Raw genomic sequence first — 557,387 nt, 5'->3', positions numbered from 1 at the left:
ACGCCCCTTCCGCCTTCCAAGCAATGATCAATGATGTGCTAAAGGAACTACTGGATGAAGGAGTGGTTGTCTATATCGACGACATCCTCATCTACTCAGAGACTGAGGAAGAGCATGAAAGGCTGGTTGAGAAGGTTCTACAGAAGCTCAGAGAAGCAAAACTGTGTGCCTCCATCAGCAAGACATCCTTCCATGTCCGAGAAGTAGAATATCTTGGCTACCATATCTCGGAAAGGGAGTATCTATGTCAGAGGACAAGGTAGAGGCGGTTCAGGAATGGCCAGTACCCCGAAATATTAAGGGAGTGCAAGGTTTCCTGGGATTTGCAAACTTCTATCGCCGCTTTATTGAAGGCTTCAGTAAAGTTTGCAAACCATTGACCGACCTCTTGCAAAATGACAAGAAATGGTATTGGACCGCAGCCTGTGAACAAGCATTTGAGGAACTCAAGAGGCTATTCACAAGCGCTCCAATCCTTCTCCATTTTGACCCTAGCAGAAGAACTGTGGTCGAAACTGATGCCAGTGACTTTGCCAAAGGAGCGGTGCTCTCTCAGTATGGGGAAGATGGGAAACTACACCCGGTAGCTTTCTATTCTAAGAAGTTCTCCCCGGCTGAGATCAACTATGACATTCATGATAAGGAAATGGGAGCTATTGTAGCATCTTTCCGGGAATGGGAGCATATGCTCAAGAGTTGCGAGCTGGAGATCACGGTTTTCACAGACCACAAGAATTTAGAGTACTTCAACTCTACCAAGGTTCTCACTAGGCGGCAAGCTAGATGGTCTGAGGACCTAGCAGGCTACAATTTCAAAGTTGTCTACAGACCGGGAGAAAGGAATGGCAAACCTGATGTGCTATCAAGGCGTTGGGATCACCGCCCTGAAGAGGGGAGTGAAACCTTGCGGCCGGAGCCACAGATGTTTTTTAGGCCAGGTCAATTGGTTTTGGATCCTGTTAAGCTAGCGGCTGTCAGGGTGAATCAATTGCAGAACACATTCTTAGAGCGCCTATGTATGGCAGCTAAAGAGGATGGAATCTGGCAGGAACTGCACCGCTCCCTGGTTGAAAGGAAACCAAACTTGGACCAGAACTTGTCTGTCAAGGACGGCCTCATCTTCTACAAGGATCGATGGTATATTCCCAAAGACAAGAAGCTCCAGATGGATATCCTGACCGATACCCATGACTCTAAAGTGGCGGGCCATTTCGGTCAGTTCAAGACATTAGAGCGGGTAAAAAACAACTTCTTTTGGCCCAACATGGATAAAGATGTTGAGGAATATGTCCGGAGCTGCGACAGCTGCCAGAGGAATAAGACCTCAAGACATAAGAAGTTCGGTATGCTCCAACCACTGGAGATACCTTATCGGCCATGGACTTCCATCTCTATGGACTTTATTGTGGGATTACCGGAATCCAATGGGTTTACAAAGATCTGGGTAATAGTGGACCGCTTCTCAAAGATGGCACATTACATCCCACTTCCTACACTCAACAAAACGGAAGATTTGGCTAAGTTGTTCTTGAAGGAAGTCTGGAGACTCCATGGGTTACCTGATGACATAGTCTCGGACAGAGATAGCAGGTTCATTTCTCATTTTTGGCAATCTCTCATGAGCCTCCTCAATGTGAAGCTGAAGATGTCCACTTCTTTCCATCCCCAAACGGACGGCCAAACAGAAAGAGTTAACCAGACCCTGGAGCATTACTTGCGGAGTTATTGTTCATATCAACAGGATGACTGGGCAGACCTCTTGCCTTTGGCAGAGTATGCATATAACTCGGCGGTTTCTGAGTCTACCAAAGTATCGGCTTTCTATGCCAACTATGGATATGAACCCAGAACCAACTGGCCGGCCCCAAAAGAAGGTGTTGAATGGAATAATCCAGCAAGCGAGGTCATGGTATCTCAATGGGAATCTATCTGGCAGGCTATGAACGCAAGCTTGGGAAAGGCTAGACTAAGGATGGCCCGGTGGTATGATGCACATGCCCTGGCACCCCCTGAAATCAAGCCTGGAGATGAAGTTATGTTAGACCGGCGCAATGTGCAAACAAAGCGGCCATTGGGAAAATTGGATCAGAAGAAGATGGGACCCTTCAAGGTCTTAGAAGCTATTGGTACCCGTGCCTACAAGCTCTCTCTTCCCCCGCAAATGGGAATCCACCCTGTCTTCCATGTCTCTCTCCTAGAACCCTATAGAGCACCAATAGATCCTGAGAGAAGAGTTCCCCCACCGGAACCTGAGGAGATTACAGGAGAACAAAACTGGATCGTCCGGGAAGTAGCTGATAGCCGAGTCAATAAGAAGAGGAGAAGGGTGGAATACCTGGTGCTGTGGGAAGGATATGAGAATGAGGACGCTACATGGGAACCCTGGGAACATCTCAGGAAGAGTGCTGAAGAAGCCCTCCGGGATTTCCATATGAGGTACCCTAAGAAGCCCAGAGATAAGAGGGCTCTAGGCCAGTAGCATTTCCTTTAACATTCTCGACCCCTTCCACACCAAAGGAGTTTCCTTGTCATATAGTATTGCATAGATAAATAGATACAGATTATAGATCTCGGAGACCAAAATCCTGGAAGAGGGGAGTAGTGTAACGGAGCCATTTCACCTGTCTGGTGTATGAGTACACACAGGGCCCGGTTACATGCTGAGAGTTATTGTTAGAAGCCAGTTGCACAGTGACATGCAAGTACCGGCAGTGTGGTTAGCTACCAACTGTCAGAGTAACTACATTCTGAGCGCTAGGAAGAGGATCTACTCATGGGAGCAATGACTGACGAGTCTGTGCCTCGCCAATGGTTAGAAGGCTAGCCAGAGTGAAGCTCTGAGTGCTCAGCGATCCTCCACATCCTCGGAGCATTGGAAGTCCGCCAGCAGTGGAAGAGACTATGCCTGGGAAGTCTACAATAAGCGGAAGCTCTACAGCAATGATTAAGCTTACACCTGAGCGGCAGCTCATTCATGCAGGCCCCTAGTTGTGCGGCAACAAAGGCTGCAGGTGTTACAAAGGCTTTGACTAAGGGTGGTTGCCTTCGGAATCGGAAGCACTCGCTGACGCTTAGAGAGAAGCGGGGTAGCGATGGTATTGCTTCCCTTCCACTAGGAGGCAGCACCGGAACTTAGTAAGGAGGTAGGAGCAGAGAATAGAATCCTTTGGAGTATAAGTACTCAGGATCATTCCCGCCCAACTGACCTGATCCTCATCTTCGAGTAGACCATTATCGGTAGCAGAGCCCTTAAAGATTATTGAGTTCTAGCGATAGTATCTTTGAATAAATCTGCACCTGATTTCTATCTTGCACGGCCGCGTCTATTCTATTGGATTCTAGCGATACATAGATAGGCTGCCCCCGTTACACTCCGATCCTTCGGTGAAACCATGTTCATACACATACCCGTCGAAGCACGTCCAGCTGGAACAAAACTGGATGCAAGGGCCATAACGGGACAATTCTGCGGATACGGAGATTCTGAAAAAATCTGTCGCGTTTACATACCATCACAAAGGAAAGTAGTTCTCTCTCGTCATTTTAGGTTTAAAGGTACATCCGTAGGGGAAGAAATCGAAGTCAAGACAAAAACCGACACACCCCCTAAACCAAAACAAATCGAGATCAAACAAGAACCATCCTCACGTCCGTCAACACCAAAACAACATAGAACATACGACGACGACCCAAGTGACGACGACATGATCAACCAACAAATAATGCGCGAAACCATGGAACATTTCTCCGACACTGATTCGGAAGACCACGCAAGTATAGTGGGGGCCGGCTATACGAGGCCCGCCACTGAACGTACCCCGCATGATGATAATGAAACAGATACTAATCAACCGAGACGTAACCCAGTACGGGAACGGAAAGCTCCGGTCAGATACGGACACAACATTCAGCATGACACTACCCTAACAGAACCAACAAACTATCACCAAGCGATCAACAGTCCTGACTCCGAAAAATGGCAGAATGCTATGAAAGTTGAACTCGACTCACTCGCAAGGAATAATACATGGAATCTGGTCAACACACCGGATCACCGCAAACTGGTCGACTGCAAATGGGTATACAAAATCAAACTCGGGCCCGATGGCAACCCCATACGGTACAAAGCCCGACTAGTCGCAAAAGGCTTCTCACAGGTCCCTGGTCAAGATTTCGATCAAACCTATGCCCCCGTCACCCGATATGAATCCATCAGACTACTCTTCGCTCGCTGCCTTCAAACCGGCGGCCAATGCGATCAGATGGACGTCACAAGCGCATTTCTATATGGCGAACTTAAGGAAGAAATCTACATGAAATCTCCTCCAGGCTACCCCACTCCCGGCAAAGCATGCAAACTGATCAAATGCATCTACGGACTCAAACAATCCTCAAGGAAATGGTATGCCCGCCTCTCAAAAGCGCTAATCAAAATAGGATTCAGAAAAGCAGACTTCGACCCTTGTGTCTTCATACACAAAACAGGGGAAGTTGTCATCGCAATATACGTGGACGACATCCTCATCTTCTACTGGTCCGCTGAACGCAAAAACCGCGTCAGCCTCCTCCTCCACTCTGAATTCGAAATGACGGAAACTGGCACAGCCAACTGGGCACTCGGAATCCACTTGATCCACACTAAGACTGGCATCATCCTATCACAGGAAGCCTATCTCAAGCGTGTACTCATCAAGTACGGTTTTAACGAATCCAGACCTGTGGCAACACCTATCGACAATAACGTCCACCTCCAAAAAGGAACGGAAGCTGAGAAAATCGACGATCCAACAATTTATCAGTCAATAATCGGTTCACTCATGTACGCAGTAATCGGCACTAGACCCGACCTCGCCTACACCGTCACCATGCTCTCGCAATTTTCCTCCTGTCCTACCAAGGCCCATCTGGCAGCAGTCCACCGCGTCCTCCGTTATCTCAAGGGTACCCTCGATTGGTCACTCTCCTACGCCAAAATGCCACCAACTGCTCTCATAGGCTATAGTGATGCAAGCTATGCCTCTGACATCGATGATCGCCGCTCATTCACCGGCCACTGCTTTATGCTAGGGGAAGCCCTCATCTCCTGGCGCTCTTATAAGCAACGATCTGTCGCCACTTCTACAACTGAAGCGGAATACATGGCCCTCTCAGACACCAGTCGACAACTGATCTGGTTAAGGAATGCAATCCACGAGCTGGAACGAAAACCGAATCTCTCTTTCATCCTTCGAGGCGACAACAACGGCTCTCTCTCTTTGGTCAAGAATCCTGTCTTTCATAAAAGATCTAAACATATCGATGTACATTTTCATTTTGTTCGGGAACGGTTTGAGGATGAGTTATTTGAACTGGAGTATATTCCTACGAACGAGAACGTGGCGGATTTACTTATAAAGGGATTGGACAAAGGCAAACATGTTTTATTTTCTTCTACTATTCACTGTGGCTCACGAGGGGAAGTCTTGAAATAGGGCGCTCGGCACGTTTCATAGTTCTGGAAGATTCTCATTATTTCATTATAGTATTCGTCATTGGCGTATGACTCACTTTCCTATTAGTCATTCTATTACTCACACGTCCATGACTCATTGTATTTCTTTTGTACTACCTTTCATTAGTATAAATACGGGGCATTCCCCCTTAGCTAGAACAATCAACACGATCAATTACTTCACTTCTCCTACATACTTTCTCTAAAGATAAGGTCAGGTAAGCCAAATTAGTATTGACCATAACAACGTAGACGTATCCGTCGCTTAGTTACGACATGTACGCATTAGGGCACCGACCAAAATTGACATATGATGGCAATATCGATCACTACCAGCGTCACTACAGTACGGCGCCCTATATTCAACGACGCCCACCATCTTTTTCGCAACTTCTGTAGTTAACACGAGTAGCTCTTGCGAAGCAGATCGTTGATATTAGAAGATCGTGTATACAGATAAAAGCTTGGGAAAAGAGGCCAAAAACTGTTAGGATGGACACCCATCACCGAGTGTCTGGACAGCTAATGCGCCTATTCAACCAGAGAGGCTATTAGCGTATCTAGAGTTATTTCTCGTCACCAATCCAGGTATACTTCATGCGATATCGATATAAGTAAGACCACTCAACCACACATCCTCATCACCAGCCATCACTCGACCTCGCCAACAACGCCAACCCACTTAGCACCACCACACCCACAGACGTGGCTCTATATTCCCACCCCTCACCTCCTCCTCGGGCCAGCTTATCCGCCTGACAGCGACTGTCCCGGGGAAATTCGAACGTTTCCTGTTTTCTGTGCATGCTGCAATGCAAGCCTAAAATAAATCCCGCTGCGCTGGCTCACGCTTAACGCCGCTCCCGGAATGCTTTTCATACTCGCATGTAGCATAAAGAACTAGAAAATGTAAATGCCTATTTGTATGGCAGATCGGCGCTACTCCATACAAATAATCCCTTGCATTTTCTGGTTCTTTATGCTACACGCGAGTACGTGTCAAGCACATTCATGCACGAAAATTGGGCACATAAACTATGGCTGCATCCCATTCCTGGATTTTCTATCCTATCCTCCTCCTCCTCCTAGCTAGGTAACCGGAACCGAACACCAAATAAGACATGGAAAGCTCTAATACTACAACTACTACTCTATGAAGAAGAAAGAGAGCAAGCGAGCGAGCGGGTAGCTAAATACAATGAAAAACGAGGGTGTAAGAAGGTATAATAAAGAAGAGAAGAAAAGAAAAAAACCCAAGACCAAGCAGAACCAAACACCTAAAAATAGCGAGTGAATATATAATAACACAGCAAAAGTATTAAAATAGTGAGTAAGAAGCTGTAGCAACCAGGGACATAAGCAAAAAAAAAAAGAGACCAAAAAATAACTCCATCGGCAACACATAAACTCCATGTTCTCAGGGGATATAATCAAAAGGGGAAAGAAAGGATATAGAAAAAAGGAAAAAAAGAAAAGGAAAAGGGCGCTAACTATCCACAAATAAGATATCCAAGAGGTGGAGGGGCATATACAGATCAATGATAAGTCTTCAACGAGGGGAGAAATGGTGGGAAAGATGAGAGGGGAAAAGGCCCACAAGACGAAAGAAAAAGAAAGAAAAACATAGTGAAATAATCAAAATAACAGCCAGGCCGACCAGCCCAGCCCAGTCCACTCGTCCATCAACCATAATCATGATCGGTGCGTGGCTTACTCCCTAACACGACTAACCCACAGGTGCGTGGGTCCCTCAATGCCCATCTTCTTGTCCCTCCTTCGCCAGGCCCTGTGCAACTTCATACCATTCTCATGCACCTCCTTCTCCGCATCTGCCAGTTGCTGGGTCAACTCTGCCAATCGTTTATTCATATCCTCCCTTGCACTCCTATTATGCGTGCTTGGGTTCGGCGGTAGCAGCTGCTTGATATCCCAAATCTCGCGCTTGATATCTGACCGTTTTGCCGCAAGCTTATCTTGCTCCCACTCCAGCTGCTCAATATGATCCCTTGGTTTCTTCTCCTCCTGCTGCTGCTGCGGCGGCGGCGGCGTCTTGGGGCGCTTGACCTCCTGTAGTGGGAGTGGCACACTCGGGATGCTGATCTTGCTGACGGCAGATTTGTACTGACTCGGGATCTGCGGCATCGATGGGATGTTCTCTGACAGCGCTAGCTCCTGCGGTGTTGGTAGTGGCTCAAAGGTGGACTGGCGGATATGCAGCCGGATGGGGTCGTTATATCTGGTCGCCACAGTGTTGACAGTTGTGACGGTGTTGCTCCTTCTATGGAGGCCCTCCCGCTCACGTGTGTCTAGCCAGTCATCGATCGAGACAAAGTTTGGCGGCTTTGCAAGAGCAATGGGGGAGGGCGCTTCTAGCGGGTCCAAGATGTCGCTGTTGTTGTGGTCCGACGAGTATGATGGGGTCTCCACCGGCCTGCGGCGCCCAGAAACTTTCTCCTTTACATTTCCAAGCCCAAAGCCTCTGCGTGAGCTTCCCTCTGGAGTAGTGGACTTGCCACGGATCGTCTCGGCGGAGGATTTGGCGCTGAGGGAGAAGTTGGGGTTTGTAGGCGGGGCGGGCTTGCGGTGGATTTTTTTGCGCTGCTGCTGTGGTGGGGGCAAGCGCGGGAATGAGTTTGAGGATGACATGCTTTCCGTCTTTTTGTGGGTGAGTGTTGATGATGCTGAGGAAGATGCAGTGGAAGTGCTGAGGTTTTTAATTTTCAAGGGAGTGGGCGGGCGCAGGCTTTCTTCTTCAGAGTCTTCTGAAGAACCATATGAGTCGTCGCGCAGGCTGGATCCTCTATATAATGAGCGCAAATCCAAGGGTTAGCATGTGTTTCAAGTAGACAAGTTACAGATATTCAATGCAACTCCAGCACCAGATTGACAGCAACGACCGTTGGTTCCTAATCTACACGAAACCTACAGGACCGCGCCCATCTATACAAATACAATGCCCATGGTACGCATACTATCCATCCCCAGTAGGGACCACCAGGCACCCTCCAAACGCCAAACCCAACGAAACATCTTCCACAAAATAGAAGGTGACAAACAAACAAGAAAAACGGCGCCAACTTACACACTCGGAATGTCCGGCAAGCCCTTGAAGCTCGCAATCTTATACCCAATGGTATACGGGTTCCCACCGATGCTCGGCAGCGGTATCGGTCTTCCATCCAGCCCCAAGATCTGCCCCGTGAGATGTGTGTTTGTGCTCTCGGTGAGCGTCGGGTAGCCAATTGCCGGCTCCTTGGGTCGCGTGTAGATGGGTAGTCTGTTGAACATTGTCGTGATTGTGCTGGTGAGCGTCGTCATGGCGAAGGTGTTAGTCTAGAGATTCCCCCTTTATAATATTTTTTCTTCCTTCACTAAAGAAAAATGTAGTTCACCGATGATGGTGATTACGGGTGGTGATGTGGTATGGGTGGGGTGTGATATATGTATATGTATGGGATGGGTTTAATCTAAATGCAGGCGGGATGATGATGATGCTGATGATGGGTGGTTTTGTTCAAATAAAGGGTTGTACAAGCTTAAGGGAATAGGCGAAATCAAGAAATATTTCTGATAATGGGGCAAAAATAGAACTCCGGGAATTAAAAAGAAGACTTGTATATGCAGCAGTACTACAGTAGGTATGTAGTACCAAGTAAGAAAGGGAAAGAAAAAAAAAGATTTAAGATTAATATCAAGAATGATTTGAAAAGTGGTCGCAGTAGTAGCTAGGTGGGAATGGGAGAGTATATGCAATGATGAGATTGTGCAGGAAAGAAAGGAGTGAATCAAGGAAAGAAAACAAGCAATAGGGAGTGAATCAAAGCAGAGGGTATGTAGGGTATGTAGAGTATGTAGGTGTAGGGAAAACAACAATGCGCAAGAGAAGGGTCCAGGGACCAAAGAACTCGAGGAAGTGCACAGAAGGGGGGGTGGGGGGGGGGAGAGAAAGAGAGGGCTTAGACGTTCGAACGTACCCAAGATATGTTAATCCTAACGGCGGTCTAACTATTCCCTTACCTTACTAGCAGCAAGCACTCGTGAGAGACGCAAGGGATAGTACAGCGAGAGACACACGGCACAGAGGCCAAGCAAAATATCTTTTTCGAGAATCGATAACCGCTCTGATCCAGTAGAGCTAGTAGAGATGCAGGTATGAATGTAGCCAACAGAAACAACAACGTCCGGTGTTGAACAGTTGAACTGGTGTTTGTCCCTTTCCTCTGTATTTGTCTCTAAAGGAGACGACCGGAACTTTCCCTGCCCTATGGACGTGGTGGTTTTCCCTTTCCCCACAGTGGACCGGGGTTAGATCACCTGTCGGATGGATGTGCACTGCACTGCTGTATGTACTGGTCAAGGGTTCAGTTGACGAGGTAAGGTACCGGTATTCGATCTTTTTTTATAACTGTCAGTGCGTTCTTCTTGATCAGTACAGTGGCCGAGAAATGGTCTAGTTGGTGATGTTGTACATACATTGATTGGCTGGTTTGGTTTGGTTGGCTACCTATTAGCCAGAAAAAAAAATACTTATTTACCTTTTTCGTAGTAAGGAAGTTGCTGCGGTCTCTCCGAGGGTGTGGTGCGAACGAGTATTGTGCTGTGAGTGGGGGTGTGCGAGAGAGTGTGGGAGAGAAGGGGAAAAAAGTGCAAAAAAGATGGGATAAGGAGAAATTTAGATCGTCACGGGGAATAAGTAGACTGGACAGAAGTAACAGACAGGCCTTGGAAAATAACTGCTTAGAATTTTTTTAGCTAGGATTTGCTATGTATTATCTTCACGGTTTATTATTCAAGAGAGATCGCCCCAGCTTTACCCTCGGCGGTTTTTGGCAATGGTAGATGTGGAGTTCTAAAATAGAAACACGGCGCATGTAATTTTCTAGCAGGGGGAAACAAAGCAATGCACCCTGGTGGAGGAGAGAGGAGGAGGACGGAGGAGGAGCAGGTACTGGAATATCACTGCTGGGGTTGAGTAGTTACCTATGGAGGGGAAGCGCGCGGGATGGGCGGGGGGATGAAAGGGAAATGGGACGAGGATAGCAAGAACAAGTTCATGTCCGTCGGCCGCAGCACAGTCATGTGAGTCCGGTTTCTCGAATACGATGTGATATATGGTACGGACTTGTCTGACTGCAATTCGGACTCTAGAACACGTACGGCCACGAGAAGACCGGCCAATACAATCCACAGAGCACAGCTTCGACGTTGAGACAGGCCTATCAAAACTAATGGCTCATCCAAGCATCTCAGGTTCCAATCTCCACCAGATTTGTGCGTAATTCCGCGTGGCATGCCTACTATCCAGTACACAGCAAGTTGCACTTCAACACCAGACCAGTACACGCCTTCAATTCAGAATAGTAATGAGCTGACCAGGGGTGAGGTTGTGCCATTGTGGTGATCCCGGGGCGTCGGGTGTTTGGGGTGTTTAGCGACAGGCGAGGAAGGGGGGGCGTTACAGCCCTTCTAGGTACTCTAAAAAGGAATGAAACATCGCCCCCCTTGCGTGGTCCATCGAAGAATGTCGACAACCCTGCTCGGAATCTTGAGAGAGATCTCGAGGTGACAAGTTTAGCCCAGATGATAAGGGTTCCTGCCTGTACCTACATTCTGCAGGTGTTTGAGCTTTAGAGTTATTCTCGCGTGGCCTAGCTAGTTCTAGTTGGCGCTCTACCTAGCCGTTCTACATGGGCTTTAAGCTTTTTGTACGATATATTGACATGTTGATAAACACTGCCATGATGATGCTGATGGTGATGATGCACGAGAGCAGCAGCTGTATGTACCTGAATATGCTGCCCCTCTCTATTTATTCCCCAAAGCACATAATTATATAACTGGTGCCAAGCGAAGCCGTTTCGGGGCAATAATAAATATCATTGACATGCCATACTAAGCTGAAGAACACTTGCCGGTTGTTGTCTGGATAGATCCACTCTGGCAGTACTGGCGATGTTCGAATCAACTTGGGTGATAGAGTGCTGCTGCTGCGCAGGCAGGGGCTTAACCGATACTGAAACATCCTACCGTTCTCTAATAATTATAATTCTCGTTAATTAATATAATGTAATTATACTTAATTATAATTTACAGCAAAGCGCCTCTCTACAGCAAAGCACTAGCTGTGGCGTTGGATGTATGTCTGTAGAGTGCGCATGCTGTATCAAAGCTCTTCTCTTTACTCTTTACTCTGGTAGCATGCACCGTTAAGTTCCAGTGATCTCGGGTACGCTAGCAATTAGTATTGCACCGTCCCTGGCGTTCTAGGATGACAAACTCTAGACATTTTTGACTCCGTTCCGTAGCAACCAGAACAGGAACCAGAACACCTACGGTCTAGGTAATCCAATAAACGTCACCGGAATCAACCTCAACTCATCTTCCATCATCATCACCAGTGCCTCCTCAACCACCACCACCACCACCACCACCACCACCACAACAGCTACTTTCTCGCCTCCTCGGATCCACTCTATTAACATCCCGTCCACCTACCGAGAAAAGAATTGAGCCAATAAAATAAATAACTATCCACTACCATGCCGCACGAATCCACCGCCGTAGAGGCACAAGCGTCCGTCTCCATCCCAGGTTTTCTCCCGTCTCCAAGAAGCTCTATATTACTAACACCTCGGCGACGACCGAACCAGGCTGTCAATCTTCACTCCCGTGAACCTGATCCTCCTCTCCCTGGCCGTCTACATAATCTACAGCCGCCTCCGCCCCGCGCCGCCCTCAAACATCAAACACGACGCCCCGCGGGTCTTCCGCACCTTCACGCCGAAGACGCTAAGCCCCTACAACGGGACGGAGTCGCCGAGCGTCTACCTAGCGGTCGAGGGCCGCGTCTTTGACGTCACTGCCGGCAAGTCGTTCTATGGCCCCGGCGGGCCGTACTCGAACTTTGCGGGGCGCGATGCGTCACGGGGGTTGGCGAAGAATAGCTTCGATGAGGAAATGCTGACGCCGCTGGATAAGCCAATTGATAAGCTTGAAGACTTGACGGATGAGGAGAAGGAGAGCTTGGCCGGGTGGGCGAGCCATTTCGAGGGCAAGTACCTGCTTGTGGGGAGGCTGGTAGAGAAGGGGAGTAAGGAGGCCGAGGAGGCCAAGGATGAGTAGATGGGGAATTGATATTGCTGCGTCTAGCTAGCTGTAGGCTTTAGTTGATACTGTCCTTTTTTTGCTCGTCCCGCAACCCATTATGGTTTATTTACCAGCAACTGGGGATTTTTGCGACTGGGTTTTTGAGTGTTGAATTGAATTGAGCAACGATCTCAATCTAAAAACCAATTTCTCCATGCGAGTAACAAAAGCAGTCAACGCAATTTCGGGTGAGAGTGAATGTCAAATCTCGTTCTGGTACCCGGTTCCCTGCCCTGTCCGTTGCGCTCTCCATAGTACACACGGGGATCTCCGTCCATCGATTATTAGCCTCTGCATGCAATGATCAATTTTACATAAACAGCCTATGCACCGTAGAGTATCTTCACTTTACTTGTTTAACTTAACGACTGAAGCAGTTGCCGTGAGTACTACAAGTAGCCCCGTCTGCAGATTCACAGAGCTGGCTCCTACTCCATACTACTCTATCTAGAGTACATGTACTTATCTCCACCCTGCCAGGTACCACGGTACAGAGAAAATAAGCTCAACCTATCGGCAAACGCCGCCCCGCCCCGCCCTGCCTTGCTGCAAGCCCGTTGATGAAACATGCCCGCAATTACATGCCGGCATCGTCCTGGCAGAAATGGGGACACATTAGGCGTGGCGATTGTCGGTGAGTCTATCAAACTGCCTGCAAGAGCGTTTACTGCGGAGCAAAAATGGTCTTCCGAAATATGGCACCCAGTCCTGGAAACACGGGAGGGCGATATCTTTGTTTTTGCTTTTTGTTGATGTTTACTGCCGGAGACGTTAGGCTAAGCTTACGCTGCATTTCATGAAACTTCAACCATTTCTCCGATTTCGGAGCTAGCTTACGTAGTAGTACGCCTTCTACGGGATGACTTTACCTTCATCTTCATTTTCTACTGAATCGCTATGTAATAGTAGATAGCTCCGTTAACCTTTCCTGACCGCCTCTCTAAACACCACGTACTTCCAGGTATCTACCCCAATCAACATCCCAGAATCAAAATCCCCGAAGCACTGCACCACAGCACACCTAACCCCCAATCCTAGCGGCACTCGTCCATCGATCTCAGACAAACCCATGCAAACCCCAAGCCTGCCCCGCACGCGCACCACCCGGGTCTTTAATGAAGATCTGCGCCCTGCCCGCGCGGCCTTCTCTTCGTGACGTTTTCCCAGAGATGCGATCATTGTATATTGGCCTTGTGGGTATAAGAGTGTTCTTGAGCTGATGTGCGACTACTTGGCTGGTTCCAGATGTGCACTTTACCTTACGTGCGAGCTGAGGGTGGCTTTCTGTGTGACGGATGGGCTGTGGTCTTGGTTACGTACGTACGTAGCTGCTCCCACCAAGTGCAGAAGCCGAGTGGTTCGATCTACTTTCGTGGTTCTCGTCCAGTTGAAACGGGGCGTAGAAGTTTGTTCAAGCAGCACACTTAGATATCTATCAAACCAAATACTGAGCACCAAATAATAATATTAGTCAGTATAAGGTATAAGATAAGCATCGTTTTCCCCGCCTATAGGCTTCAACTTGGCTGCGCACATTCTCATTCTAGAACCCTGCGGAAGGAGCGGAACGTAAATGTGAAGTTTCGAATGTTCGGCCCCTTGCATACTACTGCACCGCGCGATATCTTTCCTCTTGAGAATCGAGATGCGCATTTGTGTGCGCCATATTACTTACCCGCGAGTTATGAGAACGCACATATCGCCATCCAATCGCCTATCAAGAAAAACTATATGGCCCAAAAAGGAAACCTAAGAGTAAATCACGAGTGATATCTCATGTCCAACGCAGTGCTTCTGGAAAACCCTCAAAAAATCGATCGGGGGCAGATATCTTACTTCTGTCTCGATTATGCAAAAGACAAGCAACCACTTGTCTCTTCTTACCACTACTGCGTACCCGTTCGGCTTAGTAGTAGTCATCCTACTCCTCGCCAACGACATGACCTGCCTGACCCGCGATATACCCAGCCTAGAAAGCACAAAAGAACAGCACCGCTCTGTTTCCTTTAGTCATACCACATCTGCGCTTACGAGCATTACCCCCTCAGGAGGGCAGAATTAGACCTTGGTTTTACCCTACATGTACACTCTACCCATAACACGTAGTCAGCACTTAAGAACGTACATAAGGCTTTAAGTTAAAGCCCGCACGCTTGTTTTACGCTGCTTACGGCAACGTAAAACAGACCATCCCGGGTTGCTGTCATACGGCTAAGTTCGCAACTACAAGGCAAGACGGGGCAAGACAGGGCAGGCAGGGTACCAGGGTTGTGGGATAAGGCTGGTTGTTTCATTCCAAACACGTTATTTGGGCTTTGGGCTTTGGGCGGGTAAGCTGGCTGTTATTACGGTTGTTTGGTTGCCGCCGTTTAATTTGTAGGATGTAGTATGTAAAGTATAGTGTTATATAGTAGGCGGTGGGGTTTTGAGAACGGGCGCGCGCGGGGCGTGGATTGCGAGTGATGGGTTGTGATGCGTTCCTCCCTGCGATCTGCTGCCCGATGGGACAACAAACACAGAGCAAGAAAATGTGCAACACGGAATGGCCTATCGGCATTCTTAGACCCAAACTACGACACTTAACTCTCAGCTTTTGATCCTGTCACCCCACAACCTCCCTTCAAGAGCAAGGGTAATTGAGAATTGTGCCCAGTGACACAAGACTTTAGCTACGAGTAAGGAGCTACTCGACACTGGTCTGCAGACATTCTACTGTGCGATTATGTCAAGTGCTAGACATGATTGGGGTATGTGCACCAAACGTGCACATACCTTGGAGTGAGTAGCAGGTGCCATCCGGGGTATGCGATCTATAGACGGTTGTTGAAACAGGCACCGGGACTGGGCTACAACTGTGGTCCAGGTAAATGCCTTGACGAAATCCCGGGCAGAGCTGTGGGTCTGGGATTGGGTTATGGTTTGGGCCAGAGGTTGAGGGCATTAACGTGTTTACGAATATAGCCTTCCGCGTTGTGACCAGAAGTGTTGGTTGGCTTTCGTCACTAAACGGACAAACGGGACGGACGGCATTGCAATTGGGTCATAACGATTAAGGTGGAAATCCTATCTGCTCAGGGAACCTGAAATCATAGCTGTATGGTGTGGTGTTACCGTACTTGTTGCTTACTGACCTAGACATTCTCTCAAAAAGCTTATAGATATAGAATTCTCACTAAAGTGGTGACTAGAAACCGCGCACGATCATACTTCGACCCGCCCACGATATGAAATTTATCGATACCATTTTTTTGCCGCAAACATCAATAGCACTAGAGATCTTCACACATGATACAATTCATACCATTACACCTGAGTTCCATAAATGTTAATACCTTATGTATGATTAGCCCCTTCCATCGACCCCCACCGACCCCCACCACCCATTTTCCCCCCAAAGAAATAAACAAAACCGATATATACAAAAAATACAATCAAGAAGACACAGCCATAGTTGCTTTACCACGAAGAAAACTATCTCCGCATGTCTACCCATACCGAGACGCAATAGTTATCCGTACAACCAGTCCTGTCTCACTACCATCGAACAAATTTTCGGTAGGAATTAGCTAGAACACACCCTCGGGCAAGTCCTCGGACATCTATGTTTCAACAATAGTAAGATAGCCAAGAAAGAGGTAGGTAAAATAGAAAAATGCCAAACAAACTCCTGAAAGAGATAATAAAAAAGCAAACAATGGGGAGGTGGAGGGGGTAAGAAAAGGGTATATAGATGGCATACATAGCCAGCCCCACCCATGCGATATAAAAGGTAAAGAAAAGTTCCTCAAGATCGTACCCTACACTAGAGCCACGAGAGGTAAATAAAATAAAATAAAATAAAATGCGCTAATGTCCTGGTCTAGTCCCTCAGTTAAGAAGTTTCCAGCTAGCCCGATTAATTCGTTTTGCTATTGTTTCGACCTGCTCTTGTGCCAGCTTCCAATGTCCCTTATCCACAGCATCTCTGATACCAGGGAAGTAACCAGGTTCCGCCCCACCCCATGCCTATCAATACAAGTTAGTACCTCTTTCGTGTGGCATCACTACATTCAAACGTACCTGTGGCGAAAAGACTACATGTTTGAACCACGGTCTGCCGGGTAGTCCACCGCCGTCGTCCAGATCCAGGAGATGCTCCTCAAAATTGCTCATCCTTGCATTTCGACTATTCCGATGAATAGTCCCATAATTATCCAGACCCCCCATGACTGTTCCCATTTGATCCATCCACGGTTCGTGCTTAGTATCAAATTCATAAAGTCTCGAATGAGCTGTTGCAATCGCTTCTCTCAGTTTACTTAAATCAACGTGAGAGTCTTGAGATGGCGAGGCTTTCGCCTTCTTATCGATGAATCCTTCAAGGTCCTGAGTATAGCGGTCGAGGGCAACGGCATAGTTTGTCATGTTGAATGGTAATTGCGGAGTGTCTGCAAGCTCAAGAATGAGCATTGCAAGGACTTGAGCCATGGCTTTATGATAGTTGAAATCTGGGTCTCCACGAGTTTTCATCCAGTCATAACTATCGTAACAACTATGGTGCGGAAACCCTCCGCCAGTAAAACCTAGGTCAATTGAAGAAACTCCCGCGTAATTTTGCCATGCAACCCAGTCACCCCCGGAACCTAGCCCAGGGAGAAATTTATCGCCCCAAAGCTTCCTCAGCGGTTCGCTGGTCTGGGGATCATCCACCATTTCCAAAGAATTCATGAGAGCGGTTTGTAAGAGTGGTGAACCAGATGCCGAGAATTTCGTTCCAGCTATGGCTGTATCAAGGTTGACGTAAGCCATTCCATGAAGACGTAAAGACTCGATATTATCCTCAACGTACTCGCTGTAGATTGTGACATTAATATCTTCAAGTAATGAGAATTGGGAGGGGTATATGTTTAAACTTACGTTGAGCCAATGAGATTATACTCCTTGGCATCCCAGCTTGCAAAGATAATACTTCTACTAGGTTTCCACCCGACTTCCACCATCTGTCCAAATATCCTAGCAACCTCCAGCATGATAGCAGTTCCGGAATTTGGATCACTGGCGCCAAAACACCAAGCGTCTCTGTGATTTCCAATAGTGATCCTTTTCTTGTAGTCATCATAGCCTTTGATCAGCCCTAGAACATTGAACACGGGTTGCTTCTCCTCCTCGTTTTGAAGATTATCGAGTTGAACTTTCGGCGAGGAATCCATAGCACCTGTCCAGATTTCCTCGTTGAAATTATTACCTGCCTCCCAAGATCCCTCAACCTTCTTTCCGTGGCCTTTGAGTGACTTGAGCAAATGCTGCGCATCATTCCATGACAATGGTAACGAAGGAATCTGTAGAAGCCCAGGACTATCTTCCTTCTTGATCCTCACAGAATCCTCTTCGGCAGCATATCCCGGCGTTAATACATCTCCTACAAGCCAGTTCGACAGACCAACACCACCCCTCTGCACCGCATCCCCGGGTAGATCCCATCCTTCCGTTTTAGGATCGGAAAACAGAATACACCCAGCTGCACCCTTGTCCTGGGCAGCCTTGACTTTGAGGGATCTATCTGGCTGTGTTCCGCCGTTTCTAACCAGGACAATAGCGCCTTTCAAGTCGATGCCCTTCTTTTCCAATTCGAAGAAGTCTTCTCGTGACCCATAATTGGCGTATATTAGCGGACCTGTCGCACTTGCTGATTTCGAGTGACTGTGAAAAACAAGTGTGTTTTCTTTTCCTTCAGTTTTTGGTTCCTCCAGAACTGCTTCCCATGGAGGGTCTATTATCGCAACTTTTCGCCCTCCGGGTTTTGGATAATTAACGTAGGCAAAATATCTGAACTAGTCATTAGATTAATGCGCAATATACCCTGGAAAATAAGGTTAGGGTTCTATACTCTATTAATTCAACACTTTCTAGTCCAAAGCTCCTAAACTCCTTTTCCACCCATTTTGCTAGCACCAAGTCTCCCCGTGTGCCGGCAACATGGTCAAAACTGGTCAAATACTCCAGATAATGCGAGATTTTGTCCTTGTCCAATGTATCCTTCACATACTGCTTTACTACCTCCGGGTCGAAGCTAATCAACCCATTGGCGGGATTTCCCGGGCCGTTCATGCTGATGGCATCTGTTGCAAGTAGTGTATATACCACGATCAAGACTACCACCACACCCAAGAATCGATACACCGGTATCAGCCCAGCGCTGAAGCAAGGGACCTCAGGTATTGAAAACCGCGGGAAGCATTTTTTAAACGGATTCACCTTCCAAGAATCCGGCAAGCTTATCGATGACAACGACATTGTTATCGATGATATGCGCTTGCTTATATTCTGTCGTAACCTCCCAGGCCTCCTCCTACTCCGATCATTACCGTGCTCCTCTTCGCCCGGATCTAAAATCCCCATTTGCTCTATCTCCGGTTCCAGACCATCCCCGGACCCCCGGCTAGACGCAAAATCCTCCAAGAAAGAGCTTTCCAAGGAGCTCCGTTCACTCTCAACAGTGGGCTGTCGATAGCCTCGAGTGCCACTCCTCCGGTCTCCAAGCAATTGCGAGGTCTCTGCGTGTTCGCCGACATCGCTTGGTGCACGGGAAGCAATAGTCTCTTCGTAGGTCGGGATCGGAGGATCGAGAGCTAGCATAGAACGCTTCTCGTCGCTCATCGGGCAGGTGGTCCCCGCGGGGGGTGTTAGGGGTAACTTAAAGCTGTTGTGTGCTGGGCGGTATGTGCAGTGGCCGAAAAAGCAGCTATGTGAACGCAGTAACGAAAGGATTACGGGCAACGAAAGTGTGAGAAACCTATAAACGAGAGAAAGGAAAGGGGAGGGTGGGTGGGGCTTTGTAGAGAATGAAAACCGCTGGGGGCGTGTCACAGACAACCCATCCAGTGTGTAAATTGATCCGGCAGGAAGTTGATAAGGATCCGAGAGAGAGATGCGAGCTGGGTGAATGGGAAACTGGACGAGAGAACAGGAGGGTGTTTATTGTGATTGTGGCACGATTACAAGCCAGATCAACAGTAGACTGATACAGGAGATAGCGATGGTGGTGGAGGGGATGGATGATGAAGATGTTCGTGCTGATTGCTTAATGCCTGGGGGGCGAAGCACATCTGCCAAATATGGACAACGCGTACTGTCCTTAGGTTACCGAAGTCTTGGGACGAAATATCCCCTGCAACGGCCCGAACAGCTTTGAAAAGCAACCTATCAATGACCTCCTGGTCCTGGAACGCAACATGCAAGAAGCACGAAACCAAGATTAACTTCAAGTTAAGTTTAATAAATATTTAAAGAAAACCACAGACCGGCCTAACTAAGGGGATATGAAGAGGAAGGGAGGTGAAGTTTGGGCGACCTTCAATCCGGAGATCTACTCTAACCATATGTAGAGTACCTGTCAGATGTCCATGTGGTACAGTTTTTCATGTGCCTGGCCGATTTCGCGTAGGAGGATCGTGCAATATCCTCGAGCGCTCTCCTACACCCTCGAAACAATACAATTCTCGCCATGGTGAGTCTTGGCTGGGTAAAAAGTCACCACGGCAGGAGAACAACTATTGGATCTTGGAGCGGAGCATTGAGGTTCAGTCAAGGAGGTGTAAATCTAGACTATGGTCAAATTGATGCCTATTAGACGGAGTTGTTTTGATAGTTTCAGGCTAGGACTTTAATTTTGGCGCTATTCTACAGCTTAAGGCCTAGTTGTCGATGTAACTTCAGTTTACAAAATGATAGGTGGTCTAGCCAATAGGTATCACAAAGGCATCTGAACCATACAAGCATTCACGCCTTAAACCTTATCACCCCGCATTCCCTTAAGGACGCTCCACGCCTTCAAAAAAAATATCACTTCCGAGTGATATACCGTATCAAAAACCCCAAAGCTCCAAAGCCCAAAATGTACAAACAATCATTGTCACATCACAACACATAACTATTGTCATCGCATCCCAAGCCTTTATCCCAATGTTCTTTCTTGAATGATATTCCCCGCAAAACAACCTACATAACATAAAACAGCTGCTACTCACTTAGGAAGGTCAAATCACATGCTTCTGAACCCTCCGGATTCCTGAAAGACCATTCCGACCATTCACTTCCCTACAGAACCCAGGCAGATTGGCTGCCGATAATAATAAAAAGAAAAAACCATGGCATTCTTTTAAGCCGGGGGAAAAAAAGAGACACTAAAAAAATATGCTTCATGAAAACGGAAAAGAAGAGGTAAGGAAACAAAAGTTGAGAAGTAATAAAGTTGATCGTACAAAACCGCCAGTATATAAGAGAGAGGAATAAGGAAAGCCAGAAAGAAAAGGAGAATGATGGGGCAAGCCTTTGCCGCTTTGTAGTAAGAAAAGAACAATCTGAAAACTGTCGAATGATATTTCGACCTTTAACAAAAAAGAAAAAAAAAAGAAGTACACTCGGAGAGACAGAAAGATGCTGGTGTTACTACATGTAATGACCGCTGATGTCTCAAGGACCAATGATCAGCAGAGTCAAAAGCAATACAATCTATTGTATCTGTCCCCGTCAAAACCCCTTAGGCAATGGGACCCTTTGATTTCTTGATTGTCCTAGGAGGACTCAAGGCTCCAGCAAAAGCATCATTCCTGCTACGCTTCTCTCCAACCGCTGCCCCCTCCGAAAGATCCTCAAACAATCCCTTGCCGGGTCTTTTTATTGGCTTATCAAAGAGAGATGACTTCTTGCGGGTGCTCTTTGGGATATCTCCATAAGAGCCAAAAACGTTGTCATCGAGTTTGGCACCGCTCTTCTTATTGTCTGATGAAAAATCGTCATCGGAGTCTGGTGTTAGACGAGAAATGGCGCTCCTGGAGAAGATATCATCTTTGCTCTTCTTCTCGATGATCTCGGCTGTAATGGCCGCAAAAACGTCCTCGATATCGGTCTCGGCCTCTTCCTCCTCCTCTTCTTCGTCCTCCTCCTCGTCGTCTTCGGATTCTTCGACGTCCTTGGAGGGGAAAAGGAGGCGGGGACGGATTGAGGAACGCTTGCGCAAAATGGCGTTGATTTCCTCATCTTCCTCCTCCTCGAATTCTTCCTCTTCCTCCTCCTCCAGCTCGAACTCTTCGAGGTCCCCTTCTTCCTCCTCCTCCCCCCCCTCCTCCTCCTCCTCCTCCTCCTCCAATTCGTCTCCTTCCGCTTTATCTCTACCAGGTTGTCCCACGAGCTCCAGGTTAAGCTTGACTTTAGCCTTTACCTCCTCCCCCTCCTTCTCTCCCTCCTTCTCCTCCTCAACCGCCTCCTCTACCACCTCTTCTTTATCCTCCTCTTCATATTCTTCTTCTTCCTCCTCTCCGACTGAATTCTCAAGAGTCGGGGAAGCAGCCTTAGGAAGTGGTTCATCAGGATCATCCATTTCGGTGAATTTGCGGAACATCTTCTTTCCACGGCTATATAAAATCACAGATATTAGAAATTTGAAGAAAGAAAAGATGAGCAATATCCAAAAATTGGAGAAAAAAGTAAGAAAAAGTAAAACTCACAAAATATAGACCATTCCGTCCTCCCTTCTGCCATCCTCACCTAGTGTGTCAACATCCTTGACAGTCTTCTTTTCCTTCTTCTTCTTCTTGCTATCCTTCGGGGAGACAAACGGATTCTCTGGGCATGGATCGTATTTAGGGATTCTGGCACTGCTATCGGTAAAGATACTGATAGAGCTACCATTATCTTCGCCCTCTCCCGTCAAATCCAACCTTCCGGCACGCTTCTTACTGCCTGTTTTCATGGTGGTGCCAAAGATATCTTCCTTTAGGGCAGTGGGAGCCGGTGTAAAACTCTTTGACCCAAAGAGCCTTCTTGAAGAGCTAGCAACTGAATCGATTGAGAAGTGCTTTCTTTTCCTTGCGGGAGTCTTTGACGGCGTAGGGAGTCCAACGCCACTAGGGACAGCTGTAGGGCCTCTCCCAAAGTCCTTCCCGAACATCTTTTCTAATTCCTTCCATCCCTCGCTCTCAACTTCTACCGGCTTGTCAACGGCATCGTCGAACACGGATGCCCGCCTCTTACGGGATTTACGTGTTGGCTCGAACGGCAATGCGGAGTCATCTGGGCCCAGAGGAGATGAAGGTGGTGGTGAAAGTGTAGCTGTAGAGTATGTGGATGACGATGCTGAAGATCCAGCTTTGCCCTTGCCCTTCTGCTTTCGTGAAGTCGGAGGCGGGGAATCGAACCGAGCGCCGTGGAGCGGGGTTGGGGGAACACGGTCAGCTCGCGAGGTACGTGTGCGGGGTGGAGTGTTCATTGCGGAGATTGTGTGGTCTGTCTGGGTTTGTTGAGATGGGTTTGTTGTGGTGTTTAGTTGAGGGGGAACGACGAGACGCGAATCCCCTGGGTGATTGCTGGGCTGTAAACACAAGCACTAGGTTGCGCGGAGAAAGCCAATTGGACTACACGCGTAAATTGAAACAAAAAAAAATGATGGTAAAAAAAAAGGAGCGACGATGTGCAATCGATCGAGCAAGTAGATAGATTTTTAGGAGGAGGTACAGGGAGAAGCAAATGAGCAAACAGTGACTCTGGGAGGATTTCTTCGAGAGAGAGGGTGAGGAGAAGGGAGGGGGTGTGGTGTGGTGTGGTTGGCTGGATGAAGCGAGTGTAAAGTAGTGGGAGTGGGCATGACAGGGTTCTCTGTTGTTGGCAACTTGTTGCTACGCTCTCCAACAGCCAAACAGAGTGCAGGGGGGATATTGGCTTTTCTTATGCAGAACCGGGAATTAAAATAATGGAAATGACGTTCCTAGTAAATTAATTGTATATTCCTGATTGCAGTACCTATGTCAAGATAAATTCCTACATACTTTCGTGCCAATCCCCTATGTTTATTGCGGTGTGGAAATATTGTAGTCGCACCAAGCTGGAGGATACAGTAACCACGACCAAAAAAAAACCCCCGCTGGCAACGAGACAGATTCCCAAGTAAACAAATACATGTACCCCCACTCGACTGTACCCAAAGCATTAGCTGCTCTGGGATTCATCTGCTTAGGAATTAATCAAAGATGTCCCAAATTCAATTGAATTGTTTCTATGAGCAAACCCATAAGAATTGAAATGCCAAGCGCTCAGCTCTATTACAAGCTCTCGATAGCTGATTCCCTTCCACCCATCAATAGCATTGTGTTTTGGTATCGTCTAACCCAAACACAAGGAGCCTGCAGCTGAAGCTAGGAGAGTCTAGCCAGGAGAGCTCAAGCAAATCCACCTGCAGAAGATTTCCACATGCCAAACACCCGCTTTTGATTTGAGATGCATTCCGACCTAGTACGGTGTGTTGTGGGATTCTAAATGACTGGATTCCTCAACAGAATTCCTTTTCTTCGGAAGGGGATGCGTCATCATGTATCACTCGGTTGTTGAGAAGCCTTTGACCGAAACATGTAGAATGCTTGAGGGCGTTTCATAGCTCCATCGCTAATCAAAACAGCATAGTTCGTAGTAGCCCCCGATAGGAGATTACTGGCACACCCAACTCAAGCTTTATCACCCAATTCCTCAATCCTAGCTCAAGCTCGTTCGCATACGCATAGCTCGAGATACATAGAGCCAAGCCTCGCCAAGCCCGTCCCTCCACCCAAAGCAACCTCCCCTCCACCCCCACCACACCTCCCATCCAATAACCCCCCAATCCCACCATGCCCACCGAAGAAGACAACTCCCGCCCCACCGATGCGCCCCGCGTCGACACAATCTCTCGCGACGACGCCCTCCGCGCCGAACTCGCGGGCGTCCGCAAGATCAATAGTGTAATCGAGGGCGTCGTCGCATCCCTTGACAAGGCCAAAGACAACATGGAGGTCCGTCCAGCTCAGAGGCCAATTGCGAAGCTAAGCTAACCAAGCCGTACGTGCTACAGACCGTCTCGCAAACAGTCGCAAACGCAAACACACTCCTCGACCTGTGGATCCGCATCCTCTCGCAAACAGAGCACACGCAGCGACTCCTCCTATCCGGCCACTGGCAGGGCGCAACGCAGGACCTCGACGACATCGAGGCGGAGGCGGTGAATAAGGCGCAGGAAGCAGAGCGCCGCAGGGAGGCCGAGCGCGAGAGGATAGCGGAGCGCGAGAGGGCCGCGGCGGAGGCGGAGGCAAGGAGAAATGCGGCGGAGAAGAAGCCGCCACCGACGAGAGGCACGAGAGGGTTGAGGAGGACGGCGAGGACTACACCATCGGTCGCGGGGTCTTCGAGAGGTGGCTCGAGGATTGCGGCGCCGCCGCCGATGGCGAGGGGGGCGCCGGCGTCGAGGACGACGAGGGGGGCGGGGGGCGGGAGGGGGATTGGTGGCATTGGGAGGGGGAGGGTTGCGTAGGTGGTTGGGTGGAGGAGAGACGTTGGTTTTTTTTCTTCTTTTTTTTTAATACTCTTAACAAGACTAATACCCACTCCCTGGGGGAGGTAGGCAACGGAATAGATAAAAATCTAACTTTGCTTTGAACGTTTACTGTCTTATACTCGTAACAGGTTGTGGTTTTAGTGATAAAAAAAAGAGGTCCTAGTATCCTACCTGGCAGGCCTTGGAGCTTCATTGGGACCTGAATCCAGTCCGCAGGTTTAGGTTAGAAGTACTCGTCTTATGATTCACAGCGTGTCCAAAGATTATAACAAGCGGAGGTGCGAATCTATATTTCGTAGGCTGGGTATAATGCAATTGCTATGACTTGATTATCATTACCCAAGGCCTGACACACACAAATAAATCGGCTCGAAAGATTCTGGAATTATATTAGTTCTTTGATACGCTGATTTCTGGGTTAATTGCGAGTAGGCGAGTAGCGTATAGAGAAAGGGACCCAGGTCAGGACTAGACCAGCAGACCCAATGAACGAGTGAGATCCTATGAAGGAGACACATTCCCATGCAAATTAAAGTCCCCCATAAAGACGAGACCTGACATACAAAGAAAAGCGAGAGTTTACCCAAAGTTGAGGGATAGATTTGTCTCCAGAGCCAATAAATCTGCTGTATTGGTAGACTTTTCTAGAGTACATGCATGTATGCACTTAAACGCACCTAGTGACATAATACATCAAAAGTGAGATCCAGAGTAGGCAGTACATGTAGTTATAGAATAAGTGTATATAGAATGTGGGTGTGTAGCGGTACATACCCTTTTATTTGCGCGGGATAGCTACTCGTAGTTGTCATGTCCAAAGGGGTATTTCAGAGAAATCGTCGCCACTCCACATATTTCCATTAGAACACCCCTAGCCTTCTCACATCTCTATTAGCCCTAACTCAACCCCATATCGTGACCCCAACTCCTATATCTGGTCATGGTGCGGTAATATCAAAAAATAGATCCGTACAGACGACCGAGTGATCACCCATGACGCACCTCGCCCACAACCGGGGGGTGCAAGCCACAGCACCTGTATTACGCAGCGCCGACGCTATGCAGACCTGATAGGAAACAAGGACTATTTTGAGGTGATCGTCTCAAGTCCCGAAATGGATTGAAGCCATCTGCAGCTGGTCCGCTCCACCGGACCGTGCCAAGGCCCGGCAGTTATGCCCGAGCTCAGCCTTCGCCCGGTGTGATAACTTCGTAAGGCGTGCAGGATCTGTGGATGGGCGATGGCGTGATTGGTAGCTCGTATTGTAGAAGTACCTACACATATACACGTAGTCTAGAGTACTGATGGATGCGGGCTGTACACGCAGAGAGCTCTAACTCGTGATAGGCGGTTTTGGGGCTGCGGTGTAAAATGGAAAAAAATACTCAAGCCAAAAGGGATAATACTAGGTTCAAAATGATGTTTTCACTTCCTTAAACTACACACCTGGATCAAACGTATGAGGGCAGGTCCTTCTAGTACTCAATCCTAGGGCATCCATCAGCCACAAGGGCGTTCTGTGCTAAAGGAATTAAGGAGAGGTTGCTGATATCAACCGGTCTACTCGTGCCTGGCGCCATGGCCTCTGTAGTTACGGTGCAAGGAGGGCTCTACGCGGGGATCAACCCTAACCCTAGTTAGTCCTTGTCACGATAATAAGAAATTAGACTAGTGACATTGGGACTACCGCATGTTCTGCTTATCATTGATGGCTTAGATTGTGCTTATTCGTGGGAGACGCGAGAGTTCTCCTCTTCTTCTCAGCTCATCATCAAGACAATCAGTTATGCGCTAAGCTTTATCTTCTTGCATTGTATCCGTGGATATCCCAGTCTATGTTCGTCAATAGGCCGCTATACTGGGTCTACCCCCCAAGCTTAAACCCTAACTTGCAGGACGTTTGACCCTCCATCCGCGGTACGCGGCGCGTACCATAGAGCTGCACGAAATCATCGAGGAGGGTGGGCGAGCCTGACAACTATCGGCGGGTAAGGCTACTTACGTCGGGCGGGAGAGAGACCTGCGACATTTCACCATTAAAAAACAATTGTCGAGTGATGGGAGGAGATCACACGCAAGGAGCGAAGCTACAAGTTGATAGGTCCTCCCATCTCCTAGATATCGCCTCATTGCCACACGACTAATGATACACCGACATACCCGAATTTCTGGTACGGGAATCCGGCAAGGAGTCGGACCGGGCGGTATTCTGCTTCGACTCGGCCGGGTGAAACCCAATCTCAACCCGGGGCGACCCAGAGTATATGTGAAGCGCACTTTACATCGTCGAATTCCCCGGTCAATAACAGTCGTAGTGTAGAACCTCTCGCCCGACGTTTTTTTCCGCATGTTCCAGGAATTAATGTAATGTGCACCTTCCTGCTCCCCACCTATTCGGCCGGCGGTAACCAAACACAAGATATCACTCGGCACCCGAGACACTGGCTCAAGCTCCGAGTAAACAGGGCTCGGCCGACTCAGCAGGCCGGTTGCGGTCAAAGCCGGCCAGCGCATGCACCAAACAGCTATTTCTACGTGTAGATGCACACGGGGTTCTGCTTCCGCAATAAGAGCGCGAAAGTGCAAGATCGTTGTGTCAGCGCTAGAGCCGAAACCGAGGAGCAGCGCCAAGCCCACTAACCCCGATCGCTCTAGAGCCAATGCTGGCGGGAAATGATTTCCTGCGCATGTGGGTGTCGAGTGATAGCTCGTGATACACCCATCCACCCCCAGACAGACGCCAGGTATGTAAGAACCTATTCTATTAACAGATATGTGGCTCAATATTCTAGACGGGTCTGGGGCTGACTTGGCTGAGGCCAGGCCCAAAACAAGCTTTGTGCGGACCAAGCCACAGTCAGCTCAAGGAGTTGCCGAGACTACGTGGCTGGCTGGATAGACAGATATAGTACTTACATCTTCACGGCTCCTAGCGCCTGCTTGGCGGCAAGTCGCCGCCTCAGTCAGTGTAACGTCAGGTTTGATTTCCAACCGCGCCTGCTGTGCGCCACAGTACTACATATACATATATACAGTTCAGGGACGCCAACAGCTGAGCCGGGCAGCCGGGCAACTGTCTACATACATGTACTTACATACCCTACGTTTTAGCTGCACGATTCAAGAAGCGATGGCCTGTATCATCATGTATCGAACTGAAACGGTGGCAGGGCTAGGGGTTCTGGATTTCCGGAAACTAGAGTTATGGTTATGATGATCCCTGACACAGTGGGGTTTCAACATATAATGGGAATAATCTGTGTGCAGGAATTTTCTGTTCGTCTTCGTTGATGATGGTGTCGATGGTATCACGTTTTTCAGGGCTGAAGAATGTAGGCACAAGCTGAGCAGGTAGCCTGCTTGGCCTTGGCAAATACGCCGATTCCTCTTCCGCCCTCCATAGCGGGAGAAAACTGTTTGTCTACCCGTAGCTTCATAGCGTTTCCGAACACGACCAATATTGTATGACATACAAAAAGGTGAATTTGGCGCTTTTTTGTATGGCATGCAATAGCAGTCGTGTTCGGAAACGTCATGAAATCGGTAGAACGTAAATATATTTTTAAATTTGATAATAGATCTTGATCGACGTATCGCGTGGTATGTGCATTCGCTTTGTCAATTACCTGCATTGGTTATCATTGTAGGTACCTTATCTATCACGGATAGCGTTGCACATTAGAGAAATCGTTACAACTGAGCCCCGGTAACTGGCGACATGCCCGATATTGCCAAGGACATGGGCCTGGATGTCGGTGACATGGGCTTTCCGCGGACGGGAAACATTTGCTTTACATGTGAAAGTATATATGTAGTTAACTCATGATTGTACCTAAAAAAAAATGGTTCATATTCTCTATAATATACATTAAAGCGGGTTATAAGAATCCTATTAAGAATGAATAACCGAATTGCCAAATACCCCACTGCCTGAAAACATACATGTATGTAGCTGAAATTCTACAGAGGCCATTTCTCGGCTTGTTGTGCAACCTTTGAGGGAGATGCCGGCGATATTGGGCGGACCTGAAACAGCAAATCAGCTTCAACTTTCTTCAATCCAATGAATCAATTAGTTTTCACTCACCCGCCAAATGGATTGTCCATTCACTTCTGCCCTCACTATCCTCAATCGCTGGTACTCCCGCATGTTAATGTTGCGAGGGCTCTCCACCGGTATAGACCTACCAATGTTCAGCCGGCCTATCATCGGTATCTTTCCTGTGAACCTGGAGAACAACGACACCACCTTCCCGTCGTTGGACAGACGCTTCCCGGACATGATAAACGGCGCAAGTCGGGACATATCCTGCTGCTGGTGAGGCCGCATATTCGATGACCTGCGTAATTGGTTTTCGTAATACACGTGCTGCGATTTCTCTGAAATCATGCGCCCAGTGAGGGACGTGGGCGTTTCGACAAACTGCGTGGTGTCTGTGGCCTTTTCGAACTCGCGAGCATCGATTAATGGGGTGATGAGCAGCTTGACGCACATGGGCGCGCAGGCTAGAATTATGGCGAGGGAGACTTCGATTTGGGACCAGCCGATGGCTTGGGGAACTGAGACGTCGAGGAGCTGGGTGGTGAAGCGGAGAGCGGAGGCGACGATTACGAAAGCTATAAATTGATAGTGAGTTAAAGTTACTAGCTAGGTTGTGTATGGCTGTTTTGAGTTACCTCCGAAAAAGTAGAGGACAGATACCCCGATTCGTTGTCGTAGAGTGAGATTTGCGCGGACGAGCAGCGGGACTGGAACTGCTAATACTAATGTGTTTGTAACAATGTTTGAGATCCCGGAGGTAAATGTAAGTAAAGTTCTTTTCGTACACTGCTCTAAAAGATGACTGAGTGTTAGTTAAGACTTGTAATAGCTTTACAGCTAATATATATAAGTAGTTATAGGTAGCTGTACATGTAGCTATAAGAATAGCTTCTTGGTCTTACCATTATTGTTGCTTAGGCTCCAGAACATATTAATTGGGATACAACTGAGGAAAAGAGACAGGATGCAGATTGCAAAAGTGAGGAGACATATCCCTTGGGTGACCCGTAGATATAAAGTGATATGTGTTGTATGCCGACTAAAGAAATAAAGCCAAATAATCAAAATCTGTTGGGCGCCTAAAAGCTATTTCTGGGGAGGCGCAAACTCACGCAAACCGGTTATAAAGAAACAGCATGCTGAACTTGACAAGAAATATACTGATCAGGTACATAACTTCGTATGCCAGGCTCAGCTTTAGTCCTATCACAATCTTCGAAAGTCTTTTCATCTCCTCCACCTTATCTGCCCTTCCAACAAAGGCGAAGCTGGATTTCCCTAGAAAACACATATTAGGACTTAATCTATCAGAGCAACCGCAATGCCCCACAGAAGATGAAGATTAAAAAGAAATACCAAGAAACTCTATCATGGAGAATATCATCTGATTAGTGACTAAAAAGAACACGGCAGCCATCGCGCAAATATCGTCCCAACCGATCCTTGTCTTCAGCCTTCGCCGTGAAAATATCCTCAAGATCACTGCTACCACCGCCCATACTACGATAAACTGCGCTGCAGATTTAAGCTCGGTGGTATTGCCGAACATGGATCTGGAGAAGAAGTTGGGGATCCCCTTGACTTGTGCCTGTGTGGTGTTGAAGGACGTCCATTGTGATACGGCCGTCGTCCGGTTGAACGCTGGAATAGGCATTTTAGATCTTTTCTCGTCCCAGTTCGCGAATATCAAAACAGAGGTGTTCACTAGAGGGAGGTTCAACAAGGCCTTTTCTCCGTGAGTACGTCTTGAAATTGATCCCGTTGACCAAGTAAACTCGTAGGTTCTATGGAGTGGTTGGCGGTGGTAATATATAACTAAAGGAAAAATTTCAAGCACAGCCGAATAGAAACAGTACCAGCTGTTGAGGAAAGTAGAGGAAAGAAGCAGAAGAGAAAGAAATAATAATTATAATATGTAGTGAAGGGAAGTGAGGAGAACAAAAGGGATTACAGTCAGTTAGCTAGATACATGTATGTATGTATACATGATGATGTATCTACACGTGGTTCACCTGTTACTCCAGTCTACGAACATGGAGTCGGGAAAAAAGTTTATGACAATATGTAGCACACGAACACAATGATGCATGGGCTCTAACAGGAGAGCACCATGGCAGGCAGGTAAGAAGGGACTACTGAAACTTTAACGAATCTGCCAAGAGCGGGATTGGCACTTAGTTGCGTCTCGCTAAGGTTCCAGGAGGAATGATTACCATGCGCTTGATGCAATGCGGATAGTCTGTGAAACACTCTAGAATGCCGTCAACGTCTCATCTTCTCACAACTCCATTGCTACCGAAATATACTCCGGTTTAATTGTTTTGCTGGTCTCAAGCTTGAGATTTCTCGCTTTGAAAGCCTGTGGCTTATCTACATGTATGTACTCAAGTAGAGCACCGCCTAACATCCATCCCACTTAGAATAAGAATATCCCAGCGCCCCGTCCCCCCTCAACCCTTGGTTCTCAAGGCTTTTTTTTCTCTCTCTTTCTGTTTTCAAGTGCCGTACAAAACACATACCTAGCAAGGCCTAGAAGAGTATGAAAGCCAATCGTACAGAGCTTCCTTCGAATTTCTGTAACCAGACCTCAATCCGATCGCCCAGCGCACCTTACGATCACGTTCGAACCCAGCAAGCAGAGCTCTACTGTACCTACTCTCTCTTTATGAACTCCAGATAGTTCTGCAAGAGTTCCCTTCAACTTTTGATGCTGCATTCTCGCAGAACCCAATGTGTGTTAGTACATATACCCAGATGGAAGACCTAAGAGAGAGCGTAACCAGCTATAATCCTCTACGTGACGATCAACGATCGGTTCTCGGCTGGTGTTTGTGTGCCTTGAGTCCTATTGGTTATGAGCTCTCTCGCCGAAAATATCATTTTAACCAGTCCGTAAAAGAGACAGAGACCATTACTACCGGTACATTATCTATAAACGTTTACACATGAGTAAATGAAACGATAAAGTTTCAAATAGCTCAACTTGTCCATCAACACTCCGCGTACTTTGTATTATTTGCGAAAGTTGTCTGATGGATATATTTGTGAAGGTCCGCAGCATTATGAAAGATACTCTACCATTTGGTATCATCACAATGGCCGGATGTATTCGTGAAGATTTTCAGCTTACGAGGATGCAATGTGTAAATGGTTGTGTTTACACTATCAATTGCATCAAAGCTGAAAGTGCAAAAGTAGGGCAACTGTAGGTACTGTCTGATTCGGTCGATAAATATGGTATTGTAGCGTGTTGAGAGACAACACAGACAACAGCGCACCTACAAAATCTAAATCAGAAGCTGTTCTCCTTGGGATACACATTTCAAGTCTCAAAAAAGCGGCAGATGCGCAGGAGAGACGAGGAAAAACACTCTACTAGTATTTCGCTGACGTTTTTGAACTGGGCCATTATTGTATACACCCAAAATCATGAGCTTGGCGTATTTTTTGTATGGCATGTAATATCAGTCGCGTCCACAAACGTCAGAGAAATACGAGTACAGAGGTAGGTACCTACATGTAGAGTAGTGGCATGCAAACCTGTTTCCCCGGCCTTTGTATTAGAGGGATTCTGCAACGCCCGGTATCGACTGTCCGGGATCTTTTTCAGGTTGTTGCCATGGATACCTGTGACTGGATCACAACCAGATGCCGGAAATCAATAGCGGAAGCTAAAAGTTCTGTTATGATAGCGGAAAGATGCCGGAAAGCATCAAGCTATCAATAACATATCCTACGGCCTTATTACTCAAAAATAGCTAAGAAATATCTTAATCAAGGCTCATAATATATATCCATCTCGATTTCGATTATATTGAAAGTATTATGACTGTTTTTAGTGACAGTAATTGTAATTTGTAGCGATTGGAATGGGAACTGGGGATTTCATGACAACAGCTGACTTGGGGAAATAGCGATCCCTCAACAGCAGAAACTCATTTGGCAACTGTCCGCTTGTTGCACTTCAGGTTCAGCCCGAAATACATGCATACTTACGCCGTAATAGACCCATTTGACTCCAACTGTTAATATTTTGGGAAGGCCCATGGATACTATGTATGCTAGTACCAGATTCATCCTTAGGCAAATAGGTACTGTAATAGTGGGGTTACCATTTTTCTGGACAACGCAACCCCTTGTCTTTTGACATCAGAGAGGCCCTCTGGAAGGGGTGTATGCGGGTCGCCTAGCCTTGCAAGTCAGCACATTTCAGCCTCATCCAGGATCATTTATGATTGGCGGTGTCTTCAAGACACGCGATTCTGGGGGGCTATGATGCGGAAAAAATTTTTATTTTATTTTGACGAAGAGAAAAAAGCTTGTATAGGCAGGTACTCGCAAAGTCTCCGGAATATGCTAAAGGCAGTTGAGAATTTTTTCTCAATTAGAATAGCTAGGTATGTAGGAACAAAAGTTCAGACGAAAAGGCTCGAATCTGCAACCCACCGGCAATTCGGAATATGTTTGTTAGGGAGCCAGCATGTTCCGGAATGATTGGTTTTCAAGTATGTGCGTGGGGACTCTGTACTACTATGTAGGTACATGTAGGTACTTACATAGGTAGAGTAGGTGGCTGACCATCGTTGCTCTACATTGAGGACGGACTTTTCGCCTTACTTGTGCAACCTACCAGCGCATGTTAGTGTTAAAGAATACATGTATTCTACATACAGGACGTACGCATGTGTAGAGCGGAGTAAATACATGTACATGTATTTAATTCCCTGACAGGACAGATCAGGGGAGACATGTACTGCTCTGTGTTTGGGTGGAGTACTCCCACTACATACAGGACGTAGGTGCCTAGACTTATCGTAGTACCAGAGTAGGTGTGAGATAGAAAAATACATGTAATTGTTATCTGTAGTTGCGCATGCGCAGCTGGCAGTCATAGAAAGAGAAGAGAGGAGGGTGAGTAATGACTGACACTTGAGCGCTTGCATCCACTAACCCTGGACAAGGATCGGATGTTGGGGGACCCGAAGGTTAGACGAGAACGACAACGAACGAAATTTAAGAGAAATGGCCCGGAGAGACAGATTTAAGTTCTTTAGTCGCGCGGTCTCTCGCTATCTCTCAAGGAGGTAAAACCCAACTACATACAGTTGGGAAGGGGATCGGGCCGGTTAGCTGTGGAATATTCTTGGGCCGTGTTTTGTGTGCCTGGGCACCACAATTACCAAACGGGGAAAGACAAGTCTGGCTAAGACAACAACCAACAGGATGGTCTGGGGTGTGGAAAATAGAAAGTGATGTACAGAGACAAAGATCTGTACGTTTAGGTGGGTTGTGTGGATGTTCACAGCCTTTCCTGGGGCCCCTCCCACCACCACCACCACCTGAATGGTGTTCCACGATAGATCTGGAAGAACTGACAGGGATACGAGGCTGGGTCAGTGTCATTGAGGGAAGGGAAGGAAGGGTTTAGTAAAATCACCTTCAAAGACATGTCCCGCTTGGTGCTTTTGTGCTTTTGTGGCTTTTATTATTGCCAACCCCAGGCTCCTTTTTCTCACCCTTTCCTTACTTCCTTTGAAGGGAGGACGGACTTACTCAAGTACTAACTATCTCCGACTTCTTCTATTCCGGCACGTTAACTGTCGTTGTTCGCCTTCTTTTCTACCGCTCGTTTTTTATTTTCTTATTTCTGTCTGAAGCCCAGCTACCAGTTACTGGCCTACAGTCGTTTACTGCGTTCCAGTTCACGCCTCAGTCAGCTTGGTCAAGAAGCATTCTCGGTTGATTCGACCCTACCGACACCCATTCAATCCAGCTATCCATCTCGTTCAACTTTGATAAGTTCTCCAAGCTCTCCGGAGGTCCCCCACCCCAGTACTTCGAAGTAAGAAAAAGCAAACTACAACCATTTCTGGATATCGTGATCTTCAGACAACACTCGAGAGAGAAAACGACATACAATCCAGTGTCGTTAAACCGTGTAAGAAAGCTGGTCTATAACTGTTTGTCCGTTTCTTCGACCGGCAAGTGCGGCTCTCGTAGAACTACTTGTCTGAACAGGGAGCACCATACCGGGGGAGGGGATATTTTGATAACCCCACATTTATATATATACCTTACCTCCTGCCCGCCTGCGTACCAAACTGCCTGGTCGGACAGTCTAGTAGTAGGAGCTCTCTCGTCAAATTTATATGACGATGGCCGCCAGCTCGGCCGCCGTAGCAGAGACAGCAGCAGTACCACAACGCGGCTTTTCGTTCCGACGGGCATCACGGCGCTTGTCATTGTCTAAAACGAAAGCACCCGCTCCTCCGCCTGAAGTACTTCCCCCAATCCCAGTGCTGCCAATTACTGCCTCTACCTCTGCACCCCCTGCTATACATACAGGACCCCCACCCCGTCTGTCTCTGTCCTTTAGGTCTCCATCGAAAACAAGGAGGGACACGGGCGATTTCAGCTCCTCCACTCAAGTTGCTCTTTCATCTATTGACGGACTCAAGTCCCGTGACTTTGTGAAAGAAATCCCCACAGCTATCATAACCACAAATGAAAATCCCTTCGAACAGTCCGAGAAGCCATCTTCCACGCCCCTGACCACCCTCGACGAAGTGGTGGCAGATACCCCATCTCTGCAACCTTCTGCCACGTTTGAAGTCGATACCTCCACAGAAAAGGGACAACCGCGAATTACGATATCAACATTTCTTAAGTCTCCCGATGTCATAAAAGACACATCATATCAACATCCCGCTTTATCATCTTCCAGTTCAGCGCCGGATCTCCTGGATCTGAGCACCCATCCAGCTTCTGAGACGTTCCGCCGTTCTTGGAGCTCTCCTAGTGTTTCCAGGTCAACATCTCCAGGTAGCCGGGATGGGAGGAATAGCAGGGATGAGGAGGAATATGTGACAGGAAGCTCCGTATCTTCCTCAAGCCCCACCAACTCGGGCGAGCAGGATGAATTCAATTCCGACAAAAACGATCTTCCCGTTAGGCCGGGGTTGTCCCGGACGCCAAGTACAATGAGTAAAATGACAAGGAGACCATTGAGTGTGTTTATGAAATCTTCCGCATCTGAGCCTTCTATACCGTAAGTGGAGTCGCTTAATAAGTTCCAAAACAATCTCAACTAACAATCTTAGTATTATGGCGGAGAAGGCTGGAATCAACAAAAAGGTTAAAGATGAAATTTTCGAAGCTTTCAGGTTACTTGAGAATGACTTTCAGAGGTATCTATGCGGTTCAGGTATAGGGAACATTCTTTTGTCTAATTTGTATGGGTAGATTCCAAAGTAAATCTAGCGTCCAGAAGGCAAACGTTCTCCGACAATCTCTTTTGCCCTTTCTGCGTAAGTATCATCAACAATCTTCAGTAAATATCTCTCCCGATGAGCTTGATAAAAGAGTGCGCTCTTTACACCGCTGGTGGACTGGACTTCTTGCTCAACTCCGAAACCGCAACTCTCAAGCCATTGCCGGGGCCGACAGGCCAGCGTATCTCGAGGGAATCTCCGGCTTGATGTCTCGCCCTGAGTGGCGAGCTGCCCCTTCATCATTTGCACCTTTGTCGCAGAAATGTCCCTCAAGTTCGAAATCACAGTCCACATCATCGTTGGCTTCTACATCTTCTGCTTATTCGGTCCAAAAATCAGTTCAACATAACATCAAAGTCCTTTTCACACGCACCTTATTTGATACCCTAGCCTACACCGTTGAGAAGATGGGTCTGAGAACTGTCCCTCCGAGTTTGGTAGCATTTGGCGGGAAAGTTTTGGCTTATGCCTTTTATTTCTGCTCCGGTGTTGCGGAAATGTTAATACGTCTTCTGGGAATTCAAGCTGCTACTGTGAGAAGGGTTTTACCAGAGTTTGGAGTCGGGAGAGGTATCAATCTCAGCGGAGTTGCCGAGGGTATAATCGCAGATTTTCCAGAGACTCTGCAATCATTGGGTTTTACCACATTAGCATCCACCTTACGTCAAATGAAGCAACCAACAAAGCTGCCAATTGGAGGAAGTCAGGTTGACTGGTACGGACCCTGGACAAATCGTTGGTGTGGGCGCGACTCGGATTTGCTCTTCGTCTTTTTGAAATACTATCACATCCTCCTGTGCGATTATTTGCCGCCAAACATCTCAGCGACTGCCCGAATTGCCGCTCCAGGCTATGTTCTGGTGCATGCTCATGTTTTGTCAATTCTCGATACGACCATTCATCGGAAACCGACATCCGGACCAGAACCATCAGCCTCGACAACTTTCGAGGATATGCTTGCGAATGCCACAGCTGCGATTCCAATGACTGCTCGAAATATTCTGCGCACAATGGCCGAGAACAAGATGGTTGTGCTTTTACGTGACATGGTGACGGATAAGACGAATTGTTCAGACAAATGTCGCGAGCTATATGCAGAATCATTCATGGGTATGCTTAAGGCAGCGGTGAAAAAAACAAGGGTGTTCGATGCAGATGCATGCTTTACTTTGTGTGACCTCATGGAGGAAGTTTTGCCAATATTCTCGCAAGCCGAAATGATCTCTGGTGCGCAAATGGTCGATTGGTCGTTCTGGATGGACGTAGTGAAACAGATGTCAGAAAGTCATAATAACATGACTGAGCTACGTTTAGTGGCATTTGTTTACACATCATGGGATGTTATTGTGGAGGATGAAGAGCGAAAGCGGGCTCTCTGCCTTGAGTGGTTGCTATCTAAGCCAACGTGGGAGAGATTTTTCTGCCATTGGTGTCCAATGGTGAGAGCATATTTCATGAGGCTAGTCTGCTGGAGGCTGGCAAGATGCGAAGGGAGTGAAAGTGCGCTAGATCAGTGGGTTCCCGTCCATAATACTAGCTTAGTTGCGGTGCTTTGAACTGATCAAATGCTCAGGGAGATTTTGGAAACTTTGCTGCTCAGACTAAGAATAAGCTACGCTCATTACCAGCGTTTGAGAGACACGGCAGAAATAAAAAACGGAGCATTGCCATCTACTGCACCTTGTCTTCCAGCACCTTGTCGTCGACTTGTTATCCTTCGCAATGATATTATGACCACTCCTCAGGGTGTACTACTAGATGGGATCATCCCGACTGCTATCCCGATTTTAAACCCGGAGCCGGCGAAGCGGTCTAATCCCTCGACTTCTTCGGTGTCATCTGCTATAAGTGACGCGCAATCAGTCCTTTCAGATACATCGACCGAAACAACGCAATCAACGGAAACAGTCATATCCACGTTCAGTAGGAGATGGAGCCAGATACGAAATGTCATTGGCTTTCGCTCGGCAGCTACTCAATCAGAATCTACACCTGAACCAACCTCACCCGAGACACCACCATTTAGGAAAAGAACCTCTAGTCTCACATCCACAAATGTTAGTCCTAAGCGTGAAACCACACCACCGAAACCACCAGTCCCACAAAAGAAAACGACTTTCAAATTCTCAATAGAATGGATGGAGAGGCCTCCATATGGAAACCGAGATCGGAAGTTGGGACTTCCCAGGTTACCAGTACCAGCCCAAACATTCCTTGATTCAAATTCGAAAAAGTCTTTTGAAATCGATATGTCCGGATGCCACTCTTATGGAAGCCAGTGGACGTATGCTGGGCGCGCTTTAGCGGAATGGGTACTGGTGGTAGTCGAGTATGAAAATTTCTTTGAGAGACGAAAAATGGAAGGTAAAGAGTGCGACAAAGATGTAGAGACGCCAAGTCTCGGAGTTGATTCGGCGCGAAAGTTCTAGGGGTATCTATAAAACTAATTGCCGAGCTTAAAATCCCCGTCGTTTCTGTTTATATCTAAACAATGGGGGAAACCGCTATTCGGCGGCTTTCTTGGGATTTTAAGGTGGTTATCACGGTGGATTATTCCTTTGTCAGTTGTATTTTGGTTAGTGGATCATATTTAGGCCACTTTATACGGCGTTCACTCTTTATCTGGAGGTCTCTCATTTGTGGTTCATATCCCATTCCATGAATCCTTTTCTTCTACCTTTCTAGCCTTCTCTTATCTTGTGGGTAGATTTTCTTCATTTTAGCACCTGCGGCATTTTGGGAGGCTCTTTCTTGTATATCAAGTCGATTTTCTTTCTTAACTTTCTTTCCTTATTTTTCTGAGAGGACTGGGCCGGACAGCGCGTCCTCGTTTCATAGTATGTGGGAAAAATCACTGGGACTAACAAAAATTAGGGTAGGGGTGGTGCATTGTATTTTCATCCTACGTTGTAATATTTTCATTTATACGGGGTGGGTTGTAACTTAAGTAGCTTTTAGGGATATCAAGCCGAAAAGATTCGACAGCAAATTTGCGTCTAAACAAAGCATAAGTATCATATATTTGGGACCTTTGTACAGTCAATTTAATTACCACATACATACTAATCCCGCGATAAGATGTTGCGTATAATAAATGAAATAACAACATTCCGTTCAGCGGGCCTCGAGTGATAAACCATGCCTTAATCTACATGCGGCAAGACGCCCCTACCGGGTCCCTGGAGTAGACGAATGCTTCCTGGGGTATAAATCTACCCCGAATGTAAAGGGACACGCCCTATAATGGTACGACCATGTGATGGCGAAGAAGTGGGCATGGGAGGTATGTAGTTGTGTCCCTGTCGCATTTCCACATTTCGAGAGGTAATTCAGGGGATATCGATTGAATATATATATAGGGTACAGAGTTCCACGCTATCCATTTCACTGTCAATAAATGCTGCCTCTCACCGTATGCAAGCAAAGATTCTGGCTAGTACTATTGGGAGATCTCTGGCTACATGTAATCTTACACTCGGATTTGTGCCTGCGTGAGATGGGTGTAGTATCGACAGAGTAAGGATATAAAAGGGAGAACACCCTCTTTAAAAATAAGTGAGAAGCCGTGAATAAAAGTAATACATACATGTTTTCACTAGATAATCCTCACAGCATGAATGCCTTTTCCAAACCCTTCATCACATGGTCTTGCCAAAACGAATCTCTCATCTAACCAGTCCAAGAGTTCTACAGTGTTTGAGGAGCTGTCAACCATGCTCGACCTCTCTTTTTTATTTAGCATCTTGAGCATCATTTCTCCAACATGGTGTACTGTAAGTTGATGAGGTAGCGGTCCAAGGGTCATATTAAGGTGAAGAAACTTCTCGACGGCGCCCCAGGGTGTCGTCGAGTAACCAGCAAAGAGAGCAGGGTTTTCCATTAACCCACGAGCGGCCATAACGCCTAGTAATTGTAAGTTAGTTATCCATGGATTATTATATAGTGACCTGGAATTTGTCATACATACCATCCGCCCGAGTTACTTTGATAATCCTATCTACATCATCCAAGCAGAAAACATCGCCATTCGCAACGATTGGAACCTTCGCGACGGACTTGATGAGTCTGATTGCTTCCAAATTTACAGGTTCACTCGATCTTTGAGATCTCCGTCGTCCATGAACAGTAATATAATCTGGGCCAGCAGATTCAACTATGGCGACGAACCTTACAGTCTCCCTAGTGATTATGAGTATGACGGCATTCACTGAAGGTGAAAAATGGGGGCAGGTTATTAGGGCGGGGGTCAAGAGGGGGCACTTGCTGTAAATCAGAGTGAATTCGTATTTTTACTGAAACACAAAATTGCGGCCCGCATCTCTCTTTCACAGCCAAGATCATATCCCTCACAAGCTCTGGCTTTCGCATGAGCCCACATCCAATACCCTCCTGAATAGCCCATGTTTGTGGACATCCACAATTGAGATCCACGCCATCACAGTAGGGCTGTACCAGTTCTGCGGCTTTGGCAAAATCCAAAACTGTATGGGCTCCAAACTGGACAACAAGTGGCCTATCTTCCGAGCTGGTGCTGAAATCTAATCATTCGGGTTAGGTCAAAATGTGTCCTTTTCTTTGAAAAGATAACATGTACCACTAAGACGAGCAGATTGATTTCTCACAAATTCCTTTGCAAGTATCTACGTTCTTATCAGTCTCAATTTACTTTGTCAACCCGTAGAGGTAGAAAGATGGCTAACCATGGGTGTATAGCAAAGATCGACTCCATATTCTCTAATCAATGCACGAAAGGGTAATTTGCTATATCTACATAGGAATTAACGAAAGTTATATTGGAATGGTTGATTAAGCGTTTATATATGAGTTACCTAACCATGGGCGCTTGTATAAATAATGGTCGATTGGCCGCTTTTGCTGCCTCGAATAGTCGTAGGGGACTACAATCTCAATTATTACATCATCCCGTATAAGGCAGGGGGAGAGAGGTCGAGGGATGTACTGGTGACTGTCTCGCCGTATTGGCAGCTCGTTTCTAGTTGACATGACGGCTGGGGAGGTTTGCGTCCTTGAGAGATGTGAGGAACGGATGTTGATTACACATACATTCGTTGAACTTGTAGGTAGGTATCAATAGAACGTGCTTTAAATATAAAGAAGCAAAAAAGAAAAATCGAATAATAGGGTTTCTCCGAAGAATATTATCTTCAATCGCCATAGCTAGTACACATTACGGCTTGATGAGTTGAACGGGTACCTAAATATACGCGTATCATGATAGGGTGTGCATGATAATTTCAACATGTACTCTATTGGCGCAACGCAACGACAAGCGAAGTGAAAAAGCCGAGTACATTAGTGAATCGAATCACAAGATACAACATTGAAAAGGTACAGAATTGATCAGAGAAAGCGGAGTAATACAATTAGTAGTAAAGATTAAATTAGGAATTTTTTAATTTTCCTGCAGTTCGGGTATGTAGGCTTTTTGTTGAGCGGCAATGTGAAAAGAAAGATTCTGTTACGGGCATGCCAAGCATTTACGGGAACAAGAGAAAGGCGAGTAGACACTCCCCAATACCCTCACACACTAACTGGAACACCACTATCAACTCTGGTTCGCACCCACAAGGTGCGATGCGATCAGTACTTGACCAAAGGTGGAGTTGTGGTTTTCCTAGTTAAAAAACACGTTTTCAACCCCAATAATAACCCCCGAAGTGTCAAACGGCTGAAATGGGCCACTTTTAGTCCAGTCGATATATGCGGGACAACTGGAAGCGATTGGATCGAAGATCGGTCCACTCGGAGAGGATCGGCACAAACTACCAGCCGGCTGAGTACTTATTGGTGGTACCAGTAGATATGAGAGGACTTTGCTATACAGGAAAGCGATACAGAAAGAGTCCTGAGTTGGTAGTCTTGCTGCCCAGTAACTACGAGTAGTCGATACTGACGATTGCCCACCAGATGGCCTGATGGCCGGGAAATATCGATGGAAACGTGCATAAGAATGGGTAAATGGTTGAGGGGTTTTAGCGGAGTTAGGAGTTTGGGTTATGGACTTAGGAGTTAAAAGTTCTTGTTTGTTTTCAAGGTCTTGGGCAGGCCCCAAGCGTATTCTGTACCATTAGTAGACTAAGTCCATGAGTCACTGGCATAAGCGAGAGATATAAATTTTAATGGAGACAGTTGGTAATGGAGCCAGTTCTACTGTCTGGTGTATGAGTACACACAGGGCCCGATTACATGCTGAGAGTTATTGTGAGAAGCCAATTGCACAGTGACATGCAAGTACCGGCAGTGTGGTTAGCTAACAGCTGTCAGAGCAATTACATTCTGAGCGCTAGGAAGTGGATCTATTCATGGGAGTAAGGACTAACTAGCCTATGCCTCGCCAATGACTAGAAGGCCAGCCAGAGCGAAGCTCTGAGTGCTCGCGATCCTCTATATCCTCTGAGCATGATAAGTCCACCGGTAATGGCAGGGACTATGTCTGGGAAAGTCTACAATAAGCGAAGAGCTCTACAACAACTATTAAGCTTACAGCTGAGCGGCAGCTCATCCATGCAGGCCCCAGTTGTGTGGCAACAAAGGCTGCAGGTGTTACAAAGGCTTTGACTAAGGGTAATTGCCTTCGGAACTGTAAGCACCCGCTAGCGCTTAGAGAGAAGCTGGGTAGCAGTGGTATTGTTTCCTTTTCTGGCAGAAGGTATTGCCGGAACTTAGTAAGGGAGTAGGAGCAGGGAATGGAATCCTTTGGAGTATAAGTACTCAGGATCCTTCCTGCCCAACTATCCGAACGTCTCCAGTCTTTAGAGTTTTATCAAGTATTCTACTCAGTAGCAGAGCCTTTAAAGATTATTGAGTTCTAGCATCAGCAAAAAATGGGTTTCCCCAAGACGAATTCGGACGCGCAGATGTCCAAATTCGTCTTTTGCCCACAGAACCTTGTCTTTTGGTCAAACGACCCCGTCGTATAACCCGCTCTTTTTGGCCGCTTCTCATTCGACCACAAAACGTTGTCCATGTGGAGCTCCAATTACGAAACTGGTCATGCGACCTCATTAGCTCATCTTTTGAATCAATCTATCCTACGATCGTCTTATGCCAAATGTCCGTGTCTTCACGACCCGTCAAAAGACGAAGATGGCTCAATTGGGAAATCCTCGTCATTTGACTCGGACATAATTCTCTTTCTAATAACTTACCATACTACTAGTACTACAAATCCTCTGTCCAAAATCGAAGTCCAATAATCACTTCGTCTAAAATACAAACTCTAATGACCCCCGGGCCCGTCTAATACCTTCCAACCAATATGTACAATACAATCTAATGCGTCGAATATCCACTGTTTAACATGTCTAAGGACTTCTGTCTAATTTCTATTCGTCTTCCCCGTTCGCCATAATCCCCCCTGCCCGAAGCCTATTGTCAGAAGTCCACCTGTCTAAAGTTTCTTGTCTGGTGTTCATGTCGTCAGTATCATTATAAAAAACTCAGTCCAACGTCCAGTCTTACTTCAGTAAATTGGTCCGTATGTCGATGGATCAATCGTACTATTGATAAACCATCTATTGTTCGTAGATGTAACAGGGGTCTATGGACGTAGGGACTATAGTGCCAAGGAATACGACCGAGGCGAGAACGTGGCAATAGGTATTCGAGACTATGGACTATGGAGTGGCTCTTCCTAGTATGACTAACTAGTTGAAACCTAGGACGAGGCGTAGAACAAAGTAGTATTCGTGGAGTACATACAAGATAGATAGATAGATATTTTATATTGCTTTGAAGTACAAGACTTATCGCACGCCATCAAACACCGCCGAGGACAAAAAGACAAAGGAAAGGAAAATCGAGTAAGGAGATACGGAAAAACGAGTACAGGAAAGTAAGAAAACCTTTAATCCTCCGGGTCCTCCTCCTCTTCGTCCATCTCGTACCAATCCAGTAGGTTTGTTTTTGCTGCGAATTGTAATATGAGGTCTATGTTCAGGTTCGTGAAGAGCCAGTTCTCCCAAGTGGGTGGTCCCGGGATCTTATCCATCAGTGGCCTCCGGATTTGTGTCCATCGGGGGCATTCGATTATGGTGTGTTTGGAGGATTGTTCTGAGCCGCATTGGCAGGGCTCAGGTTCTGTGTATGCTGCATGTCTGTCTAGTCTGGTGACCTGACATCGTATGCGGTGTATCAATTTAGCCTTGGAGATTGGGAGTTTTGCTCGTCTGGGGTTGACTTTGAGGGCTCCTGGTTCGTGGTAGTTGGTGATTGGGGTGGAATTCCATTCCTCCAACATGCGCTTGGTGATGAGGTCGTTTTGTATCCATCTTTCCCTGCGGTTTCCTGGCTCCTGGAGGGAAGCATAAGTGTTGCGACTCGGTGGAGTCCCGTGCCTTTGGTGTTCTTTATTTTGCTGGGGAGTAGTTGGATGAGTTCTTCATTGAGGGGGTGGTCAGCCGGATAGCAAAGGATCCGTGTACCATATTTTCGTGTCTTATGCGTGAGGAGTTGTTCCAGTGGTGGGAGTGCTGCTTCTTTAAGTAGTTTTGCAGTTTTTGTCCATCGGGGGAGGCCTGCTATGATCCTGGCTGCTTGGTTGTATAGTGGGTGGAGTGATCTTAGGGCGTGGTCTGCTCCTGTCCACCATGCTTCTGATCCCCATAGGATTGTAGGGAGGAGGCCTTGGACGACAAGGTGGTGTATGGTTTTAACTGTTGATCCAGGGAGGTATGCTATGTTCCTGATTTCTCCTAGTACTCGGAGGCCTTTGGCAATGGTTTCTTCGATGTGTGGTCGGAAGGAGAGGTTCGAGTCTAGCCATATTCCAACGTATTTGAGCCTGTCCTTGGGGTAGATTTCCTCGTTTGCGATTGTGACTGGGAGTTTTGGTGTGGGGATTTTCGATGTTGTGGGTTTGAAGAAGATGAGGTCGGACTTCTGTGGTTCATATTTGATGTTGAGGGGTGTTGCCTTTTTTACCCTTTCAGCCATCCTTTCGTTTAGCCTTTTGGTAGCGTAGAGGGGTGTCTTTGCGATCTGGACGAGCGCATCGTCATCAATGTATGTGGTGTTGAGTTCTTTGTTGGAGTTGCTGGGGTCTGTTATGACTCCTGCGTATATCATAAATAGTACCGGGGATAAGGGGGATCCTTGGGGCAGTCCTGAGTTGTATGGTTGGGGGGTTTCTAGTTCATGATTGAACTGGAATTGGAGAGTTCGGTTGGTGTTGAATTCCTTGCACCAGTTGGTTAGGTAGGTCGGGAATTTTTGTTGGGTCATGATTTCTGCGAGTAGGAGGTGGTCCACGCAGTTGAAGGCTCCTTGTATATCATTTGTGAGGAGGGCTGGTCTGTCTGGAGTGGTAGTTCCTGTGGTTCGTTTGATTAGGAGGTTTTGTTGAATGGGTGTGAGGGTGCGGAGTAGGGCATCGATCGCTGAGATTGTTGGCCTGCCTCCGAATTGGTCTTTGGTAAGTGTTTCCAATATAGATCCGGCTGTGCATAGTCTTGTTGCCACTATTTTTTCCAATACCTTGCTGAAGCATTGAGTAGGGAAATCGGTCGGTAGGCTTTGGCCGATGAGTAGTCTGGTTTGCCTGGTTTTGGGATTGGTACACATTTTGCCACTTTCCATTGGTCTGGTTGGACTCCGTGGCGGAGCATGGCTGAGAACATGTCTTGAAATAGTTGGATATTTGCTTTGATCGTGGCTTGGATGAATGGGTATGGGATGCCGTCGGGGCCGGTGGCTGAGTGTGTTGGACATGATTTGATTGCGGATGTGATTTCCTCTGGTGTAACTTCCTGGAAGGTGTCACTAAGATCAAAGGATGGGGGTCTGATTTGGAGTGGGGGGTTGTTGGGGGACGTCCAATTTGTGGGGAAGAGTTGAGCTCTCAGAGCTTGGCACTTCCCCGCAAACGTCTCTTCACCTTATATGGTTGGGATTGTAACATCCCTTCTTCTTCCTGCGTTGACTAGTTTCCAGATGGTGCTTCCTTTAGCCTCCGCAAGTTCCTTCTCCCTTTGTTCTGGTTTGGCTTTGCGGATCAGTGATGTCCATTTCCTGCTCGTTTTCCTGAATGTTTCTCTATCCTCGTCTTTTTGAGTTTTCCTGGCTTTCCTTTCCGCTGTGTTGAGGGTTGTTTTGAGCTTCTTCAACTCCGGGGTCCACCATTTTTTTGATTTGATGTGTCCTTGGCTCCATGGGGTGACTTGATCTGTTAGGTTATGTATGTGTTCAAGTATGAAGTCGACTGATTGCTTTGTATGATCCTGGGATTCCCACGCCTCGGGGGGGAATTGGAGGCCTGAGATGTTTTCTTCCAGTTTTTCCCAGTTCGTTCGGTGCCATAGTCTTCTGGGTATGTGGGGGGGTTTTTCTATCCGTAATTGTACTATGGTTTTCCCGTGATCGGAGCCTGCGCCATTGCGGTCGATGTTCCAGCGGACGTCATGGTCCAGGATAGGTCCTTTGATCAGGGTCAGGTCAATGATGGTTGGTCTGTTGTTGTTTCTGGGAAAGTATGTGAATTCGCCCGGTTCGTTGAGTAGGGATAGCTTTTGTCGATCGATCCATTTTTTGAGCTTCTTGGATCCGGATTTGCCTGCTCTGATTGTGTTGGTGTAGTCGTGGGATCTGTGTCCATACCAGAGTTGGTGGTGGCTATTGAAGTCTCCCATGACGAGGCAGTTTTGGATGGTGATTATCCGGCGAGAGATTTCTGTGAAGGGTCCGCTTCGCCCTGGTGAGTATATGTTGAGGATTTGTATCTTTTGGTTCTGGATTTCCACCGTAACGGAGACGATGAAGTTGTTGTGCGTGTAATGGTGTTTTGGTTTTAGATTGGCGTGTTTTCTGATGTATGTGGCGGCTTTGGTGCCTTTATTGCTGGCTGTGAATATATAGAAAAGAGGGGATTCCGGTGGGTGGCCGTCTTTATTGTTCCATGGTTCTTGTAACAAAAGAAAAAGTATATTGTGGTCCTGTTCTGCTTCCTCCACTACTGACTTTGTTGTGAGCTCGTTTTTCGCGCAGTTCAGTTGCTGTGCGATAGCCGTGGTTCTTTTGATGTAACTCATTGGGTGTTATCCATGGCCGCATCTTCTTGTGGGCGGTCTTGGGCCAGGATGACTACGGGAATTGGTAGCGGGCTTGGGTTTGTGTCTGGTCCGAGTTTGTTTGTAATGCGGACTTTGTTACGTTCTGGGCAATTGGCGTCTGTTGCCTTATGGGGAGCTTTACAGTGATAGCACCGGATGGGTGTGTGGACGCATCTGACGCCTCCTGGGCAATCGGAGCATGGGTGTTCTTTTGTTTGGTGGTCCTCTGCACAGTGTCCACATCTCCCAGTTTGGTGAGAGCATCGTTCATGTCGGTGGCCATATTCTAAGCATTTGGAGCATTGGGTTTCTGGGCTGGCTGGGAGGTAGTTGTCGATTTTGCATTGTCGGTCGAATAGGGTGAGGTATCTTAGTCCGAGGTTATCCTTTGTATATTGTCCTGGGAGTGCGATTATCATTGACGAGTGTGCTTTCCCCACTCTGGCTTCGGGTTTGCTGAGCCATCTGGGGATTTGTGCCATTTCGAATGTGGGGCCATAGTTGCTTCTGACTTCTGAGGCCATGACTTGTCCTGCTTCATAGCCGTCTCCGATTGTTGTTGGGATTCTATGTACGATGAATTTAGACCATCTTGAGTTAACTCTGATGTCGACAAAGGGTACGTTGAGTTCGTTCAGGGCTGCTTCAATTTCCCGTTTATATTTGAAGACTTCCGAAGCTGGTGTGGCGAATTTGGTTTCCAGTACGATGTTGTTTTTTGAGGTTTTCCTAGCGGCGATGAGCTGGCAGTCTGGGTTTTCGATTTTGGAGTTGATTCTGGTTCTGATATCGGAGGGGGTGACCGGTGCTTCCTTGTTTGTTTCGATAACGATCTCTCTGTTGATTTTGGTGACTTCTGGTTTGAATAGGGGGTCCGCTTTGGGTTTGGGTTTCCTCTTGTTCGTTACCATGGTATATTCAGAGTTGGCGTTTCCTGCTGCGATGGAGGCATAGGATTTTGGTGCTGGTGGGGTTGGTGTTTCTTTGCCTTTTCCTTTTGCTTGTTGGGCATGGTTTAGGTTATTTGCGGGTGCGGTGGTAGGGGTACTGGTGGCGGCGGCGACGGCGGCAATTGCGGAGGTTCTTCCTTCGGTGAGAGCTTGATTGCTGGGCCATTTGGTGGAGAGATTGGTGAGCTGTTGTTGGAGGCGGTGGAGCTTTTCTGATGTTTTGTCCTGGTTCTTTGTCATTTCAAACATTTGTTTGGCCAGGATGTCGACGGTGTTTTTAAGGGATTCGTTTTGGGCGGATAGGACTTCAATCGTAGCCTTTAGGTCCTTGTTGATTCGTTCAGTTGTTTGGTTGAGGGGTTCCAGTGCTACAGTGAGGGCATTTCTAACTACCCAGGAGATGTAGTTTAAGTCCATTCTGGCATGGGTTTCTTGGGGAACAATGCTGGGGTGGATGTAGTCGTATTTTGGTGCGTAGGGTTCATTGTATTGGGTGTGTTCGGCAAAGATAGAAAAAGGTTCGCCGCTGAGTTGGGTCTGTTCAATCGTGGTGGACTGTGTTTGTTGGGTTGGTTGGGTGTCGGGAAAGCGAGGGGGGGCCGGGGTTCCTGGTGGAGGGGCTCCTGCAAACCAGGAGCTCAGGGAGGCTTGTTGGGACATCACTGATGTTCCGGATCGAATTGGGTTAGGAAAGACTTCTGATAGAGTTCTCTTCCTGCCCGCAATGTTTGGGGGATTGGATGGGTCTGGTGAGGCCAGGTTGGTTGTTGTTTTTCGCTGTGGTCGCGAGGCTTAAGCGAGGGCTGAGAGGTAGAGAGTTCACAACTCGGGAACTAGAGCGTGAATGACTTCGCGTACGAACAGATGTGCGATAAGATACCAATAGATTACGCGGTCTATTGACATACAGGATCGTGTTCGGGTAAAAGTTTTATCGAAAGTGCAGGCCAAAAGTTATTGTTTTTTGATCGAAAGTTTTGGTGTTGCGAGGGTAGATACAAGATAGATAGATAGTTTTATATTGCTTTGAAGTACAGAACTTATCGCACGCCGGATCCACCGCCATAAACATAGGAAAAACAAAGGAAACAGAGAGAAGAAGACGGAAAGCAACGAAAATCATAGAAAGGTACAGAAAAGAAAAGAGAAAACAAAGAAATCCTTCGTCATTCCTCCGGGTCCTCCTTGTCCATTTCGTACCAGTCGAGTAGGTTGGTTTTTGATGCGAATTGTAGAATCAGGTCTACGTTGAGGTTGGTGAATAACCAATTTTCCCAGGTGTGCGGTCCTGGGATTTTGTCCATGAGTGGCCTTCGTATTTGTGCCCATCGCGGGCAGTCGATCATGGTATATTTGGAGGATTGTTCCGAGCCACATTGGCAGGGTTCGGGTTCCGTGAATGCTGCGTGTCTGTCTATTCTGGTGACTTGGCATCGTATGCGGTGTATGAGTTTCGCTTTGGATCGGGGGAGTTTTGCTCGTTTGGGGTGAATCTTAAGGGTTCCTGGCTCATGGTAATTGGTGCATGGGATGGAGTTCCATTCTTCCAGCATGCGTGTGGTGAGGGTGTCGTTTTGGATCCATCGCTCTCTGCGGTTGCCTGGTTCTTGGAAGGGTAGCATGAGTGATGCGATCCGGTGTAGGCCTGTGCCTTTTATGTTTTTTATTCTGATGGGGAGGAGCTGTATAAGTCCTTCATTGAGTGGGTGGTCGGCAGGGTGGCAAATGATGCGAGTCCCATATTTTCGTGATTTGTGGTTGAGGAGGTGTTCGAGTGGGGGGAGTGCTGCTTCTTTCAGCAGTTTTTCGGTTTTTGTCCAGCAGGGTAGGCCTGTTACTATCCTGGCAGCTTCGTTACAGAGTGGGGATAGTGATCGGAGGATGTGGTCGGCTCCCGTCCACCATGCCTCTGATCCCCATAGGATAGTGGGGAGGAAGCCTTGGAAGATGGGGTGGTGGATGGATTTTACTGTTGTCCCGGGGAGGTATGCGATGTTTCTGATTCTGCTCAGGGCTTTAAGGCCTTTGGCGATGGTTTCTTCGATGTGGGGTCGGAAGGAGAGGTTTGAGTCCAACCAGACTCCAACGTATTTGAGTCTATCTTTAGGTTGGATTTCTTCTTTTGCGATTATTACCGAGTTTCTGGGAGTTGGAGTGCTCGACTTTGTGGGTTTGAAGAAAACCAGGTCGAATTTCTGAGGTTCGTATTTGATATTGAGGGGTGCTGCTTTCTTGACCCTTTCCGCCATTCTTTCGTTGAGTCTTTTGGTGATGTAGAGGGGGGACTTTGCGAGTTGTACGAGTGCATCATCGTCGATATAGGTGGTGTTGGTTTCTTTGGGGGAGTTGGTGGGATCTGTTATCACCCCGGCGTATATCATAAATAATCCCGGGGATAGGGGGGAGCCTTGGGGTAGTCCTGAGGCGTATGGTTGTGGTGGTTCCAGTTCGTGGTTAAATTGGAATTGGAGTGTTCGGTTGGTGTTGAATTCCTTGCACCAGTTGGTTAGGTATGTTGGGAATTTTTGTTGGGTCATGATTTCTGCGAGTAGGAGGTGGTTGACGCAGTTGAAGGCTCCCTGTATATCATTTGTAAGGAGGGCTGGTCTGTCTGTGTAACGGGGGTCTATGGGCGTGAGGACTATGGTGCCAAGGAATACAACCGAGGCAAGGACGTAGCAAGAGGTATTCAGGACTATGGACTTCGGGACGGCTCTACCTGGTATGACCAACCGGGGGAACCCTATGACGAGGCGTGGGACAAGAGTAGTATTCGTGGAGTAGATACAAGAAGTTCCGTGAAGAGAAAAGGAAAGGAAGGAAAACATGAGAAGGCACGAGACAACACCCCTTTATATACCCAGCCTCTAGTCCGTCGATGACTCATACCTCACGTAACGGAAACCAAAAGAACATAACGGAAAACCTATTACAAATCATAGTTCAACTGCGCTATTCCTTCTCTTCACAGCCCAAACTATCACCTTAGCCGAAATATAATATTGCCGTTACAGACTACGCCCCCTTCTAAGGCCTACCTCCTGGTAGGCTTAGGTTTCCATGGATAGCGTTCATGGAACCGTCGAACAATATCAGGTGAATGCTCAAGGTCCGATAGCGGTTGCCAAGAGGCATCTTCGTATCCAGTATATCGTACCAGGTACTCAAAGCCACCCCTTCGTTTCCTAGAGTCCACAATATCCTCGACTTCCCATTCTTCTTCCCCTTCGATCTCAACTGGAGGTGGTGGTGACTGTTGTTGTCCAGGTAATGGATTACCCGCTTCAGGTGATAACAATGAAACGTGGAATACTGGATGGGTCTTCATGGAGCGGGGAAGTTCTAGCTCATAAGCATAGGGGTTGACGATTCGTTTGATGCTGTAAGGACCAATCCGTTTCCAATCAAACTTCTTGGAGGGTCGCTTTGTTAGAATATGGCGGGTTGACAAGAAAACTTTATCTCCTATACGATAACGAGGGGCAGGAGAACGATTTAGGTTAGCCGACTCCTCTTGTATCCTTTGCGCCCGAAACATTTCGCTCTTCAGAAACTCCACCATGTCCTTCATCTCCTTTGCGATACTATTGGCCTGATCTTCCGCTGTCGTTTTACCGTGTTCCAAGGGGCCAAAAGTCATCCTGGGATTCCTTCCCGAGTTGGCATAGAAAGGAGAGACTTTTGTTGTTTCCGAAGTATGATTATTGGTGGCAAACTCGGCCATTGCCAATAGCCAGACCCAATCATCTTGTTGGTAAGAGACATAACTTCGGAGATACTGTTCCATGATGGCATTGATTCTTTCAGTTTGTCCATCGGTTTGGGGGTGAAATGCGGTGGAGAATCGTGGAGATATTTCCAGGCGTTTGCAAAGTGACTTCCAAAATTCCGCGACAAATTGCGTTCCTCTATCGGACACAACCGTATCAGGTAGTCCATGTAATTTCCAAACGTTATCGATATATAGCCTTGCTACTTCCTTTGAATCCACCTCTTTAGTTGTTGGTATTAGGTGTCGCATTTTGGTTAGTCTATCAACAACAACTAGAATCGCATTGTAACCCTCACTCTCCGGAAGGTCGGTAACAAAATCCATTGAGATATCTGTCCATGGTCCATCGGGTATTGGCATGGGACGAAGTACCCCATAAGCGCATTACGTGGTGCCTTGCTACGGACACACATATTGCAATTCCTAACATATCGATCGACATCCTTTCGCATTTGTGGCCAATAATACTCCCGACTTAAGAGTTCCAAGGTCTTTGCTCTACCCGGATGGCCTGCCGATGGTTTGTCATGATGTTCTTTCAGGAGTCTCAGCCGGAGGTCATTGTCCTTTGGTACGTAGAGTGCGCCTCGATAAAGTAGCCGACCATTGTTATCCTCCATACATTCGGCAAGTGAAATTTTATTCGAATGGCGAACGTCGTTCCGAAGCATAGCAAGGATTTCGTTTGGGAAACTATCGACTAGGTAAGCTTTTGAAAACAACTCCTCCACAGTAGACATTCCTTCAGCGGATTCATTTGATAAAGAACCCGCGAACAAACTTAGCTTTGTATCCAAATTTTTTCGTTTCAGAACCACTTGGCTCTGATGTGTCAACCGTTCATCCCCCTCTTTAGGTAGGTCACCTGACCTTCTAGTTAATGCATCCGGTTTCGCTCCTTGTTTTCCTGGTCGGAATTGTATAACAAAATCAAAACGTGAAAGGAATTCAGACCAACGAGCTTGTCGACGGTTTAGCAATTTTGTTGTCATAAAATATTCTAGATTCCGGTGATCGCTAAGAACTTCAATAGGGAATTGTGCTCCTTCCAGATGATGCCGCCATTCTCGAAACATCGTACGATTGCTAGAAGTTCCTTATCATAGATTTCATAGTTACATTCCGCAGGGGAATGTTTCTTAGAAAAGAAAGCGACTGGATGTAGAATTCCTTCATCATCACGTTGTGAGAGAATTCCTGCTGAAACATAATCGGATGCATCGGTTTCCACTACTATCTTTCGTTCTGGATCAAAATGAACTAGTATAGGTGCCGTTGTAAACATGTTTTTCAAGGTTTGAAATGCTTTTCCCTTTCATCCGTCCATTCGAATTTAACGTTTTTCTTCGTTAGAGCTGTAAGCGGGGCGACAATCTTTGAATATCCTAAAATAAACCGTCGATAAAAATTTGCAAACCCCAAAAATACTTGAACATCATGAAGATTCGTCGGTGTAGACCATTCTAGAACATCAATAACTTTCTTGGGATCCATTCTGTTGCCATTTGGGGTGAGGATTAGGCCGAGGTATTTCGTTTCTTGAACCATAAATTCGCATTTTTGGGTTTGAGATGAACATGATTCTCATCAAGTACCTTTAAAACCTTTTGAATATGGTCTTTGTGCTCTGCAAGGGATTCGGAATAGATGAGAATATCATCTAGATAGGCCGTTACAAATTGATCGAGGTAGGGGCGCAGGATATCATTGATCCAGTGTTGAAATGTAGCGGGAGCATTCGCTAATCCAAAAGGCATTACCGTGTATTCAAAATGTCCATATCGAGTCCGGAACGCCGTTTTCCACTCATCTCCTTCCGCTATCCTGATCTGGTTGTAACCCCAACGTAAATCCAATTTAGTATAATATTTCGCTCTCGACAATTTGGCTAAGGTTTCCTTCAATAATGGCAATGGATAACGATTCTTAATCGTAATTGCATTAAGACCTCGATAGTCGAGACATAAACGAAGAGTCCCATCGGCTTTCTTGACGAATAATATAGGTGCTCCTGCTGGTGATTCACTATGTCGGATAATTCCCTTAGGTAGGTTCTCTTGAAGGTACTCCCAGAGTGCCTTCAATTCAACTTGAGATAGGGCATATATTGGTCCCCATGGCGGTTGCTTGCCTTCCTCTAATACTATCTTCATATCATGGAATGGTCGATGTGGCGGAAGTGCAGAAGCATCATATTCTTCAAACATATGGATATAGTGATGGAACTCCCTTGGTATTAGTTGATTGATATCGATGGTAGGTTCCCCGGTCGCCGAAACGGTAACGGTGTGGGTTTCCGGTAGAGGAATTGATATGCCATGAACCGTAACTGTGGTTCCACTAAGCGAGCAATGTTGACAGCAGTTTTAAGAGTCGAAGATAAGTAAATTTTCCTTTGGCCGAATGGTAACGTCATGACGTCGCATCCAAGGTATCCCCATCACAATCGGATAGTGTCCCAACTTTGTCACAAAACATGATGCAGTCTCTCGATGGCCATGAATGTCTAGCGAGACATCGATAATATGGGTAATCTTTCCTGACTTGATCGGTCTGCCGTCTATAACGTCTACGTGGCGCGGTATTTTGAGGGGGGTCATGGTAAGATTGTTGTGGCGTGCAAAAGATTCATCGATGAAAGCATATCCTGATGCTCTGGTATCAATAAGGGCGTAGGTGGGTACGAAAGTATTTTTATTCTGTGAGATTGAACAAGTTACTACAAATTGGTTCCCATCCATTTCCTCCTCTGATACCGAAAAACCAGGAATATGCATTTCAGAAAAATCCTTAAATGGTCCCTGGGCTAAGCCACTTAGTGCAGGGACAAATCTTTTGCCGACTCGTTATCGCTTCCATCATTTTCCTCTACTCTCAACGCCGCTCCCCTCATCACCGGTCTCCTTGGTTGATTTCCAGTTGCCCTTGCTTGGGGGCAGTCTCTAACCATGTGGCCGACCCTCCGCAATAGAAACATCGGCCCTCAGCTAAGCGGGCATTTCTTTCGGTAGGGGTGGGGCGACGACGTCCCCCGGACAGATCCATCGGTACATCACCTCCCGGGCGGAACGAGGGATGGTTCTCAGGGGCAGGTGCGTTGACAGCTGGGGCGGCAGCACAAGGAATAGGGGCAGGATTCCCGGTGGGGGGCGAGGGGTCGGAGCAGCAGTAGCATTCCAAGGCTTTTTATTTCCTCGCTTAGCTTCTGCGCTCGTCGTCGATTATCTAACCGTTGCAAGAGTGTCGCACATGCATCTACCGTCGTAGGAGTTTCATGGTGTATCATTGATTCATCGAGTTCCGCGTTAATGCCTTCCATCAAAGCCTCAATCCTAGAGACTTCATCCATCCCTGATTCGGCAGCATACCATTGAAATTCGGCGAAGTAATCAGCAAAGGTTCGGTTTCGTTGACGGATGTTTCTAAGATTCCTCCTAGCCGTAGCATTCGATCGGGTCCCGAAAGCAGTATCCAAGATTCATAAAACCGTAACATGGAAGGCAAAGCATACTTCTTCTCCGACATATTGTAAAACTGATTGCGCAACACCTCCAATCGGCTGAATGCATAGGATAACTTAGACTGTAGTGGGAAAGCGGTCGGCATTTCCAATAGCTTGATCCTTGTAACAGGGCCACAGTAGGGCTGTTACAAAAATACCTGTTCTACCAGTCAAGCCATACGGCCCTAGGTTAACCGCAGCTGTTCTTCATCGATGGGTGAAGAGAGGGCAGATGAGCCCCTACCTCTATGGTATAGAGGGTAGAGATCCTGGCGAGCAAGAAGTCTTACAAGTCAAGCTAGACGACTGGACCAAAACTAGAGCAGCAGGACGAGCAGGCCAAATAAGGAAGGGTAACCCCAAACATAAGTTACCCTACCTTGGCATTCAACCTTTGAGGCGCAATAACCTTGCAACCGATGCCCGAAAATATGCTTTACCACGACAGAAAGGATCCTGGCGATGCTCCGGTCCATTTGGGGTGGTTGAATGAACGCATTGCGGAGTTGAGGAAACACTGCAAAATAAACACGTTTTAGACCCCCAAAAATAACCCCCGGAGCGTCGAACCGCCGGAACCCTCCTGTTTCAGCCCGGTGCATCTTTGGGGGGGTAAGAGTGCGACCCAAACTACCAAAGCAAACCTTTGCTTTAAAAACACCCAAATCTATTCTAAATACTCTGAATAAGCAATTGCTGTCTGGTCGGCTGTTTCCTCTAGTTCCTAGGATCCCGACCCTTTCTTGGCAAGGATTGCGAGATTTGACTCGGACGAAAATTCGTCCGCGGTGTGGTAGCAACTCTTCTCCTCCCCCCTGATAGAAAATAGGTGGTGCCCCCAGATTATTTGAAAGGCGGACGGCCAGTGAAAAAAGGAAAGAGGTAATGAAGGAAGGGGCGCCGAACTTCCATAAAGGAACTCGGTTGCCCCAGCTTGGTTTCGGGGGGATCAGCGAGTCTTTACCAGCGAGGAGCCCCCTTAAAGTTATTAAGTTTCTAGACTACAAATAACGATCAAACAAATGAAACTCTATCTTTCCATCGAACGAGTCGAAAGGATAGCTTGTCGATTCCTTTCTGCCTATCTACCTGATCGAAGTCACGGTCGCGCCCTTTCAAGGCACCCCCGTTACAGTATAACTTTAAGCTCCTCGCTTAAAGAACCCCAGGAGAAAGAAAAAAACCTACCTGAACACCTAGGACCACTTTCAAGGCTGAAATAACCGAGCAGTTAGCTTTTTTTTTTTCAGCTCAGGCTGGCATGGGAGAGGCTAACACTTTACTATGGTCTCCACTGTATCCGTCAGAGGGTTATAGCGCCCACATTCGCTCAAAGGGTTATAGCGCCCACATTCGCTCAAAGGGTTATAGCGCCCAGCTTCGCTCGGAAAGGAGACCACATTCAGGATCGCTCCTAGAAAATCCTGATAGTCCCATTGACCAACGGCCCCCATTCCCCATCTGGGCCCCAGTCCCAACCAAAGTCAACGTTACTTCGTCCACGATGACGGCAGGAAGAGTCCGGAAGAGGGGGATAACTGGCTTTCTTCTGGCGCCACCATGCCTCGTAATATGCTTGGAGAGCCAGTCTTTGTCTCTCCCTTGCCTCTTCTTGGACCACTCGCTGCCGCATCCACTCAGCTCCCCTTCCATCTCGCGCAATCTCATCCCGCATCCACCGCACCTGTTCCCGTTTCTCCATCAGTGCCGCACGGACACGAGCCTGACCAACACTTCTGTCCCCTGGTTGGGAGAAGGGATAAGGACGACGGTAATCCTCCCGAGTCAGAAATGGGACCTGGTTGAAATGGCCATCGAAGGTCGAGGTCTCCAAACCCCGAGGAACAGCATGCCTGTGGAAGCATTAGCGGTAGTAAGAAGAGGTTACACAACTCGCTGGATCATGCCTACCTCATAGCACTCCGTGATCGGATGGCTTTACGAGCAACTCTCCGAGCGTAGATGGTGTTACCACCATCCAGCTCCAGGAGATCAGTAACAACCGCACCAGTTGAGGATCTAAGCCTTGTCCCCCGCCGAGATCGACTAGCGTTAGATAAAAACGCTTGTACAATAGACGAATTGATCGCAATGAACAAAGAGAGGAATAGAATAAAGAAAAACATTATTGCTGAAAGGAGGTGATAAATTTGGTGTTGGGTGTGGAAAGATCGAACTCCCTGGAGTGTAGAATGAATAGAAGGAAAAGAATTCTTACCCTCCTTAGTTCGACGGATACCCCGCTTTTATAAGCGAACTCCTATTCCAGTTCCGAGAATCAGCGTGGTTAGCCGAAGCAGGAGTTCGGTCCGGCTTTAACCGAACCCGGCACTAACCGTGGAAGGAGACAAGGACACCGAGTTTACCTGGTCTGAGGGATACGAGCATGTGTTTGAAGTCCTGAAAGAGGCCTTCCATCCGCCCCCGTACTAGCCCACTTTGATGCCGAGCTAGCTACCAAGATTGAGACCGATGCCTCCAACTTCGCTAAATCTAGCATACTGTCCCAATTCCACCGAGATGACAACAAGTGGTATCCAGGAGTCTTTTACTCCAAAATGATGTCACAAGCCGAACGGAATTATGACGTTCACGACAAGGAGTTAGGTGCCATTGTGTCATGCTTCAACGAGCGAAGTCTCCCAGGAGGAACCTCCAGCCGGGGGAAACCTCCAGCCGGGGGGAAACCTCCAGCCGGAGGGAAACCCCGGTGGAGAAAACCAGAACCCAGAACCAACGGGTAATGGTGGACGAAATGGAATAGTCCCCCCGGTTGGTGGCGATCCCAACCCGGGAGGGGACTCAGATAGTTCAGATTCGGAGCCTGAGTATGGAGATAGGAGAGGATGGCGGAGATACCTCAGGAAGATGCTGGAGAAGCAGCAGAGAGAGCTCCTGGCCTCCATGACACAGTTCATGAGACCTCCGGCCCCCTCACACCCCTCCGCTGCCTCCAGGGCCCGAGAATCAAAGGCACACCCTCAGGCCAAGTTCAATGGCAAAGCAAACAATGTGGAGACCTTCATCAGGCAATCTTCTGCCAACCGGATAGCTGGGATGTCTGTGGTGTTAGATGAGAAATGGAAGTGCTGGGATTCCTTTGTGGATGCTCTCAGAGCAGCCTTTGGCGAAGCTATCTCTAGGGATGATGCGGTAGCCCAATGGAAGGCCCTTACCCTCACAGCCAAGGCGGGAATAGACTCCTTCCTGAATAGCATTATTCAGCTGATGTGAAGGACTGGCTATAAGGGTCAGTTAGTGGATGATAAGATCCTCAGTTCCCATATTTTCCGAACCTAGGCATGAGTTGGGCTCGCTTTACCCCGTTACACCTCTGGGCTTCCTCCAGCCTGGGTTCGCCAAGGGGTTGTGCCCGGAATCCCATAGAGGTACACCACCCCCGGAGTCACCTTCTGCGTTCCTACAAAGATACGGTAACGGTCGTCACCAACCAGCAAAAAAAAAGGGGCGCTGAAACCGAGATAAGCTCGATGGGCGGCCAACCTCGTGGAGTTTGACTTCAAAGTTGTATACCGCCCTGGAAAACTAAACGCCAAACCAGACATCTTGTCGCGGCGTTGGGACCACGCCCTTACAGAGGGGGGTAAAGCTCATCAAGACCTTGAAATTCTTGTTTAAGCCAGGACAACTTATAATGGGTTCTGTCCAACACCCGATCGTTATGATCAACTCAGCATGTGCAAGATCAGCCCAAGTCTGCAAACTCACACCGGTGCTCCTGGATGAAATCTGGGCTCAAGCAGCCTTAGATCCAGAGTACCTTTCCTTGAAAAAAGCCATTGAGAACACCTCTGGGAATCTGGTGAACCGATACCTGACTTTAAAGGACGGACACGTCTTCTATAAGGAAAGGTGGTACATTCAAATCATCGGGAACTGAAGCTCAAGATCCTGAGCGCCCTACATGATTCGAACACTCCTGCTCACTTTGGACAATTCAAACAGCAGAACGCCTTCGGGCACTGTCCTTTGCCCAAAGATGGACAACGATGTGGAAGAATACGTTCGGAGTTACGATACATGTCAACGCGCTAAAGCCTCAAACACACAAGAAGAATGGGATGTTGCAACCTTTAGAGGTCCTCTCTATGCCTTGGAGTTCCATCTCAATGGACTTTTTCACCAAAGCAACCATCGAAGAACTTGCTCAAATCTTCCTCCGGGAGATATGGCGACTGCATGGACTTCCTGAGGAGATTATCTCCGATCAGGACTCTAGATTCGAAACATATCGTCCTCAAACTGACAGGCAAAGTGAGAGAGTCAACCAAGCGCTAGAACAGTATCTCAAAAAACTATTGCTTCTGTCAGCGGGACGATTGGGCAGAGTTACTCCCGCTTGCCAAGTACGCCTACAACACGGCCACCCAAGAGTCAACTGAAGCATCGCCATTCTACGCGAACTATGGGTTTCAACCAGATTCCACTTGGCCCTCACTTAAACGGAAACTAGACAACTTCGACGAGTCCAGCGCGGCACAAGCACAGCAGAAAAAATGGTATGATCAGAAACAGATGAGTGCTCCAGAACTGAAGGTTAGGGACGAGGTGATGCTGGACCGATGCAACATCTTAACCAAGTGACCTTCAAATAAGCTAGACCACCAAAAAAAAAATTGGGTCCCTTTGACGTTGTCGGGAAACTTGGCGTCGCGTCCTACAGGCTGAATCTACCCGCTCAGTGGAACATTCATGATATCTTCCATATATCTCTGCTGGACCCTCAACGAGCTATACTGCTTCCACCTCCGGATGAGGTTCAAGGGGAAGACAGTTACGTTCTCAAGAAAATAGCCGATAGCCAATGGCAGCAGGCTGGTCGTGGGAAGAAGTTCGTGCAATATCGGATTACCTGGGAGGGTTATCTCTCAGAAGACTCTTGGGAACCGTACAAATTGTTGTAAGGAATGGCAGACGAGCCACTCCGAGAGTTCCATGCGAAGTATCCCCGAAAATCACGGGACGCATGGCAATACAGGAAAGTGCAGGAAACCGAGACGACGGAGTGTCCTGGGATAAGCGTGGAGAAAACGGGTCTCCCCTTGTTAGGTTACACGTTTCACTTGAGGTTTCCTTTGTCAATAGAAATGGATGCAGAAAATAAAGTGTAACGGAGCCATTTCAACTGTCTGGTGTATGAGTACACACAGGGCCCGGTTACATGCTGAGAGTTATTGATAGAAGCCAGTTGCACAGTGACATGCAAGTACCGGCAGTGTGGTTAGCTACCAGCTGTCAGAGTAACTACATTCTGAGCGCTAGGAAGAGGATCTATTCATGGGAGCAATGATTGACGAGTCTATGCCTCGCCAATGATTAGAAGGCCAGCCAGAGTGAAGCTCTGAGTGCTCGGCGATCCTCTACATCCTCTGAGCATGATAAGTCCACCGGTAGTGGCAGGGACTATGCCTGGGAAAGTCTACAATAAGTGAAGAGCTCTACAGCAATGATTAAGCTTACGCCTGAGCGGTAGCTCATTCATGCAGGTCCCGGTTGTGCGACAATCAAGACTGCAGGTGTTACAAACGCTTTGACTAAGGGTGGTTGCCTTCGGAACCGGAAGCACCCGCTAACGCTTAGAGAGAAGCGGGGTAGCGGTGGTATTGCTTCCCTTCCACTAGAAGGGATCACCAGAACTTAGTAAGGGAGTAGGAGCAGGGAATGGAATCCTTTGGAGTATAAGTACTCAGGATCCTTCCCGCCCAACTATCCGATTTCCTGATTTCCATCTTGCACGGCCAAATCCTTTCTCTCGCATTCTAGCGATACGAGGAAAGGCTGTCCCCGTTACATTGAGTTTGTATGGAATGATTATTAGAGCTACATTTTTCTTGTATGCTCATAACGTACCATACCAAAAAAAAAAAAAAAACCCTAGGTTAGACTCGGGACGAGTCTACCGGAGGGAGGAGTAGTGTAACAGGGCCACAGTAGGGCTGTTACAAAAATACCTGTTCTACCAGTCAAGCCATACGGCCCTAGGTTAACCGCAGCTTGTTCTTCATCGATGGGTGAAGACGAGGGCAGATGAGCCCCTACCTCTATCGGTATAGAGGGTAGAGATCCTGGCGAGCAAGAAGTCTTACAAGTCAAGCTAGACGACTGGACCAAAACTAGAGCAGCAGGACGAGCAGGCCAAATAAGGAAGGGTAACCCCAAACATAAGTTACCCTACCTTGGCATTCAACCTTTGAGGCGCAATAACCTTGCAACCATCAGCAAACCTGTAGCCTTCGCCAGACGCCCGGGGCGCTCAGGGCGCTCAGGGCGCTCGGTAGGTAAACTACCTCTCCAGAGATACCGCCAGTGCTCCTGGCGAGGTCTGGCGCACATTATTCCGCCCCAGCGCACACTAGTCCGCACAACGGGCCCCGACACTAAATAATAGCGCCCGGTGTAACTAGGACGTCACTCTACCCGCTAGAGAACGCCAGTTGCACGGTTGGATATCCTGACTGCTCCTGGAGCACTCTTCACTGCTCCAGCGGGCTCTGGGGATAGAATGATTGCCCTGACTCCCCCTGACGTTGCCGGATGGGGTGCTTTGAAATCTGGCTCATGCCCGACGTACCGATTCCTACATGTCGGCGCCCCGTTCTCTCTAGGCATACACCTCTCCGCCGTTCCGGCCTCTGGTATTCACAATTCCCCCATGAGATTACAAAAACATCACTCGCACGACGATCTCTACTGTCTCCAGAGCACTCGCGACTGCACTTTGAGAATTGGTGTATTCAACACCGTGATCCTCCGCCTAATACTAAATACAATACGCCATTTAACACCCTAACTAACCCTAATACAATATACGAATCAGAAGAAATCCCCCACTATCTCCCTTAGCACTCGTGATTGTTCTACACATCCTCCTCCCCCCCCCTTCGTAATCCCCCGCTACAGGTAATTCCGGCTCTTCTTCTTCCTCCTCCCCCTCCTCTTCGGTGTCAATGCCGCGAAGTCGGGCATTAATCACTTCGTCCTGGGCGCTGTCGGAATCAACCCGACCTCCTGGAGCACTCGTGGGTGTTCTCCGAGCATCTCGGAATGCGGCAAGATCCGCAGCCAGAGCTTCATCGTCCTCGCTAAAACCCTCCTCCGGTATAATCTCAATCGTTACCCCTTTTTTATCTCGTATCTATTAGGGTTAGCATTTAGAATACCACTCGCATTACCGGCATCTAGAAGTATCATACCTTTTCTCGAAGGTTATCTTTGATTACCTCCAAGGTTGCCTCCTGGTTCTGTTTACTTCTCCCCTTCCAAGTGTTGCTCATCCTGTTGAACGTTTCTACTCGTGTTTGGATGTCAGCTTGGCAATCCCGTATAGCCCTAGGAGCATCCGTCATTGCTCCCAAGGCACTCGCCATATCAATGAGGGCATCGGGCCATACTTACTCACAACACTCTCATTCTGCGACTGAAAATTATCAGGCTTCACGTAACTCCCTGTTGACCACGCCCGAATGCCGTGCCAGATCGCCGTCGATATCAGGCAAATAAGGGTAGGGGTTATCCGCTCTAGAAATTCGGGATCCCTAACCCCTCGCATTCTTACCCCATCGAAGTATTTAAAATACAATATATCGATAATTTCCGGAGCCAGGAAGCGCAGTCGGTAGGTCTAGAATCTGTTACCGGCTATCCCGAGTGCTCTCTGGGCATCCACTGGCATCATACCTCGTAATGCTGTTGGGGGCTCAAGAAACGATCATTCTTCAAAAGGTATTCCACTTGAGCCGCCCTCGCCTCAGGCCCCACAAAATTTCCAAGCCCGTATATCGTAGAGTCCGCCAGGCGCCCTTTCACCTCGTGCATCAAGTGGGAACGGACACGGGAGTGCAGACTTCTGACCTATCATTCTCAATTATGCTTCCAGAGCACTCGTAATCCTTTTGGGGGCACTCACCTGTTTAATAACGACCTCATCAAGGTCTACTCTACACCCCACTCGGCGACTAGCAGTTGCCCACATGCTCACTACCAGTACCGAAAGTCTTGCTGCAGGTGGAAAGGGCTCATGTAGAAGAGTATGCTCCCCGATTAACACGCTACACTCCTTCTCAATCCTCTGAGCCTGCACTGACAGCACATTTGCACTCCTAGAGTTAGGGACCACAGACCTCTGAGTCAATTGGCTCGAAGGAATGTCGCCAGTGTTCTCAAAGACGTCGTGAGTGTCCTCCGGAATACTAACCTCGCTTCCCGGAATCAAAATACCCTCGCTTTCCGGCATCGGAGTACTCTCGTCCTCCTCCCTAGATGAGGGAAGGTACTCGATTTCGTAGACTCTTCGCGATCTACCTTGACCGTGAAGTTGGCTTGAAGGAATCTGACGACTGCTCACAGAGTTCTCGCCAATTACCTCGCTAGGCGGTGAAGAACGATATGTCCGGTAAGTGGGGGACGACTCCCCGTATCGAGAGCGCATCGAGGAAAAATCGATATGGCGCGTAGAAGAGGTATACTCATGAGCATAAACAGGTGCAGAGGGCCTAGACTGTGAGGGTGTTGGGGGTGCTCTCTGGGATGCCGGGAGTGCTCTCTGGGATGCATTCTGGCTGGGTGCTGAAGTGGGTGCTGCTCTCCCTTGACCTTGTTTACGTATTACTTTCGCGCCCGGTCGAGTTCCCCTCTGAATCGTTAGCCACTAATACTTACATGTTAAAAAGCATCAATGAGCGAGATAGAGTCGAACCTGTACCACGTCCACCGACACGTTGGAAGAAGCAATGACCTCCGCTACCGCGCCAGTTGGTTTCCTCCGAGCATTGCCCAGTGCTCTGGCAGTAGTCGGCTGAACTGTATGAGGTCTCTTTCCGACAGTCTGAGACTTCTGGGATGTAAGATGGGGGGGGGGCTTGAGGTTCATCCTCCGGTTCATCCTCATCCTCCTCAGAGCTCTCGTGGTCATTCTCCGGAGCATCATCATAGTCTGAGTGGCTAGTATCAACAGTTTCTTCCACCTCTGGCGCCTCAATTGCCTCAGGCTCCTCCTGCGCTTCAAAATTATCAGTATGGTCCTCGGGGAGATGAAATTCTACCCTCCTAGGACTGCTCCTCCCAGTGGGGGTTTCGGAGGAACGGAGAAGACCTTTCCGAGTTATTTGAGCGGCGGTGGTCGATTGACTACTCCGAGTGCGGGCTGGCAGTGGAGTCAATGTTCGGTAAGATATTTCAGACTCGTCAGTCAGTAAATCTTCATGTTCTTCAGGTCGTTTTGGGAGTCGTGGGCGCTTTGGGGCAAGAGGTGCTGAACCGGAGGAGCGCTTGGTGGGAGCCATTCTGATGACTGGCAGGAATATCCGCAGTGCTCTAGGAGCACTCGCGATATCTTCGATTAGAAATCAATTCTTGGCGAGAAAATTTGCGCCGCTAATCAAGAAAAATTTGCACCGCTAATCCTCTTACGGCAGGGATCATCCTATGTTACCACAATTTCTGCACTCAACCGCATCATTTATCATCACTCGTTTTACTGCACTTTCTGAAGCGGTACCGAGTGCTCTGAGAGCAATCTAGGAGTTTGATTCGACTTTGAAATAAAAGCAATGCAATTACTACCTGGAATAATCTAATCTAATCTAATCTAATCCTATCCGATATAACCCATCCATTGATATACTCTCGCAAGACAAAGGGAAATCCAAAACACCAAATCGTACCGCACCTCAATAGCTATCGCGAGTGCTCAGGGAGTAATCCTAACAACTATTAAAAGGTTAGTGACAATTCCGCAGGAAGGGAAGTTAGAGATTATACCAAAGGGAACTAATGATGCCCACCACCATCACCACCATCACCACCACCACCATCACCACCGCCTCCAGCTGGCCCACCACCACCATCACCACCGCCTCCAGCTGGCCCACCACCACCACCACCACCGCCTCCAGCTGGTCCTCCACCACCACCGCCGCCCGGAGGAGGAGGAGGTCCGCCCGGAGGCGGTGGAGGTCCTAGACCACCACCACCACCACCACCACCACCACCACCCCACCACCACCACCTCCACCACCACCACCACCACCACCTCCACCACCACCACCTCCACCACCTCCACCACCACCTCCACCACCACCACCACCACCTCCAGCACCAGCAGCCGCGAGTGCGTCAGCAGCTCTCTTGGCTGCTATCCCGGCAGGTGTCCAGATCGTCCCCTGTAAGAAGTTTGGGTCAGCAACCCCGACACCCAAAGGATACTTCCTAAGGTATTTGGGGTCTAAATCGTCGATAGCATCCTGCTGTCTATCGCGACGCCTAACAAGAGTCTGAATTAGCCTTTGATTACTGGCATCAGCTCTAGGCATATATACCCTCAGTCCTTTGGCATTTATCCGGTGCTTTCCCTCCTCGTAATCCGAATCCTCTGCAGGAATATCGATCATGCTATAATCATCTTCCTCAACGTGAGGGAAAGCCGGGTTCAACGGGGGGGATTCCGCACCACCCAGGTTAGCACCCGCGCCTGCTCTGTGGAGGACCGCCAATATCCTCCGAGGCCTGGCATTGCTGTTCTTCAACCAACCTTCGAGCTCCTCTGAATCGGTAATTTGTACCTCCACCGGCCGAACGGGAGGAACAGCTGCCGGGGGGACATTCTCAATTGCCCCCCAGATAGTCCTGACTGCTCTGCCGGGTGCGGTGTGCTTCAGGATCAAGTTGCAAAGCTCGGGGAAAGTTATCTTTGTCAAAATTCCGATGAACGAAGGTTCGTTCAGGGGATCATTCCAGTCATAAGTAGGTGGTGGGACGAGCATAAAGAATGCCCCTAGAGCATCGGGGTCCACCACGGTAACCATTGTGGAAGGTCGCACGAGTTCCGGAGGTACTGCATGCTCTTTCCCTTTGCGAGAGCGTCTTCTGGCTGCCTGACCACCGCCGTCATCATCATCATCACTATCACCGGCAGCCTCTTTGAACTGACGGTCTCCCTGTCCCCTTGATAACCTATCCTTCATACCAACATCTGCGATGAGCCACTGTAGAGCACTCGCCAGTGCTCTACGGGCATCGGAGTCACCCCCAGTCCAAATTGGCAGAAAACCGTTGAGGGAGGGCAAGTTCATCAAGTAAAGGCATAGGGCATTGAACGCAGCCATACCGGACGTGCTTTTATTGACCCAACCCACATTTTGCATTTCCGCCTTTAGGCTGTTGCGGATGCTGGTGTACACTTTAGGTAGGTTGAGTAGACCTAAAGTCATCTTTGCTTTGCTTGCTTGAGTCATCTTGAATGCGGTCGAGCTCGGGGATGTCTCTTGAATACTCGGGTATATCTCTTGAACACTCGGGGATGTCTCTTGGACAATCGGCGATGGCTCGGGTCTAATTCGTCTCTGTCGTACTGGTGAGGGGTGGTCTATTAGTTCGGACGGGCTTGCACTAGAAAATAACTGAGAGGGGCGTCGGGGCTTGAATGGAGGGGTCTCCGGTGCAAGAACCTTCGGTGGAGCACTGACGGGTGCTGGTGAGGGAGTAGTAGAGCCTGCTGGGCCTGTTGAGCGGCCTGTTGCTGGGCCTGTTGAGCGGACTGCACTAGACTTGGACCGAGTGAGAACTTGACTTGGGACTATGGTCTCCCGGGCAACGTTCTTTTGTGGAGCACTAGCGGGTGCTGGTGGGGTAGCACTAACCCTAAGTACGGTCGTCCGTACAAGGGCCTCTGGTGAAGCACTGCTGCGTGCTGAGGAAGCAGTGGAGACTGCTGCTAGTGGGCCTGTTGCTGGACCTGTTGCTGGGTCTTGATCGTCACTTATGTATGGTTCAGAGGGTTCGGAACTAAAGTCGGGAAAGGAGTCGGAATCAGTTAGGGTTGCTCCCCAGTTACTCAGGAAGATCCCTTCAGTGTCCGATGGAGCTAGGTTAGTATTTGGCGGAGTCCAGGTTTCAGTCCGGATTGGTGGAGGTACAGGGTTTTGTTTTCGGCTCTTGTTGATCGGGGTGAACCCGGAAAGCACTGGCGACTGCTTAGGGGGTGTTTCTGGTATCTCCTCCGGGATAGGCTTGACAGTTTTGCGGGACGATTTGCGACCTGAGGAAGTTCGGTGTTTCTTATGTTTTCGGGACGATTTGTGTTTCTTGGTTTTTCGGTGGGTCTTTTCGTTATCGTCTTCGTCTATGTCACGCAAGCGCTTCTTATTGGGAAGTTGATTTGTGTTCTGTGAGCTACCGGGAGTGCTCTGAGCGGTGTTTGGAGTCTGATAATGTTAATGTATCACTGTGGTGAGTATGGTTCTAAAATTAATTGGATTAGGAGAGAGAAATACCATCTTATTTATAAAGATTGCAAAGGTTAAATCGCCTGAAAACGGAGGAACTTGAAGGATGAGATTTCAACAGGTAATGTTGAAAGCAATGGAAAACTTGAAGTGATAGGTAGAGGAGAACTTGAAGGTGGTTAGGAACTTCTCACGAACTTGAAGGAAGGGAGGGGTGCTCTTATACCGAGTACGATCAGCTTTTTTCTTGAGCTTATCACGCTTCCGAGAGCACCCACGAATGCTCTAGAAGCACTCGAGGGTGCTCGTACTCAATGTTTGCTTCAATATATGACGTTGATCTAAATGCTCCAGGCGCACTCGGGGATGCTCTGACGGTACCAATGGTGACGTCGATAACATTCTGGTGTTGGGGTTGGTGCTTGTGTTCTTGTTGGTGTTGGTACTCTGTCCTCTAGGAAGCTGATTCGGAGAGAATGTATTCTTTGAGCTCGTAGTCGATATTAGTGTTGAATTTGGCGCTGAGAACACTGTCTCGATCTGAAGAGACTCCGCGAGTGCTCAGGGAGAGAGTGCAGATGCTCAGGGCGATAGAATCTAGCATAACTGTGTAACAGGGCCACAGTAGGGCTGTTACAAAAATACCTGTTCTACCAGTCAAGCCATACGGCCCTAGGTTAACCGCAGCTGGTTCTTCATCGATGGGTGAAGACAAGGGCAGATGAGCCCCTACCTCTATTGGTATAGAGGGTAGAGATCCTGGCGAGCAAGAAGTCTTACAAGTCAAGCTAGACGACTGGACCAAAACTAGAGCAGCAGGACGAGCAGGCCAAATAAGGAAGGGTAACCCCAAACATAAGTTACCCTACCTTGGCATTCAACCTTTGAGGCACAATAACTTTGCAACCGATGCCCGGAAAATATGCTTTACCACGTCAGAAAGGATCCTGGCGATGCTCCGGTCCATTTGGGGTGGTTGAATGAACGCATTGCGGAGTTGAGGAAACACTGCAAAATAAACACGTTTTAGACCCCCAAAAATAACCCCCGGAGCGTCGAACCACCGGAACCCTCCTGTTTCAGCCCGGTGCATCTTTGGGGGGGAGTAAGAGTGCGACCCAAACTACCAAAGCAAACCTTTGCTTTAAAAACACCCAAATCTATCCTAAATACTCTGAATAAGCAATTGCTGTCTGGTCGGCTGTTTCCTCTAGTTCCTAGGATCCCGACCCTTTCTTGGCAAGGATTGCGAGATTTGACTCGGACGAAAATTCGTCCGCGGTGTGGTAGCAACTCTTCTCCTCCCCCCTGATAGAAAATAGGCGGTGCCCCCAGATTATTTGAAAGGCGGGACGGCCAGTGAAAAAAGGAAAGAGGGAATGAAGGAAGGGGCGCCGAACTTCCATAAAGGAACTCGGTTGCCCCAGCTTGGTCTCGGGGGATCAGCGAGTCTTTACCAGCGAGGAGCCCCCTTAAAGTTATTAAGTTTCTAGACTACAAATAACGATCAAACAAATGAAACTCTATCTTTCCATCGAACGAGCCGAAAGGATAGCTTGTCGAATTCCTTTCTGCCTATCTACCTGATCGAAGTCACGGTCGCGCCCCTTCAAGGCACCCCCGTTACAAACTGGCCGCCTGATTGGGGTGGTGGGTGTTTCTTCGTGTTGGTGTTGATGTTTGTATTAGGTTGGTGATGTATGACATCAGACTCGTATTGAAAATCAGCCTTGCCGACCGGGGTGCAGGTGAGAGGAGCCTCATTGGCTCACAAATCAAATCATTCGAGCACTCTGCAGCAGCACCTGCAGGAAAGAGCCTCCTCGGCCTTGGCAGAAACCAAATTTTTAGAGCACTCAGGAGTGCTTTGCTAGCATCATGAGACTTCAATGAAATCGTCTTGCCCCTTTTGCAGCAAGCGGTACAGCTCCTCCGCGAACTTCGATAAACATCTTCGAACTACACATCCATTTGAAGCAGATGAATGGCTGGGAAACCAATTTTTACTCCTGGAGCGCGATCAAGAGGCACCCGATGACACTCACGACAGCCCGGAAGGCATTCACGATTCCTATTCAGATGCCTATGACGACTCGGATAGTTCGGAGAGCAACAGTATCAATTATCATGACCAAGATCCCGATAATAATTCAGATCTGGAATCCGAATCATATTTTATGATGGAAGAGACAGATGGAGATGCAAATAGGCATGAGGCAGCGAAAACGATTTACGAGGGTGCTGGGGAGCGTCTCTACCGCTCGGAGGACTACGACGAATGCTCACAAAACCTTCTCCGATACCCGTGGCACCCATTCAACTCAGCATACGAGTTTAGAATGGCACGTTATTTCATACTGTCGAAGGCCTCACAAGGAAATATCGACAGTTTCTTTCTACACGCTCCGTCAAGCAGTGGCGAATGCTCCTACAGGACTGGGCGAGGTTTTATAAAGAGGTTGGACGAAATGAATGACATATTGGGAAAGGCGAGCTGGCATCATTCGGAGGTGGATATTGGGGGAGAGAAAATCCCTTACTATTACCGGGATCCAATGGTAATTGTGCGATATCTTCTAGGCCAACGGGCCTTTCGGGAGTCATTGGTGTACGCGCCAGTGGTAGAGCATAATGAATCTGGCGAGAGAATGTACGGGGAAATGCATACGGGAGATTGGTGGTGGGAGACGCAGGTCTGGTAAGCCTCACAAGTGCTCTAGAGGCAGTCGCTAATGCTTTCTGGACAGAATACCTTACCGGAGGGGTCGACTGTGGTACCAATTATATGCGCGTCAGATGGCACACATTTGACAAATTTTAGTGGGGACAAGAAAGCCTGGCCAATCTATCTTACCATCGGGAACATCAAGTCATCGGTCCGGAGCAAGCCCACCGGGCATTCGTTAATTCTCCTAGGGCTACTGCCAGTCCCACCTAAGCTCGGGAAGAACTCACTCGCTAATTCCGCTTTACGACGTCAGAGTCAAATGGCGCTGCATCGCGCCCTTGGGGAGATCTTTCAGAGCATTCGGGAGTGCTCTCAGGAAGGCGAGCTAATCGCATGCGCCGACGGGTACGAACGTCTATGCTTTCCGGTGTTGTCGGGTTGGATCGCTGATCAACCTGAGCATTCAAACTTACAAAATATTAGTACTAGCTCTTGTCCAAGATGCGAGGTGGAATTCCACAGTCTTGGGAGCACTCGCCGGAGCCCTACGCGCGATCACGAGGATTACCGGGAGAGGGTAAAGCTATTCAGGGAGAACCCGGGAAACCTGGGACCGGTGGAATACCTTGTCGCGAGATCAGTAAAGACACTCTTCAATGCTTTCTGGGGTATGCTGAGGGTTAATCCATACGATCTCAACAAACCGGACATTCTGCACAATATCTACCTAGGGATGTTGAAGCACATGATGGAGTGGGTTCAGGCTTTCTTGAAGAAGCACAATCGATTGGAGGAATTTGACAAGGCTTGGGCCTCGATTGCGCCTTACCCTGGACTGGCAGTACCGAACAAGGCATATCGTGCCACAACCCAATGGCAAGGGAAGGAGATGAGAAATCTGGGGCAGGTCGTTCTTGGAGCACTCGCGGCTGCTTTGAGAAACCCGGGGGTGGCTGTCAGGGGCGACTTCGCAAAGGCATTGAAATGTGTACGAGGCTTAATCGACTTCCACTTAATGGCGCAGTATGGGAGTCATACGACGAGCACACTGAATTACATGGAGAGCTATCTCGAGGATTTCCATAAGCACAAGGATATCTTTTTAGAATTCCGGGCGTACAAGAGGACGGTTAAGGATGCGAGAGATCGGACAAAAGCTGTGAAGACCTCAGGCTCCCAGAGCGCTCAGCGAGGTTTGGAGGAGATTCGCGAGATACGGGAAAGGTCTCACTTCAACTTCATCAAATTGCACGTGTTAACGCACTATCGGGAACATGTCGAGCGCTTTGGGAGCATTCCCCAGTACTCCACCGACATCAGCGAACTCGCCCATGTACGTCAGATAAAAGAGGCATACAGAGCATCCAACAAGGTCGATGCTGCAACGCAGATACTGGACTATGGGGGGCGGCGGTTGGCGTTAGAGATTCGAATGCTGAATCTGAAAGACATTGTTGGAGGTCCTGAGAGCACTGACGACATCCTTTGGAGCCATCGAGATAACCTGAAGGAGTTACTTGAGATTTTTAAAATCGAAGACCGGAAAAAAACACCAAATGAACGATCCATAGTAGAAGGCCGACTGCCTCTAAGGCGTCTTTGCAACCCCTCCACGAAATCGGAAAGACTTTTCAATATTGCGGATGGACTGCAAATAAGCCATACCACGTTATATCGCCTGATAAAGGAGTATGCAGAGGATGCGGGATGCTCTCAAAGCTTTGCCGGAAGCTCTGAGAGCATTTTAGAGCGCCGGGTGGAGATGTTCACATGTTTGCAGGTTCCGATACCAATCTTCCAAAGACCTGAGGTGTACGAGGTTCACAATATCAGGTGTACGGGAAACGCGGCTTTTAGGAAAGGGAAAATAAGAAAGGATTGGGTATGAGTGTCGGTAGCATCCTCAGAGGAGTGGGGAGTGTTTCGGGGACGCTTACCAGGACGTGTCGAGGCTTTGTTCAAGCTGCGGGACAGTGGGGGGCGAGCACATAGACTATGTATAGTGGAGCTACTCGAGGCAAAGGATCCTGGTATCGCTGATAGCTCACATGGGCTCCTGAAGGTTTGTAGGAGGAGGAGGAAGAGAATGTGGGTCGTTAATATTCGGAGTATATTGGGAAAGGCCCATTTGTTTGAGGTGGAGACTGGTAATTGGTTGGTAAATACTAGGATAGACTTGCGTACGTGGAATGAATTTAGTTGAATACTTGTAAAGCCGTGAGGGCATTCTTGAGTGCTCTAGGAACGTTAGACCCAATTGGACTCTCTAATTCAAAATTCGTGTCGTTCTGCTATGCATGCGGATTGGAAGAAGGAGGTAAAGTTTCGGCCGCTCAGTATCTGAGTCTGGCTATCCAGCAAGCTCGCTCCAGGAGGTCAATGCCAGTCCATGTTTGCTGCTTATGCATGGACATTGAGCTTTTCAGACGAGCCGTACCATGGCCTCAACCTCAAGGCTAATTATGCCTTTCACGAATCGACAGAAACATACACGTCCATCAAAGGTTGGGTAGTCGTCACCAGTATACAGGACAGTGCTCGTATCAGTATCCCGCGACTGACCGTACAGCGGCGTTGAGGATACCCACGTTAGATATCTTTTGAGGGACTGGTGCGGCCTTCCTATCCTTTGAGGACGGTGTATCAATCCAAAGGAGCCCAAGTGAGGGTTGACTCACCTTGAGTGGGTATGACGAATGCCTCAGCTCTGTGAGCACTGGTGAGTGCTCTGGGAGCACTCGCGGAAGCCCTCGCGGGAGCGTTCGCGGGAGCGTTCGCGGGAGCATTCGCGGGAGCATTCGCGGTGCCGTGAGAGCATTCGCGGTGCCGTGAGAGCATTCGCCGTGCCGTGAGAGCATTCGTCGTGCCGTGAGAGCATTCAAGAAAACTGTGAGAGCATTGGGAAGTGCTCGCGTGTACTACTGACGTAATCAAAAGAAGCAAAAGTTCCTAGGTGCTGTGGGCGGAGTCACTCCATCCTAGCGTCTCCGGAGGGGGAGGGAATCTCATGGCGGCCCAGGCGACCAGAGCATTGGCGAGTGCCCTCCGGACGTGAGCCATATCTCCTGGCGGTCCCAGAGAGTGGGACGGTCCTGCGGCGGAGCCTGGCGCGAAGGTTGTACTCTGGCGGTGCCGGACGCGCTGGGCACTCGTGGCGCAGAATGCCCGCCAGGACGTAGGGGCTGCGCCCTGGGTAATAGGCGAGCTTGCTGATGTAGGATCAGCCGAAAACTTAACAACATTTTTTCATTTTCAATTTTAGGAGTTACAGGTGGATTTCGGCAGTTACCGACACCTTCAAATGTTGCTATAACAGGACGAGTATATCATCAGTTATTGGATGCAAACCAAGGGCAACATTCAATTCGATGGTTCCTTCACGATGAGGATTCAAGAGACTCACTAGCTCTTGAGCTTGGTGTACCCTCCTCCCTAGTTAACAGCTTTCGAAAACTATTAGAAGATAACAATCCTTTTGTTTACCATCTCCGAGCAGCATTTACCACTGCAATAGATACTCCACTTGCACTAGAGTTATATACACCAACAAGTGGTGGAGAATTTGCTGCGATTATACATGCCAACAATATACAAAAAGTCTACCCTCGGAGTGTATTAGTTTATAACAATATCCTCGATCGTCCAAAAGCTATCAGTATATTAAGTCCCCTTTACGAGCCATTACAATATCCTGTTTTCTTTCCTCATGGTACACCTGGTTGGGACTGCAAATCCGATATCAGTCAAATTCGATGGTATAGAGCCAGACTCACAACAGAGAACCGATTTCTGAAGTTTGGTAGATTGTGTGGAGAATACTTGGTGGATATGTACTCGAGAGTAGAAGATGAAAGATTGGACTATATACGAAAAGGGCGAGAGAGACAATACATTCAGCAATCTGCAAATGCAGAGGCAGAAGAAGATTTACCTATCGAGAAAGGCACGACACTACCCAACTCTTTCCTAGGTTCCCGAGCATGGGCATCGAATGAGGTTGCCGACTCTCTTGCTATCTGTCGGTCAAGAGGCAAACCCTCCTTTTTTATCACGATTACAACAAATCCTAACTGGCCAGAAATTAAAGAACGATTGAATCCAGGACAGAATGCTTCAGATATACCAATTATTGTTTGTCGTGTATTTAAAGCAAAGCTAGAGAATGCTATTGCCAAAATTCGGAGCCATTTAGGGACAATAGTTTACATTGTTCGGGTAATAGAATTTCAAAAGAGGGGGTTACCACATGCACATGTTGTTATTAAAGTGAGATAATCGAAACCCCAATTGAGGTTGATGCTAAATATTTTTAGGTGAATCCCGAGTTACCTTTCTCAGCTATTGATTCCATTGTCTCCGCCGAAGTACCGACAGAAGAGGAAGATGCTGTCCTACGAGAATTGGTTCTACGATTCAATCAACACCCCCAAACACATTTAAATTCTCCCAACAGTCGGTGTAACAAAAATGGATACTGTATTTGGGGATACCCACAAGCGATTCGGGAAACTACAGAGCTTAATCAATATGGTCGAGTACAGTATAGAAGAAGAAAGGAAGAGGATCGATGGATAGCATCGTATATGCCATTTCTTACTAAGCTACTAGAATGTCATGTTAATGTCGATATATGTTTTACGGTTAATATTTTCATGTATCTGTATAAATATTTATTTAAAGGACCCGATCGAACATTATTTTCTTTCAATTTTGAAGGACAGCAGGAGGTTGACGAGATTAATGACTATATCAATGCGAGATATCTGTCTGCCTCGGAGGCAGCATGGAGGATCCTGCAATACCATATAACAGATCGATCGCCTGCAGTCAAATCGCTCACAGTTCATCTACCTGGAAGAAACATGCATCAAATGTATCGAAAGGATGGTGGAGAATCTACAGCATCGACTTTGCTTAGATATTTCTCTAGGCCCCGAGATACAGTTTTTCAAGATTTGACTTATATGCAATACTACGAGAAGTGGATTCTGTACTGGAAGTCGTCAACCACTTTCAAAGATACCGATTTCCTTGAAGAAATATGCAATAGTTATCCACAGTTTATTGTAAGAGCTAGGAGAAGGAATGAAGCAATTGCCCGAATCGATACAGTCTCCCCGAGAACTGGAGAATTATTCTACCTGCGAGCTCTCCTACTTCATGGATCAGCTTATTGTTTCGAGGACCTAAAAATTGTCAATCAAATTACATACTCAACATTCCAAGAGGCAGCAGCAGCATTAGGTCTCTTCGAAAATCAGTCGGAGGGGAAAGAAATTATGGCAGAAGCTGTCCAAAGCTTTTGCAGTCCTAAACAGCTACGATTCCTGTTTGCACATCTCCTGATGAATATTCCAGTGGCAGCTATTGAATTGTTCGAGGAATATCAGGAGGCTCTCTCGGCAGATTATTTTGACCAATATGATTCCCCGATAATGGTTATGAATAAATGTTTGGAGGGGATTGCAAGACATTTGGCTGCTCAAGGTAGTAGGTTGACTGATTTTGGGTTACCCCAATCTCAAAACCTCACAGATGAAATATCCATTGAGACTCTTGCATTTGATCATCGTAGTATCGAACTTACTGAGATGGCAATATTATCACGGGAACAGTTATTACCCCAACAGATGGATGCTTTTGATACTATCATGAATAATATCGATAAAATAGCAATCGGGGAGATTCCTGAACATACATGTTTTTTTCTGGATGGAAAAGCTGGTCGGGGCAAAACATATGTTGTAAATACGATCGTAAATTATCTAAGAGGGCAAGGAGATATTGTTGTTATTACTGGTTCGACAGCTTTGAGTGTTACACTATATGAGAGAGGTCGTACTGCACATTCTGCATTTGGTATTCCTGTCGTTGAGGTAAAGCTATCCTATGAGAAGGTTTTAGTAAAAACAGTCATTGACATTACGATATTAGAATAATATGGAGCTACAATCGACTTTGAGTATCAGATCAGATCGGGCGAAATTACTATCGAAGTCAAGCTTGATTATATGGGAGGAGATGCCTATGGCCAACAAAGCAGCAATTGAATGTGCAGATGAGTTCTTGCAACTCGTGCTTGCCAACGACAAACCATTTGGTGGCAAAGTATTTCTTGGCTTAGGTGACTTTCGACAGGTAGCACCAGTGGTTAAATCTGCAGGACCAACAGCTACACTCGAAGCATCTATACGATCATCCTATCTTTGGAAACAATTCAAAATTTTACGATTGGATACACCTATAAGAAATGGCTCTGATTTAGAATATGCCGAGTGGGTAGACAAAATTGGAGATGGTTGTCAAGAATCAAATGAATCATTTGTCAATCTGGATTTAATTGCGTCTTTGAACTCAATCGAGGAGGCAATTGACTTTCTATTTCCAACAGAAGTATTGCAAAATCCAGCGATTGTTTCCCATCGTGCTTTTCTTAGTCCTTTGAATATCAATGTAGATCAATTTAACCTTGCGATTCTCGAAAGATTCCCGACAATGTAGGGTATGTATATTTATTTTCCTTAATATTAAAAATTACAATATACTGATACATTATTTATTACAGAAAGAACATACTACAGCCAAGATTGCATCAAAGAAGATCCTAATTTCACATCCCCGACTACCAACATTCTACCATCGGGGGAGATTCTAGATTTTCTATCTATGTTGAAGGAGCCTGGTGTACCTACACACAAATTGGTTTTGAAGGTCGGGTGTGTTTGTTCGATTATGCGAAATCTATCACTGGAGAATGGCTTGGTTAAGAATTCCCGAGTAGTTATTAAAGAGCTATATGAAAGCTTTGTCAAAGTTGAATTGATATCTACTGCAGATAATATTCGACGAGATACAACTGTTTTCTGCCTCCCCCGAATCGTATTTGAGTTTCAACCAAAATATTGCTCTTGGACAGTACAGAGAAGACAATTTCCTTTACGACTAGCATACTCAACAACCTTCAATAGTTGTCAAGGCTTAACACTCGATAGAGCTGTCATCGATCTCAGAACTCCTGTATTTGCACATGGTCAACTGTATACGAGTGTTTCCCGAGTCAGAAATAGAGACCATATTAGGTGTTTATTGGATCATGATATTTCAGTTATTGATATCGGGGATAAAAACAAAGTTAAAAATATTGTATATAGAAGTCTTTTGTTATAAAATTTTATTTCCTTATTTTTTTTATTTTTAAAACAATTTTTTAAAACTATCGGTACTTAATACAGGAGTGGAGATTTTCAGTAACAACAATAATAACAATATATAATATAGGAAATAACAATTTATTCCTCCTCAGAATCATCGGACTCAACCAAAATAGCCTCAACATTATCGGCAGTAATTTGTTCCTGTTGATATTTTTCCCACAACTTTACCAATCGGACAGGAGTGACAATACTCATACCAATTTGATGGGAATCAGACTCATCGGTAGGGCCTTTTACTGATAAAGTAGTACCATGAAAGTCAGTCGGCTTCCAAACTACCACTGAATTGGCTGACTGTTTGATTCTGATTCCATAATCGGCAATGAAGAAGTGACCCCCCTCCTCGGATCCATATGTCCTAGCTGTAGTCCAGAACAATGCATACTTATGAGGGCACTTTTCATTATGAGTACCCCTATAATTAATTAGTAACAATGAAATATAAGTACTCGGAGTGACTATTAGCTTGCATAATTATATGCCATAAATCCAGAAGGAGGTGCCATCGGAACACAGTCAAACTCAATGTCATCGGCTCCCACCCTCACAGTATAGTTCCCCAAGATTTGAGAAGTAGCCCTGTCTTTAGCAGCATAATTCATTCTCGGAATTAGGGTAGAATTGCAAAACCCAGTTATATCCTCAATAATCGGCTTCGGCAATCTACCCTTACTCATGTTCCAAAGAAGAGCAAAAATATAGCTGCCCAAGTGCTCAAAGTCTTCCAATCGGTTTTTCTTGGAAGTGATATTTCTAACCCAATCGAAACTGGCTTTGCTTCTGGAACCAGCTGAATATCCCATTTGACAAAGTTTGCCAGTATCTTCAAGCTAAAAAATAATTAGCAATCGCAATAGTAAAATTTGGAAAGAAATAATACTTACTCGGACTGATTTCCTGACCTAACATTCCTTGATAATAATCTCATTGACCCAATCTAGAGTTTCTTTCTTGCCCTCGGCCATCCAATTCCTAGCAACCAATCCAACAATTTCTTTGGTGTTGGAATCAACAAAAATGTAGTTTTGGTCTTCGGCAACATCTAGTTGTAGATATTGTGGTTCCAAAAGTAGCATCGGTGGTACTTTTAGCCTTTTGTCCTTCAGCTTATCAAGCTGGAGGTGATCATGCCAAATGTCATGGATTTGCTCGGACTCATACACCCAATTACTGAGTGGAGGGTAAGGTGTTTGATATCGGGTTACTTCCACAATCGTAAACTTTTCCAAATATTTGTCTCTACTTGCATCGTCCTCCTTGAGGTTATACACCTGCACAAACAAAGCTTTGATTCTTTTAATTCTTTCCTTCTCCTGCTGTAACGGGGGCAGCCTATCTATGTATCGCTAGAATCCAATAGAATAGATGCGGCCGTGCAAGATAGAAATCAGGTGCAGATTTATTCAAAGATACTATCGCTAGAACTCAATAATCTTTAAGGGCTCTGCTACCGATAATGGTCTACTCGAAGATGAGGATCAGGTCAGTTGGGCGGGAATGATCCTGAGTACTTATACTCCAAAGGATTCTATTCTCTGCTCCTACTTCCTTACTAAGTTCCGGTGCTGCCTCCTAGTGGAAGGGAAGCAATACCATCGCTACCCCACTTCTCTCTAAGCGTCAGCGAGTGCTTCCGATTCCGAAGGCAACCACCCTTAGTCAAAGCCTTTGTAACACCTGCAGCCTTTGTTGCCACACAACTAGGGGCCTGCATGAATGAGCTGCCGCTCAGGTGTAAGCTTAATCATTGCTGTAGAGCTTCCGCTTATTGTAGACTTCCCAGGCATAGTCTCTTCCACTACTGGCGGACTTCCAATGCTCAGAGGATGTGGAGGATCGCTGAGCACTCAGAGCTTCACTCTGGCTAGCCTTCTAATCATTGGCGAGGCACAGACTCGTCAGTCATTGCTCCCATGAGTAGATCCTCTTCCTAGCGCTCAGAATGTAGTTACTCTGACAGTTGGTAGCTAACCACACTGCCGGTACTTGCATGTCACTGTGCAACTGGCTTCTAACAATAACTCTCAGCATGTAACCGGGCCCTGTGTGTACTCATACACCAGACAGTTGAAATGGCTCCGTTACACCTGCTTCCTCTGCTTCATCGCTTCTCTTAGCTCTGCATGGCAATTCGGCTCCTTCATTTGTTTGGGGTGGTTGAGGAAAGCTGCAATATCATTGAAAATGCCATCGTTAACTCCATCGGCAATATTACAGAACTCTCTCTTAATAGAAGAAACAAGAGAATCAATATTATTATCTCTGATTTTCTGCAGAAGAGAGGGCTTGCTAGCTATATAGATAGCAATTTCATTGATGGCTTTTTTGTATGCTTTGGGAGGTGGTATTCTTTTGCATCGGATAGGAGGCATTTTTGTGGATCGGATAGGAGAAATTTTTGTGGATCGGATAGGAGGAATTTTTGTGGATCGGGTTTGTAGAAGCTGTAGTGAGTCAGGTAGTAATCAGAATTTTAGGGGAATAGACAACAACAACAACAACAAGTGATTGTAAACTTAAGTATAGAAGGATATCAAGGGCAAAGCACCAAAATATCCGGTTTTCTATCTTATTTGAACTCTCTCTTATGTGTTGTGTGTTTGAACTCGCAAGCGAAGGGTGTTGTGAAAGGAAAAAGGGAAAGAGGGGAAACCCAACGACAGCGACGCGCCCAAATATTAGCAGCCTTACCCTACCTGAACCAGCACTCAGCACCCGCTTGCAGCACCCACTAGCAGCACCCACTCGCAGCACCGGTGTCGCCCAGCACCCGCTCGCAGCACCCGCTATCAGTACCCGCTCGCAGTACCCGTGTCACCCAAGACCCGCTCGCAGCACCCGCTCTCAACACCCGCTCGCAGCACCCGTGTCACCCAGCACCCGCTCGCAGCACCGGTGTCACCCAGCACCCGCTCGCAGCACCCGCGTCACCCCAGAACCCGCTTCCAGCACCTCGCGCCTACCACCTCCCATCGCCTGATTCATGTCTGCGCCTGATTCCTGTCTGCGCCTGCACCCCTACTTACGCCCGCGCCAGTGCTCGAAACGGTGCTCGAAACGGTGCTAGGTGCGGTGCTAGGTGCGGTGCTAGCTGCGGTGCTAGGTGCGGTGCTAGCTGCGGTGCTAGGTGCGGTGCTAGGTGCGGTGCTAGGTGCGGTGCTCGTCCAGGTGTCGATTTGGAGTCTAAATAGGTGTCGAATTGGGAGTCTATATAGACGTTAGCATATGTGTCAATATGGAGGCAGGTAGGAGGGGCGTCGGTCGAGGTAGAGGTAGAGGTAGAGGCAGATATGGAGGTGAAGGTAGAGGTAGAGGTAGAGGTAGAGGTAGAGGTAGAGGCAGAGGTGGAGGCGAGCTGATTTCATTGTCCTAACCGGCCGAAGGCCGGAAACCACTTGTATAAAGGTAAGATTGCACAAGATACATATAAAGGCCTGTCCACTACATGTAAATGTATTTTTTTAGCTAGCAAGTTCAAGATCTGGGGAACGCAGATGATTCAGTCCACTAACTATGAAGAGTGGGACCCTTAAAAATAATAGTCTAAGGATTTCATTTGTGTCTCCCAGATCCCGAACGTACCTACACCCAATCTGATTTTCCCTCAAAAAAAAAAAAAAAATTGTAAAACTGAATTTTTGTGCCTGTCAGTCGAAATCCTGCCATACTTTCGGTATGGTTACACCAGCCCCAATCCTAAATGAGTCAGGCAATATTGCTGGTAAGTGGAGCCACACCCCACCCCGCCAAAATTGGCGACTTATAAAAACCACTCCCACAGAATTCTCACAGCCCCAAACAAAATGGACCTTCAAAAAACACAAAAGCCGATACATAACTTTGACTTTGCCGGCGACTCCTCAGATGATGAAGATGGGGTTGAAGGCGGTCCCTTGAACCCCGAAGCCGAGGACCTAGTGGATCGATGCAGCGAGCTTTTAGATGAAGTAGAAGCATTTCAGAAGAGCTTACGGAGGAATAAGCTCGAGAAGGGGGTGGAGCTACGGCATTTTCAAACTGCGGTTAAGAGCGAGTTAAGAGGATTGCAGTCGGTAAGCTATTTGCTGTCCTCGCAAAAAGTGAGCAAATTCGACTAACATGCGACTAGCTTACCTTTGAGGCGCCAACTTCGTCAAAAATTAGGCATTCGCTAAGAAGCTCTAACCTATCATATTTGGAGACTGTGTGGTTAGCTGCAAAGTCAACGACAGGTATCAAGGGCCTTACTAAGAGCTTTACCATCACGGAGCCTGGGGAACTGTTAGGAGATAGTGAAAAGAGGGGAAGGCGAAAAAAGTCATCGGTTTCAGTGGACGTTGTTGCGCAGAATGGGTTACAGTGGTAAATACATGTATTGGACCTGGATTAAGTGCAAGAATAATCATTGACACCGTTTTTTAGGATAAAGGTTTCTACAATAACGAATTCTCGAGTCCTTCATGAGATCGCAAAAGCTGGATGGGAGGAATCGACATCTCCCTACGATTCTGAATCCGAAACCGAAGATACCCCCGGTCACGATCAGGAGGAAAATACGCAGCTAGCCACCTCTTCACTATCTCTCATAAAGATGTCGAAGCTTATGCACAAAGCAGCGGAACAAACACGGATTCAGTACCTTCATCCTACAGTTCTTTTCTTCCTCCCGAACATACACCCTTCCCCTTCTACACCAGAGATAGATACCTTCCTCTCCGCCCTCCTTGCAACCGGCGCGCGCATCCAGTGCGGACCCGACCTAGATCTGATATCTCCAAAGCCAAGTCTTGAAACAATGCTTCAAAGTCTCGAATTAACTGAATCACGCCGCTACGAGAACTTTTCGGATGTTCTTAATATCGACTGTACCATTCTTTTAGCTCTCATATCCGACATTTCTAACGCGACTGTTGCTGTCGAACCTCGGTTTCATCCGGCGATTCTCCGACAACTGGAATTTGAGAAGGAGTTAGCACTACTACCAAATCTATTGTGGCCCGCATTGCGTGGGAGGAGAATGGTGTGCACAAATACGGCAAGGGAGAGATTTGAAGAGATTGTGGAGATTATTGGGAGTGAAAATGAGAAGTTGAGGGCAGAACTGATATTAGATACTAGAAGGAAAAACAAGAGAGGGCAAAGTGCAGGGAAAGATCAGTACTACTATGACGAAGACCATATGGAGCCGGCAAAGCCACAGGAAAGTCCCGCATCACGGCTAAAAAGGTTTCAGGAGGTATCGATACATACAGTTCCGGAAGATATACTATTTCCCATTGTAACACTTCCGGAATGGGAATCAGAGGAATTGCTAGAACACAGTGAAGAGAAGGAGTGCATGACGAGAGTCTCAAAGAAGCTCTCACAGGTTAATAGAAGTGTGTTTATGATGGGGTGGGAGAAGGGTTATACCACTGTCACAAGTAATAGGACGGTTGCGAAGTTGATTGAGGGGCAGGTAGGGGATGGGGAGAAGGGTCCGGATTTGTTCGTGCTGGACACGGCGAGGAGTCTAGTAGGGAAAGCAAAGAGGATTGAGAAGAAGGACCTGGAGTAAGGTGTGATGAATCGCAGCATGACAACATCTCAGTCTAGCAAAATTATGAGATATTAAAGGGACGGACTAGCATATCTGATCGCTTCCATACTTAAGAACAATACTCTTGCGATGATAACAGTCTCCTGATCTATTCTTCCAATTCAACTCAGGAATAGTCATGCGATCGAGTGATATCGCATGATTGGACATACACACAACCCGAGAATGCCAAGAGCTCGCACCCATTGAAACAGATTACAAGGAATAGTGTACATGTATCTATTTATAAATACCTGGATTGTGCCTCCTTAAGCGTCAGAAATCTAGCATCTATGCCGCGGCGAGGAGTTTTTGTGGCGCGAATGTGCGAATGAATATGTAAGCACGAATAGCGTCTTAAAGAACTTCTGGATGCAGCTGTTCTCCTTTGCGGGTCTCACGGAGTGCATTTGATTGTTTTATCAACCCAAATTTAAATATGCTTAGGCTGCTTTGGGGCGGGAAACGCCAAGAATGGTTCCGTATCTAGACAGCACAGCCACTCTTACAAAGGCGTTGTTGTCTTCAATCCCAAGGTGCATGACAAAGACCCCCCCCCCCCCCCCCCCCATGGCGCAGCAGTTCCATACATACGCAACAGCCGCAAGACATTCTTCGTAGAAGTCGTAGTGTGCAGCCCATCCCGTCGTTCCACCCAGCTGTCAGTTAACAAGTTCTATGTACAGCAATCTTCCAGAAAACTCACCAACAGAAACCCCTAAGCACAGATAGCTCTACCTACGCACATTCCACGTGTCGACTTTAACCTACTCCTCCCAACGTTAAATCCTCATTAACAAAGTCTCTCACCCCAACCCGTGGTTGTTCTGTTCTCAATACCTACAGGATGCGTGGCTGGCTGCAAGCTGCGCTGCTTGCGGTTTCGACAACCGCTGGTATTGCGTTGGCGAACGAATATCCTATGGTACCTTCCCCTTGCACCACTCGTTTATTACCGTCCTCCAGAGAATAGGTAAATTCAGATTGCTAACCGAAGCTTCCCTCGCTCCTGTAGACATCTGATGGCGATCAGCAACAATGTTCCGGAATGTACAACAAAAAGGCTTGGGGCGGGAACCTCGATCCCGCAATAACAGTCAAATTCAGCCCACATCACGACGACGACCATGTGGTATCCTTGATTATCTTTGAATTTAGAGACGAAGGCTTTCTAGGGAGATATCCAAGTGAGGATTCTTTTGATGTTTGTAGCTCCTGCGCTTGCGCACTCCTGATTTTGTTTCCCTGGTCCTTCTTCTTTAGGCAGCATTGGCATTGGCATTGCTGGGAGCTTACGTGTTATATCTTCACTTAGAAAAAATACATTTGCAACGACGAAAATGTAAAGGCAGACCTTTGTAATTCCACTGATATCGGTAAATTTATCCTCGAAGCGGGCACAAACAAGAGCTCTACTGGCAGCATCTACAATACTGCGATCAACTTGAAAAAGGTTGAGCCGATTTATTACCCTATTAAGAGGACCGGTTATTACTGTGTTTGGGCAAACCCGTATTATCCCGTGGATGTTCAGTATGATGCGGTTGTTACGTTCCAGAATTCGTATGGTGAATTGCCAGCAGCTCAGATCGCCAAACTCCCGTTCTACGGTGGATTAACGATTGTCTATGCGGTCATTGGGGCTCTATGGGGGTTTTTGTATTTTCAACATAGACAGGATATCCGTGAGTACACGAGGTTTTTTTTTACGGATTTGGGTTATTTCGTTGACTAATATGCAATAGTTCCGGTGCAAAATTACATTACGGCAATTGTCATTTTCCTAATAGTGGAAATGCTCATCACATGGGCTTTTTACGATTATATGAATGTTCACGGCTCCAATACTGCCTCAAAGGTCTTGATGATCATTGTCGCCGTTCTTAATGCTGCCCGTAATTCGTTCTCATTCTTCCTGTTGCTCATTGTTTGTATGGGTTATGGCGTTGTTAAGTAAGCTCCCGTGCACTAGGCCGTAATTTGAGACCCTACTAATTTACCCCGCCAGGCCTTCTCTCGGACCCCTCATGAAATATGTCCGCATCCTCGCTCTCTTGCATTTCCTTTTTGGAGTTGTCTATGCCGTTGCTTCCCTTACAATCACCCCCGATTCCGCCGGTCCTCTCGTGATGCTCGTCATCTTGCCTCTTGCGGCATCATTAACCGCATTTTATATCTGGACTCTCAATTCTTTGAAGCTTACAATGAAAGAACTTCTCGAGCGAAAACAAAACGTAAAGCTCCTCATGTACAAGCGCCTCTGGTGGGTTCTACTAAGCAGTATCGTTGTAATCTTCGGGTTTTTCTTTTTGAACAGTCTTACGTTTGCTGGGCACGGAAGCCCTGATTTCATCCCAAGTCATTGGAAGACCCGCTGGTTTGTATTGGATGGGTGGTTGAATTTGGTATATCTTGTCGATATCAGTGTCATTGCCTATTTGTGGCGTCCTACTGCCAACAATCGCCGTTTCGCCATGTCCGAAGAGCTCGCGCAGGATGATGACGGTTTCGAGATTGCCTCATTAGCTGATTCCGAAGATGAGAGGGATGAGGAGCAAGGTCGAGTAAGGAACAACACAACCGGGAATGGGGCCACAGCTCCAGATGCTGGGAGGACCCAAGGTCTTGCACCCACAGCGCAGCCGCAGCACGGGAGAAGGAGTATGGATAGGGGGCGTGATAGTGTGGAAGAGACAATGTTCAGCGTAGGGGGTGAAATGGACGATGAGTGGAGTGATGACGACGACGACGGCAAAAGGCTCACTGGCCGAAAGGCGGATTAGTTTGGAGCCGTAAAACGGGGGAAATATTCTGTTTTTATTTCTACGTGCCAGGGTCACATTAATAATACTGTGTTTTGGTGGATCCAGATCTTTCGTGATTTGGTGAAATGGCAATGGTAGGGGCGTGTGGGTGGGGTTAGCGTCTCGATTTCAGGGTTTACGAGTATCTTTATTTTCATTGTTATTTTTGTTTCCTAAAGGGTCTAAAGAGGATGGGGCTTCTTTTCTTTTTTGTCATAAGATATTCATGAATTTTCTTCTCTTATTCCTCCTTTTCCCAGCTCTCTCGTTCCTTCGGGATACATGATGTCTATAGGTCCTCCAAAATTAAGAGAATGGAAAACAACAATCGAGTGATATTTGGTGATTGTAAGAACGTAGGGGTTATAAAATGACCGGCACCAACCCTCAGAGGAATTGTCTACTGGGAAGTATACTACATTTATTTTGTAAACTTGTTTAAATACTCGCCCGTCTACTGTCAATCTCCATCTCGGCCATCTATAATAGAAATTATGGATCAGCCACAAGTACCGAGAGAAATCATCACCAAACTAAATGACCAGCTGTAGCTAGGAGATGCGGTTATAGCATCTCCTACCTTCAGAAGTACAACCCAAGGAACAGGTTCTTTTTGTGTAATAGATAAGTAAAAACCTCCCATTGTATTTATCTCCCGACAAGTACCAGAAGATGTTAGACCTTTTGATACGGTTCGTCCCGTTAGACGAGGTAGACGAGATCAGAAAGCTTAACAGCTCCTTCCCTCGACGTCGTCCAGGTAACAGGTAACTTTTATTAACTTACTTAGAGGCCCCAAAAAAGAAGAAGCACCTATTGTACTTGTCTTACAATAAGTACCCGGAGATGTCATCTAGTAACTCTGAATAGCAAATGCCGCATCAAGATCCCTAATGGCATCTCTAGCCCTCGGCATCGCTCAGGGAACAGGTAACTCCCCCGACTCGCTCTCCCACGACTCGCTCTCCCACTTTATAAATCGCTCTCTCAGAACCTATCATACTTGTCTTGAAACAAGTGCCCGGAGATGTCAACAAGTGATTCCGAATCGGAAATGATCAGATTCCTTGGAACGTCCCTAAACCTCTCGGCATCGCCTAGGAAATAGGTAGATATATATGCATGTAGAAAAGAACCCCCTCCCATAGTACTTGTCACTCAACAAGCACCGGGAGATGTTAAGCCATTTGGTCTTCATGCGCTATGAAGATCAAAAGGCTTAACACCTCCCGCCCTCGGCAGCGCCCAGGGGACAGGGAGTTCAATCCTTCTTGCGCCCCAAAAGAGAAAAAAACACATATCATACTTGTCTCGCAACAAGTACCAGGAGATGTCCTATATGATAACGCTGTCCGGTTCGGTCACGAGTATCTTTAGACAACTCCTGCCCTCGGCATCGCCCAGAGAATAAGTGAGTTCTAAGAAGGGGCGGGCAACAAAGAAAGAAGAGGGAAAAAAACAATTTGGTCCCTGGGCGGCGCCTAGAGACCAACAGGTCGCCAGCAGATACGTACCCTGGGGGGACTGTATGTTCCGGGCAACCTGATCTGTTTTTTCTTCTTTCTTTTTTTTTGTGGCCTGCTGCTCTGTGTTATTATTATTGTGTTTTTTGAAGGCGGGGGATTGATTCTTGGGAGGGGGCTGGGACTTACCTGAATTTTTGGGCCACGGACGAGAGGAAGGTTGTTGACTATTATTGGAGGTTGACGAAAAAATGACTCAAGGTTGTTGAGCGCACAGTGTTGGGGTTTTGTCGACAGAAAGGCATGTTGCTGGAGCCCATGGTCGCGGATTGTCGCATTGTTGTCGTATGGTCAGGAGAAAAAAGGGAAGAAAAAAGTCTGCAATTTTTTTTTTTAATTTCTACCCCCCACCATGCCCCAACGAGTGGGTGATTCCTATTAGGGCTGTGAGGTTTATGCCCCAAAGGTCTCTTGGGTTTGAGTTGCCCAGGCCCATGTTACTTGGCTAAGGTCCATAGAAGCACATGAACCGTTTGGGGCAGGAGTTGGCCATGTGGGTGGATTTGCGCACTGCGCGCTCACCGCCCTGCAGCGCGAAGAATGATAGAGTTCCGAGTGAGAAGCGGTGAAGAGGACAGTAGGACGATGTCAGCCTGCTTCATTCCCATAAGAATAGGCTCTATCACTAACCCTAGGTGAGGATGTAACGCTAGAGGAGAAAGATAAACCGTCGCCCTACTCACGGCGGCTTTCCCCGACTGCAACGGGAAGCTCTGCAGAGACGTCTATGTAGAGGGAGCTACGTCGAACACGCACAATGTCAGCGCGTCCCATTACCATAATAGCTAGGGACTATACTCCTTCTCGGTACTGACAATGGATACGGTACCATAACACAGAATGGAGCAATACAGAGCAGATACTTACTGGTCACTGCGAAACAACTTTGTTTTAGGGACAGATTGTTGGTTGTGGTCGATGGTAGGTGTTGTTAATAGTTGCATTGCTTAACGTGTCATTATGATGTTCTAAACAGTCTGTACCTTTCGTAGTAGAGGTAGTCTAGCCTCGACTAAACTGTATTTGTTTTTACTCATTACTAAGTTCATACATTCTCGGCTCTTCACTTTTCTGCACAAAGATCATCTTTGAAAACATAGATCGCTTGATTAATCTATCTCTATCGCATCAAACAATCAATCAACCATTTTATGGATCTATCGCATTTAGGTTGCGGTGAGAACAGGTAGGTGAAGCTAAGTACATGTACTCCAGTACCTAATTTTCTGCGGTGCGTATAACACCGGATTAGCAACACGTTATAAACCCCGCTACCGGGACACTATTCATTGATGAAGTTCTTATAGACAGCTATGGACTTGCCATAACTGTAAAGTTGCATGCAATTAATGAATTAAACAAAACAAAAAAAAGAAAGAAAAGACAGCTAGGGACAACCGCCATGCGAGTGAGTTTTCATGACTCGACCAACGAAAAAAACGGCTGGTCATAGGGTATCACTCGACTATCTTTCTTGTCCAGAGAGGCGCTGCTTGCGGTTATGGGCCTACTAGGATATCCGGATGGTATTTTGGTACACGATGCGGGAAGTCTATCATTTCTACAGTTCTCTTTTTTGTGTCACCTACCTCATGACTTTCGTCGCACTAAAAGCCTACTCCGCACCACCTACCCCGCGAAACTCAAAGTCCCCAGATAAGAGCCTACTCCTTCTTCCCCGCCACGCTCAACAACCTCGAGCTCGGCGTCGGCGGCGCCCACCCGCGCCTCTCCATGAACCCCGCCAGCCCCCACTCCACACGCCCATACTGCGCAATCAGCCCCCGTTCCACCAGCTCACGGGGCAGGGGGAAAACTCACGAATCGCTTCTCGGGGCTGATCACGCCCTCCTTGACCCATACCGCGTAGGACCCCATTAGGTTGGCCATCAGCACGTCCGTGAACAGGCGGTCGCCGACGACGGCGACTTGGTCTGGCCGTGTTACACCGATGTCCGCCGCGACGAGATGCGTGAAGATTTCGGCGTGGCAACCGGGTTTCTACGGGATGTTAGAGGTAGGGGCAGGGGAGGGGGTGCGATGGGGGAGATGGGGGTAGGGGAGGGGGTGCGATGGGGGAGATGGGGGTAGGATGGGGGGGGTACCTTGGTGGAGTGCCGGAGGACTGTGACGCCTGTGTTTTGCTCGAGGATTGCGGCCTGTGCAAGTCAGCGGCAGGCGGGGAGTGGGGGGAGCGCGGGGATGTATAACGGACCTCCTTACCGCCGGGATCATCCCACGTTGTCCCTGACGAGTTACTGACGATCAGTAGTCTCCCGCCTGGGTACGCTTCCTTCAGCTGTTTGAACTTTTCCTGTGCGCCATAGTACGCCCGTCAGCGGCTTTACTCCCCGGGTGTCCGAAAGGAAAGGGTGACTACGTTACGTTATATCCCGGGTGGACCTCGAGCGCGTGCGGGACGGCGAAGCAGTTGTCCTTGTCGAGGATGACGGCGCGGATGTGCGGTGACAGGGGCACGGGGAGATCGGCGAAGGTGGGGATGGTGAGGTGCGGCTGGAGAAGGGTGGGCTTGTGGAGGAAGCGGAGGGCGTTGAGCGTGGCGGAGAGGTTGAAGGCCACCATTTTGTGTTATCGGGAGTGGGGGTTGGGTGAGAGGTGAGATGAGATGAGATGAGATGAGGTGAGGTGAGGTGAGAGGTGACGTTGGGATATGTAGTGCATGAGAGGTTGGGGTTTACCCGGTCTGTCAATGCATGCAGGGTCCGCCCTACGAGGATCGTGATAAGATAACCCTGACAGCCACCGGGGGGGGGGGTTACATTGAATTTCGACACGGTCCAGCAAGTGTTTGAAGCTACATGTAGGGTACATAGTGCAAAGTAATCTCGTAGTTACTGTTACTATGTCGAGCGGCTAAGTTTTGAATCCTGGGGTGGGTAATCGGAAGTTAAAGTTGCGCCCTCTAATTTTGCTACAGTCTTTACTACCGCCTTCGTTTTCACTAGCTAAAAGTGATACAATAGGGCCATCTGCGTATTTCTATTTTATTAAGAGTGATGTAGACAGAACCTCATGTACGTAGATGTAGAGATTTCCCCCCAGATAGAGTTATGCCAAGCGAAACGGCGACTGGCGGCGCGAGTTGCTAGTGCGGTTAGGGCCCTAGTGATGTGCGCTAATATACATGTATGTCATGTAGCCTTCCCGGGATGTTTATTTGGACCTCAACGCAACACGGCGGGAGAGCGAGGGAGGGACGGACGGGCGAGGCTTTGGGGCGGCGGGGCACGTCAACTGCAGCTACTGACTGAGAACGCAATCTCGGGTGGGGCTGTTCAGTTACTGCTACACGTTCAGCTGTTTACAGATCTGCCAGCCCTATGCGAGAAGTGTCCTTCCTTGCAGGAGCACATGAACCTTAATGTTTCTGTACTTAAATCCTCTCTCTTCCCTGCACTCACCGCACGTAAGCACTTCATCCCCTGAACATAACTTCCATCTCAATCGAGCAACTGCATCACACATAATCGATTTTCATCTACATCGTCATAACGGCTAAATACAAAGAACCTCCCCAAAGCAAACCACAAAAGAAAGAAAGAAACTAAAAGAAGATGACAAAAAGACTATCTAGGCAGAAGGGGCCTCTGAGTCACCCTTGTACTCCATAAACTTCCTCGCCGGAACACCCTTCTTGAAGCGCTCGTCAATCTCGGAGAAGGTCAGCCCCTTGAACTCGGGAACACAGAAGTACACCCAGATTGTACACATCAAACTCGTGGCGCCAAAGATGAACCCGACCTTGCCCTTCAGGTTTGCCTCATCGGGGTTGACCTATATGTTCACCGGCATCATGTTAGAAAGCTGACCAATAACACTGATCGACCGGACAAAAGTATACGGGAACATACCAAGTACGGAATTGCAAAGTTCATAATGAGACCCCAGAGACTCTGCACCACCGTTGTGAGACCGATGGTCCTGCTCCTCAACCGCGGGCTGCTCGCTTCTCCAAGGATGACATATCCCATTGCGCCAATGGTCAGGAACCACACGTACGCATAGATGACCGTCAGACTGCTCTGTACCCACTGCGCCGCCGCCGTCGGCACCACATCCATCACGCCAATGAGCGCCAACATGACCGTCAGCACCGCCATGCCCGCTAGCGTCACAATCCTTCTACCGGCGCTGTTTACTAGCCACCAGGAGCTAATGTTCCCCGCCACACCGCACGCTGTGACTCCGACACCCAAAGAGAAGGTCTGCGACGTTGGCAGCCCGGCAAGCTGGAAGAAGTAGGTCGAGTACCCAAGCACAAAGATGATGCCCGACAGATGCTGGCAGCAGAAGGCGCCCAGCGTGATCATGGTTCTCCGGGCATCAACGCCGCGGAAGCAGTCTGCCCAAGTCGCCTGCGCATACAGCTCACTCTCCAGCTTGAGCGTACGCTGGATCTGTGCAAGGCGCGGGCCAATATCGCGGCCCTTTCCATGCAGCCTCTGCAGCGACGCCGCCGCACCCTCCAGGTTCCCGCGGCGCACCAGATACCACGGCGACTCTGGCGCAAACGGGAGCACCACAATGAGCACCGCGGGCAGCAGAAACTGGATGCAGAATGGCGCGCGGTACGCCCAGCGGTCGGGCCGCTCGCCGAAGGCCTTGATGACGGCGTTGGACAGCAGCTGGCCGATCACGATGGCCAGCGAGACGCCGCAGGTTGTGATGCCGCGGAGAACGACGGGCGAGATCTCGGAGCAGTAGGCGGGCGCCATGCTGAGGTAGAAGCCGAGCGCGAAGCCGAGGATGAGTTTGGCGATGAGGAAGACGGGGCGTGTGGAGGCGGCGACTTCCATGGCGATGCCGGCCATGAGGAGCCAGGAGCCGTACCACATGCACCACTTGCGACCGATGCGGTCGGCGACGTAGCCTGAGGAGAGGCCGCCGAAGAATTGGCCGACTAGGGAGGGCAATTGAGGTTAGCTACATGTACTCGTGTGGATGTTGTATTGTTAAGCAAGTGGGTGGGGGAGGGACGAACCAGAAGACATGACATTGAACGCCGTCTGCCAGTTTGCGGGGAGAACGGCCTGGCCCTCGTACATGTAGCCAAAGTCGCGGCGGAACGAGTTTACGCTGATTGCTGCGCCGTTCTACTTACCAATTAACATCCTCTCACAAACAAAATAAAGAAAAAAAGGAAAAGGAAAAGGAAAAGAAAAAGTTAGGGATACTCACAACCTGGGCATCAAACCCCCAACTCAGCGCAGCAGCCGCAAACACCGTCGCCCACAGAATGACACCCCGCTCATCGCGCAGCGCGGCGCGGAACGTCTGCTCGTGCTCGCGCTTCGTCTCTTCATCGAACAGCGCCTGGTCCTTTGTGCTGTCCTCGACATGGTCGAGCTGCGTTGCTGTTTCTTTGGTCATGGACATGGTGGGTGGGACTGGCTGGATGGTGATGGGGTCCATGGGTGCGGTGGGGGAGGGGGTTATATACCACCTTGACTAGACTCCTGGTTGTGAGGCTATAGCTGGGTGTGAGGGATGGGATGAATGGGATGAATGGGATGGGATGGGATGGGATGGGGGAGGGGAGGTGGACAGGACAAGGCTACACAGGGACAGTACTTACTAGTAGAGGGTGATGAGTATTTCGCACCGGATGGGGTCTGTGCCTGTCTCTGCCTCTCTCTGTCTCTGTTTCTGTCTCTCTATCCTGTCGTGCTCACATGGCGTGAGGCGCCGTTGAGACGAGTAGAGTTCTACCTGCCAGTCGCGGCTTCTTCCCGTGAAAAAAAAAAAAAAAAAGAGTAAAAACCGCTCGCCTTGATTGTTCTCCCCTTGCCCCTGCCTGCCCTTCCTCCTCAATGCGAAAACATTGACTCGCTACCTACCTAGACCCAGTAAATGGCGATAATGGATTGAATTAAGGTGTCTAACTACGCACATGTACTGCAGAAAGAGAGCTACTAAACCGTCTAGGGCCGGGGCGTGCGCAACAAAACAAATTATTACAAAAACCCCAATTACCCGGTGGCATGACATCGTTATTCCATCTGAATACTCTATAGTTGCTCTACTCTAGCTATCAAGTACTAGCTAGCTAGCTAGCTCCATGAGCCAGGCAAAGGAAAAAAAAAATAAAACCCACTAGCTAGGTACCCGACTCCCGGGGTAAAAAAACGTGGGGAAGGAAAAAAAAAACAGTGGGGAAGCGAGAAGCAGCAGGAGGAAAAAAAGCAAAGAAAGAAAACCACGGGGTTCTACCCGAATAAGTGGTGAGTGGTGGGGAGCTGAGACACGTGCCAAGCTGAAGGTTGCAGTTGGGGGGAATTAGGGTTGGGGTAATGACCGAGTGATAGCTTATGAATCTGGTTGCGGGGAGTGTCGGTGGTGGTGCCGACGAGACGATGCTGCTGTGCCTGGAGGCGCAAAAGTGAGGTGAGGAAGTGTAGTCATCGATGATGTGTGACATCTAGGGTCGGTTATCCAGGGTATGTAATGAGAAATGATATATTCTAGATTGATAGGCTTACATAGTACCAGTGTACCGACCGGACCATGCATAACCCGCATTACCGAGTACCGGTACCAGCTCTCTATGCCGGCGTTCAAAGACAAACCTTAATAGCTGTAGAATAATCTCTCACGTGGGATGGGATAGATTATGGAGAAGGTGCAGCAGAGATCCTGATGGCCGACACTCCCCGACGAGTTTAGGCAAAAGATGTAATCACGGAGGACCCAGCTCCGGAGGTGCTGTGCACCGTTTTACGTGTGTAAAAGCTTGATAAGGCAGTGGCTTTTGGAGGTGGTTGAGTGTTGTTGGGGGCGCGGAAGATATCTTTAGGGTGAACTGGGCGCATCGTGAATAAAGCCTATACCCGGTCCGATTAACCGAAAGTGTGGGGTGCAGCTGTGGGAAAGATGGGGAAGGGATGCATGGGGACGGGAGGTGCATAGGATGGAGATGGGGGTGGGGTGAAACGAGATGGGATGAACCGGGGATTTCAGCCTGATATCAGGTGATGATAATCCGGTTCCTTGGCTCACGTATGGCGGGGCATAATTCTGATCATTGGCTGCTGGGGAAGCTTATATCAGGGTGCTAAAATCGCCTCCTTCTTTCCAATCAACAGCTACATAACTCACTACCACAGTTCTTATTAGCATCCTTCTTCTTCTTCTTTTTTTTTTGCGCACAGAAAAAATCTCTTACGATACCTTCTTTCTTTCTTGCTTCACTTCCACCTACCCACTACCTTCTCCTCCAGCTCTCTGCGCACAATGAGCACAGCTACCCTCCCCAAAGACTTCCTCTGGGGCTATGCTACCGGTACCTTTCTTTCCCCCACTAGCTATAGCTCTCTAGCCTAACCCATCCCCCTCTAGCCTCCGCCCAAGTCGAGGGCTCCCCCACCGCCGACGGTCGTGGCCTCTCCATCTGGGACACCTTCTCCTCGCTCCCAAACGTGACCGAGGACGGCCTCTCCAACGCCATAGGCACAAACTCCTACTCTAATTGGGCCGCCGATATCGCCCTAATGAAATCATACGGCGTCAACGCCCACCGCTTCTCTCTCTCCTGGTCGCGCATCATCCCCGCCGGCAGTGCTACCTCACCCCTTAATCCCGCGGGAATCGCACACTACCAGCGCTTCATGGAAGCCTTACTTGAGGCTGGGATTGAGCCCATCCCGACGCTGTTCCATTGGGACCTGCCGCAGGCGCTGCAGGACGAGTATAATGGTTTCTTGTCGGCAAGGGTCCTGCCGGACTTTGAACGGTATGCGAGGGTGTGTTTTGACAGCTTTGGCCATCTGGTCAAGTCATGGTTGACGATTAATGAGCCAAACATCTTTGCGGTGCTGGGGCACTGTATCGGTGCTCATGCTCCGGGCAGGAGTAGCAGTGGTGAGGGCGCGCGGAAGGGAGATTCGCTGAAGGAGCCGTATATCGTGGGGCATCATCTGATGCTTGCGCATGCACGGGCCGTGGCGGTGTATCGGAAAGAGTTTGCTCAGAAACAGGGCGGAAAGGTTGGGATTGTGATTAATGGCAATTGGGCGGAGCCGTGGGATGCGAGTGAGGAGAGTATGTTGTCCAAAAACCCGTATAAATGTGATCATTGCCCCTCTTGCTAATATGGTTTTTTTTGGGTTGATATAGGTAAACAGGCGGCAGAGAACCACTTGACGCTGTCGACGCTCTGGTTGAGTGACCCTGTGTTTACGGGTGATTATCCGCCGCTACTAAGGAAACTGGTGGGTGACCGGTTGCCCACGTTTACCGCTGAGGAGTCGGCGCTGCTGAAAGGCAGCAGTGACTTTCTCGGATTGAACCACTACACGACGTTTTATGTGCGGAAGCGAGTTACCCCCATCGAGGATGGCGACTGGCAGAACCACTTTTTTGGCGAGAATGAGTCGACCACTACTGCCCCAGACGGGACAGAGATTGGTCCGAAGGCAGGGCTGAGCTGGGTAAGGCCTGTGCCGTGGGGCTTCGGGAAGCTGCTGAGGTTCCTGTGGAGGAGGTATGATAGAGATGTCTGGGTCACTGAGGTTAGTTTTTCTTCTCTACGATGCGCAAACATGATGAGATATACTAATGTATAACGGTGGTAGAACGGCGTTATCTGTCCTGGGGAGAAGGACATGAACAAGGAGGAAGCGCTGCAGGATGACTTCCGGATTGACTATTTCCGCGGCTATATTGATGAGCTGGCAGAGTGTGTCAAAGAGGGTGTGCCTGTTAAGAGCTATCTGGCGTGGGCTTTTGCGGACAACTTTGAGTGTAAGTCTATACCTCTCTTCTTTCTGTTGGAGACGTAAAATGTGCATGTGCTAATGACGGAATGGATGGTGGGTGCTGCAGGGCAAGAAGGATATACGGCAAAGTTCGGTGTCACTTATGTAGACCATAAGAACAATTGCGAAATGACACCGAAGAAGAGTGCTTGGTGGATGAAGGAATATATGGCTGCAAAAATGGGGTTAAAGGACAACTGAGTAATACAGGGTGCTTTTTTATGTAATAGATTTCAAGATATTATTTTTACTCAAAGAAATTTTTGAACAAAAGAAGCCTTTTGCGTCTAATGAGTACTGAAGAGACGGCGAGAAGGAGCTTTCACTTAAAAATAAGATACTTATATTAAGGACGTGATATATCTCGGTCTCATAACACCCACACTCCTAGGGAGTCTCCCATAACGATAGAAGCTGTTGTATCCCTACTTTTATGCTATTCGATAACCGGTTTCTTGTGTGACTCGGTTCTATTCAGTTAGTCTAATTGTGAAAGGCGCACGGATTAAAATGAACAGAACCATATCCTCAAGTGAGGGGAGTCCCAAGATAAAAGATAGAGGTTCCATCCGTTACAACGACCAGATAAAACGAAAAAATATGATAGAACGTTCTCAGGCTAATGGCGGTCGAGGTCTCACTAAAGAAGGCACAGACTCTATTGCGCTTATTGCGTGAATGAAGGAAGATGAGAGTGAGATTGATTGATCAGGGGGGTGCCGATCATCAAGTATCACCCGTATCTTGGATTTTTAACAGGAGAGTTTTATGTTGCGATTTCCGCCAGCGGACACTATTCCTACAAGATGCCAAATCCTTTCCCACTGGGGGTTCGAGTAGCCAAGAGATATTTGTATGTGAATTGGGTGATGTGTGTTTTTGGTGCCTGACAGTGGTGCTTATAATACTGAATTTTATTAATAACGGCTGTACTCGGGCGTTCATTAACTTGTATAATATGGAAATGCGTTAAGTTTCTGGACCCGATCGCTATCCTCAGAGTGCCGATGCCAATGGCATGTAGGGACAGGTTCTCGGGTTCCCAGTTCAGAAGAGAGATCTGACTACAAGGGTAGGTTTGCTTGCTAAAGTGATGCTAGTTTCCTTAAAGCATTCAGTACCAAATTTCTCCCAGGAATGAATAACTAAGGCTATGGAAACTAAGAATACCGTGTCTCCTTTGGGAAATTGTTGCTTTACAAGACTGTTTTTCAAATGAGATACACGTATCCCAGGATAGAAAGTACCATAACAGAGAATTCGAAGAGAAATCTCGGGAGACCTAGTAGAAATAAGTACACCCACTTGGCCCAGGGTTCGTTGAGATTATACTTTGAAAGCTCGGGTATCCGAGGGTAGCGGCCTGTACATATTCGTAAGCCAATGCCACCAGTACGTGCTCATATATCAGATGTGCTCGGCTCCAGGACTCAGAAAAGGATTTAGAACATAGTATCAAATGAATACTATAGTAGATAATTCTCATACCACCTGCCATTCACTGCTGGGTGTCGAATACTCTTTCCCTTCCTCCTCTTCCTCCTCCTTCTCCTCATTCCATCATTCTCCCTCATCACTCTTATCGTTCGTTATCCCTCATCATCGATTTCTTTATCTCTGCACTGATTTTCATAACCTCGAAAGTGCCTGAAATGGAGGTGCATACTTATGAAGTCCTGGCATACTTTATGCCAGCTTCTCCGCCCAATGTAATCCCTACGCTTACAAGTGTCATTATCACACTTACTTCATCTAATTGGTTCGTTACCATGGATCCCGCTATTCCAGATGGTGTCCCCACCGATATCTACCAGCTCCCCTCTGCCCCTCCCACTATCAGACCCTGCTACTGTGGTAATCGGATGCAATCATCCGATGAATCAGAAGGCGAATGGGATTCATATTGGGAGTGTACGGCGGTCTGTAAATTGTGGAAACGCTTCAAGATCCAGCAGGAGATTGCCAATGGTCCACGTGTCGAGTTCTATCTGTTCGTTGAGACTGAACGTAAGTACTCCATTTGAATTATCAATTAATTAATTATCAATCAATCCATCAATCAATCCATTTGAATCATAGCCCATCACTCGTGACTAACTAGATGTGTGTTATAGTCGATTTGGATGAAACCCCACTCCTCGAAAGAGTCGACATCCCTGATGTGCCTCCCATTTGGGAGAGAAGAATGCTCATGATCAGAGTCGAGAGGACCACTCCAGTGGATGTTCGTCCAGACCAAAGTATGTAAATATGTGCGATGACGTTGTTTAACGAGATATGGTTTGAGCTAATAACATTGAGCAGATGACCTTGGATACATCAAAAGGTTCTTGAAAACCCGCTGCCATGACGAAACCCAGTGGATAGGCCGCTTTAGCAATGACGATGACCTCGATGGTTATGAGGCCTGGGAAGCCGGCGACCACACCGACTACGACTTCATCGAGCCCGATGAAGGTGAACTTGGAGACGACGAGTATGATGAATCGGACTCTGACAACGACGAGTATGATGATGCCTCCGAGGGATATGATAGTGATGGCGATGATGATTACGACGAGAAGGACGAAAGGTACGGTGCCGATGAGACCGAAACCGAGAATACCGACGATGAAGAGGAGTACTTCAACGAGAAGGAAACTAGCGAGCAAGAAGACGCTGAGGACGAGAAGAAAGATGAGGATACTGATGATGATGAATACGAGGGCAAGTATTGGGGGCTTCATATCGAGAGGGAGAGCAAGATTGCGAAGCCGTGGATGAACGAGCCTTTGAAGATGTGAATGTGGTCTAGACAGTGTCTATATGTGTCAGTACTGATCTTCTAGACACATTATTTACCCGAGCTTAAATATTTCTTTTCTTCCTATGACTTGTGGCACAGATAAGTACATAAGTACATAAGTAAAATGCTTATGTCGAATACATGTAGTTAGCTAGATGATCATGTCTTTAAAGAAGCACGAATATCGTGCGGGATGATAAAACTTAGCAAGGGTACGGGAAAGTGCTTAAATATATGTATCTACATCATCTTCTTGTTGCAATTACAAACTTTATTGCATCTATCCGCTAAAAGTACTAAAGAGCTGCGGGTACTTATGTAACTATCTTGCATTAGTTGTATCGCCCAGCAACAAAAGAGTTCACAGCCTAGTGCTGCTACATCTCCTACTCTACGTCCGGAGGGGGGGGGGGTCGAACGATCGTAGCTTTTTGTATAAGGCAAGACCCCTATACCGCTAGACCATTCAACCACCCCTATGCTGAGTATGTATTCGTTGGCGCTTTTGGCTGTGTGTGGGGGAGTCGGCTCTTGTTTTCTAGCTAGTAGTGAAATGACGTATAAGGAGCGAGTCGTTATTAAGGCAAGACGACATCAAGCCACGTACATACATGTAGTCCTAGGCTCAAACCGATAAGATACATACATATTTATTATATCGCATTGTGTTTTTAGTTGAGTATATCAATTCCCCGACTATATACTAATTTATCTTCAAGCAATTAATGAATTAAACAAAAAAAAAAAAAAATTTATCTTCAACCACGATCATGGGTAATCACTCGGCTGTACTCCTGCACATTATAAGCTGCCAAGCCCGTAACTCACCCGCGCCCAACCTACGCCAAGGCCATCTGCGCCATTGCAAAAGATCTGGCTAGCTATACACGTATGTAGCCCTCCAACTAGAAAGTAATAGTTCCCATAATGAAGGCAAACCTTGGGGGGGGGGGGGGATGGGTACACACAATCACAGAAATCGGGGTCTTAGGGTTTACACCCACAATGCAATTGCAAATTTACGCCCAACACCACTGATAGCTTGTCTTCTTTGTGGTGGGTGTCGATAACGGGCAATTAACAGCGACAGTTGGTAAGTTGGAGGAGCGGGTACTTGGCCTGTTGAAGGGGCAGGTATTTTGGCCCATTGAAGTAGTGAGACAATACCTCCTGTCTTTAGTGTCGATTAGCTCAGTAGTCAACTCGACTCCTTTGCCATAAATAACGTCTTACCAGTTTAACAGTGAATCCATGGAAGAACTAGGATCAAGAAATTCGTACTTCTGGACCATAGATAGATAGCCAGCCCCACTCAGAAATACAATATTCTCAAAACATCTCACACCAAAGAGCCAAAAGTTACAAGACCGGAGTAGGATTATCATTTCTGCAACTAGCTACTTAACAAAAAAAATACATATGTAATATACAGTGCTACCATTTCATTTTATTTTTATTTTTACTTACGGCCTCGCCCACCACCACCCCCAGACTTCTTTTGCAGTCCCTTAAACCTAACCGTCCCCTCCTTCTTCTCCTGCGTCGGCCTCTTCTTCTCCTCCTCCAGCTCCCCCCTCCCTCTCCCCCTCCCCCTCCCCTTCCCCTGCTCCTCCCCCTCCTCCCTCACCTCCTCCCCGGGCCCCACCCAACTCTTCTCCCTCCCCCTCCCCGGAAACATCTTATACTCCTCCTCCCGCCACTCCCTCTCCCAGTCCTTCTTAACCTTCGCCCTCATATCCGGAGTCATATACTTAAACCCCTTTTTCTCCATCGGCGGCGCGCCGACCACATTCCTCAGCATCGCCTGGGACCTGCTGTCGAGCTTCGCCCTCGCCGTTGGCTTCACGCCCTGACTTTCCATCCTCTCGCGCCTCTGCTGCTCCTGGAACTGCTTCAGCATCTTCTCATGGCTCTTCAGATACCTCTTCTCCTCCTCCTCCAGCTCACCTTTAAACTCCACAAACGCGCGATCCGTATCCCGCATGCGCTGCACCACACGCTCCTTGCCCAGTATGAGCATCGTATCCGCCATCGACGGCCCACTCCTGCCCCCGCACACGGCGATTCGCAGCAGCCGCATGCGGTTCGTCCACGCCTCCTCGTCGAGGTCCTGCCCGTAGAGCTGCAGCGCCTTGAGCGCGTCGAGGGTCCACTCGGGCGTGCGCTCGACCTCCTCGATGAAGCCGTAGTAGATCTCGGCCGTGGACATGCCCGTGACCTTGCGGAACTTGACGATCGCCCGGAGGGAGTCCTTGCTGTCGAAGGTGGGGTGCGTGAAGAAGTAGTTTGACTTTTCGGCGAACTCGGTGGGGTTGAGGTAGTTTTTGACGTCGGCTTTGAGGACGGCGCGGACGTAGTCGGTGGTGATTGGTTCGCCGGTTTCGAGCCTGAAGGCGGGGGTTAGTGATAGTGGTCTATTTCAGTGTCCCGTGTTGGGAGGGGAGGGGGCTAAAGGAGGAGGGGAAGAGGGAAGGGGCAGATTATACTTATCGCCGTAGAGAGCGCGGACCGCCTTCTCGACCTTCTCAACCTCCACCTCCTCAGTGTCCCTATTCTCCTCAAACTGCTTCCTCAAATGCGCCTTCTGCAAGAACGGCAGCTTCTCCGAATTAACCACCGTATTCCCCGCCGTGAGGCCCTCAATATTAAACCTCTGCACCAGCTGCGTCAACGTCAAGACATCGCTCTTCCCCCACCGCCATGGCTCCACCCCAGCAGCGCCACAAAGTTGACCAGCGCCTCCGGCGAGTACCCCTTCTCGCGGAACTCACTAACCATCACGCTCCCATTGCGCTTCGACAGCTTCTGCTTATCCTTGCCCATCAGCAGGCCCACATGCACAAACTTTGGCGGCAGCCACCCAAACGACCTGTACAGATGCGCATGCTTGGGCGTACTCGGCATCCACTCCGTCCCGCGAATGACATGCGTAATCTCCATGAAATGGTCATCCACCACATTCGCCAGATGATACGTCGGGGTGCCGTCGCTCTTGAGGAGCACGGGGTCTTCGAAGGAGCCCTCGGCGTGGGCGCGCGTGTTGGCGCCGTACGAGATGCGCCCGTAGACCTCGTCGTTGAAGGCCGGCCATTTCTCGGGGGCGAGCAGGCGGATGACGTGCGGCTCGCCGGAGGCTGCGCGCTGGTCCGACTCGGAGGAGGTGAGGTTGTGGCAGCGGCGGTCGTACTCGACGGGGAGGCCGGCGGCTTGGCGGGTGGCGGCGAGGGCTTCGAGGCGGTGAGGGCCGCAGAAGCAGCGGTAGGCGGCGCCGTCGAGGAGGAGCTGCTCGGCGTGGGAGCGGTAGAGGGCGGTGCGTTTGGACTGGAGGGGAGGTTAGTGCGTCATGGGAGGTCACTCGGGGGTGAGTGAGGGTGAGTGAGGGGGCGGGCGAGGTACCTGTTTGTATGGGCCGTGGCCTCCGCCGACTTCGGGGCCTGTAGATATCGAGACGGTGAGTATTTGTATTCAGTTCCACCATGTAGCTATAGATATAGCTATCTGGCTGGCTGGCTACATACCTTCATCCCAATGCAGACCCGCCCATCTCAGCGTCTCCATGATACTCTCCTCCGCGCCCTCCACAGTCCTTTTCTTTCCCCGCCTCTCCCCTCAGCACTCCCAATTCAATTCAATCCAATTCAATTCCCCGCCACACAACCCCGTCCCACAATTCCAACAAAGCAGAAAACAGAGAGAGCCACAAACCTGGTCCGTATCCTCAATCCTCAAGATAAACTGCCCCTGCGTGTGCCTGGCAAACAGGTAGTTGTACAGCGCCGTGCGCAGGCTGCCCAGATGCATGAAGCCCGTGGGACTGGGTGCGAAGCGCGTCCGCGCGGGCTTGATCGCGGGGACTTCAGGCCGGATTGGCTCGTGGCCGCCGCGGAGGGACGGGAGGGACTGGAAGTGACGGACACTGCTGGCGGCGGTGCTGCGGCGGTAGGGCAATTGGGATTGGGGGGGGCGCCGGGCGGCGGCGGCGGCGGCGGGGCGGGTGAGGCGCAGAAGGGAGGTCATTGTGTGGTCGCCGGGGGGTGGCGTTGGGGGGTTGTCTTCTGTTTTTGATGGATGTTGAATTGTAGACTGATGCTGGGTGTGCTGTGCTGTGCTGTGCGTGTGGTGGGGCTAAAGCGGCGGTTGGTGGGGTGGAGGGGTGTGGCTGTGGCTGTGGCTGTGGCTGTGCTGAAGCTTTTCTCTTTGTGTGGTTGGTTGCGTTCAACGTTGAACCCTTGTCCTGTTGGTGGTGAAAGTCTACGCCTGATGTTGTGCTGAAAAAAACTATTCTGCAAACCTCTTCACTTTTCTCTGCTCTACCTCTACAACACCCCCCCCCCCCCCAACCCCAACTTCCTCTCCATCTCTCTGCATCTCCCACACCCTCAGTCTCTCCCTCCAAAGCACTCTCTTTTCACTGCTGAAAAGTCTCTCGCTTTCACTCACAAACATTAAACCACTTCACTCTCTATTACCCTCACAGTGATCAGAGCATAACTAACCACCGCCACAAGTAACCCCACCACCCCTCCCTCCCCCTCCCCCTCCACATACACCCCACTAACACCCCCACCCAGTGAACGGCACCCCCGACACCACCCTCTACGACATCCTGCACCTCCCCCCACCGCCACAAAAACCGAAATCAAAAAAGCCTACCACAAAGCCGCGCTCACCTCGCACCCGGACAAGGTCCCCGAGCACGAGCGCGAGGACGCCGAACACACCTTCAAAGCCGTCTCGCAGGCCTACGAGATCCTCTACGACGAGGACAAGCGCGCGCACTATGACCGCTTCGGCATGGCCGCGTTCACGCCCGGCAGCAGCGGGGGCATGGACGGCGAGGTGGATCTGGAGGACCTACTGAACCAGATGTTTATGGGCGGCGGGATGCCGGGGATGGGGGGCATGGGGGGCATGGGCGGGATGGGCGGGATGCCGGGGATGGGAGGGATGGGAGGGGGAGGGAGGAGGAAGGGGAGGGGGAAGGATACGGTGCAGGAGTATGAGGTGAGCTTGGAGGATCTGTACAAAGGCAAGACCGTCAAGATGAAGAGTACCCGCAATGTCCTCTGCACACAATGCAAAGGGTAAGTCACCCCCCCCCCCCCATCCCCCAACCCAACCCACTACCACCACCACCACCAACAACCCCACTAACACCCCCCCCCCCCACAGCACCGGCGGCAAGCCCAACACCAAACCCAAAAAATGCACCACCTGCGCCGGCAAAGGCTACACCGAATCCCTACGCCAAATCGGCCGCGGCCTCGTCACGCAAGAAAACAGCCCCTGCGCCGCCTGCTCCTCAACCGGCCAGACCTACCGCGACCGCGACCGCTGCCGCCGCTGCAAAGGCACCTGCGTGCACGAAGAAAAGAAGGTCCTCGAACTCTACATCCCACGCGGGAGCAAGCACGGCGACAAGATCGTCCTTGAGGGCGAAGCCGACGAGGCGCCGGATCAAGAGACGGGCAACATCGTGTTCGTGCTCGACGAGAAGGAGCACGACGTTTTCGACCGCAGCGGCGCGGACCTGAGTGCGCGGCTGCGCGTGACGCTCGCGGAGGCGCTGACGGGGTTTGAGAAGGTTGTTGTGAAGCACCTAGACGGGCGGGGGGTGTTGGTGAAGCATCCGAGGGGGAAGGTACTGAGGCCCGGACAGGTGCTGAGGGTGAAGGGGGAGGGGATGCCGAGGAAGCGGAGTGAGGCGAGGGGGGATCTGTATTTGGTGGTTGATATAGAGTTTCCGAAGGATGGGTGGAGCCCGGAGGTGGAGAGGATTAGGGAGTTGTTGCCGAAGGCGGAGAAGGAGGAGATTAAGGCGGAGCAGGTCGATGAGGTTGAGTATGAGGAGGCGGATTTGGATGAGGTATGGCTTCCCCGTGGTATAGGGTAGGGACAAAGGCTAATGTTTCCGGCTACAGTTCGGCGCAGAAGAAGGAGGCCAGGGCGGCGTCTGGGAGGACGACGACGAAGACGACGAGGAGGACGGGCAGCCGCAGTGTGCGCAGGCGTAGATGCCGCCCCTCTTTCTCTTTCTGTGTGCTTTTTTGTGGTCCTTGCTCTACTCCCTTCCCCCACACACGGCATTTTTCTTTTTTCTTCTTTCTTGTATGTTATTAACTTCTTGTTCTTTTTTCCTTTCCTTTCCTTTCCATCCCTATCTTTTTTTCTTTCTCTTTTTTTTCGCTCGCGATAGAGACCCTGCGCGCGGCCGGGAATTAAAAAATGAAAAAGTCTTTTTCTAGATCTGTGTGTGGTGTTTTTTTCTAGATCTGTGAGGTGATTTGGTTTTTTATGGGGTAGAGGGAGGATGTTGCAGCGCGCGGTAGCTAGTAGCTGGTAGAGGTTGTGCTGTAACATGTACAGAGCTGCATGTAGCTAGCTAGGTGGTGTCCTGCGGTCTGGATATAATAGCTATAGATGGATGGATGGGATGTGGGTGGGTGGGTGGGCTTGGGCAATGTGTTACTCAGGTTCACAGGCGTGTTAGATCTGTTTTCAGAGATGATCTTTTGTGGGCAACGTGAAGAACCGAGAACCGAGAACGTATATAGAGAACGCATTATATGCGACTAGTACTTTGCAAAAAACAAAGAGAGAGAAGGCAGCCCAAGAGAGCGAGTTACAGTAAAACACAGCCACCAGCTCTATGCCTAGGCTTAACCAGTATCTGTACGTAGATCTAGAGCAGATGCTCAAGTATCTATAATTATAAGCTCCACATCGCCACACAGATACAGACCCATAAACCACGCAACATCACACTGCGTGCCGGAGACCGACCAAGCCAGTCACAAAGTATCACTCGCACACTCTGATTGGTGGGATGGGATGAATGTGTGTGGTGTAACCATCACAAGATCACAGCTCGCTGGAGCTTTTGCCATAAACGAATTGTGGAGAAAAGGGGGTTTGGGGGGGAAGGGGCGGGTTTATGTGCGGGGGCGGGTTGCTGGTTGTGGGGTGGGGATGGGCGAGTGATCGCTTATGATTGCGGCCGGGCGGGCCTGGCTGGTTCGATCACTCATTGACTGACCGGCCATCACTACTACGAACTCGAAGCTGAGGCTTTCTTTTGGCAGGCCGACATGGCCTACGTGTATGTAAAAAGCAGCACAAAAATACCAGTGCAGCTATCTCGGAGTGCTGGTATGGGAGGGTTGTATGCAATTCACCAGTTATGCGGAAATCGGGTCTCTAAAACCCATAACTGGTTTCGGCCCCATATAAAAGAGTGATATGGCGGGTGGTACCTCTGTGGCGCATAGTCTGGAATACGTAGGGGAAACTGGGGTTGGGGGGGGGGGGGGTGAGGGGTGAGGGAGGTTAGGGTCAAAAAGAGCGTGGAGGAGCTGGGGGGAGGGGGGAGGGAATGGTGAGGGGGATGGAAGGTAGAAGGGTGAAACACTGTGGTGCTTCGTATCGATTCCCCGGCGGGCGTCTAGAAGTCGGGAGGATGCAATACAGTGGGGAGGAGGAACGGGGAAATACGAGGAGGAAGAGAAAAGGGAGGGTAGAATGGTACTCTAGGTTTCTCGGTACACTAGGCGCCAGAAAGCCTAGAGGAATATAGAAGTAAACCGTGGTCTCTTTTGGTCGGTTGGGTTGGCTGGTTGATTGCTTGGTAGACTGGAAACAACTAAGATAAATGTACTGGGGACCGAAAGAGTAATGGATTAAGTACACACAAACTATCACTCGGTTTTAACTATATTAGTCACAATCCCCCATAAGTTAGAGTGGGGGCGTATAATGTTTCAAGGAAAATCTACCTGGTAGACATCCATGGGTTCTTCTATCTGCATCTCAACCTTTGTTAAATCCATTTGGCTGCTGCAGCTGCCGACACTCTTCTACTCCTTAACGTAGGTACAACATGAGGCCTGCATTCATCCAGATCAGTACATCACCAACTGGGCCGAATCCCCACACGCCATATTAACAATTCCGGGGTCTTGGCATCTACTAAGCTCGACCTAAACGGGGCGGATTATTACATGTATGTGCTTTACACCAACCAAGGTAGTATTCATCCCATATGTCCATAGCGCACTCGTACAATTGCGAGCCAAACGTTTCCCTAACACGAGTGCTTCAGCATCAATTCGCGGTTCTGAGGGTTTTATGCATGTCCACCAACAGAACGCCTCGAAGCTTCTCCCAATTATTCCGTGCATAAGGGTCTTGGCATGCGTAAAAGTAGATGTGTCCTCCCAGTCCCGGCACACAGAAAATCCGCCTCCCTTATCCGAGACAACAACCCGCAACCATCTCCCACGTATATATCTCCAGTGTACTTCACTCTTCCTCATCCCATTCCCACAACCACAACCCCCCCCCCCCCCAAATACCCACACATCTCATCACCATGAAGTTCCTCTCAGCCCTCCTTCCGCTCCTTACCCTTGGGCTAGCTTCGGCTGCCGATGTCGCCAGTGAGCAGCCTGCCGCCGCCGCCACCCCGGAGAAGGTTGTCAAGGCTCTGAACGTGTCGCTCGGTGTGCAGTTCGTTGATGCTGTCCCCGAGTTCGGCATCAAGGCGATCAATGGCATCCCAACAAAGTTGAACCTCCACATTGTGAACAACGAGCCGGAGGACATCCGTGTCCAGCTCATCCAGGGCTCGCTAAAGACCCCCAAGGGTGTCGAATTGAGGAATTTGACGGCTTCGAAGGTCGGGGTAAAGCTCGGGAAGGATCAGGCGGTAATTTTTTTTTTTTTTTTTTTTTTTTTTGATTCCATACACTCACATGTGGCCGAGCAAAGTACTAATGACTGGGATAGATTGATTTACCATATCAGTTTACGACTGAGATGCATCCCAGGATGTCATCTTCAACCTCAAAATGTTTCTTAGGACCTCCGAGGGTTTGGCCGTTTCCCAGTCTGCGTTCAATCAGACCATCTCGATCGTTGAGGCACCCACCTCGCTCTTTGACCCCCAGGTGTAAGTACACTCATCGAATCTTGGAAGTTCCGCCTATTAACATGGTGGCTTGTAGTCTTTTCTTGTACCTCCTTCTCGCAGCCGGTTTCGGTGCCTCAGGCTACTTTGTCTACAACACCTGGCTCGCTAGCGTCATCCCCAAGACCAAGCGCTCCGGTACCGACCAGGTCCGCCTTGTCCGCCCCGCCCCCACTCTTGCCGCCACCAGCGCGGGCTCATACGATGAGAGCTGGATCCCGGAGGGCCACATCAAGAAGCCTGCTACTACCCGTGCCAGAAGTGGAACCCCCAAGGGTGCCAAGAACAGGAAGGGTGGTGAGTAATTGGGCAGATGTGGGGAGCATTTTGTTTTTATTTTTTGTGTTGTTGTTGGCAGCAGGCTGGATGGGTTGGCCGCGTTTTTGTTGCGTTCTTTGTAATTTACCGTAGGGACCAAAAAATGGACTGCAAATGAGATACGAGTTTGGAATAATGAATGGTTGGTGTTATGATATTGCGCTTGTATTTGCTGATGTGTGCTTTGAGACGTGGTCTGCTTGTAGAGATCCATGCTATGTGATTGTGTAGGGAAATGATCCAGTAAAGACTCATCAACTTCGCACAGCGATATGCCTTTGTTGAGCGCCACAAAGAACAGTTACAAATGAAAACTAAATAACGGGCGTAAAACTTACATAATACCAACTAACGTGCAAGAGACAGAATATCAAACACAAATACATCTAACCCCTGAAAGACACTTCTAATACCTTAACACAGCCTACACTTGCCAATATCTCATGTCACCGAGTGACATCCCATGAGCGAGAAACCCCAACCTCTAGCTTTAACCAGCTTTGGCTTAGCTTTCTGGACTGAGCTGCAGCTTCCCGATCTGGCAACGCTCTCGCTATTAATTGTCTAGTTACAGTCATGCTAGTACTAGTACGGCAAAGAATTAGTTGTCGTCAAGATTGATCATTGACATCCCTATTTAGAGCGGACATAACTGCACAACTAAGCATGCGTGTGCCATGCACACAAAAGCTGTCGAAACTTGCATATAATAGACGAGGCGGATAGATCGGGAGACGATTAAGTAATAAGTAATTCAGTTCTTTCCCGCTGATTCAGGTTCGTACGATTGTGCGGTCTCGGCTCCCATTACTTTACTCTCACTCAAAACCAGTGACACTGGCTGACACAGTAGTACTGGAGTTATGTATGCACTTATTCAGCCTGAAACCCCACACGAAGTGCTCACTCACTTATTGGGTGTGCGACGGCCAGATTAACATTAACGCGTTGTCATGCCAACAACAAAAAAAAAAGTAGATGTAGGTTATATGTATGCCTTGCGCAATAGTTGAGCGAGAGGTTGCAATTAGTTGTCAAGTACCAATAGCGAGGCCCCTGCTAATTACAAATAGGTAAGTTGCTGCAGCTTCTTTACGTGACTCTATTGATTCAAACCCCCATGGACCAGCTTCAAGAGTCATTAATGGCAGGCATGGGATTAAAAGAAGACAATTGAAAAAGAGTCATAGTGAAAGAAATTTTTCTTTTCCCCTTCCTTTCAAGGGAGGATTAATGATGGGTTGATATACTGAAGGGGGGGGCTTATAAAAGGGTACGCACATCCACGCGCCACTATTACAGCAACAACAGTAAAGCACTACTACACAGACATTAGAAAAAAAGACCACCCATCCCCTCGCTCAAACTACACCACAAGTCTTCAATATCAATATCAATATAAAAAAAAATTGAATACTCACCCACACATTCCACACCTACTAAAATGACGATCCCCACCACCCTCCCCGCCGACGAGAGCAGCACCCCCGTATTCGTCTACGGCTCCCTCATGTCCCCCAAGATCCTCTACGGCATCATCGGCAGCCCACCCAATCTCACTCCCACGCTGCTCAAAGCCCAGATGGCGCCCGCAACCCTGCACGCCCACAAGCGGCACAGCGTGCAGGGCGCCGACTTCCCCGCCGTCGTCCAGACGGGCGTCGACACGGACAGTGTCCACGGCTTCCTGGTGACGGGGTTGACCGAGGCCCAGAAGGGCCGGATCAACAGCTTCGAGGGATACCTATACACGAGTGAGAGGGTCAATATTGTGCTGGAGGGCGGCAAGAGCTGCTGGGCGAGTGTGTATGTGTGGGCGGGGAAGGTGGAGGACTTGGGGGCCAAGGAGTGGACGTTTGAGGCGTTCAAGATGACGCGAATGTACTCCCGTTGGGGGCAGGGGGAGTAGGAGTGGTTTTTTTAGGGGGGAGGGGGTGGTCTGGATTTGGGGCGGCGGGGTCGATGGCTATAACTGGAATGCGTGCGTTTCGTGTACTTATAGACCATTAATTTAATTGAAAACAGCTACTTGACTTTGGGTTGCAAGTTAATGACCACGAGTTTTTGTTTGAATGGGCTAGATTTATATGACGCATGCGATGGTCTTTAAAATTAGTTGCTCCGTTTTATGTGATGTTTGAATGCATTATATGTATATTGTCCAGTGCACTATATAGCTACATACGTACAGAATTTTCAACAAAAGTTGATAATTTGAATATTCTTATTCCGTGCTTGAAAGCCAAAAGTGATAGAGAATACCTCAAGCTTGAACTCGATTTATCTGAGCATTCAATAAAAGAGTGGCGTTTCACAGTCCGTCTTCACCTCTGTATTTAGTAATAACATTCCTTTCCGTGTTGCAAGTTCAAACACTCACCCCCAACCAAGCAAATCAAATAATAATGATTTAAGCAATATAAACTTCAAAAAATTAAGCGCAAGGAGATATAAAAAATCCCGCTCTCTCAATTAACCCACGCAATTTCCACCGAAATACATTATCCACAATATTAAAATGTCCAAAATACGCCTAGCTATCGATCGTGCCTAAAGAGTTTTTATTTTTAGAAAAAGAAAAGGGGGTGGGGAGAAGGAGACATGAAAGATATCGAGATGATTAACCACTGTTTGAAAATCTTCGGGGGCTGCATATATGAGCGCCTGCTTATGTCAAAATCTCATAATTATATAACGCCTGTTATTTTATCTCTAGGAAGTACTTACTTTTACAGCTTCTTCTTCTTACCCCCCCGACAGTACACGAGTGTGGACCCATACTGTCGAATGTGTCTATAGGACTTTTGGGTGTTTCCTCCTTTCCATCTAAATCTGTCGATTGCACTTTTGCTTTCACTGACGCGCACGCATCCTCCCGCTCCTCTGTGAATATTATGTCTAAACGCTGGATGGCCGCTATGGTATCTAGGTGTTCATGCCCCAGTACCTTCCCTCTACCCGCTACCACCCGCTTGCCAATTTCTATCGCCTCTTCGTACCTCTCCAGCCCCAAGAGGGAAATATGCAAATTGTAAAGAGCGTCTAGGGTATCTGGGTGCTCATGCCCCAGTACCTTCTCGGTGGTGGCTGCAAACAACCTCTCTACCTCCACCATCTCTCCGACTCCCCTCAGCCTATAGAGGCAAGTATCAATGGCACTAGCCACCCCAAAGTCATTTGATGTTCCTTTCCCGCAACCCTCTCACTAACGGGTAGCAAGAGTTCCAATGATTCTAGCGATTCCTCATATCTTCCAAGTTTGTAGAGTATTGCACATAAGTCGGCCCTGATTTCCGCCACATGAAAATGATCATTACCCAACGATATCTCGTAAAACTCTAAAACAATTTTACCCAACTCCAGAGATTTCTCCCTCTGGCCAGAAATTCTATATAGATATGCTAGCAGACCAATAACATTTGTAGTTCCAAAGCTAGGTGCTCGCTCAACAAGGTTTGATAAAAGAGCCTCTAGAATTCCTGCCGCTGCCCCAATCAAGCCATGAGATTCACAGTGACGTCCTATCTGAGCTATAGCGTCCATTGTATCTTCATTCCAGGTATTATTCGATTTGAATAGATATTGGATATTTTCGATGGTAGTGTTAATATGATGTAGAATCTGCATCCCAAAGATCCATTCATCCATTTCCCGATTTTTCGGATTATGCTGATATGTTCTGCCAACAAGACAAATAGCTTCATTCATGAATCTACAACGTTCGTCGGCATCAAGACTTTCGCGGGCCCATTCCAAAACTAATGGATGAAACGAAAGCTTAAGCTTTGTAGATTGTATATCAACCTTTCGTCTTGCTAGTGAGAATGACAATAGGGGGTCGAGAGCGTCCTCGGCCAAAAAATCGTCTGTATGTACATGCATAATGTAAGTATTCGAATAAAGCTGAACGTTCATTCTGGTAAAAAGCACCTTCAAATAGTCGGGGAACTGCTTCCTTTCCCCGCAAAAGTAGTTCCTCAGAAATATCCACACCCCCAAGAAATAAACACAGCAGGAGCAGCTCAAATGCGAGCTCAGGAAGGGAAACAAATGAAATCTTCCAAATAGTGTAAACTGTGTCATTTCTGTATCGCTCTGCTAACCCCCGGTGGCTCTTTGACGTAACACGTTTGTAATTTGCAGTATATAGTGGTAGATAATTAGAAATCGGCATCTGCTTCGATGATATATATCCGCCGGCTTGATCGAGTGCCAGTGGGAAATATCCCAGCCTCTCTGAGATATTTCTGGCCTCCGCATAATCTTCATAGTTTGAGTATTTACCCCAAGCTTTAGGATGGAATATTAATAAATCATACCTTCGTCGTTTTCCGTGGTATCCGGTTTTCCTGCAGATGTCAAGAGAATGCTGATTGCAGCATTTCCCTCTATCTTATCTATCTCGACCCCAGTCCCCAGATACCGAAGTTCGAACCTTCGAGTAGTTACTATAGTACTTCCATGATCAAACTCTAGCTTTGGAAGAAAGTCATGCACATTCACGGAATCTATATCGTCATTGTTGTCGAAAATAATTAGCCAATCTTTGTTTCCCGGCTCTGAAAGCCACCTTTTTGCCGCCTTTATCACCGAAGCAGGGGGAGTATCTTTCAGTATCTTTCCAGTTGGCTCAATACATCCAGAGAGACCTAATAGGGCGCCTATGTGTTCGATTGTGCTATCAGACCTTCGGGGATTCGTTTGATAATAATCAATGACCTGTTCAATCATTGTTACTGCACCTTGAGCAAGGGACGTCTGACTTGTAGCGTCAATCCAAAAGATTGAGGTGTACGAGGAGCTTGAATAGTGCCGATATGCGTATTCTGTAGCAATCTGACTTTTCCCCATCCCACCAAGCCTGTGAAGAACCGCAATCCGATGTTTTTTAGTAGGTTCATAATTAGTCTGCCCGGCTTGATGCCTGGTAGCTTCAACTTTTGGGTTCAATATCATGATCATCTCGGAAAGCAGATCCTCCCTTCCCCGGAAATATTGGTTTCTTTGTAAAGGTAGTTGAGTCGGAACATAGAACTTTAAGAACGGCTGGCAGTCCAGCAGTGTGTTTTGTGGGGATTGGGGGGTCGGAAGAATAGCAATGAGACCATCGTTATATTCCTTTAATTTTCTAATGAGATGACTAGATCTTATTTTATCCACAACAGCCCATTGCAGTTTCCTGTAAAGCGGCAACACTTGCTGCATTCTACCTGTCGACTCTTTGATTCGCTTTATCTCTTCTGTCAGGCCATGAACAAGATCCATGCTCTCTAAGATGGAGGGATTTTCGAGTGCTCTAATATCAGAGGTGTCTAGGCCTGGGAGAACTTCTGATGCTCCTGGTTGTTTCTTTCTTCCACTAGGAGAGGGTGACCGTTGCAGGCGACGCGGGAGGCGCACAGATAGCCATGAACTAGAAGGAGTGGGTCTACTCTGCTGGGACGAATTGCTGGCTTGGATGCCGTATTTTTTTTTCAGATCATCGGCACTCGTGAAGAGGGAGACGATTCTAGCCAAAGTTCCCACAACATAGCGATATCGGTAATCGTCTGGATCCAGTTTTCGATGCAAACCGCTCGTTAAATCCCACGCCTTTTCCCATCCTATCAAACGATGTTTCTCGGTATTAAGCTGCCAAACAAAGTGGTCGTGATTGACAGCGAGGTCTTTCGTTTCGGATAAAACGTTGTAGCATTGTAAGCTGGTCTTAAAGAGTACATCGGCCAGGCCTACAGCGGCTGAAGTAGCCCCAATATCTCCATGGTCGCAGTATTCTGGCCTGTGCTGTAATAGCCTATTCAATACATATTAGTTGACAATCATGTGGTTTAAAAGATTCGATAAGGGGACGATACTTTACTAAAAAAAGTTATTTTGTTAAGACTACATATAGGTTTGTTTCTCGACCTTACAACATCACAAGCGGGATCGATCAGCTAAAGGCTGCTGGCGCTTATGCGTGACAGAGTCTGGTTCAATGGCGAATGATTTGCTAATCATGATTTCAATTGAGCTGGTAGGTGATTTAATTGAGTTCAAGAATTAACACCGAGGTAATGTGGTCTGCACACGATTATATAACCTACGTAATCGCAAAGAAACACACTCAGCACCGTACCATGGTCTCAGCTAGACTTAAACCTGGTTTCATTGCGGGCCATATTCATGATTATCGAGTAAGCTTGAGGTATACTTACGTATGATATGACAATATATCATGATCATGACTGTGTATACAAGTTGCACACATCATCATCAATATTAATTGATGCTCATGCTCTTGATATTATTGACAATTCATATGGTCTTGAGAATATCCCATACAAGTAGGTACTTCCTCTATTACCTACACGCGCCCAGCGAGTGCGCTGCGTGTATGTACCTGCGGGACGGAGCCAGACTCGTATCGGAGGTTGGTTTTGGTCGGCGGCTGGCCCCTGCGTTTGAACAGCCATTCCAGGTCAACCTTACTTCCCTATACCCCTCAGAAACCCTAGTTTTAGCCCGAACCCCAAAGGCACCACGTCGGCGATATGTTTCGCCCGATTTACGCCAGTGCAGAACAAACAATGTTTCCTTCTCGATCTCCACCGACCCCAAACTTCCTCAGCTTCAAATGAAGCCTTTGTGGGGTCCAAAGATAGACTTAAGCTACTGAGCGTCTATTAATAAACGGTATTTGGATCATTGACTATCCCACGTGATTCGATCGGTTCTATTTATGTGGGGAAGAGGGAGAGGCGAGGGGGAGGGGGGACACGTGAAGTGCGATTTTGCGGGGTATAGCTAGCGAGCTTCTGATCGATTTTTTCTTGGGAGAACCCGAGTGGTGGGATCGAATCGAATGTTTACTCCAGTCTGGCTCTGCATGATGACGATGATGCTCGTATTATTTGATTTGTATTTTGTTTGTTTCGATCTGACGCCGGCAAGTTCCACCAAAGCTCAACGCAGCCCAAGCCTAGCTTAGTAGAGTAAGAGTTGTATGTAGCACCTAGCAATGGGGGTGGAAATGAAGAAATTCGACGCTGCCACGATCCGTTAGAAGAGGGCTGAACCTTAGATAAGAGAGACACGAATCTGTTATCGATCACCGTGACCATCGGTATCGATACTGGAGCTGCCAACTTATCGTGAGGGGAGATCCGCGCGTGTAGAAGAGTAGAGTGGGTAGCACACTGGCCCTGTTGCCAAGCAGAAGCTCAAAGCTTCTCCTTACCACTGTTTCAGGGCAATATTAATAGATTTACCGCTCGCCTTTCTGTCTGCCCTCGCTCCCCTGTCATCAAAGTGCAACTCAGCATCCCAGGCGAGACGATACGATACGAAGGGAACCTGGCTAGCTACATAGGCAGGGCGACAAACTGAGGGGTGTGAGCAGTCATTCAGTCAGAGAACGTGTGAGAGAAGGATTCAGAGAAAGAAAGAAGAAAAGGACGAAGGAGAGTGGCTTTTTTTTTTTTTTTTACTCATCTGTGTTAGCTAGCTGCACCACCACCAAGATACCTCCCACCACCCCTTTTAATTGCGCGGTGTGAGAGAGAAGCGGGAAGAGCACGCGAGCAGAGTTTAGAGAGGGGTGATATACATAAGATACTCGACTCCCATACCTACATGTACCTAGCATACCTACTACTACTCTACCCAGCCTGCCATCTCCGTCCAGTATTTCTCACCGTACCATACCATACCATACCTCATTACCTATCTACATACCTCCAATCTATCCACGCCTCCACCTCGCATACTTACTAGATACATACCTCACTCCACCTGAACATACAATCGCTCTCTCTCTCTCTCTCTCCTCGTATCTTATCCAAGAATCCACTGTAGTACAGTGAACCACAAATGTCTCCAGCAGTCACCCTGCCCCGACTACAAACAAAGCCAACAACATGCTGCCCAAACTGCGGCGCGGACGCTCAAGAGTTTGCCGACGCGAGACGACGCATAGCAGAGCTCGAGGCCCAGGTCAGGTTACTGAGCGATAAAGCCACTTCAGCCGGTAAGCCCACTGTTTCCCCCCATTGTCAACCCTACCAACTAGCTAGCTAGCTACCTTCCCCTAGCACAAGTCCCCCCGTACGCCCAGCCCAAACCAGATCAGCCAGCCCAGCTCTCGAGAGGGGATGGGGGAGAACACAAGCTTTTACATCCCTCTGCCCTAAAGACCCCAAGCTAAACAAACCCCGAAAACCCAGTGGACAAGCTCGCCGACTACGAAGACGAAGTCCGCAAACGATCCATCTCGTCCGCATCCTCCGGCCGCGACACCATGGGCTCCAACGCCTCCCCACCCCTGACACGCCCAACATCATCCCCCTCACAGATGCCCGTGCCCCCGCCAGCGCTCAACCGTATCTCCGCGTTCCTCTCCGCAGCCACCACCCGCCGCGGTGCCCCGCCGCCCAGCCCGCCACCCGAGGAGGCCGTCAACGAGCCGCTGGAGAAGGAGCGGAGGCTGCGGCTGAAGGCGGAGGAGCGGCTGGAGCAGGTGACGGAGGAGCTGGAGGACCTGTCGGCGACATTGTTCCAGCAGGCGAATGAGATGGTTGCGACGGAGAGGAGGGAGAGGGCAAAGCTAGAGGAGAGGATTGCGGTCTTGGAGGGCCGCGAGGTGAAGACGAAGGAAAGGTTGGGATTGTTGGAGAGGGCGGTTGATAGGGCGGGGAGGGTGAGGGAGGTGTTGGCGGAGGGGCAGAGAACGACGAGTATGCCGCCGAGTATGCCCGGGAGGGGGCTGGGGATAAGTCTCTAGAAAATTAGGGGCCAATATCAATGGGGGAAGGAAAAAAAAAAATGGCATCTGAGTGGGACAATCTTGGTGGAATATGACATGTCTTCTTATAGATTTTGGGGGCTCTTCTCTTGTCTTGTCTTTTCTGACTGTTTTTCAAAATAGGAAAGGCGTTTTGTGAATATCTCTTTTGTTCTGGAGTTTCTTTTTTTACCTTTCTTCCTGTTTTGGGTTCTTCAAGCATTTTTGTGCCTCTTCTTCTCTTCCCTCCTCATCCTCCTCTTTCTACGATCGGATACACGGTATGCGGGTTTTTTTTATTTCATTTCACGGTGCGGCGGCTTGCATTCACGGCGTACCCTTTTTTCTTCTTTTTTGCCTTTTTTTTTTGATCATGATACCTGATGACCTTTTCCTTTTTCTTTTTCCTTTGTTGTTCTTCTGCGCGCTGTGGCAAACTTGTATCTATTGATTGGAGAAAGGGGGGAGGTCTGTCGTTGGTTTATATATATTTAATTTTTGTTCTTTGACACATCTAGACGTTCGATCCCTGCTAGTTATGTAGTTATATAGGTTTGCAATATGTGATATTTAGGTGTGTACCAAATTGCGCCGAGTAAATCGAGTATTGTTCTGCGGTGTGTAGATTTGGTGTGAAGGACCCGGAATGTATATCCAACTAAACAAGCCTGAATCCTCCAGCCTGTCTCTGCCATCCGCGGTTGGTGCTGCGTCTGGGAGCTAATCGGCGCGGGTGGATTGAAACGAACGGTCCATGGTGTAATCGTGAATGACGTATGCTTCATTTCAGAAAGGTGCCCTATTAATCCGATGTTTGAAACCACAGGTAGATACTGCAAGCCGGACTAGAAAGCTAGCTAGACACCACAACGCCCAATATATTATTTACAGACGGGGGGATACTCCTTGTAACCAAACGACGACTGATGTTTCCTCCTAGCCCTCCTCGCAATGATAGGAGCATGAATTGAACGGGGGGGCCGCAATCCTTTCCACGACGGAAACAGGACTGGTAAGCCCATGACAACACAATAGGCTCAAAATAACAACCTCAAAGACACGAGCCCTACGATGTAACCCTGAGCTCAAGCAGAATAAGTGAAATCCAGGTGATCTAGTGTTTCCTCAGCCGTGTAGTCACAGTCTATCACTCGCCGCCCCCACGCCCCACGCCCCACTCGCACCAATCAGGCCAACAACGCACGCACATCCACAACCGAAACGCTCAACTCCATGCAACCATACCAGCAAAGCCTCTTTGTGCCAAACGGCCCTATGCCGGCAGCGACACACGAGTGTGACCCTGCGCACAGCCTCTCACTCGGTCTCGGGGAGAGAGCGGGGGTGTATTAGAATCCACTACATAGCCCCTCACTACAAACGGTCCGCCGGAGGCCGGGGAATCAGTGTCATTGTATCATGTAGCTTGATGTTATGTTGATGGCGTTAATTTGGGTTGGGGTAAAGAAAACTCGTGCTCGTGCTGATCAAAGCAGTAACCGTGTGGTGAGTGGATGTTCATGTGCGTCTGCTACGTGTATAAGGGGATATGGTCTGGGGGGGACTCGCTAAACCGGCCTAATCCTACATCCGGCCCTGACATGTGGGAGACATATTGGCCAAATAATGAGCGACAAGCTAAGATAGTGTTCAATCTGCAATTGTAGGCCGGCCAGAGAGAGCTACAATCGATATCACACACACCCTCATGCTCAGGCCCCTCCAAAGAAAAAAGAAAAAAAGAAAAAACGGGAAATAAATACACAAAAAGTGATTCCTGCGCCATATACCCCTCCACGGCGATCTGGGCCCAACTAGCGGCTCCGTCTCCCATGGGCGAGGTATATAACCACAGCACCACTCCCACCCCCGGAGTTGAACCCACAACCTTTCGGTCGTGGTGGTTCGTCAACCCACACGGTGTAGCTGAACAAGGCATCTACCCACTAGACTACCCGCCGCACAACTGTTAAGGGCCAGGAAGTAATACTTAAGGGAGCGAGAGCAGAGCGGGCTAGGGGACACCTAACCCTGTAATCACGAACGTACTAACCCACTGGTCATCCTCTTGTGCAGTATCCCTTACACGGTTTACAGTCCGAACCAGAGTTACAAAATTACCTTAATTAGTAACTATACGCTGCTGAACTCTGGCGCTGCTCGCTCAGTCGTCGAGTTGGTGAAGCTCCTTAAGTAACGTGCAATGAGAGAATAAATGTTCACGGCATTCAGCACAGCACAACTACATACTATGTACCCTTTGCGGTTCATTTTGTGATTATTGTTCGAGCTGGCCGTATAGGGGATAGACGACTACATGTGATTACATGTACATAATGGCGGGGTAGATGGTGGGATAGATTGTTGAATGGGTTGGCATGGGGTGCGGTGTGGTGCGGTGCGGTTGTGGAAGCTGTGGGGACTACTCTACATAAATGACCCGCCCGTACCCGCTTCTGACTCTACCTACATATGTATATATACCTATATGTACCACTAGCAGTCCTTCCGTCTCCGTCTCCACATCGCATCGCTTTTAGAGCCACACCCCCCCCCCCCCCCCGTGTCACTTCAGGCTAATCTTTCCGTATCTTCAGCAGACAGAAAAGGCTTTCTACACTGCCAGAGACCCAAACTGGGAACCACATCTTCTACCGCACGGAACCAACCCAGCACCACAACACTCATCACCAGCTACAAGAACGTCCTCTATCATGTGTGCCAACAGGCGGGGGCGGGGCGTGTTATCTACGCAAATGAGCCAGCCTCGAATCATCATTTCCTCCTTGAAACGGTGGTTCTGCCCTTAACGTAACGGGGTCACTTTGGCCCTTACTTTGGTGGTTTCTGTCAGCTCGATTGAGGTATCACTTTAAAAACACATGCTCTGCGGAGATTCATAGGACTGAAAACGTACAGCCTTTCTGGTTGACTCCCTGTCTCTATCAGATCGTTATCCGCGGCCGCTCACGGACAACGGCGTTGGTCAAAACCACAGTTGTTGCAAGACTACATTTATGTTCCTGACCGTCCATACAATGGCTGGGCGAAGGAAGTCTTGGCAGCGAGTGATAGCTTATGAAGGCGATTCTGTCTATATAAATATAGCCTAGCTAGGAACATGTGGTTTCATGTTTCCAGTAGAACTCTCGCCATTAAAAAAACGGCCGATGGAGTATATATTAACCAATTAATTGGGACACCGAGAGACAGCTTGAGCTCTATGAACGAATGCAACCCACGCCGGCCGGACTTGGAGGTTTAATCTGGGATCCCTTACTTCTTACGAGTACTTTGCCGCAGATTACGGTATTAATTGGGGGCGATGAGTCAGATGGTACCTGCGTGTATGTACCTACTAGAGATGGATACGCTCAGTGGGGCTCGAGTGTAAATTCCATTCATCGCACGCATTGTGGTCGGTTTGATTACAGTATCCGTCAAACAAGAACGTTTCGGTGCCTGACCATCAATTTCATAGCCCTACAGCCCTATTCGTCACTGGGGGGAATTACAGTCTTGATTGGGGCTCCACTAAATTAGCGAATCTAAAGCGTAGCGCCGCACTTGTCTAATCTGGAGCCCTATCCTATCCTATCGGGCGGTTATCAAGATGAGGGGTTGAAGTGGTGGTGGTGGTTGCCCTTCACGACGGCTGTAAACAAACTAGCTGCCCCCGGTTGCCCTCTGCAACAGACAGACAGCTCCGGGAGTGAGTTTTTTTCTTCACAACTTAACCGCTGGAGGTTGAGGGTCTGGCTACATAGAAATTGGAAATCACCATGTGCATGTGGGTGTGTGATGGGCAATCAGTGTTCGTGGGATGAACGTATGAATGGGGAACAGTTGTCAAAGGGACTGTCTGTCTCTGACTGTCGCAGTCTCAAGCCAGAATCAAATCACAGACTCCAGTCTGATCAGCTGCAAACCTGTTCCGGGCCAGTCCAGCCATGCAGGAGGGACATTTTCTCCTTAGATCTGTGGTTTCTGTGGTTGCTCTTGGTTGCCCTGGGAGCTGGCTGACCGACTGCGGTGTTTTGCACCTGGTTGGGGGCTAGCCGTTGCCCATGGCGACAGGCGTGTTTACGTCTTGGCCAAACTTCACAGCCAAACCACCAAAGGGCAAGCTGTACATAAGGCACACGAAGGCTCTGTCACCGCACGCACACACAGCTGTTCTGCTCAATCTCACAACCTCATTCCTCACAACCACACTTTCTGCACTCACGAACAAACACATCACATTCCCCGCCTCAATCAATTCCATCACGAGTTTTTTTATCAACTACTTCAATCAACCCATAGCTTCTACTTCAGAAGAGTCACTGTCACAACTACATAACTCAGCCTGTTGTTTTATCCCCTACCCAGGAAGGAAGGGAAAGAAAAAAAATAAAAAATAAATATTAAAAAAATATTAAAAAAAAGCCCACCACTCCCGAAGACAAGCCAGAATGACGGACCCAACACCCCCCACCGTCCAGACCCCCCGCAAGTCGCACTCCACTCTCTTCAGCTCTCGCACCGCCGGTGGCCGCATGCCCCTCACGCCCTCCCCCCGTGCTAGGGCAGTCCAGAACCAGTCCCCGTTCACGCCTCCCCGCCAGCGCCAGCCAGAGCCCGAATGGAACGTCGACCGCAAGCCCACAAAGTCTGGCTCTCTGCAGGCTGCCTTCGAGTCACTGAAGGTGTCGGGCTCCTCCAAGACCCGCCCCGCACCCCCTGCCGCTGCATCCAAGTCGGCCCCGCTCGCCACATCCCCAAAGTCCACCCGCTCGCCCCTCGAGCTGAATCTCGGCGTAAGTGAATGGTCCCTGACAGGCAGCGGCCAGAGCCCCGTCAAGAAGAAGAAGTCAAAGTCTTCAAAGACCACAATACGTATGAACGGTGACCGCTTCATCCCGACCCGCTCCGCCTCCTCGCCCACCGCCGCCTCAAAGATCGAGCGTCCCCGGCCCTCGTCCCAGACCTCGAACCGCCCCGGATCAGCTACGGGCCGCCCCATCCCCTCTGCCGACAACGTTCTCCGTGGCGGTGTCTTCGGCTCCGACGACGACAACACCAACCCCAACATCTCGAGCGGCGACGACACCGAGCCCATCTCCTACGAGCGGCCCAACCCCGAGTCCCTCGCCTACGAGTCCTCCGTCGCCGCCGCCTGCGGCGTCGACCTCACCACCCGCATCCTCGCCTTCAAGCCCGCCGCCCCCGAGTCATCCAAGCCCATCGACCTCCGCACGCAATACAACCGCCCCACCAAGTCCTCCGCCCCCTCCGCACAGTTCCGCCGCCGCATCCTTACCGCCCCCGAGCGCGTCCTCGACGCCCCCGGCCTCGTCGACGACTACTACCTCAACCTCCTCGACTGGTCCTCCGCCAACCAGGTCGCAATCGGCCTCGAGCGCAATGTCTACGTCTGGAACGCCGACAGCGGGTCCGTCTCGCAGCTGCTCGAGACCGCCGCCGACACATATGTCTCCTCCGTCAAGTGGTCTGCCGATGGCGCCTACGTCGCCGTCGGCGTCTCAAACGGCGACGTCCAGATCTGGGACGTTGACGACCAGACAAAGCTGCGCACCATGTCCTCTCACGACTCCCGCGTCGGCTCAATGGCGTGGAATAAGGCAATCCTTACCACCGGAGCCCGATCAGGCAACATCTATAACCACGACGTCCGCATCGCCGAACACAAGACCGCCGAGCTCCTCTCCCACACCTCCGAAGTGTGCGGACTCGAGTGGCGCTCCGACGGCGCGATGCTGGCGTCCGGCGGAAACGACAACCTCGTCAACATCTGGGACGCGCGCGCCCTCGCCGCACCCAAATGGTCCAAGACGAACCACAAGGCCGCCGTTAAGGCACTCGCATGGTGCCCCTGGCAGCTCAACCTGCTCGCCTCGGGCGGCGGTAACTACGACGGCTGCATCCACTTCTGGAACAGCACGACGGGCGCGCGTGTCAACAGTATTGACGCCGGATCGCAGGTCACGTCTATCAAGTGGTCGACGTCGTACCGCGAGCTTGTGTCGTGCCATGGGTTGCCGGATAATCAGTTGAGTGTGTGGTCGTATCCGACGCTGGTCAGGAATGTAGAGATCCCCGCGCATGAGACGAGGATATTGCATTCGGCGCTGTCGCCGGATGGGACCACGCTTGCCACTGCGGCGAGTGATGAGAATTTGAAGTTTTGGAAGCTGTTTGAGAAGAGGCCTGCTGGTGCGGCTGGGGCGGGAGCGGGACGGGGAAGGGGCGGAAAAGCGGCGGGGATGAAGCAGATGACGATTAGGTAGAGGGTGGTGGGTCAATTGGGTGGTGGTGGTGGTGGTGGTTTTTTGGTTGGGGATTAATTGACACGGATGGGCGCTTTGATTATTGCCGGTTTTGTGATCACTCTTTTTATCTCTTTTTTTTTGGTTCGATGCTCGTTTTTGGGAGGTGTGTAGTGGTAGTGGTAGTGGTAGTGGGTTTGGGGGGGGGGGTGGTTGACCGTTGAGACGGTGGTCATTGCTTCCTCCGATTCTCTTTCGTTGTTTATTTCTACTTTTACTTTTTGTGTGGCATTGCGTGGCGATTATATATATTCTACTTTTTTTGGGGGGGAAGGGGCGAGGGAAGATACATGTATTAAATGAATGACTGTGTGTTTTTTATCATGGCTGCTTCTATGAGATGAGATGAGCTGAGCTGAGAACGTATTGAGAAGTGTAGTTACATATGGAGTGTGCGAGCTCGAGGGGGTGGGGTTGTATTTTTAGAGGGTGTATGTAGATGTAGTGAGTACGTGTATGTAGTTACATAGTTAGTTGGGAATGAATGAACGAATAAATGGCCTTTATTGAGAAGTTTTTAATTGTAGTGTAATGTATATGTGCGGTTCGTCGTTTTATAATTAGAACACAGATACAGCTATATGCGTTTAACTGGAGACCTAATATGTACTTAAAACACCCGTTAGCTATGCTCCTGCGTTTAGTAGAGTACGTACTCTATTCCTACGCCATGAGCAAATCCCCGCATGTAACAGACAGAGATATCAAGACCTAAGTATGTAGGTAGGCAGACCATGGCGCCCATTTTCTACTGCACACATTGCAAATCCATGCTGCCCGTACAGAGGTGGGCTGGGGCCGGGCAGTTGCTTTATCTCATTTGCTATTTTACAAGTCGTACATTTCGCAACATACGAGTGATCGCGTGTGACCGAAATTAAATGACAATGATCAGCCAGATCAACATTGGCTGCCTGGAGTCGGTGCGCCGGGGGTGGTCGGAGCACATGGAGACGGAATTTGGGAATCCTCTGAAAGAAGGGTGCTCAGAGTTAACTGCGTGTAGCGGAGGGCTGTGGTAATGCATATGTGTGCTGCTGCCGTGATCGTGGGTTACGTATAGATAATGTAACTGTAGGCTTGTGGGAAGAAACAGGTGGTGTCACAATCTATCCTAAACATGGTGTATAAGATAGAAGCCCTCGTAGTCTTTCTAACTCATCAATTTCTCTCTCTCTCTCTCTCTCTCGTCATCTAATACTTTGGTCTCGTATCAGCCTTTGGAATAAATATCACACCGGCCCCGACGATGTGGTCTTGGTCTGATATCAAAGCTGGGTTTGTAGGCACTATACATAGTGCAAATACCTAACTTAATAATGGCCTTATTACAGCTCACCTAAAAATCCACGCCATCTCGACCCCCAAATCTTTACCAAATGACAAAGCAAATCCAACATTTAAATTCCCTGAAGAAAAAAAGTACCTAGTTACATTCCGGGCCTCTACTACAATATACAACCCCGATTTTTATTTTAAACTCCAAATTACCCCCCATCCCCCATCCCCATCCCCCCCCTCTCGCCATCCTCGCGATGCATCTATTTGGGCGCAATCATCAACTCCGGCCTCACAAGCTCCACAAACTCCTCCTCCGTGAGCACGCCCAACTCCAGCGTACTCTCCTTCAGCGTGATACCCTTCTTGTGCGCGTTCTTAGCCACCTTGCTGGCTGAGTCATACCCAATCTTGCTGTTGAGGCATGTGACGAGCATGAGACTCTCGTGGAGGAGCTTGTTGATCTGTTTCTCGTTGGCCTGGATGCCGACGACACAGTTGTCCTTGAAGGAGCGCATGCCGTCCGACAGCAGCGCGATGCTGTGGAGCAGGTTGCGGATCAAGACGGGCTTGAACACGTTGAGCTCGAACTGGCCCTGGGAGCCGGCCACGGTGATGGCGGTGTTGTTTCCTGGGTTAGGGTTAGCTTGCGTCATGAGGGGTCACTCGGAGGGAAGGGGGGAGCATACCCATGACTTGGGCGCAGATCATGGTGAGGGCCTCGCACTGGGTTGGGTTGACCTTTCCGGGCATGATTGAGCTGCCAGGCTCGTTCTCGGGGAGGCTGAGTTCTCCGAGACCGCAGCGGGGGCCGGACCCGAGGTAGCGGATGTCGTTGGCGATCTTCATGAGCGAGCAGGCGAGGGTGTTGAGTGCGCCGCTGGCCTCAACGATGGCATCGTGTGCGGCGAGGGCCTCGAACTTGTTGGGCGCGGTGACGAACTTGATGCCGGTGAGCTTGGAGACCTCGGCGGCCACGGCAACGTCGAAGCCCTTCTTTGTGTTGAGACCTGTGCCGACGGCGGTTCCGCCCTGGGCGAGCATCTTGAGGCGGGGGAGCGTCGCCTCGATGCGCTCGATTCCGTAGGCGAGCTGGGTGGTGTAGCCGCTGAACTCCTGGCCGAGGGTGAGCGGGGTGGCGTCCTGCAGGTGAGTGCGCCCGATCTTGATGATGTGGTCGAAGGCCTTGACCTTCTCATCGAAGGCGGCGTGGAGCTCACGCAGGCTGGGGAGCAGGCGCTCGGTGATCTCGAGGACGGCCGCGATGTGCATGACCGTAGGGAAGGTGTCGTTGGAGGAAGCGGACATGTTGACATGGTCGTTGGGGTGGACTGGCTTCTTTGAGCCGAGCTCGCCGCCGAGAAGCTCGATGGCACGGTTGGAGATGACCTCGTTGGCATTCATGTTGCTCTGGGTGCCGGAGCCGGTCTGCCAGACGACAAGGGGGAAGTGGTCAAGCAGCTTGAGGGAGATGACCTCCTTGGCCGCGGTTTGGATGGCTTCACCGATCTTGGGGTCGAGCCCGTGGGTCATGTTGACGGTTGCAGCGGCATGCTTGAGGATTCCGAAGGCCTTGATGACGGGCGGAGGCATGCGGTCGAAGGGCTGGTTGATGTTGAAGTTCATCAGGGACCTGCGATTTCCGCCATTCCTGTGAGTTCGAGGTTCGAGATGAGCTGGGGAGATGTCGGGGGAGGCTTACCGCTCGGTCTGGGCGCCCCAGTACTTGTCGGTCTGGACCTTGATCTCGCCGAAGGCATCACGTTCGATTCTGTGGTCTGCCTGTATTCCCGTTGTCAGTATGACGGTAAAAGATAAAATCCAAAAAATATCTATAGCTCGCCAGAGTTATAAGTTCAAGAAAAAAAAAACTTACCATCCTGAAAGTGGTTGTGGAGAATGACTTCCTTACGGTGGCAGAGAGCGCTTTTGAGGCAGACGCCCGCGGGGCCAAAGTGCGGGGCAGCGCAAATTGCACATGCTGCACCGATGAGCAGCGGCGAGCAGCTGCAACTCGGAGCGAGGTTAACGACACAACCATTCTGGGCACTTTGTGTGTATGGTCAATTCAATGGATATGGAAGGTGACAGTATTTAAATAGTGTGTGTGAGGGTGTGAGATGGGCGTGTGTGTATGTGTGTGTGAACAGATGAGAGTGTATGTATGTAGATACTCTCCTCTTCTGTTCTGTAGATAGATGAGCCTGCTGGGGCTTGCTTGGGGGGGGGGGGGGGGGGTGAGGTGAAGATATTCCAGCGAGCGAGAGGGGGCAAGGTGCTGCTTTGAAGATTTTCTCTCCCCCCCTTCACCACCCCCCCGGCCCTCCTCCGCCGGTGCGTGCGGGATTCGATGAATGACGGGCCGCTCTCGGGAAATCCCGGCTACGTGCGTACAATAGACTTCACTATTCTCACCGCCAGCTAAGCTTCACTCACGATCCCCAAACATTCAACACATTTCTCGTGTAATCTATGGCGGTGTTTTAAACCTGCCCATGACGTCGGTGGTAGAGTAGCTGTTGACCTACATACAGATGCACTCACCACGACGACGACGATATATTGCTCTACATATTACAAGTGCACACACACCCCATCCTCTTGGACCATCGTGATCAGTCTCGCAGTATGTAATGCAGTTAATGGCATTGTGCTATGTGTTGTGCTCTGCTGTGCTCTGCTGTGCTCTGCTGTGCTTCGTGATACACAACCCAACGTTAAGTCTCTCCCGTAGTGTTTTGTTGGGGATCCGGTTGCGCGGGGCTGCGGCTATTTGTTTTTCCGCCCGACCGTGGCTTTCCGACCGGCCCGATGCCGATAACACGCATTGCCGGGATCTGCCAGGCCGAGGCATGTTTCTGGCTTCCGGCGCAGGATTTAAGTGGGATTCCGAATTCAAACATGGATGAAGGCGGGCAGAAATATCATTGACATGTTTGTGTGTTTCATGTGTTTGGTTTGGGTTTTTGTTGGGTGTGTGCTGTGGGTCTGTGGATTATCACTCGGTACAAGGTGGTCTCTATGTAGCCAAGTATGTATAAGTAGATCATAGGCTCTCATATTTTCCTTCGTAATGGAACCATCCATCCATCTTATTATACTCTTCCTACGTATATACACTCGGCTTGGTTGGCTGCAAACAATCAACTATTTATCGATCAATCGGTTGGCTGGGCTGCAGGAGGTGATTCGCTGCCAACCATTGCGCTTGGTGGATTGGGACAATACTACATAGGTGATTCGCTGCTAACTATTGCGTTTTATGGATTGGGACAATACTGCACGACAGAAGGGAAGTTTGAGGACAAATTAAACGTTTAAGAAATCCATGGTGGAAAAGACGCCGCGGAATTATGGGATTTCTGCAGTGTAAAACTCACTATGCATGTCTCATCACCAAAGATATATTCATTTATCAGAATTCTAAAATAATGGCACTCATGCTGCATAACTAATAAATGCCCGAAAGCTCAATACATAATTGGCCTATTAACTCTACAACTAGGAAAACTCTCCACTAATCTTCAACGTCGCACCGTCCTGCTCACCAGATCTCAACATGGTTTCAATCTATGCAAACAATTAGCAAAACATCCTCAAAACAGAACAGAACCGATAGGGAAACACTCACAATATCCAAATCCCTATACGCCAATTCCGGCGCCTGCCTCTCATCCGCAGCCCCCTTCGCAATCGCCTCTGCGAACGCCGCCACCTCCTGCTTCACCCCGCTCCCGTCCTCTGGGAACTCCTTGACCTCGACCTCCGCCCCCCTCTGCACCGTCACCTTACCCCACGTAGCCGTCACCACCCCCTTCTCACACACAACCACATAGTCGAACTTCTTCACCGACGTCCCAAAGCTACACGAAAACGTCCCCTGCACCCCCGCCTTCGTCCGCCATACTGCATCGACCGTATCTAACGGCGGCAGATGTTCCTGCAGTCTAGTCGTGAACGCCGCAACCCTATCGACCCGATCATCACCCAGCATGATCTGAATAATGGCCGTGTAGTGCACCCCGCCGTCAAGTAAGTAGCCACCTTGGTACGCCGGTGTCTTGCGCCACGTGGTCTCGAAGGTGGCCCCGCCGGGGGCAATCATGTTGCCCGTCTCGACGCGGAAGTTGAGCACGCGGCCGAGCGTGCGGATTGTATCGGCGGCGTATCGCCATCCGTTCTGGAACCGCATGTTCTCGGCGACGCCCCAGTGTGTGCTGGCGGGGATGTTGGCGTGACGCCAGGCGATGAGTTCGAGGGCGATAGCGCGGGTGGGAGCGACGGGCTTCTCGGAGAGAACGTGTTTGGACGCTAGGAGACACTTTTTGATGATTTCTGGCTGGAGGGGAATTGGGAGTCTGGTCACCAGGTTCAATTGATATCAGCTATGAACAATGCTTGCAAATGGTAGGTATAGATATATGGCATACGCAATGATAACAGCGTGGATATCCTCCCGCGCCAATAGAGCGTCCAAATCATGACCGGCGCCTGAGTCGTCGCTGTAGATGTCGACATTGCTGCTCTCCGCGAAGAGGGCGCTGGCGGAGGCTTTACTGCGCGAGTAGACGGCTTTGAGGGAGAGGTTTGAGCAGGCTTCGACTGCGGGCTTGTGCTGGTTGCGGACGAAGTTGCCGGAGCCGAGGATTGCAATTCCAATTGGTGCCATTGTGAATATATATATAGTCGTGGAGTAGGGGCAGTTAATTGGTAACTGTGGAGGATGAGCGGGGTAGATAGGTAGGCCCTTGGAGAGAGCTTTTAGTAGTTATATATACGCTACCTAACTATCTTCTCTACCAAGTAATTGAACCTAGGCTACTAGATACTACTAATCCAATCATTTCCCCTCACTATTCCCGCCCCACTACCGAATACCAGTACCCACGATCATTGATACCGATACCCGAAGCGAAGCGCGCATAACCGCTCATCTCTGCTCTACAATATTTAGGCATCTCTACGGGTGAAATCTTTACGCGATTGTTTGTAATTCTCGATAATAGCCTCAACTTTTACGAGGCAGAATTCGAAGAGTAGAGGTAGAGAGGTAGAGGAGGTACAAAATCCCCAGTATGGGTGGAAAACCCCACTATTGCACTGTCGTCATACATACCCTAGATACCCCTACCCTATCCTACTCTAGTACCCCGGCTGGGAATGGTAATGATCGGTGGATGTAACCCACCACTATCACTCACCACTTACCACTCACCACCAGCCATGATACCAGTCGCTCAAAGAATAATACCAGGGAAGTTTGGGCCAATAGAAACCAAAAGAACTTGAAGATCTTGGCCCATTCTTGTCATAACCCTAATCTCCGTTCGTCAACTATTAACCGCTTCATAAGAGCACTCCTCTTCGTTACTCATCCATACCTACTCCTCACTCCTCCTCTACCTAGCTAGTAGTTACACAACCAAACCAACACAACTGCCTCCGAACCCATGCAAACAAGCACGTAGGCAGGCAGACAGGTAGGCAACGGGTCTCGGATCGTTGTTATTGCGGTTGTGGTTGTGGTTGTGGGCACGACAGCGCAGCACAGCACAGCACAGCAGAACGGCTGGATCTACAGCGCCGGTGCGGTGTTTGGTGTAACTTTATGCTAAGTGGTATTTATGTAGCAGTAGTTTTTTTTTCACTGAGTGTAGCAGGGCTGAGCAGCGTTTTGGCCCGAATATGTACTCTATGCAGTTGGGCTCGGCAGGGTCTGTTTAGTTTCCGCATAACTACATGTACGTGTTTACATACATACATACACACCTAGCTGGGCTAGCTGTGGAGTAGCTACCTGGCTACATAGAGTTGGGGTATTTGTGGATGGTGGATGGTGGGTCTTGTGTTGGGGATGTTTATGTTACCAGGAAGGGAAACATTCTCTCAAAGTACTCTAGTTTTTGGTAGATATTTTGCCTTAGACATTTTTAGGTGGAAAAAGAGGGAAGGAAGAGAATCGATGTGTGCAAGGAAGAAGGAGAGGGAAAAGAAAAAAAAAGAGGGTGGGCGACTGAACACATCTAAACAGCCAGACATACATATCCACAAAAGAAATATTTTTGACGGCATGGATACTCTGACCAGAATGATCCACCACAACCACCACCACTACCACCACCACTACCCACCATCGCCGCCGCCGCCGTCGGTACCGTGCGGTACAGTGCGGTGCGGTACGGTACGGAGACATTACATCGCATAGCATGGCATGAATCCAGGATACCCAGCCCAGCCATACTTAGTAAATCTGTCCATGTAGGTAGCACAAACAACGAAATACCTAACGAAACAGTTTTCTTTTCATTCCGAGTTTTCGATTCGCCTCAAACAGAGGTTTTTTCCGCCACTAATGTCTGTGATCTTGTGCACGAGGGCAGTCACGAAGGGGAGGAAGCCTCCCAACATTTATACTACGGCCCCCACTGGGTAGGCGTGGTGGTGGTGGTGGTGGTGGTTGCGGTTGCGGTGGTTGCGGTAGTGGGGCTATGGGAACACACAGATACATAGCTATGAGTTATGCGGTGGAAGTTACTCAAAGTTGTGGCCGGTGGCTGCGGGGCGGGTATCTATCAAGCCCCAACATCGAATATCCAACATCCCACCTGTTCAGTGCATTCACGTTTACGCATATTCAATACCCAGTTAATTCACAGAGCAGGTACCAGCAGTAGTAGTAGTAAGGCATGGTAGCTGTATATATACACATATACACACACACATCCAACCCTGATCAGTCAGACTCACCCATCCATGGGCAGCTAGGCACAAATGGATAAAAAAAATAAGAGAGATAGGAAAGAGAGATGAGGAAAAGAAAAAAAGAAAAAAAGAATTTAAAACTCCAGAAACTTAAAGGGAAAATTTCGTCAATCAATCAATCGATCCGCCCTCCCGCACCCGTTACACCTGGTATGAAAATGAGAATAGAGAGTTTAAGGAAAAGGGGGGGATGGTGGTTTGTTGGAAAAATAGGAAAAGGGGTAGTAGTAGTGAGTAGTAGTGGTGGTGGTGGTGGTGAAAGTGGTATGGAAGAAGAGGATGAGTGGTGAAAGAAAAGAAAAGAATAGGGGGGTGAATCGAAGTAAGACAAAAGAAAGAGGCCGTTAAAAAAGGGAAAGGGAAAAAAAAAAAAAAGGGAAACTGCATGATACACACAGTAAACACAATAAACCAAACCCAACAATTTGAACTACCAATATATGGCAACCAACCAACCAGCCTTCTTTCCGATCCGTGATAAATGAGAATAACAAAGGGACTAAACTAAGGAATTGTAAAAAATCGCACTGTAAAAGATATCAAAAAAAGTAGACCGTTGCCCCCCACCTTTCCAACCCCAACAACCAAAAAAAAGATGTAAAAATGTCCTTGGCTTTAAGCCGTAGTGACGCAGAAAAAATCAAAAGCAAATAGTTTAGGAAACCATGTAACCACCAGTACCAAAAACTAGGCTCTCCCCCACCACATACACATACAATATGCCTCAAATATAAAATATAAAAAAAGAAGAAATATCCCAGTAAATAAAGAAATAGCGATAGAAACAATACACTTTTGTAAAAAAGATGCCCACCGACTTACAAGAAACCGGATTCTTGTAGTAATCTGGTTTCAAGTCAGAACAAACGATTCATCTTCATCGATATGATCTGGATTTTCCCTCCTCCACCGATTCGCTCTGTTCTGCGCTTGAGACGCGCGATAACTATATTTTTCCGGATCTCAACGACAAAGCGAGTCGGTGGGGAAGGAAACGATTTGGACCGAATCACATTTGGGGGAAGATATAAGAAATGTATTTACCTCGCAATTTTCTCGTCCTCTCTCTCTCTTGGCTCCAAAGATAATGACAAGTTGTACATGTCATTGACATCTCGGGCACTTTGCATGTTTGTGATGATGTATTCCTGAAGTTCCGGTACCGGCTGCAATGGATATGGTACTGATTGATACTGCTGAATTTCACGCACGATGTTGGCGGTCTTGACGCGCTTGTCGAAGTTGATGAAGCCTTTATCTCCCTTGATGAAATCCTCGTTTCCGTCGGCAACGAAGGTGAGATCCTTCAAGTAAACACCTGATGAAAGCCACAAGTATAAGTAGGTTTCTTCAGAAAGCGCGCTCCGGAAATAAACTCACCCAAGAACGGAACACAAGGAGGATTGACAATGTGAAGCATCTCTCGATACTCAGCAAAGTTCATGGTCGCTCCCATCAAAGTATTCATTCCTTCCAAAATAGCATTAGTCCTGGTTGGTACATGTTCCCATGTCCTCTTCAAACGATGAATAGAAGATGTCTGTAGAGCTGCAAGAATGGCAGTGAGAGTCGAGAAGTTATTCAATTGCCGACATTTCTAAGAAGGGTTAGCATCTAAATAAATGACCTGTTAGATTTTAGATTTACCTCAGCCACGGCGATAAAATGCTTAATCACAATCACCCGCTTTCGGACTTCGTTCTGGGTTAAAATCATTTCCGCAACCCAGTTCGTAAGTCTGTTGGACTGCATGATGATAGCTCTGATATTCTCGGCGGGATCCGGTCCACCATTCGGCGGCTTACTCCACCCCTTGCTCAGGCATTCAGCTGCCTTTAACTTTCCATATGATTTGGATTCAATGATGGTCAATTGACGAGCAAATTCCAAAGCATCAATGTCCAAAAACTTGAGCTTTTTCATGTGCTTTGGTAGAATTGGTGGGGGTGGCTGAGAAACCATATTCAGAACCATGCGCTTCATCTCGGGCTCCTGACCACGTAATCGTGTATCAATGAGTGATAGAACTTGGTTGGCCCCTGATAACTGCGGCAGCATGACATCCTTGGCAAACGTGTGCATCTTCCTCAAAAGTTCTTTTGCTGCATCATCTAGCCCCTCCATCCAATTCTGCTCCAGCCACATTTTCATAATACTCAAAACTCGTACACGAATAAGCTTTTGTTTCTTCTCAGTCCATATCTCGAAATCGGTTGCTGACAGCCCAGAAGGAGGTTGAACCGTAAATCTTCGGACAAGTTGGTTGAAGAGCTCGGACGCAGTCGTAAATGAGGGATAGGTGAGTAAGAAGGTACTGATCAGGTTGGAATCTAGCATATCATGACGAGAGGCGCGCTCAACCAGAGCTACCAATGAGCCACCCTTCACCTTACCCTTTGCGCCGTATACGATCTCACTATCATGATCGCATCCAAGGTACCACGGTGTTTCTGGAGGAGGCTCTTCACCGAATATTTTCGTGATTTTTGATTTTCCGCCTTGAGGAAGCGGTCTATCCATCACCGACGGGGCTCTCGAAGTATTCTGGTGACGTGATGACGAGCGTTGGTGCGTTGGACGGCCTTGCATACCGGGATATACAGAGTCCTTACGCGTGAGATCCTCCGTCGTGATCTCCCTAGGTTCCCGGCTATCTCTCTCCTCAACAAGCAGCTGTATTGAAAAGTTCAGGGCACTCATTCCACTATCCACCTCCTTTATATATAGCCGGACTGCATTTAATCTGTCTTCTAAAGGATCCCCACGACATGCCGTCCATTCATCAGCCAATGGGGCAGAGACTGCCTGGCAAGCCATAAACAGATCCGCAAAGGAGTCGTGCAATCGCTGTCTCTGACTTGAAAAATCCAATAGAGTGGGGTGGTTCGGGGATGCCGTCAAAGCTGACAAGTTGATGGTATCAATAACATAAAAGTACCTCCGCATGATGTCAAATGCAGTTGAGGCTATGTTGATAAGGTTTGAGCTGGTGAGACCCTGTCCATATTCTGTAATCACGGATTCTGATGGGGGTTCCAACGAATTCTCAAGTCGTCTTAAGGCGGGTTTCACAAGAGAAGTCAACTCTTCCATCTTGTTTACCAGCTCAATTTCCAGCGGAGAGGTTGTTGCCCCTTGACTAGCCGCTGATAAAGTTCCAGATCGCCAGTTGATTCCATACTGACTTCCGTGAATAAAACCTGGTTTCAGCCGGGGAAGTTTTCCTTCTCTCTGTGCTTTAGCAATATCTGCAAAACCAAAGACACCAACCATCACCTCATCGGCCTCCGCCAAACATTTAGATTCAGCATCTGGTGGAGGACAATCTGTTGCTGCTACATGTGAAGATAGGACGAGTTTTGAGAATGCGGCCATGAAATGTCTGAAATGGGGATTTAGAGTAGTGTTTCGCATAATTATTGACGGCTGCCCAGAATGGTTATCGGTGGTTCCCGAGCCCGCCGTGATCAACAATCGAAGCATATCGGATATGTCTTCTGCCCGAGTAACATAATTTGAGCGGTCAAAGGTATTGATCGCTTTCCGATATCTCTCAACTGTAAGCCGAGTAGACTCTATCAGTTCATCCCACGATGTTGGTATACTTATGCCATCCTCGTAATATATGGTAACGGTATTGTCGAATCTTGTGTCAACGACCGGAGATGTGATGGAATGGCCGTTAGTGACACCATTGCTAACATTGACGGCGGTAGCTGTAGTGGATGTTGAGAATGAGGGGGAATGTCCAAGCCTAAAGCCATTTTGGAGGTTCCCGGAGTCGACTAATGCGGTGCTGTCTACCAGTGTGGCCTGCGATTCACGTTCTAGAAGATTAAATGAGTTTACACATTCTATACTTGTGGTTGTTACGGGAATAAAATACTGACCACCGTTGTCCTATTGTTTTCACACATTAGTATGGTGGTTGTGACGCATAAAGTTTTTTTTTTAGGGGAGCATACTCGCGAGGGTCCAGGGCTGTGCATTGACAAAACCAACATTTCACCTTCTCCAACATCGGAAGCCGAATCGCCTTCTTCCTCTTCTCCGAAATTCTGATTACCTGATTCGTCTCTTCCGTAGGCCCTTTCCAGAAGCTCAGGCGGTGGCCGAGTCTGATCGGGGGCAGAGAAAGTTGATCTATCTCGAGGACCTGACTCTGTTGTCGAAGTTGGTGCCTCCAGCGGCAGATCGGTCCTCATTACTCCTGTGTTTGTATTGAAATAATATAACCTTCCATCCGGCGTCGCTTGAGGTATCCAAAACGCAGCCTCGTCGTTCTCTCTATCATCCGTACCTTCAAGCGGCAGAATCGGCGACGGCATCCCACGCTCTGAGTCGTCGTCGTCCTCCTCCTCGTATTCATCGTCATCGTAAGAGTCGTCTTCATATTCATCGCTGTCTTCCAGCGGTGATTGAGTGCTACCGTTTTGCGTCACCTCGTGAGGAGAGATGAGTTCGCAATAGTTGCTGGGGAACCATCCTCGCTGGTTGTGAACTATGCCATCCCACCACCCACTTTCCAGTTGTGTGATCACCGTGATCACATCGCCCTGGCTAAAGCTCAAGCTGGTGGGATCTTCCGAAGTATAATTGTATAAAGCGCGCACGTACATCCTTGCTGGAATAACTTCTTCTCTCCTTATTGCTCTCTGAGGCATTCCCGACTGATGAGATGTAGATGCAGAGCGATCGCGACTGTAACTTGAGGCAGTTGACGGCCGACTGGTCCTTCCTCCTTCTCTAAATCCACTGTCTGTAGATCCTTGTCTTCCCGCCCCGTTAGAGATTCCGTTTCTTTCAACACGCGATGAGGTAGCTGACGGCGAAAAGAGAGGTGAGTGCCGGGCAGTAGCAGTAGCAATCATCACAAGTAGAGACGTCGCTGAGGGGAGATGAGGAGGGGAATAATCGCTAAGGCCCTGGTTGCTGTTATTGGCTGAAGCAACGAATCAAGATAGCCAGGATGCCCTAGTGGGTGAGACTTGAACAATGTTGGATTGGGGAGTAGGGGAGACCGGAGGGACTAAGAATGGCCGAGTAAGGGATGCGTAAGTAACAGTGGGGCAGCCGCAAACCCCAAACAAGCCCAAATGACGGCTATCGATGGACAGTCGATGAGAACGTCACGATGTCTATTGGATGGTTGACTTTGGGGGGTGGGAGGGGAGGGAGGGGGGGTGATGGTCGATAACGGAGGAGAGTTAAAATGAGGTGAGTTGAACAAGCGCAGCAGCAGCGTCGAGGGGTAAAGGGGGTGGTGGTGGTGAGTGGTTGTGCTTGTGCTTGTGCTTGTGCTGAGCGGTAGGTATGGGTTTATTCGCAGCCCTGAACAGCAACACCTACAGAGACGTTGACCAGATTTGGTTTCCGCAACGCCGAGCGGAGAAGAGCAGCCGCTTGGAGTAAAGGACTGAAGAAGGGAAGGCTTGGTGAATAGAGCCAGGCCAATAGCCCGTAGCAGTAATAGCAACAAGCTGTTGATGACTGCTTGACTTGACTGAGATTCACACAGACAGCAACCAACAACCAGGCAACACTCGATGATCCCGTGGAGGCAAAAAAATAATAATATCTTTTACTTGCGCCGCCTCTCTGTTGTTCTTTCTTCCCTGTGTGCTCCCTCTTTTCTTTCTTTCTTCCTTTATTTTCACTTCTTTGCTTCTTTTTAGCCCTGTTGTTCTTTTAGACCCCCCTCGTGCACCTGAACGAGATGGATCAATGAGATGACGAACAACATCAAGGGAAGAGGAGAAATTTCACCTGGTCACTCAATCACCAAATTCCATCAGTCATTCGGCCTATCCATATGCGGTTCAGAAGCACGGTCTGCGTCCCTTGTGAGGTCGAGTGCCAAAGTCTTTGCCAAAGTGCCCCTGCGTCTCAGATGTAGAGTACCTCCAAGGTATTCTTCCAATGCTCATGTATGTATCCTTCCAGTTGCCTACATGCTCTGCTCTACCTTCTTCGCCCACGCGCGCGCTGCTACCTTAGGTACTGAGTGCCCTAGCTAGGCAACTGAGCACCTACATTCGTTTCAATTGCTCCCAAAAAGTAAAATAAAAAAGAAAGGAACCATCCAATTGCCTTTCTCAGGTACATGCGTCATTCTGCTGAATCCTCTGCTGTTGCCGTATACTTTGTTTTCCCTGCGATGCCATCATCAACGACACAAAAACGAAAGCAGAAAAAAAAAAACCCTAGAGAAAAACTCCCGTTTCTTCCCCTTCTCATCCTCTCACCTTCCGCTTGTGCCCCTCTAGTTTAAACACATCACTCTATCATGATATGATGCCTCCGCGCCATATGTGTGATATGTCCTCTTTGGCGGCGAGGCCTGCAAGCCACTCCTCGTGTATCACTGGTCTCCTTACACTGCATCAATCAGCACACGCACCTCGTTTTCCCTCCTTGGGATGAAGGGTATGGTGACTTTTACAGTCCCGGCCACATTGATTGAAGCAGGGGGGGGGTGTCGCGGCGCAGATAATCTAAAGCACGTTTTTTTAACTATTCCAAAGTACCCAAGAAGATTTGCGGGAAAAAAAGGCTTCTATGCAAATCGACATCGACATCAAGAGTTTTGCTGTGACAAAAAAAACCTAACCTCAACTAATATCCCAAACCCTCTAGCCTCTAGAGAAAAAAAGCTACGAGGGGTTCCTAAATCGCTCAATCGCTGTTTCCAAGTCTCGGGCTTTTGGGCCCTCGGACTGGTGCCAGTACTGGGGATAGCCCGCAAGAATTAGCTGTTTTCCAGTGGTTTAGTGCCCTAGGCAAAGAGGCTCGTTCCTCCCCTTAGAACAGGGCTTTCAACGGTCGATAGTTGACCGGGATTCTTCAGATCGTTTCCATCAAACGGCTGCCTCTTGTCAATCCTACTAACGGAGACAGGATGGCTAGTCTTCTTGACACTTTCCCAGAAGCCGGGGTGGCAGGCTGTCGTAATGCGGACATATTTTCCTTACTTTTTCTCTGGTTTTTCTTGAAGCGCTTTGACGCGTTGAAGAAGGTCGAAGGAAGCCGAACAGAACAAGATGGCACAACCCACGTTATTTTTTCCTTTTTTTTTTTTTTCAACAATCGATGCCCCTCCACTCTACATACCCATCAACCCCGGCGGGGCAGTCGAGTTCGATATCGAGCCGGAGCAAACATGGCAGGCCGGAAGTCACCATGGCAGCTTCTGCCTCTACCCTCTGCTTCTGCTTCCTGCTTCTGTTCTGCTTCACCTGAGAACTCAACAAAATTACGACCGTATCGTATCGACAACCGGTACTCCGTCATGCACCTAGCTCGATGTCGAACTCTTCTGTTTCATCGCGATTCTCATCGTTTCGTGCCCTGCCCTCGTTGCTGCCCGACACCCAAGATATGCATAATGACATCCATTAACATCTCGCGGAGGTCCATCCATCAATTGGGTTGCCTCCCCTCGTCGTCCTCGGCTTCTTCCCGAGAGCCACGATGCGCCAGCCAGCCATCCAGCCAGCCATTCAAAAGAAACACCTACATATATTTACTTACCTACTTGCTCGGTACACAACGTACCTCTGCTGCACAGCTGACAGCATGAAGCAAAAAAAAATACTGGTTCGCACCAAAAAGGATGTACTCTCAATCCAAAACGGCCAACCTCACTTCCCAGAGTTGTCCCGAATTGGGGGGAGCGCAATTCGGATTGGGGCCCCGATCATCCGAACTCACCCGTTGCGGATGTCCGCAACTTTTTTATTATTATTACTGTTTTCTTCTCCTTGCCGTTATTGTATTATTGTATTTTTCATTATTAGGTGTTACGGAGAGGTCTCACGATCCCGATCTACAGAGTGCTCTGTAGCTTCTTCTTGCCTAGCTCTATTTCTGCTCCCCCAGGGTTTTGAGCTGAGGCGTTCATTCTCGAAGGTCCTCCCATGTGTTGTGGAAGATTCTCACATGCAGCCAGAGGTCCACTACTCTAAGCTCTCATCCACTCCACATATTAGGGTGGAGATGGAGTACACGGGTTGAGAGACAGGACGGCGCCTAACCCATATCAGAACTCTCTGCTTATACTCAAAACCAGATCGGCACTTTGCTACTACCATTCCAAACGGGAATTGTATGAAGCAGAATATCTGCTCAAATCAGGTCGGCAGATTGTCATAACCACATACATCACATATCTAAAGTGCAGCAAAAAAAAAAGTTTACGTGCCTCACCCTTACCTACCCACTGCTTTTTTTCCTCTCCATCCAATGTTGTAATATGCTGTAGGGCACGACTTTACCGTTTAGGCTCTCCCCCAGATATTCGCAACAACCTGGAACCAGCCAGCCGTTAGCGGGGCCAGGCCAGACCAGGCCGTTGACGAGAGACTGGGATCGGATAAACTGCGAGTGTGTTTCCCTCTGCGTTACATGTGGCATCGGATTTCTAGGGAGCTAGTGATATGATAGGATACCTACACCATAGGCATTCTAGATGCCTTGTTCGAGACGGAAGAAAGGAGGGACCCTTATCATATTTCTCAATTGGGGAGCGCGCGGAATAACCTTTTGCTTTTGCGAATCCCTTTCGCGCTCTGTATATCTAACTATCTGCTTGTTTGGCCCGTCCTTCAATGCATATGGGCCATATCGGAATGTCCTATGCTATGCCACCGGGAACAGGATATCAGGTCCCCATCTCCACACCGGCGCACAAAGGGTCCACAAAACAAAACAAAATAAATGAAGAAGGGTGAAAGAAGGAAAGAAAAAAAAAAGGGAAAAAACAAGGGTCCAGCATCTACATAACACATCCATCAGTAAACAACCCTTCCCCATCACAGATCTCAGATCCATCGCCCTTCACCCCGGCCCCTCAATCTTTCGTAATCACACGCATCCATTCATGCCTTTCTTCATAATCAAGCCGAACGCCCCGGACGGTATGGTGAACGACTGACCGCGCGCCCGCGCCGACAACTGCGATTATGACGACCTAGTACCTGCGAAATTCCAATCCCGCCCGGGCCAGATACAAATATCTATCGGCACCATGACGCAGTGGCCGAGGTCCATTTTCAAAGGGAAGATAAGGTGGGGGATTGGAAGGGATTGAGGGAGGATGCGGTGCACACTCTAGGTAATATAAAGGAAAAAAATTTAAATCCCGCTCCTGGGTCGGTTGGGTGGTAGATGCGGGGCAGGTAGTAGTACTGTACATACATAGAGTAGGATAATACCCTCGGAGTAAGCGGGGGAGGTGGGAGGGAGGGAGGGAGGGAGGGAAAGAGCGGGGAGGTTGGGGGGGAATCCGTAGACCTGGTGCATCTAGAGTAGACAAGACCGCAGGGGCAATTGATCCGCCTTTTCTGCCTGGCTTGCACTGCGAACCGCATGTAATGTATGTATGTGGGTAGAGCAGATATACTACATACATGTACTCGTTTACCACGAAAAGAACCAGAAAATGCAAGTGACGGAAACAGGGATAGTTTGTATGAGAGATCACCGCCACTCCATACAAATAATCCTTGCCCTGAGCAACTGCATTTTCTGGTTCTTTTCGTGGTAAACAAGTATGTATGAAGCAGAAGCAGCAGCAGCATGTACGTACGTACGTCGTCGCGAGATTCCTGCACTGCATCCCTCTTCCCGGTTGCAAGAGAGAAGAAATCCCCTCACCTCCCTCCTCACTCACCCACCTGGCCTACGATATATGGAATACAATACAATACAATAACTGCGGACCTAGGTAGACCGGGTCGTCGGTCAGTGAAACCGAGAAGGTGGAATTGGCGGGTTAAAAATGCCGCAGCTGGGCTGGGGATGTTTAGCGTAATGGTGGTGGTGGTAGCGGTAGTATCATGTATGCAGTGGTGGGTTGTGGGTGGTGGGGGAGGGAGGGATAGATGGAGGGGGACGATTATCTACTTTCTACTATATGCCTACAGAAACGGCTAGTACAGCTATTCGTTTCAACTGAAGGTCGCTAGCTGGTTTGCTAGCCAGCAGAGGACTAGCTGGCTGCTGGTACTCTAGCACCTACCCGGGTGAGAGGGAATAGTAGACGCTGTGCCCGGTGTACAGAGGTGGTGAGAGTACAACAGCCGTAACTGCTCTCACTTCCTCCCATCTCGTACCCTACGAGCGGTCGTCGGGCGGACCTGCTTACTGCGTGTGCGCCGGGCCGCCCGCCTAGCTAGCTAGCTACATAGCTGTCGACTCTACATGTAGATAGAACTCGAGAGCAGACAAGAGCTGATCATCATCCTGTACCTGCTCGACTCTGATATGATATCGCAATCGATCACCCATCCTGTTCGCTCGCCCACCTAGGTTTCTTCTGATCTGGGAAACACACACTACCCGTTATTTTATCCAAGCGAAGGGGGCTGCATACAATGTTCTTGTCTATCGGCCCCCTCGGAGCTATCATTCTGCTCCCAATTCCCTGCGGGCGGGTAGGTTGGTAGGTTACATACTAGACGGGGGGGGCACACGGCTTGATCTTCGTCTCCGGCCACAAGGGATATCTCTCTCTCTTTCTCGAGAGAGAGGTTACTCTACCCCCCTTCCCTCCCCCTCCAAACGCCCGGGAAAGCACTGTTCATTTATGACTTCAGGCTCTAAACCCGCACAGACGTACGGCGGAGGTGGAGAGACTTCCTAGGCGGGTATGTAGGTACTCTAGAGGGCAAGAACCTGGGAAAACGAGGGAGATTGTGTGTATCTACATGTATCAGCTACATATATCTAAATACAATCTCTGCGTGACTGTACTTAGCCCCTCCATTACCCCTCGCTCGCGAGAGAGACTATTCCTCTTCTACATACTTGACCCTTCTTCAGCTGGTTTTTGTGGTTGTTTCGCGATGGATGGATGGCTTGATATCGTGCTACTACTAGCTCTAGCTAGCTATCATGATCAGCTCATTTGATCTGGTTAGTGGGCTATCTATCTTGCTATCAATCAAATCAATCACTCACTCACTTACTCACTCCCAACCCATCTAGCTATCTACTCTATCAGCCCCAACCCAACCCATCCCTCATCCACCCATCCATCTCGTACGCCCTCAACCCTCCCTCCCAGATTCAAACTAGACCGCACGCACACAAGCACGTTTCAATCCACCCACCACTCCCACCACTCCGCGCAAGCAGAAACAAAAAACAAAAAAACAAGAACCAGCTGCTGTCTCTGTCACATATCGCCCGGGCCGCCCGCACGTCTCGCTTTCTTTTCCTGCTCTGCTCCCATCTCGCATCCAGCAGGCAGGTAGGCAGCCAACCTTATCGCGCAGCGCCGCCGGAGATGGCAGGCGAGCAGAGCAGAGCAGAACAGAGGTAGGTGCACAACCAGATATGGTAGATGGGTAGAGGTATGATCTATATCGACATCTATATCTACATCTACATCTATACCCCACCAACACCCCCCCCCCTCCATCCCCCCCTCCATCCCATCCTCATCCGCACGCATCCCATCCCGCTGCTGTGCAGGAAGGAAAAAATAATCAAGCGCGGGAAAAAAACACGGACAGCTGGACGGCACTTGTCACGATTTAAAATCAATCACTAAAGCAAAAAAAAAAAAAAAAAACATTAAATAATCCGGAGGGGAAGGCCAGCTGGTTAGTTGGCTAGTAAGCTAGGAGTTGGACTATCATAAGTCCGGTCAGCATCTCCCTCCATCCATCCATCCCTCCATCGAGAAGCTCCGAACGGCGCGTTCCCCTCCGGTCAGGCAGATGGACGGGTAGCCAGCCAGACAGACAGCTAGACAGCCCGTATCGATCAGTCAATCAATCAATCGGCATGTGTTTCTCTTACCGCCCAGGGGTGGGGGAGGTGGTATGAGAGTGGGAGGCTCAGGGTAAGGTAGGTAGGGCAGGTAGGAAGGTTAGGTCTCGCGGCGGCTGGGGTTGGGGTTGCGGTGCGGACGGAAACAAGACGAGCGCGAATACAGAAGGAGTATCCTTTATCGTATCTTTAAGCGCAGCACTCACACACACACGCACGGAAAAGAAAAAAAGTAAAGGTACGTGGTCGTCGATGGGGGAGGATCAATGTTTGTAACTACAAGTACAGTAGGTGCCGTTGCGTGCAGTGCATGTATTATCATGTAGGTACGGTCACTACTCTACTCTACTCTACCCTACCCTACCCTACTTCGACATAATCTTCAAGCTATGCTGCATGTATGTCCCGGGGTAAGTGTTGTGTTGTACATAACTTACAGGAATTAGGCGTGAGTAACGGGGATGAGATATATACCTCTACCGACCTGTGTAATAAAGTTCGTGACCCACTACACTACTGTATGTATGCTTCTCCTGGTGGATTTCCCGGAGGACGGGAGAAGGAAAGCCAGGTGCACCGGAGAGCTGGAATACTCCAGAGGTAGATACGGCGCGCCGGTATCGATCAGTTCGAGTTCGGACGAAGCATTAACAGTTAGTTCTATTACTGACTGACTACAAACTAACCCTCCAAGAAGCTGTTCTTATTTCTTACTCACTCTACCTACTCTACCTAGCTAGCTACCTCCTCGTACTCGTAAATACCCACTCAGCTAGATTCTAGCTAGATATAGACTGATAGATACCCAGAATCCTAAACCTCCCACGGCCCTTCCCTCGATCCCTCTGTAACATAAAGGCACAGACACGACCTCTTGCGAAAATTTTCGAGCGGAGAGAGGGGTGGGTGAAGCACGCAACTATATTGGCTCACGGGCCGGACCACATCCTCGGATCCTGGCGGGATGTCTCGAAAAGCAGAAAAATGTGATGTGAAAAAAAGGTAGATACCTACGTGGGGGAAAGGGAAAAGGAAAAAAGGACATTTCGCAGCAGCGGCTTTCCAGAACGCGTGGGGTTTGATCTAGCGAAAAGAAAAAAAACATAACCAGGGGGGCCGGTGTGTGAAGTAGGAAATCCCAGCCCGTCAACTAGATGTTGTAGTAGTCTAGCTGTAGTTAGGTGGGTAGATTAGATTTGGGGAGGTAGGTATTCATGTAGGTAATCTAGATGGTTACTTTTGCATGGTTAAGCATCATGGAGATGTAAAGTAGAGTAATGATATAGCCATATATATTTTATTTTTATTTATGAAATTTTTTAGTCGTGTTCCTATGAGATTCGTTGCTTTTTTTTTTCCAGGTAATTTTTTTTCTGCCTCCTACTCTATGTAACCCCCTTCACCCCTTACAGTGCTGTTGGAGTAATATGGAGTAGAGTAGAGTAGCAGGTACTCTCAAGACCTGGGGAAGTTGGAAAAGCCCATGGAAGGGCATGTAGTAGTGAAATACATGGAAAATAGCCTAATGGATATCCCAATAACGGAAGCAGTTGCGGAATTTTTGTTGTCGATTGATCATCGCTCTATAAAATAACATGATGATGCATCAATGATCAATCAACATACACCACTAAATAAGTGTGTACTACATGATGCATAATCTTCATAAAGTTAATAGGTTATGCCTTGTAACCCATAAGTGGCCGAGAGAGAGAAAGAACGGTGGCTAGAAATGTTCTCTATGCAAAACCGATGCGTCTCTGGAACTACCGCTTTCGGGATCTTAAAGCACGGGCACTAACAAGAAAAATGAATTCCTTGTAGAACCCCTGTCCCCTGTTGAGAAGCGACCCTTGTGCAGAAAGGAAGACTCCCCTTCGCCAATTTCGTCTCGGAATTTCCACATTCTGTTTCGAAACGATGAGATCAGAAAAGGAATATGAACATCTGAGAGATTTGATTGACTCCTGATTCCCTCAAACAGAACCTGGCGGATCCCGAAGGCCTGGTTTTCGGTGGGTGGTGGGGTGGGGGAGGGGGAGGGGGGGAGGGGGAGGGGGGGAGATGTTGTTTATTACCAACTTGGCTGGTCAAAGGTAAACAAACTCCCCATCTCCCTCCTCCGACCACCCGGACTTGAAGGAACTAAGCTGGGTTCATGTCTCGTATGGAATTGAGACTCCAGATAGGGTACAGTATTTTGTTCTTGCGCTAAACCCTAGATGACAGGTTTACTATTCCTTGGCGGATATAGACAACACAATAGGCTCGATAGGAAAGTCACAAGACAAGGCCGCCTGCGAAAACTAACCGGAAGGGCTGGCCGCAGCTCAGTTGTACAGTGCGGGCAGGCCGAGGAGGAGGAGGGAACATGTTCTGTTCGTGCAGAAGGGCGGACAGGCAGTAGCAGCGAAGCAAGAGCAGAAGCAGGCAAGTCAGCAGTTGCCAGCAACAGGCGAGGCTGGTTTTAAACAGCGACTTGCCAGCACACATGCAAAGGGTGCTTGGCCGCGTAAGCTATTCCTACTTTGCCATGACTGAAATACTTCTGCAACCCCGGTGTGGCAGGAAGTTAGCGTACGTAGGAAGGAGGGTAACTAGGGGGGGGGGGGTGGCCGTGATCAATGTGATTGTGGTGTAGAGAGAGAGGTTGTTTCTTTAGCTGTTGTATGGGACGGAGGGGTGGAAGGGAATACATGTACATATTGTAAACATGCGCGTTTTGAGTATGTATGTTGTATGTACCGTACCGTTACCTAGCCGTCATTCCTAGGTTTTCGCTTCGTTTGGGTGCGTTTGCGGAGACGGTAATTAGCACGTTTTCGGTAGCATAGCAGATTCTTGCTAGATCCACTCATACCCTTGGGTCTGGTGGTGGTGGAGGGAGCGTAGTAGTCTCGGCCGGGGTTTTTGGTTTATCCTCGCTTCCACCAACCAAGTCGCCTTACAACAGCCGAACCCCACTGGCGGCCTCAAGCGCAGCAACGGATCACTTTTGGGGGGGGGTGAAGTCGGAAACGAAAGTCTGAGTTACTCTGACATAGGGACCTGACTTTCCCCATAAGCATCTTGTCTGGAGCCGCTCACTGTTTATGACGGACCTGACATAGAGCATTGCACGAATTAGAGGCTCATGTACGGACAGAAAATGGGAGGGTGGAGGGGGAGGGGGAGGGGGGGGGGGGGGAGGGGGAAAAGGTTGTTATTTTCAGGAACTGGTGTGGCACTGGATCATATACGGCGAATAAGTTATGGGTATGGGTTGGGGTTCTGGCCGTTAATTACTAGTCTCGAATAATATGGAAGGGGATCCGTGAGAGCTGGGGGCAGGGATGCAGATATGGTAAGGACACCTCTCATCAAGCAAATGCCTGCTGTTAAAACAAAAGCGGCCACGGCAACAGCCACACACTCTCGCACTCACACTCACACCAGCCAGCATGAGTTACCCATCCACATCTGCCAGACAAGTGTGAGCAGGGGAAGGTTGGGTGGTGGATGTGGGAGTTGAAAGGTTGTTGTTTTTGTCCATTTTCTGGGGTGGAGGGTGTAGGAGTAGAGTATCGTAATGCCGCCTCCAGGGCCAAGTAAGTCAGTCAGCAGAGGTGTTACTCTAGCTACAGCTAGCCTGAGTTCCACCCTTTCCACACACCATGGAGGGGTTGATGGGAGGGGCTGTTCTGTTCCATGGTGGAGGTGCATCAAAGCTTTAGCTTACCTAGCTTACTCTGGGTGTGTACTGTTGGTCATTATTTTCGGGACGGAACCATTTATGTGACGATGTAGAGCGGTCACCACATGTTACCCGTAGTGACTGTGGAGTAATTCAAGCATCCACCCATCCAGATCCCTCGGGTTTCCCTCCTTAACACCTCCCAACCATCCATTACTCCCCCTTCGCCCTCTGGCGCTCTTCCGCTCCTTCGCCTCACCCACAGACTTCACTTACACCTCGGTCATCCGAGTGCTGCTCCTCCCTCTCCAGACAGAACACAGCGTACTCGAGTCCAAAGCTGCCCAACACAGCAGAAGCAGCAGCAGCAGCAAGTAACCAGCAAGACCAGCGACAGCCCCAACCCCTTTCGCTCTCGCCTCCTAGCTTGATAGCCCTCCACCTTCACCCCCCTCCTGTCCCTCCATTTGCTCCCCCCCCCCCCCCGCAATCCCTCGTCCGCGGCCCCCTCCAACTGCCCCAGTCCTAATTTGATATTTTTTTAATTGTACTGCTCGTCGTCCTCGCAGCAGACTCTGCACTTTTCCTACTCGCCCCTCCATCTATCTACCTTCCTCTCTCCCTCCTTCTATACCTCCCCTCCCCCCCCCCTTTCTTCCATGCCCCTCCTCTCTTTCAAAAATCCCACCTACCCTTCGTTTTGTCTTTCGCTCCCTCTCACTACCCCGCCGCCCATACGACGTCTGTCGCCTTCCCTCTAATATACATAGTCCCCGTTGCCCCTCGCCTCTGCCCCTTCATCCTCATCCATCATCACCAGCAACAGTCCTTCACCCTCGGACACACACCTTCGTTAACATAACACCCCCCCCCCCCCATACCATCAGAGCTGGTCAATGAAAGGAAGCCGAATACAGTCTTAAAGACCCTTCTCGGAATTCAACAATCCCTATAATATATACATCCCCCCCCCCCCCCGAACGATTTCAACATCGATTCTATAAAGCTTTCATTGCTTTAGTAGTCGTCCTATACACACAATAACAACATAATGCACGAGGTCATTTCAACACCGGCGGCCCAGAGCCAACCTACAAAAAAGGCGGCGCTTGTACAGGAACGAAAATACAAATGCGCATACTGTTCAAGAGCGTTCAGCAGGTCAGAGCACAGGAGCAGACATGAGAGATCACGTAAGGAATTCACACTGGGAGAGCGCGTCTTTATTTTTGCTTGCTGACTGGTCGCGCGCTATTTCTGTAGATACAAAGGAGCGACCTTTCAAGTGCTTAAAGTGCCGAAGCACCTTCGTCAGGAGAGATCTGTTACTGCGACACGACAGGACAGTTCATGCTAAGGATGGCGGTGTTCCACTGCACAGTGAAGTGAAGAGAAGATCTACAAAGAATGCTACATCAGCACCATCAAAACCAGCTATCACCATTGAACAAGCTGCCATCGAGCAGCTAGAAGCAAGTAGTGATGGGATGGTAGATTTGGAGACAGCTGCGGCTTTGATGACTGAGCTTCATCATGCTGCAACTGCAGCGGCAGCGATAGATGAGCAGGAAATGCTATTGCAAGAGAAATCAAGACGTTCAATGTCTTCAAACCCCGAATCTGTGTTCGATCCCTCTGTGCCATATGCGCCTGGTGTAATTCCGGTTCAAAACATGTCCACCTGGGACCCTCCTACTCCTTCGTCGACCACAGGACCAGAACCCCCAAGAAGCCAGTATATGTCAAGTTCTCAGTCTTCCTCGCATGAGTCGGGAATGACATGGAGCTCAAACAGCTTACAGCCGCCTTCTTACCGCAACACCATGGAACGATCTCTCTCCGCTGATCCTTCGCGAGGAGGCTCGACTGTGACGCCAACTTCATACGCTTCTCCGAATCCTTGGTTCACGGGCCCTCCATCACCCGTAAATCCGTGTGGTGTCAGTGCTTCATCACAGACTACCCCCCCACCAACCCCTCCATCAGTAGACTCAGACCATGACAGAAACATGGTGCTAGATAACATTCGTGAAATCGATGTCGATCGCGCTGTGCTTGACAAGTTCCGTTTGCCGAGTAAAAGTGCCTTGAACAGATATCTTTCTGCCTATTTCAATCTCTTCCATCACCATTTCCCATTCCTCCACCCAGCATCATTTAGCCCAGGAAAGGTTGCACCGCCTTTGTTGTTGGCCGTATTGTCTATTGGTGCTTTGTACACATTCGAGAAAGAACAAGCGTAAGTTGACCTCCCAACGCCTGCAGTCCAGGCCCAATTTAAAATCTAACCGCTCTTTAGTTATACACTGCATCTGTCTGCGAAGGTGTTGGTAAACAACTTCCTTCACCGAAACCAAGAATATAACTCGCGTAACTGCCCGTTATGGACTACCCAGACCTTATTGCTCAACATGGTGTTCGCAAGCTGGAGTGGTGACGCAAAGGGATTGGAATGGACCTGTTCCATCAAGAACCTCCTTGCAAATGTAAGTTCCTCTGTTCCATGATTGTAAAGGCGGCGATTCTAATAACTTGTATAGATGGTTGCCGGTGGCAGGTATGAATTGCAACTGAGGACTGAGCAGCGTGGGGATGAGTTGCCTACTCGTGAAGAGTGGATTGAGGAAGAGGGCAGCAAGCGAACATACTTTGCTGTATACGTCTTCTTTGGTCTTCTCACATTGACATACAACCACCTCCCTGCGATTACTTATAATGAGTTTGATTCGCTTCCATTGCCTTGCTCTGAAACCTTGTGGAATATGGATGGTTTTGATGATCACAGCTGGCGGGAACACCTCGTCAACGCTTCACTCCCCACTTTTAAAGAAGCTCATTCGCGTCTTTTCAGAGGGGAGCCTCTTCAGTACAGCGCTTTTGCTGCACGCATTATGATCAATGCTCTGTTCATCGAGGTTTGGGGCGTTAAAAGAAGTCCCGAGATCCTTGACTCGGTTGTGTCTGAATATCGTGAAAAGCTCCGCGTCGCGCTAGATACCTGGCAAAGAGCTTTAGATTATTGCACACCCGAGACTATGATCGTTCCCTTGACCGCTCCTCAAAAAGGTCACCCTCTGGTCTTTAACGCCATGGCTATGTACCGCTGTACCATCGCAAGGCTTGAGGTTGACCTTGTTTCCGTCCAGGAAGCACTTCGCTTCCACAACCCTAATGATGTCGCTCAAGCAATGACTTCTGCAGCTCATTCGATACCCAGATCGGATGCCATGACGAGGGTTATTCAACAGTGTTTTGAGTGTTTCCAGATACCAGCGTTGATGGGTATCCGCTGGGTCGCGAGAACCTCTGCCCTAAACTGGAGCGTAGAGCATCCGCTTTGTGGGTTCGAACTCATGTTGATCCTGAGCTTGTGGTTGTACAGACTCGAAGAGGAGAGTGAGGTTCAGCCACCTACCGAGGAGGAACAGGCGATGTTGACTAAAGTGAGGGATCTGTTTGATGATGATTCAGTTGAGTTGTACGGATCGAGGCTGAGTGCTGCTGTTGCTATGGTCTGGGGAGGCATGGTTGATGAAGTTGTTGTTTGGGGGTGAGTCACAATTACCTTGTTCTAGTTTTAGTAAGGATATGTTCACTGACGAAACGCAGTATTACCAAATTGCTTGGCGAATCCTTCAAAGTTCACTCTCACACGCTCGCTCTGGGTGACGACATGGGAATGACCATGTCTTCCTCTTCTTCGCCCACGCCTGAGGCAGAAGACGAAATGGAGAGTGAACTCGAATAGTTATCCTTTGGAAAAAGGAAGACACAAGATTGCGATTATTTTTCCGTTTATTCTGTTTATGTGTGAGCCTAATACTTTACGACTGTGATGAATCTTTGCTTTCTGTTTCGCATATATCAACGCCTTTTCTCTCTTCATCTTTCTGTTTATTGGTTTTTTTCTTCATTTTCAGACTTTTTCCTTAATTGGTTTGATTTCACCCCTCCCCTTATTCATTTCTGTGAATATCTGTTTTTTGTTTTGAGGATAGTCCCCTTCCTCACTGTCTCGTTTTTACCATGGCGTATCTGGCTCGGTTCACAGTCTATTGAGTTTTAGCATGGATTGAGCGTTTTTCGTTTTTTGAGTTAATGTTTCTTTGAATTTTTTGCATCTCATATGGTTATTTGGTAGTGGATTTCGTCTTTTCTTGCGCGCGCAGGCAATCAGGGGGGGCTTTGGGTACAGGTCTGCTTTATTGCGTTGAAAGATTTGGGTGGGTTTATCGGGGAACATGGATGGGTCGGTTTGCTTTGCTGTCTTTTTTTTTCTTTCCCTTTCTTATACAAAAAACGCTTGGAAAGGGCTCTGGACAGCCGTTTTTGACGTGTGTGCGTCTAAAATCTTTTTATTGATGTTTCTTCTTCTTCTCTTTCTTCTCTTTCTTCTCTTCTTTTTTTCTTTCGCTTCTTACTTTTTTACTCTTATCACCATAACGTAACTATTAGTTTTAGTAGTGGTATTAACTTTCGTCTTACTATTTATTATTTATGACCTTCTGCTTTGCCTTTTTCACTTGAAAATCACGAACCGTATTGCCTTTAGTACTATTTCATGTGGGGACATTGTTTCTTTTATATCTTGAACGAAAAGAAGAAAACGTACGTGGGGGTTTACTTGCAGCCCTAGCGGGAGAAGGGAAATAGCTCGGAATTTTCGAGTAGGGCTGCCAGAATTGTGCTTTTAAGTCTGTTGCTTTTTTTTTGTATCTATTTGATAATTCCAGCACTGGTTACCCTCACTGAGATCCGCTTGCGGCCTTACCGCTGTTCACTGCTGCTTTCCGTTACTGTCGTGGGGCCAAGTTGAACGAACAAAATAAAGTTGACCTGTCAGTTGCTGAGTGGTGACGTAAAGTGAAATAAGCACATATGGGGAGTGAAGGTAAATTGTCACAATGACATGACATGCAGTTCGCCTCGAACCCTCTTCGTGGGTAGATACATGCGGCGGGAATGTCTTCAACTACATACATAACTAAACCAACTTCTTACTCTATGATAATAGAATCGAGGAAGCGAGGGGGACGGTAGTGTAGAGCAGATAGTCTACATATGTACTGTGAACGGTACATACTTCGTACATACATTCGTAGCTCTCATCTGCCTGTCACCTTGTCACTTTAAAAGGTTGGTTACTGCTAGCTCAAGAGTAGAGCTATACTGCATTTACAGCAAGGATCTGGCATAGATTCATGACAGACAGGCACCTCGAGATCGAGGAAACCTCCTCACTGTCTTGCCCTTTCTGTTGTTGTTGTTGCTATTGGAGCCATTGTCCAATAGATGCACGTGGATGGTGCCGCTCGCTTGTAGGCAGGCGGCGGGCAGCTCAGGGTGCTTTTTTCCCCTAGGTTCATGGATATTCCGGAGAGCCTCCGCTCTTGGGGCCGTGGGGAGGTTCGTGTCGGACGGACAGCGCACATTTCCCCGTCCGTTCGTTACATCGTGACTTTTACGTTTTGTTGTTGTCGTCGGTCGTGTGAACGGTGGGTGGATGTGGGGTGTTTTTGCGGGGTGAGCGACCCTAGGATGTACTCTACTTAGAGTAGCTAAACCAACGGTACGTACTCGTACATACCGTGATCGCGAACGCGAAGACGGGCGTGTGACACCTCCTAGTCACTCCCCTCACCGTCCCATCCATCCCCCACCCCCGCAAAATCAAAATACACAGTGGTATGTAGGAGGTACGGAGGGGCTCCACTGTGGTTTGGCTAGTCTTGATCGGACGGGGGGGATGCGACGGGCGTGAGCTCGCGAATCTGGCGGGGTTGGAAATGGAACCTTCAGCTCGAAATTAAAGGATTGGATTCAAGACCGTGGTAGGTCATAGCTAGCCCGGTAGCTGTAGCTGTATGGATGTGGGGAGCTTGTTACAGCTGGGCTTTTGTAATCACATACGTCGAGAGGAAGCTATTCGCGAAAAGCAAGAACCAGCAGGAGCTGCTGCAGAGTTCCAAGTTCGCCTCATTGGCTTTTTTGGGCGCCCTCGTGGTGTATCTGTATCTGTCAGTGCGTTGATCAGCGTTGTCGTCGTCCCTCTGTGGCTCAGTTGAGGAAATCAATCTCTCGGCGAAGGAGGCATTTTTGCAGGAGGTCAAATGATATGGCTTTGTCAATCAAAGTTAGATGGCCTCTCTTCAAGCTGTTGCCCCTCCACCACCCCGAGGAAAGCGCACCTATAATGAAGCGTTTATAATTACTTACACGATGGCTTATTTTGTTTTTTGTTTCCCTCCCTCCCTCTAGCCTTGGGGGATGATGAACTTATGATGGCACATTTATCATCTTTCGTCTCCCTTAACAGAGACCACACGCACACCTCCAACCTTTGTTTTTCCGCTTCCACCCTCCCTTATTTTTCTGTTTTGTCCACTCAACAACTTCCTGTGTGCACGGTTCCCAACAATCGAATATGCATTGGCGGAGGCGGAAATATCTAGGTTTTTTGTTTTTCCCACCTCACTTTTGCTTCCGGCTCTCGTCTTCTTCTCTTTCTACCTTACTTTACGGTACCACCTTACTTTACCTCACTTCTCCTCCGCTCGATCGATCCCGGGAGTGTCTCTCCATTTCGCGTCTATAGATTTGCTTTTTTGCCCCGCTTCCATCTTCAGAGGTCTGAACATAACCCCGCAAAGCGGATGAGGTGCAAAACGTGACTTTTTTCCTTCTCATTTAAAGCGTCACTCGCTGTGCGGGCTTCGTCCCAGGTTTTTTTTTTCTCCCTACATAATGATGATAAGTAGATAGAGTGCAATAACTCATCGTGTTACACAGCCGTGAGTTATGATAGACAGCGCTAGGCAGGCAAGCAAAGCAAGCAAGCAAAACAAAATAAAACCGACAGAAAAGTCTCTTATGTTTCGGCGCAAACCCGGGTATAGGAAAAACCCTGTTTGTGACACGTTCGGTATTTCATTACTTCTGCTACTCTACATACCCGGAGTCTTCGGTCCGTTTTATGTAGGAATCTATATTTGAGCATATATAGGGTACCTACCGACATGAAGAGCTAGCCCGCCGCTTATTACACCAATCCAAACAACTGGTCGTTTCCTCTTTTCTTTTTCTTTTTCCCTTTTCCTACCCCCCAAATAATCCTGGTTGCTGGTTTTTTGCGGGGTGTTCCTGATTTACCGGGACGAGCCTTTGAGTTTAGTTGCGGGGTCAAACGGCGGCTTTGAGCCTTTTACATGGTTGTTTTGGAGGCCCCGTTTGTCTTGGAAGGCCGTGGAGGGCTTCTGGAGCCGGACCCACTGAAGCCACTGCTGGGAAGGAGGATCAGGGTGTAGGGGAAAATCGGGTAGTGGGTGCGGTGATCGTGAAGTGCCTAAGTAAGGTGGTGTTGGTGTGGGGCAAAGAGAGGGTTGGGGTTGTGATCATGAGAAATCACTCGTTCAATATAAAGCTTGGCATAAAGCATAAAAGACATTCTCGATATCGAGATAAACAAAGTTGAAGCTACGTAGCCTGTGATTTTAAACTTCATTGCCGGTTCTTTTGAGAACAGATATCCAGCAAGGGCCACATGCACCCAACCCTAGCACTCAACGTGCAACTCGGAGGTGCATTCTTCTCCCTTTCATTATTTATTCATGCCTTCTTCATTCGCGCCCAAATAGAACAGAGCCATCACCAATATCTAATTCCCTCAAGAATCCTCAATTATTACAGGTCTACCTCCCTGCTAGTACAAAATAAGTCGCCACTCAGCATTGGTGTTGTCATAATTGATCCCAGTGTCGTTCTAAAGGTGATGGCACATTACGAACTTCAAAAACCTCTGTCCTTCGTCACTCGTGAGTCAAAACTACCTATTTGTATCAGAACGGTTTACGATAGAAAGACAGATAACCTTGTTTTCCTTTCTTTTTTTCTGCTCTTATCGCGAATTGTTGAGCTGGGCTCGATCTGAATGCCAATTCAGCAGCAAACTGGCAGATGATCGAACGGTCACGGTCAGGCTCAAAATCCGCATCTCAGCGCTTGCTGTGGACTGCAAATTGGAAAGGCTGGATTTACATAGCAGCTGGCTTCGAGTAACTTTGAAATTGTGCCCCGTCCATCATTGAATTGCAGTAACACCGCCGCAAAGCTATCACGGCGCAGCAGATGTTTCCTCCCAATCGGACTGGTTCCCAAGACACCCCACTGCGGAGTGTATCAGCTTTTAGGGTTAAAGTTGCTGCGCCGGCATACACTAATTAAAGTGACTGAGTATCGTGGAGGTGCCACTCTGTCCAAACCCCAGACCTTTATATTTCCCCAGGTTATATCATACAATATAATTGACTGAGTGTATTATATCTACCCAACGATTACGGAATCAATTCTATGTAACATTTAGAGTTGAAGTGAAATAACGACTGTCCTCCAGCCGATCCTTGCTGCACCCTCCTCTGCCTCTCTCCCGGGTACGTTTCAGGCGGGCGAACCACCACTGCGGGATTTTCTGGGGGCCACGTTTTTGGAGGGGGAGCGAAGGGAGGGGGGGAGGGGTCAAAATATGGTGGGGTTAGCTACATAAATAAATAGCTAGGAGATGGCAGATCTAGCTTCCGGGTAAGTATATTCGTTGGTATGTATGCTATTAATCTTCCGGCTGGCCTAAGGCTTTTACAGGAGCTGGGGTCTGGTGATAAAGGCCTAGGCCTCGAGATATGGCCTATGAGAGGTGCACATTAAGATGTTAAAGAATCATCAGGGTCATGCATTTTTACCGTACTTGGGAACATGTGTTTCGAGTTGAGTTGCTTTGCTGCTGCTGCATATCATATTATCAAGCCTTTAGAATATGACGGTGAGACTAAAGGGAAGGTTCTGGAGAAAAAGAAGATTTCCTTCTAGATGTCTGCCTAATTCAATCCGTGCATATGCATTTTTAGGCACTTTCCCGGGATGTGGGAGAGGAATTCGATCCATTGGTGGGTTTGGGTAATTATTCGTTACGTGCATATCAGGTAGGCAGGAGTGATCTCAAAGTATGTGTGGATGGTACCTGTGTTGAACTAAGATATCGTTGATAGAGGACGAAGAGGTGTAAAGTATAATTCCTCGTAAAGAGGGGGTAACTTGCAAAGGTTGGGACCGGCATGGAATGGGTTTAATATCCCTCATTGACCCGATCCGACGTCCAGATATCTCAAAGTCAACGAGCGTGACCAGCAGGAACAGCCACACTTATGCCATAAGTTACGCAGTAACCAGATCCTCTCAGCTGCAGCGTGACGAGTTTCAGTTGTAGGTGTGCACGTGCACTGTTTCAGACCCTGTCACTTCACAGCACATCACTCACCCACTACTTTGCCAACTCACCACTTAACCCCTTAGGAGCATGTAGATGCGTACAGACTACATGTCAACATATGCATATGTGCGGTTTCCTTTTTGCTGGGGAAATGGTCCATCTGAATTCTGATACAGGGTGTAAGTTCATGTACAAGCTCTACATATGTAGAATAAAATACTTACAGCAGAGTATTCACTGCATAGCACTCTACATACAAGTATGTAGGTAAGTTACTAGTTGGGTAGAGTATGTAGAGCACTCTCTCTCTGCTTGCCCTACTAGTTGCCTACCTATCACGCGGCAAATATCTCCCAAGAGCCGACAAGCCGATCATGAGAGAGAGAGAGAGAGACAAAGAGACACTCACACAATACCCTCTAGCCACCCTTACCTTACCTTGGAAGATTGGAATTTCTCCGGGAATCGAGCAAATAGCCCCCCAAGTAAGAATACTGATAGCCACTACAACCAGCACCACCACCATTACAACCACCACTACCCCAACCACCCCTCCAATACGGGAGTTTCATTTCTTGCTCTGATCCTCCTCCTTGCATAGTGGATTATGCTCTTCTCAAATGACCCAAACTAGACCCTACCCTACTAGCAGTGTTGTTGAGAGGGCTGGTTTTCCGAAATCCGAATTAATGCCCGCGTCGAGCAGAACATCATGCGGTAGCACAGCGACCGACAACCAACAACCCGACCCAACGCAGCCCAACCCCCAGTTGCCCCTTGGTCCGTGCGCGCTACAGTATGCAACAACTAACAGCAAGAACAACTGCAACGTAGGAGGTAGCTGTGTATGTACTCTCTACCTACATAGAAGTACAGCACCAGCGACCCCTTTCTACGAATATACCCGCTCTGAGCAGAATAGGTAGCCTTGCGGGTATCGGTACAACATAGATACCCTGTACCCAGACACTGGCACCTCCCTGGGCTTCACAACCCTCCGAGAAAAGAAAAAAAAGAATTTACATCCACATCCCATCCCATCCCTAACGTATCAATCAAAAAGTCCTTAGTTCCCCCCCCCAGTCCGTCCGTCCGTCCCCCACCCCACACAATTCCAAATCACACCACGTCAAAAAAGATGTCGTCAACAACTCTAAACTTATCCCTGAAGCAGCTCCCGCGGTCCGTCTTTACGGCGGAAAGCCTTCCGGGGCTGATACGGGACGGATTGGACTTTGTCCGCACGATCCCAAACTCCCGCGAGCACACAGCGGAAACAACGGTCGACGTCAAGTGGGCCCTGGCAAAGTCTGACGCGGATATCAAGGTTTACAGCGCGACACACAATAAGGAGCGCTGGACGAGTAGGGTGACGGTCGCGCCAGGGGTGCCCTATGAGGTTGTGAGGAAGAGCTTAGCTGAGGAGAAGAACAAGGCAGAGTTGGAGTATTTGTGTAAGCCTGAGGATATAATGGAGGTGACTGCGACAGAATACTTTGAGGGCCTGAAGATACGGTTGGAAGGTATGTTCGGTTTCTTTGTTTGGTATCAATATTACATGTAGTAGTGTTTGGGATTACTAACTAACTAATGGGGGGCGACTAAACTAGATGTACACAAGTTGCTGCACGTCCAAGCGTTCTCTGCAAGGGAGTTCTTGGAAACCGTTATTTCTCACGACCTACCAGACTCCGAGAACGGACTGCGCTCGTTCATTGTTGTCTCCATGCCGTTAGAGGGCAGTGTGAGGTCTGAATCCGCAGTTCTTGGCCAATATGTGTCGGTGGATTATGTCCACGAACTTGAAGAAGGCGGAGTAGAAATACTCTTGGCTCTATGCGTAAGTTACCTTCTACCCGCGGATGCCTCGATATTAAATCAACTAACGCCTACTATCCCCACCATAGAGCGATGCAAAAGGTTCTATCCCGAGGTGGATGCAGAATATGGCGATGACTACTCAAGTGTTTGGTGATGGAAGGTTGTTTTTGGATTATCTTTTGAAGAAGTCCCAGGAAGGGAAGTAGTAGTACCAGGGCCCGCTGTGTAATCGTCTGTAGCTGCATATTACCTCTTATCCCACTATAGACATGTTGTATAAATAATATTATACTATACCTACATGTATGTATAGACTAGAAGCAGGACCCTGCTTTTTGCGATGCATTTAGATTACATACATACTACTTAACATCCTCTATTGATCCGCTGAGTGAGATGTGATGTGCGTAGGCTGAATTAATGAAAGAATGCGCCGATCCGGGAATGATAGTTTCGCGGGAATATAACCTCACATGAAACATGCAGGTTCCCGATGAGTTATGTATCAAATCGCGATGGTGTTCGGCATTGAGCCGTTCATTGAAACAGGGAGGGAGCGCGGGAAGTGCGTAATTAATAGCAGCTGCTGGTAATGATCCCTATTCGTCCTTGGCCGGGAAAATCATTATCAGGCTTGAGACGATCATGCCCGCAGCTGCATGCAGGCGGGGATAGATGACAAAAAGCCGGTGCTTATGTCATTACCCCCCCCTTCGTTGCCAATTGTGGAACTAGTTATTAGTCAGTTGAAAACCATTTTTACTATTAGTTAGAAACTTGATATTGGCTCTCGTCCAATTAGGGCCGGAGATGGAATTCAACAACTCTACGCAGTTGTACTTGTATGCACCCCTCCAGTTAGAACCTTGAATCCAGATCGATGGTTTCCTAGATTCAACCAGTCCCTTCCCCCAAGATCTGGCCCTTTAAAAAGGGTGCCCTGCGGTCTGCCGCCTTATTTGATCCACACAACCCACTCCGCGTATTTGAAAATGTCGTCCATGTCACTCACCCCATCTGTTAAAGAAGCACGTCTAATCCACTTGAAGGTAAAGCTCAAGACCTACGAAGACCAGCGCGACAAGCAGAACCATGTGATAGCTGAGCTGTGGTCGGAGTATGTCAAGAAGTCTGAGGAGGAGGCTGCGTTGAGAATAAAGATTAATAGCTACGTTAAGGATAATACAGATGAGGGTAAAAGATTGGAGAAGGAGCTGGAGAGAGTTACCAGGGTGGTGCTGGAGCTGGGGGTGGCGAAGAGTGCGGCGTCGGCAGAGGTAAGGAGGTTGACGAAGAAGATTGCGGCGAAGAAGATTAAAATAGCAGTGGCGAGAAGTCGGTGGTCACCTGCGGCTTGAGATCGAAGTGAAGTGGTGAAGTGGAGGTTAGCGAGAGAGCGGGAGATGATAATTGGGCAGGTTGCCTGGAGTGACAGCAGATTGTGACGTGACCGTTCCAGTCAATTTGAAACAATTAAACAGAAAGTTTACCGACAAAGTTCGGGACCATCATTCTTGGGATTATGACTAAGGAGTGAATACTAATCGTCTGGTTGTACGGGTTTCCTTAGTCGTGTCTTCACGTTGGAGATAATTTCAGTCATGAAATATCACTCGATGCGTCCAATGGTTAGAAACCAGATCTGCAGAGTTCATTGTTCATCTCGAGACCTTGATTATGGCGGAGGAATCTTTGATGTGATAGGCATCTAATATGGCCGGATCTTGAGATTCTTCCCCTCACTGCTTTCCCGTCCTATACTTGCTAGTGTCATGACGCCATTCACTGGATAAAAGTTTAAGGACCTGCCATCATTTCTCGTACTGCTGTTATGCTAGTAACTTGGTATAGGAACTCATATTGGCTAATCTTTGCACAAGCTACCTTACTGTTTGTTCTTGTATAGTCACGTGTGCGTCACTTTGAGGATAATGGTGTTCTGTGGTGTGGTTTGGATTCTAAAGGAAGTAACGTAAAACTTTAACATGAGTTCGATAAGCATGCATCGTTGGAATAAGAGGTATATACAGAATACCACTGTGAGTAGGTTGTAGTGACCGAGAGTGGGAAATCAATCTTTACCTGCAGTTTTGTGATAACGTTAGTAATCCTTGTAGCTAAGATACCAAACATGAACATGCTGTAGTTACTGGATATATGGATAGACCGAGGGGTAGCGCGGGGAGGATAGGGTTGATGGAAAGTAGTAAATGCATGCATTTCTGGTAGTGTGGGGTGCGGACATACTAAGGTGTGTGACTTCTGGGTTCTGCAATCAACGACCTCACACATCTCTTACCCTCCACCATCTCTTACCCTCCACCATCTCTTACCCCTCCACATACTCTTACCACTCCACACATCGAAGCCGCGAGTTACCGAGTCACAGTCCTTCCTCGAATACCGCCAACGAGATACCACTATACATCTCTAGAACCATCATCTCTGACATCAATTACCAACATACCTCGTAATGACTGATAGTGCCCCCGGGTCTCCATCTACTGCTATCCCCTTGTCTCCAGGCGGTAGTGCTCTCTCAAAGTTGGGATGCATTCACCTCCGCCGCAATCGGGCCAACGCCATCGTTCCAGTCAAGATCATTCCTCTCCCAACCAAGACTGTGGAAGACAAACCATCCACCGCCGATCAGACCGCCACTATCAATGTATTCACTACTCCGGGAGCTCCGAGCCTTGAGATTGAATTTGAGTTACCACCGGCGAAGGACTTGACTGAGGAGGAGAGAAGAAGCTCGTGGAGGCACGTGCTTGGGCAGAGGAGAAGAAGTAGCGTGTGGATATGGGTAGGAAGAAGGATATTACAAGCTAGATGGAAAGTGGGAAGGGAAGAAAGTGGGAGGGAAGAAAATGGCGGGGCTAGAGGAATTTTTGTTTTGTGTAGAGTACGTGGTCTGAACACATGACAGAATACAACATGACTAGCCTTTTTTTTTTTTTTTTTTTTTTTTTTTTACTGTTCGAAGCTTTTTTCTTTTAAGATGATTGAAATGTACATGCATTGACAGCATTCTGCCGCATACCGCGCTATTTGATTGGGATTACTGCTGCTCGTATTTTTCGTCATGAACAGTTGTAAGCCTCGTCCTAGAAATTGGGTTATCTTAAGACGAGAGTCATTTAGGTCAATTGATGCTTCCTTATGCAGGGTTGGGATGCTTATTAGCGTGCTGTCGGCGCGTTTGTGTGCAAAATTTCTCTTGTAAATTTGGAATCATGAACTATCACTCGAGCATGGACTACACTGGAAAGGAAGAAAATTTGCACAGGTACAAGCACAGGTACAAGAAAAAACAGTAAAAGTTTCAAATTTAGCCTTATGCACCTACAGTCTCGATATCAAGGTCCAGGTGAGTTGAAATGCGGGCCTAAAAACGAGACTACCCTAGAGCCCAGTAAACCCTGTTTAGAGGTGTATGAGGATGCTGAACTCGCGCTTCTTTTCTCTCCACCTCCCACCAGTTCTCTGGACTGTGCCAAAGTTTCTGGTGCAATCGGCCGCTAGGTTTGCCACTGCCAGCTTTACCTGCCCGAAGCTGTATTTGGAGCCCTTCACTCCGCAGATGGAGACTCTGAGACCGCCACCGAAAACACCTCCGCATAAGGTACATCCACTACCGTGGGAGGGATTAGATTTCTGGTGGCACGCAATAGCACCGCTGGGGCCAAGATGAGTGACGATCATTAACTCGGAGGTCAGGGGGGAGCCGGAGGTGGTTTCGCAGATGGTATCACCCTCGATGGCAGCAGCGAAGCCAGTGAAGGAGAGAAGGATCGCGAGAATGAGGAGTGAGAGGAGTTTGAACATTGTAATTGTTCGTGGGTTTGTGATTCTTGTTTGTTGGCCGATAATTTTATTTATTCGTTGGTTGGTGGGGTTTACTTTACTGGGAAGAGAGAAAATAAAATGGTATTTATCATGAAAGGAAATCGGGTTTAACATTCAATTGACTCTGCGACCAACCCAAACTACAATCCTTAGCGTTTAGCTACACAGTAAAGACACAAAAACAGAAAATTTAAATTTGAAAATCAACTATTTTTTATCTACAGTCTCGATCCCCAAGCCCAGGTGAATTGGAGTGCGGGCCTGGAAACGAGACTACCCTGGAGCCCTCTAGAGGTGCACGAAGATTGTAGCCTGCCCCCCTTGACCAACAAACTTCCCACCAGTTTTCCCATTTCCAGCGAAGGTTCTGGTGCATTCGCCCACCAGCTTTTTCAAGGACTCCTGAATGTCGGCGTAGGTGTACTGAGAACCTCTCCGCCCGCAGATGGAAATCTTGAGATAACCCTTGCCGTGATTGACGCAAAGGGTACACCCGGGACGGCCGTTAACGTCGGGATTGTCTTGGATACAGAGGCCGGGGCCGCGGGGGCCGACATTAACGACGTACATCAGCCAGGAGGTGTAGGGGGAGCCGTTGCTGGTTTCGCAGATGACATTGCCAACGATGGCGGCAGCAGGGCCGGTGAAGGAGAGAAGGATCGCGAGAATGAGGAGCGGGAGGAGTTTGAACATTGTAATTGGTCGTGGGTTGGTGATTCTTGTTTGTTGGCCGATAATTTTATTTATTCGTTGGTTGGTGGGGTTTACTTTACTGGGAAGAGAGAAAATAAAATGGTATTTATCATGAAAGGAAATTGGGTTTAACATTCAATTGACTCTGCGACCAACCCAAACTACAATCCTTAGCGTTTAGCTACACAGTAAAGACACAAAAAAAAATTTGAATTTGAAAGTTAACTCTTTTTGATCCACAGTCTCTACCCCCAAGCCCAGTTGAGTTGAGGTGCGGAATTGGAAACGAGACTACCCTGGAGCCCAGTAAACATCATTCAGAGGTGTGCGAGGACCGTGAACTTCCCCCCCTTGTCCCTCCACATCCCACCAGTCTTCCGAATTCTGAATATGCCGTAACTTTTGGTGCATTCATCCACCAACTTTTTCAACATCTGCTTAACTTCATTGAAGTTGAATAGAGAGCCCTTCACTCCGCAGATAGAGATCTTGAGATTACCGCCGGCCAACCCCCCGCACCAGGTACATCCAGGACGACCGTTAGCATCGTTGGGTTTCTTCTGAACGCACAAAACTTCGAAACCGGGGCCGGTCCTAATGAGCTCCCTCAGCTCAAAGGTGAGGGGGGAGCCGCTGCTAGTTTCGCAGATGGTGTTGCCTTCGATAGGAGGAGTGATGTCGCGGATGGCAGCAGTGAAGCCAGTGAAAGAGAGTAGGAGGACTGCGAGGAGGAGGAGCGGGAGGAGCTTGAACATTCTGATTCTTTGTTTGTTGGTTGATGATTTTACTTGTTTATTACTCGATGGAGCTTCTTGAGGGAAGAGGATGGTATTTGTTTGTTTATTGGTTGATCAAGCTTGTTGGGAAAGAGAGAATTGATGAGAAGAGTTGGTTTTAACGAGTGATTTGCTGTGTACATGTAATTAACCCTAATTTACCAACCCTAACTGCATGTACATACATACATGTATTTTTTTAAAAAAAGAAGGTTACACGAACACAAAAAATTACATTTAAAAGCTAGCTTTATTTATTCGTAGTTCTGATCTCTAGGCCCACTAGACAAATTGAAGTAGGGACATGCATGAGGGCGAGGACTACCTACATGTATGTAGTGGCTGATACAAACATACATGTATTTTTAGAGGTGTACGAGGATCATGAACTCGCCCCCCTTGTCCCTCCACTTTCCACCAGTCTTTAGAGTTCTGCGCGCGCCGGAGGCTCTGGTGCAGTCTCTCATCAGATTTCTCAACGCGTCCTTCACTTGCTCGACGCCGTAGCTAGAGCCCTTCACTCCGCAGATGGAGACTTTGAGACTGCCGTTGTTAAGCTGTCCGCATAAGGTGCATCCAGGGCGACCGTTGGCGCCGTTAGAACTCTGCTTGCAGGTAAAACCTTCGCCCCTGCCCCAACGAGTGATGCCAAATAGCTTTTCGGTGAGGGGGGAGCCATTGGTGGTTTCGCAGATGGTGTTGCCCTCGATGACCGCGCCAGTGAAGTCGACAAATGAGAGGAGGAGGACCGCAAGGAGAAGGAGCGGGAGTAGTTTGAACATTGTGATTGTTGTTTGTTGGCTGGTGGGGCTTAGGGATAAAGAGAAGAATCGGCGGGATTCAGAGGAGTTTTGGGTTAGCAGTTGATTTGCTAGTGGTTGATATTTGTGGGTGGGTATGGAAGAGAGGAGTGTAAAATGATTGGGCGAATTTTGTTATAAATATGGATTATAGGATTTCGACCTATACATACTATGTAACTGTCCGCCCGCCGATTCTCCGCAAACACGGTTTTCCACAAGGTCGTTACCCGTTGCGCGGTCAGCAGTTCAATGACCCAAGGTTTCTCACTTGTATAAATCAATATGGTATTTAGAGAACAATATTCACCTGTCCCTTGAATCAAAATCTCGAATTCCGTCTTATAATACGGGGGGAGGGGGTATTCTGACTAAAGTGCTCGTTGTAGCTACGGCCTTCTTCACTAGCAATGTAATGCTCTCGAATTTCTGTGTCTGTACGCAGACTTTATTGACCGTCTTCGATTGTATCATATGCATGGTACCTTTTGGAAATTGTTTATTGAACATTCGACGACGAAAAGAGGGAAGCTCTTTGAAAAAAAGGGAGGGGAGGGGAAGGGAAGGGGTTTATATTTATTCCATGTTCGCTAAGAAAGCGCAAAATTTCCTTGATAACACCTGTTCTTTATTTCAAATGTCATGATCCTTTGCAAAACAACTGGTGGACACGATAGATAAAGTGGTATACTGATAAACATGTATGTATGCGTTAAACGTAGCACGAGAGATAATCATACTTGAGGTTATATAAAGATGAATGCATGTATCGCATACGTAGGCAAAATACACACCGACATATTCCAATAGACCAAAATTCGGGGCGTGGTCCAATAAACGTGTACCCATACGAGCACATCAATCTAGTACTGCAGCTGTCTAAAGGCTCACTCTCTGTATTTGACTAAGAAAATTATAATAATTCTTATTTTATGACTATCTGGGCTTTGAGGGAATTTATAAAACGTTACTCTACCTTCTTCAATTTTTTCTTGGCACCTGCCATAGCCTGCGGGATCAATATTTGGCGCATCGACAGGGGTAAGGAGGTACCGAGTGATTGCTCATGACTAGGAATCGTTTCATCATACATTTTTTATAATTTGATTATGAATATATGTACTTTCTTATTATTTGTAATACCGCGTTTTCCGCTTTCCTCATTGTGTGCGCTACTACTTGGGCCATGTATTAAGATTTGAGATCTGGCACTTACATACAAGTACATGTAATAAATCCTTTACTTCCCCTGCTGTCTAGTATCTTTCTGGCGTCCCACAAACAAAAACGCACTACTGTAGTTATTGGGTGTACGTACCATAATGCACGTACCCATAGGCAATTCTAAAAAACGATTACCGCATCTGTCAAGTACCTTTTCCCGTAGCACAAGGAAATACATATATCCCGAGCATCCATCATCCCCACTCACTCTCACCTCTCACTTCACACCCCAACAACTTATCTCCTCACACTCACACGACCATCATCACTCGCTATCTCAAAGATGATAATCCCAGTTCGTTGCTTCTCCTGCGGCAAGGTATTACAAGATCCTCTCATGCACTAGCACTCATCATCCACTACATAATAACCCCAACTAACACTCACTCACAGGTGATCGGAGACCTCTGGGAACAATACCTGCAGCTCCTCGAAGATGGCGAGATCGAAGCGTACTACACCCCACCATCCCCATCCTCATCCCACTTCTTGCTAACATAAGGGGTGACTTGCGTGGGCAGTATGGCCATGGACAAACTCGGATGCAGGCGTTACTGCTGCAGGAGGATGTTGATGACACATGTCGATCTTATCGAGAAGCTATTGAAGTGAGCTATCCATCCACGCCCCAGAAAGTTGTGTCGTGACTATTAATGAGTGGAATGGGAATAGGTATAATCCGGGAGGCCTGAGACACAATCCCAATCTGATGAGGCTTCGTAATTGGCCTGAATAGTATTGGAAGGCACATGGGGACCTAGCTGGCCGGGGGAAAATAGTTTGCTGGATATTTCCCTTCCCTCACAGTAGTAGTAGCTAGCATATGTGCACAGTACTGGCCTTTCAGATCTGAACAGCTAGTCATGCTTCCCCTAAGTCTGAAAATAAAAAGGGTTTACAGTCTATGGTTCCTTGTTTGCATGTCTACATACATATGGGTGTGTTGTGTTGAGATCTCCATACGCATGGGGTAGAGTAGTACTAGTAGTGTAGTGATGCGGCATGGTGTTTGCAATATACCTATTGCACACAGCACCGATGTCCCAGTTCCATAGTTGCGAGAAAGAGCACTATTTGACTACAAATACCTAGTGGTTTTGTAAATAACATCGCCTATGTAGTGCGTTGTGCGCTGTGTTGTGTTGTGTTGTGTTTTATCTGGTCCACAGACCCTCACTCGCACTGCTACTGTGGGGGTGCAACTGTTGTGTCTGATCTGAATACCAATGTAGCTACAGACGTATCTGAATGTACTGCCGATTTCATGACGTTTCCGAGCACGACCAATATTGCATGACATACAAAAAGGGCTTTTTTGTATGGGCATGTAATAGCAGTCGTGTTCGGAAACGCTATCAATAGACGAGTAGTGATATAGCTTTTGCAGGACTACATATATTTATAAAATATAGTTGACAGATACATGTAGTATTGGTATCGGATGTACCGTACTTGAAGTACATGTATCAATATATCAACTCAAACTATAGAGTCAATGATCCAAACCACCCAATAATTCACGTAAACCAAACCAAAGCAATGATCCGAACCATTTAACTCAAAAACCAAACCACTCAAACCACTCAAACCAAACCAAACCAATACTTCAAACCACACACCATTTCATTTCATTCACACCATGATATATATATAACTTAGAAAAAGAAATAAAACGCAACAACACCGAGACAATCATTATTGCATCCTCGACATTTTACAGCGCACACAAGAAAAAGCCAACCACAACCACAACCACAACCACAAACAAGCAATTGGCCACGAATGGTATGACATCCCCCCTAACTAAACTAAACCAGAACGCAAAAAGAACCTTCTTTAGAAACAAACAACCCGCTGTTCCCAACGCCGCCGCCGCCGCCGCCGCCGCCGACGCCTCGACCATCGATCGATCCCATCACGTCTAGCTCTATTTCCCAATCGTCAAGAACAAACGATCACCGATATCCCCAATCCTACCACACAATTAGCAATTAGCACACCCTCCCACAACCCAACCCAAAAACAAAACACAAAAAAGACGCAAACTCACCCCGGCACAATCATCCCCCCATTCTTCCCGCCCAACTCACTATCCACAGCGCCAACCACAACCTGGACATCGTCGCCGCCGCCCTCCGTGGCAGCCCTCGTCACGCCCTCCACCGACCCCAGCACCGAGACGACGAGGATCCTCTTGACGCCCCACTCCCGGAGCGTCTGGATGGCCGCCTCGGCCGTGCCGCCCGTGGCAATGACGGGGTCGAGGATGATGGCGATGTCGCATGGCCGCGCGCCATCGCCGTCGGCGGCGGCGACGCGCGTGGGCAGGTTGTTGTAGTACTCGACGGGCTGGAGGGTGGTTTTTTCGCGGAAGAGGCCGAGGTGGTGGACGGGGACTGGGAAGGGGAGGAGGGTTTCGAATGCTGTGGTGTTGGTGGGTTTGTTAGCTGGCTGTCTCTATCTCTCTCTGTGTGTATGTGTATGTGTATCTAGATAGTAAGGGTAGGGTAGGTAAAGGTTGAATACACACCTTCAAGCATGCCCAACCCACTCCTCAGCACAGGCACGAGCGTAACACTCGCGGGCGCGCACGTCTGGACGTCGAACGATGCGCCGAGCGGGGTCACGTCTGTGGTGCCTGCGGGGACGGCGGTGAGGACGCGGGCGAGGGCGTCGGCGGCGAGGAGGAGCGAGATCTCGTGGATGAGCTGCTTGGTCTCCTTTGGCGTTGTGGAGGCGCTGCGGACCTGCGAGAGCTTGGCGAGCAGGCAGGGGTGTGTGGAGATGTGCACGTTGGCGGGGAGGGCGGCCATTGTGTGTGGGTTGTGTGTGGGTTGTGTGTGGTGGGGTTGGTGGTGGATGGGGTTGGGTTGATGGTGGATGGAATTGGGGTTGATGGTGGATGGATGGATGGATGGATGGATGGATGGATGGATGGATGGATGGATGGAGTGGAGGTAAGTGAGGGAGAAGGGAGGTGAGGTTGAGGTTGAGGTTGAGGTTGAAGGTCGAGCTGTGGGGAGCTAAGTACTCTTCTCTTCTGCCTGTCTCTGTCTGTTCTGCAGCTCTGTCTCTCGCTCTACTTGCTCTACTTGTATGTACCTACACGAGGTCACCTGGGTGGGACAGCAGCTCTCTTTGTTGGCTGGCTGCCCCTCCCCTCCCTCCCCGACCGCGACGAGCTCCCCTTATCGGCTATCTCCCGCTGATTGGCGAGCACACACTTATCGCAGCTCTCTCGGCTGTGGAGGGCTTGATGGGGCGAATTGGAGCATAGGTAATACTTGTACTTGTACCAGTCCTGGTACAGATCAGAGTCCCACCACAAACCCCGATAGATCTACCCTAGACATCCCCCCACAACCTGTTTACTTATCGCGGCTTCTCGGCACCTGTTTGTTCCTCTATGTACACAATGCCTGCAATTGTAGTTCCTAAATATTCTAAACACACGCCTATCGAAAATCCACTCAATGCCGCTGCCACTCTAGCTAGCATACAGTACTCAATTGGGGAGCACCAGAAACACCTAGGTATCTAGTAACCTTCACAAATGTCCCCCAACACCCTCACCACCGGCCAAGACGACGTCGCCGCGCCCGCTCCCATCCTACCTGGGACATCCGCTGCCCCCCACCTCGAGGACGCCCCCCGCCAGCCCAACTCGTCCACCGGCCAGAACACCACCGCCACCGCCGCCCCAGTCCTCCAGCAGCAATCCCACCCATCCTCGTCCCCGTCCCCGTCCCCGTCCCCGTCCCCAACCCCACCCCTCGCCGAGAAGCCCGCCCCGCAGCCCCTACAGCTCCTCTACACCTTCAGCTGGCTCACCGTCTTCTCCATCCTCGGCACCCTCGCGCGCCTGGGCCTCACCGCCCTCACTACCTACCCCGGCGCGCCCCTCGTCGGCGGCGTCATCTGGGCCAACTTCACCGGCAGCGCAATCATGGGCCTCCTTGTCGAGGCCCAGCGCCTCTCGCGCCACCACAACCCCTCACTCCCACTCTACATTGGCCTCACAACTGGCTTCTGCGGCAGCCTCACCAGCTTCTCTAGCTTCCTCCTCGGCGTGTTCACCAACCTCTCCAACACGCTCCCAGCACACGACGGCCGCCCCACGCGCGGCTACAACCTCCTCGCCGCACTGGGCTACTTGATCGCCACGCTCTCGCTCTCCTTCAGTGGGCTGCAGGTCGGCGCGCAGCTCGCCATGTTTGCGCGGGCGTTGCCATGGCCGCCGCTGCCACGGCGGGCGGACTGGGCGGCAGTGCCGCTGGCAGCGGTGTGTTGGGTGGGTGCGGCGTTGCTGTGCGCTTTTGTGCCGAGGTGGCGGGAGGTCGCGTTGTATGCGTGTGTGTTTGCGCCTGTTGGGACGGCGACGCGGTTCTTGGTGGGTCGGTGGGTGAATCCTGTTATGAAGACGTTCCCGCTGGGGACGTTTGCGGTGAATGTTGTGGGGACGGCGGTGCTGGCAGGGGTGGGCGTGGGGAGGTATAGGGTTGCGGGTGGAGAGGTGGTGTGTGGTGTGGTGAGGGGCGTGGGGGATGGGTTCTGTGGGTGTTTGACGACGGTTAGTACGTTTGTGGTGGAGGTGAGAGGGTTGAGGAGGGGGCATGCGTATGTCTATGCGGGGGTGAGCGTGCTGGTGGGCATGGCAGTCATGGTGTTGGTGTTGGGGAGCTATGTGAGTTTCTCCTATCGTTCCTTTGGGCGAAGCTGCTAATGAGAGGAATAGACCTGGACACACAATGTCAACACCGCAACCTGTTAATAGAGAAAAGGACCATGTTTTGATAGATCCCCCCATAGTTAGCAGGGGCATAAAAACAAGCCAGTATAAAGCGTAGAAAGGTAATAATAATAATAATCACGAAGCCAAGCTAGGAACCCATTTGCAGCTAGGCCACTTGCCCATATCGCCATGTCTGTTGAAAAAGTACTTAAGTAGAAAGAGGTGGTTAAGTAATTTGGTTCGTTTATCGAAAAGGAGTTCAACTATTTATATAGTCACGGATGTAACAAGTATCGATATGGCAGTAATAGGTGTCGACATCGTTTGAAAAGCCAAATACCCCAAAAAATTTATTAAGTCAAACGAGGACAATACAGAAGAGGACAAGACAATAGAGGACGAGACAGGACGAGGACAGGACAGAACAGGACGAGTGTGAGGCAGCTAAGTGGCTTAATTCTGATCTCGACGAAGAAACTGACTACATGTAGCTATATAGTCACGGATCGGACAGCTGTCTTCGACATGACAAGGACAGGTCTCGGAATGACAGATCACCCGTTCAACCTCCTGTGCCTGTTTGACATCATTTGAAAAGCCAAATATCTTGACAACCGTGTTGCCGAGTGATAACCCGTGATGCGGTCACTAATCACCACCTCGAACATTTGCGCAACACCGCCGTGCTATCGTTCATGACGACGCAGGAGTCGGTGTCTTCCTTCTTAGGTCGGTGTTATTTTTGGTGTGGCCTAGCTTTTAGGGGATTTGAGCATCTTATGTAAAGAGGTGGCTCTTCATCATATATGCATACAACATACATGTATGTAGTTATTCTTCTCTATCCCGCGCGAGGTGTTTAATACAGTGAAGAGCTTATCCGGGGAAACGCTGGATTTAGGTACATGTATGTACTCTGGACTCCCTTTTAGCTCTTTGCCCGCGTGCTGGCCCCCTGTGCAGTCTTCTACTGCTCGTAAGCGTCCAGCTAGCCCCAATCTTATGGGTTTGACTCTTCCTCGGCTCTCCTGCGCTTCTACCGCACACTGGGGCTTTGGCTTTTTCTACTAGAGCTCTTGTGTTTGTGTGTCTGACTCGTATGTTTTTAACCAGGACATCCATGTATCGTCTCTTTCCCTAAGCTAAAACCAGCACTCCTAGTGGCTCTAGTTCGAGCCAGTTGGCCGGTGGCTCTTGGGTGTCCTTGGCGTATTTACCACGTCCCCTACACGAATAACTTCAAAATTAAGCACTATAGGCTCTATAAAGTTTGTGAGAATTAGGAGAATAACCAGAACATGGGCCGGCCAAAGCTTATAAAACCAGGGCCATTTGGGTATTGAGGGAAGCGCATGGGTATCATATACATACACAAAAGTCCTGGAGAAGTATTAGGACATGCGTGCGGATGCGTAGATGTGAGCTTTTAACATGAACAATGATTGTCTCGGTGTTACGTTTTCTAGCTACTCTACATGTAGTAGCTCGTGAAGTGCTAAGGTTATATATCACGGTGTGGGTGAAATGAGGTGGTTTGAATCATGGTATGGCTTGGTTTGGCTTTGTCTGAGTGGTTATTCGTTAAATGGTCCGGATTATCGCTTGGTTTACGTGGTTTAATCAACGGTTTGAATCATTGACTCTAGCTATATGGTTTGAGTGAGTGATTCATTCGTCAAGTTTCTACAATTGGGATCAATATTTTCTGTCAAGCATATTTTATAAATAGTCTTATAAAAGCTGTGTCACCATATGCAGATACGTCCGGAGCTATATTGGTATCATCAGACACAGCAACAGTTTCACCCTGATCCATAGTAGCGGTGCGAGTGAGGGTCCGTGAACCAGGTAAAACACAACACACACCCAACCCCACTAAGCGATGTTACAAAACCACTAGTCGAACAGTGCTCTTGAAACCATGGAACATCGATGCTGTGTGCAATATATCACAAACACCCACACCACACCACACTACATTGCCCGGGATCACCATGTCGCAGTGCCAGGGTGTAGCTTGCATACCCATATCTGTTTATTCGTGACCACCTACGACCGCCATCGCTCCCATCCAGTCCAGTACAGTTCCAGGGTAGAGCACAAAAAGCAAAGCACGAAAATCGGCAAGATAAGAATTTATATTCAAAAACAGCCCTTAACGCCAACCAAACACAACCGCCACTACTACCACCACCGCCACAACCACTAAGCCGAAGACGCGGGGGATGGCTTCCCAGCGGTATCCACCTTGACGCCGCCAAAGATCCTATCCTTGATTACGCTCGAGAACAGGCCCGCGATCTCCTCGCTGGCAATCTTGTTGGAGTCCTTGACGACCTTGTCGAGCTGGCCTTCAGAGCCACTTGATTTGGCGCCGCTAGAGCCGGCGGGGAGCAGCGAGGAGCGGTTGCCCTTGCCTGCGCCTGAGAAGAGCGTCATCTCGGTCTTGTGGATCTTTTGCGAGAGGTCGAGCATCTGCTTGGTGGAGTAGTCGCGGTTGGTGAAGAGTGGGGACTGGGAGAGGGTGGACACCCAGTACTTGTTCCAGAGGAGGTCGAGAAGGTGGGCGTCCAGGGAGGATTTGAAGTGCGAGATCTCGAGGGAGTAGTATCTGTAGTTAGGATTGGTGGTTAGGGCGCGGGGGAGGCTTCTGAGTGGTTTAAGGTTAAGAAGGAAAAAAAAAGCTTACTGGCTGCTATGGGCACCGAAGTCCTCGATTTTACTCAGTGGAATGGTCTGGTATTCTCCGTCGTCGTCACCACCCTTGGCCTTGTGCCCCTCAGGGTAGGTCCTGAAAGCTCCCACATCGACCTTTCCAGCAGAGATGGTTCTATCGGGGTCGATAACAACCGCAAGGAAGGGGTCCAGGAACTGCTGTTGGTTCATCTGTGTGTTTACATCGATACCTGACAGCCAGCATCCATACCCGGGATGGGAGTGGTACCAGCCAACCACGTTCTCTGCTCGCCCAACAGCTTTCTCCGAGGTGTCAAAGGCACCCATGTATTCGTAGGCCTGGTCTTGCGCGTTGACACGTGTTTCGGTCCCTTCGACGGGGAGAGGGAAGGCGTCCATTACTATGAAGGTCTCGTGGGCGATTTTTCCTTGCTGTAGCCGGGAACTGAGTTAACAACCATCGGAGGTCCTAAGCCAAGGTGAGAAAGAGAGACCATCAAGCCCATGATTTCAATGGAGCCGCCGGAGCGGGCGTGCATAACCATCTTGAGAAGAGCTACGGCAGAGATGCGGACTCTTTTGAAGTAGTTAGGATTATCTTTCCATGGCCGCTTCTCGTTGAGTGCTCTGTGCACGGTGGTTAATTCAAAGTTCTGTCAAACCAGGAAGCTGGGGGTTGAAAATACTTTTGTTCGGCGGCATCATAGGTGTAAATGCCGTCCTTGGTGGGGTCAACAAGAACGATGCTGTTTTCGAACTCTAGCCAGACGAGAAGTTAGCTCTGCCAGGCCTGTCGTACAAAGTGGGCAACCAGAGCAAGTACTAGTGACGTACCAAACTGTTTCTTAGCTGAAGCCTCCATGATGGAGCCCGAATTGGAGATGTATTGATAGATAGCGCTCTAAAGTTAAGTTGATTCACACGAGATGAGGGGAGCTGTATGTCGTTGGAACAAGCTGCCGTTCGTGCTGACAATACACTTGTCGTTGATGGAGGATCTGCACCTAAACTAGAGCGCCATAGTGGGGGAGGCTCAACGGGCTGAAACGTTTCAGCTTGGCTCGGATTGGCAGGTAAAGAGGCCGCGATCCCTGCGATAGGCAGTTTCTGTGGCAACAGGACGTCACCCGCGTCAAAACATAGCCAAACAATCAATTCCCTGTTACTATTACTGTTTGTGTTCCACAAGCATCTGGGCTGTGAGGTCACAGTCTTTAATCTTATATTGTCCTGATTCTTCCTGCGCGACGCCTTCTTCTTCCTCTCCTTACATTCTGCGTTCCTTTTGTTGTTACCTCTGGCGTGTCGTCGTCGTCGTCGTCGTCGTCTGTCGCTTGACACTTGATCATCCACTGGCTTGACCAGCACCAGGGACCTTGTTTCTCTCTCCTTTCGCTCTTTCGCACGTTCTCACGATTCACGCGCCCAACGCCGCTTCAAGACAGTCGATCTGCGCGTCTATTTTCATCCCACTTGTTTCATAACACTTCCCCCGCTGCGTCCGCCCTGCCTGGTTAACGAACGTAACGACACAATGGATCCCTCCACGAATAATTCGATGCAGGCCGAGCTCACGAAAGCTATCGGCAATTTACACGGTTTGTTTGATGAAATCGGCCTTTCCAGCTCGGCGCGCGACGCCCGCGAGGCAAGCGTCTATTCTGCATTGAATACGGTGCTACAGAAGCAGTTGGGTTTAGTCGCCGAGTGCGTTCACCCACATCCCCTCCCACCCCGCCTTGCCGAATTGATTGGTTGAAGCACAGCGGCTAATAACCCACCAATAGAGAAAAGGAACACCTGAAGGAAGAATGTCGCAAGCTTATCGTCTCGATAAGGCAGATGGAGCAATCGCTCGATGACAGAAAAAGCAGCTCCAGCGAGTGTAACGATCAGCCTACGACCCCACTACTCAAATGTTTACGAGGATTGAAAGAGAAACACGAAAATGTAAAGAAGCGACATACCGAAAGATACGAAACCATCCGAAGTAGGCCCCCCTGCACCTTCTAAATTCTAATGTGTTCTGTCGCGCTAACTTTGAAAAAAGAATTATCGCAAGCACTAGAACAGTACGCCTCTCGACTCGAGCCTGCAACACTCCAGGTTACTCTACCCCCAGCGACAAATGATCCCACAGCTATCGCTTCGCTCGACCTTTCACATTCTTATTATGAGAAACTTAAAGAAGAATTTACGCGTGTTTATCAAGAATTTTCACAGCGTGCAAAGACGGTCCAATCCATCTCTAGAGAAATAATTAATTTATATAATGAGTTGGGAATCCCTAAATCACAGATCGATAGAAATGTTGTGGAATTCGGAACTTCGCAGCCGGAGCGACTGGGACTGTTGAATGATGACCTAGATCATCTGAGGGGGAAGAAGGATGTATTATTGGCCGAGAAGGAAAAGAGGAATGCGCAGATCGAGGACCTGAAGATCGAGATTGGAGAACTATGGGAAAAACTTGGTGTCGATCCACAAGAACAAAAGGCATTCCTGGCTCAGCGTAGAGGCTACGACCTAAAAACAATCCGCGAGGTAAGATTTGCTAATAATCATTCAAGTGCGCGTAGACAATGGCTGACAGATGGGAATTACAGCTGGAGAAGGAGCTTGACAGGTTAGTAGACCTAAAACAGGAGAATCTCCATAACTGGGTCAATGATGCTCGAAAAACTCTCACAGACTTGTGGGAGAAACTTTACTTCTCAGAAGAGGAGATATCGTACTTTTTACCTGTTACCTCGGATGATATGTCTGATGCTCTTCTTGCGGCCCATGAGCTTGAAATTCAACGCCTGCAGGATCTTTACAGTGAGCGCTCGCCTATAATCACCCTTATTGACAAGCACCGCTCCCTCATTGAAGATCGCGAGATACTTGCGACCACTGCCAATGATGCGTCTCGCCTTATTTCTCGTGGAAATGGAGGGACCCGTGACCCGAGTCGTCTCCTTCGTGAAGAGAAGATGCGGAAACGAATTGCGAAGGATCTCCCTCGAGTTGAAATGGAATTGAAGAAAGAACTTGAGCAATGGGAAGACGAATACGGCGAGCCATTCACGGTCAAAGGGGAGAACTATCTTGAGACTTTGATGAGTTCGAGTGTCGCACCTCCATCACGCTCTGGTGCTAGAACGCCTGGACCGGCACCTGCAAGACCGAGATCAAATACAGCAGGCGCCACTCCCCGTCCTCTTTCGAGGGTCGCCAATTCTACAAGGACAGCAACAACGCCAATTACAAGGCCGAAAACTCCAAGCGCATTGCCCTTGAGATCCAAGACTCCTACAGCAGATCGTACCAATCTTTCCCATGGTTACAGCGCCAGCATGAGCGCTACTGTCGGTAGATCTGGAGGCCGAGCGCTGGCAACGGCATCATCCAAAGAAAGTATTGTCCATAGATCGGGCGCAAAAACACCTGGCCCTGGAAATCGTATAGGCCTTACGAACAGCAACAGTGCTAGTAATCTTAATGGTATTAATAGGTCACCATCCAAGGCTTCCATGAGGGAAAATAGATTGCCCGAGGGAAGCCATAATATAAAAGAAGGAACTCAGACTGTTGGTCGATTTTCCACCATCAAGCGTAAAACGCCTCCGTTGTCAAACATCACAACTCCGAAAATGCAGTCGCTATTCTCCCAGCCATCCAAGACCTTACAGAGAGCCCGGGCTGGAAGTGAAATCAGCATCCGCTCTGTGTCACCTGAAGACGGAGATCCTAGGCAGGGAGTTCGCCAGAAGCAGCTACACATTCAGCCGTCGAATCAAAACAATGGCTACAACTCACACAGCAGGGACATGTCAGGGAGCTCTATAGACTCTATGGCACGGAAGCTCTCACTCACCTCTTCAACAACATTGACGAGTGGCAGTGGCAGTGAAAATTGGGAAACGTTTGGTGCTGATAGTGAGTTTGGAGATGCTGATGAGGAAAGAGTAGATCCTATGGAGAGATACTACAAAAACAAGGGCGAGGGTTATTGTGAGGAGGCAAGGAACGGGAAAGGCGGAGAAATCGTTTCAGTAAGGAATGCGGAAGAGTGGGATGATGGGTGTTTTTAAGCGTTCTTGGTTGGGTGATGGGAAGATACATTTAGGACGGAGCGGCACTTACGCACTATTTTCTATGTCGTTCTAGGAGTTAGGTTCATCAGGGATTTTGAGGTCTTCCTTTTTCTTTCGTAACCTTCTCTTAACACAATATTTTCTTGTTTATCCTTAAGATCGGTGCCTGTGGCCTTTTTTTTCTTTTACCAGTTTCTCTCTCCCTTCAACTGTTTTCCTATGTACTACTCTCACTCCATTCAATTCCTTTTGTCTTGGTATATCATGGGGGTTTGTGTTAGACCGCACTATCATCGTGGCTTTAGGCAGCAGCTATGTTGGAGTGACTGGTATCACATTCAATGTTTCTGTCTGATGAAGTGGAGATTATGGATCATAGAGCGGTTGTCTTTTGTATTCATTTCTTATCTGTTGGGCGTGTTTTTTCTCATTTGGATATCATGCGCGTTTTTATTTTAGCAAGCGAATTAGTGTTATTTTCATTCCCTCTGCCATAGTGACCACATAAGCAAAGATGCAAGACAGTGAAGAAAGGCATACTGTAAGCTGGGCTACTTAAGGCGGTGATAATGCACTCCGCTTATTATAAGGGAGCTCGGGCTTGTTTCTTCCCCCCATGCAACTGAATTATATGGCTCTCCTCGGAGTACGTAGATGAGGGACACCATTGATTTAACAATCAAGCATGAGATAAGATGTTAATTGTCTTGGCCATGTCAATTTTCGCGCATGTTACTTAGTACCTCAAAGTGGTTATCTACATGGGCGATTCGCATTATAAGTATGTACCCAAAATTAAACTTTCCAGAAAAGCAGTTGTTGTGGAAGCCGCCAAGACACGAGTGATGCCTCATGAATACGCTACTCTCTACTGAGATTTCGAAGCCTATCGAGTGACTGTTGATGTTTGGATATTATTGTCAAATCAGGATCGTATGTGCAATCTTACATCCTCGATAGGCCGCACTTCAAAGCTTTGAGAAAGTGAAACGGTGAGTAATCTTCCTTTTATGCTCTCTTTTCCTTACTGTATTTCACTTAACACCACCTATGTCGAAAGGCACAAGCACATCAATCGCCGAGGATATATCATGGAGCATAAGCTCGGCTGTTTTAAGAGAAAGAAAGAAAAAGAAATATGAATCTACATAATTACCCAAAGTTTCACATGCTTTTGTTTATCTATTGACTCCCCAACTAGTGTAAATCAATTAACCTGTCCTCATGCCAAGGCCACCTACTGCTTAAATCACCATGCTCTCAACACTATAAACACCTAGCACCAAACTCTTCCTCATTCCGTTCTCCCTCGCTCTCTTCCTATCTGTCTCCCTCTTCCCTACCTCCAAAGGCAACCCTTCTACCTTATTTTCTCGGCCCAATGGTACAGGCGACAGCCCAAGCGGTAATAAAGCACTACTTCCAGTCCTCTCAGATGGGCGAGGTGTCTCCAAAACAGTCCTGAGAAGCCCTGGAGATGCACCCTTCCTCACGCTCACGTTTCCTCGTGCTTTCATCGCACTCCTGAGAAGCTGCATGCTAGGTGTCTCAGGCACCTTCCCACCCTCTCGTTTCGGTGTTTCCATGATAGATGCAGGAGCATTGGGAGGAGCAGTTGGAGCGGTACCTCTAATCTCGACTCTCCGTTTTAGAGTAGATGGGGAAGACCATTCAGCGTGGCGGAACATTTCCTCCAATATTCCTTTCAAACCAGCAGCTTCTTCAACGGCGTCTACGGCATCTGTTACTTCCTCATAGAGTGAGCCTACGAGGGAGTCGGCACCGTCTTGAAGGATGAGGCCGGATATGCCGACTGTGTCAAGGGCAGCGGTGAGCAGGGATGACGCAATGCCAACGTCACTGATGCTGACGGCGACTTCTGGGGCATCAAAGTCATCATCGTGTTCGTAATCATAGAGTGATAGCTCGCCGCGAAGGAGTGTTATGAGAGCTGCAAGATCGTCTCCAGTAAATTGAGATTTGAAAGTAGCAATGAGGGAGGAGGCGGGGAATGTGTCGAGCCTTACGAGGGCTAATCGAAGGACTTCAGAGCGAATGACTTTAAGTGCAAGGTCTTCTTCAGCTTCTGGGGCGCGGAGCGCGGTGCTGACTGCAGCGGCCACTTCGGTAATTTTCAACTCGGAAACTGTTGAGAGTGCCCATTCAAGGGAACGGAGGGTAGGATCGTAGGTCGCGAGTGCATTTACTAGCCCTGGAGGGGCACTGGAGAGATTTCCAGATTCGGCGAGGTATTTTACAACATTGGGTGGGTAGAAAGTGATTTTTAGGCCTCCCACCTCATTCCCAGATGGCTCAAATATTAGGGAGATGATTGTGCTGACGAACTCGTGAAGTAAAGGTTTAAAAGTAGTCTTGGCAAAAAACTCCGGGAGCGCGTTGTTTGCTGAGGTACCATTTGTCATGGTCGTATCCACATCCTGCATATTCCTTTTGATACTTACGTACTCTGCAAAAGTGGATTCGAATGCTTCCAAGTCAAGGTCCTTCTTTGCATCTTTAAGTCTGGCCAATGCAGCATCCATCTTCGTCTTCTCGGCCGATAGTTTTGATGCGATTTGTTTTGCTGCTGCAGTTCGCCCCGCTTTGTTCACGTCTGCAGGAGCATCGACACCAACACCACGACAGAGAGAGTCAATGAGCAACCCGGACTTGCGGGCATCTCCTTTAACACCAGCGCGGGAGAGCTGTACTGCTGCTATACCGTTTTGGGAATATCCAACTGCGAGGTCTAGATCTGGCAGATATGAAGATAGTGCAACACCGCCCTTAACGGTAGAGGCGGGGGTTGAGGCGCGTGATGTTGCAGGGGTGTTAACACCCGTGGAAGGTTGTATCGGGACGCGGGCTTGTAGAGAGGTAAACTTGGTATCGTAAAGTGAGATATCCTCATTGGTGGCAACCAGTACAGTTGATGAAGAGATTCGAAGCAGAGAGGACGGAGTAGGATCGTCTTTAGAGTTGGATGCGATCTTAAGGGAAGATAGCACTGCCGGAACTGTAGCTGAGAGTGAGAAGGTAGTTAGATTCTCCGTAGTGAGAAGGTCCAGTGTCGCAGTGGGGAAGTGAATTGAGAAGGATGCGAGTTCTTCGTCTGCGGTGCCTGGAAGAGGGAGCACTAGGAGTTCACGAGGGGTTTTGTTCTCCCCAATAGTGGGAATTGTAAAAACCCTTGCCTCGAAGATAGATCCATTACGGGTCACGGTGAAAAGAACTGCATCCTCGGGGGCCTCTTCCTCAGTGGGTACAGCTGTCGGAAGCACAATATCCAGACGATCCTTCAGTAGCGCTTTCTTCGCCACGGTCAAAGTAGTGGTCGCCGCAAATACCACTGCCACCTTCTTCGCAGCACCCAAAGTCTGTGCCAAAAATTCCCACTTCTGCTCCTTTAGATCCGAAGAAAAACAGCGCACATATCCATCCGCATATACGGCAACCAAGCCGCCCTCTGTTCCTCGTTTCCGCAGATCTTGGAGGTAAACTACGTCAGATCTTGAGTCTGACCCGCGAGACAAGACATTGATTGCCTCAGCTTTGTCGTCATCGCTCGAGACACTCTGTTCCTCCCAGCAAAGGATCTCCCTCTTAGGACTTGACACAGCCGCATAAGTCCTCCTCCCAAAAGCTGTGGCTTTCTTTCCCCCGCGGGTGAACGAGGACGTAGGCGCACAGGAAAACTTTGTGGTAGGCGGCAGCGCATATGTAGATATTACCTGCGTAGCACGAACCTGTCGAGAGAAAAGGAAAAGAAATCCCGTCAACAACCCACAGCCAGGGGAATGGAGAGGTCAATTGGCACATACATCGTAGATATTAACGCCCTCTCCATCCACTGCGACCGCAATCTCCTGCGCATTACGTTTTCGCTTCTTTGTGGACTCGACGGACGAGGTGAAGCACACACGGTATGTGCCACCCTCTCTATCCTTTGCACGGGTTTGGTGTAGAGGTTGGGATAGTGGAAATATGATGTATGGAGCCGAGAGCGACACCGAGTTCGCTGATACAGCCATCTTTGGCTATTATATGTTCTGGGGTTGGTGGTTGAAAGAGTGGGAGATGGTTGGTTCTTTTGTGGTAGTAGTAGGCTTAGTGATAACTTTTTTTGAGGAAGAAACATTTTCATGCATGTGTCACGTGAAGATGCGTGGGGCTAAACCATGCACGCTCCACACCAAGCTAGAGCCGCTGCCTTGCCCACAGAAAACTTTTTGGGAAAGCGACATCTTACCATTGGCGACGTTATTTGCTTTCTCAGCGCAACGGGCACTCGAGAAATTCGGAAATAATGCCGCACTACAGATCCCTCACGAAGGACCTCGAGAAGAAGGTCTTGGTTCTAGTCCGCCGGTATGTCGACGAGGTAGCGCTCGCAGAAGAACAGAATGGAACGAGCTCGGGGGAACTACGATTATCAGTAACGAAGCTGTACCAGTATATCGTCGCAGATGGAAGTTTACCGAGGCAAAAGAAGCTCAACGTAGAAAAGATGATCGAAAAGGCAATTGAGGTTCTCAGAGAGGAGGGCGAAGAGGACGACGGAGACGAGATCGATTCGGATTTCGAGGGATTGAATGAGATGGGGCTTATGGAACCCACAGTGAGAATACTCCCCGGGTCGAACTTACTCTATGTGCCAAAGGTATTAATGACTGCTGGTAGAATACAAATGCGGTCAATAAGAAGATTGTGGATATGTGGGACACAAAAACGACTACGACCCCCACCGTAGAGTCGACAGCATCCCCAACCTCTACAACCCCCGCCGCGACCCAGCGCGCCTCTTCTGTAGCCCCCGAAACAGCTACCCCGCCTGTTAGAAAACGTAAGGAACGTTCCGTAAAGGATGGCGAAACCACGAAGCGAGTAAAAGCGTCAAGCACCTCCACAGAAGACCGCACGCCCCCAAAGAACATTACACTCAAGGATCTCGGCGGTGTCGACGACATAATAAATGATCTCCTCGAGCTCATTGCAATGCCACTGACCCACCCGGAGGTCTACGCCCACACCGGTGTGTCGCCCCCTAGAGGTGTCCTACTCCACGGCCCCCCAGGATGTGGAAAGACAATGCTGGCAAACGCCATGGCTGGAGAGTTAGGTCTGCCGTTCCTGGCAGTTTCGGCGCCATCGATAGTGTCTGGAATGTCAGGAGAATCTGAAAAGAAGCTCCGAGAGCTCTTCGATGAGGCACGGGAGAAGGCACCTTGTTTGGTATTCATGGATGAGATCGATGCTATTACACCAAAAAGAGAGAGCGCACAGCGGGAGATGGAACGAAGAATCGTTGCGCAACTTTTGACATGTATGGACGATCTTACACTTGAAAAGACTGGTGGAAAGGTTGTCATGGTTATCGGTGCCACAAACAGACCCGATAGCTTGGATCCTGCATTGAGAAGGGCAGGAAGATTTGATAGGGAAATTTGTCTCAATGTGCCCGATGAAATTGGGCGAGAAAAGTATGAATCATGATTTCATCACTCGGACTTTCTAGAAAACATGCACTGACGATCATTTCCAGAATTCTCCGGGTATTATCCCAAAAACTTCGCCTCAGTGGCGATTTCGACTTTGCGGCCCTTGCAAAGATGACACCTGGTTTTGTAGGCGCGGATCTCAATTCTCTTACTGCAGAAGCTGGCACATCTGCTATGAAGCGGATATTTGAAAATCTTAAAACACCTCTCACCAACCCCGGCACCGAAGCCCTTAAAATCACGCCAAATAATACTACTGCCGACGGAATGGACATTGACGTTGAACCTCATGTCCCCGCACCTCTCACTGAGACACTCCCTCATGAGGAAAACGCTCCCGTGACTAGCATCATTCAAAGCTTCCTAAAAGCTTACCCCTCAACACTAACACCCTCTCAACTCGAACCTCTGACAATAACTCTACCTGACTTCCTCACCGCCCTCCCCAAGATCCAGCCTTCTTCCAAGCGTGAAGGCTTTGCCACCGTTCCCGATGTCACCTGGGCTGACATCGGCGCTCTTGGCCCTATCCGCGTCGAAATGCAGATGGCAATCGTTCAACCAATTAAAAGGCCCGAGCTATACGCTTCAGTGGGTATCACAGCACCTACCGGAGTACTCCTCTGGGGACCTCCTGGGTGCGGTAAAACCCTCCTGGCGAAGGCCGTCGCCAATGAGTCTCGCGCAAATTTCATATCTGTCCGTGGGCCAGAACTGCTGAATAAGTATGTCGGAGAGTCTGAGCGTGCTGTGCGGCAAGTATTTTCTAGGGCAAGGGCAAGTGTTCCTTGCGTCATCTTCTTTGACGAGCTGGACGCTCTAGTCCCGAGACGAGACGAGGCTCTGTCAGAAAGTAGTGCGAGGGTGGTGAACACCTTGTTGACGGAGCTGGACGGATTGAACGATAGGAAGGGTATCTATGTCATTGGAGCCACCAATCGTCCTGACGTCATTGATCCGGCCATGCTGCGTCCTGGACGTCTCGACAAACCACTTTTTGTTGACCTCCCCACTCCCGCCGAGAGAGTTGACATTCTCGGAACAATTACAAAGAAGTGTCCACTTGAAAACGTAGACCTCAAGGCGCTGGGTGAAGATGCCCGCTGCGAGAACTTCTCGGGAGCTGATCTAGCAGCTCTGGTCAGAGAAGCGAGTGTGAGTGCGCTGCGCAAGAGCTGCTTAAAGGATATTGGCTCGGGTAGCGAGGTGGTCAGTGTTCCTGTTGGACAGGTCCGGGTCACATGGGAAGATTTCGAGAGTGCGTGGTGTGGTGTTAGGCCCAGTGTCACGGAGAGACAGAGGGGAGAATATGGGAAGTTGGCAACGAAGTTTGGATGGGGAAAGGAGAAGAAGAAACCGCTGGAACCGAAGGAGATGGGCGAAGAAAAGAGTTTTAGAGGGCTTTAAAATAAGACCTTGTATTTTCCTTATGATTTCTGGTTTTAAATAGCGCACAGATGGACGGGATCAATTTCTTTTTATATGGATTTATCAACTAGAAGCTTCTTTGTGTCTCCTGCCCGAGCCTAAATACTTCCCTTATATAGATTTATATGGAAAGACAAAAGCAAAAGAAAACAATAAAGCACCAAAACGCTTTACAGTTCATGGTGGAACGTGTCCCTACATACATTGATTTCAATCTTATGGTCAAGAGATAGAGCCCTTGCCCTGATATCTATAATCACATGTACTTATTATTGTTTTAGGTTTTGTTCTTGAGATGCCCAGCCAAATTTTATCGACCTTGGAACTAAAGCTAGAGCTTCGGCGTGGAACTATGTATTCTCAAATCTCAGACCTTCACAAGCTTCTTATTCGTTAACATTTTATTTAATTTTAGACTCACCCCTTAATTCACTTACAAACAATTCCGCGCGCTTGCTATATCAATGAGGCGTTCAGAAAACGACCAAATATTACACCCATACTTTTGAGATTTACTCCACGTCTTTGATGCATCTGCTTTCGCTAGTTTCGCTAGTAAGGGGATTATTGAGGTAGAATAATTAAGAGCCGAAAGCAGTAATCGAAAAAGCGGTCTGTGTTTGTATCACATAGAGTCGGTGCGGTTTCTGGTAACCTCTGAGGCGAGCGGTATGTAAGGCTTGGTAGATGATCTACGAAAGGGTGTAATAATCCTTGCCCTTTCATTACCGTAACACCAGCCTCTCAGCACTTTCAGCATTGTTCGTGCGAATTGAAACACGGCCAGCGAGGAAGATCTCAAAAACTCACTTTAATATGAATGTACCTGCGTGACTTGATCACTTCCGGCGATCAACCATATGCACCTATCATGGTTGCGAGGTGTCTTGTGTGATTGCAGCTGCGCATGCATAAGACCAGTCTGTGGCAGGTTGTACATACCCTATTGTACTTTGGGTTGTACGAGACGTAGGTACAGTATTTTTTGGGTCAATGACGAATGACCAAACCAGCCGGATAAATTGTGCAAGATCAGGATTATCGCTCTTTGCCCTGTTTCCTCCGTTGATATGGTCCCGCCTATCATAATTATATGTAGTCACACAATCGTGTTTATCGAGGCGGTATTGTCCTATTGACAGGAAGATTCAGGGCCTGTCAGTTTGCTGTCTAAGTCACTTCATCTATTTTCCTTATCTTGCAAAAGTCGCTCTATATGTGTACTTGTTACATGTACAGTCGCAACTCGATATGCCGGATCTCAATACGCCGGATCCCTTGCTATCCCGTACGAAATCCTCTGGGGTTTTGGTTTTTTTTACTGCAAAATTAATTTGCTATCCCGGATTTTTTGCTATCCCGTATGAAATCCTTCGAATCTTGGCAATCCGGCATATCGAGTTGCGACTGTAGTTACATGTATTCTTACAGTTTCGCCATGGACCCAGAAAGTGCTGTAGGTACTCTAGCTCAACACTAAAACATCCCACTCTGGCCCGGCTCATGGCTACCCCTAATTTGGCCGAAGGGGACCGGTCTTTGTGCCAAGTTTTTGAATCGATCAAAACCTTATGAGAGAATTGCTTGTATTTTAGTAGCGAAACGAAGCCGAATAGGTGCTCTCTAGAGTAGCTACAAGCACTAATAATAATACGTTCATACCGGCCGATCAATCGATCAGGAATTGAAGGAATCGTTACAAGGATGGTCGAGGCCGCTGATTGGTCGGTTCCACTAGGCAGTGCCCGCATTAGCGTGGCGTTAGCAACCGCCAACGAACGACAACAACACCTCGAGACCCGGCAGGCAAGAAAACGAGCTCGACCGACCGACTACCTAACATTTCCATGGTTCAATCTCGGAGATGTTAAAAAACAACATCGATAAGAATCTCGACCGTACAAGTCTCGATTCTCTCTCCGACAGTTACCTCTCCGATCAATCTCCAGACGGTTAATAGCCCCCTCAAAAAGAAAATTGGTGATTGCTACCGCTAACCACCGCTATCCTCGACAGACCTATCCCTCCTCTATCGCCTTAACACACTCCTATCATCCAAAAGCCTTCCGAGGCTGACGAATCTCCTCGATGTGACACCTTCGCTCCTTGTAGCTCTCTATGAGACCAATCCAACCTTCCAGCGTGTGCCCTTTGTGGACGTCACCGTACCCGATTTTGCAACGAAGCTCAGGAATATGAAGCTACTTGTGAGTAGCATTGCAGGTAGCCGGAATGGATATTTAACGGAAAGAAAGAGACGACAACTTGAGAGGCTAGATCTACGCAAGTTCTGTGAAAAGGACCTTGATGCTATCAGGGATACCGTTGAGATTCTCGTTGATGTTGGAGAAAGGGGACTACTAGTTGGGGTAGGATCGGGAACACCCGGAACTAAAAGACGACCCCAGGAAATCTCGAGGTCTGTGCACAAAGTAGAGAAGGTTGCCGGAAACAGCATGGAAGGACCGCAAACATCGAAGAAGAAACACCCAGTGCTGGTACTCCCCACAACGAAGTTGGAGGACCAAGAGATATCGACAGACGATAAGGACTCGGGGTGGGATGGTAGTATTCTCGGAGCTATGTCTCAGTCGGATAAGGTGGGCTCCTCTAAGGGCCGATTGACCCGGGGAAGTGATTTCTCGGGAACGAGGATCTCAGATTTGAAATCCAGGAAGGTTACCCAAGACAGTCGCTCAACGTTGGCCTCTACTTCGTCTAGTAGCTCTTCGGTGCCGCCTGGCTATTTAGAGCATCTTTCGGCACGTGTAAACGCAATTGTTGCACGCTGTCCCGCACAATCCCCACAACCTAAAGAGAAATCGCGAGGTAGAGGTGACGTAGATGACACCACCAAAGGCACGAAGAAGCAACAAACTGAGCGTGAAGATTCTTCTACTTCGCGAAGGGTATCCAGAAGATCAGCATTAGGACAACGGCATGGTCTGGACTCCGACCAATTCGGTGGTGAACTGAAAGCTCCTCGACCCACAACAGCTAGCACTTCATCGTCCGGAAGATTCGAAAGAAAACCAAATGAGGCCCCTGTATCGAGGGAACAAAAAGCAACATCCAAAAATTTGAAGCGAGGGCCCGCAAACCGAACAGGAAAGAAGAGAGAGAGCCGGAAAGAACAAGAAAGATGGGGGACAGAGTCTGAATCGGGCTTCGACACTTCACTATCTTTTTCTTCGTTGGCAAGGAAAGACACCCTCGATTCCCGTACCACTCGGAGATCATCAGCACCTGTAAGAGAGTCCGGCATCAACCTCGAGGTGGCCGCGCACACACCTCTCCCCACCTCTCGCCCTGGCTCCACAACCTCTCATAACTCTAGGCCAGAAAAAGACCAGCCTCATAAATCTCCACTACCACTATTCCCCCAATCCCTCCTCCGAACCATGTACTGGGCAACCAGCCTGCCCACCCCGCCACTCTCTCCAAACGCCCAGAAATGGGGTACCCGCCTCGCAGCCACTGCGACACCCTCAACATCGAAACCGCAGCTTGGAAAACTCCGGCGAACAGTCAGCGCGTCACCGCTCCCCGCATCAATGCTCAAGAAACGCTCTCCTGCCAAGCGCTACGGTAGCGCAGGTCTGATGGAGGCACGTGGAGCTGTCAGCGAAGAGTGGGCTTCTAATCACTCGCATGAGCGCTTATCGGCGAAGGGATCTTACTCAACACGGGGAACGCCTTTGCGTCCTCCGAAGGAGCTGCTCGCGTTTGCGGTGCCCCCGGCGCTAGCTTCTGCTAATAGGATGGCGAGGATCACTAAGAACGACCCTTCAGGCCGGGAGAGGGAGCTGTATCATGATGAGTTCGAAGAAGACGATACAGAACCAGATGATACGGACTATGATGAAGATGACGACGATGATAGGACCAGTATATACTCTGCCTCCACCGTATCATGGGGCGAAGACGATCCTTTTACTGCAGCGTTGAGGCAAAGGCGGCAGCTCGCGCTCGAGAAGTTGCATGCGATGGAGAGGAGCTTCAATGAGGAGATCGAGGTTAAGAAGCAGGCGAGAATTGAGAGTTGTGAGCCAAGCGTGAGTGAGCAGTGGAGGCCGTACTCAGACACAGAGCTTGATGTGGTAACGCATGAAGGGTATGACACGGACTCGGAAGGTGGCTGTACGGACGTTGAAGAGGAATTGAGGTTGCTGGAAGAGATTGGGAAGAGAGAAGCCGACAGACAGCAGTTGTTGTTGAAGAGGTTGGTGGCCAGGGGTGGGACTTAAAATTTTTGGGTTGCTTTATTTATTTCTTTACATGCCGGACAAATATCCGGCATGGTAATCTTGTGCGGCGATGTCTTTTTTTATCATGTTTAACACGAACTTATGCCCCCACCTTTATGCCAACTTATGCGGATAAGATATCTTAGTCATCATTACAATTATTTTATTCTGGAGTCTTTTCTTTTTTATTCTATTTTTCTTTTATTTTTTTTATTTTTTTATTTTTTTTATTTTTTTTTCTATGTCCGCCTATATTTTTTTTATTTATCAATCCCATTTGTAATTGGGGCAAGTGTAGATGAAAGAAATAAAAGCAGTTTTCCATGACCTAGAGAAGCCATGATATCGCCCGGTGCCTGCCTCGTTGGATGTAATCATGATATGGCTTTTAAATCCTTAAGAGGTGTTGGCAGGCACGGTTTACACCAAGGGAAACGCTACTCTGATGCCCTTTTAGCTTGCCCAAACATTCACCATCCACGAATGCTCATGAACATCACCGATATTGAACGATGAATAAATGCTCTGATTTACATTGCATGTAGAAGCACTCAACCATCAGTGGGCTGCGGTGAGTTTTACCTAGTTTAGATGGTGTAAACGTTCGAAGTGGACAGCAGGTATTTTTATAATTCGGTCAGAAACATGACCATTAGTCGTGTTTATTGGGATCGAGAGTGGAGGGGATGTAGGTAGCTACTCACACGAGAGTTGGGGGCGAGTATTTTCTACAATCGATCTATAAGTTTATCCACATACATTTTGTTTCAATCTCAAGTCTGCACTGAGTCATGGTCACTCGTTAGCTGAGTTTCTTGGTCATGGGCCATCACTCGGTTCTTGGCGCTCAACTCCCTCCTCTATCTGAATCATGGGTCTATGCGTCAAAACCCAAGCTCTGAAGTGGGTGGAGGGAGAGAGAGTGGAGGGAGTAAGGAGAGCTCTAGGAAATGTTTGAAGTGAAGTGTAGTTGTAATAATTGGGGTCGACATGTTAATTGGTACTGGCGTTGTGCACAGCTTATCGTGTATCTACTCTTGGGTGGATAATTTGCCGCCCCATTCAATCTAATCCAAGCCTTACAAACGTATTGTTTTGTTTAAATTCACTGTACTTTCACCCATAGTTGCTAAGAGACCCTTGTAGGTGTCCCCAGTCACCACTGGCCAAAACAACCACCTACATTCGAGAGGTAAACAAACAAAAAAAGTAGTTGAAGCTCGCTCGCTACGTACAAAAAAAAGCAACTGCATAATTCCTATCATGGGCTTTTCATTCCTTCCTCCCGAGATTCACGCCCTTATTGCCAAAAACTTGGAACCTTATGATCTTGGATCCCTCGTTCGTACCTCAGCAGCTCTAAAAAGGGCCTACACATTCTTTCTTTACGAATATGCTGCCTATCCTTCTGATGGTAGTTCTCCTCTCATCTGGGCATCACAGCGCTCTCATATCCCTCTCGCGTCTTACCTTCTTGCCCTTGGCCACTTTATCAATTGCCCCGAGGCCCAAACCCAGCGCACACCACTCGCAATCGCAGCCTGTAATGGTGGTTTGCAAATGGTACGCTTTCTTGTCTCCCGCGGCGCCGCACTAAATTGTACCGACAATGCCGGCTATACACCGCTTATCTGGGCCGTTATTGGCGGGCACATGGCCATCTGCCGGGTGTTGCTCAGCGCAGGTGCAGATCCGAACCTCTATCGCCTCAGCAACCAGTTCATGTACCGGGCCAAACCGGCACTGCACTGGGCAGCTCTGGGCCGAGGAAGCGGGTCCTCTCCAGGTCTGGTTTCATTGCTGCTGAAGTGGGGCGCCGACGTTAATGTGGTGAATGCGGATGGGAGGACTGCGTTGATTGAGGCGTTAACGGCACCGGGACAACATGCGGCCGAGATCTGTCAGCTGTTGGTTGCTGGTGGGGCGGAGGTTAATTTTCGGTTGTTGGCGGCTACGGAGCCCTTTGACAGGATTTTGGAGGTTGGCCAAACAGTTTTGTTTGCGGCTGCGGGGAATCCGCAGTTGTATAAGATAATGATTGATGGTGGAGCCGATGCTGAGCTGGAGGATGCTGAGGGTGAAACCGTATTGGAGAAAGCGGTCATAAGAGGATTCAGCAGGCATGTTCACACCATCCTGAGTCATGGAGCCAAGTTCAATATTGAGACAGCCCGAGGAATCTCCTTGCTTAAAATCGCGATGACGAGGAACCATCAAATGGTTGATCTGTTGGTCTGGTACGACAGTAGCACTTGATTGTTAACTTTATTTTAGTATTCTTCTTTATTCTTAGCGTTATATATAACGATTAACACAGTCTTTTCTCTAACTTATAAATTTTTCATGGTGATCATTCTGTTGCCATAGCTGCTCGGGAAGTTGAAAACCAATTATGACTATACTCTATGCTCTATAGTACTGTTGAGGAGCGTGCCAATCTTAACACCAATATATTAAGTGGACCACTCGGAAAGGACAAATGGAGATCTGTGTGAATAATATTGTTAACAATTATTACTTTGAATAAAGTAGGATGTGGATTTGATTGTGCCTTGATCCTAGGTTTTCTACGCTATCTCGGTGAGTGATAATCTATCATGACCATGAAGCTAATTCCTCATTTAACATTCGAACTTCTCGAGCATTGATTCGCCCCGTACCTAAGCCTGGAACACCACTGTTGTATCAGTAACATCAAGATAGGTTCAGAAGTCTGGAGTGGTTCTTTGAAGTAGGTATTGTTGGTGAGATGTATGCGATCTTAACTAGGATATCGGGCAGGTTTGGAAGCGGAGCGGTTGAGGGCTAGGTAGTACGTGGGATCATGACGCCATATTCAGATACTTCCACTATAAAAAAAAACCGTGTTAAAGTCTGTCTCAAATAGCTCGACACCAGATATTTTCCGCTTGAAATCTACTAGGTTATAGTGTTGTAAGTACTAGTAGTAAAGCCGTTAATAGGAAGCCTAGTTCTCTCTAGTCGCGTACCCATCCCCTACTAGCATCAAGCTGCTCACCAGCCCAGTTCTCCCCGATCTTTCACTATGCTAGCCGTTCCTGAGCTGTACCAAATCCTCAAGCATCATAGAGCAAGACCAAGAGTCTAAAAACGTTTATCGGTCAACATCTGAATAGCAGGATTAAAGGAGAGGTATAGAAGCCTTTTTGCTGGGCCTTGGCCTAATTACAAACATTGACCCCGAATTAAGGGATCTGGAACTGACAAGACGAGACAGGGGAACGTATCTTAATTCTTCTCAAACAGTGTCGTAAAAAACACTAAGTGCTAGTCTCCGTGACTATCATGTTTAGAAATCGAAAATTATGCTGACATGTCACAGTGGTAGGAATCGATCACGAAAGAGGAATTCTAGGCCGGTGGACTGACCTGATGGGGTGCTACATCGCAGCAGCATACTACTGGTTCTCTGTCCTCTCACGTCTAATGAATCAAAACTTTGCGGAACTGCCCACTTCCATGTCCATGAAGATTACTAAAATACAAAATCCGAGTGATTATAAATGATGCAACATAACCTTGGCCTCATAGAATGAACGTCTTTATGCGTCTCCAGGCTCTGAGGGCTAGTGGAAAGAGTAGCAAATACAGTCATCCCGCTTCTCTCCTCACCCATCCCTTTAGTCTAAACTTTCACCATACCACCAGTACTCACTAAAAGTCTTGGTCTGAGCGACGTCTGGTATACAGCTATACAGAAAATTCACCCCCACCCCCAGCCACTACCTGAACGGATGTTATAGGTATGTTATGCATGTATCGTATCTAAGTCTTCGCACTCACTCGCATCTTGGTATAGGAAAATGCGTTCAACCCCAGTGGAAGATATGGACCCAACCCTGAGGGAAGGGGCAATCGACCTACAGCAAGATGTGGCCCTGCAGCAATCACCAGTCTCAGACATATCTGCCCAATCTAAGCAGCCACCTAACGACACTGTCTTACCTACCTCTACTCCCACCCTCAAGCGACGCCCCAACTCGAAAATGAAGATCCAGAAGCCACCAATTGAACTCCGCGAGCGCTATCCCTCCGGCCGTCTCAAAGAGTTCCGGCCCCGGTCTGCCTACAGCCCAGACACGCTCACCGAGGTGCGGAAGGACGAAAGAGCTAGGACGGCGCGGTATAGGAACAGTTTGCGTGCTCTTGCGGTTGCTGCTGGGCATTGCGATGCGATTGGGCAAGCGGCGTTTATTGTGGAGTTAAAGAAGTTTCGGAAGGAAAAGCGGGAGGCAGAAAGAGAAGCGAGGAATACGGGGATGGGTCTTACTGCTGGCAAAATGGATGCACTGAAGGGGGAGGTAGAGGCGGAGCCACAGGTGGTGGTCAAAAGTGAGGAAATTTTGCAGGTCCATGGCGCAGGGGGTGGAGGCTGTGAGGCACAAGGTACTATCCATGCTGGGGATAAGGTGATCGGAGACTCTTGAGTGCTCCGTTCCCGAAAACAGCGCAATTGCAATCATGAGATCTAGGCTCTAGAGATCCTAGGCATTGCGAGTTTTCATCTGCAATGTCAAAAAAACCACACATAGTGCAGCATCTATAATAAACCTGCATAAAATGAGAAAATGCTGCGATTTCCCAAAGGAAATTATACGTAGTCACTGTATGTAGTTAGTCTAGATTCTTTATTCTAATGCGTGCACCGAATATTGAAATAATTTTGAGTGGCAGCCTTGCTTTGGTAGTTAGGAATAAAGAATTTTCTGAAATTCATGTCAATAATTATAAGTGTATATTTACAAATATGGGTGTCGATTTGGTAAAAAGAGACCTACAATGCATGTGTGACAACGCCAGTTCGCTACAGCACTCTACAGCCTCCGATTGATAGGAAAAATGGCCGAAAGATCAAATCCAGGACCTCACAAATTTTTCTTAAATTTAGAAGATCTTGAGTTTCTCGGTTGCATGATTCTTCAGAATAAGGATTTGGCTGTCCAGGCAGTTTTATAATTTCATGGCCAGCTGGTCGATACCCACTTATATCAAACGCGATGTTCTATATACGCCCTTCAGGAATAGAATCGGTTCGAGGGAAATTAGTAGGTAAGTACTAATTTACATGTAACTAGCTATAAAGTAAAACCAAAAGTCACATGCAATGCTTAGCCCCGGTGTCATTTGAGAGCCCAACTAAACGAGTGATAATCCATGGTTGGTGTTATTTTGTTTTTGTTTAGTTCATTAATTATGATTGGTGTTATTCCACGATGAACAATATTATTTTTTTTTCTTCCAGGGCCATTACATGCGTACATAGAACTATTGAAAGCTTTTTCTAAGCTTCAGTCTCGAGATCATAGATGGATTATGTACATACTAGGATTGGGCCAGGAGGACAAGGATCATGAGGCATCACTCGATCCCTTCAATCATTGATTGCTCCGCTTCATACACTCCCCCTCAAGGCCTGCAACAGCAAGAGGTCCACTCCCACCATCATTTACGTTGGTGATTAGCATGAAAGCGATGCTACCAAGATGTGAGACATTTCCCGAAGGGTTTCTATTCCGAACTTTTCTAAGGAACGCACCCCATGGCTGATTTCCGGGGCTTGGCATTTTTCCGGCAGAAAAAAACAACCGTATTTCCTTCGCTCCCCCCAAAAGTTCAGCTGGGTACAAATACAACAAGTTCACTAAAACTCACCTTCTTGCCCCTTTCCCCCCCCCCCCAAATCTCCCCATCTCACAGCAATAACCAAGATGGGGCCAACAGACCGCCCCAGGCGGACCAAAACCAAATATCTCCCTCCTGCCAACCAAATCTCGGACAGTCCCGCCGAGTCCTCTAATGCCCAAGCACAGGCTCTTGCTGAAAGAGAGAAGGAGAGGGCTCGTGTCCAAAAAAATGAAGAGGCCTATCTCAAGGAAAAAGAATATCTCCGTCTCGCAAGACTCGAAGAGGCCCGTATTAAAAAAAATGAGAGTTCTCGCAAGAGCTATCGGAAAAGGAGAGAAACCGATGCTCTTACTAGATTGGCCGAAAAAGAGACAACAACCAACGAAGAGATGGTGAGCAACGATGCCTCTCCCACTCCGGATACCGAGAACAATAAGCTGGGCGAGGTGAAAGAACCGGGGGAGAAAAGCGAAGTGGAGGTGAATGAAGCAAAGGTGGACGAAGAGAAGGGGAAGGAGAAAGAGGGAGAGAAAGAAGAAGAGAAAGGTGGAGAGAAAGAAGGGGATATTCCAGAGGAGAAGAGGGAGCTTACAGAAGAAGAAGCCCTGGTCCAACGAAATGAAGCGCGTTGGCTGGCAAAATTAAAACGAAATGAGCAATGCCGGGCTGACAAAGAGAACGCCACCATTGCACGCCTACGAGGTGAATATAATCGGCTTAAAATAGAGTTAGACGTGGGCGAAGAATCTATTGAAGTAGAAGCTGGCGAAGAAGGAGAGTCTTTCACCCAACAATCTCCCATCCAAGAATCTCCCACTCCAGAGTTATCCATCCCAGATTTCTCTACTGATTCTCCTGCCGAGAGGCTGGAGGACCTGCCCAGACACAAGAGAAGAGTGGCCAAATACACGAGGGAGTACACACCTAAGGAGCTGCGGCTACGGACAGTTCATTCCGAGATTCGTTGGCTACTCAGCATTCAGCGTGCCCGTGAGGAGCGACATAAACAAAGAGCAATCGAGATCGCCGATGGGCGGCGCGATTCTAGGGGAAGGTCCCTTTGGTATCCAGAGAAGCTCAAACAACTGAGATTGGAAGTCAAAGCCAGGGAAATGGCCGAATCTTCACAGCAATCCCCAGACCAGGAGTCCCCGGCACCAGATTCCCCAGCTCAAGATTCCCCAGCTCAAGAGTCCCCCATCGATAAAACTCCTATATTCCAGATGCCGGAGAAAGGGAAGCCCGAGACAAAAGTAGCTCAATACAAGAGGACGTTGACACCGGAGCAGCTGATCCTCTACGAAGAAAGACGTCAGATCGAGAATGAGAGGCAACGAAAGCAGCGACAAGAGCAGAAGGACATCGAGATCGCTAATGGACAGCGCGACGCTAGAGGAAAGCTCCTGTGGTGGCCAGAGAAGGTCAAAAAAAGAGCAGCCATGGAGGCTGAGGCTAGAGAAAGAGAAGAAGCCGAATCCTCTAATCAGGGGCCTCCAAACGAAGAACCCCCAGCCCCGGAGTCTCCCATCGATGACACTTCTCTATTCCAGATGCCGAAAGAAAAACCCGAATCAAAACTAGCTCAATATAAGAGTACTTTGACGCCGGAGCAACTAGCCCGTTTTAACGAAAAACGTGAAACCTCCAATGAGAGGCAACGAAAGAAGCGACAAGAACAAAAGGAAATTGAGATCGCTAATGGACAGCGCGACGCTAGGGGAAAGCTCCTGTGGTGGCCAGAGAAGCTCAAAAGAGCAGCCATAGAGGCTGAGGCCAGAGAAAAAGGCGAATCTTCCACTCAGATGTCTTCAAATCAAGACTCTCCGGACCAGGAGTCTCCCACCCCGAATTCCCAAGATCAAGAGTCCCCCGTCCAAGATTCTTTGGTTCAAGAATCTCCCGTCGATGAAACCCCCATCCAGATGATGAGTAAAGCAAAACCCGAGTCAAAAGCAGCTAAATTGCAGCAGAGCTGGACGCCGGAACAAATGGCCCGTTATAAAGAAAGTCGTGAAATCTTCAATGGGAAACGCCGAGCGGAGAGGCAACAGCAAAAAGAGATCGAGATCGCCAACGGACAGCGCGACGCCAACGGAAAGCTCCTGTGGTGGTCAGAAAAGCGCAAAAGAGACGCCCTGGAGTTAGAGGAGGCTAGAAAAAGAGAGGCTTCCACTGCAGGATCTTTAGCTGAAGGAGCTTCTACTGAGCAGGCGAAACGGTCTGCCTCCGAGGAGCTTGAAGCAGCAGAAGAGTTGAAAGATAAACGTCTCTACAAGAAACATATCCAACAGCGAAACCGTCAGATCCAGAAAGACACCGAGATTGCCCAGGGGCAGCGTAGCGCCGACGGAAAGCTCTTGTGGTATCCAGAAAAGCTCGTGAGAGAGGCTATGAAAGAAGAGGAAGATAGGAAAAGAGAGGATTCTTTCGCACAGGGATCTTCAACTCAGAAACCCTCTGCTCAAGAGTCCGCCACTCAGCCATCCCCCAATAAGGAGTCTCCCGCTCAGCAACCCGTCACCCGCAAGAGGAAAGAGTCCGTCTCCAAGGAGGAGTCAACAGCAGAGTTTGAAGAAAGACGCCTCCACATGAACCTGAAGAAACAAGCGGATCGCCAGAATCAAGAAGAGAGAGAGACCGCCCGTGGACAACGCAGCGCCAACAGGACTCTCGCCCGGTCTCAAGCCAGCATCACTAGTTCCAATACTCTGACCCCTAACATTGGTGTCCAGAACAAACCCCAGGCGGGCAAGATGGATGGGGAGGGGTACGAGATGATCGAGTCTTCTGAGGTCCGCAAAGATGCTGACGTATCTGCTGCCATCACCGACGAACACCTACAAGCTTCTGTGAGCTCTTCCATCTCACAATCTGGGCCTGATAACTCTTCAGATGCCTGGTGGCGGGCATTGCAGTAAAAAATCTCGGCCACAAGTCGACTACAAATTGAGAATCGACTAAAAACTACAAGCCGACTGAAATTTACACGTCGATTACAAATACTACAAGTCAACTACAGTCTACAAGGCGAATGCAAACTAAAGCGGGAAGAATCAAATTTGGGCTGTGATGGTGACAACTACATGTATTTAGTAGATACTTAGATACAGAATAAATCAGTCATTTCCCGTTCAAACAATGTTACACGTAGCACTTCGGAACCCAATACATGGATGTATGCCCCCATATCCGCATTCCCTGTTACAAATCTCTATATGTATTTACAAGAGTACGCAGTAATGGGAGGAGACCAGCTAGAAGCTAGAATTTATTCTAGAATAGGAACCATTATAATATTATAACGGGATTATGCCATTCTATAGCATCTGATTATGATCAAAGACTACCGCATTCTGGGATAAAGTTTATTACCCTATATGTAATTAATTTTTTTATTTTGGCTCCGTGTAATCTACTATGCATGGCATCTATATGTGCACATTCAAGCCCCTCCGGATGTAAATACATACAAAGATGTAGCAACTTCCGCCCCAGGTGGGAACCCGTCAACGAATTTTTTTTCTTTTTTGTCGACGAGCAGATTTATCTTCTTAGTGCTGTTTTATCTTCGTTTTTAGGGGTGGTTGTGAGGTCTTGGCAGCATCGAGTGATATCCTGTGGATTGAATCTTGCTTGGCAAGTCCACATGTATGCAACAGCTCAACTTAACTTGTTCATCCTAAATCAAAAAAAAAAAAAAAAAAAAAAAAAAGGGGGGGACTGGTAAAATTAAATCGTCACATGTTTGTTCATTGTTTCATCTGTGTCAAGTCTGGTAGAACGAGCGTATGGAAGGGGTTCCTGAGAGAGAAGCTACATGTAAGATACCGCATTAATTCGTCTCAGCGGCCGGTCACACAAGACGTCTAAGTTGCCTCTTCTAGTCAGCATGAGGGAGATTGGGGGGCGTATTCAAGGCAAATAACCATATAGGGGAATTTCAACGTCCTGTATGACCGGCCGTCGAGACGAATTAATGCGGTACATGTAATGAAGCTGCGGTTACGGGCCAGAGAGAGCTCCAATCAATGTCACACATACCCCACTAAGGCCCTCCTTCTCAGGCCTCTCAAAAAAAAAAAAAAAAAAACAGGAAATAAATACACAAAAAGTGATTCCTGCGCCATATACCCCTCCACGGCGATCTGGGCCCAACTAGCGGCTCCGTCTCCCATGGGCGAGGTATATAACCACAGCACCACTCCCACCCCCGGAGTTGAACCCACAACCTTTCGGTCGTGGTGGTTCGTCAACCCACACGGTGTAGCTGAACAAGGCATCTACCCACTAGACTACCCGCCGCACAACTGTCAAGGGCCGGAAGTAATACTTGAGGAAGTGAGGAAAAAGCAGGCTAGGGAAACCTAACCCTGCTATGAAAATCCACTACGACGTACTTGACATCATGACCCACTGGCCACCCACTTGTGTGGATATACTATTACGATGTCTTAAGGTATGAATGTTGGTCAGAATATAAAGAAGACCGCAAAAACTTTTGATTTCACTCTATGGAATACTAAAAAAGAAGCTAACTATATACAATCCCTCTCCCACGGACCCACCCCAACCTGGGTTTAATCATCCTTCTCGTCCATACTCTCCCACCCATCCGGACCTGCATCCTCGCCATCATCTTCTCCCTCTCCATCCTCACTCTCACTCTCCCCACTACTCTCCTCCACGCCCACAAGCCTATCCTCCACCACCTCTGCCCCTTCCGCGACCGGTGCCACCGCCGCAACACGCCCGGCAAACGTTCTCCTAATACCAGCATTGGTACTGGTATCCCACACGGTCACTGCGCCTTTACTTCCCGCAACAGCCAGTCTAAACCCAACCTCCGCATCTGGCGCAAACCTCGTAGAGAAGATCCTTCCCATTCCCAAGTCCCGGCTCGACACCATCGACGGGCCCCCAGTCTCTGTCTGCGTGTTCCACAGCTTCACAGTCTTATCCGCCGATCCCGTCGCAAGGAACCCAGGCACAACAGGCGAGATATCAAAGCTGGACACGCTTTTGTCATGCGCTTGTAGCGTCCACACAGGCCTGCTGGCGGCGGGTGACGCCGGGAGAACACGAGTGTCGAAGAAGTGTACAGCACCACCCTCGGTGGACACGTAGAAGTAGTTGTTGTCATGCGGGTCCCACTTGAGGTCCTCGACATCGCTCTCGAGTCCCCAGCGCGGGGGCGTGGCGTCCGGAGCACGCATGTCTGCCCACACAACGGTGCGGTCATAGGATCCCGACAGCAGCGTGGTGGAGTTTGTGGGGTGCCATGCGAGGGCACAGACCTTGTCGGTGTGGTGGGAGTATGACTTGGCGCAGGTCGTGGTGTTGAGGTCCCATAGCTTCACTGTCTTATCCGCTGACGCTGAGGCAAGAAGGTTACGATGCTGACGGTTACCGGCAAGTGAGAGGACGGCGTCGATGTGGTGGGTGTCGTTCGCGACGGGGGCTTTGCGCTTGCTCTTTTTCTTCTTCTTGGTGATTTCGGTGGGGGCGGGGGCACCGCCGGCGCCGAGGATAGCGTTGGGGTAGAGAGTGTCAATGAGGTCGAGGTTCCAGACTTCGATGTCGGGATCCATGGTACCTACGGCGACGTAGCTGCCGCGGGCGTTGGGGGCGTTGGTGAGGTTCTTGCCGACTGGGATGTCGAGCCATTCAACGCAGAGGGGAATTGCGGGCAGCATGATATCGTGGTGAACGTAGAGGTTATCGGCGCTATCTTCATAGACGTAGATCTCGAGGTGGCAGACGTCATCTTCAGATTTGGCGGCGATGAGGAGGTTGTCTGTGGGAAAGATCTGGAGCTCTTCGCGCTCTTCGTCGTCTTCGGCCTAGGGGAGTGTTAGTGGGGGTATTGGAATCGTGAGGATATTCAGTTTGGTGGAGGTTAGAATTCAGGTAAGGAGGAGGCTTACGTCGTTTATGGTGATGTATGGATCTGCTTCGCCGGGCTGGTAGTATGCTAAACCCTTAATGTTTCCAAACATGCCCATGACTGCGGAAAGAGTATTAGTTATCCAATTTATGGACATTCACAATATCCCCAGAGATCCCCCATACCTTCACCCGTCTTTTTCTCCTCTTCTGTAGGCTCGTCGTAGTTCTCGAGATCATACTCCTTGAGGTCATCATCGATCCTACCACCGCACACTCAAATCAGCAATTCAAATTTAAATATATAAAAGCAATAAATACTGACGCTTCTTTGTCCTCTCTATCCTCATCGGCATCCTTCATTTCCACGGCATCCTTCTCGCCCTTCTTGCTCTTCTTGCTCCCCTCCTCGCCAGCCTCAGCGCGCGCATCGTCAAGGTCCTCCTGCGCATCCTCGAGCTGCAGGCGGGCAAGGTCTGCAATGCGCTCATACTCCTCCTCTGTGACCTCTTGGCGAACGGGGAACTCGGCCGCAAAACCGCGGGGCACCCAAGTTGTTGCTGTGATCATTGTTGCGGGTATTTGTATCTTTCTGATACTGTTCTTGTCTGGCTGTGCGGGTTGCTATTTTGTTCACTGAAGAAAAAAAATGTTGGAGGGGTGCAGGGCGTCATGCACGCCAAGATTTCATCCCACAAACGCTAGGAAGAAAAAAAAGCTGTCTCAGCAACGACGAACATTGAACCTCACCTCCGAGAACATCACTACATCCACCGCAAAGATGGCACGAACAGTAAAGAAGACCACAACTTCCCAAAACAGCTCCCGCACATTCAACATCCCCAACAAGCTGCACCGCCAGTCCCACAATGTACGCATCAAGTCGGCCCTCGCCTCACAGAAGCGCTCAGAGCGCTTCGAACGCAAGAAGGCCGAGGCCCGCGACCCCTCCCTCCGCGAGAAGCGCATAAAGACGAACATCCCCGCTACCATAGAGCGAAAGCGTGTATGGGATGAGCGAGTTGAGGGCGCAATTCCCGGCCGCCGCGAGACAGCCATTGAAGCTGCTGCCGCGGAAGCAGCAGCGTCATCACCGCCGAAGAAGCAGAAGAAGAAGCGCAGCTCAGACGATATGGATACGGACTCTGACGCCGACTCAGAGTCAGAATCGGAGGAGGAGGACGACGAGAAGCCGAAAGAACCAGAGCCTGAAACACCAGAACAGATCGAAGCCCGCCTGTTAGCAGCCCGCGAGAAGGAGCAGGCAGCAAAGGCAGACTCGGAGGAGACACAAGCTCTATTCCCCACGCTTCTGACAACCCCCGCGGCAGAAAAGACCTCCTACCCGGTACCGCGTATCCTGATCACTACCTCGCGCAACTGCCACGTCCACCAGCCCGCAGAGGACCTCACCATGCTCTTCCCAAATGCCACTTACATCCCGCGCGGGCGGCCAGGCACACACGCACACAGTATCAAGGAGATCTGCACCTATGCCGCTACACCGACGACCACCGATGCTGACGGCAGCCCCAGAGAGCCATACACGCACGTCCTCGTCGCGAACGAGGACCGCAAGATCCTCAATGCCCTCACAATCATCGTCCTCCCGGCAGGGCCCACGTTCCACTTCAGTCTGACAAACTACACCCCCGCAAAGCACATCCGTGGCCATGGTAACCCAACTTCGCATATCCCGGAGCTCATCCTGAATAATTTCCTCACGCCGCTCGGGCGCGTAACAGCGTCGCTGTTCCAGTCGATGTTTCCACGGCAGCCAGAGATACGTGGGAGGCAGGTGGTTACGCTGCACAACCAGCGTGACTTTATCTTCCTCAGGCGACACAGGTATGTGTTCCGCGACCGCCGCGAGGGAGAGAAACCGGTTGGATACGGGCTGGAGGATGGCGGGAAGGATGGAGGGAATGGGAGTAATGGGATGGAGGGAGATGTGAAGGTGGGCTTGCAGGAGCTGGGGCCGAGGTTTACGTTGAAATTGAGGAGAGTGGAGAGAGGCGTGAAGGATGGGGTTGAGTGGGAATGGAAGGGCGGGATGGATAAGGATAGAAAGAAGTTCCAGTTGTAGGTACTGGTGCTGGTGCTGGTGCTAGTGGTAATCTTTGTAGGATGGGGGGGGGGGGGGGGGAAAGCTTGGGTTGTTTTTTTGTCTTGTCTTTTCTTGCCTTTGCTGCGATGTTAATGTAAATAGTTAAAACAATTTTCCAGCTGCATATTTCGCTGGTGCTTTATTCTTTGATAGTGATGTGTTGTAGCAGTGACCGATACTTTTGCCAGAAACAGAGCGTCCAGCCCTAAATTCCTAGACTTGACCATTTGACGGGGAAATATATTTTAGTCTATCGCGGTCAGTATCATTTTAGCCACGCACTATCCCCCCGTAGTTGGATCATGGACCACCACTCGCTCGGAAACCCATTGAAGGCATTTCAAAGACAATTACTAATTTTACATTCCTGCTCAGCATATAATCACTTGATACGAGTGTTTTCAGGCTGTTGGTGGTCGAGCCTCGCCATCTAGGGTCTGGAGGCTCTACTGCTGAGCTTAATGCTCGAATAAAGGAAGATGAGAGTGATGATTAGATTAAGTTTAACTTTATAAGGTCTCAAATCTAACATATATTAACAAGTTGCAACCACGTAGCCGCTTTAGCGTGTCTTAACACCTATTCTGCTAGCCTGCACCACAAAGTCTATGGTAATTGGCCATATGGGACAAATCCTCCCGAGCAAACAAGGGTGGGGGATTCTCTTTTAGATTAGACCCTCCATATGTGACCCGACTAGCGACGCTTAAAACTTAAAGAACTTAAGGGTTTATTTTACGGGGATCTCATTTGTAAGATGGGCGTTAGAAAGTATAGTACATGTATGTTTTTTCTTTCTTGTGTTGGGCCGTAATCATGAAATATCACTCGCGTGGCAACGAATCAAAGAATTAAAGAGTGATAAACGGTGATTGGCTACTTAAGTAAAAATTTGATCGGCAAACATAAACTCCAAAGAAAACAGAAAACTATTTCGAGTGTACTTGATAAAGGACCCTTGAAGGTGTGCGGAAAGTCTCTGGGCTAAGGAAATAAACCCTTCAAAGAAAAACCTATTCTTGTAATAATTAGTACGACAACTCACGCACGGAAACAGTCCGGTAGGACCTCAAAGAAAGCAGATAACTCCTAGGATATACTTAATGAATTTTGTAAAGAAGGAAATCTGCCAAATAACCCAAACAAACTAACTCCATCCCGCAAGAAAAGCATAATCCATCACAGTCGGCAACCAATTAAAAGCCCACACAAACAAAGTCCTTAAAACATCCCCTTACTGACTCTCCTGCTAAATATCCCTACTCTCTGATAACGGTATCCTCTCCATCTCAACCCACTCATCCTGAGTCTCAGCACTATGCCAATCATCATCGTCGACCCACTCGTCGTTTCCATCCTCCTCCTCCACATCGATCACTGTCCACTCTTCAGCCAGCAGTGCTCCCAAAACACAGTCCAGTGGGTCGACCCACACACCCTTATCTTCTCTATCGCTCAGCTGCGACTCCCGTATTTGCGCGTCTTGCCACTCGCTCTCGTCCTCGTCGAATTCGTCAACCTCTGGCTTAACTCCCTTCTCCCTCTCCTTCTCCCTCTCGTCCTCGCCGTGGCTATCACTGCGGTGCAAGGGCAGGATGGGCGAGAAGGGAGGCTCAACGTCGGGTTCATGCTGGGCTTTGGTACTCTGCGAGGGTTGTGGAGTAGGCTGCGGAGTGGGTAGGGGAGTTGCCAGAATAGGCGGGTGAGCTCCCATGATGGGCGGACTTGGGCTTGCAGGAGGCGACTCCGTGAAGTACCGTGGGGTGGGAATGGGATAGTCGCTGAAGAAGGTGTTAGGCGGCTGGATGCGCGGGCGGGAGATAACGCGGCGGTTTGAGGCCCTGGTAGTTGACATCATGAGAATTGCTATTGGAACAGTATTGGGAGCAGTGTTGGGAGCAGTGTTGGGAACGGTATTGGGAACGGTATTAGGAGCGGTATTATGAGGAGTATCAAGGTGGGTCTGGCTGTGAGTGCTGGTGCAGTTGGGGACAGTGTTGGGGAAGTATCTACGCTGGAGCTTATGAGGATGTGATGGGGGAGATGGCATTGTATTCAGTGAGTGGGAAGAAGCTGGTGGGCCGGTAGGGTTATGGAATCGGGGATGTGTCTTTGGTTTCACAGAGGGGACGGGATTATATGGCGAAGAATAGAGTTTGGGCGTAGAATTATTCTGAGGTCAGGAGATATTAGTAGAGGGGGTAGTAGAGGCATCATAGAAGGTGTGTTGACTGGTTATGAGCGTGCCGGTGCAAGAACCGCATCATGGGTACGTATAGGAGCAGTTGTAGACCTGATATGGATAGAATTCACCGGTTAGCAAATTCCAGTCAGAGTATCTGTTCTCTAGTAGCGTCACGAGCACAAATATTGTCATTGTACGGCCTCAATAGAGATTTAGAACGTGCCGGATCTCTAAAATAGGCCATTATATCAGTATAAGTATTTGCGGTGGAACTTTAAATTTAAAATCAAGCGGGAAGGAGCTCCTATCAATCCTCAGATGCAACTAAACACGAGTAGAGCGGATGACTCTTGAGGAGAATCTCAAGTAAGAAGTAGGAGGCCGGGATTCAGGTTGCATGCCAGGTAGTCTGTCCTCAAAGCTGACGGCACCTTCAAGTCGGCTGATATTAAAAGCATGAAGGAGTATCTGGAGCTCAATACCACGATAGCAGGTTACCCTAATAGTCAGGTCCCTTACATCGTTAATTATAACCTTAGCGGGATATCTTGCTACCAAGGATTCGCTGATGATTATATGGACACCAGCTCTTCTCCCACCCTTTCCATCTCTAACCGTTATCATACAACACCCAATCTTGATCAGTTGCTCTTTGTCAACAGACGAACTAACGTACGACGCATCATAGCGACCCCAGGCTAGTCGTCTTTAGATCCCCTACCCAACTCATGTACTTACCTACAGTCTAATGCATGAAGTCATCCATAGAACCGGTTCTATCGGTTCCGCAGTGACTTGCAAGTAAGTAAATAAGTCGTGGGTTTAAACGTAGAGTTGAATTTGAAGCTGTTAAACGACTGGTAGTCTAACAGTCCGAGAAAGACAGCAGGTTGCGGAAAACGGTCAACACCCCACAGAATACCAAGAAGACTGCTAACAGATAACCAGGTAGAGAGGCATACATGTACGTAGTAGGTACATCTAGCCAGGACAAGTGCCTCTGCCCTAAGTTACCCGCCCTGCGAGGCCGATACAAACCGATACAACAATACACTGCTTCCTGACCATCCAAAGGCATCCCGATCTTCTAGGGGCTGTCTAGAATCCATCCGTTGGTAATGCTTCCCCTCGAGGTACCTCTTCAGGTTTACTCCCGCTCCATATTCTTCTCAAGGCAAGAGACCTTGTTCGGTTTTTTACTTCCTAAAGCTGATCCACAAGGTCGTTTTACTATTACAGCCGCTGTGAGCACGCTGCCAGTGCATATCTAGAAGATTTTAATCCTCCGTGCTTTAGTACGCATTATGCCATCACCGGGGACTCGAATTTATATCTTATTGGCCCTATATATATTATTTTACTACTAAATAATAGGTAGGGGTCGGTTTGCTGCCTCTCAACAATCTAGCTCAGACGTCAATATATACCTGCTGCCCGTAGGTCCTACGCCGAGTTCTATTGAGGGACTAATTCAGGCCCAAATTGGAGCCCAATAAGACATATACTCAATGCCTAACCGCTAACCTAACCATCACGAAACAAGCGGCATATAAGAAGAAAAATACATTTAGGCCCCAATTCGCAACTAGATAGCTACTCCTTTCAGCACATATATCTACTTGGACGACAATTTGTCAGGGACTGTTATCTCGGCAAATATTTATATGATATGGAGCTTATGAATACCGACCTACCAGTAAGCAGCGTTATAAGAAAGGGATTCTCGTTTACCATACCCTATCACAAAGGCAAAGTAAGCAAGGTGCAAGCATGAATGTAAACGTCCCAAGACGAGAATGTTACCCAAGACGAAAAACAGCAAAAGCAAAACCGAGTGGTTGCCCACCGAGCTTCAAATATCAGTGGTTTGTCGTCTGAGTGAAACTTAAGACACCGACCCGCTTTCCAACGACAATCCAAAAAACCGGAATATATACAGAAACGGGGAATGAACACACACACTCACACTCAGATACTCAGCCGGTAACCAAAGTGCAAAAACACTATCTATGACTATCAGGTAGCGAACTGAAGCCTATATATAAATCCAGGGAATTATGAAGTGAAGCTGAAAAATACTGATCCGCCGAGTGTCTTCGCGGCCGCGGCCCACCGCAGTGCTACCCTAACCAGAGTGACGGAAGGTAATATACTAAAAATACTCTATAATAGAATATACACTATTGAGTACAAGAGATAAAACCTAGATCAGAAAGCGAGTGAAGCTCACTAAGGCAGAGTTACGTCATGGGTACGACCGGATGCGACTCCTTTATCAATGGCGCACCTCACCTTTACTCACAAGGAACTCATCACCTCGAAGTTACGGTTAATAGACAACCTCCCTAGCCACTCAGACAACCCCCCCTCACTCGGACAGCCAATCATGATTGGTCGAAAAGAGGTACTGAAGCCACTTGAAACGTTGATCTTTTCTTTTCTACGTTAACTGTCCGGTGAGGGGGGTGTCCGAATGGCCCAGGAGGTCGTCTACCACATAAATAGGATATATAGCTTAGTTATTATAAAGCTATCAGCCTATATAATAACAATTCGCACTAAGCACATAATATATATATTTGCCAAGGTACATGCTAGTAACCATAAATTCATACATGTATGTATGTGACAGCCTACACCTTACCGCCGAAACTCGATAAATTAGCTAGCTCTCGTTACCTCTATGGCAAACCTCTGATGCACATCGATGCCACCTAACCAATCACTTGATGGATAATCCCTGGACAGAGATAGCCAATTTTTCAAGTTTTAGCGGTATTTACCGTTTAAGGCTCGAGAGCCCCTGCTCTTCCTACTGACTGGCCGTGCGCTATAGCGCTGGTGAGATACATTCTAGTAAGCCGAACTCCTTGCTCATAACCGTTTTCATAATATTAACTAAGCGCAACCGAGCATGGTATCACTTACATACATAGTGCAACTTTCGGAAGCAGAGAGCAAGTCATTGGGTAACCCGATAGAGTTTAAATATAGGGAAGGATAGCATGATTGGGCTATCAGTGTCGCCTAATTAAGCAATTACATGTACGTACTTCATATTACGCAAGTTGCACTGCATGTGTTACCATACCCGGCCGGGCCTATCATTATGAAACTGCTGTAAATATCAGCCTTGTGTTGGAATACATGTATATCTGGCAGAAAATCACATGTTGAGGAGTTCATATGATTAGAAGACGCTGAATAAAGATAACTACATGTAGTATGAAAGCAAAAAGATTAAAACTGAATCGGTCAGACTCCCCATTAACTCCCATTATTCTCTCCATAGTTTTCTACTCCCATCCATTATGCTTCTACTATCCCCCCTCCCCCCCTCCCCCTTCCTCTTCCTAGTAGTTTCAATGATAACTAATCTTACCTACATGTAGGTCGATCAACACTCAATCCTAACCTCCTCACTCTGCTAGCCTCAACTCCGCCGCGCTGCATCAAAAACTGCTCCACTACATATTCGATTTGATCTGTAGTACTATTCGTACCCACAGATGAGTGGCAATCCTCAAAATCGTCATCGCATTTGTAGCAGCGAACGTGATCGCAAGACCCATTCTGGCATAGTCTACCGGATTCCGAATTACGGCTGCCGCAGAGATGGCACATCCAGTTGATGTATGGGAAAGGAGGGACCTGTGCTGTAGCAGCTGTGGTAGTGCTAGCTATAGGAGATATGATGTTTGTAGGGCACATGATTCAATATTGATCTGAGGATGTTGTTCCGAGATTATGATCGTGCTTTGAGATTCTCAGGATAAACGAGCTGTGTTTCTGACTTGTGTTTGCAGTCCGAGGAAGTCCAAGGTCCAGATATCAAAGACAACGAGAAGAAGGGGGAACGGTAGCATTTTTATACTCAAGAATGGCCCCTGTGAAGTAAGCTCACTCCCTGTAAACTGCGCGCCAAATGTGCGTACACGCCTTCTTACCCGCGCCCCATATAATATACTGCCTCTTGCGCCATATATGTACATACTTCCACGGACCTTCTTTGAAGGATATTGTGATTGTTCCATTTCTTTGTTTTTTTCATGCGTGATGCTTGTAGTACAATGCCTGGTTGGAGGACGTTTTCGAGTGATAGTCGATGATTCCTAAAGGGGGCCAATGATCATAAACCTCGGCAACCTTCTACATGACAGATGGAAGTACCGATTGGGCGGTTTCAAGGCACTCTCGGTAGGCTTAATATTTGGAGTCACCCAACTGGGCACAATTAATTGTGGCTGTATTTCAACGATCCCGCATCGTATCGGGCCGTTTTTAGTCTAGCCTTATGATGCAAATGTCATCATCACTCACCCGGTTTGAACCTGTTCCAACTTCCAAGTCAGTAGGGCAACAAAATACAAGACCGCCTGGAGTATTTGCAAACGCATTTGAAGGATAGCTATGTATCGTACATCCCCGAACTCTGATGTACTCAGCTAATTTTCAAGACTCATGACACATAAAAACAACACCAACTGTTGTTATCTGAGGTATCTAGTTGGTGATTGGCGTGTACATGATATTATTATGACCATGATAATAGTCCTAGGTGGTGCACAGTTATACGTACTGCGCAAGGGGCGCGCGGTGTTGTTACTATTGAAGCACTGCTGACACAGCAACTGTCAGCAAGTTTAAGATCGATGATCTGGTGGGGCATGCAACATGCAGGCCCCAGTTACCCGGGCTGAAAAATTCTTTGCATCCACAAAATCAGACTACACCTCCCCCGCAACTCATTAACATCACGATGCCTCCCCGACCACGGCACAATCCGATCCCTTCCCCTCTCTCCTTATCCTCTCGCCCCGCTTCCCAACCTCAAAAATGTCTCCTCGCGCACACCCGTTGCTTCTCGGCAACGCCCTCGGCCGCTGCACGTAAGGGAGAACCGCGCCCCGTGGGGCCGTCGCAGCGAACGGAATTCTTCAATTGGATCAATGGGCCTGGCGCGGTCTTCAAGCAGGCGGGCGAGGAGGGCCCGAAGTACCTCAGCTCTTATGATAAGCGGACGTGGGAACGGAAGGACAGGGCTAGTAACGTGCCGTATCCTATGAACCCGGCATTCAAGAGTACGCCGGTGTTGAGCAATGAGATGAGGGAGCAGATCTACAAGAGAGTGGAGATTGAGGGGGCAAGTGTCAGGAAGGCTTCTGCGGAATTCGCTGTCAGTCTGGAGAGGGTTGCGGCAGTCGTGAGATTGAAGGCTGTCGAGAGGAAGTGGCAGAATGAGGTTAGTTGGTTTTGTGCATTCATATCCTCGCTTGCGAGCTCCCTATATTCTTCCTTTCTGTCATATTGCTATGAGGAGAAAAATCAAATTTTCATGATCAATCTTGAAGACTTTATAAATGGTTAAGCAATTGAACGGCCATCTGAGCAATCCTTTACCCTATCCTTAATATCATCCTCGCAGCCACCGTACTTCTGTAACCTCCCCTTTACTAACCTCCTACTCTCTCAGGGCAAACACGTCTCCTCATACCTCACCAAAGCCCTCGAACAGATGCTCCCCGTCACCCATTTCGTCCCCGCTGACCAGGGCCAACGCCAAATCCACGAGAACATCCAAGAGCTATTCTCCCACCCCTTCGCCGGCCGACAAGCCTTTGTCCCCACCTCTGAATCCCGTGAATACACCCGTGTTGACGCCGGTAAAGAGTTCGGCCTCCCCCCCGCCGACGAGGCAGTTCCGCACCCCGAACTAGTCGTCGCGAAACGCGAGCGGATGGAGAACCTCTCGCTCGATGAGCTGGAAAGAAGACAAGCGGAGCGGGAGAGGCTGGCCCAGGTCCAGCAGGAGGAGAAAGAATCGAGGGCCGCGGAGAAGTTAAAGAACGCGGGAACCTTCGTGGAGCAGGGCAGGTGGAAGTGGAACTTGAAGGAGGCGAGGGCTGGTAGTGTTGGATTCAGATATGGATTCCCACATCCGGATAGGAAGAAGGGCCATGTTAAGATTCCGACACATGTTATATAGGGTGTATATAGATGGTTGGTTCGGGCTCTTATTGTACAAAGTCGGCGTTTAGAAGCCTGGTCTAATAATTTGCTTGTTCTTGAATACTTTCCCCTTCCACCATTGCTTGTTCGTGTGGTATCACTCAGGCCATTAATAAACTGTTGACTCGGTCGGAGGGAACCTGAAGAGTGTCTATTGCAGTAATTCCCGAAAATCTTACCCATGTTTCATCCGATATCATCTCGCCCCTCCTCTTATACTCACTGCATAGGAACGTCATGAAAACGTGAACTCCCGCTGGTCCACCCACTCACTCACCTTGCTGGCACCAACTTCAGGGCTAGGGTGGGCAGGGTTTTTCGGGACAATTTGTTCTGTCTTACTACATGATATTCCTGGTGAATTATATATCCCCGCAGCTAAATAAAAAATGAAGAAAAGAAAAGAAAAGGGAAACAGGCCCCGAGTGTATAAGACCAAAAATAATGCGCGAGGAGCTGTTGGGCGAAGCCTCCGAACCCACGCTCAGAGATATCCCCCAGAGAAGCAGGAAATAGAGTAACAGAGGAGATTAACTTAGCCATAACTTACAGAATTTCTTCCAACCGCTACGATTACCTTTTGGTATTCTTAGAAAAGTTTTCACCCCGGTTTAAGCCTATCGAGTGATGTATTGTGATGGAGCTTCTCCGAACCCTAACCCTTACTATGTTTGCACTAGATACGTGTATTCCATCTGGTGGGATATACGTGGTATTACACTCTATCCTTAAGTGAAGTATAAAAAGTGAGCCTGTGAGCCTTTCTACTCCATCGCTTTTCTCTTCATTCTGCACGCCTTGTACCGACTGCATGTACCTAGCACAAGCAAGAAATGGTAGATCACTTCATATTTGCAGGTGGATTCATCGCGACATCAGATTCATCTTATGCTTTTCATGGCATACGCGAGTTATAGGATCACCGGGTACAGAGGATATGGTGGGTACGTATCCCATGAGATTTCGTAGGATTGGGCGAGACAGCAGAGCGAGTGATAATGAATGATCTGCTATATGAACTTGAGATGACTGGTGCCCGCAATGAATTATAGAATGTTGAATAGCTTATTTTCCATGCCCAGTTCGAGATCTAAGGTATCATTCTATCCCGAGCGCAAGTGGAGCTATGGATATCATCAGCAGCAGCTAATCCTACGCCCCAACCCCCGCAGGCAGAAGCACTAAATCGATCCCCTGTACAAGTCGTTCTTCCTACCTGAACTATAATACAAATACCTCCCCTCTATGCCTCCACATCCTTCTTAAGTCCCCTCTCCCTCTCAATCTTCTCAATCATGAGCTGTGCCGCCGTCTTCTCCTTCGGCTTCAGCTGCTCCTGCGCAGCCTCCTGATCCCGCATCATGGCCTCGTACTCCTCTTTGTCGATACCCTCGATGTCATGCCCCTCGCTCAGGGCCAGCATCTCGGCCTCCTCTGGGTCAAGTGCGCTCTTCTGCGGCATCGCAAGAGGCGGCAGTCCTAGTGCTTCTCGCTCCTCCGCAAGCTGCTTCTGGTACCGTGGTGAGTTCATGACGCGCCATCGCAGACGCCACCCGGTGGGGCCGAGAGACTTGATGCGCGCTGCCTTGGTGCCGGTAAGGTATGCGTCGAGGCCGCCAGCTTTATCAATGGTGCCTAGAAAGCCGCTATCAAGTCAATGGCCAGTTACCACACCCCAACCCAGACAGACAACCAGGGCAAGACATACGAAGGACATTTGTGGTGATATCCAGCGAGAAGTACTGGTTGAGGGCCCTTGAGAAGACTGTCCTATGGCGCACATTCGGCAGCCATCTTCGGCGGGTAGTGTAGTTTGACTCGGGAACGTTGTTTCCGAACTGGATGTGCTTTCCGCCGTAGAGACCGAACCATGACTGCTTGAAGGTGTGCTTGATCGGGTATGGGTACTCGGGGACGTTTCGGAGCATGTGCTGCAGGCGGCGCTTCGAGTGCTTCTTCTCCGCGGTAGCCGTGGCCGAGAAGGCGCGTGTGAACATCTGCGGAAAGGGGCGGAAGGCCCCCGCGCGGTTGAGGGGGTTGAACTGCGTGTTCATTATGTGGTTCGTAACAATTGCGGACTCTACGATTCGCAGGAGCAGCGATTTTTGGTGGGGTTCAGATTCTCGACGTCCACGCCAGCCAATCGCGTGCTAGTGCGGTTGCTACTCTAGGGGAAATGCTTATGTCATTCCATGCTGTGTCAGTCGGCGAACTTTTTTTTGTAGTGTGGGCTTGGCGAGGCGGGTCGCAACGTATAAATTCTCGGGAAGCGATTCCACTTCTCTTCTTCTTCTTTCTTTTCCACATCACGGGTCTGTGCTTGTCGTCGCCCTCTGGGAGACGGCCTGCAGCTCAACGATTTCAGGAAGCACCTCCGGGCTCTCTCTCAAGAGAGACTGACTGGTATGTGGTGTAGCTCCGCGTTGACAGACCCGAGAACAATCTTTTGCCTTCCTGGAAGCCTTGAGGTCCCGCAAGGTGATCTCGGTGGATGGGGAGGTGAAAAGAGGCGGTATATTCCATTGCGCTGCGTAGGACGTCGTCCAATTACGCTCGGGCTAAACCATACCTGCAGACATTCTGCACTCTTTCTCTCCCCTTTTTGTGTTTGTTTTCCCCTTTCCCTTCCTGCCATTTCCCTTGTTTTTTGCTTGTTTTCATCGCTCCTCGGTGAGGCACGATGGAGTACAAATGGAAATGCGGAAGTTTGGAGGGAATGGGTTCGGGGGGTTCTTTTGTCTTTTTTTACGTTGGTTTTGAGGAACGAGGCTGCTGTTCGTTTTTCAGTGTTTATAGCTTTCATCCCATGTTTTGTATGTCCTTTTTTTGTACCGTAGAATAGCAATAGCAATAATTAATCCAATCGTAAACATACATCCTCACTCGTCATAAATTCATGTGCATCACCAAAAGAAAGTCCAGAAAACCAAAAACCAAAAACCAAAACCAAAAGCCAAAAAGTCCATCCCACCCACCTCACCTCGCCCTCGCCCCACCTCGCCTCTACACCTACCTACCTACGCCTACAGCTCTACAAAGCCTTACCCAAGCCCATGCTTCTCCTCCTTCTTTTTCCTCTTCTTGCGCTTCGTCGACACAGCCAGGAACTCCAGCTTCCACGAGTCGATCGCGTCCAGCAGCCCTAACTCGTCCTCGAGCGGGCCGTACATCATCGCCACACGCTCGATGCGCTTCATCCCGTCTTTGAGCATGTCGAGCTCGGCCTCGGTGTCTTCTTTGTGGTGTTTTCTGGGGAGGATTTAGTGCTGATCTAGAGGGAGAGGAAGGAGGGAAGGAGTGATGGAGGGAAGGAGAGGGGGGAGAGAAAGGGAGCTTACAGCATCTCGAGGGCCTTGACTTCGCGCTGGAGACGCTCGATTTCGCGGCTGGCGAGGTCGAGCTCTTCTTCTGCGGCGCTTTGTGTTTGCTGCCGTGTGTTAGCACCTTCACCACCCATCACCAACCACCAACTACCACCAAAGCACCACCGCCATCACCACAACCACAAGGAACACCCACCTTCATCTCCTCATTCCTCATCTCCAACTCGACCGTCACGGCCTCCATACTCCTCAACATCTCCTCCCCCACACCACCGCCCACGCCCCCGCCCACCTCCTCCCTCGCCGCACACCTCGCACACTCGGCCTCCTCCCTTCCCCGCGGCCACACCCGCCACTCCACCTCCTCGCGCAGCCGCCGCTCCTGCAGCAGGTCCCGCAGCGAGTCCGTCACCGCCTGTTCCAGCCCCCACACCCGCGCCGTCAGCCCCGCTTCCCGCCGGGAGAACCCCTCGCGGTCGGAGATGAGCGACTCTTTGAGCGTACGCACTTGCGCGAGTGCCTTCGTGGCTTGTGCGGTGGCGGGGCGGTCGTCGCGGTTGAGCAGGTGGAGGAGCTCTTCGTTTTCTGTGCGGGGTTAGATGGTTTGTCTCGTGGGGTGGAAAGGAGGGGGAGGTGGGGAAGGGAGGAGGGGAGGAGACCTTTAAGCAGCTCCGCATTCTCAGCTTCCAGGTCTCGGATCCGCGCTTCGTAGGTGTCTGTCAAGTTCCGCTCGCCGAGGGTGGCGCTGGCAACGGTCTCCAGGAGGCGCACGACATCTTCGTAGCCGCTTTGGGGGGCCGTGGGGGTGTCCATAGAGTTTGTGTAGCGGCGGGGACGGCGCGGGGAGGGCGTGCGGTACTGCATGGTTTAGAGTAGACTGGTGAGTATGAATGTATGTATGTAGAGGTAAGATTGGATTGTATATGGCCAATATAGAACGGTGTTTAGATTGCCTGAAGGGCAGGAGTGGGGGATACGTACCGGAGGGCTCTCAGGGAGAGGAGGGAGGTCACCGCCGTCGGCCATTGCGGGCATCGGGCATGGGGACTCGAGAGTAGATTGACAGACAGGCAGGCAGGCAGGTTCTGTAGCTGGTTGGGTGAGTTTGAATTAGACTAAACTAGATTGTCTGGATTGTCTGGAGAACTGCGTCGTCGTACGAGAGGATCCAGAAGGTTTGGGTGGTGAATGATGATGATGATGATACTGCCAAGCCAATGATTTGCTGGCTGGATTTCTGCACCGCGATCGAGTAAGGTGAGCTGGTCGCATCTAAATCTAATTGGGTCTTATCTTATCTCGCAGCCCCACCTCCTTAAACTGGCAGTCCAACCCATGTCAGTCAGCAATCGGATCTAATCTTATCAGATTTTGACTAGCAAAGAGCCTCTTCCCAAACTTTTTTTCCCCAGTCCTCTCAAATAAACCCATACCTCCACCACCATCAAAAACCTGCAATTGACTCACAATGGCCCCCGTAACCTCAAAAAAAAGACGTCTCCCGCCGCCGAGCGAGGACCATGAGCACTCCGACATCTCGGAGGACGACTTCCAGGTCGGTCTTCTCGACGGCGCACTCTCCGGCAGTGAGGACGAAGCAGAGGAGGAGGAGGACGAGGAGAGCGACTACGACAGCTCCGGCGAGGGCAGCAGCGAGGAGTCTGAAGACGAGCCGGACGAAGGCGACGAGGACGAAGAGTCCGATTCAGAAGACGAGGATGAGGACGAGAAAGAGAAAGACGACGCCTGGACGGCCGCGGCCGGCGAAAAGCTCAGTGACCTAACGCTCGCCGGCGGGGACAAGTTCGCGGCCCAGCGCATGATTGCGATCGACTCTGCGGGCAACGAGCGGTATATGTACCCCGAGATCGACCCCGTGTATGACAGTGACGACACAGACGCTGGCGCGGACGGGGCCAACACGATTGGGAACATACCGCTTGACTTCTACGACGAGTATCCGCACGTGGGGTACGACATCAACGGGAAGAAGATCATGCGGCCGGCAAAGGGGGCGGCGCTAGATGCGCTACTAGAGAGCATCGAGGTGCCGAAGGGCTGGACGGGCGTGACGGATAAGGAGACGGGGTTGGGCGTGAAGTTGACGGATGAGGAGCTGGAGATGGTCAGGAAGATACAGATGGATGAGAATGCGGCGGGGTATGACCCGTACCAGGTGAGTAGTAGCAGTGATGGAGTCCTGTCCTCGGGCGGTGGTGTGTGTGTGTTGGGTGCTGATGAAGTGCGACTGTGGTAGCCTACGGTGGAGTACTTCACCTCAAAAACAGAGATAATGCCACTCTCGGCCGCGCCGGAGCCCAAGCGCCGTTTCGTCCCCTCGAAGCATGAGGCCAAGCGCATCATGAAGATCGTCAAGGCCATCCGCGACGGCCGCATTGTCCCTAACAAGCCGAAAGAGCCCGAGAAGCCCTCGTTCTACGACATTTGGGCCGACGAGCTCCCGCCCCGCCCAGACCACATCATGCACATCCCTGCGCCGAAGCTGCCGCCACCGACCCACGACGAGAGTTACAACCCGCCAAAGGAGTATCTGCCCACCGAGGCGGAGCGCAAGGCCTGGGAGGAGATGGATCCTGAGGACCGACCAAAGGACTACCTGCCAAGAGCGCACTCGGCGCTCAGGTTGGTGCCTGGGTTTAATGGTTTTATTAAGGAGCGCTTTGAGAGGTGTTTGGACTTGTACCTTGCTCCTAGGGTCAGGAGAAATAAGCTTAATATCGACCCTGAGAGCTTGCTGCCAAAACTGCCGAGTCCACAAGATCTGAGACCGTTCCCAACAACGACGGCGACAGTGTACAGAGGACATGTAGGAAGGGTGAGGACGCTATCCTGCGATCCTAGTGGAATATGGCTAGCGACTGGTGGTGATGATGGTACAGTCAGAGTGTGGGAGATCTTGACTGGAAGAGAGGTGTGGAAGATACAGGTTGGCGAGGATGGAGAGGCCGTGAACGTCGTCAAGTGGAGGCCAGGCAAGGAAGCTGCTGTTCTTGCTGCTGCTACGTACAATTCTCTTTCCTCATTATATTGGTCCTATACAGTCTGCTAACTGGCCTTGACAGCGGCGACGATGTCTTCCTAATCCACCCCCCCATCTTCGACCCGGAGACCGAAAGCGCCACCAAAGACCTCCTCTCCGCCGGCTGGGGCTACGCCGAAATCGTCAAGAAAGACCCTCTCAAGAAGGAGCCCCCCGCAAAATGGACCAAGCCCACGTCTACCCAACAAGACTCCGGCATCGCCGTCATCATCACCACCAAGCACACCGTCAAACACATCTCCTGGCACCGCCGCGGCGACTACTTCGCCACCGTCTCTCCTGAGGGCCAGAACCGCGCCGTGGCCATCCACCAGCTCTCAAAACACAACTCGCAGTCGCCCTTCCGCAAGTCGCGCGGTATCATCCAGCGCGTCGAGTTCCACCCCTTCCGGCCACACCTGTTTGTCGCCACGCAGCGCTACATCCGCGTGTACGACCTTGCGAAGCAGGAGCTGCTCAAGACGCTACAGCCGGGGTCAAGGTGGATATCAAGCTTCGATATCCACCCAGGCGGCGACAACTTGATTGTGGGCGCGTACGACAAGCGGCTGCTGTGGCATGATATGGACCTGTCAACGAAGCCATACAAGACGATGCGCTATCACCAGAAGGCGATCCGCGGCGTGAAGTACCATCAGGGCGGACTGCCGCTGTTCTGCTCGGCGAGTGACGATGGGCAGATCCAGATCTTCCATGGGAGGGTGTATGGTGACCTCATGGAGAATGCGCTGATTGTGCCGCTGAAGGTGCTGAGGGGGCATAAGGTGGAGAAGAGCTTAGGTGTACTCGATGTGGAGTGGCATAGTAGGGAGTGTTGGCTGTTTAGTGCGGGGGCGGATGGGACGGCGAGGCTGTGGAATTAAGGGGGCCGAGGGAGTATGTACCTTATTAGTTGTGTGTGCGAGACTGTAAAATATCAGCAAAAAAGTAATTTGATTGTTAAAAAGATATGTGTTTTCTATTTGATCTTTTGAGTGAGCATGTAGAGTACTTCGGTCTCGTGTATCCGCACCAAATACTGAAAAGCACAATATCTGTATTTGGCGTATATCCCAATTAGACCTGACACCCGATAAATAACATTCCCTGCATAATCCCTTCCATATACCCCTCTACCCCTCTACCCCTCCCGCCACCCTCTAATATTTCTTTTCCTTACAAGGAGGATGCACAACCACCTCTTGGTCCCCGGGTTTTCGCTGAGGGTGGAGAGGAGAGTGTCTGAGTTTTCTTTCTCGTGGTGGCTTGTCCGCAAGAGTATCTTTTAAGTACGGGTATGATTGATGATATTATTAAAGGGGAGATCCTTAGTAGCTCTCTACTTAAGTGGTCTTCTAGCTAGCGTGTCCATAATATAGTACAGTTGTCTTTTTTGGGGTGTGGCTCAAATCGTGTCCTTGCGTTGTTTGCCGCGAGTTAATATCTAGCCTGTGGGAGGTTTTTTTTTTTTGGAAAAAGTTGAACGAGGACGAGACAGTTAAGTGACTTGATTCTGATCTCGACAAGGAAACTACATGTAACTACATAGTAGCTATGTAGTCACGGATCTGACAGCTGTATTATACAGCTGTCTTCGACATAAAAGGACAGGTCTCGACATGGTAGATCACCCGTACCCGTTCGACATCGTTTGAAAAGCCAAATATCCAACATTTTCGTACAAGACATGTGCGAGTGATCTTTCATGATCCAAGCCTGACCCGTGCATCCTTCCCAATGTATGTAAGCTACCACCCCCGGGTATATGTATGTAAAAGAGAAGCCAAATAGAGCTCTTTTTCTTTATAGAATGAATTGAAATTAGCTACACTGGTATGGTGTTTACCACGAAGACATTGTTTTTTCAAGGTAAGCACCACAGTCCCCCTTCCCATCCGTAGCCCTAAACTTAGCATTTTCCCCACGACAATTAGAGCTGACTATCGCATGCCCAATGTTTAGTCCCCGAGCTGATACTACGAGGCGCGGGGGGTGGTAATGATGTAAATAAAAACCCATCGCATCCAGCTAGCCGTAGCACGCACGTGAATGAGCGCAAGCCCGGATCTAGAACAGCAACCCCTATATAGAAGAAAGAGCCTGTCAGACAGACTGAAACAGCAATCCATCCGATTCCATCGGCTATGATCATGAGATGGGAAGACCTGCAATACCGTTATATCTCAGCCTTTCTTTCATTGGGGTTGCGCCATGCTCTCGGCCCGATGAAACGGCGAAGTCGATGGAAGTAGGCAGAATTCCAGAAAGGCGTAAACGGTCATTACATTTCGCCCGTTCCGTATACCCTGTATCCCCATTGGTTCTGTGACGTAAAAGGCGTCACTGCAAACCACGGACATCGCCCAAGAGTCGTCTGCTAAGCAGCGCAGCCGCCACTGTTTCATCCATGACAAGGCTGCATCACCAGTCATCACTCGCTCGACCTCTGTTACACATGCAGCGCCGAGAGTGCCGTATGGAGGTACAACGCACATACACCAACCATATATGAAAATATGAAACAGTGAAGAATTCTCCGATCGGCCCACCACTTACTGTTCCTGGCCGTTTCACCCAGGCAGCCAATTGGGTTCCCCAATCCGAGTTACAAATCAGCCCGCCTGCGCAGGCCGCGCAGAAAAGGTGGGCTGTGCTGATTGATGAAACTCTCGCGCGGTTAATTCTTAATACCGGAAGGGAGGACGACGACAGCAAACTTGTATCGTGGCAGCGAGGGGCTGAAGAAAAAAATATCAAGCTGCCGGGAATTTTCCGGTTTAGGGAACTGGGGTGATTAGCAGTGAATTCAGTACTCTTAGAAGTGTTGATTATGTTTATGAGGAAGCAATTTCCCGAACTGCGGCTCCAAATGAGAGAAATCATCAGCTTTTGATAGAGAAACAGCCAAGCTGCCAAACCACTACCGCATTTGTCTGAAAAAGGTCCGTATCCGTCTCTCCCATACTCCAGAGCAGGGTATCTACCTGTAGAATATGAGCCCCCCGCAAAGTTCGGCACCTATGGCGACGCGATAGGCGCGGCAGGTACAAACAGGAGCTTAATTCTCGGGCACCAGGTAGTGCCTCATTGGTCGGAGAAAAAAACCCACTATCTGATTGGTGGCTTCACCACGTCGCTGTGCACATCAAATGACGTCTGCACCCAGACGCTAATGTAAAATGCGCAGTGGGAGTGAAATTTTGCCTTGCACACTCGGTGCGCTGTATTGGACACAAGTGCAAGTGTAACTTGACCTGTACACCCTGCTATTGGCGGGTAGGCTGGAGTTAATGAAATGTGTGCGAATTCTGCTTGGTTGCCGCGCCTTGCAGCTTTGCCTGGCCGGTCTTGGCGGGGTCATTACTTGGGTTGTGATATTCTGGGGTTCTGATGAGTATATCAGAATTTTATGGTGGGAGAAATTATAAACACTTGGAATTCCTTCATAAAACCTCCATCATCCGTTCTAGAGTTCTTCACATTCTATCTCCAGAAATAAAACACCAGTAAATATTATCATTAATTCCAAACACGCACACACAAACATACCTACAAGCCTCTAAACCTAAGCACCATCGTCACCAATTGATAACTCTAAAAAATAAACCCTCGCACTTAATCATGGGCTGCGTTCACTGCCATCACCACACCTCATCCGCGTACCATCAATACTCCAGAGCTCAAGGAGGATGTCGCCCGTCAAAGCTATCCTTACCCCGTAAGTGAAGCCATTACCAATGCAAACTCTGCACCACAAGTACTAATTGCAAAATTCAGCAATCCACAATACAACTGCGCTAAGCACAAAGTCTACATCAGTATCAGGGTGGAACTTAAGCCTCTGGTCTCAAAAAGATAGCTCAGTTGCGACGATAATGCAAAGCCTAGGTGTATTTAGGTTCAATACACCTGTGGGTAGGATTGTAACGAAAAGAGTGATGAAGATAGATAGTGTGACGGGGACGATGATAAGCGGGGTAGAGATCTCAGAGGAGTACGCGTAGACGCGGACTTAGGTGGTTCGGTGGGGGTGGCGCATTTTATTTGGACATTCGTTTGGGATAGTAAATCTCTTTTGTTTTACGGGGAGGTATTAGCTCTTTTTAATGCTTGTGGTATTCAATGGGGTTATAAATATAATAGTTGGATTTTTCAAATAACTTGAGATGAAATGGGGCCTCTGACCGACAGTGTCTAGTGGTAATCTCATATATCATTTTAGTAGTGACTATAACTCTAATTAAAGAGACTGTAGTAGTACTTGTTATAACTAGACCCCCTAAATATCGTCCTACTCGATAGCGACAGCTTGTGGAAAGTTATATGGTTAAAATCGCAAGGGCATCTCTTCTTAATCTCTTTTGTTAATACTTTAAAATTGAGTGCTTTAGTGGAGTGGTTTACAAAAAGCGTAGGATTAGGTCATGATAATGATAAGACTTGAGACTGACCATATATATTATTAATGAGTCGACCAACAAAACCTTGTCCTTGGTTACACCCTCCAAACCCCACGTGGCCACCTAGGCTCCACTAGGGATCGAAGAGAGAAAGATAACAGGAATCTGAGGCGGCCATGCTAGAGACTTGAAGTGGGGAGTTATCGGCTCCTAATTCGTACTATAGAGCGGGGATTCTCATCATAGCTACAAATTTCTGAGGAACAAGGAAACATGATTCGGAGGGGGCTTCTATTTTAATCGATACGGCCCTTAATAAAGTACTTGGTATACATTTATAGGAAGCTTTCACTGTAGCATGTTCTCGGCGAAAAGTGGGGAGATGGACCAATATATAGAAACACATTAATTCCTTAGGCCGTAAATCACACCTGAAAAGGGCTCTCAAATATTTCCGAGGTTTCCCCGGGGCTAGCACTGATAACTCTTTTCACTCGTGTTCTTTCTCTAAATATGAGAGGCGGAATTATGTTAGAAAATAACCCAGATTTATATAGAATCCCAAGGTCTCTGGAAGTGTAAAAAAAACCACACCTGTCGATAGATTAAAGGCAAGTATACTCTCTGACTCAGTGAGTGGACATAGGATCATAGTAAAGATCTCCCAATTGATTGGTTTCAATATTTCTCAACAGGGAGAGGAGTCCAGCCTATACTTACACCAAAAGCCAGCATTTTCCCTACGGAAAAGGGCATTGTTATTTAGTCATATATTCAGGTATAAACGAGGCTGATCAGTATAGAAGCTGCTTCGAGTAGATCAGGCTCTTATTCAAAAAAAAATTCCTTCCAATTCCCCGAATCTCTGAGTAGCACAAAAAGCCTTTAATAATCATAAGTTATCACTCGGTCGGTTTCTGAAAGAATAAAAAAGGAAATACGAACTAGGTAGGCTTTTCCGTTCTCAGGAACACTTGAATAGGCTCAAATATTCTGTTTTCTCAGAATAACCCAATTCTTCAGCGCTACAGTTGTTGTAGGCGGTATCCGAAATTCAATCCAACTCAGCCCACTAGTGACCATATATCAGTTTTGTCTCACCAGCTACAGCACACCAGAGGTCTAAAAACTATCTTTCTGGATCAATGAAGCTCGTGTATACCCTGCATAGTACTCGACCATCCAGTACCCGATATAAACAACCTATGACACGACCTAGGTCTCATAGTCAGCACCAATATAATAGAAGCTTGCTCTATGGAGTTCGCGGTGGTTATGAAGGAACAGTTTTACAGTTCCAAGATAACAGCCATGCACCTGCTCTGGAAAGAATCCTGATAGGAGATGGGGTATGATTTGTAGACGTTGGAATTCGCCTGTCATCGGCTGACCTTTCTAATTCCATAGATCCGGTAGATCAGATGTATCGTTGTGAGGATTTGTACTCGGTTTATCGAATTTTGCCTCACAAATACGTGTGTTGAGGTTCCCCGGAGATTTTCAACGTCTTTGATGAAACCATCTACTCGTATCAAAGATAAGACAGATACCTTTGCGATAATCTTATTGCATCTCGAGCTCCTCGGGCTTCCCTGCGCCGGGCCATGCTCATACCATAGAGTAGCGGCACTGAACTTTCAACAAATCCAGAAATTGGTGTCTAACTAAGTGCCAGAATTTGACTCCAGGTAAGATATTAACATTAGTCAGAAACCCCGCGCGCGGTGACTTCGATTGATTTTTCTATATATCAACCAGGGGAGAAACTCCCCATGCGCATAGTTCACCTATAGTGCGTCAGATCCTCTATATATATAATATCAACCAGCGGTCACTTACAAGTCCAGCACATTACAGTCTCATCTTCCAAGTCTCGCTCATCGAATACCAGCAGCGTGTAGCTCGCCTACTTTGTTTGTTATAGCGTTTTTTTAAACCCAAATGGACCGTTTCGATGCTGGATAAGTATCTTTTCACTCTTGCACTCTTCACGCGTCACCTAGAGCATCATTATATACGTACATCTAACTTGTGTAGTTCGACCGTTGTAAGAGTGCATCCGGAAGTACGACAGGGAATAAGGTACGGGTATTGGGAGGCATCATCAGAGAGGAGTAAAGGTACATGTATGCCAGTTGATGTGGCGGAGACGTGGCTTTAGAAATAGCGCTAATGAGAGGCTAGAAGCGAAGATTATAAAGGAGGCTCTCCCCGAGTGTCTATGATAAATCCTCATCATATACATCGATCATCATTATCAATACCGCTGACAATATAGTACGTGATAAGTGTTACCCAAATACCTGTATACCCCCTAATTACATAACCTACATACAATCTCTAGAAAGTGTCAAATTGTCTCTAATATTTACAATAGGTTCCTAAATAAATTTCGATACCTGAAATCTAACGCAGACCGCTCTGTAGCGGCCAACCAGCGACTTGGCCCCTTTAGAACTAGTTTCGTTGATTCGGTAATACCTGGCATAGCCAGCTACTCAAAAAAAAAAAAAAAAAAAAAAACTCATGAAACGGGTATTCTGCGTCGTTCTGAAAGCCCACCATTGCATAGTTACTCTACTAATGATACCCCCTGAATATCACTATCCGAACGGAGTCGCCGAAATTACCTTACTGCGTGCAACTTAGGACTCTTTCCCCCCCCAAGGCGGAAGGTTCCGACTAATCTTTTTTAGTCGAGTGACACGATGTGCGTGCGAATAGAAGACTCCTCACTTACGTTACTTACGTTACTTACAAAGTCTTAGCTGACTGAGTACGTATGTTACACGTCAGTTCCAAGAACTATCACAGGCATTGAGATGAATAAACGGCATTGTAGCCCGTAGGTACTTGGTAGCCCAGATTTACCAACTAAGGATGTTTGATTGCGAGTTTGGCTTGGAGGTGGAATATGCACGTGGATTATGCAGGGTCTAAAGGCTTGGAGACTTAAAGACTTGGTTAACGTGCATAAGGTCTATATTCCAGTCAGTGTTTAGCCACTTCTCTATTAACATCCACCCTGAGTACGAGTACCTACTCAGACTCAGCTATGAGGATGTCTTACCTTGTTACTTTCAACCAAACGACGAAAACTCCGGATGTCCGTAACCAATGAGAGAATTCAAATCTCGAAGAAAAAGGAAGGCAGTAAAGAATGAAAAAAAATACTCGCCCGTTGGTGGTTTGGTGGTTACAATAACGCAGCGTCATCGATCCTTTCGTCCGCCAACGCACAACCGTCTTATGTATACATGTGTACACACAGAATTATCTGAGCCGCCAGCAAGCACATTAGATCAGATCAGATCCAAAATACAAGTATCTATATTCGCTACCAAAATAATGAAAGAAAAAAAAACTAACTGCATCGGCGGTTAAATACAGAATTGGGAGGATACCGACCTCTTTTATCGGTCGCACATACACGGCCTGGTTGTATTTTTGGACTTTGGTCAAGTTATTTGATTAGTAAACAATCTGCGGTTCATTTGCTGATAAGTCCTACACATGCTCACTGGTTGTACCAGTAAAGTCAAGACGGGTTCTACACAGGATTTGTGCCTTTAGATCGGTGTTACTACCTGCTAACGCTTACCTGGCACGACCCATGAAGAATGCCTACCAAATATTGGACCAACCACAACCCAGAGATAATTCTAGGAGCACAATTAGGCAAATAATACCACTCTATAAATTCACTATAACTCATACCATCTATCCTCTACGAACGGTAACTGTCGTACCAGTTATGGCATTGTCTGTCGGGTTCCCGGGATACAGTTAAGGGGTCACAGTGCCTATATTCAGTGTGTCTACCCATCAATTCAGAACATGGAAAATAAGCTAATACGATGGATCGACTAGGTGGCGTGACGAGCCCTCCCGCAGTCGATAGGAATGTTGATACGCACGGAGGGCTTAGTACAGTTATGTACCATTTGCGATTCGGTTCGGCGCGTGTCACTGCCAGCCACACCAGACTTCAAAACCAAACCACTGTATCTCTTGCAAAAACATGTTTTACCGGCGGCATATCTATCTACAACTCATCACACGGGGCGGGGGCGTTCCTGATATTATATACCACCATGGCCACGGCGAGAAAGTAGAATTTCGGCAAGCAATAACACGAACGAGCACTATATCCTAAACATCCCTTCCTGTCAGCAGCTTCCAAATCTACACATCGTCTTAGATTTGCAAATTGCCTACACATTCTATGGGGATGTAAATTAGGGTCGGAGCTGTTCGTGGAAAGTGGTCACTCAGGCGAATACCTGTTTTCTGCAAAGCACGCAGCTGCAGTAGAGTCTGTAGTTGCTGTCCCGAGTGATCCTTGATGCTTGTACCTACTAGCCACAGTCAACAATATCCTGATCTGCAAGCCACGAACCGTCCATATATAGAAAAACTACCCCTGCCGAGAGAAAAAAGCAAAAATCGCTTCCACCGATAAGGTCAATGAGCAACCATCCACAAGGGAAACGGTAGTGGGGGTGAAATAATCAAAAAAGGTCCCCGACGGAAAAAAAAAAAAAAAGATGAAATAAGAAAGTGCCTAATCATCGCAGATTCCTATGTGTCAGCAATAGGGCTGGCCCGCTTCCGAGAAAGAATACATTCTCTTTTTTGTGGGGGGATTTCATGTCATCATCGGTGTCTCCTACAATGATCGATCGGTAGTGTCGGCCAACTTAACCTCAACAAACTGTGCTCGTAGGACCACAGTTGCAACGTCACAACCCCTCACTCGCAGCATAACTCTCCCATAAAAACACGAGTCTTGGCGGTTAATACAGCAGACCAAGGCTTAACTACCCCGCATCTCGGCCCACTCCGTTCTAGAGTATGGGCTTCCCGGGCACAGACACTTGTCACTCGATGTCCGCCGCCCCGGAACTGTGCCGGGTACATCACCGTTGCTGTCCAGATTTTTTTTATGCCTTTTCCCCTAAATGACGAGTTCACACAATCGGGTTGTGTTGTGTCTTAAATCAAGGCGAGCTCTAAATCAAGACTCTGGATCTTAAGCATGTACCTACTCACACATGTGGTAGATGATAAGTGCAGGTTTCAGTTGAGATGGTCACGCGGAGGCCTACTCGTAGCTTCATAGCGTTTCCGAACACGACCAATATTGCATGACATACAAAAAGGTGGATTTGGCGCTTTTTTGCATGGTATGCAATAGCAGTCGTGTTCGGAAACGTCATGAAGCTACGAGTAGTGTAGGACATCAGATCGCGACTAGAGCTAGTCATGCCTACATACGTAGCAGTGGCCAACAATATGTGCTGTATTTGAACATCACTTGGCATAGGTTGTGTAGCATATCCATTTTAGACCTTTTGAGACTTGCAGTCAAGTCTGCATCAGGTTACATGCGTCTTTGCTATGCGCTACCGAATAAGTACATGCAAATCGCTCATCCTGCAAGGGATATTATGAGGGCCTGTAAATACCCCACACAGCAGTACAGTCGCACCTCGTTATGTCGTTAGCGTATTCTGGAAGCCAAACCCCTACGAGATAGCAAATATACGAGACAGCAAATAGTTTTTGGTGAAGAAGGGCAGTACCTATCCCGCTAATTCGTACGAGACAGCAAGAGATCCGAGATATCGAATTACGAGATAGCGAGGTGCGACTGTAGTGTAATTGATGAGACATGAAGGAAAATTCGTGACAGACATGATCAAAGGATGTAAGTGAATGCGCCAGGTAAAGACACGAAGGGGGGGGGGGGGTAGAGAGAAATGATATTTGACAAGAGTGAAATATGAAGCAAAATAGGAAGGAACATAAAACATTAGAGAGTAAAAACTACAGCCCAATCCTAGATATGAAAAATGAGCAATGAAACGGACTATCAACAAGGGCAAAATAGGAAGGGGTATTGTAAAGGGGAATGAAAAAAAGGTAAAGGAAAAAGAAAAAACCACCGTTTTCCCAAACCGAACAGTGAAAGAAAGAAAAATATACACATCTCGGCAACTGCGTGCCCATTCAATTCCCTTAATCATGACGCACACAGTATTAAGAGTAAGAAACATAAATGTACAACCCGGGTTCTTAACTCATTAAACCGTGATTATTGGTCTATGAGCTATTAAACAACCCAAGCAACCATAGCAGCGATTAAAACCGCAGTAACGATTCCAGCGCTCTTCCTCGGTGCAGAGCTCTCCTTCTTATCATTTGCATACACAGTCTGGTTGTTTGTCATGTTCCCGCTCGCAGCTTGAGAGAAGAAATGGACATTTCCAGGTGTTGGGGGACCCGTTAGAGCAGGGATTTCACAAATCGCATTCGCAGCATTTGGATCTTTGCAACGCGTAGCATGGTCACGAGCACGAGCAGGGTCCGATGAGTTAAAATATGCTTGAACATATTGAATGGTGATTTTTGCGTCGACGGCTGGTGGACCACCAGACCAAAGAGGGTTTCCGTTGGACCAGTGAGAGAGAATAACCTTTCCAGCAGCCTGAGGGACATATCTAGCGTCCCTCATGGTATCAATCCACTTCCCATCGGCGTAGAAACTAACACTGCCAGGCTGCCAGTCTATGGGATAACGTTAGCTCATCAAACTCTCCATACTCAATATTATAGGTGACCAAAACTTACCAAAGCGGTACTCGTGCACCTCCTCGGCCGAGTTGAATGGAAGTGGGATAACTTTATAGGTAGGAGTGCCCTTTGCATCTCCCCCGTGACTCTCAGTGAGAGCGGAGTGAAGTACAAGGTTAACAGGAGAAGAAGTCTCGTTGATTTGCGCAGAGAGAAATTCCATATCAATCTCCTGGGTATCATTGAGGTACCTGAGCAGGGGTTGAGTTAGAGCGGGTTCAAGGATAAGCAAAGGAAATCTTACCAGAAAAAAGCTCCACAGGTGCCAGAAATGTCAGTAGCCTTGATTCCCGCTCTGAAACTTCCATAACGCATATCAGTCCTCCTTGAATCAACCTCCGCAACACTGACATGTTCCTCATTCTCCCCAAGCTTCCTGACATACAGCTCCAACCCGGCCTGATCTCCATTGAGTCCCTCCGAAGTATTTGTAGATTTTGCTGGGTTCGAGACAACATTCCTGGGCTCTGTTATGCGCCCATATGGCCCCTTTGAAGCCTCCTTGTCAACACTCCATGATTGAATGGCCCAATCAGTGTCCTCGGTGATGTTGCTGAGAGTCAAAAAGTCTGATTCGAGGAGATCAGTGAAGACAGCGTAAGTTTCATCGGTGGTTTTATTGACAGAATAACCACATTCACAGTCGGCTAGAATTTTAATCAGACGTTAGAGTGTATCGGACATAATGACGAAGCAATAGTGATAGTAGTAACAGCAGCAGCAGCAGCAGCAACCCATTAATGCAGGATTAAGACGTTGGGAGGCTTACCTGCTACAAGGAAGGGTGCGAGCATGAATGCTGCTGCACCAAAAAGAGTTGCAACTCGTACAATCATTTTTAGCGATTGCGAATATCAATATCTCAGATGAGTGATGTGTAAATAACGAGAGTGATGATCCGAGAGTGAAGGAAGAGAGAAAGTTCTTATTGAATGGATAAGCTTCGAAATTCTCAATGCAAACTGTAAAGGTATCTGAGTAAACGAGTGACTGGTTGAGCAGGCAGTAGACTGAAAGGTGCTGCAGGTGACAACCGACAATACTGTGTTGTGTAATGACAGGTTGTGGTAGCACGATACTACTACTGCGAAGGAATGGAGAGAGTTAAAAAAAAAGAAAGAAAGAAATGAAAAGTCGCAAGACCTTCTTTTCAATGAGTGTGGAGAGAGAAGGTGACAGTTAACTTGTGCTGCAGTGTTGCGGGGGAATCCTTCCTTCAATTTCCAAGGAAATGCAAGGTTCCTCAATGTATGTGTACTCCTGTGCACCGCTATTTGTGACCACGCTGCTACCACTGCTATTCCTGCTAGTTCCCGTCTATTCGGTTCTGGACTGGGGAAAAGTGGATTTCGGAGATTTTTTTAACGAGAGTGGTGGTTTGTCAAAACGAGCGACTGAGGTTGGCTGGAGACAGCGGGGTGAAGAAAACACAACCTAAGATGCAGGAAAGAGCATGAAATATGGGTTTTCTTTGCTTTCTCCGTAGCGGGAATGGAAAGATGGATAAAAGAAGGGTCGGTCTGAGGAGCATAAAATGGAGATGTTGCACCGGTAAATAAGACAATGAGACCTTCTATGGTTCACACGGCTAAGGCTCTTAGACAAACCTGGGCAAGCCTTTTAGGATGAGAGATACCGCATTATGTAGACTGGCGATATCGGTCATAGTCCCAATTTGGCGCACACATCGGTTCTAACTCCATTTTTTACTTTTTCTAGACCTGGTCTGTTTTTTTCTTGCCTCTGATGATGCATGGTGATACTGTCTTAAGATGTTCTAGTAACATCTTGGTGAGGTTGACACGGGCGAACCAGAGCAAGCAAAGTCATAAAAGCACGCACTTTGTTTAAATTGCTTTTGTTACCACCAAGAGCGCCTCTGATTATGTTAGGAATACCCGAGTTTGAAGCGTACATGAAACAGAATCTACTTTACCAAAGTGCATATATGTGCACTCTGTGGTCTCCATCAACCAAAAAACCGTTGCTTGAAAATGACATCGAAACAAATTAGTTTGCCCCTTTGCAAAGGGGAAGTCAGATCAGCTTCACGCAGCGCGTGAGCAGAGAAATGAGCCCTGAGACAAATACGAGGAGAGGCCTTCTATGGTTAGTAGGTGGTAACAACGGTAGAGCATACCCGCTCCCAATTCCCCAGGTCCACAAACAAACCACAACCACAAACCACCAAGTCACTTCCAACCCCCACCCCAAAGCCGCTCCCGAATACATAGCAGCGGATACGATGTTATCACCACCATCTAGCGGAATGACCATGCAACTGCAGCCGTGCTTCATCCTTTGCCCCAGAATTCCCGATTTTAAATCACAGATAATGGTAAAGTTGCTAAGCATTTCCAACGTCTTCCCTGCACTGGGGCCAAGTGCATAGCTTCTCCCATAGAGTGTCCGGCCCAGCAAAGCCGCGCTTGAAAGTTCAATCCGACGTCATTCTTTACCCCCGAAACGCCGGCGCGTGGTTCGAACCTCCCGGATATGCTTAGTCTCTTCATATATAAGATGAAGGGATGAGGGTTCTTCGCAAATAAAGACCTGGCCGACTCTCCCGTAGGCAACCGTACCAAACCAAACCGTACCAGCTCGTAAGTCTATCTCCCCCAACGGAACCTGGCCTCACTCAGATGCAGTCAGTTTTTAATTCACAGTGCCACGCGACTCCAGCCCAGATGCGGTCAGCAGCTCTTTCCCCTTAGTCTTTGATGTCCAATCAACGTAGTGGCGATCATTCTTGCCGCATGCTACTTGTGGCGCATGAGCCAAATCTCTAGCACGATTGGTGGGGCAAAGATTACCGGCGGCAAATTCCAGCCACAGATCCTCTTTTCAGGAGGTTTCACTCACTCATTCTACCTACCTACTCTAATAGGGGGTGTACTTGGCACTAGACTTGAAAAACGCTGTTTCCGCTATCACGAGGTGCTTTACAAATGTTTAAGACCGGAACTCTTCTCGAAACCGTTTTCTGCTGAGAACCCTTAATGAGAGAGTAAAGGGGATAGCCTCCCAAAAAACGCGCACGGGCAGCAAGCAGAAGCCCGCTACATACATTTTTTAAAAACTTACCTACCAGAAATGGTGACATGTGTTAACTCGGTGTGCCGGGACAGTCTTTGCCTGAAGAGGAAACTCGTTGTTCAGGGAAAATCCTCTTCAGACTCTATGGAGAGAACAGAACCCCTACAGACAGGTCGGGATTACAATTGGCAAACCAGATGTAAGGGCGTTTGATCCGGCTATGCAGCCGGTACATACATGTACCTACATAACGATGTTCCCAGCATAAGAAAATTTGTTTTCTCCTGGACCAAAGCTTGGCCAAATCTTATTGAGAAGAGAAGGATCAGCAGGGCCTCGTCGATGCTTTACGTAAATGAGCAACAGAGGTTATTTAACGTTAGAATAGAGTTCAATTTATGTCGGCTATATATTTAGGGTTCGTGTGGAGTTGTAATGAATGATCTTCTGGAACAGAGAGAAGTGGAGACAGTGGGCTCAGAGCCTGAGGTCAAAGTACCGGTACGAGAACCGGCCCTATATCGCGCTGTTAATATGATCAGCCTGTCGGATTTCCACCTTAGCACAGGACCTTAGGGCCTTCGGCGTGCCGAAAATAACCCCGGGTATGTCAAATCGTATCCGGCGGGGAGCAAGCAAGGCTTTAGACGAACATGAGCATGAGGAATGCAAGGCAGGGATGGAGTCGGTGAGTTCCCCTAGCGCGATGCATACAGAAGCCGTTACCAGAGAAAGCCTGTACCCTACGGATTAATTGGCGTTGTCGCGTATCGAGGCCACAACGTGCAATTGTCCAATAATTTGACTTTTCCGATCCCGAACCACCTCTCTGAAATCCCCCGCGGGGTACAGGGACAATAGCAATGGTCACCTGGGCCTGGATTTTTGCTAACTACACAGACAAACAAATGATTGCTTTGTGGGATGTTCAACATGTTTTAAATCTTTTATTGGCCTTTTCTGGAAAATTCAATATGCCAGTCGCTGACTCACTAAATGACCAATCTTCTGTTGCGTACTCTACTACTAACTAATAGCATGAGCTTGAATCCATGTATATATCCTGTATAACCGTATAACCATGAGAGCAACACCACGCTGCACATACCCGATAGAAGTAGGAGAAAAAAACAAGGAACCAAAGAACCACAGAAAGACGATATCAGAACCGTGGTCCGCGGACAGAATCTATTTCACAAGCAAGGCAAAAAAAGGAAGTATTTAGAACCCCCTTATACATACAAGACCTAATTATGGTCTCATGATCCCACAGGAAATCCGAGCTCATTTCGTTTTGATACTAATCTAGTAATACTGGTACACCTACTATATACAGTGAGAATCATGAACAACAAGTGCTGACAACCCGCAAGTACTGGTACGAGTTCCATACAGGGATGGTGACTTGTGATAAAAAAAGGTTCTCAGAGATAGCCGACTCTCTCTGGGCTATTCTTAGTCACGTGCGGAACTTCTTTTATGAGGTCCGTGGCTGAACTCGTATGGCCGGGGGTTTGATTACGTATTATCTGGATCATATAATCTCACCCGCCCTTGTTTATAAAACGGAACACGGTATAGTATATATATCGTTAGGATAAGGCACTACTCTTCCTCGGGTTCGCTGTCATCATTCCTTACAAAAATAAAGGAGATTGTGGTATTGACATCCGTTACCGCCGTGACAAATCATTTATTTCCCAAAACAGTCCGTTGGGGACCGCGAGGAAATTCGAGCAGTATTAGTTGCTCAAGTATATATATATCAAGTCGGTTGAATCCTGGGGGGAAATTAAAAACACGCGGAGCTTAAGTTACAACTGTATTTTTGTGCTCGAATGTCCAGAAAGTAAACTGGCCCATGCATGACCAATACGGGTGCTCAGGGTTCTCCACTGCACATAATCTTTTGACAATCTTGGTAGCCCCCTCGAAAATTGTCTGAGATTTTCGTGATTCCGGGCTGCTTCCTGGTTCTTGCACAAAAAAAAAAAAAAAAAAAGACCACTCGGGGGAGACCACTGAGAGGGCCTGAAGTTCTCGCGTGGGGAAGAAGCAAGATTTCCCCCCTCTCGAGCGTCTCTGACCCGAGACTCATGAGTTTAATAGATGCGTGGAACGTACCCGATCGCATGAATTATTAACCTGCAGCGGTAACTACGTAGAAGGAAAGTAACATTCCACACCCGAGTGTACCTGCATTGGCTTGGTCAAATAATAAGGGTACATATGCCTATAAGGCGGGTCCAGGAAATGAGCTGCGTTTCCCTTACCTACTTGTCTCCAAGACTCGTATTGATCCTGAGAGGACTAGAGCTTAGGCTGATGATCGATCACAAAATTGCCCCCACTCTTTCTGCAAGGAGTACAGTGGAATTCACAATATAAGATGCACGTTGGCAAATTTAAAGCACGTCTATATATATATGCGGTGGTCACACATCGACCAGATCAGAATATCGGATCCCGGCCCAGAGATATTTCGTAGGGTGTCCTAATAGAACAGCCCGGGTGGGCGGTACTAGACTACATTGCTGGACCTGTCGGGTCTTTCTGGCGTGACCTCGTTCAACTTTAAAGAGTACATACTAGGAAGGGACCTGGCCCTGCCCGGTCTTCGGACCCTCCAAACGCCGGGGGGACTTTAAACATCCGGGATTTTAAACCGCGGACTTTAAACATCCAGGGTTTTAAACTGCCGGACTTGAAACCGGGGGGACTGGCCTAAACCATACCTGACAATTGTAACTTTAAATTTACCATTGGCTTCCAGCTTGAGTTGCCCGGCAGAGCACGTATGTACTTCCGGATGGTACGAAAAGCGCTGGCGGACCCTCAAATATAAGGATACATATCGCCGTCAGGCTCAAATACACGGCACAGTACTAGGAACTGTACAGAATCGCTCCCGGCATACAATATATCATGTTTAACAAATCCCGTGAGGTTGCGATGGTGTTACGGGCGAGAATCTTGGCCGGGATGCCGCAGGACGTACCGCCACAGCGCCGGGCATGTCCGCATTTTTTTCTTGGGCGCCGCATGTGACGAGGAGCTCCCCGCCCGGGACGCAGCTCGATCCACCCCGCTCGTTCGTGAAGATGTGATAGGCTGGGACAATTAAATGATATCATATAGAATTTCCGGTAGGAGGAAGAGTGCTTATTGGTAGGCCGATTCAAATGCGGGAGAGACGAGATTTAGATGGTTCATTCACCACATATCACTCGCAGGGCTTACCCCACATTCACATACGATAGGTATTTTCAGGATGAGTTGAAATTGGGGTATCCCATCAACCGTCAACGCTGACACCCCTCTTGTGAAACAAAACTCCCCAGCGGGATCGACTAAGAGATTAATAAAACTATCAGAAACTATTGGCTCCAGCCACGTCTTGGCCTTGTGAAAGAGGTGTCAGCATTGTCTCGACGATTTATGGGATAGTGGTTGGGAGGCCTAGATTTTACTACGAAAGACACATTCTCGATGCACTGGTAGACAAGGCCACGGTCAGTATACGTCTCTAGCGTATTTCAGGCGATCGAATCCTACACCTCGTCGTGGGCCGCAGAAGCAGCATGCACAATAGAGTATTCTTGTCCGCCCCGATATCATTAAGTGTGGGGGGGCGCGCCCTAAGATATGTAATCTGGAACTGGAGCCTCATAAGCCCAGCGCGCTGGGGCGGGTTTTCGACCGCATGGTACTCTGGTTACTCTACCAGTTTGCGTACGTCCGAACAGTTCTTCCCCGACCGGGTGGCATGCGCAAAACCTAATTATGGGGAGGGTAATGTCTGAAGTAAGGGTCGAAGGAGATTATCTTAACTGCATTAATGCGCGTGTTGATATCATGCATTGAGTGGCTGCTTCGAGGCTGAGATGTCTTCGATGATCTGCTCGTTCCTTTCTTTTCCCTCTCCCCCTAGCTTGAGCAGCTTGCTCGTGGACCGCATATTGCTGCCCGCATGAAAGTGTGCGAAAAGTGACCGTGGCGCACCAAGATAGTGGTTAATGCATATCTGTTTCAGCGTCAGACAGGTTCCAGCTAGCTGGTCGGGCATGTGAAAGTAGACCGGATCGTCAACAACTGGCGCGCCAGCGAAGGACTAATATTTGAATAGGTACCGGATCATAGAATCAAATTTACTACCTCTCAGCCGCAAAATTAGAACCAATACGACAAGTCGAGATCAAGTTGGTATACAGAAGTACACATGTCAGGTTAATGCAATATCTGCACATGCTGATGTCAGATGTTTGGGCTGCCCTATAATATAAGCTCACGAGCGATCGCGAACAGTCACTGTTAATTCAGGGGTACGTCTTATGTTTTGTTGAATTGAAGTAACTTTAGACGTGACTTCGCGTTTGCAGTTGTCTGAGTTTTGTTGAACAGTTCATAAGGGCGCGCTAACGGCGGACCGGAGCAGATATTTCATGATTACTTCAAAACCACCAGCTACGTCGCTACGTGTGCTGGTGACATACAACCTACTGATCATGAAATTACTATCAGTGGCACTTCATAATATCATCCACCAATCACAGGAGAATTAATACTCCCGCCATCCATATTATGAAACGATCATTCTGCTGGGCATAATATTTAATGTTCTGGAATACAGTGCCTTTAGAGCACCGCTAGCTACCTGGCAAAACTATTTTCTTTCAAAGGGGAAAAATGCCATTCAATATACAGTGGAGTCTCGATAATAGCATATGGTCGGGAACGGATTTTCGTGTGCCACTATCGGGGATATGCTTGTATCGAGAACAACTTTGCCCGTACCGACCCGTTTGGGATTGCCCAACTATATGCTACTATCGAGGATATGCTATTATCGAGGTTGCTACTATCGGGACTCCACTGTATATATTGGCGTTCTCCAATTGAAGACATAATGACTCGACCCGGTCTACGAGATCGAGGAACATTGGCATCCGTGATTTGTCATAGTAACTTGATAAATGCGAAGATACTCTCCTGCGGATCCCGCAAGCAGTACCATAACCTGAATTTATCTGCTGGATCCAGATTTACTGCCAATTCGAGGGCTGGATATTGCAATTCTACCAAAATCATTCGCGGAAAAACGGAGGACAGGGCTATGGTACTACAACACGGGGGAATATCAAGCTTTCAAGCCTCGCTTAATTATAAGCGTTGGAAAAGATACGTCGAAATATACTAGTTTCATGAAGTTTCTCATGTTTGATAATCACGGACTGCGCCTTGGGAGGAACGAGGTCCGAAGATCTTGGCCTTGTATGTTAGGCGCACTATTATTCCTCAACATATGGTATGGTGTATCAAAGCGTTTGATGTGGGGTCTAGTTACGAATAGCTCTGGTATGGTTTATAAGATTTCATCTTACTGGTATTTGGGAGCTTAATATTGGGACATATATTTTTGGCGATTCGAAGCTCTAGAATTATTTCTGGTGGTATGGAATAGGATCTGGTGTGACTTAATCACCAGATATCACTCGATACATTGCTTCATCCAGTTTGGTCCTCTGCCATAGAGACCTAGGGTATTAATGTGAAAGTTGTTGATATATTTGATATGTCATATTATTGGTATTTAAGGGCTCTCTGTACTTCTACAGTTGGTCAATTAAGTAATTAACAAGCTTGTCATGTGAATTCACACTCATAGGAAGAATATGTACAGCGCCATGCCATAAGTCATGGGAAGGCGCGAGGTCGCAACGCCTGAACACAAAATCTTTCATCACCACCGATGGCGCCCAGAGACCATGTACCCCGCCAGACAGCTAGGAGAGAATGACTAGGTTCCCTGCTGTGACAAAAAACCGGAGTCTTACAACTCTGGTTGGAGGAGAATAGGGTAGATGTTCTGGAGGACTGGCTTGCCTATTCCATCCCATTGAATATGTTTGAGTACACCTCAAGAAGCTTTACCATCAACAGTACCCCCATTTGGCATATGGTACTAGATCACCTTAAGTATTAAAGCCCCTCGTGGAGGAAGGTCTAATTCATTGCTGGGAACTGTTACCTGATGATTTATTTGGTAGCTAGTTGAGAGCATGCCTAGGAGAATAGAGCTGTTATAAAGGCAAGGGGTTGGTACACAAGATATTAAATGTCACACTATTTTTTATTTAGCTACTATTTAACAACTATACAAAAAACGAGCTCTCCAAAGGATCAATTGTGGTTGCTGGGTGGGTAGTCATGGTGGCCCGGGAGGTTGCTACGCCGCGCCTTCCCATGATTTATGGCCTAGAACTATACAATTGTTGGATATGTGGCTCTCTAAATGATAGCGGAATCGACTTCGGAGACGGACGGTCTTGAGTTTGTTGTTTAAGTTAATTAGAACTATTGTACTGTAGAAATATTAACTTGGAACGTATGGTTGTGGTCCACATCTTCCCCCCTGGACATTAAACATGCTGCAGCGTTTTGGGGATTATTTCTCTGATATTTCGTGGGGAGAAAGATCTATAGATCCAGGTGTAGAAAGATCAATATATCAATCCGGTTCATTCGTCTTCTCCAGCAATGACCAACAATGCTCAGATTCTACTCACTACTAGTTTTTGATGGGCTCGATATACTCTCGAGTCAAGCCAAAGATAATTATATAATCTCGAGAGGGTTCACCTCATGCAAGTCCTAGTCTGATGGATTCCGGCCTGCTATTCGAGACCGGGCTGTGGGCTGACTCCACAACAACGAGGAGAGCCACTCTCCTTCGAGGGCTTTCGCAATCCAAGTTGGATGGGATATTCCTCGAGCTGTATCAGTGCTTCTCAATGTTTTGACCTGAATGTCAACCGTTATGAAAACAGGAACCTAAACTTCTCTAAAGCGCAAATATTGAAGGAGAGATAAATATCAATTATCCTAATTAAGGCTAAATAGAAACCAAGCTCTGTCTCCGACGGGTTCCGACTCTCTAGGTTGAAATCACGAACCTGAAAGTCACTGAACCAAGGAAGATGGAGTATAGAAGTTCCTCGATCTCTAGTGAAATCTACCCTACACTGCAGTTGTCTTGGGGGTAGGGAGGCACGGGGTGTTTCGGCCTCGTAGATCTGTATTTGGGTGTCGTTCTAGGAAAACCGTCCGTCCGCACAGCCAAATCCTTATTCCGAAGAACCACACAACTGGTAAGCGCGCTCCAAATTTCCCTAAAGCTCAGAGCACCTTTGAGAGAGCCTAGAATTAATTTTTTGGTCATTGGTTCCATCAATTAATTGGATCCTGTAGAGTGCGGTAGCGAACTGGTGAGGCCTTGTTGCGTTGCCACACAGGTACCTTTTACTAGATCGACACCCATTTAAATGTGCTGAATGAGCGATGCGCGGGAAAGGCTAAGGGAGAGCCCTACTGCCCGCCGCAATACATAAGGTATGGTATCAAATAGTGTATATTGCTAGGTATTAATTTGCACTTAAAGCACATTTCATGATTCATTTCCACATAATAATATGCGCTTCAAGCGTGACTTTATAAACACTTTTATGATAGTACATTTCCCACCGAAAAAAATACGGTGAAAATTGGATTCATTTACTGATGCATTTATAACAGAGCTGGTATAGAGACCATACTGCTTTATATGGGGGACACTATGGTGGTCTTTACGTATCCCAGCTTTGTGAGCTCTTGGTCTTACTAAGGCTCGAGATTCTAACATCAAAGCAAGCCAAGAGGTGGTTTTAGAAATTATATAACTTTGTCGTGATCCACACGTGTGTGCATATGTGTGTGGAAACCACATGTACATAGATAAACCCAGCAACCGGCAAGGGACGAAACCGAGCCTACCAGACAACACAGCTAGAATTCGTAAATAAACAGCACGTAGGCTACGGATGTTATCTGGGAAATGGCTATGCATATATGAGCAGGAAAACAGATCAATCAAATCAATGGTTACGAGAAAGTCTACATCAATATAGTGAAGTTAATTGAGCGAGTTTATGTAAGTCACAGAACATCACTCGGGCGGATAATCAGGCTTTTACTTTGTATTTATTCATTGACATGCGGGCTTGTAAGAAAAAAAAGGAAGAAGAAAAAGAGAAGTACATTTTATTTATGACGATAGGGTATTGCGTGTTTACATGTGAATACTCAGAAATGAACTTGGATAAGTGCTCCAATGTCGTGCATGCTTGAACAAACTGCCCCGGCCCCCGGCTTCTTGACACCATTGAAATCGCGTGCACATTTCTTAACAATTTAATGCTGAACAGCACTATACCAATCTCATCGAAGCCGAATGCAGAAACCTTGATAGGCCCCCCGGTGATACTAGCCGAGTAGTGATCAACCCCAGCCCTAGTGCAGAGACCACCATTGCGCTCCTTGATGCTGTCCATGAGGAATTTGACGATTCTGGTAATGTCGCTGGTACGGAAGAGCCCTTATTAGACTGATGGATCCGGTTTTTGATGGGCTCGTTGAACTTCTTATAGGCCCCGACATTGGCAGTGAGGGAGAGGAGGACGAGTAGGAGGATGATGGAGAAGCGTTTGATGATATTCATGTTTCTTGAGTTGATGCTGATGAGCAGATGAAAGAGACGTAGATGAATGCTGATGAGCAGACTGGAGGAAAGTGAATGAGCGTGATGATTTGAATTGATGGTTTGTGCAGGTGAGCGGTGGGGAGGATCTATTGATAGTAGTTGTAGGAGGGAAGGAAGGGAAGAGGCCTCAGTTTTTGGGTATTTATACCCGTGCCCAGGCCCATTGGCGCTAAAATTATGATAAAATACTATTTACATGGGGTATATGTACATCCGTCTATAGGTATATATGTGCCGCCCTATACGAATCTACACACTTCGATCACCGCTTTTCTTTTTACCCTATCATATTAGGGTTTTATCTAAAGACTGGATCTGGAGAATTTCATTGAGCATTTTGATGGGCCTAATCATTAGAAGTTATTAAGCTAAGTGAAATTGGATGATGAGCATTTGGAAGGCGACCTCATGAGCACATAAAATGCCATTAGACTAGCTATCGCAGTGCCAACCGTAGCCAGCCGCCCAAGGTATGTAGCTAGATTCCTTTCCCAGGCAGATACTCCCCGGCCCTTGCTTGCTTTATAGGCATAAGAGCATGACTCTCTTTGATATTTCCCCTTCCAACCTTGATGAGTCGAATTCCTTCAGCTATGTAGTATCACAAATAAAGGTGTATGATGCCTTGATGCGTATGTCAATCACGATAATACTTTTACGACCTTATTGTCTTATTCGAAGTTGGAATTCGGTTGCAGAATATTTACTCTAGATAACACTTACTGGTTTGATTCTGCGCCTAGTTTGGACCTATTACTATCGTTCCCGTGTTTTTCAATTTCTTTGTTTACCTCGAACCCTCCGCCTGTACCAAGACGCCGAGGCACCAATTGGGTCACATCGATTCTTGATGCGTATAACCGACTCCTCACGCCTGTATTTCTGCAGCAACAATAAAAGTGATGGGTGTTCGAATGCGTGACATGCTGATATAGAGTTGAATGCAAATGATTGACTCCATTTACTATACCAACACTGTATTGTGGTAAAAGTGTTTTGCTACATACTCGTACTGGCTTTATCCAACTATATGTACTTGGTATAGTTCCGAACCTCTTAAACCTGTGACGAGATACACCAGGGTTGGGCTTATTTTCGAGTGCCCTTGCGCCTCCCAACTCCCCACTGGCAGTGACCCTCCACCAAAGGATAAACCTAACCCTGGCAGGCATCGTAGCTGTTTAGAGATATGTTTAAGAGTTCCAGGGTCTTACCACTGATTAGTCACTGTCTACCACTGCTCATATTGTCCCGGGGGGGGATGGTAGGGGGGGAAGATCTTCAAAAACGATAGGCATCAAGGTGTCTCTGCGTAAATATTCGATTCGGTAGCTTTTTGCTGTAGTCACTCGCCACCGTCCAGGGCCCCAAGCCCACCGGCCCAAGTGGTATCCCAAGAAATTTGTACCATATGAATTACTAAGCGTAATCATATGCCCGACGGGCATACATGTAGGTACATGTTAGCTTAGCGCGCCTATTACCAAGTACTTGGCCAATAGGCGGCCATGCCACTTATGCCTGCCGGAGCCTTCTTAAATGGAATTGTGAAATAGCACGAATAAAAAGCATCTTACGCATCATACACCATACTACGTACATTCGACATTGTGGACTTTGTGCTTTAAAGCGGCACCCCTTAGTCTAGCGCAGCTTAGATAAGAGGTCGCATAAATCGAAGGGCTTCCTTCTATCGGTCTATTTCTCTATCTCTTTATATCAACGTCTGAACTAGCTAGACTATTTATTAACGTCGTCAAACATACTTCGAATAGCTGGGCAACGTGGACTCCGTGTCGCCACTCACACCACTATCAAACGCCGTGTTCTGTGCAGAAGGTTCCTAACCGGGGATAATGATATGCTCGAAGAAAATCGGGAAGCCTCTGGTAATACCGGGCCCAAACAGCAGTGGGCTTCTGGGGATAATGATCACCTCGTATGTTTTCCCACATCTAATAGCTAGAATGGCAATCATTAATGAGCAGTTGAAAATAGTGGAATCATGTCAATAAATTTGATGACCGCGTCGATAACCTAACTAAAGTGCGGCTCGTAATCATTTAAACACTTGGTGAAAACTAACGTACGATAGACCCTCGGAGATTTTAAAGGAGATGTAAATAAATCCATCGGTGAACTTGTAAAGGCGGTGGAAAAAGGCTTCGGAGAGATGAGAGTGGACATTACGAAATTGGAAACCAAGATAGTAACCGAAATTGCGGGACTCAAGTCCGACTCCAAGGTCACCAAATGGCAAATTAACTTGCTATTTGGAGGAGCAACAGCGGTAAGTACAATATTATTCTCTAATATTAGATATAGCTAGTCTAATTCCCATACTTAGGTTGTCGTTTGGCTTGTAAAGGACTACGCCGAGGGCCACTTTTCTCTTAAACATCAAGTCGATAGTACACATGAAGTTTCTTCTGAGCTGGTCGCGGATGGCGGCGCCGATGCGAAAAGATGGTTCAATATTTTCTAACTTTCATATACATAGGCGTTCGGAGAAGATTCTTATTCTTGAGTACTGATGTTTATCTTTGTTGCTGCTTTGCATATCACGTACGGGCTACTAGATGGTTTGTATTATCGGGTGTTTAACAGGGTACGGTGTTAGCTAAAAATGATAAAAAGTTTTAATTGATGCATTCACCAACAGAAGAGATTTTCATTCAGAGTATGAGTTTATTGTGAGCGGGGGCGGCAGCCTTTATATGTTCTGTGAAGTGGATTGCGGTCGCTGTGAAAGCGGCGCGGGCGCTTGAAGAAGCGCCGAGCCGTGTAACCTGCTGTTTAATTACGGTCAGTAGGGTATGATTCCCCTACTGACAGTCCATCTGTCCAGACTTTCGCTAGATAGGCCCCGCAAAAAGGGAAGTAGGCTGTGCTGTGGCAGAGCAAGTCCATTAAGGCCTATCAAATCCACTCTCACCGTTGCCTCAGGTTCAACTAAGCCTCTCGGAAATTTTATCTTGCCAAGTAATTTTCTAGTCGGTCGCCGAGATCTTGCCAAGGAATGTCGGCCCGCTCGGGTAGGCACGCAGATCATTGTCATCGTGGCAGACGCCTTACCGCATTCGGCGTGGTAGTTGTGCTTAGAAAGGGGAGTAAGAGATCCTACTTAGAGCGACCCAAATTTTTTTTTACGCTCCCCACAACCTGAATTCTTAAACATACAGCCTTTGGGTCCTAGACACTGCCACAAATCTCCGAGACCGACTACGCTTCGCTTATTACCTTCCGCGAAGGTAAAGAGGATAAAAAGAGATGGGTAAGTGACCAATCGCAAATGAAATCGCATATGCACCGCCGTTGGTTTCTTGACAGAATAGGATTTATGTCGGTGGCATAGCGCCCAGGCGTCACAGCTAAGCCACACTCTACTATTACTATCGCGCGGTGTATGGCAACTACAAAGTTTAGTACTGATATCCTATTCCAATAAGTAGAACTCAGAAAGGGTGGCTTTTGCCATCACGTGATGATCCGATGGAAGTACACGCCTATCAGATGTATTCACTGGCAGTATATTTACTACTTCATGCTGTATCTGGTCTCATCCCTGGCATTCTTGATTGCTGGTTTAAGGAACGAGGAAAACGTGGGGTACCTCAACGCACTGTTTCTGTGCATCAGCGCAGGGACCGGAGCTGGGCTTAATACAGTAGATTTGCCCGTTTATTCATTTTTATGACCCGGGTTTAGTTCTGACTATATAACTTGTAGGTTAATTTGTCGTCCCTCAACTCGTTCCAGCAGGCTATACTTTGGCTAGATATCATCATGGGTTCGCACATGTTTGTATTTGCCGGGCTTGTTATTACACTCCGGTTCAAATATAAAAATCGAAGTAAACCACGGATACCTCACCCATCACCCCAAGATATTATTGTTGAAGAGGCCAACGATGACACCGCTGCCGCTGCGAAACCAGACACGGAAGGCCCAGTTAAACCTGGTATCGACCAGACATCAATTACTAGCACAGTCCTAGAACATCAGACGAGCTGCGAATATATTAAAGAGCTTAGCACAAGACACCAAGCCTTTGTTATCCTCTCCTGGATTGTTCCACTCTACATCATCGTAGTCCAGCTATTGGGGCGGTCGCCCTAGGTTGGTACATATCCTCCCGTCACCCGGCGGTGCCAGCGGAGAACCACGTCAACGCCTGGTGGGCGGGGGCATTTCTGAGCATTTCTGCATTCAACAATTCGGGTATGAGTCTTATCGACAGCAATATGACACCCTTCCAGCGGTCATATTTCATCTTATTGGTGATGACTGCCCTGATCATATTGGGCAATACCATCTTTCCTATCTTGCTACGTGGGATACTCAGGGTGCTGCAAAGAGTAGTTCCAAAGACGAAAGTATGGGAAGGGATAAGGGACGGACTAGAGATCCTGGCAAGTGAGAAGGCTAGGATGCTCTGCCCGTATTTGTTTAGTGGTAGTCAGTTGGCCTGGTTGGGGGGAACCATCATTATCTTCAATGGTCTTGACTGGGTGAGTTTGTTTGAGCCAACTGATTCTTTCCTCTTCGTTGCATGTTCTAATAAGGTTGTGCAGGCGGTTTTTGGAATTTCCTCTATTACAAACCCAGCGTTTAAAGATTTTTCGGTTCCGGTTCGAGTGGTTGACGGCCTTTTCCAGGCCCTTGCTGTGCGGAGCGGTGGGTTTGGAGTTGTGGGCATCCCGTCTTTGAGGTTGTGTGTTCAAATCACCTATTTGGTAATGTAAGTCTTTCTAATCTGTCTGAACTTCCGACGACGATAGTAGGAAACTCATGTTTCTAGGATGTATATTTCCTCGTTTCCTATTTGCGTAGCTAGTAGCTATGAAAACGACCCCCTCCCCGACCCAGAGTCAGCAAGGAAGATTAGGCCCAGGTATCAACAAGAGTCGAAAAGAAAGTTCCTCAAATACCAGATGAGGAGAACCTTTACTGTTGATGATTTTTGGTACCTCTCCTTTTTTTATTATCTATTCTCGAGTATAGTCAGCTGATATTGATAGGATGCTGTTTTTTATTATCTGGGTTATTGCCACTATCGAAACAGCACATTTTGACGCGGACCCCGTGTCGTACTCGATCTTTAATATTACGTTTGAAGTTATCTCTGCATACGGATGTGTCGGTGTCAGTATGGGGCATCCGGATATGTCAACATCTATGAGCGGGGCTTTTAGAGGAGGAAGTCAGTTAGTGCTCTGCATCGTTATGCTTCTCGGTAGAACAAGAGAGGCAAGGAAGGGTGTGTGGAAGGGGGATTGGGGGATTGGGTCGGAACCCGCAGGAATGTGGGTGAATGGTAGAGAAGACTAGACTCTTTAGACAGCTATTGGTCCTGGACTACTCCCGTCGGTTTTGGCTTGCCTTTATGGATGACATGAATGAGACATTGGTTGATGAATTATGAGTGATGCAAAGAGGGTTTTTGTTTTTTATTTCTTTATTTCTTTGATGACTTTATAGATAGCGTTGGATTTGTTTTCTTTCTAAGTTATAGATTGCTTAGCAGGTAGACCTAACACAGGGGTATGCGCATGTGTATGGGAGTTTTGGGATAGAGTTAGAGAGGTATTGAAATTTATTCTTATCTAAATATGATTTGAGGTGAAAGGTTTCTCCTACGGTTCAGTAACAGATAAGATATGGGCATGGGGTCTGTTCCCATAGGCGGCGCTTTGGGTGGCGTTTGCTGCTGTACTATACTATACGTGTCCAGGTTTGACCACGGTATTATAGATGTATAGGTATATCCTACCGTATCCACATGGTGGTTTCACATTTTTTTTTATCGTGACTATATATAGCCAACATGTGCTGCGTTAATCGCCCATTCCATAGCACAGGCAACAAGCTCTATGTAAGCGATTGCAGATTATAAAATGACGTCAATAGGAGATTAGTTTTTCATCCCACGGTGGCGTTCCTCTTCTTTCCCTCCCTTTCTCCCACCCTGTTTCTCGCAATCCAAACCTTCCCCTTCACTACATACATGTACTTATATTCTCAGCAGTGATTTGATCATGAGCTTTCCATGATCACACGAGATCTTGTTAAAGAACTGGCAAAATCCAAGGTACTCTGCATAATAGAGGGCATCTTGAATCCTTATTCATGTTTCGAGCCTTGGTTGAAGTTTAGTGCTACACTATTTAAATACACTAAGACATTCCACCGTTGAACAACATTTATCCGCCTCCATTCAAAGCACGGTATCACAGACACGTGTTCCTCAGAGCCTATCAACTCTGCAGCATCCTGTATGTTTCGGCGCAAAACAAGGCGATAACGTTTCTTCTTTTCTCGGGATGCTAGCAAGGATGAGCAGCACAGTCACTGCACCGGTGTGTACTCAAAGGTACTGAGCTCAGCAGAATCTTCATTCCGTCGCCACCGCCGACCACACCAACTCAACCCTGAGACACCCAGAAAAGCACACACGCGCTGCCGTCAACCGCACCTCTCCCGCAGAGGGGGTGGGATAAAAAAAAAATAAAGTTTAACCTTTTAGCCTTCCCGGCCCACCACCATCATCGAAGCCAAGCCCGTTCCCGGTAATCTCGGTTAAACTTCTTGGAGCCGCATGACGCAATTTTGGACGCATGCACGCACGGACCAGGCGCTATCGATAAGACAAACATCGGATGAACCTTGGTGGATGGGGGGTGTGCGGGTTCGGGTGGGTGCGGCGACTTCCAACTGATGTTGGGAATTAATCAGGGCGGAGGGTGTTTGTGGTGGTATATCCAGCCCTCTACCTCTCCCTGATCCCCATATGGCACTATGGATGACGCGCGCAAACAGAGGTTGCGTTGGGAATTGCGTGATTACGAACAGGAATCACTCAAGTCGGTCAAATCAGATTTTATGATATCGGCAACCCTATTACAAAAGTGCGATTTCATTTAGTCGATACGAAAGACTCTTAATTAAGGCCTGCTATCCTCGCGCCATCCTCGCGCTATATTATAGATAGCTTAACATCGAACTCCTGTAGGTTCAATGTAAGCTCCCCGAAAGTATGGCAGGACAGATATCTGAGATCAAAAGAAAGATAGTTTGGCACTTGGGGTTTACTGGTAATAAGCTAAATGTCAAAACTAGAGAGCTTAAATACAGAGGCGGCTATTATAATAAACTAGGCGCCTTACCCTAACGTAAGAAAGGATACAGAACGGAATTTCTAGGATGTATTCAAACATCAACTAATCTTATTAGTATTCCTTCGAAAGGCGTAGGGTCTTAGGACTCGGCATACTCAGCAACGACTTATCCGAAATCCAAATGAACGAGCGTGACTATGGTGAACACTCTACCCATACAGCAGGGGATTTTCTCATGGCCTGGTATCGGGATTACTCAGATCCTCGGTGGCTCCCGAGCAAGTATAAAGGCACTCTAGGGGCCGACATAAACCGGCCCCCAAACAGCCCCCCGCACCATGCCCAAGGGCAAACACTTGAGTCAGATACACAACACATTGTGCAGCATCTATGACCCTCTAGATTTAGTTTTCATGAAACCCACACACCTGATTTCTATGACATCATTACGGAAATCGAGCCTATTGGATGCCAGCTGCGCAGAATGCGCAAATTTTACTTAATAGTTTTGGGCTACTCTCATCATGTGAAACTTCACTTCGAGGGGAGGCAATAGGGGTACTATGAAACTCGATAATAAGGGCGCGCTGTGATGGTGACTCTTAATATATTCCAAATAGAGTTAGATCACGATTCCTCGGCGAACGCTCATCGGATTTGAAACAGTTTGGGGCGCATCAAATCAATATAGAGCAGAAAAATATACAACAACAGCAGCAGCCAGTAAAAGGAGTTTGGAATGCCATCCAAGTTTATGACACCAGCACTCGTGCGCGCAAAGCCTCCAAGTATATTACCAAAATATTTTACGGGGACTGCGAACCTAGTTGGGTAAATCATAACACTCCATCCTCTTTAATTTCGTCCGAGTATTATAATAAAGGGGGTGACCACCTCCACCGAGTGATATCTTGTGCAAGAGGGCTAGAAAAAAGCGGCTCTTTTAGCGATTGCTAGAGCGAGTGATCTTCCGTGTTTGAAACATCTTTGATTCCACTAGATGATAGCCATCCAAGTTCGACCTATGAGAAATGTGCGAGGTTGTATATGACGCTATGGAAGCAGAAGCCGTATGGATTACTGATACGATAGTGAAATGTAATTATGAATAACCCCAATAACCGCGATAATAACTACAGAGCAATATATACGGAGAATATCCCCTTCGACGATAACTGGATCATCCTCACAATAACATCTTTCACCAGGAGGAGGCATAGAAAGGCGATAGGACATATTTATACTCACCACAAATACATAATTCACAAACTTCTAGGTTCCAAAACACAGGTCTCACGAGATATTGACGAGGTGGGGAGTGACAGAAAGGGAAACAATTAACCGTATAACATTTCAATGCAGCCCGGGCCTGCAATTAAACACTTTTTTCCAAGATTAAGCCCAGACACTTCGACTACCCAACAGATCTACGTACTAATCTCACCCTCCCGCCCGGCGAGAAATTTGGAGAGGAACGAAACAACATTGGCATCATAAATAGACGAGGAGATCTGAGGAGAAGGGTCAAAGTCCCTCCCCCACGTACCCGCTCCGCCCCGCCATCACCCCCCGCCATCCTCTCCCGCCCCCTCCACTTCCGCTGCATGTAGGCAATCAGTTACACCCATGGGCAGATACAGTAAAGGGGCTATAGATCCGCCACAATAATCCTCTCTCCTCCCACCCCATTTTATTTTCGTCGAGCACCAATATCTGCGCCATGGCCAGCCGCGAGCGATGAAAAGGTCCCCCAGCCAATCAGTTACTTTGTGACTACCATCGACGGCAGTGCGTAGAGATGATATTTCCTATTGGCCGCCCGTCCATTCCGAAACCTCATTTTTTCCCTCTTCCTCCCGAGGGCTGTGGTGGTGGTGGTGGTGGTAAAAAAAAACTGTTCTTGTGGTTGTGCGTGCGTGCGTGCCTGCTGCCACATGGATATACCTAGCTACACTAAGCTCCGCACTAGGGCTAAACATGTAATGGTGATACATACGATGTATCAGTATCATTGAATTCACCCCGAACCTAGCATTCTAGAACCTTTGGGGGTCCATGTCTCGAGAGGCCTATCCATGCTTCTGTGGACGATGCTTATCCCACGTCCTTGCTCGGAGCAGATTGGGATTGGGGTTTGAGGCTCCCTCTCGGCGACTCAATCGCACTTGGCCTCACGAAGTAAACACTCACTGCAGGCAATTGTAAGTAACTCGGGGTACAAGTCTTTTCACGATCATGGTGAATGCTTTAATTTATTTAGCTTTTTTTTTATTTTGTTTCCTAATCGTCCTGGTCCTATGTTCACATGAAAAAGAAAAAAAAATTGGAAAAAAGGCCACAACTTCGCATCTTCTCTTCTCTTCCGCTCATCCTCCTCCTTCTCTGACCTTCAACTGTCGTTTCCCGCCCTTTATGTCCCAACCTGTATCCGTGACCCAACAAAAAAATAATCTGAAGAAGAGAGAAGAGAGGTGTTGAATAGCCCTTTTAGCTAAAATAAATAAAATAAAGAAAAAGAGATAAAAAGAGACAAACAGAACAAAAGGAAAAAGAGTTAAAAAAAAAAGGCCCACCAAAATACATGCACAAAAAGAAAAATGACAAAAGAAATTCCCTTCCAAAGCTAAAACAAAAGGAAAAAAAAAAATGCATTCCCTTTTTTTTCCCGCAAAGCTCTCTGCTGCTGCTGCTAAACTGCGGTGGCTCTTTTCTGCTTCTCTGACAAAATCATACATACCAACATGACATTCCCATCTAGTTACAGGCAACCACACAACATTCATTAGTCCCTAAAGTATCATCAATTCAGGTGTGAATTCAGATCTTTTTTTTTTGTGTTTTCTTTTCTAGGTTAAGGCTGTTTTTTGTGTGTTCTTCCAAAAGAAAAGAGAAAGAAAAGAATGTCCATACCATACCATACCATAATCCCAAAGTAAAGCGTAGATATAACTGAAAGTGTAGAGAGAGGGAAGGAAAAAAAAGACAAGATATATACCTACCAAACCACACACGCAATCAAAGAAGAAGTGGGCGCGCCCTCCCTCTTTTAGAGAAGAAGTGTTGATCAGAAGTGACAGTTAGATATAAGAACCCGACGCGATAACAGATATAGAGAAATGGACTAAAACCCCCCCAATGTCACCGACAATTAAAAAGACAAACAGATATGGAGAGACAAAATCACGTCAATTTCAAAACCACACAGGGACAAAGAAGCATTAAAAAAGACCGAGATTGATAGAGAAAGAAAACAAAAAGAGGAAACCACTGAAATAGGAGAACTTTTTGATATGAAAACCCCCCGCCCCGCCAACCCATATGCGCCCAGCAGAGGAATGAAGAAAGAAAAAAGAAATAAAAACAACCCAAGAGACTCGAAAAGAAAGGGAAATCTCCCGCAATTGTAACTCAACCCCATACACGAAACGCATTGAAGGAGAGCCTACTAATAGCGATCAACTTTAAGATAAAAAGCAAAGAAAAGTGCACAGCAAACAGCAAACCTCAAATCACTCCACCAAGATCTTCTTCTTCTTGGTCTTGCTCTTCAGTTTTCCCAAAACCCCTACTCCACCTCCAGCAGCGGCTTTCCTCGCAGCGGCGGCTGCCTGTCGCCCCCGCCTCGTCCCTGCTTCATCCTCAGAGATGCACCCATCAGCTCCAATTCCTGCATCTTTGCATCTTTGGCACGGTCGTGCTCTGTCACAGCCCTTCTTCGATTTCCGACAGCGTTGGCATCGAGGCTTCATTGACGGCTCGTCGGGTCCGAGGTGGTGCTGGTTTGACCGATCATCCACTGGGGTCGCTGTCTGCTGACCGTATAGCGAGGTGGGCGTAGTGAGGGTGAGTGTAACTGTGTTGACATTGCCTGAGTTCGAGCGCGATTTGGCATTTCCATTAGAAGAAGAGGCAACGGATGGCTTACGGCTAGATGGTGGAGACGCAGGAGAGATAGGCCACTGTGCCTCTGGCAAGGGTCTAGGCTTCTTGAGCCCATTCGTCTGCAATGTGGGTTGATTCTTGCGCTTAGTCGCTCTAACGAAGCCCTTGGGTAGAGCAGGCTTGGTCTTTTGACTGATTCCCGCATTGCTTGGCGGCGCCGAAGGGGCTGAGGGTGCGGCTGATAGCTTTCTTCCACGAACTGTCTTCATCAATGGAACATCATCCAAATCTTCATCATAATCAGCATCATCATCTTCTTCCTCCTCCTCTTTGCCAATGTAAGTTTCATCAGCATCATCATCAAGTAAGTCCTCATATTCTTCTTCCTCCTCGGCACCAATTGCATAGGGTCGATGTGATTCAACCCTTGGTGGGTCATCCCTGTATGAGTATAGCTGCTGTGTGTGTGTGTGTGGAGATGGTATTGGTGGAGATGGCAAGTCTTCGTTATCGCTCGGTTCGGTGGTGTCGAAGCTCGGTAGGATCTCGTCTAAACTTTTGAACTTCATCTTATCCCTTGAATATGAGATCGGGCTGTTCGGCAGCCCACTGTTTAGTGGGTCGGGTAGCTCAGTGGTGTCGCTTCGTCCATCGTCACCGTACTCGCCTCCGCCCGAGGAGAATCCCTCTTCCTCCTCTTCTTCGTAGTTATCCTCTCGTGTTGAAGTTGTTACGGAGCAATTCTCGATCCTATTACCACCAAGTCGCATAAGTTGTACAGCAACTTCTTCATCTGAGATACACGATGCAATTGTAGGCGCAGGTGTGGGGAAAGTGCCGTTTCCGCCCGTTCGCGACTGTGGCCAGGGGTTCTGCACTTGAGCACTGTTGCTAGGGTAGCTACCGTAGGTAGATGGGGGAGTGGGATGGGGATAACCATAATTTCGATGCGTGTATGGAGTTGTGATTTCTCCAGCTGGACGTGTGGGACTAGCAGACGAAGCACTTGAACCATCATTCCTGGGCAAAGCTGTAGGGGGGTATAGCGGAAGCTCCTGTATAACACTTAGCAAGATTGATAGTACAGGCAGAGTCGGGTAATATTCACGTCTGACGAGAACTTTGGCCTTTTCCTTCTTGAGCCTTCAAGGATATTATCAAGACTGATTTCTGCACTTGCAAGAGGTTCAAGTCTGTTCCTCTGTTCCTCCTCGTAGGTCATGAATCCCAACGGCGCTATGGATACACCTGGTAAATGAGCTGGCGCATAAGAGTCAAAGCGCTCCTGTTTATACTCCCAATTGTGACTAGAAGCCGGACGTTTGAGGGCCTTTGAGCGACCGCCAGTGCTGGCGCTACGTCTTCCTCGGGCAGCGCTGGGGGAGACACTCCTTGCAGAAGGCTCTAAATTGTTTAATAGCGACGGATGGATTTCATATGAATAACGGTGGGGGGCTTCTTCGACACGGACAAAGACAGTCATGCCATCCTCAAAATTCTCGTGCTGTAGAATCATATACCTTCCTTCGGGGTCTTGAAAACTGAGGGCAGAGTCTTTGTGGGAGGAGAGTGCAAACATGTTCTTGACCGTCGTTGTGATCGATTCCGTTGTGTCATGCGGGAAGATGTGTAGTGTTTTGGGCTCCGATACCCCGCCGCAAATTCTAAAGTGGACACTCTTGCAACTAGAGGCTGGTGACAACGACTTCGGAGGCGTCATGACGGCTGCACTGTTGTGGTAAGGAGTAGTGGCTTCCGGTGCAAAGCTGTTGTAGGTTCGGGATGTTCGAACGACCGGTTCGTTTGACAGGAGAGTGTTGATGTTCATTTTGGCTGAGTGTGGAGGAATGATACGACGGCGATAGAGTGATGCGCCAACCCGTTTGTGTTCCTATATGGATGGCTGATGATGGTAAATATAGCCAGTTAGTCAAAAAATGGATAGTTAAGGGACAAGAACTCGGTGTGATGGATTCTGAGATGCGGGGAGCGAAAGGAGATGGATAAAGAGATGGCGACCAAGAAATTTACATTGGGGGCAGCGGGGGGAAATGAATGGTTAGGAGCGACAGGAAGTTCTCGGAACCACGCGATGGATTCAAGGAAACCAAGCGGGACAGGAACGAGCGGGGATATGACGAGAGAGACACAAGATGGCAAAAGATAAAAGCAGTTTGTAACATACCTTGTATAGATGTGTGATTAACGACTGCGCTCAGCGCTCAAAGCGGGATGATTCTTTCAATCCAGCCTTTGAAGCGCAAAGGATATGGGTGAGGGCAGCGACAGCGAAAGCGATGGTTGAGGGTTCAGGCAATCAAGAGCAAACTCAGGAGGAGAGATGGGAGGGGGTGCTCAGTAAGATAGGATACTGCGCTCACGATGGCGAGGAATGAAGCAGGTGGGTGGTGAGATGCGAGCAAGGGTGAGGAGTGAGGAGAGTGATGAACGGGGGTATTGATGAGGAGATAGAGAGGTGTTAGAGATGATTGTAGTGATGAAAGATTAATTTTGAGAGGTGTTGTAAAGGAGGGCGCAGAGATGGAGGGGAAGGATGAGTTCGAAGGCCGAGTTGTGTTGGTAGTAGAGTGAGAGGAGGGAGTGGGTGTGTGTGTGTGGGTGGTGAGTGTGTAGGAGTGGGTGAGTGGGTGTGTGGGGTGAGTGAGAGAGAGGTGTGTGGAAAGCGGAACTACTGGTTGGGTGGGGATAGGATGATAATGATTATGGATATGAATAGGTCGCTCGCTCTTGGATTGAGTCGGGGGGTAGTGGTTGTGCTAGGGAGCAAAGCTGTGTGCTGGGTGTAGGCGCAAGCAAGCGTGGAATTGCTCTTGGGTTAGGGAACTGACAGAGGATAATAATGGGTAAGGTATGGGAGGTATAGGAGGATGGGAGGTGTGTAGGTGAGTAGGTGTGGTGGGCGGGCAGGGCAGTTGGGGTAAGTGTGCGGAAAGTCAAACGAAAGGGCGAGGAGCGGAACAAGCTAGGAACAGAGACAAGTCCGACAGAGATGTGGGAAATGGTGAGAATGCGATTAAAGTAAGTGGGCGAAGAGGAAAACCAAGCTCTCTGCCGTTTCGTCGTCGTTCGTGCTCGTCCTCCTCGTCGGCGTCGTGATAGTGTATAGCTTTCAAAGGTTGGTGGTACCCAATACCTGTAATGGTGGGCGGCGTAAAGGTAGGTGTGTCTGTCTCTCGCTCGCTCTCTCTCTAGCTCTCGCTATCTCCTACTCTTGCTACCTGCTCGTTCTGCCTGCTGACTGGTCAAGAGGCCTTGTCTAGCTAGTGGATTATGGAATTATGGTCGCTGAAGGTGCTACTGGCGCTACTGTAATTCCTGTCTGTTCTTTCCTTCGACTTCTTGATCTATGATAGCTGCTAATACTGCTCCTGTGTGCTCTCCTTCCTACCGCTTGTCCTGGACCTGGTGCGCGAGTAGTACTCTGGTATGGTTATGGTGTGTGTGTGTGTATGGATGGGTATGTATGTGTGTGTGTTGCAGCAGAAGCAGCAGCGCAGAAAGCAAGCAAGCAGCAAGCGTACGTCCAACTAACTGTAACAACGCAGACCTCTAGAAAGCGGAGCTTGGGATATGAAAGCCAGTTCCCAGATACCCTACATACAGTAGATACATGCCATACATGAAAACCCTCCCCCCCTCCAAGACTCTCCGGCGCTCTGTGCTCAACTTGAGGGAACGTGCGAACTGAAGTGGCCAGGCTAGTCCAAAGTCGGAATTAGGAAGAGGTTCGACGGGGGGCCGCGCTTCCCTTCCTTCCAACCAACTGAGATTACCTACACATTTCAACGCTTGCGAGTTACAAGCCAAGGGTGGGCACTCTACATGGACAGCATTCGATTGTCCTTTCTGCCTACTGCGGTACTTTACTCTCATATAAAGTGCCATACATGATATATGTGTGTAGGTACATTATGTGATTTCTACCCCTCTGATATTACTTCCTGCTTGCTCTCACTACGAGTCGCAACTGTCTAAATAGAGGGAAGCAGAGAGCGACGGTGTGTTTCTATCCCGAAAAAGGTGGTGGACCCGGCCGTGGATCGCCGCCCGCCGTTGCAACATGCACTGATTGGCACAGACACGATACGATATCCTTCCTTCAAGATGCCTCCTCCACTCGCTCGCTAACGAATCGCCAGCGGGATGCGATGCGGATGAGAGTAGCTAGAACGGGTTCAAGATGGTGAGTGGTGGGAGCGCTCCCTCGGCGCAGAGGAGGGGGGGGGGGGGAGGATTGTTTGGGGTAATCATCATACAGAGATACCTTTCCTCCTCTTCTTGACTTTCCCTACAGCGCCGCGATCGCCTTAAAAAAGTGAATCCGTGAATGGATGCGCGATGAGTAGTTCAAAAATGAAAACGTCTCAAAAAATGAAATAAAAAGGTCGGGGAAAAGACGAACAAACAAAGAGCGTAAAACACGGGGATCGCTTGCGTCGAGGATCGGGCGATGTAAGAAGCAGAACGAGTATGCAGTTTGTCAGTTTGCCCGCAGCTCCTCCTCCTCCCCAACAAGCAAGAAGCAAGAAGAGAAGCCGAAGCCGATATCCTGTGCCCTGGACGAGGGAAAATCTGCGAAAATAAAGTGCGACGGGTTTCTCGGAGAGGATTAAAGGGATTTATGGTTATGGTAAATACTTGCTCGAGTTAACAAGATATGGAAATTGCGAATAGAACCGGATAGGGCAGGGCTGGAGATGCTTCCGTTGCTATCTTTTTTGGAAAATGGCGACTCGTCATTCGCAAAATTTGGTATGGAGCACATGCGAAGGAAATCCTTTCCCCCGATAAGAAGTGGAAGGGTTGTTTGTAAACTTAGGAAGCAGACTGGGGGAGGGATGGGTGTGAAAACAAAACAGTAAACATTCACACAACAGCTATACTAGTAGTACATCCACCACGGCTATCGTCGGCGGCGTCATAGATAGAGTAGCACCCACGAAACGTAAAGGATATAAATAGTGCCGCGGGGGGAATGAAGACAGTGAAGTTGCTATCTGGCTGCGCGCGACCGGGCGACACAGCCAACGGCGCCTCACGAAGCGCTCTTTCAACCCTAGGATTTCGCATTAATCCAGGCAAAAAACAGAACGACGTCAGAATCAAAGAAATAAGCTACTGGAAAAGAACGAACGAATAGGATGGAGACAAGAAAGGGCAGAGCGCCTGGCGAACCGTTTGGTTAATAACAAGGGCGAATAATAACAATAGCGATCAGAGTCGCTCAAGTCTCGTGACGACGCGTAAAGTGGTTTTCCGTGACGTGCCTAGCGGTCGGCCAAGGAAAATTAGACAGTTGGGCGGGAGGGCGCGGGACGACGCGTTGGCAGGCATCCAGTTCTGAGACAATGCGACCATTCTGGATGTGGCAGTCCCAATCCCGACTCCATGGAGGACCACGGGGGATGAAGTGGGATGTGGAAATGGCGCAAATCATTTGGGATAAACACCGTCTAAAGACGCCGCAAAATGGCCATAGATTTTGGGAGCTTGTTTTCACTCGCTTTTCATCTTTCCCAATCCTTGACACTCGTACTCGCGTTTTTCTTGTAGTTAGCCGCGGTCGTGAGAATGTTCTAGATTTGAATTTCCCGAGGGTCATTGCGTCACGTCACATGGTATGAGGCCGGGTAACAGGCCAAACAGCACCTCATTACGGCAACCGCCGCTGCTCGGAAACCAAACGAAAACAACTGGACGGAGAGAGGGAGTTTAAAGGGATTTGCTCTCCCTTCAAACTTTTGGGGAGCTACATATCGCAAAACGATAGTCAATCGACACACAGAGATGCCTACAGAATCTTAGTGGTTAAATAAAAATAAAATGAATAATGAGGGAGGTAAGCTCCTGGTTAACAGTGCAAAACGTCGGGTAGAAGGGAAGGGAGGGGTGGTGGCTGTGGGGATACGCATCCAGTCTAGCTTCACAAACCGCACCTGGTGATGCTTCTGCTTGCTTCTGCTTCTGTTCTGCGATGGGTTCAGCGACGGGTTCAGGCCGTTTTCTTGATGACCCAGCGATCTGTCACTCCTCAACCTGTCACAACCCGGGTCACTGATCCCCGGACCCTGGGCCCTTTTACATTGGGGGATTTAGGATCGCAAGGTACATGTATGTATAAATTACCTCGAGAAAATTCATAGAAGCCTTCGGACCCCCCTCCGATATTCTTATCTCTTTCTAGAACAATTTACAGTCATACTGTTTCCCTCTCTTACCCTTGTTTTTCGAGTTCGTGATCATTCTCTTTCATATCCCCAGTGTTGGCAAACCACGCTCCTCCCCTGGCTTGCGACCCGTGATCATCAAAAAGATAGTTGCGACCACCCCGGTGATACCAACAAGAAAGAATGGCCCGCGCGAGGCTCGGTAAAGGCAGATATGGGCAAATGCGATGGAGAATTTCCCTCAGAAGAGTAGGCAATCCCGGATCTCTTTTTCGCCCCACACCCACGTTTCTTCTAATATGTCTCAGAGTACATAGACCACCTGTCCCACCAGTTTCCTTCCACGAAATCTCCCATTTGTGGTGGCTGAGCGCTCCTTCTCGAATCTTACCCCATCACGAAATGTTCACCGCCAGATTCAAACGAAAAACAATCAGCTTCCCCATCATCAAAGCACCTCGATTCAATTTCCCACGCTGGAGCAGTTTATTTTTGGCCGTGTCAACGGGTTCCATAGACTCCGATTGCCTTCCGGAGGTTGCTGCAATTTTAACCGCAAAGTTATTCATTCCGGAGTACCCGCTTGTCCCCCCACCAGCTTAAAGTGCGTCATGGTCGGCTGTATCACTTACAGGAAGTGCAATCGTGTTGGATGTTTGGTCCCCAATCACCTCGATTTCTCGATAAGTTTCGCAGGTTACGGTGGGGAGTTTCGGCAGGCTATCTGAGAGCTCGTTTACGAAAAGCCTCTCGGCCGGGGTGGGCGAGCAGTACAAGTATGCGCAGGGCTGCTCTTACAAGTGAGCGGTTTTTGGAGCCCAGTTTGCGGCTACTGTTGAGAGAGCTTTCCTTCTGATGGCTGCTGGCAACAAAGGTGTTTAGGATGGAATTGCGTGTGTTTGCCCCTATACTTTCTTCCCGGAACATTCGAAAGGCCCAGTTCGTTTCATGGCTGTGGTCTAGTTCACGCAAGAAGCACACCATTGGTCTGAGGAATAGCGAGACTCATGTTCAGGGGCCCATTCCAGGCACAGTGTACTCATACTGCCTACATACAAGATACCACGGAACTATGTTCTGATAGGGGTTGTTTAGGGCGTGATTTGCCTCCTATATAAGAATCACCGCCCATCAGTTATGAGCTGCGATCCTGACCACGTCCATGGATACATTTCTGGGGAAACTTTTTGCGCGGAATTGCTGGTGATATACTTTGCAGGATATATAGGGCGCGATCAGACGCCGGATATGATAAGTCGTCGAATATGTCTGGTTTCAAGGGACTTTGGCTGGGCAAAACAAATCATTTTGTGGTGCTAAGTTTAGTTCCACCAAATGGCTTTATTCGCCGCCTGATTTGACTTCGATGCCCAGGATCTTTTCAGAACGTTCGGTGAAACGGCATTATTTATCTAGAAAGCGGGATGCCTAAGGCCAAGGCGGCCGAATATAAGCGGTAGCTTCTCCATAGTTGATAGTTGGCCCATAGCCTTCGTTGCATGAGCAGGAGCTTTCACATAACGCGATACAAGACGTCGACTAATGTCTTCTTGATAACAGTCGCTGAGGGGTCAATAGCTTTAGGTCGCGATCGCACGATTCATAGAGCGCCATTCCACTCGACAATTTTACTCTTGTTCGCAATCCAAGCTTTTTTTTTGCGCGAGCATTTAACTTCGATGCAAAGCGCAGACAAGACGCCGGCAATTTTCATTACTTTGATGTCGAGCCAGCCCTTGCGTCGTCCCTGCGTTACTGCTTCGGCATCAGGAGGGTAGGGTAATCGGTGTTACACCTGGGCATCCTAAGTATAATTTGCTTTCGTCGCAGTGATTAGAAGGCCAAATCCCTCACTGCCCGCCCGGCGCATTTCTTTGGGTATATAGAGCTCGAGATTAGGAGAGGTACTAAATATATCAATTAAGGATCCTTAATACCCATTCCAGCAATCGGCCTGGTACAATGGTTAGTGTCTGTTGAATTGCGACCCCAAACCCCTCCTCATGTGGCGATACCCCGCCGACCGTCATTTAGAGTGTGCCCTTAGCATAGATAGAGAGCCGCTGTACATCGATCAAGCAACTGAAATTGACCTTGTATCTTACATTGAACAACCATAGAGATGGACAGCATTGAGCCGGGTGATAGTTTGTGTCTCATCACGGCGACTTATGAACGAGCACATGACTTTTTCGGCGGGGCGCTTGTTTGGCGAAAGTTAATTGATAAAAGGTTTGATAGGACCGTCTCATTCCAGATTGGTGAGAGACACCGTAGGAGTAAACCAAAGATAGGACGGAAACAACTCTTGGATAGCTAGATATAATGGCCAAGCTGAGTACAAGAGCGCACAGCATCTTGACGTCTGGCACAACATCTTACTAGCTATGGATGTCACCATCTTGTGTCGGATAGGTATCTATGTACCTATCCAGGGCTTCTCCAATAACCAAATCACAGCCTCCATTAGGCCCGAAATTTGCTTCAGCGACAACAGGAGGGGCCATCTCCTCTAACAGGCAGGGATGGTTTTGGGGGGGGGGGGGGGGAGGGGGAACATGGAGCTATGGTCCCAACGGCTTATCTCAGGCTGCCGCGTGGAACCAGAGCACAGGCCTGCTTCTTATCCCGCCACCATAGGGAAACCGTAGAATTTGTGATATAAAGGTACAACCATTCTCGCGCGGTCCTTTAAGTTTGCTCGGTCTAATTTTCTTCAGGATGTCAGTACTGCTGTTGGTGTTCCATCACTTCAAGTTATTGAGATACATATAGGTCAACTCTCCCTGCGTCTCAATTCTAGTGAGAGTTTGCCCTCTCCCCCTCAAGGCAATTCGCAGACCGGTAGATCTGGGGTGATACTTGCTGTCGGCACCCCCTCCATTCTACGAGGTAGTTAGAGGCACTTTCGGATGTATGTACATTGAATGTACTTATGCACAACTAGAGTCATGCCAGGCAGACAAGTCCTGTACATATGTCGTTGTCGTTGCCTAGCATGCAGGCGCCTCTGTCCCGCACTCGAGTTTCAGTGTGGTTGACCGGAATCGACCATGGATAACTTGATGGCGAAATTGGGGATATTAGAGTCGCTGTTAAGAATCAATACGTAGTCGTCATGGAGAGGATCTAGAAAAGATGAAGACTTGCAGGAAACGATTTGTTTAATACTTCGCAGACTGGGTATATCTGGTCATGTGATGTCGTGCGGAGTAACTCCTGGAAACGCGAGCTAGCGACGGCACAGGAGACGCGGCGAGTGGATGGTGTAACATTTGGCTACAATCGGTGGAAGCGCGTCCTAGAAGGGAGCGCACACCCCTTCGTGAACTGACTGGCAGCGGTTGCCTCGACAACAACTGCATACGCGAAAACGGTCCTAAACAACATAGTTCCATGTAGTTAACGTCTTCTTCTCTCCGCATTTCAACTGCATGCTCTTCTTCCTCATCCTTTAGTCAACAATAACATTGGACGGTTATTTCCCATTCGCTTTCTTTTCTCCGTTCCTGACAACCATATATTCGAATAAAACAGGTTCCTACATATCTGTTTATCTTCTTCCCCCCATCCCTTTTTTTTTTCTGCAACAGCGTCGCGCCCCTCCCCCGCTGTTTTTGGCAACTTTACGCCTCTCATTTTCAAAATTCAAAGCGTTATTTTTCCTTTTACATACTAACCTTCAAATAGTGCAATGGACGCTAAAGTGAGTGTGCTCCCCCAAGAATTCTTGTATTCATACTATGAACTCTGTACACTTGGATGTGTTACCAAAATTCAAGACACATTCCATCTTGATACATGCCCACATATATGAGCACCACCACCCCATCCCCCCATTCCACCCTTACTGATCATCGATCTATTATATTCATCACAAACCCCGTGTCCTTGCAATACAACCTCTTCAGCTCCGCTAACCTTACGCGTTAAACAGCCACAACGCCCTCCTCGTGCGATCCGTGTTCGTCAAGACGAGAACGCTATCCGCGCTGGTACCAAGAAATTAACAACCGCCGCCGCCACTGCAGCATTGAAGAGCATGGACTCTCAGAAGGGAGCTGTCGGCCTCAAGGCTGTCCCAAGAAGGACCGCGTTTGGTGATGTTAGTAACACCGTGAAAAACGTTTCGGAGGCCGCAAGGCATATCAAAGGTTCTATCACCATCGATGAGAAGCAAATTATCCAAAAGACTAGTGGTGCGATCTCAAGGCCAGCTCAGAGGAGTGTTAAGAACATCCCCTCCGCAGTCCAGGCTTCCCATGTACCAACTTCCCGAAATGTTCGAAAGCCAGCTGTCTACCAGGATAAGAGACCAAGCCCAATACGGCCTAGCCCTAAGAGGACTAGCCCCCCCAAAGTTTCCAGGGATGCCGTCGCAAAGAAGGAATCTCAATATATTCAGGCAACCCGCCAAAACGGGGCCACCAAGGCAATTTCTCGACCTTTATCAAGCCTTCTCAACTCAAAGCATGGCCTGCCCAAGGACGAGGCGGCTGTCCACTCGGATCAGCACCCCAACCTTTACTCTGGATATATTGACGAGGAAGATGACGATAATAACGGTGTCGAGATTGAGGAATATGAAGAAGATGATTACGCGAGTGATGATAATGAGGAGAGGTTGGAGGGTGGAAAACTTCGCGTCAGGTCTAGGAATGAGGTTATTTCCGATGTTGAGAGTGACGAGGGCGAGGACGATGAGGACTTCACAGCCGCTGTGAGGGGCGATAACACCACCGGTGTTACGTTTCCTTTACCGCTCGTTCCTAGGTGGACGTCACAAGCTAAAAAGGAGCTCCAAGCTGTAGGTCAACAGTTTAGCGCCTATGATGAGGAGGACGAGGGCGACATTTCAATGGTTGCAGAGTATGGGGAAGAGATTTTTGAATATATGCGTGAGCTGGAGGTATGTAACACCAGTGATAAACAGGAGATCACTTGCTAATATTATGTTTCTGCAGATTAAACTATTGCCTAACGCGACTTACATGGATCACCAATCTGAGATCCAATGGTCTATGCGCGCCATTCTCATGGATTGGCTTGTACAGGTCCACACCCGCTTCAACCTTCTCCCAGAGACACTTTTCCTCTGCCAGAATTATGTTGACCGCTTTCTTTCATCGAAAGTTGTCTCCCTTGGTAAGCTGCAACTTGTTGGTGCTACTGCCCTGTTCGTTGCTGCCAAGTATGAGGAAATCAACTGCCCATCTGTGCATGAGATTGTCTACATGGTTGACAACGGCTATACCGCGGAAGAGATATTGAAGGCGGAGAGGTTCATGCTGTCAATGTTGAATTTTGAACTTGGCTGGCCAGGGCCAATGAGTTTTCTTCGTCGCATCAGCAAGGCTGATGATTACGACCTTGAGACGAGGACCCTTGCAAAGTACTTTTTGGAGATTACCATTATGGATGAGAGATTTGTGGGCAGCCCGCCTAGCTTTTTGGCAGCTGGCGCACATTATTTGGCGAGGCACATGTTAAAGAAGGGTGAATGGGTGAGTTTTCTTCCTACATACATTTTGTTTGATCTCCTCGGCTAACCATGATATAGTCACCCGCTCATACCTTTTTCTCCGGTTACACTGCGACCCAATTGGAGCCACTTATCCATACATTGGTTGAGTGTTGCGAGAACCCAAAGACCCACCATGGTGCCGTTTACGAGAAATTTGCCGACAGGCGATACAAGAGGGCTAGTTTGTACGTGCAGAACTGGATTAACAGGGAGAATTCCGAGGGCTCAGAGGGAGAAGTAGAGCAGTAGTCTTTGACTTCTGTTCTTTCTATCCTGCCTTTCCTATTCACTTATCCTAATTCCGGTTTAAACTTCCTTACATCAACACGACGATTATCAACCCTAATTACATCTAATGCGGGGAGTTTTTTTTTTGAAGAAGGATAAGGGGGAAATGTGGGGTAGAGTACAGTACATAGGTCATGCATAGTGGGGTGAGGTTACGCGCATTTGTGCTCTCATCTTTTCTTGGCAGGAGTTGGTTGGTTGTCTGCGATGAGTTTTGTGTTATATCGTTTTCATCTTCACCGAGGGGGCTGTTTGTTTTTGTTTTTTACATTACTAACGTAGAGCAACGATTATGGACGTGGCTAGTGTGCTCAGTGATCAATAGCCACTTATCAACGTTTATATACCTGATATTGCAAATTACGGGCACGTGCTGTAACGCTGTACTGTATTTCTCAACCTCATCTGCAACTGGCATTTTAACATTATTTTTCACTACGCGCACGTTCTGTGCACTTTTTTTTACTAATTCTTATTACGGGACGGATTTCGGAGTCGGATGCGGGGGGAAAAATGGGGTATCTGACGTCAAGAGCGATAGAAGGTTAGGGATGGATTATCTATCATGAGTATACTAATACTCGCGATATGGGGCCGGGTTTCTGTCAACATGGGGGGTATTCTTCTTTAGTGTTTCGCTACCCCTTTTTTCGTTCATAAATTCTTTCTGTCTGTTTCGGATATTATTTGCTTTCTTGGAGTTGGCCTTCTTGCTTCTGTCTTTACAGCTGAGTTATTTGGGGCTTTTGTTTTTATGATTGTCTTTTTGTTTTGGGTTATTGGGATAAATCTGGATTGTAATTGTTGGGTTTCGCTTTTTCTGATACTTCTTATGAGGGTTATGGACTTAATGAGTTATGGCTGGATTATTGAAGTTTTCATTTTTTTATTAAACTTTTTTATTTATTACTTCCCTCTTATCATTTTAACTATAAATGTAAAAAAAAAAAAAATAGAATGCACAATGGCCATTCCATAGATCCGTGAGCGTGATGTTTTGACGTGATGATTGGAGGCGTGTTTGTTTACGCGTCCTAACTCGCCCTACAGCAGCTTCGGTGGTTGTCAACCAACCAATGTTGTGACTGGGATGGTTGTTTACAGGTTTGTTGTGATGATGCCTATTCTGCCTCGTGATGGCAGCGCCTCTTCTCGTTCGGGTGAATGGGATTCGATTGCGGGGTAGCTGCCGCGGGGGTGCGTTTTGGATAGGGAGGACGGCGATGACGCAGTTGTATTCCAGGGTGGTTGGCTAGGTGGGACTACATGTAGTTTGGGTTTGGCCATGGGGTATCACTCGGTGGTGTTTGGTGGCGGGATTTGGGTGTGCGTTTTTTTTTTTTTTTTTTTTTTTAATTCATTAATTGCATGCAACCTTACAGTTATGGCAATGACCCCTGAACTACCCGATCTCTTCCACTTTTTGGGTGTGCGTTTTTTTTTTTTTGGTGCGCGGGGGGTGGTGGTGGCTTTTTGGGTTGATTGAGCTTTAGAATTGCAACTATAAATGTGGATGGATTTATGGTCATGTTTGTCAATGCCTGTGTTTGTGCTAGATCTGAAAATCCAATATCGTTAGACCCATGGAAGTAGTGCCGTTGTTCTAAGTTGCCGATTGGAAAAGTTGTAATCAACATTAAGATAATGATGGATTTCGGACCCGATGATGCGTATGAAGGATATGAAAGGGAATATGGCAAGATTACATATACAGCTGCAGTACTTACGTCCTGATTGTGAGACATACTGTCTAGATCTATTTTTGATAATCAACTAATGCACGCACTTCGTATTAAATTCGGATCACTAGGAGCACAATTGTACGTGCCGAATTAGGTAGAAATGTGAAAGAGTAATCTGGAAACTTCTTCGACATAATAGCGGTGTCTTTTTTTGCGTTATTACTGATGATTATAACTGCATAAAATGGATACCTCGAAGATCTTATTGAAGTATGTTCTATTCAGACACTTAGATAGGGGGGATACTATATCGTATTTTATAATCATACGTGGAAAGGAGGAATAAAGCGGTCATTTTATGAGAAGGACAGAGACCCTGTATCGTGTATCAACATGAAAATTGTCCAATACTGTCAAAGTACGTAACAGTAGTGCGAATATAAACAAATCTCACACTAGTTTACCTACGATAAATAGTAAAGAATGTGGACATCTCAAGTAGAGTGTTTCGGTAACCATGAGCTTCTTATTTTAGTGACATGATAGCGAGTATACTTATGGATAGCTAGAAGTGTCAGATATGGTTTTCTTGGATAATGAATGATCACGATTCATCATCTAGATGTGCGCTTCATGCGCTATTATTTTTACGTCAAAAGACAGAAGTACTGCAATCATATCAGGAATTGCGGTCAATTTACTATTATTATCCTTTGATACTACGAACCTAGTAGTCGCAAAATATATCGTTTGGCGCGGTACATTCTCAGCAGTCTAGTCTGATATTCATGATCAGTAGAGCAGTCGAAGAGTTATGGAATATAAATCTGCATGTGGTTAGTGCGTATAAGGCTTTTGATTAAAGATCAGAATGAGGAAGTATGATCAAAGTCAGAAGGCGCCAAAATAGGCAAAACCGGGCCACTTACTAACCTTTTCAGACTACAGAAATATAGAGGGAAATGATATTGCCCCAATTCGGAGCCTTTTCATCTATATTCAGAATTCAACCTCAGGGCATGTTATTTAATTGCCAATATATTGCCTGTGTCTGTAATATAGAATCCACGCATACGTGGAGTTAATGTATGTTAGATTATAACTGAATAGCACATCCTAGCCCCCTCCCCGTGTACATATATCTCAATATCCATTCGTTTGATAGATTGGGGACAATATAGCATCAGACATTTTTATTTTTATTTTTAGAATGTCTCGATATTCTGATATGACACATGAAACGCTTAACGGAGATCTTATTGAAAATTAAGATTCATTAATGTAGGTAGAGAAGATTTCCACAACGAGTACCCCTGTTATTTCTAATACCGGGAGCTCGGCCAAAATTGGTCGATATAAGAAACGTATGTAGAACATATGTATCTGTAAATGAGATGCTAGTAAGGGACGTGAAGATCGTTGAGCCATGGTTGGTAAATATATTTCTGCTATAGACAATTAAAGGCATATTGGTGTGGTCCGTCTACCTTTCGAGACTGTTCTCTTCTCTTCTCTTTCCTTTTATTGCTTTCGGTGCGTTAATATAGAATTATACCTGGTCATATGGCACGCGCAGAAGGGATAATACTTATTAGGTGAAGTACTTTATGTAGATCAAAAAAACAAACATAGATGTCATCCGGTTAGCTTTGTACATAGTGGTGCATCTGCTGATCCATGAACGGGGGAGTTCCGTCACTCTGTAGGTGCTTTTTCTTTTTCTTTTCTTTTCTTTTTGCGACGTGTGCTCAATTAACGAGCTAGTTCGCTCAGCATTTTCATAAACGACCAAGCACCTAGGGGAGCTAGCAATTTCCTAGAGTATATACTACTGAAAGTACGATTGGGTGTCAGTTTCATATAAGATTTCCTGGAAAAAGACTCACCGTTGGTGGAAGGAAGGTCTTCCAAATCGCGAGGCCGGTCTCGGAACAACCCACTGTCAGGAACCACATGTAGCTTGAAATTTGCACAAATCAGGCGATGTTCTTTGACCATGTGCCTAAAAGATAGCTTTAGAGAGAAGACCGTAATTCGGGACTGGATACTGCAGGACGATCGTCGGGGCAGATAGACGTCAGAAGTGACGTTTACAGTGTTCTTACTAGCGCTGTGTATGAGTTTGGATGTTTGGCGCGCTCCAAGACATTCCCCGCTGCTCGCTTCGGCCAGTGTGCTCCCGCTGTCCTAGGTGGATATCAGCCATTGGGTTGATACTGTAGTCCCTTCAGCTAGGTGAAGGTGAAGGTAAGGGTGTTATGGTAAAGCAACGTTGATAGACGCGTGGTCACAAAGTGAAAACTGTGGCTGCGAGATATGTCCTCATCCCGATTCATACCCCACCGGCTTGTCACTCTATCTCTCTGTCTAGCTATCCCTCAATTCAGGTGAAGCAAGCAAATTAGCATGAGAGCAGCACCAGCTTCATGAACAGCATCATATGTAAAAATATTACGTACTGACGATCACCGGCAGATTTTAGCAGGGTTGCTTCCTGCGTACATCACTCACCCTGTGAATTTGGGTAGGAGCTTGATCTGATACACGCCGAGACAAAAAGGGATACTGAGAGAAGATTGTTGTCTTCGAGTCTGTTATGACAAGCGCTCGAGTTTACGTGACCTTAAGTGTTTTTAGACAACTCGAGGTAGATCATTCTTCAAACCAAACAGCCAGCCTCTACCATGGCCTGTCAAGAGTGCTTTGTGGAGTATTAAGTCACCGTAACCGTTAAACCTCAACCTTTCATTTCTACCCCGCGCGCGTCTCAAATTTGTAACTGCGCAATTACATAACGCATCCTAATAGTGTGAGTAATATACAGTACCGTTGAATTATTGAGCACTGCCCAATTACATATCGTCCCACTGGCAATCCTTCAAAGCCTCTCGACGAATCATAGTAAAGGATAGCCGCGTTTTAAGTTCAGTTAGTCTATCCAACGTTTCTATTGGCTCAAGTCCCTTGTTAAAGTCTCTACTGATAAAGATCTTATCATTCCAGGATGGCCTTGCAAGGAAAATCATAACGTATCACTCATATACCAAGCAAGCATCTGACCTTGCCGATCGCTTGGATCATTATTGGCCACTTTTAGCCTATATGTAAAATGGCTACCATAAAAAAGAGCATCGGGGATCTGTTTTAGCCAGTACTGAGATTAATTGGGATTGGTTTCAGGGTTTGTTACGCATGGAGCCGTTGGACTGCATAGAACCCCCAAAGTACCGTGGAGCTCGACACGGGGGGCTGTCAACCAATCAGGGATGGCATTGCGCTCGGAATCACATGTAGGATGCATTGAGATGGATCTGAGATGAGTTATCGAATGCGGTCCGATTCGGAACATACTACTATCTACGAACTAGGTAGAAGGCTCCAGATACGCAAAAACGGAAGGGATATCAGACGTTCAGGTATCGGCCGTATTAATCAATTAATACGCCCTAGCTTAGCTAGCTCCGCCGAAATGCCTTCAATACTCTCTTCCATGGAGAAATAGGACTCTCACCGCCTCTAGTGTATTTTCGGGGAGCTCCATCAAATATACCGCAGTATGATAACTTTTTTGGAATATTTATCTTATCTAATAAGGCGTCCAGTATGAATTTAACTCCTTTGGTATGTGTCTCGGTACGTTAAATCTTTACTGCTTGCTAGTGCTTTGAGGGCAGAGGTAGTTATGTGATCATCGCCTAAAAATGCTGACATTCCTAGTGGTGGTGATGGGTCAAGGTTGATAAAAGAGGTAGTGATCTAGCTCATGAGGGCGGTACTTATGGAGGTGATAGCGGATCTGTGGCGTGGGCTTGTTTAGTGAGATCTCGACCGACGATCTTTTGATTTCGATGTCCCAAGAAACTTCCCCAAGGAGTGTTAAGGTGCAGATGAGGCGTTTAGAACTAGCTTAAAATTAACCTAGGTAGTAGCCCCAGTCGTTTGCGACCTTTGTTGCATATAGTCTGATATTTGGGCCTCGTTGGGGGTGAAGGTACGTATACGTCAATTGGAATACGAGCCTGTATGTGTGCTAATATGCATTCACGAACTATCACTCGTATAACCAACCAGCACCTGTCAGTGGCCTCAAGGTTACAAACACATAATCCTTTACTTAAGATAAGGTGCTCTTGTCCTGAAATGTCAATCTTTTCGAATTCCCTCGCAAACTTCTGTATTCTCCATTTTGACTCGACTAGTTACCCTGATTATGTGCCTGATCGTCTAGTAACAGTGTTTCAAACACTAACGAACGGCGACTTCGCGCATCGTGTAACTCGCCAAAGATATATTTAGTGAGACATGCGTCTGCCTGCGCTTTGGCTATCGCCAATCATCATCGTCTTGGCAAATCAAAGTGCCGATTCCGAGAGGCCGAGAGGCCTAGAGCTTGGACTTTACGATTCTTTTGAGCGCTCTTTTGCGGTTGTCAAGCACTCTCTATCTTCACGTTTCTCCTGTCAGAACTCAAATACGCCAACCGGAATCAAGATATTCGGAAATTAAATTGCATTAAGCGAATATTGACATTGATCATACCCACGAGGGCGGACAAGATACTCCGGAGGAGAAACCCCCGTTTTAGATACCAACGGGTCCATCTTATGTCAGTCTTGCATGGGCGGGCGTAAACCGGCAGGTGAAGGCATCGGGCATGGCCCGGTATTTTTCCAAAAACAGTCCCCTCTATCCACTGCTCCTGTCAAATGCAGGCGAAGGCCCGTGACACCATGACGTTGAGGAAGAGAAGAAGCAGCGATTTTCCAGAACATCTCGGCGAATACGAGATCCAGCGAGAAGATCATCAGGAGGAGTTATGAGCGGTTCGCTGATGGCTGGCTTGTGGGCTGTTATCCCTGTCTTATCTGAAACGGCGGAGAAGTGTGAATTGAAGAAGCGAGATCCCGTGCCCCACACAATGGGCTCTTGTGTTAGTTAGTGAGCGTGTTGGGTTGTTTCTGGATGCATGTAACGGGGCTTAAGCAAGCAGGCGGGGAAAGGGTATGTAAAGTCGTAAGTAGAGTAGGGCCTTCTGGTAAAATCTTCCGACGGATTTCTTACTCCTCTTCTTATGCTCGTGTACCACCACCTTCTTTATACTGTGTTCCAGCCCTCTTTTCTTTTCAGTTTTTTTTTTCCCTTTTATTCATAAATCCGTTCTCTTGTTCAAGCCCAACAAGCCTAGCTACTCATTCCCCTTCATTAGTCTTTCCGCAGAGCGGGTATGCGAATAGCAATATTCTCATAATAACCAATTCTACCAATCGCAACCATGGCCGCCGACGAAGAAATCGCCCTCATAATTGTGTTTGTAAACTTCTGCAGCGCAATCTGGAGTTACTTTTGCATCACCGCGTCGCTGGACCGGCGCAATAGAGCCTACGACGTTATCCACGACTCTGAGTTAGCCTGGCATGCATTCTGGTCCTCTTGTCAGGTATGGTTTCCTGATCTCTTTTTTACTCACTCCTGATATGAGCCAATAATCCTAACATGCTATGATAAAACATGTAGACCTTTGCAATCCTCGTCTCAATAACCAACGTCGCCCTCGTCATCTACGTCACAATCCGTACTTTTGGATCCTTCATGGAGAGGCTCAAGAGCACACAAGGCATCTCTCGCAAGGCCGTCATTGGCTTCTGTGGTGTTGCTGCGCTACTTTTGCTACTGCCGGCCAGCTTTATTCCGTATAACCTCACGAGAATCAATACCGATAGGCTCGATGAGAATATTTTCATCCACTGTGAGTTTTTCTTTTTTCTTCGTTTATTTTTTCTTCTTTGCTTTATTCGTGCCGCATTCTGTGTTCGTTGCAAGGATGATCAAGTTCTAATGGTTGCGAAGGGGATGGTTAGGTACGGTTAGGAGGGAGGTTGTATCCCGGGAACGGGGCCGCCCGTTGAGGTGGGTTTGGTAGAAACTAGAAAGTTGCTAGCTAGGAGTGGAGTGGAGTGCCTTGCCCAGATGGAGTGGTGGTATGGACGGTCCTAACCCGGCACTTCCTTGCCAAGACAAAACACTCTATCTGGAACCCGTACGTCTGAGCTCGCGTTTTGCGTCACCACTACTGCCTTTTTCGCCCTCTTTTGCTTTTTGTTGTGTGTGATGGCATGTTATCTGTTCCGAGCGGCTTGCCGGCGGCCGGAGGGGCTGCTTTCCGAGCGTTGGTCCTCGGTGTTTTTTGGTGGTTTTTGGGGGGTTGTGGGGAGGCTGTTTGAATTGAGTGCGTGCGGGTTTCATCATGGGATGGGGGGCGTTTTGTGTTTTTGTTTTGGAGTCATTCGTTGGGGTTTTTGTTTTGCTTTGATTTTGTTTCTTCTATTAGGGTTGGGCGCGCGGACAATTTTTTTCAAAAAGGTGTTTTCATAGTAGGCAGGGGGCATGTGGTGGGGGATTAATATCGATACATGTATCGCTTTATTGTGTATACAGGCTGCAGCAAGTGTAACGCGCGGTTCAATCAATGAATCAATAAACGGTGAGATGCGATACGGTACGATCAGATTAGATTGTTGGTGGTATGGTGGACAGGAGGTGTGTCACGTCACGTCACTCGAGACCGAGGTTCATTGCTCGGGGAGCCCCGGCCGGATATGGCAGGACGGTCATTTCCAGTTGTCGTGTAATCATGAAACAGCTATTATATATATCTTCATGAGCCGCGCAATAGCAACGTCGGGGCATTATTACTGATCATGGCCAACTAGTATAGTAATTGTAACTGTAATTGTAATAATTTCATTTCCTGCTCGAGCTCCGTAATTTAAGTCGCCAAGTTGGAGGGAGCCTTGGGAGATAATGATATGTTGCTTCTTGGTAGTCTTTGCTCCTCTACAGACTGTATCACGGACCGGTACCCGGGTGGAGATTTGTCTGTGCTGGATTATCTTGGTAGGTGGTGAGTGGTAAAATGATATATAACCAGCGCACAATTGCCAATGTTCTGGGCAAATAGCGGTAAGTTGCTCGAATGTAATCCAACATTGTGTTGGTATGTAGCACTGCCAATTCTGCAGGAATACGGGGTTGAAAAACTCGCGGGACCTCGAATCTGTATCTGTAGCGGTAGGAACCAACATCTTTTCTTCCTGTTGTGAAGTCCTTAATTTGAGCATATAGAGAATGTTCATGTCTTTCCTGTTTATGATGAATTCCTCGTCGTTTATGCTGCGATATTCACTACAACCGGTATTTCTATCTACTAAGACTCTCTCTTTCGTTTTAAATACTGCAACGAGACGGCTAGGCTATGACTCAAGCTGAGCTTGGTCGACACTGGGTATTCCAAGTTTCCCCCACCGGCTATTCACTTTGTCTTCTATGACGTCTGGGTTTTCGATACAGCGAGCACTTCTCTAAAGAGATGACATGTAACCAATCAATATTCGGGACTAGCTATATGTACGTTTGTTAGTTATTATAGTGCAAAGTGGTCTTAGTAACGGTGTCCACAGTCTGGCTTAACTAGACGTGTCGCCTTTATTAGTATAAGTAGGGTTTCATCCTCCTCCGTAACAGAACCATCCGTCCTATTACCTATTGAATCTCTTTCTACATGTGATGCACACACCACCTGAGCTAGTGCTCTCTATGAGACGAGACAAAATTGAACCTTGGTCCCGTCTCGAACGGTGTCGTTGAGAACATTAAAGCCCACCTCCAGAAAGTAATATCTATCTAGCTATTTAAATTTTGATTTTATTACTGCCTTGTCTTGAGACCAGGATTATGTTTCCCTATATTGTGCGGTTGGTGTCAAGAGATCGAGACGCGCGCTTTCACCAAAACTATGTACTCGCAACTGCAACCGTAACTACAACTACAAATATAAGTGCAACTGTTGGTAAGTAACTCCCCTCACAACCCTTGTCGCTGGTGTGGTTGTTGGCTAAATCAAACACATCTTTCTTTTGTTCCAGGACTAGTCCGGGATACATATATATCTGCGCAACACATATGCTTGTCCAGCATCAATAACTCCGGCCCACTTATCGGGTAGATAAGCGCGCCCAATCAAACGGCGCCGATGGCATAAATATCGGCCTACACTCACTTCTTGATTGGATACCGTGGTTAGTAGTCACTACTCCTATGGAATGTCTCAATCAATGTAGCTGCAGTACCGGGTAAATGCATAAATAAAGAACCTCCACAGAACCATCTCTAAATTAAAGCCTCCCGGACCCAAGTTATGCCTCAACACTGCAAGCCCGCCCTGCTACAGTTGTCCAGAGCCGGCCCTGCAGAATTGTCGCCAATCCTGATCCGTGGTCTTGCCGTGCTGGTAGGCGTTCGAGCCAACCTTGCCTCCGCAAAAAAGTGCAGATATGGTATCGGACCGGAGATATAATTTGCAAGTGCAAAAACGGGAGTGACAGCGCACTACCTAGTTACTCGTATTTTCGTGACGTTTGTAAAAGGAACCACTATTGCATACCATACAAATACGCGCCAAGTCCACAATTTAGTATGGTATGCAATAGCGGTTCCTTTTACAAACGTCACGAAAGTACGAGTACATAACGGACCTAAAAATATCAGCATACACAGATACACACAACCACATGTATATCTCCATGCTGGTTCTCCAGGCACAGAACAGATCACCTTGATGTGGTGTTGACTCGATACAAGCTGTTTTTCGTCTCAGCAAGGCCGGCCAGGCAGAGCCTTGTTGATAACTCTCTCCATGAACCGAGGCTTCGATCCGGTGGCCGGCCGGTTGGGTTAGAGCTTCGAGTAGAACAAAAACACCCCACTCGGAAACATCCTCCGATATCGTCACCATTATTACGCAACCAACTACCCCGCTAACTTGCATAAAAGCCCGCTCTTTCTTCCCTTACCTCTCCGCCCCCGAGGCCCCACAGCAAACCCATCACCACACAAAGCACAACAATGCCGCTCCTCGCCCTCCCCAACGAGCTCCTCTACCAAATCACCTCGTATCTCCCCCTCTCCTCCCACGTCGGCCTTCAACGCACAAACCACGCCCTCTACGACCGCCTCTTTGGCTTGACGCTCGACCGCTTCATCACCGCTACGCGCCACTACCCGCGCGGCCTCTCTGCAACCCACTACGGCGCGGAAAAAAACAATATCCCCCTCCTCACTACAGCCCTCAAGAAGGGCCTCCTCATCGTCCCGGACCCCGCAAACGTCGAGACGCCGCTGCACCTCGCCGCGTTCCAGGGCCATGTCGACGCCGTGCGTGTCCTACTCGACTATGGTGTCGAGGTCGACCCCCAGGATTCCAAGCGTGGACGCACGCCGCTGCATCTGGCGGTGCAGAGGGCGCATCTGCCGGTTATAAGGATGCTTCTAGAGCGCGGAGCGAGCGTGAAGGTGGTGGACGGCGCGGGGAGGGGTGCGATGGGCTTCTGGCTAACGATTGATATGTCCTTTTGGAGGCTGTCGTGCACAAAGACGGCGGAGGTGTTTGTGATGCTACTGGAATGGGGGGCAAAGGTTAGTGGCGCTGGGGGCGGTGTTGGAACGGCCAATCTGGAAGTTGCGGTGAGGCACCGTGTGATGACCGTAAAGCGGGAGGTGTTGCAGTTATTGAAAGAGAGGAGGGGACAGCGAGGTATAGACGCCATAGTGAAGATGTTGCAGAAGAAGTGGATTATAACGGCGAGTGAGTTTGACTCTTACGACACAATGGGAGAGGTGATTTTTGCACGGATGCCGACAGCGGTGGATTGGGCTGAGTTTAGTAGTAGGCCGCTGCCTAAGATTAAGAAGAAGGACTTGTATGTTGCGCCGCTGCCCAAGGCTAAGAGGAAGGGGTCCTGGAGTCTGAAGATTAGCTCCATCGGCAAGGGGATCATGGCCCGCAAAGAGAAGATCGGGCTGGGGACTGGATCTAGCCTCCGAAAATTCAAGGTTGCAATCCGTGTCAGTGGGAAGGGCGTAAGGCTGTTTAAACGCATTGGTCCGCCAAGAAAGTCGTGGGGAGGTTGACGGTCCCCGACACTCGTCCAATGGCAAAAAAAAGATGAAAAAACAAAGGAATGGCGTTGACTGGAGTTTGGGATTCTTTTTGCGGGGTGTAATTTGCGCAGGTTATTAAAAGGTAATTCATTAGACAGGCTGGGCAGATGGAGAAAGAATTTCTGTACTTACTTGTGATCGAGACTTGATGATTGCACGAAATGCATGCTCTCTGTAAACAATTGCGTGTCACAATCACAGACCATCACTCGCACCAACAACCCTAACCCACACCAATCTTGACAAAATACATACTCGAATTACCAATAATCATCGGCGTCTAGATACATACACACACAAAAACAAAAGGAGACCCCCGGCCTTGGACTTAGATCTTACTCCCCCTCGCCTGCCCCACAACCCACTCCCTCACAGCCTCCACAAGCGCCTCCACATCCTCCACCGTGTTTCCCGCATGCACACAGATGCGCACCCTCTCCGTCCCCTTTGGCACCGTCGGGAACACGATGGGCCTCGCCACGATCCCGCGCGTCTGCAGGTGCGCCGCGAGACTGCGCGGCTGCGGCGTGAACAGCGCGAGGATGGGCGTTGGGCGGACGGGCGGCAGCGTGAGTGTCTGTGGGGCGGGCGGCAGCGTGGCGAGGCGGCGGTGGAGGTGTGCGGTGAGGGTGTGAAGGTGCGATTGCAGGGCTGCGGCGTGCGGGGAGCGGAGGAGCGTGTAGGAGGCTGTGATGGCGGCGAGGGAGGGGAAGGAGAGCGAGGTTGTGTAGATGAGCGGGCGGGCGTAGTTGATGAGGTATTGGCGTGTGGTTGCGTCCGTTAGGATTATGGCTGGAAGGGAGGTGTCAGTGGTACAAGATTGCCATATCAGACGGACCGGGGGGCACACTCACCGCCATTACAGGCAAGCGCCTTCCCAAACGTATGCAACCTCGCAAACACCCTCTCCTCCAGCCCCAACAGCGACACCAGCCCCTCCCACCAGCACCAACCACCCCCGTCGCATGCGCCTCATCAACCGTAAACAGCGCCCCGCCATCCAGCACCTCGTCCGCAATCGCCACCAGCTCCGCCAGCGGCGCAAGGTCCCCATCCATCGAGTACAGGCTCTCCACCGCCACAAACACGCTCCTCCCCTGCCGCGCCTCGACGCCCTCCAGCACGGCGCGGAACGAGGCGAGGCTGTTGTGCGCAAACATGAGGCACGCCGACGCGCGCGAGGAGCGCATGCCCTCGTGCACGCTGGCGTGGATGTACTCGTCGTAGACGACCACGTCGCCGGGCTGCGGGACGCACGCGAAGAAGCCTGTGTTTGCGTCGAAGCCCGAGTTGAAGAGGAGGCCGCAGGGGGCGCTGTGGTAGTGCGCGATTGTGGCCTCGAGGGTCTCGGCGTAGGGGGAGTTTCCGTCGAGGAGGCGGGAGCCGCCGGAGCCGAGGGGGTGGGTGGGGTGGGCGGCGAGTTCGGCGAGGAGGGAGCGGCGTAGCAGGGGGGAGGTGGCGAGGGAGAGGAAGTCGTTGGAGGAGAAGTCGGTGGCGTGGGGGGGTGGGAGGGAGAGGGTGCGGAGGCGGGAGAGGGTGGCGCGGTTGGTGAGGGTGTGGGAGAGGGTGGTGGTGAGGACGGATTTGGGGTCTTTGGGCATTGTGGGGGGAGGAGTTGGAATTGAGTGCACTATGGCAATAACCTGGGGAGGGGAGGGGATGCTGCTGTACTTGATGGGCGAGAACAGCGGATATATTATTTTTGTTTTTTCCCCTCAATATGACCCCTGTAATCAACACATCCATCCCATCCCGTCACAAAAGAAAAACGCTGCCCCACCCCCACCCCCACCCCCGCCCCCGCCCCCGCACCCGAGGCACCCAAGCGCCCCGAGTGTAGATTAGAGTAGAACAGTAGTAGCAGCAGCAGTCATTGAAACCCCCCCGCTGGAGCCAAACACAACCACAACCACAATGCCCGCCCTCCTCGGCTCGCACCTCTCCCGCACCCTGCGCGCCTTCCAGATCTACGGCGCAAACACCAACGTCGGCAAGACAATCTTCTCCACCATCCTCGCAAAGGCCAGCCGCAGACACTTTCCGGCCGAAAACGTCTTCTACCTCAAGCCCGTGTCCACCGGCGCCCCCGAGGACGCAGACGACGGCCATGTCGCGCGCTTCACGGACGCGGACGCGGCGGTCCGCGCAGAGTGTCTGCTGCAGTACAGGGACCCTGTCAGCCCGCATCTGGTCGCGGTCGAGGTAGGGAACCAGTGTCTTTTTTTGGCTTTTTTCACGCTGATCATTGATCGTTGCATAGCCGCCCTCGGACGAATCACTCCTAGCGACGATCCGGCAGCGCATAGCGACCTACGGCTGCCGCACAACGACGCCATCAACGCTCCTCCTGGAGACCGCCGGCGGCGTACACTCGCCCACGCTGTCAGGCACCTCCCAGGCCGACCTGTACCGCCCGCTGCGGCTGCCGGTCCTGCTGGTGGCCGACCCGCGGCTGGGCGGCATCTCGGCGTCCATTTCTGCGTTCGAGTCGCTGCACATGCGTGGCTACGACGTCGAGGGCGTGCTGCTGTTTGGCGATGCGTATTACCGCAATGACGGGTACCTTGGCGAGTATTTCGCGAAGCGGGGGATTAGGACTGTTGTTCTCCCGCCGCCGCCGGAGAGGGTGGTGGGGGGGGTGGAGAGGGACCGCGAGGCGATGAGGGAGTACTATGAGACGCAGTGCGCGGACGAGGGCGTGCGGGATATGCTCGTCGAGCTCGAGAGCCGCCATGCCCGCCGCATCGACAAGCTGGCAACGATGGCGGACGAGGCCGTCAGCACCATCTGGTACCCGTTCACGCAGCACCAGCACCTCACCGCGGACGCAATCACAGCCATTGATTCTGCGCACGGCGACTTCTTCCAGACATACAACAACACCAACACACGGGCAGCGAACGAGAAGAACAAGGGGGATGATGTTGTGCTGCGCCCGACATTCGACGGGTCCGGGTCGTGGTGGACGCAGGGCCTCGGCCACGCGAACCCCGAGCTGACGCTGGCCGCCGCATATGCGGCGGGGCGGTACGGGCACGTCATGTTTGCCAATGCGATCCACGAGCCCGGGCTTGAGCTTGCAAAGACGCTGCTGGGGTCGCTCTCGGGGGGCGGCTGTCGAGGGTGTTTTATTCGGACAATGGCAGCACGGGGTGCGAGGTTGCGGTCAAGATGGGGCTGAGGGCCTCGCGCGCCCGCTATGCGTGGGACCATACGCAGCGCGAGGCCGGGGTGATTGGGCTCAAGGGCAGCTACCACGGCGACACCATCGGCGTGATGGACTGCGCGGAGCCGGGGGTGTATAACAGTGAGGTGGAGTGGTACCGTGGGAGAGGGCATTGGTTCGATTTCCCAAAGGTGGGCATGAAGAAGGGGCGCTGGATCATTGAGGTCCCCGAGGAAATGCGGGACGACCTGGGCCAGGACGTGGCAATGGAGAGTCTGGCCGACATTTTCGACCTGCAGCCCAGGGCAAACTCGGAGCTGGGGAGGAAGTACCAGCGCTACATCCTCAAGACGCTGGAACGCCTCACACAAGCCGAAGGCCGCCGCTTCGGCGCACTCATCATCGAGCCCCTCGTGCTCGGCGCCGGCGGCATGCTCTTCTCCGACCCGCTCTTTCAACACACGCTCGTCGCCACCGTCCGCGCCAACCCCACCCTCTTCTCCCCCGCCCCTACTACCGCCGCCCCAGACGCCACCTCCTGGTCCGGCCTGCCCGTCATCTTCGACGAGGTCTTCACGGGCATGTACCGCCTGGGCCGCCTCAGCGCGGCGTCGTTCCTGCAGGCCGAGGCCGACATCAGCGTGCACGCCAAGCTGCTGACGGGCGGGCTGCTGCCGCTGTGCGCGACGCTGGCGAGCGAGAGCGTGTTTGGCGCGTTCCTGGGCGACGAGAAGAAGGACGCGCTGCTGCATGGGCATAGCTATACGGCGCATGCCGTGGGGTGCAGTGTTGCGCGGGAGAGCGTGCGCGCGCTGGTGCGCATGGATGAGCGTGGGGAGTGGGAGGCGGCGAAGCGGGATTGGAGGCGGGAGAAGGGGGAGGCGAGGAAGGGGGAGGCGGAGGTGTGGAGTGTGTGGAGGAGGGGGTTTGTGGAGAGGGTGTCGTTTGTCGCGGATGTGGACAGTGTGTGGGCGCTTGGGAGTGTCCTGGCTGTAAATCTGAGGGCTGGGGATAAAGCGGGTTCGTTACCCCCCCCAAAACCCCCCCTTTGGTTGTGACTGTGCTGATGTTTTGGGGCTAGGATACTCGTCGAACGCGGCGCAGGGGTTCCTGCAGGAGATGGGTTCTAGGGCGTCGAGGGAGTGGAACGTCCATGCAAGGGCGTTGGGTAACGTGGTTTATATCATGGCGAGCCAGACGACGGGGGTGAAGACTATCGAAGTGATGCAGGAAGAGATCGTGAAAGCTCTAGGAGCTTGATGGGGCCGTATGCAGCTCCCCGAGGTGGAAAGAAACTGTAGAGTTTGTTTATAGTTTGCATAGCTGGACCTCCATAGCAATGGGTTGACTGGCCAAAGAGCGCTCAGCACTGCGGTTTTTTTCCAATGGTTTGTTGAAATAGAACTCGATTGATGAAAGCTAGAGAGATGGGATCGATACCTCCCTTACCTTGGTGGACAGAAAAAAAAATCCAAGACCGAATATTCCGCGTAGACAAAGCTGTCCCCTCGGTGGGAAAAAAAAAAAAGTCCCGAAACCAAAACCAATACATGGCCTATTGCAGTCCACAAGACTGATGTTTTACGGCAGCAAATATAGCATATAGACCCCAAGAGCGAAACCAAACGACCAGCATCAACTCTCAACCAAGAAAGACCAAACTGCTAGCACCGTAAGCTCTTACCACGTTGCGGACCAGTTTTTATGTGCACGAGTGATAATCCATGAAGGTGGGTATGATCTTTTTTTCTTTTTTTCTTTTTTTCTTTTTTTTTTTTTTTGTTTAATTCATTAATTGCATGCAACCTTACAGTTACGGCAATGGCCCCTGAGCTACCCGATCTCTTCCGCCTCCTCTCGCGCGGGTGGGTATGATCCAAAACGAGGAACGCATCCAATATGCTAGGAGCGTTTTTTTTCAAGCTACATGCATTTTGTGTTTGAGATATCTCTCTATCTGAAAGTTTTATACTTATGTACTCGGATGCAGGATATGGGTTTGGGGGGGAGGGGGGGGAGGGGGGGCGGTGATGATTCTGTCTAGCTGTAGCTGTGGGTGCCGCGGTGTAGTTTTATAGGTTCTATAAGGAGCTGGCTTTTTTTTTTTTTTTTGTTTAATCCATTAATTGCATGCAACCTTACTATAAGGAGCTGGCGCATATGCTGCGACGTGTTGGGGTGCCTGTTCGAGTAGTGACATGTGTATTCTCTATCCTACAATCACCCATCTCTACTCCCATCGCCTCCGCGAGGCAGACAGCGCAGTGCCCCGAATGCTGACCTCTGAGTTAGGAAGCTACGGATGGCTAGCTAAGAAAATACATGTAGCTCGTACACATCCATACAAGCAGCTTACTGCTCACCAAACACAGGAGGGCCTAGAACACTGGCAACCCGGGGCAATAGTCTTAATCGTCCACACCAATATTACGAGTAACTACTACAACATGTACCCAAACCCCCCTCCTCTCCAATATATACGGTGGTCACGCATACGTGCCAGTAAGTATTACACCCCCCCCCTTTTACTCCTCACCCCTGCTTAAAAGACGATCGAGATTCTGCCTCAAAGCTTAATTAAGGTAAGCATGACTGACCGGGAAATACATATCCACATCTCCCGGTACAGGCGAGTAAGCATACACCCACCATAGAGCATATCATATCAGTAGTAACATCGATACCCCCCACGTCCCCGATGCGACTTCCCCTCACCGATCGAGTGAGAATCCATGATCCATAGCCAGCCAGCTATCATCTTGAGCAGCCCTCCCACCGACCGACCAACGTAGTGTCGACCCAACGTCCTAGACTAGACATGAACCCAGAGACTGACTGAAACCCGCATTTAAGCGGTGGTGAGGGGGGGATAGTAGTTGCGAGTGATAGTTCGTGATCCAGGTGGCGTGGGGGCTACTGTGAAGGATCGACGGCTACTTGCAATTGGTGAAGCAGTGTACTCCCAAGTGTTAGTTCTTCAAGATCAATGGGTGCGAGAAGGAATCTTTGTACATGTACACACACTGCTTCAGCCACTTTTTTTCATTGGCACCGGCTCGATCCTGGGGGCGGGCATTGGGGGGGGGGGGGACCTAAGATATATACTGAGATCCCGACTGAGAGACGTCGAGTTTAAATATATATACGTCCTATCTATCCCGCCTACTACAATCCGAGCGCACAAAAGCCACGGGCCGAGAAACACTCAGAGATGATCGTTTCAGCACAACCAATGCTATTCAATCGGCATATAGCTAAGTACTACGGGTGCAGAGGTAAGTCCATCGACAGCGAGAAAACCGACTGTTGCAACCCAAGCCCACGGACGTCGGCCACCGCCAACAGACCCTTACCCCGGTATGCGTAGTACGTACATACATGCCATACGGCTTCATGATGGTCATTGCTCAAGTCAAGTAGCTACTTAGGTAGCTATAAAAACAACACAACACAAAAGGAGAGAAAACAAGAAAAGAAAAGAGGATCAAAAAAAGGAGACGCAAAAGCCAGCCATAGTTAGTCGTCAGTCATCCACCCCCCCCAACCCAAACCCAAACCCACTGTGCACACTACATGCCATTCCCCTCCAACAGCCCCCTCGCCACGCCCACAACCTCGTTATCGCCCAGGTCCATCTCGGGCTCCTCAATCTTCCTTTCCAGCACCCTCTCCAGCATCCCCCGAAGCTGCGCCACCAGCGTGCCGATGCGCCCCCATCCGCGCAGCCGCAGCCACCCGTCGACCGTGATGCCGCGGCCCATCGTGTCCACCGCCAGGTCGCCGCCAAAGAGGAGGAGCGAGTATGCGTTGATTGCTGTTCCACGGACACATTGTCAGCCTATCCACCCCACCACAGCCAAACCACCCAAAAAGAAGTAGAAGAAGAGAACAAAGGGGAAAACAAAACACATACGAGTACACTCCCTCAAAAACACCTTCCCCTCACTCCCCCCCGTCCCCATCTTCGTACAGAACCCCAAAAACTGATCCCTCTCCCACGCCGTCACCGCAAACATCGTGCTCCCGGGGTGCACAAACACCCTCCCCGCATCCTCCGTATAGAACCTAATCATCCTCCCCTCCGGGTCCAGCGCCACCGCGCCCACCGCCCGGCTCGCAAACCGCGTCTCGGGCACCACCACGCGCGCCACACACGGCACAAACGCGCCCGCCAGCAAGCCCCTCAGCAGCGCCGTATTCCCGCCATGCCGATTAAACCCCGTTGCTGCGCCCCCGCCCACCCCGGGCGTGTACCCCAGCGGCAAAAACCCAATCTCCTTCAGCGCATCCAGATACTGCCGCCCGTTCGAGGCGATATCCAGCATTGCATGGTGGCTCAGATAATTCTCCTCGCACCACCGCCGCAGCTCCCTTATGCCAAGACTACACCGCAGCTCCGCCCACCGCTCATACGCGCGCAGATCCGCCACCAGATCCCCCGCCGCCGGCACGCCCGCGAACGTCGCACGGGCAGCCTTCATCGCCTCCCTCTGCTCCGCAGGCGCGGCGAACGGCGACCGTGTCGTAACAATACTCGCGATGCCCACCGTGGCGTCAAGGCAGCCGAACGTGGCGCCATAAACCATCAGCTTACTGCAGCGCAATCCGCCGGAATCATCGCCATATGCTTCCCGAGCGCCGTGAGCGCGCCGTCGGGCCGCAGGGCGCCCATGCGCTCTAGAAGTCGCAGAGCCCCGTCCACGGCAAGAGTGGCAGGCGGGGTGAGTGCCGACCCCAGGAAGGACTGCACGTCGGCCACGCCCATGTGTTTTACGCCGAGACACGTCTGCTCCAGCGGGACACGGAGCAGCTCCGGCTGCGGGCGGTCCGGCATCTTGGCCTCTGCGTTCCGGGTGTAGAGCTTATAGCAAGTTCCAGCCGTGACACGGCCAGCGCGGCCGCGGCGCTGTTTACACGCCGCTTTGGAGGCCCAGGTCTCGAGCAGCTTGACAAGGTTGTTTGCGGGGTCGTAGGATGTCTCCTTGACGCGGCCGGTGTCGATGACAGCCACGACGTCCTCGATTGTGATTGAGGTTTCGGCGACGTTGGTGGCGGCGATGACTTTTCGTTTGGGCGGCGGTGGGGGGTTGAAGACGCGGCGCTGCTCGGCGGGGAGGAGGGAGGCGTGGAGGGGGAGGGTGTGGAAGCGGTGGTGGCCGTCGGGGAGGTATTTTATGGCGTCGATGCAGCGCTGGATCTCCATTGTTCCTGTATGATGTGGCAGCGATCATTGGTTAGCACACACACATGCCGAGTGATATCTCATGACCACGCACAGCAAAGGGGAAGAGAGGAGGGGAAATGACCAACCAGGCAAGAAAATGAGGATGGCGCCCTCCTGGTCGCCGAGCTCCTCGTCAATGTGCGCGACAGTCGCGGCAATCAGGTTATAGTTGATGCGGTCTCCCAGCCCGCGGATGATATTCCCCACCGCCGGGTCCACGCCGCGGAGGTCCTCCGCGCTGACCGTACTCTTTGCTCCGCCGCCCCCACCACCACCACCACCACCACCACCGCCTCCTCCTCCTCCTCCACCGCCGCCGCCCTGCGCAGACGAGAGCATACGCCCCCCAGCATCAAAGCGCGTCTTGACAATCACCTGGTCGAGATAAAAGTCCTGCACCGGGAACGTCCTCCCCCTAATCTCGACCCTGCGCACCTTCTCCGCCCCGCCAAAATACTCCGCAAACACCTCCGCATCCAGCGTAGCACTCATCAGCACGACCCGCAGATCCTCCCGCACAGCCAACATGCGCCTCAGTAGGATGAGCAAAAAGTCTGTATCCAGCGAGCGCTCATGCACCTCGTCGACAACCACATGCGACACATCCTCGAGCTTATCCCCCATCTGCAGCCGCCGCAGCAGCACCCCCGTCGTCACAAACGTAATCTTCGTCACGCCCTGCCTCTGCCGCGACTCGCCGCGGATCGCATAGCCCACCTCGTCTCCCACGGTCCCGCACCGCTCCTCCGCCACCCGGTCCGCCAGCCCTAAGGCAGAGATTCGCCGCGGCTGCGTGCAGATGATGTTTGCGGCGCGCCCCAGCCTGCGCAGGATCATGTCGTCGAGGATGAACTGAACAGACTGCGTACTCTTCCCGCTGCCCGTCTCGCCGGAGATGATGGTGACCTGCGCGCCGTCGACCGCGGCGATAATGTCCTCCTGCAGGTTCCACGCCGGCAGGCGCTTCCTCGCCTCGATGCGCTTCTGCTGCGCGGGGGTCTCCCAGCGTGCCGCGCGCGCCTCGAACAGCCGGATGGACTCGGGATGGTTGGGCATCCAGTCGATCGGCGGTCTCGGGCGGCGCTTCTTCGAGCGGCCTCCTCCTCCTCCTCCTCCGCCAACACGGAGCGTTGTTGTCTCCGGCGCCGTCTCGCCGGCCGACACCGCGCCCGCGACGTCGCGCAGGCGGCCAGGGTTCTCGAGGATGCGCGGGAACTCGCCCTCGAGCCAGTCGACGAGCGAGAAGACCATCATCTCGCCGCGGAGGGTCTCTGCGAACGTGGCTGTCTGGCGGATGATGCTGAGCTTGACGTATGCGGGGAGGCCTGGCGTAGTCGTAGTAGTGTCTTTCTTCTCCTCGAGGAGCGAGATGACGGGGATGGTGTATGGGTACTCGCCGTTGAGCCCGCGCGCCGTGGGCTTCCGTAGGTCCAGCGAGATGGTCGATGTGGTGCTGTGGTCGCGCAGGTCGAGGCGCACGCGGAACCGTGTGTCGGAGACGCGGGTGTAGCGCTCGCCCCAGATGGCCTCCAGCGACGTCTGCTCCTCGCGCCACAGATCCACCACCGGGTCGTCGAACGAGATGAGATCCTCCTCCTCCTCCTCCTGCTGCTGCGGGCCACCACCACCACCACCACCACCACCACCGCCCACGCCCGCACCCTCACCGCCCTCACCCTCACTATCGCCATGCAGCAATATCTGCATCAGGACCTCCGCCGCGCGCGCCTCATCCCCACCAACCCGCACCAGCACATCCCGGCACAGATCCATGCTATACCCATTCGCACACAGCCTCTTCGCCGGATACTCCAGCTCCATCTGCAGCGTCACGCCCGTCCCATAGTTGCCCGGCAGAAAGCGCTCTGGCAGATCATCCTCCGGCACATGCACCAGCAGCCACTCCAGCGCCTCCTCGCGGTCCCCCGCAGCACCGCACGCCTCCTCCGCATGCACCCTCCTAAACCCCAGCCCCGCCAGCTCGGCCACCGCGGCGTCGCGCGCAGTGGCAGGCATCACGGTCCCCGTGGGATTCCAGACGTGGTGCCGCCGCACGAGTGATTCTACGGCGCGCCGGTTCACGGCAGACATATCGACGGTGGGGACGTTGTCCCATCCGCGCGAGGGGGGCTTCGGCTCCGTCTTCTGCGCTGCAGCAGCGCCGCCGCCGCCAGAGGCAGCAGCGACACGCGCAGCCTTCGCGAGTGCGGCTTCGTGCTCGCGCTTGGTGAGGAAGGGGTCGGCCTCATACATCCAGGCATGCTTCTTCTCGAGCCACGCCTTCTTGACCTCCTCGAAGGTGGCCCAGTAGCCGCGGTGCGAGGGGGGCAGCATGAGGTGTATGTTGCGCATGCTGGAGACGCGGTGGAGGGCGTATGTGGCTGTGTAGTGGCGTGCCTCGAGCTGCGTTGGTTTGTGCGGTGGAGGGTCGAGCGGGAGGCCGTTGGGCAGCTCGGTGGGGGGGCGGAAGTGGAGGGTTTCGACGGCGAGGGTTTTGGGGTTTTTGCACCGGATGTAGACGGTGGAGATGAAGCCGAGGGTGCCTTCTTTTCTCTATGCGGGCTTTTGGTCAGTGATGGAGCTAGGAATGGAAACTGAAGTAGAGAGAGAGGGGGGGAGGGAGTCGAACAATGACATATTCCGGATTCTGCCACCCGTTCTTGACACACAGCTCGTAGAACAGCGCCTGCGGGAGCTTCCCCGTCCACGACTTGCCGCCAATGATCTCCTGCGGGGTGAGCGGCTTCTTTTCGTCTGCCTGTGCTGCTGCTGCTTCCTCGGAGGGCGGGGTGTTGGGCGCGCTGGGCTTCTTCTTGCCCTGGTTTGCGCCGGGCTTGAGGCGGGGCATTGTTCTGGGTGGGGGTAAGTGGGTGAGTGGGTGAGAGAGAGCGAGGGATTGAGTTCTCTCTGTAATAATTTTGTAGATATGGGGGATATGGATGGGAATAGAACTGAGGATACTGTCTGTGTCTGTGTCTGTGTCTGTGTCGGTGTCAATGAGAGTGTGTGCCTGAATTCTCACTTGTATGCGGCGGTGTCAGAGTTACTGAGCTGCGGGTAACTGCAATCCCTGTCTGCCAAGCCCTGCGGCTCGAGACGAAATTCTTCAGAGGAAAAGCTTGGATTTCTTCAACCTCTTCAACCTCTTCAGCACAAACACCACCATCAACACCAGAGAATATCACAACCCCCATAAATATATATACACAATGCCAAACAAGAAGCGCCGCAACAAGAGCGCCCCCGCCCTCGAGTAACTCCCCCTCCCTCCCCCTCCCAATCCCCCCAATTCTCTCCTCCCCTCCCTCATCACCCCCACTCCCCCATCTGTCCACAAACACCCCACTAATCCCCCTCTCCAGCTTCGAGCTCCCCCCCACAACCCTTGCCTCCACTACCAACCTCTCAAGCACAAAGTCCCGCCTCCGCGCCAAGCGCAACCGCCGCGCCAAAAATACCTTCGAATCCCAAGACGACACGCCTAAAGCCTTCACACGCCTCCTCGCCTTCGCTGCCGGTACCCGCCGCCTCCCCAAGGGCCCCGACAACGGCCGCCCCCCCCCTCGAAGAAACGCAAGACCGCAGACCCAGACCCCAAAGATGCAAAGGAGCAGAAAATGAAAGACGCCGCAGACCAGCTCACGATCCAGCCCGGCGAGTCGCTAAGCGAGTTTAACCGCCGCGTGGACGCCTCGCTGCCCGTTGACCTGAAGGTTGCGCGGGAGCCACGGAAGCCGAAGGCCAAGAAGGCAGCTGATGCCGCCAAGGCCGCTCCCGCGCCCGAGCTTGAAGACGAGGGCGACTATAGCGATGGCGAGGGCGGTGGCGGCGGGGGGAGGAAGCGGCGGAGGGCGGCGTCGCCGGATCCGTGGGCCATACTAGCGAGTAAGCGGGAGGCGCCCAAGTTTGGGGATGTTGCGCCGGCGCCGCCTAGTCTGGCAAGGCCGAGGGAGGTGCTGCATAGCAGGGGGATTGTGGATGTGGATGGGGTGCCGAAGAGTGCGGGGAGCAGGGCGCGGAGGGAGGGGCTTGCGGTGGAGAGGAAGGGCGTGGTGGAGGCGTATCGGAAGCTTATGCAGGGGAAGAGGGGAGAGGAGGTGTAGCGGGTGGGCGCAAGGAGGCGGGGGGGTGTGTGTATATATAGATTTTTTGCTATTGCACTATTTTCTGTGCTGTGGTGCTGGTGTTTTGTCAGTTCTTTCTTGGTCTTTTGTTCTTGTAGATAAACCTCTAATCACGGCCTTATTTGCTCCATAATAGTCGCCAGTAACATACAATACTGCTCCCGAGGGAATCAGCCCCAACCAGCAACTAATCAAGCCACCCTCCAGAAAGCTTTCCCAAGAATCATTTCCAGTGCGAGTGACCGCTTATGATTGATAGCCCTAACCCTAGCTGAAGAGTTGATTGGTCAATTGATAACTCAGATTGTATGCAGCCCGGAGGCTATGACAATATCTGACATACCAAAACCCTAGCTGAGGAGACCTCATCAAAACTATCGTTATCAGCGTTTTCAGGGCTGTTGGTGATCGAGACCTCGCCATGTGAGGTCGGGCGGGGTTGCTTGTCAAGAAAGATGACTCGAATCATGTAGTGTACGAGGCCGAGTATCCTTGCCCTTGCCTCGAGAACTTCCGGGGACAATTATTGGCTATAATACACACTTAATATACCCTAATCAGATGAGGCCATGGACAAAGTACCTTTTATTTTGAGAAACATCACTTTTTTTGGTTCACCGGGTCATTTCTTTATCGTCCTCGAGGACAACGCTGCCGGACCTCGAGGGGAGACAAGGACAGAGGTCAACAAGGATAAGCTACCTCGAGGGTACCCCAAACCTCGCCTCGTCTCCAGTGTCCTTATAGACCACACTATAGCTAGTGGAGTGAGAGTCTTCAAAGCTATCGTTATCGGCGTTTCTAGGGCTATTGGTGATTGAGATTTTGCTATTGGAGGTCTACAAGCTGGTTCTCAAGAAGGATTGCTCAAATTGAGTCGAATGGGAGAAGATGAGAGTGATGATACATGTAGTTGAGTCAGGTCGGTGCTGCTTAACTTTGTATATAGGTCTCGGAAATAACACATATGCTTGACTAGTTACAACCACGTTAGTACATGTAGCTTTGGTAATGTGTCTTGATTTGGCTTGCGTGGAAGCATATGAGCATCGGGTTATGTAGCCTGCAGCTAGCTGCAGCGCCGTTTGTACTCGTAGTGGTAGGACGTTTGCCATGGAGATGGGGTTCGATTCCTCTCAAGACCTGATCATTTCTATTTACTACCTCTTTTTTTTTAGTGGTGCGAGGGGATCGATAAACACAAAGGCACGGGGGCACGAGACGATAACCCTAACTGAGAAAGGAAATGGTAGTGAATATAGGTTGAAAGAAAGAATCAGTCTTCTTTCCCCATCCTCTGTATATAGAGCAACTAGTAGTGCGGGTAGTCCTCCCTCACTGACGCATAAATCTCATAGGGCCTCTGCAACATAACCACACATCTCTGTGTAGGTGGATGGAAATTTTATAGCCCCGTCTGGGGCCCACACAATTAACCAACAATCGAATAGATAAATGGAAAAATTGATCATGGATTATCACTCGCACGTGAAGAGTAGTGGTTGTGGGGGCGGGCTATGTCTAAATAGCTACTTGGCCTGTTCGGAAGAACATGGTATGTATTGGAAACTGTGATGGTGGATTTGCTAGTGTATTATGCTGAAAAATAAACCTGAGAAAGGTGTTCGGATGGACTTATAGTACGCCGTCCAATTGGCGAGAGTGGCCCCATCAAGGGCGAAAGTAACACTAACCACACTCTGGGGTCTGGCTGAGACGTTGGCGTCAGCCATAAGGAGAACCAGCCCAGTCCATATATGCGGTTCTAAGCCTTGAATCAGGCCCTTGGTATCACGTATGATTTAACGATTCAAACTGCACGAGAGTTACTTGATAGGCTACATGTAATTGTGTATATATATTAACCTTTTACTTAGAATCATAAATTATCACCAGTACTAATAGTCAGCTGTCGACTGCGCTCAATGCTTTAGCCCGAAGTCCCACTCTGTGCCTGCTTTGCCGCCTCATCCTCCGCCGCAAGTCCTCTGTTCGACGGTCCCATAACACACTTTCCAGTAAGTCCATCAAACCTAGATCCATGAACTAAGAAAGAAATCAGTTAGAGTACCTTCCTTTGAAAAAGATGAGGGTTGATGAATAACATACCTGGACAGTCCCAACTCTTCTCCGACGCATTCCACGCAACCACACCACGCAAATGGGGACATATCGCCGAAAACTTGGTGACATTGCCCTCGCCATCCTTGTACACCGCGATCGGCTTTCCGAGCTTCGACAATCCGCCATGCATGACCGCACCCGAGCATGGGGGGATCTCCTCAATGTCTGATACGTCCGATGCGATGTACCTCTTGTACTGCAAGTTCTGGTTAAGGTTCTCGCTAATGACATCGGGAATAGTTCTCGGCTTCGGCTTTCTCGAGGGCTGTATAGCCCCGCCCAAGGATTATCGACACCCTCTATCAGATCACTCAAAAGCTTTCCAGCAATAACACCATGTGTGAGGCCGTTTCCGGAATCACCGGTGTTGATGTAAACGTCCCTGTCGGAGCCAGTGTTATGCCCGATGTACGCCATGTAGTCGTTCGGCTCCACGATCTGGCCGGACCACTTGAACTCCACGTCCTCCACAAAGGGGAAATGTGCGCGTGTCCAGTCTGCAAGTTTTTTATAGTGGGCCTCGTACCCTTCGGTGCTTTCCTGCCCGACTTTGTGGTCTTCGCCTCCGGTGATGATGTACTCGTACTTTGGATCCGGGTGGGCTGTCTTCTTGACGTAGACGTAGGGGTCGCCGTTGTCGTAGATGAGAATGTCTTTGTAGGCGCCCTTGGGTGCCCTCATGGCAACGCAGTACGTGCGATAAAAGGCTTCTTTGTCGATGACCTCGAGCATGTGTAGCGGGACATTGGTGGCCATGATCATGTGTTTTGCGTCGATCTCATGGCCGCCTTCAGTGGTTACTGTGACGCCACTTCCACTGTCCTTATGCTTTGACATACGGGTGTGGGAGTATGCCTGGAACAGACCCTTGTGCTTGGTTGATAATGATTTCAGGATTCCGTTCAGGTACTTTGTAGGGTGGAAGGTCGCCTGCTTAGGCCACTCGAGGACGGCCCCGGTGTAGGCCTCACCTATGCTGCCTTTCTCATTGTAGTTTACGTTGATCCCGAGCTTTTTACAGGCCTCGAGCTCTTGTGGGAGATCGTTCTTGGAGGAGTAGTCGGGGTGGCTGTCCGGTACTTCGACAATCTGGTACCCGGGGAGCGTTCGGTACTCGCAGTCGATGCCTTCTGCAGCTGCGACTTCACCGATATGCTCAAGTGCGTACTGGTGGGAATCAAAAGCCTTTTTGGCACCGTCTTCGCCGAATGCTATATTGAAGGTTCAATTAGCCGCATGTTCTCCCACACACACACTTCTGGATTACTTACTTTTGATCAACTCGTAGTAATTGTCATCCAAGGCACTGCTAAGATGTCCGGAAGTCCTTCCGGTCTCCCCAGACAGAACGGCTCGTGCATCAATGAGGGTGACTGACTTTCCCCTCTTAACACACTCATATGCCGCACTTATACCAGCAATTCCAGCACCAACAATCAGAACCTCAGTACTGAGATTCTTGTCTAACTTTGGAAACTCTGGAAATTTGCTGTAAGGCTCAGTGGCGATCCATACAGGCTGCTTATAGCCCGAGGTATGGTCCATGCCATAGTTATCTCTCATTGATTTTTGATCATCAATCATAGTTGCGTGCTTTGCGAAGCCTCTAGTAGTGGTGATATAGGCCGACGTGACTTGAGCGACTCTGGGGGAGAATTTCCGTGTAGTGAAGAGGGTGTGCCGAATGTTGAGTGATCTGGCAGCGGTGCGGCGTAGGGCAAACATTTTCTCATATAGTGGAGCAGTGAAACGGCAGATCGATTGACAGGCAACATCTCGAAGTTATAGATCCCTAGAGTAAGGCTTGATGAGCTCATTGTTCTCCACTAGAATCGACCTGTTGAATGAATGATGACGTTGGCTATCGTGGTATTGTGGAGAGCTGCCAGCCGTTCATGCGAGTCTGCGCGGAGGTTTGGTCCGATGCCAGAGATTTCTATGCATGTACTCGCATGTAGCATAAAGAACCAGAAAATGCAAATGCCTAGTTTGTATGGCAGATCGGCGCCACTCCATACAAATAATCCCTGCTTTGTCACTTGCATTTTCTGGTTCTTATTGCTACACGCGAGTATGGGTACTAGTGGAGTAGACAAAGAGAGAAACCAATTGCAGCTCCTGTATCAATACATCCATATGGGCGATAAGAAGAAATCTACACTGGGAACACTATGCAGCTCGGTAATAAATACTAGTTTGTAGGTAGAGTGGATACTCTAGGCATTAATTGAATTGGCTTGTGGGCAAAGGGTGGGCTTCCAATTCCCAACCTATCATTGGGTCATCCCGCACAAGCGAATATCCCGCACCTTGCCTTGCTAGAGCCGATATCAAACTGGTGAAGGAAGGTGGAAAGAGGCTTTTCAGATGTAGTCATTTTTCATCATCGAAAGCGTGAGTGATGTTGCATGAAGCAAGTGACGTCATGAGGCTCGCCCGCGAGGTAATGCCAAGACGTCGCACAAGCTCAGTCCAGTCACCCAGCTACTACATACCTAGTCCAAGTCCAACCTCATCTCAACAGACAGGATCTGCGCGAGAGCTTCGCGCGCATCGTACAGAGCTCGATTTCACTGAATAACCGCGTATCAAGATTGCTAGGCTTCTATTCCCTCGTTTTCTACGCAGAACCAGAGGCTGTAAGTCGAGTGACTCTCTAGAGCAAGTGTAAAGCATGTGCCTGGAGCTATCCAGCTAACCAGGCATCCAACCAAAGGGTATCGAAACCGCTGTAGCGCAACCCTATCTTCAATGACCTCCAAGCCAGGCGAAAAGCGCAAAACACCCAGCGATGAAGTCGACCGCGCCCAGCCCTCCTCCTCCACTTCTGACACCAAAAGCGCATGTTCGTCCAGCTCCCTGAGGGTACAAAGTAACCCCACTAGAAGCTAATAAAGCCGAGAAAAAAGTCACAGCCTTGATGAACCGTCCCCCGCCGCCTCCACCCCCCGAGAAAAAGCCCAAATATTCCGGCTTCCCCGGCCGTGACGGTCTCGGCGAATATCTGGCAAAGCCAGAGTCCTTCCCACCAACCGTCGTGATAGCGCATAACAGCGCATGCGTGTTCATCAAGGACCTCTACCCCAAAGCCAGTATCCACGCCCTCCTCCTCCCACGGGACCCACAGAAATGCCTAGCGAACCCGTTCGACGCGCTTGAGGATGAAGTGTTCTTTGAAGAGATGAAGAAGCAGGCCGAGACGCTCAAGAAACTAGTTTCCAAGGACCTCAAGCGCCGGTATGGGAAGTTCTCGGAGAAGGATAAGAAGTTGGAGGAGTATGAGCAACGGGAGGCAATGGGAGAGCTTGTTGACGGTGAAGTGAGACCTCAGGGGAGAGACTGGGAGAGTGAGGTGAAGGTCGGATTCCATGCGGGACCGAGCATGAACCATCTCCATATCCACGTGATATCGAGGGATAATTACTCGAGTTGCCTAAAGAAGGCGCTGCATTATAGTATTTTCCCCTTCCTTCCTTCTTTCACACTCTTCGTCTCACTTGATATTCACTCACAGTGCACAGACTCTTTCAATACAAACTTCTTCGTAAACATAGAAGAATTGCCACTAAGCAAATCTGAGCGGAACTATAGGCAAAGCAGTGACACTAGAAAATCGCAACTGTCGCAGGATTTTGAGTGCTGGAGATGCGGCATGAACTTCAAAAGGTCGTTTGTGAGGCTGAAGGAACATCTAGCGATAGAGTTTGAGGCGTGGAAGAAAGAGTAGGATTAGTAGCAAACCAGCTATTCTTATCACTTTATGTTGTACCATAGAGCGCTCTGCGTAGTAAAAAGAATAGTTGATAGTAAGCTCAACTCCTGCCGGGCCCCTAGTAACGTAAAATCATCGTAGTATTTAATTCGTAGGGGTACGTTTGTGCATGAACTACCTGAGCTAGTCGTTTGCACGCAGTGGAGCCTGAGGTCTTCTATTTGCGGGGTTAGGGCTTGGCTCACGCTACTCGCTGAGTCTCACTCTATCCTCAAAGTAAGAAAGACTAGGCCATGATTGATTTATCGGGCTTTGGTAGTTATGTAGAAAATATTTTGTTAGAGGATATGATATCGAAACATAAAACATAATCTCATGTTCCGTTGGCCATCTATTTGCTTTGTCGTGAAACACATGAAGGGTGTACGGTACATGTATTTTTCCCGCGTCGAGCTTTGTGTACGTAAGTAACCACATGCATTCAATGTCGTATTTAGTAAATAGGACGCCTGAACCACTACTCCAGCTATCAAACTCCTTTACACCTCCCCCCCATACTACAACCACCGAAATTCGAAAGTTTAAGCCAATCCAAAAAGGTAAATATTTCATTATTTCGCGCGAATGTAGACATCAAACTAACATCGCTTATCAAATGCTAGCTAGCCTAATCCAAACTGGATCCTCTCGTGTCGGTCGAGCCATTACAGTGGAGTCCCGATAGTAGCAACCTCGATAATAGCATATCCTCGATAGTAGCATATAGTTGGGCAATCCCAAACGGGTCGGTACGGGCAAAGTTGTTCTCGATACAAGCATATCCCCGATAGTGGCACACGAAAATCCGTTCCCGACCATATGCTATTATCGAGACTCCACTGTAATTCAACATGCTATTGACGGATCTACCTAGAGATATTCTTCTTGAGATCCTTGATCGTCTCTGGGAAGATTCTCAGCCCAATTTTAGCAGTGAGGAGTTTATATTTCGATGCCGCAGTATGATCGGGGTCGGTGCGACTTGTCGAGCTCTTAGGATTGCCGCACTGCCTTACATCTACTCTGAACTTTCGTTAAGCATAAATAGAGAGGCCCTCTGCAAGTTCTTGAACGACTACAAATACATTGCAGCATACATCCGCAAGCTCACTTTTACCTACTCCGATCGCTTGGATTCACTCTCTCCTTTCCTGGTTCGGAATGTCATCTCTCAGTGCACGGGACTACAGACACTGGATATTATATGTTATAATGACAGTACAGTTCTTGATTATTCTGCACGTATGATCCTGGAATGGTTACCTCCAGAATCGATACAGTCAATTGAATGTCTGGACATCATGACCAATATGGGGGACATATTGCAGTGCGTCCAGAGGGTTGGAAAGTTGTCTGTAAACGGGGATTTTTCTAAACTACAAGATCTTAAACTCGATGGTCGATTAAACAACCGCAGTATTTTTGATTTAGTTCCGAACGAGGTGGGCTCAGAAATCCTCCCGCAGGTGCGGAAGTTATCGCTCAAAACTTGGCTCAAAGAGACTGGGCCGTTAGGGGCATTCATCGCAAAAATGCTGCCGAATGTTGAGTCTCTACACTTGGAAACGGTGGAAAAACTGGCGTATACGATTCTAAGCGCTTATGTCGATTTGGGAACAAGAATCACAGAACTTCAGATCGCCGAATGCCACCCTATCCCTATAGGTATCGACACAACAATTCATGCAATATCTCCATACCATCTTTGCGAAATAATCCCAAAGTTATCTCATAGACTTACAAAGTTTACCATTCCAGCCGAGAGTCCGGATCTTTCACCAGTCTGTCATTGTTTATTCAGGAACATCGACGACTGGCCATTGTTGGTCGAGCTAACGCTCAGTGGCGTGACGGGATGTGAAGGTTTAAAGCCAGATCTGTTGCACTCAGCGATGACAGAGCTTGCACGTACTCATCCGGGAGCAACAATTCTGCTGGAAAGGGGGAGAGACCTCATGGTTGACATTAAACCGAAAGGGCCTAAAACCATTGCACCGGTGGAGATATTCGAAAGACTTTCTATACCTTTTGACCATTTCTACCCCCCCTCCCCCTATTACGACGAATTCTATGATCATGATCATGACTTTGACCTTGATGTCGAGGATGCAATGGAGGAATACTTTGAGAATGAAAATTATGAGGACGACGATTATTATTATGGGTATTAGGTTTTTGGGTAGTATGGGAGATGCTGAAGATAGAAGATAATCGTAACTCAAGTCATTACCTACCAGAGGCTACATGTGGAAGCTCTACTTTATTTGTCATTCCTTTTCTTAGAGTTTTTACAGGTGTGGAAGGGATTGGTATCTAGGCTCTTTTTCATTCCTCTTCATGTTTTCTTACAAGGAAATGAAAAGTAGTTACATATACATGTTTTCGTAGGTCCTTGAGCCTCGTTTCGCACCCCATAGAGCAGCTATTGTAAACGTTTGCTCGATACATGTATTTACGCATGTATTCTGTCTTATGGCTATCCTTAGTTTCGTTTTCACATCTTAGAGATAGCTGTTTTTGGCGCGGAAACTTCCAACCGAGAACAGTCCTCAAGTTCCAACGGAGGAACGAGGCCGCTGGTATAACTTTTATATCATTCCAGATGTGTAGGCTATTTATCGGGATTTTAGATCATTGGCAGTGCCATTTTGTCTTGGCAATACGCTAGGTTTCGGCAAGTTCCACTTCACCTGCGCCTTTCGATTCGATCTAAATACCTACATACAGTTCAGTCCAAAGCCTGTGCCCGGATTCCTCAAGACTCCATTGTGGGTGTCACATATCATTGTCGTACAGGTATACGAAGATAAAACCAATCATTACCCATGGTATCCCTACCCAACATATCATCATTTATCTAAATATGCCGGAGAACATGGCGTTGGCAATATGATACCTGCGATTGGTTGTAAATTGAATTGGGGATAAACAACGACTTTCCAAACCATACGTACGTCCTTCTACTTCAAAGTCATGTCGATGTCCGGCCAGGCACTCAATTTCTTTTGGCCCATCTAGCTCCGGAAGGTGACTTGACCTCGCGGTATTGTATAAAGTTCGTGCACATCGAGGCCTCTTCTAAAAAGATGACTGAAGGTTGGCAGAAACAATTCTCTATTACGGCATATAGCGCTATAAGCTGAATATCCCATTGTACTTATTGGTGAATGATACTTTCTGATAAAACTTGAGTGAAATAAAGTTATACATGCAGTCTAAAAATATATATATATGCTGCACGTCTCCAGATAACACATCAAGCGAATAGACCTCCGAGAAAAAATTATGGAACGTTCGATCTGATCGGTTCCAGCGAATTTACATAACATCTCCAGAGTTACAATCCACATGTCTTTGGATAAAAAGCAAATATATACCTTTCAAACTATGTAGTTCCATGCAAGCCTTCTATGACGATTAGAAAAAGCACAGCCTCACTTACTAGTAGAAACGGGTCCAATGCCTTTAGAGCAAGACTTTCATAGCCCCTCATTCCCAGGATTGAGGTTCATATCACATTTTCAAAGATTCTCCTGCATCAAAACTTGAACTACTAAGGTGTACTGTAGTTGATCAACGGGCAAAGAGCAGGTTCATGGACGACCGTTTATTACATACGAGGGACAATGGTTCTTAGTTATCATCGTCTAATACCCCGCTATACCAGTTGTAGTATGCCCCCGGCCTGTAGATAATAGACCTGTATATAAGAAAGCTATAAATACCTACTCCCACTCTATACTCTGGACATCAACGAACGGCCGAAATCATGAGGATTCAAACCCAAAATCTCCGTTTTATACTATCTTTTGTACTCCTGACCTTCAGCACTTGTCAGGAGACCGAGACCATACCATTTCCCATAACAACAACCTTAACGAGGGGAGCAACTCCCGTAACGCTTACCCTAGCAGGACCAGCATATGTAACATCATACATCGTCAGCTCGGCGGAAACCACCTTAGGACCAGCAACGGCTCCACCTTTTGTTACTGCGGCCACAAACGTTGTCTTTGCCAACGAATTAACTACCCTGACGGTTTTCTACAGCGGGGGTGAAGACCTACCTCCATCAGTCTTTGTCATGACAAAAGCCCCATCGTGGACAACAGCTACAATACCATACCCCGAACCGACTGAAGTTGCCAGCGAAACAGAGACAGAGGAATATCCACCCGACACTCTGACATATTCATCAACGTACGGATGGAGATATAACCCAGACTACACATACACAACCACAGTAAGAAGCCATCATTAGACATTGAAAACTGAGAATATATAGCAAAACTTATGGGTATGATAGCCCGAAAACACCTACACCTACGAATGGGAAGACTCGGACATAGATACAGATGGGGGCGATATCGGCCCTGCCGGTATCTACATTTGGTTGCCAGTTGTCCTTGGCACATTCATCGTCTTTGGTTTAATATTTATCTGTTGTTGCCGCAAACCACCGCCAGCGCCAGAAGCACCACCACCGTACGATTTTGAGGGGAAAGACGCGGGAAAGACAAACACTGATAGGCCAGAGGTTATTATCTGTTAGTATGGACGATGGGGTGTTTGACTTTTATGGATCATGACGACAACGACGATAGAATATTTTATTAGTTATATTTAAAAACGCTGCACCCCTGCGGCATCATTTTAGGTTGAAGTTTGATAGCTCCTCGAACTCTGACGGTATAAACCTACTTTGTATAGTGTAGCCTTCTTGTTTCTCTCCCTTGTCATTTTCTACTGTAGTTCATGGATCATCACTCGCTTATATTTAAAAATTGCATTTAAAGTTCCAGAACCCGGTCAATAAAACACCAACTACAAATTCCCAGATAGGCATGATCTGCATCCAACAAGACTTGGAACATTTCTGAAGCACTTTGGTTTCGTCGGGTGATCCGAGGTTATGTCTGTTTTATATCCTCAATACGCCGTGTCTGAAGGAGCTACGTGAACCCATGAATGAATATATAAATCAAATTCACCCAGACAAAATCTTCACAAAGGATCACTCGCACGCTAGCGACGCTAACCGGCCCCTATTACTTGTCTAACTATATTCGCTAGTAGGAACTGTTTATTGATTTGGGCACGAGACTAGCCCCACACTAAAGAAGTCATGATAAACCGTGCAGGAAAGGCATTTTACAGATCCAGCGTGATACAAACTCAAGGACATGTCACGTCACACAGTGAGTGCGAGAGGCGCAAAATATATACTTTCCAAATATTGTTATAGACTCTTCCAGACTACATATAGATATCCAAGCACCTAGCAGGCATTGATGGCCTTCATAACAAAAAAAGGTGAAAATTACTATCACAAAGAAGATAAATTGCGCAATACGCAACTAAACATAGGGAAAAAGAAAAAGAAAAAACTCCACCCCCGAGAATAAAATAGAACGCAAAGAAAAAGATAAAACGGTAAAGAGAGATATCAAAAAGGAGTGAGGAATCACAAAATCTTCCCTTGTTGTTTTTGTTTGTTGTGCACATCGCCAGCCCCAACCTGGCCCCCCAGATTAACCCGAAAAAGCAACCCCAGACATCCAGCCGTGAATACGAAGATAAGAAAACAACAAAAAAGCTGGACCTCCAGCCAGGCTCAACAACCCCTAACCGCCTACATAAAAGCCGCCAAATTTCTCGCCATCATTTTCCTTGACGTTGTTTCTGTAGTTGTGACGGTCAAGTTACCAACATCACACCAGTTGCTGACCGGCAAGCAGCTGAGATACTTGCACCATGTGCACTTCTTCTCATACTTGTAAAAGTTGTTGATCAAGACAATCATCACGATGAGTGCTGCTGTTAGGGCGGCTGCGCGGGCAATCCAGAAAGCCCACCAGAGTGGCTTGCGGCCCTTGAAAAATCCGGTGGGAGACTTGATGAAAACAGATGCACTGTGTCCCTGCGTGGCAGATGAACCTCCCTCGGTATTGGCACCGTGCATATATGCGGGAGTCATCGGGGTGTATGGCGGGTCGCCGGCACCAATCTTTCGGCGGAGATTGACTGGGGAGTGGAGAAGAGCGATACCAAGGATAAAACCCATGAGAAAACCACCGATATGGGAGAAGTTATCGAGCCCTGGAAGAAGACCGATGGCAAAGCCAAGACAGATATCAAGAAGGAGGAAGAGTAATTCCTTCATTGGTGACTGCCGGTTAGTCCAGTTCCAGAGAAGATCCAAGAGCATGAGCGCGATTATGCCAAAAAGAGAACCGGAACAGCCACTGTAAATAGTTAGTGGGATGAAAGGTAAGACATTATTCTAGGGTGAGACATACGTTGAAGGTACACCATTCGGAGCGAAATTGCCGCCCAGAACAAAGCCGAAAATCCCCGACGCAAAATAGCACAATGCGAATCTGATGGGACCAATTTCACGTTCCATATCGACTCCAATTCGAAGCTGGAATAACATGTTAAAGCCAATATGAATGATCCCTGCGTGCAAAAACATAGGCACAATGAAGCGCCACCATTGATCGGGCTCCTTGCTCGACGATTTCCCACCCAGATCTTTTGGAATCTCATCACCCCCAAAACCACACCATTGCGAGAGAGTGCAGTTGTTGTCGGCGACGTCATATGTGGTCGCCGTGGGGCACGGAAAGTTGAGGGCTATATCCGCACGATCGGTGACACCTTCGATAAGCTTCATGCAAGGTACAAATCGTGCACCCATATTGATGAGTACATTTGTTGAAGGCCCAATCATAGGGTTAACCTGCGGCTTGATCATAATCGGACTTCCAGTTAGGATTGCATTACGCGCAATCTCGGCAATGAATACTGAAACCTGGATGGTAGATATTATCCAACAGAACCATGGTCTCTTGTGAGTATTATTCATGAATGGCGCCTGTTTTCGCTTCGGCTTCTTCCCACCCATCATCCCCATCTCCGCTGCAGACGCAGGCATGGGCGGTGGGTAATTCTGGTAATTCTGTGGCCGTGTGTCATGCAAAGGGATTCCATCATTGTATGGTTGTTGCTTATCGTAATTGCTGGAGTATGAGTTGTTGTGCGATAGTCCGGGGGGGAGTGCGCGGGCGGATGATACGACGTATCTACATCAATAGATTGTGTTGAGTGGTGACGCCCATAAAAGTCATCTGTGTAACCGATACCACCGTGTGTAGGTGGAAATGTTGGTTGGTTAGGCAAAGGCTTATTAATGGGCGAGACTGTTGAGTGTGAAGGAGCGGGCGATGAGGAGGGATGAGGAGGGTTTTGGTTCGGGGGGAAATTTGTGTTGATTGGCGCTGGGCCAGAATTGTAGTACTCAGCGGCCGACATTCTGACGTCGAGGGAGATGAAGTAAGAATCTGGTATGTTCCTTCCCTTTATTCCTTGACGGTTAAACGCAACGTATCTTTGTTGCCGATAACTATGATGATGAAAATGGGAGAAGACTTAGAAGGGAGAGGGGGTGGATGTAGGCAGCTCTTCTATCTAGGGTAGCAGAGGTAAGAACTAAAACTACAGGGTACCAGTGAGTCGTCAGCGTTTAGATTCCAAGATGTTGCGCAACCAATCACCGACGGCCAACTTGAAACAGGAGTATGGGACTACCGAGAATTGTGGAGGGACGAAATAGGTAGGAAGTAGATACAGGGGGGGATATTGGCAACAAAACTTAAATATATTCTACCCCAACAGAAGGTATGCAACATCGAAATCGAGTCTTGGGATAGAGGGGGGCGGGGGCAGCTGATGGGGGATATCCGCTTACTTCTTATTTCTCCAGAGTAATTATATGTAGCTGACACACGATGTGCTCGTTACACGATATATTCGACACACGTGAGTCGTAGAGGTGACGGGATCTTAAAGAATGCAGTTGACCTGGAAGACAACAATCAAGTGACAACCAAGGCCTTTTTAAAGTGTGTCGTCGAAAGAGAACGAAATGGCACCTACAGTTCTCTGGGTGTCAGTGGGATGGATGGAAGCCTTCTATATAAGTATTTCGAGTGGAGCCCCTCACCTGGCCCGAGTAGCGATCGACAAAATTCAATAAGTAAACGCACTGCACAGTTACGTTGTGCAGACAGGGGAGGGGATGTATGGTAGAGGAAGGAATGGATCTGTCGAAAGACAGCAAAAGAGAGTGGTGATAGAGAAAACGCGCGAGGTTTCCCTTGTCCAGGTTCCCTTTTTCCTAGTCGCCTGCCACAGCAACGGGTGACTGATTCGCGTCCATTAAAGCAACGCTACCCGTTTCTAGCAGAAGCTTCCCTGCAGTGCCTCCCGATTCGCAGCCTGGCTGTCGGTCGGGCTGTGCAAGAGCGAGATGGGCCCTGACTAACTGCTCTAACTTAGTCCCGAAATGCCAAAAATAACTGCACTTTCGTCATTACAATAACATTGTTTATTTGACAGGAGGCTGAGGTTGAGCAGCTGGGGAGTCCACAGTGCACTGAGCATATGCATAATTGAATCTACTCTATCCCCCTCCTGCGTTAGAAAAACAAAAATACATCATACATACATACAGAGCTGCTCGGCCTGCCGCTCTTCCGACCCTCAACGGTTTCCCTCACCGTAAGACAGCTGCTAGTACTTGCTGTGCTGGATGTAAATAAGTACTCTTTGCAAACTTTGAACGCTTTGTTCCCAGCGACATATCGTGCCAGGTACCGCTCTACCACTCCGTACTCAGTACTACACCACATATGCAACATCCCCTGTGCTCCTTCAACTCCTGATCTCCCTCCCACACACCCCAAACCCCCATCACTCGAGTGGGAATCAATCTAGAAGCTTTTTTTTCTTCGGGACTTTTCTGGAATAGAACACATCTCTCGAACCAACCAGGTGTCAAGCTAAACGTAGAGCTTGAAAACGTCCATTCACAAACATTGGACCGATGGACTCGCCAATACTCTCGCCAACGGGTCCACGTCACCGGAAAACCCGTTTATCCTGTCGTCGGATCGACAGGTTATGCTGCAGTCTCTTGTGCTATTTCCCTCTTGTTTTTATATCCGGAGTCTCAACATGGGCCGTGTACACATACTCTTACAGTATCTGCTGGAATAATATCGCTGGAGCCAAAGGTATCGCATTATCCCCCCATGCCGAAGAGCCTCCTCTTCCTCGGAGATCGACATTGTTCCCCAGGGATTGTCTGCTGATCTCACGGACCCCTTAGGCATTTTTCTCTCTTTCTTGGGCCTAACCCTCTATTTTCTCTTAAACTGGTCCTACTTTACAGCTGTATTTACGAATCCGGGTTCACCACTTGATAATGTGACCACCTACTCACTCCCTTTATCTCTTGAGGGAAACATCTAACAATCCTTAGAAACACTCTTATAGTTCCCTCCCAACAACCGAGACGTCGACTAATTCTTCCATAAGTGTTAAATCGTCCGGACAAGCCCGCTTCTGCAAGAAATGCCAATGCTACAAACCAGACCGCACCCACCACTGCAGTTCATGCAAGACCTGCGTCCTCAAAATGGACCACCATTGTCCATGGCTCGCAAATTGCCTCGGAATGTTCAATTACAAAGCGTTCATGTTGTTTCTGATTTACACCTCCGTATTTTGCCTTCTTTGTTTCGTAGTTAGCTCAGCATATGTCTACGAGGAGCTGTTGAGTTCAAATGCAAGCAGTAAATACCCGGTTGATGACTTTACACCAGTAAACTGGGTGCTACTAGCAGTCCTTTCGGGTATTATTGGATTGGTACTGAGCGGATTCACCATCTGGCATCTCACTCTCGTAGGCTCTGGGATGACAACCATTGAGTCTTTGGAGAAAGTGCGATACACAACACCCACACTTTCGCGTAGTGGAGTCCCAGCGCCTGGCGCACACCATCTCTACGACAACCCAGAAAATGACCCAACCTTCGACTACGCCGCCGAGCGAGAGCATGAGCGCGAACAAGAGTTCCGTCGCTACAACTCCTACATCCTCGAGGAATCCACCAAGAAGCTCCCCCATCCATTCGATCTCGGCAGAGCGCGCAACTTCCGCTGTGTATTCGGCCCACGGGAAGAGTGGTGGAAGTGGTTCATCCCGCGCTTCTCGGGCGTCGGGGATGGATGGAACTGGGAAACGAGCAATGAGTGGCGCATCGCTGCTGAGGCTGTAAGAGTTGAGAGAGAGCGTATGGGGCTTGACCAAGGCGATGATACGCGAACGGGATGGCCCGGTGCAAACCGACACCCAGCTGAAGGAAGGACTTGGAACGGTGGTAATCCGAATGGGCTCATCCGCCACGCGGGTGAGATGAAGCCGAGCAAGGCAGAAAGAATATTGGGGAAGCTGCCGGGCACATATAGCGATGGGGAGAACGTGCCGCTGCAAAGGATGAACAGGTCTCCAGATGATATCAGCAGTGATGAAGAAGACGACGAGAGAATCGACTTGGAGACTGGATTAGCTGTTGGGAGAAAGGCCAAGATGGAGCCTAGGAGCGCTGGAAGTGTAGGTTGGTCAACTTGGGGAGGAGACAGTGCCGAGGAGAGGTGGTAGGTGTAGTAGTTGTTGAACGGGGGACATTCCAAGTACAAAAAAATCTTTCCTATGGGTAGGTGGGGCGGCTGTTGGCGGCATCATTTGCGTTTGGCGTTTGTTTGTTACTTTTTTTTCTGGTATTATTATTATTTTCTTGTTTCTTGTTTTCTCTGACATGATTAGTAGTGAGTAACTCTTGTTTTATATCAATCTCCTTTTGTACCAATACCCCAAACTTAAAATGTTATGTAGTTAGTCATGTCAAGTACATGTATGTTTGAAGGCCAGTAAGTAACGGGTAGAATACCGGGATATTTTAGTGACCGGGGTTTTTTGTATTCATATTTGTTCCCATCTTCTCTCTTTTTCTCTCTTTCTGCTACCACTGGGGCTAGACCCCTTGCTCTTTAGGGCTTGCTGCTAGAAAAGGTACGTATTTACAAAACACACTACTATCCTCACATAGATTATCACTCCATACCTCGCGTCGTCGTGGTGTTAGTAGTATCTCGCCAGGATCACCGCACACAGGGGTCCGCTGATAAGATAATGCCACTCTACATATGCGCTATGCACCTATCGTGGCGGAGTACCAGGACGAGTGATACTTCAAGACGCAGTACGCGCGTCCGAGAAAAACTTTTCCAGTAGATGGTAGATAGATACACACATAGTTGGCAGTGCAGTGCAAGCCGGGAGGGATTTGTGGGTTGTCAAAAATAAACTACCTCTGTAGATACATTGTAGCCTATTTATTTATCCTTTATCGAAGTTTCTTTTTTATCGATTTTTGCGGTTACCTGTCCGTAGAGCGGTGGATGTGGTAGATGCGGTGGAGTGGCGAACGTGGTGATAAGGCCTGGCTGACTGACCGACTGACAGGCAGGATGACCCGGTTTCTGGAAGGTTCTGCCTGCCGAGTGATAGATTGGGTATTTGTCTCCAGACGTGGCCGATAGTTCTTTCCATCCCGTATATATCGTCATTCGGTCGGTCTAATCTAGCCCATCGCAAATACAAGAGGCAGTATGTATCGACTTCTAGCTTGCTACTCACCGGCTATATATTGTTTGCTCTGTGGTTCTATATATCCGCCTACAGAACCCACATAACCTCGAAATAGGCCATTTATGCACGTCATATTGCATGAATCTTCCAGTAGGAACCTAACCGCCCCAGAGCAACTAGAACCAAAGACAACTCTTCTTCCCAACCACACAAGCATGGCCATCAAAAGGCTTATAATTCTATTCATGATACAATGGAAGCTCTAGTATTGTAGCAACTGTAGCACAACTCTAAACTCCTGGGGAGTGGACCCAATGGTGGAAATGGGGTGTTTTGGGGTCTGATGCATTTTCAAAGCTCATAGCTTGGCTGTCGCTGATTTGTGCTACGTATGTAGTTGTACTAATGCCAACTTGCTTGAAAAATATAGTTCATTCCTTCGCCTCGGACTTTGGTAATCTACGGACGCACAGCCTCCGTTACACGCTCTCCTATCGATATCATACCCAAATCTTTCAATTTGATATCTCCAAGTTTTTCTTCTTCTGTGTTTTGAGCATAATTAGTTACTCTAGAAGGCTCCTTTATACACTATACTATTCAGTGAGTGTTCTTTCTTCTGCAGTATGTAGCGGAATTAGGTTAAGGAGATCTTAGATTGAGGCTAGCACGAGTTGGCCAAACCGAGTGAGATCTCATGATGACGATTCCCGCAAGACGTTTGTCGAGACCCTACAACATTAAAGAGCCGTCGCTCGCTGTGTCCTTCTCAAATCATAATAGGCCATCCAATCACGCCACTATCCTCTCTTCTCAAAACACCCAATCAAGCTCTGCTGTTTACATCACCCCACGTTGTTGGCCGGCTGTTGTGTTTCTTTTCTTCTCAACGACGATTCGAGACGAAAATACGTAGAATGAATAAAACTTCGATTAAGACAAAACGAGAGCAACAAAATGTATGATAGACAGGGAGATAGCGAGCTAGTTATTAGGTCGTTCCGCTGCGGACACCTTTACAAAGGGATTGTCCACATTTTCACATGCTGTACTGACTAATACGTGACAAATCGCTTTACGGCAAATGTGCCCAACAACGTGACCATGCCAGCTCGTCAAAGCGATCGGCCTATATTGCCCCTTCCGGCGCTACAGCCCAATCCAGGCACTCCCGCTCTGAAACCAGCTGAACCCCCCCTTAGCGTGCCTAGGGAGAGAGTCATACCGCACATAAAATGGGTTGCCTGAATTATAGAGCGTATATATACTACATGTATTTCTTATCTGTGGGTAGTTAGATCCATCAAGAATTCAGCTTCTTAACTTGCGTCCAGCTAGCTTTTGTTGACTTTATAAACCTTCAGCTTCCCGTTAGCTATCGACACCTCGTAAATAATACCTACTTATAATCTTTAATCTTCTACCTCACACAACATCACAACAATGCTCGGTCTCTGTGGAGTTGCCGCCAGCGTCGTCGCCTCATCTGCCGCTGGCGCCGGTGCTATCGCCGCCATCCCAGCCGCTCTGGGTGCCGTTGGATTCGGAGCTGGAGGTGTCGCTGCCGGTACGTTATTTCCCCCTCCACCTCCCATCATTGCGTCCCATCCTCATCCCTCTCTGTTCCTGTCATCCACACCCCACTGTGACCACAAATACTAACTCCCCACAGGCAGCGCAGCAGCAGCAGCACAGGCAGGAATGGGTGGCGTCGTGGCAGCAGGTGGATGGTTCGCAACGGCCCAGAGCTTGGCGATGGGGGGTGCATTGGCGGTGACGTTGGGGACTGTGGGCACCGCGCTTGCGGCGGGGGCAGGAGTTGGGGGGGCGGCGATTGCGGCGGCGCATGTTGTTGGGGTCTTGTGTTAGTGGATTTGGTTGTGTTAAGGCGCGGTAGTTAGTGGGTACGGGTGCGGGTGCGCTTCTTTTTAGTGATTTTGGGTTTGGTTAGATTTTTATTTATTTATTCAAGGGATTCTTGGAATTTATGAGTGTGCAATTCATGTGTGGCGTGGTTTGGCAAGCGTGAGACGCAGTGAATCGGGTTCCTTAGTCTATGGTCAGATAGAACTACCGTCGTTGTGATTCGATACCTAATACCCACAATATATCCAGCTCTTCGTTCTCGGGGGATGTATTTATTGTTTACTTAATCTGTGAGAGTTTAAACAACCTATCAAAGGGGTTGGGCCCGGGTTAGTGGACAAAGGTTTTCGTAAAAAAAGAAAAAAAGAAAAAAAAAGAAAAGGGGGGACTGAAAAGTAAAAAGACAAGAGACAAAACTTCAGCAGCTATGTAGAAGTGTCATATCGAGTGATATTTTGTGGTTAAATGTTCACACATACCAGCAGACATCTTTGACACCGTTGATGGGTGAGTTCTATCCTATATACTCCGGAGAATATCGGGCTTAGGATGCTAGGAGATATCTTAGAGCGTATGTTCTCATAAAGAGAAACGAGTTACGGTGCTGGCGAACCGTAGGACCATAGACTTGATAGAGAGGAAATGGTGGTTGTATGCTGTGTTGGTGGAGGGGAATAGGCAGCTGCAGTTGATGGTCGTTGTGATGATGGAGTGAGAAGTGTGTGGCGAGGCAGAGGACCACCTTGCCCAGCTATATTTTATTTAATGCATGGTGTTAATGTTAGCGAAGAACACTTCCCATATAAGACAAGGTCCTCCGACCAACATCCTTCCACCATCTAAAACGAGCGCTCTCCATTATAACTACCATCGACACGTCCAGTTGTCTTAATAATACATACCTCAATGCCCCAGGGGGTAGGACATGTACATGTAATTCAGCTACAACTTACGATGTACAGCCGTGTTAAACAAGTCTTGTCAGTAGATGACAACGCGATAGCGGCACATATAACACAGTCCCCCTCAACAACCATGATTTCAGAGGGCTTGAAATTGAGAAGACAAAAAAATTAGGGTATTATTCATTATATTCTAAATTTTGAGAATTTGGAATGAATACTAAATGTGTAGCTTCGGTGGAAAGTTTCAGCTGTAAATGGTGATTTGGGCCCACATGCACTACCCACAAAATCTCAACAACGACAAGAGCTTTCTTCAAAGTCTAAATTTCTATCTCGAGTCTATGACCCTGGATACCCTTGATATAATTGCAGAAATTTTCTGGCTAGTGCATGTGTAGCTATTCTCCTGGAAGTATTCAAATCACAATATTCACTAGTCACTGTATCACAAAAGCAGAAATCCAGCAATAATTCTGTGGGTAGGAATATTTGTACTCTAGACATCTACAAGGCTTAATTATTTTATTTTAATCAAATTCACTTGATGGTTGTGTGGGAAGGATTTTAATATTTTGTGTGGTGCTGACTGACAGGACTTTCTTAACACGACTGTATTTATCAACTGGGAGAATTCTAGCTTTTCGGACTTCCTCAATAACAGTGGCCTCGCATGCGAGTCTTATATTTGGCGCAAATTTCAAGAGGAGTTTCTGACCATTAAGAAGCCCACTCCGGTGCAAAGACATACTATAATTCTCCTGACAAGTATGTAATCAACGAATTAAACAAAAACAAAAAATTCTCCTGACAAGTGATCTACGTAAACATGGAGAATAATCGAGTGATACATTGTGAAGTATATCGAAGATATGGACGTGGTTGGAGACTTGGGTAGAGATTTGATTGGCTGCAATAAGCTGGTATAATTCCAGATTTATACCAGTAGAGCCCAATATATCTTTTTTTTTGTTTAATTCATTAATTGAGCCCAATATATCTGACCATAGAGATAAGAAAGTATTTAATCCCTTGAATTAACTTAGCCCGCCAGAAAGGTATATATACCCTAGAATAATATTCCGGCAAGTCCAAATCTGAGCTCGAACTAACCTAAACATTATCCAATACACAATGATGTTACTTAAATATCTAATCGTTACAAAGAAATACTCAACACCTCCTTTCTTATTAACCAGTACAATGTTAATAGAAACCCCAGAGTGATATCAAAACCTAAGAAAAAGAACGGAATCCAAATCCTACAAATAACGATACCAAAACTCCAAGAAGGAAAAGACAATAGTAAAGGAGATAAAGTTGCTCAAGCATAAACGATCATGAAAAGATGTGAAACATTCGGATCATCTTGAAATGACCATTCTCGTAAGCCCAGCATCCACCACATTTCCCCTCCCCATCCTGAATCCAAATACCTGCACCGTGCCGTATCAGCAGCCACACAATTCCAGAATCTCCATTTCGTACCGCTTCGTGTAGTGCCGTCCTTGAGTTTGATGTTTTCCACTGGACATCCACCGCGACCTCAGCACCATTGTTCAGTAACGCCTTAACAACAGTTTCATGGCGCTGCGTGACGGCCATGAACAGCGCAAGTGCGTTGCAGTCGAACGACCAGTTGATGGGTACTACACCTTTGCACATCATCAAGACATATCGTGTGTATCCATAGTACGCTGCGAGAGATAGCGGGGTATATCCAGCGTTATTGAGGATGTTGGGATCCGCTTTGCCATCCACCAAAGTCTGAATCGCAGAACCATTCTCCGCCATGAGTGCCACATGTAGTGCTGTATTTCCCTCGCGAGTCTGTGCATCTACGAGCGCACCAGAGCGTAACAACGCCGCTGCACATCCGTAATACCCTTCGATGGCCGCAATATGTAGTGGTGTAAGGTTGAATGACTCTTGGGCGTTGATATCAGCCCTCGCACCCAGGGAAAGTATCTTCTCCAGTACTAGCACGCTCTTCTGTGATGCAGCAAAGTGCAGCACCGTCTGTCTGCTCTCGTCAACCTTGCGGACGTCTACCCCGCCGGATAACAGTACCATGACTGCGTTCTCCATGTTCTTGAACTTGATGATATCATGAGGATCCTCACTTCTCCCCAGCCTGTGTAAGACCTCGATGCCTTTCCTCAGCGGGGATTCCCCATGGCGGTTAAGCGCATCCACATTCGCACCATGCTTGATCAGTTCTTCTACACACTCGTACATGCCGTCCTGGACGGCAACATGCAGAGGGGTATCACCGAAGAGATCGGTGGGGTTGATATCTGCGTTGGATTTGATGAGACCCAAGACGACGTCTTTGTGTCCTTTACTGGCGGCGAAGTGGAGAGGGGTTCCAAAGGTTTCTGGCACCCGGAGGTTTGGGGAAACGCCTAATGAGAGGAGAGACATGACCCATGTGAGTGAACCTTGGCTAGATGCGTAGTGGATTGCTGGGATGCCCTCGTGGTCGGCCTTCTTGAGATTTGTGAGGATGGGGGAGGTGACGGCGGAGATGAAACGGCTCGTTTCCGAGAGGGCCGCCATGGCGGAGAGTGGGAGGTCTTTGATGATAAAGTATAGGATCTCGTTGGGAAGACTGAGAAGTGAGGTGTGTGGGTTGTGGTCTAGGTATACCGGGAATTGAGGCATGGTGGCTATTAGCTCTTGCAAGGTCGTGGTTCAGTCTGATGTTTATCTGGGATATGATGACCGAAAATGGAAAGCCGACTGGGCAGGGCGAGAAAAATCTGAATTTTCAAATAACAAAAAGCTCAAATAAAAGGTAACTGTGCTCGGAGAACTATCCAAGTTCTTCTATATTAGATGAATATTCTTCAGGGTTTTTGTACTATCTGGGGTGCTCTTGAGTGGTGTAATATATGGCGAACGAAGGTCGTTAAGGTATTATCGATGAGAATTGAGCATGAGAGTTGCAAGAGCTTTGCATAGAATGTGAAACACAGATAATGTAGGGGTGCCCAGGAAAGGCGAGCAGTACCTGATTGGCTCAACCTTCTACCGCATTTGTTGATCCAAATACTCTCTCGCTACGCTAGCTTTTAGTACGACCTAATTCTCGGTTCTTTTCCTCATTCAATATGGTGATCATCCAATGAGATCGGAGGTACAAACATGTAGTGGGAAAGCGCCCCTATCTCAGCCCCCATACACCATTATCTCGCAGCACACTAATTCAAAGCCTGCCGAGAAGTACATGTAGAGAGAACCCCCCCAAAGATACATACGTCTCTTTATATCGATAGAGTCTAGGCGTTATGATCCTTTAAATTGGGTAAACATAAATTCATTAATGGTGAAAAAAAAATAAATGATTTCCGGAACCCAACCAACCCTTTGTATTAATGGAAGGATTTCTCTTGAGGGTTAAGAAACAATTTGAAGAGCTCGGTATCAAAATAGCTACATCTTACGAGTTACATATATCTACTAGCATTCGAGTAGCAAGTTGTCATCCTTGGCACGAGTGACATCCTATGACTTGACCCCGTTAGGCTTTCTCGGCGTGAGAACTTCACACAAGTCACCACCACTATTTCGATCTCTTATAAACATATGGACTACTAAAGCTAGCCGTCTATGATTATGTATCCTAGATGAAACCAACTCCTCGCAGATCTTCTACGCTAGCTAGGTAGTAGGCGACCTTGAGAGGAGAGTAAATTTGTAAAATCCCATCCTCTGCCAACCTGGTGTATCTGATCAATCTGATCATCAATATATTACCAGGCTGATTACAGCCATAAATATTTCTCCATTCGCTCTTTGCAGCTTACTTTTCATGAACCATCACCAAATGATCCAGAATTTCCCACCGCAGGGATTCACTAAATTCAACGACTGCACTACAGATGACCGTCAAGTTAAAACTCTACATCTATTCCGTCCGTTCCTCGCGAATCTCATCTAGCTCCACCTCGATGAACATCAAAATCTGAAAACACATGGCCAGTCTATATCCTGAAGGTGCGAGCCGAGAGCTGCTTTCTACCCCTGACTACATGTTCTTGCAGGCAGTCTAGTGTTCTTACTGACATCAATAAGGACATCAAAAATTTCTTCCTAAGAGAAAATACACTACATTCATCGAATCGTAAATGGTATGCCTTATAACCACCTGCCCCAACCCCGAGAAAATAGAAATAAAAAGAGTAAAAAAAAAAAAAAAACACCAATCCATGTATATGTATTTATCCAACCAGCACTAGAACCCCAAAGTTTTACCAATTTAACGTAGCAGCAGCCTACACGTATTACCGATTAGAATCATCTCTATTTTCAGCCAGCGATACAGGAAGAAGCTCACCTTCAAATCATCTGCATTCAATAGGTCTACCCCCTCACCCATCAACACGCCCCAAACTGCATCCCTCACACTAACGGGCCATCCGGGTGTATCCCAATATCTCGCCATAATCCCCCTCTCATGTGCCGCTCCCACTTGTTCCCTCACCTTCCCCTTCTGACTGTCACTAATTCCTCTTCCCCATAATACCATCCCTACCTCCCTCCCAAACGGCGCCGATGCAATCAGCGAGTTCGTCCAATTATACATATCACTATCCGCTAACTTTCCCAACGGTGCATCATAAAAGTAGTCACGGTATGTGGCATTTCTGGTCACCATCTCATGGAATGGAGCATCTCCCGTGAAATGCACGGTCACGGGTCCAGTGACAATGTCGCTCCCGTTATAGTGCGTCAAATAATTTACGGGTGACCGCAGCGGCTCAAGGTGTGACAGCACTACAGGAAGCGTCGACAGCCCCGGCGTCTTGAAGTCAACAAACAGATGCAATGTCTGTCCCGGGTCAACGTCGTACACGCCGTTGATACGGCCCTCCGGCATCTCCTTTGTAAACTCGGTTTCTGGGTTCTGGCCCTTCAGGATCTTTACGAGGGGCTCGACATAGAGAGACTTGAATGTCCGGTTTCGTGTCAGAGACGAGGAGTCGTGGCCGACGAAGAGCTCATTGCCAGAGAACTCCCAGACATCGGCTTCTACACTGATGCAGCCGGAAGCAATGGCAGAGAAGAGAGGGACCTGTCGCCAGTAGTCGTTATGGCTGTGAATCGGGCGGGGAAGGACGTCGCGTGTGAATGAGGTGGGGTAGCTGCCGTGGGTTCGCGGCCAGGTAATGAGAAGAGTCTGGATATCGGATTTCCAGGATGCGCGGGAGAATGATAGAAGGATGCTGATAATTTGTGAGAATGTGCTAACTCGAGGTTAGTAGTGAACGAAATAGTACAACGAGGGCAGGAAAGTTACATGACAAAGAGAAAGAAGAAGATGACGCCGCTTGCAAGACCAGTGAAGCGGGTAAAGCGGGTGGTGGACCGTGGCCGTCCTGGGCGGGGAAGATGAGAGGTGCCAGATAGCATGATTGTAAATATGTATATGGATTGTCTGTGTGTGATCTGTCTTTCGTCTTGTTCGTACCCCTCCTCAGGGTATATATATAATGTTCTGGGGACGCTGACGTGCTCTAGATAAATACCTACCCACTCTACTAACCTGTCTGAATATATATTACCTACCGTTAGAAGAGAGGGGTTGAGGAGATTCGCGTCCCATAGGACGTCTATATATACCTGCGCAATGTCAACGATACCAAGCAACAAAGCGATAGTCGCACACTTTGGCGAGTTCGGGACAGTTGAGGCTGACCTATCAATCCATGCATGTGCCAACAGCCAAGCTTTCCGTCCTTTCCGTTCGGGAAAGGTGTGCCGAAAAAGCTTGTTCGCGATTTCGGCAAGGCAATGCTTAAAAAAGAAAGGTCAGAATTCCGGTAACACGATTCTAAGATCGGGCCCTGCATGTTGCCCGGGCCATGCTGCGGCGTGAGATTGATTGCGGCATCGAGGTCGGAATTATATTAGGTGTAAATCTGGCCCAGAGACCAATATGGGATTCTCTAGAGTACGCCATCGAGGAAACCGCTTCAAATGATCATTCTCTCACAATCTCGGGGTACCCCGTGTTTTAGAATGACTAGGATAAGCTTTTGGGAAGCCTACCAGAAAGGGCCCCTGTAATAAATAAGAACGGCAAATCACGATCCGGGCCATGAGGGAATACATTTGGTTCTGGAATATGCATGTACCAATTGGATAAAGTAGCCCGGAAGTTCGGAACTGCTAGTAGAACTGTGATGGATTGGAGGTAAGGAAAGGCTAGATAACGACTATGGAGAGGCCCCAGCCTGGTATCATGATGGCCGTAATTAGGTAAACTGCTTGTATAAATCCCTCATGGGAGTGGGTACGGCCTCGCCTGGACCTTTAAGGGATTCGTATGAACGGTACTCGGGTTCCCCATCTCACCTGAAACCAAGTAAATTGAGTATTAATCAAGCCATTCATTCCTGGACGGTTATAGAAACTTTATTACAACTACTTACCTTTATGGCCATCGTCCTTATAATTACTACACTAGCATAGAAATCTTTTTCTGCCGAACTAATAGCTACATTTACCATCCCAACAACAAATATGGGCCCTCAAATACAGTTTTAGGTCCGAGCTGGTAATATACACTACATACTGGGTCATGCATAGAATAGCTTCAAGACTCCTAGAATTTGTAGCCCTTGGTTATCTGATACTGGGGGGTCGGGATGCGGCCGGGGAAACACCGGGTATGAATATTTAAGGATGACTATTCATGCGTGGGGTATCCCTTGGGGAAAGCTAAGATAGCTCAAGCTTCTCGCTAAACAATTCCTGGCCGCCCTGGCGTACTTTTTTGATTCGGATCCAGCTGGTATTTAAGCTAGTTTTTCATAAGTGCTTAAAGGTACCTACATTGTCGTCGATACGAGATAAGTTTCTCCTGATATTGTAGTGTTTTCTTTTTTTGTTTCTTTTTTTGCACCTTGATCTGGTTGTTTCTTTTTCTAAACCCGGTGGTTTTATTTCAGAGTGGCCCTCCTAGCACTGCACTGTAGGCAACGTAAACTTGGTCTGTATCCGTTTTCTGTATCGGTTTCTTCCTTATCCATATGAGTCTAACAGAGTGGCAGAGATAGTTACTTGCTTTTGATGCATCCTGAACATTTCCAGTCACGTGGCGATAAGGACCGATAAGATAACGTTGCACACAAAGTCACTCGGCCCTCATCCAGGCATCCAGGCATCCACACACGGATACAACCTCAACCACCACACTTCCACCACACATCGCCCGCTCATAATCGTCAATTCTTAGTCTTCCTCCGCCGCCCCACCGCCCCACCGCTCCAACGCCGCCCACAATGCCTCCAAAACCCACCTGGGAGTAAGTAGCCCCCACCTCGCTCCCACACATTCCCTTCTCTCCCCTCACAATCTGCTAACCTCCACCTACACAGACGCATGAATCACGATGATTCGGATGACTCTGCTATTTATAGTGATTCTGAGATTGTGATCCCTGGCTCCTCTGCCTCAGCGACCACTCTCAGCTCTACTTTTACGTCGCCGCATCAATGCCTGGGCTGCAACCTCGGCTTCGCCAACCAGGCCGATCTCCGCGCCCACAAGAAAGCGAATTCCGAGACCCACGCCTACTGCAACCCCTGCGACCGTGACTTTGATACCCCACTCGAGCTTAAAATGCACGTAATCAAGAGCCCCCGTCATATCGTCTGCTTGGACTGCTTTCGTGAATTTGGCAGCAAGGGCGGGCTCGAAGGCCATCGTAAGCAGGTACACTATCTTATTACCTGTCATGCAGCCGAATGATATGCTGACGGGAGTAGATGCACCGTGTCGCACAGAGAATCAAATGCCCGGGATGCAACGCATACTTTAACAATGCCTCCGGCATTGCGCAGCACATCGAGAGCGACTTCTGCACTCGCGGGCTGGGAGCCGCGGCACTCACCCAGCGCATCGTAGCATCGCATGATCCCTCTTCGGCTGCCGCTGCCGCTGCAGAGCCGGGCGCGCCGAAGCCGGCAACGACAAGCACACATGTGTGGCGTGAGGGCATCGCGGGCGAGGGCGCGGCAGTCCAGGAGACTGATATGGGGCCTTCTGTCCTCGACTACACGGATGGTGTTGGCCCTGAAGGGAAGGAGTTCACATTGAAGGACATGGGGCGCTATTGGAGGGCCGATGAGGGATTTTTTGTGTGCAATGTTGGGAAGTGTAGGAAGAGGTTCACGAAGGCGGGGCAGATGCTCCAGCATGCAAAGAGCACAGCACATGCCAGGAAGGTTTTCCGGTAAGTATTCTATTTTCCATGAATCCCTTCTTGTTCAGATGGATAAAGGGGTTGGCTGACAATGTGTGTGATGTGTGTAGCTGCCCGACTTGCTGCGATAGGTTCAAGTCTTCATCGGCACTCCTGCAGCATATCGAATCTGCAAGCTGCGCCATCGGGAGGTCTGAGCAGGCCACTGCTGCAACCAACAAGTTGACTGGAGGGCTACTTTTCTAGTTTCTGGTCTTCTGGGATTTTTAGCAGCTGTCACTTCGGGGGGGCTGTATTGGAAACCATGTGAGGATACAGTATATAAAGGACAAAAAAGTAAACGAACCGAAAATAAAGAAATGAATACCCTCTTACATCTCGGGATATTCTGTGGGTCCGCGAATGTGCGATTATAAAAGTCTCTTGGGGAGGTTCATAGATTATCACTCCAGTGGAGTCACAAGCTATCACTCGTTGGTGATTAGGCTGTCGATTTTTTATAACCCAGTTCATATCAGTTCAGTACGGTAGACCTTACGGCCATAGAGTCAAGTTAAACATGAGGCTCCTCAATGTTTGCTTCCTGGAGTCAATGAAGGAACTGGCTAGAGTAGTGTGCATAAAGCTGTCAAAGACTCACTCTACTCCTTCTCGCATTCTACTACTCTACACGTGTATGTGCATATACATTGCGTGAAAACAATGTGTGAAAGACTCGCTGCTCCGGCCAGGTAAGCCCTATATTCTAGACTCTAGACTAGTAGGGACAACTATGCGTTTCCGTATATATATATATACGGGGACGGATACCGACAGATGATAGAGGGGCGTGGCTACTGAAACGGTGCCTGCTCTATAGTACAGGTAAAGGGGTATGATGGGATATAGGGAGTATTTAAGAGGCCTCCCCCCACCTATCGACCCAATATCTACTACTTACTACTAACACCACTATCACTATAACTATAACTATCCCCATGTGTATCCAGAACACAGTCTGGGAACGAGACCATAATGTATCATTACTACTACCACTATATATCACTATCATTCCCACTACATTACCACCATCACCCCACCCCTCTCTGCCAGAGTCATTGGTCTTACAAGACTACATCCGCCGTCGACTTCGCACAGAAGTAGGCATACCGCCATGCGTCTAGATATTACAACCATCAGACCCGACTATCTACACCTCGTAAGTACAAGCCCACCACCATATCCCAAAAACCAGAACGCACAAAGTACTACCAGATCTAACACACTCCACATTCCACACCCACCATCACCACCACCGCCACAGGCCAGTCCCGCGACGGGTATATATGTATCTACCGCCACTTCCCCCCCCCCCCCCCAAGCCCACTCTACCCTCACCCTCACCCTCACTCCCTTAAGTCTTAAGTCCTACTCCCCGGCCATTGGCGGTTGTGCGGGCGGGTGGTAGGCTTCCCCGTCTTGCTACACCACATGGAGCCACCGTGACCGCCCGTTACCTTACCGGAAGGTCATAGGTTCGGGGTGGGAGTAATGCTCGTATACGTACGGCATGTAACGCGCCGGGATGCGGAGCAGAGCCCCGATATCGCGAATATATCAGAACCCTGGAGCTAGCCCGTGAGAGCCTGTAGACGGGACGGGTAAGAGGCGGATGGATGGTCAACCAGCATATTTAATTACTTTTTGTGTATTTATTGTCCATTTTTGGCTTTTTTTTTTTTTGGGGGGGGGGGGGGGGGGGAGGGGCCTGAGGGGCCTGAGGGCATGTGGGATATCGATTAGAGGGAGCTCTAGACTAGAGCTCTGGCCGGCCTACAATTGTAGAATAGTATAGTAGGTATTATGTGTCCTATTACTTCTAAATAGCACACACACACCACACTCTATAACCCCCAACCCCACCACCAGCTAGCCTGCACCTAAACAACCAACTCAACCCACCGTTTACATGCTTATATACTCCAGTCAGACAGCCAGACAGTCAGACACATATCTGATACGTGTACTAATTGTAATTGTAATCATTTGCTACAACTACTTGTACTTGTATACTATACTCTGCTCTACAAAACCACACCACTTTCGGGTACGCTATAGCCCTATATGTATGTGTGTATGTGTGTATACCCACGTGCTTGTAGTGTAGTTTTCTACCCCCCCCCCCCCCCCCGCATTCCCCTCCCCCACGTCCTGCACACCCACACCCAATTCCAAAGACCCCAAAACCCAACCGGACCAAAACCAGACCAAACCCAAACCCAAACCCAAACCCAACGCTACAAAGCGGAAAAAACCATTGCAAGACAAAGAAACCAAAAACCAAAAACCAAAATAAGAATATGTAGATAGAAAGAGAATTGTACACCCAACTACCACGCCGCGCCGCGCCACGCCACGCACGCTACAACGCACTGTAAACGTAACTATACACCCACTCCACCGCACCCAGGAAAAAAAAGCTAAAAACCCCAAACCCAAGATCCCAAACCCCAAACCCCAATCCCAATCCTCGAAACGCCAGAGTACATGAACATTCGTTACAGATCCCCCACCAGCCTACAGCCCACGGCCCACATGGTACTACTACACGTACATGCAGCCCATAGACAGCCACATAGCCAGCGAGCCACACAGCCACACAGCCACAAAAAAAACAGAACGCAAAGAGTCAGGCGAACCTACGCCTCTTTACCCCCACCCCCATCCCCATCCCCGCACTCTCCGCCGCCGCCGCCACAGCCGGCGACGCCCGCTTCGCCAGGTCCTCTGGCAGCCGCTGGACGAACCGTCTCTGCCGCTTCGCGGCGCTCTGTGGGCACCCGTCATCGTCGTCGTCGGCGCTGTGCTTGGCCGGCTTGACCTCGGAGTAGAAGCTGCGCGTGGGGATGTGTGGTGTGGTTGGTTTCTTGGTCTCGGCGGTGGTGCGCTTGCGTGATTTGTTGGCCTCGGGGTGTGGGTAAGGGTTTGGGGCGTGCTGCGAGGTGATGCTGTCGGAGGCTTTGGGGGCGGGGGGTTTGGCCTCTGGCTGCGAGGGGTGGGTGGTAGGAGTGGTCTTTTGAGAGGCTGTAGTAGGAGTAGCCTTAGGAGCGTCGTGAATCTTCGCCTCCTCTTCTTCTTTCTCTGTGGTGACCTTTGCACCCACAGGCTTAGACTCCCCCTCAGCCTTCTCCTCCTCAACCGGAACAACAAGCTCATTCGTAAACGGCCTATTCCCACGGCGCTTCGGCGCCGGCCTCGTCTCCGGAAGCCGGTCCCTGATGTAATCCGGATACGGCGCAAACTCGACACTATCGATGTCCTCCTCATCATCTGTCTCCTCGCCCTCCAGCTGCTGGCGCCTCCAGTACCTCTTCTCGATATAGTAGTTCCTATTCCGCTTCATCCCCTTCGCCGACATATCTTCGAGGCCCGCGTGTTCCGGCCGCTCGTGCTTGCCCAGCGTTGACGTGAGCTGCGCGAGCTCCGCTGCGGTTGGCGGGGCGCGGCGCGAGAATGCGGGCGGCTTTTCGGCGGCGGTGGCGACGGGGGAGCGGAATTTGACCTTTTTGGGGGCGGAGACGCCGTCGGTGTCGGGGTTGGGGGTGGTGGTGTTGGTGTTTGTGGTGGGGCCTGGGGAGCGCGGGCGGCGACGGCGCGGGGAGGTGGGACGTGGTTCTGTAGCTTTGGCCTTGGTTTGGTTCTTGGATGAGATTTGGATGCCAGCGATGAGTGCGGCGGCCTCGGCGTCGGCGAGGGCTTGGGCGGCGCGTTTGTTATCTGTGGGGGCGGGGGGGGGGGGGGGGTTAGCTGTTGGCTACAGTAGAGAGAGAGAGATCTGTCTGTCTGCAGTGGTAATGGGACTTACAGTCTTCTAGTTTATCGGCGACATTGAGTTTTGTGCCAATGTTTTTGAGGTAGCGGACGTGGCCGCGGAGGTTGGAGACATGCGCCTCTGTGATGTCTGTCCACGGGATTTCTTCAGCGCAGTCCATCTTGTCTGAACTCGATGTGGTTGTGGTTGTGGTAGTGGTGGCAGTATCTGTATCTGTATCGCTAGTAGTTGGAGTCGGAGGGTGAGGCGGAAAAACAGAGCCCCAGATTCCTTTAATGGCAGCGCCAAAGATGTAAGCCATGGGTGAAAAGGGCCCCAAAAAACAGATGAGTTGCGGTGATACGCTGCAGCTGGCGGAAAGGGGGGGGGGGGGGGGATCGTGTGTGGGTGGGTGGGCCTTTCTTTGCGCGGTGACGGGGGGAAAGTGGGGAAATAGAAAGGGTTCTTAAGGAGGGATGACGGAGGGAGGAAACAGAAGGCAGAGATCAGGCGAGAGGCGCGCACAGTTGTCCACGGCAACGTTTGTGACAAGACAAGATGGAGGGAGGAGGGCAGCAACAGCAGGGGAGGGGTAAGTAAGCACAAACACACGCACACACACCAATTAGACGAGGAAAAGGTCAGTAAGGGACGCCCGCGGGGCACGGTGGAGAAAAACGCGACCGAGGCGATTAGTCGGTCGGTTAGATTGGAGAGAGACGACTAGCTGAGCAATTGGAGTTGATGCAGTGGTTTATTGACTGGAACGAACGATTGAGGACGCGCTGGGAGAGATAGATGTTGGGAGGATGGGGAGAGATGGGGGAGATGGGGGAGATGGGGGAAACAGACACGAGACGGGATGACGTTCAGTGGGTGGGCGAGTGGGTGAGGCTCACGAACCCTATTTGTCTATCGATAGCTGGACCTGGCTGGCCCTGTGCGGTCTTGGCAACGCCCGAAACGCCATCCAGGGTCGGTGTTTTTCACAGATATCCCATCCACACACACCACATATTCTAGAGCAAAAAAAAAAAAAAAAAAGGCCATACCATTCGTCTTCATAAAAGCTTTATTTACATCCACCTTTTCCACCCTTCCACCATCCATCCATCCATCCATCCATGCATCCTCCACCTCCCGGTCCTACAAAAAAACAAAAAAAACGAAATAAAAAAAACCAGAAAAGGAGCTACAAAAAAAGTTATCTATAGCCAACACATATAAACGAGCAAAGAGCAAAAAAAAACAAATACACATCCCCACACTTTGACTAGGCTTCTTCTGCCCATTAAGTACTACCACTACTAAGTAAGTACCAACCAGCACCTGAACGACCCCCCCCCCCCCTCTACTTCTTCCCCCCCTCTACTTCTTCCCCCCCACCCCACCCCAACCCCGTCCCCGCCCCGCTGAAGGAGACCAGAAAGAGCTACAACGAGACAAGATAAATAAGATAAGGAAACTAGCACAGCTAGCTGTGCTAGCTATAGATAGAGTACAGACAGACAGCTGAGGAAGCGCAAGAGGTAGAGAGAGGAAGAGCAAGATGTAGAGAGAAAACGATATGATAATTGCAACAGCAGTAACCACAATAGTGTAACATGCACGAATGAAGAAGAAGTAGTAGTAGTAGTAGTAGAGAAAAAACCACAAAATAAAAGCAAGAAATAAAGGAAGAAGAAGAAGAAAGCCAACACCCGGATTTTAACAAATAGAAAAAGAAGAAAAAAAAGCTGACAGAATAAAAAAAAATGGAAGAGAGAAAGAAGACAAATAGCCCCCCGAAGAAAAAAGAACCAAACGAAAAGAATATTACCCCTTCCTCTCTCTCTCAGAGCATGCATGCACGGGCTCCTCGTCGTTACATGTAATTACACATCTGCCATTTCCTCGTCCTCATCCGGTGGCACCCCAACCTCTGGATCCGGCTCCGACTCATTATCGCTCTCCACCTCAGCCTCCTTCTCCTCCTCCTCGGGGTCCGCATTCTCATCATGATGCTCCTCCTCCTCCTCCTCTTCACCTTCCTCCTCCTCATCGTCCTCCTCATCCTCCTCTACATTCTGCCCCTTCTTCTTCTTCTCGCCCGAATCCTTCGCCCCCGCCTCTGCCTCAACCTCAGCCTCCGCATGCTCCTCCTGCTCCTCCCCACCCTCCTCCTCATCATCACTATAGTTAATAATCTCCCCCGGATACGGCCTCGGCTTCCTCCCCCGCTTGCCCGGCACCTTCTTCACCTCCTCCTCGCCAATATTCACGTGCGCCACAATCTCGCGGTAGTTCGGCCCCAGCTTACTCACGTTCCTGTCGAGCCGCTTCTTGAACACCGCCTCGTCGACGGCCCCCGCAAGCACGGCGAGAACAAGCTTCCCCGTAAACTCGCAGAGCCGCTGCTCATGCAACAGCACGGCGCTCTCGTCGGCCTCGGTCTTCTCTGCATCGTCGGCCTCCGTGTCCGCGTCGTCCACGCCCTCAGGCGCGGCGTGCTCGTCGGGCTCGAGCGCCCGGCTGGACGACTTGGCAAACGTCTTTTCGAGCGCGTCAAACACTTTCAGCATCTCCTCTTCCAGCGAGGCGTCGAGCTTCCTTCCCAGCGCTGAGAGCTTCACGGCAATCTCTTCAGCGGCGTCGCCAACGACGCCGTCTTCGCCCTCTGCGGCGGGCTTCTTCTTCTCGTTCCTTGCGGCCGCGGCGATGAAGAGTGTTGCGAGGCCCATTATTGTTGTTGCGGCCGTGATCTTGACGGGGTCGACCTTGCCGCGGTTTTTGATGATGCCGCCGACACGCTCCATGATTGCGTTACGGCGGAGCGTGAGGTCGTCAATGTCCAGGTCTGCGAGGTCCTCGGTCTCGCTGATGGAGCTGACCTTCCACATGAAGTAGTACTCGAGCGTCTTCATCGTGCGGATGATGAGCTCCTCCTCAAGCTCGTCGACGCTGCCGCCGCGCTGCAGCAGCGCCATCAGCACCTCGATCGGCTTGAGGTCCGCGGTCTTGGACTTGCCCTTTGCGGACGTCGCCGGCGGCGTCTCCATGATCTCCACGCAGTTTGTGATGGACGCGATGTACTCGAGTCTGCGCACGGTGTTGATCAGCTCTGTCAGGCTAGCGTCGCTAAACTTGCCCTTTCCGAGGTCCTTGCCGCGGACGGCGTTGACCAGCGCGGTCACGGTCTCGTCTTTCAGCTGCCCGACTTTCTGGTCGGTGACCTCGTCGAGCTCCTCGAATGTCTTTGCGTGCAGGAGGGCTGCGGAGGCCTCTTTGAGCACGGACTCGTCCGCGTGTGTCAGGAACTGGCGGTTGATGTCGTCGAGCAGTGATGCGTAGGCGGTTGACTGGCGCAGCTCCTGGAAGACGTCGAGCTTCATGAGCTGCTCGAGACGCAGGACTGAGGACGCCGCGTCGGGGACTGGCCCGAACTTCTTGAGGAGCGGGGGGATGAGCATCATGAGGTTACGGGACACTGTCTCGGTGTGCTTCTCGATTTCTTTTGCAGTGCGCTAGCGTGGTGTGTTAGTACAGTACGGGTCAATGATCGATATTCAGATATATATATGTTTTTACTTACTTTTGCAGCGCCTCTCTTCTTTCCGCCCTCGCCTCCCTCGGCGATGTTAGCAGCGACACTCGCATTGAGAAGCTGCAGCAATATCGCCTCTTCCCTTGCCTCGAGCGCGACCATCGCCTTAATCTTCTTCTCGAGATCCTCCTCCTCGCTCCCCTCCTCGACCCGCGCGCCCTCGCTGTGGTCATAGAGCAGATACTTCGCCACGCCCTCCCAATCACCCACCTCATCAAACGCCTCCCAGAGCACACTCCCCGCCAGCGAAAACCTACTCTCCGCATCGCCAATCTTGAGCGCACTCTTCTCAATCCCCTGCGCCGCCGCGTCCGCGTCTTCGTCCGCCGCCCCGTCCTCAAGATCATAGTTCGCAAGCACCTCAACAAGACACTTCAGCTTGATCCACGACAGCGTCGGGCCCTCAAAGTTCTCGTCCGAGTCGTCGCCGAGCGCCTCCAGGACCGCGTCTTCGCCGCCGAGCTCTTCCAGCTTCTCTTCATACAGGTCGCCGATGTTCTCGACGAAGAAGCCGACGACTGCGCGGCGCACCTTGGGCTCCGAGTCGAAGAGGAGGCGGCCGACGGTGTCGATGTCGGCGGGTTCGAGGTAGCCGACTTCGCGGACGACGTCGAGGAGCTCGACGGTGGCGGCGCGGACGCTGGCGTCGGCGTCGCGGGTGGCCATCTCGACGAGACGCGGCCGGAAGCGCTCCGTGAAGTGGCGGAGGCCCGATACGGAGTCTTTTTTCTTGAAGAGCTTGGTGAGCGCTTTGACGACCTCGAGACGGGTTCCTGGGACCGTGTCTGAGAGCACCCAGCCCAGGTAGCGGAGATAGGACCCGTCGAAGAAGACGTCTGGCAGGGTGAGAATCCACGAGCCGAGCTCGCGGACACAGTCGGAGCGGATCTTTGGGTCGATATCGCGGTATCGGTGGACGAACACAGTGTCGAAGATGTCCTTGATTATGTTTTCTGTGACTTCTCTGCGCTCTTCGCCTTCCTTCAGCTTAGTTTCCAGCGCCGTGATTCTACCCTCGTTGCGCTTCCCCTTCTTTCCCTCGGCCTCGAACTGGCGGTTTGTTGTGCTATTCGCTTTTCTAGCCTCTGCGGCGATCGTGGCAAGGCTGGACACAATGTCGAGCGCGAACACGGTGCTGGTATGGCGGAACTGCCGCAGCGTGGAGGAGGACATGGCCGCGATCCAGACCTGGAAGTTCTCGATGAGCGCCGGGTCGGTGTACAGGATGTCGCGCGCAGCAAAGGTGGACATGAGCGAGTGCAGGAAGGACGAGAGATTCTGGCGGAACCGGCGGAACTCGGGCTTCTTGGAGGTCAGCGGGTAGTCGGCGTGTCGCTGCCGCTGGAAGGCTTCTTGGATCTGGGAGAGGGTCTCGGCGGCGGAGTCTTGGTCTTCAATGTCGTAGTTTGTGACGGTTTTCTCGCAACCGCAGCACTGCAAGTGGGTGGTTAGCAATTGGTTAAATATATCTGTAGGATGGAGTCTTACCTTGAGGATCAAATTGACCATGTCTTTCATTGCCTCTGTGTTGTCGCCCTCGTATTTCACGGTCCATGACTGCGCGACATCATCGTGATCTTCGTCGCCATTAAATACAGAGTCTGCCACAAACAAATTAGCCATCAAGTATTCCCAAAGTCAATGCCATCGTAGAAGAAAGAAAATAGCATACCAAACAGAGCATTCTGCTCGATCTCCCCCGCCTCACCCTCCTCACCCTCACCACCCTCTCCATTCGTAGTCCTCGCTTTCCCCTTCCCCTTCCCTTTCGCCCTCCCCCCGCTCCTCTTCCGCTTCACAGGCGTCGCCGCCACCGCGCCCGTCGCAGTTCTCGTCTTCTTCGCGGGCGGCTTCTTCGCGCTGCCATCATCCGCAGCCCGTGTCTGCTTCCGTGCGCGCGCAGCAGCATTCCTTTTCCGCCGCTCCTTGATCTCCTCCTCGTCCGGCTCGCCCTCCGAGGACTCCTCCTCACTGCTCTCCTCCTCGTCATCGTCATCCTCCTCCTCTTCTTCATCTTCTTCTTCAGCCTCATCTTCAGCCTCCTCATTGTCTTCTTCAGCCCCACTAGCTTCCTTTTCCTTCTCAGGTTCTGGGTCCTTCGCTTTCGGCTTCGCTTTCGGCTTAGCTTTCGGCTTTGCTTTAGCCTTCGACCTCGGCTTCGGCTTCTCCTTCTCCGCCACTGCTTCTTCTTCTGCCCCCTCCTCTACCGCCTCTTCCTCGTCGTCCTTGCCCCCATCCTCACTGTCGCCCTCATCTTCCGACGAGGACTCCTCCCTGACGGGCCGCTTTCGCTTCGGTCGCTCCGCAGCCTGCTGCGTGGCCAGCAGCGTGGGCTTCTTGACCACTCTTGTGGAGCGCCTACGGTTGCCTGTGTCTGGCGCTGCTGCTGCTGCTGCTGCTGCAGACGCGCCGTTCTTTGTGGTGGTGGTGGGGGCTGTGGTTGACGCGTCGACGGAGACAGCGTCGTCGCTGGTGTCCATCGCGTCTGGGGGATTCGAAGCGATGCGTGCTGGCATCGAGCAGGTGGGGGGAGAATTGATTAGCTGTGGTCGCTTGTGTGTAAATAGCTGGGGGCGTGGAATGGGATTAATGGGGGGGGGATTGGGTTTGTGTGTGGTGTTGTTTGTCTCGGTGCTGGCTGGCGCGTGAGTGGAGGAGGAGGGAGGGAGGAAGAGAGGGAAGAGAGAGGGAAGAGAGCGATGGCAGAGCACTCGAGCAGACAGACGACGTGACGGGGGGTGCGTGTGTGTGTGATGGATGTGCAGCGATGATGATGGCCGCTGCAGTGCACTTGCACGGAGATGGAATTCGACTATCGAGTCACAGACTTCAATGATTGTCTAGTGTTTGTGATTGGCCATGTAAAAACCTGTGAGAAAGCTATTGCCGGTTTTCATGCATTTTTAAAAGCTGCAGAGTCGGAATGACAATCACCGACAGTCACTCGCAATGTCATGCAATCTCGCCCGCACGTGACCACACGATAAGAGGCACAGTTAATTCCAATTCACCCCTCCGCAAATAGATAGATGCCCCTCTCCGCCCCACTGCAGAACTACAATAATATAATCTCACGATCATTTCCAATTTGATGGCTGCTTCTGTGAGCCCTGGGGACGGCTTCATCCATGCCCGACTTCTCCCTCCATCTCGCTTTGTTCTACCATCACTCGAATTTGTGTATCCGCTAAAGCTAATCTCCACCTCACCCCCGGCAGCTCCGTACCTCACTGTTTTCCTCCTCTCCTACGGTGGCGGTCTTGTATCAGACGACAAAATCAACCTCAAGATCCTCCTCGAAGAGCACGCAAAGCTGTGCCTCCTAACCCAGGGTCAGCCCGCCATGTCCCGAACCCAAGTCCACCGCTGATCCAACAAAAGGCAGCACCAAGATCTTCAAGCGCAAATACCCCAGCCACCACACCTCCCAAACCCTCGCGATAACGCTGCACCCGTCATCGGCACTCCTGCTGCTCCCCGACCCCATCCAGCCATTCGCAGACAGCTACTACACACAGCACCAGATCGTTGACATCCCGCCCGACGACACGGCAAGCTTCGTCCTCCTGGACTGGGTCAGCGAGGGCCGCACGGCCCGCGGAGAACGCTGGGACTTGGCACACTTTGAGAGCAGGAATGAGATCTATACTACGATCACGGCCTCTGGGCACCGTAGGTTGCTACTGCGAGACGCATTGATACTCGACAGCGAGGCGCTGGGCGGTGAGGGTCTTTGTGGGAGGATGGACGGGTTCTCGTGCGTAGCGACGCTGATTGTAAGGGGTCCTCGGTTCGCCGGCTTGGCTGAGTGGGCGCTGCAGCGCTACACGGATGAGCCGAGGATTGGCGGGAAGGGGTTTGCGGTCAAGGTGAGTGAGGACGAGGCGCAGAAGAGGAAGTGGGAGGTGTTGTGGACGGCGACGAGTGTGAGGGGGTTTGTGTTGATGAAGGTGAGTGGGAAGGAGCTGGAGGAGGTTAGAGGGTTTCTGAAGGAGTTTTTGGAGGATGAGGGAAGTGTAGTGAGGGAGTTTGGTGGAGATGCGTTGAGGTGCTTACAGTAGAAAATACGTGTACATATGTGTACCATACCATAAGAGCGATCAAAAAACAATCACGACGAAATTGCAAAGATCTCTGGTCTTGATACTAACACTTATAACTTGGGAGCCTAGAGCACTTCGATTAGGGATGCAGCTCTTTACTCGGGGTTTGTGACAGGGAAAGAAAATTTATTAGTATATTTTGTCAGCTCATCGTTTTGAATTCATCACTTAACGTTCTGTGTTACGATTTGTTGAGTTGGTAGTCCCCCGAAGGAGGTGGGGGCGTACTTGCGATGGTCGAGGACTATGATTAGATCTAGACTCAAGCGTCCCCCCATACAAAAAGCTCAGCTTCATGCGATAATTCGTTGGAAACATCAACAAAAGTAGCAGTAGAGGTACGGTTATATTGGGATATTAAACCAAAAATGTAAAAAATGAATCGGCCGAGTATTGTAAGGCAGTGCGTGTTCCAATGACTGTAGCAGAACCGAACTATTGGATGGTAGGAGAGACGACGATGATATTAAGCGGAGTAGCAGAGTCTCTAGCTTTATACGACATAATTGAGGACAGATTGTCAGGCCACCTATTCCTCGCTAGCTAGAAGTCCATAGTTGTAGCATACGTAGATGACAGGCACGTATCCTGCACGACAGCATCATGAAAGATGCTGTTTAGATGGCTTCCACCCAACTTTTAATTTTGTATTCAAAGCTGGATTCATGGAAGGAAGAGTACTGCGGTGGGGGTGCCAAAAAATATTTAAAGAAGTGAGTTTTAGGCATAGATATATGTAGTTCTCGGATCTTTGGTGGTCTATGTTATAATATCACTGAACTCGAATATATAGTTAGATCTTGCTAGTATTAGATATACTGGGATTGTTGCGGTCGGCCTGAGAGATTCTCTTTCCTTTGGAAGTTAAATTTATATCACCGATTTCATTGATGTTGTTAGTTAGTCATAATATATCACTCGTGGCAGTCATTTGTGTTGCTTCTCCATAAATACACCCCGCGCGGGATTTCCACCGTACAGCGACAGGTAATAAGTGATGGAACGCCCGAGAGTACAAACACCAGGTGTTGGTGGCGTTTTACCAAAACAGGTATCGCTGTGTTCCATCACTTATTACCTACCGCTGTACTGTACTAAACACCAGCTCACACATATACTTTGCAATTTCAGTGTGCTCAAGCTTGTTTTATTAGATATATCCCTTTAAAGTTGGCTAAATAAAGGGAGACTAGCGGGTTAACGTTGGTTGCTCGAGCTAGCTGATAAGATCGACGAACGGACGCTCGAGCACTACGTGTAGTGAACCAGTCTATCCTATCAAGTTATGTGATGAATAAATACTTGCTGAAATCTTTACTTTGCCCGACTCTTAAGTTTAGGGCCACGAATCCGGCAATTAGGTGAGAAGTATCGTGAAAATAGGCAACATACCTACTTACATGTAGTTAAGGTTCCAGCAAGTAGTTTGGGATGTTACGATGGGAGTTCAGCTTGCAGTGTAGACAAGTCTAGATCTAGACTGTCAAAGATCAAAAGACATGCCAGAATATTGTAAAGCTCCTACGCGACTACATGAATCTTCGTCTATCTACTAAGCTTGGCACCCACAACCTCCTTCACATATTATGGGCTAGGGTTATATCGCCTTGGCAACAACTACATACATGTAACTACCACAACCTTCTACCATGCGACTCCGAGCAGTGTTCACAACTCCATAGATAAGTGAACAAAGTACCCTTAGGCCTCGAGCCCACATTCCAGGCCAGCATCTAGGTACTCCCGGCTCCTCATCTACACCAGGCACGGCCGCATAATAATAATCATTGTGATCAGGCTCGTAGTGATCATGCTGAAGATATCCACGGGGGCATGTGCCGGCCCTGCAGGGATCGTCGCGACGGACCTGCATCAGGAACGTTGAAGAGAGACATCCATCCGAGGGGAGAGAACTCACACTCCGCTGCAAAACTCATGACATCAGAAGAAGAAGACATCACTTCTCGGTATCACAAGGACGTGAAAACGGGCTATGGTTATCATATATATACTCACCGCGGCCGCAGCACCATCACGCGGAAATGGAAACTTGAAAGAAATGGAAAGAGCAAAATCATTCATAACGGGCTATGAGTCCTCCTTTGGGCGTCGAGTGTATATGCACTTCTGGTGGATATGTAGTGAACGAAACTGAAGCTTCCACCCTCCAGAGATAAATACACAGTTATATACTCGACCGACCTTGAAGGGAATACCAATATCAGTATCAATAATCAATAATACAAACATCGATACCAGGTTCTACTTTTTACCAAACACAACATGGGGCTCGCCAGTGGGGCAACTCCGACTTCTAGTCCAAACGCAAACAGCACCCACGACGAGGCAGACTACATCAACCTTCCACCGGCCATCGCGCGGACCCTCAGCTTCCGCTCCGTCTCCCGCACGCCGCGAAACAGCTCGCAGTTCCCGTTTCCATACGTGATTGATATGCAAGCCGGGAATGTCTACCAGGAGTCGACCGCAACTGTTAATCGGACGTCGTCTTTGGCTACCATCAGGCAGTCCATGGCCTACTTGCAGTCGTTCGATGATCCGCCTTTGACACCGGGCGGTGTGAATTGGATGCTGCAGCAACAGCAGCTTCAGCTCCAGCAGCAGCAGCAGCAGCAGCCACAGCCCGGGCAGGATGGTTTTGTCGGTACGCCGGTCGTGGAGCTGCCGGGTCCAATATTCAATCGCGGCTTCTCTCTGGCGGGGATCACCCCCATCAGCACGCAAACGCAAACCGCCGCGAAGCCCGAGGACTCGCAGAACCCAAGCCTGAGCCGGGAGTCCTCACGGTCCTCCGGGAAATCGCCCGGCTCTGTGGGCTCCATCCCCGAACGGCCCGAACGGCCCCCTACGAACCGGCAGCCCTCACAGGCAACAATCACGCAAGCCTCCTTCAACGCTTCCGCCACGACCCGGGACCACCCGCACCCGTCCCCACCGCCGCTGATGCGGAAGGAGTCGCAGACCACGATCAAGCTGCACCCAGTCCCGGAGGACACCTACAGCCCATCGATCCCGTCGATCCCGTCGACTACCACCCCCGATGAACCCCACCTGCACTTCCCGCCGCCGTCGCCGCACACCCACAGATCGCACCACCACCATCACCACCACCACCAGCAGCCAAAATCCAGCATCTACGACACAACGGGGAGCAGCTTCTCGTGGTCGACGGCCTCACACGAGCCCGACCCGCGCTACGACCGGCTGCTGTTCGACTACCGCGTGATCGCGCAGTCAATGCACGCCTACCGACACATCTCCATCTTCCGCCGCTTCGGGCGGCTGTCGATGGCGAACCTGCTGTACTACCAGGACGAGCTGACGTGCATTGAGCGTGCGCTGTCGCACGTAGACATGGAGGAGACGCGGTGGGCGCAGACGGGCGTGAGCGAGAGCGACAGCGAGAAGCAGGAGCTGCGCGAGACGAGGATAAAACTCATGAAGATGCTGCAGGACAAACTGAAGAGCTACTGTTCGTCTCCCACCCTCCCATCCTCCCCCCACTTTACTTCTATTGTGTGGAGATGCTAACTAATATGGGTGGGGTGTATGTACAGACGAAGCACTCCTCCTCCAAGAGCAGATCTTCACCTCCCTCGACCCCCCCGCCCCATCGACAGCCGCCTCCTCGCCGCACTCGAAGACCCCTCCTCCTCCCCCTCCGACTCCAACCCGTTCACGGGCGCACCCAACAGCGACGACCTCATAGCACTGGGCCTCGGCGGCCGGGACTCACTCGAGAAGCTTGTAGGCCGCCTCGTCCCCGCGCTCTTCCCGCACCGCAACCCCAGCGTCGAAGATGTGCGCCACCGCAACCTCTCGCAGAAGGACATGGCATCGATTCTCTCGCCGTTCACGCGGCGCATCACGCGGCTGATCATTGCGCTGGCCACCACGGCGCTGATGCTCGGCCCCATGGTCATCCTGCAGTTTGTCACGAGTGCGACGTGGAAGCTGGTGTGTATCAGCCTGTTTACGGTTGTGCTGGCGCTGCTGGTCGCGCTGGCGACGAGGGGCCGCGGGGAGGCGATCGTCATGGTGGTGGCGGCGTATGCGGCGGTGTTGGTCGTGTTTGTGCAGGGGAATCAGGGGTGTGGGGGAGTGGTGCCCACGATTGGTGCTGGGGGTGCTGGGGGTGCGGGAGGTGGATGAGAGGAGGAGGGAGGAGGGAGGAGGAGGGGCGAGGGGGGTGAGTGATAGTGCGTGCTTCTCTTTTGTTGAGTGGGTTTAGTGGGTTTAGTGGATGTAGGTAAGGAGGGATCTTACAGCAGTACTGCCAATCACGATTTTTTTCTTTCTTCATGATGAAATCATAATGAATGTATTTTAACGAGTGCTTTTACGTTGAGACAATTAACAATAATGAATAATAATGAATGAAATCACCAGACTATCACTATCAGTATCACAATCACTATCACAAGCCTGAATCTACACTTGCGGCGAGTGATTGAGTGCTACACAGGAAGGGCAACGGTTCCCAAGGCCGGGTGCACAAAGTGCGCAGTCAGTGTCAATGATTGGGCTGTTCTCGGAGCACAACGGTATCACTGATCGCACTGTCCGCTAAGACTGTTACACGGCCCTAGTGGATGTAACATGCGTAGGGTGGTGATACCTATGTTGTCACTCTACTACATGCACTTGGGGGCCGTGGAATAAACAGGTTATGTATGGGGTACGTCCTCGCTGAGAATGACCTACAGTGACCCGGTCATACTCTACCAAAACCGTTATCACTCTGACCCCAAGGCCCGTTTGCACTGAAGTCGCTGACACGTACCAGGCTCGACCTCGGCTAACCCGCACTTTGACGTCGTCGAACCTGAAGATCTGCAGAGAGATACATAGCACTAACCACAAGCCGTTGGTACGATCCTCAAGTGATGAGCTCTACAAACATGGAAATTTTCTTAATTCAACAAAATAATTACGAGCTAACACGGCCTAAAACATCACACAAAGGCCTGGTTTCAACCCCACTACTACATGTAGGCACGAGCACACGATAAGCAACACAGGAACGTTGAAGTCTCATTGGCGCCACACAGGAAGTCTACAGCCACAAAAACTACGCCACAGAGGTCACATGACAGTAACAAACAAAAAAGATTTGAAGACAGCGGAGTGAAGAATACAGTTAGGGGAAAATAGGATTTTACAGAAATAATGACGCCTTTCGAATGGGAACCTTTTAGACAAGAAGACAAATATAGAAACCATACCTGTAGAGAAGTTGAGAGCAACTTCTTTTTGGGCCGAGAGTTCCTTTCAACTACAGGATCTGGGCATGTGTGGTGACGATGATGTGATGTGTGATGATGACAGGAGCAGAAAAGTGATTCAGAAGAGGGTTTTGATGGGCAATTCGAGGATTTTTTTCCTCTCTCGTTGTGGGAAAAGGGATGGGAAAATATGGGCTTTAACAAAACGACAATACAGGAATTAAAAAAGATCTGGACATGCTAATGACAAGAGTGAGAAGATTTTTGAGGAAAACGAAAATCCGGATAAAAGAAGAAATCCACATCAGATATGGCATATTTAAAACTCCGAATCCCCTGTTGTCAATGAGGTTCATCCAAAGAATTCGATGACATGACCACATTCCTTGTTTCATCCATTCATATTCCCAAATTTCCCCGAAAAAAAAAAGAACTAAGTTCATCCCAAGAATCAAACCTCAGAAAAAAACGAGAGTACTGTTTAAGACCAAATCCATTGCCCTATGTGCCTTTCCATCTTATTGTGATTTTATTTAATGTAGTCAGACATTTACATGTCCATAGAATCACCGTTGGCAAAGTTGAAACCACCCGCCTGCGGCTGAGCGCCAAAAGCAAATGTTCCGGTAGCGCCATCCTGTTGGGCTGCAGGCGCAAGGCCCTGGATCTCACCACCAGCCTCATCATCCTCATCCTGGAAGTACTTCTCGATAATGTTGTATGCCTTCATGTAGATCTCCTCGTTCGCGTTGTTCTGGCAAGCGTGGATACGCTCCATACCACCGGCCTCTTCAATGTACATGGCGTAGCGGTTGAGATTGTCGGTTTCGGCGTTCTTGTCCATTTCTCCAACCTTAAGAATGTTCTCCAAGCCATCAAGAGCAACCTGGATAATCTTGTTGTCCATGCATCCCAAAAGATCACAGAGAGGCCTGATGCATCCTTGTGAAACAAGGTATCTGATCTGCTCCGGCTTCTGAAGACCTCCGCTGGTTGCGTTGGAGATAGCCCAACAGGCTTCTTTGCGAGTCTTGAAATCGCCGTTGGAGAGAAGGTTAATTAGAGGAGGGATGATGTTGGCATCAATGACGGCTTGGATCTGGTTGGAGTTTCCAGCGGTGATGTTGGAGATTGTCCAGCAAGCCTCCTTGCGAATACCATCTTTGGGGGAACCCAGAAGGGAAAGCAGGGCAGGAAGGGCACCGCAGTTAATAATGACCTGAGTCTGGACATCATCACCGGTAACAATGTTACCAACAGAGCGGAGAGCTGGAGTTTGAACAGATGTGGACGCATGCATCAGAAGCTCTACAAGACGGCGAGGGATACCAGCCTCAATGACAGCCTGGATCTTGTCATTTGAGCCGTCAGAAAGGTAAGAGATAGCCCAGCAAGCATCAATCAAAACCTCGTCGTCCAAAGAGTAGACTAGTTTCGCTAAAACGGGTAGGGCGGGGAGGATCTGACCACATAATTAGCTTCATGCCACTTTACTGTCCGACAGGGTACTTACAGTTGCCCAATCAGGCTGAGGGGTCTTTCCACGGCAGAAGTTACTCAAAGTCCAAGTAGCATTCCTCAACATGCTCAACTTGCGGCTATCACCCAATAGGTTCAATAGAGGTGGCAAGGCACCTGCAGAAAGAACGTAATCCCTGCATTGTGGCGAGTCACCAGCAATGTTTCCTAACGCCCAAACAGCCTGCTCTCGAACATCTGGCTCGTGGCTTGACAATAGCTCGACAAAGATTGGGACAGCGCCAGCATCAATGACAACTTGTGTTTGGGTGGCGGATCCAGAGGCAATATTTGTGAGAGCCCATGCAGCCTCAAACTGAACAAGGGTGTGGGGAGAGCGAAGGAATTCGACGAAGCGGGAGACAACACCACATTCGATGACCTTTTCAATTGGAGGATTACGCTCCTTTGACAGAAGTTTGCGGAATTTGGTTGTGGCTTGGATTTGCTGGTCAATCGATTCTGAAAAGACTCCGGCACACATTGAGGGGAGATCTTCGTTCAACTACCATTTATTATTAGCCATGTCAAATTTAGATACTTCTACTGGTAAAAAAATCTCCGAGGAACCAATCTGCATGACGCGACCTTCTGTCTTTGTGACATTTAACTAGCTCGTGATACGCCAAGAAAGATGGGCTATCACAACGTGAAGAAACATAGAAACAAAAAAAGAAAACATAGAAAAGAGTAAGAAATGAAAGGAGAGTGGTAGACAGAATTTTTTGAACACGAACCTGAGACTCATTACCACCTTCCTCATCGCTCTCAGCTCCAGCTCCAGGAGCAGGGCTGGAAACAGCCATGTTTCTTCGTTTGGCCAAATTCTCCTCTCTCTTCTGTTTCCGGATCTCCACCTGCTGCTCTTCACGACGACGCCTCAACTCATCTGGCTTGAAGGTGCCCTTCGCCTTGAAGTTGCGCCTATGCTCGGGGATGTAGCGATCAGCCATGGTTGATTATTTTTGTGCTGAGAGTTGTATATTTTGAGTTGTTTGTGTTGGTGGTTGTGATGGGGGATGGTGGGGTTAACGGGAGAAGATGAGGGGTGTGGTCGGTCGGTCAAGGGTGAACAAGGCCTTTCAGGATAAGCGATAACCAGGCAGCGGGGTCTCTGAACCGGCAGCAAGCACAACTTTCGAATGAAGTGGAGAAGCGGGGCAGAATTATTTTTCTTCCTTCTGCTGCTATATGGAAAAAATGGAAAAAGAAGAACAAGGGGAGGGGCGGAGACTAAGGAGGAGGAGAAGAGGAAGAGAAGAAAAGAACTGAAAGGGGCGAGTCTAAGTACTAGTGGCAGGCAACAGCAGAGAAAAGGAAAGCAGCAGCAGTGCAACAACAACACAAGCGAACAAAGTGGAGAGCCAACAGTCTGTTAAACTTGGGTACGTACCGCCCACGAGGTTCCCCCACCTGAACTTGTGTTGCAATCAATCCAATCACGTTTAGGCTTGGCACATTTCTAACCGCTTCAAACTCGCTCACGTGAATCTCAACTTCCATCTACATAACCTCACTCTGTTCATCTCATTCATCTCAACTCGAAGAGTTGCCATTCTGGCCCCAATCAAGAGAAATATTTCCTCAACTGTTACATTCTTGCTGCTTTTATTGTTTCTAGTTGCCGCTACCCATGTTTGAGGCTGAACACCAACCAAACCAGCGACCGGTTAGGGTTGCCTCTAAGTGAGTACACGCTCTAAGAATGTGTGTACAAACCAAGCGTATTTATTAACATGTTGACTCATATTTCTACAGGAAGCATATATTGAGCCCTAGCCACCTAATAATACTTGTCTTGTGCTCATCCCATTATTTACAGTGATATTGGGAAGTCTTTGATTGAGCTCGACCTCATTTGGAGACTGTATATATATATGTTCCCATCAGCAACAACGGCACCGATAAAAACCATTTCTACAGAAGCTCGACGATTTTCTTTTATGTAAGTATTTTAGCTCGGATAACGGCGATATAACTTTACAAAATTCAACAGCGACATCCATCGGTACCCAAAGGTCCTATATCACATATTTTGTCAAAGAAATCATATTACCGGCCTCTCTCTCTTTTTTTTTAAAAAAAATATCAGGCTACATCCTTTTAATAACCACGCGGTTATAATTCATCGCCGTTGAGTAATCGGACGAGACATTCACATAATTATATAAAACGTAAAACTCGTTCCCACTAATTTTGTACGAAGCTCTCTCAAAATATCTCCTGGCACTTGGTTTGGGTAATTGCATTTACTGTTATAAGGCTAAGTCAAGGCTTTATTAATTAAATACACACGGTATCATACTTCATAGTAATGGTGCCTATACAGCACAATCTAGGCGTTGGGAACTAAGTACTGAATGTAGCCTGATCTGGGCCTGAATGAACTTTAAAAGATTTCTATCGGAATGTTTATGTGGGGGTTATCCTGTTACAAGCTTGTAAAACCATTCGGCCCAGGCCTGTGTACCTACATAAAATGAATAGGTATCACTACATGTATTCACTATTCACTGCTAACACAAGCGCTATGGGTTTAGGCAAGAGGAAAGAACCTCAATTTTACATTCAAATGAGGTAAATGGCTTTGAAGGCCTACCATTAATCCGGGCGCATTCTATCCATCCGAATCTGCGCTCTATGAATCTCAACGCCGACAGTTCTATATTTGCTCAGTCTCCAGCCGAGATTTTGCATGTAGGTACACACAAAGTACCACTGAATGTTCCACCAGGTAAGTATCAACAAGAAGGAAGATATCCAATCAGTATGGCTAGTATCAATAAAATCAATCACAATGTTTTTAAAAAAAAGAAATGCGGGAAAGAGTATCTAATCTGGCTATAATCCTGATACACTGGCAGTTTCACCCGGTCAGAATCTCAACATCTCTGTACCTTCTGCTAACGCCGAAGCCTATGTAGGCAAGCTTTTGTCTTTGTGCGACCTACAAGAACAGTGGTACTTTAGGTACATGTAGTTTAAGGCGGGGTAATGTCTCTGATGAGGATGTGACTTACGATACTGATAAACACGCCTTCTAGTTCTGAGCTATGCGGGGAGGGAACTTTCGGGGCCTAAGTTCCCGTGAAGCTTTCCTTTTTGTTCCTTTTCCTTCTATAGATAACGTTTAAGAGAAGCCAGATGAATGCTGTAGTTGCAGGTTCATAAGGAATCGTGTTCGTTACGAATAGGCCTAGGCGTTTCGGAACAACTCAAGCTTTCCTAACCAATGATTCTAGCAGGTATATATCAGCTACAGAAATAATTTCGCAACGTCGACAAATCCTTATCACCATGAGTTATATACACCATGGATAGTATTTCACTTGTCAACGTCTCTCGTATATGTATCTACTGTTATTGTAAGCCTTCAGTATATGTGACGGAATTCTTGTGATTGGCTACTGCTTGCATGTGAGTTGATCATGATAGGCCCAATATTACTCGTTTGAATCAAAAAGGTAATATAATCTTTCCGGAGATTAGAGACTCCTATCTTAACACACTATTTTAGTACGAAGGATCGACCAATTCTGCTAAAGGACGCACATAGAATCTAATGTATTTACAATTTGGGGCTCTGCATTATTGTTATTGGTTCTTGATCTGTATTGAAAGGAACGAATCAATATCCCATTCGGGTAAAATGCACTTGCATCTTCCGGGTCTTGACACGATCTCCACATTGATCACTCAGCACTCGTCGTACCAAGTACTTACCTTGGTTTGTATCTACCAAAAGACTTAGCTAGCTACAAGGCTGGGGTACTAATATGGTTTCGGATTTAACAGCAAACCCTTGTCCCTACGTAGCTATACATGCTGAGCTACCTCGATATAACTGAGCTTATCAAATATATCAGTCACGAGGAGACACCTTAAACCCTGCGGAATTTGAGAACCCTGGGCAGAAACTTGTGCTTTTAGGGTCATATTCACGAGAAAATCAAACTAACAGGAATACTGCTGGTCCTTCAGCCGGAAACCGATAGATTTCTCAGAGGCCACAAAACGGAGTGGAATTGTATTTCGTTGACCAATTAGTAGCCTGGGCTGAAAACTAATATGCACATCTGCATGTATTCAACCTATATATGTACTTAACTAGTAAGTGATACAATACAATGTTTAATTGCCGATTGGCTACAATCATGAGAAAAAATCTACATGTAGTCACACTAATGTCTTGTACTGTCACGCATTATAGAGAACGACCTGATGATTTGCGATGACAAACAAGGAGTATAGGAGCACTAGTCAGTATCAAAGACGTAATGATGGGGTTTGACTAACTTAGTCTTTGGATTTATTCGCGCAAACTGCGGCAGGGTCGCTACTACTATTGGCTAGTTAGCCGTCATCCTCTGGTAATATATCCCGGGGTGCTTACCTTCTAGCCAATCATAGATATACCTGTTTTATATGCCAGCGTCCCGGCCTTGATACTGGCCAGGCTCGAGGATCTTGAGTACTGTCTTTTCCCCTTCTACACTTGCTTTCTTTCGAGCTAAACCACGCATCCTCGCGCTTTGGATTGCGCGTCTAGAAAAAAAAAGGACAATTGCGCTTCCAATTTATTCTTCTCCGCCAACAATCAACGTACTCGATCGCATAAATGTAACCATAAGCGGGCGCTTGTATTTCGTATGCAAATAGAGAGCCCCTTTATTTGTGTATGCTTACCTTGCACCACATGTCTTGCAATTGGGATAGACTCCCCATTGGTTGATGTACAACTATTCGAGGAGAACGAAGGAGTTAAAGCATTCTATCACTAAGATGTTGATCCATGATTCTCGTCAAGAGATGCTCTACTGAGCTATGTCTAGAAACCGTGCTAGGGTATAGGTGCATAAAGATCCTGATTCCTTACATGACTGAACTCTAGCAGATATCAGTAACTATTTGAATATTTTAGTCTTGATCAGTGGTGGGGGCCTTCACAATTGTTCGACGTATAATCTAGAAGGACGCTCAGATTTCGCGTAAGCTTTAACGGTTAATTCCAAGTTAATACAACTCTCGTCTTCAAAAGTAATTCCAAAGCTTGCGTGTAGCACGTAATTAGATATCAATCCTCGCCCCCCCCCCCCTTTCCCCTCCTCACTCCCGGAAAGCACATGAAATTATAGTTTTTTGTAACGTTTCTGTATTTGAAATTGTAATTGGCCCTATTTCCGGACTTAGCTCTGGCCATCCATATATTCTAGATGATCGTTACAGCCGCATATCAGCCAACCAAGGAACTTCGTCTGAGAACTGTCAGCGTCCTAACGGTCATGCGATCAAATACTATCGTACAAGCACCGTGAAAAATATTTTCTCCATTCGTGGCGTGTAGTGATGCCAATCAACCACAACGATATGGGGAGGATCCTGTGCTTCTACCCGTAAGGACTGATATTCCTATGAAGAGATCATTAACATCTAGCTGAAACTGAGCTAAATGACGTGATTATGAGCTCTGCGCCTGCGCGTGTCCAAAATGCCCAGCGTCCTGAGTTTGGGGGTGTCATTCGAGATTTTGCGAGTGATAATACATGACTGCATCGCGAACTTATAACCCTCGCAAAGTCTCCAAAGATTCCATAGACAACACCCAGAGTAGCCAGCAAGATTCTACAGCCTTAAACTTCATATTTCTCGAGTCTTATTCTTTTTGAGAAGAACATCTGTTCAATTATTATTTCCCTTCGTCGTTTGAGAATACATCCAGTATCAGAAATGTCGTTCGCACCCGGTTTTGACAGTGATCCGGCCTCCTCTCCTGTCCCAGCCCAGCCACTTCAGTATGATGAGCTGTCGGTCCGTCTGGACATCGTTGGTAACTGTGGTGGCCTCAATGTTAGTAACCCCGTGAAGTGTTTATGGATACGAAGCTATTCAACGATAGTGTCGTATATATCCCAGCTCGTATAACTTTGATTATATGTGGTTTACCAATATTTTCACCATTATCCCTATCCGCCTAGCCCTTTTACTCTTTTGAGTCCACGACTAAATTATGTGCTTCCGCAGCCCCGCTATATTCTCGGTGAACTCAGCCCGGTACCACCAAACCAAATCACAATTGGTCACGGTACTTCCGGCACCGTCCTAGAGGCCGGGCTTAAATGTCACCTTGAGCCCGGTACCAAGGTCGCGATCTATCTCATTACCCCGTGTCGCAGGTGTGCGTGTTGCAAAGAGAGACAGTACAGCAAATGTATCGGGAAAAATCTCCACAAGCCGCACACCCCCGGGTCGGTTATCACAATTCTTAGGGCGCTTGTCGTACCACTCCCAAGCCCGCTCACACTTGATGAAGGCGCCCTCATCCAAGTACTCGCTCTGGCAGTTAAGATAGTCAACACGGCGGATCCAAAGCCTGGGCAGAGTTTTGTTGTGCTCGGTGTATCCTGTATCGGAATTCTTTGTTGTCTCCTGGCGCGCGCGCGAGGTGTGAGGCAAATTATGGTCGTGGACCGTGATGAGGGTCTTTTGGATGTCGCCAGACGGTTTGTCCGTTTTTCGGGGACTAGACCAGATGAGACTGTAGCGGCGATTACATGTGTTGTCCCCGAGGGGGTTGATGCGCTGGAAGGTGCTGCAGCACTGGTGCAGGCATTTGGCAGGGAGCCAGATATCTGTGTAAACGCAACTGGGGAGTACGGCCTAATGAATGTGGCATACAAGGCGGTGAAGGCTGGGGGTGTATATGTCCATGCTGGGGTCAGAGAGAGTGATGTGAGTTGGGACGTTTTGGAAATGTGGAGAGACGACGTTAAAATCCATGGGGGAGTCGGCTGTGAGGATTTGAATTATGAGGAGGCGGTAAAGATGGTCATGTACGGAGAGGTGAGCCTTCGTGAGTTTTGTCACCAGGGGTAGGTGTTATGGCGGGACGATTTTAGGTGACAATGATGGCTCCGGTGGTGGTTCTGGTAAGCAAAGTGCGTGTTAGTACAACTGTTTGGGATTTGACATTGAAATTATTGCTTGTTGCTTGTTGCTTGTTGGTTTTGCTTTTTGCGTTTGGAAATTGATACTGAAGTGTTTTTGTTGTTTATTTGCTTTTTGGAAATTGTTATTGAAATTGAAATTGAAATTGTTTTTCTTAATTGTGTAAGAACTGAAAATCGCTGAGTCAATGGAGTGCCTACCTGTTTTCAACTATTATCCTCCACCCATTCAATCCAAACTTGTCAATTGGGGGAAAAACTGCATTCCATACTAGTAAAGTTGATGTCACCTCAGATTCGGTAGAGATTCGATCAATAATCAGAAACCGCTTTTGTTCGCTAAGATGAATTCAGTAAAAAAAAATTGCAGTACCGATTCCTTTGTCCACGTGACACGAGTGATACAGAGTGATGCAAGAAGAAACAAACTTGGCTGCCTCTGCATTCGCTTAGATACTGTAACTGTGAGTACGTGACCGCAACACTTCTGTCTGAGGCTTAACATGCTAGGTATGGAAAGTTTGTGCAGTTAAGATGGCAGGAGAAAGGTGGCATGCTGTAACGCATTTGAGGGCACCGCCGGTGCTCGGTAGTGGGTTTTGTGTGATTTCTGGTGTTTCTGGTTTTTTCGTACGGGAGATCTAAAATTGGCGCCCAAATCTGCAGAAAGATCGCCGGTGACCGAGTAACGTATTCCCTCAGATAATTGCTCTTAATATGTGTGGTGTTGATTAGAGAGAACCCTCACTACCTTAAGGAGGTGCTCTGCCCCGCAAACCTTCTTTGAAGCTGTTTTCTGTTTTCCCATAGCCAGGTAATAATGAGCCGGTAAATGTAGCGTCTTATCTTCTCCTTCCTCCTTCCGATTTTAGATGATCGGCTTTGGGATAATAGTAGACCTAGTCTCTTAGGGAGCGTAGCTGATGATGCCTTAAATACACCCAGCTGCGCAGTGAAGAAAGAGGACCGGAGGATGGTTAGATGTAGTCATAGAGAGGAAAATGGCGGCGGAACACCACAAATCACCAGATATAGCAGCTGGGACCATAAAAGTAGATCTGTTTCATATAAGCCGATGGAACCATATGCGAGTGTTAATTATTTTAACACAAAGGCCTTTAAGCATTGTGTTTTGCGGAACTGATGATACTGCGCGTGATATATATCTAGGTTGTTAAATACATCAGACACCAAGAAGAAAACAAAGACGCATATTGACTGTTCGTATAATTAGAGTAGAGATAAATCGAGAAGCTGGCCTCATATTGCACCTACATGTATATGATGTACATGTAGTTACCCGAAAGACAGCAATTACGTAAAAACTTCGCTATTATGGGCAGAGGAGGAATCCAGGGTCTTATACTACGCCAATGATACTGCAGTACTACGTTGTTTCTCTTGAGCTAGGTACCATGTGCAGCTAATGCATAAAAAAGTCCTCACCACCGGCACAATGTTGGCTGCACCTTTTTTAAACTCAACCCGACCGCCTAGTACGCCGTGAGGAAAACGATGAAAACAATGAAAGAACAACAAGTTGATGTCAATAAATATTTCTGATACGAAAAACAGTTTGATAAGGCGAGAGGCCGATGAGGACTTCGAAGAACAAAGTTAAAATCGAAATTCTTAGATTCGATCCTATTCCCTTATTTGCCGCCGATGTTATGAATTAAGCAGGCTTGCCTTTGGAGATGAGACCAGTGAGAAAAGGATGTTATAAATTTCTGGTACCTAAATTAGTATGAAGCTAACTACCTGGAGTAGATGTGACTGATTATGTCGATACTACTACGCGCATTATATCTGATATCTCTGGTAGTATCTTTTCTCTGTAAATGAGAGTCTCGTGGTCCGCACAGACGACAACCACAAGAGATTGGGCAGAGTGAAGAACTGAATCCACAGGCCATATCACTCGAACTCTTGGGGCAGTGAGGGACAAGATACATCCCACTGCAGGGACTCTGTTCGCCTATCGCTTAAGATTGATCGATGGGCGATAGCTATTATGCTCCAACTTGATCGGTTGACTAGATCGATGAGCGTGTACGTGTAGCGGGGGTTAAATATGTGATTTCGATCAACCCTAATGCCAGATTATGCTAACACATATCTTGATGATTCACACGTGGGTTATAATTAAATATTCACACACATCTCTTTTTGAGTGGGTATATCTTAATATACGGAGTCAATTATTTTACACCGCTTTATCTAGATCTGAGAGTCCTTGTTGAATAAATAATTAACCTATAATAACCAAGCACCCACAAAATAGAAAGCTCTATTAACGCAGCATTTCACAAATGTCTATATGTCCTTAGAATTTTATATGAAGCTGATCTCCAATTTATTAGTCTCCTCACTCCGAATAACGACCAATTCTACTCTGGCCCATAAACTTTCTATTAAAACTATCAATTACTACTACTGGTCACGATGATCGCTGCCTCTTGGATTAAGTGGTACAGATCCAACTAACTCAGGCAAGAGGTATTTCTGTACAAAGGTTCATAGATCACTTGAATCTCAGAACTCAATGGTAGCGAATATCCTTCCAGCGCGGGATCATTAGTATTGTACTTCCACTAACCCTTGAGGCATTCAAAGTAAACCACAACAAGAAATACGTTTAAAACTAGGGGTAAACCACGTGGAGATGGCAAGCATGACAGTTAATCTATATTTCAACTTTCTTCGGGTTGCTTGTTCTTGGCCAAGATGCAAAGAACAATATTAAAAAACTAGTGCTTCTTAATATTGTTCCCCATGTAAGTAACCAAACACTGACCAACCAGCCAACAACGAAACAAAAAGCTCCGACACACCAAAAAAAAATATCACAATGTCATAACTTTTTCTTCGACCCCCCTCTTCACTCCCTTCATCTCTTTCCTCTTTTTCTTTCTTAAGTTATTTACAATGATTCCTTTACACCAACATTTCCGAAACGTCACTACGAAATCCCTTGAGAATCAAGCCTCATGTACACCCTCAATCGCTCCAGATCACTTCTCTTGTATACACACATCGACTATCGGGCCGTTTTCAAGGAATTAGTACGCCCCGGTGATCTTGTATAAAATCAGCCATCGGCTCCTAGGAAATCATAAGTTCACCAGGCAGCGAACTCTACCATCAGAAAATTATTTCACCTACCCTCCTAGATCCTATCTCATATACCCTACCAACTCAATAGCAATATGCAACCCTCCATTGTCGCGATTGCCCGGCCAGCAGCGCCTGAGACCGAGGAGCCCGTTGATGAGCAGCGCGGTAAAGCTTCTCCCGCATATACTGGTGTATATACTATAACATTTTTAATTTACTAATATTTTGATATATAGGCAAAATTTGGTTCCAGTGCGTCATTTGTTAGACTCCGACCTATATAAATAATACTCGCCATTTTACCAGCCAAGTAAACAGCAAATATCGCATGTCCAGCCACTACGTTCTTGTCTTTTAACCATATCGTCTTCAACATATGGAGGTCCTTGAACGTGCAGGTTCTGGGGTTTTCATGAGGACGCGATGGATTCTATTCTTTGTGTCTATTTACCTTATTTTATTGACTGGACTGGACTGTTAGCAACTGTGTCTTTATTTCCTTATTTATTTCCTTTGAGACTCTTTGAGATATAGAGAGAGAGATTAACAGAGATTATAGCATATGAACTATTTTACCTAATATATTATTCTTATATATGTAGAGTTTGCGTCTTAAATATCACCGCGATTTTGCTATATCCATGCACGTCTTTAATTCCAGATCCTATGATATAAGCTCCATCAGTAGTTGCAATTGTAGAAGTGGTCCGAGACCGACGTAGTCCACATTTATTTACAATATGCCTCCATGTATCCCTTTCTATGATATTTCTCCGGGACAAGTCTCCCACAGGACTTTGATGTACATAACTTATAAGGGAATAATCGGTGTCTTCATACATATGTAGATTAATTAGGGTCTGCATAGGGAGCATCGGGAGGATAAGTATGTATGAGACCTCTATCTTAAGATTAGATAATAGACAAGAGTCGAAGAAGTTCTTTTCCAAGGATAGATTTAGTCTAGGCTCGTCCCCAACCCGTCTACTTCCATGCTTCCAGAGCAAGCTTGCTGCAAGTAACGGGCTGGGTACGAGACTATATGTAGATTTAGTCATGTATATTATACGTGTCCCTTCAACAATTTCTATGTATTTCACCTCACTTCCCCAATTATCGCAGAATAATATCCAGTTTACTTAGAAGGGCCAATGTCGACAATTCACTCTGAAAAGCCTGCGACTGCTATGACTTCTTTTATATTAACTACACATGGACTAGCGCTACATCATCATTCCTCAATCCATACACCCTCTAATCCAAAATACGATACATGACAACTCTATTCGCTCCCAGGAAGTTCAAATACACGATCTTCTTCTCGCCCAAGAACATACTCGGCACAAACGGCAGCTCATAAAGATCAAGCAACCAGTCTATTTCCTTATCTAACACCCACACAAGACCTCTTTCAGCTCCTCTCCAAGACGTATCCTCAACTATAAATAAAAGGGGAGACCACTCACGACTCATCGACTTCAGATGCTCACCAAGACACGGCACACCCTTAGGATACTCCCCACTCGACATTGGCAGTATCTGAAACGGCTCCACAAGTTCCGTGACATGGAACTTATTATGCATCCTTGCCTCGAGCCGCGCACTTCTCCCACCAGCACCATCAGATCAACCCACCAAATGCGTACCAGGAAATCAACTTACCTCTCGACCTTTGCCAGTAGCTCTCCGCCGTCGGGGCTGGCGTCGTTGAGGCGGTTGTATCCCATGTGGATAAAGTTGCGCATCTGCGTTATCTCGCGCGAGAGCAGGTCCAGGTGCGCAAGCACACCGATACACAGAGTGGTCTGATGACTGTGGGTCGGGAACTGGAGGCTGGTGAGGATAGGGGTAGGTGATTGCGGTGTAGGCGTCATGTCGTGGTCTTGCTGAGAGAAAGACATCATGTGTTATGCTACGCTATGGACCGGACGGGGAGAGGAAAAAAAAGGTTTTGTGGATTCAATCTGGGAGGTGGTGTCTTGTGGGCTATATATTAATATTGCAACACAGAGGCATACTTCAGCTCTGGCCAGCGGGAGAAGACCCATGGTGCTGGGAGTCACTGGAGCTAGTTGGAGAAGATGAGATGAACACAGCTGAGCATGAGCCCCCCTAGCTGACGGGATGCAGATACCCGCCCGCGCGCCTCGGGCATGTTTAATCTTTCCTTTGTTCTTGGGGCGGCGAGGGCATCTCATCTCCGGTGAAAGGTGCATGTGTACTGTTAAGATGAGGGAGAAAGGAGAGAGAAGGAGCTAAACAGTGCTAGTGTCATGAGGTATTTGGGTGTTGATTCAACGTTAAACTTTGGACATGGGCTGAGGAAAGGAAGTTACAAAGCTTCTACTACTACGGGATTGTTTTTGAGGCAACTACATAGATGAGATTGCGGGTGAAGATTAGGGGGTTCATGTAGCTGACTAGTGGCTGTCGGTACTTGGGATTTTCTTCCTCTGGTGGTAGAACGTGTGACGCGAGTGATATCTTATGATTACATTATTATGTAACTGCTAGCTAACGGAGCTAGTGTTTATTAATTGTTGCACTAAGCCAAACTAGGCCAGTTAATTAAATTCGATTTTTAGTCGCCGGTTGCGTATCATTTGCTGGGTTCCGAGAGGCTGCAGCTGTCTTCGATTTTGATTGGGCCACAATCACATATATATCGTGGGCTTGAATTTCCAAGACTATGATCTAATTTATGGATTTATTATGTAATGTGGTTCTATAAATCCAATTACTTGCAGTTTATGTAAATACAGTACCTACATGTACATGTGGTATTTAAGACGCCAGGATATCATTCCATATCGCCGATTTCTAGTATATATTATTGTGGGACGGTCTCCACTCCAAGGTAAAACCACTACTCTGGGCTGTCCGCTCTCATAGCCTACTAATCACCTTATCCAAACCAATTGTATCACCAGTGATGAGTGGTGTCCAGGCTGGCACTTATCCTAAACTTTGGAGGTTGGGTATGTACAATTTCAGCACTCTATTTACTAACGGCGATAAGTCCAAACATCAGTGAAAAGTACTCAGAACACTCTCAAGATGTATCCATACCACTGTGGCTTTTTACAACAACTTTCCTCTAAAAATGTTTCAATATCATCCCTGCGGGAATCTATCAGCGGTAACAAAAGCTTGTCACTTCGCCAAGACAACGACCCCTAACCCTTCTGCATAGTGCCCGCTAGTTCGCATCAAGCGACCCCACTAAACCGCATCCTACGTCACACAGAGCGACCATTTTTCCGGCCCCCGTTAGGATCCATTGACCTCATCGTTGCGCCGCCCTCACCCCACGCCCGCCGCCGATATCATAAAACCCATTTAGGCAGCCAGCTCTCAACCTCTCTCAACCCACTGCCAAAAGCAATTCCTCCAAACACCGAATCAAAAATGACCGCAAACCCAGCAGCGATCAAGTCTGTAACGCCCCCACCCGCGGCCGTCCCCCCACCAGACGCCACCCCCTCGCGCGAAGACGCCGCCCGCCTCGCCTTCGAGCGCGAGTACCTTACGCAGCAACACAAGTACGAAGCCCTCAGGTACCGAATCTCGCTGGGACTCCTCGTCGCCTGTCCCGCGCTTGCGCTGATCCCACCGAGGAAGCTCGACTGGTATACATTTGGGCTTGGGTCGGCGTGGCTGTACTGCTTGAGCGAGGTGACAGACGCGCATGGGCGCAACATGTGGCGCGGGTTCAGACGGCATGAGGATGTGGCGAAGAGTCTTGCGAGGAAGCCGGAGGTGGATGGTGTCAAGGTGGGGGGCTGGAAGGGGGAGAAGATCGTGAAGGATATGAGGAAGAGAGAGGAGGAGGCGGATAGTGTGGGGAGTATCATCATGGAGCAGATATGGGATGTGTGGGAGCAGAGGGATAGGGCGGATAGGGATAAGAAGACGGGGCCGGAGGTTAATGTTAGGGAGGAGATGCTGAAGAAGATTGAGGACGAGAGGGACGTGAGGGACTCGGATAGGAAGTAAGGCGGAAAATCAAACAAGGAATTGGTACCCGTGTAAATATTGTATTTCTACTTACTGTGGTCTGTGAATTGTGATCTCCTCTTCTATGTTTAGCAGTTCTTATTCTGAAAACCAATGAAATAATTGCATTTTCTTGTTTTCGTCCTTTATTTTTTTCCGCGAGTGACAATGGGTGATTCGCGGCTTAAATACATCACATAAAAATTAGGCAGGCACATGTAGGTACCATGCATGCAACCACCCCGCAGTAAGAGGTATATATATACCACGCAAAGGTTCCCTACATTTAAATTCCATCTGTTCAATCGACAAAACTTTTCAAGTTGAATACCCTTCCTTCCCCATATGTTCTGGACCTGTGCTAAAAGATTTCGTACAGAACGCATTCTTTTGTGCAGCACGTGCAGTAAAGTACGTACCTGTACGTACCTGATCACCCTCTAAACCATTAGTCAAGTACGTGCCCTAAACCCTCACCTCGTAGGAACAAACAGCCCACCTATCCGCTACCTCACGTGATCTGGGTCGTAATAACCCCAGAACCCAACCTTCCTCACCCAACTCTCTCTTCCTCCAACACCACAAAACATCCATCACAAAACATCAAGCCCAGAAAGATGGACGAAGTTAATTCCGCCCCCTCTTCCCCCACGCCCGAGCCAGTCATTATCTTTGAACCTCCCCTCTTTCTGCAGCGTCGTAGAGCTGTGCATGAGCTCTTACGCCAGCTCTCTTTGTCCAAAGTCTTTGGTGATAAGGGGCTTAAAAGTATTCTCGATGTCGGCTGTGGGACTGACCTCTGCCTCTTGCGTTCCCTAATGCCCTGTGACGATGACTTGCCGCTCGAAAATATTACGGGCATCGATATGGATGACGACTTATTATCCCAAGAACTCATCGAGAGCCTTGAGCCAGATAATAAAGATGAGGAAGCACGCTGGAGGGAGCTTACAGTGAGATTACTACATGGTAAGTTTTCTATCCTAAGATCAAATCAAGAGTAGAGGAACGTGTGTGCTGTGACAGAAAAAAAGAAAGAAAAAAGAAAAACGGGGACTAACAAATAATTATTTGCGGCTTGATAGGATCATTTGAACAATTATCTCCGGAAGTTATCCCAAAACACGATATTATCGTCTCGACAGAAGGTATGTTTGATCCATCATGAATAATCACTCGCATCCGCTGCACCCATCATCACTCGGTCCCTACGTCACTCAGAGAGCTAATCGTAACCCTCGCCCATAGTTATTGAACATTTGGATCCTACTCCACTTGGGAATTATGCTCCGGTGCTTCTAGGAAAGATGCGTCCAAAGGTCTGCATTATTACTACACCTAACAGGGACTTCAACAAGGTCTTTGATTCAGCCCTGCCACACGATCCAGAGCGTCGCTTCTTCCGCCCTAAGATCCCATATGCGATGCGTCACCATGATCACCGCTTCGAATGGACCCGGGCTGAGTTCAGAGCCTGGGCCAAAGAGGCAGCTGAGAAATTTGGATATCGTGTGGTCTTTACTGGTGTTGGGAGTTTCGACTGCGGTGCTGTCTGCGATGACGCCCGAGTTCGCGATTTTGTCATGAACTGTACAGACGAGTTCACAGGTGACCCTGAAGATAACTATGATGCTGTCCTTACCGGCAGCAATTCAAAGCTCGGCGATGGCCTTTCCGACTTGTTCGGCGAGCCGCTCCTGACATCAAGCTACCTATCTCGTGCGAGAGAGGTATTGGGTCCCTGTTCCCAGATTGCGATCTTTATGCTGCAGAAGCCAGAATTAGGCTCAGCGTTGGATGCAGAAGCTTTCCCACAGTTCTGGAATGCACTCCCGACTAACGACCTGATGCTTGTCTGCCGGGATGTCTACCCATGGGTTAAAAACGAAATCTACCCACCGCCCTGCTGTGAGATGTTGGCGATGGTGCAGGCTACATTTCCCAGTTTCATGCCGGCACTTGTTGCATTGGCCTGGGAGCGTATCGGGAAGCCACTGACACGTCCGGAGTCGAGACACGATGAACGTCTCGACGAACGTCTCGAGTTCTATGCTGATTATGACATTGATAATCCGCCCTCGGCCGAAGTTCTCCAAGAGTGGCGGCTAACCAGGAAAAAGGCGGACTGTAAAGAGCAAGAAAGAATGGAAGAACTAACAAAAGAGCTTGCTGGCATGAATGTCGACGATGTTGACATCGTCAGGATGATTGTTCCGCTGCGAGAGGTATGGAATAGGAACTGGGGGCTACAGAGGGCATTTAGATTCCATTTCGAAGTGTTCCAAGAGATGCTTATGACCTCAGGTAATCTGGGTATCATGGAACTCGCTGCATATAGGAGCAAGGAGCATGCGAAATCTAAAGCTAAGTGTAAGCTTTCTCCCTCATTGCCGTGAATGCTGTGGTTTATGATATTGATATACTCATTCAGGGAGAAACATTTTCACGACTCCCACCTCAACCGTCGACCTGAAAGTGTCACCACCCCCTGGTGAGAGAAAACCTGAACTCATCAAATTAACCGTCAATGGCCCAAAAACCTCACCAACATTTATCGTAACATTACCCTCCTGTTTGGGAAAGCCACCTTCTCTTCCAAAGGAAGTTTCTCACCAAGAAGAAAAACAACCTCTTCAAAACGAGGCTTCTCTCCAAGAAACTTCCCTTCAAGAAGGAACCCCTCTCCAAGGAGAAGCTTCTGTCCAAGAAGGAAACCCTCTTCAAGTTGAAACCTTCCTCCAAGAAAAAGCTTTCGAAGACTCGGCTCTTGAGGACTCTCACAACTATGACACAGAAAACCCCTGCAAAGACCTCGCAGAAAGCAGTTCCTGCTGCGGCTCGATGTACTCAGAACCTGAATATGACGATGAACACCACTTATATACTGTTGCTGTGTGGACGATGGATTCCAACAAAATGGATGAAAAAGGCATGGAAGTTGAAGTCGAAGACGAGGCACGAATGCTTAAGGTCCCGAGTGATCAGTCATTTGACGCCATGGACGACAAGATCGTGTTGATTTTCTTCAAGCCAAACTTAAAGGAGGACCCCTGGGCGGTGCCACGTCCATATGAGACGGATGGTGAGCCCTTAACATTTGATTGTAGTTATGGTGGCAGGAGCCCTAGATGGGACCACCCTCCGTCTGATGACGAAAGGACTAGTTATGAGGGCTTGAGTACATCCGGTTCAGCTGAAAATGGCAGCTCTTGGGGCCCTGACGGGTATAGCAAGAGTAGGGATAGTTGGGAGTGTTAAAAAAAAGCCCATAGGGTTAGGCGGAGTTGTCGGTTTTTTTGTTTTGTCGTTTTACATCGTGGTGGTATTTCAAAAGGCCTATCATGTCATCATCTAACAATGCCCGAAAGCCAAAAAGAAAAAAGGGATGGGATAGCAACCTTACTTGATAGCAATATAAATTAAATTTCTAGCTGAAACTCTAGCCCAGATTTGACCTCATAGAAGTTGTGATTTCAGCCGACTAAATTCCCCATACAACCAGGGTTGACTCGTATTTATTATCGTCAGTAATGCGAGTATGAGTATCTCTAAACGAATCATGAATCAAAGAAGAAAAAAGAGTTGCTTTTCTTCATTCATTGTCACACCCCAAAGGATACCTGTAGACACACCATCCACTAGCTCATGCAGTACTTATGCGCACAAAAGTCCGCACACTTAGACTAACCCTGCCCCCGCATTCCTAGACGTAGGACTAACATCTATACCTTCCTATACAGTTGAAACCCAAAAATATTATCCAGAGAGAACAAAGCAACTAATGACATCTCGTGTTCTAAACAGAGGGGAGTAACCACAATGTCAACTGCTATACAGATGCCCTAGCCAGATATTGATAAACATCTTTAAAACCCATTTTCTCATTCGCCAGCATATCATTCACAACCCCCTCATAGCTCTGAGGCAGTGTCATCAGCAGGAAAGTTTTCTTCGCCTCGTCATTATTAGCCAACTTTTTCAGCGCCCACGCCAGCACCGAGCCCGCCCCAACCGACGTTGGATCCGCCCCCAATTTCCGCTCGATGAGCATCACCCACAGCCGCTCAAACTCGCCGAGGTGTTTAATCAGCGGCTCGGTATCGTCATATGTCAAAGTAAGCACAGTCTTGAGCAGGGTGTGGAGCGTGACAAAGTGTCTGCCCTCGAAAGTTCTGCAGAGCGCGGCCCACATCTCATGTGCGTGGGTATAAGGTGTGGTTATTAGGAGGATGTGCATTTCTACGTTCGTATGGATAAACACGATGGAGAAGATATCGAGCTTGTCCCATACTTCTCTGTCAATGGCTCTTTGTGTAAATTTCCCCCTCGCTGCTGCGGATTCATCGTTGGGTGTTGGGGGCGGACGAGGTATCGTCCCAAATACGACATCTTGGGCTCCGTAGTAGCGGAGGTAACTCATTATGAGGGCTTTCCATGTTTTGAAGTTGGATTGGCCGCGTAGCTTGATGGGGAGGTGTGGGATTTCTTTGGAATCTGTCATGGAGTGATCTAGGGGAGCTTTGCAATTGGCTCAGTGGTTTGTGATATATCGATAAAAAAAAGATAAAGTACAAGGTGATGGGATGTAGAAGATGGGAGCTTCTGGCTAGGGCTATTCACATAGCACAGAAACATATATTCACCAGTTTATAACTGGCTACATGTGGACAGACAATCACAAAAAGATACAAGGGAGGAACAGCCTAGAATAGAGATAGGTTAGCCTAATTATATGTTAGGTGGCATGCACTGTAAAACGAAGAAACACTATTGTGAGCTGCCAGCTGCAACGTATGGTGGACAAATCACCTCATTTTCACACTAATTATATAAGAACTCCAACCCATTATCATTTGGGACGGACATCATTTGGCATCATTTCGAAGTGAGCATGAGTTGACAGCAACTCTTAGCCATACACAAAACCAGTTTTCACATGAACGTATACTATGATTGCATCACCGGCACATTTACGGAAATGTATATTGATTGCAAATCCAGTGCTAATATTTCCTTTTCAACCCAACTCCCCATTTTTACATAAACATTACACGTTAAAACTAACCCAGCTCTCCTAGATCTAGCCAGACCAGATGGTAGGTCCAGGAACAGTGTAGCTCGTGGCTGCAGAGGATATAATAGTCAGAATATGTATAAATACGATTATAGCCCAAGGGAGAGGCAACTTACGAATAGGCCAGTAGATGTTGATCAAGATACCAGGCTCATTTCCAGTGTATACACCGGGGATAGCCACCTTCGGGCTTGGAGACCCTGAGCCACCGCCAGTAACACTGATCTGCGCACACGAGATGTAGAACTGGGCACCACCGAATGAGGACGCTCCATGAATGGCAATATGTTCAATTCTGACCAAGTACTCGCCGTTGGGCAAGCTCTTTGGGACAGTGAAGGTGAAAGTACTGGAGGTGGTATCAAAAGTGATAGCATCGCTGGTGATGGAAGTTGCGCCCCGCTCCCATACACGGAACCACACGGAGCCAGAGCCATCAAAGGCAGCTGCAGTGCTTGGGGCTTTGGCCATGTAGATGTTGAACGCACCGGGGTGGAAGACCGCAATATCAGCCTGAAAACCGATGGTATTCCCGGCGGTGACGGCGATGGTCGAGGTGGAGGATGCAGAAGCGAGACCGCCGACATTGCAGCGCATGTCATTAGAGGTCACATCCACTACGGGAGAGTTGGTGTTGGTGTTCGTGCGGATACCGACGTATTCGGCACCGACAGTCCCGGCATTGATGAACTTGTAGAACCGGTCTAAAAGATATTAGCATTAACATTTTCATAATGGAAGTCAATGTATGCTTACAATGGGCAAGCGTCTGCTCGACAAACGCCGCACTGAGAACGAGAGCAACAGAGAGGAATTTCATCTTGAAAGATGTATAAAGGAATGGAGCTCAATTTACTACCGAATCGCAGTCTGAAGATTCGAATTGACAGTGGAATATCTACCCAATTTATACTCCCCAATTCACTTCGCTCACTCACCTGTCAAAACCATGCTTAATGTTTAGTTGAGTGTCAATCACTATAAGAAGAAAGTTTTAACGGCAATCAGGGCCGACGGTGGTATTGATTATCATACCCATACCATGGCAATGGCTCGGAACCTGCCTTAATTACAAAATAGTCAGGGGTACAATATATCATTACCCCTTCAACCCCGCGACGACCCCCCGACATTTCCGGACAGCTCACGCTGTCCCTTCAATTTAGAGTTGCAGTGACGGATTAAACCGTCCGATTTGTATGCATGTTCGTCCGATGACATTTTGCGGGGCGCATAGAGAGCATCCTGGCATGGCGCCAAAGTTCTGGTAGTGTGTAGCGGTTATATGGTTGCAAGTATCATTGATATTAACAGCTTTCCTTGGGGGATCCCGGCTCTGCTCTCCTCGGAACCACCGAATTTAAATGAATTATATGTAATTCTCCTTATGCATAAAATATCAAGAATTCTTTGTCCAAAGTGCAAAAAAATACTCATCTGCAAGGTATTGGACGGATACTTATCACAAGGTCAATAAGTAAAGGTTGCATGTAGGTAATCAAAGGTTTAAATAAAAACGTGATGGTAAACCTGAATAACAAATATCTCGCCTCGATACCCTAATACACATATAGAGACTCATATCCAACTTTCTCCAGGGCAAATAGTATAAGCGCTAAAGTAACCGCCCAAGTACTGATATAGATAACCCACATATCTATCAAAAAAATAAGAGTTATGTTAGTACTCAACCTCGAGCCGGCGCAAAACGTTTTCTATAAAATATGAATAACACGATTACGCATTGCAATATCTTCCTTACCCAGAACTAACCCCATATATGTAACACAATGATAGTATTACACTATTCGGACGGACCTAGTGGTGGTGGGGTCCGCCGAAGGTGTTGTTGATACCGACAGGGTTATACCTCCACTCATCATATGTTGATTGGAGATTAATTAATGTGCAGCCATCTTGATTGTTTTTCGAGAGGGGGTACGTATTACGAAAAACACCCCAGATATGATGTTTTCTCCATGGAATGCCAGACGAGTGCAAACAGCCTTTTTTAATCACCCCATAATCGAACTATCTATACGTCCAATGCGTAGACCAAGGACCCAGCGATATTTTTACTGCAGCCCGAGCACATCAGGAGTGTTTTTTTTATATAAATCCTCTCTATGACAAACGTTTCAAGATCCCTGTGATGTCGAATATTAATGCTGGCCAAGACTCCAAGTATATATGAGCGTGAGTGTGCATGATCACGCCGTGACATAAAAGTCTGACTGGATTCTCCTATCAATCCCTGTACATTCCTGTCTTCTATAGATCCCTATTGTATGGTCAATGGGTGAAGTAAGACTCGGGCTAAAGCCTTCAATAATCCCGAAAACAAGTATTCGAGAGGGACATTATATTATCGTACCAAATTCATAATCTGAACGTCACTAGATTTCGGCATCTGGTGATACAAAATCATTTAAATAATATGTTCCTCCATATCCAGCACACAACATCTTGGCTGAATGATGGTCACATGTGGTGGTGAAGTTTTCTCGCCCGGGGCCGCGGCGGGGTAGAGTTGAGGTGTTGAAGAGTCGAAGGGGGCATATATGCATCCATCTGGCAAGGGATCAAATCCTTACAAGAAAACACTTAATTCAATCATCAGTAGCACAGTCTTGATGAGTTCCTGATAAGAACATAAGGATATTCGGACCCGAAGATGGGCGCAAGGATTCGATTCGACCTGCACCTTATTAGTCAACACGTAGCTAGTTGAAGGTAAGCGGATTCAGCACTTCGACCTTCCTGGCGATAAAAAACGGAAATTTCACAGGATACAGCATTAGTGTGGGGGATGAGCATAAGATGTAAACTAGGATCCGGATAGCCGACGTTGACTGGTACCTACATGACAGAGAGGGTCAACGCCAGGCTGGCACATATAAACCTTATTTCTTTCGCTTCAACAGCGGCGCCGCATCATCCGGATCATAATCTTCGTTCCCCGCTGCCAGGGGACAAGGACCACATGTATGTGTGTACCCCAGATCTTCTATGCTTCACAAGCGAAAATTCAGCCTAGGCCTGCACGTAAAATATATACCTATTACTGCGGGAATTCTGCCAGTATAGTGTAATTGCCAAATTGGGACCTACGAACCTTCTCTGATGATGGTAAGCCCCCACACGCAAGTGCTTCGGTCGTAAGCTAGTTCTGAGATGAACAAGAGATTAATAATATTTACATCTAGCATTGAGAGGGGATCCGGATGGGCGAAAGAGCTCAGGAGAAATGGGTCATAACAGATTGTCTATTGTTCTGCAGGCAGTATCTGACTCGCGGTACATAGACTCACCAGATGTACTTCCGAAAATAGTTCATGAAGGAGATCAATATCCCTTAAGTGTCACCATAAGGACCAAGCCGGGGGCGAAACCTTCCTCATTCGCCCCAGGGACAGTTGATCTTATAGGACAAAGAGAAGATATGAGTATATAACTATGGCTTCCGACCCCACTTGTGCAAAAAATTCCTCTAGATATGATAAAGGTAGCCTCCTCTAATTGCTCCAAAACTCTTGCTCCCGTATCAGGTCTAGTTATGAAGCGATAGCGCTTCATAGAATATCACTCGGTCCGCGTCTTTCTTAGGAAAGAACTATGTACTAAGAAACGAACCACAAAGTTAGAGCCAACCGTACCATCGTTTAATACTGATAAAGCGACAAAAAAAAAACTGAAATACTGAACAGTTATTTTGAAACTATATTACACCACTCTTATTTGTCTAATCCGCGAGGAACAGTCTTCTAGCCGCAAGTCACTACCACAACAAGCTACTCCACGATAGTTACTCTGTATCATCTCCGGTTTATGCCATATAAATAGCTAAGAATCCTATCTCCTACGTAGAGGATTTCGGCGTCATGCGAGCGCATTGATGCCCACTGCTTTTGATACCTAAACAGACGAAAGTAAGAAGAAAAAAAATAAAAAATAAAAAAAAACTCCTCTCAAAGTTACCAACCTAAACCAAATGCCAAAGCTAAAGTTTATGAAAGACCGAAATCGCTTTTTTACTAAAGCACCACAATCTCTAGTCCCCAATATCTCTTAGCGACCAGTGCAGCAAGTGCAACAACCAGCGCCCAGATGAATTTATCCAACCAAGGCGTCTCGGCTCTTTGGGCAAGAGGCGCAGTGTGCACTTGCTGTTGCGGTGGGTTTGGATACTGTGGCGTTATCGGCTGAGGTGGAGTAGGGGTATGCGCAAACCCAGCTGTGGTCGTCGGTGTAGGGATCGGTGCTGGCGTTGCTGGCGACGACGACGACGATGATGAAGAAGGTGTCGACTCCTCTTTCTTCATTTCGTCTTTATATGCCAATTTCAGCCCCTCTGGTAAGGCCTCCTCTTCCTTCTCTCCAAGTTCCTTCGCTCTCGCAGCGCTCTCCGCCAGTATCTCCTCGTTAGTCTGCCCGCCACATCCTTCGCACTTCCACTTTCCGGATTCTCCAGCAATCTTCTCTCTTATTTCCGCGCTGCATTCCATACCACCTAGCTGCCCTTTCGCTTCGCCTTCCATAAAGCCCCTCAGCGCCACCACGGCAGTGCGCACACCCCACGCTGGCTGCCAGGTATCTTCATGATGGCCAGAGATTGAAAGACAGATCTCACGGTTTACTTCGAAGCGGCCGCTGGGTGTCAGGAAGCGGAATGATGGTGGGCGAAGAGGATACTGAGGAGGGAGAGCGATGCGACCGTGGTAGATTCCGTTCGCGTATGGTGTGGATGGAGGTCCGCGGATGGTGAAGTGCCATTCCATGAGGTTTGATTCGAGAGGGGCTGCATGATAGTCTGGGGAGGGCGCGGAGGCTAGCTCTGCAGCTTCGCGGACTGGGAAGGTTAGCAAGCTTTGTTACATGGGGTACTATGATCTGGCAGCTTACGGATCCGTTTTATGGTGGGGGACTTCTTATTGTAGTTTTGTGACATTGTGGCGAGAAGGTATTTATGGATAAAGAGGCGTAAAGTGTACAGTAGCAGAAAGGGACCAGGTATATATAACTGCGCTTTAAGGGTTTGAGGACAGATAAGAGTTGTAGGACCTTTAGTAAGGTGAGCTTTGTGTTGCGCGTTCCTGAAATTGTTTGTTGCTGGGGAGAGAACAGAAACAGGTTAGACAGAGATCGAGAGCTGAGGCCTTTGTTACCGGAAATAGCACCGAGCTGCCGGTGCTTAACCGGGCGGTTACCCGGGCGTCGGGGTTGTCTGGCGTTGTGAAAATAGTATTTAAATTTAATTATTTAGATGCTGTAAAAGGCTAAAATATTAGCTATAGCTTGTGGTGTGCGATGTGGGTTATAAATACCACTATGCCAAAAATTAGCGGAACAAAATGACGGGTTCAGTTCTGGAGCTTGCTAACGAGACCAGCTTAGAATAGCCCTTGTGTGAAATCGATACCCATGGAATGGAAGAATACAACTGAGCTACAGTGGTAAGTTTTCGAATTCAGATTAATTAGTTAGGAGAGATACTCTAATGAGAGCGTGATAAGAAAGTAGCTGCGCAGAGCAACAGGAGTCCAATAGGAGTGCTTTGTAGCGACTTACAGGAGAGTGAGGATAGGATGATCCAAAGACACTTTGTACTTTGCATGATGGATCGAGCGCTAGATCTAGCTAGATCTCCTCAATTGATCAATTAAGTCAATGGCTTTTTAAATTACAATTATTCAGGTTCTGGATCGAATGGTAACGATTCCTTTTCAGTGAAATTTAGAGAACGATGGATTCCAAACCTTTGCTTGCTAGCAAACAACTGGTCCGTAAATTCGCAAAACTACATGTATATTCCTGCTATCACCGAAAGAAGAAAGAAAAAAAAAAAAACACCGGCGAGGTTCTTCACGATAATGCCCCTTACTTGTAGAGTCGCTTGAGTGACGTCATCACTTGTGGCTGTGCTACCCAAGACCCCTCTCCTGAATGTTTGAGCCTCATCCCACCACATCTACCTCCTACAAAGCATCCAACAGCTCAACAGCTCCAAGTACGTACCAACAATTATACAGACATGGAGAGAACTGTCACCATCGACAAGGCCATCAACGCCATAAAAACCGCAGCCGACGAAATCCCTGTACGACCCCTCTATTCTTTCCCTGAACGAAAGGAGGCTGATAGTGCAATAAACACGATAGGCCGAAGATTTTATCTCCTATTCTACGATTCTGGATGTGCATCTTTCGTATGCTCATGAGTTTTTCTCAGAGGAGGATCAAAACTCACTATTAGAGACCTTGGCAGATATACTCAATACCCATGTAGGTTTACTTGCGATTGTGAGCTTGTAATTTTGCTGATTGTTTAAAAATAGGAGGATCTAGCTCGCGATATCTCCTGGGATCTCGTATCGGTTCTACTTCCATTTCTAGAGTCATCAGCTGCGACTACGCTTCAAACTGCAGAATCTTTAATTGCCTCTACTGCTACAAAAGGAAACCCCAAAGAGGTCTTCATCAAGGTTCTAGAGTCGTTGTCTTCGCTTAGCTGGGCACCTAACCTAAGTCACAAGGAAGACGAAGAAGATGAGGATGAGGACAAAGCTGCGCACTCCGGAGACGAAGATGAAGAGAAGGTAGCTTCGGAAGAGGAGGAGGAGGAGGAGGAGGACAAGGAGCTTCACAAGCATTCGCTCAAGAAATTCCATGCTCTGCTTTCTGCACTATCGATTGTGCACCCCAGGATTGGAGCTAAATGCCCATCCCGGTTCTTGTCAACCGAATTGACAACGTTGCTCGGCGTTGTCATGAAGTCAGTTCAGTGGCTCGAAAGGGAGGAAGTCGATGGCGTCTTAAGAGCCATACTGGAATTCGTAGAACTAGCTAAACCGGAGCTTCCGCGTGGACCTCAGTCGAGGAAGCCAAGTGTGGCGCAAGGAGAGAGACCACCCCTACCTCCGAGAACCTCGACTGTAGATGCTACTACTGCTGCGGCGACCACTCCGGCGGCTACTCCGGCCAAAGATGACAAGGAGCTTTTTCTCCAGGCGAGACTGCTTGTTTCGTTCCTGACACACATATTGGAGATCTATCTACTTCGGACCAGAACTCGATATAATAAGACCTCAGTAGAATATGTCGAGAAGGCACACAGTCACGGCGGTCATACACATCCAAACGAAGACGAGGATGAGGACGAGTCAAGAGGACTGGTACTTGGGTGGGCTGGTGATTACGATGAGAATGTTACTAGGCTTGGGAAAAGTAAGGTTCCAGGAGGTCAAACTCTCATTGACAATGAACGAGAGGCGAGAGCAGGAAGAAGGGATGTGAAGCAAATAGTTGAGGAGATCTCAGCTCTGTGTGATGGGCTAGGATTAAAGATCGAGGAGCTGCTCAAGATAGTTGAGACAATTGATGGTTAGACCCCCACCCCCCCCCCCCCCAGATTTCGAAATTTCGTCCTTAGTCTAATAATCTTAGAACCAAGCGAAAATCATGACGAAGAGCAAGAACACCACGACGTCCCTGCGCCCTCTACCGCCGATGAAGTCCCCCTATCTAAAATAGGCTCTCTTTTCCTCCTCGCCGAAAAGCTCTCAAGCCAAAGTTTATACGAATTCACCGCCGGAATCTTCCCCGAGCACCAAAAGATCTCTCGAAACTACCTCATCTTAGGCCCTGGACAATCACAGCCGCCAGTTATAGATGCAGTTCTCTACCTTGGTGCACTCATCCTTCATGAAGGTGCAGGCCTTAATGAAATCCCTCTCCAAATCGAAGAGTTTTTAATATACCTTCAAACCTTTGCCGCCATATCCGCAACTGCTACTTTTCCTCAAATCCGTTTCCTCGCAAACGCTCACGTCGCTACATGCCTCAAAAAACACCCCGACGAGGCGGTACGTCTAGCATACATCAAAGACACGCTCGAACACTGTCCTTTTGAGTCTCTTAAGGAGCGTGTCGTCGTTTTCCTGAAAGACGAGATCATTGCCGCTACCTCACCTTCCCCTGCATCCTCAGAACCATCGACGCCCAGCTCTATCTTCGGCTCATCACTCGCACTCCAGGAGCTCTCTTCCGCCCTCTTCCCAGATGTTGCCGAACTCCTTTCAGGATCGGATCAACAGAACTGGTCGGCGCTTAAGAACGCATATCCAACGTTTGTGGCGACTGCGAACTTGTACTACTTCTTACTGAAGTCGCCGGCGACACAGGGGAGAGTGGGCGTGTGTGACAAGAAGCATGTCGACAGGGTGGAGGAGAAGTTCTTGGCGCCATTGAGGAAAGCTGTTGATAACTTCAAAGGTGTAGAAGAGGCTGGAATGGGGTTCGAAATGGAAATTCTAAAGGAAGTGCTAGAGAGGATTGGGGAGGTGAAGAAGAGTGTGTTGAACTAAAGTGATGTGATTTAGTGTTAGCTCTTATTTATTTTAGTTGAATACCATAGTTTCTTTCTCGGATCTAGCTTTAGCTAGTCCTCTTCCCACAAAATATCTTAATTTGTTACCGTTTTATTGGCACCCCTAGTATAAGAATCACATTAGCAAATACTGACGCCCTTGAGTGAGAAGGAATAAATTTCCTTGCTTTTCACAAGATCTTTATGGTACCAGCAGAGGTAGTGTACTTATTGTACAGCCCATATCATCTCTAAAGTCCTCTATATGATCTAGCCAAGAAGTGACCATGGGAGCCTCGATGAAACAAGGGTGGATATCGAGTGATAGTTTGTGAAGAAATAACACTATCTGATGTGCTACTTTCGAAATGTCAAGGTATCGACTCCAAAACTGGTTTAAAAGATATGACTACATGTAGTGCTAACCATACTATTTACAAATTCACAAACAACATCAAGCAAATCCTCGGTGCATAACCCTAGCCCCACGGAGCGAGCGAGTGGTTTCTTCTGTCCCATAACAAAAGCTTTACATGATAGTGATGGGCCTGCCTGTCCATCCATATCGGACTCATTGATACCCCCACGTGGGCATAATGACAAGTATGACGAGAATTTTATGACCAAGCTGCTTTGCATGGGCATACACACATTTAATCTACAGACCAGATAAGATGTGCCAAGATCTGATCTACCCTACATTACAGATCCCTTGGGGATAAAGATCGTATTAGAAAACATCGGACGAACTTATGTATATAACTAATGTTTCTTATGCATGGACTAGCATAATACTACACCCGTTTCATTTGAGTCGCCCAATTGGGTGAGTGTTGATAAAAAGCCTTAAACTGCCCCTTTATCAAACTAGCGCCGAGATAGTTACTTTTCTTTTCTCGGTTAATGCTCATAGGTGAGTATTACATACAATCTCCAGATAACGTCTTATCTCATACTAAGTAATCACCTTTTGGTCCAATATCCCCTGGTGCAGCTGGGTGTGGTAGTTCCAGATCAGATTGTGAAATCGTGGTTTCGATCTCAAGATCTAGTGCCGTAGCTTTTTATGCAGTGATTGATATCGAGTGACCTGATATAATAATGGAAGATAGCTGTCCCGGATACACCGGTAAGAACATAGCAGTATTTAAGTATAGGTTTCGGCACACATATATTATATATTACATGTACTAGTACTTAAGTCGGCGAGGTAGAGCAACATACGTATACTTAAGATGCTATATATATATTGTGTCCAATATCGAGGTGTACGTCTGTGCACTGAAGCTTTGACTGTACGATTTAGTGGTAGAGAAGCGACCTCCTCCTGATGTCTGACTAGATCGTAAAGTTTTATATCCATCATCTCATGGATTATTGGGGTCATCTGCCACTGTTAATTAAACATAGACCCTCCCAACTCATGATAAACTAATCAAGAACACCCACTCAAAACTCGCCTGCATCAGAAAACCCTACGTACCATTGAGAGGAGCAGAGAGTCAGCCATACCTATACGTTGGACAGAATTCGATGGCGTATATACGTATCCTGGCTTTCTACCTGCTTCAAATATGAGATGTGACATGAGCCTAGTGTCGAGGCGCCTTGTTATGGTAACTAAACGGCTACTGCAGCAAGTAATCCCAATAAAAAACTCTCTCCCAATGTTCATATGCATGTTCGATTAGGTAGTCACCCATGAAACGTTTGGCGAACTTTCAGTGGGCGGACCAGTACCCAGCTCAAATCTAAATTATCGCTACATAAAGCCCTAGATGGAAAAAGTTGCATGGGACGTTTTAAACGACGATGTGTCTGTCACACCTTCCTTAAGCTGGGGAAAAAAGTTTGTAAAAACATCATGATGATAAAAAAAGGACTCCGGGATTCAGCGTACCAGATATGCCCCCACCTTTGTTTCTTCCAATAGTGATAGCAATCACTAGGGAAAGCCTACGCCATGCTCATGTATCTACAATAGCCGTAGGATTAACCCCATTCGAGGTTGAAAATATGAGTGTTGACAATATGATCGTAAACAATTATTATAACAGGTTTAGGACCTATAGTAGGCTTCAGCATCAAGACATATCCCCGGGAAGCGAGAGATCCAAGTGTGAGATAGAGGTTTGAGACACTCGTATTAGACCACTGAACACCCTCACGATCCGCGTTAGTCCCGATAAAGGCAGTTATCCTATATCTTGGTAGTGTCTTTGTAATTCACTCACCAAAAGAAAGCAATGAGACACTGCGTACTTAATGCTCCTCAATTATGCGCGCCCAGTTTCAGCTGCCCTTATTGTCAGCTATTTACCGCAAAATCAAACCATAACCACACGTATATGTACGTAGTTATGCGCCTCATTAATCGTTTAATAGGTAGTGATTCTTGGTGCCATCACGAGGGGTTTATGCAGATACATGTACTCGCGGTACTTTAGAGGAGAGTAGGTACTTTGTAAATAATATACTTCTCCGCGATTTAAATGCACATAGCAGAGTCAATCCTATACAGTCAATCGGGTGAATAGGTACAAATCCGGATGTTTTCTACTTATTTTAGACAAATAAATCAAAGATATCATCTGGGAACAAACTTTTCATCCTAAGTGCTTCACTACTCCGAAACTATATCATTCACTTACTGTCAGGTGCGGTTGGTAGCGGTTTTCATCGCAGTAACACCCAGTTTAAAAATTTCGGCTCTCATGAAGGCACAAGTTATTATGACAGAGATGCTCACAGGTATGTATTCCTTCCTATCTTACACTGCCATGAAGTCACCTTCGAGCGGCAACCCGAATGCTCTCAACGCCGACCAATCAGGTATTTTTAAGGGTTTCCCTTCACGAACTAGGCACTTGTTTTTAGACGCCATAAAATTATGTTTGGGTTGTACATAGGTGTAAGTCCTAATGAACTGCAGATATCTAATAGACATCACATGAGTTTTTGCTTCCTTACCCCAGCTAAGTACTACCATATCTAGTACATGCATATTGCTATGCACGGCCGTGGATGGCATGTGTAACTCGTACATTAGTACACTTTATCGTGGTGTCCATCTGGTCTGCACTAATCAGGCGGAGAAGGGCCTGTTGCGAGCCGTCGTTCACTTCCCCGGGATTTGGTTCGGCCCGTGCACTGCAGATCAAAGAGCCATTAAAAGAATCCCATCAGCTAAACACGTTAATACTTTGAAATATAGACTCATAGGGCGGGTAGAGTATCAACACGTCATAATTTGCTCCCGGCCGAGAAAAGAGGTGGAAATACATGTAATGATCAGATTTAGGATGCTTTTTCTGGGCAACCACTTACTTCTTTCCTTTTTTTCTCGCACCATAAAATCCCTTTCACACCAGCTCCACCAATAGGAGAAGAAGGAGATACGTCCGGACCAGTTATATATCTCTTACCTTGGTACGTTGAAGGGAGCTAGTAATATCCTTTAAGATCACCAATGCTACTGCTTCAACGGTATGTACTCTAGTAGATAATCCTAATCACGGGTTCAATGTGTGGGGGTTTTGATTATGGAATGGACCGGGCATGGGCCACGCGCAAGGCCAAGCTGCTCCTAACAATGACTAAAATTTTGATTGTATCCAATTCCACATGATTGGGGGGGGGGGGGGGACAGCGATCGTGAGTATTGACTAGTATTACGAAACTCTGGCAGCTCACCTGAAGTCATACCCTATCACTCGAACAAACCAGTGCTATTCTCAATGGCGTTAGGTACATAGGGGATCGTACCTGCATGTTACCCCCTAAGAGGTAGAATCTACTCCTTGCCTGTTGTGGGTCTTTGTAATTTGATGACCCTCGCGGGTTGGCCAAAAGTTCTCTTAATGTGAAAGACTTCTTTGGGACCTGCGTGTTGTTCTTGGCAGTCAGATCCCATAATGTTGTTATTTTTCCCCATTTTCTGTTAATGGGACGTTGCATCGATGGAGCACGTTTTTTCCCCTGTTCTTTGACCTCGATACCTACTATGCACCCAAAGCTTTCCCCATCAACTCACCGCAACCTTGCACACGTGCGTACAATACATATGTAACGAAGTTAACCGGCTATTCCTCGGTTTCTTTTTGGGTGCCAGCCAATCCGAATTGGTTCGACCCTACCGGCGTTCTCAGGAGAGGCCGAGATCTGAAACAGCTCCCGAGTCTAAGGGAAAAAACAAACAGAGCTGGGTTGAAAATCACACCAAACGTGGTACACCCCGTTCTTAGGTCCAGGGCCGATTTGCCTTTCCTGGATATGTGGGTGCGACAAAACCGGGTAGCCAGGTTCCCGTGATTCAAATCCTGGATGACAAAGAAGCTTATTCTGTCTTACGTTGAAAGACGTCAAATTGCCTAGACAAAGTTGGAGAACATGAGTTATTAGTTATCATTGATTAGTGAGTACGTATGCATTCATATCGGTTAATATCAGAGTAATTAAACCAGCAACAAGTACTGAACCGAAGATAAGTTAATACCCTAAGCTGCATACGAGTGCATGCATGCACTTGGTGGTTCCACGAGAATTCTGGGGAACTCATAATAATTGCTTCTTGGAGTGCTCTTCAGATTTCCATAGCTAGGGAGGCGGCGGCTTATGGCGCTAATAACTCTTCCGCCCTTGCATTCGATCCATGCCTATCGTAGGATTGTTGGAGGCATCTATAAACGAAGAAGATTTTCTGCGCACGGCCGCTTATCTACCTGGACAGAGCATCAGCTAGTTCTTTGATTTATCTCATGTATTTACTGCTATCGATATCGAATGCCATATTAAAAAGGCACTAAATCCACTATTTTGTATGACATGCAATAGCAGTCCATTTTGAAAACGTCAGGAAACCGGTATGGTTCGTGAATGGAGTTGTGTACCTGCACAAAGAGCACGTGGGGTTGATTACTCACATCCTTTAGTAGACAACAGTTATTATAACACGAACCAGTAGTTTCGCCTTTTAACGTCTTGGTGTCTGACGTGTGACATGAGCCGGTAGTTTTGGATGTTGAAGGAAGGACGGAAGAGAAGGGATGCTAGTCTAGAGTTGAAATAAACCAGGTGCACAGGGGCACGCTAAAATTAATCGTCTGGTTGATTACATGTGGATATATGTACTTATGTAAATTTAGTTTGCCGGTTTTCCACCCCAGAGTACTTAGTGTACGGATATTCCATGCACTGAAGCGCCTCCACAATGTCAGATAGTGTTTCTGGGTAGATGTACCCGTATTATAGAGATTATCGCGGACTGGATGGGCTGCGTGGGATTGTAACGTTGTGACACTGTTAGCTAGAACAAATCTCGTGGGGGTTCTACTCTGATTCCTCATTCGGTTTCAGAATACCCAGCTAGATACATGTACCTAGCAATGGTTGTCCATCAATTGATCCATTAACTCCATCCATACATCTGTTCGCGATCTATGCCTAATCCGGGGAGCTTGTCAGTCAGTAGGTGCGTATACGCCTTGCGAACTGATCATATTAAATCTGATAGGCGATGGGGTCGTGCAGAGCAGATCGAGCAATAATCTTTCCCCTCTTCCCTTCCCTTGCCCCAACTGTATTCGTCACCCCGTTTCAGATTTCCCATCGTGATCTAGTTTTCCAGCTACCTCAAAATAAAGGATATATATCTGGATTGGCGCCCCTTTGCTCTCTGATGCTATCGATATATCCCGGTTGAAGGGGAACGGCTTTCCACGCGTTGACATACGGACAGAACACAACTCGTAGCTAGGAGCAGCCAGAAACTTCAAATGTCAACATCAGTCTCCAACGATATTGATACCAAGCCAGATGAAAAGACAGTTGGCTCATCAGCAATCGAATCATACGATCCGACATTATCAAATCCACATTCAGAAGGCAGTTGGCTCCAAAGGGCCAAGGCGGAGATTTTGTTTCTTTGCACAACAAAAGAAGGGTTGATTGGGAGATATGAGTCAGTATTGAGTAGTTCATTTCTGTCGTAGCCTATTCTAGAACGAAAGCTTAATCCATGAACACAGCTACGTATGGCTTCTCACGCCAGACATACCGCCGTTTAACCGGAAGTACAAGGATCGAGTACAGCCATTTTATGGAATTAATGATCGGATACCGCTGCTATTAACAATTCTCCTTGGGGTGCAACACTCTCTGGCAATGATGGGTGGCAGTATGTTACTAAACTCTTGTTTCTATGAAACACTCCCACTTTTATCATATACATACATGTAGGGACTGATAATTGATGTAGTCGTTGTCCCACCAATAATTCTTGTTGGCGCATCAGGGGTTAACCTGGACACAGAAACGGTGGGGTATCTGGTGTCCACCGCCTTGATCCTCTCGGGAGTATTCTCATTATTCCAAATAGTTCGGTTCAAAATCTTCAATACTGGGTTTTGGATAGGCACAGGCATGATGTGTGTCGTTGGCGAAGCCTTCTCTGTTATACCAATTGCCCAAACATACTTTGCGCAACAGTATGCATCAGGATATTGTGAGATAGGGGAAGATGGACGAAGATTACCATGTCCCGACGCTTATGGGAGGCTTATCGGCACGATATCAGCCGTCATGTGTTTCCAAATCGCAATTAGCTTGATAAAACCAAGGGTTCTAATGAAGATGTGCCCAAATCTTGTTGTAGGGATGGTGATGGTATGCATTGGCTCTGGTCTAGTGGCCAGTGGTGCTAAAAGCTGGGCAGGTGGGAGCGGGCCGTGCATGAACAGGCCCGAAAGTGGATTTTTCCAGCTTTGTCCAAACATTGGTAGGTTGCAAGTGATTTCCCATGATTTTGAGTCAAAACCTAACCCACTTCTTACACTAGCTGCACCTCAACCTCGGCTTTGGGGATCACCCTCGTTTATTGGCCTTGGCTTTTCCGTCTACATCACCATTCTCATTGTCGAGCTCTTCGGTGCCCCCCTCATTCGCAATTGCTCCGTTGCCTGCGGCCTGCTCGTGGGTGCGGTTATTGCCGCAGCGACAGGGTTTGTAGACAGTGCTCCAATCAATAGAGCACCTTCAGTGACATTCATGTGGACGCATACATTCAAGCTTGGAATTGATGGGTCACTGGTACTCCCATTGATAGCCTGCTGTATCACTACTTCTATCAGCTGTCTTGGCGACATTATGGCAACAGCTGAGGTTTCTGGAATTGATGTCGAGACGGAGGGAAACCCCGATTTGGACGTGAGAATCCAAGGTGGACTCACAGCAGATGCGCTATGGAGTGTCCTGGCCGGACTAGCCACTAGCACACCAACCGTTTGCTTTGCACAAAACAATGTGAGTCGGCCTGCTTCTGCCCCAAATCAACGTATCATATTGCATTTGTTAACGTATATTTCCTTTTTTTTCTTCTGTAGGGTGTGATAGCACTAAGTGGCTGCGCTTCTCGTCGTGCTGGATATGCAGCCTGTTTCATTCTGTTCCTCGCCGGTGTCTGCTCAAAATTCGGCGCGGCAATAACTGTACTCCCGCCCTCTGTCATTGGCGGCATGACCACCTTCCTATTCACTTCAGTAATAGTTTCTGGCCTCAGAATTCTCTCCACAGTTCGCTGGAACCGTCGAAATAGGTTCATTGCCACTGCAGCACTGACGCTTGGCTTTTCTGATTTGATCGTGCCCAACTGGATCATCTTCCTGATCCCAGAAACCGAGAGCAAAGCATTGAATAGTTTCTATGATGGTCTTAACTTGATTATATCGACTGGATATGTCATTGTTGCGTTTGTAGGGTGCTCGCTGAATGCAATTCTGCCGGACGAAAAGTCGGGGAGTGCTGGCGCTGGGTACAAGAAGGAACTACCGTTGACTGAGTCCCCGACTAAAGCGGACTAATTCCAGAGTAGATGATTTTACATTTTCCTCAGGGTTTCTTTATATTTGTTTACTAAAAGTTTTTGAAGCCGGGCTTGGCTAGGAGGGTTCTTGTTTTGGGTTCACATTTAAAACAGTGAGATGTCTAATGGTTTGTCTTAATTTATGTGGGGTTTTCTCTTTTTGTTTCAAATAAGTTACTTTACAACTCAAAATAAGCACCTGAGGGTTTCGGGAATTAATGGTATAGGTGATACGAATTGATATGTAAGGGCTAAATAGACTTTCTTCCGAAAATATGGCAATACGAGCATTATCCCGAAGTGTAGGGTCTTCCATGCAATTTGTATCACCGACTTACTTAAATAACCCGTGAACTAACACCTAGGGGCTGTGGTTCGTTAATTAATCACATGGGTATTCTAAACTTGGCGGCACATAGATATATAGGATTAGGTGTAAAATTAATATACGTGCTTGGCAAATTGAATATTTGGACTACGATATAGTGCTGGATTCTTGTGATGATTGGCATTTATCTATCAAATTGTCTTCTTTCTGAGGAGGTTGTTGAAGACTGTGACGCCGGCTGCCCAGATATTGTAGATGGTTCTAGCTCGGAGCTATTCAAAATCACCGATTCACAGTTCCGAGTGATGTCCCATGATTCCATCTAATAATCAAATTACGAAAATCCCATACAACACTTAAACCAATACCTACACTCAAATACGTGCACTATATATACCGACTACCAAACGCCCCTATACTCCACTCACCTAAAATACCCACACTACACCTCCCTAACCTTCAACGTACACCTCACCTTCTCGCCCCTCACCGTCGGCAACCAATGTTCCACGATCTTTATCCCCTCTCCTTCATGCTCATATAGCTCCATCTCAAACCTTCTAAATACCCTCGCGAACACCATATACAGCTCTGCCCATGCCAAGCTTCTCACTATCAGCACCCACTGTCTAGTCTACTTCAGGAAGGGAAGGGGGTGGCTTACTTCATCCCGAGGCATTGTCGCGACCCGGCGGAGAAGCTGACTAGGTACTTATCGAGCTCCTTAGCGTTGGGAACGAGCCAGCGTGTTGGGTCGAATTCGTGGCTGGAGGGGAAGAGGTCTTCGTTATGGTGGACGATGTAGGAGTCCATTATTACTACGGTCTGTATATATTTTTATATTAGCACTCGTTGTATGAGAGAATTTATGAGCAGCCAAGGGACCCTACACCGCCAGGGAAAAATGCGCCTGCAATAGTTGCACCCTCTGCTGGTACTACTCGTGGCAAGGGGCCTACCACGCCGTAGGACAACCTCAGAGACTCCTTGATAAACGCCGTCTGCAACATATTAGTCTAACCCCGAGACCTATCCTTGATATATAGCACCTCACCAGATACGGCAAGCTCTCCAACTCCTTCAACGACGCAACATCCCTCACACCAGGCATCACCTCCCTCAGCTCCCTCAGCAGCCGCTCTCCAACCTCCGGCTTCTGCAGCGCATACACAGTGCCCACACAGAGCGCATGCCTCGTCGTATGCGTCCCCGCACTCACGACCGTCACGCCCTCCTTCGCAAGATAGTCGATCGTCTTCTCGTCCGGGTCCGGGTATGCCTCCAGCAGGCGGTTGAAAATGGTTGGATGGCCAGCCTTGGCTGGAGGGGTGTCGGCGGCGGGTGAGAGGAGGTGCTGGATCTGGTGGCGGCAGTCTTGCTCCATTTCGAGGAAGCCGGCGCCGTCGGGCATGAGCAGGTTTGCGAGCCAGAAGGGCATGTTGCCGGCGAGGCGGGCGAGGAGGGGGAAGTGCTTGAAGACGAGGAAGGCTTCTTGTTGCTTGTCGAAGGCTTCCATGGCGCGAGAGCGGAAGTCGGCATTGTTGAGGACGCTGTCAATGGGGATATTTAGTATCATCTCCTTATTTACTTACTTATTTACTAACAAAAGATCGAACGAGGGTTGAATGTAACACTTATTCGTAAGAAAATACTCACCCATAACTAATCCCAAACGAAAAATCCGACACAGTATCAATTGTCACCGCCTGATACGCATTATGCACGCACACCTCCCTTCCCACACCTGCATACTCGTCCTCTAATCTCTGCACCAGCCTGTCGACCTTGCTCTGCACCAGCGGCTCCAGCTCAAAGATTGTGCGCCGCGAGAAAGACTGGTTGAGCACTGAGCGTTTGCGGCGGTGATCGGCGTTGGAGACGGTGCCGAAGGAGGAGTTGGAGAGGTTGAAGAGCTGGTAGAAGCCGTGGTGCTTGATGAGGGGTGTGTTAAGGCGGTAGATCTAGAGAGGTATTAGTTGTTGGGGGAGGGAGGGCGGGGAGGAGGGGGGGGGGAGGGACTTCGTGGTAGGCGCTGGGTGGGGAGAGATGGATTTCGTTGTGGCTGATGCGGACTATGGGGCCTGTGGAAGGTTAGTAAATAGCTAGCTTGAAGATATTTGGAAGAAGAGGTTGTTATCATGATTGGGGGTATTCTTACCATATTTCTTATGGAGGTCTTGGAGATGGTATGTAAGCTGACCGTCTTTAATAATCTTTAGCACACAGCACGTTAGTATCTATCTGCCAGGCCTATAAACATTTCAGACATGCTCACATCATAATAGATCTGATACAGCGAGGACACCGCCGCCAGCCGTGGTCCCGGGAACTTCGCCAGCGGGTGCAGCGTATAGCGGTATAAATACAGTCCCAGCCGGTACACCAGGAGGGCAATCAGCACGGCGGTAGCGTAGCCCATTTTTGCTTTTGTGAGTTTGAGTTGCGAGACCCAGGGTATGGTAGAAGCACTATTATTTTGGATGAATCCAGGGCTTTATGGCGGTATTTATACAGGAACTTGATATGGCTGCTAGCTAGCTATTATCCTGTATATGTCGGCCCTCGCGGGGGAGATATGATATCGGGAGATACACATCCATGTCTTCTACCTCAGGTATTTCGAGGGAGAGTGGGGGTGATTTGGTAGATCGATGTGGCTCTCATTATGGTGTGCTTTTCACAATAGATGTGTCTCTTCCGGACCACTCGAGCACCACCCTCACTCGAGCATTGAACGCAAAAACGAACCTATAACATAACCGGCTTCTAGCTGTGGGTACTCTTAAAATATTCTCCCAATCCCCACCGTCCATTCAACCTGGGGAGTTATCAAAACAGCCCCATGAAAGTGCCGATTCGATCATTACCACCCACCCACTTACACATTACCTTATCCGCGTAATCACACCCGCCCAACCCACAGTGCCCACCGTCATCAAAACCGCGCGATGACAACTCCAGCGCTATCCCTCTTCCATATCTATCTGTGCCTTTGCCGCAGCAGCACATACACATGTGGGCCGGCGGTCGAGATAGACGGCCCCGTTGGGAATGGAGGGTTCTGGATTGGGGCGTGATGGGTTACACGGCAGTTGTCGAGCGGACGGGTGGGGCCGAAAATATCCGCTCTGCGGGGGTTGGGGGGGGGGGGGGTTAAGCATTTGCGCAACCAGGGATTACATGGAGTTTGTATGTGACAGATAGCATGTGTAGGGCAAGTAGAAGAAGGGCGGTGTGGGGGTTGATAGGTATAGGTATGTGTGTGTGGGTGTGTGAGTGTTGTTGCCGTCATACATTATCACTCGGGAATATTATCAGTCGCATTTTGTACTTTCGGTAATGCAGAGAGTGGGGCGAGCCGTACAGACACTTTCTAGACAGGGTTCATGAGATTATAGAGGCCCCGTGTATGGGAATTTGGTCGGCAGCCAGCTCCATGAGGGATTTCGCCTGTACGTACTCCAGTGTTTTCTCTTTGTATGTATGTACCCCTACGATCTTCCAATCGCGTCTGGCGGAGAGTATGCAGATGCGTGTAACTAGCAATGACTCAATTGTGCCTTCAACATTTTAGTCATAAGAGCTTTCTGGGCCATCGCTTCTTTTGACCCTCGATCACTGTATGTAGATGCGCCACTGCCCGCAATTCCTAGTATGTAGAATGAAAAAGGTTGGTTCAAAGTGGTATAAGTATGCGCCCAAGGAGCCGAGAGGGAGAAAAAAAAAGCTTGATGGTCCCATAGCTTTTCTAGCTCGTGTCTTGACGGGGAGTTTAAGAAGTTTTCTGTGCAGAAAGATATATTTCCTTGAAGGCCACGAATCCTCTCGATCTTAATTACCAGTACGAGTATAGGGTTAGGGTTTCCGTGCGACAGAGTTACAAGGTTCCGTTTCCTGCCAATCAGGTATGTGTACCGAATCAAACATCCTCCTGAACGTTGAGATGGCGTCGCGTGCCCATCCATCATTGCTGCGAGTCTTCTTGGGACCTGTCTTATTTATGCGCAGTACTTTAGCTGATACTTGGCGCAGGACCTCAATTCTGGTGGTGGTTGGCGGTCCCCATAGCAATCACTGTGCAGGATTAAGTGCGCACAAAAACAACTCGCTTATCTGCTCCATGATCCAGAAATGCGCAACGATCTTGTCGGGCATCTGGAGTTTAAGCCTCCCGAGTAGCAGATTGAGATGGCTCCTAAGAGATTCGTCGCTAGGCGCTAGGTGCTAGGCACATTATGAGATTCAACTCAAATACCGTTAAAAGCGGAGAGGCATTGAGTAGGTACATGTAGTAAATACTAATCTCATCTGACTGGGAACACGTATCGTGTGGCGACCGTGACAGAGAAGACAGATAAGATAACAACAGGCTTATCCAACCCGCACTCTGTTTCTGTTCTATTCGTTCTGTTCGTTCAGACTCCAGAGCTTGTTTCCAAGTCTTTAATTCTGTCTTCCTTCTTTTGCATCCAGAGCATGAAGCTTACGTACTCGGGCATGCAGAGCCAATGTCCCTGGATGGCCACGGAGGATTTATGCCTGTTGTCCAATATTTTCTCTTTTGCCCGGTTGGGGTGGCACGAACGTCTCGTACCAGCATCCTGCGGGGGATCGAAACGTCATCCCTGGAGCAAGGAAAAAATAAAGAATTGAAACGTCGGGATGGCATGTGTGTTTCAATATCTTGGGTAGAGGTATATCTACATACACATTCAGAGTGCTTGTCACACCCAGGAATCTGTGTGAAGACATGAGATGAGATTGATCCTCTAGATCGCCTGGTGTAGGTATTGTAGAGTAGGTATGCTCTGCTCTACCTTACAAGTTATTGTACCCGGATGGCTCTGTGCCTCTTTCAGACTGTATGCTTACTACTGCATCGGTTGTAGGTACTGTTTCCGAGATATTGCTCTATTTCCGGGAGCTGAGAGGGAGACGAGAGAGAAAGAGATGGCGTTTGCAGGAGCTGAAAGAAAGAATACGTACTCTACTCCATGCCATGCCAAATGTTCTCTCTGCTCACTCCCTCCATTCCTCTCCCTCCCTCCCTCCCTCCCTCCCTCTCCCTCCCTCTCTCTTTCGCCCAGCAGAACTGGCAGTGGTGGTAACGTCATTTGTATGTAGACTTGACCTTGGTGACAGGTGTGTTAGAGTATATCCATCCACCCTCCCCTCCCATCATTCTATCCTATCTCTCCCTCACAGATCCCTCCCCCCACTACTCCAAAAGAGCTGTGGTTCCCTCCCTTGCGAGATTTCCATCTATCCTCTCTAGTCTCTAATAATCATCATCTCCCATCATCTCCATCATCCTCATCTCTCATCTCTCATCTCTCATCTCCCATTTCGCATCCCGCATCCCTTCATCTCTTCCTCATCTCCTCATCTCCCCATTTCGCGTCCCCATCTCATTAAATATATACCCCTACCCAAATCCAATCTCTCTAGATCACTCTAATCTCGACAACTGCTAGTAACCGCATATTCCCCTACACCCTCTCCATTGAACTGGTCTCACAAGACAATTGCCAATCATGGGGAGACACGAAAACTACAGTCCGAGCTCTCGCCGCAGATCACCAAGCGCCGGTAGTTACAGGGTAAACTCCGAAGACGAGGAGGACTACTCCCACAACTCGGGGAAAAAATACAAAGAAAAGAAAGAAAAGAAAGGAGACTCTGGCGACGAGCGTAAGAAGCGCGACAAAGAAGAAAAAGAGAGGCGCGAAAGAGAAAAGAAAGAGAAAAAGCGCCGGGAGAAGGAGGGCTACAGCGGCGGCGACCCCAGTAGTTATGGGCGCCGTGAAGATGAATATCGCCGACATGAATATGTTCAGGAAGAAGAGAGGTCAAGTAGTTACGGCGAGGAGCGCCGTGAACACCGGTATGAGGAGAGGTCCGACTCACGGGAGCGTGAGCGCAGATTCCCCAGCGAGCACGGTGGCTACGGCATGCACCAGGAAAGTCATGGTTACGGCGAGAGGCCAAATTTGCAGGCATACGGCCATCCGGGCTACGGAGAGCAGCCGGCGTATGGAAGTCAGCCGCAAACGTACCAAACCCCATCCCCTCCGAGTGTTGGATATGGAAGCGGACAAGGAGCGTATGTGTATCAACCGACGTCGCCTCCCCCGGTTCAGTATCAGCCCTCTTATCAGCCCAATGCTTATGGTGGAGATGGTGCGTACAGCGGAAGTACTTATCAACCAGGTCCCTCACCACCCCCGCCGCAGGCGGGGTACGGAGGTTATGGAGGGTACCCGCCTTCGGGACCGCCGGGCCCACCTCCACCGCAAAGTTATGGCCACGGGTATCATCCGCAAGAGCAGCCTAGCTATGAATTCCGCCCGCAGGAGCAACCGGCATCTTATATAGGATACAATCAACCCTCACCAGCCCAAGGGCCTTACGCAGGATACCAAGCGCCAGCGGGTCCACCTCCTGGTACTCCCGGCTATCACTCACCAGCTCCCCCGGCACATGGTAGCCACGGATACAACCCACCATCTCAGCCTCCTAGCTCAGGCTACGGTTCCTCGATTTACAACGCGCCGTCTCCCGCATATAATGCGCCAGCTCCGATCTACAATGCGCCGTCTCCCGCCTACGGTGCGCAATCTGGCTACAATCCTTCGCCTTCACACGGTGGGCCACCTTCCACTTATCATACCGTAACTGTCCCTCAAAACGCACCACCCATACCCTTGGCGGCCCTGGGAGGCATAGCTGCCGGTTTTGGTGCACATGCTCAGAAGCCGCAAACCGATGCCGCACAACAGGAAAACCCTCCCAGTGGGGCAGGTCCTGCAAAGGTTTCATCGGGGGCGTCGGCCGGCCCGGCGAAGCCTGAGACGTCTGCATTAAATACCTTTACAACCGGCTTAAACTCGGCACTGCATGGATATGCTAGGACATTTTTTCCAGTGAACACAACTCATAACGCTAAGATACCTGGACCGGCATCTCACCCGGATAAGCCGACTGCATCATTGGGAGCTTCCGGCGAAAGTGGAGCACCAGCACAGGTTACTGATGAAAGATTTGATTCCTTTGCACCCGTGAGGGGTGGTAATGCGGTCAAGTGGTATGTTGACGGGAAGGATTACATGTATGCTGTCAGTATAGCTCTGGAAAATGCCCAGAAAAGCATTTGGATCCTGGATTGTATGCGGTTCTCTCCTTGCGTTTGCGAGGGGCTAGCTAATCTTTTGGGATAGGGTGGTTGAGTCCTGAGATTTATCTTCGAAGGCCTCGAGGACCCGACGACCGATACCGTCTCGACAGTATGCTTTACCAAGCCGCTAGACGTGGTGTTAAGGTCAATATCATTGTATACAAGGAGGTTACCCAGGCCTTGACCCGTAAGTCACTTAAACCCGTCCTCTCCCCATACATTTCGTCTCTCATCTCAAAGCACACTCCCACCTCCTCCAAACCGCTCTCCTTCCTATCTTCACTGGCTACAAACATCGCTCTGCCCCTTGCATTTCATGGTCTTGAAACACTTGAGGCCAAATACCCGCTCCTGTACCCCTCTGACGCCTCTGGTTTTGTCACAGTGAACTCATCGCACACCAAGCACCACCTTGAGGATCTACACAAAAATATTGCTGTGTTTAGGCATCCCGACCATCTTCCAGATAGGCCGACAGTGCAGCAGGATATCTGGAAGAAGATTTCGGGCGGAAACTACTCAATCGGCGATGGGCTCAAAGGGCTTTACGGTATGAGCAACGGTGTCGTGCTTTACTGGGCGCACCACGAGAAGCTGTGTTTGGTTGATGGGGAGATCGCTTTCATGGGTGGTCTGGATTTGTGCTTCGGAAGATGGGACACGAATAACCATCCTATCGCCGACGCCCACCCAAGGAATGTTAACGAAGTCCTTTTTATTGGGCAGGATTACAATAACGCTAGGTGAGAATTTTGCCTAAGGCCTGGATGGATATTTTACTGAACGGATGATAGGTTGATGGATTTCCACACTGTTGAGAAATGGGACCAGAACAAAGTATCGCGCACCGAATCCTCTCGAATGGGATGGACTGATGTCGCACTATCCTTCACGGGTCCGACAGTGGCTGATCTGCAGCGCCATTTCGTCGAGCGCTGGAATTATATCTACACCGAGAAGTACAAGATACGAAACGACGATAGATTCTCACTCCTCGAACCGATCACGGTCAACGAACAGCGGCAATACTACACCAAGGAACAGAGAGAAGAAAGGGCCTATGGCCGCGGTAATCACGCGGACCTTGTCGGGGTCCAGTGCCAGATTGTCCGTTCGGCCAGTAAATGGTCTCATAACCTCCCCGTGACGGAGCACTCCATTTGCCAGGCCTATATTGAGGTTATTCTTGCAGCGCAGCACTTTATCTACATCGAAAACCAGTTCTTCATCACGGCGACAGACAACCGGCAGACTCCCATCATCAATAAGATTGGCGCTGCAATCGTCCAACGTATCCTCCAGGCTGTAGAGAGGAGAGAGAAGTTCAGGGTCGTCGTGGTTATGCCAGCTGTCCCTGCGTTTGCAGGCGATCTCGAGGACGATGGAAGCTTGGGTACTAGGGCTATTATGGAGTTCCAATACCGGTCCATCTGCAGAGACAACAAACTCTCAATCATGGAGCAGATCGCAAAGTCAGGCGTTAATCCGTTGGAGTACATCCGTTTCTACAACCTGCGCAACTACGATAGAATCAATGCCTCCCGCACGATGGATCGAGTCCAGCAAGAGTCCGGCGTACCCTATGAGGATGCTGCCGCAGCATACGACGACAGGTTTGGCGGCGGCCACGGCCCAGGCACCCATGGCTATGGAAACCCTCAACCTGACGCTTACCCCCGGTACCAGCAAAAGGCGCCAGGCGGCAGCAGCGAATGGGACAGTGTCTCACGATGCGTAATGCTCGATGGCGCCGACATTCGCAACGTCCCGTGGGAGGGCGAGCCAGATCGGGAAATGGACGCCTTTGTCTCCGAAGAGCTATATGTGCACTCGAAACTCCTCATCGCCGACGACAGCACCGTCATCTGCGGTTCAGCCAACTTGAACGACCGCAGTCAGCTCGGCGACCACGACTCGGAGATTGCAATCGTCATTAATGACCCCACCGAGCTGCCGTCCTACATGAACGGGCAGCCCTACACAGCCAAACAATTCGCGGCCACGCTACGCCGCCAGATCTTTAGGAAGCACCTTGGCCTCATCCCCGCGCAGGAGATGACCGACAACAACAGCAATATGGCGCCTATATTCATCCCCGAACGGGACGAGCGCGGTTATCACAGAAACACAGTTCCCCATATCATAACCAACTGCTACGACTTTAACTCGTACGAAGACAGCCTCGTTGTAGACCCGCTCGGCGATCTCTTCTGGAACCTCTGGAACAGCACGGCAAGGACCAACACCGAGGTCTTCAGCAAGGCATTCCACGCAGTGCCCAACGACCGCGTCAGGAACTGGGCCCAGTACAAGGAGTTCTACTCAAAGTACTTTGTGCCGACCGCGGAGGCTAAGCTACGCGCCGAGGCGGAGACGAAGGAACGTGCCGCGAAGGCAGCCGCGGCCGGACAGCCGAAGCCGGAGGACGTCAAGCCGAAGGCGATGATCGAGTATGGCCATGTGGTGAAGTCGGAGTTTTCGCCGGGCCCGCAGGGCGTGTGGGAGCTGAAGGAGCTGCTGAGTAAGGTTAAGGGACACCTTGTGGAGATGCCTTTGGACTTTTTGGTGGAGGAGGATATTGCGAAGGAGGGGCTGGGACGTGAGTATTCCGCTTCTTTTTTCTTCCTTTTAAATACGTGGATGGATGCTAATGAGATGAGTAGTGAATGCTTTGACAGAGACGCTTTATACTTGAGCTGGGTTAGGTTAGGTTAAGTGTTGGAGTATAACGATTTTTCTTTAGATGTCTTATGAAATGTCGGATGGGTTAGGGGTATGGGGAGAGCATTTAAGAGTGATATCCTAGCATAGGCACGGGAATAGGGAAAATTTCATTTTTTTTTTTGTATATCAGTCAATATAGTTCTGTGGCAGTTTCTAGAGAGGGTTTCAGTGAAGTCTCTGTCTCTGTGGGTGCTGAGCAGAGCATCTTTGTAGATAGCTTCCTTCCTTCCTATTCAGGCTTCCTTCCTTCTGTAGGGCCAGCCAACAAAGAAAGAAAAGAAAGCGCATCCCTCCTTCCCCGCCACCGAAAACAGGCTAGTCCCTCCCAGGGCCAAGAAAAAGCAAAGTCCGGGGGATCCGCCCGATGAACGATGACGTTATCCACGTTATCCAGATCCCGACCGTGCCCCGCGGAACAAAAACCCCACCTGGCGGGCCCGTGAAGGGCAGGAGGGAGGGAGGGTGCATAAAGAACATAAACCTCTCTGTCTCTCTGTCTTTCTCAATTCCGCAGCCAGATTCATCTCTACGTTCTTCAGCAGAAGCAGACTCGACCCATCTTCACCACCACTACAATAGATACTACAAACTTACATTCACAATGTCATTCGACGTACCTCCCCCTCTCTCCCCTCCCTCACCCCCCCTTTTTCCTCCTTCAGCACAGCTAACACCCCTCTCTGTCTAGAAACTGCCACCCAACACCCCCACCGCCAGCAGCCTCCTCTTCGCCAAGAAGAAGGAGTCGCAGCTGACATTCGCCGACCTCGGCCAGATCCTCGGCCGCGACGAGGTGGCCGTCGCCGCCATCTTCTATGGCCAGGCCAGGGCGGACGAGGACGATATTCGTAAGTTGTCGAAGGCGCTGGGGCTGTATGAGAGTGTGCTGCAGGCGGAGCTGGGGGGGTGTCCGTTTCGGGGCGGGACGGTGGAGATGCCGCGTATGTATTTTTTCTGTCCTGGGGGTGTTGGTGGGTGGTGTGAAGGGGTGAAGGGGGTGAGAAGGAGAGGGGGTTTGATGGGGAGTGAGTGAGTGAGTGAGTGAGTGCTGATGTGGGTGAGAGGGGAACAGCGAGAGAGCCGTTGATCTACCGCCTGTATGAGATTGTGCAGACGTACGGGCAGGCGTACAAGGCGGTGCTGAACGAGAAGTTTGGTGATGGCATCATGAGTGCCATTGCGTTCTCGACGAAGGTGGAAAAGGAGACGGATGAGAAGGGCGTGGACTGGGCGGTCATTACGCTGCGGGGGAAGTGGTGAGTTCTTTTCTTCCTGGGGGGTTGGAAAGGGGAAGGGGAAAGGGGAGAGTGGGAGTGGGTGAGAGAGTGCTAATGGGGTGCGTGTCGTGTAGGTTGCCGTATTCGCGCTTTTAGATTGAGTGGGAGAGGTGCCGAGGGATGGGACCGGTTTGTTTGTTGATGTGTAGGGAAATCAAAATAACAGCGGCCTACTCTAGTTATTTCTACAGTGCAGTCCTGTAGCTACATAATTAACCATTGCCTATTATATTCCCGCCATGGCGTTGAACTTCTGGAAGTTTGGTCCTCGTTCGCGGGTGGACCTCACCCTAGCTAGCTAGTGTGTAGTTGTGGTTACTGCACAGGCCATCACTCGACTCTTCCTCCCCTCGGGATTCTCCCCCGCGTGACGGAGCCGCGGCCATTTAGAGTAGAGCCAACCCGCCAAGGATACCTGGGCCTACATACATACTCGTTTCCATTACTTAAAAGATCCCCCCATCCCCCATCCCCCCCCACTTTAGAATCTTGACTTGACTTGACATGTAACGAGGACCCTGCATCACAGTCTCCCTCCGCGAACCTGCATATTCCAAAATTTATCGTTCGATACATATAGCAGGCTACTCGGTACAGCAGATGAAATTCCATCATTTTCCACGCGAAATTGAAATTCGGATCACCAAAACCTGTTTGCAATAGTAGATTTGTGGCTTTACATATTGGCATTCGGTGCTCTATAGCGGAGGTAACTAACTAGACTGTACTATACTCCAGAGCGCTCGCTCATCGCAATGTGACAATTTATCGGGTGCTCCACGCTCGTATTCGCATTTGCCCGAGTAGAGTACATACTCTACCTACTACTACCTATCGGTAGAGCAGAAAGGAAGGGACTAGAGTGGATAGTTAAAAAAGGTAGATATTGACAGTGATTGGTGCACGCCTAAGCGAGCGTGTGGTATTTTTCTTTTTCTTAGTAGAACTCGAGACGTACGTACGTACATGTAGTGATGTGTGATGTGTGGTGCCGCCAATGGGTTCACCGGTCCGAAAAAATGTACTCTAGAGTACTCACAATGATTGCCGTCTATTAAGAAAACTTTGTAGGGAAATACTCTTAAACTGAGTGAAAAAGCTAATGTTGGCAGGGTGAGTACACTACAGTAGGGTAGAACAGGCTTATCGTGTGAAAGAATTAAAGACCGGCCAGAAAGGTGCTTTGGCTACATGTAGAGTACCTACTCTACAGTAGGTACAGGTGTCCTCAATTGAATAATAAATATGGCAAAGAAGCAATTATTACCAAACTACATGTATGTAGCTACATGTAGATGTATAACCCTAACCCACGATCAGACCGCCGGCCGGTGATGGTTTCATCCCAACCATTTTGTATTCTCGTTTCTAGACCGGGCCGTTTTGCCCACTGGTCCGTACGTTGGGGGGGTTGTGTCTCTACTCTCTCTATGTATTGGTGGTTCAGTGGTGGCATTGCTGTTTACTATTGCGCCAGAGGGGAGGGAGGGAGGGTCCGGGTGGCTGGTCGTTTGCATTGGTCGAGACCGTGGAGGTGCGCTCGGCTTTGTCCGGGCTGGTCTCGGGCTGGCTCCATGTGTCTCTATATTGTCTTGGGATTGAAGAGAAACAGGAGGATCCGGCAGGGTCAGTTGAATGGGATGTTCTCGATGGATCAAGTATTGAGCTTTAGGCTGTTCAACGGTTTGAGTGCGCACATAATTTTGTCTTGCAATTGGGTGATGGTCGAACAAGACATAAAAGTTGCTTTTTTATTTACGGAATTATTAGGGTGTGTTTTTAAGGCCATTGTCTATAAGGGAGTTATAGAGTCCCGTTCGGCGCTGAGTGAATTAATATGCTAGACATGGCAATATTACTATATGGACCCTGGACACGTAGAGTATCAATTACTATATTCTTGTTTCATAAAGCAGAGGATAAATGCCGTTCGGTACTTTGGTCTAGACCTAAGCTGATGGTCCTTACTATTCCAGGTATATATCATTGTATGTAAAGGCTTGTACGCTGGTGGCTTTTCGGATTTCGCCAGTCGGTGCCGTAGGTATACTGGGGCCCTTGTGTACCCTCGGGCTTGTCCGTGATGGCGCTCCGGCAACGTTGGCGGGTTGCATGGGCCAGCGAAGGACAAAAACGTAGATACATGTATGTAGTGTCCAGGGTTTTAAGGCCAACAAAGTGTTCTTCGGCGAAAAGCGAAGCTGGGGGTTACTCTGCAATATTCTGTGATTACTCTAGATGTGCTTCGTATGTAGTGGTGTTTTTGACCGTGTAGTGTAGTTGGTTGGGTCTTTGGATAGATTAGCGGACTGATGTAATTGGCCAATGGTTGGTCTAGATTACCTGCTTTCGTAGAATCACTGCCAGGTAGAAGTGTAGAATAATACACTGCTTGTACAACTTTCAAATATAGCAATAACCTCATTGGACCACCGCCCAACGTCTATCGCTAACTGGTTCCCTCAATCTTCAGAAGCCCAATCCTGGATTCCCATTACTAAAACCCACATCGTTGCCCTGCACAATGCAGACCACGGGTTTGCCAAGAAGCAACGGGGGTGGCACGGATAAGATCATTGTGGATGTGTGGAGGAGTAAGGTTAAGGTTGCGTGCAATTGAGCTTTCTTGCTTGTCCCATGCAGTGGGGAGAGGTCGGGGAGTCGGGGAGTCGGGGAGTCGGGGCCTCGGGAATGCCGATATTGGTGCCCCGGAATTGCATTATGTGTGCATAGATATAGCTCGATCTGCTGCACAGGGGTTGAGCTAGCAGCATCGTGGACGTTGCGGAAAGAACAACGGAGGGAGTGATGATGCCTACATGTCTGGATACTGATCTTGTTGTTCAGGAAGTGTCGTTTGTGTGTTTGTGAGGTGGTTTGTGGTGGTGGACCGGGGTAATGATTAGGGTTATCTTGGTATGTAGTACCAACGGTGGTACTCGAGTAGACTTGCCGTGTCATGCGGTACTACATGTGCACTACTACCTCCAGAACCCCGAAATGGATATCATTGAATGCAGGGTGGATTCACTCAAGCACCTTGGCTGTTCGTTTCTATTCAGTCTGCACCAGCTTATGGCCTACTATCAAAGGACACCTTCAGGAAATATCTCAAGCAACATGTACTACGTGGGAAAGAACACCTTTGGGAGGATCGAGGAGAATCACACTTTGGAGGACACAGAAACATACCAACCCACTTGCTATACCAAACCATCCTGTGACTAGAACCTCTACCTTCCCTCTCTTACTTAGCACGCAAACTACCGTCCAGAGTGAGCACGAGCTAAACCACTCACATGGATCCAAACTTCCAGTTTCCTGTTTTCATCCAATATACGGATAAGAAACTCAGGGCCCTATCCCACAGAACCGGGAACTCTCGATAATCTTATCCCCCCCCCCCCCCCCTAACTTTCATCCCGGAGACTCGGACCGACTGTTACACCGCCCCACTTGAGCGCATAAACATCTACCTGCCATGACCTGACCCGAACAATAGGGAATTCTCTAATATGACCTCTGGGCATGATCACTAGAGCTAGTTTTGAGCTCGAAGAGGAGGGCACTTACTATGTAAGTTATATGTAAGCGAAGGCGGATTAACGATTTCTGATATTGAAGCTTCGGGTGCTACTGTTCCGTGAGCATATCAAAAAGCCGATTTTCGCATTTGGCCGGTATCTTAGTCTCATTCCACACGGTGAATCACTTCGCACATGGCACTGATACGTAGGATGGCACCATTACTCTCGGATATGCCCGTCAGAGAAGCCTCTGTTTTTCTTTTTCTTATCTTTCCCCATGTTGCCGCCGATCTCCAACAACTTTGCACTTACCTGGCCGAGGCTGAAGGGCTGAAGGCTTGTTTCCTTGTGCCAAGTTTCCTTTTTAGGGCTTGTGCAGTGGTCTGGGTACAGAAGTGAGTATGTTTGTGAAGGTCCCAAGATGTCCGAGCCCTCAAGGAAAGACGGTTTTATGTGAAATCTAGAGCTCTAGAATAGTCCACTGGAGGTGAACGTGCATCTTTTGGACGGAGAACACACCTTGGCTCACCGGACGGCTTCAGATGAGACAGCATCGGAGTGATACGACCTTGATTGCGTCGAAAAAGCATTTTATGATTTCTTGGAAGGCAGATGTGGCTGGTTAATCCCCGACCCGATGGTATGCGGCCAAGGACTGACCATCCTTGACACACACAATTCATTCTTCCTCCGGCGGGCATGTCCTATCGTTGATGTGGGAAATGATGACCAGAAGACTGTTCTTGCTTTTGTCTTGGTAGACCCATGGGGGTTGAGGATTATTTAATAGGTGCCGTTATTTCCTGGTTTCTGGACTCCCCAAAAACGAGGGATAGGGAGGAAGGGAAACAGCTTCAGGATATAAAACAAGGCCTATATAGCTATAACCCGTTCACGAACAAAGATTCTACAGTATCAACCATGACGGTACCATACGAACAAAAGATCCGGTCTCAAACACCAGCTACAAAATCGCGAGCCATCCCTCGTATCTCACTTCATGACTACGAGGCTCGAAAGTCAATCATTCAAGCCCAAATTATCGAGGCTGCCGAAAACAGCGGTTTCTTCATACTTGTGAACCAAGCCTCGCCCTCTGTTTCTGAAATTGAAGAGGTTTTTGATTTAACGTAAGTTTTATTGTCAGCCTCACTAACTTCTATCACTAATCCTTTGAAATTAAGGCAATCCTTCTTTGCTCTCCCAGAGTCAATCAAAGCCGAAACTTCGTTCATCCGTACCGAAAATGCTGGCTGGGAAAGCAAATCCCAAATTCGACCTTCTACTGGTCTCCCCGATCAGAAGGAGTCCCTATCGCTCCAGTACCATCGTCGTCACTCAGGTCTATGGCCCTCTCACCCGGCCCTCCCAGATGAATTTCACCCCAAGATCTCCGAATTCATGGTCAAATCCCACAACCTCGGTATGCAGATTCTCTCTTGCTTCGCCCTCGCTCTTGGCTTCCCCGAGGACTTTTTCTCGAAAGCACATGTTATGAATGTAGACGACGCACAGTCCACACTGCGCCTCCTGCACTATCATGACATCACCGGGTCTCAGTTCCCCCCTAGCTACTGGCGTGCAGGAGCACATACGGATTATGACTGCCTGACTATGCTGTATCAGCGCACAGGCGAGGATGGACTAGAGATATGCCCTGGCAGAGAAGCACACACGAGTTTCGGCATGGGGGATCAATGGACACCGGTGAAAGCAAAGACGGGAGAAATCGTCTGCAACATCGGAGATATGTTGATGGCATGGAGTGATGATAGATTCAAGAGTTTGTTTCACAGGGTGAGGTGTCCCAGTGTGGGGGAGAATCAACGGTCGAGGTACAGCCTTGCGTACTTCAACCAGGCAAACAAGAATGTGGAGATTCAGGGACCATTAGGAAAGTATCCCGCAATGACAGCGCACAAATACCTTATGGATGCCATCAAGCGGAACTACGGACAGTTGGAGAAAATGAAGGCTACTCAGAATGGGACATCTGCTTAGTGGTACAAAATCTTGTGGGACGGCTCTTTATCTTTTTTTTCGTTGTACGTACACCTAGGGGGGCAGTTTTCTAGGCGGGATAGGGTGTTTTGGTTGGGCGGTGTTCAGTTTCCTCGATTTGAGGTAGCATTCATTCTTGTACTGTATTTCGTTTTTTCCCCTTCGTTTTCCCCTTCGTTTTTTTTTCTCCTTTCTTCTTTTTTTTCCCCTCCCCTCTCGCTTGACTCCAAATTTAACGTGAGGGCATTGATATTCTCATGTTTGCGATGTTCTTAGCGTAGCCTAGAGACATGAAATCCATAAAACGACACTTGAGGCCTTACTCGTGGGGCATCAAATTCTCCAATTCCACGAGTGATCCCCTATGACCCTACCACTCCACCCATATTTTTCCACATCTCCTATGCGATAAACACTCCCGATAGCCGACACCACAAAATGACGTCGGAGATGTGCGATAAAAGACCTCAGGGCGAAAAGGAATAGGCATATGTGTATTTTGGCCAAAACAGACTGTGCGACACATTACACATGGATAACGTTTTTGGGATCAGGTTGCAGCATGGAGTGCGTGTGCATGATGGAGATGCACTGTACAACGTTAACGGCGGCCAAGGAGCAAGGAGGTGGAAAGTGAAGGGTTAGGGGTGTGAATTGCTTTTTGGGAGTAGGAAACCTAGCCCTGGATATGTGTATGACGTTTATGGGGAAGATCGGGGGGTGTTGTCGATGGGTATGTATGCACTGTGTAGTATTCTTCCGTTTTCGGTACTCTCGGGGGTGACGGGTGTAGTAGCGGTACTCGAGAAGTGGGTTCGGGGAGTTGCAATTGTGGTATAACCTCATCCTGCATGGAGATCGTATGGAGTTCGTATCTGGTCTACATACTTGTATCGAATAAAATTAGTAGGAGAACCGATTTGTAAGTAGGTACAGGATAGAAGTATGTATGGAGTAATGATTGTTGTCTTGTGGCTTCAGCCGACCTGGGCTACAATGGAATTTCAAGGAGGGCGTCCGGCGGCGGGTATGGTGATGCTTTGATGGGGTGTATTTTATGGGAATTGAGAGCTGGCTAGAAGTTTACTGATGGGATGGTACGTTGAAAGGAGTTGAGACATCTCTTCGTGTGTCTAAAGTTTGTGAGTGGCCTTTGCTCTAGATCCCACCAAAGATCTCCCCCCATGGCCATCAAATCTGATCCATAGTGTCTGGCGGGGAGTAACGTATCTTACCATCCACTCCAGAGCCCAGTCTGTCAACAGTTCCGGTAGAATAGTTGAATTTAATAGTGCGCCAACCCGGTTTGGCGTGGAAGTGGCCAAGATTAGAAACCCCCGTTATAGAGATGTTCGTTATCAAAAAAGAAAATTAAAATTTGAAGTGGCTCTATCCGTACTACTATATAATGGTTTTTGAAGTCGAGTGATTTTTCGAGTTTATCTTGGGCGCGTTCAAGGAGTATCAGTTGGAGTTTCTCTCTGTGTTGAAGTTCAGATCATGATGGGGCCAAGACATAACACACCCGCTCTTTAGAAACCGAGTGATATTGTATGATTAACAAATCCGATTGAACAGATTTTTGAAGTATATCTGATACCCAGGAAATTGTGTAGGAAGGATGAGACGAGGCTCGTTTAAAACAGTATTCTCTTATAGATGATTCTCTTTTCGAAATGATACTATCTACAACCATGACAGCTTGCTGCCTGAGAATGTGATCGATTTTGTGTTCTTTCTCCAAAAATAAATATTCAAGGGTTCCAAAGTTATACGAACTCCGGTCAACTAGATCGATGGATATGATAGTTATATAAAAAACTTGTTGATTTGTAAAGCTGTACACGGGGTTTAATAGTAGTAGCATTATGGTAGTCGGCAATATTATCTAGTGTGCTGCTATCATGAAGAATGTGCCTGTACTAGGTGCCAATTTGCCCATAGTCAGTTGTTCCAAGCGGGCCAATTATATATCCCTATCGATAATATTTTTCAAACTCCTTGTCTAAGCAGGCAGGGATTAAGCGCGATTCAGCTGGGAACCACAAATTTTATACTGCTTTGATCTTACTCATCACCGAAGACCGGTAAAAGGGGATTTAGAGTACGCGGTGCATTCCAAATTCGACACTCGAGCCCCTGATTGCATCTGAATATCCAGAGGGGTCAAAAAAAGAAAGATCTATGTCTTAAGAGGGAGTCGAACCCTCGACCTTCGGATATCCAACTCTTATGAAGAACCGGTCACACTATGAGACCGACGCTTTAACCAACTAAGCCACCAAGACATGGGTATTCCCATGCCTGCAATGGCGATTTCCGCTATACCCCCGGACCGTTACAAATCTTTTTCAAATACAGCTGAGAGTAAAGAAAAAATCCCGGGAAAAGTTTTAGCGAACTATACACTACGTATATGTGGTGGTGTGTCGATTAGCAGACAGAAACTTATTCTGGAGGACGCGATCATTTGCAATTGCCAAGAATTAGTACTGCACTGTGCCGATGAATCTGGACCCCTGAATGGACAAGCCTTCCTATTAAATTTGCCACCGAGGGGGCCTTGCCCTAATACTGATATTTAAGCTTTCGGATAAAGTAGCAACAGTGCTAATACATGTATTTTTAAGAACACTTCAAGTAGACAAATTGCCATGAATTTTATTGAAAGAAGCAAGGGAGGAAGCCTTTAAACCCCCAAGATTAGGAGCAGACGAGCCGGAATTGAATCGAAGACGTATAAATATGGAGAGGTAACCGTTATTTACACGAGGATGACTGATAACTGAAAGCTGGAGCATTGACTGGTAGAAATAGCCCATAACCGGGTTCAAAAATCTCAGGCGTGTCTCCGGATTCAATCGCTGGATTTTCGAAGATCGAGTGGAGATATCTAAGTCAGATCCCTATATTACAAGAAGTAATAACAAACAGTTAAGATAAGGGTGTATCCCAATCTCATTCGAAGAGTACTGAAACGGTAGATAGCTCTACCACTCTTTGAACACCTTCTCTGCTTAATTCAGGTGTCTAGTGAACCTCCGTTAACTGTTGCACTTCTGAATAAGTTGAAAGAAATGACGGAGGTGGGAGCCGAGTCAGATGGAGAATGCCGCACACTAAGCATGTGTATAAATTAATATACTGAAGTCGTGGACCGAGAATAACCCAATACATTGAAGAACGAGGGGCGACTGTAGAGCCTGATTGATCATATTTCGTTTCTCCTTTCTAACTTGCATCGTTTCAAGGCCAAATGAGACCGCCCTCCTTCTCAATGCTTTATCTTCCCCAAGAAAAGAAAAGAGTGATGAGATGGGAATGAACTGGCGCTTTTAATCCTCCTTCGCAGTACGTACATGTATTTACTAAGGGGTGTCGGAAATCGAGAGTAAGGCATGAAAGATGACTATGATGGAGATAGTGTTTCATTCGAAGAATATATGTGCGAATGGCACGATAAAGACCTGCAGATTAAGGGTTTGAAATGGGCCTGTGGGCATCGCAACTCAGGGTGCAATCTTTCATGAGGATGTCATCACTGTGTGATAGAGAACCAAGATCCACCCATGACCGCGCGGCCTTCCAGTCATCACTCAGCTAACAACTCTAATAATAGAACGGGGAGAGACATATATCTTCAGCAAGCCTACCGGCAGTTAAAGGGGATGTGTGTGATCTGCATTCAATATTTTCAATAATTAAGGTTCTCGCTTCTTGTTCATCAGGGCTGACCTGGCCAGCTGGTAGATCTTAGGTTCCCCCACCAATCAAATCGCATTGACGCCCTAACACTTGATCAAAAGCAGAGCTTCAGGAACATCCTCAAAACACGTGCTGGACCAATAGCAGATCAAAACCTATGGGAGTCACTGCCCCCACAAAAGAAACTAACATGGGGGAAGATATATTTTCGATCCTAAGCATGTACTCCACCTCAGGGTAGTGACAGTATCAAAATCCAAGCAAAAAGCCATTCAACACTCACGATCACAATCACAATCACCATCGACTTTCTTGTCCGGGAAGAAAAACAAATAACTTTACACCAGTCCTACTCCGACGATCAACCACGTTCATAACCAAAAACTCTCTACGGATGTTTCTAGCCTGAGAAGCAACCACACCCGGGTTTATCTCTACAACACATGTTCATTCTTTGCTCCCATTCTTTCCTTCTTCCTTTGATGCGACTTCACGCGCAGTAGGCGTGTAATACTCCGGGCCGAGAGATGTGGCTTGCGAGCGTGGGGTATGGAGGGGTTCTCATTGGGTAATAATACTACGTTGTGGCTAGTATGGATTTTCTTTGGCCAAGAGCTTCGGGACGTAGCTTCGCAACCCCAAGAATCATATAGGTGACTTGGCTCGGCATGGAGTATGCCATCAAGGTCCATTTTGTGCAGGATACATATTTGAGAACTGTACCGCGCTCCGATCTTAGATTCGCGTTCCTGAAAGATCACTGTGATCATCAAGAATCCTCAGTCATTCCCACGTTTTCGCCAAGTCAAGACAGATATCTAAACAAACCTCGAAAACACCCCTTTACCGATTTATGTACCGAAGGTCTCCTGGGATCATCATTAGGATAAATACACCCCACGCCCCACCACTTCCGGTTCCTCCCCCACGCGCAGCTACGTACGTGCCCGAGTCTCCAAGCCCACGGACCTGGAGATCCAATATGCTTTTTCCTTACACTTTTTCTTTGTTTCTTCTTCTGTCCGGGGAGGGGGCGCCCGTACGTTTACCGACCCTGCATAGTGGGTGGCTTTCACATTCAGGAAAAATGAAAGCAAAGGGAAAAACCGTTTTGTATGAAGTATGTTGATTCTGGTTGGTCAGTAAGCAACTGGGGAGTGATGAAGCATACCTCGAATGTTTATGAAACATGCATTTGGTTGCTTAATCAGTACAGTGGAAGGGGGTCGGCACTTGAGGAAGCTCACTAGATTGGAACTTACAGTACCATGTAGGTACGGCTTCATATGCAAATATGCACCACAATTGTGGAGCTAGAAAATATCTAGGGAGTTCAGAACATAAGGTACGGGTTCGGCATGGTGAATGAGCAATAAATGTGTTGTGGTAATCGTCCTCAGCTATGTAACTACATCTTCACTCAGAAGCTGGTTCCGATGTGAATGTAGTTAGATGTGTTATTAGCATTTACTAATCCATAAAACAACACATTCCTCATATGTAAAGTGTCCATGATATCACTTACCATGATTTCCTTCTTTCGGGGATCACTGTTTAGAGGAGGAGTGGTCATGATCAATTGATACAGCAACTCTCTTCTATGACATGAGTGCTGCCCCACGTACCAAGAATAGATCACTTCTCCAGCTATCAGCGTTGGTGCTCAACAACGTGTGCCCCATATCAATCGCAAGTGAAATTCCCGTAGCAAGCAATCAGGTATAATATCATGGAGCGCATATCATCATCATCACCCTCTTCACATCGAACCCTTCCCACCAGTCCGTGTCTGCCACTGCCTGATTCGTGCTGCGGGAGGGCTAAGCAACGCCCAGAGGCTACGCGAGAAGACACCCCAGTCAGGGTCTACAAATCAAATTCGTAGCAACTCGCACGTGCAACCCTAGCCCTAGCCTATTCGAAGGGTGGAAAAACCCCACCACATGTGAAATCCCACACATTAGCACTGCACCACTGCAAGTCTGCAACAACGTGCCCATATGTTTTTTTCCGCGTTAGAAGGGGGTATCCCGGTTTGTCCTCTAGAATAATGTACCCTCACGGAATACGGATAGACGCCTCTAAGCGGCTGAAAATTTAATGCCGGCATGTCATCTGGAAGGGAAAAAAAGCGTGGGATGCGCACCCTATCAAAATGCCCTTAAGCATGCAGCACCTGGAAGCAATTATAATGCACCAAAATTTCCCGCTCAGGTAGGCAGGCTCATGGAGATTACTATACCTACTGCCTATACCTCTCCTCATGCTGGAAAGAAATATATGGACCCCGCTCATATCATAAACACCCCTTTGCTTCAAGGAATTCTTCCAGCTAGAATATCGACATAATGGCGCACATGGTCTTCAAGAAACCTCTGCAGGATCAGAATACCCGCGAAACATACTTTAAGCAACGTCAAGAGCTCCGGAAGGCCAAAGAGCTGGGTTATATAGATGCTGAAGCATACGAGGAAGCAAAGAAGGGCTTACTACCGCACTCGAATCCACCTGCATCGACAACAGGCGCGATGTTTGATTTCAATAGCAATGCAAACAGTAAGACTGCGCCCTCGATCACTGCGAACCAACGATCCCGAATGTCAGGTAGCACATCCTCCTCTTCTGGTAGCACGATGGGCTCAGTCCACTACCCAACAGAAGCCTTCCTCCCGAACAAGAAGGCTTCCACATCTATTCTCCAACGGAGTAATGTAGCCGTCTCACTCTTTAACCCGAATGCCCAATCCGAAGAAGACCGTGAGATCCTGCGTCTCAGGCGAAAAGCACAGAAAGCACTTGCAGAGGCGGAGAGGTTTGAAAGACTCAAAAACTATCAATACCAGCTCAGTGAAGAAGACCAGGACGGGACACTTGACCCTTCACGTTTCGACCACTTGACTCTATCACCAGAGCTACTTACCGTTCCTACAAACGACTCTACCATCACAAACTCAACCTCATCAGTCTCCGGCCGATCTATGAAATCACAGCGTATGAATTTCAACATCTTCCGTAAGAGGTCAGCCTCAATCAGTCGTGGTTCTCCTCCTCCGCTCCCTCCACCAAATGCGCCTCCGATACCACTCCTACAACGCACAGGCACTACATCCAGTTCAATAAGCTCCTCAAGCTCCTCGCTCACCCGACGTCACACAGATGCACGTAATGGAGGCCGGGAGGCGATACTTGATGCTATGCCTATGAACTTCGCAGACATCTTTCTCATGGGTCCCCCACCAACTTCTCAAACCAGGCCACCAAGTAGACGTCACTCTTTCTCTAGCCAGCACTCGCGACCCAGTGTTGCTCTCTCTCGGCGGTCCACTGAAGCACCCCCCGATCTAGTAATTCGAAAAGTCCGAGAAGAGTTCGTATTGGAATCTAGACCCGTGTCACCGATACCATTGAATTTTAGACCAAATACTCCACCGGAGGAGAAGCGTCCTCCGATGTCGACAGTTCTGCGAGATATGTTTTTATCACTATTACAGGACTTTGAAGACACTTCAATCTTGTTCTCCTATCCCAAGTACGGAAAGATTAAGAGAGTATCTTACACAAGTTCTTTGCGGTCTGTGGTGAGATCTGTGAAGGAGGATGAAGAATGGAGCGTGGATGGTGGAGAGGGAAGCTTCTTTCTTGACGAGAGCGCAGGAATACTGAGAGCGGTACTCGAGAAACAGGTGTGGTTTTTGATGGCTATGAAATGGTTATCCTTTGGGCGGGTTCTCTTTTCTCCAGGTCATCATTTGATTGAGCTTAGCGGAGATGTTGGTATTGCCATGGGCGTATCGGAATCCAGTATCCTTGATCTTGATGGTGCAGTTACTGGTTTGTAAACCTCTCAGATGAATCTTTGAAATAACTTACTAATAGTTTTATAGCCGATTATTCCTGGCATCTCGCCGAAGAATATCCTTTTACCACAATCTACAATGTACTTCTCCCGCACTCTCCTCGCCCACAGCGGAATTCAACTTCACCTCCGAACGTCCACCACATCACTGCTCCTACACTCTCAAACCTCAGTGGCCTCGCTTCCGGTGGCATAGACGTCATTGTTTCACATAATCTTCCCCTCTTGCTTCTCCAACACAAACACAAGACCACCGAAGAGCTAATACAGCTCACTATGGGTGTGTTCCGTGAGTGTGCACGTGTACTGAAGCCACATGGTTACTTTGAAATAACAATTGTGGACCCGGTTATGAACAATATGGGTCCACGGACGAGGACATGGATTGCGAAAAATATTCCTCTAGCCGGGGGCATGAGACCTAGCAAGATAATTTTGACAGCGTTGGAGAGGTTAGGGAGTGCTTTCTCCGGTGTGAATTCCTTGTTCGATGAGGTGAAGGAGTGCTGGGTGTGGATGCCTACTACTAGCATTGGAGACGAGCTCAGTACGGTTACGAGTATGGTGGGAAGGCACCTATATGATCATCTGTATACACCAGTAGAAGATGATGATAATGTGGTGAATATGGTTTATGGAATGAAGGTCCGCCGGGAGTGTCTAATTTGGAAGGATGACAAGATTGTTGAGGAATGTCAGAAGGAGAACACGGCTTTCAGGTGGTTGAAGTGTTATGCTAGAAAGGTTTAGAGAGACCTGTGACAAGTGTATTTCTTTTTCTTTCTCTTTTTTATCTGGGTTATTGGGAATTAGGGGCGTTCTTTCGCGGGCATATTGGGCGCAATTTGAAGGACTTTTTTTTTTGAACTCTCATGAAATGATTAATGTAGCAAGACCAATTAAACCTCTCACACAAATCATGAAGTATCGTAGCTATAGGTGTGCCTGTTCGGGAAATCTAAGTCTATAAATTCGCGCAATTTCAACAAACATCTTTCAACAAAGTCCCCAAGGCCGCATCCGTACTACACTAGTAGAGAATTTCGGAGGACTTTTCTAGGGGTCGATTCGATATGTGTGATATATAACTCGGAGAATACAAACTGTACACGTTTTCTGCGCAAAAGAGTAAAGGTATATCATGGACTTGCTTCATGTGGTGTTATGTATGTGGTTTCCTCCGGTGTGGTTGATGTGGCACATCTCTTACTCGGTTCAACGTACACCTGTCGCACCAATTAAGGTTTTCTTCCCCAGTAACGTCTTCACGATATTTTTATTTTTGATGTATATTTTAATAGTTAGATAATATTTTATTATAGGGCTGAAATCTGAAGTACACTATGCCACTTGGACCAGAGAAACGTGTTTATAAACGCCAATTTGGCGCGGACCAGCGAAAGCCTTGTGAGAATTTACATTAAGCAGAATTGTCACCATCAGATTATATTGTTAGCAGTACATATCACAGTTTGGACAATTGCAAACTCAAACCCGGTGGCAGAAACTTAAAATATGATTATAATACATCTCCAGACTTGATATCCACAACAAGTAGGTGATCTCGATCGAACGGCAACTATTAGGAGAGAGAAATTTACTAATTATTATCCGCAGTTTCATAACCCTAGCATACACGACGAACGTCTTCGAATATAGGTGCATGTATATGCACGCTCAAGCATGAGGCATAGGACGTCTTGCATAAGTCAAGCCTTCCGGTATCGGTATCATACATGCTAAACCATGTAGAGGTGGGATAGGATGTCTACATGCGTGTGTTATACATGTCATCAATTAGTTTTGATCTTCGTGAAACATTTGGTGGAATAATGATTCGATTCGCACCACATGAGATGCCTGCGCAGCTAGCTGTCTCATGCTCAGTAAACCTTGAGCCTGTTGGAATACCACGCCATACTCTATGCACACCTCAACGCAGTTTGTTTGCCCCATCCCAATATATTGCCGCTCATTTCTCTCTTAATTATATCTCCACATTCCTCGATTCCGATTATTATCTACTCTACCGATATATTGCGCATTCCGGTGCGGGTTCTCCCTAACTACCGTCTCCATATTTACCACCCCCGCTCCCTTCCGGTATCGACTACTGAAACACGTCCATGGTAATGATTTGTACGCCCCACACGACCCCTACTCAAGTTGTGTTACCCACATCTGACAGCGATGATATCTTGGGAAGTGTGCCTGATTAGGTTGCAACAGATAAGCAAAAGAGCAGAGTTTACAAATCTCATCTCGGAGGTAAGCAAGCCAAGGAAGAGCCAGATCGTGGCTTACTTTTGCCCTGGCAAGGGTACATAATAAACACTAGTTAGCTGCGGGCCGAGCCGCAGAGCCGCATTAAGTGGCTGCTGTTTGTGCTACGCCGAGACGCCTCTCGGTATCCCGCTTGATCAGTAGATATATACATGTAACTACATAATGGATATCGGGTAGTGGAATAACAGAGTGCTAAACCAAACTCATGCATATGTACCCCTAGGTTTATTGGAATCTTTTACTTATGCATTCCCTGTTTCTAAATCGCGGCTACTAAAAGGCATATAGTAGGATAATCATTAATGTAGTTCGTTCGTAATATATGCAATATATAGACATGATCTGATAGATGTTGAATAGCTACATGGTGCACTGTCTTACTGCAGTTGAATAATAAATTAAACTCACTTTGTTATATATTACATGTAGTTCGACAATACAGTCATCCTACAGGATTTTTCCAGATTGCAGGCCTTATGATACATTGTGGGGTATTATTAGGGATTGATAGTCAATGTGGACGCCGAGAAAAAATATAGTACAAGGTCAACAGACCTAGCTATAGGGTGAATATCAAAGAAACATATCTTTCAACAGCTTTCGGTGTCATTTTACGCTTGGTTTCTGCTGTATGTAACACAATGGTTCACCGTGACTGTGAGCATGAGTACATGTACTTGATAGAGAATACGTGGTCAGAATAATGTTAAAAACCAGATGTACTTTGTTGATCTTTGTAGTGTCATGTATTGATTATGTTACAAAAAGCGGGGAGAGCAACCGCTCTAGTGTCTCTTTCGCCAGCGGCCACAATGCATATGTTGTGACGTGGCCGCCCCATCACGGTAGCTAAGGTGACCGCATCCCCGCAATGGAATGGTTATTTGCCAAATCCTGTGATAAACAATTCTGATTAGAATTTTAAAGGATTTAAATAAATATTGATATGAATACAAACCTACGCATACCTATCATTCTTGGCCGTTGCCGTTGCGTGTTCTCGACAGTACAGAAACCAAGCACCCCCTTAGTGTCGAGTCTTTTCCTGAGGTTGGCCTCAATTCTGTTTCCCCTACCAGAGCCGTCAAGAGCTCTAGTCCAGATGCGTTTGCCGCGAAATTCAACTGCCATAGTATTCTGGTGGGCAGGTCTAGAAGCCGAATATGCGCAGAGTCCTATAAAAGATGTTAGTGGTGTAATTAAAAAAGTGTTGGAATTTCTGTTCATTTGTGCGCCGAACCATGATATAGCTACATGTTCTGAAAAGAAGGACGGATATGTTTACCAACGGGAGCTGGGAGGCATTCCTTGATTTTGAGGTATATAGACCTCAATAAACAAGAGGGAAGGAATAAAGCAAAACTGAATCAGCTCTATTGCTTATGTTTCGACCAACCGGCAACTGGCTATCGGGCACCGACACTAGAAGGGAACTACCCAAGTAAAGGTTAGACAAGTAAATAGGGGTGAGAGATATTAGGGTACATACAAACCCATTCTAGGCCCAGTAATACCCTATAAAAGACATGTTGCCATTCTCCTGGGTGTTCTAGGCGTTGAATTCGGGGGCGTCCAGACCCCAGCCGAATGTTAGGCCGTGAAGGAGCAGCCGAATAGGCTGCTGCTGTAGAGTCTGTCTGATAAAGGTGTTAGTAAAAACAGATATACGATCGAATTGTTGAATGAATACGAACCAAATTCCTCAGGCGAACACCTATGGCCCGCAGTACAGTTGCCCTACAGGAATGAGATGCTCCCGTAGCCGCCAGGATCATAGTTGGTTGATGGTGGTAGGAGCGGCGGAGTATATAACTTTTGACATGTCAGGTAGGTAGATAGAGCTAGGATGTATTGGGAAAAAATACAGGTGAACACGCTTCCCCTTTTAAGGATGTGGGGTTGTGACCCAAAACACCCACCCGAAAATGAGTGTGCTAAATAAAATTGGCCGAATAGAGCACTTCTAGTTAAAGTATTAGTAAATTTAATGAATTCCTTTGATAACAGTGTGGATACGAACTGAGCCCCCTGGTAATCATCAGAGGCCTCCTCGTACACCTACATCTATAGGAAGCTGTCTGGTACATGAATCTAAAGTGGAGAATATGATTAGATGTATGTAAAGAAAGAAAAAAGTGAAGATATTATCTTAGGAATGATACTTACAATCTTCATCTGGCTGAAACCAGACGACAGGCACCAAGCAATTAATAGTGCTATTCCCAAAGTGCGTTAGAAATCGTTTGACCTACTCACGGATAAAAGAGAGTAATGAATGAATCTTTTGTAGACATACCTGCCACCGGTAATCATGTCATCTGGAAGGTTGGCTTCCTTGATGGAACGGGTGCAGTGATATGGTGAACTGTAAGAATTTAAAGAATTGAATGAACTTCTGGGACGAAGTACTTGATGACAATGTGCGGGATGAAGAGCAAAAGCGGGGGAAAGGTGACTTAAATATGCCCCTGAACGATATTATTACGTTATATAGTACGAACCCTACGCCTAGAAATAGGAACTACCTATGTTTTTCACATGCGTAGTATCAACCTACATGTAGGTAATAGGCTTATTATGGCTTTCAGGCCGCTGAATAGGGTGTTGATTTCAATATCTAGCTAGAATACCTACGTAGAACCAAACATAGATCTTATCTCCTATTCAAACAAGATATGCGGAGTCTGCTCCATATTTGTACATACAAGAATCAGAGAACTAACTAGAATTGTGGAATACAATTGATTGATCAATAAGTGCCATATTTCGATGCCCAAACCTGCAATTTCTCATCCGAGCTCATGTATCTTGCCATTCTTTTAGAATATTCCGAAGAACACCAGATCCAGACCTTATCAAATATCATTCCCTAAGCTTATATATTCTTATTGCACATGTACAGCAACTTTAGATCTCTCAGCGTTGAATCTCCAGCGCCAAGATGCTCTCAACAGATAGTACAGTCTTCCTGATTTTATTACTCTCACGGCTCATAGCAAAATATCCCCAGAGGACATCAAGTTAAACGTAATAAACATTGAATACTATTATCAACTTGCAGAAAGCTACAGTACTTTATTTGATACCATACTTCGATAGCGAGAACAACTGGTTGAAGCTGAGTAAAGTAAATTTCATGAAATGAACCCCTTCGACCTATAGCACCATGGTCCCCCTTCTTGCAATCCCATGACTTTATCTAACCTCAAAATTAGCAATCAATGTAAGTTACACACTCAACAGAAGGAACAAAACCCACGTCTCCATTACCAGCGAAATAACCGCACTAGGAATTCAAAGCCACGAATTCAAAGCAGGCAACTGGCTTAATCTCACACGCCATCTCTGGATCCTCACAGTCCTTATAGAGATCGGTAAAACTCAGCAACGCTTTGGTGCGTCTCTCCTCGGGCACCTCCTTGATCTTCTCGAGAACATCCTTGATGATCTCAATCTCCTTCTTCCTGACCGCGATCTGATCATCGAATCCCTTGATTGCTGCAGTACAACTCTCCTGGGTAGGTTTTTGGGCGCGCACGCACAGTCTGAGGTAACGTTTTGGCCACGGGATGATGAAACCAACTAGTCCCAAGTTTCCAATAATAGGCTTCCTGGTGTAGTGCCCATGGGGGCGTGGGTTGACACGCATGAGAGCCTTGAATTTGGCTTCAACGGTGACTTTTTCGTCCTCCAGTTCGAAGATGTGTCGTTCGAGACGGACAATTTTGCCCAAAGTCATAGTCTCGAGCACCCTGTACTGGGTAGTCATTGAGGCTGAGATGAAGGATAAGGAAGAGGGTGGTTTGTATGATGGTAAGTTGATGAAGCGGGGCTGTGCTGAGGGGAGGGCTTGTGTTGAATCCTTTCTTTCACTGTGGATGAAATGGGTCGATCTCTGGGGGGGCTGTCTTCTTGTTCTTTTCCGCAGTGTGGTCCACGCTAAGTTACGTAGCCAGCTTCGTCAATGTTCTTCGTCAGGGTTCGGGGCTTGGGGTTCTGGAGGGGGCTAGTTTGGTAAGCTAGGCTTTCATTTGGACTCGGCAGCACCGGTCGTGCTGATCTTGACTGTGGTAAAAGCAGGTGCTAATGAAGTTCACGAAGTGCTCTACGCCCGTCGCTACTTGTACAATAATCCCAGTAGCATAAGTAGGGCTGGTACAGGCCTAAGTCATCTAGGAATGGCCGCCTAGCCATCCGTGTGGGTTCTATGGTAAAGTGTTTTGTTCTACCTCTACTACCTCGTATTAACTGCAGGATTCCAAGTACATGTCGTAGGTATAATCGTAAATATACCTCCACTCGTTGCGAGGGAAGAAAGAGTACAGTGGTATAGCCAATCCTGTGGTTCCTCCTCGGGCTTCCCTACCGTTAGCCAACACCCGGAGTTGTGTCATTATTCCTTAGAGGAATCAAATCAAGGAGAATTAAGATTATATGCGCCGTTTCTGTGTGTCTATCAATATACAAAAAGATATTTTATATATAGTACTAATTAAGAACGCAATTGTACCATCACCGCATTCAAATCAACCTAGAAGAACCAAGGTTCATGGAATATCACTCATCTTCGATGTCATTTCTGCGAGTGATAGTCTATGAATAAACAGACCCAGTGCCATATTGCTGTTAATCAAGATTACCCGGACACATATAGGATTCAACGTGCAGGCTGCCACCTTAAATATTAATAAAGTACAATCCTCTCATAAAAATGATATATATAGAACAACATGTCGATCTATCCTCATGGACTTAGGACATGCTTCATTTATGGTCCTGTATGAATCTGGACTCATTATGTCGAAGCCCTTTGTGTCAGTACAGCCAGATTAAAACCATTATTAGTACGTACATGTACAGCTAGTCGTTCACGGGGTGATAACGAACACTGGATGTAGAGCATCAGGGGCTTTTGGACAAATATATGGTGCGCCCACGCTTAAAGCTGTCGGATCGCGACGAAATGTCAATGGCTGATAACTTTGCAACGAAAAATGGTAAAAGAAAAGCGATAAATAGAACTCTGGTTCGGGTGATGGGTTTTGGTTCTATTTTAGTAGAATTTTGATATTTGTCTGGGTTGGAAAGTTATTAGAGGTTGAAATTGTGTATTTTTGTATGTAAAATGCGCCAAGACTGAACAAAGTGGAACCGTATTATACCCATTTATACCCCCCAAAAAGCAAACCTGACTGATCCGTGGCAGTGAGGCAGCAAAATGCCTAGAAATGGGTCCTCTTATTGGCCCATGAGGCCCTATATAGCTATTGAAGCCACAATTGTTCCACTTCCGTGTGCCACCATTTCACCTTTAAGAGTGTGCGCACCATAAATGATGTGAAGGATCGCTTTGGTAGCTTGGCTGTTCCTTGTCATATCAAGAACCCTTGTTCGTATGTATTCACTCCGTGTCCGTCATCTCTCCTTAATTAAACAACCGTTGTTTTTTATGAATCAGCAGAGGTTTAATTCCGGATCCCATATCTTTGCATAGATCTGGTGAATATAGTAGTTTACCTGATTACGTGCTGAGATTGAGACCTTGCTTTTGAGATGTAAGCGTTCGTTATGTGTATAAATGCATATACGCATGCTATCAGAAGCGGCTCCCGCTAGGCAAGAAAAAAAAAATGATTGATGCTCTAGTTGGGATTTGAACCCAAGTCCTCCTCACAGCATTTTCTTCTACAGGCTTATTTTGGATATGCTAACCGACTGCACCACCAGAGCTTGCAGATACAGCTCGGTTATATGTTAATGTGCTAGGGGTATACTGGTGCCCATGCACGGACAATAATAGGGTTTATTCGGTCTGTCCCCAGCGGGGCTAGCTTGTTTTACTAGCTCCATACTACATGTAGCTCCATAGTACATCAAGTATCGAACCAGGTGGTATGTAATAGTGGAACTGCGAGATGAGCGACGTTTAATACTATGTACATTTAGTTAACGATTCTTACGTTCTGAAGGGATTCCATTACGACAGGCTAAGATATGGAAACGGAAATATCGCAAAACCTCCTATTTCCTCGTTGGATAGACGGCGGGCCAGTTAATGTGAAAATTGATCAGTTAAACGTTAACTACGTATACCACCGTACAATATGGGGGTATAGGCTCGGATTCGGCTCTCGATTCACCCTTGGGTCGTCACAAGCGGATATAAATTTAGTGCAGAGATTATGATCGGAGTACGTACGTAATTCTAGTTTATTAGACCTAAGTAATTGCGGGAATAACCAAGGCAGGGTGGTTTATAGTCGAGTCAGTTCGACTTTAGCTTTTGATCGTGTTCAGCTCAAGCACGCCGGAAGACAACGTTACTTCTGTAACCACAGATTAGCACTCGGACCGTCGAGTCAAAAGAACACCGGCATGGCATCAATATATGTGCTTTGTTTCTTTATATATAGTAAGGTCTCGATATTGAGAGTCACATATGTACTCACGCATTAATTAAACCCGAGAATTCTTAGTAACAACGACCTCGCAAAGTTTCTCAGGACTTGTTTTGGAGGTTGTCCATCCAGCGGGTGATGCTTGGTGGCGCCTAGCGTGGCTTTGTCACTTTGACACTGCGCGCCGCTCCGCTCCTCCTCCGTACCAAACAACCTACCCTCAAACCACATGGGATTTTATACAACGTCATGTCCCTTCCATGCACATTCATCGGTCTTTATCGGTCTTTGTCGGCTCTATTTCATGTTGGCTCAAACACCGTACGCTTTTCTAGCTCTGTCAAGCCTGGCATGGCACTTGTGTTATCTGATGGCCTAATTATTGACTGGTGATTAAGGGCCATATTTGTTGGAAACGACACCTTAAAGCTCAGCAATATCTCATTTATCATCAAACGCCCGACGGTCGCATGGCTTGGTTTATATACCCTGGAACCTTGGAGGTGGTAGTTTTTTAGCGAGATGTTCGATTTTGTGATGTTTGAAGCTCGTCTAATATATATATATATTGACATTATATCAGGTATCGATAACCTTATACTCCCTCAACTTAAGCTTATCTATCAAGCGATTGGGTGCCGTGATGCCGAAAGGCTTCGCTATATCTGCTTAATGAAGTCACTCCAGTACTATACTGAGGGACGAATTCAGTTACACTACTCCTTCAAGTCGGGGGCCAGCGCTTTCCCGGTCCGACGTCCGCCAATATTCGGCGAAATATGTCTCCTTTCCCGCAACTTGATTATATTCTTCACAGCATTCCGTTGGATCAAGCGTACGACTCGTTACAATCGCCCGATCACCTCCCGGGAAACCCGTTCATGAGCAGATTTATAACCGTTCATAAGCAGGTCCTTCTCTGCAGCTGCAATTTCATTCCTCAAGATACCCAGTCGAAAGGGGGCCGAAAGCAATCGCAACAGGGCTGGACACGAGGGGGGATGATCTGCCCTATATGCTTGCCCCGGACTTTCTACCCCGCTCTAATATATTTACCCCTGGTGGCGTCGGGGTTGTCGGGAGGGAGCAGCGTTGGTACCACCTTCTTTAGGTAGTTGCAAGGTACAGGATCGGTGCCAATGATGTATCTGTGATCAGTATTATCTGCAGCGCCGACGTGGTAGCTGTCTGAGCTTCTGGTAAGCTGGGGTGCAGAATGAGTATTTGAACCCGTTGATTTCCTCATTGTGAAGGTCTTGTCTGGATTTTGCACCTTTGGTAAATTTGGCAGAAATGAAGAGCATCTCACTCCTGATACTTGGGCTATCGGCCTCACTTTCTGCAGCGGCGGTTCCACCCCCGGGTGCGGATGGCAAGTATACTATCAGTGCACCTGGAATTAGGGCACAGGTTAGTACTCTGCTTGATTAGTAACGCCCCCGATCCTTTAATTGTTTGACTGACAAAAGAACTAGTTTATCCCCTTCGCCGCAGCCATCACAAACCTCTTCGTCCTCGATAAAAATGGCATCGAACGAGACATTATCCTCGGCCACGACTCACCCAGCAACTACTCCGCAGACCCAGGTACACATATGGGCGCTATACCGGGACGCTATGCCAACCGTATCGGTAATGCCCAGTTCACACTTGACGGCGTAACCTACCACACGCCGCAGAACGACGGAAGCAACACCCTACACTCTGGCCCCAACGGATGGGGTAATCGTACATTCGAGGTGGTCGCTGTGAGCGACAACAGCATCACTTTTGGGATCCATGATCCGGCATTCAGTACGGGTATGCCCGGCAGCATCGATGCAAATGTCACGTATACGTTGACGGAGAAGACGTGGAAGATTAAGATCCATGCTCTGTCGCCGGAGGCGAGGACTCGTGAGCTCCCTTTTGCTCGAAGGTTGTGAATTATAAAAGGAGTTGCTGACATGTGTGTTGGAGGTAGCATTGATGTTGACTCAACACACATACTGGAACCTCGACGCCTTCGCAAACCCGGAAACCGATCTGATCTGGAACCACACATACTACACACCGTACAGCAAGCGTCTCCTCGCACCGGACCCAAACATGGTGCCGACTGGTGAGATCACCACAATCCCGCAGGGCGATATCAATGACTTCTGGTCGGCACCAAAGCAGCTAGGAACCAACCTCCTCACCCCCGGGTGGGTGGGTAACTGTGGTACTGGCTCAGGATGCGAGGGTTACAACAACTGCTGGCTGGTGGATAAGAGCCCAAGAATAGCCAAGCCTGTGGCGACTCTGTCGAGCGACTGGAGCGGGATTAAGATGGAGATCTACACGGGCCAGGCAGCGGTGCAGCTGTATTCGTGCTATTGGATGCCAGGGACGACGCCGATTAAGAGTACCCAGGGTGGAGAAGGAGCAGCTGGAAATGGTTTGATCAAGAGCGGAGGATGCGTGGCATTGGAGGCACAGGATTGGAATGATGGCATCAATCAGTAAGTCTTCCTTGTGGCATTTCAGAATCGGGGTATACTAACAGGTTGATGCAGCCCTGAATGGGGACGGAACCAGTTTTATGGGCCAGGTGATGATTATAACTGGGAGGCAACATATAAATTCGGGTTGTTGTAGTGGAGATTGGAGGTGAAGGTGGAGTGAGATTGGTTCTTATAACGAGTGACGTTGTAATAAAATAAACTTTGGATGACATCAGACGACCAAGATTCGTGACGTGTCCCCAAACTAGCTTGGGAAAAGTAAATTATTTAGAGCCCAAGATAATCTCCGTTGTTATGGTTACGAGAAGAAGAGACAGACGGGCCTTAAATACTAGTGTTTAGACATGTGATATCACTCGGCCTTGGCAATCATTATTTGTGCAGGTTTCTGATTGGACTTAGTCATTCGAACCTCCTTTTGACAGCGTGAATAGACTGCCTGGCCCAGTAATGAACTCTTATCCAATAATATAGGATTATCATGTTACACAGGGATGATTATGATATCACCAGTGACTAATGTAATTATGAATTTTATGGTGTAAGAACAGCTATTGGATGGTGAAGCCAAGTATCGGACAAGGTTTGAATTTCTCTAGATTCCAAAGCCTAGTTCTCAATTCTGGGCAAGTGGTGAAGTTTTAGTATAATATCGATCACTTAACTACAGGACAGTCACATAACGAGACGATTCTTATAAAACCATCAGAGGAAAACAACTCGTGATAGATGCTTAATCATTACACCGTTTTCGCCCGCGAGCAACAGTCCCTTGTGGTTCTAAGAACGTGCAGTATCGATTTCAATAGGCTCGGAGATGTCTCCTGAGGTCTTATCACCAAGCCATCGCTTAGGTTTTTTGCCTCGTGATACAAAGCGGATAAAACACCGATGTCCTTTAAACACGCTCAATTAAAGATATCATCCATTCAGTCTCCAACGACTTGGCTAATTTACGTCTGACGCGGATGTTTCTCGGTTTCATAATGCTCCGCTGACCGAACCCTCAATCTTATATCTCGCCACCGTATTTTGAGTGTTGAGGTGAGTAGATATTGTATTTTTCGTATGTACTCTCTCGTATCGATATACCCACCTCGAGTGTAACACACGAATACGCGAAATACTTATTCCCTCATCCTCGCTCAATAAGATACCGAGGCCTTGGCCATGGTAACATCGCACACCCCATCCTCTTTCGGGGATGCTTTACGTTGCGTGCATATGTCACTTCTTATTTCAACGTCGTGCTCCGTGAAATTTTCCGAACGCTCCGGGCCAAACGTGGGGAAAAGTCTTGGGCATGCAAAATAAATCGTTTCCCCACGCCAAGTCAAATAACGGAGTAGCACCCGCCGATGGATTTAAATTAGAGGGCAGTCCAATATATATCTCCGAGGCCGCTTTATTACACCCCGACCTCCGATCAGACGCTATGCAGCCTAGTATCAATTATGCATTTGAGCCCGGACCGACGGGCCCTGGGATTTGACTTGGCAGGGGCGTACAGAGCTTCTTTATTGTTTTCAGCTCGCAGAATCGCGTCTTTTTATCCCCGAGCTTCGTGGGATTTCTCTGGGCATCAAAGAGAATTTGTGGGGTTGAGGACTGAGATGTTTTGTATAAGAGAAGCCTCTGAGCTCTTCAATTCGAGCATCATCACCATCGATCTCTCAGCATTCCAAACAGAACTCGAGCACCATAGCAACCATGAGAAACTTTATTCTTCCAGCTGCCGTTTTGGCACTCATGTCCTCTGCCAATGCTCAACAGACTGCCTATGGCCAGTGCGGTGGAGTATGTTCTTTCCCCATCTTCTCATTCGGCCAACTTGCTAAAAATGGACTTCAAGGCAAGCTGGACTGGAGCAACTACCTGTGTTAGCGGGTTCTACTGCCAGTATGTCTCCTCGTGAGCTGATCACAGATTTGATATTGAAGCTGACTGGTTGGGAACAGATACTCCAATGAGTGGTACAGTCAATGTGTCGCAGTAAGCTCAAGAAAGTCTCCGATAGAGATATTAATCATCTAATCAAGTGCTCATATATAGGGCACTGCCTCCACCACTGCGGCCGCTGGTACCACATCAAGCACCGCTGCTGCTGGAACCACGACTACCACCAGGACCACCACTCTCGCCACCTCGACCACCAGCACCACCGCAGCTGCTGCCGGGACTGGCACCGCAAAAGTCGACGAGCGTAAGTTAACCCCCTCCTCCATAGACCAACTTGGCCTTTCTAACTCTCTATAGTCGTTGGATACGGTCGTGCCGCAACCGGTGGTGGCTCTGCCGCAGCCACAACCGTCACCAGCTGCTCTGCCCTCGAATCCGCCGTCGCCGCCTCTGGCGCTAAAGTGATCAAGGTCTCCGGCCTTCTTAGCGGCTGCGGCATCATCGACATTGAGAGCACAAAGACGATTTTGGGAGTTGGAAGCAACAGTGGGCTTACTAACGGTGGGTTCAGGATCAAGGATGCCGATAATGTTATCATCAGGAACATGGTGTTTAAGATCCCGCCTGCAAGTGGTGACTTGGTGGCCTTGGACGGGGCCACGAATGTCTGGATCGATCATTGTGATTTCTCGACGGTGGGATTGACGGGTGGAAAGGATGAGTAGGTTCCCTTGTGATCTTGGGGGAGGTGAGTGATGGGCTGTGAACGGTGCTGATATAGTATGGTGCAGTTATGATGGTTTGTTGGATATCACCCACGCATCAAACTTGGTCACTGTCTCGTGGAACAAGTTCCATGACCACTGGAAGGGATCGTTGGTTGGACACTCTGACAGCAATGCTAGTGAAGGTACGATTAAGACATCCCATATATCAATACTTTATGTCCTCATGCTTACTGACCTATTATAGACACCGGTTATCTCAAGGTTTGACTCAATATAACCTCTTTCCCGTCTAGCAGAACCTAAATTCTATGCAGGTAACTTACCACCACAACTCCTGGATCAACATCAACTCTCGTCTCCCCTCTCTCCGTTTCGGAACCGGCCACATCTACAGGTACCTCCAAGTCCCACCACTCTATTCCAAGACCGCTCTAACACTATGACCAAGCTCCTACTTCGAGGACTGCCCGACCTCCGGCATCAACTCCCGCATGGGCGCCCAAGTCCTCGTCGAGAACAACAACTTCAACAGCGTCCAGCTTGCCATTGTCACCGACCTTGACTCTGACGATGAAGGGTATGCCGTCCAGAGGAACAACGTGTTCACAGATTCGACCACGAGAATCACTCAGACTGGGAGCTTGACGCCGCCGTATACTTACACGTGAGTTCCACCTGCTTCTAGTTTTGTTTTGTATTTTTTCGGCGGTGCTGATAGTGGTTGTTTAGTATGGATGCTGCGGCGAGTGTTCCGGCGATTGTCGCGGCGTATGCAGGAACTGGAATCGTGGGTTAGGGTTGTTGCAATTGTTGATTGGATTCGGAGGGTTTTGATGGCCGTGAAAAAGAGAAATTGAGATATATGAGAAATAAAATTGAAGACTTTATTAGCTGAGACGTTTCAGAAATGCTTTCGATGCAGTAAAAAGTGCTTTGAATATGTTGCATATTATGACTCATTTCACCCTTGAAAGTGATCATATAAATTTTCGAAGAAGCACCTTAAGACACCGTGATTGTAGGCAATTATTTCTATTATTAACAAATTATACCCCGAAATTTCCCATGTCCCACCCATTGGGAACCCCATTGTCGTTCTTTTAATTACCAAACGCCCAATTGCAACCCAAGCACATATTTCAACATTAGAATTAGAGTTTAAAAAAAAAAAACGAAAATAGCAGCAAGCTGTAAGCTCTCATCGAAATAGCAGAATCAAGAGAAAGGGCCCACCAGATACCATACTAAACCCGCAAGCAGTAAATAGTATCAACGTCGCCATAGATGACCCAGCATCTACCCATTAGCCCCCACCAGCACTCTGTCCTAACTCCCACCCCCAACGCCCTAACAAAACCCAGCAGCTGTACTCCTCCAAGGCTAGACCAGCTACGCCGACGCAGGCCCCGCCCTATAAATCTCCGGATCACTCCTCGCCGCCTTCCCACCACTCTGGTCGTCATCTAGCACGACAAAGTGCGCCAAATCATGGTCCATCATCTCCAACTCGAGCACGGTGAGCTCATACACGATGGCCTCGATCTGCTTCATGAGGGTGTTGTACTCGGCGTGGAGGCTCTCGCCGTTGCGGATGATGGTTGTGACGCTGTGGATGCCGCGGGCCCGCGCGCGCAGGAAGGAGGTGTTGGCTTTGACGATGTCGCGCATGAGGACTACTTCGCATTGGTGCAGGGTGCGGAGACGCTGTGTGAGGCAGGTGCGTTGCATGAGGAAGGTGTTCATGGTGGCCATGGTGGGGGAGGTGGGGGTGGGGTGTCGAGATTGGTTTTGTGTGGTGGTGGGGGGTGGATGGGGTAAGGAAAGCTTGTGGGTAGAATGAACTGGTGGAGAGGTTGCTTGTGATTGGCTGTGATAGCTGCGTTAACAGATTCGAGACTTGTCAGAGCTGAGTAGATGTTTTTTGTCAATGGTGGGGGGGTGATGTCATGTATAGAAGATACAAGGCCCATAGTGCATTATATAGCGGGCTTAGCCAACGAGTGAATGGATGCGTAACGGATTCATTGGGGATATTGAGATTTTAGGACCCTGATGGCTAAGCTTTGAAAAGAGACCTACAGCTAGAACAGTTTTCTGGAATTGTATCTGCTTAAGCGGTCAGGAGTCGAAGAGGTCTTTTGATCAACTCAGGGTATGGTTAAGGGCGAGCTTTATATTCTAGTATAGAATGGCCTTTTGTATTGAATGAGGGGTAATGGAAAGGCACAATCGTTAATTGGTGATGATTGGTATTCTCTCATTCGCCCTCTTGACCCATATGAGTCATTCACCATGCGGTCGTCGTGTCCACTTGAATTACCAAGTGCTCCGTATTCTTCTCTCCTCTACACTCTATAGTACTGAACAACTTACATATTATCTCCAGAGAAAACTTCGTTCTCGAGAGTTGGTTATTATACAATGTTCACAGAATATCACTCGCTTCACAGGTTATCACTCGACAAATAATAATTAAGTCCAATCGATTTCCGGAATCTATTCTAGTCCTCTGTACAACTATCAAAATACATTTATAACCACTCCATACTCTCGTCAAGAATTAAATCCACAATACCAGGAACATTAAGGGAAGATGCTCCGACACCAACAGTGTAACGTGCCCCCTTCTTCGCCACCCACTTTCCACGCGCCTCGTCAAAAGATCCAAGAGAGTATTTGTCGAGCTCGAAACTTACTATCTTCGCCTCTCCGGGCGCAAGATCAACTTTCGCAAAGCCAGCCAGCTGCCGGGCCATCGGTCGGAGAAACCTTCCTGGAGGAACGATATAGACCTGGACGACCTCTTTTCCTCTTACACTTCCGGTGTTCTTTACCTTACACGATATACGCGCCGGTGTTCTTGTAGTATGCCGAAGAGTCTCTCCCGATACCATTTCGATCTTGAATGAGGTGTAGCTTAAGCCGAATCCAAACTCGAATAGCGGCTTGACAAGGTCGGAGCTATAGTGTTTATACCCGACTTTTGTTCCCTCCTCATATCTCACGACATCCTCTCCGGAAAAGGGGAAATTCTTATGGCAAGGTGCGTCCTCCAGTAGTCTTGGGAACGTGATGGGTAGCTTTCCGCATGGGTTGACCACGCCAAAAAGTACATCTGCAATTGCAAAGCCGTTCTCTTGGCCTTGGTACCAGGCCTGGATAACCGCATCGACATCGTCCAGCCAGGGCATGGAGATGGGGGCGCCAGATTGGTTGACGACGATTGTCTTTGTGACTGCGGCAACTGCCTTGATCATCGCGTCTTGGCCACCTGGAAGTGCCAGAGTTTCTCTGTCGTGGCCCTAAGACGATGTCAGCTCCCGATTTTTGTGAGGGACACTCTACTCTGTCTTCTTACCTCTGACTCCCACTCATCCGTCATCCCAACCACCAACACTGCAACATCACATCCACGGGCAATCTCCTGTGCTTCCTTTATCTTATCCACCTTTATCTCCTCAAGGTACCCTATCCGTGTCCCAGCCTGATTATCAAAGCAAGTGTTATGCTCATCATTCCGCTGGGGTGGGAATGCAACACTGTCAACACGGAGCTGGTATGAGACTCCGGCTTCAAGCTGTACGCTGGTCCTCTTCTCCTTCGAACCAAAGGTAAAGAAAGCCTCTGATCGCTCCTTCCACTCCCAGTTGTCGAGCACAAGCTGATCGTTGATGTACAATCTCGAGCCACCAATGTTGCAAAGCGAAAGCTCGTGGTTTCCGGTGGTTTTTGGAGTCAGGGTTCCCGTGACGCGGAATGCAAATTGCGTCCCACGGATAACAGCGGGCTCTTGGCCGAACATCATGACGAAAGTTCCAGGGATTGTGCCCGTTTCTAAAGGCTTGCCGCTGAAGTCTTGATGTTCCTCTATCCAGTATCTGATTGTGACACCAGGGGTGACGCCATCCTCTGCTAGAAGTGTGCCGTCGGTAATCATTGGGAGGAACTTGTGGAGTGTTGGCCCTTCTGCGTAGTGAACCTCAGCGCCAAAGTCTTTGACGACATCGCTGATGGCATCAAACGGATTAGACAAATGGTGAGGATTCAATGTTGCACTTCCACCTCCACCAGCGGTAGGGTTCTTTGCTAATCTTCCGATTACTGCAATCTTATTTAACCTCACAGGATCGAGCGGCAGCGCTCTTTCCCTGTTCTTCAAGAGCACGGTACCCTCTGCTGCAACTCTCCTCAACAGGCTTCTAGCTTCTGGTGAGTCTGCTCCCTCTTCAGGCCGCTCTTCTGGGTTCTCAAACCTTCCTGAGCTCTTGATCATTTCCAAGATTCTCAAGACAGGGATATCAAGCTCACTCTCTGCAATCTCTCCCCCCTCTATTGCAGGTAGGAGTCCCCTCCGCCTTGTCGGAGGCCCTGGCATCTCCAGGTCTAGGCCGGCGCGTAAACTCTCGACGACAGAGTTTGTGCCTCCGAAATCAGACATAACAATGCCCTTGTAGCCCCATTCCTCACGGAGCACTTTCTTAAGGAGAAACTCGTTCATATCGCAATGAACTCCATTCACCTTATTATAGCTTGACATGAAAGCTCTGGGGCTCTCGGCCTCCACAATCATCTGGAAGGGGAGAAGATACGTCTCTCGTAGCGCCTTCTCAGAGATTTGCACATCGACGTTGAACCGGCGAGTTTCCTGCTCATTACAAGCATAATGCTTCAACGTCGCAGACACCCCTAATCCATTACTGTCAGCACAGCTATATCACATGCATATAGGCCCATAATTCTCACCTTTGCTCTGCAGACCCCTCACATACGCTCCCCCCAGTATCCCCGTCAACCATGGATCCTCTGAGAATGCCTCAAAGTTCCGTCCCCCCAGCGGCGATCTCTGTAGGCAAACCGTTGGCGCCAATAAGACTTGACATCCTTTCGCAACTGTTTCATCACCCAGCAGCTGCCCCACCATTTCAACGGCCGCTCTGTCGAATGTGGCAGCGAGCAGCGTGGAACAGGGTATGAATGAGGATTTTGCCCCGCTCACAAACGTTTCGCCGCGAGCGCCAGAGGGCCCATCGGTCACCTAATTGGCCTTGTGAGTCCGTAGTGGGGAAACAGAAGTGCGGAGGGAGAAGGGGTACCTTAATGGAAGGAATCCCAAGACGGGGGATTGGTGCGGTGCGCCATGTTGAACCCCCGGCAAGAAGGGAGATCTTCTCCTCCAGCGTCAACTGCGATAGTAGGACTTGCGTATCGATCGCCATTGTCTCTTGAGAAAAAATAAAAATAAGATGATTATAAGGGTTATCTATAGCAAGGAAGAAGGAAACCTGTCAGGTATGTAAGGTAAGGAACGTTTGTGTCATCTACACATCAGGGGCCCGGACAGACGGGGGCTTCTTATACGAAGCTACATGTGGGCTTCCCTTTACTTCCGCGTTTTGCATGAAGCCACATGTTTGTTTACCCACGGGACGGGTCATGTCAATGCCTGTTCGCTAACAGTTATCGATAGGTTAAATGGCATGTGGGATGTTCGGATGTCTTTCCAGCCGATCTTGAGCTTTAGACTGCAAGTAATATCACGCAAGTGTGCTTTAATATCTAAGCCAAATACATGCAGGCGTCATTTAAGAGACATTATGACATTCAATTTCTCGAGCTGGCCAGTAGAACGTGCATATTAACATTTGTGCTGGCATATTGCTAATCATTGGGGCAGACATGTACTAGTTTTGATTTGGACAGCAAACTTATATTTACTAATTGGGGTTCATTTACAAGACAAGATTTTGTGGAAATCTCTATTACAAGCATTCATAACTAACGTCTAACTCAAATTCTAGGTTTTTGACTAACCGCTGAACAAGAAGCCGCTCATGGAAAAAGAAATTGAAAGAAAATGCACTCAAAGCAACACCTTATACGGCAACCTCCGCAACATCTGGTGAAGATCTGTGCTTCTCATTTGACAGATGCGCGCTTCCAATCTCCGTGATCTCACCAGCAGGCACTTTGAAATCTATAGGTTTAAGTCAGTAAAGGGAACGAGTATAAAAAGATTGGGAGGGTGAACATACTCTCAAATGCCCTGGTTGGGATTCCATTTCGGAACATGTAATCAAGCTCCTCGTAGCTTCTGCCCTTCATCTCTGGCACGCAGAACCAGATGAATGCCAAGACGATCAAAGTGAAGGATCCATAGATAAATCCGACCTTTGGTCCAAGGTTGGCCTCATCGGGGTTGATAAGGTACGGGATAGTGAAGGAGATAACGAAACCGAAAATGGTACTCCAGAAGACGGCAATGGCCTGAGTGGAGGCACGGTTCACAGATGAACTGACCTCTGACGCCACTGTCCATCCGACTGATCCGAGAGACAGCTGGTAGAAGACCGAGAAGATAACCATGAATGAGACAACGACCTTGGGGAAGTGTCCGGTGGTGTACAGCGGGTTGGTGCCGACTCCACCAATGATGTAAAGGGACACAAACATGATGCTAGTTCCAACAAGGAGAAGGAAACGACGTCCGAAGCGGTCAATAGAATACCAAGAGCACATGTTTGCAACAACCTGCAAGGCGAACATGATAGCAGTGATGGTAAAAGCCTGGGCAGTGGCAATTCCGGAGAGGATGAAGAAGTATGTGGTGTATCCAAAAACGAAAGCTACACCAACAAGCTGCTGTCCACTGAGAATACCTGCGGCGATGATTGTACGTCTCAAGTTTGAGCCCTTGAAACAGTCGATGAACTTGACAGTAGAGGCCTTCTGGTTATGCTCGATCTCAGACTGGATGTCTCTGAAGCGCTCCTCGAAATCAACCTTTCCTCCGTGCAATCTCTCCAATGAAGCCTTGGCAGCGTCGTTCTGACCCTTCTCGGCGTGCCAGTAGGGAGTCTCGGGAATGAACCAGGTGCCGACGAAGAGAATCAATGGAACACCGTACTGCACGATGATAGGAATACGGAAGGACAAGGCATCGGTGCGCTTCATCGTACCTTGCATAACGCAAGAGCAGATGAATTGACCAATCAGGGTGAAGAAGTTGAAGAATGTGAGAGCGATACCACGAAGCTCCACTGGGCAGATCTCGGAAATGTATGTCGGAGCTCCAACAGCGTACATGGACATGGCGATGTCTGCATCATTCGTTAGCTAGGATATTCTAGCATTACAGCAGTAGTAAGGATTACAAAACTTACAGTTGATGAACTTTCCGGCGGCCATGACTCTCCATTCGTCTGCAAGTTCTTGGGCAAGAATTCCGCATGCTGAGATTACACTACCAATGATGAAGAGGTATCGTCGTCCGAGACTAGTAGTTTCGTTAGTAAACTGTAGATCACTAGTTAGGCGCGCTGATTGGTTGACTTACCGGTTACCAATAGGACCAGCAACGAAGGCACCAAGAACACCACCTGCTACTACTACACCGTTCCATGTGGATTGATGGATGGCAGGGACGACAAAAGTGCCGTTGTAGTTGTAACCAAAGTGTTGTACAAACACCGGTAATGATAGAAGATAACCGCTCACAGCACCATCGAAACCATATGTGATGGCAGCAAGAGAGACATACAGACCTTAACCTGGTATTAGTAACCAACGGCAAAGAACTCTCTAGCTGGAACATGACTTACAGTATGCAATAACTCTTTTGTTTTCAAGAGCCACCTGTAATCTGGTTTTGCGCGTCGAAGAAGATACCGAGACACTCATCTTCACAAATATTGATTATGGTCGAATGAGTATGAGGGTATGTGGTACTGAAGATGGAGGGTGTTGAATTGATCAGGTCTAAAAAACGTGGCACACAGATCGAAGTATGAACCAAGATTCCAATGGTATGGCAATAAGCACAGTTTTATACGAGCCTGTATAGAATGCCATATGGAATTTGTTATTCACCCTTTTTTAATTAGGATCACTCGTCCCACCACCACCATATCCACCACAGTTAGCACGGGTTAGTGCGCGCCATTAATTGCTATCGGTAAATATTAGGCGAGTAGTTCCAAAGCGCCCGTTTCGCATGGTGGATTCAGTCAGTGGGGATATGGTTCGTCTAGAGTTACATGGCGCACCGCCTTCCCTACAGCTAGACACATGTGGAGTAGAGGGGGGGGGGGGGGCGGGTGAGGCTTCTCCGGCTGCACGGTTCAACCCTAATTAAATTATAGACCCCTCGAGAATTCGCATTTGTACTCTCCATCCTATAACGATCAAGAACACAATCTCGCCCTCTCTCTTACTCCTTCCTTCTGTCACAGCTCTCCTCTCTTCTATCCTCCCTTTTGCTCGATCACTGTGGCTAATCTGCGCAGCTAGAGTCATTGGCGTATGTGCTCGCCACATCATGCTCTACATATTCAATGTTCACAATTAATCGCATGATGAGGAACGCTCGAGCGCTTTGGCGTCAGCTGCGGCTAAATTCGCTATCTCTTCATTCCCCTCCATGGGTGTCCCATCGATATCCTGTAGCAGAAGAGTTTTAACTAGAAAGAGAGCTCCTATCTTCTTCTTCATGCAGAGGGACAATTAATTGGAATTGCGTATGTGCTTTATCATCATCTTAGACACATGTTTCTGAATGCTGCCTGATTTTATATTATATTGACGCAAAATATGTGGAGTCTGTAGAACCATGACTACGGACCGAGATACACCCCTAGTAGAAACCTATTATCTACTCTGTTCATCGGCCGCGCAACTTCCGTAGCCCAGGTTATCACTGTCTCGAGGAATCCCGGATCACATTTCTCGTTGGCTACCTCCCCGTAAATCATCGTCTCGTGGCAAACAGCTGTGTCTACTGATTCGTTCGCGTCTTGTGCTTATTCTCTACCGAGTGAGCCGAAAACGCTCTTGAACCCCAGTCGTAACCTTCTGGAGGTCCCAGAAAGTAGCTGAACACCATGATCGAGGACCAGGTCAAGGGATACCCTCCGAGGTATATCCCTGGCGGACCGCTGCCTATCCTTGCTGCAGATGAAGCTTCCCTGTCTACTTTATTACTCTTCCTACTTTCTTTAAGTACTGTACCAGGGAACCAATCGGGCAAAGACCGGTTCTTAATTAATAATTAATAAACAAACCTATCAATAGTGAAAGCACTTCCTGTACCTATTATCCATGAGGGAGGAAATTTCCTGATTCGATCCTGACGGCGAGTATTCAATAGAGTAGAATACCTTGGTCTAGGCTTAATGGAGTTTTTCCGAGATTCCCCTACTTATGGGCGGGTAGAGAAGAGAAAATCTTCTTCCTTGGTTGGAGAAGAGGGCATTTCGACAGCATGGCTTTGAGTGGTCTGCGACGATCGTCCACCAATAAATATTATTCCGCTTAGAAGATCTTTAACTCAATGCTGACGAACGAACTGAAACATGAGCGACAGCATAAATAAAGCGATGTTTTGGTTTTTCCCCGCCCCCATCCCTGGGCAGGAGGGCGACAAAATATACTCAATCCTGATGCTGATACATGCCGTTATTAGGGGCTGAGCTTAGTCCTAGTGAATGCTGAGCATGGCGTTCGCGTCTCAAAGCCGGGGAGTTTGTAGGAGTCCACGAATACTAACAGTTAGATATCCAGAAGAGGTAGGTATCGTTTTGATGCCCAATTTTATAAATGAGATGTACGGGAGATGAGTTTCTGCTGCTGCTGCTGCTGAGAGAGTGAGTCTCAATCCGAGGGTCAAAAAAAAACACCCGAGGCCGTAATAAGAAAAGTGGATTATAGGTCTAGTTTATATACCAATGAAGAGTGAGAATGACCTCTTTCCTTTTTAATCCTTTTCATCCTTTTAATCATAAAATATCTATTTGCTTTCACGCGTGATATTGGCTGAGGCGGCTGAAATTGATCTGGGGGTGCTCTGGGGTAAGCGATTATAATTACCAATGAACGAAGGAACCTAATGAAGAAGCAGAATAAGAGAGTCTGGCCACTTTTTGTTTGCGTGATTTTCATCCTCACACTGTATCACTCCGCGTTTGCTCATGTTGGGCCAATCCAGCTCAACCACCGCCAAGCCACCCCCATAACAAAACTCGGGGGGTTCTCTGTGAGAGCGTCTCCCCCAGGTTTCCTCGGACCACCCACAAAACTCCCGAGTTACCGGACGAAGAGGCGTATTCAAGGGAGTACCTGCATCGAGAGAAAGCCAATATACAGGCCGTCTCTCTTCGGCAAGGACATGGTCAAATGTCGGCGTTTACTGGCCCGTGGCAGTCATTAATCTCTGCAGTACTGCAGGTGTCAGAACTGTACTGGGAATCGTGGCTAGGCTTCATCTGGAGTTCATACAGTATGATAGAGAGGGAGGAAGAAATAGAATTACAAGGAGATGAGGTATAGTAAGGGTTGCGTATCGTATCTCGGCTTTGGGCCAACTTCACCGGGGGGTACGGCTAGATGGAAGTACCTAATAGCTAGTACCTACAGTAGCTCTGGGAAATCGTTCTCTTCCTACTCCCGGTGTCTTGCTTGTTGCATTGTCTTGAATGTACGTCTTGTATTTTCTTGGTAAAATGCTTAGCACTGGGTGGTCTTTATGTCGCAGCTAGTTCTTCACAGTAGTACAATATCGTCTACTGCTCATCGATGGCGAGACAAGACAAGCCATCCCATTCATGTTCCCATTTCCCGGTCACCAACTGCGTAAATGAAGCAGTGGAACACACACCTCCACCACACACCACCTGCGGGCATCGTATAAACTAAATTCCGATTGGGCGAGCGCTGGAGAAAATAAGTAAAAGTAGGTACCGCTTCATAGATAAAAAAGAACAAACCTGGAAATAAAGCAAAATTTTAGCTCCCCTAGCCCCCATCACACATACATAGGCTTTATCTCTACTCGGGTCTCCTGAGGATGAGAGACGGGAAAAAGGAAATAGGAAAGAAAAAACTCAAATCAGACAGCAGCACTTTACTATACCCAGTTTGTGGCCGTTGGTTGATTATTAAGTGCCGGTATATTCAACGTTGACGATTTTCCTTCGAATACAAGTACACATCCCCCCCATCCTATTCTACAATAGTGAAGTGGGGCCTTGATTCGAGGATCGTGATCAACAGAATTGTACACTGCTTTCAGTCAGCGCCGGAGGGAACGTTACATGGTCATCTTTTAACTTTGCTGCACAACATCATGTCGGTAACTACACATCACTTGGTATGATGCCCGTCGCTTATCTCCTTACTACAGATGACCTTTTGTTAACAAAGAATGCTCTACAGATTGGCTGGTGGCTATCACTTGGAGTTGTGGGTGTTTTCGTTGGTCTTCGGCTCTGGGTTCGTTCTCGTCGTGATAATAGTTGGGGCAAAGATGACTGGGTAAGCCATCCCATAGCAATATTCCCACGATTCGGACTCATACTGACAAAATCATAGCTTACAATTGCTACCATGTTGATGCTTATCGTGCAACTCATTGTCACATCGCTGATGATGCTTGAATTCGACGCCCCCGATTGGGGCACCAATATGGATGCTATCGTACGGTTCATGAAATACTCGTATACAGGATCTACGCTCTATCTCGTGATCCTCTGGATGATCAAAGCTCAACTCCTCGTCTTCTACCACCGGCTCATGGAGAACTTGGGGAAGCTGCAGCTCCTCATCAACATCTCTGGAGGAATTGTGTTCATCATGGGAATCATTGCGATTTTTATAAATGCGCTGCATTGCCAGCCGATTTCGAGGCAGTGGAATCCGGACCCAGCACATCAGTGTCCCCCTCAGACAAATAATCCGGTTTTCACTTTTGTGGTCACAGTTAATGTTCTGACGGATGTGTTGAGTGAGTTTTCCTGCAGCGGGAGAGCGCTGAACTGGTGGAGTTGAGTAAATACTAATATTATGCTTTAATTGATAGTTATGATCCTCCCATTCCCCATCTTACGGAACCTTCATCAACCCATGAAAGTCAAGCTAGGTCTTGTAGGAGTCTTTCTCCTGGGTCTCGTTGTCATCATCGTCTCCATCATCCGTATTGTCACAATTCTCAACACAACCGATATTTTCCTGTAAGTGGACCTGCATAAACCAAGCAAAGCAACGAAGAAAAAAAAACTAATAGCCGTCCGCAGAATCTCCAACCTCAGTTATGTCGAGACCTATGTCGCCATGATCATCTCCGCCCTTCCAACCGTAAGCATCACCCTCTACAGAACCCTCTCCTCCTCGAGTCACACTAATCCCGGATCCTAGCTTCGAGTTCTCTTCCTCGGTCATCGTGGACGCGCCTACGGATCCTCGTACAGCAACTCTGGCCCAACCGGTACTCCTTCTCGCCTCACCAACGACAAACCACACACGCTACGCAGCGGCCAAATGCAGTCTCGGGTCACAGCACACTCGGACGCGGACTCCTTCGGTAGTGATATTGAGCTGGCAAATGTGGATGATAAGAATGTGGATGCGGGAGGTGAAGACGGCGCCATCAGGAAGACGACGGAGATCACCATTCAGACGAGGACGGTCGGGACACGTGATAGGGAAAGTGAAGGCAGTGGGAACAGTGGATTTGTGGGCTGGGAGGGGAATGGAAGCCCGAGGAGGAACCAGTAATGGGCATATCGTATACAATTGGACTGGCTCTAGTTGTGATAGTTAATGGTCCCAAAGCCAGGGCGGAGTAAAAAAAAACCTATATATTACATGGTGTATAATACACATTATTTGGGAGGTGTCTTTGTTTCCTTTGTTTACTGGGCTGTATTTTAATTGGGGTTATGGCTCGTTTTATTTGTATGATAGTTTACTTTCTTTTGTCGGTGAGATACTTAGATACCCATATATATTCATGATGATGAATAAACTTTATCAAGACGAAAGAATTAACTGCCAGAAACGTGAGATACAGCACTGTTACCACGCGGATACAAGAGAGCAATGACAATCATCAAATGGCCGACTAAAAACCTCATCATAGCAAACTATCTTCGGGGCACTACGAGTCGCGACCATAATCAGCTCCGAGATTTGTTTCAGGATCAGTTAAGATCTATTCCACAAACCATCATGAATCCTCCGCCCCGAGAATTCTAGAACTCTCTCATGATGTTCCAAGCCCTCACCCCGCACGCGCACACCCACAACGGCCCAAACACCTCTTCCAGGAAAGATGTGTCTTTCTCCCAGTCAAAATCTCGAGATCCAAGATCGAGATTTGACAAATACACCCTTCTTCTCGCCCAGTGAATCCAAGACAACACAAGCATTGTCCAAGTCTCGAAACCTCTCGAGCTCGTCCTATCTAGCCCCGCGCTCCTTTCCAAAGTCCATCTAGCTCTTCCCCTCTTCATGATGCAACGGTCATCTACTAGGCTACCTTTGTAATATCTACTTGGATGTCCGTATATCTGAGACTGTCTCGGAACTTGCAAGAGGTCAAGGAATAGCACTCGAGCTCTCTACTCTAAATGCGCCAAACTGCTGAGACACGTCTCTACTGATCGTGACAAATACAGCCTAGTCGCCTCGTCTACTAAAACCAACCTACTGCACCAGCCATCACTCCTGAGGCTCTTGGCTTTCCTGCTAGCTACGAGTAGAGTGGAAAAGAATTGATAATTAGTAGTATGATCATCCCTTTTCTTTACCCCTAATGCTCTAAACGGTTTATTATTTATAAAGACCACGTGTCTGGGGCATAAACACTTGCCCACCATAGTTAGATGCGAGCTGCTCATGATTCTCGCGGGCTTCCTTGATTTTCAAGATTCGTAGTTGCTCTCGAGCTCCCTCGCTAGAGAGTTAGGTAGAGTATGTAGATAGCGGGAAATTCGGCACTGCGCAAGGATCAGGGTGTCTTCGAGTTGTTAGTAGGGGGTGGAGTACAAGCTGGCCGTATCAGTGCTCACTCGCAGTATTGCACCATATATCACTCCACAAGTAAGAATGAGGGTTAGACGTGCGCACGGTGGGTGGTCGCGCAACACCTTTTACACTACATCAACTAGAGTACATGTCGATAGAGATATCGAGTGAGTCGTTGTGACGCGTAGAACGGCAACCACACACCACACACACCTTCCCGCGTAAAACGGTACCGAACAAGAATTAAATCTCAATGGTAGGTGGACAGAAGACAGAGAAGGAAACAGCTGGCTACTATTTACCTTTACACGACCTAGAAACGCAAACTAGACTGCATCGATACCTGGTATCATGTACGGTACGGTACGGGTCGAATCCAATCCTCGATTCACACTGCCGGGTCCACCACACCAACCTTCGATTATGAGCTTCTTCTTCTTCTCTGTGAATATTACCTATCCATTTCTAAGATTTCTTTCCCACAGACGTGCTCTACCGAATCTCCCCAAACGAAATAACGAAATGCCGTTATTCTCCGCTCTCGCTAGTCAGACCCCACGAGCGCCTACACGCCTGGCCCTGACGACCATCCACCTAGAGTGCATACCACTTATACTCTCCACCTAGAGTACATACATGATTCTAAGTGCTGACTGGTTGAGCCCAGCCGGCCCCTAATTCCTGCATCGTTCCCTTGAGTAAGTGTATTCCCGAATAGGTCTAGGGTAGCTAGAAGAGAGAGGTTCGCGAGCAAGATGGTTCGATGGCCCCCATGGATCACTGTAACCTTATTTCTTTTCTTTTATTTTCCTGCTGGCCTAGCCACCGAGGATCCACCGGCACAGCTGAGCAGAATAGATAAACCAGTACACTAGAGCAGTGCAGAGCGGTGGCTGGCTGGATTAGCGTATTTGTCGGTGGTGATTACTCATGGCAGAGAGAGACAGCTAAAGGAGGCGTCGCGTGTAACTCTCCATTCACCAATCATGACTCGACTTCCTCTTCCTCTCGGGAAAGTTTATTTTATTTTACTTTTTTTCCTCTGGGGAGCATGAGCGTTTTCCAGAAAGCGCAGCGGCGGCCCATAGTACCCAACCCAACCCTCGGGCAAACCTATGCGGGGTAAAATTTCTGCAATATATACATGAGATATAATCATATATTAGTTCCCAGATCACATTTGCTTTCCTTCCCACGGGCAACTTTGCGACCCAGTGAAAAAAAATTTCGTTTTCGATTCAGCTGTCTCACTCTATTTTTGCCGCGCGTCGGCTCGCCGGATAAGCTACCGCTATTTTAGCCGCGACTTTACCCATTGCGTGCTGGGTCGTTATCAGCGATTGATCTTATCGGGCGGCTATTTGTAGCAACAGTCGTCTTGGCAACCAGAAGAGCAAGAAGGTGTGCGTTTATAATTGGCACATAAGCTTTCAAATGCAATGTAATTTTTTCGGCACCGCTTCGAGGGAGAGGTCTGGGCCCCCGTTGATGTTGCGCCGGTGAGACAGGCTAGCTATCTAGAGTATGATGGATAGAAAAGTCGGCACTCCCACGAAATGTGGCACAGAAAGGGTAATTGCTCTAACTAGAGTAGATCAACTAAAGCAGAGTACAGTACTCTCTACACAGGAGAGCACCACTGCCGGCCGGCCGAAAGTCAGTTAATTTTGTCTCTACTCAACCTCCCTAAACACTTCTCCCGTACGTGTGGAGATGAAGCTTCAAGCCGTTCGGTTCTGCACAATGTGTATCTAGGTTAGTTGCTCTGCGCAATCAAGAAAAAACGATAACCGGAGATATCTGTGGCCCGAATTAAGGGGGTTGAGGAAGGGGAATCCTAGCCGCATTCTTGTGGTACGGCCCGTCAGCTTGGTACCGAACGAAGGCCTTGGCATGTCGGGGTAGATGATGCCGTGAGACTGTGCGAGAATAGATTTTGGAGGGAGCTCGAGAAGTCTCATCCCATCTTTGAGAAGACCGACCGGCCGAGCGAGTGAGGGTTGTGAACGCGGTGAAACCCGGAGTGGATGTCGAATGGTGTGAAGAGACGAGAAGACCGGATAATGCAATAGTGAGGGATCATATAGCTATTGGCGAGAGATCAATGCAGTAGCGCCACATGACGAGTGGTTGTTCGCAACACCACGGACCTCTCTCTCTCAGCTGTTCATGAAGAATCAACATAGTCCAGTACAGCGATTCACAGTCATTTGGCGAATACACCCATTTGGCGAACAGGGATTAAGGCCAATAAGAATCAAGATATCTTAGTCAAACTCGAGGTTTTACTGGTTGCTGGCTGGTTGCTACATACAAATTCGCCAAATGGGTGTATTCGCCAAATGCCTGTGAATCGCTGTACCTAGTTCATTTCCTTTGATAGATAATCATTCTAGAACTCTTGAAAGACAACAGTAGGTACAACACACAAGTTGCACGTTGTCTGCAGGGTGGAAACTCGCATGACGTATCGGAAGATTCTAACGGGAGAGAAAAAGTTTTAAGAAAATTCGGTGAGACAGTACTAGAAGCCGATTAGACGAAGTAAGCAAAATAGCACGAGACTGTTGGAATACATGTCTAAGTTGTCACTAGCGTATTCGTATCTTCCTGACATTTTTGAACTGGGCCACTATCGCATAATGAAAATACGAGTAGTGTGAAAGAAGCACTGTGGGGCTTATTGGTGCGACTGTTTTCCTTTGCTACACGTGCCGTCATCTCTTTCTCGCTCAAATACACTCTGCTAGTCGATGTGCTTTATGCTGTTTCCAAGACATCAACTGGTTCGGCCGAGTGTGACACCATATACTACGAACCCTTCAAAATCATAAACTGATTACCTTTCTAGGAAATTCTGATATATATCCTCATCGGGAAACCCTGACGAAACCTTAAATGGTAGCAGTGGCTCGGGTTCCCGAATCAGGATTTTTGAATGAATTGGTTTACGTATGTGTTATGACGACGCTCGGCCGAGTGTGGGAATTTCTCTGTGTCACGAGACCCTCTATAAAGACACTAGGGAAAGTAAAATAGCAACTAGATGCACGCTAGAGTTTTTTCTTTCTATCTGGTCCGTTCAGGAATTACAGACGGTTCATGAATAGTCCGGAGCACTGAAAAAGATATTGATGTTGCAGACATACATTTTGTGACTAACGTTTTGAAACTCTATATAAAGCGGAATCTCCATTGTGTGTACTATCGATACTCTTATAACAAGACATTTTTCCATGACTCTGGGACTGGGAAAGTAGTATAATTATGCTAATTAATGAAGATAAAAGGTCTAGACTCTCTCTATGACCTGGTATTGTCTCATCTTGTCTTGTCAACCCCCAGGTCGATCTCGTCTTGTTTTGCTAAAGGTCTGGAGATAACTTGTCTCGTACCCGTCACTAGGTCATAGTATTATTAAAAGAATCTAGAGAAGGCAATTATCTGAAGACTCGTCGTCCCTATATGTAACTATTTTCGTGAATCTTTCAGTCATTCAAACTCAACACTAGACCTAAGAATAGCCACTTAGTCGCAGTAGTATATATATGGGCTTCCCCTGAGGACTGCAATTCGATTTTAGATAGACTGAAACTGCCGAATAATCAGCCGAAAGGTAGGAGCTCTATCAGCTCATAGAGTAAATCATATTTCAAATAAAATCTCGAACGCCCATTATCCATTGAATAGATAAACTAGGAACAAGCGGTCAGGCGATTATCTCGGTACCTCAAGCCTGGGATTTAGTAAGGTGGTAGAGGAAATTCTACGAGAGTATATGTGAGAGCGTATTATACTTGAAGGGCAAGGGGACCTCAATATTACTGCTGCATTTGTTGTACTTATTGATAAATTAAATCGTTAATCACGAAATATCACTCGAATTGACAGTATCTCTAATTATAGAAATAATCTTTTCCAATATAGGTCCTTCGAGAGTGTCAAGGACACGAAAATTACAAAATTACCAATGAAAAGTTCCTGCCCGTAATTATCTTCTATGCCGTTGTAGTATCGATATTAATGTTTCGTACTGATTTATTCCAATTCCATCAAGGAAACGGTAGTTAGTCCATGTACGTACTAATATCTACATGACTGAATAATCCATATGTATAACCGTTCTAACTACAAATCTAAGAATAAAATACACTGTTCCCACCATGTATGTACTTCCAAAGTCTACAAAACCAAAATGAAGTCCTAAAACGCCCGTACGCCAATACCCAACTCTAATATACGCATCCCCAGATGTTTCTAAAATTTTCAGGTCTGAAGTCCCTGGTCAACACTCCAGTACATTGTTCCTCCCAGACATCTCTTGCTTGCAAAAGCTGTTTTCCTCTCGAATGTCTCTGCATCATCATGTAGAACTAATTGGTTACCACCGTACAAAGTCTGCTTAACCAGCGCATCTGTTCTATATTAGCTTCTCTATTCCCGTATCTTCAAAAAAGCGATTCATACCTTCAAGTAATACGCTCTTAGCCCCACCAGCTGCAACTAATCTTGTAATCTCAAGGTTCGTAAGTGAGCCGGCAGCCTTAGAGCACTTCCCGGCGGTCCCTTTGGCAACGTAGGGACATCCGGCTTCGAGGCAGGTGGGCTTCATCTGGTATGTCATCCCGTAGAGTGCAAACCCGAGGTTGATCTTAGCAGGTTTTATTCCCGCGTGCCAGAGTGGGACAAGCTTCGAGTCTGTCTCTGTGATATTCGTGTGCGACAGTGCCTGCGCATCAGGTTTCGGCACATCCTATCGAAATTCCTGTTAGCAAAACCTCAGTTGAATTGATGATAAGGAAAGAGCAATACTCACAACAGGTGTGTGGTAGTCATAAGACATGAAGTTGAAAAAGTCCACATATGGCTCCATCCCCTTGACGTCCATATCCTTCAACGCTGCCCAGTCGGTCACCAGCACCGAGCTCAACCCATACTTTGTTCCAAATGCTGCCCTCAACTCCTTCAGTAATAAGACCTGATTCTTTGTATCCGCTGGTGTACCACCGCGCATTGGGTCACATGGCCACTCCCAGTCTAGATCGGCCCCTTGAAAGCCGTGCTTTGCCATGAACTTTATGAGGTTTGCGATCCAGGTTGCACGCGAGGCTGCAGTGGAGGCCATAGTTGCCCAGTTGGATTTTGTGGGTTGGTCGGGATTCTATTCAATGTTAGATATGAATTTGATATAGCAGGCCAGCCAGAGAGTTATCGGAAAACTAGGGTTTACCCTATATCAGAATACTCGACGTGGTATCTCGCAATACTAAGATTGGCCTACGTATGGGATTTTGAAACCCCGCCGTGTGTTGTGATGTCTGGCCACGCCTAGCTCCCGACAACATTGAGACGTCTAGCGTGAAATGAGCTTACTTACATTGAAGAGACCACCACCGATGGCGATCCAAGTCTGCAACTTGTCACTCTTGAGTGCAGTGAAGCTTGCATATAACTTCTCGTCGCCCTCACGTTGGGGGTAAAAGTCAAAGTTGTCACCGTCAAACAGGGCGAATGCGAAGTTGATGTGTGTCAGTCCTGCTGTTTTCATGCTTTCTGGCTTGCTAGCATCACAGTCTCTCTCATATGCACTATATACCCCAATTGACTCTCATTAGACTCTGGGCGCTTCTATTATCCTCATTCGTTATCCGCCTCCCACTAGCTCCTGCTATCCACGGCCAACAAACACCCTGGGAATACTCCAACCAAGAAAAAAAACCGCACCACTTACTAAGACAAATAATAACCCACCTTCCTGGCCTTGGCACTCGCCCCGTTGCAACTCGGCGTCTCAGCTGTCGACTTCCCACAGCGTCCATAATCCTTTTGACACGGCGCCGCCGGATCAGGGCTCCCGCAAAAATCATCTCCAATGCCGCAATTCCCATAGAACGAGCAGCAAGCGTTGTTTGGGCATGACTTCTTTCCGGGAGAGTTCTTGCCACACTCTGCTACTTCGGCAGCTTGCCGGCGGCGCAATTTTGGTGGTTTTGGAGGGCTTTCTTGGCTTGTGGGCGGAGGTGTCTTTGCGTTTGGTGGTTGGACGGGGATGACGGCTGGTGTTGGGGCGGGTGCGCCCTTGGCTGCGACGGGCTTCACCTGAGCTTTGTTATGAGCGTCTATTGTGGGGGCGGCGGTGACAAAAACGGTTTTTGTGACCTTTTTTGTGGTTGTGGATGTAGGTAAGGACAAGACAGAGGTGGATAGTAAGAGGAGTAGGAGGGAGGGACGTATGAGTGAGAGGGCGGGTAGACGCATGGTAGGGGTAATGATCGTGAGGTATGTTTTTTATTGCACTGTAGATCGCAACGTTTCAAACAAGCTAATATTCACAGTTAGGTCTGACTGAAAAATGATGAACGTAAGGATTGTAAAAGAGCTAAATAAGCTATAAGTCTTTAGTCTCTAGATCTATACAAATATTAGTCCTAGGCCTTTCATCCAATTTATACCATAAGTATATATCGGTGAATAGAGTGGCACGACTCTACACGTACTCTATCTCTTGACCGAGTACAAAAACGCCTTGAATGGGTCATACTGAGAAGTTCAAGGGCCATCCCGAACGGAGAAATTATTGCTACTGTTGCTAGACTAGATACGGGCTGTTTATAGTTACCAGGGCCGGACGGCGTTAATGGCCTCGAGCTCAAGAGGAGCATATATGGATCTACGGAAAATGATTGAAACAACGATATAATTGGCTTGGCAGCTCGATAAACATACCGGATTGTCTCTCGGTGATAGTTACCACCCATGACCAGGATCACTTATCTCTTGGCTGGCGCCACATACTTACATCAACAGCTCTACACACAACCTACGCCTCTGTCAACGAACAATTAATGCCGGAAGGGAGCTTTATTTTTGAACAAAGGGCTTTGTTTTTTGCCAACGATTACATAAGATCCTGCGCTGAACGCCATACGATTCTAGGCGCCGTAAGACCTGAGTACGATAACATCATGACTACAATATCGAAATCCTCATGTAGAAAAGAATTTATACACACACATATATATAAGCGATCAATCATTTAACTATTCCATGCCTTTGAAGAAGGATTAAAAAAAAAGCCGGTTTTTTATTAAACCCAGAGGCAGATCCCGAGTTCACATAAGGCATCAAGGCAAGATCACATTTCATGATCTCAGAATCTCATTTAGGAAGACGCCAAGCTGCGGTTTGATCATGATCGAGTGAGGTAATAAAATAATTCTCGCAATAAACACTGTGATCCTTGTTTTAACATTTTCGATCTGAGACGAGTCCGTGCCGCATTCCAGAAAGCATGGTAATAGGTTTTTAAATTTTACTTTTCCCTGCAACCAAGAAACTGGCCTTTGGAGTACTGCTTCCTTAGATAAAAGTTTTGGTAAAAGGTGCGAGAAATATTAAGGCATTGACCAGGGGCTGGCTTGCATGCAATTGATCGACAGGCTCCGAGAATGAGGCTCTGCGCATGGGTTACACCACAGGATTCATGGAGCGTATTAGAAGGCTCCGATTTTTCCTCATATGATGTACCTATTCTAAATATGGCTCATGACCAGTGTACCATCAATATTTACAAGGCTGCCACTGGCCAGGAAATCATATTAGACGTATCGAAGTATATCAACCAGCTATAGGGTAATTCGTCCTGTCCAAAGTTGTACACAGCCATAACTGGGCTACTATGACCTGTTATATTTTACGTAGTCAGTTATCTAAGAGCGATTTTATTGTCGTATGTATCGATATCTATTACGCCGTGAAAGCTGCCAACTTTACTAAATACTTATGTATTATGTGGCCATGGATTGCGTGTGACGCCCGCTTGGTACAACGTGTTACCATGTCTCATGTTCGTGGCACTTGTAATTGTGCAACGTCTTATGATAGGTTACGTATGGAAGAGCTCCGATTCTCAATCATCTTGGGGCGAAATGAGACTTTTGCACACTTTGGACTACCACCAATTGATTCACTCACGCACGTGGGTAGCCTTATAGCTTAGCTCCTATCCGTCGGAAGGGTTTTCTAGGCAAACTCTTCAATGGCTCTCCTACCTGTAGCTCATGGCCTTGTCTAGCTAGTATATAACCCACGTCCACATTTATATCTCAATTGCTGTGAATGTTCAGCCAGCTATTTTCTTTGATTCCGGAGTTGATAAACAGTATTTCTTTGAATAATCGTGTAAACCTGATAAATAAATGGAAAATTTGGTGGCTAATCTTGGAAAAATTTCGTTCACGCTGGCTACTCATGGTTTCATAGCGTTTGTGAACACGTGCACAGCTGGGTCTGCACAGACCAAAACCTGAAGCCTCATGCGGGATTTTGCGGGTATGCGCACCCAGTTGTGTTCGCAAACGCTATGAAATTACGAGTACACTAGGTCACTAAGACTTGATACTATATTTAGACGGGTACTAAAGTGTGTCATGAAATATCACTCGTTTATATACGGTTCTAGTTTACTTAAAATTCTATACATCTATGATATATGGCCTGAAAGGGGCATTGGGTATTCTTAAAATTGTTTTAATCCTGAAAGGCTATTTGATATAACTGAAATACAAGCTCATAAGACGTGTTGCAGAGTAAAATCCAGACAAGAAATAACCTAATAGAAAAGAGACGTCATGTGTAAATATTTGCTGAGATCAAACCCAGAACAAAAAGGAAAAACATAAATAGGTAAATGAGCTGAGTATTGATAAGAAAGTGTTTGTTTTTGTTTATATGGCCTTTACTCCTGCCTTTTAATAATTGTAAGAGCTATATTGACTCTTCAAACCGTTCTGCAAAAGATACCCAAGGGCCCTGCCGCTTGGGCTCAGCTACCCCCATCTTTTGGGGGTTTCGATACCATATAATTTGCGCTTCCACTAATACCACTCGGAATACATAATTTGAAAAATATTTCGTAGAAACTTGCTTTGTTGGGGGTCTTTTTCGTGTCTATCCGACTAGAGGTGCGGATTATAAACCCAATGACTCTCTCATCACTTTCACTAGATACAAGTCGTCAAATAACTTCTGAGAGCTCCCAGCACCTGGGGAACCCCCGAAATCAAGAGGCCCTAGGCTATGCTCTCCGCGTGCATTTCGCCAGTAGTTTGTAGCATTAAGGGCCACGGCATCTCGGCAGAAAAGATATCCCCATTTGGCAGCGAAGGGCTCGATCAGTTCGTAACTCATGGGTTCGTATGAGTGCGTTCCCCAAAGCCTAAGGCCCCCAAGTTCGATGTCTTGACAAAAGTCGACTTGGTTGATTGTGTTGGGGATGTCGCGGAGAATCTCGAGGATTGTGGTGCGGAAGGCGGGGAAGGGGATAAGATCGATGTAAGGATGGTGCGGGACTGATCTTTGGAGATCAACTGGAGCCAGGTGTGGAATGTATTCCTTCAAACCGTTGATTCTCGCTTCTAATTCCTCATTGTATGTATTCTCGGGCATCACATAAGGGGAAATTGAAAATTTATCGATCAACATCTCTGTTGTGATCCCCAACTGAGGCAAGTGAATGTCGATAGCATTCATGATAATGAGAACATGTCTTTTGAAAAACTCGTACCCACCCCGTAGAGGTCCTGTCGCTTCCAGCCAGGATTCGGCTGGAATAACAAGCTCTGGCGGAATAGAAGGCATAAATTGGCGTCCGATGATGCTGGCTATGGGAAAGGATGGCTCGACGGACCAATCAACGTTTCCGTAGGTTTCTTCGTCAAAAACAAAGCCTTGTGCCAGGTGCCGTTCGTATTCAGGGCAAAGAGGGAACTTTGGATGCAACAGAATTCTCTCCTCGGCCTCTTTATCCTCCTTAATGAGAAATTCTATCTTTTCCGCGCCTTTCTTATGCTTGGTACCTGTAAATGATTAGCGCGAGCCTTGCCTTATCTATATGGAGTGGAGAAGGCGTACGGTATGTTTGCTGTGATTTGCGGTTCTGTTCTCTTCTTCGCTCTTGGGCGTTACCGATCCTTGCGACTGCGTATTTCTGCTCTTCTTCAATTACAGTGCCTGGTGATGCTGTAAAACTACTCGAGGATCCCGGAGTGGGGTAGCTCGACATTTGATATCACTGAATGTGATTTTGACTTGACTATGGTTTTGGGTAGAATATATATCAATACTTTTATGAGAAAAAGAAAAGTGAGATTCGAAAAAGATTATGCGCGAGCTGAGTAAGATGTTTGATATTGTTTTGGAAGTTGTTGGCTCGCTTTCGAGTAAGAGTGGTGCGTGTTCAATAACGATATGTTATTATAGACACTGAAGCTGTAAGGACTGTAGATCGATAGTTATTTGGAATTGTGAGCTATTGTTTGTTGGTGCACCGAAGAACTAATGATAAAATGAACGGGAGGGTGAAAGTCTCTTATATACACAACCCCCACCCATTAGGTTTTTACTTCTCAGCCTTCTCAGGCACTTGGATTAGTTTACAATCCCATCTCATATCATAGGCTACATGCTGAACCCGCAGCTTCCCCAGTGCAGCTACGATTAATGAGAGCATGAGATGAATCCATCTGCTGTACCAAAGTCACTACTAGGTACCTGAAAGCCGTTACACCAGGCAATGTGTCCAATAGTGTCAAAGATAAAACCAGAATGCAAGACGGGAGTAAACAAAGTGCAGAAAAACAATGTGCCGAAGTGGGTATGTACAGGGGATACGTGGTTGAGAACTGGCCGGTATTCCTAGGCCTAGGGCGAGAAAATCGTTTAAATTTGCAATTGTTCTACAGGTTGAACACTAAGCCATACGTACAACTACACAATATTTTCTTTATTTTGAGGTATTCGTTGATGCTGACCTATTTCTTCATGCCGCAATACCCGTGTATACTAGTATACTGCCATTCGTTTCGAAGTACACTTATATGAACCTGGGTGAAAGTTGAATTGAAACATGTCAAGAATAAACGAATACTCGTGTCCCAAGAAATACACTTTCAGTATGTATTATTAGGAACACTATAGCCAAACGTGAGAGAGAAATTTTTTTCTGAGCCTTGGCTTATCGTTGTACTAGAGGGAAGCTTTTTTTTGTGGATTTTCTTAACAGTTTCCCGGTTTCAGAAGGTTTCGTCATTGCGTTACCGAATTCAGCAGTAGGAATTAATATCTTGAAATCAATCGAGAGTTTAACCGTTAAAGAATAGACTTGTAAATATCTACTATTACCAGGTAACGGTTTCATCAAGCTTCATGTATCACCTGATTCAGTTGCTTAGACCGGGGCAGACGATTCAGGTTATCTGATGATTATTGGTTGCAGCTGCAGGTTCAGCATCGCATCGCCCGTCATGAACGTCTGCAAATACTAATCCAGCTCTTGCGATTGACCAAGCTGAATATTTGAACATATATAGCTATGGACATTCTATTGGTCAACATGTCTTACCAAGTGTCTCTAAAATGAATGTGAGACATCCCATCTGAAACAAGACATACAGTTGGTACAACTATACTACCATTTGAGCACCTGCCAATGATTGAGGTGCCAGAATTACTCAAGTTGACGATTCTCCAAAAGTACCTAGACACACATTAACTACCGCATTGACTATTGCCTTAGGGCACACCCACACTAACCTTCACACACAACACCAGAAACACGCGCCGGTACCTCATGTATGGACGTAACTTACTATCATGAGAATCCACTGCCCCAATTGAGACCGGCGGCTACCAACCATGATCAATGAAGCGTACAAATCCCCACTATGCGGTGAAAATGAGACGACAGCTGAGCCCCTCAAGCCATTTCTTACACCGGGAGCCTTCCAATTGGCCAATTGCTCATGATCCATGTCAATAATTAGACTATTATGTATGTTTGTCACTCCCATGTGCTGAATGAGAGTCAACCCTTCCCATTTTCAGAACTCAACATATGGGAATCTGGCTGAGGATCATGCATACAAATCGATATCTCAAGCTTCCCGAGTATATGTAGCTACGGACTGGCGCGCCAAGTGTAGTGCCTACGTATACATGTGCTGTGGTGATTAGCAAGTAAAACCGCATCGTGATCCGGAATGAAACGAACTACTGTCTCCTGTTACTAAAAACATCTTTTTCACGGAGAGGAGAAGGCTACAAAGATTAGAAGGTGCGTACCTTCGAGCCTTTGCTGGATGGCGGTCTTGGCGGCATGCCTAAGCCCGCGCCTGCGCGCTAGTAGGCAGAACAATTGCAAGCGATCGACTCCATATGTGAGTTGAGCAGCTCAGGATCTTTGGAGATTTCATGATGTACGCCTCTCTATCTCTTTTCATCCTCATACATTCTCTCAGCCAGCCATGGTCTGTACGCTTGGCTGTTGCCTTAGGAGAGCCACAACCTTTAATTTGCTGTCTCGTTTCCTCTCGAGGTTAAAGTCGTCTCCGACGTCGCTTGTTTCGGAGAATCTTTTCTTGCATTCCCGGGCTCGCCAACTAACATTATTGTATGACTTCTGTCTCCACCTTTATGAAACGTGAAGATATCAAACCCGCAGGGCAACTTAGGCTCGTGAACCGAATTGGATGTGCGAAAACATTCGGGCTTGTCGGCCGGAACAATGCCTCTGAAGATCGGGGGGTGGTGGTTGCCTAGCCGTCCGAGTGCCGAAAAGTGCACTTTCACGGAAGCTCGAAATAAGTCTTTGAAACCCAAACTACCGGGACTGGCTCTTGACCGTTTTGTTTTGACTGATAGGAATTCTTGGGCGTCCAGGTACTTCGGCAAATTTGTAGAGAGGTATGTAAGGGTTAATCATCCCGAGGACCTGGTCAGTGGAGCGCCATAGAACGTGGCAGGTGAGTCGAACCCCACTAATATAATGGCTAATGATTTTTATAGTGCATTCCTAAGTTATGTAATTACCTAAGTAGGTTATGTAAATGTTATGGGCTTGTGGGGACTGAGATTCAAGAGATATTCCTTCTCCCCAATACCGATATTACCCTCAATAACATCAGAAACAAAGGTTTCTAAATCTTCAGCGTTTACATACCTATAGCTTGACCTGATGAATTCGATTTCGAACCCGTTCCTGGGTATAGATCGATCTGGCATGAGAAGGTTCCGAGTAATCTTGTCAGATACGTCTCCACTTTCCCTGCACTTTCGCTTCCTGCATACGCCTTATTTTTGCTTGTTGCAATTGCAAATGATAGGCCCGCTTATATAAGGAATCATCCTTGGCAAATGTCCTATGACCAAACACTCTCGGGCCAGCCCTAGGCTTGTGCATGCTTAATCGAAGTTATTACAAATGACTGTACATTTAATGCATTGAGATTTTACCCCTATCGGTCCCAAAATTTGACTGAAACATATTTTACGGATTATGGCCTCCAATACTTGAGCATTTCGGTCTCTTCGCACGCGTACTCGTTGTTAGGGCTGGGGTTATAACGTTATGTATATGTGCGCTGATGATTACACTTCGAATTAGAACTACATGTATTCCCTAGGTCTAAAAGAATATTAAACAAACAGCCATAACACCAGCTACCAGCCTTCGAAGGCTTAGAGCCTTGATCTGATCTATAAAAGTTCTCGATCGATAGATTTATAGGCTAAAGATCCCATGTTTACTTTAATGAGCATGAGATGCATGGCATCTCATATATATGCAGCTTTGTGCACTTCAACCATATTTGACATTCAAGCCAAAGATTAATTCAGTTCTAGTGTAAGTATTCTTCTAGGCTACTATATATATATATACGAAGAGAGTTCAAACATAAAAATTCGCTCACTTCATATGAGTCACCACAGCTAGCGGCCAAGAGAGATTACAGTCTGCGAATTCTTCATCAATCACATGACTTTTAATAGAGAAAATAGGGCGAGGGAGTGTTTCGACTCAGAAACCGCCACCTCCGCAAATGAACGTCCACAGGACTGGGTTCTCAAGAAATCCCTCTTTATGGCATAGGATGGATAATGTAACTAATGACAGTGCAAGAATTGACTACAAATGTACTTTGTAGCCATAAAATTCCGTTGAATTGGCCGCAGGAATTCACAAAAAATGTTTAATTACATCAAAGGATAAATCACCATCTACTCGAGCTAGCCCCAGAATTGGAAATCGATTGAATACTGCACTAGAGCTGAGATTTCTGCAACATGTGAAATCGGCATGCATATCTGGATGATTGGCGCAGCGCATCTATATTGTCTTAGTTTTAGACGATGGACTTCTTATGGTTAACAAGAATCGAGTTTATTTCTCGGGATTGATGACCATGAGACTACAACAGTTGTTGAAGAGATCTAGAAGGCTACAGATGCTTATTTACAATTTTCACTTGATAAATTTAGGCATGTGAACGTATCAATTGGCGCATTACTCGTTGAACTGATTTGTTCAATGAATGAAATGAGCCATTAATAGGGGACGTCTAGCTCCTGGAAACCAGTCATTGAGCACATTTCGCTCTGCCTTTACAAATTGATATTACACATTCCCTAGCTCTAATGGCCCAAATATAGTATATCAGACATCGACAAAATTCTTTCATGATTCATACAATCTAGTCTCATTTACAAACAGTAATTGGGTATGTTTCCCGATTCAATTGCTTACATTGTAAAGACACAATTCTATGCAGGAGTGACCTAGAGTAAAGTTGAAAAGGGAGTTCGCCTTAATATTTTGATAGTCAGAGCCAGACATGATATAGAGTTCTCGTGTCACGAGATCTTTGTTCAAATTTTCTACAGCCGTAGTCTCTACAGAGACACCCACAGCCTTGTAAGGGGCGTGCATGTTTTCATGGCCACTGGAAGGTCTTCTAGCTATGAAAGTTGGTCATTGGACATTTGGGCAGTTGCTTATGTGCATATCAGCTTCGATGGACGAACTGCGAAAAGATGTAATACGAAAAGCGTGACTTTAGCTCTCTATCGTTTCTGATCTAAGACCCCCCGAATCATATCTGCAAACGACTGTGTATACGTATAGCGAACACATTAATACGTATACTACATTCATTCACATGCAATATCACACACGCTACTACACTAAACGAAAGATAACGCACTACAGAAGCTCAAGATCTAGGAATAATTGACTTAATTATAACTATTATGTCGGTTACCCGAAAAAAATGTTTCCCCGTTAATGGCGGTTTTTGCTAGGGGAAATAGTGTTTGGAACGTATGCATGAAATATCACTCGGAAATACTCAACTGATCGACAGCAAGATCCCTGCTTAGGGCAAGCGTCAATTACTCGGTTCCCTCGTTGTTCATAAAAGCAATTGCAGGTCCAGGACACTTAAACCTTCAACTGAAAAGTCTTTTACTATTACCAGAGTTGCCACGTAAAATTGATTTTCTCGCGATTTTGTCGAGCTTGATTGACGGCATAAATGATTACGAGAGGCGAGAGAGGCGGTAAAGCATATAAGTGCCCTATGGCTAAGCAAGTGCAATTCACCGGCGCAGCAAGAAGCATGAAAGCGCTTCTCCCTTTTCTCAGGCTCTTTAGAGACCCCAGGCCTCGATAAGTGAAAATAATGATCGCCGACTCGGCCGGATCTTTAATAGTACTCTGCCGTCAGCTTAGCTGCTTAGTACCTAAATGTACTCAGATGGCGCCCAAAGTACAGCTCCGATGGTCGGATCTCGACTCAATATCTGTGATAGTGAGATTACCGCGCTGAGCTCTTTGTGGCTTTTCATGGCCACCGAGACTTTAGTTATCTCAGGTATTTTCTATGTGAATAGTATTGTGAGGCAGAGATAAAATCTGATGAAATGTTGGAAGACAAGCATCTCTTGTGGCTTACCCGAGCTGCAGATATCAGGTCTATCCTTATCATGATGATCGATATAAGTTACGTGGTGCATGACAAATACATAATTGACACCCTCACGGTCTAATATCTTAAGTACATCTTAGGAAGCATCTCATACCATTATGACATAAAGAGATAAATTGACTATGAACCAAGAACTTAAGATATCGTAGGTTTTGATGGAAAAACCAGGTTTAAAATACAATGTATTGATACCAAACCTTTCTTCAAAGTAGCCAGATAAAATACCTAAGGATCCCATCTCATCCTCTTGCTCTTCCAGGCTTCAACCATTCCCACTGGTAGACTTCCGGGCCTCACCACCTCAAGGCCACCCCACTTTGCAATCATTCCTTCCCCAAAACAGGCCACAACCCACTGCCAGTAGACAGTCATCTCATTCCAATTAACTTGTGTGTTTTGTGCTGGCTCGGGGTCGTTATGACCGCCGCTGTATCCGCCTCGGCCTCCTCGGCCCCTCATGAAAATTCGACCTCTAAAACCACCCCGGCCACCACGTCCCCCTTGTGTGTTTTCAGCGGTTACACGCTTAGGTACTAGCCCTCCAGCCTCGTTCGAGACTCGTTTTAATGCTGCTTCGATCTCGGTAGTCGTCTCGACGCGGCAGTCAAATGGCTCCCCCAAAAGGTTTTGATAGACATTTGCCCAATCCCCGGATTTCTCTTGACGGTACCTTGTAAATTCCTCAAACGAAATAAACCCTTCGTTCGCCCAGGTCGGGTGCGCAGGGCCGCCTAGTACCGCGCTTGTTCCATCTTCCCAGCTTTCCTTGCATCTCGCATACGTCTCCTCATCTTTCTCTATCACCTTCGAGAACGCATTTGCGGGGTCATCATTGATGTGCTCTCGCATGATGTATAGTGGGATGAATGGGTTTTTGACTTCTAGCCCTCCCATAGAAAGGGGCCAGTAGTACCAACCATCTGGAATGTCATTGACCGAGAACCTTTCTTTGATGATAGCAGCAAGGTAGGCGGTCACAGAACCATTGTGCAACGGAAATAGTTGACGGTGGATCTCCCTCAAAGCCTTGAGAACCATGTCTATGTGTTTCTTGCCGTAACAGTTCGCTGGGGTCCCGAAATTGGTGGTGAAATAGGATGATACGTATTTATTGTAGACTTGAACCCAGGCAAGGACTGAGCTGTTACACGCTTGAAGTTGGTATCGGAGCTCGGCAATGTGGGTGTCAATCTGCTCTTGGTCAATCACAAAATTACCAGAAGGCTCAAACTTCAAGAACCCATGCTTAATCGGCCCTCGAGGAAGATCTGGATGTAGAGGCCGCCCAACAGAAGCAGAACCTGTTTTGTGGCTGTTGAATTCCAAGCCCAGAATTCTTGCAAACTTTTGCATTTCTTTCCAAGCTGTAGCACAACGTTCGGGGTCACTATCCCAGAGCCACAGATCGTCAAACTGGCGATATAAAAATAATCCATTGGCCCGTTGATTTACGGCGTAGTCCATGCAAAATAAAAGCACTTCACCAAGGCAATCGCTCAGACTATGAGCCATGGGGACTCCACGTCTGCGCATCTGAGGAGGCTCGTCCATGATGAGTTTGAGTGGAGATGCAAGGAACTTCTCAAAGAACCTAAGCCAGGTTCCAGATATACCGAAAAACTTAAGAACCGTGATGAGGGATGAATGCGAAAGACTCGAGCCAAACGAGAAGAGGTCTGAGCCAAGAACGGTAAAACTGCCGTACAAGGTGTTATTTAAGATACACTCAGTAGCCATGATGCGAAGCATTGTCTGCTTCACAGTCATCGGAGTGGGCTTTGGGATTGTATCTGAGTTTACGACGTCCGAGTCGTATGTGGGATTACCGCTAGTTTCCATCGAGTCTGGGAGCTGTCCCATAAAAAATTGCTCTTGCTGCACCGTCTTTCTCGAAGTTACAATAGTTTGCGGCACCGGCGGACTCCATCCACTGTCATCTGTGACCTCACCAAGGAAGAATACACGCCTCTCGAGGTCGACCTTTGGTATTGGTGTGGATGATGGTTTCCAAACACGTGGATTGATGATTATTTGGCGGAAAGCTCCTTTGAATTCGATGGACCATTTTGTCCCCAGATAATGCAAGAAAATAGCCTGCAGGAGCTCTTCTTCCATAAAGTTCCGATACTTCCCATTTAGATATCTCCTCATCTCTATTGTGACACCACCTGCAGGCCAGGACCAGGACGCAAGAGAGGACAAGTGCATGTTCAAGACATCAGCAACTTCTTTAAGGACTACTTTATTGAGCATAAACTCCTTGAGTGTTGAACGTTTCTGGTTCGAGAGTAGGTCTTTGGATAGCAACGACTTAATGGTCCATTCCAGCTCTTCCACAGTAAACTTAGAGCGGAGAAACCACTCGCCAAACGTTGCTATTCTCTTTCTTACCAGCTCGAGTTGGTTTTTAGCCTCTTTGGACAGCGAAAACAGCTCCTCGAGATATGCTTCGATAGATACGGGATCGGTTTCATTCGGGGTTACGACGTAGGCCTCGAACTTTGCACGCTCCTCGTGTAATGTCTTCCTCCCTACCTTCTCGAACTTTTTACTTGAAGAGCTGACTTCGCTATCAGGTTCGTCTACTTTCTTAGACTTACCCTCTTGGTTTGACGGACTTCCGACCCACTCAGTCAGAAGCTTTCCGAAGAGTTCCGCATACTCAAACTTGACCGATTCCGTTTCCAGACTCTTTGTCAACTTCCTCTCCCACTCGCTCAGACTAGAGCCTCCAATACCGGGATCATTTTCTGCTTGCTTCAGGAAATACTCAATGTTTGTGAGATAGGGAGACTTGGAGGGGCTTGTGCCACCCGCCTCAGTTGAGTTGTCGGAGGTACGCCAGGACTTCAAGGCATCGAGGAGCAAACGGACTCTCTCGCAGGGATCGGTGGTGGCAGCGACAGATGATAAGACTCTTTCTCTATGAGATGTGAAGTCTGCATGCTGTTGCGAGAGGACCTCAAGTTTAGTGGAGGTAATTGCGTGAAGAGTTTCGGTGAAGGCAGAAGACATGGGGACTGATGGTCGAGAGATAACTTTGATGGATAAGAGAAAAAAGAATGGCTTTGGAGAGATCTTTAAATGGCTTTCGAACGCACGAAATGAGGGGTATCTTCATAGTACCCTAAAATGAGCTGCTTAATGAACAAGGAGGAGGTTGCAATTGTGCTGAGTTGAGTCATGGCGCCAAGCTAGGCACCTAGATCATTAATTCCACGCCGCTGATACGCATACACTATGAATCAGAATACATGTCGGTACCAGATTTTGGATTCTTCATTCCACTACATGTATCTACGTAGTACTGTGAAATTAGTTCAAGCGAAAGAGTCTTTATTCAAGATTTGAAGGATTGAAGTTCGTGGGTATTTATGTATATAGTTATATATATGTGAATACATGTATTCTTCTGAACAAACGATGCTGAAACGCCAGCATGAAAGCTTCAATTGATCAACTCCATTGAGCCTAAGTTCTTAGGCCCTGGCTTTTTTCGATTGGATCTGCAATTTAAAGTCATGAGTCACTGTACCTACAAAGAAATCCTTGGACCATGGGTACATGTATGTGTTGGGTAGAACTCCGGTGAGTCTACTGAAGTGACTCACGAATAGAGCTACAGAAAGTTGCATGATAGTCGACGGCATGGATTCACCTGCTTCTACTATGTGGTCCAATTATTATGTAAATCCCAATATAGGTTGTTCTTGGCGAACACAATATTCGGCTTGGCAAAGATCCCTACAAACTGCCAGGGTTAGGGGACTGACTACATGTACTAATCCCAAAATATAATAGTAATAATGGTACCTTACCGTCGAAACGCATACAATTTTGAGCCTTATTCAGTCGGCTTATCCAGAACGTAGACTCACAATAGCTTTATCAGTACAAAAATCCTTTTTTAAGCCTTATTTCATCCTTAAAACATGCTTAAATAATACTTATTTGAACCTTATTGGATTCATAAGGCTATTATGAGCCTACGATCTGGATAAGCCGACTGAATAAGGCTCAAAATTGTATGCGTTTCGACGGTAAGGTACATATTCTACTACGGTTACTTGCCATTGATTGACATCGCCTTTTCTCGATATTACTTGGGTTCATAAAGGTATGATTAGGGGAATAATGGCATTGGAAACATTTCATCGTACGTACCTAACTTTAAATTATTTTAATATTTGTCCTTGATTTTTCGTTCTCTTTGCTAAACTTTTAATTTTGCCAGCGAAGATTTTTATCACCTCGCCAAACCAGACCCTCACTGACTGGCTTCCCTTTTTCATATCCACACACCACCATGACAAATCAGCCATACCCATCAACAGCGCAGCCTTATCAACAGAGATATCCTCCTAGCCCTCACCCTCCTGTTGACCCAGTGACACGCCTGCAGGAGTCTCTAACCGCGACCTACAAGGCATTACCAACTAGACCGGTCGAGCCGACCAAAAAAGTCAATCTCCTTATCAGTTTCATATCATCGACTCTCCTAGCTAGGAATACATCACTCTTGCCAGCATTCTCTTATCAAGATGGCTCATCTTCATCACTTTCCCTTACTTGCGGGCAGTGCCGGGAGTGCCGCTCTTTGCCGACTGCTCTTCAAAGGCTAAGAGCTCCATGCTAGCACGGCAAGGCGCCAGATAACAAGGAGGAATGTACCTATGCGCATAATAACCTGATAAAACGCACTGAATTTGCATGGGATGCCAGTTTCTTGGCAATATCCCGAGTGCTAGCGCATGCGTAAAAGATTAAAAGCCGTAAACCTGTAAACCTGAGGGAGTACAAGACTATCACGCATTGAGTCCGTCAGCTTCCGGGGCTGCCTAGAGAATGCCAGAACCTCGTGTTTTCTCGCCAATATGATGCCGTGGGACCAATTTCCAAGTGAAGTGTGTTACAGTGATGATTCGATTGGGTCTGACTGTCTACCCAGGCGAAGGCAAGATAATTGCTTCAAGGATTCGGTCCTACTTGTAGTTTTAATTCTACTACTATGTACTAAATGACTTTTATGCCTTTTGTAGGCACCTATAGAGCTAGAGCTTTATCATTAGATGGTCTCAAAGGGGTATAATATCGATAAGTTAAAGATAGAATTTGGGAAATGTTAATCTGAAGTTTCTATTTTCATTATGTCACCAAGAACACAAAACTCAACCCGGCACGGCCTATTTATCTCCGAATCGCTACCTAGACCTATCAAGCGATGTGTGCCCAACGTCGATCGTGACACGTGGGACTCGAGCTTCGCACAAAAGGATGTTTCGATATCAAGAGATCAATTCTTGCAAAGACGAATACTACAGGATCTCATTGGCCCCAAGGCTCCATCTTGGAAATCACGATCGATTTGAGCCAAGCATTAATTACAGTTTACGACCACATACGATTGTTATACGAGAGCCGTTTACATAAAGTAGCATGCATCAAGTACCTCGTGCCCAATACTTTGGTCCCTGGCGTCGGTAGCCTTTTGCGCAAGTAGATGAAGATCAAGGCAGGTGGCTCTACCTGTTTATCATAAACGACTACCCCATATGCCTTAAATATACATTAGTTACTGTGCATGCAGTACTGTGAGTACCAAACCGTTGCTCCCTCACGAGCACCAAGGCCCACGTTCCAGATCTGACCTTCCAATGACCGTACAGAAACAGATAAACGATCCGATACGCCCATAGCTTCCTGCTGTGCTATCAATAGCAGCACGTGCAGCGGCGGCGCCGCACCTTATCCAGACCTCGGTCTCAGGGAGGAGAATAAATCATTGGTTCTCTTCCCTGGCGGTGCTCATCTTTAGAGGTCGCATGCATGAGCGATGGTATGTACTTTACAGTAGGTATTATCGGGTATCAAAAATAACCGATCACCTCACGACAACGTCGAAATCACTTCAGGTCAGAATAACTCAACAACCAGGAGAGCAATTAAGTAATTTTAAGTCTCCTAAACGGAGTTAGGTGCTTGAGGGGAATGGAATTACTCTTCTGACCTCGAAAGTCTCGATGTGAGGTTTCTTCGCAGGTCGGTTTTGGTTGCTATGAGTGCCAGTGATCGGTTATTTTTGATACCCGACAATACAGGTTTCGGGCGGTACTAAACCATACTGGCACGTAGGTGCTATGATACGTACATAGCTGGAAAGTCTCGGTTTTCTTCCGTAATACGAGATCCTGATCGAAGACTGTTTGAGCCACCAGCTAGTTTGCCTCGGCTTTCAAAGCGAAAGTACATACAGTACTTGGTCTACAAATGAAGAGCGCCAATCCGTATTATAAAATGCTAAGAACTCGCCCGGGAAATAAACGGGAGAACCAGATCTCTGGAACCTGCAGTGGCGATTCTATTACGTTGTGGTTGATCACCTGTTGGTTTAGTCCTTCGTTGCGACAGAGATTCGGAATTATATCGAACCATGCTATCGTATTCGATAATCCTTCAACCGCTAAATGAGTTTATTCCGGGTATGCAAATGCAAAGCAGAGGGAACTCAGGCGGTCATAATTATAATAGTTGGATAGTTAATTAGACACATGATGAGAAGAAAGCTTATTGCTACCCAAGCTTCGAATGATCTATGGGAGCTATTCCTGTACTTGACTGTACTCTAGTTGTTGTAGTGTTCACCGACTCTTGGAATGTGCACAAATATGCGTCCATGACGGCGTGTGCGGTATTTTCGTGTCCTACGAAATCTACTCGTAGGTTCATGACGTTTCCGAACACGACTGCTATTGCATGCCATACAAAAAAGCGCCAAATCCACCTTTTTGTATGTCATGCAACATTGGCCGTGCCCGGAAACGTGACGAATCTACGAGTATCAACACGGCATAGGAGTATTAGCGGACAAAAGTGCAGAGCTTAAAACTAGGAAAGTGTCGATCATTCGATGATACGAAGGGTGACACTTACCATTACTAACTAAGCGAGTACCCTCTGTAACACCAACAGCCAGGATCTTTCCCACGCATGCACCAAATCCCGGGTGCGAGCAAAGGCGCTGGTTTATGCTTATCCACGTCTCTGCAGCCCGCCGGCCACTGCAGACCTGCAGACAATAAATTAGAGTAAATATAGTGTGCTGGAGAAGAGTGCTCCTGGAACATGTATGTAGGTACAGCAGATACGAAGGGAAAAAAACTCAATTGCAAATCTGGACAACCCAGTGCCCTGTTCTGGAAAGGTTCGTTGTGCCACGATTCCACAAACGTGCTGGGTCGCCGAATGTGGGGTGCCAGAAATAGCAATGGATGGGAAGACCGTCTCGATCCGGACTGATTACATGTGCAACGGTAATCGAGACGACCAACAACCTCTTTCTTCTCTTTCTTGTCATTCAGTCCGTCAGTGCAGTGAACTGCCGCCGTGGCGGTGATGGTTTTATGTGGAGTACTGTGGGAGTGAGAGATAGGTACAGTTCTACTTTCAGACCGACGGCACTGCCCTTGCATCTGCTGCCAATTTCACTCCTGCAGACTGAGATTGAGAGGTGTATTGGCTGGAGAGTGGGTTTCTCTTCAACATTGGAGCAACAAGCCAATGATCAGGGCCATCTCATCTTCTTACATTCCAGTTCAGCTGACATGACAGCAATATCCCTAAGTAGAGTAGTTCAATTTAGCCTAGCTTAAGCTCTAGATCATAAACATTCCTGCCTTCAGCACCAACAGTGCGGTGCTCAATTTGCCTCGCCCCAATGCCTTTCCCCCAAGGTAAGAACAGATACTCCTTCGAGAACATCAAGCGAAAAACCGTAGGTCATCGTGCCCCAGTTAGCTAGTGTTTATCTTCCTTATTGCTACTAATTGCTAGTGTGGAGTGGGCAAAGCTTGGTGGTTAGGCCAGAAGCGGGATAGCCCCACCACTCCCACCCACCCATCCGGTACACTCGTGCACAACGCAGGGCCAATATGGATTCGTATTATTTCCTCCGAAAAGAACAACAGATCTAGCTCGAACGATATGACGCACGGGGAAGAGTACCGACTGGCCATAGCTCTCGATCCCACCCGTGCACTTGCCATTAACTCCCCCACCTAGCCGGCCAACCTGAAGGGTGCATCTTGTCCGTCCGTGAAGGAACGAGCTAGGTGGGTGCATGCATGAGTGGAGACATATAAAGGGACCCATTGTATCCCTTTCTATTTTCCACCTCATCAGATCAGCAATACCAGCAACGTCAGGCAGCACTCCTTCGTTCGTTCTTCGTCCGTTTCGTTCTTGCATAGAGATAGCAGTGCCTCTGAGAAGTCAAGATGGCCGTCTGCTCGCTGAGAAAAATTGCTGCCTCTCTGGTTGCCCTCCTCCCGCTGCTTGCAAATGCTCAGATTATACCCATTACACTGCGGGAGAGTCCGTCCTACAATCATGACTTTGAGTTTCCACTTCCCATCATGCCCGTCAAACAGCCATTGACGTAAGTAAATTCCCCATCTCCTTTTCTATATTTCTCTCTATCCATATAAATTGAGGTCAAAAAAAGAAAGAAAAAAGAAAAAACTAACATTACCACCACTACTATCTAGCACCTACACAAACCCCAAAACTGGTGTGCAAGTGGACTTTTATGAAATCAAGATCAAAGAGACTACCAAGAACCTCTTCCCTGATCTTGGTGATGCCACTCTCATAGGCTACGACGGGCAAATCCCCGGGCCGACCTTTCGTGTTCCAAAAGGGAGGGAAACGGTGATCCGTTTTGTGAACGAGTACTACCGTAGATCGGCTATTCATCTACACGGCTCCTATAGTCGGGCTCGTAAGTTTTCCTCACATTTGGCATGTATGTGCGAGAGACAGTCACTGACGGGCGCTGCGATGTAGCATTTGACGGGTGGGCCGAGGACACGATTTTGCCTGGGCAGTATAAAGATTACTACTACCCCAATACCCAGTCTGCCAGGACTCTATGGTACCATGTAAGTCCTTTTACACCGACTATGCTCTCCCCATATGCTCATTGCAGCTCCCCCCTCTAGGACCATGCAATGGGCATCACCGCACTCAATGCCTACTCCGGCCAAGCCGGCTTCTACATCCTTGAGGACGCTGCACTCGAGGCCAGCCTCGACCTTCCACGGGGATCTTATGACATCCCGCTCATGCTTAACTCCAAACGCTACACCTCCACGGGCAACATCACCAACGAGAGTGCCGAGACAATTAGCACCTATGGTGATACCCCGTCCGTCAATGGCCAGATCCTCCCCCATTTTGTTGTTGAGCCGCGGAAATACCGATTCCGCGTGCTGAACGCCGCGGCGAGCAGGACGTTTAATCTGACGCTCAATGTGGACGCGACGAGGGAGAATAAGAAGTTCCATGTGGTGGGAAGTGATTCCGGGTTTATGTCGAAGTCTGTCGAGACGGAGTCGTTGGTCGTTGCTATGGCTGAGAGATGGGAGGTGTGTATCTCCACCCCGGGCCGATACATGGGTCATCACTCGTTATTTCATACCATACTGACACGTCACGTAGATCGTAATCGATTTTGCAAACCTCGCGGGACAAAACATGACGTTGAAGCAGAGCAATTGCTTTATTGACACTAACTATGCCGGCTACGACAAGGTCATGCAGTTCCGCGTCGGGAATGCTGTAACCTCCGAGGTTGGTAATGGCCCGCTGCCTGACAAGCTTGTTGACTTGGATTTGCCGGCACCGAAGACGCAACTGGATCAAAATTTTGTCTTTGGAAGGGTCAGGGGGGACTGGACGATTAACTCTGTTACGTTCTCAAATGTCAAGAATCGTATGTCACTAAATCTCACTTCATAGAAGAGGACACATATGCTAATGCAGTATTTAGGGATCCTGAGGAACGTACCGAGAGGAACAACAGAGATGTGGCGACTACAGGGCGGTGGCGGGTGGTCGCATCCGGTGCATATCCATCTCGTTGACTTCCAAATCTTGTCCCGACGGAAGGCGACGCAGAACAGTGCATTTGGGCGAACAGAGGTCACGCCGTATGAGGCGGCAGCGCTGAAGGATGTGATTGTACTGGGGAATAACGAGGCGGTGACTGTGTTGGCGAAATACGCTGTAAGTTGTCCTTTACAGGAATTTTCTGTGCTGGGAAAACGCTAACGCTGGTAATAGCCATGGGATGGTGTCTACATGTTCCATTGCCACAACCTCGTTCATGAAGATCACGACATGGTATTTCCCCTTTCTCATATCCAAATCATCTCTGTAGTTATAGACTAACACACCGCAGATGGGCGCCTTCAATGTCACCGCCCTCTCCGACTTTAACTACCCCGAAACCACCCGCTTCATCGACCCCATGGAGCCCCGTTTCCGCGCAAAACCCTACAACGGCTTCACCGTCGCCGAGGCCAACAGCGCACTAGAGTTCTTTTCAAGCTTGAACGCCTACACAGACGCAGACGGTATCGAAAACGCACTCGACCAGTATTGGGCCAAGAAGGCGTCAGCGCCGTAATGATAATAAAATAATATCTAATTGATAAGTAGCTAGTTGCTAATTAATAACGGACTTGTATTTTTTGTGCTCTGATTTTTTTCTTTTGTTGGCTGGGTTGCTGGGCTGGGAGGCTTTTATTTTTGTATTTAGTTAGTTACTGACTTATCGTCATTACTCTAGAGATACCTGGCTGGGATTTTTTCTTCTTTTTTTTTTTGTTAATGAATTGAAGACTAGATACCTTATATACATACATACACTTCTTTAGAGAAAAACTACATGTACTTGTATCGTTGGCCCCAAAAACTAAAATCGTCTCCGGCTTGGCGCGCCCCACAAGAAAACTCCCTAGTCCCTGCAGACAACCGCTTCCGGACCGGAGCCGAGAACCCTGCATATGCAGCCACGGGGAGATCATGAGCCTCACTCTACGACAGCTTTAGCAGGTGGATATCATAATGGGATCTTGGAGGGAATATGAGATGCTTGCTGTCTGTGAGACTGGGTCGTGTCATAGTATGGGTCCCGCTTTGTGCTTTTGCACGCTGGACCCAGATGAATGCATCGATGGGGCTTTGCGGTCCAGAGCTACAAACCGATTATCCATTAATTCACATAAAGCAATGAGGTCTGGGAACATAGCAGCTTTAAGAACTTTGAGGTTTGTGCGCTGTGGAGGTAATATGAATACAACAAGACCCGGGGATCAGGGCTAGGGTTTACATTATATGAAACAGGGTTAGGGGTAAGCTACATATGTACAAGTAAGCGAGATGAGTCTTGGCAGAGGGTCGAGTAAGGGTTAGGGTTGCACGGCACTATTATAAATCATTCTACTGCACTAAGTGATAAATATACTCAAGAACCTGGTAGGCTATCATTTCCACTGGGTTGGGGGTACTGTTTCTACTGTATCACTGATTTTTGGGAATTGTTTCTTGCTCAAAATGTTTCACGGTATGAATGCACCAGCCCACATGCATGGACGCCACAGTTAGTTAAGCCTCACAGTCTCACTCTGCCTGTGTACCCGGGCAGAAAAGTGGGGTAGGTTGTGGTAGCGGGGTATGGTTCACCGAGTTGAAAGGAGCGTCTTTGACCGGAGGAGTGTTCTATTGCGGGTTGTTTGTTCTTTTTTCCTAATTTTGTTTCCATCAATTGATTGCCATCTCAACTCTCCCTCTGTCTAAGGATGTATGTAGGTTTTCTCGAGCTGAAAGAATGGTATGGTAACCCAAGGCGCGCAAGACAGCCCAGCCCCAGTCCAATTGTAAATAAGAGCCTCAGGCGCTTAATTACGCCCGCTCTTTGCGGGACAGAGATCACACCATATGCTCCTGTAATTACATCGTGGCCTTCTTTCAAATCCACCGATCTAGGGACTCTAGAGTAGAGAAATCAGCAGAATGATCATTGGCTTCCAATTTGAGTGCTGTTGTAAGGACACCTAATTGCGATCTGGCATATGTACTACTACTTCGTTTTCGGTTCTCGTCACCATACACCGCATGAGGTAGAGGATGTAGCGAAGGGTTCGATCTGGTAAAATGCTCAATGCCCAATTGGAATCTTACCACTGCCCCATGGGTGTAGGCACGGCACATTTTGACCATTCCGCGCCCATCATCACCAAATCGGAGCGCAATAAGTGGTCTAATAAGCTTATGACAAAGCCCGGAGATCCAGAGTGAAAATTTTTGCCATATTGCTTTTTGTTACACACGGTACGGTACGCGCCGCGCTTTTTTTTTTTTTGCGGGGGGCACGTGAATTGACGTGATCGTGGCTGCACTTTATTTGACGCAGTGGGGGGTGGAGGGGGGCAAAAAGGAACCATGGAGATGTGTGGTGGGGACCGGCGCAATGGGAGGTCCTTGATAAAGGAAGGGTTCGTCGCGCTCCTGTGCGCTTTTCACGAGATGCGGGGATGAGCTGAGGACATTTAGACCCATACAACGAGACCTTTCATTGTTTAGAGCTGCGACATTGTTAGCATCTCATCCTGCCAATTGAGTTAATTGCTTTATTCGGAATAGAGAATAGACTACAACACTACCGCAAAAATGGCCGCTGCTTCGTTCGCCAGGTATGATACTCATCTGTCTCTCTGATCATTCCCAACATCACCACTGACACACTCACAGCTTCCTCTCCTCCCCAACAATCCGCCTCATTCTCCCCACCACCACCGAGGATAAAACATACACCATCCACCGCTCCCTTCTCGCGTCGCAAACCGCCCTCCTAAAATCCCAGCGCACCCGCAGCGCTTATATTCTTCTCGACCAGTCAACCGTCTCCGTCCCCACCGTCGAGCAGGCCCTCGAGTACCTCTACACCGGCGACTACGCCCTGCCCGCTCAGGATGCCGCCCAGGAGGAGGAAGAAGACAAAGCGACGCTCCTCGAGACAACGCGACCCGCCGCGCACCTCCCACAGAACTCGCCACTGCTTGCTGCCGCGATGGCGGGATCGATAGGTATATGGGGGAAAGCGGCGCCGCGCTTTGACGTAGCCGAGAACACAAGCACCTACACGTCGATATACTTCCCAGCCGAGGATAAGAGGAAGAAGGTGCAGCTTGTAACCAGTGGTGAGGGCTTTGAGGGCAAGAAGGAGGCGGCGCATACACTGCTGCCGTCACCACCGGCATCGCCAGTGTTCCAGGCTTACGAACCAGTTCTGTCGCTGAAGGGAGCGTCGAAGAAACTCGAGGAGCAGAAGACGCCGGTGGAGGTAGTGCCATACGATGTGGCGTGCTTGAGGGCGCATATTGCAGTGTGGAGGTTTGCCGAGGCGCCCTGTGTCGGGATTCCAGGGTTGGCAAAGCTTGCGCTGGAGAAGTTGACTTTGTTGTTTGAGGAGGCGGCGGGGGAGAAGTTGACGAGGCTTGTGGAAGAGATGGTGGGGGCTGTCTTTGATGGAGAGAAAGAGGAGACGGTATTGAGGACATTTGTGGTGGGGAAGGTCGTGTGCAGGATCGCAGAGCTAAGCAGGAGAAAGGAGTTTAATGAGTTCATCCGCAGGGGGGGCGAGTTTGTCGTTGATGTTTTGGGGAGTCTGGCTGACGTCAGGGACGGCTGCTGAAGTACTGGAGAGATATATTGTGATTGGCTGGAGTCCTGAGTTTTGTGTCGTTTTCGCTTCTTCCCTTTCGCAGTTCCTTCTGGCTTCCACTGTATGATAGTAAAAGTCTCCTATGTGCGTGTTGTATTTGGGTTATGCTTCGTTGTAATTCTGCATTTATTCATCATCAAAAGCTTCATCTTGAACTCTCAACATTACCTTGCATCTCCTACTGGCGAACACTGATCTCAATTGCGTTAGAAGCCTATGTCCCAATTAGAATCTGGGGGAGGAACAACTTACGCGATAGAGCTTCCAACACTAAGTGACCTCGAGATGGCACTTGTGCCTTGATGTTGATGTGTTGATGTCGATGTCGATGTTGGTGGCGACGAAGGAAGTTCCCCTAGCTTGGTGTTGACAACCCTAACCCTGCAGTTATGGCTAGCCAGAATCATGAAGGAACCTCACCACCCCTCCCCACCGTCCCAAACATCTTACTTCATCAGCTACAAGTCCAGAGTTATCTAGGACCGCACCTCTGTACGGATCCATCGCCCTGTTAGCTCGCTGAGCGTATCCAGTGCTTTGTCCTTGTGGAGATGTGTTAATTGGGAATGCTAAAACCTTGAATTCCAGAGATAAACAGCTGACTAGGAGGGTACATGGGGATGCTTTGGTTTGTCTAGGGCCCTGTTCGGAGGTTGTTGGCCCTCCTGTAACGTAATATTGCCAAAGTCACCTCCTGCGAGCATTGAGTCTTGAACAGTGTTAACGTTCGGTGCTGTAGTAGTTAGACTAAGATCACACCGTATCAAACAAACGCTCAGTTTGGAAATTAATTGTGGCATCCCTACACAGCAGTTTGGCAATTACATGTAACTATGGCATCCCCATACAAGCGACGTAAAGTCTTCCTTTTGGGCCACCAAGCCTAAGCACGGCGTGTACAGCATCGAATACAAGGAAACGCTGGAGAAGCAACAGCAAGTTCGAACAGCTTTGCGAAAAGATATATCCTACTCGCCGAGCACAAACTCATACCTCGACAGCCTGCAAGGTAGAAATACATGGAACGATATTTTTGATCACGGAATATCACTCGACGCATACCACAAATCACTCACGTACAACCTTAAAATTATGCTCTTCATCCATCAAGATTATTCTCTTATCTCCCCGTTTGGCCGCACTCGGTACAACCAGCCTGGCTTCAGCCACTTCAACACCACTAACCTGCCTGCAAAACCCTAACCCTACCGACCCATCTTCGAGATTTGGAAATAGTAAGCCGTATACTTTGTGGTCTATATATCTAACAGTATTTGTATGTGCTTGACGTGTGGGCCACTTCGCTAGTGATAACAGATGCAGAGTTACGGGTATATGTGGCAGATAGACCATTTCCAGTTTTAGGTACGTGTGGGACTGTCTCGGGTGGTTACGGCTCAAGGAGGGTGTGTCCGGCTATATTTATGCATGTAGAACGTGAGAGGTGTATATTCCTGTTAAGAAGATAAAGGTGAAGAGGTGTTGGATGTGAAGGGGTTATTGACTCAATGTGTTGCGGGAAACCTTCAAAATGGGATGGATAGAATATCTAGACCGATAGATCCATAAAGACCGCGGTAAATATGATCACTATTCCGAGACTCATTATTATCACTTGTGGTCCCTTAAGACATAGAGAAACGGAGCCACCACATGGTACCATGGTAAATCGATCAATCCCCTAGGTACCGCCCGTCTCTGTCCCACACTACATGTACATACATGTACTAGATCTACCCTGGTTTAGCTACATGTACTTTTCCAAAGCCCAGCAAGATAAGCATTCATACCTCTGCATACACACATACTTCCCCAGGCGGGAACATACATGTACATCCACACACATGGTAGATGTAACTGTGACCATAGCAGGTCGTTATTCAGTCAGGTGCCACAAAGGTGGTAGCCCGCGAGGTGGGTACTAGTGGCAGTTGCCCATAAGGTCACCGCACCACAACATTCATCACTACCACAGATTCCTTCCGCTCATATCTACCGGCGAGCCTTTTCTCCATCCCTCCATCACAGGACCCATCCCTCCATCATAGGACGATAGATAGACTAGATAGACTGCTCATCCACCAAAACCTTCACCAATATCTCATCGTCATCAGTGAGTGAGGAGCTTCAGGACGAGCCAAGAAATGGTACAGTCCATCTCTCCATTCTCTCACTTTATTGACTGCTGAAAGATGTGATACACCTCAAATGAGTGGCTAACTTCCCGAACGGCCTTCTATGTAGGGAAAGCGAGTAAGTCCATGTCCATGGCCATGCCCATCGAGTAAGTCCTCCATCCCAGCAAAAAATAAGAGCACACCCCCATTCCTCCTCCTCCGTCCACACAAGATGTGACATATGCACATACAACCCAGTGTCTAACTTATCCACCCCTATAAAAGAGGCTTCAATATATAGCTTTAAACGGGATAGCCGCAGCTAGTCGAGAATGAACCCAATTTAAAGGTCGACATGCATCCACATGTCCTCTAGCTCTAGCTCTGCAGATCTGATTGTAGGAATAAAATGACGGCGGCTAATTATAAGCTCTCTAGAAAATTAACCGTCAAGGTATATGAGTATCTCCCGTACGATCCGAGCGGCGGAGACCCGATAATCCCCTATTACTTCCTCTGCTCCCTCCGGTCCAGCTGTCCTCTAATGTCAGGAGTTGTGAGCCAATAACTGGCCTCTCTCCAGGATTACTTTAAGATCCCTACAGACGGGCCGGGCGGTGGACTATGATAGATCACAATGTTATATAGTGGTGGCTGTAAACGTCCTCTCTGGGATTCGGCGTGTGCATACAGGTAGCTTATGGGCTCCTCGAGCAATAGACCTATATGGATGTAAGCTTCCACTCCCCCAGCTACCCCATGAGATTAGAAGATATGAGCCAATAACTAACCTCTCCGCAGTAATTAATAATCTTCAACATATCCGCTCCCCGAGAAGCTTCAGCTCGAGTGGAGGAACGGTACACCAGCTTTACCCAATGATAGCTACAGCATTATCCACTACCACACACACCCACATCCAACGCCAATAAACCACCCAGCAGCATGAGAGTCACGAGGAGGAAAGCACCCCCCCCCCCCTCCCCTTCCACTTCATCCTCCACTCCCCTTCTAGCTATCATAACACGGGGACAATTAATTATAACAACCACATCCACGAGCTAATCAAGAATAATGATAGATATACGCATATGGATTGGTATTGCTTCCCATGATACTGCTGCCTCTGCTGCCCTACACATTATATGTATACGTAGTACGTTCCCCTAACACAGATTATCTATAATATCCCAGCTAACTACACTCCTTCCACTCCTCACTGTCTCAAAAACAAAGAAAACTCACACACGCACGCTGCTAGATAAATACACACAGAGCCAAACCACACGCGCACAAAAGGAAACAGGCAAGGAGAAAAGGAGACAAAAAACGCAAACGCAGGCGCAGACACAGACACAAACGCAAACCCGAACCAATTCAAGCAAAGAACACAACCCAACACCCACATTTTAACCCCAAACACCCCCATCCATGGCCAACGACATCATAACCACGACCACCCACTCACAAACAGCCCCGCGTCCCCAACACTCCCATACCCGCCCCCTGCCCACGCACCTCCATCCCACTCGCCGCTACCCCCAATCTGCTGCATCATCTCAAAAACCCTCAGCCCATCCATATTCATGCACTCGGCGATCATCTCCTGGGGCATAAACATTCCCTGTTGCTGCTGCTGCTGGTCGCCCTGTAGCGGCGCCGGCGGTGGCATCATCTCATATCCTTGCAGTAATGGCGGCATATGTTGCTGCTGCTGCTGCGGCACCGGGTATGGCTCGTGTGCATGCACGATATTTGCCAGGCTCGCCGGCAGGCTCTGTGGCGGGGCGTATGGCGGCGTCCAGCTGCTTGCCTCGGTCTTGACCCTCTTGCTGGACTCACGCTCACGCGCGAGCTCTGTTCTGTAGAGGTCGATTGTGGCTTTTGCGAGGGACTCGAAGACGTCGCGGCAGCCCTGGGCGGCGGGGCACCGACTAATCATTGATGATAGAATATTGACAGTAGCCTGTGCGTGGTGCTCGATCCGGTCGATCGTTGTCTGGCGGCGGACTTCGGCGCAGTGCCAGATGGCGCAGAGATATGATGTTCCCGCCATGAAGAGGTTATGGCAGGCCAGCCAGGTGTAGTTGATACAGTTCTCGCCCAGGAGGCGGCTATACAGACGGATGATCTTCTCGCCGCTCTCGAAGATGGTCTCGAAGGCGGAGACACTTGGGTGCGGGACCGTCGGACATAACCCGTACAGGAGAAGCCTGGTCTGCTCGTAGTTCAGCTCTATGAAACCGAGATTGTACCCACAGTTTGTGTCCTCGTTCGTCTTTGGAACCGTCACGCACCACTCCCGCAGCCGGTCCTCGACGTCCTTGCGCCACTCGTCGACATTTGCAAACCGTCGTGGCAGCGAAGAGCTACTCTGGTACAGCACCTGCTGTATCTCCGACTGGATCTGTCGGATTCTGAAGACATGGATGAAGATCGTCCTGCAGCTCCGCTTGCCATTGACCTTTGCTGGGACTCCCTCGCCCTGATCTAACCAACCCTCCAGCTCCTCCACCGGCAGCGGAGTCCGGATCGCATCATCAGCCACACCGAACGGCCGTCCCAGATAGAGCCCCAACTGGCGGTCAAGCGCATATGTTGACCACCAAAGACGCCGGCGTTCGTCGATCGTGAGCGGGTCCCAGGTCCTCTCTGCGCGCGGTGTGTTCTCCTGGTGCAGACCGAGATCAATCGCCAGTCGCAGGGCGGTGCCCAGCACATACCAGACCCCGGGCGCAGCCGGCCGCATGATAGAGTACAGTGCCAGCAGGAGGGTTCCTTTGAGACCTTCAAGGCGGTTATTGGTGTACGAGATTGAGTTGAAGAGCGCGTCTAGATGCACTATCGCTGAGGCGTGATACCGCTCCGGGAGGTTGTCATTCCTGCTGTTCATTGCAGCCGCAATAGCATAGACCATGAATAGGGAATAGAGGTCCGCATGGTGCTCATTCTCCCTCTCCGCGGGGTCACTATGGTGGTGGGGATCCAGACCAACGCTACCACCTCCGCGCTGCTCAATGTATGCATAGGCACGCTGGAAAGTGAGTGTAAAGCTCGGGCGGTGTAGAATCGGAGTCTGCGGGTTCGCTAGATTGAAGTAGATGTCAATATACTGCTCTCCGATGTGGCGAGGGGGGAAAGGCTCTGGGTTAACGCGCTGGCGGGGGTTTGGGGTTGCGGAGTCGGCGGCGGTGGTTGTGCTCTCGGTGGTGGCGTTGGGCGACGTTGAAGGTGCGGACTTGATGGACGATGTTGCGCTGTTTGACGGCTGCGACGGCGGATTGTTATCTCCGCGGTTGTTCAACTTGACGGCGGCAAACATAAGGCGGGCAAAGCTGTGATTGACCGTCAGTCAGTGATCGGACGAAAGGTTTTTTTTGATAGAGCGAGTGGGAAGAAGAAGAAGAAGAAGAAGTAGTATTATCTTCCTCAGGATATCTTCAATCAAGGTCACCTACGAGATTCCAGAGCTGCCCCCCACAAAGCCCGGCGAGCTCGTCCCCTGAACACTCACCAGCCCGACCTGGCTCACCAGATTCTCAATGTCCGGCCTCAGGTGTAGCGCCTTGTCCTCCGTCGCTGCCCCCGTCTGCATCATCATGTTCCCCTCCACCACGCTCCCCCTCGCACTCCCCGTACCCGTCCCCCTCCCGCTCTCGCTCCTCCTCCTCCTCTCCACCTCGCCGCCGTCCCCCTCTGCGCTCAGCTTCCTCTTTCCCAGTCCCACACCCGCCCCCATGCCCGTCCCAGCCCCCATCCCCATCCCGCCCCCACCGTCCACCAGGCCCAGCTCCCCCTCTAGGAACTTGACCCTCTTCTCTAACCAATCCACATAGCTCCTCGGGACCTCCCGCCCCGTCGCTGCGTCAATACCCACACACTCGACACCGGCTTTGGCGCATGATGTACAGGACGGAAACAGCTGGTCGCACTTCGTCTTTCGCGACCGACAGCGGTTGCAGGCAGAGATGGAGCGCGAGATCTGCCCACCAGCAGAGCTGCGGCGCCTCGGCGATGACGGCGCGGTGAATGTGGGCCGTTGAGTGCTGGGGGAGGGGATGCTCGAGGTTGGGGGTGAGAGACGCTTTCGGGGGCTGCTGCTGCCGCTTGGGGGGGTGGGTTTGGGCTTCATGGCTCTGCTCTGCTCTGCTCTGCTGGGATCGGTAGGTGGGTAGGCGTGTCGCTTATCGGATCTGGCCAGAGGGAAAGGGAATCAATGCAAAGAGATGGGGATTGGACAGAGAGAGGGAGAGAGAGAAAGAGTGTATGAGAGAGGGAGAGAGAGGGACAGGGAGTATGGCCTGCAGTGGGATGGGTGGGAGAGGGCCTAGCTGGCTGGTGTGTGGATTGATGGTGATGGTGAGGTGGAGTGAGGTAAGTGATCGAATGCAGTGAATGAATGGGAATAGACAGACAGATATAGATGATGGATGATAGACCACACACTCCTTACACTTCCTCTTCTTTGTCTTCTTCTCTTCGACTGACTGCCTGACTGCCTCCTGCTGCTGTAGTGACACCTGTCCAAAATCCTCACGCAACCCCCACGATATGTAGAAAACTCTCAAGGCAGCAATCCCTCACTCACAGGCAACGGTTATCGGGAGAATTAAAAAGACTTCCTCAAACCCTCCTAATAATCTCAGGAGAAAGAAAGAGAGGACAAGAAACAGTACAACCAAGTAAAAGTAAAGAAGTAAGTAAAATAAAATACAGTTAGATAGGTAGTACCGTACCGGCGACCCGGTGCTCAATTCCCGAGCATGCGTTCCCGGGGGGAGGGTGGAGGTTAGATAAGTTAAACACTCTCACCCTCGCACCCTCGCACCTCCCTTTCCCACGCGTGGATTATCGGGGCGAGTCAAACAAAAAGAGAAAAGAAAGGAAAAAAGGAAAGAAAAAACTAGAGTGCTTGCAGAGTAATCACTACACACCAGACAAGCGAAGGGCTGACAATCGATCCAGGAGGGGACAATACTAATAATCCCTACCAGCTACCGAATCCATCTACACTATGTACTAGTAGCAACTAGGACCTAAAATAACACCCAAGAAACACATGAAAGACATCTCGTGCAACCCCCAGATTTATGATATGTGGCCGTTTATCCGCTCCCTGGTTCGGGGGAGGGAGAACTAACCAGTCTTGGGTTCTGGTTGGGGAGGGGTGTGTTTTGCGATAATGGAAAGCCTCCGAGGAAGGGTACCTACTGTCTGTCGTGTTACTGTTTGGGGTACAATCCTCACTCACCCCTTCACTCAGTCAGTTATTTCTTGGTGATCAACGTCTAATTAACTGGCCGTGCCAACTCAAGTGCAAATATCTAGATTTTAAACTCAGGAGATAGATCTCCCTATCCATATACGGAGGTACATGTATGTACTCGGGGCAGGCAATAAGAACCTGAAAATGCAAGCTGCAAGCAGGTGCTCAATTTGGTGTAGCTTTTCGCCAGCCGCGAATCAGAGGTTGTTACCATCAAAAGTCATTTTCAGGTTCTTACCTGCCCCGAGTAGTACCTGAGTTTGTACCCTACCCATTGTACCTATTAGTTAATGTTTTACTCCTCCACCACCCGTTATAACCGGTCCGTCCACCAAGACCCAACGGAGGTGAACACCGTTCTTCTGGGTTGGGCTGGGACCTAACTACAGATGGCCCTCTGTCACCACATGATCCACATGGCACTCTACATACTCTACGTACTCTAGCTCTAGGTACAGTAGCTCAGTAGGTACTCTAGAATAGAGTCTTAATTTTAGCTGCCAGAGCTGGACAGAAAGTCGAGCACTTCGACAAAAAGTCCTACACATCTTATTGGTTGAACGACTGCAGTCTCTTCCTAAAATGACTTTCTGTCCAACCTGCTCGACGTTCGTTCAACTCGCGCAGCTAAAGAATCTAATACTGGGCGTACTCTAGGTACAGTACAACTATCCCAATACGCCGGGAGAAAGCTTCATACCTCCTCTCCCAAAGAAAAAAAAAAGTCCTTCATACTCTACCTACACAGTGCAGACAATCTAAGACACACCTCTCCTCTACCCGTGGGGGCCGTAACACTCTCCCTCACCCAAATTCGGCGATACCGACAAGCTTTTCCACTTTCCTCCCTCACTCAGTTTACACTCCACAACCACATTCAGCGGATTAACATTCTTCCATATGAGCACCACTGGCCCGGAAAGAGTGTTCTTCAACTTCACACTATTCGCCTTCCCCAGACCGGCGACCTCCGAGCGGTTTCGCCGAAACCCCGATCCCAGGGCCAGGGTTGGCGCATGTCAGTGTCTGGGGTTATGTGGGTTATGTAAGGCGCCGTACGTCGGTTAGAGGAAATGGCCAGGGGGGGGGGGTGCGAGTGATTGTGGGTGATACATAGAGTGCTAACCAAGACAGAGCACATATATGATACATACAGCGCACGTGGAAAGGGTATGTAAGTTATTATATGTGCTTTTTCTCTCCATCTTCTTTGCTTTTGTTCATTTCACTGGACAGGTTGGGGTAGTGGGCGGAGAGAATTAAGGCGCTCCTTTTTTTGTGGATGTTTGCGCGTGATGATAGGTATGAGCGATACGAGCGAGTGGGGGAGAGTTAAGGTTTGCTGGAAATCCGGCATGTTGTGCAGACAGGTATCTTGGCCATGGTGCCGGAACCGCTTGCAAAGAGGAAGGTGGCATACTTTAGATTGTGGAATTGAGTCACGTCCAAGGGGCCTGGTAGGGGGGGGTGTTCATATTGGGGGCGAGGGTTTATCGAAATGACTGATTACATGCTCAAATACCAGCTGAAATTTTAGTGGGACAGTAAGGATGATTGAAGTCTACACAGTAGCCGGCCAAGTTCACCAGTGCTTCCAGCATCACCGTCAAAAAATACAGGAAACCGAGTGATAGGCTGTGATCTGAACACCCTGGCCTCCTTCGGCTTAACTTCCCATTCCAGCGCCGCCGTTGCCGCACCCGGCTGTCATGGTATGTGTTTCAGAGCTTGCTTTTTTCCGCCTCTCGTGCAAGCACTCTAGCTCAGCAGGTGTGTACATATAGGTACCCTCAGAGCTTCTCGTAGTCGTGCCGGCCTCCTCGCTACGGGCCCGGTTCTGCGTCCCAAACTAGAGTTCCTCTGGTACCGATAAAGTTTCCTGTTAGCACTGTGGTGGATGGGAGGTGGGGACCGATCGGCGCGGCGGTGCCATTCCCGCTACTATTTGAGGGGGTGAGACATTTGGACGTCACGGTGTGGGGCTTGGCCTGCATGGCTGCAGTGCTGCACAGTGTAGGGTAGGTACAGTAGCTGGAAGTGTCAGATTTCTAAATTGATTGCTTTCATTTGGGGATGATAGAGTACGAGGGGGTAGAGTATATCGGAGAAGGTAGGGAGGGGGATCGATCGAAGATTCAGAAGACACTCTACTCTACTCACATCTCCACTCCAAGAGGGAGGTCCGCTTCCATTAGTTCCGGGGGTGGAATAACGTCCATATTGGTGAGGGTGAGCTGGGTAGTTTGCTTGGGAGTAGAGCAGAGCACTCTACTCTGGAGTAGGTACCGGTCGATTCACACATAGCTGGCATGTAACGGTGTTCATGTTCGATAATCGGAATCCCAGGGACGCCTCCCGTGTAACATCTCAATATATGCAGTCCAAAGCTTGTGTTAGGGCTCAGGTCCCCTCCTCCCCTGACATCCAGCTGTAAGACAGTGAGGACGGCTCGCTTGAGTTGGTTCCGATAGGTCCGAATGGCCTGGCTTCGGGCTGAGTGATTGAGGTCCCGAGCAGGCTGTGGTTTCAGGTATGGGCGAGGGAGATGATTGGCTTGTGCTTGTAGGTACAGACTGGATAAAGTACATACTCTAGGGTGGTTGATAACCGTGGTACAGTGGTAGATATGGGAGCCAGTACAATACTCTACATGAGTGGTATCATGAGACGTCACGCGTCAATGGGAATATCTTTTGCTAAAGGTGGCGGTTTTTCAGAGGCAGAAAGAATATCGTGTTGAATAATCGGATGGAACAATTGCAAGGGCGGAAGAGAAAAGATCTTCGTATGAAAGACAAAAATTAAGATTGCTGCAGACAGCATGGAAGACGTTGTCAAATACTGACCGGAAAGACAAGTCACGAGTACGAGTATCAAAAAAAATGCGAAAACGGAGAGGCCACGGCTACCAGCTTTGCAGATTTGCAATTTGGTTAGACTAGGATAACCCAAATATGCACAGCACTAATTGTCACCGACAGAGTATCAGCGAGCATCACGCTCCTAACAATCATATGGCGAAACTGGCACACAGCAAATAGGAATGCTTGCCCGATCATAGGGGTATCAATATCAACCCAAGTAACCCAGGGGGTCAGTGCAGTGTTTCCACTTTCTATACCCCAATATATACAAACCCACCAAATGGCATCGACCAAGATCCACTGCATCGACCTAGACCGCTCCCAACAACATACGAAGGTTACGCAACATCCCACAAAGATTAAATCTCCGCAGCCATAACCGTTGAAATTGGTCTTAGCCGTTGAAATCCACCATAGCCGTTGAGATTGTCTGCCACCCGCCGGGAATATGAGGAGCCGGAGAGATATTGTCGTTAGAAAATTCTTGATTGGGGTGGTAGGTAGGGTTCGCTGGTACGGTAAGGTCATACAGAATGACTCTGGATCTGAAAAAGGGCCAGATCCTGGTATTCGACATTCCTGACATGGTTCTAAAAGGGGCTAGGTAGTTATGCCATCAGCTAGGTAGAGCTCGCGAAGGTAAAAATACACCCTTGAATTCAGCGGCCATCATGACCCGACAGTCCACATGCTCCCTTACATCGCGGTACTTAATCTCACAGCGCCTTTACCACCAGTACAGATTGTTATCTTCTCTTCAGTCTTCACTAGCGCTAGCTGAAGGAGATTAAGCTCGAATTACAGGGCTAACATAAGATCTCACAAAGACTCAAACGAGGCGGAAATGACAACATTTCTGTCTTCTCCGCCGAGAAATACCAGGCAAGGCTGGACGCTATGAAGCGATATCCGTATACATGGTCACCACCACCGTGAAAACGTATTTGAAGATCAAGCCCGAATTGAGAGAGGTGATAGCAAGGATGTTTACAGATCGGTGTATTGATCATTGATCAGGCTCTCCCCCCCCCCCCCCCACTTACGTATCATGCAACCTGGAGGATATATGTAGTCGTCGTCATGCCATCCTGCAGAAAAAGCTTAGTAATGTGGTGAATGAAGGACTACTTGGACGTGAGCTAGAATACAGCCCATGAGTAGCACTTACGTGTGCGTGAGACTTCATGTTATGATTAAGAGGTCATGAGAAATCACTCGAGTATTGGCAACGCCAAGCCTCAATTTAACGACGTCTTGACTACACTCATTATCCCTTTGTTTCCAATGCTCCCCTCATATCAGAGAGAATAGAAATTTTTATGACACGAGATAAGATCAATGGGTGAAGAAATGATAAAAAGCTTAAGATGGTGCCGGTGTGGATTCGCTACAGTGTTCCCGCTAATAAGCTAGTATCATAGTGCTGACACGTACACGGTGTGCTTCTTACATCGGTGCCGAGTGAATTTGGCATTCTTCCCTAAATCCCGGATTCATATGATATTGATTTTACCCCGTTCTTTTAGTACTGTGTATGTACTTAGTGAAATACGCGCGGTAAATAATAGGCCTTCGGCTTGTTCTACCCAAGACCCCAGCCCGCTCTCCCTCCGTCTAGGACCGGGGTTTGTATGAGAAACTAAGCAAAATACAGTGCATTAAAAGACAATGGTGTGAAAGAGACCATAGGTACGAATCCTAAATGGGGATTTTGCTTTTTTTGCTTTTTTTGCAAAGTCAAGGAGGGCGAAGAGATCAGCAACATAAAATGGCAGACCAGCGAGAATCATAGCGAATCTAGCTCGTTCTGATCTATTCTCCAGATCAGGTAGTACTTGTGGAGTAGGACACATAGAGCTAAACTAGATTTAGTGATTTAGTTTCTTCTTAGCTCTTGGTTCTTGGACTGTAAGAGTTTAGTAATAGCGGAATTCTATATTCTACATGGTCATGTGTGGTTTGCATTTATAGCTTGTAATCGTCCTGATAGGAGAGGGGCCAAATAAAGCCGTCTTGGCCTGAAACTTTCACATGCTGCACCGGCTTCCTCATTTTAATTTTTTGGGGGCGGGGACCGGGTTGGGGCGATCTATGATACATGGTGGGTTAGGGTTCCTTTCGTCTAGAGATTTATTCTTTTCTTTTTGGAAATACACTTCTCTTTCCATACATCTTATTGATGAAGCTATTCTTTATGCAAAGCGTATTAAATATTAGTTTTCGGTATACGTGCTCTGTGATAACACATGATGCAAGATGGCACAGTTCTCAAGAGGCATCTGCTTGACCCCACACCGAGAGCACAAAGCTGGACAATCGTACAAGGTCAGTAATAAAGGTTGATTCCCAGTCCCACCACTCGCCCCTTCCGCCTCTAGAGAAATCAAACATGGAATAGCGTTTCTAGTTTATTTCATCACGACGTTACAAGAAGAAAATGAAGAAAAAGAACAAAAGGTTCTACAGAACTACAAAAGGTACTACAGCAACTTATTAATGAATTTGCACTCCTACCCCCCCACCCTGGTTTGAACACAGGACCTTACATATGTGGTTGTATCCTAGGTACACTCGGTGTCTAACCCGACGAGCAGTCTACTTGTATCCACTGGAACACCCGCCCGTAACAGTTGCTGAAGCCTGGTAGTGTGCTAAGATGAAGCAGAACCCTAACCCTTCGATGTCGGTGCTCAGCCATCAATAAAGGACATATACTTAAGTAGTTGTCTCTAGAGGACAACTGTAGGTGACTACGTCGTTTAGCTAAGTCAGTTCGTCGTTTAAACTGTCAAGAAGTTGCAGATAAGATAATTGAGCTCAGTTTAACACCAGAATTTTCCACTGTTCAGCTAAATGACTATTTAGCCAGCAGCCAGCTATAAAAGAACCACCACGGGTGGCCTTCCTCTTCCTCAACACGGACACCTCAACACCACCAACACCTCCACAATAATTATCACCAATGTCTTCAGCATCATCCCCTTCTCCCTCATTTACATCAGGTTCATCATATTAGATCAGTGCCCCATCTATTCCCCTCCGTTCCCCAACTGTTCCTATCTGTTCTTACCTTTTCCCCTCTGCTCCCCCTCCTGTTCCTCTACGTTTCCCACCTGTTCCCCTATGTTCTCCCCTTTTGCTAACGTAGTTCAGTGCTTGGGTCACCATCACCATCACCAGTGTCAAGGTAAGTCATATCCAGCCCATTGATTAGTATAGCCATTACTAATAGGTAGCGGGGTAGTAGTAGTAGCATTTGAATTAATAAAATAAATTGAGTTTTTTTGTTTAATTCATTAATTAAATAAATTTATATATCTCTAAACAACTAGTCATTTATTAACTGACCTCATACACTCGACATTGTCATTTAGTATAAGTGACAAAGGTGGTTTAGACTAATTGAGTTGGTCACTTATAGTAAATGAGGAAGTCACTTATAGTAAATGACTCTACTAAACGACATAGTCATTGATAGTTTGCTACTAGAGTGTATCATAGTGAACTGTGTTATTCTGCATCATGTGTTGAAGAGCACGTCTACCCAGAACCTTGTTGATTATTTTTTAATATCGATAGGTTTTATACTAGTGGATACGTGGATAGTGGTACTCGTAGTCCTTTCTAAATATATCTCCATCTTCCAGAGCCTGGTGCTTTCTTACCCCGATTGTAGTTATGGAGACTCAGCCACTGGTGTTGGAACTGGGTGGAGTATTAAGGCTGGCTAAAGAGAATTGTGATATTTTATATATATAGATGTGTATTTAGCACTAAGAAACTCAAAGAAAGTGGCATCCTTCATGACATAATTTCTCCCCCTACCCCGTCGTCATTGGTCTTTATTTCTCAATACCACCAAGCCGTCAACTACTACGTATGTAACATTTTCCACTGCAAAATATTCGGTTTTATGAGTTTCCACTAAAGCAAATTAGTGAGCTAAACTAATTACACTCCCGAAGATGAAGAATTGCATACCTAGAGTATATATATATGGCACTCTGAAATTTCAATTGCTCGCGTCACCAACAGCTGTCTCTTTTAAGATTTTCGTGGCACTGGCTCGTACAATTTCGTCTGCCAATTCCAATGGAGTTTTCCCTGACCCATTCTTCAATGTTGGATTGATACCAAGCGAATTCGGGTGCGTGAGAAGTGTACGAATGACTGAGGTAGCATCGGCACGGACTTGGTCCTTGACATATTCTGGATCCGGTTCATCGTAGGTGGAAATGCAAGCGCAATGAAGAGGTGTATTTCCGTCAAGATTTACAATATTGCAATTGGCTTTATTGGAGAGGAGGATCCCAACAATATCAGAATATCCATTGTAGCAGGCGTCATGGAGTGGTGTGTCTCCTTTTGCGTTTGTGAGGTTGATGTCGGCTTGCTTTTCGATAAGCATTTGAACAAATTCCTTATTCCCGTGCCTACTTGCAAAATGAAGAGGAGTATCAAGTCCATCGCATGTTTTATCTATGATAGCTCCCCCATCAAGTAGAAGCCTGCCCATTTGCTCGTCCCCATTAATGCTGGTCAGATGTAGCGGCGTGTAATTTTCATCACACTGAGCGTTCGGGTTGGCACCGCCCTTCAATAGGGCTTTGACCAAGGACTCGTTCCAGGAGCTCACTGCTAGATAAAGTGGTGTTTCGTTGGTAAAACGATATCTTACTTCAGTATTCGCCCCTTTCTCAAGGAGGTATTCCAGCATCTCCTGATGGCCTAGCAACACTGCCGCACTCAACGCATTGCCATGCCTTCCGCCGGGGGTGTCTATCATTTCTGTAAGGTCAAGCCCCTTGACATAATCGAGTAGGTTATTTTCTACCGCAATGTGGAATTTAGATGTCCCGGGGATCCATCGATCTGATTGATAGCAACCTTGAAGGTTGTCAATTCTAATCCAAAGGTTGAAATACTTCTCATCGAAACTCGCGAGATTGTGTGTTTGGTCAATCCCGAGATTTTGCGCTTCACGAGCGTGGTATAACCAATATGAGGTAGCGTAATTTAGGAAAGGATATTTCCATTTCCAATCTTCTGGTGTGTAATTTTTCCTTTCCACTTCGGATTCGCTCTCCGGGGGGATGTCTTTCTCAATCAAAGATACCTGCTCCTCCATACCCTCTCTCGTCAAATATGAAATGCAGAGGCTTGCCAGGTAGTCGTGACTCTGTGCTGTATATAGGTCTGGAGATCCGGCCAGATCTACTCCAAGGACACCGAATCCCTTGGGCATGAGGAAGTCATTGACGCAGTAATGGATTACGAGCACGAGGTTACTGCCAACCCCCCTTTCGAGAAGGCCGCCAGATCTTGCTATTAATCGTTGCTCAAATCGCCCATCTGCCTGAATTGTAGCCTTCTCAGAGAGCGGTACTGTTCTCCCACCCGAGGGAGGGGGTATATCGGAATTCACACCATCACGGAATTCGGAAATGCTCAGGGCCCGCTCGGTAAAATATAAGAAGCGGAAGATCCTCCTACTTTCCTCAAGGTGGGCCTCGCTTGACTTCGATATATTTTCAAAGATCCTCGGTATAAGATCAGTCATGGTTGTTGGGGTTTCGTCGATGATTTTGCGCAAGTCTTCGATCTCGTCCCTATTGCGCGCGCCTATCTGTATTTTTCGGACAATAAGTACGGCCCACGAGAAAATGCCCTCAGAGTTTGATATAATCGCTTCGGTAATTGGATACATTTCGTCCTCGTCATATTCGTACTTCCTCTGGAGTTTCTTCATCTCCTGTCGTACCCACCCTGCGATATCATCTGTATTTTCCCGGTCGAGAATCAGATCTGGGTTACGACCCCCAGGATGAATGCGACTTGATATGCAGAGCTTGACACCTGGAATATCCGCAATATCATCCAAAAGGGTGATTATTGCGTCTTTATCCTCATCTAAACACTCGTCCACCGCATCAATAAACAATATGATAGGAGAAATCGAAGGATCCGCAAGCATCGTTTTAAGATGATTTTTTAGGTTGTTTGTGTGCCACGTCCAAGCGGTTAAAGCTTGTCGATCATTCTGATACTTGTGGTCTTTCACAATATGATCGAAGAGGTGGGGGTGTAATATGAGGATGTCCACGAGGAGTGTCCGCAGCATGCCTTCCAAACTCTTTTGTAAATCTATTCCTCTACCATTGAAGAAATGGCTTGCAACTGCCAAACTCTTGTAACTCAGATCGCGTTGCAGTAGACTTAGGGTTTTTTTTCATGAGTGCCGATTTTCCACAGCCTGGTTTTCCTGTGATATAAAATGTGTTGCCCTTTGCTCCATCAATCCACTTGCGGAACTTTCCATCGGCTTTCCAGATCCACTCGAAGGTATTTTCTGCCGTTTGTGCTTCGATTTGACGGTTATCGATCTGAGGGAAGGATAGTTTACCCATACAATCTATCATGGAAACTTTGAGTTAGCCACATCTACGCAAGCTGCACCAGAAAAAACGGAGCACCTCTGCATATACACATACCTTTTTGCTCGGGGTTCAGAGATTCTACTTCTACAACACTGTTAGTGACGGGGTTTCCACATGTTTATGAGGAGTAAGTTATTCTCCTCTTACCACCTAGCTGGTTCGGATCGTTTAATTGCTTCATAAGCTTTATACAATCGCCGATAAGCCATTCACTAGCCGCGAGATAACTTGAGGTGATTTGTCTAATCCTTTGCAACTCCGACCACTCGTCAAGTGCAATACCATCCAACCCATCTGCAGCAAAACGAAAATATTTATAGTCTCGATTGAGCTGGTTGAAAAGTGTGTGAGCCGATTTGCAATCCGTCAGGATGCTTAAAATCTTTTTCGCCAGTGAGACTGGATTTGTTGAGACCTCTGTAGCTGTGGTGGCAATTCCCGTCCCCACACTGATGACATAACCAATCTTGCGATCTCCGAAAAACTTTTTCCTTTCGATATCAAGATGTAGAATGGGATTATTAGACCCAATGCCCCCATCGACAAAGTCGGCCGTATCAGTATTGCCCTCCCTTTGCTTAGAGAAATGGGAGAAATAGGTCGGGGCCGCAGAAGTAGCAATAGCTGCTTCGAAGATCTTGAAATCCATATTTTCTGGAGAATCGGAGCTGGTATAGTTCCGGATAATAGTGGGAGCTCCGTCGGCGTATTGGGCTGCCACCACGAACCTGTTGACGGTTAACATTATGAACCCGGCCCATTTATGTGTTCTATGGAGCCTTATGAATAGAGGGAGGCTAGAACATACACTTTACACTTATCTGTGTCGCAAAGAAATGGAACATCTTCAACTGATCTGTTTCCCCTCCTTTCCTTAGGAAGATACTTTTCCAGGATCTGAAAAATTGCTTTCTTCAAGGTTTCCGAATCAAATTGCGCAGCACCAACGGCTGCACGAAGACCTCTAGCAGCGGGATTACCCTTTATCCAGGAGAGTTTGAAGATCATTTGAGAAAGTTCTCCGTATGCATCAATACAGTCAGAGACTTTCATATTCTACTCAGTTCATTAGCATTGAATAATTTAAGATGTTTAGTGACAGGAGTGGTACCAAACATCCAAGCATAATAGCGATGATGCTTCATATTAGCCGGCAATTAGTATTCAGTCTCGTATGCTCGCTATAAGGGGAACAAACCCTCCTGTGCTTGTACCGCCAATCATATCGAAATAATCAGAAACTCTAGCATTGGGATCGGCCCTCCACATCAAGCGTTCAAGAATTATAAGCGAAGAAAGTCCCCTAACTCCCCCGCCATCTAAATCTGTTAGAGTTCTCTCTGATACTAGTGCACTTGAGGATCATGGAGATTTACCTAGAGATAGTAATCTCAATGGGCGATGACTTTTCTTAGTAGACATTGTTTCGACGTAGTTGATTGATGAGAGGTTTTCTTTATTTTTTGGACCTGATTGATTGGTGTATAAAGCAGATGGGATATATAAGGGAATAGGCGAATAGAGCTGCTTTATATACTCGGCGAGAGCCTGAAAGAAGATTAATTTAGATCATCGTGTGTGTGAAGATGAATGGACCTGATTTTGTCTCCCAACTGTCCCGAGAAAGCTGAGAATACTTTACAGCTGGACCACATGAGGGGCAGAGGACCAGATGAAAGGCTTGAGATGGCGCCGAATATGCAGAGCAGAGAACTTCTCAACGTGATGGATTCAATTGTGGCTGCAGTTCTCTATGTCCACAAGAATGAGCATGTGCGGTACGTTGAGCCAAGCCAGCTAGTTGAAAGTAAACATTCCCAGTATCGGCTGGCGACCAGGGTTGGTTGATAGGCCAGGGTGGTACGTAAGGCACGGGACACAATGAACTCAATGAACTTATGGGAGATTACGCTTACTAAGGGCCACTTTGGCCTCCGCTACAAACTATACGGTGGACGGGATAGATCGATATCGATATTCTAGAGCCAAATATGAACCATTCTCAGCTGAGATGTACTCCACATTATTGCGTTCAGCCTCAGCCACCAACAATTGGCGTCACGGACAGCCTAGGGCAACACAAACTTTCTACAAGTCTAGAACCCCCAGGCATGCCGACTTTAGCATACAGGAGGGTCGGGCCACGGGTATCATCTTAACTGTGATTTAAAGAAACGAAACAATAAGCTCTAAGAAATACCCCTAACCCTGCGAGTGATATTTGATGATTAGTGATCAGATCTAACTCTTTATTACAGTGATAGATTCGAAGATGTGACGGCCACCTGAATGGGAAGTGTTAGGTTTTGCGGTCCGGAGAAGCTTTTCAAGGTTTGACTCGCTGACTTATTTTATATAAGAGACAGTTCTTTAACGCCGCACAAGGGTCATATAATTCTTCTCACTCATTATCAATTAACCATTGGGAGATATACGTATGTTATCACCAAGCTCACTTCTCTGTGATATTGCGGGGCTCATATCTGTCCCTTGAATCTGGTCGTGTAGATGTCGTTAATATATGCGCTCTTTCAAAATGGCAAAATAGTCTGTATATATATATATCCTTTGATGGTTCACTTCAAATAGAAGGGAATAAAATTTATATCAATAGTAAGAGTAGACCTTCTATGAGTTATATGCTGAGAGTAGACCTTCTATGAATTATATGCTGAGCATTGTGGTACATGCGGTCGGTGTTCGCTTAACAAGGATGACCAATGTGGTCAAGCTGCGATGGAGCGGAGTACCTAGCTGAACCTAGCTGAGAGGCGCGGCGGGCATGAGATAGGTGTTCAGAAATGGCAACCTCTAGTTTAGATTCTTTTCACGTCTAATCTCTTTGTCTGTCATCATAATATACATATTGGTTCATCGTTTTGGAAAACCACGGTTTCGCTCGTCGAGAGGGATTGAGACGTGAATTCACTTCCCACATTTCCTGCTTGACATTAACTCAATGTCTTCTCCCATCTTCAAAAAGATTTCGCTAACTCCATAAACTCGGATTATCTGCCATACATTAAAATCCCATACTTAAGAAGTATAGACCTGAATCATTTGGGCGCAGAGCGATACTCACATGGTAAGCTAGCACGATTCTATGCGACGCCGTTCTCAATCTCTTACGGAAGCCATTCAGGGGCCCAGCCAATGTGGCCCTATGGGATGCGGTATTACCTAAGCTATTATTCAAAGTGAGCTCCCCCAGTGCCTTGATCATTTTAGCTATTTACATATATGTGAATACCTGCTCATGTGCGTTGAAAGTAACGACTGCATATCGCATTACTGTCACTTCTGCCTGGTCTTCGACATCAACTCTCACAGAAGCAACCAATCTCGCATATTTATGATAAGCCCGATCCTACGATGCAGTCTTGGAGTACTTTAGTGAAACCGGGAGAGGAATTTATTTACGATTTCTTCTTTTAACCGCTCCTGGATGTCCCGAGAAGCGACATAATGCGTCGATACAATTTTACTTAGGCTCGGCCCCAACTTGCTGCAAGTAACGGGTTGGGTAAGAGACTAAATTCTACTCATAATACAAGAATATGGGAGGCAGTCAAAGAAAACTTGCCTATAGTTCCGTTTTTCTAAATGCCAATTCTTTAATTTGAGATAATCATTATACGTTAGTTAGGCGAACGTATTCGCAGATACACTAATATGCGGTTGCCAACCTGCATATTCAGGGTCCTCATTGTTTCTGACCGAACGCTGGCAAAGAATTTAGAACTTTGCGGGACTATTTTACATAGCTAATTACAAGACGGTATTCTAATAGAATATTTAGCATTGAATATTTATTAGAAGGTGAGAGGTCAGTTGCAGAAGCAAACGTTAAAAACAAACATTTTAGCATCCTCATAGCTACCTAGGTAGTTGAGTGCTAAGGGTATAGATAGGCCTTGGCAATAAGTCATTCCGGCGAGATGAAATGTCGGGACCAGGCTCGGGACCAGGCTCGGGATATTGGATTCCGCTGACAGGGATGGCACAGACCAAAGTGCGGTTTATTGGACACACCTAGACGGAACAAATGCTTATGACGACAGATTCAATCCTCTACGGCTACCATTTAAACCTGTAAAGAAAACGCTAGAAGGCTGAGAATACTTTCTCGTGATACTAGGCTTTTAACCGAAGAAATCGAATGATCAAGACGTTGGCGGCGCTGATTGAATCGAGTGATATGTTATGATACATCCTCATAATTTGGAAAGCAGCTTACAGCCTCCAATAATAAATGGGGCGAACTGTGGAAAAAGGAATTCTGGGCCCTCGCTAATGTCCTTTCACCTTTGTGTGATTGGGTGGAATAAAGATTGTGCCGACGGTTCTCCTGGATCCGATCAAAGAACCCTGGTGTACGGAATATTTGCTATAAGGAAATAGATTTGAGGATTGTTTTCAGCCCCAGCAAAGATACCTTGATATAAGGAACAAAGTGGCTATAGTATACAGTTGCACCTCGCTATGGCGGAACTCAATATGCCGGATCCCTTGCTGTCCCGTATGAAATTTCCTGAGAATTCTATTTTTCTACTGCAAAATCAATTTGCTATCCCGAATTTCTTGGGAATATTTGCTATCCCGTACATGATTTGGTGAATCTTGGCCATCCGGCATAGCGAGGTGCGACTGAAGTGGATGAAATCTCCAGATCAAACACCCCTGTCACACCCCTGACCCCGTACAACCTGAATCTGCTGTAAGGAATTATCACCCAAGCTTGTTGAAATTCCTCAACCCTCTTATGGTCGCTGGTGATTAACAAGGTCTTATTTTTCAGCATTCTTTCCCCATTGACGGCTTTTTTTTATTTTTTTTATTTCATTTTTATTTAGCCATTGCAGGAGTTCCACGATTGACTACATGCATGTATATATAGTACTACCTTTACTAGTAGAGCTGCCTATACCTAGTCTTTGAGAGTCAGCTTGTAACATATGGGAACCGTCCATGGCAACTAAAAAGTAACAATGAATCTTGGTCTTGGCCCTGAAATTTGTATGGGGAAAAAAGTACGAAGACACTTCATATATCCTCACTCAAAAAATTTAAATATTTCCCTAAAAATACAAAAAAATAACCAAATGATAGCCCTTGCTCTGGCCATCACCTTAATAGCAATCCCAAACCTTCAAGCATGCTTTTCGCGGAGTTCGAAAAGAGCATCAATGGAAAAGAGGGGTTGGAGGTTGCATTGCAAAAGCTGCAACACACACAATTCAAATAACCTCTTGGCCGCCAAGTGTCATTTTTTTTTGAATCGACCAATAGCAGACACCCGCTGGCCCTCACAGCCCAAAAAGGGGTTCTCAGTACTTACCCTTAACCCCCGGTACATGTACTGTTAAAAAAGAACCGAGAAACCACGCAAAACTGGTGGAAGACAATTGCAATTTACAAAAATTGCTTGAAGGAATTTTTTGCTATCCCGTAAACCGTCAGGCTGAATTGCAACGACACTTAAACCCTTTATGGTAATCGTGATATAAGCAGCGCTGGATCTTGCAACCTGTCACGCATGATGAAGACTACAACTTCAAGTCTCTATGCGTTGATTCTATCATGTTTCCGAAAAAGGTTTAAGTGTCTCCCATTGACGAAAAGAACCAGAAAATGCAAGTGACGGAAACAAGGATAGTTTGTATGAGAGATCACCGCCACTCCATACAAATAATCCTTGCCCTGAGCAACTGCATTTTCTGACGGTTTAAGGGATAAGGAACGAAGCACACCCGATTACGCACATTCACTACAGCGAGGTGCAGCTGTATCAGCTATCTAATATATGCTTAGGAGGAGATTGTGATTACCTATCGCCGCCGAGATTCAAAGTGCTGGGTTAAGGATCTGGTTCTAATTGCAATTGCAGGGTTTCCAAGAGAGATCGACCGCCAACATCCCGATCGGTGGACGGGGCACGCGCAGGTATATATCTTGATGTTGTGTATGTACTTGCGCATGCGAGCTCTGGTGGCGCATCAAATAGTTGAGTTTGTAGGATCTCTCACCCCCTCAGAATTAGGATATAATGCGGATAAATGTTTTGGCAAAGATGCAGAAAGAATTTCCCCATGATCACTGCTGATAGTCCCGGCATTAGGTTGTACGTATATATATATATATGGCGCGAGAAGGCCTAGAGGGCGGGTGTCAACTTCGGAGGAATTTCGTTTGTATGGGAATCTGAGGAAATGTCAGGGTTAGCCTAGGCGCTAGTACCATTATGGCCAATTTCTATAAGTTTGATTGGCCGATTCTTTAAAAAAACGCCGAAGTTTACACACCTACCCCCCATAGCTTCTCGAGCTATACATATATATTTTTGATGTCTTAGATTTATCGACTATGAATATTCCTATTGAAGTCTGATCTGGTTGGTTGAGTAGATTTTGAGGCTGAAATAATACGGGTTTTGGATATTAAATTAACAAGGAAGCTTGGTCAGGTAGGAAAGAAGTCATATCTGAGATTGAGATATGGTTGTGTTTTAAGATTTGGGACGTTCTGGCATGTACATACTATGGCATGATCATATGAGTTTCGGTTAACTACGAATGACAATTCTACTCCTGCCTGCAGGCCTGCCTTATGATATCAATGAGCGAATACATATATATATGGAAATATAAATCATCTAGATGCAGCCGGTAGGACAAGAGCGGGTTAATTCCTGTACTTTACTGAAACTTCCATGCCTGCGTAGAGTTCGTATGGTGGGTGCAGGTACATCCTACGGGCCATTAATTGCCGAGTCCAATTACTTAGATGAGAGTATTGGAAACCTTTAAGGTTGAACCCTAATTTTTGTCCGACTTCTGGGGCAGTTAATTGTGGGGTGGCGATCAAGAGACATTTTAGGTGCATACATGTAAAGTATATACTCGTATCTTCCTGACGTTTTTGAACTGGCCACTGTTGCATACACTAAAAATCATCAGCTTGGCGTATTTTTGTATGGTATGCAATATTGATCGCGTCCACAAACGTCAGGAAAATACGAGTATGTGTGTATGCACTGATTTTTTAATGTGCTCGTTGTTTGGACGTAGTGCCTTTAGGTGTTGTCCAACCAATCACTTTTATATCATATCTGCATGTCGGGCAGTGCGAAGACCCATGCAAGAGATCGATAATGATGTTTATATGTAATATGAAACTTGTAAATCACGATAAAAGATCCCCGAAGCTCCAAAAAGCTGAGCTCTGGATTGGTATATAACCTGAGTGCTCCTTGCACTTTGCGCCTCCATGTTTCTTCTTGAGGGGACTCTGGACGTACGTACAGACATATGTGTTGCATTTTGAGATTCCTAAAGCATCATCGGCAAATGATCATTTGCAAGACAGCAGGGGTATAGCCAACAAATTCTGCAGTAGCTAGGTAGACGTCGAGCCGCAGGCAGCTGTTAATTGAAGATTCGACTGAATTCTTCACTCAAAATTCCCCGCTTATGTTGTACCTATAAGGCAGATATATATGTTGGTAGCACGCTAGATATATATATATATTTCTAGACGTACTTTTCTATAGACGTCTACACGTACTTAATTGACGTTGAATATAAGCGTAGCGTGAAGTACTACAGTTTACAGTATAGTTGGCCTCTGGAGCGAGCACAGGGGCGAATGAACATCGGCACTTGTCGGGAAATTTGGGGGCCGCGCCGGCCCTAGCTTCATAGCGCTGAAACTTTGTGGGGCTAAAAGGCACTGGAAGATAAATTAAATGAGTGGCGATAGAAATGTGCAGGCCTGGTATGCATACATACGTGTGAGTGCGCATTGCTCGTACTACCATCAATAGACAGAGGCTGAATGTACGCATGTATACTATACGTCATATTATGATCTGAAGCAATTTTAATTCGATTAAGCTGGGAAGGGTGGTCCCCATCACTTTTCCAGTGGGTCCAGAGCATGCAGCTGTATCCAGGCTACATGTAGATCTTGGAACGAAGGCTTAAGCTATGCCTGCAGAGTCTTCAGTATAATGGAGAGTGATCTTGTAATAGGGATACGCAGCTGACAGGTGAACCTTATTCTTATATATATAAATCAACCATATCCCCTACCTTTAAACCCTCTCTCGGTACAAAAGAAAGACTTCCTAGCGAGTACTGGCTATATTATATCTTGATCAGGAATTTTTTCTGATATCTTCATCTTTCGTTTAATTCTTCCGTACTGGACTTGACGTCGACCTGTAACGTGTACACCAAAACGCATATAATTGACCATGGCCGGAGGCCAACCAACCTTTGCTGATTCTGATCCTGGCGATGAATTTTCCAACAATCTCTTTTCAGATCTCGCCCCAATACTTGCTCTGTTCGGAGAGCAAGTAGCCATGCAGTTCATGTCTGAGTCTATGGGCTGGTCAGACAGCATCATCTTTTCAATGGCACCCATCGGTGTCCTTACGGCAGTCGTCGGAGCAATAAGAGTAGGAGGAGCGAGGTGGTTAAGAGCTCTCATAGGGAGGGCAAAGGAGAACATTGCCGTCGCCGAGTCAGAGCTGATGTCGTCTACCTCTGATGAGGTGTGTGAAGTTTTCAATGGCAGGCATGTCGTGAGGTTGATTGGGAAACCATCAATCAAGGAGCTTATTTTTATGAAATGCAGTGAAGAGGCCGCGGAAGGGAAGGAGATTGCTCAAGTTGATAGATTCGTGACGCTGTCAGAGGCTCTGAACAAAAAGTTTCTAACAAGAAAAAGTGAGCACAGCTGAGAATCGATCCACTCCGTCTGATAAATAGCTCATTTCTAACTAATATTGGCAGATTTCCCAGGATATCCTACCTTACAACGGGTGAAGGAAAAGCTGATCAAATCGGAACGAGGTGCAAGTCTTTTGAGAAAAATCTTACCGCGCTATGAAAATCAAGGGCCTGATCCTAAAGATCTGGAGAGTGGAGGTCAAGCTTCATCGCGCGGGGCGATGTTTGAAAAGTTTCTCAACCTGCTACTGGACGGATATGGTACAGCGTGCAATGCGATCGAGGCATCCTCCGCGACTTTATGGCCTGAGGATACGAAAATAAAAAGGAAAGAGATGGAAGCTAAGCGATTAGAAGCGATAAGCGATTAGAAGCGATAAGCGAAGAGCCTCCTAATATATCCCTGAACGTGCACCCCCATGGCGGACGAACAGAACTCCACGTTATAGCAGCAATGGGGGTCATCCTTCAAGTTGGAGTACTTGTGTTTGACTGGTTCATAACATACCACCCGGATTTCAGGCAAAAGAAAGGCGGGAGAGATGTGAGATCATACGCATTTCCCCTTACGTGTATGGGGACGCTAGTCCTTATTACTGGGGTATTTGTTTGCAGCTATATCATTGAAAGTGCGGCCACGGCCGAAATCCATCTCCCAGATGTAGGGACTCTTCAAATGCTGTGGATACAACAAGGCGGGTCCGTCAGCGATCAGATATTCGATTCATACTTGATTCTTGCGAGAAGCCCAAGCGATCATGTCATTACCTCCCGACGGCGAAAGAGGGTAAGAGGAAGTCGTAAAGACTTCATAACGTCGATCCTCACCACGAGTGGGGCCGTAGTTTCAATCTCAGGCTTTGTACTGCAGTTTGTTGGGCTTCGTTCGATGACCTGGTATGCCTCGATATCTCAACTTGTTGCTACCATGATTATGATTATCCTACGAGCCTACATTCGTCGTGGCTTGTCTACGACTCCCTGGGCGAGGCCGATTCCAAAAGGCCACGAAATCGATTGGGTGGCTACGCGTACGTCGAATGAAGAAGACCGGAATAGACTACTGGGTAGGCGGGTTCAAGATCAACCAAGCCAAAAAAAACATCGATCTTGGCAGTCAGTATTTCTAGGAACACCAGGAAAAAATGGATCTTTGCATTGTCCTTGGGATGATGAGAACGACGATCATTTCTGGGATAAAGATACGTCGTATAAGTGGAAGGTGAGAACTGTGGGAGGCTTTAGTCGGTACCAACCCCTCAGGGATGGTAGCGAGGTCTTAGGGAGTGAATCGACGTCTATGAAACACATTGAAGCAAGAATGAATTTGAGGACTAGCACAGGCTGGTCTGGGCCTGCCCTTGAGCAGGCTGTTCGCGTCGCCTCGGCAATTGAAGCTTTCATGAATGCATTTTTCCCGAAGGATTCGACTGTGGAGAACCTAGTATGGTCAATATCAAATGCCTCAGCATCAGATGCCTCTGTAGACGATATAAAATTCAGCCTGTCTCGGAAAGAGTCGGGATGGATAGCGGATGTGAGGCAGATAGAGGCTTTTCTCTCCCTCTGGCTCTTCTCGGTTTCTGAGGAAGAATCACAGACAGCCGGTATCAAGATTGAAAGCGGCATAGCAGGCGATATCAGTGGAACAGCGTCGAAGAACCATAGTCTACGACTCCTTGCTCCGAAAGATGAGTCTATACTCCAATGCATGTACTGGTGGCTTGGAAGCGCCGTTGCGTTGGTAAGGGAAGCTGAAATCCCAAGCGCGGAAACAGAAGGGGTCGATCCATTTGATCGAGATATCGAACTCCACACACCTAAAGAAACTACCAGAAATACGGTAGACGATAATCCAGAGGGCTATGATGCTTGCCAGACTTCCAGCGCTAAATCAACCCTGGTTCAATCGATCAAATTTAACAGGCATCGAGTCGTTGGATACCAGGACGAATCGTCAGATGATGCCAAAGTATTAGCCGTGATGTCCGATGCTCCTCTCGATATTTTATACGCCCAGGAGCTTTTTTCTGCATTTATACGGTCTTTTGTTCAATTTGAGTTTAGCGAGAATAAGGCCAGTACTCCAATTATAAAAGGTTCGACAAAATCAATGCCAGTGCAGGAAATGGACGAGAGCGGCACAGTTCTTTTCAACTCAATAATGCTCGAACACAAAGAACTCGATCGAGTGATTAAGACTATATCGCGGAGTGGCTTAGGATCTGTCGAAGACATTATGTTGAGTATCCTACCTCCGCTGATCATGAAGGATATGCTCCCTGATATGAGCGCGGTCATTCACTCTATCAGGGATCAAGGGCGCATCCAAGAGTCATATCACCGATGGGAGGAAGCTGGTGAGATCTACTTGAAGGGCTTCATGGCGTTTCAGTCACGCTATATGATTAAGCAGCAAACAGCAATTGAGCATGCAACCTGTGCATTAACGGAGTTTATACGGGAATTGACTCTTGAAATAAACATCACTGAACAATTTCGCGAACAGAAATATCATCGGTGGGAGGGGAAAAAGTAAGCATTCTTCCTATACTCATTCTTGTAGAAATAGACTAATTCGTGGGGATTTGAATAGATTTAAAAGAACTGAAGAGCTTACTGCGCTACGGAGAAAAATAGTCACGGCATTGGAAGACAATTGCGATGGAGTACATAAGGTATTGATGAAGATCAATCAGATAAATACCTGGCAGGGAAGAGTAGAAGGTACTGAAGAGTGGTCATTCTGGTCGAAGTACCTAGAATATATAGGTGCTGTTACATATAGCAATTGGTCTGCACCTGAGTTTTGGACCGAACTGCATATGTATGTCGCAGACGGTACGGCAGAGGAGGTTAAGGAACATCTCCAGGACAAGTCACGTGGTGTTTCAGATCAAACAGATTTTGCTGGGCTTACACCCTTGCATTACGCCAAATCCAAGACAATCGCTAAGGTACTTCTCGAGGCTGGGGCGCCGGTAGCTGCTAAGGGTAACGACGGATTGACACCACTTCACAACGCGGCTCGAACAGGGCAAAAAGAACTTGTGGCATTACTTATAGAGCATGGGTGTGACCCTAATCCTCGCGATAATCACAGGAGGACGCCGCTACATTGGGCTGCGCATGGAGGTTATTCTACTGTAATTGAAGTACTGTTGGAAAGACATGCGGATCCTCTGGTGGTCTCCGAACATCAGAGAAACCCATTACACATGGCGGCTTGTGAGGGACATTTGAAAGTAGTCAAACTGCTAGTTGAGCAGGGGATATTACAGGAACTACGGAGCACTGTCCTAGAGGCTTAGGACATTGAGGAATACGAGTGATGGGTTGTGATGCGAGGACGGTCGGGTAACGAAGGGACAAGCATAGAAAGGTATCGGGTAGTGTGGGGGCCCGTGGTGTTACCACACTAGCACTATACTATCATGACGGCACGCTTACTATTGGGTGTCTCACCCGGAATAGAATAGTAAGCGGGGCTTACGGCTGTAGGTTGTGCTACTTAGGAAAGTAGGTCTAGGATGATAGTATGGTACAGCCCGATGACTGGCAATTGCAAGGTTCATGGTTACGTGTCGGAATTAGAATGGAGGACGGAACTATGCCGGGGCGCTTTTCTATCTGGGTTATCTTCGGGAGCATTATCTTATTCTATTATCGTTGTATCAGTTAGTATTAGGAAGCGGGCCTTGGCATAGGTTCCAACATGTATAAATAGGGCAGGATCCTGCGAAGACTTGAGGGTATCATCAACCACCAAGTCAAGGGAATCCGGTTTACAATATCATCAGTTTAAACGCTACAGAATTATCGCTTAGCACTGGCCAATTTCCCCAAACAGGGGAAGGTGGATATTGGTATTGATGATAGCGACGGGCGTACTGCACTGCACCTGGCCGTCGCTGGAAATCACCCCCGCGTTATTTCATATCTCTCCGACCTTGAAAAATCCTGGCCTGAGGATGTGTCGGGATTCTCAGCAATTCATCTGGCAGCCTTTTTGGGGCATGTAGCGGCCGTCAACATTATGCTGGGAGGTGATCGAAAAAACGAGCAAAAAATCAAAGAAAGATTGAGCCTTCAGACTTCCTCAACGGGGTCAACCGCTCTTCACATAGCCGCACGATATGGGAGGATATCTGTGATGAAATGCATCCTCGGCTTGTGGCCTACCCTGCAGATCGACAAACTGAACAGTACCGGGAAGACGGCTTTGATGTGCGCGTCATTGCATGGTCAGAACGACGCGGTGAAGTTACTTTTGGAGAATGGAAGCCGAGCGCTCATAACAAACAAGTCTGACCAGTCGCCGCTACACCTCGCAGCAAGAAGCAGAGAAACTGGCTCCTCGGATGTGATCAAAACTCTCCTTGAAGCGAAGCTCGATCCTGGCTTAAAAGACGCGGATGGTTACACCCCACTGCTGCATGCCGTAGCAACTGAAAATATCCCTGCGCTTGAGGTTCTTATTCCTGTAAGCAGCTTAGATGCAGTGGATAATAAGGGGAGAGACGCCTTGCTTCTCGCTATCGAAGAAAGTGCGCCGGTGTCCGAGGACTTGGTCAAATTTCTAGTGTCAAAGGGCGCAGAGGTAAAGGGTAAAACGTATCACATGTCTCTGCGGGGGGGTGGCGAGTGGCTGAAAGATTATATCGCTGGGGAAGGTGGAGAGGTTATTGAGTATAGTTGGTTAGAAGAGCTAATGAGAAGGAGGAGATTTCGGTGACCCCTACCAAGCCAGGAGGTGTCATAGGCATCGTTTCTTTCACTTGTATACGGAGTTTATATACAACAGCAATAAAGACAGGGTTTATCAGGACGTTGAAATTTCTATATGCTCCCTATCTCAATATTATACAATTTCATAAGCCTTGTACTTAAAGGTTTCCAAGTACGATCGCAATGATATCTGGATCTTAACGTTACGGCCAAATCTCAATCAAATTAATTTATTAATGTGTCGATAAACTCTTTTCAGGTTCAATTTCGTGCAACCCTAACCCTGCAAAGTCACAGAATCCTGTTATTGTAATCATTGACAGTGAGAGATTGAGTGATCGGGCATGATTAGAATATCATCAAGATTCATACGCGGGCACCAGCAGAACTATGATGCTTACTGCTATCGGACATTCTAGAGGCCTCTTAAAAGCAAAATCCCATGTCAGAGATGCTTGATTTACCAAACGCTGCCACACGCACGGTCAATCTATATATCTATTGTGGGCTGACAAAAGTTCTCGTAACAACCAGGCGAAAGTGCGCAAGGTTCTAATTTACAAAGATGGTCATTAGGATTCATAGCTAGTAGGTATGCTGTATCAATCTTCCGCTCTCTCACCATATAACTGCCTCCTCTATATATATCTTTTGAGGTTGTAGAGGTATTGATGGCGCTTCATGAGAACTTTTGTCAACCCACAATTAGTGTAGGAATAGGTGCTTGGCGATCTGATCTTCTCATCTGCACGACTCGCAGTTCAGGAGATCAAGAGTTAGGTGCGCCTAAGTCTTTGTGTCGTTGTTCTACGTCTGTGACGTGGCTCGTTGCGATGTGCTAGTTTTGATGCGGAAAGCTCTCGTCCGTTTGGTTGTGGCGTGCCGACAGGAGTCATAAAATGTAGTGATGGGCACAATATAAAAATAAGACGGTACTTAAGGATGTTTTGTCTTTTCTGGTGAATAACAGAAGGAGGTCTCGGAATTGACAATCGTTGGGCTATGTACGTAAGTATTGTGGAAAACCTCAAGACTTAGGTGAGGGGGGAGGGTCATCAGGTTCATGAATGGTGGGACCTTTCTGCATGGGATCTTTCGGGGAACATGAGCTAAAGCTGTACAGTTAGACCCCGATATCTGTTATAAGGTGGGTGCAGGTAGATGATGTGCCAAGGAACATGGCGAATGATTTTCGTTTAATTTCCACTTAAGTTTGGCTTTCTATTTATAGTAGTGGAACTTTCCCTTCAGAATACTAGAGAGAGTTCCAGAAAGTGAAATTACGTTGCCGTTTTGTGAAATAAACGGAAAATCCAAAGAAATTTACACTGCATGAAAGGAAATTAAAATTGCCAAAAGAAATGAAAGAAAAAGGAATAAAGAAAAATGAAATAAATAAAGAATTTCTCAAATGGGATAAAGAATTCCCCGAAAGAAAAATGAACAATGGAATTTTTCATTGACGGGAACACAAGGTCGTAGACAATTACTCATTTATTTTAAAAGCTCTTGTGTAGTAGGATCATGGGCACAAGACAACTTGAGACTTTAGCTTGAGACTTAAGCTCGAGACGATGCAATACCTGAGAGAATAGGAGGGAGACAAAACCGGAAAGATCTTTACTTGGTCTCGATCGACCTACGGCAGGAGATAAAATTTCGACTTTTTTTGCCGGCCTGGCTTTTTGTTCAAACAACTCCAGAGCAAATTCAAATAACCTAACATTGGTAACACCCCTCCATGGAAAAATACCGGAATGACACGGCTTTCGTCTCCATTTACACATGACACAGTTCAATAGAGTGTGATCCAGCTGTTGAATATTATGGAGGGTTAGGGGTTCTGCTTCGACTTTATCTTGGCACAACGCCGGGCTAGCTCAAGTTTCACTTCCAGTATGGCGCTCACCACGGGCGAGTGGTCTAGTGTATAGAATACTCAGCAGGTTAGATATGTACCCAGTGTTTGGGCGAGGTCCTGAGTTCAAACCGGGAATGGTGGTAGTAGCCCACATTTATAAATAAGTCGCTGTAGTACCTTTTGTTCTTTTTTTCTTTTTTATCTTATGAATTAAGCCAAAAATAAATTAGGAAGCTACATAGCTATTTTGGTTTTTGGTTGCTCTGGGTAAGCTAGGAAGGGGTGGGTGAAGTCGAGTAAAGTGTCGGTAATGGGACAGAAATGCCTTTAACACAAACTAATGCGGGTATTGCATCAAATAATGTGTATCTCGCAACTTTTGTATGGGAAATGTCAAAATCGATGCATTTCCACGGCTACCAGAGAGGTGCTGATCATTTTTTTTAGTCAATCTTTTTCTCCTTTCTGACCGTGGCTTGGGGCATGGGGGTCTGTTCGTGTAGCTGGAAATAGTTGTCTCGGTACTAAGACCGGGCCGGGCTCGGAGGATTATTCTTTGGTGTGCTATCGCATTTTTGGGTCCTGGATAGTAACCCTAACCCTGATTATGTGCGAATAATCTGGTGCGGGTAATCATTGGCTGCGAGTGATTGGGTGTGATTGGAATGATAATGGGGTGGGCGGGGCTTGAATTAATGCCAAAGCCATCTGGCACTTGCTTGTTGGGGTGTTGAGGTCGGAGTGTACGTGTGGAGATGATATGTCGGTGCGGGATGTGGGGGGGGTGGGGTTCGGTGCGTGGTGATCTGGCCTGGTTTTGTGCCTCGACGCGGCTGTGGCGCCATAGGTGTGGGATTGATTTGGAGGCGGAGATGGGGATATGCGCTTTGTAAGAGATGTTGTGTCCGCGTTCTGGATGTAGGCATTGCATTGGGGCGTGACAAACCGTGATGGACGGATAAGCATCTGCATGCGTGTGTGGGCACACACACACAATATGTGTCTCCTTATAGTATGGGGTGTAGTTAAGAGATGAGATATGGAGCGAATTCGTCTGCGGCATATAGACTGGTGTTTTTCTGTCGGTGGCGGTGGTGGAAGAGGAGGTTTTTTTGGTTGAGTTTAATTTTCAGTATTTGAGCATATATATATATTGGGAAATTGATGGAGAGTGGAGGGTTAGAGATGCTTGGTAGAAGCCGGGCCTGGGCCTGGCTGTGCTGCTCTGGGCGGTTTTGTGACCGTTACAAACCCGTGAGCGTCTACTCTACAGTATCTCCTATATATACAGCTAACTAATCAAAAAGAGCGATTATCGACACAACCGCCCTCCCACGAACAAACCGATACCAAAACCACCAACAAAATAAAGACACAAACTCACCTCACTACACCCCCGCACACCTCCTCCTCACCCCCCTCATCATAACACACACCCTCCCCGCCACCCCCCTCACCGCCTCCTCCCTCCGCGCATCCACCGCCACCCCCTCCCACGCGCTCCACCTCTGCGGCCACGTCAGCCCCTCCAGCCCCGGCAACATCCACCGCGACCCCTCCGTCCACGCCGCGCCCCGCAGCACGGCAAAAACCTGCTCATACGCCCGCAGCTCCGTGTCCGCGGACTCGCTGGTGCCGTGGAGCACACCGCGCGTGCAGGCGGCGAGGAGACTGTGGCAGTCGGCGATCCGCTTCTGGGTTAGCACGGCTAGAAAGCGCATGTGGTTGATGTAGGCGGCGCGGTTGACGAGGAAGTGGTCGGGGTGGGGGGTGGTAAGGTCGTTGGGGGCCGCTAGTGGTGTCGCGGGTCAGTTACTTGGCTATGGCCGAGAATGCCAGAGATTACACAGCAATCATATCATGCAGGGATAACTTCAATGCGACGCTCGGCCATGCGTGACTCACGGTGACTCGCGCGGCGGTGGAGATTGATGTTGGTTGAGTTTTCTGGTATAGGCGTTTTAATGGGCGTGGCGGTGTGTAGGGCTGGCTCTCGTTACGGGGGGGGGGGGTTGTGGGTTAAGACAGAGAACCCCCATTTGAGAAGTGAGAGTGTACTCTATGATTGGTTGGGGGCTGCGAGAAGTGATGCGAAGCACATCACCGAATATCACTCTGGAGATCGACCTGGTCCGCCAAGCCTCACCAGATCTCACTCTGACGGACACTTAGGACCCAGGGCCTAACCCTGACAAGTGACTGGTAAAGGGTACATAAGAAAAGTCCTTTCCGCCTGTTTCTTTAGAATGGCTTTTGCTCATTGAAAATGGACTTCACGGCAACCTTCTCAACACCACGACTGCCCCATATCCGTTTAACCAGGCCGCTCACGTTAACTTCCTCGATGGGTCTGTATTGCGTTCGTTTGTCGGGGTTCCATCGGTTGGTATAATACATGTATCTATTTATTGACCCTTTTTGGTTTAGATATATTCCAGTTGATTGCCCCCTCGAGTCTTGACGGCGTTGATCTGCAAACACTCTTCCGCCTGTCCGCCGAGGAGCGTCGGGGGCTTAAGCGCCAGTTGGTCGATATTTGTCCGCATCTTATTGTAGCTCTTCGCGATCCGGCGGTTTCTATGCTGAACTCTGTGCTTTGTCGCTACGGCTTGCGTTTTGATTTCAAGCCTGATCGCGACGATCTTCCGTGGCGGATTCGACACTATACGGTGCAGCAGTTGCACTCTGTCTGGACGGATGGAAGTGTCGATCCGATCGAGAGGTTGCGAGCGGTGGTGTACTATGATGTTCATTCCTCCACGTCGGCACAGAAGTTTGTGATTTATCGCTACTATGAGACGTTGCTTGGATTGCTGGAGCGGTTGGGTGATTGTACCTCCTTGACCTTGAAGGTTTAGCTGGCTGGTGGGACTCTTGTGTTCTAGGTTAGCACCGATTGCATTTATTTTGTCTGGAGTTGTTTCCTCGCGTATCTTGGGCGTGAGGCTGACCGAGGGGATGGTGAACAGTACTTTTTCGTTGCTGCCACGAGCAGCAGGAGGTGTGGTATATCAATGTTTTTTGGTGTCCTCTTGCGATCACGGCAGTGCATGAGTTGTTGTTCTCATCTATATCCCGTGTACTGCAGAGCTAATACGAGGAATCCAAGACTACTGTGTTCTTTCTACGAATTATTGTAACGGGGGGTTCGGGGGCGCAGCCCCTGAGTAGGAGTGAAGCGGAGCCAACGTCTACCGACTATGTACCGGGTGTTGAGGGTAAGTGATCAGAATCTGATAAGTGAATGCTGCGGTGAATACGTGTATTTTTCTTATCAGATTCTAATCACTTTTCGCTATACCCTAGTACTAGTTATCTGGATACTATTTTCTTGTTCTGAAACCTGATACTACCAATGATTTAGGAGCTAACGGGAGTGAGATGTAATGGCGGTGAGGCGAACTTAAAGAGCGGAGCAACCGGATATTAATAGTGAGCGGCTAGTGGTCGTGTTCTCTCTAGGTAAAGCGGGCGCAAGCTGCGGTCCTCGGCGGCGGAGGTAGGGCCTCTGCCCAGCTAGAATCAACCAAACATCCAGATATAACAACAGGAACACAAGGTCCCCCCGCAAACATCAGGTTCCGACGGGAACAGAGAAAAAATCGACCGTAGAATAACAGCTAGCACATACAACCCGTCGCGCGAGTCCGAACAAGTAACGCCCGCGCGCGGCTAACATGGATCCCGAGAACAACGGGAAACCCAAGAGTGCGGTCGTGAAATCATCTCTCAACGGAAACTATAAAGTGAGTAAGCTTGGAACAGCTAAGGTGGCCGAGTCGGATCGGATGAACCAGTACTTCCGGAAGCATCCGCCAAACACTTGACAAGAGATATGTATGGACATGTGGTTCTTGGGATGTCGTACAGACTGGAGTTTTGGCTTTTGTCTTTTGATGGCAGTCGGCGTAGGGGGTTGGGGTTGGTGAGAGAGTTCGCGATCACCGGTGCTATGTGTTTCCTGGACAGAGAATGTATTTATTTGCTGGAGGCTAATATTCTCCGCTCAATGAAGCTAGATATCGTGTTGATCTAGCCAGTGCTCAAAATAGATCTACTAATTGAATGCATCCTGCGCGGTGCCAAGGCCCATGGGTGTGGATTGTACTTGATGTGAATATGGTACAGGGTAGTAAGAAATAGGCGTGAAGTACATGTACTCTCAAGACCACAAGTTCGGTTCTCTTCATAGTACGTGTTTATTTACAATGTCTTTATTTTGTTCCTTTCGCTCTTATTAACCGCGCTGACGCTGTTCGGACGGACGTGGTGTTCAATACTGTAGTAAGTTCGGTCGCATTGGTATCTGAGATGATTATGAAAAGGTGTTTGGATGGAGTAAAGGATTATGTGGGGGTGAGACAACCATGGAGGCAACCGTGGGAAGGAAGTAGCTTCAGAAGATTAACCACGGTATCCCGATCAAGACCATGAATTTAGACCATCTGAACACTCAGGTGCTACGTTGCCTCTTTACATCGAGATCTTCCCATCTGGGATAAAACCATGATACTGATGTCCGCCCTGCTGGTTTGACAACACCTGCTTCGTTGTCTAGCTATTTGCTTTGCTAGATTTATTCATACTAAACGTGTCTTTAATCCTCAAGACAGTATAAGTGTCTTTTGTGACTCTCCTTTGGACAGCATACACGTGTTCAACATTTTCTTCGTCTTGCTATGAATAGAGGACCTGGTCCCTCTTACATTCGATTATATAGATCAATTCAACCAACCGTCGTCTTGCTTTCTCTTCTCGCTGAATCTACCTCAACATGCCCGAACAGAAACTATCATACAATGCGATTTTAAGTCAGGCTCTTCTCGGTCCGCGCTCTTTCAAACGGCCAGTGGTATGTAACCAGCCATCGAGCAAGCAGATAGATGAGTGTGAAGACTATTCCTCGGACGGCCTCAGTGGTTGTGGGCCATCGAATCCAGGTAGAGGTTTGCCCTGACGACTGATCAAGTTGAGAATGGCCCTCTTCTGCCGTGTTTATAGACACATAAGCCGTCGACCCCTTCACCTGTCCCTCCCGCCTCTCATCATCCACCGCCCCCTCTCCATCATCCTCAAAATCACTAAAATCCGTCAATTCGGCCTCCAATACATCATCCTCATCACACTCAAACTTCCGCGCGCCCCTCCAGTCCCACACCGTCTTCCACCGATTCCCCTGCTCCAGGTCCATATTCTGCACCTTCCGGCACGACAGCCACTTGAACTTCACCTTGCGATATAGCACTGCAAACGCCAGCTGCCGCCCACTCCCCGCATCTCGGCTGGCAGCATACTCGGGTACCGGCACCGCCGCGCCAAGTAGCCCTGGGGGCAGCAACGCACGCACACCGCCGGCGAACTTAGAAGCGCGCTTGATGCTACCGTTGGAGGTGAGGGAGGCGTGGGAGGCCGTGCGGTAACCGACAATGAGGTAGACGTCGCGGCCGTGATCGATGGTTTCTTGTAGCCACAGGCGGGTGGCGGGGTTGCGGCAGGCTTCGCGGAACCAGGAGTCGGAGTTTGAGAGGTCATGGGTGGTGGCGTGTGGGGCGGTCAGGGTGGCGGTGGTGGTGCTGTCGGTGCTGGCAGCGAGGCGGAGGAGGTTGTGCAGGGCGAGGGAGGTGTTGGAGCCTTTGGTGAAGCGGCAGGTCTCGGTGAGGGAGGCGTGGTAAGCGGTGTGGCGCTCGGGGGTGCGTGGGCGCGGCGGGAGAGGGCCGTGGGAGTGCAAGTGCGCCCGGTTGGCGTTGGTGGTGAGGCGGCCGAGGTTCACGGTGTCGGGGTGGAGGAGCGTCTGCGGGATGTGGGCGGTGGACATGGTGGAGTATGGCTGGTTTTGCTGTGCGGACTGGTGATCTGAGGGGGATGTATACGTGGGTGATTGTCTGAAGGGCTTTGGGGTGTCCTGGTGTTGGTATATATTAATACTCTTGCCTTCCCTCGAGCACCGAGAATATCGCTGATATTATACAAGGTGAGCAGTTCACCACGCCGGCCAATGAGCTCTCATGCATCGAGAAACGCAGTGGGAATCGCAACACTGCGGGAAACTTCCCGCGCTGGAGCCTCACAGGCAGGGCATACTCCGATATCTTTGATCCACTTGGCCAGGCTTTGTGGGTGTGAGGTCGAGAGACACACAGATTGGATCTACCTATGCCAATACTCAATCACAGCTAGCGTTCTCAGCCTCTCCATGCATGTTCAGGCCAGTTTCGAACCTCGCATTGAATCTTGTAACTGCACTCGGAGTCAGTCGGAAACCAACTGTAGCGTTTTTAGAGAGGATACATTACCCTTGGTTCTTCGCCGTGTTTCCTGGTTAGCAGACAGTACTGTTGTGTGCCCGGGGCAGAATATAATATCGCCGGTCCGCCGGTTCCGATCCCGCGAAGCCCAAAGCCCCGCCGATGGCACGAGCCTGAATTTGTGTGTTCTGGCTCACTACGAATGGTCCTCTGCGCTCGAGATTGATGGAGGAAGTTGGTCGTATATGTGTATATTCCATAGGTCCGTTGGTTATATCGATGACCAAAAGCAGCCTCGTCGTAAGACTCACAAGGCCGGAGAGGCCTGCCTTTGGTATCGTGACGTTGAGCCTGGCGTTGTGCCTCAGCGGTTTGTTGATAATAGTGCATTGATCGTGCCAATCATGGTCACCGTTACATGTCAGATGCAAGGCTCTATCGGAAGCTGGAGAAGTACTGTTTTCTTTTATGCTCCTTGCTATCCTCGTGACGGGTATTGAAGGCTCTGATAAGCCGAAGCTAGTACCACTACTGTGAAGACAATCTTTCCATAGAGCCGAGTTCAAATCTCAGACGGTATGGAATCGTTTCAGTTTTTCTTGAATTCGGGGGAGTCGGAGAGAAACACTAGCATTTAGGGTTAGGGTTGGGAAGGTTAGGGTTTATCGCTTATTGTTATTTTAACTTGGGTTTGTGGTATTCCTGACGCGTGGTTTGCTCCGCTTGTAGACATCTAGACGCTCAACCTGAGCTTTCCGTGTGTTGAGTTTGTATGGCAGCTTCGATTTAAGATGAGCATTGTGGAGGCGCCGTTTTGTAGGGGGAAACATTCGGTATAACGGACCAAGGGCAAAATCGCGTAGGTAAAACAGATAGTAGGAGCACAGCCATGTTGTAAAACATGGCCGGGGTGTCCCACCTTTCCGTCCTGTTATTTGTAGAAGGCGTTGTTGGACCGAAGCAGAGGCTGAAGCGGTCTATCCTGCATCAGGAGATATCACTCGCATGCCTGGTCTCGGAGTCTGGTTGTTAAGAGCTTTTACAAAGGGCTAGCGGAGTAGAGGGCGATTTGTTACGTACATGCGTTTACATGTATTCATGGTGGTTTGACTTCTGTTCAAAGATTAGTACGAGATTGTAAAAAAATTAATGAGTGCAGGTGGTGACTGGAAAGAGATACTTGATCTTAGGCGGTTGTGAGGTTAGGTGTGTATAGGCTTCGTGCACAGGTGGCCGGGGCTGTCTGATGGAGATTTTGGAAAAATGGGTAAGTGTATGGTGTAGTTGACTGCTAAAGTTAAGAGCAGAGATGAGCCGGTCTGAATCACGTGCTATCACTCGGAGGGAAATCTAGATTCTTATCTGGCTTCTGGGTCGCTCGATCTCAGATGGTATTCTTGTGTTATTTTTATTGATTCGGGAGTCGGTTGGTGGTTGTTTGTTCACAAGTTCACCTGGGGGAGGTGGTCACTCAACCTCATCCCTAGTGGCCGGTAAGGCGGGAAGAAGCCAGAGGGAAGAATGATTTGATATCGTGGCCTATGCTGCGTACATGTAGTTGGCCGATATTTTTTGGCGTGTGTGTAGCATGTAGAGAGGCTCGGGGAAACGTACGGACATGTATGTGTAGGTGAATACTAGTGCGGGCAGGGATCGATGGCTACATGTAGTCCGGGTGACTCTGCTTGTATGGACCTCTCTTCCTTCTCCTCTTCTTCTCGTCTTGTCATCCGCTGCATCATTATCATCATCATCATCACCGTCACCGTCACCGTCACCGTCACCATCTATACCATCATCAATGTCCTAACCCCACTCACACAACCATCAATACCCCCATCAACGTCCTAAGGATAGATCCACATCATGTGGCAGCTCGAGGTATGTATCTTTCAGTCAAGTCGTCGATACGGAACAAGAGGCTAATACATCAAGCAGCCAACTTCCGCAACCATATTGACCTTGATGCCAACACGGCTGGGTCAATATTGGGCTCATCTGCGGGGATAGCAACAACAACAGTCACATCACGGGATAATGTCCCTCCTCGAAATTGCAGCAGTCCCACCGTCACACATGAGCATGAACATCAGTCGACCGCCTGCAAAGGGGTGGAGGTTGAGCTCATTACTCAAAGAGATAACACCATCTACTGCACAAGATGGTGCCCCGATTTCACCCCGCGGTACATCCTGAGAGAGATCAAAACCTTTGTTGAATATGACTGAACGATGATCAGGTACAGCGGGGGGGACCTCTTTAAGAGGGATCGACATTGACACACTTGGCAATATCTATGCGCAAACAGAAGAAGGGGCATCTGCTTTGCAAATAGTGGTACGGACTCGGGGGATAACCCGGCAGAAGATTCGCATCCAGATGCTCCATAAGACCGACCCCGTAAGTTTATTTTATCCTTCCAGGTTTGTGTGGAATGTGGACTTCATGAATATCAGTTTGTTAACGTTTTAGTGGGTTAACTACGTTCTGTTAGGTATACTCCTAGCAATCGTAGCAATCCTCGGTGGGGTTGCCAAGGGGCTTCCTCACGATGGGGCTGTAGACGCTCTATACGGATTACTGGGGAATCTTTTTGCCGGTGCGTTACAGTCAACTATAGGGAGAGCTGTAGCTGTAAAGTTGTAGAGGGAGGCGTTCTTAGGCGTGTCTGTGACCGTTCCTTATCTGTACCCGCACTCACTGTCATTTTCCTTTCTTCTTCTTTCCCTTCTCGTATCACGAATCATCACTGTATCTTTATCAATCAATCAAATCTTTCATCACGAAAAAATCTCAACAATCCCCCCCTGAAGTTGGACCCGACGTTGTCGTGAGTGATCGGTTAATTCTGCGAACGTACAATAATATATCAACTGTTATTAGCTGTTGTGCACTCGGGGTCGAGATGACAATGAAGTCCTATTCGTTTGTAATTGAGATAAAACGCACTGTACCGTAGCTATCAATACATGATAATCTTGAAAACTCGGGATAGGTAATCCATACTTTGATCTTCTGCATTAATTGATGCATCCCCAATACAGGGTTTGGCTGTGATGGTGCTGCATTAATTCATGTAGCGTGCGTTTATGTTGCCTTATGTCAATGCATTCGCTTGATGGACTTTCGTAATGCATTTCCAATAATTCTAGATCCATAGATCTATAGAGTAGATGACATCATCGTTTAGTGAGCTCGATAGAAGACGACGGTTGAGTGAATGATTTTCGCAACAAAACGGCCCTCTCACTTAATCTTTTCTAGCCTATCCCTACTTAGCAGCAAGCTGCCTACCTAGTTGGATTTGCACCTCATGAATATTAAATCAATGGTCTTACGCTTATCTTTGTGCTCTTTGATGTCGAAAGCTACTGAACGTCACCTGTATACATTTGAACATACCTAAAGGGACTTTAGATCCATGGTACAAGCCAAAACGCCGAAGAAAACACAAGAAAGAAAATCCGTTCCGGAAATACCTCTGGGCCGGGGATTTAACAAGTACCGCATAAACAGACATGTTTTGAGCCAATCGGGGAGAACAGTCTAAACCGCTCATAATCGGTGAGGCGCCCTTCATTATAGGCCTTTTGAATGTATCCCTTAGATTTTCAGGACTGTTTACGTACTTGGCAGGCCCATCTATCCCCCTTCTCGAGATCAGTGGACTGGGGCTCGCCTTCTATCAATTTCCCATACAGGAGACGATTGAATGCCAAATTCGTGCGGTAGTAAGGTGATCGTACAGGAATCCACAAGGGGGGTCTCGCAGATATGATCCCATAACCACACTAAGGGCTGCCGCCAGAAAGGCCGGCGCACTTTTCAAGTTTCAATATTAGCACGATTCAATAGTAATATCAAGAGACGACCTCGGGAAGGCTTCATATTTATCGACCCCACCTACCGTAGACAATCTTATAGGAGTTTCTATGAACTAAAAGACCCCTCCAGTACGGCTCGTCGTCGACGTAAATCTTTCCATTCACCATAACTATCGCGCCGGGGTAGTAAGTATAGAGGTCTTGGGCTGGTAGGATTATATATACAGTACGATGCCAGTAGTGAGCGTCAGGCGCCCCCCGAACCATCACGGGTACCAGCACAGCAACCATAATTGCTCCTTTGGAGAGCTGAATTTTTGTATAGTTGTTAAATAGTAGATAAATAACAATAATTTGACATTTAATATCTTGTGTACCAACCCGCCGTGAAAAGGTTGTGAAAATTTGGTTGCGCGCGCGCGTTGAGACGCCGCTGTCATGTTGACCGAGAGAAGCAAAAGCCCTATCGAGTTGATATTGAATTGGAGGCTTCAAATAAAAGTGCACGTAATCCTTACCGTCAGTGAAGCGCGGTATCAGTTGGATCCACATATTGTCGATTGGGACGGTCAGCTGACCAGGATCCCGGTCAAGAAGCTCTCTTCTACTCATAATTATTGTTTCGGACCACAACGAATAATATCGTACGTCTTGGCAAGAAAATCTGGTGTAATAGAAAGAGTATAAGATGTGTCTCATCCAGAAGCGGATATGTAGAGGTATTTATATAATGTTTGGGTAGGCTCAGGTGCACCTAGGTGACATCACGGGCAAGAGCTCAAGCATGGTTCACAAATAGGAAGCTCGAATTTGATTATATTGATACGACACGATGACGGTGGGGATAGGAAAAGAGAAGGATTAAAGGCACAAAGGGATGTGCAGAGAGTGATCGACGCTAGCTACGAGTCACCACTGCGATTTTGTGACGTGTTCTTGAGTCATCTTCTACGCTGTTTAGCAGGTTTTTTGCGTTACTCATAGGTCATGAGTTCTGCCTGTCCTCCTATCACCGGATCGCGGGTTATCCATCTGTCTGCGCCAGGAAACCTATCAGGCCCGCATAAAGGGAAAATTAATAAATATCCTCACTGACTAAAAGAAACTTTTTTTGATGCATGCAACCGGGAGGTTATGACAATCTGCGCATAGCGGACGCAAAACGATCAGAGGCGCCAAGAGTACGAAACCGTCCTTGGCCCCCTGCTCTACTAGGAGACCTTGAGATGGTCCTTCAGTGAGTGAGACATTATGCATCACTCGGCCATTTCAAAGCTTGGCAAAGATACGAAAAAGCATTTTGCATGTAGAAAGAGCCGAGCAGTAAACGGACAGGATATGCCATCATAGACGTACTTGCAAAAGCCCAAGAACTAGTAACCCTAACTCTCCAGACACACCTAACCCTGTTATTGGGTTAGGGTTTAGGGTTACTATTTCTTTAGCTCGTTCCTTTGGTCACGTGCCCCCACATCCTTTTACTATTTCACTACCTGTATTTGAATGCCCCAATTCGGGACCGTAGACAAACCAAGCATCTTTACCGTCAGAGCGATAACAACCCTGGCTGTCGATCGTCACGTGCACAATATATCACAAGTACATGTAGTTAATATCAATGTGGACATTAATCTCTTTAACTCGGCGCCAGACTATACCCAACCGTCAGAACAAGCCCACCAGAGCTGCCTGCGACGCCCAAACCTCCACGGTCAACACACTGCCCTGCACCTGCACGCTCTCCCCCATGCCATTCCTCACCGAAACTATGCACCCTACTCGGCTGCTCATACACTGCCGCTGCTTTATACTCCTCCAAATCGATAACCACCAGCCTTGCGATCGCAGAATTGTCGTAGACGACGTACACCGCCTCTGTACCGCTTTTGCGCGGGGTGTTGGGAAGCTGGTTTTACGTGCGCGGCCGGGTGCTTTGGCGACCATAATATTTGCGTAGTAAGGCAGGCGAGTGGTGGGCGGGATGCTGCGGTTGGCAATGGGCTGCCAGGAGGCGTTGCGGTAGTTAAGGCCTTGGTGGTGGTGGATGTGTTTTATATTCTATGCTTGGAGGATTAGAAAGAAGGGCTGTAGAAGGGAGTGGGGAAGGTGTTGTTGATTGCGAGAGGGGGTCGTAAAGGGCGCGGTCTCTGTGATTTGGACTTTGGGTTAGCTGTTGCTGAGATTTTCGGCTTTGGCGTTGGCTGCTAGAGGTCGCTCATTTGCTGAGAGCTGTTTATGATAGGAGGGGGACAAATTGAGTGCCGCCCCCAGCCCTCACCATCGGCATGACACCCGTCAGCTTCTCCACATTCGACAGCAGGTTAATTGAAAAGACAGTGGGATGCGACAAATTCCCTAGAGAACCCCGGCGACCAATCAGCAATTACCTAATTCGCCGAGGCATTAGTGTATGCAAGGCGGGACCAAACCTCCATAGTCTGGAAAGAACGCGTATTCGATAGAGATCGAGCCAAAGTCTTTCGGAACTGAGCTGCTCGCATCAGCGGGGACATTTCTGGTGAATGAGATGATGGCGGAGGAGCTTTCTGAAGCTGCTGCCAGTGCGGCGGAGAAGGTTGAGGCCGTAAAGAGGGCAAGTAGAAGTGGTAGCATTGTGACTATGATCGACTACAAAGACCACGTATTTGACAGCGCGCAAGCGTTGTCCTTTATTTCCTCCTCATAACGTCTCCATAAGACATTATACACCTACAAAGTGTCTATATTATCATTTCCCACCCCATAGGCAATCAAAGTACTAACAACTCCTCTACATCTCCCCTCCAATCAGGGCCCACGCTTGTCACCTCAAATGAGCTGCTCCCATCACGAAGGAACCCAGGCCAACCACTGGATGCCGCCGGAAGCCAAGAACCACCCCACCGGAGGTCCCCCGGACCTTCCCCGCTGCCGATCGCACGTAGGGGCTTTGCGGGGGATACGCATCAATACCAGGTTTGAGTGCAGTATCCATGATAGATGATAGATAGTTTCGCGGTTTGATATGATGTGGTAGTGTCTGGTAATTACCTCAACTACGCTTCGGCCACGCCGGAGGCGGTAGTTGAGAGCATCGAGGTAATCTACAGCCACTCTGCAAAAGTGTTCGAGATTCTGGTTTCGAAGTGAGACATTTTTCCATATGTAAATTGTAATCGTGGCGGACCATCAAAAAAAGAAAAGAAAAGAGGAAAAACCCAAGAGAGGACTTTCCCTGTGATGAATGACGCCCAGAATTAACGAAAAACAAGATCAATGGCCGACCTTCTTTTATGTATAGTCACGAACTATATTATATATTTTTCATTATTTTGAATCTCAACATTAATAACAGCAAAATTATGGGTGCGCCACACGTACACTGTGCTTTGACATTAAAGGTTAACCTTTGCAGAGTGGCTGTATGTGTCCGCCTAGAGCGCCAGGATGGTCCTCTCCGGTTAGTAAAGATGGGAGGGGACTATCCTTTGGTTAAGGGAAGAGTAGGTGTCGGATAGAGGGGAGGTGCTTGAATGATAAAGGAACAACTGGGTACTCGTAATCATGTAATATCACTCGCAAGAGTGATTCATGTCTCACTGATCATTGACACCGTATCCAGACCAGCAGTACTTCTCCCGGCCCCCCAAAGAGTAGCACAATACAGATAGGGAATTGTTCAGTCCTTGTATATAAATAAATTCGAGGCCACTCTGTCAACTCCACCTATGCCTTCTCCCTATTGGTGTACATGTCTTCCGGTATAGATTCCGTGATTCTTTTTCGGGAGCTGATGAATTCTCGGAGTCGTACTTCCAAATCGGAGCAGTAGATAGCCCAAGACATGTTAACATAGTTATCCACTTGTGAATAAACCATTAACCAAAATATGAAGTATATTTACTGCCACGCTACCTGCTCGCTAAAATAGTATGTACAGGAACGTCTTTGACCAACACAGGAAGGAATTAACCCCCTGAGCACTATAAGATACTTTGCCATTCTAGCTTAAACACCACCAACCACGACCCTCTACAAATGAGGGCAAAGATTCAGCCGGCGAACCGTGCTATACGTCCCTCTCTCCATACTTCTCACACTTGAAAACACTTCAGAAAGGATAAATAGTCTCGATAAGAAATATAAAGTACCTAGAAACATACTCCCTATAACATATCTCGACTTCGCTAAGCAGAGAAGGATAATGTAGGTTTTTTCGGTGGCGAGTGAGAATCCGTGATGCAATCGTCACTTAATTTTGAAGGTTTTCTTGGCTTTACTGAACGGGAGGGTTGAATTGATTCGTCATCACTGTCAATAGGTGCATAGCAGATGTTTGTTTGGCGAGGTATTAAAGCTCTCAAGGTCATTGTAGCAGGAATGATGGCGGGAGGTATTCTTTTGTCAAAATTGGTAGGAGAGGTTTAGGCACGCAAAGGCCCATTTTATGGGCTGGATATTGGCCCTATGGGGTTCTCACTAGCATCATTGAATTATAGACCTAACGATGCGTCATATAGTGATAAGGAGTGGATGAGTCTCCCCCGCTAGATAACGACTTCTGCCGTTGCAAAAGGGGTCATCGAAAATCGTGGACCAAACGGTTCATGAAAGTGGTTACTACGATCTGGGGGATACCCCGCATATATATCAGCTGATCACTGCATGTACCATAGGTTCTGGACAAACACCGGCTCATAACATGACTACTAGCAGGGATTTTAATGAGCTCAAAAGGAGGACGTCCCACGCATCAACTACTTATTTCTACCTCACACCTAGCGATAGCCCTGTGGTACGAATTCCGGATAGATAACTAATTAGAAAATCGAGGATAACTTTTTGGTGGTGAGAAATCGGTAGAAAGGGTATCTCATCCTTTTATATGGGCTAACTGGGGTACTTATCTTCCTGTCATAGTAAGGTTATCCTCATAGTGGAGATAAAAAGTATGAAAGTAAGTAGGGGCACGGGGAAAGATAAGCTATCCCTGAATACAGTATCTTATGGTAAAAATACTATATTCCTTTGTTGGGATAGTTTATCCAAATAAGAGCGAGATTTCCTATTTTAGCTACTTGATGCTTGGGAATCACAAAACGCCCAAATGACTCAAACTTATCCTCCCACAGGATAACCTATCCCGATTCCTAACAAAGTCGGTACCCTAGGGAGATCTAATCCCATGGTGATGGGAAGAAGGGAATTAAGAATAATAAAGATTGCAGAAAACAGTATAGACCAGCCACATTGGCGGGAGGGTGGGAGTGGGTGTACGTGTTGTCCGCAGGGGGGAGCGGAGGTGTCCATGATCGATGTTGCGAGCTAGTACAGATAGTGGACGCAGTCGCTCTCTCTATTCGATATATATTGCGCTCATATTACTTTATGGAATGTTGAAAATATATGCACTGGCCATAGCTCCACGTCACAGCCAAGCATTAACGTACGCAATTATCTACACAAATCTCTCCCCCGCCCGCGACCCTATATTGTGATTGTGTAAAGGACGAATCCCCCCGCCGGAGGAGAATACATAGGTCTAGTGAATTAAACAAAAAAAGGAAAAAGAGGAATGTGCAGGTCATAGAGTATCACTCGGTTGTCTAACTTTGTGCAATATGTGGATCTTTTTTTTTTTGTTTAATTCATTAATTGCATGCAATATGTGGATCACGGAACATGGCTCGGAAGGCTACTACTACTAGGCCTCACCTAACCTAGTGGACCGAGAATTCTATCCAGATAGCCCCAGAAGCCATATCACAGCATCACCTAGATCACTAGAGGGCTTGGGAGAGAAATCAGACCAACCCCCCAGGCCTCTCCATACGCTCGGCGGTCGAGTGATAGTTCATGAACAAACGATAAAAATGTATCTGTGCAATGGTGTATTCGGAGCAATATTATCCAAGAGGCTATGCCATACCAATTCGGAAGTACCGGGCGAAGTATAATCTCTGGTAGGGTTGTACTTATACGTTTGGTCGGGGTTTTTCTTACTTGGGCATACTTGATCTTGCTAAGGCAGACTCGCTGCATGGAAGGTCGCGGCCTACATACATAAGTATTCGAGTGAAATTAAAGGAAGCTACAAGCCTTGACTCACCCAGAACCACATTGGGCTAAGCGTCGAGTGAGAGCAGATGTGGCTCTGGCTCATTAGATAAGGGCGAAACAGGTTAACCCTAACCCTGCTACAGAGTTACCATGAATTATCTAGGGCTGTGGGGGCTGACGACAGGATGATTCGGATGGGAGGGGTCGGGTGGAGGGTCACAGTTATATTTAAGACTGACACGGGGAGGAGAGGCGTCGTTTCCTGTTTTGCACACATACATTCTAGGCTGCTAATTAAGCTAGTACTGATGTGTGGATCTCATAACATCATGTATACAATTACCATTAGGTGTCTTAATTACCGGGCACAGATAGGTGAAGAGCTAGAGCCAACAGATCGACAAACGGATTGTATTCGGAACCGGAAGTCTAAAGCCCCCCCTGCTTTTCTGGCGATTGACGGTCTGTAGGTGTATTATAGGAGATGAGGGATAGACCGGGAGAGGGTGACTAGACGCAGCAAGATCTAGAGCGACGTGCCTGACGCAGCAATAACAATAGGGTTATAACGTTTGCCTCTTGAATATAATACCACAGAAACCGTAGGGTAATATGGAGGTCACATGACGTGGCTGAAGTCCGCAACGGACCTATCAGGCAACGAACGCCGCCATGAGCTCAATGCCGCATCAATGCCGGAGGAAGTGAAAAGCGGGGGATTAAAGTCTCGAATCCATTTACAGACGGACAGCCCCCCCCCCCCAACCCCCTTTTCTTTTTTTCTCCGCAAGATGGATACCTCTATATCGATTCATATCATTAATTCTGATAGCTCTCGGTCTCAGCTACTTGACGCGCTCAAGATCAACGCCGGAACTAACAGCGCAAATGTTCAATTGAGCGATCACCCACCTAGCAGTGTGCTGTACACCAAAGCCGCCTCCTCGAGAACTCGACTTCTTTTGACACAATATAAATACCCTCGAGTGCGTCCAAGCCAACATCAACGCACGCCGCCGTCCCGGGCACTTTGTGATAAATGACCGTGTCGGCAGAATCACTACCGCCGAGTGGGACGCCCTTGGTACGGGCCAGATTGCTGAATTTGGGGATGTCATCCGCAAGCTTTCTGATGAGATTAATTTTCTGCCTCCACTCTCGTGGGAGATGGTGGGAGAAACGCCTTGTAGAGTTTGGATTCGTGTGCCTGAGCCAAGACGATATACGTAGTATAAAGGATGTCGGACGGGTGAGAGCTCAAGGTATGAGTCAGTCACCGGAAGGGAGAGAACCGGCTGTTGCTGCATGCATTGTTGGACTCGACTAGTGAGGCAATAGAGGAGCTATAGTATACCCAGGAGATGTTTTAGATCTCGGAGTTGTTGTGGAATATGTCCGATTGTTGAATGGTGGTCAGGCAGGAATGCTTCGCCCGGGGCTGGCTTGGGTTGTCCTTTCTGAGCTGGTTGGCACTTTTTCATTGAACGACTATATCTACCCTTGGGTAAAGATTTATCATGTTTTGTTCGTTAGGCTTTAATTAATTATATATATTCCAACCTTAGTCCCGAGGGCCCCAATCGCTTTACCGTGTCTGTTTCAACTCAAAATGGCCGTCAGGCCTTGTCTTGGAAAGATCGACGAGATCCACTATCACATGACATTAATGAGCCAATCACAAGAATGCGGGGTACGGAATAGCATTGGGAGAGTAGCCCATATGATAATACGCGGGGAAACAATTCTGCTCTTGTTAATGATTCCATCCCAGCAATCAAGCTTCTCAAACTGAGATGTCCGCCACCTCTACAACACCTTCCGAAGGCCCCAGCTCACAGCTTCTTGGTGCGCTGGGGACCAACGCCGAAGCAAACCGTGTAGGGGCTCAAGCTCTTGCCCACCTTGCACTCCATGGACCGAAGCTTCCTTCAAGTTCTTCAGATCCACAGGACCCGAGCTTACAGCTGCTCGAAGGGCTCAAGATAAACGCGGAATCAAACCGTGTAAACGCTCAAGCTCTTACCCACCTAGCTCTCAGTGTACCAAAGCCTCTCGGTGGTTCTCCTAACCCACAACGCACTGTCAGACCTGGGTCCTTCGTGATAAATGAGCGCGTCGGCACGATCACCACCGCCGAGTGGGAGACACTTGGTAACGAGCGGATTTCCCACCTCGCCAAGGTTCTCCGCGGCATTGCCGATGAGTTAGGTTCACCTCATACTTGGGAGGAAATAGGCGAGATCGTTCGGGGACGACTTTCGCTGTTCGGTTTCACGTTTCGGAAGCTAAGTGAGCTGGAGGTTAAGAAGGATTGGGGTATTGTGGTGGCCAAGGGAGATGACAAAAGAGCGATCGTCACCCAAGTATTGGATTGTAATAGAGTGGATATAGGGCCAATTTGGCATACCAATGAGATGTTGAGGGTGTGGAGCCAGTTGATGGATATTACTGATGCTTGGACGGCGGGGTGAAAAGGTTCATTGTTAGCGTTAGTTGATCATTTCTGCTCTTTAAGAGTTCCAGGTTGCAAATCATGAGAAGGCGCGGCATAGCAACCGATTTTGGCCCCCCTCCCTCACTACGACTATCCCCACAACAACCGCAATTGGGCCTTTGGGGAGCTGGTTCTTTGTAGAGTTGTTAATTAGTGGCTAAATAAAACTATCTGATATTTAATATCTTGTGTATCAACACCTTGCCCTTATAACAGCCTCATTCTCCTAGGAATGCTCTCAACCAGCCTACCAAATAAATTATCAGGTATCAGTTCCCAGCAATGAATTAGAGTTTCCTCCATTAGGGGTTTTCATGCTTGAGGTTATCTAGCTGAATGGGGGTAGTATCACGGTCTCTCTCCAACTCTCCTCCCAGCTAATCTGTCTCCTTCCAGTTCTTCCGCAAGGGGTTTCAAACTATCTACCACTTCAGAATAATGCCTGTTTTCAACCTCCTACAGCTCTTTCGCAATAGCACTGTCACGCTTCTCGCTCATTCTCCAGTTGTCCAAAACAGTGTTTATTCTGTTAGTGTTCTCATTCTTTTTTTGCTTTTTCAGTTCTTCTACATGTTGGTATAAAGCTATCAGCCTCGAAATTTCCACCTTCAATCCCACCGTCATTCCCATCGCCATCTCCGTTGTCAATTTCTGCAGTAACTCTAACTATTCTTTTCATCATTAAACCTTGCATAGAAGCGTCTCGAGCTTGTTAACTGTTAGTCTCCAGCTGTTTGGCGTTTTCAATTGCCACCTGCCGAACTTTGGGGTTTATACCGCCTCGATCCCACCTCACCACCACCTTGTCCACACCCTGTATGAACTGGTCCACTTCTTCATTCGTTCCTGGGTACGCCCCTCAAACAGTTAATAGTTTCATCAGCTAAAACCTCTCTAGCCAACACCCTACCTTACAAAGCTTCCCGGCGCCTAACATTGCAATGACACTTTTGTACAGTACTGTACATACACAGCTAACTTCAAGTCGCAGTGTAACTACCTGCGCCAGCGCTTCAGCCAACTCTACTCATTTCAACAGATTGCATGAAAGCTTCACCGAACTGAGAGAAAACCTGGCCTATTGCATGCACGTAAATAGCCTTCACTTCGCCGAGCGTAGAGACCCACCAGGTCGAAGTAGCCGCCTGTCAATACATACCACTATTAGTCGGGCTTCTCTCCGACTCAGTGGTTACCCCACTGATGAAGAAGTCCTGGAAACCAAAGAGTCGGCATTCAAGTCAGGTGGAAGATCAACTGCGAGCATTGGAACCGTTCGGTCTCGATCTAGTGGACGTTCGAGCTTATATAGCTATAAAGCAGGATCTATCTTTGACCTGTACTGTGATAGTATTAGGTCTACTACTCAACTTGCAATTGATGAGGCGATTCAGACAATTCAAACCGTGGAAAGTCCTATCATACCCTCCATGGTGGATAATCCTCAGTATTCACTTGACACAACGGCAACACAAGGCCTTATCCACCAAAAGTCCCCCGCGGAAGATCAAGACACAAATCCGCCGGCCGATCCTGGGCGAGGACTTGGGTTTGTGGCCTGAATTTTCTGAGAACCACGTTTGAACTCAGTCTATAATTTCTGATACGCCGTGTATTGGTAGTACAAATACAGGAAAACTAAATCCTCCGCTGAGCACTGTCCCCTAGCATCTGGTAACAAATATCGGCAGAAATACGAGTCTAGAGCTTACTACGACACATGATTCGGAGCCTGATCCAATCCTTGCAACGTCCCGAACAGATGTCACACTAGCAGGATCAGTTTCGGATGTTTCCTATGCCAACAATGGGGACCATGCCATTAAGAAAAATGCGTAAGTCGTAATATTAAAACGCCGTCCAAGAACGAGGACTGACAAAGGTAACGAGAGCAGACAGCCCTCTTTATGGGACCACGCAGTTACAAGAATAAGGCAGAAAAATCCCGAGGCATTCAATGGAACCCAAAAGCCAAATATCCCATTGGTTGTTGCTCTCATTGGTGAAGTATGCGATGCTCAAAAAAGTGTTTACGATAGAAAATTATACTATCTGAATAAGAAGGGCAGTAAAATTTACCTCACTGATGCCATTGCTATGCAACTCAGAAAATATACCTCAATTATGGATATTGCTATACAGCATAATCCAGATGTAGTAGCGTTGGTTTGGGCAGGGGTCAGGCTACTTTTGCAGGTAAGCGCCTCCACCATCGAATGTACTGGGCCATTGCAGGGCGACCCTTAACTTGCGTGCCACCCCTTCCTTAACCATCGATCCGCTGGGGTGGCGGCAGGTGTCCGAGGTGGGTGGGTTGATGGAGGCCTAGCGAAGATCGATTATTTGTTTAACTGACCAACAAGAAATATATCTAATGCTGAGAAATCTCCGTGACTAAGATATACCAACTCTTACGGCCGGTCTGATAGCTGTTGTCGCTTTGCAATTGCCTGGTATAGTGTGAGACAGGAAGCTTACGAGACGATTTTAGGTCGGGACTGCACGCAACGAGAATATTATGAAGTTTGTTTTAAGTAGCTTAGATTATATTATCTTGGTCATGGACTGTGGTAAGATGTATGAGAGGTTATACATCGAGTCATCACATCCATTGGCCTTAGGACTCAGGAAGTGCCTGGTGGATCAATATGTCTCAATCTTGACATATCTGACATGTGTGAAGCAAAATCTTCAAAAGAAGACAATGAGTACTCTATGCCCTTTAGGAAGCATTCGAATGAGAGTAGTTTTAACCTGGTCGATCTGGTTAATAGAACGTTTTGCGGAAAGAGAGCTCTCCCGGTTGCTAGACGAAGTACGGGAGTCGGAGAAACGTGTAAGGGATTACGTAGACCTTGCTGAGAAAAGCGGCTTGGATCTGTTACCGCCTATTCACGAAGACAGTTCAGTCGTGAATTTTCGTGGGTGAATCAGTTCAGTCAGGAAGTATTGATTACGGATGATGATATACGTTGGGTTCTTGGAGCTGATCTCCCTCGAGATATTGTAAAGATGATTCCCGGACGACACAGGAAAGAAAAACCTCCGGGGAGCCTGGAACATTTATGCAGTGATAAGCGACATTGGGCATGAGGCTTACGGTCAAATAAATTGAGGGTTTTTTTCCTTATAGCTTACCGCCGAGTTTGTGAATGGACTGAATTATCCCTGACTGAGCTGGGATGTTCCGATGTATATCTTATTTCCTGAACGAACTACTTACATAGTTCACCCACCGAACTTCATGAATAAACCGGCTTCGTGAATGAGCCGGAACACCTTTGACATAGTATACTTTATGTTATTTTCGCGTGCAACTTACTTGATTTATTACTACATACAAAAATAGATCCCTTTAGTTATACTACACATAGGTAGGCGGCCAAGTAGTAGGCAGGCAGTCAAAGGTAGCTAGGACTTTGTGGGTGCATGCGGGTGACGGTTTGCAATTTGTGGCTGCACCCGAAAAACAGCCAAGCCAACTTTTACCTGCAATTGTACAGTAAGTCGGCATATAGAGTTCGTATTCAGGATGAATAATGGGGATATATTCTCACATAAATTGTTAAGCTCTGGGTTTTTTGAATTATTACTCATGTTTTTCTAGGCTCGAGCTTTTTGGATATGGCCGGCTCAAGCTGGCTCGGCCTCGTCACTAAGAGAGCTCGACCTGTTCGAGCCTAAAGCTCAAGCTCAAAGCTCGAGCCAGCTCGGCTCTTGCCAATCACTACCCGCGTGCTTCAACAGTGCTTAATACCATAGAGGGCTTTTGAACGAAGCTGGACAAGTTTAGATGTGTTATGCGTAAGGTATGCGTATAGTACAAGGACCCGGTAGCCAAGCCCCGCTTTACCTCGGGGCCGCGGAACCGTCATGGACCATCACTCGCGCACAGATGCTCACTCGCTGTTGGCAGGCGGGGTCCCGCAAGCACGGCAACCCTCAATTTCAAGAATTTATAGAAAGTTTCGGGGCCCCAAAGCGGAAACCGGGGTTAGTGGGAATCGTGCTGTGAGACATACCGAGGTAGATAGTGAAGTTACGCCGTACGTTGGTGGCGTTCTACCCCAAACAGGTATCACTGTGTCTCAGGCCGTTCCATCACTCATTACCCACCGTACATGATAGTCCTGCAAGCGCCTCCCACTTGAAAATGACATTTGCTAGTTTAGGCTTAGTGAAAATAAGCTATATTAGATAAATATTGTAACATATGGCATTCTGGTCCCAATAGGCTGCCATATGTGATTAATGGCACATGGTCACTTGTACGCCTGGCGCGACGATCCAAGCCCAAACCGGAGATTACTCAACGGGTGGTTGGTTGCCTGAAAACCTTGTTTGTGGGTATGTACATACTTAAATATCAGGTGGCTGCCATTCTTTTACATTATTCGTGCTAGCCAGGCGGTTGATTCCCCTAACCTTTTTCTTGAACTTTTTTCCCTTAAACACCGATACCGGAGGGCGGACAGACATAATAACTTTTCCCGGTAAAAGCTCCTGGTAACGGTGAATGAAAATATGCTGATATAAGTCCTACACAGCTCCCATGATTCCCATCCTTATCGCCGGCATTGTCATCATATCCATATTATGCGTTGCGGCCATAATCAACGGCCCCACCAAGGGGAACGAAACCGTTAACGAGATTGCGTTTAGGCTGAGACGTCAGGAGCAACAGGAACGAGAGAACGAGAGAAGGACGAAAATGTTTGAAGAAGAACGAAAAAGGATACAGGATATGGAGATACAAGTGGAGCGCGCTAGGTATAGACTCGCCTCAGAACAGAGAAGGGTTCGTGCAGAGATGAAGGGCAAGAAGGAGGAGGAGGACAAGCGAATGAAAGAGGAGGATAAGGCACGGAGAGAAATTGAGGAGGAGAAACGAGATCTGGCGAATAGGATTCTGGATCTTGAGAAAAAAGAGAAAGCGCAGAAGGAAGCAATAGAGGAGCGAAATAGGGAACAAGCCATGCATATCGAAGCCCAAGAAAGGTTCGGTGGACCGCTGCGGTGGCCCACAAGGGAAGAATTCCAGGAGACACTGAGGAAAACCCAATACGACAGAAGCCGTTTCCACTTTGCCATCGTCGGTAGGGCTGGCAGCGGAAAGTCTTCCCTCATCAACGCCTTCCGCAACCTGGGAAACAAAGATGCTGGGGCTTCGAAAACAGGCACGACGGAGACGACACTTGAAATTGGACGGTACCCCGATCCTGGAATCGAGCCTCCACGCCAATGGATGGTGTGGTTTGATGTTCCAGGCGCTGGGACGCAGCGCATTCCCCATCAGGACTACTTTGTGAACCAAGGGCTCTATGTTTTTGACTTGATCATACTGGCGATTGGCGACCGCTTCGAAGAGATCGACGCGCGCATTATTGATGACTGCGCAAGGTTTAAAATCCCAGCGTTCATCGTCCGGTCGAAGGCGGACATGCACATTTCCAACTCGATGCAAGAGTACGGCGACTACGCTCCAATCACGGACAACCCATCGCGACCGCTGTATCGCACCTGCCGGGACACGTTTGTGAAAGAAAGCCAGCAGACGGTGACTGAGGGGTTAGCGAGACAGAATTTGCCGGATCAGGCGGTATATGTCGTCTCGAGGGATGTGCTCCGACGTACGTATAACAGTGCCCTCCACCGAGATCTAGAGTATAGGCTTCCAGACTGGGCCCAACTGGACTCGACGGGAGTGATTCACGAGAGGCATCTCGTAAAGGAGGTGCTTACAGCTGCAGCTGAGCGACGGTGTGAAACGGATATATTGTCCGTGACCCAGGTATGTACTAGGCCAGACCCCTCAGACCTCGCCGAGTTTTTGGACGTCAGCGGCCAGACGAGCGGGGCACGGGCACGGGCACGGGAGTCGGAAGCTGTCGCCCGCAGACCAGCAACTGCAACACCCGCGAGCCCCCGCTCCACAGGGCAACCACCACAGCACGTCAGAACTGCCGTACTGGAGAAGCCCCTGGAAAAAGTGCGAAAAGTGATATACCTACGCGCGCCCACCGATGCGGATAATCTCTACAGGGAAATGCTCCGGAACGACCCTGAGCTCGGCAACATGCTCGTTGAGAAGCCCCGGATGTTTTCCCGGGAGGTTGCGATGCTCGAATTCTATCCTCTAGCACCGATTCCGCACGAGATCAATGTGTTTGGTGGCAGGTTGCGCGTCAAAGAGTACGAGGAACGAGAAAGGCGAGGAGGAGGAGGAGGAGGAGGAGGAGGAGGAGGAGGAAGAAGAGGAGGAGTTAATCGAGGGAGGGGAGGGGGATCGGGAAGAGGAGCGACAACTCAAAGTCGAGGCGGCTACGTGCAGACTACAACAGCTGGAAGCGCAGAAGGCGAGGGAAATACCAGCAATGGACACTCCGAGATGACTAGTAGATACGGTCAGAAGGGACAGGGACGGGGTAAGTAGTGAAGCCGCTGGCAATGTCCGTCATTCCAATAGGTCTTGGGCAGAGCAAGCTGTGCCGGTGCAAGGTCAGCGTGGACGGTCATATTTCACGACGGCGCACATGGCCTAATGGATGATACACCATTTTTCTTATTGCTTCGTGTCAGTATTTCGTTCTTCTGTAGGCTCGATACATATGTACCGTGCAGGTGAATACCTGCAATCTTGTATTTCTACGTTGCTGCTCAAACTGCTTTATATACAATATATATTCCGTGTCTGCCTTGCCACCTAAACAGCTTGCCACTGTGGATCATAAAGTGGATGGTGATGTTCCAGTCATACATTTGCTCGACCCATGCCGCGGGCATGCGTGACGTGGGGTCAACCTCATTCACAGCTAGCCGACTGTGTATTTCATGACTGCCGTTAGCGTGAATGAATCAACAGATATATAGTCCTCACCGAAAGCAAGCATTGTCCTTCAAGGTTCTTTTTAGGAATGACGGAATGAGAAGAAATCACACACTACGATAGGAACACTTTCAGATAATATAAAAAAAAAGATCAATAACTGTTCATGTTCTCTTCCAATCCCCCTGAACAAAGGCCGTAGACGTTAGTTTATCCTATTATATATATCGAAAATGCACATTGATACAAATCATTGCCAATCGCCTACATATCTCGTCGTCCAAGATTAATCTTAGGTATATCTATGTACAAGGAGTAATGGTAATATCACCCCCAGGAGATACAAACAGACCCAACTAGTACTATGAGCCCCGAAACACAGTCTCCACAATCCACGCTCCCCCCAGCGCCACCAGGGAGATGAACCAAACCAGTAGAATGATGCCCCATTCCTGCCTCTCTCTCGGGAATGCCCAAATCCCGCCACCGCCCCCGCTCACCACCTCGACCTCGTTTACTATCTCCACGGGAGCGGCAGAGTCACAAACCTCCCCCTCCCTCGCTCTCCTCGCTTTTCCGAGCAGCTCCACGATCGCGGGAGGCACCGGAGTTGGCGCTGGCTGTGGTGGCCACACCGCGTCACTGCCAATCTCTATGTCTTTGTGATCGACGAGTAGGCGCACAACGGGCTCATGTGCATTGTGAACAGCCCAGTCGAGCGCTGACCTCCCCGCGTTATCACGCACATTCACGTTTATCCGCTGCATCCCCATCAGATATCTGACAGTATCTTGGTGCCCGTGCTCCGCGGCCCAGGAGATGGCCGTCTGGCCGTTATCGGAGCTTTGGTTAGGGTCTGCACCTGCCGAGAGTAGCGTCTCCACCGCTGTCGTGTGCCCGCCCATGGCGGCAAAGCAAAGTGGCGGTTGCGCGTAATCGCCACACGCCACATCTACCGCCGCACCCGCATCCACCAGCGCATTTAGCACATCCGCAGACCCCCGCTCCGCAGCCCAGGAGAGGGGTGTCCGGCCATACCCATCCACTCCGTCCACAGCCACTACGTCCACAGCCTCGCCGCCCTCAGTCAGAAGCGCCCGCTTGGCCAGCGCTGTCAGTCCCCAATATGCACACGCATGTAGAACCCCCGCCCGCCCGGTCCGCGCTATAGGTAAGACCGAGCTTCCCCGCATCGCCGCCCGTAGCGCCTCACTGAGGACCCCCGGAGCATTCTTGAACGCGTCCAGCACCACACTCTGCAAAGATCCATCACCGTCAGTGCCGTGGGCCTGCAGATGCGCCGCCCAATTGTGGACCGCGTACTGGTACAGGCCCTTTGCCAGCTCGTCATCACCCCCCGGACGTGCCGCAAATAGGCGGAAATATGTGCCCAGGACCTCCTTCCTCGCTTGTAACAACATGCTTGGCTCCACGGTCTCCAGGAAGCCCAGTAGGCTTGGGTGAGCCGGGCGGCAGATACCTGTGGGCTCGGCGGCGGTGATGAGGCCTTTGGTGACCATGGAGACATAGGATGGCGTATATGGGTGGCCTGTCAAGCTGCCCTCGCCCCCGGCTGAAGCGACGCCGATGAGATAGTTGAGCTCAGAGAGGGTGAGGGGGCGGGGAGAGGCAATGATCTGCTCGAGCACGGAGATTCCGAGAGGGCCTGAGTCCTTTAGGGTCTTCATGGTGGCTGCGTAGTAGTCTGTCACGTTGCCGGGGAGCTCCTTGGAGCGGGCCTGGAGTTCGTCCTCGGTGATGGCGGTCCGGATATTCTCCGCCAGCCGCACTGCGAGCAGGAACCTATATATGCCGCCACTACCGTTAGCCGCATTCCATATATCCAGCCTTCAGTCTCTGGTAGCAAAGGAAAAACGGAGAAGCACTTACACACCACCTGCCCTCTCCACTACTCTTTCAATAATTTCATCGATCTCCTTCGCCCCCCCCTCCACCGCCCGCCGCCACTGGGCCACGCCTATCTTTTTTTTCACCAACGCTTTCACGCCTTTCATCCTCTCTTCTCTGCTACCCTCGACCAGCCCTTCTAGATCTAAAATCTCAGAGCCCTCATCCCTCCGCAGGTCCACTACCCCCGGAGTACTCGTGAGAAACACGCGCACTCCACGTCCACAAAGCACCCAGAGCGTGGACAGGATGTCGGCGCGGTGCACCTCCGCACACTCGTCCAGGCCGTCGAGGAGTATCCACGTCCGCTCAAACTGACCCCCGCATTCAGCAATTGCAGCTTGGAGCTGTGAGATTGAGAGTGTTGGGGTGGGGTGGGTGTTGTACAGTGCGGCGGTGAGTGGTGGAATGGCGGCCGCCGATTTCAAGAGCTGTAACAGGATGGAGCGGAAGACACTACACGGGTCCTGTCGCAGTGTATCCATGCGATTGAAGTAGAAGTACGCAACACCCTGTTTCTCGAGCGCGGAGAGGTGATCGATGAGGGACGACCTGTATATCGAATGTTAGCGCATAGTCCTGGACTTTGAATGATGGAGGAGGAGGAGGGACGTTAAGAATGTCTTTCCCATGCCCGCTGTTCCCAACAACTGACAGTCAGCATTATAACTATATTTTCCCTTTCATTTGGTAGGTGGCAGGAGACATACGCTCGCCTGTACACAGTAGCCACGGAACATCACCGCGCAACCAGCGGGTACACTGCGGCGATGACGGTAACCAGGAGCAGCTGCTGGTGTGACGCTGGAAGCAGACCTCGGCGTGCCGATGGGCGCTGTCGGGGGTGTGGGTGAGCCAAGTGCGGACAGCTAGCTCCGTATCAGCATGCAGCGGGATGAAATAATGAAATGGGGGCGTCACCGTCTGCGTCTAGCTTTGTGGGTGCGGGGATTCTAGCTACTCGTGGAGTCGTCCGTGCATGGTAGGTGGCTATCTTCTCTCTGACGGCCTTTACCCCGGCCAGTGTATCGGCCCACTGGCGCTTTGACCACAGAGACGGTGGCCTGGGTGGCTTGGGTGGCAGCAGCGTTGTGAGATTGCGAAGATGGCCTTCTAGCTCTGCATTTCCAGCGATGCGAGTTCGATTACTTGTACTTGGGGGAAGAGCGGCTTGTGTGTCTGCGATACTGCGGAGTAGGTCCTGGAGGACTGCTAGTTCGGCGTGCACCCCACGGGCGGCAGACGTCTGGGAAATGTTGAGGAAAGAGGTGATGGATGAGCGGGCCGTGGGGAGGAGGCTAGGTGGTGAGTTCGTGGAGGTAGCGGCCATGATGGTGTGCTCTTGCGGAAGGAGGTTGTATGTTTCTGGATGGACGGACCCACATATCCATATCTCACTGAGAGGCTGTCGTACCGCCAGCAGCACTGAGCTCAGGCAAGCCACAGGCGGGTAGCTGCATCCCACACACGCTCGCTGCACATGCATGTCTCGGGGGTCGTCAGGCCGGATTGGAATCGGGGTGTATTCTGAGGCTGAATACTTGAAGAAACAGTCTGTCGGGGGGTATCCTTCAAGAGACTTGTCTGCGGAGGAAATGCAGGCTTCTTTGTCAGTTCGCAAAATGACAGCCCTGGGCCAAATGAACATGGTTTGTGTAGCTAGCCAGTTTGCTGGGTTTGCTTTTCGGTGAGATAAACGGGTATCAATACACCTCCACCCAGTCCAGAAAAGGCAGCTTTACATGGAAATCGGTCAGATAATTTGTTGATCATTATATCTAACTTTAATTTTATCTGTATCTTTCATGGTTATAAAGTTGTAAGCGATTGATCGTCTGTTACCGTTAGCTGGCTGGGCGCACAATACGTTGCCTATTGAAATTTCAAATAGGGTGCACTTGGGCACCAGAGAATTGTTGTGTGGAGAGAAGCCTGAGCGGTAATTCCATAAACACAAGAAGGTCGCCAAGGAAGTACGGTACAAATAAATGCCTACTTAGCGGACCGACGGGCGGCAACAGTTTCCAAACCCCCGTGTCCAGCGGCTGACCATAGCCAACCGGAGCCAACTTACCAACGGCGCAACCCGCCAAATTGAATTTTGCCAGTTTCTAACGTAACAAAAGGATTCCTTCGCCAACCTATAGCAACTCAAGTATGTATATATTTCTCTAGCAACCTCTAAGCGCCACTTTGCGCTGTATATGTATATTATTCGCGGACTTACCAATTGAGAGACGGAAGGTTGCGGTGTTGGGTTCCTCTTCATCGCTCATATACATATATATTTAGTACGATTTGCTATTTTCCTTTATTACTCGATGCTGAATTGATATAGCGAGCTAGTAACATAACCCACTCCATTCTACGGCATCTTTTCTTTTTTTTTCCCGCAGTCGGTCATGCAGAGATAGGGAAAGATCTTCGGTGTGACAAGCTTTTGTCCTAATCACTCTGCATGCACAAAGGCTGATCGCTATTGGTAGAAGCAATAGGACTTTGATAGGCCCAATGATCATGAGCTGGTTCTCTTGGAAACATTAGGCGCTCCGGCGATATACAACCCTTCCTCACTACCCCATAGCTCCACTATCATTACTTTCCCACTACTACATACTCCCCTACTCTGCTAATAAGAGCTACGCATGGAAGCGCTACCACCCGGTAAGCCAAATATCTCCTCACTGGAAACAAATATTTACTTATTAACCCGACGCCGATAGCCGCGGAAGCTGTAGACGCCACTATATGGCCCTGGGGGACTAGGACCCTGCGTGGACGCCTCGCCGAGCCCCACTTCCGACAGGAGGAGGGAGGGTCTGTTAATCCGTTTGAGGAGGGGGACGAGCCCATCGCCCCCCAAGTTATCCGTTCAGCCCTTGATAGGACCCTCCAGGCCCAGCTGGCGGAACTCACGTCTTACCGCGCTGAGGGGGAGGGGGAGGCGTTCCGCGTGCGCGACTTCAGCTGGATGGGGGTTGCTTATAGCTCACATCCTCGGGATGCACTGGAGCTCCGGGTTGGGTGTGGCACGGGTGGGTTTGTGGACCATTTGCGGAAGAAGGTTGGTTTTATGAATGTTTTTCTCGATTTATGGAGCAGTGAGTAGTGTACAGTTGCTGATGGATTGTGTAATTGGTGGGGGCGATAGAGGTCGGAAGGGCTTTGGAGGGGGAGGGAGATTGATGTGCAGGAGGTTACCCCGAGCGCGGTGACCACAGTGCTGATGAGTACGGTCCTGAACGAGTATGCGGACACATTCCCGTTCGACATCTGGGTGCTGCGGCGCCATCTCAGCGACACGGCGTTCTACGGTATGCGGGTTGAGAACCCGTCCCTGGTAATCCCCCTCACTACACCTTCGTCCACCGCCCACTCACCCTGAACTCTAACCACGAAAGCTAGTTCTACTGCTTGGGAATCACCTACTGCACTCGGAACCCAATCACCAGCCTCATCAAAGAGAAGAAGTTCACTCTGGCCCTCACAAGCATCCGCAAGCGGGCTGGCAACACAACGCTCATCTTGAACGACCTGCCCTGGCAACTAACGGCCTACTGTGCCCCGCTTCCCCGCCAGCTCCTGCATGAAGGCGATGAGTTCCGCATCGCAGAGTGGACAGTGAAGTGCTTCCTCAAGATTGCCGAGCACTGGGGCGATGTCCTAGACGAGATTGATACGCAGGTTCGCCGAAAGGTCACCTCTCCCGCACTTACTCCACATACCCTCTTAACTAATCGATAAGCCACAGGGCACAATTAGCACCCAGCAGCTGGATAGGGCAGCAAAACGCGATCCCAACCCTTACATCCGTGCTCTAGAGCTGGTAGAGAACACACTAGCCTTGCTGCGCGAACATATGTCCTACATCCCTCTCCTAACCGGCGAGGTGCTCCCGCGCTCTTGGCCCATAAAACGGGGGTGCGCAGCACTCTATGAGTTTGAGCAGCTTTCAAAGCGCATCAAATGCAAGATGCACGAGGCCGTCTTAATAGCCGAGGCTGTAAGCCGCAGACCCCATGCGGATTTACTTTTTGTAGGGGGACTGATGATATCTTTAGCAGCGCCCAGCGGCTGAGGCGAAAGTGGAAACACAGGTCGGTAGCTCCCCAATGACGTTTGGAATTGCTTTCTTCCCCGTTGTAGTCATCTTGGTAAGTCCCCCCTCCACCCGGTACTGACACATTCGTATAACCGTGCTACTGCTGATCACCGCACTTGGTATAGGTATTGTTAGGTAGCGCGGCGGGGGAGTTCTTGGGATGTTTCGTCTTTATTGTTACAGCGTGTATATTACTTTCTCCGGAGCAGCTAAAGAAGTGCGACCCTAGAGGTTAAGGCTCAATGGAGGGAGTGCGGCATTGATGGATAGGGGAGCCGGAGGGGGGTATTTGCGAGAGGGGACATACCAGTTTGGTGTCCGTTGGTAAAAGTGTCCATTGATTCATTTGTGTAAACGTTATCGAATACAGCTTTCATTCCGTGCTCTTTAGATTGCCTCGCATGAGACTGCGATAGTTGAGCTTTATCTTAGTATCGTCGCGGACACCCCCACGAATGGGCCGGCCGACCCCCGAACACCTGCCAACGCACTGACCACCTGCTCTTTGGAACTGACGGTCTATCCATTAATGAACGGACTACGATACTCTCAAGATAGTGCACACCACAGAGGGGAATAACCCGCACTCGCAGCTAACGGATTATGTAGGTGCTGTGGGTCCGTTCTAGAGTGGCTCATGAAATATCACTCGTGAATGGACAACAACTTAGGTCCTTACCCTACAAAGAAAAAAAACAGCATCAGGAATATCTGGCATTTGCCCTTCGCCTCTCTGGCTCTTGCGCTTCATCTGATGACAACATAACACGTAAACAGATTCAAGTCCCGCACTCACCTTACACCATGCGCGCCTACCACAGGTGTGGTCAACCCCGGGGTATGGCCAATTGAAAGGTTCCGGGTGAGCGCCGGGACAAGTGTTCGGTTTACCACCTCAGTATCATGTATCCCCAGCCACCAAACATCAGTTAGCCACAAACCACCGCAATTATCCTAGTCCCACCATCATCTCCGGCCTTTTTTGCACCGCTCTCACCTCTCTCCCCTCCCCTCCCCTCCCCCTCTCCGCACCGGACAGAATGCCACCAAGCCCCCCCCCCCCCCACGTACCCCACTGGCCCCCTCCAAAGATACAGATCTCATGCCCCCTTCCCCCTCCATTTCTGCCTCAACCCCCTCCTCCAAGCGTCGCCGTCCTTTGAAGAGGGGGTCGGCTTCGGGTTTCTGTTCCTTCTTGTTTGTGACTGTGGTAAAGTCAGCTCTTGGCTTTTGTGCGGCAGCAGCGGCGTATGATTTCATTTTGTTCACATGGTTGTATTGAGCCGTAATGGTAGTTCGTTCATGTGTTTTGCCTTTATCTAGGGGGGTGGGTTGTATTGGGGTTAGGGGGTTGTTGTTGTTTTGTTATTGTTGTTGTTGTTGTTGTTGTTGTTTTGGGGGGCATTCGGTCGGTTCTTGTTGACTAGGGAGGTTTGATGTTGGAGTCGGTGGAGTTTTCGTTCATCTTGTCCAAGTTCTTGGTGACTTCAAACATTTATTTTGCTAGGATGTCGATGGTTTGTTTGAGTGCGTCATTTTGCTGGAATAGTAGTTCCTTGCTGTCAGTATTGTCTCGGTGGATTTGGCATATTGTTTATTTGATCGGTTCGATGATGATGATGACGGCATTCCTGAGTACCTATAAGAACTAGTTGAGGTCCATCCTAGGGTGTGATCCTTGGGTCACAATGCTTCTGTGGATATAATCGAATTGGAGAGCGTATGGTTCATTGTATTGTGCATGTTCTGCAAGAATGTAGAAAGGTTCATTGGCTAGTTGGGTTTGTTCGATGGTGGTAGACTAGGTCTGTTCAGTTTGTTGGGTTTCGGCGAAGTGGCGGGGGGGGGCTGATGTCACTGGGGAGGGAGTACCCACGAACCAGAAGCTCAGAGACGCTTATTCGGACAGCACAAATGTTTCAGATCGTCTTGGGGCATGAGAGACTTCTGATAGAGTTCTTTTCATGCCTGTGAAGTTTGGTGGAGTAGGATGTATTGGCGAAGCCAGTTTGTTATTCAACGGTCACGAGTTTGTATATCTCGCTTAACCGTTATTGGTTAGAGGTAAAAGAAAGAGTTTAGAACTCAGGAACCAGAGAGTGAATAACTTCGAATACAAACAGATATGTGATAGGATACCAATAGATTACGCGGTCTATTGACATACAGGACCTTGTTCGAGTAAATATTTTATTGGAAGTACGAGCAAAAATTATTGTTATTCGAAAGTTTTGGTGTTGTGAGGAACAGAAGACGTTGAGTGGAAGAGAAAGAAAGGAAAGAACACAAGAAGCAAGGACGAAGGCTCCTAATATACCCAGGTAACCCTTACCAATGTCAAATCCAGGTTGACTCATATCCTTACTATCAACAGAATCCCATAAAAACACGTAGAACATCCCTGACTAATCCAACTCTTCGTAACTCAACGTCCTGACCAATCGATGCATGAAAGGGCGGTAGAGGTACCAATTACCGTTTCAGAGGAAATCGAAAGTTGGTTGATGAACAACAATACCAGGCTCTGGAGACCATTGGTAGTCCTCCACAGAGCAGCAATTGGTGATAGACTGCTTGGTGCGGAATGCCCCCTGTTTAACCTGGCTTTCCCTCATATTGGGAAAGCTGATTATAGCATAATCAATATTGCTGCAAAGAATTCGGATTACGAGGAGGGAAAGAACCGGAAATATGCCAAAGGACTGAGTGTATATATGCCAGAACAGAGGCCAATAATCAAATGCTAATTCAGACTCTTGTTAGGCTTCTCGATGGACAGCAGGATTTGTCAATGATTTAAACCCCAAATACTTTATAAAGCATCTTTAGTGTTTCAGGGTTGCTGACCCAAACTTCTTACAGGGCATGTTCTGGACACCTGCCAGGATAGCAGTTACGAGAGCAGCTGACTCATTCCTGGATGCTGGTGCTCGAGGCAGTGGGGGTAGTGGTGGTGGTCTAGGACTTTCATCGCCTCTGGGCGAACCTCCTCCTCCTCTGAGTAAACCTCTTCCTCCTGCGCGTGAGCCTCCCCTCCTCCGAATGAACCTCCTCCTCCTCCGTGTGAACCTCCTCCTCCTCCGTGCCAACCTGCTCAGTACCAACTTCCTCCTTCCCCAGACGGTAGTGGTGGTGGAGGACCAGCTGGAGGCGGTGGTGGTGGTGGTGATTGGCCAGCTGGAGCTAGTAGTATTGGCCGTTGTGATTGTGGTGGTGATGGTGGTTGTGATCGTGCTGGTTGTCATAGTGGTGGGTATCATTAGTTGCCTTTGGTACAATCTCCAATTTTCCTTACCAGGAATTGTTACTAATCTTTTAATAGCTTTTGGGATTATTCCCTGAGCACTCCCGATAGCTACTGAGGTGTGGTACAATTTGCTGTTTTGGGTTTTGCTTTGTTTTGCAACAGTGTATCAACGTATGGGTTATATCATATGGCATTTGATTAGATTAGATTAGATTATTCCAGGTACTAATTGCATTGCTTCTATTTCAAAGTCAAATCAAACTCCTAGATTGCTCTCGGAGCACTTGGTACCACTTCAGAAGGTACAATAAAATGAGTCCTGATAAATGATGTGGTTGAGTACAGAGATTGTGGTAACAAAGAATTATCTCTGGCATATGAGGATAAGCGGTGTAAATTTTTCTTGATTAAAGGTGTAAATTTTCTCTACGAGAATTGATTTCTAATCGAAGATATCGCGGGTGCTGCTAGAGCTCTGCGAATATTCCTCCCAGTCATCAGAATGGATCCCACTAAGCACTCCTGCGGTTCAGCACCTGTTGCCCCAATGCTTCAACGACTCCCAACATGAGCTGAAGAACATGAAAATTTACTGACTAACGAGTTTGAGATATTTTAACTAATATTAACTCCACTGCGAGCCCCCACTCGGGGTAGTCAATCGACCACTGCTGAGCAAATAACTTGAGAAGGTTTACTCTGTTCCCTGAAAACCCCCACTGGAAGAAGTTGTCCTAGAAGGGTAGAATTTCCTCTCCCCGAGGATCATACTGATAATTTTGAAGTGCAGGAGGAGCCTGAGGCAATTGAGGCACCAAACGTGAAGGAAATAGTTGATACTAGCCGGTCAGACTATGATGATGCTCCAGAGAACAATCACGATAGCTCTGAGGAGGATGAGAATGAACCAAAGGATGGACCTCATGACGCCTTCCCATCTTACACCTAGATGTTTCTGACTGTCGGAAAGAAACCTCATACAGTTCAGCCGAGTACTGCCAAAGCAATGTGCAATACTCGGAGGAAACCAACTGGCATGGTCATGAAAGTAATTGCTTCTTCCGATCTGTCGGTGGCCGTGGTACAGGTTTGGCTCTATCTCACTCATTGATGGTTTTTAACATGTAAGTATTAGTGGCTAACCGTGAAAGGGGGAACTAGATCAGGCACGAAAGTAATACGTAAAAAGTATCAAGGGAGAGCAATACCCACTTCAGTACCCAGCCAAAATGTATCCAAGAGAGCACCCCTGGCGTCCCAAACAGCGCTCTGGGAATCCCAGAAACCAGCCTCATTACCCCCATAGTCTAGGCCCTCTCCAACTGTTTATCCTCATGAGTATACCTTTTGGACACGACATATCGATTTTTCCTCGATGTGCTCTCCATATGGGGAGTAGTCCCCCACCTACCGGACCTATTGTTTTTCACCACTTACTGTGGTAATTGGTGAGACCTCTGTGAGCAGTTGTCAGATTCCTTCAAACCAACTTCACACTTAAAGTAGATCGCAAAGAGTGTATGAAATTGAGTACATTCTCCTATGGTTACAAGACTTACGGGACACCGTTCTGGAGGCTTAGGACAGTGAGGAAAACGAGTGACGGGATGTGATCTGAGGACAGTCGGGTAACTGAAGGACAAGCATAGAAAAGTACCAGGTAGTGTGGGTGCATACGGTGTTACCACACTAGCATTACGCTCTTGTAAGGGCGCGCTTACTATTGTGTATCTCACCCGGAATAGAATAGGAAGTGGGGCTAATGGCTGCAGCCTATTCTACTTGTCGAAGTAGGTATAGGACAATAGTATGGTATAGCCCAATGACTGGCAATTGCAAGGTTCATAGTTACCTGTGAGAATTAGAATAGAGGACGGAACTATACGGTGGCGCTTTTGTATGTGAGTTATTTTCTGGAGCATTACCTTATTCTATTATTATTGTGTCAGTTAGTATTATAAGGCGAGTCTTGAGATAGGTTCCAATATGTATACATAAGGCAGACTCCCGCGACGACTTGAGAAGATCATTAACTATCAAGTCAAGAGAATGCAGTTTACAATATCCTAAGTTTAAAAGCTACAGAATTATTATTTAGCACTGGCCATTTCCCCAAATACTTTTTTAGGGCGGAGGGCAAGGGTACTTTGATACCGGAAAGCAAGGGTATCTTGATTCTGGAAAGCGAGGGTATTTGATTCCGGGAAGTCATCAGCAAGTTTGTATATATTCATCAGTTGCAAAACAGTCTCCTGAGTCTCCTGAGGTTTTCCTGAGCCATCAAAACTGATTTTGATTCTCTGGAGATACAGGAGATACTTCACAGAAATTGTTAAGCTTGCTGATGGACTCGGGGGATACTTTACAGAAATTGTTAAACTTGCTGATTAATCGAGGTTAGTATTCCAGAGGATACTTACAATGTCTTTGAGAGCACTGATGACAGATCTCCGAGCCAATTGATTCAGATGTCTGTGCTACCTAACCCTATTAGGAGAGCAAATATGCTGTCAGTGCAGGTTCAGAAGATTGAGAAGGAGTGTAGCCTGTTAATCGGGAGTATACTCTTTTAAATGAGCCCTTTCCACCTGCAGTAAGAACTTTGGTACTGGTAGTGGGCATGTGGGTAACTGCTAGTCACTTAGTAGTGTGTAGAGTATACCTCAATGAGGTCGTAATTAAATGGTTGAGTGTCTCCAAAAGAATTACAAGTACTCTGGAAGCATAATTGAGAACAATAGGTCAGAAGTCTGCACTCCCATGTTCGTTCCCACTTGATACACGAGTTGAAAGAATAAGTATCGGACTCTACGATATACCGGCTTGGGCATTTTGTGGTCATCAGCAAGCCCAACAAACTCTGTAAAGTGTCTCCTGTATCTCCAGAGAATTAAAACCCTTTTGAGATCTCTGGAGATCGTCAGGAGACCGAGGAGACTGTTGGGAGACTAATGAATATGTACAATCTTGTTGATGGGGTGTTGTAAGGAACCATGGGCGAGATATAGCAAAGGGATTCGAGGGATATCAGGAAGGTTCGTACTTAGGCAATAGTAGCGGGGTACAGAGGAGTAGCCGAGGGGGCTCGCACAAGGTCAAGGGCGATGAGGTAGACAGCGAGGGTAATTGCGAGCGTGAGGGAGTGGACGAGGGTAGCGGGGGCTACGAAGAGGGGAGCGAGGGCAAGGACTCACATGAGGGCAAGTGCAGTGAGGCAAACAGTGAGGGCAAGATAGACACAGAAGGCTGCGATGACGAAGCCGGTATTCATATCGGGCAGCGCACGTAACGTGGCTATAGAAAAAGTGTGTATTGAAGCGTAGTAAATCCCCCAAAGTGATAACCCAAAGTAGAATACAAGATGGATAGATTGTATATTGCTTTGAAGTACAGGACTTATCGCATGGGAACAACCGCCGTCGGACTAAAACAAAAGAAAATAAGGAAAAGGGTAACAAAGTAGAAAAGGAAAGGAGAAGTCAAATATATAAGAAAGGTACGAAAAAGAAAATGAAACTAGAAAATTCATTCAATCCTCCGAGTCTTTTTCATCTTTTTTGTACCAGTCCAATAGATTGGTTCTTGCTGCAAATTGTAGAATCAAGTTTATATTAAGATTTGTGAATGACCAGTTATCCCAGTTAGGCGGGCCCAGGATCTTATCCATCAGTGGTCTTCGTATCTGTACCCATTGGGGGCAATCGATCATGGTGTGTTTGCTGATTGTTCCGTGCCGCATGGGCATATTTCATGGTTTGTGTAAGCTGCGTAACTGTACAGCCTGGTAGCTCGCCATTGTATGCGGTCTATGAGCTTCGCTTTGGATGGTGGGAGTTTTGATAGTTTGGGGTGTGTTTTGAGAGTACCGGGTTGGTGGTAGTTGATGCAAGGAATGGAGCTCCATTCCTCGATCATTCACTTAGTGAGGATATCCTTGTGTATCCATCACTCCCTACGATTACCAGGTTCTTTCAAGGATAGCATAACTGATGCGATCCGGTGAAGGCCAGTTGCTTTAGTTTATATCGTTTTTTTGGGGAGGAGCTGGATGAGTTCTTCGTTTGGGAGGTGGTCGGCCAGGTGGCATAGAATACGGGTTCCATATTTCCGTGCTTTATGGTTGAGGAGGGGTTCGAGAGGGGGGGGTGCTGACTCTTTTAGCAGTCTTTCAGTTTTTTTCTATCGGGGCAGACCGGTGATTATTCGGGCTGCGTCATTATAGTGTGGGGAGAGTGATCGTAGAGTATGGTCAGCTCCTATCCACTATCCTTCTGATATGCATGGTATTATGGGGAGGAACTCTTGGACGAAGATGTGATGGATGGATTTCATAGTTTTTCCTGGAAGGTATGCCATGTTTCTTATTTTGCATAGGGTTCTAAGGCTTTGGCTATGGTTTCTTTGATATAGAGTCGGAAGGAGAGGTTGGAGTCTAGCCAGATGCCAATATATTTCAGCCTGTCTTTGGGAATGACTTCCTAATAGGCGATTATAACTGAGTTCTTTGGCGTGGGGTTTTTTGATCGGGTGTGTTAAAAGAATGTGAGGACAGATCTTCGCGGTTCTTATTTAACATTGAGAGGTGTTGCTTTCTGTACTTTCTCTGCGGTTCTCGTGTTCAGTCTTTTGGTGATGAAGAAGGGGGTTTTTGCTAGCTGTATGAGTGTGTCGTCGTCGATATAGGTGGTGTTGGTTTCTTTGGGGGAGTTGGTGGGGTTTGTTACTACTCCTGCATAGATCATGAACCGCATTGGTGATAGGGGGGACCCTTGGGGCAACCGTGAGTTGAATGGTTGTAGTGTTTCCCGTTCGTGGTTGAACTGGAATTGGAAAGTTCGATTTGTGTTGAATTTTTTGCACCAATGGACTAGGTATTGTGGGAAGTTCTGTTTGGTCCTGATTTCGGCGAGCAGGAGGTAGTTGATGCAATTGAATGCTCCTTGCATGTTATTTGTGAGCAGGGCTGGTATGTCTGGAGTGGCTCCTATACTGCATTTGAGTAGGAGGTTCTGTTGGATGGTTATAAGGGTTTGGAGTAGGGTGTTAATTGCTGAGATTGTGGGCCTGCCTTCAAGTTGGTACTTGCTGTGAGTCTCTAGAATGTTCCTGGTGGTGCATAGTCTTGTCACTATGATTTTCTCCAAAACCTTGCTGAAACATTAGAGATGAAATATTGCTCAGTATGCTTTGGCTAGGGAGTAGTTGGCTTTCCCTGGCTTTGGTATTGGTATGTATTTTGCCACTTTCCATCGATTTGGTTGAACTCCACGGCAGAGCATGGTTGAGAACATGTCTTGGAAGAGTTGGGTGTTGACTCTAATTCTAGCCTGTATAAATGTGTATGGGACGTTATCGGGGCCTGTTGCTGATTGGGTCGGGCATGACTTGAATGCAGATGTGATATCCTCGGGACTTACTTCCTGTAATTTGTTGCCAAAGTCAATAGAGAGGGGTCTGATTTGAAGTGGAGGATTGTTGCGGGACTTCTAATTTGTATGGAAGAATTCGGCCCCTAGGGCTTAGTACTTCCCTGCAAACGTTTCTTCACTATGTATAGTTGGGATTGTGGTTTCGCTTTTTTTCCCTTTGTTGGCTAGTTTCCAGATGATGCTTGCTTTGGCTTCTGTGAGTTCCTTTTCTCCTTCATTTGCTTTCGCCTTTCGGATGGCTGTTGTCCAGTTTCTGCTCGGTTTTCAGTGGGCTTCCCTGTTTGTGCCTATTTGGGTGTGTCTGTCTTTCCTTTCCAGCCGGTTGAGTGTTGATTTTAGCATTTTGAGTTCCGTGGTCCACAATTTCTTTAATTTGACGTATCCTTTGCTCCACAGAGTGACTTGATACACTGATTTGTAGATGAGCTCCAGTATGAAGTCTACTAATTATTTCGTATGGTTTCAACTCTCCCATGCTTTTGGGGGTAGGTGTAGGTTTGAGATGTTTTTTTCTAGTTTGGCACAATTTTTCCGGTGCCAGAGTCCTCAGCAAGCTCGCCTATTACCCAGGGCGCAGCCCCTACGTCTTGGCGGGCATTCTGCGCCACGAGCGCCCAGCGCGTCCGGCACCGCCGGAGTACAACCTTCGCGTCAGGCTCCGCCGCAGGACCGTCCCACTCTCTGGGACCACCAGGAGATATGGCTCACGTCCGGAGGGCACTCGCCAATACTCTGGTCGCATGGGCCGCCATGAAATTCCTCCCCCTCGGGAGATGCTAGGATGGAGTGACTCCGCCCACAGCACCTAGGAACTTTTGCTTCTTTTGATTACGTCAGTAGTACACGCGAGCACTTCCCAATGCTCTAACAGTTTTCTTGAATGCTCTCACGGCACGACGAATGCTCTCACGGCACGGCGAATGCTCTCACGGCACCGCGAATGCTCTCACAGGACCGCGAATGCTCCCGCGAATGCTCCCGCGAACGCTCCCGCGAGGGCATCCGCGAGTGCTCCCATAGCACTCCCCAATGCTCACAGAGCTGAGGCATTCGTCATACCCACTCAAGGTGAGGCAACCCTCATTTGGGCTCCTTTGGATTGATACACCGTCCTCAAAGGATAGGAAGGCCGCACCAGTCCCTCAAAAGATATCTAACGTGGGCATCCTCAACGCCGCTGTATGGTCAGTCGCAGGATACTGATACGAGCACTGTCCTGTATACTGGTGACGACTACCCAACCTTTGACGGAGGTGTATGTTTCTGTCGATTCGTGAAAGTCATAATTAGCCTTGAGGTTGAGGCCATGGTACGGCTCGTCTGAAAAGCTCAATGTCCATGCATAAGCAGCACACATGAACTGGCATTGACCTCCTGGAGCGAGCTTGCTGGATAGGCAGATTCAAATACTGAGCGGCCGAAACTTTACCTCCTTCTTCCAATCCGCATGCATAGCAGAACGACACGAATTTTGAATTAGAGAGTCCAATTGGGTCTAACATTCCTAGAGCACTCAAGAATGCCCTCACGGCTTTACAAGTATTCAACTAAATTCATTCCACGTACGCAAGTCTATCCTAGTATTTACCAACCAATTACCAGTCTCTACCTCAAACAAATGGGCCATTCCCAATATAATCCGAATATTAACGACACACATCCTCTTCCTCCTCCTCCTACAAACCTTCAGGAGCCCATGTGAGCTATCAGCGATACCGCGATCCTTTGCCTCGAGTAGCTCCACTATACATAGTCTATGTGCTCGCCCCCCACTGTTCCGCAGCTTGAACAAAGCCTCGATACGTCCTGGTAAGCGACCCCGAAACACTCCCCACTCCTCTGAGGACGCTACCGACACCCATACCCAATCCTTTCTTATTTTTCCTTTCCTAAAAGACGCGTTTCCCGTACACCTGATATTGTGAACCTCGTACACCTCAGGTCTTTGGAAGATTGGTATCGGAACCTGCAAACATGTGAACATCTCCACCCGGCGCTCTAAAATGCTCTCAGAGCTTCCGGCAAAGCTTTGAAAGCATCCCGCATCCTCTGCATACTCCTTTATCATGCGATATAACGTGGTATGGCTTATTTGCAGTCCATTCGCAATATTGAAAAGTCTTTCCGATTTCGTGGAGGGGTTGCAAAGACGCCTTAGAGGCAGTCGGCCTTCTACTATGGATCGTTCATTTGGTGTTTTTTTTCCGGTCTTCAATTTTAAAAATCTCAAGTAACTCCTTCAGGTTATCTCGATGGCTCCAAAGGATATCGTCAGTGCTCTCAGGACCTCCAACAATGTCTTTCAGATTCAGCATTCGAATCCCTAACGCCAACCGCCGCACCCCATAGTCCAGTATCTGCGTTGCAGCATCGACCTGGTTGGATGCTCCGTATGCCTCTTTTATCTGACGTACATGGGCGAGTTCGCTGATGTCGGTGGAGTACTGGGGAATGCTCCCAAAGCGCTCGACATGTTCCCGATAGTGCGTTAACACGTGCAATTTGATGAAGTTGAAGTGAGACCTTTCCCGTATCTCGCGAATCTCCTCCAAACCTCGCTGAGCGCTCTGGGAGCCTGAGGTCTTCACAGCTTTTGTCCGATCTCTCGCATCCTTAACCTTCCTCTTGTACGCCCGGAATTCTAACAAGATATCCTTGTGCTTATGGAAATCCTCGAGATAGCTCTCCATATAATTCAGTGTGCACGTCGTATGACTCCCATACTGCGCCATTAAGTGGAAGTCGATTAAGCCTTGTACACATTTCAATGCCTTTGCGAAGTCGCCCCTGACAGCCACCCCCGGGTTTCTCAAAGCAGCCGCGAGTGCTACAACAACGACCCGCCTCAGATTTCTCATCTCCTTCCCTTGCCATTGGGTTGTGGCACGATATGCCTTGTTCGGTACTGCCAGTACAGGGTAAGGCGCAATCGAGGCCCAAGCCTTGTCAAATTCCTCCAATCGATTGTGCTTCTTCAAGAAAGCCTGAACCCACTCCATCATGTGCTTCAACATCCCTAGGTAGATATTGTGCAGAATGTCCTGTTTGTTGAGATCGTATGGATTAACCCTCGGCATACCCCAGAAAGCATTGAAGAGTGTCTTTACTGATCTCGCGACAAGGTATTCCACCGGTCCCAGGTTTCCCGGGTTCTCCCTGAATAGCTTTACCTTCTCCCGGTAATCCTCGTTATCGCACGTAGGGCTCCGGTTTCACGGATCGGTTGGTGGAGTCGTTGGGTTACGCGGAGTTGGATTAGTCAGGAGAATTCTATCGTGTTCTTTCGGTTTCTGTTCGGTTGCACGGCGTGAGTCATTGGGATTAGTCATCGCAGGATTTTCTTGGGTATAATAAGGGGGCTCTCCCTCGCTTCGTTCCTGTTTTCCTTTCTCTTCTTCTTTTCCTTACGCAACGTCTTCTGTAGTTCCCTACCGTAACCACTGTCCGTACCTGGCATATCATACCAGGCAGGACCACTTTTATATCTACGCTGGTTCTCAATATATACGCTATTACTTCTCCTTTCCACGAAGACCTTCGTGCCTCGCTTGACCTCGCTTGACCTCGCTTGACTAACTCGGCAGCTTCTACTGTCGCATATCGTACCCTGCGGAATACGTGCTATCATCGCCCCTTGAGATCCGGCGAGTGCTCCCAAGACTGTGGAATTCCACCTCGCATCTTGGACAAGAGCTAGTACTAATATTTTGTAAGTTTGAATGCTCAGGTTGATCAGCGATCCAACCCGACAACACCAGAAAGCATAGACGTTCGTACCCGTCGGCGCATGCGATTAGCTCCCCTTCCTGAGAGCACTCCCGAATGCTCTGAAAGATCTCCCCAAGGGGCGATGCAGCGCCATTTGACTCTGACGTCGTAAAGCGGAATTAGCGAGTGAGTTCTTCCCGAGCTTAGGTGGGACTGGTAGTAGCCCTAGGAGAATTAACGAATGCCCGGTGGGTTTGCTCCGGACCGATGACTTGATGTTCCCGATGGTAAGATACATTAGCCAGGCTTTCTTGTCCCCACTAAAATTTGTCAAAGGTGTGCCATCTGACGCCCATATAATTGGTACCACAGTCGACCCCTCCGGTAAGGTATTCTGTCCAGAAAGCATTAGCGACTGCCTCTAGATCACTTGTGAGGCTTACCAGACCTGCGTCTCCCACCACCAATCTCCCGTATGCATTTCCCCGTACATTCTCTCGCCAGATTCATTATGCTCTACCACTGGCGCGTACACCAATGACTCCCGAAAGGCCCGTTGGCCTAGAAGATATCGCACAATTACCATTGGATCCCGGTAATAGTAAGGGATTTTCTCTCCCCCAATATCCACCTCCGAATGATGCCAGCTCGCCTTTCCCAATTTGTCATTCATTTCGTCCAACCTCTTTATAAAACCTCGCCCAGTCCTGTAGGAGGATTCGACACTGCTTGACGGAGCGTGTAGAAGGAAACTGTCGATATTTCCTTGTGAGGCTTTCGACAGTATGAAATAACGTGCCATTCTAAACTCGTATGCTGAGTTGAATGGGTGCCACGGGTATCGGAGAAGGTTTTGTGAGCATTCGTCGTAGTCCTCCGAGCAGTAGAGACGCTCCCCAGCACCCTCATAAATCGTTGTCGCTGCCTTATGCCTATTTGCATCTCCATCTGTCTCTTCCATCATAAAATATGAATCGGATTCCAGATCTGAATTATTATCGGGATCTTGGTCATGATAATTGATACTGTTGCTCTCCAAACTATCCGAGTCATTATGGGGATCTGAATAGGAATCGTGAATGCCTTCCGGGCTATCATGAGTGTCATCGGGTGCCTCTTGATCGCGCTTCAGGCGTAAAAATTGGTTTCCCAGCCATTCATCTGCTTCAAATGGATGTGTGGTTCGAAGATGTTTATCGAAGTTCGCGGAGGAGCTGTACCGCTTGCTGCAAAAATGGCAAGACGATTTCATTGAAGTCTCATAATGCTAGCAAAGCACTCCTGAGTGCTCTAAAAATTTGGTTTCTGCCAAGGCCGAGGAGGTTCTTTCCTGCAGGTGCTGCTGCAGAGTGCTCGAATGATTTGATTTGTCAGCCAATGAGGCTCCTCTCACCTGCACCCCGGTCGACAAGGCTGATTTTCAATACGAGTCTGATGTCATACATCACCAACCTAATACAAACATCAACACCAACACGAAGAAACACCCACCACCCCAATCAGGCGGCCAGTTATGCTAGATTCTATCGCCCTGAGCATCTGTACTCTCTCCCTGTGCACTCGCGGAGTCTCCTCAGATCGAGACAGTGTTCTCAGCGCCAAATTCAACACTAATATCGACTACGAGCTCAAAGAATACATTCTCTCCGAATCAGCTTCCTAGAGGACAGAGTACCAACACCAACAAGAACACAAGCACCAACCCCAACACCAGAATGTTATCGACGTCACCATTGGTACAGTCAGAGCATCACCGAGTGTGCCTGGAGCATTTAGATCAACGTCATATATTGAAGCAAACATTGAGTACGAGTACCCTCGAGTGCTTCTAGAGCATTCGTGGGTGCTCTCGGAAGCGTGATAAGCTCAAGAAAAAAGCTGATCGTACTCGGTATAAGAGCACCCCTCCCTTCCTTCAAGTTCGTGAAAAGTTCCTAACCACCTTCAAGTTCTCCTCTACCTATCACTTCTGGTTTTCCATTGCTTTCAACATTACCTGTTGAAATCTCATCCTTCAAGTTCCTCCGTTTTCAAGCGATTTAACCTTTGCAATCTTTATAAATAAGATGGTATTTCTCTCTCCTAATCCAATTAATTTTAGAACCATACTCACCACAGTGATACATTAACATTATTAGATTCCAAAGACCGCTCAGAGCACTCCTGGTAGTTCACAGAACACAAATCAACTTCCCAATAAGAAGCGCTTGCGTGACATAGACGAAGACGATAACGAAAAGACCCACCGAAAAACCAAGAAACACAAATCGTTCCGAAAACATAATAAACACCGAACTTCCTCAGGTCGCAAATCGTCCCGCAAAGATTGTCAAGCCTATCCCGGAGGAGATACCAGAAACACCCCCTAAGCAGTCGCCAGTGCTTTCCGGGTTCACCCCGATCAACAAGAGCCGAAAACAAAACCCTGTACCTCCACCAATCCAGACTGAAACCCGGACTCCGCCAAATACTAACCTAGCTCCATCGGACACTGAAGGGATTTTCCCGAGTAACTGGGGAGCAACCCTAACCGATTCCGACTCCTTTCCCGACTTTAGTTCTGAACCCTCTGAACCATACATAGGTGACGATCAAGACCCAGCAACAGGTCCAGCAACAGGCCCACTAGCAGCAGTCTCCACTGCTTCCTCAGCACGCAGCAGTGCTTCACCAGAGGCCCTTGTACGGACGACCGTACTTAGGGATTGTGCTACCCCACCAGCACCCGCTAGTGCTCCACAAAAGAACGTTGCCCGGAAGACCATAGTCCCAAGTCAAGTTCTCACTCGGTCTAAGTCTAGTGCAGTCCGCTCAACAGGCCCAGCAACAGGCCGCTCAACAGGCCCAGCAGGCTCTACTACTACCTCACCAGCACCCGTCGGTGCTCCACTGAAGGTTCTTGCACCGGAGATCCCTACATTCAAGCCCCGACACCCCTCTCGGTTATTTTCTAGTTCAAGCCCGTCCTAACTAATAGACCACCCCTCAGCAGTACGACAGAGACGAATTAGACCCGAGCCATCGCCGATTGTCCAAGAGACATCCCCGAGTGTTCAAGAGACATCCCCAAGTATTCAAGAGACATCCCCGAGCTCGCCCGCATTCAAGATGACTCAAGCAAGCAAAGCGAAGATGACTTTAGGTCTATTCAACCTACCTAAAGTGTACACCAGCATCCGCCACAGCCTAAAGGCGGAAATGCAAAATGTAGGTTGGGTCAATAAAAACACCTCCGGATTGGTTGCGTTTAATGCCCTATGCCTTTACTTAATGAACCTGCCCTCCCTCAACGGTTTTCTGCCAATTTGGAATGGGGGTGAATCCGATGTGTAACAGGGCCACAGTAGGGCTGTTACAAAAATACCTGTTCTACCAGTCAAGCCATACGGCCCTAGGTTAACCGCAGCTGGTTCTTCATCGATGGGTGAAGAGAAGGGCAGATGAGCCCCTACCTCTATTGGTATAGAGGGTAGAGATCCTGGCGAGCAAGAAGTCTTACAAGTCAAGCTAGACGACTGGACCAAAACTAGAGCAGCAGGACGAGCAGACCAAATAAGGAAGGGTAACCCCAAACATAAGTTACCATACCTTGGCATTCAACCTTTGAGGCGCAATAACTTTGCAGCCGATGCCCGGAAAATATGCTTTACCACGTCAGAAAGGATCCTGGCGATGCTCCGGTCCATTTGGGGTGGTTGAATGAACGCATTGCGGAGTTGAGGAAACACTGCAAAATAAACACGTTTTAGACCCCCAAAAATAACCCCCGGAGCGTCGAACCGCCGGAACCCTCCTGTTTCAGCCCGGTGCATCTTTGGGGGGAGTAAGAGTGCGACCCAAACTACCAAAACAAACCTTTGCTTTAAAAACACCCAAATCTATTCTAAATACTCTGAATAAGCAATTGCTGTCTGGTCGGCTGTTTCCTCTAGTTCCTAGGATCCCGACCCTTTCTTGGCAAGGATTGCGAGATTTGACTCGGACGAAAATTCGTCCGCGGTGTGGTAGCAACTCTTCTCCTCCCCCCTGATAGAAAATAGGTGGTGCCCCCAGATTATTTGAAAGGCGGACGGCCAGTGAAAAAAGGAAAGAGGTAATGAAGGAAGGGGCGCCGAACTTCCATAAAGGAACTCGGTTGCCCCAGCTTGGTTTCGGGGGGATCAGCGAGTCTTTACCAGCGAGGAGCCCCCTTAAAGTTATTAAGTTTCTAGACTACAAATAACGATCAAACAAATGAAACTCTATCTTTCCATCGAACGAGCCGAAAGGATAGCTTGTCGAATTCCTTTCTGCCTATCTACCTGATCGAATTCACGGTCGCGCCCTTTCAAGGCACCCCCGTTACAGTATAACTTTAAGCTCCTCGCTTAAAGAACCCCACGAGAAAGAAAAAAACCTACCTGAACACCTAGGACCACTTTCAAGGCTGAAATAACCGAGCAGTTAGCTTTTTTTTTTTTCTCAGCTCAGGCTGGCATGGGAGAGGCTAACACTTTACTATGGTCTCCACTGTATCCGTCAGAGGGTTATAGCGCCCACATTCGCTCAAAGGGTTATAGCGCCCACATTCGCTCAAAGGGTTATAGCGCCCAGCTTCGCTCGGAAAGGAGACCACATTCAGGATCGCTCCTAGAAAATCCTGATAGTCCCATTGACCAACGGCCCCCATTCCCCATCTGGGCCCCAGTCCCAACCAAAGTCAACGTTACTTCGTCCACGATGACGGCAGGAAGAGTCCGGAAGAGGGGGATAACTGGCTTTCTTCTGGCGCCACCATGCCTCGTAATATGCTTGGAGAGCCAGTCTTTGTCTCTCCCTTGCCTCTTCTTGGACCACTCGCTGCCGCATCCACTCAGCTCCCCTTCCATCTCGCGCAATCTCATCCCGCATCCACCGCACCTGTTCCCGTTTCTCCATCAGTGCCGCACGGACACGAGCCTGACCAACACTTCTGTCCCCTGGTTGGGAGAAGGGATAAGGACGACGGTAATCCTCCCGAGTCAGAAATGGGACCTGGTTGAAATGGCCATCGAAGGTCGAGGTCTCCAAACTCCGAGGAACAGCATGCCTGTGGAAGCATTAGCGGTAGTAAGAAGAGGTTACACAACTCGCTGGATCATGCCTACCTCATAGCACTCCGTGATCGGACGGCTTTACGAGCAACTCTCCGAGCGTGGATGGTGTTACCACCATCCAGCTCCAGGAGATCAGTAACAACCGCACCAGTTGAGGATCTAAGCCTTGTCCCCCGCCGAGATCGACTAGCGTTAGATAAAAACGCTTGTACAATAGACGAATTGATCGCAATGAACAAAGAGAGGAATAGAATAAAGAAAAACATTATTGCTGAAAGGAGGTGATAAATTTGGTGTTGGGTGTGGAAAGATCGAACTCCCTGGAGTGTAGAATGAATAGAAGGAAAAGAATTCTTACCCTCCTTAGTTCGACGGATACCCCGCTTTTATAAGCGAACTCCTATTCCAGTTCCGAGAATCAGCGTGGTTAGCCGAAGCAGGAGTTCGGTCCGGCTTTAACCGAACCCGGCACTAACCGTGGAAGGAGACAAGAACACCGAGTTTACCTGGTCTGAGGGATAGGAGCATGCGTTCGAAGTCCTGAAAGAGGCCTTCCATCCGCCCCCGTACTAGCCCACTTTGATGCCGAGCTAGCTACCAAGATTGAGACCGATGCCTCCAACTTCGCTAAATCTAGCATACCGTCCCAATTTCACCGAGATGACAACAAGTGGTATCCAGGAGTCTTTTACTCCAAAATGATGTCACAAGCCGAACGGAATTATGACGTTCACGACAAGGAGTTAGGTGCCATTGTGTCATACTTCAACGAGCGAAGTCTCCCAGGAGAAACCTCCAGCCGGAGGGAAACCCCCGGTGGAGAAAAAACCAGAACCCAGAACCAGCGGGTAATGGTGGACAAAATGGAATAGTCCCCCCGGTTGGTGGCGATCCCAACCCGGGAGGGGACTCAGATAGTTCAGATTCGGAGCCTGAGTATGGAGATAGGAGAAGATGGCGGAGATACCTCAGGAAGATGCTGGAGAAGCAGCAGACAGAGCTCCTGGCCTCCATGACACAGTTCATGAGACCTCCGGCCCCCTCACACCCCTCCGCTGCCTCCAGGGCCCGAGAACCAAAGGCACACCCTCAGGCCAAGTTCAATGGCAAAGCAAACAATGTGGAGACCTTCATCAGGCAATGTGAGAATGTCTTCTCCATTGAAAGCCAGTTCTTTACCTACGAAGAGGTTAGGATCCGATATGCTGGTAACCTGATGGAAGGAGAAGCCCCAGCCAACTGGTATGAGGCTTACCACAGCTCCATTGACCAAGCTTCTGCCAACCGGATAGCTGGGATGTCGGTGGTGTTAGATGAGAAATGGAAGTGCTGGGGTTCCTTTGTGGATGCTCTCAGAGCAGCCTTTGGCGAAGCTATCTCTAGGGATGATGCGGCAGCCCAATGGAAGGCCCTTACCCTCACAGCCAAGGGTCAGTTAGTGGATGATAAGATCCTCAGTTCCCATATTTCCGAACCTAGGCATGAGTTGGGCTCGCTTTACCTCCGTTACACCTCTGGGTTTCCTCCAGCCTGGGTTCGCCAAGGGGTTGTCCCCGGAATCCCATAGAGGTACACCACCCCCGGAGTCACCTTCTGCGTTCCTACAAAGATACGGTCACGGTCGTCACCAACCAGCAAAAAAAAAAAAAAAAAAAAAAAAAAAAAAAAAAAAGGGGGGGGCGCTGAAACCGAGATAAGCTCGATGGGCGGCCAACCTCGCGGAGTTTGACTTCAAAGTTGTATACCGCCCTGGAAAACTAAAAACGCCAAACCAGACATCTTGTCGCGGCGTTGGGACCACGCCCTTAAAGAGGGGGGTAAGGCTCATCAAGACCCTGAAATTCTTGTTTAAGCCAGGACAACCTATAATGGGTTCTGTCCAACACCCGATCGTTATGATCAACTCAGCATGTGCAAGATCAGCCCAAATCTGCAAACTCACACCGGTGCTCCTGGATGAAATCTGGGCTCAAGCAGCCTTAGATCCAGAGTACCTCTCTTTGAAAAAAGCCATTGAGAACACCTCTGGGAATCTGGTGAACCGATACCTGACTTTAAAGGACGGACACGTCTTCTATAAGGAAAGGTGGTACATTCCAAATCATCGGGAACTGAAGCTCAAGATCCTGAGCGCCCTACATGATTCGAAGACTGCTGGTCACTTTGGACAATTCAAAACGGCAGAACGCCTTCGGGCACTGTCCTTTGCCAAAAGATGGACAACGATGTGGAAGAATACGTTCAGAGTTGCGATACATGTCAACGCGCTAAAGCCTCAAACACACAAGAAGAAAGGGATGTTGCAACCTTTAGAGGTCCTCTCTATTCCTTGGAGTTCCATTTCAATGGACTTTATCACCAAAGCAACCATCGAAGAACTTGCTCAAATCTTCCTCCGGGAGATATGGCGACTGCATGAACTTCCTGAGGAGATTATCTCCGATCAGGACTCTAGATTCGAAACATATCGTCCTCAAACTGACGGGCAAACTGAGAGAGTCAACCAAACGCTAGAACAGTATCTCAAAAAACTATTGCTTCTGTCAGCGGGACGATTGGGCAGAGTTACTCCCGCTTGCCAAGTACGCCTACAACACGGCCACCCAAGAGTCAACCAAAGCATCGCCATTCTACGCGAACTATAGGTTTCAACCAGATTCCACTTGGCCCTCACTTAAACGGAAACTAGACAACTTCGACGCGTCCAGCGCGGCACAAGCACAGCAGAAAAAATGGTATGATCAGAAACAGATGAGTGCTCCAGAACTGAAGGTTAGGGACGAGGTGATGCTGGACCGATGCAACATCTTAACCAAGTGACCCTCAAATAAGCTAGACCACCAAAAAAAAATGGGTCCTTTTGAGGTTGTCGGGAAACTTGGCGTCGCGTCCTACAGGCTGAATCTACCCACTCAGTGGAACATTCATGATATCTTCCATATATCTCTGCTGGACCCTCAACGAGCTATACTGCTTCCACCTCCGGATGAGGTTCAAGGGGAAGGCAGTTACGTTCTCAAGAAAATAGCCGATAGCCAATGACAGCAGGCTGGTCGTGGGAAGAAGTTCGTGCAATATCGGATTACCTGGGAGGGTTATCTCTCAGAAGACTCTTGGGAACCGTACAAATTGTTGTAAGGAATGGCAGACGAGCCACTCCGAGAGTTCCATGCGAAGTATCCCCGAAAATCACGGGACGCATGGTAATACAGGATAGTGCGGGAAACCGAGACGACGGAGTGTTCTGGGATAAGCGTGGAGAAAACGAGTCTCCCCTTGTTAGGTCACACGTTTCACTTGAGGTTTCCTTTGTCAATAGAAATGGATGCAAAAAATAGAGTGTAACGGAGCCATTTCAACTGTCTGGTGTATGAGTACACACAGGGCCTGGTTACATGCTGAGAGTTATTGATAGAAGCCAGTTGCACAGTGACATGCAAGTACCGGCAGTGTGGTTAGCTACCAGCTGTCAGAGTAACTACATTCTGAGCGCTAGGAAGAGGATCTATTCATGGGAGCAATGATTGACGAGTCTATGCCTCGCCAATGATTAGAAGGCCAGCCAGAGTGAAGCTTTGAGTGCTCGGCGATCCTCTACATCCTCTGAGCATGATAAGTCCGCCGGTAGTGGCAGGGACTATGCCTGGGAAAGTCTACAATAAGTGAAGAGCTCTACAGCAATGATTAAGCTTACGCCTGAGCGGTAGCTCATTCATGCAGGTCCCGGTTGTGCGACAATCAAGACTGCAGGTGTTACAAAGGCTTTGACTAAGGGTGGTTGCCTTCGGAACCGGAAGCACCCGCTAACGCTTAGAGAGAAGCGGGGTAGCGGTGGTATTGCTTCCCTTCCGCTAGAAGGGATCACCAGAACTTAGTAAGGGAGTAGGAGCAGGGAATGGAATCCTTTGGAGTATAAGTACTCAGGATCCTTCCCGCCCAACTATCCGATTTCCTGATTTCTATCTTGCACGGCCAAATCCTTTCTCTCGGATTCTAGCGATACGAGGAAAGGCTGTCCCCGTTACATTGAGTTTGTATGGAATGATTATTAGAGCTACATTTTCTTGTATGCTCATAACGTACCATACCAAAAACCCTAGGTTAGACTCGGGACGAGTCTACCGGAGGGAGGAGTAGTGTAACAGGGCCACAGTAGGGCTGTTACAAAAATACCTGTTCTACCAGTCAAGCCATACGGCCCTAGGTTAACCGCAGCTGGTTCTTCATCGATGGGTGAAGAGAAGGGCAGATGAGCCCCTACCTCTATTGGTATAGAGGGTAGAGATCCTGGCGAGCAAGAAGTCTTACAAGTCAAGCTAGACGACTGGACCAAAACTAGAGCAGCAGGACGAGCAGACCAAATAAGGAAGGGTAACCCCAAACATAAGTTACCATACCTTGGCATTCAACCTTTGAGGCGCAATAACTTTGCAGCCGATGCCCGGAAAATATGCTTTACCACGTCAGAAAGGATCCTGGCGATGCTCCGGTCCATTTGGGGTGGTTGAATGAACGCATTGCGGAGTTGAGGAAACACTGCAAAATAAACACGTTTTAGACCCCCAAAAATAACCCCCGGAGCGTCGAACCGCCGGAACCCTCCTGTTTCAGCCCGGTGCATCTTTGGGGGGAGTAAAAGTGCGACCCAAACTACCAAAACAAACCTTTGCTTTAAAAACACCCAAATCTATTCTAAATACTCTGAATAAGCAATTGCTGTCTGGTCGGCTGTTTCCTCTAGTTCCTAGGATCCCGACCCTTTCTTGGCAAGGATTGCGAGATTTGACTCGGACGAAAATTCGTCCGCGGTGTGGTAGCAACTCTTCTCCTCCCCCCTGATAGAAAATAGGTGGTGCCCCCAGATTATTTGAAAGGCGGACGGCCAGTGAAAAAAGGAAAGAGGTAATGAAGGAAGGGGCGCCGAACTTCCATAAAGGAACTCGGTTGCCCCAGCTTGGTTTCGGGGGGATCAGCGAGTCTTTACCAGCGAGGAGCCCCCTTAAAGTTATTAAGTTTCTAGACTACAAATAACGATCAAACAAATGAAACTCTATCTTTCCATCGAACGAGCCGAAAGGATAGCTTGTCGAATTCCTTTCTGCCTATCTACCTGATCGAATTCACGGTCGCGCCCTTTCAAGGCACCCCCGTTACACGATGCCCGTAGAGCACTGGCCAGTGCTCTACAGTGGCTCATCGCAGATGTTGGTATGAAGGATAAGTTATCAAGGGGACAGGGAGACCGTCAGTTCAAAGAGGCTGCCGGTGATAGTGATGATGATGATGACGGCGGTGTTTAGGCAGCCGGAAGACGCTCTCGCAAAGGGAAAGAGCGTGCAGTACCTCCAGAACTCGTGCGACCTTCCATAATGGTTACCGTGGTAGACCCCGATGCTCTAGGGGCATTCTTTATGCTCGTCCCACCACCTACTTATGACTGGAATGATCCCCTGAACGAACCTTCGTTCATCGGAATTTTGACCAAGATAACTTTCCTCGAGCTATGCAACTTGATCCAGAAGTACACCGCACCCGGCAGAGCAGTCAGGACTATCTGGGGGGCAATTGAGGATGTCCCCCCGGCAGCTGTTCCTCCCGTTCGGCCGGTGGAGGTACAAATTACCGATTCAGAGGAGCTCGAAGGTTGGTTGAAGAACAGCAATGCCAGGCCTCGGAGGATATTGGCGGTCCTCCACAGAGCAGGCGCGGGTGCTAACCTGGGTGGTGCGGAATCCCCCCCGTTGAACCCGGCTTTCCCTCACGTTGAGGAAGATGATTATAGCATGATCGATATTCCTGCAGAGGATTCGGATTACCAGGAGGGAAAGCACCGGATAAATGCAAAAGAACTGAGGGTATATATGCCTAGAACTGATGCCAGTAATCAAAGGCTAATTCAGACTCTTGTTAGGCGTCGCGATAGACAGCAGGATGCTATCGACGATTTAGACCCCAAATACATTAGGAAGTATCCTTTGGGTGTCAGGGTTGCTGACCCAAACTTCTTACAGTGGACAATATGGAAACCTGCCGGGATAGCAGCCAAGAGAGCTGCTGACGCACTCGCGGCTGCTGGTGCTGGTCCTGGAGGTGGAGGTGGTGGAGGTGGTGGAGGTGGTGGTGGTGGTGGTGGTAGTGGTGGTGGTAGTGGTGGTGGTCTAGGACCTCCACCGCCTCCAGGCGGACCTCCTCCTCCTCCGGGCGGCGGTGGTGGTGGGGGACCAGCTGGAGGCGGTGGTGGTGGTGGTGGTGGGCCAGCTGGAGGCGGTGGTGATGGTGGTGGTGGGCCAGCTGGAGGCGGTGGTGATGGTGGTGGTGGGCCAGCTGGAGGCGGTGGTGATGGTTGTGGTGGTGATGGTGGTGATGGTGGTGGGCATCATTAGTTCCCTTTGGTATAATCTCTAACTTCCCTTCCTGCGGAATTGTCACTAACCTTTTAATAGTTGTTAGGATTACTCCCTGAGCACTCGCGATAGCTATTGAGGTGCGGTACGATTTGGTGTTTTGGATTTCCCTTTGTCTTGCGAGAGTATATCAATGGATGGGTTATATCGGATAGGATTAGATTAGATTAGATTAGATTAAATTATTCCAGGTAGTAATTGCATTGCTTTTATTTCAAACTCGAACCAAACTCCTAGATTGCTCTCTGAGCACTCGGTACCGCTTCAGAAAGTGCAGTAAAACGAGTGATTATAAATGATGCGGTTGAGTGCAGATATTGTGGTAACATAGGATGATCCCTGCCGTAAGAGGAGTAGCGGTGCAAATTTTCTCGCCAAGAATTGATTTCTAATTGAAGATATCGCAAGTGCTCCTAGAGCACTGCGGATATTCCTGCCAGTCATCAGAATGGCTCCACCAAGCGCTCCTCCGGTTCAGCACCCAAAGCGCCCACGACTACCAAAACGACCTGAAGAACATGAAGATTTACTGACTGACAAGTCTGAAATATCTTACCGAACATTGACTCCACTGCCAGCCCGCACTCGGAGTAGTCAATCCACCACCGCCGCTCAAATAACTCGGAAAGATCTTCTCCGTTCCTCCGAAACCCCCACTGGGAGGAGCAGTCCAAGGAGGGTAGAATTTCATCTCCCCGAGGACCATACTGATAATTTTGAAGCGCAGGAAGAGCCTGAGGCAATTGAGGCGCCAGTGGCAATTGAGGCGCCAGAGGTGGAAGAAACTGTTGATACTAGCCACTCAGACTATGATGATGCTCCGGAGAATGACCACGAGAGCTCTGAGGAGGATGAGGATGAACCGGAGGATAAACCTCAAGCCCCCCCCCATCTTACACCCAGAAGTCTCAGACTGTCGGAAAGAGACCTCATACAGTTCATCCGACTACTGCCAGAGCACTGGGCAATGCTCGGAGGAAACCAACTGGCGCGGTAGCGGAGGTCATTGCTTCTTCCAACGTGTCGGTGGACGTGGTACAGGTTCGACTCTATCTCGCTCATTGATGCTTTTTAACATGTAAGTATTAGTGGCTAACGATTCAGAGGGGAACTCGACCGGGCGCGAAAGTAATACATAAACAAGGTCAAGGGAGAGCAGCACCCACTTCAGCACCCAGCCAGAATGCATCTCAGAGAGCACTCCCGGCATCCCAGAGAGCACCCCCAACACCCTCACAGTCTAGGCCCTCTGCACCTGTTTATGCTCATGAGTATACCTCTTCTACGCGCCATATCGATTTTTCCTCGATGCGATCTCGATACGGGGAGTCGTCCCCTACTTACCGGACATATTGCTCTTCACCGCCTAGCGAGGTAATTGGCGGGAACTCTATGAGCAGTCGTCAGATTCCTTCAAGCCAACTTCACGGTCAAGATAGATCGCGAAGAGTCTACGAAATCGAGTACCTTTCCTCATATAGGGGGGAGGACGAGATTACTCCGATGCCGGAAAGCGAGGGTATTTTGATTCCGGGAAGCGAGGATAGTATTCCTGAGGACACTCACGACGTCTTTGAGAACACTGGCGACATTCCTTCGAGCCAATTGACTCAGAGGTCTGTGGTCCCTAATTCTAGGAGTGCAAATGTGCTGTCAGTGCAAATTCAGAGGATTGAGAAGGAGTGTAGCGTGTTAATCGGGGAGCATACTCTTCTACATGAGCCTTTTCCACCTGCAGCAAGACTTTCGGTACTGGTAGTGAGCATGTGGGCACCTGCTAGTCGCCGAGTGGGGTGTAGAGTAGACCTTGATGAGGTCGTTATTAAACAGGTGAGTGCCCCCAAAAGGATTACGAGTGCTCTGGAAGCATAATTGAGAATGATAGGTCAGAAGTCTGCACTCCCGTGTCCGTTCCCACTTGATGCACGAGGTGAAAGGGTGCCTGGCGGACTCTACGATATACGGGCTTGGAAATTTTGTGGGGCCTGAGGCGAGGGCGGCTCAAGTGGAATACCTTTTGAAGAATGATCGTTTCTTGAGCCCCCAACAGCATTACGAGCTATGATGCCGGTGGATGCCCAGAGAGCACTCGGGATAGCCGGTAACAGATTCTAGACCTACCGACTGCGCTTCCTGGCTCCGGAAATTATGGATATATTGTATTTTAAATACTTCGATTTGGGTAAGAATGCGAGGGGTTAGGGATCCCGAATTTCTAGAGCGGATAACCCCTACCCTTATTTGCCTGATATCGACGGCGATCTGGCACGGCATTCGGGTGTGGTCAACAGGGAGTTACGTGAAGCCTGATAATTTTCAGTCGCAGAATGAGAGTGTTGTGAGTAAGTATGGCCCGATGCCCTCATTGATATGGCGAGTGCCTTGGGAGCATTGACGGATGCTCCTAGGGCTATACGGGATTGCCAAGCTGACATCCAAACACGAGTAGAAACGTTCAACAGGATGAGCAACACTTGGAAGGGGAGAAGTAAACAGAACCAGGAGGCAACCTTGGAGGTAATCAAAGATAACCTTCGAGAAAAGGCATGATACTTCTAGATGCCGGTAATGCGAGTGGTATTCTAAATGCTAACCCTAATAGATACAAGATAAAAAAGGGGTAATGATTGAGATTATACCGCAGGAGTGTTTTAGCGAGGACGATGAAGCTCTGGCTGCGGATCTTGCCGCATTCCGAGATGTTCGGAGAACACCCACGAGTGCTCCAGGAGGTCCGGTTGATTCCGACAGCGCCAAGGACGAAGTGATTAATGCCCGACTTCGCGGCATTGACACCGAAGAAGAGGGGGGAGGAAGAAGAAGAGCTGGAATTACCTGTAGCGGGGGATTACGAAGTGGGGGGGGAGGAGGATGTGTAGAACAATCACGAGTGCTAAGGGAGATAGTAGGGGATTTCTTCTGATTCGTATATTGTATTAGGGTGAGTTAGGGTGTCAAATGGCGTATTGTATTCAGTATTAGGTGGAGGATCACGGTGTTGAATACACCAATTCTCAAAGTGCAGTCGCGAGTGCTCTGGAGACAGTAGAGATCGTCGTGCGAGTGATGTTTTTGTAATCTCATGTGGGAATTGTGAATACCAGAGGCGGGAACGGCGGAGAGGTGTATGCCTAGAGAGAACGGGGCGCCGACATTTAGGAATCGGTACGTCGGGCATGAGCCAGATTTCAAAGCACCCCATCCGGCAACGTCAAGGGGAGTCAGGGCAATGATTCTATCCCCAGAGCCCGCTGGAGCAGTGAAGAGTGCTCCAGGAGCAGTCAGGATATCCAACCGTGCAACTGGCGTTCTCTGTCGGGTAGAGTGATGTCCTAGTTACACCGGGCGCTATTATTTAGTGTCAGGGCCCGTTGTGCGGACTAGTGTGCGCCGGGGTGGAATAATGTGCGCCAGACCTCGCCAGGAGCACTGGCGGTATCTCTGGAGAGGTAGTTTACCTACCGAGCGCCCTGAGCGCCCTGAGCGCCCCAGGCGTCTGGCGAAGGCTACAGGTTTGCTGATGTAGTGACAGATCGTTGCTTGCGAGAACACGAGGAAATGAGGACCTTTCCTAAGATAAAACAGTGACTGATTCCCAAGTGAGAGAGTAGCGAGTGTTCCATGCGGTACGTGGGGTGTTAGTAGAGGATGGCAAGTTAGGTTGCGGTAAGGACTCGAGGAAAAGTCCAAGTGTTGGTGAGGGTCAACAGGTTTATGGGGATAGTATCACAGTAGTCTCGTCGAAAGAGATGAGAGAAAAATATTAATAGAGCAAAAGACAGTGTACATACAGAAGGTAGGTGGGTGGGTACGTTTTATATTTAAGTTGTTTTGAAGTACAGGACTTATAGTACGTCAACGAACTCCACATATGGGAAACAAAAGGGAACAAATGAGAGAAAAGAAAAGGAGAAGACAAGACAAAGGAAAGCCCGAACAACTCAGAGAAAAATAAGGTACGTAAATAAAGAGAAGAAAATAAATGAAAGAAAAAAGCCTTATTCCTCCGTATCCTCATCGTCAATCTCATACCAGTCTAGTAGAATTGTTTTCCCACAAATTGTAGAATCAGGTATACTTTTAGGTAAGTAATGAACCAGTTTTCCTAGGTGGCCGGTCCTGGAATCTTGTCATTGAGTGGACTCCGTACTTATGTCGATTGAGGGCATTCAAGTATGGTGTATTTGACCGATTAGTCCATCCCGTATTGACATTATTCAGGGTTGATGTATATTGCGTGTTTGTCTAAAATGGTAGCTTGACAGCGTATCTGGTGTATGATTTTCACTTTGGATAGTATGAGTTTTAACAGTTTTGGATGGGGTTTGAGTTATCCCGAGTGGTGATAGCTGACAGTGGTTCGAGTTTTCGATTCCTCCAAAATTAATTTGGTGAGGAGGTCATTTTGTATCCATCTTTCTCTGTGGGTATCAAGTCCTTAGAAGGGAAGCAGGAATGATGTGATTCAGTTTGGACTGATTGTTTTAATATTCATTGTTTTGGCTGGGAGGAGTTGTATTAGTGCTCAATTTAGAGGAAGGTTGGCAGGGTAGCATAGAATTCTTTTACGATATTTCCTAGATTTTTGAATGAGGAGGTTTCCGAGAGGGAGTAGTGCTGCCTCTTTCAGCAGTCTTTCCGTTTCGGTACAACGGGGAACTTGAAGCCCATTGATGATTCGGGTGGCATGATAGTAAAATGTGGAGAATGAAGGGATGATATGGTCAGCTCCTGTCCACCAGGCTTCTGATTCCCATAGTATTCTTGGGATGAAGTCTTGTACTATGAGGTTGTGCATGTCTATAACGGTAGTTCCGTAGAGGTATGCTATATTTCTGATTTTTTCCAGGGCTGTTAGGCCTTTAGAGAGAGTTTCTTTGATGTGGGGTTAGAAAGAGAGGTTTGAATCAAGCCAGACTGCTACATATTTCAATCTGACTTTTGAGAAGATTTTCTCTGTTGTGATTGTTACTGAATTCTTTGCTGTTGGGACGCATGATATTGTGGGTTTGAAGAAGATGAGATTGTATTTTGGTGGTTCCTATTTGATGTTAAGAGACATGGATTTTTGGACTCTCTCTGCCATTTTTTTGTTTAGTCTCTCGTGATGAAGATGGGAGTTTCTGCTATTTGGACAAGTGCCTCATCAGCAAAAAATGAAGCCCCGGCCTGCGACGCCTGAGCACCCCATACATCCCAGACACTCCGGACGACACAAAGCGATTTCTTACCTGCATTCCAAGACCTGTGTGCCCTGCGAGAAGAACCCCGCGCCCCCCTGTCAAGTGACATGGTCCCGACAGGTATAGTGGCAAATTCACCTCCTGGCATCTCCACACTAGTATCATTGGCACAGTTAATGGCTTTCGCTAGCAATTTTTGCTGGCAGAATGAGATCACTCGGCAAAAGGTACATCGACGAGGACATGTTCTCCGCACGACTGTGATACATATTCGTCTGTCTGTCTATTTAATTCTCTATATATATATTTACGAGTGCCCTACCTATCACACATGTGCCTGCCTACTCCCGTACCCGATTGCCTACCCCTATTCCCGACTGCCTGCCCAACTGCCTGCCCGACTGCCTGTCTGATTGCCTGCTTGACTGCCTGCTTGCCTGCCTGCAAGCCAATTCGGAGCTCAATCAACATCAATTAAGTGCACCATCGATCGTCAATTCGGCGTAAATTTGAACGTAGATTTGATGCTAATTTAGATATTAACTTGGCGCAATTGGTCGAGGTTTTAGTGTCGTTTTGGGCCCTGATTTGCTGCTGATTTGATGCAATTACCTAACAATTTGATGTCGTTTAGCAATCTATAGTGGTGTCAGTACAGTTGTCAAAATGCAGAGGTATGTAAATATTTATTTAGGCATCATTGCTGGTAGGAGGTAGGCGTCGAGGTAGGCATCCCTGCTGGTAGGAGGTAGGTGTCTATGCTGTTAGGAGGTAGTTATCAAGGTAATCATCACTGCTGGTTTGAGGGAGGTATCGTTACAGGTAGGAGGTAGGCATCGTTGTTGGTAGGAGGTAGGTGTCGAGGTACGAATCGCTGCTGGGAGGGGGTAGGTGTCGAGGTGGGCATCGCTGCTTGTAGGATGTAGGCATTGTTGCTGGTAGGAGGTGGGTGTCAAAGTGGGCATCGCTGCTGATATGAGGTAGGTGTCGATGCAGGTAGCAGGTAGGTGCTGAGATAGGTGTTGAGAGGTGGATAGGCAGATAGGTAAGCAGGTGAAGATTCACGAGATGTCAAACCTGACACCATTTGATATGGAGGTTAGGGCTAGCATCAGGACTTAGGGAGATTCGCCATAGTGGGTCACATTTTGGGAGTCGGTGGGGTGTCAAGAGGTAACGTATCATATCTGAGAACCCTACTAGGGATTAGAAGGTGAGAGGTCATATGTTGGATACTTGATAGGTGCTAAAAGACGATCTGCAACATTTTAAATCCTTCTGAGGCATCAAAAGATGATGTGTCACATTTTAGGGCAGCGGGATGAGGTTTTGTGAGCAACAGACGAAGCTTTGGGCACGGAAGATGAATTTGGGCATCTGGACATGCGGATTCATCCTGGCAAAACCTGTTTTTTGCTGATAATAATCATTGATGTAAGTGGTGCCAGTGTTGTTCGTGCGGTTGTTTACTAATCCGGTATAGATCATGAATAAAACTGGTAATAGTGGAGATTCTTGTGATAGGCCTGAGTTGTCTGATTCATGGGTTCCCAATTCGTTATTGAACTTGGATTGGAGAGTTAGGTTTGAGTTGAATTCCTTACACCATTTGATCAAGTAGAGTGGGAATTTCTTTCGTGTTACGATTTCGGTGAGCTAATGGTAGTTTACACAGTTGAAAGCTCTCTATATGTCATTGATGAGAAACGCTGGTCGGTGTGGAGTAGTTCCCGTTGTTTTTCTAATTAGGAAATTTTGTTGTATGGGAGTGAGGGAGTTTAGGAGTGCATCGATTGCCGAAATGGTGGTTCTACCTCGGATATTGGTTCTTGGTGAGAGTTTCTAGGATGGAGCCAACTGTGCAGAGTTCTGTTGCCATGATTTTCTCCAATAAGTTGCTCATGGTTTGGAGGAGGGAAATTGATCAGTAGGCTTTGGCTAGGGAGTAGTATGATTTTCCCAGTTTAAGGATTGGGATACATTTCATGAGTTCCAACGTTCTGGTTGGACTGACTGTCGGGGCATGGCTGAGAATATATTGCGGAAGAGTTGATTGTTGGCCTTTACTGTAACTTGTGTAAATGGGTATGGGATGTTATTAGTGCCGGTAGCTGAGTTTGCTGGAAACGATTTCATTGCAGATATGAGTTTTTCTAGTATTACTTCCTGAAAAGTATCACTGAGATCGAAGAAGGGGGCTCATATTTGGAGGGTGGGATTGTTGGAAGATGTCCAATTTATGGGGGGGATTTGGGCTCTTAAACCTTGGCACTTCCCGAAAATATTTAAACATCTTCTATATTTGGGATCTTACTATCCCTTCTTTTCCCTGTATTTAATATTATGCATATCGGACTTCCTTTGGCTTTTGTTAATTCCTTCTCTCTTTGTTCTGCTTTGGCTTTGCACATTGCCATGGTCGATTTCCCGCTGACGTTCCTGTGTATTTCTCTATCCTCATACTTTTGGGTGTTTCTAGCTTTCCATTTTACTTTTAGCTTTTTGAGCTCTGGGGTCAACCATTTCTTGCATTTGACGTGTCTTTGGCTCCATGAGGTGCCTTATTACACTAGGTTATCTATATATTCTAATATGAAGTCAAAAGACTGTTTTGTATGAACTTGGACTCCACACCCTTCGGGGAGGAAATGGAGGCCCAAAATGCTTTATTCTAATTTCTCCCAACCTACTCGATGACACATCCTTTTAGGAATTCGGGGAGGGGGTTTTACAATGCGTAGTTGGATTATGGTTTTTCCATGACCGTAGCCTGCCCAATATCGGTCAATATTCCAATGGATTACATAGTACACAATTGGTACTTTGATTAGTGCCAGGTCGATGATAGTAGGTCTGTTGTTGTTTTTAGTGAATTGTGTAAATTCGCCTGTTTCGTTGAGTAGGCATAGTTATTGCCGGCCGATCCATCTTTCCAGTTTCTTCCATACAGTCTTGTCAACTCTGATCGTTTTGGTATAATAGTGGAATCTATATCCATACCAAAGTTGGTGATGGCTGTTGAAATCCCCTATTACCATTCAGTTTTGGATGGCAGTTATTTGTTGAGATATTTCCGCTTCGCCCTGGTGAGTATATATTGAGCATTTGTGTTTTCCGGTCTTGGATTTCCAACATGTAAGAGGCGGTGGGGTTGTTGTGGGTATAGTGGTGTTTTGGTTTTAGTTTAATGTGTTTCCTGATGTATTTGGCGGCTTTGATGTCTTTGTTGCTGGCTGTTAGTAGGTAGAAGAGTGGAGATGCCAGTGGGTGGTGGTCTTTGTTGTTTCATAGCTCTTGTAACAAAAGAAAAAGGTTGTTGTGATACTGTTCTGCTTCCTACACTACTAACTTCGTTGTAAGCTCATTTTTGGCACATTTCAGTTGCTGTGCGATAGCCTTGGTTTTTTTGTTGTTACTCATTGAGAGTTGTCCATGCCAGCATCTTCTTGTAGTGGGTTTTCTGCTGGGATTACAATGGGCGTTGGTGGTGGGTTTGGGTCTATATTTGGTCCGGGTTTGACTGTTATTCCTGCGTTGGCTCAGTCTGGGTAGTTGATGTCTGTCGATTTTTGGGGGACCTTGCAGTGATAACTGTGGATGGGGGTATGGGTGGATCTGAAACCTCCGGCATACTCTGTACATGGGTGGTCTTTGGTTTGGTGCTCTTCAGAACAGTGTCCACATATGCCGTTGGGGTGGGAGCAGTATTCTTGTGTGTGATCATACTTGAAGCATTTAGAGTACTGGGTATTAGGCTTGGCTACGAGGTAGTTAACAATTTTGCAATTTCTGTCGAAGAGGGTTAAGTAGCGGAGTCTGAAGTTATCCTTGGTAAATTGTCATAGGAGAGCGATAATAATTGAGGAGTTGGATGTTCCGATTCTATCTTCTGGTCTCGATAGCCATTTCGGGATTTGTACCAGTTCAAAAGTTTTACCGTAATTGTTTCTGATTTCCTAAGCTAGTAGTTGTCCTACATCGAAGGCTTCACCTATGGAAATGGGGACTCCGTGAAGAATGAATTTTGACCATCTGGACTTAACTCGGATGTCGACGAAAAGTACTTTTAGTTTGTTTAAGGGGGTTTCAATTTCTGTTTTATATTCGAGGACCGTTGTGGCTGGGGTTGTGAATTTTGATTCAATGATAATGTAGTTTTTGCTTGTTTTTCAGGCAGTAATAAGTTGGCAGCCAGGGTCCTGAATCTTTATTTTGATTTTGATTCTGATGTATAAGGGAGTGACTGATAGCTCTTTGTTTATTTTGATTATGATTCCTCTGTTGATTTTACTGATTTCTGATTTGAACAAGGGGTATGCTTCGGGTTTAGTACTTCTTTTCTTAGTAACCATTGTAAATTCTGTATTTGTTGTGTTAGCAGCTGGGGCTGCATAGGATTTCGGGGCTGGTGGGTTGGCTGTGTTAGGTGGTGGCTTGTCTTTGTTACCATTGGGGGCTCTGTGTGCGGGTGCGGGTGCAGGTGTAGGAGCAGGTGTTGGTATGGGTACGCCGGGGCCAGGTCGGTTGATGAGGAGGAGCTTTGATATTGCATTCTGTGCAGCTTTTCAGGGTGCTTCTCCTTGTATTTGATCATTTCAAACAATTGCTTTGCCAAATTGTCAACTCTGTATTTGAGGGCCTCATTTTGCTGTATTAGGTGTTCGTTGCTGCTATTGATTTTGCTGTTGTTTTGTTCGATATATTGCTTGAGGGTTTTGATAGCGACAGTCAATATATCTTTGATGACCCGAGAGCTGTAGTTTAAGTCGATTCTCGCATGGGTTTCTTCTAGGAGGATCATGATTCGCAGGTGGATGTAGTCACATCTGGGTGCGTATGGTTCAGCGTATTGAGTGTGTTCTGCAAAGATTGTGAATGGTTTCTTATTGGTGATTTGGCGTTGTTCAATCATAGTGGAATGAGTTTGTTGTAAGTTCTGGGAGAGTTGGGTCATGGTGTTGGCGAAGCGGTGGGTAATAAATCATTTGCAGGGGTGTCCCAACGAACTAAGAGCTGATTGAGGCTTGTTGGATCAATACTAATGTCCCAAATTGATTTGGAGCAAGGGAAACCTCCGAAAGAATCCTCTTACTGCTGGTGAAACCTGGAAGGGTTGTCGGACTGGAGATTGTTGGCAATACCAGTGTTTTGTTATTGTGGTCGCTAGTTTGTTTATTCTCGCTTATCAGGTATTCATAAGGGGTAAGAGTTCACAACTCAGGAACCAGATCTCAAGGGGCGGCGATAGCGAGTATTCCGCAGGGTACGATATGCGACAGTAGAAGCTGTCGGATTAGTCAAACGAGGTCAAGCGAGGTGCAGAGGCCTTCGTGGAGAAGGGAAGTAACAGCGTGTATATTGGTAACCAGCGTAGATATAGAAGTGGTCCTACCTGGTATGGTATGCCAGGTACGAACAAGTGTATAGTAGATTGATACAGAAGATAGATAGATAGATAGTTTTTATATTGCTTTGAAGTACATGACTTATCGCACGCTGACGCCTCCGCCTAAAACATAAGAAAGGACAAAAGGAAAAGAAACGAAAAGCGAGGAAAAGGAAAGAAAAGGAAAGAAAACGTGAAGAATTATAAGGCGGAACAGAAAGGAAAAGAAAAGATAGAAAGAAATATCATTCCTCCGGGTCCTCCTCGTCCATTTCGTACCAGTCGAGTAGGTTGGTTTTTGCTGCGAATTGTAGAATCATGTCTACGTTGAGGTTGGTAAATAGCCAGTTTTCCCACGTGGGCGGTCCTGGGATTTTGTCCATGAGTGGCCTCCGTAGTTGTGTCCATCGTGGGCAGTCAATCATGGTGTGCTTGGAAGATTGTTCCAAGCCACATTGGCAGGGTTCGTGTTCCGTGAATGCTGCGTGTCTGTCTATCCTAGTAGCTTGACATCGTATGCGGTGTATGAGTTTTGCTTTGGATCGGAGGAGTTTTGCTCGCTTTGGTTGGATTTTTAGGGTTCCTGATTCGTGGTAGTTGATGCATGGGATGGAGTTCCATTCTTCCAGCATTCGTTTGGTGAGAGTATCGTTTTGGATCCATCGCTCTCTGCGATTGCCTGGTTCCTGGAAGGGTAGCATGAGTGATGCAATCCGATGTAGGCCTGTACCTTTTGTATTTTTTATTCTAGTAGGGAGGAGCTGTATGAGTTCTTCGTTGAGTGGGTGGTCTGCGGGGTGGCAGAGGATGCGCGTTCCCTATTTTCGTGATTATACTCATTTCTGATGGGGTGAACTTAGGGTTAAGGTTAGCCCCCCCCATCCCCAAAAACACGGAGACCCCTATAGTATGCAGTTCTACGTGCTGTACAGTCCCCTTCACCCACTTCTCCTTTGTTATATAGGGGACGTACGGTTGACTTGCTTTTGCCTCTAGTAGGAGAATGTCGGACAGGATTTTGAGGTTGCCTGGGAACCGTCGCCCCACAATTCCCAATTCCGTGCTTACCGATTAAATAGGCCGCCCCGAGTCCATCGCCATCGTCAAATATGTAGGTACCGGGGGTGGTGGTCGTGATGGCAGGGGCGTAGGTGGTGGTTGGGGGCTGTTGGGTAGGGTAACTCCCTGTGAGTCTTGGCGGCCTGTCCTGCAGCACTTCCGGCGCCGTCACTCACCAGTCGGGTACCACGATCGATGCCTGCATGGTACCGAACGCACCGTCTCAACCTCACGATCATGACGGCGCTCGAAATTTAACGATGCCGAGTTTCCCCATCCTCCGCTTCGATGGAATACATGAATTTCGGATTCTGACCTCCGGGTTACCGCATTGGGCGAATCCCACTCCTTCACTCCGGTGCGTTTTATTGCACCGACTCGGATTCTGATCTCCAGCTTACTGCCCGTGTGTGTTTTCTAACAGTAATTCGGATTTCAATCTCGGATCATGATATTCGCAATACTTGAAACCCAATATGTGAGTGACAATCCATGACCGACATTCCATATTCTGTATTGTTGCACTCTGGTTTTAAATATCTCCTGGTTAGGGTTGCTCAAAATTTCAAGAAAATTAATTACTTCTGGTAACTTACTGGATTATTTTTTCCGACCCACAAACTGAATTCTTTTGAAATATTTTAGTTTTGTCTGAAAGCCGCTAACCCCGAAACCTAACCAAAATTTTCAAATATACTTAGAAACTAAATTATGATATATAATATTAACAACTTACGATCCTAACAACGCCAATAAAATTTTTTACAGAGACGATGATGTGTGATAATAGACTGCAGGATATACTAAAATCTTATCGCATATTTATTTGTACAGAACGTTATTGACACAATTGTCCCTAAATTGTGAACCCTTATCCCTCCCAAATTACTTGTTTAATAAAGGAAAACAATCTTTGTAACCATAGCAAAATACTAATAAACTGTCATACACAACCCCCTTACGCCTATCTACCCCATGGAGCCCTGCAGGCAGGAAAAGAAGACTTTTACAAGTCTCTCCTGTCTCCAACTGGTGCGGTATATCCATCATGTCCCAATAAGGTGTCCTGAACATATGCTTTTTGAAAATCATAACAACAGGAATTTTTGCCCCCCCACAGTTCGCCGAAACCTAACAAGCTCAATCAACTTAATCTACTATCATCGAACAAACCGAACTGAACAATGAACCATTCTTAATCTTCGCAGAATCCACCTCATACAATTAATCATACATACCCCGATATTACTACATTTACTCAAGGTTTGTCCTACAGGAATCAAACGGCGGAGTAGACCTGATTTTTATGTTTTGATTAGATTAGTGCAGGTAGTCATTGCATTACTATTATTTCAAAGTGGAATCAAAGTACTAAATTGCTATAAAAGAACGCGGTACCTTTTCAGAAAGTGCAGTAAAACAAGTGGTAATAATGATTTGGTTGAGTGCGGAAATAATTGTAACACCGGAGGATCCCTGTAACATGAATACAGCGGTGTAGATTTTCTCGTCAAGAATTGATTTCTAATTGAAGATATTGCGAGTGCTTGTAGAGCACTTCGGATATTCCTAACAGTGATCAGAATGGGTTCCTACAAGTACCCCTCCAGTGCAGCACCTCATGTACTAAAGCGCCTATGACTCTCAACACCATTTGAGGAAGATGGAGAGATTGATGACCGTGAGATATCTTCCTTACTATTAACCCCACTGCCAACCTGCACTCAGACTAGTCAATTGACAACTGTTACCTAAATAGCCTGGAAAGGTTTTCTTGGTTCTTCCGAAATCTGCACTGGGAGGAGCAGTCCTCGGGGGGTAGAATTTCATTTCCCCGAGTAGCATACTGACAATTTTGAAGCACAAAAGGAGCCTAAGGCAATTTAAGTACCCGAGGCGGAAGAAATAATTGATACTCACTACTCAGACTATTATAATGCTCCGATGAACGACTACGAGAGCTTTCAGGAGTATGAGGATGATGTAACGGGGGCAGCCTATCTATGTATCGCTAGAATCCAATAGAATAGATGCGGCCGTGGAAGATAGAAATCAGGTGCAGATTTATTCAAAGATACTGTCGTTAGAACTCAATAATCCTTAAGGGCTCTGTCTCAAGGGGCGGTGATAGCGAGTATCCCGCAGGGTACGGTATGCGACAGTAGAAGCTGTCGAGTTAGTCAAGCGAGGTCAAGCGAGGTGCAGAGGTCTTCGTGGAGAAGAGAAGTAACAGCGTGTATATTGATAACCAGCGTAGATATAGAAGTGGTTCTACCTGGTATGGTATGCCAGGTATGAACAAGTGTATAGTAGATTGGTACAGAAGACGTTGCGTAAGAAAAAGAAGAAGAGAAAGGAAAACAGGAACGAAGCGAGGGAGAGCCCCCTTATTATACCCAAGAAAATCCTGCGATGACTAATCCCAATGACTCACGCCGCGCTACCGAACAGAAACCCAAAGAACACGATAGATTCCTCCTGACTAATCCAACTCCGCGTAACCCAACGACTCCACCAACCGATCTGTGAAAGTAGCCCCCCCCTTCAAGCGCGAGCTCCTGCGAGCCTGGATTTTAACCTTCGCCTTGAATGGTCCCGGTTTCCCAGGGTATTGTGCATGGAACACATCGACTGCGGCGGTGTCGTTATGGTAGGCGGCGGGTTCCCAGGTGGGGTCGGTGTATCCTGTCCATTTAACAAAGTATTGCAGGCTGTTATTCCTTGTTTCCCGCGAGTCCAGAATCTCCTCAACCTCATATTCTTCCTCCTGTTCGATGATAACAGGCGGCGGGGGTGGTTGTACCTGGCCCGGTACGGGGTCCTGTGCGGCGGGGTCCAATAGCGACAAATGGAAGACAGGGTGCATCTTCATACTCCGGGGGAGGTCGGCTCGGTACGCATATGGGGAGATAACTGCCTTGATAGGGAATGGTCCGAGTTTCTTCCAGTCGAGTTTCCTCGAGTTGCGGGTGGTGCGGATATTTTTTGCTGAAACAAAGACTATATCGCCGATATTATATTGTGGCGCGGGGGTTCGCTTCGCGTTGGTGGCTTGCTCTTGTTGGTCTTGTGCCGTTCGGATATTGGTGCGTAGGTATTCATGTAGTTCCAACATCTTCCCGGCGAAGTCCCTGGCATCGAGGCTGGGCGGCGTCTTATCGGATGGGTTGATCGTCACCGTGAACCGAGGGTGGAAGCCGAAGTTTGCGAAGAAAGGTGTAGCTTTTGTGGAGGCGGAGACCTGGTTATTGGCAGAGAATTCGGCCATGGGGAGCCATTTGACCCAGTCATCCTGTTGGTAGGACACGTAGCCTCGTAGGTATTGTTCCATCACAGCGTTGAGCCTTTCGGTTTGGCCGTCTGTTTCCGGGTGGAAGGCGGTGGACATCCTTGCATCGATCCCGAGGTGTTTGCATAGTTCCTTCCAGAACTTGGCAGTAAATTGTGTGCCACGGTCGGAGGTGACGTGCGTAGGTAGGCCGTGGAGTTTCCAGACATTTCGGAGGTATAGTCGAGCGACGTCCTCGGCGTTAACAGTTGTGTTGCAAGGTAGGAGGTGTCGCATCTTTGTTAGCCGATCGACCATTACCATGATTGCGTCGTATCCTTCACTCTCCGGTAATCCGGTAACGAAGTCCATCGATACTTCCTGCCAGGGTTGTTCGGGTATTGGTAGGGGTCGGAGTACGCCGAGTTTCCCGTGGGTGCTTGTTTGCTTCGTCGACAGATATGACAATTCCGGACATAGCGGCCAATATATTTCCGCATGCAAGGCCAGTAGTAGTCCCTACTGATGAGTTCGAATGTCTTTTCGCGTCCGGGGTGTCCAGGAGAGGGAGCGTCGTGGTAGAGCTTGAGAATTTGGAGTTTCAGGGGGTCGTATTCAGGGACGTAGAGGTTACCGCGGTAAAGTAGTCGTCCTTCGTTCTCACTGCATTCGGCCATTGATATTTCCTTCGACTGTTGTTTGCCTCTGCTTCGCATGTCTAGTATCCTTTGTGGGAATGGGTCAGCTTTGTATCCTTCGTCAAATAATTTGTTCAGTGAGGCGTTCTTTTCAGCGGGTTCATTTGATAAAGAGCCCGCTAACAAACTTAGCTTAGTTTCCAAATTCTCCCTCTTCAACACGGTCTGACTCTGATGTAGATGTCTTTCATCCCCCTCTCCAGGGAGATCTCCTGATCTCCTTGTCAAGGCGTCTGGTTTCCCACCTTGCTTCCCCGGCCTGTAATTGATGACGAAGTTGAATCTTGAGAGGTATTCTGCCCATCGTGCTTGTCTCCGATTGAGTTGTTTGGTACTCATGAAGTACTCGAGGTTCTTGTGGTCCGATATGACGGCGATTGGATGTGCGGCTCCTTCGAGTTCCGGGCGCCATTCTTCGAAATATCGTATGATTGCCAGTAGTTCCTTGTCGTAAATTTCGTAGTTACACTCGGCAGGGGAGTGCTTCTTGGAGAAGTAAGCCACAGGCCGGAGGGTATTATTGTCATCGTATTGTGAGAGTATGCCGGCGGAGACGTAGTCCGAAGAGTCGGTTTCTACAGTGATTTCCTTCTCGGGATCAAAGTGGGCGAGAACAGGGGCGGTAGTGAAAGCTTCTTTAAGGGTGTTGAATGCGGCTTGAGCTTCGCTTGTCCATGCCCATGTTCTGTCCTTCCTCGTCAGTCCACTTAGCGGTGCAGCAAGCTCAGAGAATCCGTATATGAACCGACGGGAGAAGTTAGCGAATCCGAGGAATGCTTGTACATCCTTGACTGTCTTAGGGACTGTCCAGTTCTGAACTGTATCTACTTTCTTGGGGTCCATCCGGATGCCGTTGGGTTCGATGATGAGGCCGAGGTAGGTGGTGCTCTGTGTGTGGAACTCGCATTTCTCCGGTTTCAGCAGTATCCCGTTTGACTTCAAAGCTTCAAGGACCTTTTCGACGTGGGCTTGGTGTTCCTCGAGGGTGTCACTGTAGACCAGGATGTCGTCGAGATAGGCCGTGCAGAATAGGTCGAGGTATTCGCGAACGCAGTCGTTGATGAAGTGTTGAAATGTGGCCGGTGCGTTGGTGAGGCCGAAGGGCATTACCGTGTATTCGAAGTGGCCATATCGGGTGCGGAAAGCTGTCTTCCATTCTTCGCCTTCGGCCATTCGAATCTGGTTGTATCCCTGGCGGAGATCGAGCTTGGTGTACCATTTTGCTTTGGATAGTCGGTCGAGTGTTTCCCGGATGAGCGGTAGGGGGTACCGGTTCTTGATGGTTAGCTCGTTTAGGCCGCGGTAGTCAACGCAAAGACGCAGAGTTCCATCAGCCTTCTTAACAAATAGGACAGGGGCACCGGCAGGGGAGGAGCTGGCTCGTATGGAATCTATTTTCAAGTTATCCTGTATGTACTTCTTGAGAACGATCAATTCGTCGCGGGACATGCCATATAGCGGGCCAAACGGTGGTTCCTTCCCTTCCTTGAGCGGTATTTTGTGGTCATATGGCCGGCGTGGTGGCATTTCATTAGCGAGGTCTTCGTCAAACATAAATAGAACCTTTGATATCGTGTTGGTATTCTGGTTCTCCAGTCATCCTTCGGGGCCTTGTCAATGGCCTGGTCGAGTTCCTCCATGGTTGTGCTGAAGATCCGAAGTTTGTCCCTTCGGGCGAAGCGGCAGAGGGCGGTGGAGCTGACAAGGTGGAAGCGGGGTGGTGGAGCGATTGCTTTAACGGGGGCAGCTTTCTTGGAGGCGTTGCACTTGCTCTTGCAGTACTCGGAATTGAATTGTATGGTATTCTCCTTGAACCGCAGAGTGGCGTCATGGAGCTGGAGCCAGGGGATTCCTAGTACAAGGGGGTAGGAGCCAAGTTTGTTGACAAAGAAAGGAACAGTTTCATGGTGGGCGTCGATAGACATTGGCAAGTAACATAGGTGGGTGATTTGACCAGAAGATATGGGTCGGCCGTCTATGACTTCAAGGATACGAGGTGATTTGAGTGGAAGGAGAGGGAAGTTGTTATGGCGCGCGAATGTTTCATCAATGAATGCGAACCCAGAGCAACCAGTATCGATCAAGGCGTAGGTTTGAATGGTAGTTTTATTGTTTACAATTTTACAAGAAGCAACAAAATGATCACCATCCAACTTATCCTCCACAGACGATACCGAGCAGCCAGAGATAGAGAACGCAGACAAAGGAAAAACATTAGATGGTCCCGGGCAGGGGCCATTGATCAAGCCCGGGACTAGTGAAAACCCGACTCAGATGAGGCGAAGCTAGCGATCGGCGGGGGAGCGGGGTCATCGGTGGTGCGGGCAGGTGCGAGGAGGGCACCCCTCATAGCTGGTTGATTGCTACGGGGGCGGTTGGCAGAGGGGCAGTTGGCAAAAACGTGGCCGGGGTTGGCGCAGTACATGCAGGGGTTGTTGTCCCGCCTCCATTGCTTCTCGACAGCGGAGGTTTTGCGTTGGCCGTTGACGAAGGTGTATCGTTGTTCGGGAGCGGGGCGTTGAGTAGAGCGGGCCTGGAGGGCAGAGAGGTCCATGGGGACGAGACCTCCAGCAGTGTGGGACGGGTGCGCGGCGGCGGGGGGAGCGGTAAACTGGCCCATCGTGTTACGGATGGCCTTTTGTTCAGCCTTTCGGCCCCGGATCTGGTTGTCGATGGTCATGAGTGTGGTCGCGTAGGCTTCCACAGTGTTGGGCCTGTCCGTCCTGTAACTCATCGCATCCTTGAGGTCCTCGGAGAGTCCTTCGGCCAGAGCATCGATTTTTGCCCCCTCATTGTAGTCAAGGTAGGCCACAATGCGGAGAAACTGGGAATAGTACGTGGCAAAGTCTCCTTTGCCTTGTCTGAGTGCGACGAGTTGGCGGCGGGCGGTTCCTCGAGGGTCTGGGTCTCCGAATGAAGCTTCCAGGTGGGCGACGAAGGCGGCGACGGAGGAGAAGGGGGCGGCAGGGTTGGCGTTGACAAGAGGGACGACCTGGTCAAGGGCCCTTCCTTCCATTCGGCTGACAGCGTAGATAACCTTGGCTGCCTCGTTGCGGAACCGATCGTCGTTGACTTCCAATTTCATCCGGAGTTGGGTGATAAATCCAGGAGCTTGGAACGGGTACCATCGAATATCTCAGGGTACGGGAACTTCTCGGACCTGAAGGCGGGGGCGGCGTTGGACTGTGGGGCGGCGTTTTGGGGAGCGGAGGCGATGGGAGGGGGGCGGCGGCAGCACGGGCGATGTTGAGGTTCAGGTTGAGCTGGTTTATTTGCTCTTCCAGGTTATCGATGACTTCGTTGGCGGCGGCGAGTTGTTGGCGAGCTTCGTTTCGCTGAGCGATACGGAGCTGGGAGTTTTCGGCGAGGTGGGCGAATAGGTCGGCGGGGTCTTGTTCGAACTGCTGTTTGAATTCCTCCACATTATTGGGAGGGACCCATGCAGGTGGGTCGGCGGCGGACATGGCGTACGGTGCGGATGATGACGCAACGTAATCTCAAGGGGCGGTGATAGCGAGTATTCCGCAGGGTACGGTATGCGACAGTAGAAGCTGTCGAGTTAGTCAAGCGAGGTCAAGCGAGGTGCAGAGGTCTTCGTGGAGAAGAGAAGTAACAGCGTGTATATTGATAACCAGCGTAGATATAGAAGTGGTTCTACCTGGTATGGTATGCCAGGTACGAACAAGTGTATCGTAGATTGGTACAGAAGACGTTGCGTAAGAAAAAGAAGAAGAGAAAGGAAAACAGGAACGAAGCGAGGGAGAGCCCCCTTATTATACCCAAGAAAATCCTGCGATGACTAACCCCAATGACTCACGCCGCGCAACCGAACAGAAACCCAAAGAACACGATAGAATCCTCCTGACTAATCCAACTCCGCGTAACCCAACGACTCCACCAACCGATCCGTGAAACTCTGCTACCGATAATAGGAGATGATTCTGATAATTTTCGATGAGGATTCCGGACAGTTAGGCGGGAATGATCCTGAGTACTTATACTCCAAAGGACTCTGTTCTCTGCTCCTACTTCCTTACTAAGTTCCGGTGCTGACTTCCAGCGGAAGGGAAGCAATTCCATCGCTACCGCACTTCTCTCTAAGCGTCAGCGAGTGCTTCAGGTTCCGAAGGCAACCACCCTTAGTCAAAGCCTTTGTAACACCTGCAGCCTTTGTTGCCACACAACTGGGGCCTGCATGAATGAGCTGCCGCTTAGGTGTAAGCTTAATCATTGCTGTAGAGCTTTCGCTTATTGTAGACTTCCCAGGCGTAATCCCTTCCATTACCGGCGGACTTCACATGCTCAGAGGATGTAGAGGATCGCCGAGCACTCATAGCTTCACTCTGGCTGGCCTTCTAATCATTGGCGAGGCACAGACTCATCAGTCATTGCTCCCATGAGTAGATCCTCTTCCTAGCGCTCAGAATGTAGTTACTCTGACGGCTGGTAGCTAACCACACTGCCGGTACTTGCATGTCACTGTGCAACTGGCTTCTAACAATAACTCTCAGCATGTAACCGGGCCCTGTGTGTACTCATACACCAGACAGTTGAAAAGGCTCCATTACAGATGAACTGTATGATGAACCTCAAGCCCTCGCCTTAATGTTAGATGCAGAGGTCTCAGACTGTTGGAAAGAGACCTCATACAATACAAGAACTGCCAGAGCACTGGACAACGCTGAAAGGAAACCAATTGCTGTTGTAGCGGAGGTAATTACTTCTTGCGACGTATCGGTGGATGTGGTACAGGTTCGACTCCATCTCGCCCCTCAATGCTTTTCAAAATTTTAGTATTAGTGGTCAACAGTTTAGAGAGGAACTTGTCGGGGCGCGAAAGTAATACGTAAA

The 557,387-nt window shown here is 48.1% G+C and overlaps 130 protein-coding genes across 130 annotated transcripts; 70 read left to right on the top strand and 60 right to left on the bottom strand.

Moving 5' to 3' along the window:
* Positions 1-7,201: 7,201 nt before the first annotated feature.
* On the bottom strand, positions 7,202-8,809 carry LAJ45_09767 (uncharacterized protein; the record flags this gene model as incomplete). The annotated part of the gene is made up of 2 exons (XM_046119306.1): positions 7,202-8,291; positions 8,574-8,809. The coding sequence occupies 2 exons, from the start codon at positions 8,807-8,809 to the stop codon at positions 7,202-7,204; spliced, it is 1,326 nt and encodes a 441-aa protein (XP_045967628.1).
* Positions 8,810-12,030: 3,221 nt separating this feature from the next.
* On the top strand, positions 12,031-12,613 carry LAJ45_09766 (uncharacterized protein; the record flags this gene model as incomplete). The annotated part of the gene is made up of 2 exons (XM_046119305.1): positions 12,031-12,065; positions 12,142-12,613. 2 exons carry the CDS (start codon positions 12,031-12,033, stop codon positions 12,611-12,613), a joined length of 507 nt encoding a protein of 168 aa, XP_045967627.1.
* A 3,891-nt stretch (positions 12,614-16,504) lies between these two features.
* Positions 16,505-19,273, bottom strand: LAJ45_09765 (uncharacterized protein; the record flags this gene model as incomplete). Its single annotated transcript, XM_046119304.1, has 4 exons — positions 16,505-16,642; positions 16,697-17,468; positions 17,534-18,442; positions 18,504-19,273. The coding sequence occupies 4 exons, from the start codon at positions 19,271-19,273 to the stop codon at positions 16,505-16,507; spliced, it is 2,589 nt and encodes an 862-aa protein (XP_045967626.1).
* Positions 19,274-21,155: 1,882 nt separating this feature from the next.
* On the bottom strand, positions 21,156-22,883 carry LAJ45_09764 (uncharacterized protein; the record flags this gene model as incomplete). Its single annotated transcript, XM_046119303.1, has 2 exons — positions 21,156-22,029; positions 22,123-22,883. 2 exons carry the CDS (start codon positions 22,881-22,883, stop codon positions 21,156-21,158), a joined length of 1,635 nt encoding a protein of 544 aa, XP_045967625.1.
* Positions 22,884-24,273: 1,390 nt separating this feature from the next.
* LAJ45_09763 (uncharacterized protein) lies at positions 24,274-24,950 on the top strand (the record flags this gene model as incomplete). The annotated part of the gene is made up of 2 exons (XM_046119302.1): positions 24,274-24,435; positions 24,495-24,950. The coding sequence occupies 2 exons, from the start codon at positions 24,274-24,276 to the stop codon at positions 24,948-24,950; spliced, it is 618 nt and encodes a 205-aa protein (XP_045967624.1).
* Positions 24,951-28,867: 3,917 nt separating this feature from the next.
* Positions 28,868-30,671, bottom strand: LAJ45_09762 (uncharacterized protein; the record flags this gene model as incomplete). The annotated part of the gene is made up of 7 exons (XM_046119301.1): positions 28,868-29,001; positions 29,063-29,110; positions 29,164-29,592; positions 29,653-29,808; positions 29,920-30,056; positions 30,130-30,295; positions 30,374-30,671. 7 exons carry the CDS (start codon positions 30,669-30,671, stop codon positions 28,868-28,870), a joined length of 1,368 nt encoding a protein of 455 aa, XP_045967623.1.
* Positions 30,672-35,172: 4,501 nt separating this feature from the next.
* Positions 35,173-38,717, top strand: LAJ45_09761 (uncharacterized protein; the record flags this gene model as incomplete). Its single annotated transcript, XM_046119300.1, has 4 exons — positions 35,173-36,065; positions 36,118-36,204; positions 36,260-37,801; positions 37,862-38,717. 4 exons carry the CDS (start codon positions 35,173-35,175, stop codon positions 38,715-38,717), a joined length of 3,378 nt encoding a protein of 1,125 aa, XP_045967622.1.
* A 1,166-nt stretch (positions 38,718-39,883) lies between these two features.
* On the bottom strand, positions 39,884-41,292 carry LAJ45_09760 (uncharacterized protein; the record flags this gene model as incomplete). The annotated part of the gene is made up of 8 exons (XM_046119299.1): positions 39,884-40,191; positions 40,256-40,463; positions 40,549-40,551; positions 40,674-40,826; positions 40,911-40,928; positions 40,989-41,055; positions 41,118-41,186; positions 41,249-41,292. The coding sequence occupies 8 exons, from the start codon at positions 41,290-41,292 to the stop codon at positions 39,884-39,886; spliced, it is 870 nt and encodes a 289-aa protein (XP_045967621.1).
* Positions 41,293-59,588: 18,296 nt separating this feature from the next.
* Positions 59,589-60,183, top strand: LAJ45_09759 (uncharacterized protein; the record flags this gene model as incomplete). The annotated part of the gene is made up of 2 exons (XM_046119298.1): positions 59,589-59,853; positions 59,927-60,183. The coding sequence occupies 2 exons, from the start codon at positions 59,589-59,591 to the stop codon at positions 60,181-60,183; spliced, it is 522 nt and encodes a 173-aa protein (XP_045967620.1).
* A 5,664-nt stretch (positions 60,184-65,847) lies between these two features.
* LAJ45_09758 (uncharacterized protein) lies at positions 65,848-67,871 on the bottom strand (the record flags this gene model as incomplete). The annotated part of the gene is made up of 3 exons (XM_046119297.1): positions 65,848-65,859; positions 65,916-67,799; positions 67,869-67,871. The coding sequence occupies 3 exons, from the start codon at positions 67,869-67,871 to the stop codon at positions 65,848-65,850; spliced, it is 1,899 nt and encodes a 632-aa protein (XP_045967619.1).
* A 1,838-nt stretch (positions 67,872-69,709) lies between these two features.
* LAJ45_09757 (uncharacterized protein) lies at positions 69,710-72,376 on the top strand (the record flags this gene model as incomplete). Its single annotated transcript, XM_046119296.1, has 2 exons — positions 69,710-70,518; positions 70,642-72,376. 2 exons carry the CDS (start codon positions 69,710-69,712, stop codon positions 72,374-72,376), a joined length of 2,544 nt encoding a protein of 847 aa, XP_045967618.1.
* Positions 72,377-75,452: 3,076 nt separating this feature from the next.
* LAJ45_09756 (uncharacterized protein) lies at positions 75,453-76,427 on the top strand (the record flags this gene model as incomplete). Its single annotated transcript, XM_046119295.1, has 1 exon — positions 75,453-76,427. The coding sequence occupies one exon, from the start codon at positions 75,453-75,455 to the stop codon at positions 76,425-76,427; it is 975 nt and encodes a 324-aa protein (XP_045967617.1).
* A 3,862-nt stretch (positions 76,428-80,289) lies between these two features.
* LAJ45_09755 (uncharacterized protein) lies at positions 80,290-83,238 on the top strand (the record flags this gene model as incomplete). The annotated part of the gene is made up of 9 exons (XM_046119294.1): positions 80,290-80,494; positions 80,580-80,781; positions 81,086-81,107; positions 81,245-81,280; positions 81,354-81,423; positions 81,495-81,754; positions 81,811-82,043; positions 82,104-82,769; positions 82,824-83,238. The coding sequence occupies 9 exons, from the start codon at positions 80,290-80,292 to the stop codon at positions 83,236-83,238; spliced, it is 2,109 nt and encodes a 702-aa protein (XP_045967616.1).
* An 868-nt stretch (positions 83,239-84,106) lies between these two features.
* On the top strand, positions 84,107-86,042 carry LAJ45_09754 (uncharacterized protein; the record flags this gene model as incomplete). Its single annotated transcript, XM_046119293.1, has 5 exons — positions 84,107-84,184; positions 84,275-84,463; positions 84,575-84,944; positions 85,005-85,212; positions 85,268-86,042. 5 exons carry the CDS (start codon positions 84,107-84,109, stop codon positions 86,040-86,042), a joined length of 1,620 nt encoding a protein of 539 aa, XP_045967615.1.
* A 3,208-nt stretch (positions 86,043-89,250) lies between these two features.
* On the bottom strand, positions 89,251-90,169 carry LAJ45_09753 (uncharacterized protein; the record flags this gene model as incomplete). The annotated part of the gene is made up of 6 exons (XM_046119292.1): positions 89,251-89,355; positions 89,408-89,587; positions 89,692-89,745; positions 89,802-89,833; positions 89,896-89,900; positions 89,967-90,169. 6 exons carry the CDS (start codon positions 90,167-90,169, stop codon positions 89,251-89,253), a joined length of 579 nt encoding a protein of 192 aa, XP_045967614.1.
* A 1,008-nt stretch (positions 90,170-91,177) lies between these two features.
* LAJ45_09752 (uncharacterized protein) lies at positions 91,178-93,019 on the bottom strand (the record flags this gene model as incomplete). The annotated part of the gene is made up of 4 exons (XM_046119291.1): positions 91,178-91,381; positions 91,459-92,507; positions 92,589-92,700; positions 92,786-93,019. 4 exons carry the CDS (start codon positions 93,017-93,019, stop codon positions 91,178-91,180), a joined length of 1,599 nt encoding a protein of 532 aa, XP_045967613.1.
* A 1,818-nt stretch (positions 93,020-94,837) lies between these two features.
* Positions 94,838-96,561, top strand: LAJ45_09751 (uncharacterized protein; the record flags this gene model as incomplete). The annotated part of the gene is made up of 5 exons (XM_046119290.1): positions 94,838-94,886; positions 94,943-95,644; positions 95,720-96,114; positions 96,178-96,346; positions 96,428-96,561. 5 exons carry the CDS (start codon positions 94,838-94,840, stop codon positions 96,559-96,561), a joined length of 1,449 nt encoding a protein of 482 aa, XP_045967612.1.
* Positions 96,562-98,012: 1,451 nt separating this feature from the next.
* On the top strand, positions 98,013-99,143 carry LAJ45_09750 (uncharacterized protein; the record flags this gene model as incomplete). The annotated part of the gene is made up of 3 exons (XM_046119289.1): positions 98,013-98,367; positions 98,475-98,600; positions 98,665-99,143. The coding sequence occupies 3 exons, from the start codon at positions 98,013-98,015 to the stop codon at positions 99,141-99,143; spliced, it is 960 nt and encodes a 319-aa protein (XP_045967611.1).
* A 1,461-nt stretch (positions 99,144-100,604) lies between these two features.
* On the bottom strand, positions 100,605-100,880 carry LAJ45_09749 (uncharacterized protein; the record flags this gene model as incomplete). Its single annotated transcript, XM_046119288.1, has 1 exon — positions 100,605-100,880. The coding sequence occupies one exon, from the start codon at positions 100,878-100,880 to the stop codon at positions 100,605-100,607; it is 276 nt and encodes a 91-aa protein (XP_045967610.1).
* Positions 100,881-100,896: 16 nt separating this feature from the next.
* LAJ45_09748 (uncharacterized protein) lies at positions 100,897-103,162 on the bottom strand (the record flags this gene model as incomplete). The annotated part of the gene is made up of 7 exons (XM_046119287.1): positions 100,897-101,027; positions 101,093-101,532; positions 101,632-101,807; positions 101,870-102,466; positions 102,542-102,579; positions 102,664-102,736; positions 102,851-103,162. 7 exons carry the CDS (start codon positions 103,160-103,162, stop codon positions 100,897-100,899), a joined length of 1,767 nt encoding a protein of 588 aa, XP_045967609.1.
* Positions 103,163-103,231: 69 nt separating this feature from the next.
* Positions 103,232-105,159, top strand: LAJ45_09747 (uncharacterized protein; the record flags this gene model as incomplete). Its single annotated transcript, XM_046119286.1, has 5 exons — positions 103,232-103,281; positions 103,623-103,652; positions 103,717-104,229; positions 104,318-105,011; positions 105,067-105,159. 5 exons carry the CDS (start codon positions 103,232-103,234, stop codon positions 105,157-105,159), a joined length of 1,380 nt encoding a protein of 459 aa, XP_045967608.1.
* Positions 105,160-107,513: 2,354 nt separating this feature from the next.
* On the top strand, positions 107,514-108,415 carry LAJ45_09746 (uncharacterized protein; the record flags this gene model as incomplete). Its single annotated transcript, XM_046119285.1, has 4 exons — positions 107,514-107,849; positions 107,930-107,946; positions 108,003-108,092; positions 108,148-108,415. The coding sequence occupies 4 exons, from the start codon at positions 107,514-107,516 to the stop codon at positions 108,413-108,415; spliced, it is 711 nt and encodes a 236-aa protein (XP_045967607.1).
* A 1,457-nt stretch (positions 108,416-109,872) lies between these two features.
* LAJ45_09745 (uncharacterized protein) lies at positions 109,873-110,337 on the top strand (the record flags this gene model as incomplete). Its single annotated transcript, XM_046119284.1, has 1 exon — positions 109,873-110,337. One exon carries the CDS (start codon positions 109,873-109,875, stop codon positions 110,335-110,337), a length of 465 nt encoding a protein of 154 aa, XP_045967606.1.
* A 711-nt stretch (positions 110,338-111,048) lies between these two features.
* LAJ45_09744 (uncharacterized protein) lies at positions 111,049-114,653 on the bottom strand (the record flags this gene model as incomplete). Its single annotated transcript, XM_046119283.1, has 7 exons — positions 111,049-111,092; positions 111,156-111,562; positions 111,766-112,294; positions 112,359-112,691; positions 112,748-114,222; positions 114,284-114,287; positions 114,626-114,653. The coding sequence occupies 7 exons, from the start codon at positions 114,651-114,653 to the stop codon at positions 111,049-111,051; spliced, it is 2,820 nt and encodes a 939-aa protein (XP_045967605.1).
* A 1,626-nt stretch (positions 114,654-116,279) lies between these two features.
* LAJ45_09743 (uncharacterized protein) lies at positions 116,280-117,189 on the top strand (the record flags this gene model as incomplete). Its single annotated transcript, XM_046119282.1, has 2 exons — positions 116,280-116,436; positions 116,633-117,189. 2 exons carry the CDS (start codon positions 116,280-116,282, stop codon positions 117,187-117,189), a joined length of 714 nt encoding a protein of 237 aa, XP_045967604.1.
* Positions 117,190-121,643: 4,454 nt separating this feature from the next.
* On the top strand, positions 121,644-123,479 carry LAJ45_09742 (uncharacterized protein; the record flags this gene model as incomplete). Its single annotated transcript, XM_046119281.1, has 1 exon — positions 121,644-123,479. One exon carries the CDS (start codon positions 121,644-121,646, stop codon positions 123,477-123,479), a length of 1,836 nt encoding a protein of 611 aa, XP_045967603.1.
* Positions 123,480-125,059: 1,580 nt separating this feature from the next.
* LAJ45_09741 (uncharacterized protein) lies at positions 125,060-126,837 on the bottom strand (the record flags this gene model as incomplete). Its single annotated transcript, XM_046119280.1, has 4 exons — positions 125,060-125,427; positions 125,486-126,429; positions 126,499-126,578; positions 126,673-126,837. The coding sequence occupies 4 exons, from the start codon at positions 126,835-126,837 to the stop codon at positions 125,060-125,062; spliced, it is 1,557 nt and encodes a 518-aa protein (XP_045967602.1).
* A 1,460-nt stretch (positions 126,838-128,297) lies between these two features.
* Positions 128,298-129,465, bottom strand: LAJ45_09740 (uncharacterized protein; the record flags this gene model as incomplete). The annotated part of the gene is made up of 3 exons (XM_046119279.1): positions 128,298-128,366; positions 128,428-129,154; positions 129,227-129,465. The coding sequence occupies 3 exons, from the start codon at positions 129,463-129,465 to the stop codon at positions 128,298-128,300; spliced, it is 1,035 nt and encodes a 344-aa protein (XP_045967601.1).
* Positions 129,466-132,376: 2,911 nt separating this feature from the next.
* Positions 132,377-136,177, bottom strand: LAJ45_09739 (uncharacterized protein; the record flags this gene model as incomplete). The annotated part of the gene is made up of 6 exons (XM_046119278.1): positions 132,377-132,404; positions 132,603-132,876; positions 132,939-133,155; positions 133,206-135,385; positions 135,449-135,458; positions 135,524-136,177. The coding sequence occupies 6 exons, from the start codon at positions 136,175-136,177 to the stop codon at positions 132,377-132,379; spliced, it is 3,363 nt and encodes a 1,120-aa protein (XP_045967600.1).
* A 7,680-nt stretch (positions 136,178-143,857) lies between these two features.
* LAJ45_09738 (uncharacterized protein) lies at positions 143,858-144,184 on the top strand (the record flags this gene model as incomplete). Its single annotated transcript, XM_046119277.1, has 3 exons — positions 143,858-143,966; positions 144,028-144,089; positions 144,143-144,184. 3 exons carry the CDS (start codon positions 143,858-143,860, stop codon positions 144,182-144,184), a joined length of 213 nt encoding a protein of 70 aa, XP_045967599.1.
* A 3,873-nt stretch (positions 144,185-148,057) lies between these two features.
* Positions 148,058-150,754, top strand: LAJ45_09737 (uncharacterized protein; the record flags this gene model as incomplete). The annotated part of the gene is made up of 5 exons (XM_046119276.1): positions 148,058-148,199; positions 148,270-149,245; positions 149,306-149,492; positions 149,547-150,556; positions 150,616-150,754. 5 exons carry the CDS (start codon positions 148,058-148,060, stop codon positions 150,752-150,754), a joined length of 2,454 nt encoding a protein of 817 aa, XP_045967598.1.
* A 6,649-nt stretch (positions 150,755-157,403) lies between these two features.
* LAJ45_09736 (uncharacterized protein) lies at positions 157,404-158,292 on the top strand (the record flags this gene model as incomplete). The annotated part of the gene is made up of 3 exons (XM_046119275.1): positions 157,404-157,788; positions 157,876-158,105; positions 158,173-158,292. The coding sequence occupies 3 exons, from the start codon at positions 157,404-157,406 to the stop codon at positions 158,290-158,292; spliced, it is 735 nt and encodes a 244-aa protein (XP_045967597.1).
* A 786-nt stretch (positions 158,293-159,078) lies between these two features.
* LAJ45_09735 (uncharacterized protein) lies at positions 159,079-159,444 on the top strand (the record flags this gene model as incomplete). The annotated part of the gene is made up of 1 exon (XM_046119274.1): positions 159,079-159,444. One exon carries the CDS (start codon positions 159,079-159,081, stop codon positions 159,442-159,444), a length of 366 nt encoding a protein of 121 aa, XP_045967596.1.
* Positions 159,445-160,559: 1,115 nt separating this feature from the next.
* Positions 160,560-161,012, top strand: LAJ45_09734 (uncharacterized protein; the record flags this gene model as incomplete). The annotated part of the gene is made up of 1 exon (XM_046119273.1): positions 160,560-161,012. One exon carries the CDS (start codon positions 160,560-160,562, stop codon positions 161,010-161,012), a length of 453 nt encoding a protein of 150 aa, XP_045967595.1.
* Positions 161,013-161,512: 500 nt separating this feature from the next.
* Positions 161,513-161,914, bottom strand: LAJ45_09733 (uncharacterized protein; the record flags this gene model as incomplete). Its single annotated transcript, XM_046119272.1, has 1 exon — positions 161,513-161,914. One exon carries the CDS (start codon positions 161,912-161,914, stop codon positions 161,513-161,515), a length of 402 nt encoding a protein of 133 aa, XP_045967594.1.
* Positions 161,915-162,223: 309 nt separating this feature from the next.
* On the bottom strand, positions 162,224-162,628 carry LAJ45_09732 (uncharacterized protein; the record flags this gene model as incomplete). Its single annotated transcript, XM_046119271.1, has 1 exon — positions 162,224-162,628. One exon carries the CDS (start codon positions 162,626-162,628, stop codon positions 162,224-162,226), a length of 405 nt encoding a protein of 134 aa, XP_045967593.1.
* Positions 162,629-162,945: 317 nt separating this feature from the next.
* Positions 162,946-163,383, bottom strand: LAJ45_09731 (uncharacterized protein; the record flags this gene model as incomplete). Its single annotated transcript, XM_046119270.1, has 1 exon — positions 162,946-163,383. One exon carries the CDS (start codon positions 163,381-163,383, stop codon positions 162,946-162,948), a length of 438 nt encoding a protein of 145 aa, XP_045967592.1.
* A 386-nt stretch (positions 163,384-163,769) lies between these two features.
* LAJ45_09730 (uncharacterized protein) lies at positions 163,770-164,186 on the bottom strand (the record flags this gene model as incomplete). Its single annotated transcript, XM_046119269.1, has 1 exon — positions 163,770-164,186. One exon carries the CDS (start codon positions 164,184-164,186, stop codon positions 163,770-163,772), a length of 417 nt encoding a protein of 138 aa, XP_045967591.1.
* Positions 164,187-167,355: 3,169 nt separating this feature from the next.
* Positions 167,356-168,241, bottom strand: LAJ45_09729 (uncharacterized protein; the record flags this gene model as incomplete). The annotated part of the gene is made up of 3 exons (XM_046119268.1): positions 167,356-167,401; positions 167,479-167,851; positions 167,959-168,241. 3 exons carry the CDS (start codon positions 168,239-168,241, stop codon positions 167,356-167,358), a joined length of 702 nt encoding a protein of 233 aa, XP_045967590.1.
* Positions 168,242-172,365: 4,124 nt separating this feature from the next.
* LAJ45_09727 (uncharacterized protein) lies at positions 172,366-173,698 on the bottom strand (the record flags this gene model as incomplete). The annotated part of the gene is made up of 5 exons (XM_046119267.1): positions 172,366-172,771; positions 172,850-173,268; positions 173,331-173,463; positions 173,523-173,595; positions 173,671-173,698. The coding sequence occupies 5 exons, from the start codon at positions 173,696-173,698 to the stop codon at positions 172,366-172,368; spliced, it is 1,059 nt and encodes a 352-aa protein (XP_045967589.1).
* Positions 173,699-174,370: 672 nt separating this feature from the next.
* On the top strand, positions 174,371-176,912 carry LAJ45_09726 (uncharacterized protein; the record flags this gene model as incomplete). Its single annotated transcript, XM_046119266.1, has 4 exons — positions 174,371-174,543; positions 174,624-174,826; positions 174,887-175,380; positions 175,443-176,912. 4 exons carry the CDS (start codon positions 174,371-174,373, stop codon positions 176,910-176,912), a joined length of 2,340 nt encoding a protein of 779 aa, XP_045967588.1.
* A 1,247-nt stretch (positions 176,913-178,159) lies between these two features.
* Positions 178,160-180,946, bottom strand: LAJ45_09725 (uncharacterized protein; the record flags this gene model as incomplete). Its single annotated transcript, XM_046119265.1, has 2 exons — positions 178,160-180,661; positions 180,737-180,946. 2 exons carry the CDS (start codon positions 180,944-180,946, stop codon positions 178,160-178,162), a joined length of 2,712 nt encoding a protein of 903 aa, XP_045967587.1.
* Positions 180,947-181,221: 275 nt separating this feature from the next.
* Positions 181,222-183,820, top strand: LAJ45_09724 (uncharacterized protein; the record flags this gene model as incomplete). The annotated part of the gene is made up of 3 exons (XM_046119264.1): positions 181,222-181,533; positions 181,596-182,395; positions 182,458-183,820. The coding sequence occupies 3 exons, from the start codon at positions 181,222-181,224 to the stop codon at positions 183,818-183,820; spliced, it is 2,475 nt and encodes an 824-aa protein (XP_045967586.1).
* Positions 183,821-185,705: 1,885 nt separating this feature from the next.
* Positions 185,706-188,005, top strand: LAJ45_09723 (uncharacterized protein; the record flags this gene model as incomplete). Its single annotated transcript, XM_046119263.1, has 3 exons — positions 185,706-185,793; positions 185,858-187,896; positions 187,955-188,005. The coding sequence occupies 3 exons, from the start codon at positions 185,706-185,708 to the stop codon at positions 188,003-188,005; spliced, it is 2,178 nt and encodes a 725-aa protein (XP_045967585.1).
* Positions 188,006-189,351: 1,346 nt separating this feature from the next.
* On the top strand, positions 189,352-190,344 carry LAJ45_09722 (uncharacterized protein; the record flags this gene model as incomplete). The annotated part of the gene is made up of 1 exon (XM_046119262.1): positions 189,352-190,344. The coding sequence occupies one exon, from the start codon at positions 189,352-189,354 to the stop codon at positions 190,342-190,344; it is 993 nt and encodes a 330-aa protein (XP_045967584.1).
* A 1,568-nt stretch (positions 190,345-191,912) lies between these two features.
* On the top strand, positions 191,913-192,536 carry LAJ45_09721 (uncharacterized protein; the record flags this gene model as incomplete). Its single annotated transcript, XM_046119261.1, has 1 exon — positions 191,913-192,536. The coding sequence occupies one exon, from the start codon at positions 191,913-191,915 to the stop codon at positions 192,534-192,536; it is 624 nt and encodes a 207-aa protein (XP_045967583.1).
* Positions 192,537-193,817: 1,281 nt separating this feature from the next.
* Positions 193,818-196,652, top strand: LAJ45_09720 (uncharacterized protein; the record flags this gene model as incomplete). Its single annotated transcript, XM_046119260.1, has 1 exon — positions 193,818-196,652. The coding sequence occupies one exon, from the start codon at positions 193,818-193,820 to the stop codon at positions 196,650-196,652; it is 2,835 nt and encodes a 944-aa protein (XP_045967582.1).
* Positions 196,653-198,311: 1,659 nt separating this feature from the next.
* Positions 198,312-200,187, bottom strand: LAJ45_09719 (uncharacterized protein; the record flags this gene model as incomplete). The annotated part of the gene is made up of 4 exons (XM_046119259.1): positions 198,312-199,574; positions 199,659-199,738; positions 199,804-199,880; positions 199,943-200,187. The coding sequence occupies 4 exons, from the start codon at positions 200,185-200,187 to the stop codon at positions 198,312-198,314; spliced, it is 1,665 nt and encodes a 554-aa protein (XP_045967581.1).
* Positions 200,188-200,266: 79 nt separating this feature from the next.
* On the top strand, positions 200,267-201,703 carry LAJ45_09718 (uncharacterized protein; the record flags this gene model as incomplete). The annotated part of the gene is made up of 1 exon (XM_046119258.1): positions 200,267-201,703. One exon carries the CDS (start codon positions 200,267-200,269, stop codon positions 201,701-201,703), a length of 1,437 nt encoding a protein of 478 aa, XP_045967580.1.
* Positions 201,704-202,973: 1,270 nt separating this feature from the next.
* LAJ45_09717 (uncharacterized protein) lies at positions 202,974-203,774 on the bottom strand (the record flags this gene model as incomplete). Its single annotated transcript, XM_046119257.1, has 2 exons — positions 202,974-203,101; positions 203,162-203,774. The coding sequence occupies 2 exons, from the start codon at positions 203,772-203,774 to the stop codon at positions 202,974-202,976; spliced, it is 741 nt and encodes a 246-aa protein (XP_045967579.1).
* Positions 203,775-208,668: 4,894 nt separating this feature from the next.
* On the top strand, positions 208,669-209,895 carry LAJ45_09716 (uncharacterized protein; the record flags this gene model as incomplete). Its single annotated transcript, XM_046119256.1, has 2 exons — positions 208,669-209,151; positions 209,383-209,895. 2 exons carry the CDS (start codon positions 208,669-208,671, stop codon positions 209,893-209,895), a joined length of 996 nt encoding a protein of 331 aa, XP_045967578.1.
* Positions 209,896-211,161: 1,266 nt separating this feature from the next.
* LAJ45_09715 (uncharacterized protein) lies at positions 211,162-211,972 on the bottom strand (the record flags this gene model as incomplete). The annotated part of the gene is made up of 2 exons (XM_046119255.1): positions 211,162-211,553; positions 211,627-211,972. 2 exons carry the CDS (start codon positions 211,970-211,972, stop codon positions 211,162-211,164), a joined length of 738 nt encoding a protein of 245 aa, XP_045967577.1.
* Positions 211,973-212,959: 987 nt separating this feature from the next.
* On the bottom strand, positions 212,960-214,267 carry LAJ45_09714 (uncharacterized protein; the record flags this gene model as incomplete). The annotated part of the gene is made up of 5 exons (XM_046119254.1): positions 212,960-213,167; positions 213,257-213,345; positions 213,438-213,826; positions 213,901-214,099; positions 214,223-214,267. The coding sequence occupies 5 exons, from the start codon at positions 214,265-214,267 to the stop codon at positions 212,960-212,962; spliced, it is 930 nt and encodes a 309-aa protein (XP_045967576.1).
* A 442-nt stretch (positions 214,268-214,709) lies between these two features.
* LAJ45_09713 (uncharacterized protein) lies at positions 214,710-217,165 on the top strand (the record flags this gene model as incomplete). The annotated part of the gene is made up of 3 exons (XM_046119253.1): positions 214,710-215,417; positions 215,499-216,265; positions 216,325-217,165. 3 exons carry the CDS (start codon positions 214,710-214,712, stop codon positions 217,163-217,165), a joined length of 2,316 nt encoding a protein of 771 aa, XP_045967575.1.
* Positions 217,166-226,796: 9,631 nt separating this feature from the next.
* LAJ45_09712 (uncharacterized protein) lies at positions 226,797-228,153 on the bottom strand (the record flags this gene model as incomplete). The annotated part of the gene is made up of 4 exons (XM_046119252.1): positions 226,797-227,251; positions 227,315-227,508; positions 227,562-227,964; positions 228,087-228,153. The coding sequence occupies 4 exons, from the start codon at positions 228,151-228,153 to the stop codon at positions 226,797-226,799; spliced, it is 1,119 nt and encodes a 372-aa protein (XP_045967574.1).
* A 12,636-nt stretch (positions 228,154-240,789) lies between these two features.
* LAJ45_09711 (uncharacterized protein) lies at positions 240,790-241,413 on the top strand (the record flags this gene model as incomplete). The annotated part of the gene is made up of 4 exons (XM_046119251.1): positions 240,790-240,867; positions 240,927-240,974; positions 241,024-241,218; positions 241,276-241,413. The coding sequence occupies 4 exons, from the start codon at positions 240,790-240,792 to the stop codon at positions 241,411-241,413; spliced, it is 459 nt and encodes a 152-aa protein (XP_045967573.1).
* A 785-nt stretch (positions 241,414-242,198) lies between these two features.
* On the top strand, positions 242,199-243,047 carry LAJ45_09710 (uncharacterized protein; the record flags this gene model as incomplete). The annotated part of the gene is made up of 3 exons (XM_046119250.1): positions 242,199-242,202; positions 242,381-242,595; positions 242,658-243,047. 3 exons carry the CDS (start codon positions 242,199-242,201, stop codon positions 243,045-243,047), a joined length of 609 nt encoding a protein of 202 aa, XP_045967572.1.
* A 125-nt stretch (positions 243,048-243,172) lies between these two features.
* On the top strand, positions 243,173-244,259 carry LAJ45_09709 (uncharacterized protein; the record flags this gene model as incomplete). The annotated part of the gene is made up of 4 exons (XM_046119249.1): positions 243,173-243,439; positions 243,503-243,669; positions 243,730-243,894; positions 243,950-244,259. 4 exons carry the CDS (start codon positions 243,173-243,175, stop codon positions 244,257-244,259), a joined length of 909 nt encoding a protein of 302 aa, XP_045967571.1.
* Positions 244,260-249,555: 5,296 nt separating this feature from the next.
* Positions 249,556-251,756, bottom strand: LAJ45_09708 (uncharacterized protein; the record flags this gene model as incomplete). The annotated part of the gene is made up of 4 exons (XM_046119248.1): positions 249,556-249,899; positions 249,972-250,256; positions 250,326-250,983; positions 251,037-251,756. 4 exons carry the CDS (start codon positions 251,754-251,756, stop codon positions 249,556-249,558), a joined length of 2,007 nt encoding a protein of 668 aa, XP_045967570.1.
* Positions 251,757-256,330: 4,574 nt separating this feature from the next.
* Positions 256,331-257,218, top strand: LAJ45_09707 (uncharacterized protein; the record flags this gene model as incomplete). The annotated part of the gene is made up of 6 exons (XM_046119247.1): positions 256,331-256,365; positions 256,425-256,691; positions 256,836-256,916; positions 256,991-257,009; positions 257,057-257,151; positions 257,212-257,218. 6 exons carry the CDS (start codon positions 256,331-256,333, stop codon positions 257,216-257,218), a joined length of 504 nt encoding a protein of 167 aa, XP_045967569.1.
* Positions 257,219-258,682: 1,464 nt separating this feature from the next.
* LAJ45_09706 (uncharacterized protein) lies at positions 258,683-259,113 on the top strand (the record flags this gene model as incomplete). The annotated part of the gene is made up of 4 exons (XM_046119246.1): positions 258,683-258,685; positions 258,757-258,783; positions 258,837-259,008; positions 259,064-259,113. The coding sequence occupies 4 exons, from the start codon at positions 258,683-258,685 to the stop codon at positions 259,111-259,113; spliced, it is 252 nt and encodes an 83-aa protein (XP_045967568.1).
* Positions 259,114-259,810: 697 nt separating this feature from the next.
* LAJ45_09705 (uncharacterized protein) lies at positions 259,811-261,889 on the top strand (the record flags this gene model as incomplete). The annotated part of the gene is made up of 4 exons (XM_046119245.1): positions 259,811-259,822; positions 260,054-261,025; positions 261,081-261,620; positions 261,677-261,889. The coding sequence occupies 4 exons, from the start codon at positions 259,811-259,813 to the stop codon at positions 261,887-261,889; spliced, it is 1,737 nt and encodes a 578-aa protein (XP_045967567.1).
* Positions 261,890-268,882: 6,993 nt separating this feature from the next.
* Positions 268,883-269,468, top strand: LAJ45_09704 (uncharacterized protein; the record flags this gene model as incomplete). The annotated part of the gene is made up of 3 exons (XM_046119244.1): positions 268,883-269,047; positions 269,125-269,356; positions 269,458-269,468. 3 exons carry the CDS (start codon positions 268,883-268,885, stop codon positions 269,466-269,468), a joined length of 408 nt encoding a protein of 135 aa, XP_045967566.1.
* A 3,043-nt stretch (positions 269,469-272,511) lies between these two features.
* Positions 272,512-273,576, top strand: LAJ45_09703 (uncharacterized protein; the record flags this gene model as incomplete). The annotated part of the gene is made up of 1 exon (XM_046119243.1): positions 272,512-273,576. The coding sequence occupies one exon, from the start codon at positions 272,512-272,514 to the stop codon at positions 273,574-273,576; it is 1,065 nt and encodes a 354-aa protein (XP_045967565.1).
* A 358-nt stretch (positions 273,577-273,934) lies between these two features.
* Positions 273,935-275,207, bottom strand: LAJ45_09702 (uncharacterized protein; the record flags this gene model as incomplete). Its single annotated transcript, XM_046119242.1, has 3 exons — positions 273,935-274,398; positions 274,461-274,479; positions 274,560-275,207. 3 exons carry the CDS (start codon positions 275,205-275,207, stop codon positions 273,935-273,937), a joined length of 1,131 nt encoding a protein of 376 aa, XP_045967564.1.
* A 313-nt stretch (positions 275,208-275,520) lies between these two features.
* Positions 275,521-278,032, top strand: LAJ45_09701 (uncharacterized protein; the record flags this gene model as incomplete). Its single annotated transcript, XM_046119241.1, has 4 exons — positions 275,521-275,808; positions 275,867-276,702; positions 276,753-277,792; positions 277,854-278,032. 4 exons carry the CDS (start codon positions 275,521-275,523, stop codon positions 278,030-278,032), a joined length of 2,343 nt encoding a protein of 780 aa, XP_045967563.1.
* A 2,309-nt stretch (positions 278,033-280,341) lies between these two features.
* LAJ45_09700 (uncharacterized protein) lies at positions 280,342-284,844 on the bottom strand (the record flags this gene model as incomplete). The annotated part of the gene is made up of 5 exons (XM_046119240.1): positions 280,342-280,586; positions 280,686-281,262; positions 281,367-281,980; positions 282,083-284,549; positions 284,626-284,844. The coding sequence occupies 5 exons, from the start codon at positions 284,842-284,844 to the stop codon at positions 280,342-280,344; spliced, it is 4,122 nt and encodes a 1,373-aa protein (XP_045967562.1).
* Positions 284,845-285,205: 361 nt separating this feature from the next.
* On the top strand, positions 285,206-286,099 carry LAJ45_09699 (uncharacterized protein; the record flags this gene model as incomplete). Its single annotated transcript, XM_046119239.1, has 3 exons — positions 285,206-285,249; positions 285,359-285,513; positions 285,582-286,099. The coding sequence occupies 3 exons, from the start codon at positions 285,206-285,208 to the stop codon at positions 286,097-286,099; spliced, it is 717 nt and encodes a 238-aa protein (XP_045967561.1).
* Positions 286,100-288,050: 1,951 nt separating this feature from the next.
* Positions 288,051-289,969, bottom strand: LAJ45_09698 (uncharacterized protein; the record flags this gene model as incomplete). The annotated part of the gene is made up of 4 exons (XM_046119238.1): positions 288,051-288,166; positions 288,230-288,509; positions 288,578-289,455; positions 289,516-289,969. The coding sequence occupies 4 exons, from the start codon at positions 289,967-289,969 to the stop codon at positions 288,051-288,053; spliced, it is 1,728 nt and encodes a 575-aa protein (XP_045967560.1).
* Positions 289,970-290,669: 700 nt separating this feature from the next.
* Positions 290,670-291,971, top strand: LAJ45_09697 (uncharacterized protein; the record flags this gene model as incomplete). Its single annotated transcript, XM_046119237.1, has 5 exons — positions 290,670-290,687; positions 290,838-290,883; positions 290,961-291,089; positions 291,154-291,699; positions 291,766-291,971. The coding sequence occupies 5 exons, from the start codon at positions 290,670-290,672 to the stop codon at positions 291,969-291,971; spliced, it is 945 nt and encodes a 314-aa protein (XP_045967559.1).
* Positions 291,972-292,846: 875 nt separating this feature from the next.
* Positions 292,847-294,166, top strand: LAJ45_09696 (uncharacterized protein; the record flags this gene model as incomplete). Its single annotated transcript, XM_046119236.1, has 2 exons — positions 292,847-293,660; positions 293,754-294,166. The coding sequence occupies 2 exons, from the start codon at positions 292,847-292,849 to the stop codon at positions 294,164-294,166; spliced, it is 1,227 nt and encodes a 408-aa protein (XP_045967558.1).
* Positions 294,167-295,764: 1,598 nt separating this feature from the next.
* LAJ45_09695 (uncharacterized protein) lies at positions 295,765-296,547 on the top strand (the record flags this gene model as incomplete). The annotated part of the gene is made up of 2 exons (XM_046119235.1): positions 295,765-296,238; positions 296,302-296,547. 2 exons carry the CDS (start codon positions 295,765-295,767, stop codon positions 296,545-296,547), a joined length of 720 nt encoding a protein of 239 aa, XP_045967557.1.
* Positions 296,548-297,627: 1,080 nt separating this feature from the next.
* On the bottom strand, positions 297,628-298,932 carry LAJ45_09694 (uncharacterized protein; the record flags this gene model as incomplete). Its single annotated transcript, XM_046119234.1, has 2 exons — positions 297,628-298,240; positions 298,295-298,932. 2 exons carry the CDS (start codon positions 298,930-298,932, stop codon positions 297,628-297,630), a joined length of 1,251 nt encoding a protein of 416 aa, XP_045967556.1.
* Positions 298,933-299,461: 529 nt separating this feature from the next.
* On the bottom strand, positions 299,462-300,688 carry LAJ45_09693 (uncharacterized protein; the record flags this gene model as incomplete). The annotated part of the gene is made up of 5 exons (XM_046119233.1): positions 299,462-299,492; positions 299,746-299,747; positions 299,885-299,929; positions 300,001-300,042; positions 300,509-300,688. The coding sequence occupies 5 exons, from the start codon at positions 300,686-300,688 to the stop codon at positions 299,462-299,464; spliced, it is 300 nt and encodes a 99-aa protein (XP_045967555.1).
* A 194-nt stretch (positions 300,689-300,882) lies between these two features.
* LAJ45_09692 (uncharacterized protein) lies at positions 300,883-302,502 on the top strand (the record flags this gene model as incomplete). Its single annotated transcript, XM_046119232.1, has 3 exons — positions 300,883-301,072; positions 301,168-301,265; positions 301,321-302,502. The coding sequence occupies 3 exons, from the start codon at positions 300,883-300,885 to the stop codon at positions 302,500-302,502; spliced, it is 1,470 nt and encodes a 489-aa protein (XP_045967554.1).
* Positions 302,503-304,935: 2,433 nt separating this feature from the next.
* On the top strand, positions 304,936-305,361 carry LAJ45_09691 (uncharacterized protein; the record flags this gene model as incomplete). Its single annotated transcript, XM_046119231.1, has 2 exons — positions 304,936-305,059; positions 305,165-305,361. The coding sequence occupies 2 exons, from the start codon at positions 304,936-304,938 to the stop codon at positions 305,359-305,361; spliced, it is 321 nt and encodes a 106-aa protein (XP_045967553.1).
* A 2,237-nt stretch (positions 305,362-307,598) lies between these two features.
* Positions 307,599-308,924, bottom strand: LAJ45_09690 (uncharacterized protein; the record flags this gene model as incomplete). The annotated part of the gene is made up of 1 exon (XM_046119230.1): positions 307,599-308,924. One exon carries the CDS (start codon positions 308,922-308,924, stop codon positions 307,599-307,601), a length of 1,326 nt encoding a protein of 441 aa, XP_045967552.1.
* A 1,589-nt stretch (positions 308,925-310,513) lies between these two features.
* On the bottom strand, positions 310,514-311,675 carry LAJ45_09689 (uncharacterized protein; the record flags this gene model as incomplete). Its single annotated transcript, XM_046119229.1, has 3 exons — positions 310,514-310,537; positions 310,600-311,509; positions 311,563-311,675. 3 exons carry the CDS (start codon positions 311,673-311,675, stop codon positions 310,514-310,516), a joined length of 1,047 nt encoding a protein of 348 aa, XP_045967551.1.
* Positions 311,676-313,549: 1,874 nt separating this feature from the next.
* LAJ45_09688 (uncharacterized protein) lies at positions 313,550-314,718 on the top strand (the record flags this gene model as incomplete). The annotated part of the gene is made up of 4 exons (XM_046119228.1): positions 313,550-313,572; positions 313,646-313,982; positions 314,036-314,502; positions 314,583-314,718. The coding sequence occupies 4 exons, from the start codon at positions 313,550-313,552 to the stop codon at positions 314,716-314,718; spliced, it is 963 nt and encodes a 320-aa protein (XP_045967550.1).
* A 2,422-nt stretch (positions 314,719-317,140) lies between these two features.
* LAJ45_09687 (uncharacterized protein) lies at positions 317,141-318,584 on the bottom strand (the record flags this gene model as incomplete). Its single annotated transcript, XM_046119227.1, has 2 exons — positions 317,141-318,228; positions 318,317-318,584. The coding sequence occupies 2 exons, from the start codon at positions 318,582-318,584 to the stop codon at positions 317,141-317,143; spliced, it is 1,356 nt and encodes a 451-aa protein (XP_045967549.1).
* A 1,552-nt stretch (positions 318,585-320,136) lies between these two features.
* Positions 320,137-324,325, bottom strand: LAJ45_09686 (uncharacterized protein; the record flags this gene model as incomplete). Its single annotated transcript, XM_046119226.1, has 5 exons — positions 320,137-320,508; positions 320,566-321,765; positions 321,834-323,279; positions 323,334-323,446; positions 323,518-324,325. The coding sequence occupies 5 exons, from the start codon at positions 324,323-324,325 to the stop codon at positions 320,137-320,139; spliced, it is 3,939 nt and encodes a 1,312-aa protein (XP_045967548.1).
* Positions 324,326-324,936: 611 nt separating this feature from the next.
* On the top strand, positions 324,937-325,906 carry LAJ45_09685 (uncharacterized protein; the record flags this gene model as incomplete). Its single annotated transcript, XM_046119225.1, has 2 exons — positions 324,937-325,177; positions 325,227-325,906. The coding sequence occupies 2 exons, from the start codon at positions 324,937-324,939 to the stop codon at positions 325,904-325,906; spliced, it is 921 nt and encodes a 306-aa protein (XP_045967547.1).
* Positions 325,907-328,231: 2,325 nt separating this feature from the next.
* LAJ45_09684 (uncharacterized protein) lies at positions 328,232-330,121 on the top strand (the record flags this gene model as incomplete). Its single annotated transcript, XM_046119224.1, has 2 exons — positions 329,506-329,516; positions 329,590-330,121. The coding sequence occupies 2 exons, from the start codon at positions 329,506-329,508 to the stop codon at positions 330,119-330,121; spliced, it is 543 nt and encodes a 180-aa protein (XP_045967546.1).
* A 1,623-nt stretch (positions 330,122-331,744) lies between these two features.
* LAJ45_09683 (uncharacterized protein) lies at positions 331,745-333,665 on the bottom strand (the record flags this gene model as incomplete). Its single annotated transcript, XM_046119223.1, has 3 exons — positions 331,745-332,656; positions 332,708-333,217; positions 333,450-333,665. The coding sequence occupies 3 exons, from the start codon at positions 333,663-333,665 to the stop codon at positions 331,745-331,747; spliced, it is 1,638 nt and encodes a 545-aa protein (XP_045967545.1).
* A 4,774-nt stretch (positions 333,666-338,439) lies between these two features.
* LAJ45_09682 (uncharacterized protein) lies at positions 338,440-339,585 on the top strand (the record flags this gene model as incomplete). The annotated part of the gene is made up of 2 exons (XM_046119222.1): positions 338,440-338,559; positions 338,734-339,585. The coding sequence occupies 2 exons, from the start codon at positions 338,440-338,442 to the stop codon at positions 339,583-339,585; spliced, it is 972 nt and encodes a 323-aa protein (XP_045967544.1).
* Positions 339,586-344,027: 4,442 nt separating this feature from the next.
* LAJ45_09681 (uncharacterized protein) lies at positions 344,028-344,674 on the bottom strand (the record flags this gene model as incomplete). Its single annotated transcript, XM_046119221.1, has 2 exons — positions 344,028-344,376; positions 344,436-344,674. 2 exons carry the CDS (start codon positions 344,672-344,674, stop codon positions 344,028-344,030), a joined length of 588 nt encoding a protein of 195 aa, XP_045967543.1.
* A 1,507-nt stretch (positions 344,675-346,181) lies between these two features.
* On the top strand, positions 346,182-346,769 carry LAJ45_09680 (uncharacterized protein; the record flags this gene model as incomplete). Its single annotated transcript, XM_046119220.1, has 1 exon — positions 346,182-346,769. One exon carries the CDS (start codon positions 346,182-346,184, stop codon positions 346,767-346,769), a length of 588 nt encoding a protein of 195 aa, XP_045967542.1.
* A 617-nt stretch (positions 346,770-347,386) lies between these two features.
* On the top strand, positions 347,387-350,027 carry LAJ45_09679 (uncharacterized protein; the record flags this gene model as incomplete). Its single annotated transcript, XM_046119219.1, has 4 exons — positions 347,387-347,738; positions 347,855-347,917; positions 348,018-349,139; positions 349,201-350,027. The coding sequence occupies 4 exons, from the start codon at positions 347,387-347,389 to the stop codon at positions 350,025-350,027; spliced, it is 2,364 nt and encodes a 787-aa protein (XP_045967541.1).
* Positions 350,028-350,598: 571 nt separating this feature from the next.
* LAJ45_09678 (uncharacterized protein) lies at positions 350,599-351,270 on the bottom strand (the record flags this gene model as incomplete). The annotated part of the gene is made up of 1 exon (XM_046119218.1): positions 350,599-351,270. The coding sequence occupies one exon, from the start codon at positions 351,268-351,270 to the stop codon at positions 350,599-350,601; it is 672 nt and encodes a 223-aa protein (XP_045967540.1).
* Positions 351,271-351,849: 579 nt separating this feature from the next.
* Positions 351,850-352,663, bottom strand: LAJ45_09677 (uncharacterized protein; the record flags this gene model as incomplete). Its single annotated transcript, XM_046119217.1, has 3 exons — positions 351,850-351,893; positions 351,960-352,547; positions 352,600-352,663. 3 exons carry the CDS (start codon positions 352,661-352,663, stop codon positions 351,850-351,852), a joined length of 696 nt encoding a protein of 231 aa, XP_045967539.1.
* Positions 352,664-355,658: 2,995 nt separating this feature from the next.
* LAJ45_09676 (uncharacterized protein) lies at positions 355,659-356,791 on the bottom strand (the record flags this gene model as incomplete). Its single annotated transcript, XM_046119216.1, has 4 exons — positions 355,659-355,758; positions 355,826-355,843; positions 355,966-356,692; positions 356,746-356,791. The coding sequence occupies 4 exons, from the start codon at positions 356,789-356,791 to the stop codon at positions 355,659-355,661; spliced, it is 891 nt and encodes a 296-aa protein (XP_045967538.1).
* Positions 356,792-357,874: 1,083 nt separating this feature from the next.
* Positions 357,875-360,205, top strand: LAJ45_09675 (uncharacterized protein; the record flags this gene model as incomplete). Its single annotated transcript, XM_046119215.1, has 4 exons — positions 357,875-357,940; positions 358,002-358,124; positions 358,178-359,222; positions 359,286-360,205. The coding sequence occupies 4 exons, from the start codon at positions 357,875-357,877 to the stop codon at positions 360,203-360,205; spliced, it is 2,154 nt and encodes a 717-aa protein (XP_045967537.1).
* A 6,422-nt stretch (positions 360,206-366,627) lies between these two features.
* Positions 366,628-368,063, top strand: LAJ45_09674 (uncharacterized protein; the record flags this gene model as incomplete). The annotated part of the gene is made up of 3 exons (XM_046119214.1): positions 366,628-366,982; positions 367,043-367,506; positions 367,587-368,063. 3 exons carry the CDS (start codon positions 366,628-366,630, stop codon positions 368,061-368,063), a joined length of 1,296 nt encoding a protein of 431 aa, XP_045967536.1.
* A 772-nt stretch (positions 368,064-368,835) lies between these two features.
* LAJ45_09673 (uncharacterized protein) lies at positions 368,836-370,812 on the bottom strand (the record flags this gene model as incomplete). The annotated part of the gene is made up of 8 exons (XM_046119213.1): positions 368,836-368,998; positions 369,058-369,218; positions 369,284-369,394; positions 369,448-369,943; positions 370,050-370,354; positions 370,413-370,474; positions 370,552-370,606; positions 370,669-370,812. The coding sequence occupies 8 exons, from the start codon at positions 370,810-370,812 to the stop codon at positions 368,836-368,838; spliced, it is 1,497 nt and encodes a 498-aa protein (XP_045967535.1).
* Positions 370,813-373,927: 3,115 nt separating this feature from the next.
* Positions 373,928-378,262, top strand: LAJ45_09672 (uncharacterized protein; the record flags this gene model as incomplete). Its single annotated transcript, XM_046119212.1, has 6 exons — positions 373,928-374,445; positions 374,584-375,557; positions 375,611-375,754; positions 375,953-376,310; positions 376,362-378,166; positions 378,231-378,262. 6 exons carry the CDS (start codon positions 373,928-373,930, stop codon positions 378,260-378,262), a joined length of 3,831 nt encoding a protein of 1,276 aa, XP_045967534.1.
* Positions 378,263-378,892: 630 nt separating this feature from the next.
* On the top strand, positions 378,893-379,664 carry LAJ45_09671 (uncharacterized protein; the record flags this gene model as incomplete). The annotated part of the gene is made up of 4 exons (XM_046119211.1): positions 378,893-378,904; positions 378,980-379,232; positions 379,364-379,547; positions 379,643-379,664. 4 exons carry the CDS (start codon positions 378,893-378,895, stop codon positions 379,662-379,664), a joined length of 471 nt encoding a protein of 156 aa, XP_045967533.1.
* Positions 379,665-384,016: 4,352 nt separating this feature from the next.
* On the top strand, positions 384,017-385,096 carry LAJ45_09670 (uncharacterized protein; the record flags this gene model as incomplete). The annotated part of the gene is made up of 2 exons (XM_046119210.1): positions 384,017-384,225; positions 384,280-385,096. 2 exons carry the CDS (start codon positions 384,017-384,019, stop codon positions 385,094-385,096), a joined length of 1,026 nt encoding a protein of 341 aa, XP_045967532.1.
* Positions 385,097-389,235: 4,139 nt separating this feature from the next.
* On the bottom strand, positions 389,236-390,374 carry LAJ45_09669 (uncharacterized protein; the record flags this gene model as incomplete). Its single annotated transcript, XM_046119209.1, has 5 exons — positions 389,236-389,561; positions 389,630-389,670; positions 389,745-389,770; positions 390,214-390,228; positions 390,327-390,374. 5 exons carry the CDS (start codon positions 390,372-390,374, stop codon positions 389,236-389,238), a joined length of 456 nt encoding a protein of 151 aa, XP_045967531.1.
* Positions 390,375-391,149: 775 nt separating this feature from the next.
* Positions 391,150-393,407, top strand: LAJ45_09668 (uncharacterized protein; the record flags this gene model as incomplete). The annotated part of the gene is made up of 2 exons (XM_046119208.1): positions 391,150-392,632; positions 392,686-393,407. 2 exons carry the CDS (start codon positions 391,150-391,152, stop codon positions 393,405-393,407), a joined length of 2,205 nt encoding a protein of 734 aa, XP_045967530.1.
* A 4,822-nt stretch (positions 393,408-398,229) lies between these two features.
* Positions 398,230-398,712, bottom strand: LAJ45_09667 (uncharacterized protein; the record flags this gene model as incomplete). The annotated part of the gene is made up of 1 exon (XM_046119207.1): positions 398,230-398,712. One exon carries the CDS (start codon positions 398,710-398,712, stop codon positions 398,230-398,232), a length of 483 nt encoding a protein of 160 aa, XP_045967529.1.
* Positions 398,713-402,634: 3,922 nt separating this feature from the next.
* Positions 402,635-403,960, top strand: LAJ45_09666 (uncharacterized protein; the record flags this gene model as incomplete). Its single annotated transcript, XM_046119206.1, has 4 exons — positions 402,635-402,751; positions 402,817-403,237; positions 403,305-403,824; positions 403,879-403,960. 4 exons carry the CDS (start codon positions 402,635-402,637, stop codon positions 403,958-403,960), a joined length of 1,140 nt encoding a protein of 379 aa, XP_045967528.1.
* A 1,577-nt stretch (positions 403,961-405,537) lies between these two features.
* Positions 405,538-407,250, top strand: LAJ45_09665 (uncharacterized protein; the record flags this gene model as incomplete). Its single annotated transcript, XM_046119205.1, has 10 exons — positions 405,538-405,624; positions 405,680-405,726; positions 405,786-405,819; positions 405,880-406,030; positions 406,084-406,447; positions 406,518-406,636; positions 406,699-406,715; positions 406,769-406,848; positions 406,903-407,118; positions 407,184-407,250. The coding sequence occupies 10 exons, from the start codon at positions 405,538-405,540 to the stop codon at positions 407,248-407,250; spliced, it is 1,182 nt and encodes a 393-aa protein (XP_045967527.1).
* A 593-nt stretch (positions 407,251-407,843) lies between these two features.
* LAJ45_09664 (uncharacterized protein) lies at positions 407,844-408,206 on the bottom strand (the record flags this gene model as incomplete). Its single annotated transcript, XM_046119204.1, has 1 exon — positions 407,844-408,206. One exon carries the CDS (start codon positions 408,204-408,206, stop codon positions 407,844-407,846), a length of 363 nt encoding a protein of 120 aa, XP_045967526.1.
* A 779-nt stretch (positions 408,207-408,985) lies between these two features.
* LAJ45_09663 (uncharacterized protein) lies at positions 408,986-411,670 on the bottom strand (the record flags this gene model as incomplete). The annotated part of the gene is made up of 4 exons (XM_046119203.1): positions 408,986-409,756; positions 409,813-411,140; positions 411,198-411,489; positions 411,548-411,670. The coding sequence occupies 4 exons, from the start codon at positions 411,668-411,670 to the stop codon at positions 408,986-408,988; spliced, it is 2,514 nt and encodes an 837-aa protein (XP_045967525.1).
* Positions 411,671-412,327: 657 nt separating this feature from the next.
* On the bottom strand, positions 412,328-414,131 carry LAJ45_09662 (uncharacterized protein; the record flags this gene model as incomplete). The annotated part of the gene is made up of 5 exons (XM_046119202.1): positions 412,328-412,428; positions 412,487-413,551; positions 413,615-413,727; positions 413,788-413,995; positions 414,053-414,131. 5 exons carry the CDS (start codon positions 414,129-414,131, stop codon positions 412,328-412,330), a joined length of 1,566 nt encoding a protein of 521 aa, XP_045967524.1.
* Positions 414,132-417,570: 3,439 nt separating this feature from the next.
* Positions 417,571-418,997, top strand: LAJ45_09661 (uncharacterized protein; the record flags this gene model as incomplete). The annotated part of the gene is made up of 6 exons (XM_046119201.1): positions 417,571-417,594; positions 417,660-417,758; positions 417,816-418,227; positions 418,303-418,453; positions 418,517-418,577; positions 418,638-418,997. The coding sequence occupies 6 exons, from the start codon at positions 417,571-417,573 to the stop codon at positions 418,995-418,997; spliced, it is 1,107 nt and encodes a 368-aa protein (XP_045967523.1).
* A 5,517-nt stretch (positions 418,998-424,514) lies between these two features.
* LAJ45_09660 (uncharacterized protein) lies at positions 424,515-426,506 on the bottom strand (the record flags this gene model as incomplete). Its single annotated transcript, XM_046119200.1, has 5 exons — positions 424,515-424,663; positions 424,716-425,001; positions 425,065-425,409; positions 425,626-425,836; positions 425,980-426,506. 5 exons carry the CDS (start codon positions 426,504-426,506, stop codon positions 424,515-424,517), a joined length of 1,518 nt encoding a protein of 505 aa, XP_045967522.1.
* A 2,712-nt stretch (positions 426,507-429,218) lies between these two features.
* LAJ45_09659 (uncharacterized protein) lies at positions 429,219-430,311 on the bottom strand (the record flags this gene model as incomplete). The annotated part of the gene is made up of 3 exons (XM_046119199.1): positions 429,718-429,749; positions 429,818-430,105; positions 430,161-430,311. 3 exons carry the CDS (start codon positions 430,309-430,311, stop codon positions 429,718-429,720), a joined length of 471 nt encoding a protein of 156 aa, XP_045967521.1.
* Positions 430,312-431,754: 1,443 nt separating this feature from the next.
* Positions 431,755-432,404, bottom strand: LAJ45_09658 (uncharacterized protein; the record flags this gene model as incomplete). The annotated part of the gene is made up of 5 exons (XM_046119198.1): positions 431,755-431,784; positions 431,841-431,933; positions 432,020-432,100; positions 432,171-432,296; positions 432,369-432,404. 5 exons carry the CDS (start codon positions 432,402-432,404, stop codon positions 431,755-431,757), a joined length of 366 nt encoding a protein of 121 aa, XP_045967520.1.
* Positions 432,405-436,294: 3,890 nt separating this feature from the next.
* Positions 436,295-439,084, bottom strand: LAJ45_09657 (uncharacterized protein; the record flags this gene model as incomplete). Its single annotated transcript, XM_046119197.1, has 1 exon — positions 436,295-439,084. One exon carries the CDS (start codon positions 439,082-439,084, stop codon positions 436,295-436,297), a length of 2,790 nt encoding a protein of 929 aa, XP_045967519.1.
* Positions 439,085-444,342: 5,258 nt separating this feature from the next.
* LAJ45_09656 (uncharacterized protein) lies at positions 444,343-446,534 on the top strand (the record flags this gene model as incomplete). Its single annotated transcript, XM_046119196.1, has 8 exons — positions 444,343-444,503; positions 444,613-444,845; positions 444,911-445,005; positions 445,066-445,491; positions 445,565-445,838; positions 445,896-446,131; positions 446,189-446,248; positions 446,307-446,534. The coding sequence occupies 8 exons, from the start codon at positions 444,343-444,345 to the stop codon at positions 446,532-446,534; spliced, it is 1,713 nt and encodes a 570-aa protein (XP_045967518.1).
* A 2,045-nt stretch (positions 446,535-448,579) lies between these two features.
* LAJ45_09655 (uncharacterized protein) lies at positions 448,580-449,603 on the top strand (the record flags this gene model as incomplete). The annotated part of the gene is made up of 2 exons (XM_046119195.1): positions 448,580-448,602; positions 448,661-449,603. 2 exons carry the CDS (start codon positions 448,580-448,582, stop codon positions 449,601-449,603), a joined length of 966 nt encoding a protein of 321 aa, XP_045967517.1.
* Positions 449,604-453,194: 3,591 nt separating this feature from the next.
* Positions 453,195-455,882, bottom strand: LAJ45_09654 (uncharacterized protein; the record flags this gene model as incomplete). Its single annotated transcript, XM_046119194.1, has 2 exons — positions 453,195-455,085; positions 455,209-455,882. The coding sequence occupies 2 exons, from the start codon at positions 455,880-455,882 to the stop codon at positions 453,195-453,197; spliced, it is 2,565 nt and encodes an 854-aa protein (XP_045967516.1).
* Positions 455,883-463,791: 7,909 nt separating this feature from the next.
* LAJ45_09652 (uncharacterized protein) lies at positions 463,792-465,854 on the bottom strand (the record flags this gene model as incomplete). Its single annotated transcript, XM_046119193.1, has 3 exons — positions 463,792-463,804; positions 463,862-463,884; positions 463,953-465,854. The coding sequence occupies 3 exons, from the start codon at positions 465,852-465,854 to the stop codon at positions 463,792-463,794; spliced, it is 1,938 nt and encodes a 645-aa protein (XP_045967515.1).
* A 178-nt stretch (positions 465,855-466,032) lies between these two features.
* On the bottom strand, positions 466,033-467,325 carry LAJ45_09651 (uncharacterized protein; the record flags this gene model as incomplete). The annotated part of the gene is made up of 4 exons (XM_046119192.1): positions 466,033-466,292; positions 466,372-466,401; positions 466,465-467,045; positions 467,126-467,325. 4 exons carry the CDS (start codon positions 467,323-467,325, stop codon positions 466,033-466,035), a joined length of 1,071 nt encoding a protein of 356 aa, XP_045967514.1.
* A 7,246-nt stretch (positions 467,326-474,571) lies between these two features.
* LAJ45_09650 (uncharacterized protein) lies at positions 474,572-475,423 on the top strand (the record flags this gene model as incomplete). Its single annotated transcript, XM_046119191.1, has 2 exons — positions 474,572-475,049; positions 475,116-475,423. 2 exons carry the CDS (start codon positions 474,572-474,574, stop codon positions 475,421-475,423), a joined length of 786 nt encoding a protein of 261 aa, XP_045967513.1.
* Positions 475,424-475,506: 83 nt separating this feature from the next.
* LAJ45_09649 (uncharacterized protein) lies at positions 475,507-478,363 on the top strand (the record flags this gene model as incomplete). Its single annotated transcript, XM_046119190.1, has 2 exons — positions 475,507-477,587; positions 477,649-478,363. The coding sequence occupies 2 exons, from the start codon at positions 475,507-475,509 to the stop codon at positions 478,361-478,363; spliced, it is 2,796 nt and encodes a 931-aa protein (XP_045967512.1).
* Positions 478,364-479,088: 725 nt separating this feature from the next.
* On the top strand, positions 479,089-479,787 carry LAJ45_09648 (uncharacterized protein; the record flags this gene model as incomplete). The annotated part of the gene is made up of 1 exon (XM_046119189.1): positions 479,089-479,787. The coding sequence occupies one exon, from the start codon at positions 479,089-479,091 to the stop codon at positions 479,785-479,787; it is 699 nt and encodes a 232-aa protein (XP_045967511.1).
* Positions 479,788-483,029: 3,242 nt separating this feature from the next.
* Positions 483,030-484,394, bottom strand: LAJ45_09647 (uncharacterized protein; the record flags this gene model as incomplete). The annotated part of the gene is made up of 2 exons (XM_046119188.1): positions 483,030-483,433; positions 484,121-484,394. The coding sequence occupies 2 exons, from the start codon at positions 484,392-484,394 to the stop codon at positions 483,030-483,032; spliced, it is 678 nt and encodes a 225-aa protein (XP_045967510.1).
* A 2,054-nt stretch (positions 484,395-486,448) lies between these two features.
* LAJ45_09646 (uncharacterized protein) lies at positions 486,449-487,456 on the bottom strand (the record flags this gene model as incomplete). The annotated part of the gene is made up of 1 exon (XM_046119187.1): positions 486,449-487,456. One exon carries the CDS (start codon positions 487,454-487,456, stop codon positions 486,449-486,451), a length of 1,008 nt encoding a protein of 335 aa, XP_045967509.1.
* Positions 487,457-493,346: 5,890 nt separating this feature from the next.
* Positions 493,347-494,323, bottom strand: LAJ45_09645 (uncharacterized protein; the record flags this gene model as incomplete). The annotated part of the gene is made up of 2 exons (XM_046119186.1): positions 493,347-493,585; positions 494,140-494,323. The coding sequence occupies 2 exons, from the start codon at positions 494,321-494,323 to the stop codon at positions 493,347-493,349; spliced, it is 423 nt and encodes a 140-aa protein (XP_045967508.1).
* Positions 494,324-499,542: 5,219 nt separating this feature from the next.
* LAJ45_09644 (uncharacterized protein) lies at positions 499,543-500,220 on the top strand (the record flags this gene model as incomplete). Its single annotated transcript, XM_046119185.1, has 1 exon — positions 499,543-500,220. One exon carries the CDS (start codon positions 499,543-499,545, stop codon positions 500,218-500,220), a length of 678 nt encoding a protein of 225 aa, XP_045967507.1.
* Positions 500,221-504,501: 4,281 nt separating this feature from the next.
* Positions 504,502-506,635, top strand: LAJ45_09643 (uncharacterized protein; the record flags this gene model as incomplete). Its single annotated transcript, XM_046119184.1, has 4 exons — positions 504,502-504,590; positions 504,651-504,736; positions 504,791-506,325; positions 506,384-506,635. The coding sequence occupies 4 exons, from the start codon at positions 504,502-504,504 to the stop codon at positions 506,633-506,635; spliced, it is 1,962 nt and encodes a 653-aa protein (XP_045967506.1).
* A 796-nt stretch (positions 506,636-507,431) lies between these two features.
* On the bottom strand, positions 507,432-510,307 carry LAJ45_09642 (uncharacterized protein; the record flags this gene model as incomplete). Its single annotated transcript, XM_046119183.1, has 5 exons — positions 507,432-508,872; positions 508,960-509,529; positions 509,590-509,614; positions 509,688-509,846; positions 509,899-510,307. 5 exons carry the CDS (start codon positions 510,305-510,307, stop codon positions 507,432-507,434), a joined length of 2,604 nt encoding a protein of 867 aa, XP_045967505.1.
* A 1,315-nt stretch (positions 510,308-511,622) lies between these two features.
* LAJ45_09641 (uncharacterized protein) lies at positions 511,623-513,315 on the top strand (the record flags this gene model as incomplete). The annotated part of the gene is made up of 7 exons (XM_046119182.1): positions 511,623-511,641; positions 511,701-512,041; positions 512,129-512,317; positions 512,383-512,673; positions 512,729-512,980; positions 513,039-513,131; positions 513,205-513,315. 7 exons carry the CDS (start codon positions 511,623-511,625, stop codon positions 513,313-513,315), a joined length of 1,296 nt encoding a protein of 431 aa, XP_045967504.1.
* Positions 513,316-515,944: 2,629 nt separating this feature from the next.
* LAJ45_09640 (uncharacterized protein) lies at positions 515,945-517,275 on the top strand (the record flags this gene model as incomplete). Its single annotated transcript, XM_046119181.1, has 2 exons — positions 515,945-516,328; positions 517,117-517,275. 2 exons carry the CDS (start codon positions 515,945-515,947, stop codon positions 517,273-517,275), a joined length of 543 nt encoding a protein of 180 aa, XP_045967503.1.
* A 6,666-nt stretch (positions 517,276-523,941) lies between these two features.
* On the bottom strand, positions 523,942-524,754 carry LAJ45_09639 (uncharacterized protein; the record flags this gene model as incomplete). The annotated part of the gene is made up of 1 exon (XM_046119180.1): positions 523,942-524,754. One exon carries the CDS (start codon positions 524,752-524,754, stop codon positions 523,942-523,944), a length of 813 nt encoding a protein of 270 aa, XP_045967502.1.
* A 794-nt stretch (positions 524,755-525,548) lies between these two features.
* Positions 525,549-526,715, bottom strand: LAJ45_09638 (uncharacterized protein; the record flags this gene model as incomplete). Its single annotated transcript, XM_046119179.1, has 2 exons — positions 525,549-525,857; positions 526,047-526,715. 2 exons carry the CDS (start codon positions 526,713-526,715, stop codon positions 525,549-525,551), a joined length of 978 nt encoding a protein of 325 aa, XP_045967501.1.
* Positions 526,716-532,406: 5,691 nt separating this feature from the next.
* LAJ45_09637 (uncharacterized protein) lies at positions 532,407-533,358 on the top strand (the record flags this gene model as incomplete). The annotated part of the gene is made up of 2 exons (XM_046119178.1): positions 532,407-533,036; positions 533,086-533,358. The coding sequence occupies 2 exons, from the start codon at positions 532,407-532,409 to the stop codon at positions 533,356-533,358; spliced, it is 903 nt and encodes a 300-aa protein (XP_045967500.1).
* A 2,549-nt stretch (positions 533,359-535,907) lies between these two features.
* Positions 535,908-536,921, top strand: LAJ45_09636 (uncharacterized protein; the record flags this gene model as incomplete). The annotated part of the gene is made up of 1 exon (XM_046119177.1): positions 535,908-536,921. One exon carries the CDS (start codon positions 535,908-535,910, stop codon positions 536,919-536,921), a length of 1,014 nt encoding a protein of 337 aa, XP_045967499.1.
* Positions 536,922-557,387: the final 20,466 nt, after the last annotated feature.

The sequence above is a fragment of the Morchella importuna genome, assembly GCF_003444635.1.
Source record: "Morchella importuna strain M04M26 chromosome Unknown Morimp01GS038, whole genome shotgun sequence".
NCBI classification, from domain to species: Eukaryota; Fungi; Ascomycota; class Pezizomycetes; order Pezizales; family Morchellaceae; genus Morchella; species Morchella importuna.
Note: the sequence above shows the minus strand (reverse complement) of the source record. Positions and strands in the feature narration are given on the sequence as shown.